General features: G+C 53.2%; 168 protein-coding genes across 168 annotated transcripts; 83 read left to right on the forward strand and 85 right to left on the reverse strand.

The window, feature by feature from the left end:
* Positions 1-2,634: 2,634 nt before the first annotated feature.
* On the forward strand, positions 2,635-3,105 carry J7T55_013351 (non-classical export protein; the record flags this gene model as incomplete). The annotated part of the gene is made up of 1 exon (XM_053141138.1): positions 2,635-3,105. One exon carries the CDS (start codon positions 2,635-2,637, stop codon positions 3,103-3,105), a length of 471 nt encoding a protein of 156 aa, XP_052995694.1.
* A 985-nt stretch (positions 3,106-4,090) lies between these two features.
* J7T55_013352 (uncharacterized protein) lies at positions 4,091-4,562 on the reverse strand (the record flags this gene model as incomplete). The annotated part of the gene is made up of 2 exons (XM_053141139.1): positions 4,091-4,194; positions 4,328-4,562. The coding sequence occupies 2 exons, from the start codon at positions 4,560-4,562 to the stop codon at positions 4,091-4,093; spliced, it is 339 nt and encodes a 112-aa protein (XP_052995695.1).
* An 819-nt stretch (positions 4,563-5,381) lies between these two features.
* Positions 5,382-7,300, forward strand: J7T55_013353 (eukaryotic translation initiation factor 2 beta subunit; the record flags this gene model as incomplete). The annotated part of the gene is made up of 6 exons (XM_053141141.1): positions 5,382-5,393; positions 5,947-6,072; positions 6,159-6,360; positions 6,440-6,578; positions 6,718-6,781; positions 6,845-7,300. The coding sequence occupies 6 exons, from the start codon at positions 5,382-5,384 to the stop codon at positions 7,298-7,300; spliced, it is 999 nt and encodes a 332-aa protein (XP_052995696.1).
* A 461-nt stretch (positions 7,301-7,761) lies between these two features.
* On the forward strand, positions 7,762-8,838 carry J7T55_013354 (uncharacterized protein; the record flags this gene model as incomplete). The annotated part of the gene is made up of 5 exons (XM_053141142.1): positions 7,762-7,851; positions 8,041-8,403; positions 8,478-8,512; positions 8,581-8,682; positions 8,760-8,838. The coding sequence occupies 5 exons, from the start codon at positions 7,762-7,764 to the stop codon at positions 8,836-8,838; spliced, it is 669 nt and encodes a 222-aa protein (XP_052995697.1).
* A 605-nt stretch (positions 8,839-9,443) lies between these two features.
* Positions 9,444-10,937, forward strand: J7T55_013355 (uncharacterized protein; the record flags this gene model as incomplete). The annotated part of the gene is made up of 1 exon (XM_053141143.1): positions 9,444-10,937. The coding sequence occupies one exon, from the start codon at positions 9,444-9,446 to the stop codon at positions 10,935-10,937; it is 1,494 nt and encodes a 497-aa protein (XP_052995698.1).
* A 229-nt stretch (positions 10,938-11,166) lies between these two features.
* J7T55_013356 (phytanoyl-CoA dioxygenase family protein) lies at positions 11,167-12,186 on the reverse strand (the record flags this gene model as incomplete). The annotated part of the gene is made up of 2 exons (XM_053141144.1): positions 11,167-11,499; positions 11,566-12,186. 2 exons carry the CDS (start codon positions 12,184-12,186, stop codon positions 11,167-11,169), a joined length of 954 nt encoding a protein of 317 aa, XP_052995699.1.
* A 1,009-nt stretch (positions 12,187-13,195) lies between these two features.
* On the reverse strand, positions 13,196-15,173 carry J7T55_013357 (nuclear polyadenylated rna-binding protein; the record flags this gene model as incomplete). The annotated part of the gene is made up of 4 exons (XM_053141145.1): positions 13,196-14,428; positions 14,496-14,659; positions 14,718-14,758; positions 15,004-15,173. 4 exons carry the CDS (start codon positions 15,171-15,173, stop codon positions 13,196-13,198), a joined length of 1,608 nt encoding a protein of 535 aa, XP_052995700.1.
* Positions 15,174-16,141: 968 nt separating this feature from the next.
* On the reverse strand, positions 16,142-16,546 carry J7T55_013358 (uncharacterized protein; the record flags this gene model as incomplete). Its single annotated transcript, XM_053141146.1, has 2 exons — positions 16,142-16,445; positions 16,503-16,546. 2 exons carry the CDS (start codon positions 16,544-16,546, stop codon positions 16,142-16,144), a joined length of 348 nt encoding a protein of 115 aa, XP_052995701.1.
* A 719-nt stretch (positions 16,547-17,265) lies between these two features.
* J7T55_013359 (GTPase-activating protein gyp1) lies at positions 17,266-19,394 on the forward strand (the record flags this gene model as incomplete). The annotated part of the gene is made up of 4 exons (XM_053141147.1): positions 17,266-17,313; positions 17,401-17,419; positions 17,793-19,057; positions 19,131-19,394. The coding sequence occupies 4 exons, from the start codon at positions 17,266-17,268 to the stop codon at positions 19,392-19,394; spliced, it is 1,596 nt and encodes a 531-aa protein (XP_052995702.1).
* A 659-nt stretch (positions 19,395-20,053) lies between these two features.
* J7T55_013360 (histone h1-binding protein) lies at positions 20,054-21,821 on the reverse strand (the record flags this gene model as incomplete). Its single annotated transcript, XM_053141148.1, has 4 exons — positions 20,054-20,308; positions 20,407-20,785; positions 20,849-21,117; positions 21,189-21,821. The coding sequence occupies 4 exons, from the start codon at positions 21,819-21,821 to the stop codon at positions 20,054-20,056; spliced, it is 1,536 nt and encodes a 511-aa protein (XP_052995703.1).
* A 1,074-nt stretch (positions 21,822-22,895) lies between these two features.
* J7T55_013361 (uncharacterized protein) lies at positions 22,896-26,615 on the reverse strand (the record flags this gene model as incomplete). Its single annotated transcript, XM_053141149.1, has 3 exons — positions 22,896-24,255; positions 24,375-26,442; positions 26,558-26,615. The coding sequence occupies 3 exons, from the start codon at positions 26,613-26,615 to the stop codon at positions 22,896-22,898; spliced, it is 3,486 nt and encodes a 1,161-aa protein (XP_052995704.1).
* Positions 26,616-29,833: 3,218 nt separating this feature from the next.
* J7T55_013362 (60s ribosomal protein l5) lies at positions 29,834-31,034 on the reverse strand (the record flags this gene model as incomplete). The annotated part of the gene is made up of 4 exons (XM_053141150.1): positions 29,834-30,554; positions 30,623-30,766; positions 30,859-30,896; positions 31,032-31,034. The coding sequence occupies 4 exons, from the start codon at positions 31,032-31,034 to the stop codon at positions 29,834-29,836; spliced, it is 906 nt and encodes a 301-aa protein (XP_052995705.1).
* Positions 31,035-31,499: 465 nt separating this feature from the next.
* On the forward strand, positions 31,500-32,514 carry J7T55_013363 (haloacid dehalogenase-like hydrolase; the record flags this gene model as incomplete). Its single annotated transcript, XM_053141152.1, has 2 exons — positions 31,500-31,547; positions 31,708-32,514. The coding sequence occupies 2 exons, from the start codon at positions 31,500-31,502 to the stop codon at positions 32,512-32,514; spliced, it is 855 nt and encodes a 284-aa protein (XP_052995706.1).
* Positions 32,515-32,551: 37 nt separating this feature from the next.
* Positions 32,552-33,403, reverse strand: J7T55_013364 (l-isoaspartate(d-aspartate) o-methyltransferase; the record flags this gene model as incomplete). The annotated part of the gene is made up of 1 exon (XM_053141153.1): positions 32,552-33,403. The coding sequence occupies one exon, from the start codon at positions 33,401-33,403 to the stop codon at positions 32,552-32,554; it is 852 nt and encodes a 283-aa protein (XP_052995707.1).
* Positions 33,404-34,820: 1,417 nt separating this feature from the next.
* On the reverse strand, positions 34,821-36,664 carry J7T55_013365 (uncharacterized protein; the record flags this gene model as incomplete). Its single annotated transcript, XM_053141154.1, has 3 exons — positions 34,821-35,907; positions 35,976-36,222; positions 36,292-36,664. The coding sequence occupies 3 exons, from the start codon at positions 36,662-36,664 to the stop codon at positions 34,821-34,823; spliced, it is 1,707 nt and encodes a 568-aa protein (XP_052995708.1).
* Positions 36,665-37,539: 875 nt separating this feature from the next.
* On the reverse strand, positions 37,540-39,492 carry J7T55_013366 (uncharacterized protein; the record flags this gene model as incomplete). Its single annotated transcript, XM_053141155.1, has 1 exon — positions 37,540-39,492. One exon carries the CDS (start codon positions 39,490-39,492, stop codon positions 37,540-37,542), a length of 1,953 nt encoding a protein of 650 aa, XP_052995709.1.
* Positions 39,493-41,895: 2,403 nt separating this feature from the next.
* J7T55_013367 (C2H2 type zinc finger domain-containing protein) lies at positions 41,896-46,379 on the reverse strand (the record flags this gene model as incomplete). Its single annotated transcript, XM_053141156.1, has 10 exons — positions 41,896-42,015; positions 42,136-42,508; positions 42,812-43,798; positions 43,858-44,127; positions 44,192-44,862; positions 44,920-44,971; positions 45,233-45,421; positions 45,489-45,628; positions 45,817-46,009; positions 46,228-46,379. 10 exons carry the CDS (start codon positions 46,377-46,379, stop codon positions 41,896-41,898), a joined length of 3,147 nt encoding a protein of 1,048 aa, XP_052995710.1.
* A 2,244-nt stretch (positions 46,380-48,623) lies between these two features.
* Positions 48,624-48,845, forward strand: J7T55_013368 (uncharacterized protein; the record flags this gene model as incomplete). The annotated part of the gene is made up of 1 exon (XM_053141157.1): positions 48,624-48,845. One exon carries the CDS (start codon positions 48,624-48,626, stop codon positions 48,843-48,845), a length of 222 nt encoding a protein of 73 aa, XP_052995711.1.
* A 1,303-nt stretch (positions 48,846-50,148) lies between these two features.
* J7T55_013369 (cytochrome b5-like heme-binding domain containing protein) lies at positions 50,149-50,847 on the reverse strand (the record flags this gene model as incomplete). The annotated part of the gene is made up of 4 exons (XM_053141158.1): positions 50,149-50,357; positions 50,449-50,506; positions 50,563-50,597; positions 50,760-50,847. 4 exons carry the CDS (start codon positions 50,845-50,847, stop codon positions 50,149-50,151), a joined length of 390 nt encoding a protein of 129 aa, XP_052995712.1.
* Positions 50,848-51,310: 463 nt separating this feature from the next.
* J7T55_013370 (TPR domain-containing protein) lies at positions 51,311-52,888 on the forward strand (the record flags this gene model as incomplete). The annotated part of the gene is made up of 3 exons (XM_053141159.1): positions 51,311-51,416; positions 51,652-51,676; positions 51,733-52,888. 3 exons carry the CDS (start codon positions 51,311-51,313, stop codon positions 52,886-52,888), a joined length of 1,287 nt encoding a protein of 428 aa, XP_052995713.1.
* Positions 52,889-57,154: 4,266 nt separating this feature from the next.
* On the forward strand, positions 57,155-57,388 carry J7T55_013371 (uncharacterized protein; the record flags this gene model as incomplete). Its single annotated transcript, XM_053141160.1, has 1 exon — positions 57,155-57,388. The coding sequence occupies one exon, from the start codon at positions 57,155-57,157 to the stop codon at positions 57,386-57,388; it is 234 nt and encodes a 77-aa protein (XP_052995714.1).
* A 1,555-nt stretch (positions 57,389-58,943) lies between these two features.
* On the forward strand, positions 58,944-59,704 carry J7T55_013372 (uncharacterized protein; the record flags this gene model as incomplete). Its single annotated transcript, XM_053141161.1, has 3 exons — positions 58,944-59,069; positions 59,122-59,298; positions 59,387-59,704. 3 exons carry the CDS (start codon positions 58,944-58,946, stop codon positions 59,702-59,704), a joined length of 621 nt encoding a protein of 206 aa, XP_052995715.1.
* A 2,419-nt stretch (positions 59,705-62,123) lies between these two features.
* On the reverse strand, positions 62,124-62,967 carry J7T55_013373 (2og-fe oxygenase family protein; the record flags this gene model as incomplete). The annotated part of the gene is made up of 4 exons (XM_053141164.1): positions 62,124-62,272; positions 62,363-62,384; positions 62,511-62,689; positions 62,877-62,967. 4 exons carry the CDS (start codon positions 62,965-62,967, stop codon positions 62,124-62,126), a joined length of 441 nt encoding a protein of 146 aa, XP_052995716.1.
* An 8,544-nt stretch (positions 62,968-71,511) lies between these two features.
* Positions 71,512-72,372, forward strand: J7T55_013375 (mas3 protein; the record flags this gene model as incomplete). The annotated part of the gene is made up of 1 exon (XM_053141165.1): positions 71,512-72,372. The coding sequence occupies one exon, from the start codon at positions 71,512-71,514 to the stop codon at positions 72,370-72,372; it is 861 nt and encodes a 286-aa protein (XP_052995717.1).
* Positions 72,373-73,864: 1,492 nt separating this feature from the next.
* J7T55_013376 (kelch domain-containing protein) lies at positions 73,865-75,763 on the forward strand (the record flags this gene model as incomplete). Its single annotated transcript, XM_053141166.1, has 1 exon — positions 73,865-75,763. One exon carries the CDS (start codon positions 73,865-73,867, stop codon positions 75,761-75,763), a length of 1,899 nt encoding a protein of 632 aa, XP_052995718.1.
* Positions 75,764-76,118: 355 nt separating this feature from the next.
* On the reverse strand, positions 76,119-77,146 carry J7T55_013377 (uncharacterized protein; the record flags this gene model as incomplete). Its single annotated transcript, XM_053141167.1, has 3 exons — positions 76,119-76,475; positions 76,614-76,904; positions 77,024-77,146. 3 exons carry the CDS (start codon positions 77,144-77,146, stop codon positions 76,119-76,121), a joined length of 771 nt encoding a protein of 256 aa, XP_052995719.1.
* A 4,415-nt stretch (positions 77,147-81,561) lies between these two features.
* Positions 81,562-82,441, forward strand: J7T55_013378 (cellulose-growth-specific protein; the record flags this gene model as incomplete). Its single annotated transcript, XM_053141168.1, has 3 exons — positions 81,562-81,627; positions 81,697-82,054; positions 82,128-82,441. The coding sequence occupies 3 exons, from the start codon at positions 81,562-81,564 to the stop codon at positions 82,439-82,441; spliced, it is 738 nt and encodes a 245-aa protein (XP_052995720.1).
* A 1,383-nt stretch (positions 82,442-83,824) lies between these two features.
* J7T55_013379 (uncharacterized protein) lies at positions 83,825-84,235 on the reverse strand (the record flags this gene model as incomplete). Its single annotated transcript, XM_053141169.1, has 1 exon — positions 83,825-84,235. One exon carries the CDS (start codon positions 84,233-84,235, stop codon positions 83,825-83,827), a length of 411 nt encoding a protein of 136 aa, XP_052995721.1.
* An 890-nt stretch (positions 84,236-85,125) lies between these two features.
* J7T55_013380 (uncharacterized protein) lies at positions 85,126-85,607 on the forward strand (the record flags this gene model as incomplete). The annotated part of the gene is made up of 2 exons (XM_053141170.1): positions 85,126-85,153; positions 85,384-85,607. The coding sequence occupies 2 exons, from the start codon at positions 85,126-85,128 to the stop codon at positions 85,605-85,607; spliced, it is 252 nt and encodes an 83-aa protein (XP_052995722.1).
* Positions 85,608-86,098: 491 nt separating this feature from the next.
* J7T55_013381 (deoxycytidylate deaminase) lies at positions 86,099-87,243 on the reverse strand (the record flags this gene model as incomplete). The annotated part of the gene is made up of 3 exons (XM_053141171.1): positions 86,099-86,146; positions 86,261-87,151; positions 87,226-87,243. 3 exons carry the CDS (start codon positions 87,241-87,243, stop codon positions 86,099-86,101), a joined length of 957 nt encoding a protein of 318 aa, XP_052995723.1.
* Positions 87,244-88,118: 875 nt separating this feature from the next.
* J7T55_013382 (autophagy ubiquitin-activating enzyme ApgG) lies at positions 88,119-90,348 on the forward strand (the record flags this gene model as incomplete). The annotated part of the gene is made up of 3 exons (XM_053141172.1): positions 88,119-88,318; positions 88,384-89,797; positions 89,875-90,348. The coding sequence occupies 3 exons, from the start codon at positions 88,119-88,121 to the stop codon at positions 90,346-90,348; spliced, it is 2,088 nt and encodes a 695-aa protein (XP_052995724.1).
* Positions 90,349-93,665: 3,317 nt separating this feature from the next.
* On the reverse strand, positions 93,666-94,547 carry J7T55_013383 (glycoside hydrolase family 128 protein; the record flags this gene model as incomplete). Its single annotated transcript, XM_053141174.1, has 1 exon — positions 93,666-94,547. The coding sequence occupies one exon, from the start codon at positions 94,545-94,547 to the stop codon at positions 93,666-93,668; it is 882 nt and encodes a 293-aa protein (XP_052995725.1).
* Positions 94,548-96,810: 2,263 nt separating this feature from the next.
* J7T55_013384 (membrane transporter) lies at positions 96,811-98,654 on the forward strand (the record flags this gene model as incomplete). The annotated part of the gene is made up of 4 exons (XM_053141175.1): positions 96,811-97,096; positions 97,200-97,299; positions 97,356-97,368; positions 97,449-98,654. 4 exons carry the CDS (start codon positions 96,811-96,813, stop codon positions 98,652-98,654), a joined length of 1,605 nt encoding a protein of 534 aa, XP_052995726.1.
* A 469-nt stretch (positions 98,655-99,123) lies between these two features.
* J7T55_013385 (chaperone protein) lies at positions 99,124-100,359 on the reverse strand (the record flags this gene model as incomplete). Its single annotated transcript, XM_053141176.1, has 2 exons — positions 99,124-100,239; positions 100,315-100,359. The coding sequence occupies 2 exons, from the start codon at positions 100,357-100,359 to the stop codon at positions 99,124-99,126; spliced, it is 1,161 nt and encodes a 386-aa protein (XP_052995727.1).
* Positions 100,360-101,545: 1,186 nt separating this feature from the next.
* Positions 101,546-103,108, reverse strand: J7T55_013386 (uncharacterized protein; the record flags this gene model as incomplete). Its single annotated transcript, XM_053141177.1, has 4 exons — positions 101,546-101,632; positions 101,704-102,071; positions 102,131-102,509; positions 102,593-103,108. 4 exons carry the CDS (start codon positions 103,106-103,108, stop codon positions 101,546-101,548), a joined length of 1,350 nt encoding a protein of 449 aa, XP_052995728.1.
* A 1,529-nt stretch (positions 103,109-104,637) lies between these two features.
* Positions 104,638-108,502, reverse strand: J7T55_013387 (uncharacterized protein; the record flags this gene model as incomplete). The annotated part of the gene is made up of 5 exons (XM_053141178.1): positions 104,638-104,653; positions 104,822-104,918; positions 104,998-106,904; positions 106,971-108,115; positions 108,173-108,502. The coding sequence occupies 5 exons, from the start codon at positions 108,500-108,502 to the stop codon at positions 104,638-104,640; spliced, it is 3,495 nt and encodes a 1,164-aa protein (XP_052995729.1).
* Positions 108,503-109,020: 518 nt separating this feature from the next.
* J7T55_013388 (uncharacterized protein) lies at positions 109,021-109,918 on the forward strand (the record flags this gene model as incomplete). Its single annotated transcript, XM_053141179.1, has 2 exons — positions 109,021-109,283; positions 109,354-109,918. 2 exons carry the CDS (start codon positions 109,021-109,023, stop codon positions 109,916-109,918), a joined length of 828 nt encoding a protein of 275 aa, XP_052995730.1.
* Positions 109,919-112,356: 2,438 nt separating this feature from the next.
* On the reverse strand, positions 112,357-116,765 carry J7T55_013389 (uncharacterized protein; the record flags this gene model as incomplete). The annotated part of the gene is made up of 2 exons (XM_053141180.1): positions 112,357-113,401; positions 113,458-116,765. 2 exons carry the CDS (start codon positions 116,763-116,765, stop codon positions 112,357-112,359), a joined length of 4,353 nt encoding a protein of 1,450 aa, XP_052995731.1.
* Positions 116,766-117,930: 1,165 nt separating this feature from the next.
* Positions 117,931-119,510, reverse strand: J7T55_013390 (transcriptional coactivator hfi1; the record flags this gene model as incomplete). The annotated part of the gene is made up of 4 exons (XM_053141181.1): positions 117,931-118,664; positions 118,717-118,822; positions 118,899-119,188; positions 119,273-119,510. The coding sequence occupies 4 exons, from the start codon at positions 119,508-119,510 to the stop codon at positions 117,931-117,933; spliced, it is 1,368 nt and encodes a 455-aa protein (XP_052995732.1).
* An 863-nt stretch (positions 119,511-120,373) lies between these two features.
* J7T55_013391 (Spc97/Spc98 family protein) lies at positions 120,374-123,232 on the forward strand (the record flags this gene model as incomplete). The annotated part of the gene is made up of 2 exons (XM_053141182.1): positions 120,374-120,522; positions 120,595-123,232. 2 exons carry the CDS (start codon positions 120,374-120,376, stop codon positions 123,230-123,232), a joined length of 2,787 nt encoding a protein of 928 aa, XP_052995733.1.
* A 1,740-nt stretch (positions 123,233-124,972) lies between these two features.
* J7T55_013392 (para-nitrobenzyl esterase) lies at positions 124,973-126,667 on the forward strand (the record flags this gene model as incomplete). Its single annotated transcript, XM_053141183.1, has 1 exon — positions 124,973-126,667. The coding sequence occupies one exon, from the start codon at positions 124,973-124,975 to the stop codon at positions 126,665-126,667; it is 1,695 nt and encodes a 564-aa protein (XP_052995734.1).
* Positions 126,668-127,569: 902 nt separating this feature from the next.
* Positions 127,570-137,492, reverse strand: J7T55_013393 (uncharacterized protein; the record flags this gene model as incomplete). Its single annotated transcript, XM_053141185.1, has 4 exons — positions 127,570-132,176; positions 132,223-133,807; positions 134,005-137,249; positions 137,303-137,492. 4 exons carry the CDS (start codon positions 137,490-137,492, stop codon positions 127,570-127,572), a joined length of 9,627 nt encoding a protein of 3,208 aa, XP_052995735.1.
* Positions 137,493-140,811: 3,319 nt separating this feature from the next.
* J7T55_013394 (vacuolar-sorting protein snf7) lies at positions 140,812-141,699 on the reverse strand (the record flags this gene model as incomplete). The annotated part of the gene is made up of 4 exons (XM_053141186.1): positions 140,812-140,894; positions 140,951-141,156; positions 141,231-141,435; positions 141,510-141,699. The coding sequence occupies 4 exons, from the start codon at positions 141,697-141,699 to the stop codon at positions 140,812-140,814; spliced, it is 684 nt and encodes a 227-aa protein (XP_052995736.1).
* Positions 141,700-142,395: 696 nt separating this feature from the next.
* Positions 142,396-142,954, forward strand: J7T55_013395 (uncharacterized protein; the record flags this gene model as incomplete). The annotated part of the gene is made up of 2 exons (XM_053141187.1): positions 142,396-142,484; positions 142,627-142,954. 2 exons carry the CDS (start codon positions 142,396-142,398, stop codon positions 142,952-142,954), a joined length of 417 nt encoding a protein of 138 aa, XP_052995737.1.
* Positions 142,955-144,166: 1,212 nt separating this feature from the next.
* Positions 144,167-144,794, reverse strand: J7T55_013396 (uncharacterized protein; the record flags this gene model as incomplete). Its single annotated transcript, XM_053141188.1, has 4 exons — positions 144,167-144,370; positions 144,428-144,475; positions 144,540-144,580; positions 144,728-144,794. The coding sequence occupies 4 exons, from the start codon at positions 144,792-144,794 to the stop codon at positions 144,167-144,169; spliced, it is 360 nt and encodes a 119-aa protein (XP_052995738.1).
* A 5,774-nt stretch (positions 144,795-150,568) lies between these two features.
* Positions 150,569-154,901, reverse strand: J7T55_013397 (uncharacterized protein; the record flags this gene model as incomplete). Its single annotated transcript, XM_053141189.1, has 9 exons — positions 150,569-150,682; positions 150,740-152,252; positions 152,415-152,721; positions 152,921-153,043; positions 153,123-153,174; positions 153,951-154,025; positions 154,561-154,641; positions 154,701-154,708; positions 154,778-154,901. 9 exons carry the CDS (start codon positions 154,899-154,901, stop codon positions 150,569-150,571), a joined length of 2,397 nt encoding a protein of 798 aa, XP_052995739.1.
* Positions 154,902-155,664: 763 nt separating this feature from the next.
* On the forward strand, positions 155,665-158,282 carry J7T55_013398 (uncharacterized protein; the record flags this gene model as incomplete). The annotated part of the gene is made up of 2 exons (XM_053141190.1): positions 155,665-156,453; positions 156,510-158,282. The coding sequence occupies 2 exons, from the start codon at positions 155,665-155,667 to the stop codon at positions 158,280-158,282; spliced, it is 2,562 nt and encodes an 853-aa protein (XP_052995740.1).
* Positions 158,283-159,165: 883 nt separating this feature from the next.
* J7T55_013399 (uncharacterized protein) lies at positions 159,166-159,426 on the forward strand (the record flags this gene model as incomplete). The annotated part of the gene is made up of 1 exon (XM_053141191.1): positions 159,166-159,426. One exon carries the CDS (start codon positions 159,166-159,168, stop codon positions 159,424-159,426), a length of 261 nt encoding a protein of 86 aa, XP_052995741.1.
* Positions 159,427-160,794: 1,368 nt separating this feature from the next.
* Positions 160,795-164,039, forward strand: J7T55_013400 (sterol reductase; the record flags this gene model as incomplete). Its single annotated transcript, XM_053141192.1, has 6 exons — positions 160,795-160,829; positions 160,996-161,163; positions 161,277-162,975; positions 163,347-163,394; positions 163,517-163,664; positions 163,939-164,039. The coding sequence occupies 6 exons, from the start codon at positions 160,795-160,797 to the stop codon at positions 164,037-164,039; spliced, it is 2,199 nt and encodes a 732-aa protein (XP_052995742.1).
* A 933-nt stretch (positions 164,040-164,972) lies between these two features.
* On the reverse strand, positions 164,973-165,872 carry J7T55_013401 (vacuolar atp synthase 16 kda proteolipid subunit; the record flags this gene model as incomplete). The annotated part of the gene is made up of 5 exons (XM_053141193.1): positions 164,973-165,037; positions 165,119-165,382; positions 165,442-165,571; positions 165,686-165,698; positions 165,856-165,872. 5 exons carry the CDS (start codon positions 165,870-165,872, stop codon positions 164,973-164,975), a joined length of 489 nt encoding a protein of 162 aa, XP_052995743.1.
* A 148-nt stretch (positions 165,873-166,020) lies between these two features.
* Positions 166,021-167,096, forward strand: J7T55_013402 (13 kDa ribonucleoprotein-associated protein; the record flags this gene model as incomplete). Its single annotated transcript, XM_053141194.1, has 5 exons — positions 166,021-166,533; positions 166,592-166,671; positions 166,722-166,755; positions 166,823-166,876; positions 166,938-167,096. The coding sequence occupies 5 exons, from the start codon at positions 166,021-166,023 to the stop codon at positions 167,094-167,096; spliced, it is 840 nt and encodes a 279-aa protein (XP_052995744.1).
* A 946-nt stretch (positions 167,097-168,042) lies between these two features.
* On the forward strand, positions 168,043-171,188 carry J7T55_013403 (SacI domain-containing protein; the record flags this gene model as incomplete). Its single annotated transcript, XM_053141196.1, has 3 exons — positions 168,043-168,244; positions 168,346-170,206; positions 170,279-171,188. 3 exons carry the CDS (start codon positions 168,043-168,045, stop codon positions 171,186-171,188), a joined length of 2,973 nt encoding a protein of 990 aa, XP_052995745.1.
* Positions 171,189-172,209: 1,021 nt separating this feature from the next.
* On the reverse strand, positions 172,210-173,304 carry J7T55_013404 (25S rRNA (uridine(2843)-N(3))-methyltransferase; the record flags this gene model as incomplete). Its single annotated transcript, XM_053141197.1, has 1 exon — positions 172,210-173,304. One exon carries the CDS (start codon positions 173,302-173,304, stop codon positions 172,210-172,212), a length of 1,095 nt encoding a protein of 364 aa, XP_052995746.1.
* Positions 173,305-174,815: 1,511 nt separating this feature from the next.
* Positions 174,816-175,960, forward strand: J7T55_013405 (solute carrier family 25 member 42; the record flags this gene model as incomplete). The annotated part of the gene is made up of 3 exons (XM_053141198.1): positions 174,816-174,824; positions 174,886-175,670; positions 175,726-175,960. The coding sequence occupies 3 exons, from the start codon at positions 174,816-174,818 to the stop codon at positions 175,958-175,960; spliced, it is 1,029 nt and encodes a 342-aa protein (XP_052995747.1).
* A 1,078-nt stretch (positions 175,961-177,038) lies between these two features.
* J7T55_013406 (60s ribosomal protein l18) lies at positions 177,039-177,946 on the forward strand (the record flags this gene model as incomplete). The annotated part of the gene is made up of 4 exons (XM_053141199.1): positions 177,039-177,042; positions 177,257-177,361; positions 177,436-177,803; positions 177,869-177,946. The coding sequence occupies 4 exons, from the start codon at positions 177,039-177,041 to the stop codon at positions 177,944-177,946; spliced, it is 555 nt and encodes a 184-aa protein (XP_052995748.1).
* A 1,201-nt stretch (positions 177,947-179,147) lies between these two features.
* On the reverse strand, positions 179,148-180,326 carry J7T55_013407 (dolichyl-diphosphooligosaccharide-protein glycotransferase; the record flags this gene model as incomplete). Its single annotated transcript, XM_053141200.1, has 4 exons — positions 179,148-179,332; positions 179,391-179,746; positions 179,800-179,900; positions 179,976-180,326. The coding sequence occupies 4 exons, from the start codon at positions 180,324-180,326 to the stop codon at positions 179,148-179,150; spliced, it is 993 nt and encodes a 330-aa protein (XP_052995749.1).
* A 632-nt stretch (positions 180,327-180,958) lies between these two features.
* On the forward strand, positions 180,959-185,651 carry J7T55_013408 (viral a-type inclusion protein; the record flags this gene model as incomplete). Its single annotated transcript, XM_053141201.1, has 7 exons — positions 180,959-180,973; positions 181,044-181,328; positions 181,391-183,158; positions 184,235-184,506; positions 184,598-185,032; positions 185,154-185,279; positions 185,391-185,651. The coding sequence occupies 7 exons, from the start codon at positions 180,959-180,961 to the stop codon at positions 185,649-185,651; spliced, it is 3,162 nt and encodes a 1,053-aa protein (XP_052995750.1).
* Positions 185,652-189,935: 4,284 nt separating this feature from the next.
* Positions 189,936-191,059, forward strand: J7T55_013409 (Pectate lyase H; the record flags this gene model as incomplete). Its single annotated transcript, XM_053141202.1, has 3 exons — positions 189,936-190,383; positions 190,459-190,667; positions 190,730-191,059. The coding sequence occupies 3 exons, from the start codon at positions 189,936-189,938 to the stop codon at positions 191,057-191,059; spliced, it is 987 nt and encodes a 328-aa protein (XP_052995751.1).
* Positions 191,060-191,378: 319 nt separating this feature from the next.
* Positions 191,379-193,630, reverse strand: J7T55_013410 (uncharacterized protein; the record flags this gene model as incomplete). Its single annotated transcript, XM_053141203.1, has 7 exons — positions 191,379-191,923; positions 191,982-192,240; positions 192,295-192,690; positions 192,754-192,805; positions 192,864-193,260; positions 193,318-193,423; positions 193,490-193,630. 7 exons carry the CDS (start codon positions 193,628-193,630, stop codon positions 191,379-191,381), a joined length of 1,896 nt encoding a protein of 631 aa, XP_052995752.1.
* Positions 193,631-196,064: 2,434 nt separating this feature from the next.
* On the forward strand, positions 196,065-196,500 carry J7T55_013411 (uncharacterized protein; the record flags this gene model as incomplete). The annotated part of the gene is made up of 2 exons (XM_053141204.1): positions 196,065-196,404; positions 196,478-196,500. The coding sequence occupies 2 exons, from the start codon at positions 196,065-196,067 to the stop codon at positions 196,498-196,500; spliced, it is 363 nt and encodes a 120-aa protein (XP_052995753.1).
* Positions 196,501-198,143: 1,643 nt separating this feature from the next.
* J7T55_013412 (mfs multidrug) lies at positions 198,144-200,417 on the reverse strand (the record flags this gene model as incomplete). The annotated part of the gene is made up of 6 exons (XM_053141205.1): positions 198,144-198,733; positions 198,825-199,358; positions 199,442-199,531; positions 199,590-199,695; positions 199,838-200,076; positions 200,135-200,417. The coding sequence occupies 6 exons, from the start codon at positions 200,415-200,417 to the stop codon at positions 198,144-198,146; spliced, it is 1,842 nt and encodes a 613-aa protein (XP_052995754.1).
* Positions 200,418-204,803: 4,386 nt separating this feature from the next.
* On the forward strand, positions 204,804-207,194 carry J7T55_013413 (uncharacterized protein; the record flags this gene model as incomplete). The annotated part of the gene is made up of 7 exons (XM_053141207.1): positions 204,804-205,047; positions 205,146-205,326; positions 205,621-205,704; positions 205,776-206,292; positions 206,353-206,850; positions 206,921-206,957; positions 207,175-207,194. 7 exons carry the CDS (start codon positions 204,804-204,806, stop codon positions 207,192-207,194), a joined length of 1,581 nt encoding a protein of 526 aa, XP_052995755.1.
* A 1,944-nt stretch (positions 207,195-209,138) lies between these two features.
* On the forward strand, positions 209,139-211,965 carry J7T55_013414 (fad dependent; the record flags this gene model as incomplete). The annotated part of the gene is made up of 3 exons (XM_053141208.1): positions 209,139-210,511; positions 211,020-211,506; positions 211,561-211,965. The coding sequence occupies 3 exons, from the start codon at positions 209,139-209,141 to the stop codon at positions 211,963-211,965; spliced, it is 2,265 nt and encodes a 754-aa protein (XP_052995756.1).
* Positions 211,966-212,847: 882 nt separating this feature from the next.
* On the forward strand, positions 212,848-213,778 carry J7T55_013415 (short chain dehydrogenase; the record flags this gene model as incomplete). Its single annotated transcript, XM_053141209.1, has 2 exons — positions 212,848-213,294; positions 213,482-213,778. 2 exons carry the CDS (start codon positions 212,848-212,850, stop codon positions 213,776-213,778), a joined length of 744 nt encoding a protein of 247 aa, XP_052995757.1.
* An 81-nt stretch (positions 213,779-213,859) lies between these two features.
* Positions 213,860-215,644, reverse strand: J7T55_013416 (uncharacterized protein; the record flags this gene model as incomplete). Its single annotated transcript, XM_053141210.1, has 3 exons — positions 213,860-214,107; positions 214,307-214,978; positions 215,077-215,644. The coding sequence occupies 3 exons, from the start codon at positions 215,642-215,644 to the stop codon at positions 213,860-213,862; spliced, it is 1,488 nt and encodes a 495-aa protein (XP_052995758.1).
* A 936-nt stretch (positions 215,645-216,580) lies between these two features.
* J7T55_013417 (glycerophosphoinositol glycerophosphocholine) lies at positions 216,581-218,305 on the forward strand (the record flags this gene model as incomplete). The annotated part of the gene is made up of 4 exons (XM_053141211.1): positions 216,581-216,772; positions 216,843-217,193; positions 217,275-218,122; positions 218,185-218,305. The coding sequence occupies 4 exons, from the start codon at positions 216,581-216,583 to the stop codon at positions 218,303-218,305; spliced, it is 1,512 nt and encodes a 503-aa protein (XP_052995759.1).
* Positions 218,306-219,293: 988 nt separating this feature from the next.
* Positions 219,294-219,757, forward strand: J7T55_013418 (uncharacterized protein; the record flags this gene model as incomplete). The annotated part of the gene is made up of 3 exons (XM_053141212.1): positions 219,294-219,327; positions 219,394-219,518; positions 219,653-219,757. 3 exons carry the CDS (start codon positions 219,294-219,296, stop codon positions 219,755-219,757), a joined length of 264 nt encoding a protein of 87 aa, XP_052995760.1.
* Positions 219,758-219,999: 242 nt separating this feature from the next.
* On the reverse strand, positions 220,000-222,497 carry J7T55_013419 (chloride channel; the record flags this gene model as incomplete). Its single annotated transcript, XM_053141213.1, has 3 exons — positions 220,000-220,333; positions 220,452-221,458; positions 221,535-222,497. The coding sequence occupies 3 exons, from the start codon at positions 222,495-222,497 to the stop codon at positions 220,000-220,002; spliced, it is 2,304 nt and encodes a 767-aa protein (XP_052995761.1).
* Positions 222,498-222,920: 423 nt separating this feature from the next.
* J7T55_013420 (uncharacterized protein) lies at positions 222,921-223,496 on the reverse strand (the record flags this gene model as incomplete). The annotated part of the gene is made up of 1 exon (XM_053141214.1): positions 222,921-223,496. The coding sequence occupies one exon, from the start codon at positions 223,494-223,496 to the stop codon at positions 222,921-222,923; it is 576 nt and encodes a 191-aa protein (XP_052995762.1).
* A 397-nt stretch (positions 223,497-223,893) lies between these two features.
* J7T55_013421 (uncharacterized protein) lies at positions 223,894-224,509 on the forward strand (the record flags this gene model as incomplete). Its single annotated transcript, XM_053141215.1, has 3 exons — positions 223,894-224,065; positions 224,122-224,335; positions 224,401-224,509. The coding sequence occupies 3 exons, from the start codon at positions 223,894-223,896 to the stop codon at positions 224,507-224,509; spliced, it is 495 nt and encodes a 164-aa protein (XP_052995763.1).
* Positions 224,510-225,085: 576 nt separating this feature from the next.
* Positions 225,086-225,313, forward strand: J7T55_013422 (uncharacterized protein; the record flags this gene model as incomplete). The annotated part of the gene is made up of 1 exon (XM_053141216.1): positions 225,086-225,313. The coding sequence occupies one exon, from the start codon at positions 225,086-225,088 to the stop codon at positions 225,311-225,313; it is 228 nt and encodes a 75-aa protein (XP_052995764.1).
* A 304-nt stretch (positions 225,314-225,617) lies between these two features.
* On the reverse strand, positions 225,618-227,132 carry J7T55_013423 (uncharacterized protein; the record flags this gene model as incomplete). The annotated part of the gene is made up of 1 exon (XM_053141217.1): positions 225,618-227,132. The coding sequence occupies one exon, from the start codon at positions 227,130-227,132 to the stop codon at positions 225,618-225,620; it is 1,515 nt and encodes a 504-aa protein (XP_052995765.1).
* A 469-nt stretch (positions 227,133-227,601) lies between these two features.
* On the reverse strand, positions 227,602-227,926 carry J7T55_013424 (uncharacterized protein; the record flags this gene model as incomplete). The annotated part of the gene is made up of 2 exons (XM_053141218.1): positions 227,602-227,754; positions 227,831-227,926. 2 exons carry the CDS (start codon positions 227,924-227,926, stop codon positions 227,602-227,604), a joined length of 249 nt encoding a protein of 82 aa, XP_052995766.1.
* Positions 227,927-229,417: 1,491 nt separating this feature from the next.
* On the forward strand, positions 229,418-229,771 carry J7T55_013425 (uncharacterized protein; the record flags this gene model as incomplete). The annotated part of the gene is made up of 1 exon (XM_053141219.1): positions 229,418-229,771. The coding sequence occupies one exon, from the start codon at positions 229,418-229,420 to the stop codon at positions 229,769-229,771; it is 354 nt and encodes a 117-aa protein (XP_052995767.1).
* Positions 229,772-229,826: 55 nt separating this feature from the next.
* On the forward strand, positions 229,827-230,939 carry J7T55_013426 (capsule polysaccharide biosynthesis protein; the record flags this gene model as incomplete). Its single annotated transcript, XM_053141220.1, has 2 exons — positions 229,827-230,021; positions 230,085-230,939. The coding sequence occupies 2 exons, from the start codon at positions 229,827-229,829 to the stop codon at positions 230,937-230,939; spliced, it is 1,050 nt and encodes a 349-aa protein (XP_052995768.1).
* Positions 230,940-231,312: 373 nt separating this feature from the next.
* On the reverse strand, positions 231,313-231,837 carry J7T55_013427 (cfem domain-containing protein; the record flags this gene model as incomplete). The annotated part of the gene is made up of 2 exons (XM_053141221.1): positions 231,313-231,539; positions 231,600-231,837. 2 exons carry the CDS (start codon positions 231,835-231,837, stop codon positions 231,313-231,315), a joined length of 465 nt encoding a protein of 154 aa, XP_052995769.1.
* Positions 231,838-233,981: 2,144 nt separating this feature from the next.
* On the forward strand, positions 233,982-234,550 carry J7T55_013428 (low molecular weight phosphotyrosine protein phosphatase; the record flags this gene model as incomplete). Its single annotated transcript, XM_053141222.1, has 2 exons — positions 233,982-234,218; positions 234,281-234,550. 2 exons carry the CDS (start codon positions 233,982-233,984, stop codon positions 234,548-234,550), a joined length of 507 nt encoding a protein of 168 aa, XP_052995770.1.
* Positions 234,551-236,447: 1,897 nt separating this feature from the next.
* Positions 236,448-238,349, forward strand: J7T55_013429 (cmgc mapk protein kinase; the record flags this gene model as incomplete). Its single annotated transcript, XM_053141223.1, has 5 exons — positions 236,448-236,560; positions 236,640-236,772; positions 236,981-237,323; positions 237,385-237,952; positions 238,064-238,349. The coding sequence occupies 5 exons, from the start codon at positions 236,448-236,450 to the stop codon at positions 238,347-238,349; spliced, it is 1,443 nt and encodes a 480-aa protein (XP_052995771.1).
* An 821-nt stretch (positions 238,350-239,170) lies between these two features.
* Positions 239,171-240,059, reverse strand: J7T55_013430 (malate dehydrogenase; the record flags this gene model as incomplete). The annotated part of the gene is made up of 2 exons (XM_053141224.1): positions 239,171-239,883; positions 239,939-240,059. 2 exons carry the CDS (start codon positions 240,057-240,059, stop codon positions 239,171-239,173), a joined length of 834 nt encoding a protein of 277 aa, XP_052995772.1.
* An 11,184-nt stretch (positions 240,060-251,243) lies between these two features.
* J7T55_013432 (uncharacterized protein) lies at positions 251,244-253,011 on the reverse strand (the record flags this gene model as incomplete). Its single annotated transcript, XM_053141225.1, has 2 exons — positions 251,244-252,552; positions 252,638-253,011. The coding sequence occupies 2 exons, from the start codon at positions 253,009-253,011 to the stop codon at positions 251,244-251,246; spliced, it is 1,683 nt and encodes a 560-aa protein (XP_052995773.1).
* A 786-nt stretch (positions 253,012-253,797) lies between these two features.
* On the reverse strand, positions 253,798-254,511 carry J7T55_013433 (cell wall protein; the record flags this gene model as incomplete). The annotated part of the gene is made up of 1 exon (XM_053141227.1): positions 253,798-254,511. One exon carries the CDS (start codon positions 254,509-254,511, stop codon positions 253,798-253,800), a length of 714 nt encoding a protein of 237 aa, XP_052995774.1.
* A 1,319-nt stretch (positions 254,512-255,830) lies between these two features.
* On the forward strand, positions 255,831-256,598 carry J7T55_013434 (short-chain dehydrogenase reductase sdr; the record flags this gene model as incomplete). The annotated part of the gene is made up of 1 exon (XM_053141228.1): positions 255,831-256,598. One exon carries the CDS (start codon positions 255,831-255,833, stop codon positions 256,596-256,598), a length of 768 nt encoding a protein of 255 aa, XP_052995775.1.
* An 879-nt stretch (positions 256,599-257,477) lies between these two features.
* Positions 257,478-258,914, reverse strand: J7T55_013435 (cytosolic nonspecific dipeptidase; the record flags this gene model as incomplete). Its single annotated transcript, XM_053141229.1, has 1 exon — positions 257,478-258,914. One exon carries the CDS (start codon positions 258,912-258,914, stop codon positions 257,478-257,480), a length of 1,437 nt encoding a protein of 478 aa, XP_052995776.1.
* A 632-nt stretch (positions 258,915-259,546) lies between these two features.
* On the forward strand, positions 259,547-260,977 carry J7T55_013436 (uncharacterized protein; the record flags this gene model as incomplete). Its single annotated transcript, XM_053141230.1, has 1 exon — positions 259,547-260,977. The coding sequence occupies one exon, from the start codon at positions 259,547-259,549 to the stop codon at positions 260,975-260,977; it is 1,431 nt and encodes a 476-aa protein (XP_052995777.1).
* Positions 260,978-261,449: 472 nt separating this feature from the next.
* Positions 261,450-263,195, reverse strand: J7T55_013437 (vacuolar sorting-associated protein; the record flags this gene model as incomplete). The annotated part of the gene is made up of 1 exon (XM_053141231.1): positions 261,450-263,195. One exon carries the CDS (start codon positions 263,193-263,195, stop codon positions 261,450-261,452), a length of 1,746 nt encoding a protein of 581 aa, XP_052995778.1.
* A 975-nt stretch (positions 263,196-264,170) lies between these two features.
* Positions 264,171-265,566, reverse strand: J7T55_013438 (uncharacterized protein; the record flags this gene model as incomplete). Its single annotated transcript, XM_053141232.1, has 2 exons — positions 264,171-265,355; positions 265,411-265,566. 2 exons carry the CDS (start codon positions 265,564-265,566, stop codon positions 264,171-264,173), a joined length of 1,341 nt encoding a protein of 446 aa, XP_052995779.1.
* Positions 265,567-265,953: 387 nt separating this feature from the next.
* Positions 265,954-267,695, forward strand: J7T55_013439 (histidine-6; the record flags this gene model as incomplete). The annotated part of the gene is made up of 2 exons (XM_053141233.1): positions 265,954-266,076; positions 266,142-267,695. The coding sequence occupies 2 exons, from the start codon at positions 265,954-265,956 to the stop codon at positions 267,693-267,695; spliced, it is 1,677 nt and encodes a 558-aa protein (XP_052995780.1).
* Positions 267,696-268,183: 488 nt separating this feature from the next.
* On the reverse strand, positions 268,184-269,159 carry J7T55_013440 (ornithine decarboxylase antizyme; the record flags this gene model as incomplete). Its single annotated transcript, XM_053141234.1, has 2 exons — positions 268,184-268,952; positions 268,999-269,159. 2 exons carry the CDS (start codon positions 269,157-269,159, stop codon positions 268,184-268,186), a joined length of 930 nt encoding a protein of 309 aa, XP_052995781.1.
* Positions 269,160-270,021: 862 nt separating this feature from the next.
* On the reverse strand, positions 270,022-271,743 carry J7T55_013441 (cell wall protein o-glucosyl hydrolase; the record flags this gene model as incomplete). Its single annotated transcript, XM_053141235.1, has 3 exons — positions 270,022-270,847; positions 270,928-271,478; positions 271,546-271,743. 3 exons carry the CDS (start codon positions 271,741-271,743, stop codon positions 270,022-270,024), a joined length of 1,575 nt encoding a protein of 524 aa, XP_052995782.1.
* Positions 271,744-272,802: 1,059 nt separating this feature from the next.
* On the forward strand, positions 272,803-273,408 carry J7T55_013442 (uncharacterized protein; the record flags this gene model as incomplete). Its single annotated transcript, XM_053141236.1, has 1 exon — positions 272,803-273,408. The coding sequence occupies one exon, from the start codon at positions 272,803-272,805 to the stop codon at positions 273,406-273,408; it is 606 nt and encodes a 201-aa protein (XP_052995783.1).
* Positions 273,409-273,830: 422 nt separating this feature from the next.
* J7T55_013443 (uncharacterized protein) lies at positions 273,831-275,095 on the reverse strand (the record flags this gene model as incomplete). Its single annotated transcript, XM_053141238.1, has 4 exons — positions 273,831-274,125; positions 274,238-274,432; positions 274,575-274,706; positions 274,767-275,095. 4 exons carry the CDS (start codon positions 275,093-275,095, stop codon positions 273,831-273,833), a joined length of 951 nt encoding a protein of 316 aa, XP_052995784.1.
* Positions 275,096-276,576: 1,481 nt separating this feature from the next.
* Positions 276,577-279,138, forward strand: J7T55_013444 (HET-domain-containing protein; the record flags this gene model as incomplete). The annotated part of the gene is made up of 5 exons (XM_053141239.1): positions 276,577-277,791; positions 277,845-278,320; positions 278,379-278,660; positions 278,721-278,875; positions 279,050-279,138. 5 exons carry the CDS (start codon positions 276,577-276,579, stop codon positions 279,136-279,138), a joined length of 2,217 nt encoding a protein of 738 aa, XP_052995785.1.
* Positions 279,139-279,880: 742 nt separating this feature from the next.
* J7T55_013445 (yippee family protein) lies at positions 279,881-281,002 on the forward strand (the record flags this gene model as incomplete). The annotated part of the gene is made up of 1 exon (XM_053141240.1): positions 279,881-281,002. The coding sequence occupies one exon, from the start codon at positions 279,881-279,883 to the stop codon at positions 281,000-281,002; it is 1,122 nt and encodes a 373-aa protein (XP_052995786.1).
* Positions 281,003-282,095: 1,093 nt separating this feature from the next.
* Positions 282,096-284,218, reverse strand: J7T55_013446 (uncharacterized protein; the record flags this gene model as incomplete). The annotated part of the gene is made up of 8 exons (XM_053141241.1): positions 282,096-282,207; positions 282,264-282,428; positions 282,488-282,589; positions 282,659-282,881; positions 282,966-283,220; positions 283,274-283,633; positions 283,793-284,055; positions 284,118-284,218. The coding sequence occupies 8 exons, from the start codon at positions 284,216-284,218 to the stop codon at positions 282,096-282,098; spliced, it is 1,581 nt and encodes a 526-aa protein (XP_052995787.1).
* Positions 284,219-285,370: 1,152 nt separating this feature from the next.
* On the forward strand, positions 285,371-289,527 carry J7T55_013447 (Neopentalenolactone D synthase; the record flags this gene model as incomplete). The annotated part of the gene is made up of 7 exons (XM_053141242.1): positions 285,371-285,515; positions 285,571-286,376; positions 286,900-286,934; positions 287,218-287,370; positions 287,449-287,817; positions 287,877-288,991; positions 289,052-289,527. 7 exons carry the CDS (start codon positions 285,371-285,373, stop codon positions 289,525-289,527), a joined length of 3,099 nt encoding a protein of 1,032 aa, XP_052995788.1.
* A 598-nt stretch (positions 289,528-290,125) lies between these two features.
* On the reverse strand, positions 290,126-290,798 carry J7T55_013448 (uncharacterized protein; the record flags this gene model as incomplete). Its single annotated transcript, XM_053141243.1, has 3 exons — positions 290,126-290,360; positions 290,462-290,585; positions 290,654-290,798. The coding sequence occupies 3 exons, from the start codon at positions 290,796-290,798 to the stop codon at positions 290,126-290,128; spliced, it is 504 nt and encodes a 167-aa protein (XP_052995789.1).
* A 1,158-nt stretch (positions 290,799-291,956) lies between these two features.
* Positions 291,957-293,744, reverse strand: J7T55_013449 (arrestin domain-containing protein; the record flags this gene model as incomplete). The annotated part of the gene is made up of 1 exon (XM_053141244.1): positions 291,957-293,744. One exon carries the CDS (start codon positions 293,742-293,744, stop codon positions 291,957-291,959), a length of 1,788 nt encoding a protein of 595 aa, XP_052995790.1.
* A 1,074-nt stretch (positions 293,745-294,818) lies between these two features.
* J7T55_013450 (dimethyladenosine transferase) lies at positions 294,819-296,125 on the forward strand (the record flags this gene model as incomplete). Its single annotated transcript, XM_053141245.1, has 2 exons — positions 294,819-295,316; positions 295,406-296,125. 2 exons carry the CDS (start codon positions 294,819-294,821, stop codon positions 296,123-296,125), a joined length of 1,218 nt encoding a protein of 405 aa, XP_052995791.1.
* Positions 296,126-296,804: 679 nt separating this feature from the next.
* On the reverse strand, positions 296,805-298,691 carry J7T55_013451 (uncharacterized protein; the record flags this gene model as incomplete). Its single annotated transcript, XM_053141246.1, has 1 exon — positions 296,805-298,691. One exon carries the CDS (start codon positions 298,689-298,691, stop codon positions 296,805-296,807), a length of 1,887 nt encoding a protein of 628 aa, XP_052995792.1.
* A 2,857-nt stretch (positions 298,692-301,548) lies between these two features.
* J7T55_013452 (60s ribosomal protein l10) lies at positions 301,549-302,597 on the reverse strand (the record flags this gene model as incomplete). The annotated part of the gene is made up of 3 exons (XM_053141247.1): positions 301,549-301,781; positions 301,853-302,237; positions 302,553-302,597. The coding sequence occupies 3 exons, from the start codon at positions 302,595-302,597 to the stop codon at positions 301,549-301,551; spliced, it is 663 nt and encodes a 220-aa protein (XP_052995793.1).
* A 448-nt stretch (positions 302,598-303,045) lies between these two features.
* J7T55_013453 (60s ribosomal protein l30) lies at positions 303,046-303,612 on the forward strand (the record flags this gene model as incomplete). Its single annotated transcript, XM_053141249.1, has 3 exons — positions 303,046-303,151; positions 303,224-303,348; positions 303,514-303,612. The coding sequence occupies 3 exons, from the start codon at positions 303,046-303,048 to the stop codon at positions 303,610-303,612; spliced, it is 330 nt and encodes a 109-aa protein (XP_052995794.1).
* Positions 303,613-307,676: 4,064 nt separating this feature from the next.
* On the forward strand, positions 307,677-309,682 carry J7T55_013454 (uncharacterized protein; the record flags this gene model as incomplete). Its single annotated transcript, XM_053141250.1, has 2 exons — positions 307,677-308,349; positions 308,427-309,682. 2 exons carry the CDS (start codon positions 307,677-307,679, stop codon positions 309,680-309,682), a joined length of 1,929 nt encoding a protein of 642 aa, XP_052995795.1.
* A 5,992-nt stretch (positions 309,683-315,674) lies between these two features.
* Positions 315,675-318,521, forward strand: J7T55_013455 (phospholipid metabolism enzyme regulator; the record flags this gene model as incomplete). Its single annotated transcript, XM_053141251.1, has 2 exons — positions 315,675-316,842; positions 317,083-318,521. The coding sequence occupies 2 exons, from the start codon at positions 315,675-315,677 to the stop codon at positions 318,519-318,521; spliced, it is 2,607 nt and encodes an 868-aa protein (XP_052995796.1).
* Positions 318,522-320,712: 2,191 nt separating this feature from the next.
* On the forward strand, positions 320,713-321,433 carry J7T55_013456 (acyl-CoA N-acyltransferase; the record flags this gene model as incomplete). Its single annotated transcript, XM_053141252.1, has 2 exons — positions 320,713-321,091; positions 321,147-321,433. 2 exons carry the CDS (start codon positions 320,713-320,715, stop codon positions 321,431-321,433), a joined length of 666 nt encoding a protein of 221 aa, XP_052995797.1.
* A 764-nt stretch (positions 321,434-322,197) lies between these two features.
* Positions 322,198-322,536, forward strand: J7T55_013457 (uncharacterized protein; the record flags this gene model as incomplete). Its single annotated transcript, XM_053141253.1, has 2 exons — positions 322,198-322,385; positions 322,503-322,536. The coding sequence occupies 2 exons, from the start codon at positions 322,198-322,200 to the stop codon at positions 322,534-322,536; spliced, it is 222 nt and encodes a 73-aa protein (XP_052995798.1).
* Positions 322,537-323,325: 789 nt separating this feature from the next.
* J7T55_013458 (uncharacterized protein) lies at positions 323,326-325,454 on the reverse strand (the record flags this gene model as incomplete). The annotated part of the gene is made up of 2 exons (XM_053141254.1): positions 323,326-323,473; positions 323,530-325,454. The coding sequence occupies 2 exons, from the start codon at positions 325,452-325,454 to the stop codon at positions 323,326-323,328; spliced, it is 2,073 nt and encodes a 690-aa protein (XP_052995799.1).
* A 2,672-nt stretch (positions 325,455-328,126) lies between these two features.
* Positions 328,127-329,561, reverse strand: J7T55_013459 (uncharacterized protein; the record flags this gene model as incomplete). The annotated part of the gene is made up of 3 exons (XM_053141255.1): positions 328,127-329,285; positions 329,341-329,392; positions 329,447-329,561. The coding sequence occupies 3 exons, from the start codon at positions 329,559-329,561 to the stop codon at positions 328,127-328,129; spliced, it is 1,326 nt and encodes a 441-aa protein (XP_052995800.1).
* A 1,501-nt stretch (positions 329,562-331,062) lies between these two features.
* On the forward strand, positions 331,063-331,535 carry J7T55_013460 (dimeric alpha-beta barrel; the record flags this gene model as incomplete). Its single annotated transcript, XM_053141256.1, has 3 exons — positions 331,063-331,081; positions 331,238-331,373; positions 331,442-331,535. 3 exons carry the CDS (start codon positions 331,063-331,065, stop codon positions 331,533-331,535), a joined length of 249 nt encoding a protein of 82 aa, XP_052995801.1.
* A 614-nt stretch (positions 331,536-332,149) lies between these two features.
* J7T55_013461 (malate l-lactate) lies at positions 332,150-333,211 on the forward strand (the record flags this gene model as incomplete). Its single annotated transcript, XM_053141257.1, has 1 exon — positions 332,150-333,211. The coding sequence occupies one exon, from the start codon at positions 332,150-332,152 to the stop codon at positions 333,209-333,211; it is 1,062 nt and encodes a 353-aa protein (XP_052995802.1).
* Positions 333,212-333,642: 431 nt separating this feature from the next.
* On the forward strand, positions 333,643-335,654 carry J7T55_013462 (dihydroxy-acid dehydratase; the record flags this gene model as incomplete). The annotated part of the gene is made up of 2 exons (XM_053141258.1): positions 333,643-334,120; positions 334,213-335,654. The coding sequence occupies 2 exons, from the start codon at positions 333,643-333,645 to the stop codon at positions 335,652-335,654; spliced, it is 1,920 nt and encodes a 639-aa protein (XP_052995803.1).
* A 131-nt stretch (positions 335,655-335,785) lies between these two features.
* On the reverse strand, positions 335,786-336,808 carry J7T55_013463 (Transmembrane protein 53-B; the record flags this gene model as incomplete). Its single annotated transcript, XM_053141260.1, has 1 exon — positions 335,786-336,808. One exon carries the CDS (start codon positions 336,806-336,808, stop codon positions 335,786-335,788), a length of 1,023 nt encoding a protein of 340 aa, XP_052995804.1.
* A 903-nt stretch (positions 336,809-337,711) lies between these two features.
* Positions 337,712-338,164, reverse strand: J7T55_013464 (uncharacterized protein; the record flags this gene model as incomplete). The annotated part of the gene is made up of 1 exon (XM_053141261.1): positions 337,712-338,164. One exon carries the CDS (start codon positions 338,162-338,164, stop codon positions 337,712-337,714), a length of 453 nt encoding a protein of 150 aa, XP_052995805.1.
* Positions 338,165-338,354: 190 nt separating this feature from the next.
* J7T55_013465 (polyamine transporter 1) lies at positions 338,355-340,310 on the forward strand (the record flags this gene model as incomplete). Its single annotated transcript, XM_053141262.1, has 1 exon — positions 338,355-340,310. The coding sequence occupies one exon, from the start codon at positions 338,355-338,357 to the stop codon at positions 340,308-340,310; it is 1,956 nt and encodes a 651-aa protein (XP_052995806.1).
* A 745-nt stretch (positions 340,311-341,055) lies between these two features.
* Positions 341,056-342,540, reverse strand: J7T55_013466 (uncharacterized protein; the record flags this gene model as incomplete). Its single annotated transcript, XM_053141263.1, has 1 exon — positions 341,056-342,540. The coding sequence occupies one exon, from the start codon at positions 342,538-342,540 to the stop codon at positions 341,056-341,058; it is 1,485 nt and encodes a 494-aa protein (XP_052995807.1).
* A 1,281-nt stretch (positions 342,541-343,821) lies between these two features.
* J7T55_013467 (uncharacterized protein) lies at positions 343,822-345,426 on the reverse strand (the record flags this gene model as incomplete). Its single annotated transcript, XM_053141264.1, has 3 exons — positions 343,822-344,723; positions 344,850-345,181; positions 345,242-345,426. The coding sequence occupies 3 exons, from the start codon at positions 345,424-345,426 to the stop codon at positions 343,822-343,824; spliced, it is 1,419 nt and encodes a 472-aa protein (XP_052995808.1).
* Positions 345,427-347,527: 2,101 nt separating this feature from the next.
* J7T55_013468 (F-box domain-containing protein) lies at positions 347,528-349,428 on the reverse strand (the record flags this gene model as incomplete). Its single annotated transcript, XM_053141265.1, has 4 exons — positions 347,528-347,567; positions 347,657-347,923; positions 348,089-348,122; positions 348,309-349,428. The coding sequence occupies 4 exons, from the start codon at positions 349,426-349,428 to the stop codon at positions 347,528-347,530; spliced, it is 1,461 nt and encodes a 486-aa protein (XP_052995809.1).
* A 1,102-nt stretch (positions 349,429-350,530) lies between these two features.
* Positions 350,531-351,864, forward strand: J7T55_013469 (methionine vitamin-b12; the record flags this gene model as incomplete). The annotated part of the gene is made up of 3 exons (XM_053141266.1): positions 350,531-350,867; positions 350,924-351,238; positions 351,302-351,864. The coding sequence occupies 3 exons, from the start codon at positions 350,531-350,533 to the stop codon at positions 351,862-351,864; spliced, it is 1,215 nt and encodes a 404-aa protein (XP_052995810.1).
* A 599-nt stretch (positions 351,865-352,463) lies between these two features.
* J7T55_013470 (uncharacterized protein) lies at positions 352,464-354,366 on the reverse strand (the record flags this gene model as incomplete). The annotated part of the gene is made up of 2 exons (XM_053141267.1): positions 352,464-352,628; positions 352,822-354,366. The coding sequence occupies 2 exons, from the start codon at positions 354,364-354,366 to the stop codon at positions 352,464-352,466; spliced, it is 1,710 nt and encodes a 569-aa protein (XP_052995811.1).
* A 1,026-nt stretch (positions 354,367-355,392) lies between these two features.
* Positions 355,393-357,093, reverse strand: J7T55_013471 (uncharacterized protein; the record flags this gene model as incomplete). Its single annotated transcript, XM_053141268.1, has 2 exons — positions 355,393-356,325; positions 356,536-357,093. The coding sequence occupies 2 exons, from the start codon at positions 357,091-357,093 to the stop codon at positions 355,393-355,395; spliced, it is 1,491 nt and encodes a 496-aa protein (XP_052995812.1).
* A 2,030-nt stretch (positions 357,094-359,123) lies between these two features.
* J7T55_013472 (uncharacterized protein) lies at positions 359,124-359,981 on the forward strand (the record flags this gene model as incomplete). The annotated part of the gene is made up of 1 exon (XM_053141269.1): positions 359,124-359,981. The coding sequence occupies one exon, from the start codon at positions 359,124-359,126 to the stop codon at positions 359,979-359,981; it is 858 nt and encodes a 285-aa protein (XP_052995813.1).
* Positions 359,982-361,376: 1,395 nt separating this feature from the next.
* Positions 361,377-362,222, forward strand: J7T55_013473 (uncharacterized protein; the record flags this gene model as incomplete). Its single annotated transcript, XM_053141273.1, has 1 exon — positions 361,377-362,222. The coding sequence occupies one exon, from the start codon at positions 361,377-361,379 to the stop codon at positions 362,220-362,222; it is 846 nt and encodes a 281-aa protein (XP_052995814.1).
* Positions 362,223-362,827: 605 nt separating this feature from the next.
* J7T55_013474 (dimethylaniline monooxygenase) lies at positions 362,828-365,625 on the reverse strand (the record flags this gene model as incomplete). The annotated part of the gene is made up of 6 exons (XM_053141274.1): positions 362,828-363,146; positions 363,223-363,455; positions 363,525-363,707; positions 364,093-364,802; positions 364,858-365,538; positions 365,598-365,625. 6 exons carry the CDS (start codon positions 365,623-365,625, stop codon positions 362,828-362,830), a joined length of 2,154 nt encoding a protein of 717 aa, XP_052995815.1.
* Positions 365,626-366,609: 984 nt separating this feature from the next.
* J7T55_013475 (short-chain dehydrogenase oxidoreductase) lies at positions 366,610-367,603 on the forward strand (the record flags this gene model as incomplete). The annotated part of the gene is made up of 2 exons (XM_053141275.1): positions 366,610-366,827; positions 366,901-367,603. 2 exons carry the CDS (start codon positions 366,610-366,612, stop codon positions 367,601-367,603), a joined length of 921 nt encoding a protein of 306 aa, XP_052995816.1.
* Positions 367,604-368,390: 787 nt separating this feature from the next.
* J7T55_013476 (uncharacterized protein) lies at positions 368,391-370,073 on the reverse strand (the record flags this gene model as incomplete). The annotated part of the gene is made up of 1 exon (XM_053141276.1): positions 368,391-370,073. The coding sequence occupies one exon, from the start codon at positions 370,071-370,073 to the stop codon at positions 368,391-368,393; it is 1,683 nt and encodes a 560-aa protein (XP_052995817.1).
* Positions 370,074-375,860: 5,787 nt separating this feature from the next.
* J7T55_013477 (lpha beta hydrolase fold family) lies at positions 375,861-377,562 on the reverse strand (the record flags this gene model as incomplete). The annotated part of the gene is made up of 3 exons (XM_053141277.1): positions 375,861-376,621; positions 376,713-376,935; positions 376,999-377,562. The coding sequence occupies 3 exons, from the start codon at positions 377,560-377,562 to the stop codon at positions 375,861-375,863; spliced, it is 1,548 nt and encodes a 515-aa protein (XP_052995818.1).
* A 1,727-nt stretch (positions 377,563-379,289) lies between these two features.
* J7T55_013478 (uncharacterized protein) lies at positions 379,290-380,508 on the reverse strand (the record flags this gene model as incomplete). The annotated part of the gene is made up of 4 exons (XM_053141278.1): positions 379,290-379,299; positions 379,388-379,617; positions 379,690-379,779; positions 379,843-380,508. The coding sequence occupies 4 exons, from the start codon at positions 380,506-380,508 to the stop codon at positions 379,290-379,292; spliced, it is 996 nt and encodes a 331-aa protein (XP_052995819.1).
* Positions 380,509-382,345: 1,837 nt separating this feature from the next.
* On the forward strand, positions 382,346-383,463 carry J7T55_013479 (short-chain dehydrogenase; the record flags this gene model as incomplete). Its single annotated transcript, XM_053141279.1, has 3 exons — positions 382,346-382,432; positions 382,502-383,267; positions 383,330-383,463. The coding sequence occupies 3 exons, from the start codon at positions 382,346-382,348 to the stop codon at positions 383,461-383,463; spliced, it is 987 nt and encodes a 328-aa protein (XP_052995820.1).
* Positions 383,464-385,553: 2,090 nt separating this feature from the next.
* Positions 385,554-386,035, forward strand: J7T55_013480 (dimeric alpha-beta barrel; the record flags this gene model as incomplete). The annotated part of the gene is made up of 3 exons (XM_053141280.1): positions 385,554-385,642; positions 385,720-385,775; positions 385,839-386,035. The coding sequence occupies 3 exons, from the start codon at positions 385,554-385,556 to the stop codon at positions 386,033-386,035; spliced, it is 342 nt and encodes a 113-aa protein (XP_052995821.1).
* A 783-nt stretch (positions 386,036-386,818) lies between these two features.
* On the reverse strand, positions 386,819-388,334 carry J7T55_013481 (uncharacterized protein; the record flags this gene model as incomplete). Its single annotated transcript, XM_053141281.1, has 4 exons — positions 386,819-386,989; positions 387,053-387,238; positions 387,295-387,675; positions 387,729-388,334. 4 exons carry the CDS (start codon positions 388,332-388,334, stop codon positions 386,819-386,821), a joined length of 1,344 nt encoding a protein of 447 aa, XP_052995822.1.
* A 910-nt stretch (positions 388,335-389,244) lies between these two features.
* J7T55_013482 (60s acidic ribosomal protein p1) lies at positions 389,245-389,859 on the forward strand (the record flags this gene model as incomplete). The annotated part of the gene is made up of 4 exons (XM_053141282.1): positions 389,245-389,313; positions 389,413-389,487; positions 389,607-389,745; positions 389,813-389,859. 4 exons carry the CDS (start codon positions 389,245-389,247, stop codon positions 389,857-389,859), a joined length of 330 nt encoding a protein of 109 aa, XP_052995823.1.
* Positions 389,860-391,197: 1,338 nt separating this feature from the next.
* On the reverse strand, positions 391,198-392,136 carry J7T55_013483 (DNA-binding protein; the record flags this gene model as incomplete). Its single annotated transcript, XM_053141284.1, has 1 exon — positions 391,198-392,136. The coding sequence occupies one exon, from the start codon at positions 392,134-392,136 to the stop codon at positions 391,198-391,200; it is 939 nt and encodes a 312-aa protein (XP_052995824.1).
* A 1,293-nt stretch (positions 392,137-393,429) lies between these two features.
* On the forward strand, positions 393,430-394,637 carry J7T55_013484 (msp domain-containing protein; the record flags this gene model as incomplete). Its single annotated transcript, XM_053141285.1, has 7 exons — positions 393,430-393,469; positions 393,550-393,620; positions 393,674-393,705; positions 393,759-393,817; positions 393,889-394,004; positions 394,073-394,201; positions 394,260-394,637. 7 exons carry the CDS (start codon positions 393,430-393,432, stop codon positions 394,635-394,637), a joined length of 825 nt encoding a protein of 274 aa, XP_052995825.1.
* A 787-nt stretch (positions 394,638-395,424) lies between these two features.
* On the reverse strand, positions 395,425-398,109 carry J7T55_013485 (dihydroceramide deltadesaturase; the record flags this gene model as incomplete). Its single annotated transcript, XM_053141286.1, has 4 exons — positions 395,425-396,302; positions 396,360-396,504; positions 396,939-397,844; positions 397,906-398,109. 4 exons carry the CDS (start codon positions 398,107-398,109, stop codon positions 395,425-395,427), a joined length of 2,133 nt encoding a protein of 710 aa, XP_052995826.1.
* A 3,242-nt stretch (positions 398,110-401,351) lies between these two features.
* On the forward strand, positions 401,352-403,217 carry J7T55_013486 (cellular nucleic acid-binding protein; the record flags this gene model as incomplete). The annotated part of the gene is made up of 7 exons (XM_053141287.1): positions 401,352-401,530; positions 401,600-401,895; positions 401,964-402,512; positions 402,566-402,634; positions 402,687-402,737; positions 402,790-402,966; positions 403,021-403,217. 7 exons carry the CDS (start codon positions 401,352-401,354, stop codon positions 403,215-403,217), a joined length of 1,518 nt encoding a protein of 505 aa, XP_052995827.1.
* A 1,004-nt stretch (positions 403,218-404,221) lies between these two features.
* Positions 404,222-405,228, reverse strand: J7T55_013487 (uncharacterized protein; the record flags this gene model as incomplete). Its single annotated transcript, XM_053141288.1, has 2 exons — positions 404,222-404,391; positions 404,598-405,228. The coding sequence occupies 2 exons, from the start codon at positions 405,226-405,228 to the stop codon at positions 404,222-404,224; spliced, it is 801 nt and encodes a 266-aa protein (XP_052995828.1).
* A 969-nt stretch (positions 405,229-406,197) lies between these two features.
* On the forward strand, positions 406,198-408,288 carry J7T55_013488 (uncharacterized protein; the record flags this gene model as incomplete). The annotated part of the gene is made up of 3 exons (XM_053141289.1): positions 406,198-406,449; positions 406,509-407,796; positions 407,888-408,288. 3 exons carry the CDS (start codon positions 406,198-406,200, stop codon positions 408,286-408,288), a joined length of 1,941 nt encoding a protein of 646 aa, XP_052995829.1.
* A 608-nt stretch (positions 408,289-408,896) lies between these two features.
* On the forward strand, positions 408,897-410,877 carry J7T55_013489 (mitochondrial DnaJ chaperone; the record flags this gene model as incomplete). The annotated part of the gene is made up of 3 exons (XM_053141290.1): positions 408,897-409,268; positions 409,348-410,544; positions 410,863-410,877. 3 exons carry the CDS (start codon positions 408,897-408,899, stop codon positions 410,875-410,877), a joined length of 1,584 nt encoding a protein of 527 aa, XP_052995830.1.
* Positions 410,878-411,479: 602 nt separating this feature from the next.
* J7T55_013490 (tp-dependent rna helicase dhx8) lies at positions 411,480-414,359 on the reverse strand (the record flags this gene model as incomplete). The annotated part of the gene is made up of 1 exon (XM_053141291.1): positions 411,480-414,359. The coding sequence occupies one exon, from the start codon at positions 414,357-414,359 to the stop codon at positions 411,480-411,482; it is 2,880 nt and encodes a 959-aa protein (XP_052995831.1).
* Positions 414,360-414,872: 513 nt separating this feature from the next.
* J7T55_013491 (chaperone protein dnaJ 2) lies at positions 414,873-416,570 on the forward strand (the record flags this gene model as incomplete). Its single annotated transcript, XM_053141292.1, has 3 exons — positions 414,873-415,084; positions 415,337-415,408; positions 415,478-416,570. 3 exons carry the CDS (start codon positions 414,873-414,875, stop codon positions 416,568-416,570), a joined length of 1,377 nt encoding a protein of 458 aa, XP_052995832.1.
* Positions 416,571-417,340: 770 nt separating this feature from the next.
* Positions 417,341-418,645, reverse strand: J7T55_013492 (uncharacterized protein; the record flags this gene model as incomplete). The annotated part of the gene is made up of 1 exon (XM_053141293.1): positions 417,341-418,645. One exon carries the CDS (start codon positions 418,643-418,645, stop codon positions 417,341-417,343), a length of 1,305 nt encoding a protein of 434 aa, XP_052995833.1.
* A 1,851-nt stretch (positions 418,646-420,496) lies between these two features.
* On the reverse strand, positions 420,497-421,053 carry J7T55_013493 (nuclear distribution protein nudF; the record flags this gene model as incomplete). Its single annotated transcript, XM_053141294.1, has 3 exons — positions 420,497-420,709; positions 420,799-420,949; positions 421,019-421,053. The coding sequence occupies 3 exons, from the start codon at positions 421,051-421,053 to the stop codon at positions 420,497-420,499; spliced, it is 399 nt and encodes a 132-aa protein (XP_052995834.1).
* A 1,224-nt stretch (positions 421,054-422,277) lies between these two features.
* On the reverse strand, positions 422,278-422,753 carry J7T55_013494 (uncharacterized protein; the record flags this gene model as incomplete). Its single annotated transcript, XM_053141295.1, has 2 exons — positions 422,278-422,545; positions 422,704-422,753. The coding sequence occupies 2 exons, from the start codon at positions 422,751-422,753 to the stop codon at positions 422,278-422,280; spliced, it is 318 nt and encodes a 105-aa protein (XP_052995835.1).
* A 2,226-nt stretch (positions 422,754-424,979) lies between these two features.
* J7T55_013495 (uncharacterized protein) lies at positions 424,980-425,569 on the forward strand (the record flags this gene model as incomplete). The annotated part of the gene is made up of 3 exons (XM_053141296.1): positions 424,980-425,085; positions 425,165-425,398; positions 425,463-425,569. The coding sequence occupies 3 exons, from the start codon at positions 424,980-424,982 to the stop codon at positions 425,567-425,569; spliced, it is 447 nt and encodes a 148-aa protein (XP_052995836.1).
* Positions 425,570-426,944: 1,375 nt separating this feature from the next.
* On the reverse strand, positions 426,945-429,821 carry J7T55_013496 (uncharacterized protein; the record flags this gene model as incomplete). Its single annotated transcript, XM_053141297.1, has 1 exon — positions 426,945-429,821. The coding sequence occupies one exon, from the start codon at positions 429,819-429,821 to the stop codon at positions 426,945-426,947; it is 2,877 nt and encodes a 958-aa protein (XP_052995837.1).
* A 3,038-nt stretch (positions 429,822-432,859) lies between these two features.
* On the forward strand, positions 432,860-437,183 carry J7T55_013497 (uncharacterized protein; the record flags this gene model as incomplete). The annotated part of the gene is made up of 4 exons (XM_053141298.1): positions 432,860-433,971; positions 434,053-435,470; positions 435,557-435,991; positions 436,237-437,183. 4 exons carry the CDS (start codon positions 432,860-432,862, stop codon positions 437,181-437,183), a joined length of 3,912 nt encoding a protein of 1,303 aa, XP_052995838.1.
* A 4,737-nt stretch (positions 437,184-441,920) lies between these two features.
* J7T55_013498 (sis domain-containing protein) lies at positions 441,921-443,249 on the forward strand (the record flags this gene model as incomplete). The annotated part of the gene is made up of 1 exon (XM_053141299.1): positions 441,921-443,249. One exon carries the CDS (start codon positions 441,921-441,923, stop codon positions 443,247-443,249), a length of 1,329 nt encoding a protein of 442 aa, XP_052995839.1.
* Positions 443,250-447,452: 4,203 nt separating this feature from the next.
* On the reverse strand, positions 447,453-448,784 carry J7T55_013499 (uncharacterized protein; the record flags this gene model as incomplete). The annotated part of the gene is made up of 1 exon (XM_053141300.1): positions 447,453-448,784. One exon carries the CDS (start codon positions 448,782-448,784, stop codon positions 447,453-447,455), a length of 1,332 nt encoding a protein of 443 aa, XP_052995840.1.
* Positions 448,785-449,582: 798 nt separating this feature from the next.
* Positions 449,583-450,703, forward strand: J7T55_013500 (proteasome subunit alpha type-6; the record flags this gene model as incomplete). Its single annotated transcript, XM_053141301.1, has 5 exons — positions 449,583-449,589; positions 449,670-449,729; positions 449,867-449,961; positions 450,031-450,243; positions 450,317-450,703. The coding sequence occupies 5 exons, from the start codon at positions 449,583-449,585 to the stop codon at positions 450,701-450,703; spliced, it is 762 nt and encodes a 253-aa protein (XP_052995841.1).
* Positions 450,704-453,121: 2,418 nt separating this feature from the next.
* J7T55_013501 (uncharacterized protein) lies at positions 453,122-454,120 on the forward strand (the record flags this gene model as incomplete). The annotated part of the gene is made up of 5 exons (XM_053141302.1): positions 453,122-453,131; positions 453,254-453,491; positions 453,571-453,727; positions 453,790-453,850; positions 454,053-454,120. The coding sequence occupies 5 exons, from the start codon at positions 453,122-453,124 to the stop codon at positions 454,118-454,120; spliced, it is 534 nt and encodes a 177-aa protein (XP_052995842.1).
* Positions 454,121-456,198: 2,078 nt separating this feature from the next.
* J7T55_013502 (Poly(A) binding protein) lies at positions 456,199-457,151 on the forward strand (the record flags this gene model as incomplete). Its single annotated transcript, XM_053141303.1, has 3 exons — positions 456,199-456,479; positions 456,547-457,000; positions 457,083-457,151. 3 exons carry the CDS (start codon positions 456,199-456,201, stop codon positions 457,149-457,151), a joined length of 804 nt encoding a protein of 267 aa, XP_052995843.1.
* Positions 457,152-457,753: 602 nt separating this feature from the next.
* J7T55_013503 (uncharacterized protein) lies at positions 457,754-458,954 on the reverse strand (the record flags this gene model as incomplete). The annotated part of the gene is made up of 4 exons (XM_053141305.1): positions 457,754-457,790; positions 457,976-458,039; positions 458,141-458,534; positions 458,772-458,954. The coding sequence occupies 4 exons, from the start codon at positions 458,952-458,954 to the stop codon at positions 457,754-457,756; spliced, it is 678 nt and encodes a 225-aa protein (XP_052995844.1).
* A 2,692-nt stretch (positions 458,955-461,646) lies between these two features.
* Positions 461,647-464,549, forward strand: J7T55_013504 (uncharacterized protein; the record flags this gene model as incomplete). The annotated part of the gene is made up of 2 exons (XM_053141306.1): positions 461,647-461,873; positions 461,945-464,549. 2 exons carry the CDS (start codon positions 461,647-461,649, stop codon positions 464,547-464,549), a joined length of 2,832 nt encoding a protein of 943 aa, XP_052995845.1.
* An 844-nt stretch (positions 464,550-465,393) lies between these two features.
* On the reverse strand, positions 465,394-467,043 carry J7T55_013505 (u3 small nucleolar rna-associated protein 15; the record flags this gene model as incomplete). Its single annotated transcript, XM_053141307.1, has 1 exon — positions 465,394-467,043. One exon carries the CDS (start codon positions 467,041-467,043, stop codon positions 465,394-465,396), a length of 1,650 nt encoding a protein of 549 aa, XP_052995846.1.
* A 1,909-nt stretch (positions 467,044-468,952) lies between these two features.
* Positions 468,953-472,524, forward strand: J7T55_013506 (uncharacterized protein; the record flags this gene model as incomplete). The annotated part of the gene is made up of 8 exons (XM_053141308.1): positions 468,953-469,173; positions 469,329-469,778; positions 469,833-469,982; positions 470,046-470,162; positions 470,220-470,286; positions 470,366-470,614; positions 470,739-471,005; positions 471,058-472,524. The coding sequence occupies 8 exons, from the start codon at positions 468,953-468,955 to the stop codon at positions 472,522-472,524; spliced, it is 2,988 nt and encodes a 995-aa protein (XP_052995847.1).
* Positions 472,525-474,782: 2,258 nt separating this feature from the next.
* J7T55_013507 (uncharacterized protein) lies at positions 474,783-475,085 on the reverse strand (the record flags this gene model as incomplete). The annotated part of the gene is made up of 1 exon (XM_053141309.1): positions 474,783-475,085. One exon carries the CDS (start codon positions 475,083-475,085, stop codon positions 474,783-474,785), a length of 303 nt encoding a protein of 100 aa, XP_052995848.1.
* A 2,324-nt stretch (positions 475,086-477,409) lies between these two features.
* Positions 477,410-480,897, reverse strand: J7T55_013508 (uncharacterized protein; the record flags this gene model as incomplete). The annotated part of the gene is made up of 8 exons (XM_053141310.1): positions 477,410-477,991; positions 478,179-478,308; positions 478,410-478,575; positions 478,637-478,760; positions 478,897-478,969; positions 479,653-479,696; positions 479,775-480,551; positions 480,622-480,897. 8 exons carry the CDS (start codon positions 480,895-480,897, stop codon positions 477,410-477,412), a joined length of 2,172 nt encoding a protein of 723 aa, XP_052995849.1.
* Positions 480,898-481,566: 669 nt separating this feature from the next.
* Positions 481,567-482,250, reverse strand: J7T55_013509 (uncharacterized protein; the record flags this gene model as incomplete). The annotated part of the gene is made up of 1 exon (XM_053141311.1): positions 481,567-482,250. The coding sequence occupies one exon, from the start codon at positions 482,248-482,250 to the stop codon at positions 481,567-481,569; it is 684 nt and encodes a 227-aa protein (XP_052995850.1).
* Positions 482,251-483,664: 1,414 nt separating this feature from the next.
* On the reverse strand, positions 483,665-488,790 carry J7T55_013510 (uncharacterized protein; the record flags this gene model as incomplete). Its single annotated transcript, XM_053141312.1, has 2 exons — positions 483,665-488,459; positions 488,531-488,790. 2 exons carry the CDS (start codon positions 488,788-488,790, stop codon positions 483,665-483,667), a joined length of 5,055 nt encoding a protein of 1,684 aa, XP_052995851.1.
* A 2,085-nt stretch (positions 488,791-490,875) lies between these two features.
* On the forward strand, positions 490,876-492,578 carry J7T55_013511 (uncharacterized protein; the record flags this gene model as incomplete). Its single annotated transcript, XM_053141313.1, has 4 exons — positions 490,876-490,882; positions 491,157-491,381; positions 491,471-491,912; positions 492,014-492,578. 4 exons carry the CDS (start codon positions 490,876-490,878, stop codon positions 492,576-492,578), a joined length of 1,239 nt encoding a protein of 412 aa, XP_052995852.1.
* Positions 492,579-493,537: 959 nt separating this feature from the next.
* On the reverse strand, positions 493,538-494,149 carry J7T55_013512 (uncharacterized protein; the record flags this gene model as incomplete). Its single annotated transcript, XM_053141314.1, has 2 exons — positions 493,538-494,001; positions 494,092-494,149. The coding sequence occupies 2 exons, from the start codon at positions 494,147-494,149 to the stop codon at positions 493,538-493,540; spliced, it is 522 nt and encodes a 173-aa protein (XP_052995853.1).
* A 984-nt stretch (positions 494,150-495,133) lies between these two features.
* On the reverse strand, positions 495,134-496,437 carry J7T55_013513 (gtp cyclohydrolase-2; the record flags this gene model as incomplete). Its single annotated transcript, XM_053141316.1, has 2 exons — positions 495,134-495,181; positions 495,235-496,437. 2 exons carry the CDS (start codon positions 496,435-496,437, stop codon positions 495,134-495,136), a joined length of 1,251 nt encoding a protein of 416 aa, XP_052995854.1.
* A 1,831-nt stretch (positions 496,438-498,268) lies between these two features.
* J7T55_013514 (uncharacterized protein) lies at positions 498,269-500,327 on the forward strand (the record flags this gene model as incomplete). The annotated part of the gene is made up of 2 exons (XM_053141317.1): positions 498,269-499,018; positions 499,218-500,327. 2 exons carry the CDS (start codon positions 498,269-498,271, stop codon positions 500,325-500,327), a joined length of 1,860 nt encoding a protein of 619 aa, XP_052995855.1.
* Positions 500,328-501,417: 1,090 nt separating this feature from the next.
* J7T55_013515 (glycosyl hydrolase family 76) lies at positions 501,418-503,071 on the forward strand (the record flags this gene model as incomplete). The annotated part of the gene is made up of 5 exons (XM_053141318.1): positions 501,418-501,502; positions 501,603-501,856; positions 501,947-502,142; positions 502,197-502,438; positions 502,508-503,071. 5 exons carry the CDS (start codon positions 501,418-501,420, stop codon positions 503,069-503,071), a joined length of 1,341 nt encoding a protein of 446 aa, XP_052995856.1.
* A 1,625-nt stretch (positions 503,072-504,696) lies between these two features.
* J7T55_013516 (uncharacterized protein) lies at positions 504,697-505,340 on the forward strand (the record flags this gene model as incomplete). The annotated part of the gene is made up of 2 exons (XM_053141319.1): positions 504,697-505,203; positions 505,257-505,340. The coding sequence occupies 2 exons, from the start codon at positions 504,697-504,699 to the stop codon at positions 505,338-505,340; spliced, it is 591 nt and encodes a 196-aa protein (XP_052995857.1).
* Positions 505,341-505,343: 3 nt separating this feature from the next.
* J7T55_013517 (oxidoreductase domain-containing protein) lies at positions 505,344-506,440 on the reverse strand (the record flags this gene model as incomplete). The annotated part of the gene is made up of 2 exons (XM_053141320.1): positions 505,344-505,687; positions 505,795-506,440. The coding sequence occupies 2 exons, from the start codon at positions 506,438-506,440 to the stop codon at positions 505,344-505,346; spliced, it is 990 nt and encodes a 329-aa protein (XP_052995858.1).
* A 4,178-nt stretch (positions 506,441-510,618) lies between these two features.
* On the forward strand, positions 510,619-511,494 carry J7T55_013518 (uncharacterized protein; the record flags this gene model as incomplete). Its single annotated transcript, XM_053141321.1, has 2 exons — positions 510,619-510,789; positions 510,973-511,494. The coding sequence occupies 2 exons, from the start codon at positions 510,619-510,621 to the stop codon at positions 511,492-511,494; spliced, it is 693 nt and encodes a 230-aa protein (XP_052995859.1).
* Positions 511,495-512,354: 860 nt separating this feature from the next.
* J7T55_013519 (poly + rna export protein) lies at positions 512,355-513,585 on the reverse strand (the record flags this gene model as incomplete). Its single annotated transcript, XM_053141322.1, has 3 exons — positions 512,355-512,712; positions 512,783-513,234; positions 513,316-513,585. 3 exons carry the CDS (start codon positions 513,583-513,585, stop codon positions 512,355-512,357), a joined length of 1,080 nt encoding a protein of 359 aa, XP_052995860.1.
* A 1,574-nt stretch (positions 513,586-515,159) lies between these two features.
* On the reverse strand, positions 515,160-516,836 carry J7T55_013520 (uncharacterized protein; the record flags this gene model as incomplete). The annotated part of the gene is made up of 2 exons (XM_053141323.1): positions 515,160-515,946; positions 516,025-516,836. 2 exons carry the CDS (start codon positions 516,834-516,836, stop codon positions 515,160-515,162), a joined length of 1,599 nt encoding a protein of 532 aa, XP_052995861.1.
* Positions 516,837-517,381: the final 545 nt, after the last annotated feature.

Consider the following 517,381-nt stretch of genomic DNA (forward strand, 5'->3'; position numbering starts at 1 on the left):
TCCCTCCCCAAGCTGCAGGTCCATCTCCGGAGATGCGATCCCACGCCTTGCGACCAGTGCTGTGGGGAGCGGGTACTACTGTGCCCATTGTGCTGTAGTAGACCGCGGAAAATAACCACTGCTGAAACTCAAAGTCATCCCAGAGGGGCGAATGCCAAGATTGTTCAGACTTGGCGTTTAGATATTCGCAATTCAGTTGTCAAGACAAGCACCCAGATACGGCGGTGTCTCGTCGCCGTTCCCATGGCCCACGGGACCAGGGGAGTAGAATGTCTGTCCAAAAATGGCTGTTTGTTTCGAGCTGCAGAAATGGCACCAAAGGTAAAGGCCCATCCCTTGTCGGCCTGTCATCTCGTCTATCGCAGCTGTCCTGGTTCTTGGCTGAGTTTTGTTTATCCGACAGGTAAGTGCCGCGAAGTTTGCTGGCCATCAGTGGCTGTCAAGTCGCCGGCGACAGCTTCATCTGAATCCCACTGCGAGCTTGACAGCAGATTTCCCCGCGTGAAAGCGAGGTCACGAGCACGCGGCATACGTCAGTCAGTGGGGCGGCATTTTCTATCGGATTGCCAAAAAGGCAATTTAATAAGTGACAGAGTGTCGAACTCATCGTGTTCCGAACGAAGGCAGACACCGTCCGTGTGGGGGAAGTTCCAGAAGCCTTCGAACGGGTGTCAGGCGCGTTGCGGAGTATCCATACCACGTACTACCGTAACACAGTTCTTTGAGAAAGGCTCGGATGGTGCCCCAGAGCGGTAAGTCGCATGCGAAGGCTTCAACGGCTCGCTCGACAGCCAGAACCTTGTTTCTAACGGAGGGGAAACGGTGAAGGCTTTCCTGTCCGGGATGGGATGTTGGAGGCACGACACGATGGTTTCGACAGCAGGCCACTATAAGCTTTCCGAGGGCTCATGACGCATTCAGGACAAGGCGGGCCGGCGATTGGCGTCAGAGGGCGCGGACTGCCGTGGTGGCAGCTGCCTGGGTACTATGTTTGGGCGAGGGCATTGATGGGGGGAGTCAAGGTATGCGTCATCGTGGAGAGCGATGAGTGGGTACGTTGAGCCGCCAAAGTAGAGCCTATATCAGCTCGGGTCCCCCGACGGCGGATGTATGATGAAGCGGCAAGCTTTCACGAGTCGTTGCCGAGTGGCCGCCGAGCGTCGTCGGCCATCTCTTGCGACAGAGTATGGACAAGTCAGTTTGACGAGAGCGGTGTTTGCAACGGCAGCTCCGAGCGTCGTGAACCAGCGAGCAAGATAAAGTTTGAGTAGGTGTGGCAGCACAGGTCACAGGTGGCACGAGACGAACGCAGCGTGGCAGCTGTCACCCATTACCAGTTCGTGGCAGGGTGGGTAGGAGGGCGAGTTGAAACAGCGTGCGGGTGCTAAGCCATAGACAGCACTGCTCTCCGGGTGGCTGCGGCTGCGTGCGACGTACGCGCAGACGTGTTGATAGGGACCGGAGAGGCTGAGCGGTCCGGTCGCATTAACCTCGAGGGAGGCTGTGAGCCGTCACTCGCTCCCGCGTCGCAAGGATGAGGACGGGCGGTAGTATACTCCGTCGTACGGGATCTGGCTGTCCGCGCTGTGGTGTGAAGTGGTGGTGGTGCGGTATGTGGTTGGTTGTTTCTCGCAGCCGCGCGTCTCAGCGAGCCGGCCGGTCGCAGGTGGCAGGCTCATCATGAGACAGACGTTGGTTGGTGGTGGAGGGAGCAGCACAAATAATCTCGTCCAGTCGTCCAGGCAGTCGTCCAGGCAGTCATCCAGGCAGTCATCCAGTCCAGTCACCTTGTTAAGCGTTTGACTCGAGTGTCATCTTGACTTGTTGGGACTGGGACTTGTTCAAGTTGACAGTGGTATACTGCGACTGCCTCGACTGCGTAACAAGTCGAAGACTCGATGGTTATGTGTAGCAGAGATCTGCAAGACTGCTGCAGGGGTATGCAGGCTTGTAGGGCTGTCGATTGGCTTGGGATCGCCCCGCCAACAGTCAAGTGCCGGGGCGATGGGAATTGAATGGCTGGCCGGCCCTCGTGGGCCCTGCGGAGAGGCTGACAGCAGAAACAAGAAACAGAAACAGAAACAAAAATCAACACTGCATAAGATACAGTGGTCCAGTAAACACCATACACAAGACAAAGACATTGAGTGCCCAAGACATCTCGAGGACATCATCGCATCCTTTGAGGAAAAAACTCAACCACTTAGCCCAACTTCTAATCGCTCTTGCAGCGTGCACCGAGACAACAGCTTATTCCACATCTGAGCAAGTGCGAGGCGTCGACGTCATCAGCCTCCCGGAAACGCTCATACCGCAGTCACAGCCTTCAGACATCGCCTTCACTGCCTCCCTGAGCCGCCCATTGCTCTGTCTGTTCTCGACATCTCTTGTGCTTTTTCATCCTCATACTCATCCTCATCCTCGCCAGTCATCTTCCAACGTTATTGTTGTATCAACAATCCAACCACTGCACCCACATCACCCTGTACTGTATTGTGGTTGATCACTCCACCAGAGATCGTACTCCACATCCCGCAGCTCAACCGCCACTCCAGCACAGACGCGGCAACGTGAACCCACTCGCCACCCACTGCATACCTCCACCTGGATATCCCATACTGTGCTTATCGCGCCATGGAGATCATCCAAATAGCCATTCGAGCCCTGCAGCTCCTCTGGATCATCATCTTGACCGCCCTCCTCGGAAATGTCATCGCAACCAGCAACAATGGCTCCTTCGTCTCCGCCGCAGCCGTGAACTTCTCCATGTTTGTCACCGTCCTGGGCTGGCTCGTGACCCTCTACGGGCTCGCCGTGGCCTTTGTCGAGTCGCTCGCCATCCCCATTGTCGTCATGGCCACCGACGCCTTGGTCGTGCTCTTCACCTTCATTGACGCCGTCGTCCTGGCCGCGCTGCTGGGCGTGCCAAAGTGCGGGAATGAGGACAATGAGAAGAAGTGCCGCGAGCTGCAGGCCAGCACCGTCTTCATGTGGTTCTTATTCATCACCTTCGCGGCCTCCATGGCCCTTGCGCTGATGGGCTACCGGAGGGGCGGCGGCTCGATCCGGTCAGGCGGCCCTCACATGGCGCAGGTTAAGGTCTAAGCAGGTGCGACGGTCTGGCAGAGCCGCCGCGATGGCCATGAAGGGTATGATAGTCACGAATATGTCATGACGGGACGGACGGTCGGAAAACAAGGGATGAAAGGTTGGGACATCGGATAGGGCGGACGGCAGTGCTAGGCGCCGAAAATGATCACGACAGGCAGGTCTGAGTGCTTAGGCGGCGTTAAAGGCAAAACCCCGGGAGAGGTCATACGGGCCGCATGCCTGCGTGAGACCAAGGATCAGGACATGTATAATGAGTACTGGATATGGGCTTTTGTTTGACTGAATTAGACGTACCGAGAAATATAGTAATTGACTTGTAATAGGCGACGTTGACCAATAGTCCGGAACAAATTATCGCACCCTGCTAGCTCTTTATGCTCATGGTCGGAATTCGTAACGAAATCTATGAGACATGCCTGACTATCCATGAACACGCTGAGACTTCGGCCTCGAGGCATATATGGGAACAGCCTACTCAGCGGACGGGATGACCGGAAACAAAGACAAGTTGGAAACTCGTATATATCCCGCCTATACATCCTCATGAATCATTGCACAGTATCTATATGCCCACGTTTGCTCCAATGGGCGGAACTGCTTTGACTAAATGGCCCTGCTTTGGCATTCGATATGCATTTTGTGTCCTTTCTACCTCTAGTCGACGGCAGGACAATATACCCATTTCCTCTTCTTGGGAACTGGTAACAACCATGTTCACCAAATGCAGTCTTCCACGAACATATACGCAACTCCTCTCATTCACATCCATGTGGTTGACCCAGCCGTGGTTCAACCATGGTTCAGCCATGTAGTCAAGGCTTGGACTAATCAAGTTCCAATGATTTCCTGTCTGCCTCTGGCACGAGTTATTTCCTCGTGTCGCACACGCCGAAAAAAGGGCACTCCTGTTGTCGGCTCCGTCCTCCGTAACCACGAGGAAAGCCTGTCTGTGACTGTGTCGAAAGCATCGCATGCCTGATCATAACGTAGCAGCCGCCTCAGCGACACCCGCGGCCTGCCAGGTCTTCTTGTTGGTCCACCGTATGTCAACGTTGTGCGCCCACTCCATGTATCGTGCCCAGCCTATGCGGTACCTTGTGTGTCAGCAAGCAAGCAAGCAAGCAGAGCATCTCGGTTTAACACGCCGCCCCTGTGGGGTTTGTCTCTTCTCATGCGCTTGAAAACAAAAGGGGGCGGGGGTGGGGGGCCAACGTACTCCAATACGCAAACTTCCTCCCGAGGTACTTGCCCGCGAAGGGCACGACGACCATGGTCAGCAGCAGCTGGATCTGCTCCAGGCTCTCCTCCCACTCCTTCTGCGCGTCGCTGGGGCTCTCGCTGGCCTCGGAGCTCAGCAGGTCGCTGGATATCGAGGGCAACGAGTCGAGGTCGTCGTCATGGGCTTCTGAGGTGGCCATGTCGGACATCACGTACGAGTCGGATGCGGACATGTTGCCTGGATATGCGTGCGGGCGGCTGGCTATGCGGTGAGGAATTCGGGGACCGAAGGGGAGAGGTGGATGGGGGAGGAGAGCTGGTGACGTAGACAAGGGGCTACGGAGCTTGGTCGGTCGGTCGGTCGGTCTGTACCTAGACTAGGTAGGTCGGTGTATGTGCTACCTGGCGCAGTGTGACATTTGCAGCAGTCCAGTGCGGTGCCTTGGTGGTAGGTGGTTAAAGTTGGTCGGGATCGCAAGTGATGGATCGATCTAAACACAATATGATCCGCCCTACAGCAGAACTATGTGCTGTAGTCAACAGCCTGCAGAACAACTGGGTGCCGAGGTCGGGTTCCTCTGCTAGGAGGCGTTCTTAGGTCAAACTAGCTGGGGGCAAGGGTGCTGTTTCAACATCCCGCCCGCCTAGCAGGGGAATCTTTGGAGGCTCTCAGCGGGTCAGCTGACTCGGCCCGGGTCCCCTCCCAGAGCTGGGAGTTCGTCCTGAGGATGACTGATAGACGTGCATTTCGTCATTGTGCGAGGAATTGCAGAGCGCGATAAGTTCGCCTTACCGTCCCTCCAAACGCCGTTCTTACTCATAGATGCGCCCCTCGTCATCGGCATCCGACTCATATCGCAGACTCACTTCTGCAAAACGCCCACAAAAGATCACAAAAGGGAGACTTGGAGGCCCCGAATACGCACTACAGCAGCGTACCTACCACCCAAAAATCAAGACCAGCCCAGTCTTCACTCTGATTGATCAGCCAGCCAGCGGGCCACACATTAGAAGGAGGTAAATCTGAGTGCTGTCTAACGAAGAACGACAAGATGGCGAACGAGGTACGTCCAGCAGCTTAGTCCGGGTTGTCGATGAGAGATACGGTCTGCCTCTTCCCCTCCCCGTCTGCATCTTGCCTTGCCTCGCACTGCATAGCGCTCTCGAGTCGAGGCCCATTTTCCCGAACACCCTTTCACCCTAGGCACAGGCGTGCCCAGGTAGGTACTGGTACAGGCTCAGGCACAGGCTCAGGCTCAGGCTCTGAACAAAGAGGAGCCAGTGCCACACACACCTTGTCTGTTGCAGGTTCAGCGCCGCGCAGCGCAGCACACCACCCCCGAGCTCCCCTGCTCCAGGCCAGGCCAGACTCCAGTTCCGGCAGCCCTGGCCACCCCTGCTCGCCCGCTTGCCTAGCCCCGCCAAAAAAAGCAGGCCATTAGAGTTGACTCACTCCACACATCATCAACACCTGTCGTCTTTCAACGGACTACCATACCCTTCACTGCATCCTCGCAGCACAATCCGGTCTCCCTTGTGCTCTTTCCTATCTCTCGTCAACGAGCAAGCCTCGATTCGGAATCGCAATCGTCCCCACACTAAACCTCTCCACCCCAGGAGCAACCCGACACGTCGAGACCCGCGCGTAAATCCGTCGCATTCACCGAAGAGAAACTCGTCGTCGGTGCCGACGGCAGCGTCGAAATCATGTCTACTCCTAACGAGGAGAAGGATACCGCCTTGGTCAGTGACAATCATCCCCGTTGCCCCCGGTCTGGCCATGCGGCCAGGAGCCAAAGAATCAAGCTGTTTGCTGACATCCCGCACAGTCTCACAGTCCGTCCACCGAGCCACTATCAGAGACCCTCGCGTCGACTAATCCCTCCGCAGCTCCCGCCGAGACCGAGACCCCTCCCCCCGAGGCCGGCGATGATGGCCTCGACTTGGGCCTCATGAAGAAGAAGAAGAAGAAGGTCAAGATCGCCGACGACGCCGAGCCAGCTGGAGACGACGCTGCTGCTGAAGGCGACGGTGGACTCGGTACATAACCCCGCCCCTCACGTGAACAACCGCTCGGTAGGGTCGACTTGGCTGACACTTTTGGCAACAGACCTGGGTATCAAGAAGAAGAAGAAGAAGCCCAAGGCGAAGGAGGGCGATGACGACTTCGCGGCCAAGCTTGCTGCGCTGGACCTCGACAAGGAAGGTGGCGATGCCGCTGCTGAGGAGCAAGCCCAAGACGGTGACATGTTAGTGTCTCTCCCTGGCCACTCCACACCTCCATGGCCTCGTGCTGGACGTTTTACTTCTGCTGGCTGGCGCGACAAAGCACACAGAGTGGGCATCACACTTGAAGGTTACGCATACTGACCAGATCTCCTTCAACAGGAAAGTAGGAACTGGTATCTGGAAGCACGATGACACAACACCCATCAAATACGATCTTCTCTTGGTATGTCGCTCTTCTGGCCGGGTTTCTGTCTGACGACGACCTAATCGCTAACACACTTCGCAGAGCCGATTTTTCAGCCTTCTCTCCGAGAAGAACCCCGACCACGCCACCGGAGCCGCCAAGAGCTACAAGATCCCACCACCCCAATGTATGCGTGAAGGAAACAAGAAGACCATCTTCGCCAACCTTCCCGAGATTTGCAAGCGTATGAAGCGATCCGAGGAGCACGTCACCACGTTCTTGTTTGCCGAATTGGGTACGAGCGGCTCCACCGCCGGTACTGGAGGTCTGGTCATCAAGGGTCGTTTCCAGGCGAAACAGCTGGAGAATGTCCTGCGCAAGTACATCATCGAATACGTGTCATGCAAGACATGCCGGTCGCCCGACACGGAGCTGAGCAAGGGAGAGAACCGTCTGTCTTTCGTTACCTGCAACTCTTGCGGATCGCGACGGTCCGTTGCGGCTATCAAGACCGGTTTCTCTGCCCAGATCGGAAAGAGAAGAAAGATGCGGGCGTAAATTGGTCACTTTTTTTGCTGGCTGGGCTGTTTTATCTTGATGGTACATAGAGGCCAGGAAATGGTACAAGCAATTTCACGTGTCCTTTTGAGCACACAAACAAGTCATGATAATTACTCCTGCAGTGGTGATAGATGCTCTATGTGTCTGCAGATCTGTATTCTTCATGTCTCTTTTCTTGCTCAAGCACCGCACACGCCGCCCCCTGCTTCCGATATGGGCTGGTCCCGGTCAGAGCCCCCGCTGTTGGTCGTCGTTGCGGCTCAAGCTCACCCGTCTTGGACTCGGCAGTGGACATGGAATAGGCAGGGATTTTGCCTGCCGCAGCTGCCCACCGGCCATACAAAGACTTGTAAATGACGGCATGAACATACACTTTTTGGCAGCTTCATGTGAGAGAGAACTTGAAAATAGTAACAGTGCTCGCTGCTCACTGAGTACTCTTCGAATTTCAAAACAAAATGTTGGCCGCACGCTTCCGGTTCGCAGGCCAATTGCGCAGGTCGGTGGTGACTAGGGCTGTTTCTACATTATCCAACAATCCCGATATTGTACGTACCCCAGTCTCCTGCAACTTCATAATCTCATCGCCGTGACATGGTGATGAGCACTACTTATGAGCTTCAGAGGCGACATCTCGTTGTTTCTGTCTCGCTCATCTTATCCCGCCTCCCAAACCGAGCATGTCACCCATCTGCCCACCCAAATAATGTAAATAAAACTAACCTCTCCAACCACAGAAAGTCTTCCCCAACCCGGTGTCCCCCTCGGCATCCTACCTGCTCACCTACCTGTCGGCGGAGCCGCCCAACCCGGGCCTGGCCATCGGCACGACGACGGAGCTCCCGCCCACGCCGCGGTCCTTCAGCGAGAACCCGCGCTTCCTGCGCATCCTGAACGAGGTCCTCGCCCAGCACGCCCACCTCGACGACGACCTCCGCGCCGCCGCCAAGGCGTTCGCTAGCCCCGGGGGCATGAACCTCGGGGGCGGCATGATGAGGGGCCAGGGCAAGCGGAAGGGCGGCTCGGATGGCGCCGGTGGCGCGAGCGATCAGGGTGGTGCTGGGGGTGGAGGGGCTGGGGGGTGGGTGCATCTTAGCGATGTGAGTTTTCCTTCCCTCTAGTAGCTTTGAAACTTCATGGCTATCTGCATACCCGCTGACTCTCTGTTTTCCAGAGGAGAAACCCGCCAGACTTTGGAAGGATAGCATGGTGAGCTCCATTCCTAACCCGTGTACTTGCATCAAGGTGGGCAGTAACTAATACTTCTCTTCGGCAAGGCCCGAGGATATCTTCGGCAGTGTCCAGGTCGACAACCAGGGCAACGTCGAGGGGAATTTCCAGACCAGCGGAACGTACCGGATAGTGACGAACGAGGGAATGTAAGTTGAAACCAGTTCATTCTTCCTGTTCCGCTGCGATGTCGCCAGCATGACTGACGTTGGTAACCCTCTTGTAGACTGGGACTGAGCCCATACTTGACCGAGAAGGTCATTGCACGGTTGAAGGATGAAGACAAGCAGGAGCGAATATCATGAGGGCAAGCTTATTATGGACTCAGGGCTTTGCAAGTGGAAAAGGACCCTGTCAGAAGTCCAAGGCGAATCACTCTATGAAGAGCTGTAAGATAGCTTGTACATCAGAATTAATAGTTGAAAATGTGATGTGAAGTCCTCGGGCAGTTCAATATCTTGGAGACAGATGTGACCTGCGAATACCTTTTCTCGGAAGAACACAGTGAACAACGCAGATTCTTACGCAGCAGTTTCCTAATTCGTGCCCGAAGCAAGCTAATTAGAGGCTGCGATCTGGGAATCTCGAGTTCAGAAATCCAGTCTCACCAATATGTCATATAAAGTAATCACTGCAGCACACCGGGGGGATTCGCTGCTCCGGCGCAGATAAGGCGATGTCAGTCGGCCGAATCCCCGCTCGAAGCAGCCCGGTCCGAAGCCGGTTGGCTATCACGCAACGGGCAGCTCGATTCAACGTCCTTATTCGACATCCTAGCAATCGACGAGTGGTCTTATAACAATCACTGACCAGACCATTCGAATATTCCTGCCATATTTGCATCTCCTCGTCTCATATTCACAGTCCTCCCAGCCACCGCACGACATCCCAGTCCTGCATTTCTGCAGCCATGGTCCTCCGCGAGATGGTCGAGGGCCAGTCCGGCCTCCCCGTGCCCAACAGCACGCTCTCATACTGGCACAAGGACCCCTCCAAGAAGCTTCTGGGCTACCGCTCTACCCCGGATTTGCCCAAGGAGGTAGACACTATCATCATCGGCACGGGCATGACAGGGTCCTTCGCAGCACGCTTCCTCAAGGAGCCCTCCTCACCAGCAAAGGACGACTCGCTGCTGGTGCTCGAGGCGCGCGAGGCCTGCTGGGGCGCGACGGGCCGCAACGGCGGCCACTGCCAGCCCTTCCTGTACGGCGCGAGCGAGGAGGTGGCGCGCTTCGAGCTCGAGACGTACTCGTTCCTGGCCGGGCTCGTCGCCGCCGAGGGCGTCCCGTGCGACTGGCGGCCCGTCAACGGCGTGCACGCCATGCTGAGCCGGGACGTCTTCGACGCCGCCGCCAGGGCCATCCCCGCGCTGCGCAGGAGGGTCCCCGACTTCGCCGACAAGGTCGCCGTCGTGTCGGCCGACGGGGGGCTCGTGGACGGGCCCGAGGACGAGGAGTGGGCGCGCGGCCTGACGCTCGGGAAGCTCAGGCTCGACCGCCCCGGCGTCGTCGGCGCCATCGTGCAGAAGCACGCCGCGTCCATGTGGCCGTACAAGCTCGTGTGCCACGTGCTGGAGAGGCTGGTCGCCGAGCACGGGCCGGACACGTTCAACCTGCAGACCAACACTGCCGTGACGGGCGTGTCCAGGGACGCGCAGTCGCGCAGGTGGGTTGTCACTACGCCCCGGGGCAGGGTCTCTGCAGCAAAGGTCCTGCTCGCCACAAACGGGTACACCTCCCGGCTGCTCCCGGCCTTCTCGGACCTCATTGTCCCTGTCAGGGGCCAGATCGGCGCGCTGCTGCCTCCCGAGCCGCGGGTGGCGCTGGACTACTCATACGTCTTCTTCGGGAAACTGGAGGGCGAGGATGGCCAAGACACCACAAGGGACGAGTACCTGGTCCAGCGGCCGCTGCCGAACGGGGAGCTGATCCTCGGGGGAGGCCGGCATCTCGCCAAGGGGATGGCTGTTGGGGAATGGAGAGACGACACCGTCGAGCCCAAAGTGGCCACATGGCTGCGTACCGAACTCGAGCCTGTCCTCAACCTTGACCGGAAGGGCGATGAAGCCCCCGAGAAGGGCTTGGAAGCGTCGATGGAATGGACAGGGATTATGGCGTATAGCCGTGATCAGGCGCCGTGGATCGGTGCCGTCCCAGAGGCTCTGGGTGGTGGCGAGGGTTTGTACATCGCGTCTGGATTCACAGGACATGGCATGCCGCGGTGTGCATTGGCCGGCAGAGGTGTGGCAAGAATAATGCTAGGGGATGAGAAGGGTCATGGTCTTCCTCAGACATTTGTTGCGAGCGAAGAAAGGGCAGCAAATGCAAGGGAGACATGGGGTCCTGTTGGGACTGTTGACGAGATGGATACTTTGATTGCGGATCTGAAGCCTCTCATCGAGTAAATGAGGCACGGGCGAGCTGTGACTGGTAGAATGCATATCAAGAAGGAAGCGCTCCGGCAGTTTGGGTCCATGGAAGGATGAAATTCTTGCATGTTGAAACATAATTAGCATTTAGACACATTCCGATTGTACTCAAAGAGAACGTGGTACTCCCGTAGACCAAATAGTGCATAGAAATTGCTTAGAACAGCCAGGAGGATGCCAACAAATCGATTTATTGCAAGTAATATCAAGAGTACAGCTTCGTAAAGCCCTCCACCGGAGGCTGCAGCCAGTTCTTCTCGTCATACACCCTCTCACCTCCTCCCTCGATGATGTGGAAGGTGTAGATGATCCTCCCCTTCTGGCTGAGGTTCTTCTCACTCTTGTGGAGGATATTGCCGTGGATGAGCACCAGCGACCCAGCCTTGACCTCGCCGGGGATATAATCCTCATCCCTTGCCGGCGTGTCTGCCCTCTCACCATATTCGTCTCCAGGCGGGAACCTCGGCCCGTCGTTGGAAGCCATCTCCGTCCCTGCGTTTTCTGCCTTACGGACGAGCCGTTTTGAGATAGGTGCCCACTTCGTTAAACGTCAGTTTTTGTGATACACAAGGGGCAGAGCGATATGAAGAAGGTGCTTGCTTACCTTGTGCGATCCGGGCAAAAAGCTCAGACAGCCATTCTCGAGCGTCGCGTCCTCGAGCGCGTACCAGAACCCAACGGCGCTCGGCGGGTTTGTGTACAGGAAGGTGCTGTCCTGATGTGGCGGGACCGCGCCCCCGATCTCAGGCTGCTTGCAAATCACCATGCTCTGCAGACACCTCGGGTCGCTGTAGCCCAGCGACCTCGCGATCTCCGCCGGCACGGCCTGCGTGGCCGCGCCGCTGTCTCCGTTCAGTAAGCTGGCGAATGGCGGGCTGAGGGCGTGCAGGTAGTGGCCGATCTTGTTGATGGCCCTCTCCTTGGGCTTGGTCAGGTTGCCCTTTGGGTCGAAGGCGTCCTCCTCGAAGAAGAAGCGGATCTTGTCGCCCGAGGTCAGGAAGTAGTCGTCACCCACGTGATCTTGTCCGTCCTCGCCTCCCGTGCTGAACTTGGTCATGGGGTGGTCATCCAGGCTAAAGTTGCTCAGCAGCGAGTTTGTCTCGTCTAGCAAGGACTTCACCGTAGACGGTGAGAGGGCATCCTCGATGATGAGATAGCCGTTGTTCTGGAAGGAGGTGACTTGGCTGGCGGTCAGACCGCCCGAGACGTGAGAGGACACAGTCATTGTAAAGAGGTGTATGAATTTCTTCGAAGCTGAAGTAAGATCTTCTTGGGCCTGCTTCAAGGACGCCTATGTGATCTGGTTGTTGTCGTATTGTCGGCAAGTGATAAGAGTGAGTTACCTCGGAAATGGTTCCAAGTAACGGCTGACAGCACCCCACTCTGGGCAAGAGGCTAGCCATAGATTGTCCAGGTCCATATCTACAATGGCTTCAATTTGTTTGCACAATTTATTCTCAAGCTTGGCATTTTTAGGATTTCTGGGTATTGTTATGAGATGTCAGTAAACGTCACGTATTGTAGCTGTTATATTACATAGAACGTAGGAGAGTGGGTGCGGCCAGTGTTGGGGAGCTTGTCGATGCTGGTCAGCCCGCTTAGATGAACCAATGCCTCATCCCAGATGGCTGTCTCTGCACTTCATATGCGTTTGCTCCCACATTGCCAGCCAATCTTCACAATGCTGTATGCAATCCACTAGATACAGGGAGAGCAGACCCATAATTGACATCGCATTCCAGGAAGATTAATGATTTCTCAAGCCTCATTCGTATTTAATGGTCCAGCTAACGAAACAACTAAGCAGCCCCCGATTTAAGCTTGCCTGCTAAGATTACTACCGCCTCCCTTCCCCATTGTGTAGCCAGAGATAATGAAACACACTGTCCTGGGATACCAACTATGTGACCTCCTTGAGAAAGACCCATGGGCCAAGGCGCAAGAGGGCCGCCGAAGATGAAAGAGACTTGTTTGTTAATGTACAGATGTGATTGCGGTGCTGCCGGCTGAGCAGGCACGCCGTCCGTGTCGAAACGGCCCATTCACGGCGATGCCTCAATCTGAGAGATTGATTGCATGCTGGCGCCGAGTCCTTGCTGGAGAGGGTTGCGGTCGGTCTATCGGTCATGGCCCAACAACGATCAGGCTGAAGATTACTCGCCTCAAGTAGAACCCCCTTTAAGCTCTTCAAGGATGGGAGGCTCCGTTGAGATGAACCACGACTACCAACGTGCCTAACGTCCATAGGGGTGGAATCCCCTCGCACCACCACCTCGTCCACCTCCACGGTAGTTCGCACCAGGTCTGCCAGCATTCTTTGGGCCCGTAGGCGCGTTGGCCGGGGGAGCCTTGGTTGGATCTGCCGGCTGCTGCTGGTGGTTCTGGTGGTGGAAGCCACCGCCGCCGCGGCCTCGGAATCCGCCACCGCCACGTCCGCCGCCGCCGCCGCTGTGGCCGCTTCCCATGGACGCGGGGCTCATGCCGCCCCCTCCCATCTGGTTGGGCACGTTGGGCTGGGGCACGTCGTCGTACATGCCCTCCCACGACGTTGGAGCTCCGCCGCCGCCAATGCCGTAGGCCTGCTGCTGGCCCATGTTGTTGTTGCCCTGCCGGCCGCCGCGCTGGTCATACTTTTGCTGCTCAAACATCTGCTGCTCGTATGCATTGTATCCGGGCCGATTCTGGTTCCCGCTGGGGCCGGTGGGGGGAGCTTGTTGCTGCATGCCACCCTGAGGCCCAGCAGGAACACCTCCCTGGGCGCCCATCTGGTTCATCATCTGCTGCATCATGGCTGGGTTCATCTGACCGCCGCCCATATTGCCCATATTGCCCATTGGGCTACCGCGCCCCGCGCCGGCGCCACCTTGCTGCTGGGCCTGCATCATCATCTGCTGCTGCATCTGTTGCATCTGCATCATCTGCATCATGGCCGCCTGAGGATTCATGCCGCCCATGCCGCGGTTCATGGCCATCTGCTGCTGCCACATCTGGAACATCTGCTGCATGCGGTTCCATTGCTGTGCCATGGCCGAGCCACTGGGGCCGCCCGCACCGTTGCCGTTGTTGCTACCGGTCATCGCCCCTCCTTGTGAGGAGTTGTCGTCAAAGTTGTTTCCAGAGCCTCTACCCCGGTTGCCGAAACGGTTGTTGCCTCGGCCCTTCGCCTCCTCTTCTTCGCGCATGTTACCACGAGGTTGCGCCTTCTTGACCTCGATTGGTTTGCCGTGAATCTCCAACTCCGTAGCGAGACACGCATCCACACCGGCTTCGGACTCGAAGGTGACGAAGCCGAAGCCGCGGGGTCGACCAGTGTCCTTGTCCATCATGAGCGTAGCATCAACGACGCGGCCAAACTGGGCGAAATAGTCTTTGAACTCGGCATCGGTGGTCTCTTGGCTTACGCCACCGACAAAGATCTTGCTCGTCTTTTCCTGCTCATCTCGAGGTATAGCTCGCTTAGGGTCAATCTTTTGTTGTTGCCGTCTCGTCAGTACTCAATCCATTTAGACAATTGGAAAATGGGCTGATGCTCACTATCTTGCCGTCCAAGTAGTGCTCTTTGACCATGACGACGTTGACCGTCTTGGGGTCCTTGAAGGTGAGGAAGCCGAAACCTCGAGACCGGCCAGTCGCGCCATCTCTCATCACGGTGCATTCAGTGACCTCGCCAAATTGTGAAAAATATTCCCTAAGAGATTCTTGAAGGCAAGAGTCAGCATAAAATTGCTCACTACCTGAGTTCGAAAGAGCGCTCACCATCTGTGGTCTCCCAGTTCAGTCCTCCAATGAACATCTTCCTATAAAACACACATGTCAGCACGTTTGTTCCTTGAAGCATGAGCTTGCAAAATTGTGTGAAAGTGCTGGTTCGCGCATAGAAATTCCAGTGTAAACCGCCATGCAGCCAGCCATCACGGGTGCTAAGTGCTGCCTTGTCTCTCCACCCACAGCAAACAAGTCAACCTTATTTGTCCGGGTGCCTCAATGATGTAAGTACGGCTTGCTGCATTGGCTCCCGTGACCCTTTCTGGACTGTCCACACCTTTGATACACCTCATCTTTTACTAGACCGGGGTGGTTCGATATGGTGGCCAGGTCTGTAAGGGAGTTGGTCGAGTAGTCATCATCAAAGCAATCGTCATCGTCGTCCTCAACTTTAAGTGACAAGTAGTCCTCTCCTTTCACAGTTGGATCTAGGATTGCCATGGCCATGTTTGCTCCCTGATTCGTTGAGTAGGCTGAGCGGTGATCAGGTGTTGAGATTGTTGCTCAGTGGCGGGCTGCTTCTTGCTTGCTTGCTGGTTGGTATGGTACAGCCCGGAGTTCTCACGTCCAGGTGAGAAAAGAGGGAGCAGCGCAGAATGATTGAAAGCCAGGAGCAGCAAAGATTGTCGAAATCTTCTTGCGATCTTTGTTCGGACTGTCTCTCTGTCTCTCTCTTGCTATCGTCAAGCTAGGTACTGGCTCGAGCGCTATCCGCTTCCAAATCTCTTTACAAGTCCTGGGAGAAGAGGGAGGAACTTCCATGTCTTCCCTGCCCACAGGATTCTCTGTGGGCTATTTGAAGCTCCCAGAGATCATGGCAACTGGTGCCTGTGATCTGATCTATCGCATCGGTTGCGCTTTTCGGCTGTCTCTCAGGTAGTGTGGGGCCCTGCCTTGACTCCTGTCCTTTGATGCTTTGGCTGCCTGCATGCCTTTACTGTGCCATTGACCTTGTCTTCTGTTGGTTGAATGGCGCAGCACTTGTGATGCCTGTGTGTTGCTGAACACCCATGCGCCCACCTCGGCCACCGAGGAATCCAGAGTCAAAACGCCGCAATCGAAACCACAGCTCCAGGTCATCCCTTACTGTATGCCCAGCCACTCCAAGCTGAATCACGACATGACGAGTCCTTCGCCTCCCGACTGACGAATTTGTAGCAACCTCCGCAAACTAGACCACGGTGACGCAGCTCTGATCCGGAATGCTTCTCTTCACTCTGCAGATTTTACCTGGTGGCATCTCTCTCCTCCCGGGCACTCTGCTTCACGGCAGCCACAGCCTGGTGGATCCTCGAAAGCAGTGTCCCTCCAATGAATTGTTCATGTCGACACAGTGCCGAGATGACAGGCATGGAGGTGTAACCATTACACAAGCGCAAAACGAATCGGTGATAGGGAAGGAAAAGAAACCTGACTTACCCGTCCTCTTTGGCATTGGGATTCTTGTGCGTGGCTGCTGCTGCTGCTGGCGCATGGCTGTAGGATGGAGTATCAGGAGCATGTGTGTCGCCATTGCCGAGATTGAAGTCGACATCATCGTCGTCCTCCTCGTACTCCTCAGCGCCGTTCATGTGCGAGTCCTCGCCAGACATTGTATCGGCGCCATGCTGGCCGGCACTCTGGTCGTCCTCGTGCTTGGCAGGGGCGGGAGCTGGTTCAGCTTTCGGAGCGACAGGCTCTGGAGCAGCAGCGCTTGGCGCGGGCGCCTCGTCGTTGTAGCTGCATGGATAGTTAGCGATGACAGCTTCCAAAGAGTTCCATCGAGGCGATGCGTACAGATCGTCAAAGAGATCGTCCTCAAAGTTCTCAGGTTCCGTCATTTTGAATGAATCTGGGGTGTACTACCAAAGGGGAAAGACAAGGGAGGGGAGGATTAAGATCAGCCGTGAGGCTGTAAGAGGCAAGAAAATGAATGGATGAATGAGTAAACTGCAGCTATCGTCAAGAAAAGGAGGCGACGCGATACAGTCGATTGTGTCGTGATCGGCGCGGTCGCGGAAGGTGAGCAGGAAATTCGGTTTGATTGCGGTTGAGGTTTGAATCGACTACAACGGGGGCGACCTGGAGAAAGCTGGGTTGAGAGTCGGCTATCGATAAACGTCCACATGGCCCGTGCGCTCATTGGCATTCCTAGTGTGGTTCTACCTGAGTTGTGTGTGGTGTGTGTGTGTGTGCGTGTGTGCGTGGGCCTGGGTGGCCCGATAGCAGCTTAGCTGTAGCCGGAGAATTGATTGTCTAGGTGCCTGCCTAGGAACCTAGCGGCATCTTAGGCTGCCAGTGGATGGCGGGGGTCCTAGCACCCCAGGCACCTTGTTAGGGGCCCTCTACAAGTGGGCTTTCCACAGCCAACGGCGAAACCGAGCTCAGGCAAGCGGGCGTTCGATCAGTCGCAGCAGTGCGGGTGCAAGTGGATATCTCGAGGCAGTCTGCTACATTGGAAGGATGCACGATCTAGACTACGAACCAACAGCGACCATGAGTTGAAACTGGGTGGCACAGCTTCACTTGCTCCTCTTGTCCACTGTCGTCTACACCCACAATGTTCTCCTCGTCCTCCTCAGGGAGTGGCAAGAAGCCGCCGCCACAGGTAGGTCTCCCTCTTCCCCTCCCTCGCCTCCAGTGCGACAGGCTTGCGACTCGGCTCCGAAACTGACTTGTGGTGCGCTGTGTGTAGCAGGAAATGGTCCAAGTCGGTATGTGTTCACGCACCATTCCACCCTGACACTATTGAGATTGACAGCCTGGCCTTGCTCCAACGTAGATAGATCTGAGTAAGAGTTGTCTCGAGAAGCATTGGCGACTCGGCGCTGATCCGGAAGCAGGTCTGCCTCTCCATTCTGGCGCAATCCGACGCCGGCAAATGGACCCAGAAAGACGACTCGTGAATCCAGCCTGGTTGTTGGAGCAGCGTACTCCCATGCTGATATGCTCAAACTCGACTCACTGTTAGATCAGCCTCGTCTGCCTAGGTCGTCCCCAGTGCTGACACTGCCTTCCCCAGAAACTTGTCTAGCTCAGCAACGCGGCCTCGAACTCCTCCAACATCCTCACACTCTAACAAGCCAGCCTCGCCTCCGCAACAACGACACGCTCCGCGGCCGACGTCTCCTCCCTTCAAAACCTACATGAACTTCCTCTCCACTACCAATGACGACTGGAACGCAGACGATGCAGGCGAGATATATGACTACGATGACGACGATGGGGACGACTTCGGCTTGCCAAGCCTTTCAAACATGAAGAGAAGGACAAAGCGAATGCAAGACGCTCAGACGAGAGCCAATGCCGGCAATCAATCCTCAGATATAGACAGCTACAGCGGTGGCTTCCATTCCAGGCGGTTCTCCAACAGCGCCGACATCGCGATCGAGAGACCGACCCCATCTTACCCGGTGGCCAAGAAGAGCGAGGGCAAGATCCTCAGGCCACAGTACAAGGAGATCCTCAAGGACCCAGCTAATGCGCTCCACCTCATCAATCACCCTTCAACACCACCAAACGCCTCACCTAAAGAAGTCGACGCCATCAACTCTAGGATATCCAGGATAAATAAGTTCAAGAAGATCCTCCAGGCCTCCAGCGTGGTTCTCCCAGACCTGCGGGCAGCAGCATGGTCAGGCGTGCCGGAGGAGGTCAGAGCCATGACATGGCAGCTCCTCCTCTCATATCTACCGACGAGCAGCGAGCGGCGGGTGGCGACTCTGGAACGGAAACGCAAGGAGTATCTAGACGGGGTGAAGCAGTCGTTCGAAAAGGGCACTGGCAGCACTGGCGCGACGGCAGGGAAGGTGGGAGGAGGGTCACGAGGTCTGGACGAGGCCGTGTGGCACCAGATCAGCATCGACGTGCCCCGGACGAACCCGCACATCGAGCTCTACGGCTACGAGGCGACGCAGCGCTCGCTAGAGCGGATCCTCTACGTCTGGGCAGTGCGCCACCCGGCGAGCGGCTACGTCCAGGGCATCAACGACCTCGTCACGCCCTTCTGGCAGACGTTCCTCGGCGTGTACATCACCGACCCGGACATAGAGCGGGGCATGGACCCGGGCCAGTTGCCGAAGGCGGTGCTGGACGCGGTCGAGGCGGACTCCTTTTGGTGCCTGACTAAGCTGCTCGACGGCATACAGGACCACTACATTGTCGCACAGCCAGGAATTCAGCGGCAGGTCCGGGCGCTGCAGGACCTCACGGCGAGGATCGACGCCGGGCTGGCGCGGCACCTGGAGAGGGAGCACGTCGAGTTCATCCAGTTCAGCTTCCGGTGGATGAACTGCCTCCTGATGAGGGAGGTCAGCGTCAAGAACACCATCAGGATGTGGGACACATATCTGGTCAGTCTTTTCTCCCCCTTCTCTTCCTTTTCCCCACTTTCATCAACTACAAGTGCTGACAGCGTCCGTGCAGGCCGAGGAAAATGGCTTTTCTGAGTTCCACCTCTACGTCTGCGCTGCGTTCCTAGTCAAGTGGTCCGACAAGCTCGTCAAGATGGACTTTCAGGAGATCATGATGTTCCTGCAGTCGCTCCCCACGCGCGAGTGGACCGAGAAGGACATCGAGCTGCTTCTCAGTGAGGCGTACATCTGGCAGAGCCTGTTCAAGGGCTCGGCGGCGCACCTGAGGGGCGGGCCGTCGACCAGCCGGAGCCAGAGTCAGAGCCTGCAGCTGTGAGGAGTCGTAAAGGTAATGGAAGTGGGGGAAGCAGAACGGGGACGGGGAGCGAAAGAAGGACAAAGAAAGGGTAGCAAAGATGAAAAAAGTTGTGGAAAAAGCGGGTTGCATTATATGGAGGAGTACTTGGTTCCGGCGGCGGTCACAATAGACCAGGTGAAATACCAATCGTAATTTCAGGAAACAAATTGGCTACCACCCTAGCATGGGCACAATATGCATGTCTCACAGGTCCTCTCAGCAGATGAATAAGGAACCACCACGAGCATAGAATCTGTATTCTTCCATGGAAATTCACTGAATGCTTTAGAGTAAATGTAGCAAACAATTCCAAAGCAATTTGGGAGGACCGACAGCTGTCAATGAGCCACTTTCTTTTCAGCTTTACCTTTGACGGAGACTTTGTAGCCTGCAATGCTTTTCTCACCAACCCCGGACTTGGGCTTCTTCGCAGAGGTGTGCGCTATAATACAGAGATGACAAAAACAATAGTGGAATCTGGGTTTCCAAGCAAATGCGCCGAGGGCTCAAAAGTTGCGGATGAACACCACGCCCAAGATAGGATCCTTTTCCTCCCGCCGCCGGAAATCGCCTCTCCTCTGGGTCCTCCTCCCCTATCCTCATAGTAACATCAAACCAGCCTGAGAAATCCTCACGTCTCACGAGGTGCTTTCCTCCTCCGTGCGGGCCTTCTTGCTCGACTCCTCCTCCGCGCCGGCGGCGTCCCCCTCGGCCTTCCGCTTGTCCTTCTTGCGCACCAGGCCAGTGAGGTCCGTGGCCGTCTTCTTGGCCTCCTCGATGCGCGCCTCGGTCTCGGTCGACGACTCGCCCAACGCGGCGCCGAGGATGCCGCCCATGGGGTCGACGCCGAGGGCGGCCTTCATGTCGATGGGTGGACCGCGTAGGTCGACCAGCTGTGATAGGTAGACAAGATTAGCACCCCTTGAAAGAATAGTCACAGCGCCTCCACAAAGGGGAATCGGCAGGAAAATGAGATGGGGTTCAGGCTCACCCTCTGCTCCATGTCAGCGATAATCTCCTTTGTCTCGGTGATCTGCTTCCGCGAGATGTCGTTGTCCTCGGGTGAGTGCAGCGTCGCGAGCTCGACCTCCTTGTTCTGCAGCTTGAGCTTGGTACTCTCGATGGCCGCCTCGAGCTCCTTTGCCGCCTCGTCGCGGAGCTCCTGGTTGACCTCACGCGGCGGCGCGGCGGCTGCGTCGCTGCTGCTGCCGCCGGCTGCCGCGTCCTCATCCGCCTGGGCAGTGACAGACGCGAACTCGAGCGCCAGCGAAAGCTTGAAGTGCGCCTCGGCGATGATCTCCGAGTCCTCGCCGTACAGCTGCTGCTTGTACCTGAGCGACTCTCGCGCGTCGGCAATGGCGTTCGGGTATCTGAGACGCGGTTAGCAACCGCATCCGATGCGACGAGCGGCCGTGGGTGGGCAGTTCGCGTACCGTTCGTTCTCGAGTGAGATCTCGGCCAGGATGTCATGCGTGTCCGCTAAGCGCTCATTGATATGTCTGAGGCCAACATCTCCGTGCTCGTTATCTTCATCGCCGCCGTTCTCGGCCTTCTCTTTGCCCTTGCCTTCGGCAGTGTTTGCAGCGAGTTTCTCCTCCAGCCGCTTCTTCAGCAGCACGCGAGCCAGGTCGAGGATCTCAAATGCTGTGGCGAGGTCGTCATCTTCCTCTTCGTCCTCTTCACCCTCTCCTTCAGCACCGGCCTGTTTGAGTCACAAGTCAGCGCGTGCGCACAGGGTGAGGTCGGCGGCAAGATGTGGAAATTGTCACTGACATCCTCGTCCTCGTCTGAGTCAGCGAAGTTCTCGTCGCCCGTGAACTGGAACAGAGGCTTCTTGGCCTCGACCTCCTTCTTGTCCGCTTTTCCGGCACTCGTGTCGTCTGCAATGATCTTGACCGCCTCCTCGGCGACCCTGTCCGCCTCAGGGGTCTCCGTCTTCTCCTGTGCGGCAGACACCGGCTCAGCCTCGGGCTCGGGCTTGGGCGCGCCGTTCGCCTTCTTGGGGGCCTTCTTCTGCTTCGGCTTGGCGCCCTCGGTCGCGGGCGCCTTGCCGCCGAGCACGTCGCTCTTGCTCTGGCCGACCTTGAACAGGCTGCGGCCGTACAAGAACAGGATCTCGGCGTTCTCTGGCGACATCTCGCCGTTCATCTCGGCCTGCATCTCGGCGGCCTGGGCGTAGACCTCGGCGGCCTCGTCGAACTTCTTCTGGGCGTACAGGCCCGAGGCGCGCGCGGTGAGGTCGGCGAGCGAGACCTTGAGGCTCAGCGTGCGCTGCTCGGCCGTGAGGGGGATGGAGATGGCGGACTGCGGGGTGGCAGTGCCTGTCGCGGTTCCAGGCGCGAGGGTCGGTGTCGCTGTGCCCGGGTCGGCGACCGACCTCGGGGTGGTGGCAGCTTCGTCGGCCATGGTGGGATAGATGGCGGGCTGTTTGTGGCTGCGCGTGTGTGCGAGGTGTGAGGCTTGGAAGTGATGCGCTTGTGATGTCAGTGGGCCTAGAGGGTGGGAAAGGGCAGGACCGTCGCGAGAAATTATTCACTTTGCGATTGGCAAGTAACACGGCTTCAGTCTCGCAAAGCCAATTGAGATGGATAAATAACGGAAAAGTAGGGTTGGAAAAGGAAGAGCTGGAGATCTGAGTTTGCGCAACAGCAGGCACTGGCAGGTAATGGCGGGCTGGGGTGGTCTTATGGTCTGGGGGACCCTGAAGCTTGTGACGCGAAGAGCTGCTTGCCAGTCCTGGGCAGACGCGTCCTAATTGGCGGGTGGGCCCGGGGGCAGCTCAGCAAGGGAGCAGCAGGGGGCAGGGAGCAGCTTTGGGGAAGCTCAGGTGGAGCCACCAGTGGACCCAGGCACGTCAGACCCCGAGATGGGCGCTCAGCATTCACGATGCACTCGCCCATCACGGGACAAGAAGCACGCAACCAGGTATCATGTTGTTTTTCCTGTTTTCTCAAATCTCATTCCCATTCCCCTCCCTATATTCCAGTATACACAAGACAATACAGCTCAGCACGGTACAGCCCGTAGGACACAGACCACGCTCTCTCGGTACCCAAACCGCTCGCTCCTATCTCGACCTGCCCAGCCTGTTGTCCATCCTCCTGAGCACGAAACGAATGCATCCCATATCCTTCCCACCCAAGCAGATTATCCTGGCAAAAGCCCTCCTGTGCCTCCCACGCCGGGTATCTGTACACCGAAACAATCCTGTCTCTTTGTGGTTCCAGTATATTGAACAAAAGAAAAATGTGCGCAAAACATCAGATATTGAGGGCCTGCTGAGGCTGGCTCATGAGGTTCCGCTTCAAACGCCAGTGTTGATGCAATTCAGGTCGCAAGCACGAGCAACAGCTTTTATCTTCCTTGGCGGGAACCAGTCCATCCTGGCTTTTAATTCAAGGCTCAATGAAAGCAGAAACAGCACCTCCTCCTCCTCTTCGTCGGCTGCGCCCGCAATGGCACAGGCTGCAGTCCGCTCCTCTAGTCTGCGACAGCAACTTCATCATCCGCGACCGCGACTTCCGGCCCAGTCCCGTTGTTACAGGGCTTGGGCTGCGAGACCTTGACGTTTGCCTTGGCCTTCTCCTGACTCTCCACAAATCTGGCCCAGTACTCAGGGTCAGCCTCTCGGCAGGCGTCCACAATCCTTTGCCTGTGCTCCTGGAACACCTTCACGGCGCCCTTCTCTTCCCGTAGCTTGTTGATCTCAACATCATCGAGCTCGTCAATTAGCTCGTTGAATATGCGCACCTGGTGCGGGTCCTTCTCCAGTTCTTCGAAGCCTGCCGATGACAGCAGTTGGTATTGCTCCGCCGTCATCCATCCGGAGCGGAACTGGTGGCCTGACCGCAGCGCGCGGCCTTCTTCGCGATCGAGGGCCAGGGACGACAGCGACAGGTTGGAGCTGCTTCGAGCTAGGCTGCGCTGCACCTCCAGGTCATCCTCGGCATCGGATCCTCCTGCAACGTGCTCTGGCTCTGCTTCGGCAGACGACAGAGAATTGCGAGTAGTGATCTTCTCGAGCTGGTTGTCCGGCGGCGGAATCGATATACCACTGTCTGCCGCCTCTTTCGTCTCTGGAAACTCGTCCTCAAACCGCTTGATGATGCCATCCAGAGTTCTTTGCAGAAACAGCAGGCGCTGGTAAGTGCCCCGCTCTTCGGTGGACTGGTCTGCCATGTTCTTTGCCTTGGTGAGAGCAGGCTCCAGACGGTGCCGAATTTTCCTTGCGCTGAGGAGCAAGTGCTTTGACACATCCTTCGCCTTTCCGCCTGGCAGTTGCGGCCTCGGCTGCGGGACGCCGGTCTCGAAATCTCGCACGAATTCACCGGAGTTTCTCCTCGACGCAACTCCGCGATTGTCCAGACAGCAAGCCAGCGCCTTAGCAACACCTGTACCACCGACGATGTAGTCATCGTCAGGTGCGACCTCCTCGTCATCTGTGTCGGGCGCCATGACATCATGCCCAACGAGATGTTGGATCACATCTGGATATTCTGGATCCTTGGCGCCATGTGCCAAAGCTTCCTCAAGGGCTGATCCACCGTCCCTCAGTGGCAGTCGCTCCATGTTTCGCAGACAGTAGGCCACAATCTGCTTCGCCAGAGCCTTCACGATCTCGCCAGACCTTTCGGTGGGCACATCAATGTCCACAGAGACGAGGCTGGGGGATATTCTCGTAGCAGCCAACAGAGAAGCGTACAGCGCAGACGCTTCTTCCTGTGTTTCCTCTGTGCTCGCATCTGCCAGTTTCGTAAGTTCTGGATTCTCCAGGAAACTGATATGAGCTATCGATTTCATTTCCGGAATGACTTCGGCGAGGGCAATGACCTGCTCGGAGCTGAGTGAACAATCGCTTAGATGTACTCTTTTCACAGTCTCCATCTTTGGCAAGTATCTATTATTATTCGCGGTCAGTGAAATGTTTTTGCGAATGTAGACAGGTCTAGATGGACATACCTTCTCAGAACCCCGACCGCGCTAGGGTCCGAGTCAAAGAGTGACTGGTTGTGCGAAAGATCAAGGAATCGAAAATTCGAGAGCTTGTATAGGTGTGGCAGTAGTTTGCACAGCGAGGCTGGCTTGAGATTGCACTCAGCCAAGCTAAGCGCCCATAGTGCGTTGGACTCATCGATGGCGCCGCCAATGATCTCGCACTGCTCGCGCAAGTCGTTACCACCCAAATCCAGAGCCTCGCATTTGCCACTGGTGAGATATCTCTTGATGTGCTCGAGACCATCAGTGTCGAGGTCAAGGTGCGCAAGACCAAGTCTGCGGACACCGCACTGCATTATGCCGTCAAGAATCTGGCCGAGTTGGGCGTGGTTCAGTCCGATGTTGCTCAGGTTAATCATTTCAAGAGTCGATCCTGCCAGTCTTTCACCAACCGACTTGGCGAACAGAGCGCTGATGTCTAACGGGGCCCTCTTCTCTTCATGAAGGTGGAAATGGTGAATGTGCCCGTTCGCCGTTGGCTGCTGCGGTGGCTTGGGAAACGGAATCTCTGCCAGATCCAGGCTGACGATGGATTTGCACATGTAGAGGAACAAGCAGAGATGCTTCCAGCCTTCGGGTCCGATTTTGTTGTTCTTCAGCACCAGTCTCTCGACCACGCCTCCTTGCTCAACAAGCCCATCAGCGGAAATTATTGGTCGTTTCCTGGGGGCACCACTGCTGGTCTTTCTGGCAGCAAGGAGACCGGCCAGTACGACTCTCAACCCCTCGTCATTGAGACCACAGTTTTCTAGTATTACCTCCTTCACCGGCACGACAGCCAGGTAGTCTCCCAAAGTAACGAGATCTGCAAGTTGCATCCAGTACCCACTGAGGTCCAGCTTCTCAACGACACCGGCCGGCGTGGAGTTTGTGGGTGCCATGAGCTGCTCGGTGATCTTCTTGAGGATAGGTGTCTCCCTGAGCTGACAACATCTCCTATAGATGCGCACTGGGTTCGTTGTGGGGACAGCCTGGACCTTGGGAGTGGTCGGGGCTGACGGTTCGGAAGTATCGGTGTCAAGGTGCAGCTCCAGAGGGACTTGCCCGTTGGCTTCGGCGAGTTTCCGCTTCTTATCCTTCCTCGCTTTCCTCTCTTCCTCGCTCCTCTTCTTTTTCTCCTTCTTTTTCGTGGATGTGCTGGTGTCGGTGGGAGGCGGGTTGTCGGTATTAGCAGAGACGTCCTTGTTTTCTGTACCTTCTTTCTCAGGCTCCTTTGGTAGTTTCTCCCCCGAGACCTCGACGGTACCATCCTGCTCCTTCTGTTCCTCGACAGCCTTGGGATTCTTCAGCGCCTCGCCCTCACCCTTCTCAGCGAGCTTTCGCTTCTCGGGCTTCCCGGTGGCACACACCTTGGGCGAAGGAGACGCCTCAGCATCGGAATATTTGGGCATCGGCGCTATTTCCACGTCGACACAAAATGCCACCCTCCGCAGCTTGGATTGGTGCAGTTCCTCCAAAGGACATCGCTCCCGGTGCTGATCGACGTTCAATACCTTCCTCTCAACCAGTCCATGGTTGTTGGCTCCCTTTAGAGGAGGGCCCAACTGCCCAGAGTTCGACGATAATCTGCGCAATACATGCAGTATGCCAGTCTGTCCGGACCTGGGCGGGGCAGGTGTGTATGGGCCCTCTCCTTGGTGTTTAGCTGCATGCTGGAGGACTGCGTTCTTGGCTGGCGTGATCTTGGGGACGGAGATCTCAGCATCTTTGGTCGGGGTGTTGTTGGCTTGTGGCGGGCTTTGAAGCCCGCTGCCCGAGAACTTCTGCGATATGTTGGAAAACCACGAGGGTCTTCTCGTCGGCGATGCGCTGGCTGCCACACCATTCTTCTCGTTGATCGAGTTTCCCCTTTCCCTGGTGAACCCGGGACGAGGGGGTATTTGCTTTGGTAGTGTACCATTTGTTTTCGGTGCTGGGTCTGTGTGGCCATTCGCATCGCGTGCCTCCCTGACCGGACTCGAGGCGGGCGAATCCCGGGGAGACTGGTCCGGGGGAGCAGGGAAGGTGGATCGACGAGTAGGCTGCGTTCGGTCTGCGAATTTTTGGATTCAGTGTCAGCTCCGCCAACCCAACATGAGTGTTTTGTGAACAGGCGACACAGCAATTTGGCAGTTCATGGGGATCGCGGGCAAGTGCAGAAAACCTACCTTTCGGGGTTCCGTGGTGGGCCATCCACGAGACGTCGACGCCGGTTATCTGCTCCATGATGTTTCCGCGCAGATACGACAGCCACACGAGAGTCGGACGGTTGGAGCGGATATTGTGGATATGATGAGGGCAATTGAGTTTCAAGCCCAGGGGGATTCGGTGACTTCTAGCAACGGACTCCTCGTGCAGGCGCGCGGCGGCAGAAGGCCGGAGGTCAGACTCGGACTGGAGCGCAATAGCTTAAACCACGCTGGGAGGGTCTGATCACAGGCGGGGTTTGGCGGCCATGGTGTTAGTGAGGGTGGGAGATGATGTCCTCTGCCAGGGCGTTTCAAAGGGATGTATGTGGACGGAGCAGTGGGTGTGTGTGGAATTGGAACAGTAAGGCCTGGGCGAGGAGGAGGAGGGCGCGATATGTTTTGGCCGTTGGCGAATTCCCGGTTGCGGGCTTATTACTGATTTGATACTTTGTACTGTACTGCGTAATATGGTACAGTAAGGTGAGGTGAGCAGCGGGAGAGGCGAGGCGAGGCGAGGCAAGGCAAGGGTACCAGGTGCAGGTGCCAGGTGCCAGGTGGGTCGGGGGTTTCTGGAGGGTGGTGAGTGGATGGCTCGCAGGGCGAAAAGGAGTCGGGTGCTGCCCGTATGCCACAGGCCAGAGGCCACAGGCCCCTACGTACAGCAGGCTAGGCTAGGCTAGGTACAGTACTGTACTCGGACATGCCAGGTATGGGTTGTGTGAGTGCAGCACAGTGTGATTCTGATTATGTTGATTCGTAATATTGCTTTGCTGAGCTCGGTGAGCGAGAGCGCGGCGAGCCATGCCCGGGCACAGGCTGAGACGGGATGAGTAATTTACATAGTACGCCATACTGTGCCCATGTAATATTGACTGATTGACTTCCCGCCGACGATATCTGCTGAGTTTATTGCAAAGGATACGGGGAGTTCGGCCGTCAAAAGTAGACGAGTATAGGATTGACTGGGCATCCCCAATACTGTCCATGCCCATGCCAGGTTCGTCTCCATCTACCAGTATCATGGGATGGGGAAGAAAGGCGCTACCTGGATGGCTTGGGTGACCTGGGATGGGCTCACTAACCGGACACTGACTGCTCGCCAGACCATCCCTTGCTGGGTCTGGCCAGCCAGACACCCGGACATCCAGACAGCGACAGGAGTGAGTGAGCGATATGATGTGCCTTTCTGGAGTAGGCATAGCCCGCCACAACCAGGGCCAGCCAGAGCCAGCCAGGTCGTTCGCACGACGTCACACAGTTGGATGGCTTGTGGATTGGGAGGGGACCAGCTCCTCCATCCATCCAGCCCGTCCAGCACGCAAGACATGCCCCGGCTGCCCTCTTCAACAATGTCCCCAGTTTTTGGACCCCTCCCTCAGAAAGACATCGGTCGTTTAGCGCCCTCCCTAGCGCTACCAACCTGCCCCAAAGTCCCCAGCAGTCCTGGCAGTCAGAGTGCACCCCAAGAGAGTCAAGACGCTAGCTGCCACCACAAGGAGCACAGTCGAAGCATCTAGGTCCATCTTCGTCAGACCTCTTTTCTCTGTCTGTCTCTGTGATGGCCGGTCTGTGTTGGTAATCCATCCATCCAGTCTCTCACGCCACCTGCCAGAAGCACTATGATGTAGTCGTCTAGTAGCAGGAAGTGGCCCATGCCATCGCATCGCATGCACATCGCATCGCATCGCGGAAAACCGGGACCACAATAAAAAAAAAGATGAACAATCCAACTGAGCCGCGGCTGCAAATCGAGATCCACGCTGCACTGTCCTGTTTGAGGTGCTAATTGCCTCGTACGACACTCCCATCTCATCTGATCTTGACGCAGACGAAAGGGTAACCACAGCACAGCATTTTTTTCCCCCAGCCCTGCCACGCCTGCCACGCCTGCCTCCTCACCGCCGACCTCCGCCCGTCGTGCATCGTGACTGCGTGACAAGGAGACCCAAGGGCCAAGAGGGTCACGAGCTCAGCCCACCCGTTCAGGGCATTGCTCCGCTCCGTACACCAAGTATTTACTTTCTTCACCAAAAGGTCCTGTTCCGCCCCGGCGGCCGTTTCCCTTGCCGGCCAGCAGAAACAAGCAACCAATTGATTCCAAATTGAAACGCTGCCCCAAACAGCACCGAATGAATCAACACTTGACAAACAGCTTAGAAATCCAATAATGGCACACTTGAATGCAGCTGACGGGGGGTTTTTGAGGGGGATGGCCGACCCGGGAGTGAGATCTCTCTTCTCGAAAGCTAGTGCGGAATATATAGCGCCCTAGCCGCGCGCGCTCACCTCTCACACGCATCTTCATCAACACCACAGTGCTGCTGCTGCTGCTGGCCTGGGGTCCTGGGCCTTCGCCTCCCTCCTCCTGAATTAATCACACTCGCACGGGCGGGCGGGCACACGAACCCGCCCCAAACCACCGGTAGATCCGAGGACGAACACCAAGAGCACCACCACCGGGAAGTATCCTCGGCTGTTCGGAGTCCAAGCCATACCAAAACAGCCCCAACTCAAATTTCATCCCCCGTCCCCGGAGATCCCTCTCCCATTTTGCTTGAACCCCATCGGACCCATCGGGGCTCCGTCCTCTTATTCTATTATTTGCCTAGCCCATTGGATTTGCTTGCCCTCTCACTGTGTATATTAAGCCTCGTGATGGAAACCTACGCCGAGTCAGGCCTGCTTAGGATTCGCCATGCGTGTCAATGCAGCAGAGTCACGGTGCTCGAGGCAGGGCTCAGGGGGAGGTTAGAGCATAGCGGAACAACCCAGCCAGAGAGGCCGCGCGGGCTGTGAGAGGGCAGAAAAGCCAAGCCATGAGACCACGTTATTCTTGGTTCTTGTCAGATCAGTGCAGGCGCGAAGCATGACTTCTACATGAGTGTGTATCACTGGGCTGCAGAGTCAATGTGCGCTACTGCAGGTCGCATCCATTTGACACATCCTTCCCATATGGCAGACCAGTCGACGGTTCAAGCCAACTGCCGTCGCCTGCTGCGGACGAATACCGTCAAGAAGAATTGCATGTCACTTGATGATGGGAAACCGATGGTGTCGGATGTTAATGAGCTGGAGGAGGCCCAAAGCAAGGGTGGCTAGAACTTTTGATTGTTTTTCCCTAGACCCGAACCCTTGAAGACAACCCTTCCATTGAGCAACGCCGTTTCCATCCTGACCTTTTCCTGGTCTTTCCCGCTTTCAGAGACAAGTCATATGCGAGTAGTCATTTTTGGATATCAAGAGGCAAGAGACTGCTTAGTCCGAGCGGAGCTCAGCAATCTTGGCCTGGACACGCGCCTTCTTCTCATCGTAGCTGAGCTTCTTGTTGCGGAACTTCTTGGACTCGGCCTTCCACTCGTCCTTGCTCTTCTTGGGAGCGTCGCTCTCGTACTTCTTGAATGGGTCCTCACGGATGGCCTTGTGGGCCTCGGTGTACAGGTCCTCAACACCATCAGCCTCAATGTCGTCGTCAATGTACTTCTGGAACTGGCTCTTGTAGCGCTCCTCGTCGTCGTCGGCAAGGGTCTCCATGTACTCGGCGACGTGGCCTCCGTAGATGTACTTGCGGAGGGTGTCGGCGTCGAGCTCCTTGGACTCGATGTCGTAACCAGGGAAACGGTTCTCGGAGTGGGGGACGAAGATGCCACCGTCGGAAGCACCCTTGAGGGCACCGAAGACACGGGCACCAGTGGAGGTACGGGCAAGACCGACGTCGAGGTTGGCCTTGAAGGGGCGGCGCTCGCCGTCGTCTGTCTCAGCAGCCTCGGTCAGGGTGAACTCTCCATCGGCCTCCTCGACACCAGTGAAGGTCTCGTCAATGCCGAGCTTCTTGAGGGCACGGCGGGCGATCAGGAGACCGGTGGCGTAGGCAGCGGCCCAGTTGGTCAGACCGTGCTCGATACCGTAGGCACGGAGCTCGTGGGCGTAGGCAGAGACGAAGACCTTGTCACCGGTGATCTCAGAGGAGACGATCTGCCTGTAATCACAACCTTTGTTAGCCGTCTGTCCCAGACGTCTTCTCGTCGGGGAGCTGGGTGTACGCACAGGATGATGTCCCGGTTGGTGAAGCGGACGACCAGGCGGTACTTGGGAGCATTGTACTTGTTCTTGGCCTGGGTGATCAGACGCTTGCGGGCATAGTAGTCGGTCTTGCCAGCTCTTCTGCGCTTGTACTTGGTCTGGAAGCGACTGCAGAGGAGGTCAGTATTTTCCGCTGGCGTGCTTGACGACGCATTCCATGTTGTTTGCAAGACTCATCATGTGGAGAATCAGTAACTCACCTGTAGTACGCGCTGCTCTTCACAAGCTTGTGGAAAGGCTGCGATTATCCCATCGAGTCAGCAATTTGCGCTTCAGATTGTTCTCCTCCATCCGAAGCATCTTGCATTGACTCTCATTCCCGAAGAACAGAACTCGAGAGGGCCTCGAGAACGGATTTGTGTTGTCGACTCACCATTTTGACGACTGCTTGGGCTGGGTGTCCGAAGTTGTCGTTGGTTGATTGTCGTGGTCTGAGACGGGGATCACAGAGGCGGGCAGAGAAATCGCAAACCTTTTTGCCGTCTGGTTTGTGGAGGAGAAACCCTACCCCACGCTATTGGCTGGCTTCCCCAGCAGTGGGTCATAGGAGTGTTACTTGGGTCGGGGACGTTATCGCCCGCTTATCGCCCATCGGCCGTCCTCCCACCACTACCATGTAACCGAGCCGAGGTTGAATCATGCCCCCAAGCCCGCTCTCTGGGAGTATGTTCAGTCTCGTATCTCATCATCAAATCAATACCACCAGAATTGTATTCACTGTGACTACCGGTGGGTTCTACTGCTTGAATGCAATACAGCCATACTAAGAACTGCTTGAATACCAAGTATGCTGCCTGAGGAGCAACCAGTGGAGTATATACTTGAAGGAATTGATGCAGAGATGGGGGTCCAGCCCAAAGTCATACTCTTCGACATTGGCGGCGTCGTCGTAAGTCATGATGGTTACGATCCTAACATCAATCCCAAGTTCTTTCACTGCTTCATTGGCTGTCATCACTTTCACTTGCTCGAAAGTTTACGGCCTTAATTCACATGGAAACTGTCTGTTTGCAAAGCCGTGGTTCCCTGACTGGGCTAACATGTATTAGGTTGTCTCTCCATTCCAGTCTATTCTTGACTATGAGCTCGGCCTCGGTATTCCTCCAGGTTGGATAAACTACTCTATTTCCAAAACATCCCCCGATGGCTTCTGGCACCGCTTAGAAAGGGGCGAAATTCCCTTGGACGCCGCCTTCATAGAGGGATTTTCCAAGGACCTGCACTCTCCGGAGCTGTGGAAAGCGTTCTACGAGGACCAACGGGCCAAAGACCCACGCCTACCGGAGCTGACACCCCCTGTGCCTGCTCTCGACGCAGACTTCCTGTTCAATGACATGATGTCCTCCGCTGTCCATCCCGACCCGTGGGTGTCTCCAGCCTTGAAGAACCTCAAGGCTAGCGGGAAGTACGTCCTTGCCGCACTGAGTAACACTGTTATTTTCCCTCCAGGACACAAGCTCTATCGGCCAGACATCGCTTCAGACCCGGTTAAAAGCATATTCGACGTCTTCGTGTCATCTGCCCATGTCGGTCTGAGGAAGCCTGACCCTAGGATATATGAGCTTGCAGTGCGCGAAGTGGACAAATTCGCCAGAGAAAATGCGGACTCGCCCAGGGGGAGAGAACTGGGCTGGGCAGATGGGATCACCCCAGGCGACATTGTTTTCCTCGATGATATTGGCCAGAATTTGAAAGCAGCCAGTAAGGCAGGGTTTCGAACGATCAAGGTCAATCTGGGCAGGGCCTATGAAGCCGTGGAAGAGCTGGAGGGCATCACCGGTTTGGCACTTGCTGGTGATCACCCAAAAATTCCAATAAAGCCGAAGATAAAGACTGCTAGCCGAGCGAAGATATAGAACAATCGAGAATAGATTCCGAAGCAGCCAATCTTGCTTACTGAGGCGCTCGTGCAATGTACACGTACGACGCGTCGACGCTCTCGACCTTCCCATTCACCGCTATCCTTTCCCACTCCTCCCGGAACAACGGCTTCGCATTGGCCTTGAATGATTCCGAGGCAACATTCTGCGCCAGGCTGCCATTCATAAAATACTCGAACTGGTCGTCGGCCTCGTCGACCCCGTAGAATACCGACCCCTTTCCCGACTGCCTCTCCAGCTCAACTGCCTTCTCAACCGCCATCCCTTGACCTCCCAGGACCTCCTTGAATGACTCGATCGACCGTATCCACAGGCGGTTAGACGGGAACTTTACGCCCAACCTGTTCGCAGCGTGCTCAAGAACCAGGCCTGGTCGCAGGTTCCACTCGTGCGTGACATCTATCGCCATGATGCCGCCGGGCTTCAAATACTCCTTCCAATGCGCCACAACCTGCGCCGAATGCTCAAGCAGGACGAAAGCGCAGGAGCACAAGATGGCATCGAAACTGCCCTTTTCCAGCCCCGGGACCCCATCGAGGTTTGTCACGTCATGGTTGAATGTTCTGATCCGTCCGCCCAGCTCCGGCTCCTGGTTTTGTCTCTCACGGAGCTGCTCGAGCATGCCGCTCGAGACGTCCACAGCAACGATTTCTCCTTGGTCGCCTACGACCTCAGCCGCGAGAAACGCGTCCAAGCCCGTGCCGCAGCAGAGATCCAGGACTCGGTGGCCTGGCTTCAAAGGTACGAGGGCAACGAAACGCCGGGAGTAGTCTGGATGCCAGGAGTCCTCGTAATTGGAGGCACGGGTGTTGTACATTCGCTGCGCGGACTGAGATTGGGTCTCGGAGCCGAATTCTTGTGCCATCCTGTATGATGTCAATTTGCGGCCCGGGACGTGGTTTGGTTGGTAGCCGTAGACAGTTAGTCCTCCAGAAAAGATTCTGATGACAGGACAACCACTGATGTTGGTTGGTTGGTATGTTGTTGTTACTTTAGGGCCAACACTGCCTTATCATCTCGACACGCAAGGTGAGTAAGCCCGGCGGAACAGTCAAACCATGTTCTGTGAGGTTCCAGTCACGATGTACAAGCAAATCCCGCACTCGAAGTTTCTGACCGTCCCTATTGGTGGTCTGCTGAGTGAGGCAACAACTTGCGGGTCATCAGATTGCTGCTTGAAAGCTCACTCGTTGCCGCGGGCCCGGGCAAATCGTACAATTTTGCAGGCTATCACTTGCGAGACTACGAAATGAAACTCCCTAATGCATTTGATAAGTTGCAGCTTCGGTATGACGCATCTCACTGCGGGGCTTGGCGAGGCCGTGTGACACAATTGTCAACTAACGCTTTTACAAGAGCAGCAGAAACCTACACCTTAATACAGCGTTCCTGCCAGGCAGGATGGCCTGAATTTCAATATTAGGAAAAGGGCGGAAAGATTGCAACTGTAAAAGAGTTTCTCTGCTGACCAACAGGTATTCAACGAATTGTCTTGCAGTGAAAAGATCAACTTCCACCACAGCATTCCAAGCCCCCCCGAACACATGCATGCAGCCTCAGCCAGCCTCTTGAGTTTTTGTCCCACAGCATAGGAAGGGAGGAACACAACAATTTTGTATGGAATTGGCAGTATGATGTGTTGTTTTGAAAGACCAAATATGAAAGTGCCAGCGAGACTATGTGGTAGGTAGACGGGGGTATCAGGGTAATAGGGTGTCCAATCATCTTACACCATTGTTGACTCAAGCGGGCCTTCTCCGCTAAACCACACACACATCAACGTCATGGGCATAGAACAAGTTCGCACTTTACTGAAGGCGAGGAGTGAAGTCGGGCCAGATTATTACTCATTGGTGTCTAAGGGCCATGGTCTGAGACACAGACCAGCAGAGCTCCAATTCGGCATGTCCCAGCCACCACTGAACGCTTGGGCGATGAAAGGTCCATCCCGGCCTAGAGTCTCGGGCGGATTTGAATGCCCTGATATCTTCTTTTGCGGGATCCGTAGGGGCGTATTGCCATTCAGCTCAAGAATGGCCTATTGCTCCAGAGATAAGGCGAAGTGGGCTTTACTAAATCGTACACAAGGATAGTGTAAATCGTGAACTGGCTGCTGCTCTACGTAGGCTAACACAAGAGCAACGGCTTGACCTGTGTTCTCCTGTGAAAGACAATGCCAGGGACTTTATGGCATGGAAATAGTAAAGCAGGTCCAGTGCCCAGATCACCAAGCAGCCTCGCGTTACCAAATATCGGCTTGCTCAAACTCGCTCTCGGGACTTTCAGATCGCCACAGCAACACTGTCCAAGCTGGGGTGCTTTCTCATGACCCTCCCATCCGCCAGGACCCTCACCTCATGAAGCGACGAGGCCGCTGACGCCGCAGAGTGCAAACTCTCCGCATCACAATCATCCCGCCGGAAGCCCTTCCTCACAAGCCATAGCAGACTGGCGCAGACGACATAAACCACAGTCGCGACGTAGAACACCAGCGCAAGCCACCCCGCGCCCCGGGGCTTCCAATCATCGCCCAGCCCGCGCCCCAGCCCAGCCTGGAAGACGGCGCCGAAACCCACCCCGCAGCAGAGGTAGCCCGCCATCTCGCACACGGCAAGCACGCCGAACAGCCGGCCGACCGAGTCGCGGTCCACGAGCCTGGTGAGCACGGCGCGGCACAGCGACGGCAGGCCGGTGCCGAGCGTGAGGACGACGAGGCCCGCGCACGCGGTGGCGACGTTGGGCGCGCAGGCGAAGACCGCCTGGCCCGCGACCAGCAGGAGCGCCGAGATGCGCGCCAGTACTAGATCGCGGTCCTTGTCGTCCTGCCGCGATAGCAGCGCATTGCTCAGCAGGGGTAGGAAGATGAGCAGCACCAGGATGTTGAAGCCCGTCCGGACGCCCAGCACCATGCCCGTCTGTTCCAGTGTCCAGCCGAAGCGGATTGGGATGTACCGCAGCATGATGCCTATGGTCACTGTCGCGGCTGGGATCGTGAGCGAGGCGCTGGGGATGAGGACGAGGATGTCGCGAGCCTTGAGCATGCGGATCGTCGAGCTGATGGATGCGCGGCACTGAGACCTCATGGATGTGGTTTCCACAGCCTCGGGAACGGTTGTATAGAATCGGTCTGGGAGCACGGACGTGGTAGTAATGCAAGGCGTGACTTTTCTGCGGGCATTATCGAATACAATCTGCTTCGTAACGAGTGTCTCGGGTATTAGACAGATGCAAAGCCCGCCCAAGGACATAATCGCCGGCGAGGCGAGGATCGGGGCCCAGATCGAGTAAGTCATCATGGCCGAGGCAACGAATGGCGCGATGGCTTCGGCGAGGAGGACGGCGCAGATCTCAAGCTGAAAATAAGTTGCCCTGGCACCAGATTGTCAGCATTAGTCCCAAAGCTTAGAACACGTTGTGAACACGCCAGGAGCTCGCACCTCTTTTCTTCTGGTGCGACATCTGCAACAATGGCAAAGACCATAGCCTCCGCAACGGTCTCCCCTCCACCGATGAGCAAAGGCAGACACGAGAGCCAGACGGTGCGCAAGTCCCAACGCGCGTGATTCCAAGCAGCCGCTATCCACAATAGTTGAGACAAGACCATACCGAGGATGCAGAGCCCCAGGATTGGCTTGCGGCCTCGTCGATCGGCGAGCGTACCGTAGGGAAGCGCGACTAGAATGCCTAGGATCGAAAGAGGTGGGCTGTGAGCAAAGAGTCCAGAAGACAGATACGAGGAAGCCTAGTACAAACCAGGTAGGTACCCAAAAATCAAGCCGCCAGTGGAAAGAACGTTCAATTGACTCTGGACCGAGTCGACGCGGCACTTCTCCTCCGCGACCAAGCTGTCGGGGGCAAGACCGTAGCTCTTGCGGCAGATTATCTCCTGCAGCAGGCGGACCGAAGGGACGTCAGACAGGCTAGCGCCGAATTGTGTGATGAAAACGAGGAGCGCAAGGACAGCGACGACGAGTCGTGTTGACCTCTGCCTCTTGTTTGGCTTCTGCCGCTCCTGGCGGTACATTTTATAAGTTGTCACAGACGTAGCACTGTCGCCGTCGTCGAAAACAGACCTGTTCGCAGAGCTGTGGGAGCGAGCTGGCGAGAGCTGCTGAATGGCAGGCATCTTGGACAACTTGGTAATGTTCACGATCAGAGGTGAAGCGTGGACTGGCCAAACGAGCAGTGGTGCTCGGGGGCGAGGGGATCGTTGTGGAAAGGAGAAGACGGGTGCGACCTGCTGCTCAAAGTTATGTTTGTCCTTTGTGAGACGTCGGCGCAACCTCATTCAACATAAAACGTTAATGTATCAATAAAGCCTGCGGTGTAGCAAATTATTGGCGGGGTGCACTTGTGAGAGTTTCCAAAGGAGATGCATCTGATCGAGACCGGCACCGTATGTACCAGTGAATGGAGACATGCTAGACTCTGACCTATTCAAAAGCGACAGGGAACAATTGAGCCATTGATGACCCTTCCTCGGAGGACAAGGATCAGAATTGCCTTAGACCTTTGATTGTTCAGACCATATTGTTTGTGAAGAAGTCTCAACAGAAATGATGGTGTAATGGTGATACCAACTCAGGGGACCCAACCGTCCCAATGACGCATGATCCGAATGATCTTCATCACGAGAACCTGCATTGCTGGTGGAAAGACAGTCTTGATTTAGCTGTGATGGGTAAGAAAAGTATTGTGTCTATGAAGAAGAGGAAACGTCTTGAATCTAGACAGCCCAAGAATGATCGGTGGTGTTGAAGTTATTGTATTCATGTGGTTTCGTGAATCATGAGGTACCTTTATAAACTAAACGTGACAATACATATGTACCGATAGAAATACACCATGAGATCCATCATGATGAACGTCACCATGTGGTGAAAAGGAGACAAAGGGGGTGGTGCTGCCCTGTTTAAGTATGGGGAAAGGGGTATCCAAAACATCTAATCCAACCCGATATAGGCCAATTAAGAAAGCCAAACTGTGTCTGCCTGAACTACTTCACTCTTCCTCCCCCTCGGCATCCTCATCTTCATCCTCAACATGTATCTCACTTGCCACGGACGTGACGGTAGGGGAAGCCACATTAACCACAGGCGAAGAAGTAGTAGACGGCACCGACCTCTTCCTGCCTGTAGCACGGCTCTCGCCCGCCGCCCTGAGCGGGTTGTTCAGCACCCACGCCCCAGTCGATTCCAACTGGCGGGCCACGGCAACATCGGGCCTCGAGACCCATGCCATGAGCGATGGGTCTGTCGGCCCGCCAAATACAACCTTGTCTTCTGCCCCGGTAGCGGCTTTCTCGAGGTGTTTTGCGACGTGCTCCATGCGCTGGTCCCACGCGTCGGCGCCAGTGAAGGTCTGGCTGCAGCGGGAAGCGGGACACTGCATATAATCTGGCAGCTGGCACCGCTCGCGCAAGGCCTGGCACTGGAGGATCTTGATGTGGTCGTCCCAGTCGGCAGCGGTTGTGCACGATGATGCCTGCGCCGTGGCCGATGCCTTCTTGGACGACTTTGCGGACCCCGTCTTCTTGATGTGAGAAGGCGTATGCATCCGTCGCAGGTGCTGAGTGTACAGGTCTTTGCGGTTGAAGATTGCACCGTCAGGGAGAGGCGGTCCGATTGGTTCGCTACCAGCGGCGTTGTCGGTACGGCGGCTTTTGCTTCGCTTGCTGCTGTGAGAGTGAGGCGCGGTCGGGTCGTTCTTGTTGTGCGCGCAAACATCGATGTCGCAGAGCCAGTAATATAGGAGGAGGTGCTGGGACATGACGTGGCGTTTCCACTCGTTCTTGCTGGCAAAGGTCGAATCGCACCCGGCGAATCTAAAAACACAAATAAATGGCCGGGTGTGCTGCTTCTTGACATGGCTCTGGAGAGTGCACTCGTCTTTGAACGAGTGAGTGCATTCTGGACAGGGAAAACAGCCTTGGTTCCTGGTACTCGGAGGTGGCAGGATCTTGAGGGACGGGCCTGACGATGTTGTCCTCGCTCTTTTCGGGGCGGCTTTCTCAAGCGCCTTCTTGGCTGCGCCTCTCTTGAGCTTGTTGGTTCGAGGGGTGGCGGAAGCGAGACGTTTCTTGTCTGGGTGATAGTCGTCATCATCGTCGTCATCCTCGCTCTGAGGAGGGACGACGTCTATCTCCTCCAGCTCGTCTTCGCTCGCTCCAACGCTAGGACTTGGATATGCACTCGTTGTTTTCTCAACGAGAACAACTTGCTCAGGGATCAGGATCTCATCTTTAACAACTGTAGGTGCATCTTCTGGGCTGTTCAAACGGTGGTAACCAACGGCGACAGATGTCTGTGTCGGTACACTGCCTATATCGGCGGATTCTGTTGCCCGGCTATCGCAGGTGAAGCTTTGTTGAGGCGATTCGAAGTCAATGGCATGGCCGGAGTCTTCCCATTCAGTCTTTGAGTCTTCAGTTTTGTTGCAGTCTCCCATTGTCATAAATTGGCGGGTCTCACTAGATGCTTCACCTATGCCAAATAGTGGAAACTGGCACTCGGTCTCGCGCGCGGAAGCGTATGGTGTAAAGAACATTCCCTCCGACGGTGTTGATGGAGTGTTGTCTGTGTAATGCTCGGTGTCTGCGTGTGGGCTCTGAGCACTGCTGCAACTCGACGGCTCGTTCGAGGAAAACGGAGATCCCTGGCGGCCATGGGGTGCTGTGGGTGGAATGGGATTGACAGGCTGTGCAACACCGGGAAGACGTGACTGCGGCATAGGGTTGAACAGTGAAGCCCGTTGAGTGTCTTTCAAGAATCTCTGCATTGAGGAGTGGCCATAGGGGTACAAGGATTCCACTGAAGCATCATGAACTGGGAAGTTCAATACAATATCTTGGCCAGTAGTGTCAAATTCGTCGGTGAATGTTTGGCCGGTGTATTCTTGGTGGTCATGAGGGAAACACTGATAGGGAGCATCGTAGGTGAAGTAAGGGAACTCCATTGTGTCTGATGGATGTTTCAACTTGGCCAGTGAGTCCGTTGGCGCGCCGCTTGTAGGTTGCAAGGTGGACCGAAGGACATGGACCTGCAGGAGAGGCACCTGCAAGAGGAGGCCAGCAATTGCTTGGACGACACCAGTCGAAGGAGAGAAGAAGCAAGGCTGTGAAGGAACGCCAGCCTCGTGTGAAGATGTCAGCTGGTGAACGACGAAATTACGAGGTCCCACACAGGGGAGGTGCCGGGTCAGATACTAAGTGCTGAGAGGGGGCCAACACTAGGCAGACGGCAATGGAATATTATATAATGGGTGGATATTTCGATAGCAAGCACTTGAGAAACACTTCACTGAAGTGGATTGAGGTGATGGAAGCCATGGCGATATGGGTGGCGGAGTAAAATGCCTTGAGGGTATGTATAAGAGATCGCCAGACTCGACTCAAGCAGAACGAACGAGACAAACCACTGACTGCCGTGGACTGGCTGTGTGCTTCGCTGTAGAGCCCCGAAAGTCTCTCCCAGCAGAGCCGCATTTTATGGAGACTTATTGTGCTCAGCCAATGAAGCATTACGGTGACAGCTCGCCCGATTGAGCCAGCCCACTCGAGGACCTCCCAGGCCAATCTTACTCGATCCTTTCCCGCTGGTCTCTTCCTTCCGTGCTGACGCCATGCTTCGCCTGGGTGTCCTTGCATATGCAGCCAACGGCGCCTTGACCAACAGAATGACGGCACACAGAGCTGAAGGGGTTCGGATGTGCTCTTGAGGGTCAGAAAAGTGGACAAAGGAGCTGCGCCCCTGCTCACGGAAGGAGATTGTAACCGTAACGCCTGGTTGTGTGCTACCGGACCACACCCCATCAGGCGTGAGCTGACTTATCATGGCCCCCTCCTTTGCCGTTCGCGAACCGCCCAAATGTGGTGTCCTCCACCGCCCAAGACCAAATGGCTTGGTGAAAAAGCAACTGTATGATACCACCTTGGGTTCAGCTTGAGGCTCTGCTCTGGGGTTCCCTGTTTCTTTCCGTCTCAAAATGCGTGTGCTGATTTCTGGGATCGCGATCCTGACGCAGATGAACTAGTTAAATTCCAACCCGTAAAAGAGTTCGTAGTCAGGACGAGGCACACAGTGTCGACTCCACCCTCTCAAAAGCGATCTTGAGTTTGTGCCTTGGCCGCCAGGCTCATACTGAACTCATGAGGCACACGTGCAAGGCAAACTGAAGGCAGACTCGACGAGACCGAACGGCGTTGTTGGCCGATGTCGTGCCCCGTCCGGGAGCGCCAAGAAGCATCTTAGTTGTTGAGACTGGTCAGCTCAATGTTCTGGAGCTTCTTCGCGCAGTTCTTTGGCAGCCAAGTCACCAATGTCAGATTTTTCCCACGAGCTGGTTGGTGGTGGTGTGTGGTCGCACAGGAGGCCACCACACTAGCCTGACGCAGCACCTCTCACTCACGTCGGGCGTCGAACCCTTGTCGAGTACAATCTCTCAGTGAGGGGTCAGACGACTCAGAGTAACCCCTTCCACGTACTCGATGCAGCTGAAGAGGCGGATCATCCATAAGATCGCTGTCAGTGGAGGGTGAGAACAGCGAGCGCGTGGCACAGCACAACCAACCGTTCGGCTCCTTTCTGAAATTTCAGTTGAGGGCATTCGATTTGGCAATGAGTTGGACAATTTTGAGCCGCACAGTCACATCGGCGGTAACCACGGAGGTCGCTGTTTAATCTGGACCCCAAATGAGGACTTGAATCCATGGGATGGTGACTGGCTGCTCGGAGATGACCTCGAATGACCTAATAATACTCGTGCAGCCGAGCAGATGGATTCTGGTGGTGATGGCTACTTCAAGCTTGAGTGAAAGCCGATCTTCCCAACCATGACCCAACTAAACAAGCCCGAGAAGTAGCGACGGCACCGAGAACTACAGCCACAAGTCACTCAAGTCGCTCAGTATAGGTACGCTGAGGTGAGGTTGTGGCTGGTGACGGGGTGGGGGAGCAGCAAGCTGCCAAGCGCCCCAAAGGGCACGTTGCATTGCAGAAGAAGGCAAGCAAGACTAGCCGCATGCTTGTCCGTGAAGTTTTCAGTCGCTTTCTTCTAGTCCGCCTCTGAACAGCACCCTTGCAGTCGCCTTGTAAGGCGACCAGGTCGTCTTGCCTGGGACGGGCGACCCAATTTGGTCGCATAGCTGGAACTGCCTCCTGGCCCCCGCCCTTTCATCACATCCGTTGTACCCCGGTTTGTCAGATCTGAAAGCTCTGCGGTTCCCCTTTTTGAAATGGCACTGATAGGCCAAAATATTCGGTCCAAATTAACTCCAATAACACCAGTGCCTCCTCGACACTCTTAAGCCCCAGTAAACTCCAAGCCGTCGTGCCTACACAGAGAAATTCGTGATATTGATTACGTAGCCCAATCAAGAGCCTGGGTCTCTTCCATGCCAGTGAGACAGTCATCATTCATGCCCCGAATCGTTGCTCTGGGGGAACGGAGTGGACCCTGCAATTGCTGCATCTGAGATGGCTATCACAGTGATCCATGAAACAAGTTGCAGTTGTGCTGGTCAGTGATGGATTACCACAGTGACACTAAGCAGATGTAGGTTAGCTTCACGAATCGACAGGTGAAACAATGAATACATACGCAAAACCACATTGTCTCTTGGGCAGCCCGTTGCCGTTTGCGAGACCTCGGTTGCTGTACTTCGGAAATGGCCTCTCTCTTGCGACCGTTTGCAGAGCTGGTGGAAGGAGCGGACACTGCCTGGGATGATCCGCTGAGGTTGTCGCGGCCCGAGCCTGGCGAGGACATATCTTTTGTCGGGAATTCAGGGTCCATGCTCTTCCATTCGGAGATGTCCATTCTGGGAGCATTACGGCCCGAATAATGATCATCAATGTGATTGAAGCGCTCGATTCCGGCTTTGAGGTCCCTCCCCTTCGTCTCGACAATGGCCTTGCAAAAGCCGCACCAAAATCTGCTCTCACCGTCGCGCCCGACTCGGCAATAATCCAGTCTGCGGTCAATTTCGGCCGGATCGGTTATTCCATGGTCTTTGGATATATGGGACTTGAACTGCTCGCGACGATGACAGGCTTTGCCACAATTTTCGGTTGGATCAACTCGGCTCGGCTCTTTACACATCCACAAATCAAGCTGGCAATGTTGGCTGTTCTCATGACGCTTCCAGTCATTCTTGCTGCCGAATCGCTTTGTGCATTGTGGAAAAGTGCAGCCGTATGGCTTCTCGTGTCGCTTTTTATGTTTCCTTTGCTTCGATTAGCCAGAGAAGGGAAAGGCAATGGGACGCTGAACTTACTTGAGCTCACAAGGCCTCGGAAAGATTTTGCCACAATTCGGCTCGTCGCAGACCACCTGACCAAGGTCACCTATGACATTGGGAAGTGAGGGGGCTGTCAGGGTCCTGTTTTCCGATTCTCTCGGCTTGTGATACCCGAGTTCTTCCAGAAGTTCTGCCAAAGTTCCTTGGTTCTCAAGGGCCTTTATCAACTCTGATGCTCTATTCCTGTCGTTGATAATACTTGATCCATCTGTTGATAGCTCAAGCCCGGTGCCGTAGTGTGCTTGCATGGCATTGACTGTCTCGTCAGACATGCGTTGGTCAGAGACACTTGCTGTCGTCGCCATGCCTAGAGACACAGTGTCTTGCGATGCGTGATCCTCCAGCCTAATTAGACTTTCTTGGGTATCTCCGCTCTCTGATTCGCTCGATATCGAATCGTTGTTGCCCTGAGAGGGCCGCACAATGTCCTCCGGGTTACGCCTAGGCTCTTCAGTAGCCGGTATTTGTAGATCGACCTGTGTGATGGAGGGCATTTCTTCATCGCACAGCTCGCTCTCGTGCGTGGAACCATCGTTCAAGTAGTCCGATTCGATGAACTGCTCGTTCGGGCTTGCCCGATGGACATGCTCCAAGGCGTCCTGTTCTTGCGGTTCTGACTGTGTGTCTTCAAGTTGTGAGGACACGCTTTCATTTGCTGAATCAGCTGGAGAAATTTGCATTGCAGCTCGTGAAAGTTGGTCGTCGGTGCCATTAGACGTCATGAAGTGCAGTTGCTGTTGTGTGACATTTCCATCCTGATATGGATCCATCTGCTGGCCCGGGTAGCCTAGATTGCTGGAGTCTCTCGGCGCTTGCTCTTGAATTGCTTGCAGTGTTGTCCTCAAATCGAGGAACGGCCAATTGCTAGAATGGATGGCACTACCGGGATGGCTGGCGTCCATCCGCAAGCCGTCCCCTACGGATCCCAGGCCAGCGAATTCGGTGTCTGCACGAGGACTGTCTCTGAATGATAAAATGAGTCATCCTGCAACAGAAGAAGAGGAGCTCACATCGCGACTCACTTGTATATATAAGCTTCGAGATCATCATCCCGAGCATCCATCATATGGACTCTCTTCAAGTGCTGCCTGAAATTATCCGCCCTGGGCCATTTCTTGTCCTTTTTGCGGCAACCGTCGACGATGCACCTATAGTATTTGCCATTAGCATCCTGGTCGGGATGGCAGCTTCTCTTGTGCCGATCGACATCGTTCGGTGTGCTAAAGCCCTCGGTGCGTGTGCAGCCGGGGACGTCGCAGCGGTGGGGCTTCTCGTGTTTTTGCTTGTGCTTTCTTGACGCATTGTTTAGCTTGAGCTTTCGAACAGACTCAACGAGCGAGGTGAGAGAGGACGTACTTCAACTCAGACTTTGTCTTGACGTTCTGACGACAGGTCGGGCACACCAGGTTCCCGCTCTCTACACTCAAAGGCAAAGGAGTCGCCTGCAAGGACGCCTGTCTCCAGGTTTCTGACGAGAAAGCCGGGCGATCGACTTGGAGGCCAGCCAGGTGGCTTGAGATGCTCCCATTCTCACCACTGCGGTCGATATCCCCGCAAGTAGAGCCGTTAAAGACACTTTGCGTGGCCCTACTATGGTAACCAGAGTCTGACGGCAGTGCGCCGGGGCCCGTTGTCTCGCACTCAGATGGCACATGGGTTTCTCGATAGACGGAATAGGCGGGTCCACTTGGGCGGTAATTCAACTTGCCGCCTCGTAGGTCTCCGGCTCGAGGTAAGGGTGCAGTTCGGCCCTGGATAGGGTCCCATGGCTTCTCCTGGGAGGTATACCAATCTAGGATCGGGTTGCGTGTCGCAGGCCGCACAAAGTTTTCAGGCGATTGGGGATTCCGATTGATGGCGGAAGATTGCAAATCACCAAGGGGATCAATGAAACCAGAAATGGGGGCGGGCAACACAATTCCACCACTGTTCAGATCGGGCTCAAGGGGGCGCGGACGACCGTCCATGCTGCCTGTGAATGAGGAGGCAGGGAGCTGCAGACCTCGGTCGCCCATAGCAATGAATGTCTATCCGGATGAGAAATTAGAACGAACGGGTTTACAATGCAAGAGTAGACAGCATACCGAAGCTGAGCGGGGCTCCGGGATGGCGAACGAGGCTTGGTCAGCCATGATGCTACGACAGCATCAACCTGTGCTCTCAGCGGAAGGTGACGTCGCAGAGCACGTACATATATTTAGTAGTAATCGTACAGACTGCGGAGCTGGCTCGAAGCTCCGCCTGGGACAGGTCCACGCCGCAGACGAACAGGGCCGCTGCTTAGCCGTCACGGAGATGGGTTGCGTGCAAGCTTCAGGTTGATCAAGGCAATGATGGACGGACACCAGCAAACCCAAATAAGTGATTTGGGATGAAAGGAAGACCGTGGGAGCGTACACGGTGGCGTACTCGGACTTGGACTGGATGAAGGCTGTCACTGGCTGGTTGGAAGACCGTTGAGGCACATGGGCGGCCGCGAGGGCATGCAGAGCGGACGGCACGGCAGGACCTGGAAGCTGGGGGTCCTCAGTTTTGCCTGAAGGCGGACCAGGCGAACCAGGCGAACCGGGCGAACCAGGCAAAAGCCTGCGCGGACAGTGGCTGGCACTATCAAAAGGGCAGCTGAATCCTGTGCTGCCGTCGGCTCAATCACCAAGGTCGCGGGCTCGCATCGATACGTTGAGCCAGATGCTGCTTGATCCTCACATCCATCCGCAGGGACGTGGATGTCGACGCGATGGGCCCGGCGTCCGTCGTGCCGATGGAATAGATCACGAGATGGTGGGCTGTGTTCTAGGAGCCATTTTTTTGGACGAAGCAAAATGCGATGGAGAGGAGCATGGAGGGGGGGAGAGTGTGGGCTGGATGGTTGCCAGGACGAAGGGCGTGGACCAGTGTGGGTGGGTGGGTAGGTGACCAGACACGAGCAGAGCAGGACAGAGCAGAACATCTGTAGCAAGCAAGGCAACCAAAAGACCTACCAAGCCACCTACCAGCCTGCCGGCTCGCTTGCTCGTTCGCCTCACTTTCGGATTCCTTAGGGGGGCAACGAGGGGCTCCTTTGGGGGCTGCTTCTCGGTGAAAGGGCCACCTGCAGGCCAATGGGAAGGCGCTGGGGAATGGAGAATGGGTGGCTGCAGGCCACCTGATGGGCACTGCCAGGCCCTGGCGTGCCTGGGTATCTCTGCCAAGGAAACACCAGCTCCGGTCAAGAAGGGAGCTTCGTATCGAGGAAGGAACAAGGAACCAGGCAACCAGGAGATCACGTGCCTTCCCGTCGAGACCTCGCTCTACTCTCATTTCTCAGTCCACGTTTGACGCCCAACGGCCGACTCGACGGGACGGGAATTACCAGATCGAGACTCAACTCCGTTTCTTCATGATGTGCTTACTGTTGGTGATAACCACAGCCGCTCTCCATCTCAGTCGACATTGCTCCCCCGCCCTGCCACTGGCCCCTCTTCTCCACGGTCTGGTGGATCCTGGTAAGAGTTGTCTTGTCTCCTTCTCGAATGGAATTGACTCGACTCGACTCGACCTGCATCGGGAACAGGTCGAAGACCGGCCCTCCTGTGGCTCACACTGCCTCTTTCGGGCTGCCATGCAGCATCATTCATCACGCACGCCGAGAGCTCTCGACCAAAAACACTTGTCGTCTCTTGTGACCAAGATAAGCGAGCACCTCATTCCGGGTTCGCGGTTCGGTCCTTCCCGCAGACATGACATGACATGGGCTAATGTTCGTCCGTGCAATGGCTCCTACGCAGAACCAGAGAGTCTCGACGAGTGTCCATTCCATCAGTGTCCTTCCCATTGTTCAACTCGCTCACTGACGTCTGCTCTGCGTGCCACGGCACTGCGACTGAGCCCAAAACTTTCTCTGGTCCCTCTCTTGGCCTCATCATCTACCCGACCTCACTTGAAACAGTCGCACGCCGGCTGCAAGCTCGGGATCGTCAGTGAGCCAGCGCAGGCAAGCGATGCGCAGCCATGAGTGACAGCATCACTTCCACCCGGTTGCAGTATTCGCTCATTGCGCAGAGTATCCACTCTACCTGGGGAGCATGCAGCCAATATACAGAGTCACAAGAGTCACTTCTGCGTTGCGCTGCAGGAAAGGATGTATGGTCTCTTCCCCGGCCATTACAAAGCTCTCTGTCAAGCAGCCGAGGGTCTTGCATCCACCTTGCTTGCGTTTTTCTGGTCAGTCTGGCCCCTCCTGGGGGACGATTGTGGCAACACTGTAAAGTGTGACCCAGACGTGATCATCTGAGAAGTCTCAGTTTGCGTCCGGGGGGCCTCCTCTGAATACTGGTTCAGTGTGTATCCGAGGCTTCCAAACTCTCATCATGCAACACGACCAAAGTAGCTGGTACAAGTGCCCTCACCAGTGCCTGCAAGCTACCCCTAATAGAAGCTCTGCGCGGACAAACCGACAGGACAGATTCTAGAGATTCTCAGGTAGACTGTTTTCCCAAGAGCCCGGTTTGAAAATTCGGCTAGATTGAGTTACTCGCCAACGGGCTCAGATGACTTGCATCTGCAGGATGCCTATGCGAGAATATTCTGGAATGCCCGGAACGGAAAGCTGCACTTCCCTTTGTGGCAGAGGTCCTGGACCATATGGCCTGTGTATGACCCATTACACGCTGGATACGATAACCTTCTCTTCGCGATGCGATGATAGCCGTCCATGAGAGAAGCGGGCTATCTATCAGACAAACATGTACCGAGATACCCTGGATTTCTCAACCGCAGTAGATTACGAAGTTTCGTCAATCAACCTTGGATCGCACAATGTCAGATCACTGCCACCTTGCTTTCCTTTTTTGACTTTTCTGTTTGCTTGCCCACTTGGCTTGCATATGCTACCACGACCGCACAACGCTGTGGTGTATGCATACCCAGTGACGTCGATAGCTTTGTTGTCAAGCAGAAGACTGTCCTCTTGCCGGGAAGTTGACCCTGCAGGGTGGTGACTTATTCGGTGGCATTATGTGTACTTACTTTGCATCAGTGGACCTTCAATTCGTGCGAGGTTATACAACACAGTCTTCAAAACCGTTCTTCGTGTCAACATTGCCATTGCTCAACATTTTCCAACAAGATTGCGAGGACCATGTGTATGCCACGCTTGCCACGACGATCTTCTTGCCATGTGGTTGTGCCATTGCCTTACCGCCGCTGTCCCTCCGCAGGCCACACTCCCCGGAAGAGCCGACCACGCAGACCCTTGCCGATGGTCCACAAGATAACCATTAAACAAGGTCATAAATGATAAATCGACTGCATATATGATGAATTCAAGCTTTCACGTGCAGAATCCCGATACAATCGAAACAACTCCACGTACAGCATCAGACGATGCTGCTGCCGTGATGACAGAAGCGAGTACGTTTGCTCAACAAACCGCCATCGTAGATTCGCAGGCCACGCAGTTGGCAGTAAGCGTATCATGAAGTGGTATAAAAGGGACGCGGTTACTCGGCGAGGCCAACAAGGCATCTGTGCTTCATGGTCCACGTGAGATACTCAAAAGCCGCAAGCGCACCAACATCCATTTCGAGAGCACTCTGATCATCTTGAATTACTCAAGCATTCCAAATTCGGCATTTATTTGCACCTCAAGGCACACAGAGGCAGTGCTTGTCACAAGTGAGTCCCCAACCAATTCTTCCTCTTGGTGGTGTCCACCAGTGATACCCCTTCCTAGGATTCCGGTCGGCTGACCAGTGCTGGCAGGCTGGAATACCCAATAGGCAGCCATTTGAGGAAAAATAGCGCCACAATGTGCGACTGGGAAGAGTTCATCTTTGGATGCTCCTGCTCCTACACGAAGCGGAAGAACTACTGCCACTTCGCCCGCAACGACCCCAACCACCAGTGCTTCGGCGTCCAGGTCCTCAAGAAGGTCTGGGACGTGCCTGAGATTTGCGACAAGTGCAGCCAGAGAAATAACAGGACGTCTACGCGATCGTACCAGCCCTATGGACAGGACCCCAGTGAGTGAACCGCCGTCAGACTCTTGTATTGGATCGTGGGTGGGGAAGGGAAGACCTCGTGCCAAAGGTCTTGGAAGGCGTCTGCGATGCGAAGCTGATGAGTTTGCCCCAAAATACAGGCCAGCGACGTCGATAAGGAGCCGCACGGGTATGGGCAGATGCTCCGGGGCTTCCGATGTTGTATTGTTTGTCATTGGTGCTGGGTGGATGCGCAGGAGGACCAACGGAAGCCCGCTAGGGCCCATCAGGTCATACTTGAGATCATGTTGGGCGAGTACGGCAGTCATTTCTCTTCTGCTGAGGCCGACTTATCCTCCGGGGCAAGCGGCTTCCCTCCTAGAGAGGTTACCTTGGGTTACCTTTGCAACGCTGCAGCTTTGTGTAGATAGGCCTAGTTGTTTCCTGCCTAGATTCTTGCTCCCCCGGTCAATCAAAAGTCTGTTTTACGATGTTGTGTACGCTTTGGGGGCCCAGCAGTGAATCACACAAGAATTCGCCGAGCCACTTCACGCAGGACTCATGTGACGGACGAGAAGTCTCCTTGACTGGTCGGGGAAAAAAGTGGTGTTTCCTGTGACAGCACCTTTGACATCCCCGGAGTCTACGCTGATGGCGCTTGAATTCACAGCATGATGTTGTCACAGCATCCTCGAGGCGGAGTATTTGTTTTGAACCGTGGTGATCTCGTTATGAAGTTGCAGGCAAACAATCACGATTAGGTACATATAGGCAGAGATGCTTCACATGCCTTACGGCGATCCAGATCACTGTGCCAACGGGAGCGAGCATTGTGCAACGAACTAAGCTCAGGATAAGAAATCCCCGGCGTAAATGGGATGACAGCATGGCATGGCATAGAATAGCATAGCACAGCACATGCGAGGATGTCGCAAGGAAAAACGTGGCTAAGCTCGGCAAAAGCCGCGTCTGCGTTGCCTCGCCCCATTCTGACTGAGACGAGATGCCAGCGAGCGGGAGCCTGCCCGAGACGCACGCGGCCACCGGCCCGGCTCGAACACACCCTTCGCGGAACGGCTGAGAGACGAGATGGCACGTAGCTAACCGTTTGGTCAATTCCTCCCCCTTTGCTTAGACCCCTGCCACAAAGTTTCGTGAATCCCAGACTGCATCCCGTGCGCCCGAGAGATCTGTTGGGGCCGTAAAAGCGCATCGCTTCCACGGCGAACTTGATTGACGAGACCAAGGACCCAGATAAGAATGCGTCCCAAGGCCTGAGCACATATCTAGTATCGGAACTGTCACACTGTTTGCTCGCTGACAACCAGCCTCTGCATTCTATGATGCCCTTTTCTAGCTGGAGGAGGCCGCGGCAGGCTCATCTTCAAAATTCGTGGCACCCTCGACAACTCCGACGACGTTGTACCTGTTCGAGAAGAACTTGATCCAGTCGTTGAGCGTGCCCTTCTCCTTATCACTCAGGTCCTTCCACTCTGGCGAGACATCATCTGGGTTGGTGGATGTCTTCCCTAGCGCCCTGGAAGCATCCTTGCCAGCAAAGACTTGAAGAGCGATTGCTTGTTAGCACTCGTAACCTTGCTTGATGAGAAGAAATGATAAGATCAGGCTCATATGAAGGCCTGCTGAGCTTACCGTTGTATGAGTTCCCGGGGGCGTACATTTTGTTGCCAGTCACGTCGTATACTTTTCCCTGTGTTGTATGAGAACCAGAGCGCAGTAAACATTTCTACGGCCAAGAGCTCATACCTTAATGGCGACATAGCATTTCGCTCCGTCTTGTCCTGTGACAATTAGTTAGCACCCATCTGAAGAGGAGGTCTGGTTTATTATCCGGCCGTGTGTCCGAACTTGATGACAATGTGGAAGCACTCATACAGAGTGACAATTCGAATTCAGAGACGGAAGTATTCACTGAAGCTCAACCTGCAACAGGGATGTCATACCATTGGCTTTGGCAAGGTCTTCCAGAGAGATAGGGTCGTCCTTAGGAGGGGCCAACTCAACAGCGGTCTTAGGCTTGAAGTCCGGCATTGTGTGGGTTTAGCTGAGAGATGTTTGGTCTCGATTTGGTTGAGAGGCTGATTGCGGGGACTTTTCAGAGATGCGAGAAACGTCGAATGGTGAAGGAGGCAAGCAGTGTCAATACAGGGCACGTTATCTTATGGCGATTTGTGCTTCTCGGATACTTGAGTTGACGGTGTGTTCGGAGATCGTTGTTGTGGGGGCCTCAAAGGGTCCCCGTGGAGCGCGGGAGCTTGGGTGGAGGTGCCGGATGGAGCACGCAACTCACACACTTAGTCAGCGGGCAGGGATCGAAATACACGTCATGAAGCTGGCGGGATGGAGAGCTCTCAAAAAAGTTATGTTCGCAGCTTTCGAAGCTCGCGACTGTTCTTTGAGCGCCCGACGAATTCGGCCACCGTCCATTCCGATGCCGTCTACATCCAACCGCAATTGTTGAAGGCCGCGAATCGAAGAGCTCCGGCAGTTGGCAATGTCTGCCATTCACAGCGCCAAGCTTCCACGGCGCGAACTGCTTCGCGCCGTGCTTGAGCCACCGCACTCGTTGCGCCGGGCGACCACAATCAGGACTCCTGGAAGTTTGTTGTCCACCAGATCCGGTAGCAGACAGACTTTACCTTGCACTACGAGGTCCAGTATTCAAGCTCGATATGCGTCGAGGTCATCGTTTACTCCACCTGGCCGCCCGCCCCCGAATGAAAAGCAGACAGGAACACCACCCCAACCGCCACCACTCGGGCAGGTATTGCGAAGCGCGTTGCGCATACCGAACCTTTTTCGTGGGCAGAACCTCAAGACGCTGTTCCGCCAAAGTCCAGAGGAACTTGTCCTGGCACTGGTACTGCAAGTCACTCACTGACCCTCTCCTCTCCTACCTCGCTGACTTTAATGTAGGCTTGCCGGAGCGGCCGGTGTCATCGGATATGTCGTATACATGTACTTCTCCTACTTCTATGCCAGACAGTTTACCAAATACCCACCCGAAATTGCGAAGTCCCTGAGACGTGCTCTCCACTACAGCAATTACTACGAGGACCCGAAGCTCGCCCTGAAGTACTACAAGCTGGCCATTGAACAATGCAATGAGCATGGTCTGGACCCCTTTTCGGATGAGGTGGTTGGTATCAAGATCCAGCTTGCTGCTTGGCTCGAGAGGATCAGCAATGTGGAGAATGCAATCCATGTCTTGGAGCTCGTCTTGACCGAGAACAAGAAGTGGCTGAACACGGCCGCGTCTGCACCTGAGAAGCTCCCACGGGCACCTCGCCCCGGTACGAAAGTGGGAGAAGGCGAGACAGAGAAGACTATTACCCAAGAGGACTTTGACAAATGGCTGCGCTCTTCGCGCACCAGGATCTTGGGCAAGTCAGTCGGAATTAGCACCAAGCTGGGAGAACTATATGCGCACGAGCAGATTCTTGAGAATGACAAGGCCCATGAGCGTCTGATGTGGGCTGTCGAGACTGCTCTGGGAGAGTTTCGTCGGCGGACTACCGAGGGCGTCAAAGCGGGCGAAGGAGCGTGGATGACTCCCGAAGAAATCGGTGGCGCACTGGAGTCCCTCGCCCACAGCTATGAACGGAAGTCTGAATTCGACCTGGCGCTGCCATTATTCTTCCAAGCCCTTAGGCTTTGCCAAGATCAATGCCACATGGCTGTTATCATGAATAACCTCGCCGTGACTTTCGCTCAGCATCCACCCCGGGCTCCTTACGAAACACTCGCAGGAATTGTCCCTGGCGAAGGTGATGCAGCTCCAAAATCCAACTCAGGCGAACAGTGGACGCGCAAGGACCTCCTTGAGTCAGGACAAAGATGGGCCAAGAACGCATATCGTCACGCGAAGGAACCAACTGGGGAGAAGCGAACACCCGAATGTGATGAGGCTTGCGCTGTGGCACTTGTTAACCTCGGTGAAATCGCAGCCATGGCAGGTGATGTCGAAGAGGCGCGTCGACTGTACGAACAGAGCATCAAGCTCAGTGAGAAGAATGGCTTCGCGGCAGGTGTTGCGCAGGCTCAAGCTGGGCTGAAGCGCCTTGCACAATAAAACTCTTGGCACGGCGGATGAGTTTTCACTTTCGGAGCCAGTCATTATGAGTCACCTGAGACCTCGAAGTTCCGCAGTTGAAGGCAAGGGATGAACGCGGGATGCGACGTTGTCAATGAATCTTTACCTGCCAGCCATGGTAATCAGTGAAGAAGAAAATTCGTCTGTGTGAAACGTTTCAATCGTTTTACCGTATAGTGTCGAACGAGCACGGCATTTGGAATACACTATGGACTAGGGTGTCTTGCGCTCGACTTCTTCAGATGTTCGGCGTTTGCTCGCGGAGCTCGCAATCATCAGACCACTCTGGTCACCGATGCAGGACAGTGAGATCCGAGAAGTATCAAGACCATTCCTTGATGTTCGTAATCCAATCACGAGCACAAGCATGTGCGCGGCTATTTACATGAACCCATGTTCAACATGCATTTGAAGATTGTGGCGGTCGTCAGAAGCACAATCCAGAAAAGTCTCGAGATGTCCTAACTAGGCTCAGGGAGCTATCACGGGCCTCATACCGAAGTAGACCCGCCAGAGCACGAACAAGCACCGAACAGAGCATCGAGTGTTAACTACACCGCTGACCTCAGAACCATTGCCTGCATGCCCGGGGTAGGGCACACGTGTTTTCAAGGTTGTGTCCGTCGGCACGGCCGCGGCGACGAATGGACGCGACTGTGGCTGCAGTCTTGCAGGCCATTGTCACAGGCCTAGCGGTGGAAGCTTGTGAGAGGTGACGGACGGATGGGGCTCTGTGAGGGTGGCACGATATTACCTACTCCATTGCGCCAAAGCCCTGGGCTCGGTACGGGTAGCCGTCATGGCGGGTATTGTGGAGGCATCCTGGGGCCGCAGATAGGGCTCCTTCGTGGACAAGGAGGTATTTCGCAAAGTCCTTCATAAGGCCAGGGTGGTGGGCCGATGCGGCCGTTCTTTGGAATCATTTGCATCATGGTGTGGCGCATCTGACGCGCATTGGCCGCCCGCACAACACCCACTTCTGGCTGTCCAATCAAATCTTTTCAGCCCAAATTAATTGCAGTCCCACGATCTTTGAGCGGATCTCGTAGTTAATCGTGCAGGTGCTGCCTGAGGCGCAGGGGAGCAATTCCTCCCAGAGCACATGTGCGCGTCTAGCCTACAGTGTCAGGAAAAGAACCACCGCGGTGGGAGATGACGAGAGGGAGAATAAAAAGACATAAATTCGTGAAACGACGAATTGAGTCGTCTCGTCGGCGGCAAATAGTCCGTGTTTCCCGTCGGCGGCTGGAAACAACAACATGATATCACCTACATAGGATACTCAACCCTTGCTAGCGCTGAATCCTTGGCACATCTGGGGCAAGCCTCATCACGAACCTCTCTCTGTTCACGAAATCCTAAGAATAGACAAAAGTCCTCACCGTAAGTATCACCTCAGAGTGGGGGTTTGGTGAAGCAACCTGCCCATGCACATGGTACAGATTGTGCGTCTTTCTAGGCCTCGATCCTAAAGTAAATTGTTTCTATGCAAGCCACCCGAGGGTCCCCCCGCCCGCCACCTTTCAGCGGTGGCTAAGGCTGAGGCTCATATGTGGAATCCTGGGGACGAAGACGGAACTGCCACATCTAGAGGCAGCCCCGCCGCTTCAGCGTCGCGCAGGATAAGGGTCGGCTGCCCATATGGCTTTGGTGGCTGCTTGGGCAGAGATCCAAAGATTGGGCTATGCATGTGTAAGTTGGGCAAATAGGCCGTCCGACAAGATGCATTGTAATGAGTGGTGTGGTGCGGAATTTCTCTCACACCACAAGTATCCACCGCATTCCAAACAGGCGCGCAAGTAATGAGTGTTCTCGTTTGGCCCAGGACTGGATACAGCTCCAAGTGTGTTTTGCTGTGAGGGCTTATCTCGCTGGGTTAGACATGTAGCACGACGTCCCAGACGTTGGTCCCTTCTTTCTTAAATATGGAGATTTATGTATATTAGCAGTGCGCATATTCTCGGGAATCAACGCTATATAACAATTGTCCCAGGGTTCTTCTCAAACGCCCATTGATGGATAGGTGCCCTGAGGTTGTACACAGTTCGGGTATCGGCGGGTCAGTCCTCGGTCGACTGTCGACAAATCCTCAGTCGCAATTCCCAGCTGAAAGAGGGGTTGTTTAGTCGGGGAGATAAGGCAATAATCTACATATCCCGCGTCGCGTCGACCAGACTGCTCCCAAGGGTCCATCTACTGAAGACACCGGAGTGCATCCAGATCATCGCCTACTCGCACCGCATGGCCCTAAGAAAGCTTGTCCCTCAGCAGAGTATGGCTAGAGGAACCGCTTCCCCGCTCTCTCTCTCGTTCGTATCGGATGCAAGGTAGGCCTTGGGAGGGTTCCAGCGCGGAATGGTGGGAACACAGTGCCCGCTGGAGTCCTTGTTGATTGGTGGTGGGCCAACAGCATGCGTCTTGACATCGGAGATCTGTGGGGTTCGACACCCGTGAACGCGCCATACAGCAGCACCTTGAGAGGCGAGCCGATTGTTTGCTCCGCCATGGGGTCTTGATCTTCAGTTGTGAATCCTGAGGATGAACTCAAAGACTTCTGATGTACGGCACAACAGTGAGTAGTTGGCTAGAGTGTGTTGCCCCTGAATCCTCCCGGATCTAGGGCCTTATTGATTCCACACCATAGAGTAAGCTCTAAGGCCGGGGCCCGGGACCGCGTCTCAGATGCGGACCCGATCAATCTTGCACGTTTGAGTCTGTAAAATATACACTCTCCTCCGGGCGGCGGAGGTAGCCGCTCGACTTGGGCCCAGATGAGGGTTGCTGTCTTCGAGGAGGGTGCCGATGACAATAGATAGCCTAAGTTGATGCCTCGAGACTTGCAGGGGCTTTTTGTGCAGCTGCCCAGATATGGAAGACCATAAGCTGTCAGGTGTGATATAGTGCCCAAAGAGACCCAAAACCCCTGCCGCATTGGACCTTTTGAGCGATGGAGAGGGTGCGTAAGATTAAGGAAGATGACTGGTATCGGCTAGCATGCCTACGTAGCAACTATCGGTGAGATTTCTGGTCCTTGGACCCTTGATTGCGACGTACATCCCATCTCCTCTTGGGTCCAGGCTTCCTCTCGAGGTCAGGATCATCAAGACCAGCCGCCAAGGCCTACCTGATTCGGCAGAGGCCATCGCAGGAGGTTGACACGTTCACAAGGCCAGCACCACCCACCCTTCCCTGGAAGCGGCAGCCTCGCTTACTGCGCGGCGTTGCTGACAGCAGATTTCCGCGGCGGGATTTGAGCACCATGCAGCTCGTCTGGTGACGATCATGGCGGAATTTGCCTCGAAGCAACAGGACAAAATCTGATAGACGACACAAGAAAACTGCCGTCTGTAAAAGATTTTCAGATGATGGAGTACTTGAAGGTCGCGAGCACGAAAGATATGCCAGAAGAGGAAGAGAAGCAACACTTTGCGATCGTGGCCAAGGAGTCGGGAACGGCTGTTGCCGTTGTGAGACTGCCTGAGGTGGGGAGGAACCAATCAGTCGGGTCCCGTCTGTGCACAGATTAAAGTGTCGATCAAAAACTTTGTTTCCCTTTGTCAACTCTGCAGCCTGGCATCTCGGGGACGGCTGGCCCGTGACAATCGACTTCGACGTCGACGTTCGACTTCACTTGGACCCTGCTCTTCGATGCACACACCACACACCACGCATCATCGTTGGCTCAGTCGTGCCCAGCAAGACATTGTGCCACCAGGTCTCATCATCTCGATGACAACCTCCTCGTGGCATCGCCGGTGACGGGACCCCACTGCACCTGCATTGGTTCCCATAGGAGCTTAATCTTTCTAATTATGGGGTTTCTCACTTCATCTGGTGGCTTGCGTCCCCCTTGTAGAGCAGAAATAATACCCGACTTTTGAAGAAAGAGGACCTTCTTTTTGTTCTCGAATTCAACCGGTTGCTTCCGGCCATTGTTGCAGGATTCTGCTAGCTACAAGGCTTCGGCCCGATGCGGAAATCTGGCTCGAAGTGCAGTGCTGGCTCTTCTGGTTCTCACGTCGCCGTCGCTGGTGGTTCTCGCCTCCAAGCACCAGAGGACCACGATGTCGCTGAAATTTTGACTACAGTTTGCATGCTACTATCCCTCGAAGAGATCATGCTATTGGTAGTTCACCTTCCGAGTCCACCCAATAAACGCATGCAAGTCTTCAACGGAAGAGATTTCGGTAGATTGTACCATCGACAACTAGATAACCTCGAGGCTCAGTGCTACGCGCATCCCGAATGATCGACATCAACGCGTTGAGACTGCCTAAAGTTCACCGAGCCCCTTTCACGAGCAAACAATGCATAGGCCGAAGACTCAGGATGAAGAATGGCGAAGACCGGGTTCAAATGCCGACCTGCCAATCAGGTCAGTATGCACCGTTGACAGCGCAGATCAGCCTGCTCACGGCGAACCTGACATTCCTGGGTTGCGACATCGAGGGTATCCTCATCCACAACTTCGGGTCATGACAAGTCAGAATGACCCACTTCGCGAATGATCACTTCATGGTTGCTTAGGTTGTCTGGCGGCTAACAAAACCACCGCGTCTACCTGCCATGCCTCATTAGACCTGCAATGTTGCATCTTTGACCAGGTAGAAGCGAAGAACATCCTATCAGATGTAGACCAGAATCACGCCTTAGATCCTTCGCAGAGCCCGGCACTGTCACGAAATACACGTGGAGTCAATTGTCAGAGTATTCGTCGCGGAGCATCGCTCTGGCCGCCGAAATGTATGAGCGAGTATCCAATGCATGCCAAGAAACCCATGGAGGGGACGTCTCCTCCGCTCGCTCACCACTGGACTGAACAGCAATAAGAAGAAAGTAGCGGAGAAACATCTGTTGCATGTCTCGGCGACGCAGGAGACAGAACGGAGTGACCGTCGAATGGCGGCCCAGAAAGTCAGATTTCTCACTGTGCGCAGACGAAGCCCTATAGACTGTGTCATTCGACCCCTGGCGGGACCCCCTTGTCGCCAATGTCAGACGTCTTCCCAGCCCTGGGCAAGGAGCAAGGCTCCCCACTCCCGTCACCTCGTACATAGTACTGCGCTACAGAATACGGTCGTCTTCGGTATCCTGGGCGTCGTGGACACCCCACGAGCATCACGGCCCACGATCTAGGACCATCCCGAGAAACCGACCTTCCAGCTAATGACGTCCTGCAGCTTTATGCGCAGCCAAGTCGGAGAGGAGGATCGCGCAAGTAACGTCTCCGACGCTTTCAGTCCAGGATGGATGAATGAATCATGTCGGCCTTCGTCGAGACGTTCCACTTGCTGCCAGTCGACAAAAATACCCGTATCTACACCCTTGTACCGCCTACTGTATGCTAGTCCCCCAGCTGACAAGCCCACCACGAGCAGCACTCGGCTTTGCTGTCATGAGCAGTAGTGAGATTCTACGCCCTGGCAGTCCTGGTCAATCATAAGTCGAATCCACACCAAGTGGAGGCAGTGTGTCGCCAACTGTACATACTTGATGTACCTGTGTTGCTCCCGGCTCATCCTCCCCAGCCCTATCTCGAGCATGGGCATGGATTCAGGGATGGCCACTGTGTCACACCAACATGGGGCCGGTGCACAGCTTGGGCAGACCGATGGCCAGCAGGCCAGGCCACAATATCAAGGTATTAGTGACACCGCAAGTTCAATCATTTCTTCCTCCGTAATGGACGGCCTGGCCACCGATGTAACCAGAGCGGCAGGGTGAAGTCACTGGTGCCATTGCTCAGATGCCCTTCACACCAGCACAGCAATGATTTCCTCTTGCCTGTGTTCGCATATGCAACTGCACCTCCACGTAAATCTGGCAGCCTTCCGTACCATGAGTAGTCCACTCTCTGACATCCTTTGGCCATCCCTGGGTCCGACCAGCATCTTCTTATAATACAAGCTCGTCGCCCCTTCCCTTAGCCAGCCAGCCCCTCCCTCCATCATATCTCTCACCACACCTTGTTATCCACAGTGATATTTATAACAACACACCGCCATAGCCTTCTTAACTCACCACATCGTATAATATGGAGGACGTCAGCCTTTTCCTCGACGCCCCATCGCCATCGCATTCCTACCTCTACACTTTCAGTGACCAAGACCAATTCCTCGACGCCAGCCGCTCAGAAACACAAAGTTCTGCGACCTCTCCCGTATGTCCGATTACCTCTCACCCATTCTAGCACCGTCGCTAATATCGTACAGTACGACATGACCTTCTCTAGAGATTTTACGGGCTCAGATAGGATGCCAAGCCCGGAAATGGAAGGAGAAGAGGGAAGCATGTCACCACAGGACCAAACATCAGCCGCGCAAATCAAACCAGCCGCGAAGAGGAAGCGAGAGAACAGATACAAGAACGCTCCACCCTCAGTCCTATCGGTATGTTCCAGCCACCCAGACAAAAGCTCCACAATCATATGGTTCACGAGCCCGCGGACGGAATTTCATGCTGACGAAGCTTCAACAGCGCCGCCGAGCACAAAACCGTGCCTCGCAAAGAGCCTACCGTGAGCGAAAAGACCAGAGGATCAAGGACCTGGAACAGATGCTCAACGACGCCAAGGCGCGGAACGACGTGCTCAGCCAAGCGTACGCAGACCTGCAGGCGGAATACCTCAAACTCAAGACCTCGTCAATCAACGAGCAGCAGATCCCTACGTCGTACCCGGCGTCAGGGCCGCCGGCGGGCCTCGGAGGTTACGTGGACCCGACAATGTCGGCCCTGCATGTCAGCGGCGACCTGGACGCATACCTCTACCCCGAGGTCGGGGGCTTCTCCATGTGAGAAAGTCCCCCCTCCCACGGGCAAAAGCGAAACTCATCTCCCTGCTGTTTTGTGATTTATGATAAGGAGTTTGGGGGTCGCTGCGGTTCAGCGCGATTAGCGAGGTAGAACAGACCTTGCTTTTTCATCTCTTCCCGTTTCGCGGGGTGGGCTACCGTTGCATTTGCGGCTTGCTGTGGCTGGCGGATTCCCGCGGCCACACGTCTATCATTCGTCCGCTTCCGCGTGGACCACACACATGGCTGGAGTAATCAGGCGTGGCGGAGAAAAGACAGGGAGGACTCGTTTTGAACAGACAGGCGAAATGGCGATATTTGGCGTTTCAGGCGACAAGGTCCCGGCGGGTTGCTTTTTCGCTGGTTTCTCTGGGGTTTTGCTGGGCTTTCTGGAGTGAAAATGCCGAGGCAAGAGTTTGCGATGCGGATTGGGCAGCGGAGAATTGATGAGTAGGGTCGTGTCCCAAGGGTTCAACATGCCGAAGGGCGAGGCACTCCTTCAACCCTAAGGTGCCGATGCCATGCAGTAGAGGAGCTCAGACGTATCCATCAACTCGGCGCTTCATATATTACTGAATACCCTCAGTGACACATTCATAGTACCACATCATCTTCAGATGATTAGAGAAGACCATGACAGCCCATAAGTATGGAGAGAATATGTGTCGTACAGATCCAATCACCCCTCTGTCCTCTACCTCTACACCCTCGTGTGCCACGAATCTCCCTCCTCTTTCTTTTTGCCAGAGCCTTGTTCTTACCCCTGAGTTCCGGTAATCTATTATGTATTTGTCATATATTCCACAGCATATATCAGCCCTGAGAAAAAGAAAGGAGATCACATGGCGGATGAAGCTCACCGTACCGTATCACCTGAATTTTTGAAGAGCCACCAAAACGTCGTAAGACAATAGTGTATACTATTGATTATACATGTAGCTATACGGAAATTTCTGTCCCAAATGACTAACGTTCTCATATCTTCTGGCCGCTGCCTTCCCACGAGGTGATGGGCGTTGGAACTCAGCACTCCCGAGCACCCACTGCCCGCAGCTTCTCTCCGTCCACAATTGACAGATATTGATATACGCATTCTATAACCCTTTTTCCACATTGCTTTATCTGATGTTCAAATACATTTTTCCCACTCATGGCTCAGTGATCATGCGTTACAGCATTTGTGGTCGACGTCCAAGGGAGCTTCAATTACTAGTGGACTCATTGGCAAGGACGCCCTCCTTGATAATGGATGCTGTGCTGTAAATTCGGGAGTAGTTGGAATACTGTTTATGTCACATCTCTTGGTAGGATCAACAGGCATGATTTTCCGGAAACCGTCTTCTCACGGACACTGATCCGAGGGCAAGCTCGGGGCAAACCCCGATCTGGGAAGTCTGGCGGGTAGGTGTTGAGGAAGCAAGCGACGTGAATTTTCAGCCGCTGAGTCTCTTTTTCAGTTCGTGCCAATCCTTTTTTTTTTTTTGGTCGCAGTGTGCCTCATGCACATCTCTGACCATTTTAGCGTTGCTCTATACGAAGCTTGACGAGGCTCTCGTGCGAATTGTGGCCGTATAATCAAATAACAATTCTTTTTTCCCCCGCTCTGTTGGCATTGGATTCAGGCTTTGGAGCCTAATTACCATTTCTTCTTCCCTCCAGAGTAGACGTACTGTTGAGCATCAGCTTTTCGGTTTTTGCTCGTCAACAAGGGGGTCTCGTCGGCAAGACCGCCGAAGAATCATGCTGAAAGGGAATGGAAAGCTTTTTTGGACAATCTGAGCAGATGTAGAATCACAAATGCTGATTCGAACAATAACTTTGTTATCTCTAGTGAGATCAAGCACGGTAAATTTGCAGCTCCTCAGTTTTTGCAACGCGGACCGAGTCTCTGGAGGGGGGGACAAGCCAAGAATGAGTCTCCAACAAAATCAAGTGAATGATTACAGTCAGGCATGAAAAGAGGGTGAGATCAGTATATATGATGCACAGTTGAAAGCCGCTAGGCCCATTTGACTGCGAATTGCGACCTAGGGTCTTACTCAGCCCAAGACGTCTCTGAACCGACGGTCTATAAATCTCGGTAGTATACATCCCGAAGGTATGAGGAAGTCTTGGCCTTATTTCCTGCAGTAATATGGCCATGAATTCTGTGGCTCGAGGTGGAGGCAATGGGAATTTTCCTTTTAGAGTCCTGCTGCCCCATATCGATTTGGACGTGGAAGGAGGTCATTCAGTATGGACATGGACCACTCTAACAAAATGCAACTACGTACGGATGAATTTGATTCCAATACAAATTTGGTGAAATAAAGAAATACCGAGGTCTTTCAGCTTCCAATATATGACGCTTTCACAAAATTTTGCGAGCAGTGTGCTAATGGTAGAGACGACGTTCAGTAAAACCACCAGCTTAAGATGAGACGCTATTCCTTGATGCCCCTGTGTATGCGTCGATTCTTGACAAGGCCTTCTAGTAGTGGTTTTAGAGACTCTTCGTTTTCCTCCCTGACGCGCTTCTTCCTTGTGGCACTTTCCTCGGGTGTGATTCTCTCCACCTCCTCAGAATCGACGCCTAGATCGTCATCAGAACCCAGTTTCTCTGTTACACGACGATTCCATGTAGGAACCTTAATAAGAATTGCGCAATGTGAATAGTATGAACCAGGGCTGCTCTCATTGCCGTACTGTCGACAAAAAGAAGTAATGTTAGCGGCTGATAGAAAGTTGGAATTTCAAACACTCGTTAGACCCGATAAACTTTTTAACTTGAACAGAAATAAATGATCAGGTATTGAGATTGGGACGCTTACCGCCATATAAGTCACCTGTTCCTCTTGATTGCCCGGTTCCGTCAGCCAATGCACATATGTCTTTTTAAAGGCTTCGTCTGGGAATTTCTCGAGCGGGTCGACGTCGAACTCCTCCGAACCACCGTAGTATGGCTTGAGAATCTGAGAGCCGATAAGTCGCCTCTTGACTGGCTCCGATGCTAATCCATACACAGAAAATAACCGTCACGGTAGACTATCGAAGAGTCAGTAAAACGTGTCTGTTGGTGAGTAAAGAAACATATTAAATAGGCCTCGGAGAGGGTCTAGTCTTTGGCACCTCTTCTGCAACAGAAAACTTGCTCGAAATTGCGTAATAATGAAACGAATTCTTGGTATCGCACTTACTAACATGTCGAACCATGATCCCTAGACCGAGAGCAGAAAATGTCTCCCAGACCGCCATATCGATTCCCTTGAGAGATTTCAATCGTAACATCAGGCAATGTTTTGTGCAAGACCTGTATTCCACAATATTATCGCGCACGTTACTCCTTAGCATGAAGAACCTCCCGAGTACCTGCCCGGTCTCTTGTCTTCCCACGATGTGGAAGACTCGAGGCTCGGCGGCACGGAATACCTGTGAATGCTGGCTGGCTGCCTGTGTAAGAACGTTGTAAAAATATTATAAATTTACGCAACTGGTCGCCTTACTTTTGCGGGAGTGGTTTTACATGATGACTTTGGCGCGAGCCAACAGATCTTTGTCGAAATTGATTATCCCAGCTTGGTGGTCGCCTGCATGCGTGGCTGCCTGAGGTCGTAAAGAAAGTCCCAACGACAGATCTACAAGGCCTTGGCGTTCAACAGCAGCCAATACATCAACATCCGAGACTGAGGACTGTATTTGAGTTCGAATCCTGCTGGAAACATTAAGGAGTTCGAAACTTGTCAATAAGTCTCTATGTACCCAAGTAGCAGACTCGACATAAGTGTTTTAGGCTCACCGCCTCCGCATATCTATGCTTCTGCCGCCCTATCGCAAGCCAAGTGAAGCGAAGAGGACCAGGGAGGGCGACTTGGTCTCCGGAGCTGGATCCTACTCATGGAACGATAATATTGGACAAGAATATGACAACTGACAACTCGCCCCATCAAAAGTGGGATGGATGATATGCATAGACCCCATGACTCAAGAATAAATCAACGCTACCCGTGAGGTGATTACTGACACCTGGATGAGGTCTCCTGGATATTCTTATGCAGAAAAATTCGCCATCGACGAACCGACTCACCTAGAAACACTGTCACCAGAACCAGACCTGTCAGCAATGGTTATGGCGACAGGAGCAGGTGCTGAAGAAGAGAGAACCTTGGAACACCTCAAGTTAAGTAGGAGTCTCCGTCTGTGTAAACTTTTAGACTGACAAGCGAATGCAGCCGACAATTAGATAGGATGGATTCTGTCCTGCTTGAAACCGATGGTTTGCACATTCAGGAAATGACTCATACGGAATTTCAACGACAAAGAAGGAAGTCCCGCATCGCTAGGGACGAACAAAGTGAAGCCAGAGAGTGCTTATCAAAAACAGGTCCGCTGGCTGTCATGATGACGATCGCGCTGGATCATTGTCGAGCCGCATGGGAGCACGCAGGTTTCTGCGCGGGACGACCATCACGGGTACGCGAAACGATGCTGCTTCCCGCCTGGCCTTCTCTAGCAGGCCCAGGTCTCAGGATACTTCCCATGCAATCGTGAGAATCCGAATCCTCCTCTCCCTCAAACAGGGCAAATGTCATCTTATCGTCTGCCCACTTGGTCAGACTCTACTGCTGATTTTCCGCAGCATCGTCGACTATGACGAGTGGTGGTCACTTCTCATGTGAGCAACGAAGCACACAAATGCGAGGCGCACAGGTGTGGCGCGCCAGTGGCGGCTTCAGAATCGAAAATCTGAGTTTTCCTTGCTGGACACCCCCACTGGCGTCCATCACATGAGCCGATGGTATGGCTCCTTTCGTTGTTGGGCTTCCCATGGCCGCACCATTGTTCAAAGCACCTGATGAGATTCTAGGACTTTGAAGCTGATGGATGTATAAAGAGTACTCGAGAAAGTCCTTTAAACCTGACGAGAGCTCTGGTTTTCTGGACAAGGCTATGCTGTCTTCTCACATTTCTCCAAATCAGACTGTGGCAGAAGCAGATACGCACCTGATCCGGTATCCAGTCCTCGCCAATCCGCTTGCTTTTGGCAACCTGATAGATACCAGACATCAAATGGCCGCGGCAAAAATCTTCTGTCAGTCGCAAGTGGAGGATCCATTGATGTTGCGACAACTCGGGCGTCTGTGAGTGTCTATTTCCTCGTTTCTGCAGATCTTACTGACGCACTGAGACAGTGGCTATGAGGAGCTGGGACAGTCTGTTCCGTATGAGTGCGCAAGTTTCCCGGGCGATTGCAAGTCGCAGCCCCCAAATCCAGTCTTCTGCATGAATTCGAGCCACTGCATGTGGGTTTCTGAACACCACCAATAACGCCGTTGACCCCCCGCTTTATGTATGCACTGGATCGGCAAAGACACGCTCGTCAGGACTGATTCATAATCGCCCGGTGAGTGCTTTTCTCGTCAAGGTGCAGCTACTATGCCCAAAATGGGCGTGCCTCTGAGGGGCTTCGCTCTTATCGAGCGATGGCTTACCTGGGCGCTGCGGAATCCTGTGTGGTGTGCTGGGCGCCGGCATTCACGATGGTCGGGGCGGTGACATCGCCCGTGGAGGCCGTTTGGGGGCGTTGCTGACTGCTCATATTCAGCTTTCTTGATATAGCACAGGAATCCCATCGTGCGTCTTCTAATTCCATCTCTTGGGGCAATCGAGGATGTGGGCTGCTGCTGGGGGCCGATTCCGGGCATATTATAACAACGACGTGTCCATCCTCGCGGATACTCGAACTTCCCGGGGAAGCTGCTTTCTCTCGCAAAATGGACATTCAAACTATTGATTCCTGCGCCTTGCGAGCCTGCCTCAAAGCCTGCTTCCCGCTTGGTAACAGCCACCAAAACTTGTCTGAAGCCAGCCAGAAAGATGCACTGCCAGCATGGTATCCCCACCGATGAGGCTCTGGTTTCTCGGGTGCTTGACCGAGATATCGAGGCAACAAATTGAACCATTGGAAATACGACAAAGCGCTCGGTGATCGCGGCCCTGAGGTTATCAGCCGAGCACATTGGCGTGCCCTCCTTGGTCCCTCGAAGGCCCTTACCGACTTGAAGGAACAAACGCACCCTTTTGAAGGGCTTTGGTCTCCTTGGTGTCATATGATGCTAACGATCTATCCAATCCTAGGGTGACAGCCTTTACGTCCCCATTGATCCGAACTCGCACCCCTTCGCGACCCATGGCGAACCACGTCCACGATACCCTCCTATTGTCGATTCCCTTATGCCTTTTTTCTACATTATTGTCTCGACCCTGCGTCTTCCTTGATTCTTCTGATTCCCTTTATCGTTCCGGGCCATTCGGATTCTCGTGAACGAATTACTGGGTGTCATTTACTCAACGAGTCGACCCTTTCATGCAGGGCGAGGTCATTCGCAAGGCTTCCTAAGGCAACAAGCACTGCCCAGGCCTATGGCGACTGCACAGATTACATGGATGAGCGGAGGAATACGACACCGCAAGCCAGAAGGACCTTCGAGGTATCCTGAAGGGCAAGGAATTCACATCTCAGTGCATCCGACAAGGTCGAAGGTCTTTGGCAATGAAAGGAGCACGGCCAGGTTTATTTATAAACGACGGCTTTTGCCACTTGAATATAATAATACACACATTTATCGATATCTTGCACACCTGAGAAACCTTGGGGAGAGCCTCGCAGTCCATCTAATCCCACAGCCTCGTTGCCGGAGAATTCATCGATCGACTCGCCCCGAAACATGGCTTATCAATGTCAGGGACTTGAGAACCCAAATGACGCTTTGGCGCAGCAGTCAGCATGGCAGCAAGTAGCTGAGAGACATGGAAAACATGGTGTGCAATGCGGGTAAGTTCGTTGATCCTGGTTCTGAGTGACGACTAACGTATAGACAGGTTCAATGAGCGTACATTCGAGCCTTCGTCGAGAACATGTGTTCAGTTCAATCTGCTGCAATGGTACATCCGCCTTGATAAGCAAAAACACCAGGCAAAAACTTGGGCCTGCCCTATCCCGAATTGCCCGCAAGAGCAAAGCACCTTCCTCGACGTGATTGAGCACCTCGAGATGTGCCAGCATGTCAAGCCCGACACGCGACAATACAGATGCCCCGACTGTCGTCAGACAGACATCCAATTGCCTTACATTGGTTACGCAAAAAAGGAAAAGACCTTGGTGAAGATCAGGAAAAGTTTGGATAATATCTTGGGCAACTCTAATTCCCCAGATCGCCCTTCTACCAGTAGATCCTCGCTGGCTTCGGAAAGAGAACAACCATCACCCATCCCACCAGAAACTGGCCCATTTGAGATGGACAACCAGCCTTTCACTGTCTTCAACTCCAAGGAGAACAACAGGCACATTCCCATTTATCCGATAGACACCCAAGTCTCTCCGGTGTCGACGTTCAGGCCCTGTTCGAACGACCCGTGTCTAAGTGCAATAAGTCCAGTCTCGTTTTGGAGCGGTTTCCGCAACACTTTACCCTCGTATGGATCCTCATTGGGCTCTTCATTGTCAACCCAATATACCGGGTCCTCCTCGGCCGTCTCTTGCACCCCAACATCAAGCTTCGATGGCTCGAACATGTCTCCATGTGGCAACACCATGCAATCACATTACAACTTTGATCCACTTGCAGCTCTAACATGCGGTCCATCATATCCAGAGCTACCTAGAGACGATTTGATGCAAACAACAAGTATGGAGGGCATGGAGCCTTCCTTCATAGGGCAAGGTATTATCGGCGATGGTTACGGCATCGTCGGTGAGGGAGTTCAGGGCGAGATTGCGAAGGACTTCCAAGCTTCGTATAGTCAACGAGGAGAGTTCTCCCAGTTCATGCCCGAACCAAGCCTCACAACCTCAGTCGACAACCTTTACAACAGCAACATCGTCTTGGAAGTGACCGGCAGCGCCGGTCCCGCGAGCGCCCCGTCCTCACCAATACCCAGCGACACGACCATGGAAGATTCGTCCCAAACGAGCGAGTCGCCCGTATCACCCACAGGCGACGGCTTAAGACAACTCAAGTGCAACATGTGCAATTGGAAGCCAGACAACATGAGTGCCAAGCGGTCGGTGCAGCGGATGAAGCAGGCGGTGCAGAAGCACATCAAGCGCAACCACGAGAGTCAGGACTACCACTGTCCGATCTGTAGCCAGCCCTTCCGGAACCGACCCGATAACGTCAAGCCCCACGTCGCCAGGAAGCATCCCGAGAAGCTCGCTTCCCTCTACCCCAAGACGGTGCAGGATGGATACCAGTTCGAGAAGAAGCTGGCGGCGGGCCGGTCCAAGGCGGTGACGAGCAGGAGGGCCAGCGTGCCGGTCTATATCTCGGACGCCTCAGACGCCTCGCCCACCCGTAGGCGATTGCAACGGAAGTGATGTGGTTACAACGCACATGCACGCAGCCGGGAATCCTGTAGTGAAGCACCTTGTTCGAGTGCCCAGGTGGCGCCGTAGAGGATCTCGCAGGACTGGGGGCTCTTGACGATTTGATGATTTCATGCTATCTATTTCTTTGGTCGACTGTCTCATGTTTTGCTGGTTCATTTCAACTTACGCACGTCTTCCTAGTCTTTCATAGCTCCTAATCTACGATTGTTAAACATTCTCGGGGAGGCTGTCGCTCCTTACGTACTTTGACAGGCTTATTGCTGCCTTATGAAGGCCGTCGACGACTCACCCCCAAATATCCGCATCGAATAGGCGGCCTCTATATGAGTCTTGAATTGTATGTGACTGTTGAGGCAATGGATAATAAGGTTCCCCTAAATAGTGCCGTACTGTATTAGCGCAATTTCATCAAACTCCGGACCTCAATTGACGCAAAAGGCTGAGAGGACTCGATGTTGACTGTTCGATATTTAGAGACAGAATGCCGTGCTTGAATTTCGTGCGGCGCCACTATGAGTGGAAGTGATAACTAAGTTCTGTTCAAGTATCGTGGGAACTAGTCACAACTTCAACAACACGCGAATTAGTGAATGATCTACCTGAAATGAGACTCGATCGCGTGATGGAAGAGAAAAGGGTCAGAATGATGTATAGCTTCTCACATGTCGTGAATATTCAGTGTTCAATGTCATTTTACGCTGGATAGGCGATGAGCCTGAGAAGTCCAACAACTTAGAGCCCACAAAGGCGTCCACTTGCGTGATTGCGAATCGAAGGTATGGCGAAGCTCTGCCGACGACTATGTTTAGACATGGACAATCGAGAGACCGAAAAGATGCGAAAAAGACAATAGGATTGAGAATTTTTGCCGGGCAATTCTGGTCCCACGTCGAATCCAACGTCTTCGTCACTATCAGACGTCAAACTGGGACGAGCGATAGGTCGCGGGAGAGTGGCCTGCTCTAAGTTGCCGCTTCCTAAATCAGACAAAGCTGCGATTATGTTTGAAGCCCCTGAAGTGAACGTAGGCGCTCCGACTGATAGCCGCGGGCCGCTTGGTGATGCCTGCCTCTAGACTACCCAGGCGGAAACCAATCACGCACAACGCATGACGCCGTCCCGAACACGGGGAAGATGAGTATGACTCCAGCGCCAGCGCCAGGGGGCACAGGCAGTATTCTGCCTCGAGGCCGCAAGTCGCTCCTCAAACATGTTCGGTGAGGTCTGTTTGGTTTTAGACAGATCGAAACACCGAGGGACCCGAGAGTCGAAGATAGGGGCAGCTGTGGTCCACGAATCAGCGTCTCCATCCTGAATCAATTCCTCAGACTAGTCCAGACGACTCAGCCATTCAGCAGGGGGGAAATTACCAGATTAAGTGAACCTTGCACTGGGTCTCTTGGATCTTGAGCCTCAGGTTGAGACGATGACAAAGAAGAGACTCGAAACCCAGGCGTTGAGATGCTGTGCAGACTGGACGACGTGGAAACAACGCACGGGACGGCGTCGAGCCCACCCGCGTTACATTTTCCCCGGTGGCACGGAGGAATGCCATCCATAGTGTTTGCTGAGACGAGAGAGAAGTCGGGATGAAGAGATTAGTGGTTGGTGCAGTGTGCGGGCGCGATCAGCAGTGGCCAAGCACTCGACAGGCCTTGGAAGAAGCTTGATCGGTCTTGGGTGCCTTTGACGTTCTTGGACTCGCGTGCATTCTTGCAAGTTGGGACGCAACGCAGCACACAGCGTGCACTGGTATGCCAAGCCGGACGAACAAGGAAACAGGAGCTCCCTGGTTTCCAATTGCGAGTACGATGAGACTGGCCGATGGGTATTCAAACGTTTCCCTTGGCGGCAAACACAAATTTTGCAGGCCACTCAGGTAACAGTGTTCTGAGACTCAGTGAGGCACCCTGGCACGTGGCCTGGGTATGCAGCACAATACTCCCCCGGCTGTGGGCTGTGCAAAATCACATCTGCAGACGCGTCTCTTGGGTTTGCTTGTGACGAAATACGATGGGATTAGTTTCCGGACATCGACGGCAGCAACGCTTATCGTCTGCGCTGCAGCTTGCCGTATGCTTAATTTGTCATTCTGCATGCTATCATGCAGTGCGTCCCCCGCGTCTCTAGATTTGCTTTACATGTACCATCACAGGATCTGTCATGAGGTGTCGAGGGATGAATCATGGTTTGTGGCCCATGGCCAGGAAGTGAGTTAGTCGCGAACTGTTCGGTAGGTGGGCACTGCGCTTGCATGAGAGGAGGCGGTAGCTAGTCGTCGTAGTGTCCAGGCGTGGACGCCATGTTGCAGGAGACGTGACCGGCCGTGTTTGACATGATCTGCCCAACCCCTGGCAGATCTAGGGCGAGCACGAGTTAGGTTAGGCTTGCCTGTTCGTGGACTCAGGCACTGGCTGGGGGCAGGGAGGGCACAACAGGAGCAGCAGCGGTACTCTGTAGGGGGACCAGGAGCACGACGAGGAGGAAAAGAACCGGCTCAGCCCCACTGGTCCCGGGCCTTCCCTTGCCCTTCTAGAGGCGTGCCCCTGTGTCTCTGTGGAGCAAATCCCAGTGCGGCTCAAATGCTTAAACAGACCTCGTTTCACCTGGTCGGCAAATCGCAAGCGCTCCTTGACCCCCTTTGCCCCGTTTTAGGGATGGCTTCCAAACATGATTGCCCTCGACCCTGGGCACAGTCACCGAGGAGCAGTGTCTCCTCGTGCCTCCTCGTGCCCTTCCCCCTGTACTGACCTCGATCGCAACCAAATCTGCCTTGCATGACGACCAGCCGCCCCTGCAGCCGGGTGCCGATCTTGCCCTCCTCCTCCACGCCCGCACCCCCTTCAGGACCCCCAGCAACGCAAGATCCTGGCAGATCCTGGCAGATTTCTGGTCCTGCCGTTGTGTTCCCGGGAGATTCACGCATTACACATCCTGTTCCTCGACACACAGCCAATCGCAACTGAGTCTGTTCCCTCCCGTCGAGGATCTACAGCCACTCCCGTCACCAGCAAGCATGAGCGGGCTGGCAGCTCCCGGCTCTGCGTCCAGCCTAGCAGCCACACTGCCTCAACTCCATCGTCGGATCATTGCTTCACCTGATCTCTGAGAATCCAGAGCACGCCGAGTCCGAACTCTTTGCCTGGCAACTTGGCGCCCAGAGGACCAAGACTGTCAAGCATCGCCAAGATGCAGGCCAAGCTGTACCAAGCCGCCTGGCATCCGAATTCTCTATAAGATTCACGGGCCACTTCCTCCTCCATCTCCATTTCTTTTCTCTCATCATCATCAGCAGCTTCATCAGTCGTCTAATCAGTCTCATCAGCCTTTCTTTGCCCCAAGAGCCCGGAGCTCCTAGTCTTACAGTCTTCACTTCAACGATCTCTTCGCCCTATTTACAGCTCATTTATTCACCAGCTTCTCCTCCAGGCTTCAAATCAGTCAAAATGCAGTACTCAAGCGCCATCCTCATTGCGGCCTACGCTGCCACCAACGTCTTCGCCCACGGTGTCGTCTCCGCTGTCCAGGGTGCCAACGGTGTGACCCTGCCCGGTCTCTCGGTCGCTGATGGCACTCCTCGTGACTGCGCCTCGCCCAAGTGTGGCTCTGAGGCCGACACCTCCATCATCCGCAAGAACGAGCTCGGCACCTCCAAGGCTACCGCTCTGGGCCGCACCAACGGAGGTGGCCCCGTCGATGCCTCCCAGATGGTGAGCCTCTTCATGGACGGCGCCTCCGCCAACACCTCCGCCGTCGTCGCCGCCCGTGAGATCCACGAGGCCGCCCTCGCCCGCCGCGCCAACCTGCCCCGTGCTGCCAACGGCGGTACCAAGACCCCCAAGGGTACCCAGGAGACCGCCGTCAAGGCCGCCACCGGTATGGCTGCCTCCGCCGGTCTGCCCACCACCCAGGACGACGGCACCCTGCAGATGACCTTCCACCAGGTCAACCAGGACGGTGCTGGTCCCCTGACCGCCGCCATTGACGCCACCTCCGGCGGCACTGACCCCACTGCCTTCAAGGACGCCCAGATGACCCAGGACGTTCCCGGCATTGGCATCGGTGGTCTGTCCGGTGCTGCCACCATGGACTTCCCCATCGCCGTGCAGATGCCCGCTGGCATGACCTGCTCCGGCTCCGTTGGCGGTGCCAACAACGTCTGCATTGCCCGCATGCAGAACTCGGCTCTTGCCGGCCCCTTCGGTGGATCCGTCGCATTCACCCAGAGCGCCGCTGCCAAGAAGAGGGCTATCGAGTACAACCTCGCCAAGCGCAGGTTCGCCCGTGCCCTCAAGACCGAGGAGTAAATCAGTGCACGCAGTGCGCCACAATACGATACCCTGGTCATTCTGGATTGGAGGGGTTGGTCAAAAACAGGGGCTCAGTAGCTGATCTGGATCGGCTCCCCTCGATTGGTTTTTTCGTTTCGTTTTGCATTATTATACCACATTCTTTAGGCGTCGGCTGGAAGCTGAGAAACGATAATATGGGGGGCTGTACATAGATAGAAGCTGTAAATTGATGACATTCCTTAAAAAACTTTATGGCGCACTCTCTGTGATCGTGAACTCGCTGGCGTTGAACTAAGCTGCACTTAAAATTGTCAGTAAGAGTGAACAGAATGCGCTTCGGCTTAACAACTGCCCTGCGCAAAAATTACCATCCCCTGAAGCTACAGCTGGGCCGTGGCGCTTCGGCGGAACAAGCCTTAACCTTTGGCATCAATTCAGCAAAGGCTATTTTGACATGTACATAATTGTGTGTGTGTGTATCTATGTTGGAATGGTGTTGCTTAATGGAAGTACAAAATGAGTCCGAGAGGGTTCGAATTGCGCATATTTTACTGTATGTGTCTGCGGGCTAATATAGTCGTACTGCCACGTCGAGTCTGACCAATGTTGTTGAAGCTCAAGGCTTACGGCCAAGACAAAGCATTTTGAATGTCAGAGTATCCAATATGTGATGTACCACGTATTGTGTTGCCAGTTGTATGTTGCAGGAGGCATCGGATGTATGCGGTATTTCCAACATTTAAGTTTACACGATCATGGCACTCCGTTCGTGTCTACAGTAGAATGGGGTTGAATGCAGTTCCCGTAGCAGAAAATAGAAACTGAGCCACACATGTGGGGATCTGTAATACGAAGAAACTGTATCCTAGGCATTGTGCCCTTGGGTCGTGCAGTTGGGGGGAGGGTGGCCTGTCGAAATTATGGAAAACCCGAACCCTTCCGGAGTGGAGGTTAGAAGGGAAGACACAAGTTGCCCCTGGAGCAACCTGCAGTTTAACAGACGAGCAGCATTCGAGTCAGGGTCCACCAATTCACCGTACCCGGTTGCTGGGGCTGAACCCCTCAGCTCGGGAACCATCTTAGTAGACTACTACTAGGTATAACACATGTTCCTCGTGTGTCTACGACAAGTTTGCAGGTCAATTGCAGTACTCTGCACAAGAGATTATTACTGTCTCTCCCATCAAGAATTTGTTTGTGAAGCGCCGAAGTGCCTGCCTTGATTACAAGCTGTCTATCTGCAGATCAGCCGAGTGTCCTCGCGGCCGAAGCGAGCGCAGATCCGCCATTACACGGATCGTACCTACGTCACAGCGAAGCTCCCTGCTCATTACTCCAGCTCCTCCACTGCGACAGACACGCAAACGGGCTCAGCCACCAGGATATAATAGAGAGAGCTCCATCCATCATCACCTATCTTACATCTCTACGAGAACTCCCCCCTCTCCTCTCACAACACCTCCTCTTTCTTCCTTAAACCACCAACGCAACAACACAATCACCAATCATGGAGACATTCGGATCTCTCAAACGTCGGACCACCGACCTCATGTCCCAGGCTCAGGGCCAAGTGGGCAATATTCCCAGGCCAAACCTGCCAAATCTGCCGAGCATGCCCAACATGCCCAGCATGCCAGCCAACTTTCCCAACTTGTCCGACCTCTCTTCCAGACTCCCCAAGATGCCAGCCTTCGCCACGGGGGCTGCCCACACGGGATTGCCTACCCAGAAGGCCACTTGGGAGCGAATCGATGTCCCTCCCATGCCGCGATCCTCCCACTCGATCAATGTCATCGCCGGCAGCGCCTACATCTTCGGCGGCGAGATACGACCCCGCGAGCCTGTCGACAACGACATGCACGTTATTACCCTACCCTTTAGCAGCGCAGGCGCCGACTACTACGCCGTCAAGGCCAAGGCCGTGCCCAAGTCCGAAATCCCGCAAGTTCCAACTGTCATTGCCCCAAGCGAGGACGGCAACGACGACACGAGCAAAGAAAAGGACCTGTCCGAAGTGCCACTCAGCACCCCAGCCGAGGAGAAAGCGGATGTCGTGACAGGCTCCGAGAACATCAACGACGGCCCAGACCCTAGTAGCTCTAAGGGCAAGGAACCGGCCCACGCGGACTTCGACCGCTCGACCCTGGGCGACGTGCCCTCCCCGCGCGTGGGACATGCCACAGCCGTCATCGGGAACCGCATTTTCCTGTTCGGCGGGCGTGGCGGGCCTGAGATGGCGCCATTGGAGGAGCACGGCCGCGTCTGGGTGTTTGACACCAAGACGCACCTGTGGAGCTACCTCGACCCCCTCCTCCCCGCCGCGGGGCCCATATCCCCTGCCTTCGCCGACAAGAGGCACCACTACCCCGCGGCAAGAAGCTATCACTCGGCCGTGGGCATCGACCAGCCGCGGGACTTCAACACGCGGGACACGAAGACCGCCACGTGGGCCGAGTGGGCACAAGGCGACTCCAACGTCGTGGGCACCCCACAGAGGCCAATTGTCGGCAACGTCGCGAACAACAGCCGTGACGAGGACGACGACGGGTACGGGACGCTGATCGTGCACGGCGGGTGCTTTGTCGAGGGCAGGGCCAACGACACCTGGGCCTTCGACGTGCGCTCGCGGGTGTGGCAGGAGCTGCCCTCTGCGCCGGGGAAGCCGCGCGGCGGGACGAGCCTCGGCGTCGCGGGCAGCCGGCTGTGGAGGTTCGGCGGCTTCAACGGCGAGGGCGAGGAGGGCGGCCAGCTCGACTACCTCGAGCTCGGCGTGGACTCGTTCGAGAACGTCAGCAGCGAGGCCGACGTCGTGCTCAGCGCCAGGGGCCAGTGGAAGAGCGTCTTCCCGGAGCTCGCGGACAGCCCCGCCGCGCCCCTGGTGGCGGCCGCCGAGGCCGAGGCCGCCGGCGAGGACGAGGCGGCTGTGCCTCTCAAGGCTGAGGCCGACCCGCGCTGGCCCGGCAACCGCAGCGTCGCCGGCATGCAGACCGTGACGATCGGCGGGGCCGGCGGCAGGGAGTACCTGATTCTGATGCTCGGCGAGCGAGACCCGAGCGATGCCGGCCACGAGGCGGCGGGCAAGTTCTGGGATGATATCTGGGCGTACGAGCTCCCCAAGGCCACCGCCGCGTCGTCCGTCATGGGCATATTCAACAGGGGCAGGAGCGGCAGCAAGGGCCAGGAGAGGCCTGTCGAGGGCAAGTGGTTCCGCGTCGAAACCGAGGCATACGACGACGAGGACGATGCCGCAGCTCAGGGCCCCGGACCAAGGGGCTGGTTCGCCACAGCTCACATGGGCGAGCTTGAGGAGAGAGGCATTGTTATCTGGGGTGGTTTGGACGGTGCGAATAAGAGGTTGGGAGACGGCTGGATTCTGAGGCTTGGTGCAGAGAAGAGGGAACCTTGAGCGGCTCGGGTTTTGACGAGTTCGAGCTTTTTACGATTTATTTATCTCATAACTGGGGTTGGCGTTCTTGCATTAACGGCCGAGGGTGGCTGGGATCACATGTCTCGAGAAAGGTAGCATAAGCTTCGACCAAGATTGTCTCACAAGGTCTTGATATGACGCGCAATACAAATTCATATGTACATCCGGCTTGACTCTGTTCTCTCTGTCCCTTTTCCCTCGCCTCGTCCACAAACCGTCTACCCACCGTCTGTCTAATCCTCTTCTGCTCTCGGTTCGGCGACGCTGAGTCGACGGCTTGACCATCTCTCGGGAAGTCAGAAACCAAGAGACCAACGCACCTGCACCGATCCGCTCACAGATCCGGCCTCGTGACCTCTGCTCCGTATGGCTCGCTCAGCAGCGATGTCTGGCCTTTGCTGTTCTCGCATGTCTGGCGGCCGCTCATGGGGCCCGGCTTTGGAATCTTGCTCACGTCGCCAGCGCTCTCCCTCAATGCGGTCAGCAGGCTCTTTGTGGTCTCGGGCGTCAGGTCCTCGTAGTAGTCGTCGTTGATCTGCACCATGGGCGCATTGACACACGCGCCGAGGCATTCGACCTCGATGAAGGTGAAGAGCCCGTCCTCGGTTGTCTGGCCCGCCTTGATGCCCAGGCTCTCCTCGATCGTCTTGACGATCGAGTCGGAGCCGCAGCCGCCAAGCTGGCAGGGTGTCTATGCGTGTTCAATTTCCGTCAGCTCTGGTGTTCTCGTACTTCCTGCGGTGTTCTTATGCACGTCTGACGAATTGGTGCCCCTTTCTTCTATTTCCTAGCTTGTCTTCAATGATATACATGATGCCAGCGAACTCACCGTAGTGCAGGCCTGGACGAAGAACTTGCCAACCGGTGTCCGGTTGTACATTGTGTAGAAGGAGGCGACCTCGTAGACTCGCATGGGCGGCATGTCGAGGATCCGGGCGACTTCGTTCATGACGCTGATGCTGGTGAAGCCGTGCTGGCGCTGGCCCAGGTCCAGAAGCGGCATGACAGCGGCCTTCTTGTATTGTGGTGGGTACCGCTTGAGGATCTCGGCGATGACGGCTTCATTTTTGGCGGAGAATTTGAAAGGGATGTTGGGGTTGTTGTCGGGCGTGTTTCGGTGCTGTTTGGAGGTGAGATTTTGTCAGCTCTTCTTCACGATCTGTCTCTGGCAACCCTCAAGGCTCATGTGTCGAGGAGGGTGGTGATGATCGGGGACGAACGGGGTCGAGGGGCACGTACGACCATGAGCGTGTCGCTCGGTCTTGAGGTTGTGACGGAGAATGCGCGGATCTGTGGCCTTGCCGCCCTCCGTGCAGAGCGGGCGGCGGTTCTGAATACTATGGGGGCGATCTTGCTTGCCATGGTGAGCTATGTAGAGGTCAATGGCTGAGGGTTGATGGAGATGTCGCCGCCCTGAAAGTGATGCCGTCAAACATTTGGAGCTTCCCGACGGCTCAAACTGGATTACCTAATCATGTTTGCTCAGCCTGGTTGTTGCTGCTGTGATTGGTCATAAGTCAAACCCACTTTTATGGCTAGGTACCCAGGCACCCAAACGTCGTGCAACCCAATCAGCAGTAACACATCACAAACCGTCGAACTGAACAGTGCCCACGGATTCTATCATGCGGCCTCTTGACGGCTCACTAGATTCCATCCGACGGAACAGCCATTGGTTGTCTTGTTGTAGATCCTAGGAGGAAGAAGAACATTTTTGCGCAGAATCCCACCAAAAAGCATCCTGTACTCGCACATCTTATGATATTGATGTCGTGCGACCACGAATTCCTGGATCTATTGCCAGATAGGGTGCAGTTGCTTCGCCTGCTCCGCGATCCTGTCTCGTTCTCGAGAATTTTAGGACTGAAACATTGGACATTGCCGAGAGAAGCAGAGGTAGGCCTGTAGACTTCCGTGAGTCAGCAGAACAGAAAAAGGACTTAGGGGACAGTACATACATGTATTGGATGAAATATCTGGGTCAAGGACCATTGGTCAAACCGCAGTTCCATCCTCAAAAAGCCCAGTCTCGGTTGCAAAAGTTACTCTTCTACTCAAGTGCAATTCTCCATCGCAACGCTTTCAGGCGCTTGAAATCGGCCATGGCTCCCTTTTCCCCAGCCAATCATTCCGAATCTGAAATTTATCATTATTACCCCATCAAGACTATTCACTGGCCGGAGTATGTGCATCAAGTGAGCACTAGAGTGAGTGCAACCTGGCACGCCAGCAATGATGACACAAAAACATATCAAGGTAAAAGGGCACGCTCCCTTACTTGCATCCTTCGAAAACAACAGCTATTTGCCGCTGCATGGATCTATGTTGACTGAAGCAAGCACATCAGAAAGCTTCATAGAGTAGACTGCTTGTGATAGGCGCTGAAGGTTCACATACAGAGCCGCCTGCAAAGCTGTCTACCGTCGGGGCCGGCCTTGGCGCGGCCCGCCACCACCGAGGGGGGCCAAAAACTCCTCGACTACAAAGCCAGTGAACATGGGCTCCACTGGAGTGGGTACCACAAAAAGGGGCAAAAACATACAGCACCGGGTATTCGCTGGTCGTCACCGACCCAACTACTAATCCAGCGATTACAGGCTTGACTATGGGAGAGCGGACGGGATCCCGTATTTTCCTGTATCTGTGGCCGTATGTGCTTGAGATGAGTGTTTCGCAACTTATATCCTAGAGCTCCACGACAATTCTCGGCCTTTTCATAAACTTACACATCTCATCTCACCAGAAAGCTCTTATTGCGCTCAAGAATAATATCACTGGACACCTCAATGATATTGTCAGCTCCAGAATATATGACAAAGTGACCCAAAGACACAAATACGGAGTCTGCGCCGCATAACCCACAAGAAACAGCAAAAGAAACAGCAAAAGAAATACCACAAGCCGAGCTCTCTCACTTTGGAAATTCCAACTTATGGTATCCTCCCGAAGACCGGGACAAGCCAACAGTCCCCTACCTTCCCGGTCTCTCCGTTGAGATTGTCAAACACGAACCACCTCCCGAGTCCGCCACCGTCGAGGAACTTGAAGGCTACCCATATCACGAGCGACCCAATCTCTGAGGAATACCTTCGCACGGTGACCCATAGTGAGGCGGTTGTTCTCAATCCATCTGTAGATGGGATTCAAGCCCGTTCCTCGCCGGCTGAGACGGCCCAGTTGCTCATAACCACGTCTACCGCTATTGGGCCGCTCGAGGTGCGCAAGCCGTCGCCGCCTGCAAAGTCGCTCTACACGGGGGAGATCCATTTGTGGTAGTTGCAAAGATTTACGACCCCTGTACTACAATTTCGAGTCCAGTAACGGCATTTACCCACGAGACTGTATTCGTGAAGCCGATGAATATTACGAGGTTGAGACCTGGGCTTATGGACGACCGAAGCAAACTTGCCAGATTGGCTATTTTGCACCCGAATATTATGAATCATGGATGTTCACTCTTCCAATCGTGAGTGATCCACAGAGAGACCCATCCGTCTAATTCTGGTCGAACGCCTGGATGGGCAAGTATCCACGGATCTCGCATTCAAAACATTCCGTTCTCCCGCCCAGAAGAATGCCGTCTTGAGGTACTCGCGAGGGCTATGGATGGTTACGGCAGATAGCTGAGGACTGGAGTCGCACAAAACGATCTTGCGGGACGTAATATCATGCTCGTCCAAAACGAAGATCCTACAACACAACCAGAAAGACGATGCAGTCTCATCCTACCGCGCTTTGTACTAATCGACTCAAACAACGCGGGCATACCGCATGTGCCGCCACGTGAGCTCGATTCACGACCGTGCAATGCAGCAGAGTACTTCTGGTACCATTATCTATGGGAAGATATTGCCGGCCGGGTACCAAACATATGGAGAGACGATGAGTTTTAAAAGGGGTGGTTGCTACGGAGATTTCGCGGGGATGGTCAAAGGGAAATGTACCGTCCCCTTCCATAGTGGATAGACCGCTACATCCAGCGGAAAGGCTCTGGCCGCCAGAGAGAGGACCAGCCATCTTTATCTACTGGCAGTGGGAGGATTAGATCTGAAATCAGTGCTTCTTGGTTCCACAGCTCATATGTTGGGGAACACAAGGCTCTAAGTTCCCCAAAGGTAGACGTGGGACCAGGCTGTGACTTCTGGGATCCCTGGTATCCAGAACAAAAGCCGTGGTTTAGAAAAGCGATTCCTCATTCAAAGCGGTCTCTGTTTGACTGATCAAGGGTCGAAACTCACCATTTGTGCATGTCTTGTTGTCAATTTGAGAAGAACCATTCGGTACAATACTTCATAGGACCGATGGAATCTGATAGATTTTAATGTAGTACTTCATCACATTGAATATTTACCTGAGAATTCTCAATTCTTCGACAGGAAGAGCGCCATCCTCGCCAGCGGAAGTCGACATCGCCCGTGGAGGGGGTGTCTTAATGGGCAGAGAAACCCGTGTGACCAATAGAGGACGCCCATTTGTATCTTCCCAAGAGTCCGTGGAATTTGCGAGAGTGACCTGCGCGGCGACCGTCCACGACTCATCAAAATCTACCTTTGCGGTTCGTTTCCGGATGCTGCCCATATTGACGAGGTCCATTATCTCGTCCCGCTATATGCTTCGATTGCAGGGTCATATTTAGTCAATAAATACTCTAGAGACTCAATGTTGGAGCGACGATGGTTGTAAGCCGGGCATTCGGAATTATTAAACGATGGGCGGCGTAATCCACTGCCTGCGCTTCCATCCGAAAGGTTACACAGACCCAGCATTTTTGGCCCACTGAGTACCGACACTTTGGACTTTCAAGGAAAACTCGCAGTAGAGTATTAAAGATAAGCCGCCACAATATCGATGGCAGGCTCATGAACTGTCTGCTAGCGTCCGTCCGTGAACTGGTCTCAGACGCCCACGTTTCAAGCACGGAGAGGAGCAAATTCCCAGTCGCGCCGGACGAGACCCATGTTCTAGAATGTTCAAATCGAAACGGCAACAGCGGCAAAGAACCATGGATTCCAATGAACGGCTCCATTTCGTGTTATTTGGGCCATGTCCTCACAACCAAGATCCTGGTGCAATATGCGTTTCTTGTCCCGGGCGGCTGGTGAGGTGACCGTACGGGAACTACGGAAGGCGTCCCGTCCTACTCATGCACCCTGTGTGACCCCGGCACTTTGCCATGACAGTCGAAGCGTAGATAAATATCATATAAGCATATAAGGTTCTGTCACCTGAGGTGTATCTCAATCTGCACTCCGCTAGGCGCACCGCGCACGCGTGACCGTTGGACCAGTACCGCGGCTAAATTACCGTGGTTTCCTCCTTTCCCTTTTCGGCCAGCGGAGGACGACGGCCCCAATATCGCTACGAATTAAGGGAGTGAAACACCAACATGAGCGACGGTTCGCGCTTGGCATCCTCGACATCTGATATGTGAGAACTGTGCGTGTAACATGATTGGTGACAGGCCAGGGCAGTAGTTGATCATCACCAAACAAGTTCATCTACCTCTGCCGTGCCGAGATCTGCCAGAACCAACCATGTAGGCGGTAGGTATTCCTAAGCCACACACGATTGCTGGGACAGATGCATAGCGTGGTAGTCGAGATTAAAAGTTGAGGCTGATGTCGGTTCGTAGGCCAGGTCTCCCGAGATGTCGATGAGACTTGAGGCGATGGTTTATAAAAGACGTCCCTCAACCTGTCAGTGTGATTTAAACCAAGGGCAGATCAAGCGTTGCTGCCTTCTCATCGACCAGATTCTACTTCCGAACGACAGCCACCATGAAGTTGTCACTTTTTATCACCTCTGCCATTGCGGCTGCAGTCGAGGCACACGGCATTTTCCAAGTAAGCCCACGATCTTCTTCACACTTGTGACACTTAGATTCGCGGATCACTCTTAACATTACCGAATAGAAAATCTCGGTCAACGGCAACGCTAAAGGCTCGCTCGAGGGCCTGCGAGCGCCCTCAACCAACAACCCCGTGACCGATGTCACCAGCACCTCCTTGATCTGCGGCGCAGCCGGCACCACATCGTCGGCAGTCATTGCTGCCAACCCGGGCGACAAGATCGGTGCATGGTTCCAACACGTCATCGGCGGCGCCCAGTTCCCCAACGACCCAGACAACCCGATCGCGAGCAGCCATCACGGCCCAGTGCTGGCCTACATGGCCAAGGTTGATAACGCGGCGTCATCAAGCCACACGGGGCTCCAGTGGTTCAAGATCGGACAGGACACATTCGATACATCTTCGAAGAAATGGGGCGTTGGTGAGTGCCTGTGGCCTCTCGTGGGCTGGCAGCCCAGGAGTCGCCAGACCGTTGCTGACCAAGTGTTTTGCAGACAATCTCATCGCCAATAATGGATGGGCATACTTCAACCTGCCATCCTGCCTTGCACCGGGCCAGTACCTCATGCGATTCGAGATTATTGCGCTCCACTCCGCGTACAGCAGGAACGGTGCTCAATTTTATTCCTCATGTGCTCAGCTCAATGTTGGTGGTTCTGGTTCGAAGACACTGTCCCCAGCCGTTTCATTCCCATTCTACGGGCAAGGCGATGCCGGTATTCAGACCAACATCTACGGTGCATCTGGACAGCCAGACAACAACGGCCAGCCCTATGCCGCTCCAGGTCCGGCTGTAGCAACTTGCTAAGTGGCAGACAAAGATTAAGCCGTGTTGGGCTCAATAGACGAGGCTGGAATAGGCTATCCGGGTGTCATTCGGAGGTCGTCCGTGGGTCTTGACAGGGTGTGACTTGATACTGTTTGGTCGGGGCTCAATGGGCATATTTCTTCCTCTGGTGTACATGCTTCCTAGACAGCCATTGTACATAGGTTGAATACCACTCGGCTTTGTCAACCGCATCACAGAGGAAGATAAGAGACGTAGTGGATGAGTAGGTCATCATTTGACATGATAAACTCGGGTGCGTTTTCCCCAAAGTCGGTGTGCGATCGCCTTGACGGCGGCAGGGCGGGTACATTGTAAGCTGGAGGAAGTGGAGTGCAGCTAGAAGGATAATGTCCGGAGTAAGAGCGAGGAGGGAAGCCGTTGGATTCCGAGCCAATCCAGCATGAGGCATTTCTGGGTCTCGCCAGACTGACATCATTGGGTCGCTGGAGATGGAAATTCGGTTGTCTGGGGATGGAGAGTGACTAAATGAGCGAGTGAGGGTTTTTCTGTGCTCTGTTCGGCTCGGCCCAAAGCTGCATGCAGGAGGACGCAAGCCGCGTGCAAATCGGACTGTCCGTCTGGCGACTAGATCTGCAAGCCCGCCCGGTCCTTGTGAGTGAGTGAATATGTAATGCCCAGGGCCGGAGGTATCGGCACGCCACCGCGTTCGCAGATACCGTGTCTTGGGGGCCTTGAAGGGAAGAGGGAGGGGAGAAGAAAAAGACGCATTATGTCACTTCGGGCGTGCCAATGATGGTGGAATCTGTGTGAGTGAATTGACACGCTGACTGTTCTGTTGGTCTGTTGCTCTGCTGTTTTGCTGCTATGCCGTTATGCCGTTCAAGATTGTGATTACGGATCGGGTCGGTTATAGAAGCGGCGATGATGCCCGTAGTGACTCGAGGCAATTAAACGTGCAGTTGCAAGCGCAGTGTCCCTGTCTGCAGAAACAGCAGAAACAGCAAAAACAGTGGGATGGACCTCGAGGAACCTGGCAGGCACCTGGCATGTTATTGCCGCCCAGCCAATTGCGTGCCTCGGCCGGTCATCAGAGGTCCATTCTCAATGTCTCCCTCACCCCACATGGAGCTGCTCCAACTGCTCCATCAGTGCGAGATCCCTGCCGGCGGCCACCACCCATGGACCCATGACCATGACCATCAGTGTGACGGTGACCCTTGACCTGGAACCTTGACCTTGACCTTGGGGGGGAACTCGGGCCTCATCTCACCACCTAATCACCAACCTTGCACTTGCAGCTGTGCTGGGTAGCTAGCTCTTCGGACATCAACCTAGGCGGGAGTCTCAATCTCCTGCGAATTGGCCGTGTTTTGGGAAGCCAGTCCTCACTCCCAGCCCAACTTACTCGCGACGAGCAACCTTATCACATTCCTCGCACGGATGAAGACCAATGGGTCTGATTGGGCTGCCAGAGGACATGTCCTGCTGTGTCGTGTGTCGTGTGTCGTGTGTCGTGCGGTCTTGCGTCGTGCGTTGTACGTCGTGTCTCCAGCCTCTCTGCGATCCGAGTTCGAGGTCATCCAGCACTTCCAGCAGCTCCAGTTCGCCCTCGAACCCACCGGCGATGCCACCCGCGGAGCTACGTCGTGCCCATCTAGGCCATCCTTGGGGCTTGCCCTGGGTCGACCGGATGAGATCCTTGCAGCTTCGCGCCTTTCGCCCAGGCGAACTCAAGTCCAAAATTCGCGCAATTGCTCTGTTCGCCTGGCCGCTCTGCCGCTGCTGCTGACTGCTGGATACTCGTGCGCGCATACTTTATGTGCTGTTTTACCGAGTACCGCCCGAGGTCACAACGGCGGTGTCGCTGGGCACCACCTGGTAACAAGTAGTGTCTCCTGCGCAGGCCCCCGGCCTCAATTGGACCGGACGGGGACTGGGCTGGACTGATCTGATGTTGCCTCGCACTCCTCCCACACGGACACTGCCAGACAAGCTTTTCTGTTTGCCGTCTGGCTCGTTAGCCCGTCCGCGCTGATTGGGAGACGGGCTCTTGGGTGTTTCTTTGCTGCTAGGGGGCTACACACCCTGTTGGCGCCGACACACGCAAATCTTTGTGTACCTGGCAAGCTTGCATCCCAGACCCCAGCATTAGTCGGTCCCTACCTAGACTGGACTGTGTACTCCACTCCCCTCGGTAGGTCCTGCTAGAGCCAGCTGCTATTTGTTGGTGCTCCTGCCCGTCGTCTCTCGACCTCTGAAGCCTCTTCTCTCTTTTTCTCCTTCCTCCAACTCACTCGACCGTGACAACAATAAGACAACCTGCTCCCGACGGACGTCCTGACCCCCATATCAGTCAATTCCACATCCTCCTCACCAGCTCTTGTCACCAGTCGTGTGTTGTTCGCCCAACATCCCTACCCCGACTCCAATCGCATTGCAGCCAAGCTTTACAGCTCGTGCCGAAGCCGATTTGCCGATAAACAAATCCAATCACCCAAACCCACCCCGTCGCAACCCTCTTCCTCAGTCTCAACATAAAAGGTACTGTACGATGTCTCTCGATTATCCTGCCGTTTTTTGCAAATCCTTAGGAATCTCGACCGTCAGGTGCAATTGAAATTGAATCCGCCTCGCGTTACGCCCACTTTGCCGAGCAGCGACCAAGCTCGCGGCGCCCAACCCGGGAGCCCCGGTAGCCCACAATGACGGGTGCCAAGGTCCAGCTCTTGGGTGCGTTGACCACCGTCAGCCACGGTCGCTATCGCCAATCGACTCCTCATTGCTTGGGCTTCGCTTGGAGCCTCGCCTGGAGCTTCGCCTGGGCGTCAGCGGGGCCAATTGCTCTCGCCATGACTCAGATTTTCTCCGGATCGTTGATTCTGCCCAGAGTCGACTATTTGCGCAAAAACCATGCAAAGTAAATAGCTACTGTCGACCCAAAGCTAACAATTGACTCGTAGGGTCCACTCCCCACACAAATTACAAAATGCCTGCCATCAACAACGCTCTGGTCGCCCGTGAGGCCTTCTCCCACATCGCCAAGCGTGAGAACTGGGCCCAGAAAGAGGCCGGTGTCGTTGTCGTCTTCTGCATCGTCTTCGTCGTCGCCCTTGGTGTTCTCAGTCTGTTCATCAGCAAGAAGATCTCTGCCGCTCGCGCCAGGAAGCAAGCGCTGCAAGGTTAGGGTGGTGCACCGATTCAGCTGAGAAGGTTCGACGGTCGATCACGGTCGGCGGCGCATGCATGATTTAATGGGAGGACGATAAACTTACTACGTACTACGTAAAGCCGTAATGGGATGTTAGGAGAGGGACGCGACGGAACGAAGAATGTAACAGGGGACGAGGAGAAGATGATACTCCGATGTCAGGGGTTGTTGGCATCATCACAAATAGTTCAGATAAGCATGGGACGCTTCATCTACTACACGCCGGACACTCAATACGATACTATGGTTTAATCAGCATTTCCCGCAATTTCCATTGACCCTGCCACCAGCACCCACTACCACGTGGTTTATGCTGACCTACAATGCATGTTTACAAGTCCAACGGCTTCCCTTCCAAGTCCGGGGGAGGCGGACGCAACAGCTAATATCAAGGCTTCTATCGGCTCGCTCGCTAAAGATGACGACAGGATTACAGTCTCAGAGACCTGCCCCGCGGCGATCTCAACTCATGTACGAAACTCCATCTTCTCGAGGTGGATCAGACCATTCGCAGGCTGCGTTCTGTCAGCATTGTTTCCGCTCCAGCAGGTGGAAGGGGAGTGAGGGCCGGTAGGTTCATGCTCGACCAGGGACACCAGAGAAGAGACAACAGGGGAAGGTGAACTCACCGGCACAAATTGCCTCAACTTAACCCCGGCCTCCCTGAACACCGCTGCCGTATCCGTGTCCATGCTGTACCCATACGCGTAGACAACCTCGGAGATCCCGACCTGGGCGATCTTGATGCTGCAGGTGAGGCAGGGGCACGTGTCGCAGTACAGCACGGCGCCCTCGCGCAGGCGGTCGCGGCCGGCCTCGAGCAGCGCGTTCTCCTCGGCGTGGATGCACAGGCACGTCGCCAGGCCGTGGCCGCTGCCCAGCCCCTGGTTGCAGCGGGGGCAGCCGCCCTCGCCGCAGTTGCGGATCCCGCGCGGGGTCCCGTTGTAGCCGGTCGAGATGACGCGGCGGTTGTGCGACACGACCACGCACCCCACGCGCCGCTTCATGCAGTTGGACCGCCGCGCCGCCAGCGACGCCAGCGTCATGAAGTAGTTGTCCCACCCCGGCCGCAGCCGCTCCGTGCTCAGCAGGTCCAGCTTGCCCAGGTTCACGTACAGGTGCGCCAGCGAGCTCGACGTGTTGAGCAGCCGCACCGGCGCGCTCGAGATGTGCGTCGCCTGCCCCGTCTCCGGGTGGTAGAGTTGTGCGTCCGAGAGGGTCACGAAGTCCTCGAGGCTCTCGGCCGAGTGGGCTTGCTGGCTGTCCGGTGGCCTTGCCGTGGGCTCGGCGGGCGCTTCCGTGGTTGATGGCTCTTGTCTCCTCTTCTGATAGCGCTGCCACCGGACCAGAAGCGGTGCATCAACGCTGATCAGGAGGAAGAAGGGCCGTCGGCTGTATGCGTCGAGAGTCTCCTTGCTCATCACGTCCGTCGTCACCCATCGTTCTCGCCAGCGTTGAGTTATGTACTCCAGCAGCTCATCTGAGGTTGCGAAGACCAGGGCTGTCCGGGATGGCCGTTTCTGGTGTGTGTTTGAGACATTGGTTTCTGCCTCTAAGCTTGCTGTCCCTTGTTCATGAAGGCTCTTAGCCGCACTTGCTTCGACAGAAACATGTTTGAAGCCGTGGTGGTCTACCAAATACCGAGCCACAGTGCTCTTGCCGGAGCATATACCTGGTAGGCATGTAAGTCTCTGGTAGAGAAAAGAGTAAGGAAGACTCACTGCCACAAATTCCAATCAACATTTTTTGTAGTACAGGAAACTGGTCCTCTAAAAACCTCTCGAGGTCACTGGAGAATGATTCTGTGGTTCTGATTTTTGTCAAAAGAGTGACTGCTTGTGAAAAGCCTTTCACCAAATATCATCTGGAGCAGACGCGTCTCACAGCCCCTAACTTTCTTCAACGCGTCTGCAGTTCACAGTGAAGCCCAGCGCGGGCAGGGGGGCTTTGCCGGCGGCAACCCTGTCGAAGTGCCTGCAGCCACCCTTTGGGCACCTGCAGCTGCGGCAAAGGCACAAGGGAGCTCCCGAGGTCCCGTCATTCATGAAATCATTACACATGACGGCTCCGACGCCCACAACTGCCTGGACTCTGACTTTCCTTCCCACCTGATCAGCCCGTTGTGCGATGACTACTCGTCGTGTGACTGCGAGGCTTCACTCCCACCTGTAAGCTCGGCATTTACATACTCCTAGCTTCTTGCCTTTTCTTTCAAATCACTTTCGACCTGTCGCCCTGTTGCATCATCACGACCCCTCCATTGTGGATCTCGCGAACCCCTCAGCTTCGAAAGCCTATGCCAAGCTTAGGGGAATAGCAAGCCTTTAGATCTTGTGTTATTGTTCCACGCGCACGACTAGCCTATAAACTTTCCGTATAATAGCTACAGTCTATTCGAAGATCCAAAACATTTAAGAAAGCTCTGTTCGATCAAGAGAGCCCATCAGCGGCGAACGAACCCCGTCGGCGCGACCCCCTTCGCCCAAGATGTCGGAACTCAAGTTCTCTGCCTTCACGTCGCAGATAGAACTTCCTTTCTATTCTGCACTATTCTCCTCGAAACTCGACCTCGACAAGTTAGATGACTCGGCGCGGTTTGTTCTGGGGACGTACGAGTCGAATCCCCTCGCCACTCCCGAGGAGAGCACCCGTATGCAGATCCTCGGGAATGCGCTGACAAGCAATGCGTACGTCACAAACCACTTGTCGCGTCTTGTGAAACCCCCTCCCGAAGGCTAACGTGGAGTCCTAGAATCGGCCTGGGTCAGTGCCGAGCCGAGGGCATGATCAAAAATGTCAACACGATGGAGGATTTCAAGCAGACGGACAAAGGAGCTATGCTTCAAACCGCTGGTCGGCAAATATGGGATGCCATCAAGGACGGGACCATCTACTCCATTCCGTCGCTCCTTTCCGCCTTCACGATACTCTCCTTCGCCGATCTCAAGAAATATCGATTTACGTACTGGTTTGCGTTCCCAGCGCTACATTCTGATCCTCAGTGGAAGAGGACAGCCCCGATTAGCAAGCTCACCTCTAAAGAGAGTGAGTCACTGGTCGAGAAGGTTGGGACATGGCGGTATGGAGTGGACAATAGGCAGTATGGATTCTTCCTGGTCAAAAGAACCCGTGGCGGCGAGGACAACCGATCTAAGAACTCATTTGATTCTTCGGCCGAGGACCTAGGGTTCAGGTGGGACGTCGGTGCCCTTCGAGATTTTGAAAGCGGGTTCTTCGAAGGTGTCGCGGAAGAAGATCGATTTGTTTCGCTCGTCGACCCTTCGAGTTACACCGAGCACCCATCGTGGCCATTACGAAATCTCTTGATTTTGGTACGGCAGCGCTTCCACTTTACAAAGGTCAACATCCTGTGTTACAGAGATACCCAGGCCAGACGGCATGAAGCTAGAAGCATTATCCTGCCACTTGCTATGGACAGTGTGCCGGAGATGGAGACGACACAGATGCCAAAGGTCACAGGATGGGAGCGGAATGCGACAGGGAAGCTGCAGGCCAGACAAGCAAATCTCGCCGAGTATATGGATCCGACGAAGCTTGCTGATCAAGCAGTTGATCTAAATTTGAAGTTGATGAAGTGGCGCATATCTCCCAACTTGAACCTGGACACGATCAGGAACACTTCTTGCCTCTTGCTTGGCGCAGGCACTTTAGGGAGCTATGTATCAAGAAATCTCATGGGTTGGGGGGTGCGGAAGATCACATTCGTTGACTACGGGTCAGTATCGTTTTCGAATCCCGTTCGACAACCGCTTTTTGAGTTCAAAGACTGCCTCGAAGGGGGAGCCCCTAAAGCTGCCAGGGCAGCTGAGGCGCTCAAAGCTATCAATCCAGGGGTGGAGAGCGAGGGACATGGCCTTTCGGTACCTATGCTTGGCCATTCGATCACGGATGAGGCCAAGACGAAGGCGGATTTCACGAAGTTGAAGGATTTGGTCGACTCGCACGATGTTGTCTTCCTGTTAATGGATAGCCGAGAGTCACGATGGCTGCCCACCGTCATGGGCAAGGCAGCGGGGAAGATTGTCATGAACGCCGCGTTAGGCTTCGACACCTACGTCGTGATGCGGCATGGTCCTACACCGAAGGATGGTTCCGAGAAGACTTTGGGATGCTACTTCTGCAATGACGTAGTCGTAGCGACAGACGTATGCGCCGGCCCTTCTACGAGTCCCACAGGGACCGAACCCGCTCTCTACACAGACTTACTGATCTTTTGATGCAGTCCCAAAAGGACCTCACCCTCGACCAGCAGTGTACTGTCACGCGGCCCGGCGTGGCCGCCATTGCGTCCGCGCTCCTTGTCGAGCTGCTTGCTAGCGTCTTGCAGCACCCTGAAGGGCATCACGCCGCGGCACCCAAGCCTGCTGCCGACTCTTCTTCGTACGAAAGGGACCCTCCGGACCACGCGCTTGGCCTCGTGCCTCATCAGATCCGTGGCTTCCTGTCGACGTTCCAGAACATGATGATCCGGGGCGAGTCATACCCATGTTGCAGTGCGTGCAGCAAGCCAGTCCTCGAGGCGTACCAGCAAGACGGCTGGGCCTTTGTGAAGAAGGCCCTGGAGGAGAAGGACTACGTGGCCGAGCTTTCCGGTTTGGCGGAGGTTCAGAGGCGGGCGGAGGCCATGGCGGCCGACGTCGATTTCAGCGATGATGACGGTGTCGAGGGGGATGATGGTGAGGCTGTGATGATATGATGAGATATTGAACAAGAGAGGCACGGTCGTTGAGAAGCATTTTCTAGCATTGTTAGACATTTTCTTTATGAGGGCTTCGAATCTTACGGACTAACTCATGACGTTGTACTTATGATATGTGGGAGTACTGTTTGGAGTACGGGAGGTCTTGTAGGGACGGGGTGATTGCGCGAGACACTCTCCAGTGGACGGCTCCGCCTCGAAACCATTAGTTCAACCCTGAATATAATGTCAGTAAATATGCTGTGTGAATGAAAGACCCCCGCCAGGCCTTCTCGGCTCTGCCTTTTTCTTTTGGGTGAAGAGGTGGAGGTGCCTCCAACCACCATCACGATGGTCTCTGTCAGCACAAGTCTAAGCAAGCTGGCCGCCTACCTTGCGTCTTAACTTACTAGACCATCCTCGACATGAGATATGGTAAATACTACGCCCTTTCGTATTTTCTCAGTCGTAGAACCATTCTTCAAAACCATCAGCGGCACATGTTCCGTCATCTCTAGAGAGCTCCGAGGCAGCTATGAATGCTTAAGGCCATACGCACCGTGTGCTTGCCTGCAACACAAATACATTCACATGAGCAGTTTCTTGATTCGACACACCGGATATGCGACACCAGCAACGTCGGGGCGATGCAGCTTGAGAGATTTCGCAGAAAGGACATACATTTCCAAGGCCAAGTCATAACATGTAAGGGCCCCCTATTCCCACGGCACATTGTCATAATTGAAACACCCTAGCACGCTTAGAGACTTGTGGCCTTTGATTGAAAGCAAATCCGACCCGGGTGACATAATGTCCTAGTCACAGCTTGTGCAAAAGAGAAGATATTTTATTGAATGGGATCAAAAGCAAAGAATGGCTGGAAACATTGGGAGGGGTCTCAAACGTGTATGCATTTACAACTTGCAAGGGGAAATGAGAGTGAGAGATGGTGAGAAGCAAATCCAGGGTAATACACACATCCTTTGGCCGGTTCCTGAGACCAGCTGCTCCAAGGCGTCATCGAAGCATCCATTGTTCTAAGGCCTGAGGTGAGAGTAGGAGGTACTGCAGCCACCACTAGCAATTCCAGCCCAGCATCTCCTTCTAAGGACCTGCCTGCGTGATCAATATCTTCGTGACATAACGGAATTGCTTCCCTGGATGTCGGATGTCAACTATTTCACACCGACCTTGAAGTCCAGCTCCTGAGAACTGCATCCCGATTTACGCTCTATGAATCAACAATAGAACCCGGCCTGGGCCTGCCTGTGCCTGCAATTATCTTGTTCCCACGCAGACATCAATATTTGAAATCCTGGGTCCTTGAGCTGCGGCTTTGAGTTGACATGCAGAGACTAGATTTTGCGTGGGCCACATGCTTTCCATGTTGCAGTCCGTAGAACCCGCTACAAGTGCAAAAAGTATTTGAAATACCAAATAGTCTTTCATACCTTTCACTTGTGTTGGTTCTGAAACCAATCCTCCCTGTCTCAATCAGCTTTTCTTTGTCCGTTCAAGACTTGTACGCGCGGCAAGTGCTCTTTCGTGGCCCAGAATCAAATTCTTTGTTTTAGCTACGTGCAGATCAATTGTTCTGGTGAAGAAATGAAGATCTCCTAGGTCGAAGAGTAGGTGTTAGGTTCTAGCCGGGAAAAACGTCGACCGTCTCCCTCGCCCGACCGGAAAGGGAATAAGATCGGCCAAGTCCGAGTCCGCGCCGCCGACGAGTCAGTCGCGTGGTTGCCCGTCTTGTTGGACGGATACCGCCCTGCCGCCTCGGCCGAAAAGAGAGAGCGAGGGAGAAGGCCCCCACCACATCCCGGAACCCTTTCCTCAGCAGCTACCGGCCCACGGATACGGTGGCTTCTTGCAGCTGGCTGGGAGCGCAAGAGACAAGCTCCGCCGGCGGCAGAACGGTAAGGGAAACGATCTACGATATCATTTCCAACACCCCCGTAATCCAGATACCACATTCCTCAAATCGACGAGAAGCTCTATTTTTGAACGTTTTCCTAGGTATGCTGGCAGGGCGGAGACCCAAGGGTGCGGACGGTGAGTGCCGCGAGCCCGCGCAGTACACAAAACCCGCTGTAAGTCATTTCCGAACACGACAATGCGCGAACCCACAACGCTGCGCACAATGATCGCTTCGCTTAACACAAAAAACCCCCCGACGCGAACCACCCAACGGTGGGGATATAACGGCCCAGCCAGCTCTGGGGCTTTGTCGCTTACAGCACTTACACACGTTTTGGGACGTGTTTTTGTGGGGGGCACCTAGTTTCCAGAGCTGAGGTTCAGCCTCGTTATCCTGGGACTTGCGGTCACGATCAGAGATAGGGCTAGTACCTACCCGTCGTAGCAGGTGGCTCTCAGGTAGCGAGTAAGAGAGCGCCCCCTCCCCGGGCCCGCTGGCGGCTCGTCAGTCATGTCGTTCCCTTTGTGGCGTCCCGGGGGGAAAAGTGCCGATGGCTTGCCCCATACTGATTGTGGATGTCGGCGAAGTTTTTGCCCTCCCTGCGCATCGGTCACTACCCGACGAATAGGGATTTTGGCGTCAGTACCGGGGGCGTTTTGTGGTTGTGGCGGAAGATGAGGAGACACAGGGGGCCGATGGTGCCTTGCTCAAAACATCTCGGAGGACACGACCTGGCCAAGCTCTGGGTCCGGAGTTGTCTCTGGGGGTTTCAGGTCACGCACAAGGAACAATGGCGCAGAGAGTGAATGCCCTGTTTTCCTGGTTGGAAATCCGAGTTTGTGAAATTGCAACTTGGCGACACCAATAGCAGTCGATGCCAACTTGGAAGAGAGGACGTCCAGAACTAGCCGAAATAGAAAGGGATCGCCGTCTCATTATAGAAACAGAACCCAACCACACAATGTGGGTAGCATCAAGCGACCCTCATAGAGTTTTGGAGAAGCTTCCAAGTGAACACAGTTGCCAGCTCTGGAGCAGAAGATTGCAGTGCATCGACATGGTAATCAGGAGAAGATGCACTCAAAGTAGTGACTGCGAACATTAGCCGGCCTATAGCGATGTTGCAGAGGAGACATACCAATATCTGCAGCAAGCCGTAAGCGTAGTCACAGCTTTTGCTGGCTAAAGCATAGCCAATGAACAAGACACAGGAATCACGCATGTTGCACAATCGGACAGGATGTTTCTTTCAATAGTATGTATTTACGACACTAATTCATTATACAATAGAGTTCGTAACACATACTTAAAAAATTCGTTCTAGAAGACCCTTCATTGGGGCGGAGAGAAGCGAAGTGACGAAGCGGCAGTTCATGAAGTTTTGTGTCAACCGTCTCGTCCTATCTCAATGCCTCCCCTACTCGTCGACAAACCAGCGGCCCAGCGCCGTCCAGGCTCCGCTGGTGTCGAGCAGCTGAGCAGCGGGGCTGACGAAGCCGTCGACGGGCTGGGTGGTGGCGCCGAAGAAGCCGTATGAGTCGACAAAGTCCTGGGAGTCGAGCCATGATGAGATGCCCTTGGTGAAGGTGTCAACGCTGGTCGAGTCGCGGCTGGTGCTGCCGATCTCGGAGACGATGACGGGCAGACCATATTCGCCGTGCTTGTCGGAGATGTACTTCTTAGCATTCTCGACCTCGGTGTCGGCGGCCGTGTCGGCGCCGGTGTAGAAGTGGACGCCAAGGAAGTCGGGCTTCTCGTCGGCGGAGAGGGCGGAGTAGAACTGCGAGAGCCAGGCAGAGCCAGCGTCGTTGCTGGCGACGGCGGGGCCGACCAGCTTGACACCGTACTGAGCACGCAGGGGGAGGACGTTGGCCTTGAACGCGGCGGCAGCGTCGGCGGCATTGACACCGTTCAGGTCAGGCTCGTTGTAGAAGTGCACAACGGTGTTGGAACCGCCGGCCTGGACGACCGAGAGCAGGTTCTTCCAGTCGTCGCCTGAGAGCTGTGCGGGTGTGCGGATCATGGGCTGGAAGGGGACATCTGAAGGGAGCTCCTCGGGCTTCCATGTGTTCCAGTTGACTGCGGCGACGACACCAGGAGAGGAGCTGAGGGAGGCAGCGGAGGCCTGGATGTTGCCGTTGGATGCGTAGGCCTGGGTCAGGGTGTAGTCCCAGAGGATAAGTCGCTTGCCGGAGTGGATTGCTGCACCACGGTTCTCGATGGGGAGGGCTGATGTGAGTAGGGCGGCCTGGAAGAGAACGGCCAGGACCTGGAGGCGCTTCATGGCGGAGAACTGCATGTTTGCGATGTAGTAAGGATTGTGTTGTCTCTGTAAAGAAGGACTGGACTGTTCTGGAGTTTTTTTTAACTCAACGACGAAGCCTGAAATGAGTGATGGCTACGAAGGTAGTGAGTGAGGGAGAGTTGCCTGCTCTGGTGAAGGAATGACAAGAGAGTGCAGTCAGTGTGTATACAGTCAGGTAGAAGACATGGGACGAACGGCGAAGGAGGTGGGCAAACGGCTTGTTCAAATACCGGACGAACAACAAGTGACAGCAGCAGCAGCAGAAACAACAAACAGCCCTGACAGGCGTGGGCAGCCACGGACACCCTGCCGCCCTCCCCCTGGGCTAGAACAGAAGGTTGGCCCGGTGTGCGGCCTAGGCTCGTAAGATGGAGTGAAGGACATGCTTATTCACTGGGTCCCAACGGCCCACAGGGTAACGCCCACAACAAAGGAGGATAAGGTTTCTTTCTCGGTGGGGAGGGTGGGATTGTCATGGCGGCATCGTAGAAAATGTTCCTGGGCCTGCCGGCCTCGCCAGGGGCAATGGGGCATCTTGGCAGGTCCGGATGCTGTGATAGGGCGTGTGCCTGGCTGCGGCCAAGGCCTAGTTTGATAAGAGGCTTGTTTAGGCGGCCTGGGCCTGCAGCAGCACAGCTGAGGGGTGGGCGGCGTTGCTTTCTGGGATGACTTGTCGTGTCATAGCGTGGTCACTTTTGAGCCGGTGTGCCTGGCGGGAGTCCAGGAGCCGGGGGGCCGGGGATTTACCACAGCGCAGTAGTGTAGTTTGCGCTACGTATAGAGTTTTCCTCAATCTTATTTCCTGCCCTGGTCGGTTAGTGTGCTGGATGCCGGATGCTGGAGCACGCTGGAGGTAGCTTAGATGAGGTGACGTACAGGTACATATGCGGGGAGCTGAGTGCATGGTCACGCCCTGACAAATCTTGATTTACGACTCTTGACTCTTGACGAGCCTTGATGTACTATAGTTGGCCTCATGATGACAATGACATCTCCCGTCCCCGTCCACTTGACCCCGTTTTAGCTGGTGGAGCAATACAACAAAGGCGCAGTGGGTGGGTGAGCGGATGGATCGATGGATGAATGGACGGAGCGAGTGAGGTGGAAGTGAAAGGGTGAAGGAAGTGAAGTGGCTGATCTGAGAATAGATCTTTTGCGATTTACCCAGGGAGCCCGTGTGCCAAGCAGCCCAAAAGAGAGGGTACGAGTCCAAATGTACTCCACTATGATTGGGAGGCGTATCCGCCTCGGGAATCAAGGAAATTGGACTCTGGGCCAGGCGCTGAGGTAAGCTCACTCGCTCGGGACTGGGCAGCTCACTGGGCAGCTCTGCAGCTCTGCAAGCGGCTCGCAATGGCCTGCCAGCCTGCTCGGGACTCGTGAAGGAGGGATGATGTGTTCCTGGTTCCTGATTCCTGATTGCAACCAGCCATGCCCTACCCAGGGGGCAGGGGGGTTACGATGTTGGTCTATCCTACCCTTCCCTTGCCTTCATCTCCCATCAAGAGCTGTCTTTCCTGTTTCGCATCAACTAGTCTAGACACCTTCCTATCCAGGAGCACAACTGGCCCAACTGGCCCAAAAGAAATGTTCTGTTTCGAGTCCCTGAAACGGAGAATATTGCCCCCATCCCAAACGTATACTACATAGGCCAGGCCCTATCCTACCGTAGGAGCACCGCGGCCACGGGCCGAGACCTGCAGCTGTTGGCGCCCCATGTTCCATGTGCTATATGCCAGGTCGTGCCAGGTGCCAGGCCTGCCAGGTGCTGCCACCCCCAGACTGCCCCGACTGCCCATCGCCCCCCAGGCCTGGCAAAAGTTGGGGTTGGTTTGTTTCGGGTCAATGCTTGGCGCCGCTGCAGATTGCATCTCAACGTTTCCTGATCAGCAGACCAGGCCATTCCATTCCACGTGGGCTGAGTGTGCTGTGTAATCACTGTCCATATCCAAGCGTGCATGGACGAGCGGCACATGGAGTCGTGCTTGTGGTGTTGAATGTTGAGGTCGTTGATCCGGCTTCGTTGTCCACCTGCTTGCAGCGCCCGCCGCTTACGGATTAGTCGGCAGCCAGCTGACTGTCACTGTCTCACTGCCTGGTCGCACGTGGGACATCCTATTGAAGAGACATCAAGCCATACATACCCTATCAATACAATATATTTCAGCTCCTTTGGGAGCGATATCCCGTTCCCCTCCCGTATTTCCACCACACGTCGCCGAGCACCTCACACACTGGCTGGGCCCCACTACGAGCAATGGCAGGAAGGTTACGATGGCGCGGGCTGCGCACCGAGTCCGTCGACAACTACTCCGGCGTCCTCGTGCCTCTGGATCAGGCACATCTCCACAGCTACTCTGCACGATGCGGGAGGACAGAGTACGAGGAGCTCCCAGCCCACGGTGATGATGACGATGACCCCAAGGACAGGGTCGGGGACGAGGGGACCGGAATGCTGGAGATGAGTGCAGCTGAGTACAGCATCGAGGGGCTCAGGAAGGAGGTGCGGAAAGGCAGCGGTGGGATGAGGTCGGATTACGAGAGTCAGTCTGCAATTCCCAAGTCCTACCTCAGTGTGCAAAGGGCCGGCGCAGTGGTGTTGAAGCGAGGTTGCCAGGACGTGTTTGGCTGACCTGCTGCTGGCAGTGAAATCGATGCTGGTGAACAAGGCGGTCCAGGATATAGGAATGGGCAGATATAACTGGCACCTGTTCATCCTGTGTGGTTTTGGATGGTTTGCAGATAAGTATGTCTCCCTTGGTCCACCGGCCAAGCTTTTGCTAACCAAGCACTCGTCCCCAGTTTGTGGATGCAGGTGAGACAGTCTCAAGCCCGCCCGCGTGGCAACTTTACAATTGTGATTTTGGACCAAGAACCACTGCTGATGATACCAAGGGAGTCTCATTAATTCTGCCATCCCTTTCGGCCGAGTTTGGCGTCGCAGAGAAGACAGTTCGGTACACGACGAGTGCCGTATATCTGGGCCTCTGCTTCGGCAGCTTCACCTGGGGTGTCGGCTCCGATATCCTCGGCCGACGCATCGCCTTCAATATGACCTTGCTGATCACCAGCATATTTGGGATTATGACCGCCTTCGCAACCAGCTGGGCATGGGTCTGCATATTTTTCTCCCTCTTAGGCTTCGGTGTTGGTGGCAACCTACCTGTCGACGGCGCCCTCTTCCTCGAGTTCCTACCCGATTCTAAATCATCACTACTCACCCTGCTGTCCGTCTGGTGGCCAGTAGGCCAGCTGTGCTCGAGTTTCATCGCGTGGTTCTTCATCGGCAACTGGCCTGCGGACAAGGGTTGGCGACTTTTTGTGCTGGCCATTGGGCTCATCACACTCGGCATGTTCTGCTTGCGCTTCTTCGTCTTCCATCTCTTCGAGAGCCCTAAGTATCTCTTGTCCCGCGGCCGGCAGCCCGAGGCTGTAGCAGTTGTGCACGGTCTTGCATTCCGCAATGGAGCAAAGACATGGCTGACAGAAGCCGTCCTCGATGCGGTGGTCAATGGCGATGACGCTTACGACAGCGGCGACGAGCGCGCGCGTCATCGCGGTCACGCTGCTGTGTCTGCGCTGTCCACCAAGAGCGTCATCAAGGCCAAGCTGGATGAGTTCTCCGGGGCGCGCATCCGCCCGCTCTTCAGCAATCGCAAACTGGGCCTTGCGACCGCCCTGGTCTGGTTCTGCTGGGCAACTATCGGAATGGGCTACCCGCTCTTCAATGCCTTCCTCCCCCAGTACCTATCTCACGCAACTGGCGGCGGAGACGGCGCTTCGTCATCGTCAGCACCCCGAGAGCCCGATGCGACGGATCCAACAAACATCTCGGCCGAGACGTACCGCAACTACGCCATCCTGAGCGTCGTTGGTGTGCCGGGCAGCATCCTGGCCTACTTTACCGTCGACAGCCGGTCTGCCTTCCTGGGCAGGAGGGGCACCCTGGCCATCGCGACACTCATCTCTGCGAGCTTCCTCTTCCTGTTTGTCCGGTATGGCAAGACCTCGGCCTCGCAGTTAGCGTTCAGCTGTGTCGAGGCCTTCAGCCAAAACATCATGTACGGCGTGCTCTATGCGTTCACGCCCGAGATCTTGTGAGTCTGGCCTCCTTTCTTCCCTTCGTATGGGTGTGCTAAATGGACTGGCTGACTTGTGTGTGTTTCCCACTGCAGCCCTGCCCCCGTACGAGGTGCTGGGACTGGCGTTGCGAGTTTCTTGAACAGGTTCACTGGGCTACTCGCACCGATATTGGCGGCTAACATACCGGGAGACGGGGCGTCGACGCCGATATATCTATCGGGGGTGTTGATTTTCGCCGCATTCGTAGGTATCGTGTTGATACCTATAGAGACTAGAGGCCGACAGAGGCTTTGATTCACTCGTACATCGCATCATAAACTTGTACAAAAAGTCGATCGGCGCGTGGCTCATTTTACGGCGTAACATGGGCATTGAAGGGCATTTAATTAGGACATGGCGCAAATGGGTCATGACACAAATAGGGAATCATCTAGGGTTCATGAATGGCTTCAATTAGGGTCGATTAAAGTAATCGAGGCTGGCGTGATCATGCATCATCTTCTACGGTCGCCTGTAGAGGCTTCCTTATCCTCATGCCATTGCCCTGCGCACCGGCCGGCGCGTCCTGCCGCCTCCGCGCGATGGTCCTCTGGAGGGCGTCCCTGGTCATAGGCTCGTTGCGCACCGTATTGTCCACGAGCCATCGGCGCATCTTGTCCCTCAGGCTGTCGAGCATCTGCGGGTCGCCCGCGAAGGGCGCGAGCTCCATCTTGACGGCGCGCGTGGCGTTCTCGTCGACGCTGTGCACCATCCTCTCCAGCTCGTCCAGGCTCTGGCGCGCGCGGGCGTCCTCGGTGCCCCGCCGCTGCAGCTGCACCCTGCCGCCGCGCGTGTCCGCCGTCAGGTACGGCACCACCTGGTTCAGGGCGATGGTGAGGGTGATGCTGAGCTTGCGCGCGAGCGCGACGGCCTGGAAGGGGAGGTAGGGCGGGTGGACCAGGCCGGGGGCCCAGAAGGAGAAGACCGGATTCAGCACGCCGGTGAAGAGCGGGTTGACCAGGCCGGTCAGGAACCAGGGCTGGGCCGGCCGGGTGATGGTGTGCAGCTCGAAGACGAGCAGCGCCGCGAGCGCGACCCACCGCCAGTACATGCCCTGCTGGAAGTAGCCCAGCTTGGGCAGGGCGTAGATGACCAGCGCGCCGACGCCGTAGTAGCCCAGGACGTCCTTGGCGCCCCGCATGACAAAGTCGCGCGCGACGGTGCACTCGCGCCACCGCAGCATTTCCGGGCCGAAGCGGTCGTAGGCGAACCTCCTCACGTCGTCGCTGAGTGTCTCGTGCGCCGTCTGCACCCTGATGTAGACCTCGGCGTCGAACGGCCCGCCCTTGTCCGGGTGCATGATGGCCGACAGCTGGCGGTAGCGCTTCTTGATGTCGCGGACGTTGGCGTCGGGCGCGACGCCCAGGATCGAGTAGAAGTCGCCGCCGGACCGCTGGAGCTCCCAGTCGGCCTCGTAGATGGTGAAGAGGAGGTAGGCGCACACGACGAGGATGTAGATGCGTCGGTAGTGCTCTGCGAAGCGTGGCTGGCCGGGCTGGGGGCGGGGGGACCCGGCGCGGATGGTGATGCCATAATATGTGCTCTGAAGGAAGCGTGTGGCTAGCTGGGAGGAATGTGCTGTCAGTACGTTGGCATCTAGGGAGGCCAAGATTATGGTAGACACCGCGGGCGAACTTACATCGGGGAGGAAGGTCCACCCCATTAGGGAGAGGAAGCCCGACATTTTGAGATCTTGAAAGGCTTTCTAACACATCGAGAGAGAGAGAAATGACATGTTAGGGGCTGTGTTCCAAGCAGGGGAAAGAGGCCATTCATCAGGTTGCGCTCACATATCAGGAGCAGACCAAAGATTCATTTTGTTACTGTGAGTGGGACAGACGTGTCCCTAGCTCACGAGTGGTGGCCATCAGGGTACTTCGGTACCTCGGGTAGCGTACAAGCTAACCGTGTTTGTCATAGCGCATTATCAACACACTTCTCGATCAAATACGATAAGAGGTTGAAAGAAATAATTCGTAATAGATCGTAACAAAGTATAATGCAAATTCCTACAAGATTCAACTAGGTTGAAACATGACCTGTTCAAAATAGATCATTTACAATTCATTTCATGAGATCAAGTAGATCGTAAGAAGCTGGCAAAAACGAAACATCCCCATGCGTTGGATTCCTTGGAAGTATCGTTGCCCAGGTGTATATCCCAATGTGTCGATACGATGGAGATCACATCTAATCTACCGATGTTCCTGTTAAAGCCGTTATTTATAGTGATCTCGGGAGTACATGGAGGCCGGCATAACCTCAGAATTGAGTTTGTTGCATGCTGTGTAAAATTGTACTCTGGTTACTTTACTCCAGTAAGGCTGATGATGATCCATCATGCTCCAAAGAAGCTGTCCTGTCTTCATGCTGTAGTTAATCCCTTACATTTCGAGTGATTTCGTGGCTGAACATCTCAGTTGAGTGACAAGTGGCTGCGTTGCCATCTTTCGTTGGGAGTAATAAGACCTTACGGTCTAAGAGATTCCTTTTCCCTTCCCCCGAACTAGAATTGAACCACGAGAACGGGCCTTCACACGCCTATCAAGCGATTTTGGTTACCTGAGAAGGTATATATCTACGAGGGAGATTTAAAGAGCATCTTGTAGAAGAAAATTCAACGGCGTCCCATGCAGACATGAGAACTCGATATGGTTGTAGATGCATTTTAAATGCCAGCATGGGGGAAGAAGTAAATTTGCTAGACATTCTTAAAAGGCCAATCCAGAACTGACCTATTATTGGAACCAGTCGCTTAAACACGATCCCATTTGGCTGTGCCTCCGAAGTTCGATAGCATGAAGTCGTGATTCGGTTGACACCAACTGTTGTAACATCAAACGTCGCTAACCCCTTCTCGGTTCGGCTGCTCAATTCGAGCGAGCACCACTAGGCTGAACCCTAGCAATGATCGCACAGTAGGAATAGAAAGACTCTAGGCTCTCCTCGTTGCCGTACTTTGAGCGAAAGTCAAGTCAGTTCTGAGTTCATATTTCGAAGCGGCGGAGACATTGAACTTGGGACTCACAGCAATATAAGCCAGTTGTAGTTCCTTGTGATTGGGCTTTGTGAGCCAGTGTATCTCCTTGAAGTTGACAGTCTCACCCCCGCGCCACTGCTCGATTTGTTCGTCCATCTGGTCATAGTCTTCTATGCGCATCATATTGCTCATTTGAAGTGCTCGATCGTTACCGACGATCATAGGGTCCCTGGGCTCGTCCTCATACTGGTAAAAGTCCTCGACATTGAGCACGGGCTTGACACTCGCCTCGAGTCCGAGGCGGCCGAATGTCTCCCATATGACCATGTCGAGGCCCTTCAGCATGTCAGGAAGAATAATCGCGTCAGTGTTGGTGTGTGCGTATGCGTGGCTGCAATAGAAGCCGAGGTAGCCGCCTATCGAGGAAGTGTGAGCAAATTTGACCAGGACGCCTATTATCCAGGAGATTGCTCACCTTCCGGCATGAACGCTTTGTTATCCACAATGTTCTTCAAAGACAGGTAGATTGGTAGCTGTGTTGCATCAAGCACAGGCGGCTCAATTCCGGTAAGCATGCCGCCTCCACGAACAGCGTACAGGTTGTAAGTCAATGTCAGACGGTAGCCCGATTTGACCTCGAGCACCTCGTGTTCGCAGTCACTGTAGAAAGCGGCCCACGATATCTGATTCTTGTGGCTGCCCCAATCATAGGTCACCTCCTTGCCCTTGTGTCGGACCTGGAGCTGGCCGCCCTCGTGTTCAAGTGGCAGGCAGACGACTAGGGAGCCAAACTGGGTGCTGCCCCGAGGAGTGTCTATATGTGGTTTGAACTTGCCGGATGGGCTGGAATATACCTAGTTTTTGGTCAATGAGTAAGGCAGTCAAAAAAGAGGGTGGGCTCGGTCAGAGCCGAAGGGGGCACTACGGGAAGACTCACGTTCAACTTGTACAACTCCGCCCTCACACCCCTTCGGAGGTCGGATTCTGGAGTGCTTGGCAGAAGCACTTGTGCAATGCTATCGATGATGCCGCATTCGTACGGATTGAATGTACTAGCGAACTTATCGGTGTCCATCTTGAAAGCTTTTCTATACGTCTCATCGAAAACATCCTTGCCATGGTAGCCGAAGCTGGCGGGCTCCAAGTCACTGATCAGCTTCACGAGATTCCCCTGACTGTCACCCGCCAGGGGCAGGATGAGTTTCGCCTGCGATGCTGGTGTTTCCGGCGAAGCTGGGTCCCAGCGGATAGTGACAGGCTCGGAAACTGAGGAGATCTTTGTGTTGTCCGTTGCAAAGTCTTGACCAGGCTCGAAAATAGGGATTGTGCCGCCACAGGTGAAGATGATCTTTTCGCTTTGTCTGCCGAGATCTTCACGCAACTGGTTCAGTAGCCCGGCTGTGACTGGATCAGGTGAGACCTGGGATTGAGAGTCTGACTGAGATGTCGCCATGATAATTTTAGTAGAAATGCTCCTGATAAATGGCACCTGATAGCGTTTTCGAGTATGGCTGAGGGATCTGTGACCGTAGCAAACAAAGATACTTGTGGTATGCTTTATCAAAGTCATTGACCAGGACAAGAGGGGAGTGCCCATTATATAAAATGTAGTTGCTGACCAGCTGCCGTGGTGTGAGTTTTAAACGTGTGAATACAAAAATTAAATAGGGATAAAGTTTGCTAGGCAACAACCGCGTTTCGCTTCAAGAGCCACAGGCAGCACACTGGGGTTGCTCCACCATAAAGTGGATATAGATATATTCACACCTACTATTCACCATTCTCATGCTACTCAAAAGAGAAAAAATAATGATATGGTACAAGCCAAGCGATTATAGGGGCTCGAGAGGGGTGATCATCTTACGAATGCCTACAGAATTTAGGCAGCAAGTGGGTCATTATTCGTCTAAAGCAGTTGCGCTGTCGCACATCTGTTTTATCCGTTGGACTTGCAGACATTAAAACGCGATTCTGTCAGTCTGAGGTCAAAAAAGCCGTCTGGATTGCATAGAAGGTTTTAAAGAAAGTCTACAGAGGATGCTTGAGCAGTGCCTCTCAGGCCACACTCGTGCTCTCGTGAAATAATAATCTGCAGACAGATCTTCCTCCCTTTGTATCTGTGGATTAGTGTATTCCTGACAAAGAATGATGAAAATGTCATATAGTGGTGGAAATGAGACTTCCTGGAAGAGCCAGATGTAATGTTACATATGTCGAGCATGTAAGGTCAACGAAGCTATCCAACAGGCACTATTTACCTTGCAAATAAACATGCTATGATTGTTATGGCTCATATTTTAGGCGGCTGAAGCAGCTACTGGGGCCTTCAGAAGGTAATAATGAATTGCATTCTGAGGAACGAGCTACTAACGTTGATATCAGGTTCTGCAATGCACGTGATGACTCCCGGCTGAGATAACGGTCCTAAATTTAAATCTCTACACCCGGCCTATTAGAGAGCTATAGGAAAGGATAGATGTGTAAGCCTACGGAAAGAGACGGTAATTTCACGTTTCTAAAGTTCAATTTCAATGCCTCCCAAGACACAAAATACCAAGACCAAGCAAGCTTGTACCAATACACCAATCAAAGCTCCTCAAGCCACTAAGGGTGCGCCAAAGGTCACCGAGAAAGTCGGATCTGGATCGTATGGACATTTTTATTCTTAGAGCTGCTTTTTATCTGGTGAAGCGGGGTTCTTCCGCACTGGAATAGGTCCGTATAGCCCCCCTACCTCCCAAGAGGTGAAAAATCAGCTAAGTCCTAGGCTTCGCACAAGAGCATTTGGTCCTGGGCAATGACCCAGAAATTCTTCCATCACCTTCAGCTCATCTCGGCTGCCACTAGCCTCAAGGATAACTTGTCTATATCGGTCCCAAATCTGTCGACTCTGTGGGTTGGTGGCGAATGCTGTCTCGTAAAAGTCTGCCGCAAAGATTTGTGCACTGACTTGATTTAGCACTGGTAATTTAATACCATTGATCAGGTGAACACGAACCTAAGATATGAGAAGTAGCCAGCGTCATAGCCGGACATCAAGTGTCCAAATTGACAGTGGGCGGGTCCCCTTGTACTTGGCTCAGGGTTCCTGAGCAGAGTGAGATCTTCTTTGACCTTATTGTAAAACCAAATACGCGTCTTGATCCCTACGCGTTAATGTGCTTACTCCCAAACCCTAGCCTTAGTCCCAAACGCCGGAACTAGGATCAATATGACAATTATGTCCTTGTAGTCCTTGGCCTGCTTGGGCCACTTCGTAGAACCTATGTGTGTTCCAAAGCGCAAAGCTTCAAGCGCTTCGATTGCGACCTAGATGTGTGGTTCCAGGCAAATGCCACGCACCTCTTACAAATAAAGGTTTCCCATCTTTTGTAGGGGTGGGCCATGCCGTATGGTATCTGACAGCAGCAACACTTCGCAACCTGGGTGGAAATGCTCGTGGAGGCTGTCTGCTTTTTCCGAAACCGGGGAGAGCTGGACACAGAGCAACCGAGCCAAACAGCACCAAACCGACAAATGTCAAGACTTGCATCGCTCTAGACTCGGTCTGCGAATCCAGGAACGCTATTACAGCCGCGTACATGGCCAGGACCTTCAGCGTGAAGAGCCCACTCAGCCACCGCACGGCCTTTTCCGCCGCCTCGAGGACATAGTGTACCAGCCATCCCCACGACGGCACTTTGATGAATTGTTCAGCGTCGAAATCCCTTTTGTTGGTCATCTCTCTGAAGGTGATTAGTGCTCTGGCCAGGTGGTGGCGAAAACACGAGTCCGTGCTCGCCCACGATTTAAGAAGCCAGGCGGCGATGAGTGTGCTGCTAGGATCGCATCCTGGCCGGAGCCGTGACATCGCCATCGCCAGAGCCGTCTCTTGCACCTGTGAGTGAGGCAGAGGTCTGACGCCATAAAATAATAGGAGGTGTGTCATATGCACATCCATGCATGACACGCTAAGCTCAAGCAGCGGGTACGGTAAGCCCTTCAAAATGGTGTGATCTCCAATAGTACACAGGATGGCTCGGGTTGCATGATAGTCCCTGGTAAATACCGCTGCATAGAGACATGCATAGTTGTTGTACCTGAAATCCGCATTCATGTTGAGGAATATTTGGGTCTTTGACATCGAACTTCGTTGCAGGAAAAGTTGCAGGGTGAGAAATCTCGCCGCCATCAATGGGCTCAGACGTGGCATGGGCGACATACCCAGGATAACCCCCAAACAGTCAATCAGCAACTTCAGGCGCCGTTTTTGCTTCCGCAACACCTTCTCGAGTAGGACGTTGTGGGAATTCACAACCGCCCACAGCATGCTTTCAGGGACCTCAACTTGGCGTTTGGCCATATAGAGTGGGTCCCATGCCCGCCAATCTGTAGGATCCGAAGTCATGAGCACCTGGCTCCACAACGAATAGAGCTCTCCGTTTTCTTCGGACATCGGCGCCGAGTGTAGCATCCAATGACCTCGTGCGTATGTAAGAAATTCCATGGCTTCGACGTGTGATGTGTTGTCTTCCCCCTCTGCTGTGGTGGTCTTTTTTAACGTTTCTGGCCACAGGCTCTCAGCAACTCTTGTGACGTCCACCTGAGCTGCAGCACCATTCAGCCTAGCTTTTGACACTATGCTGAGTATCTTAGACAGCTTTCCCGGCTTGATTTCAGTCTGTGCTGCAAGATGAATGGCGACTGGATTCGGCAAGATAATAGGTGACGGCCGTGGTATTGTGGATGGTTGCACTCGACGTGGTGTTTGAGCGATTTCCATTCTGTCGGTCCATCTGCTAAGATACCTCATGGTCACGGCGGCCATATGCAAATGAGCAGTATCGGCAGAGAACTGCCACTCTCGGTAGTCGTAGGTATCAGCCATTTTACCCAAGAGAAACTGTCGCACGCTTTGGTGAACCAGATGCACAGTCAAGTCCTGTTCATCGATCATTACCAGGCTGCCGCAAGAGGATAGGATCCCACGTAAATCGTCAACCTGGCGGCTTTGCAATCGCAGTGGCATCGTTGCGTTTTCTGAAGCCAAGTTCAGAGCCTCCCCAAACTCTGACGTGGTCAGCGGCCGGAAAGAAGCCACCAGAGTCTTGAGGATGTGCATTTGATAGCGCTTCTCAGGCTCTCCACTACGCTGCAGGATGTTATGGAATACCTCGGGCAGGGACTTGGGTAGGTTTTCCAGTGCCTCGTGAATGGTGTTCTCGTCTTCATGGCAGATGGCCTGCAGCTGTAGGGCTACCCAGAGAAACCTATAAGTTACAAGTAGTTATTGGTGAGATTAGATGTCATTTCCAGGTTCCGAGAAGTCAACTCACATTCCATTTGCACCTTCGAGAAGACGCTGCCGTATCTCATGCACTATGGTATCGCCTTTGATCAAGAGCTCTCCGGTCTCGAGGAGGGCATCGACTTCTGTATTCACGAACTTCTCAATATCCGGGTTTATAATGGGGATCTTCAGCGTCGCAGACTGCCCGAAGGTCTCGAAGTCTTCGCGGGCCCGGCTCTTGGCTTCAAGCCTCCAAGAGATACAGATGCGCAGCTGGAGCCAAGACTGGAGCTCTTTCAGCTGCTCCACCAAGATCTGGCGCTCGACCTCAGGGAATTCGTCAAAGCCATCTAGGATCAGATAGATCTTTCTTGTGGAAGGCACTGCTCTACCCAGTATTTGCGTCAATCTGTTCGTTGTCAAGGATCTACTTTCCTCTTCGAGCTTATCCGTCCATTGGGAACCTGGCAAGGACTCAAGAATCTGCCGGGCAAGGCTTCCGAGGACCGTTCTAGCATTGTATCCGGCGGTGTCATCAGAAACGAAGAAGAACGCCGTCGTATGGGTATCGTTGATGTTGTGCAAAAGAAGGTCATCGACCATGTTTGCCATCAACACGGATTTTCCTGAGCCCAGCTTTCCCTCACAGATCAAGGTCGTCGGCCCACTCCAGTCTCTCCATTTCAAATAAGGCGGGTCATGAAGAAAGTACTCGGTATTGCCGCTCCTTCGCGTGAGATTGCGTTGCCTTTCGTAATCGTAGTCTCCACACGCGTCTAACCAATTAACACGGTCTCGGGTCCTTCTCCGCCTCCGATCTGAATCTGATATGCTTGAAATCAGAGACCTTATCCCAGGCCCTCTATCGGTCTCTTCGAGCCTTCGGCTCTGGAGCACGATGACTTCCTCGCTAATTTCCTTAGACCATGTTGCAAGGCTGCTTTTGATCTTTTGCAGCTGAGGATCTGTGATTGCTGTCTTCAAAGATGTCGTGAAACGTTGCAGAAGAGTCGGGTGGAAAAGAGACTTGCATAGTTCGACGACCACAATGGAGTACTCCATCATGGCCGAGTGTAGACGTCCTTTACCCGGATAGATGCACGCTAACTCGGCGTGCCTAGGCGCAGTACGGCCCACCTCGAGGAAGATTTCTGAGACTTTTTCTCTGTAGCTCGCATACCCCATCATTATCTGCCTCACTGTCAGTATATCAACATGCCTTTCCAACCGGGAGGATTGATAGCATACAATAGCAGTCAACCTAGCAACCGACCACACGCCGGCCGCGAGCATGTTCTGAGTGCTCCCAATAACAACATCGCCAACAGCTACAAATTGCTGCAAAGCCTCCAAGACACGCTTGAAACGATCTCCGCGTGGTTTGCGTCCCTTTCTGTCGATTTCAGCCGCAATCTGCCGGATATCATCCAGACTTGGTGGCGAGGCGCGAGCCGCGTCCCTGTAAGAGTCGAATATGACCTTGTTATTTGTGTCTAGGGACTCGTAAAACGCGCTTATGGCTCGGTTAAGTCGGATTGAAACCTTGAGTTTGGACACCTGGCTCGGGATGAGTTCCATGGCGCCGGACGTTCTTGCAGCGGGAAAAGGTCCAGCAGCATACCGCTGGTAGTAGCTCTCGGTCTGGCTTGACTTTCACCGAATTGGCCGATGTCCACTCGTATGGTTCCCTCGCGGATGATCGACTCAGGAAAGCGAGGCTGATCAATTCAATACCCAGCGCTCGAGGAATGCAGTTGAGGGGTCAGCTGGAGAGGGTACAAGCCAGGTGAGACATTTTCATAAGGGACGCAGAAGCCTTCGATCCAGCTGAAGCTCACCCACCACTCGCTAGTCTTCTTTGGGATATGATGCAGTGAAACATGATCCTGGCCGGGGGGCGCGATCCTGCCATCTTGTTCATATACACATGTTGAAAAATTAAGTTGGAGGCCATCTTTGAAAGTTGTGATAAGTTGCAGCGAAGGTATTAATGTAAGCAAATAGTTTGAGAGCCATCCAATTTATTGAGCAATGCGCGACAGCCTTGAGAAGTCACCAGAGCCTCTGAATAGGAGACTGTAGGCAGACAATGCAGCATGGGAGCAGCGTCGAAGTCGTTCATCTACCTAGTCCTACCGGTCCTAGCGCTCTGCTTGAGCTCGCTCCTCTCCGCAAATTCCGTACAGGAACTATGGGAAATTACTCAGCTTGCGAAACATGGGATGTTCGATGCGCATCCGACAGCCCAAGGCCATAAATGTACCCATGAGTACACCGTTGAGATCTTGTCATTCGACCCTGCCGTCATATACCTCAACAACTTCAAAGAGCACGAAATAGAGCATCTACTCAACATCACGTATGTATAGTCAGGCTCTCCACTCTGGTGCTGTACGGCTTCGAGTGCTCCGGCTAACTTGTCACTGTAGAAAGAATGAGTTCGAACAATCTTGGGTTTATGACAACGATCTCAAATCAGTCATCGACAAAAACTACCGAACCTCCTCCTCCGCTACGTTACCCTGGGACGATCCAGTTGCCCTCTGTCTTTCCGACAGAATGAAGTCCTTCCTCGGAAATATTCAACATATTGATGTCGAGCCGCTCCAGATCGTCAAATTTGAAGGGGGTGAGCGGTTTCGCTTGCACATGGACTGGTTCCGCGAGACCAGAAACCAGACCTACGTCGAGGAAAGAAGATTCAGACCGTATAACAGACTTGATTCGATATTTGTGTATCTGGAAGGCAACTGTTCTGGTGGGCAGACCTACTTTCCAGACATAAAAGGAGTGTCCGCCAGTGCAGATGGTGAGAAGTTCGCAAGGACTGACAAAGGGACGGGCCTATTGGTCAAGCCAAAGCGGGGCAATGCTGTCTTCTGGAACAATATGCTGCCAAATGGAACAGGGGATCCAAGAGTGCTTCATGCTGGGTTTTCGGTTAAGTCGGGAATCAAGATTGGGATGAACACGTTCAGTTACTATTATTCTTGACGCTCCTCTAGTAGGCGGTGATTAATCTTGCAGAGCTTACCAAGAACTCGATCACGATCCATGGGGGCCAGAGTGGAAGAATAGGAATGAGAACAGGGTCGTGAAGGAAAGAAGAAGAGGACTCGCGTGGAAATATATTTTGACTGCAGCCCTTATCTCTTATGGGGCGATTTTCGAATTAATTGACGAACAAGCATAATAATTTAACCGTCATCGAATATATCTTACTTTCGTTCCCGGCTCGATCCGCTCTTCACGGAGACCTCGAATGAGTCGTTACTGAGCCTTTCGGCTCACAGAGATGTTGTTTACAATTTCTGGTTGCGTGAATGTTTAGTTGGTAGAAATTATTTGCTGTAATCAAGGTTATAGACTTTTTACAAGATGGTAGAAATCACGAAATTGGTTCTGTGAAAGGTTAGACACTTTATAATTAGTATCGCTAAGAAGTGAAGTTAGTATTGTCAGGGATAGTGCTGTAAAAGGTTAATATTGCTAGAAATTTACATTAGTACTGCTGAGAAACGAAATCCAAACAAGAAATGAGGCCTTTTGTTTTTGTTTCTGTCTTGCTCGACTCGAATGTCTCGGTATCTCGCCCATAGATAGACAGGTTATCGCTTAGTGTGAGTAGAAAGAGAGCTTGCGAAGTTGCTTAGCTGATCAGCCTGGTTCTGCATGTGAGAGCCATACCTCTTGAGACGCGTCTTGCAGAGATTACAGATCTCGTGTACGCGTGTTATGCCTTCGGGCTCTCGGAGGTGGAATGTTGTCTGGGGTTGGCATATCCCAACCGCACACCGCGAGCCTTCACGAATCTCGGTTTTTGTGTGGCCGCAGGAAGTGTAAAACACGGTCGTTGTCCAGCACATGTTTAACCGCCGCGTTCGCTATTTCTATATATTTAGATCAGGGATATGTTGCAAAGTTTGGTGAAAAACAACGAAAGACATGAAAAGTAGTGTGGTATCGGACTGGATTAAATATACATTGGAACACTACCCTCTGACAATAAGACGGGCCGCTGACAATGGCATTGTTGTGAATACAATGCTCTTTGTGCTGCGCGTAGTCTATATTGCCTCTCAGTCATTCGCCAGAGGAGTGTCTCGGATTAGAGTCAACTACGCCGTCGTTAATTCTCATTTTCCGCAAACGCCAACAGCAAATTGTAGGCACTGGTCTTCAAAAGAACAACAGCTGTACGATAAATCATGCTGGCTGATTAGCTGGCCAGACTTTATCATAACTCAGTAGACAAAGCATGTGTGTGAACAGCATACCATCCAGCTATCGATACATAATTAGAATAGCAAACAAAGTGATGGCTTGATTGAATGATTGTCATGAAAATGCTTTATGGGCAGTTTATTCCTTTCTCTAACGCTTTGAATCTTCTCGGCACAGGATTGCTTAATCCAACACCATTGTCCACCGGCTCAACACAACAATGTCTTTAAATGCATGAACAGCGCGGTCTTTACTTTTCTCGGCACGCGCCTTCAATTTCCGAGATTGTCATTGTATTATTTCCGGTGTAGGTAATTTGCGTTTCACCTTTGAAGTAAACATTCGAAGGTGGTCAGATTCTACAAAATCAATAGAATGACAGCAACCGGTTTTTTGCGTACAGTGGATCCCAATATAATCAAAAGAATTGCCCGAATGGATCCGGTGAATCTGTTCTAATTCAGTGATATGAGCAAGGAACACTTCTTGTTCAAGGGAGGAGTTGAGATTTAAGGAGCGAACCAAATGGGAGCCGTCTAGCCTAATCACCGACAGCGACAGCTAATTGAGATGCGTGCTTGTGCTCATAAGATAACTCCAACGATTCCAAAGCTAATAAGAAAAAAGCAAGGAGCTATACTATTATAAACTTGTATAAATCGCATTTCGGGCAGGAACCAGTGAGGCTCCAGCCAAACAGCAACTGCACCTAGACGAACGACAGAGCTTAAGACGATTCAACCACCAGGTGCGTGCCTATCTATACTACTTGCACTGAGTCCTTAATCGAGTATTGCCAATTTACTGTAGTTCAAGTCCCCGTGACATGCAGGACCGGATAACTTTGTGCCATAGTACTTTCTGAAGTGAATAATAGTCAAGTCAATGATGAGATGCGACCACAACAGGATGAACTCGGCGAGAAACTACCAGTGTCAGTGACCTGGAAATACCAACCTCTTGAATAGCATATCAATGCTTAAAGGCTATGCCATACTATTTCGTTCCGGAGAGCAATGCTCATCACAAAAGTACAACTGTCAAACAATGCCATTATGACTTGCTCATAAACCACCAGCAAACGCCTTGCCTAGCCAGGAAACCATACGCCATCCAACAGACTGTCCAAAAGCGACAGACTAAGCTATCATAGCCATCTTCATAGACACCCATTCAAACTGGGACCACAACATCAGGCCTCAACGGCCTTACTCAAACTTGCCAGCTCCAAAAAGCCCACCGACAACCTTGCTACGCCCCTCCACAGCGCGGAACTTCTTCTGCTCTCGGCGCTTCTCGGCCTCGTCGATCGCCTTGCGGCGGTCGTTCTCCCGCGCGAGGTAGCTGATGCCGCTCTTCTTGCCCGCCTTGCTCTTGATCTTGGCGTCGTCGCCGAACCCGCCCGCACTGCCGCCATTGGAGGCAGCCGCGCCCTTGCCGGACGCGCTAGAACCCGTGGATATCAGGGAGTTGGTCGTCGCGCGGCGCAGCAGCGCAGGCACCTTGAAGCCTGCACTGCTAGAGTTGGGCGCAGCGAAAGCCATGCGCCCGCCATTGGATGTGGTGGAGACATTGGAGGAGCCCTGCCGCTTGAGGCTGATACGGTCCACTACCTGGCCGGCGTGCTGGGTGCGGCCGCGGCGCGGGTTGGTATTTTCCTTGTTCGAGGATTCACCGTCTTCCTCGTCACCGCCATCGTCCTCGCTGTCAGACCCGAACTCAGTGGCTGAGATGATTGAGTTACCACTAGGCTCGTCCAGGAGATTGGACAGAGTCTCGCGGATCTCGCCAATATCAGAAGGCTTCTTGCCAGTCTTCGGTCGCCTATCAGCCGCCGGCGCCCTCCTTGCAGGGGCATTCATATTACCAGCAGCTACTGGCTGGCTGTCCGGTACAACAGAGGCAGATTTTGGTGCTTGGTTGTCCTGTGAACCCTCTTGGCTGTCTTTGTTGTCATCGGGAGCTGGCTCGTACAGGAAGTCCATTTCCTCATCACTGCCAATATCTTCAATGGTGCGCATGAACGCCTGATTACGTGGGTTCTCAGCAACTTTGGAAATACGTTCGTCCGCGAAGAGGGCCTTCTGCATCTTGGCGAACTGCCGCCTCTTCATGCGTCGACGGGCCTCGCCGCCATCGTCTTCATCGTCAAGGTCAAACTCTCCCGCGCCACGTTTCCGGCGGAGCATGCCAGTTGTGATGTCTTTGAAAAGTTTGTCGACTTGTTTTTCATCCTCGGCTCGGGCACGGTCACTGAATATTTGTCAGTTCTGTCTCGGATATTCAGCCGTGCTGAGTATTAGACTTACGCATAGAACTTAGCCAGGTTGATATCGTCTGCCTGATTGCCCTGAGTGTGGTCGTCGATCATTTCATGGACAGAGGCAGCATCATCATCGTCGCTGTCCTCGCCATCCACGCCACCTAACCCGGCGTACTCGTCCTCGGACTCCTGTGCTTGCTCTTCTACCATCTCCTTAGCCTTGCTGTTCTTCTTGATGAACTCCTCCCTGGCCTTCCGCTTCTTTTCTTTGGCAGCAGCGTCTTGCAGGACATTGAAGGCGCTGGGTTTGGTGGCGGAATTAGTTTCGTTGGCCTCGTCCTCAGAGTCTGAGGCAACGACAGCCTTCCTACGGAGTCGGCCCCGTTTCTGCAGAAGAGGGGATTGATGTGATATATCCTCAACCTGGCTCGGATCATGAGCGACAGTGTCCGCAGTCGCCGATGGTGGCTCTACAAATCTCTCTTTGAGAGGCGTCCAGTCTTGGAAACCATCATCTTGGGTAGGGTTCATAAAATCGGACGTCTGCGTCATGATATCATCCCTAAGAAGACTGTCCAGGCCGTGCGTTTGGGATTGCGTGAAGTTGAACTGGATCTGTGACTCCTTATCCCCAACCTGTGTCTCATCCTGCTGCGTGGCTGAGACCGGTTGGCTATCGAGGACCATGCCATCCGCAGAATCAGTGGCCCTTTGTGAGAATTGCGAGTCAGGGAAGTTGTCGAATGTGGGCATGGGTTGCGATGGAGAGCCTTCGAATGGCATTGCCTGGCTGTCCATAGTGCCGGCAAATATCTGCGTCAGTCCGAGACCTGCGGGACCCCCGGCGTTCACAGGTAGCCCAGGAATGAAGGTTTTGTTGGCAGACCTCAATACCGACGTTGGTACTTCAGGAGAATCGCTGTTCGGAGCCGGAGTAAATGCGGCAGCTTTCGGTTTGGGCGCAGGTGTGAAAGTAACAGAGTGAGCCTTTGGCTTTGGCGTGGCCTCAATATCCAATTCATCTTCGTCATCGGAAATGATGGCGGTAGGCCTCTTCGGTCGGCGAGCTTGAACAAAGGCTGGTGCCTTATCCGCTTCTTCGTCAGACGCTCCCCACCGGTGCCTCTCTTCCTCCTCGTCCGGATCGACGAAGGACCGATCGCTTGCAGAAATCTCGCTTGCACTACCATCTTCTGCATCGTCGTCGACGAAACCTAGAGCAGCAGATTCCTGCTTGAGGCGTCCTCGTTCTTCATTATCGTCCTCTTGCTCATCATCGTCGTCACCGAGGACCATTTGCTCGTCTTCTTCTTCCTCTTCTGACCCGGACAATTCCACCTCGGCAGAGATTTGCTCTTCTTCTCCCTCGACGTAGTCATCATCGCTGCCACTGTCATCCCAAGCCAGCGGGTCAGCTTTCCCGGAGGCGCGCTTCTCCTTCTTTGCGTCCTCCCTCTCGCGGGCCATGATCTCCTCGGCCTCACGTCTTGCGCGGGCCACCATATCTTCAATCTGCTCTCGATCACGCTCACGCTCTTCTTCTGTCTGGACATGGATGCCCTTTGCCTTGAGCATTTCCATGCGCCGTTCCTTCTCAAGCCTGGCCTGATCGCGGGCGCGCTGGTTGAGGAAAGCAAGCAGCTCGCCAGAAGTCATGGCAGCTTTGCCAGATTTCTTGTGCGCCTTGCGCTCTGGAGAGTCGAGATGAGCGAGTTGTCGGAGAGCATAGAGCGAACGCGATTCTTTGCTCTTATCTGTTGGAGCGCGCTCGAACAAGGCGTCGAGCTTGCTCCTCTTTGCATCGAGGATGACGAGGTCATCGTCGTCCCCATCGTTATTATTTCCAGGGCCAAGTTCAACTCTGTTCGATTGCATTGGTGGAAGCTTTATTCGAACCTGCCGCTTCGATAGCGGTTTAATGTCAAGCTCTGGTGTTTCGGCCTTGCCTTTGCTCTTGTCGACAGGTTTGCGAGCAAAAGCTTGCATGTCGTCCAAGAGGTCGGGGAAGTCGTCCTTGTCTTTCTCGGTTTGCCCCTCGACCTCAGCACTGGTCAGCTGTGGAGCAGAGACACCGCCCTGCGTCTGCAGGCCCGCCAGATCCTTTCCGAGCACATCTTCGACCCGTGCAGGAGGTGAGCTGGGAGGTGTTTCGGGATCTCGCATCTCTGCGTCCGTGCTCTTCGCAGAGCCAGGTGTCTGAGGTCGTCTGGAGCTCTGCAGCTTCTCCTTCATTGCATTTCCACCAGGGTTGAAGTTGAACCGCTCGAATAGTGTCGCTTTCGTAATTTTCTTTTTGGTTTTCGCCTCATGAGCAAGCTGCATGGCACGCTGCATACGTTGCGTCTCGCGATTCATCTCCTCCAGAGCCTTCTTGCTGGCCTTCCGCGATGGGCGAGCTTTCGCTTTTTGCGTCTGCGTCAGTTTGCGGCCGCCTTCGTCGTCCGAGATGTCCGAGACATCATCATCGTTATCGTCGCCGAGCTCCGCGGCTGCCGCAGCGCGGGCTTCCCTCTTCCGGGCTTCTTCGGCCTCGCGGGCTAGGCGTTCTTTCCGCTTCTTCTCGACCAGGGCCTGGAAGCGGTTGCTCTTGAGAGCTGGGACATCATCTTCACTCCCCGAGCCCTCAGCCTGACTTGATGGCTGAGCTGAGGTCGGTGATTTGGATGGAGTGACGAAAAGTCCAGGTGACGCCTCCTTTTGAGGTGTTGCGATATCAGACTCTGGGGTCTTGCTTCTTCTTTGTCTCTGCTTGAGTTTTCTTGGCTTCGCCGGGGTGTCGTCCTCCTGCTCATCATCTGCACCACCATCCGCCATCTGGATATCCTCGGGGTCATTTGAGGGGTGATTCGTGGCCATGGCCTCCTTAGCCGATTTCTTTGGGCTCGAGTCTGTGTTCTCCTCAGTCTTCTTGTCACCGCCTTGCATACGAGACGCGAGTCGACCTCGTGGCCGAAATATGTCATCCTCGCTTCCCTGTCCCAGACCGGAGGCCGTGTCTGCCATCACCACATCAGCAGAGCCTCCCCGGCTCTGTTTCGCGTCCGCATTCTGTAGCAATTCCCTCACGCGTGCTCTCGCGTCGTTTTGACCGTTTTGCATCCGAGAGGCGATCCGACCTCGGGGGTGGACATCGTCGTCACTCGAGTCGCGCTCCGGCGCGTCATTGCTTCGATTGCTGGCTGTAGGGGATGCACGTTGAGCAAATTGAGGTGTTGTCGTGGCAGCTCGATTATGGCCATCATCTGAATCGCTGTCCACAGCCGCCAATAGCTTCTTGAGCTTGGAGTTCGGTGAAAGCTCGAACCTGTCTGGGGAGGGGCTTCGGACAGGTGAGGTCGGCTGAGAGGAAGCCATCGTGGCTTAGGAAGAACTGGCTGAGATCAATGAGTGGTATTTGAATGTACAAAAATCATAGAGAGAACATGCTTTCATCAATTGGGTCTTCCAGTTCCGGAATTATCAGATAAGTCAAGTTGTGATGGGCTGGTGTTGTGTGGACAGCGCAAGGCAAGGGTGGGCAGGCCATATGGAAAGACTTACACGCGACGCGTTTGCGGAAGTGCTGCGCGCGTTGGAGCGGGTATTACAGGGGTGGGCAGGGTGAGCAGGGGTGCAGGAGCGGCAGCTCCATTGGAGTGGAGAGCTTGATCCCTGCAGTGACGCCTCATGCGCTGATCACCCATACGGTTCAACTGTAGTGTATACTCATAAGGAGGTGAGACGAATTGAATACTGTAAAGCGCCAAGGCACTGCACCATGAATGTTACAGTATTGCATAGCCCTTCACCCCACGTGCATTGGAAAGTGCACCCATATTCTTCAGATCTCAATCAGGTTATACTGGGCTCTCATTTCGTGGTTTGGTAGGACGCTCTTCATGATGCTTGCCCATCAAGACTGGCTGTCAAGTTCAGCCTCCACACCGTGGGCTTAAGCTGTCAGTTATCCACATTGCTTCCCGCCATATACATATGTAATCTGTACCACGGCGATGCGTACTGAAGAGTACAGTACATGAAGATATATTGCGGCAGTGGGGCCGCGGAAGAATGGGGACCACCTGACCGAGGTCAACGTCTCTTTATCTCCAAGCCCACCATAGATCTGAAGACCTTGCATCTGCAGCCATCTCCTGCCCATGGTGTCCTTTCAGCGAGCCTTTCCACATCTCAAGGGGCTCTATGGGTATCGTCCATTAAAGCAACTTTTAGTCACCGCCCAATTGACCCGCGGGCATGTGTCCTGCCCGAAACGCCGCCATTATGATCCAAGAAACCCAGTCATACACAAACAGCATCATACAGATAGCCACACTTCACAACCTCGCACTGGGAGTCCACTCCCGACTCCCCGCCCTTGTAATGCGTCCATAAACGCCAAACAAAAAAAAATGAAGATGGAGAGCCAGTCTTCAACGCCGACGCCTTGCATGGGAAGCTCGCACAGAGCGATGAAATCTTCACCTCGCCTTTGGAAGAAACAGTTTGGTCACATGATGCGCCGAGCGAGGAAAGACCTTCAACCACTGGCTCCTATAGAGTCCAGAACGGCATCCAGTCCTTCCAAGTCTTCATCATTCGCACCGGCCCAGAAGTACTCATCGTCGATTTCCATCGGGTCATCATGTGGCACACCGTTAGGAAGTTGTTGCTTCTTGTCTTCTTGGGCCCGGATCATGGCTATGTCGCCATCGACACCATTCGAGGTCATCTGAGTCCGCCCGTCTAGATAGTAGTGGTCGTTCATATTCTCCAGCTCACCATCCCGGTAGCCGTTGAGCAGCGACCTGGCCATGATAGGGAACTGGGACAGGCCGCAATCGGCAATGTCAAGTGCAAGATGCAGGTCTGCGATGCCGAGGGGGCCTCTCTCACCCGCGGCTTTGGATTCGACGGGCAGCAACCCGCACTTGTCCCGCGCGACCTCACCGCGCATGACCGCATCTTCTTCGCGGGACAGTTGTCTTTTGTACCTGTGAGTCTGTATCCAGCTTGAGGTTGAGCCAAATCCAGCACTGCCGGAATCACCTGGCCCATTGCTGCGTGTACGACTGAAGACGGAGGTCAAGACTTCCTTTATGAACGACTCGGTGGCAGCGGAAACCAATTGCGCCGCGTCCGGTGCAGCGGACTCGAGACCAGCTTCGTAGCAATAGGGCAGCATGCGTGAGTCGGTATAGTTCCCATCGGGGAATTCGCCAGATTCCAGGCCCAAGGGATTGAGGTATCGCTTCTTGATGTCTTGTTCCCGGTCTGGTCAACTTGTCAGCGATTGTACTTGTCCGATTAACCGTTGCCAGCGTACTCATGTTCAGGCCGCTACTGGCCACACTTTCTTCAGCCGGCCTGGGACGCTTTGCCCTGATCGAGTGCTCTGCGAAAACACCCGCAAGAGACTCGAAGGGATCAAACTGTTTGTATTGGCGTCAGCATTGCACAAGAATCAATCAGAGCTTGGATATCCCGAGCTGGCGCGTGTATACACACATCGTTTTGCTGTAGATCCTTGATGCGCCGGCGGTCACGGCTTGGCAACTGCATGACCTGTCCCTTTAACCGCCTCTCAGTCGCATCGCCAGACACTGGTTTGGTTCCCGTGCCAATGGCAGGTTTGTCGTTTGCGCTAACCCATGGTGCCAGCCCCTGATCTGGCATCTCACGGGTGACATTGGCATAGAGGGCAGCCAGTAGCTGGTTGTGCAGGTGTTCCTTGTCGCCATGTTGGGATGATATTATGGGGTCGATGCGATCTGAGTACTCAGTCTGGTTGAGTCGGCCTGCATGATGCAATGGATTAGCATTAGAAAATTAAGAAGCGAGACGTTAGACTCTGCGGTGGTTGGGGACATATGCGCGCTGACCGATGAAGAATTGGGTTGTAGCTTCTTTGTAAGTGGCCCATTGCTCGTTGCCGATTGCGGATTTTAGGGCGGCATATATGGGCTCGAGGTCGATTCTGGCGGGTATTATTTGACTAGTCTTGATGGGCTTTGCAGCGGTCGAGGGGGTCGATACGGTTATTGTCTTGTTGGATAGGGTGGGCGTGGTGAGGCTGACGGCTGGGCGCGACGACAGGTCGGCGGGGTTGATGTCGGGCATTTTGGCGATGGTATGGGTGGGCTTGGGAGTCTGCGATGCGGATTGCGCGCCGTGCTTGGTCGTCTACGGGCTCGCCAGCAACGTCGCGTGCAGGAAATCTCCGTACCGCGACGCGGCAGACTCGATCATGAGGGCATTAGGCGACTTCTGGGTACTATGCGATCCTCATTTCTGATTCAAACTGATGATTTTGATAGGATGCGGCCGTCGAATCGATGCTGGTTTTGGGCGCTGTGGATGGGGTGAGGTCGGATCTGAGTTGCGGTGCTGACAGTGAAGCCGCAGAGACGTGCCCACAACAGAAACCCTGCAGTGCAGTGCGGTCGGTACAGTTGCGCTAGGCTAGCACCCGCACCAAACAGCCCCTGGAGCTTGGAGAGTCTGAGGTACCTGGGTACTGTACGTACCCAATGATTCGCTTCTCCCCTTTCCAACTCAAGGTCAGATGATCAACAGAGTAGCTAATAGCAAAGAGGAATTGGATGCCAGCGCTTTGCTGTTGACGCGTTCAGGACTGAGGATAAAACGGAAGCAGAGCAGAGGGTCTGGTTGGTGGTCATCCCACAGGTAGACAAGAGCCCAACGATGAGAGTTTTGGGTACCCAGTACACCTGAGAACCGAGGCTGGGCGCATCAAATCTGCTCTCACGGCTCTGTGCAGGCTGCACACCTGGCCAGTCGCGTCAGGCGCGTTGACCCTGATAACTGACATCAACATCCATCCCACCTTGGTTTTACTCTTGGCCAGCCCCTCCACCAAGCATATCCTGCTACCCACCCACGTCGGGAATCGCAGTCAGATTTGTTGATCAATTGGACGGCCTCTCGCGCCCTCGCTCGACTGTTGCAGTCAAAATGCGACCATGTCTCGCAATCCCCAGAAACACATCGACGCTGGTATCAAGCAGCTGGTAGGGCACATCATCCCAAAGGCAAATAGGCAGGAGGACAGGGAATTTGTGCAAGAGACGGTCGACGAACACATACAGCTAGCCCATCAGATCTTGGACAAGTAAGCATGAACTCTATAGCACTCCGACGCCTGCCGCCCCACGCCTTGTTGACCGTGTATTGCCTTGAACAGCAACCGATCTACTGCCATTTCCGCCGATGCGAACCAAGCCCACGACCTGATCAAGAAGAAACTTGTCCAGACCGATCCAAGCGCCGCGCTTCGCTTCACACACCTGTACACCCGCCTCTTGACCCTCCCAGTATTGCAACAAAAATGGGCAATACTATATCTTCTCTATCAACTCGCCGACTCGCCGGACCCTGACGAGGCCCTGCCCCTCGACACCCTTAGGCAGGTCGCCGAGAACAGGAGAATTGAGGCATTACGTCGTAGCGAGATTCAGATATCCCCAAAGCCATCGCGACCTGCTTCAAGAACGGAAGAGAATCAGTTCAAAGAAGCCTTCCAACCCGAAGGTCTGAGGAAATTCCCTTCAGAGGAGGCGAGGAAAGGGCCCGAGGAGTCGGCCGGGCTTGACCAGGACAAGCACAAGGAACCGAGTCGCAGTAGAGATGTGACTCTGAAGTCTAGGTTACTGGCAGATAACCACGTCGAACTCGATCCGCCCGAGACAGTATTGCTGAGGGACCTGCCCTTCACGCTGCAAGGTTTATCTTCGACAACCCTACCCTTCCCCAAGGAGACCATATTGAAGCTGCCTGCCACGCTACCGCCGCCTCTAATATCATTGCTGCATAGCTTGGCTGAGCCATCATTGCTCTACAAAGGACTTGTGACATGGGTCAAGTCTCCTGCCGGCGGGCTTCTGGGGCAGAGTTTGCGCGCTGCCATAAATGGTGAACTCAGGTCATACTTAAATCTGGTGGCAACATTAGAAGCTCAAATACGTCGAGCCTTGTCTTCTCTGGATGAGAGTGCGCCGAGGAGTGGAATAGGCAGTGCAGGCGTGACTCTCAAACGGTGTGTGGTATGGACGAGAGAGGCAACGATGGGGCTGCGTCTCTTGAGTCTGATTGCCGAGGAATCGAAAAGCAAAAAGGGCGGGCAGCTTATCTCACTCATTCACGGCTTCTCGACCTCACATGGAGATCCGATTGTTGCTGCGTTTGCCGAGCGGCTACTCGGGTCTGTGACACGACCATTCTACGACATCCTTCGACACTGGATTTATGACGGAGAGCTACAAGATCCGTATCAGGAGTTCTTCGTCAAAGAGCAAGATCCGAACGATGAGGATCGCCTTGACCTCAAATCTCGTGGCCAAAGTAGTGTTTGGAACGACAAGTACGAGGTTGAGAAGGGCATGATACCAAGCATCATAACCGACGATTTCGCCCAGAAAGTCTTTCTGATTGGGAAGTCGCTGAATTTCATCCGCCATAGCTGTGGTGATGCACAATGGGTGGACGACTACTCGAAATCGTCCTCCAAGGAGCTTCGTTACGGTGACACAGCAACCCTTGAGGCTTGGATCGATGAGGCGTACAAGACAACCATGAAGCGCCTGATGGACCTGATGACTACCAAATTCCACCTATTCGACCACTTGAATGCTCTTAAAAGCTACCTGCTTCTCGGTCAAGGCGATTTCATTGCCTTGTTGATGGAGTCCCTGGCAGCGAACCTCGACCGCCCCGCAGGGGCGCAATATCGACACACCCTGACTGCGCAACTCGAACATGCAATTCGCGGCTCTAATGCTCAGTACGACTCTTCTGAGGTGCTACGCCGCCTCGATGCACGCATGCTACAGCTATCGCACGGCGATATAGGCTGGGACTGCTTCACGCTGGAGTACAAAGTCGACGCACCCATCGACGTGGTTATTACAGACTTCGGCAACCGACAGTACCTCAAAGTGTTCAATTTCCTCTGGAAGATCAAGCGTGTCGAGTTCGCACTCTCGTCTACCTGGCGGAAATGCATGACTGGAGCACGTGGCGTTCTTCAGTCCTCCGATGCCTCTGTCCTTGAGACGTGGAAGTCAACCCGCGGTGTGCTGGCAGAGATGATCCATTTCGTCGGCCAGCTACAATACTATATACTGTTTGAAGTTATTGAGTCCAGCTGGGATGAATTGCAGAAGGGCATCACGAAAGATGATTGCACTCTCGATGATCTGATCAAGGCGCACAACAAGTTCCTCAGTAACATCACGCACAAGGGTTTGCTGGGCGCCAAGAGGAAGCAGTATGTGGCGCCAGGGATGACGGAACTCGAGGACAGGAGCGACTACATGACGCAGCTCAAGTCCATACTCGACAACATGCTGACCTACCGGGATTCTGTGGATGGTCTGTATTCATGGTCCGTCTCGGAGTTTACTCGACGACAGGAGGCGGACGTGCGCACAGCCGCCACGTCGCGGAAACCACCCTTCCCACCATCGAAACACATGAAGTCTGCATCCGTCGCGACGAGCACCAGAGGCTCCTATCCCAATACACCGGTGGTCGACACACTGTCCGAAGACCCATTCGCGTCCGCTCTCGGCGGCGTCATCTCCGAGTTCCCCGCCCTGCAGGAACGCTTGAGGCACCTGGCGACGAGCTTTCAGCGCAAGCTGTGCCTACTACTGGGGGACCTGGCGTACCAGCCGGACGTAGACATGCGCTTCCTGGGCGTCGCGATGAACTTCAACGATGCCTACCAGCCTATGCGGTCCAAGAGGTCCAAGACCGCGTCCTCGGCGACGGGGTCACAGACGGTGAAAAGCGATGCTGGGAACACCACGAAGACTTTGTAAATTATATCTAGAAGATACCCGGTATGGTCTTGTGGAGGTGACAAGTCAGCCCTCAGCATGGAGAGTCAGTGTAGCGGATAGGCTTTGCTCCTTCGACGTGGTATTGCCAAGGCGTTGTGACTTTGAGATTTAGCACAAAGAGGATGATACCATTACGTTTAAGGAGCCCACGTGACTGCTCTCGAAAGGTGAGCATGCCTTTGCCCACGAGGGCTGCGAAAACGTGAACATGCTCTCCTAGCCGATGAATGGTCCCTATCCCACGCTCGCGCGGGGTCCTGTCGCGGCTTTACATTTACTGGTGAAGTGTCAGGAAATCACATCACAGCCAGCCGTCGAAGTGGAATCTTGAGTAACGAGCACTTAAGATGAATGGCAACTATAGTGAGGTCAACTCAACTCCGCGTATAATCGAGTCGTTCGATCTATTGTTTGTTTTCATTGTAGACACCTCTGGCTCAGTTCGCTCTGGCCGGCCTCGGTCTGAGGACCAACAGCCACTTGTCGTGTTAAGCGTCTTTTCGGCACGTGGAAACATATCCTGAAGAAATTACTACAGGATGATTGTGCGCGCTTGATTATTGCTCAAGGGAAGGGCGGGATTCCTCGGAAGTTCAATTTCGACATGTTGTCTGTCACAGAGTCACGTTTCTGACGAGCGTCAGAGCAGTACGAACTACCTAGGTAGCATTAACAGTCTCTCATGGCCATCCCCTAGGCCGCAAGCGTGTCAAAATCGATTACTCCCACAGTCTTTCTTTGCATCTTCAATGCCTCTAATTTGAATGTGTGATACGGAGTCTTGAGGCATTGCTTGCCAACTATTTCAGTACATAGCTATTTTGCAGAACCATCTGAGCATCGTTCATTCACTTCACGTGGGAAAGTCTGAACCACGGCAATCACGGTTCGCAAATAACGATTTCACAGAAGGTTGAAATGGGAACAATTTTGTCATTCTACGTGCTACGCCCTTGAGTTGTTTTGCCAGTTACCATATCTTACAGTCCCTTTGCGTTGATCATTGGCATTTATTTTCAAGCTGTCAGACAGCCTGGGGTGCCTTCAACGGCGATGACAACAATTATAGAACAATTACACAGCTTGAACGGATCATGATAACGCAGCGGACTTGTTGCTCTTCCTCACTTCCGCTGCCTTCCGATAAATCGAAAGCCCAGATTGGATAGCTCCGCCTATCAAAATTCGCCAGTATGGCGAGCTGTTCTGGCAAGGGCCGGGACAGGGATGAACGGCACTGCTGGCTGCCTTCCGATCAATGGTATCCCGTTCTCGGCATCTACTGCCCAAATAGAGAGGCAATATCGCCTATTCCCGACCGTCGCAGTAATAATACAAACGGACTGGCTGGAACGGAGCACATATAGCGTGCTTACGCAACTCTATGTGCGAAATATTAACACACCGCGCCGGATGCCAAGTCTGGGGAGATTAGACTCACGCGGAGGCGTTGACACAAGTGGAGTATGGTAGTAGAAAATCTCCACCCCTCGTGGGCGATTATTGTGCGTGCTATCTCCAATCCGTCGGATGCTGTGATAGGAACGAGTAATGACGAACATCCCTGCTGCGCACCGTGACCGGAACTGAAGATTTACAGATACACCTAGACAATATAAAAGAATGTGACCGGCACGGCTACACATGGAGAGAATGGAGCGCCTCGTCGGATCAGCCCTCCGCTCGATTGGGACTGCCTCGGGAATTGTTCTGCCCACTATGCCCTCTCTCAGTACTGGCGCCCTCATCGGGCTTGCGGCATACCTGGCGGGCACAACCGCGGCCGTGACGCTGCAGCAACCGCTGTTGACGAACAGAACAGTGAGGCTCGATGGATACGGAAGCTTCATTGGAACTACCGTCAACCAGACGCTTAGTGGGAAAGCACTGCCTGCGCCGGTTGACGCGTGGCTCGGTATTGACTACTCGACGCAACCGGTCGGCGAGGGCCGCTTTGCCCCGGTGGACTGGCCAGAAGCATTCGAAGGAGTGAAGCCCGCGACAGAGTACGGCAAAGCCTGCGTCCAAGATCCCACCAGCGTCAACATCGCAATTCAGGATGAGGCTTGCCTCAACTTCAATGTGTTCCGGCCGCAGGGCATTCCCTTGACCGAGAAGCTCCCGATTCTGGTTTGGATCCATGGAGGAGCTTTCTACTCTGGAAGCTACAAATCCTTTGACGGTGCTGCTTTTGCGGCCTCGTCGGAATCACCAATAGTGGTCGTCAACTTTCACTACCGCGTCAACTCTCTGGGATTCTTGCCGTCGGCACTGTTCGACGAGGAGGGTCTCCTCAACCTTGGACTCCGTGATCAGAAACTGTTTCTTCAATTCGTCCAGAAGCACATCGCGGCTTTTGGTGGCGACCCGGAAAAGGTCACCATCGCTGGCCGTTCTGCAGGAGGACACTCGGTGGGGATCCACCTGTTCCACAACTATGGGGAGGACGAAGGCAAACCGCTCTTCTCTCAGGTGTACCACCAATCTGGGTCCGTTACGGCCCGGGCATTCCCCAACGCTACCTACCCGCTCTACCAAGAGCAGTTGGACAAGTTCACGAACTATCTCGGATGTCCAATTGAAGGAGACAACGCGGCCTCCTTGGCTTGCCTGCGGTCAGCGGACATCAACGCGATTCGCAACATCAGCGTCGATTTGTACAACGAATACAACCCGAACATCACCTGGCCTTTCCAGCCCGTCCAAGGCGGGCCACTTCTAGAGAAGTTTGGGTCGCAGTCTGGCTACGATGAAACCTTTTTCAAGGTGCCCGTCATGTCCACCACTGTTTCGGACGAGGGAAAGTACTACACCATTGGCACGCTCGAAACCAACGAAGAGTTCCTGGACTTCATGCACAACATCTCTCCGGCTTTGAACGAAACCGACATTGCCTTATTGGACTCACTGTACCCCGATCCGTCCACGGACCCTTCATCGCCCTTCGCCAACTCTCCAAACAGTACGCAATACAACCGACTCTCTGCCGCCTTCAGTGATTTCGCGTATATTTGTCCAGGTCAGGAAACAGCTTACCGCGTGTCGACTGCGGGTGTTCCTACCTGGAAGGGGAGATTCAACACGAACAACTCGTACCCGGCGTGGCAGGGCATCCCGCATACATCGGACACGAAGTACACCTGGAACGAGCCAAGCGTACAATATCCTGAAATCAGCCACCTATACCATGCATACATAGCTAGTTTCGTAGCAACGGGTGACCCCAACACGCTGAGGTACCCGGGAAGCCCCGAGTGGCCCCAGTATACTCCGTCCGGATATGGTCTGGATTCGGAGCCTGCTGTACAGCTGCTTGTCCAGCCAAATGGGACAACGGTTGAGAAGGATGTGATTCGAAGGGAGGCGTGCCTCTATTGGAGGGACCCAGAGAGAGCGTCGCGGCTGAACAAGTAAATGCTGGCAAGCTTTCTAGACATAGTGAAAGACATAGAGGTAATAAAATTGGATCACAATCGAGCTCTCAATACAACACAAGAAAAATGCAATCAGTCAGTCAAAGAGCCTATTGGGTGTGAGAAATGACTAGGTCCTCTGTCCGGGGGCAGCAGCCGATAGATGTCGAACAAAGATTGATGACAAACACTCCAGTGTGGGAGAGGCGGTTTGAAGATTAGGATGCTCCTTGGAGAATTCTTTTTGTTTTCCCAATTGTTCAGGGTGCAATCACGCAGAAATCACAGATCAGTCACCCATACGAGTTCAATATCATCATCCCGATATATAGACCTATCTCTAGAAAGTGGGGAAGCCGACCACTCACACCAAAGTATGTCCTACACCTGGGAGGAAGATGAGCCTACTCTTATTATTTGATTTAAAACAATTCGGGTCGCTAATTATAGAGGCGCTCAATCTCTCGACCATGAAAGCAAGACACATTGGCTCTAGAGACATGACTTGTTTGGGAATCTTCCAGGTAACAGTCTTCCCGGGTTCGAGATCTTTTACTATAAATTAGAGGCTCAATTACAATTCATTCACAAGCTTGTTCGACGAGTGCTTAGTGTGAAAGTGAGATGTGAGATTCATTCATACAATCCCGGATAGATCGGCGGTATTACCTTTCCTTCTACCCTCCTATAAATCAGCTTTTGCAGCCCTCCTTTTTCTTTCAATCTTCCTAACAATTCTGTTGTCAAAGTCGTACACGATCCATCAAAATCGTTTGCCATCCAGCCGAGGTAGGCCACCATCAAGGATAACCAAGAATCAGAAGACAACCATAGAAGTGAACGAACACACTAGATAAACCCCGGAGACCACAATCCGCCCTCATTCTCGCCAGCTCATCGCTCTTAGTTCGAGAAGAGCCTCTTGAACATGCCCTTGAGACCACCACTCTTCTTCTTCTCATCCTTCTCCTCCTTCTCACGCTTCTCGAGCCTCGACCTGCGGTGCTTGTCATCCTCCTTTGACTTCTTCGTCTCAGCTGAAGCACCCGGGCCAGGGGAGCTGCTGTCCCCACGTGGGTGGCTCTCCTTGGCCGCCTTCGTGGACTCCTGCTCACGAGCTTTCTGGAGCTTCGCATGAGACTGGTCCAGTGAGCGCCGGATGCCCTTGCTGGAGCGTGTGGTGCTGGATCGCTTGAGCTCAACTGGAGGTGGCCGGGTGACGTCCTTGGAACGGCGAGAGGATGAGACAGTGTCCTTATCCTTGGTGGAAGTGGAGGCGGTATCGGCCGTCAGAGGACCGCCGAAGTTGGAACCCATCACGCTTTCGCCGTTCTTCATGTCGAAGAACTTCTTGCTTGGCGCGGGAGCTGACGACTCGGTCTTGGAAGTGTTGGAGGGCGAAGTAACACTGTGGCGCGTAGAGCTGTGGCGCCGAGAGCTTCGGTGAGAGCGATCGGCCGATGGTGGTGCCTCGACTTCTTTTCCCTTGGCTTCCGCAACCGGTGACTCGGCCTTCGCCTTCTCCCTCTCTCGACGACGCTCCTCCTTGCGTCGTTCGTGCTCGGCTTGCTCTTGAGGTGTGCGCTCGCGACGAGAACGAGAGCTGTGGCTGCCCTGTGCGCTCTCAGCGGTATCTTGACGTCTTGGCGGTGTGCGTGGGCTTTGCTCAGCATCTCGCTCGCCATCTGGCCGGTGCCTGTGAGACGAGTGTCGATGGTGTGAGGATCTGATGGTGCCATCCTCACGTGTGCTTGGGCGACTAGACCGTGAGGAGTGACTAGCCCTGTGCTCTTTTGAACGTGGTGATCTCGGAAGCTTGTCATCTGCCTTAGAAGACTCCTTGCCTGTAGTTGGGTTAGCGATGAAATCATAAGGAGTGCTAGTATCCGCAACCCTCGTACCCCTCCCATCAACCTGCAATGTCGCAGGAGCGGTTGTTTCTCCATGTTGCTTCAAATCCTTGACGTGACCTGCCATCCGATCGCTGGTTTCGCCAAGAGTGTCGGCCGCAGCGCGGATGATGACTGCAGCGGCGACGACTTCTTCGGCTTGCTTCACACTCTGTTTGCTCATTCTCCTGACGCTTCTGCCCCGATTCATTCCCTTGGTCTCTTCATCATTGGGATCCGGTAACACTATCCCAGGAGTGCTGCTTCTGGCAAGAGGGGTCTTTGGCCGCCACAGCTCATCAGTCTGGGTCGATGAATCAACGCGGCTCAGGAGCACTGGCTTTTCAGTCGAGTCTGCGACGGATCGGTCCTGGTCACTGCTCAATCGCGGATCGACCATGGTGAAAGATTCGGACAGCGGCTGTTGCGAAGAGACTTCCTCAGGGCTGTCAGGGGCAGCTGATGAGATCGACCGCACTTCGAGGTCATTCTGATCTGGAGTCGTTGCCTCCGGCGTACCAGTAGCTTTGTCAGCTGTTTTGGGCCGCTCAACCTCGTCTGCAGACTGAGGAACGGCAACTTGGTCGTCGCCTTCTGTTTCCTTGCTAGACACGAGTTCGTGAACAGCAACTCCAGCTGCGGCAGCAGTGACAGCGGCAATTCCAGCTTCTTTGAGATGACTATCGTCTTCAGATACCTCCGCCGCCGGCCCAGACTGTTCTGTGCTATCTGGCCCATGATCTTCAACGGTAGGCAATGCATCCTCAGTTGGAGTCTCGGATTCCTCTGGCGATGAGGCGTCTGTGACTACATCCGCACCTGAAGTTGGTTCTGCCGAAGTTTCCTCAGCGATGACCGGCTCTTCGTCGGGTTCTGCTGGCATTTGATCTTGCTCGCTGATGTCTTTAGAAGCAGGGTCTTCCGTAGCGCCCTCGAGAGCGGGATCTTCCCCTTTGGAGCTGGCTGCGTCTGTGATAGGTTCGGCTAGAGTTTCCTGCCCCTCAGGAGGCTCATTCTCTTGAACTTCTACTGCAGATTCAGCATTTTGTTGTTCAGGAATTGCAATGCCATCCTGCTGGACTAGCTCTTCACCAACACCATCGCCTGGCTCTTTCGAAAGCTCAGCATCGTCGTGCGGCTGAACCTCTGGCGGGCTCAGCGTCTCATCATTCTCGAGTTCACGAGATACTGCCTCATCTTGGCCTGAAGATGGTGGCTCAGGGGAAGCTTGTGCAGAGGCGTTCTCACTGCTAGAGACAGGTAGAGTTGGCCCGGTGACAGTGTCAAGTTCATTCGCAGAGTGATCAACCACGACTTCGGACGATACGTCAGGTTGAGCGTCCACTCCAGTCGCCTCAGAGATATTGTTGTCCTGTTCTTCGCTGGCAACGACTGTTGTGTCTTCAGGTGCCGTTGTAGATGTTTCGAGGTCATCTTTAGACAGTGACATGTCGGCAGGTTCATCAGCGGGCGCCACAGTTTCTGGAAGGACTTCTAGCTCCTTCGTCACAGGCTCATCTTCATTGACTGAAGCTTCAACGGGTGGAGGAATAGCCTCATTTGCGATACCCTCCTCGTCTTCTGTGCCGTCGTCTTGGCCTTTGACTTGCTCTGAGTCAATATTGGGAGCCTGGCCTTCGGCTGAAGGTTCATCTTGAGATGTCGAGATTGGCAGCTGTGGCTCCTCCACGGTGTCTTCAACATGTTCGCTTGTCACGGGTTGCTCTGAGGCGATTTCTTCGCTGACGACGTCTTCGCTGACGACACCCTCGTTGGCGACACCCTCGTTGGCAACACCTTCGTTGGCGACATCCTCGTTGGCAGCGGTATCAGGTTGAGGCTCTGACATGTCGCCGATAGCTGGTTCTTGCTCCAGAGGGCTTGGTGACAACTCTTCGACACTGGTATTGGATGGCACAACCAGGTTGTCGATAGTCTCGTTATCAGGTTCTTGATGCGTTTCCTCCTGTGTTGGAGCGTCACCGCTGTGCAATGTCTCTTCCACGGTAGATGTGTCAGCTACGGGCAAAACGTCCGAAGATTCCAGAGAGGCTTCAGGTGCGTCTTGTTCGACCTTGAATGATTCTTCCTCAGCAGGCAATCCGAGAGAGTCACGGTCCAAGCCATCCACAGTGCCTATCGTGTTGTCTGCAGGTACCTCATCAGAAGCTTCAGCAGCCTCGGCCTGGTGAGAATCCTCTTGCGTGCCAATGGCGTCGCCAGGGGAATCATCAAGTGAGGTAATGGCAGGTACTGTGTCGTCACTCTGGTCAGGATTGGGGGACGACACGGCAGCCTCCTCAGAAGATTTCTCAACATCGCCTGGTGACAGTTGGTCTTCTAATTTCTCCTCCACTTGATCCAAGGGAGCATCGGGCGCAACATCGGCGGACCCGCTACTTGACTGAACATGTTCTTCGACGGGGCTCAAGTCTGACGGCTCCTCGGGTGAGACAGTGTCTTCTTGGTCCCCTTGCTCGAGCTCAATTTCTGGTTGTGCGTCATCCGAGCCACCTGGTTGCTCTGAATCGACTGTATCTGTGACTTGCGGATCTTCGAGATTTTCCAAGTCAGGTCGGCTCTCCCCGGGATCTTTGGGTTCTTCTGGGCTATGAGATTCGCCCAGAGTTGTTTCGTCAATGACGGGCTCCCCTTCCGATCCTGCCTGGTCTTGTGCGCTTGGCTCCACATCGGGTGGATTTTCATGTGACAATTCGGGTGACAGATCTTTGTCGACTTGCTCTTGTTGTACAATTACAATTTCTTCCGGAAGCTGAGCGTCTGGCTGGTGTCCCGTATCATCAGCCTGCTCGACTGTAGAATGATCATGTACCGGGGCTTCAACGCTGGGTTGTTCGACAGTGGTGGCGTCGATGGTAGACTGTTCGACCACGGCAGGTTCCTCAGTGTTTTGACCAGGAGAAGACGGCGCAACGATAATGGGCTCAGGCAATTTTCTCTCAGTAGATGCAGGAGAAAATTCGGTATTTGACTCGATCTGTGAGTCCTCGATGATATTAGGAGTCAATGGACGCTGTTGCTCAGAGACGGCTGCTGGCTGCTCATCTGGGTTGGAGACGATCTCGTCTTGATGCAAAGACGGCTCTGGTTGGACTTCATCTGGTTCCGTGTTCTCAGGGATCGGTTCTCCAGGCAACGCCTCGTCCTTGAGGATGTCTTCGGACTGATTCGCGGATTGTTCTTCTAATGTGCCAGATTCGACTTGCGGTACTGATGGCGATTCGATGTCTTGCTCCAAGGTATGCTCAGACTCATGTTGGTCACCTTCTCGTATTACTTGCGCGATTTCGGTGCTCAAGTCTGCTTGCTGTTCGCTTGAATCAATGGTTGGGACTTCCTCGACTGGTTCTAGGACAATTGGTGAACTCGGCGGCTCGGAGAAGTCATTCGAGTCTTCGACGACTGGCTGAGCAACATCTTCGACCGCAGATTGAGTGGCGATATCCTTTTCGTCAGCATCTCTCACAACGGCTTCATCATCACGATCTCCCTGATCCTCATCCCCGTCCCCAGACCCAGTATTTACGCCCTCCTGCACAACGACCGGGTCATTGTCGTTGGCACTCACGGGCCCTGGCTCATCAGGCGACTCAAGGATATCTTGAGCCCCACGCACCATTAGCAAGCTTGAAAACTGCGTACGCACCGAGGGCCATGGACGCAAGGATGGTAAGCTTGCCTGGTGTTGTAGATGCAGCGCTTGGCTTAGCCACAACCTCATCCTTCACCACGACGTCCTGCTGAGAAGACTTGGCTGAAGATTTGGCACCGCTGGCAACAGAACGCTCGCGCAATTCAAAGTCACTTTGAACGGCTTGCGGTTCTTGTTGATCTGATGTGAAGGTGCCGTACTGTGACCCGGCAGATTGATTCTTGGAGGATGCAACAGTCGTAGCAGCATCGGGGGAGGGGGAAGAAAGGGGGAGATCATGAGCCGAAGGCTCGTTGGGGATACCCTCAGAAGTGTCCCGAACTATGTCGTCCTGGGAGCTCTGGTCGTCATTCTTGACAGCATCACGGGCTGCTTCCACCACCGCAGGGGCAACCAACAAAGACCCAGCTGCCAACGCGCCAGCTCCGGCAACCAACTTGTCGGTTGAGTCCTCAAGAGTAGCGTCAGACTCATTGGTCACGCTCGTTGGCTCGTGAGCATCTGCTTGACCTTGGTGCTCTACGCTCTCGGTGTTGTCGGGCTGGGTCTGTTCGCCAGCCTCCTGTGGGATAGCCTCCTGTGAGGTGGCCTCCTCGATTGTCTCTGTCGGAGTATCGGCCTCCGCAACGACCTCATCAGGTCGGTCAATTTTGTTGTCACCGCTCGAAATCTCGGCCCCGGGCTCATGTCCGACGACTTCGGACGTTGCCGGTTGATCTTCGCTGGTGCTTAAAGTTTCGACGACAGGTGTTTCGACGTCTGTCTGAACGGGTATCGTTTCGTCGGCATCGTTCGACGTCATTAATTCATTATCATTAGACGTGTCCTCGACAGTCGTGCTTTCAGTCGTAGCTTGGGCAACTTCCGTGCCTGAAGCAGTGCTGGTGGCCTCCTCGATCTGGCCTGGTATTTCCGTGCTCTCGACAGAGATATCACGGCTTTGGCTTTCCCCCACGGCAAGCAAATTCTCGTCGACAGGATTTGAAGCAACATGGCTCTGAACATCATGGGTATCATCAATTGCAGTCGGGGGGACCTCACCTTTGTCCGCCAAAATTTCTGCGTTAATTCCATCCTCCACGACCGAGGCTTGCTCCTTCTGCTCATCAGCGGGTATTTCCTTCTCGGGAAGCTTTTGAGTGTCCGTCGGCTGATCCGTAGGCTCGAGGGTCTTTTCGACCGCCTCGGGAGCATCCTCAACCGCCTCGGGAGCCTTCTCGGCCGCCTCGGGAGCGGCAGCATCCGCTGGGCTCTGCTGCTGTGGCTCGGCTTCTTCCGCCTGTGAAGCTTCGGGCTGCGCGGCTTCTTCCACAGCGACCTTGTCCTCTTCTTTCTCGGGCTGTGAGTCGGTCACCGCTGTCTGAGCTACTTCTGGCTCAGCTGGCGCCTCTACTGGCTTTTCGAGCTCCGTCTCCGGTTCCGCAGCAGTCTCCGGTTCCGCAGCGGTCTCCGGTTCTGCAGCAGTCTCCGGTTCTGCAGCGGTCTCCGGTTCTGCAACGGTCTCCGGTGCTTGGGTCTCTGGCTCTGATATGCCCTCTGCCTGGACAGGCTGTGACTCAGCAGACACCTCAGGGGTAACCTATTTAATGTCCTGATTAGCGCTGTCTCCACGGGTTGCAATGCGTGTTCCTAAAGTCAATAAATTGAAGCCACATTGCAGAAAGCAGAGGATGTCGAAATGGCAACACAAGCAGAAAAAGACGTATGTGGAAATTCCTCGAACAGGTAAATCCGTGCCAGGAGATACAGGGTGAGTGCAAATGACCAAAGACTCACCTCGGTCTCTTCCTTCTCTGTCTCAACGCTTCCGCCCGACTCCACGGGGACTGTTTCCTCGGGCTTGCTCTCCTCAGGCGTGCTCTCCTCAAGCTGGACATCGTCCTTGACCTCAGGTTGGACATCGTCCTTGATCTCAGGCTGGACTTCAGGCTCCTCCAGCTTCTGGGTAGTCTCTTCGGGGACTGTCGTACCATCGACCACGGGAACGTTCACAGGCGTGTCCGACGTTTGCTCAGCTGACGTCTCTTGCACTTCATTTTGAGTCTCGGGCACTTCTGAGCTTTCTTTTTGGACGTCCTCGGTGCTTTCCGCGCTTGGTTCCACGGCCTTCTCGACGATGTCCTCATCCTTCTGAACTGGCAGATCGGCGGCCTTTTCATCCTCGGCTTGAGGCTCAGGCTCAGGGGCGCTCGCTTCTTGTGGCACGGGTGCAGACTCTTGTGCAATTGCTTGTTGCGGCGTTTCTGCTTCCTTGGATTCGCTGGCAGGGGCCTCCTCGACGCTGGCTGGGATCTCCTCGACGCTGGCAGGTACCACTTCGGCGGTGTCCTTGGCATCTTCGGTTTGGGGTGCGTCGGGGCTGCTCTCGCTGGAAGCTTGTTCTTTGCTATCCTCGACCTTCTCCAGAGTCTCTTCTTGCGATGGCTGAGCATCCGCCGAAGTCTCTTCAGTGGCGGGCGATTCCTGGGCAACAGGTGCCGTTTCAACTGCAGGCGTCTCTTCAACTGCGGGTGTTTCAACTGCAGGTGTCTCTTCAACTGCAGGCGTCTCCTCAGCTGCAGGCGTCTCCTCAACTGCAGGCGTCTCTTCAACTGCGGGCGTCTCAACTGCAGGCGTCTCTTCGACGGCGGGCGTCTCCTCAACTGCAGGCGTCTCCTCAACTGCAGGCGTGTCCTCTGTGTTAGGGGCATCCTCGGTCTTCAACTCGCGCTCCTCGTTTGGGGATTCGGTACCAGCAGGCACGCTCTCCGGGGAAGTGACCTCTTCAGCAGCAGTAGGGACGCTGGCGGCGATAACCTCAACAGGTGCGCTCTCAGAAGAGCTCTCAGGTGAAGCGACTTCCTCGGCAGCGGGAACGGCCGTAGCAGCATCGCTCTCAGTTGATGCTTGTTCCGGCAAAGCCTCCTTGGCGACCTCGGAACTCGCAGGAGCGTCGTCACCGACTGAAGGGCTCTCCGTAACTTGGCTCTCCTCGGGCTTGTGCTCCGCTGGCGCACTTTCCTCTTGAACGCTCTCTTGAGCGTCCTCGGAGACGACTGCTGGGCTCTCTTCCGCTTTGTCGGCGCTCGGTTCTTGGATTGCCTCGGCCTCTTGCGAGATGATGTCCTCCTTGGCTTCCTCAACAGTAGCTTGAGGTTCTGCCGGTGCCGGCGATGTTTCTTGCTCGATCTGGACCGGTGTGCTGTCATCTTTCTTGTCATCGTTGCTAACTTCAGGGGCTTCTGAGGCATCATCTTGCTTGTCCTCGCTGACAGCTTCAGGAACCGGCTCACTGGGCTCGTCCTTGGCAGCCGCCTCCTCAGCCTGATCGACGTCCTGGCTTTCTACGATGATTGCAACTTCTGGGACCTCCTCTGAGTTGACAGTTGCTGGCTGCTCGCTAGCTGAAGTGACCTCATTCTGAGCAGATACGATTTCGGGATCAGCAGCGTTGCTCGCCGGCTCCGGCTCAGCGGCATCGTCCTGAGAAAACTCCTTTGCCTCCAAGCCCGCCAGCTCAGGCACGGCAGTCTGTTCGGCTGGTTTGGACTCTTCCGTAGGTTCTGAAGCCGCAGGCTGCTCATCCGTGGCTAGCGGAGCCGCGTCAGCGACTTCCGCCTGGTCGTCTTGCACGAGGTCGGCTTGCGGCTTCAACTCCTCGGTGCTGAGAGGCGCTGGCGTTGACGTTTCCTCGACTGAAGCTGATTCTGTCTCCTCAGAAGTAGGTGCCGCTGTTTCTTGGCTCTCAGTGCTCACGGGCTCCTGCTGAGACTCGGCCAAGATCTCAGACTTCTCCTCTGGGCCTTCAGATGACGCGGGCGCCGCGACCTCCTCGACGTTGCTGCCGGCGGTGTCTGGCTCGGGTACAGATGGTTCCTGGATGTCCTCCTTGACGACTCCGGCGTCAATGTCTGCTTCCTTGGCCTCAGCAGGCGAAGTCTCTTCAGGTACGACAGCTACCTCTTCTTTTGTTGGGACGTCAGCCTCAGGCTGCTGAGGCTCTGGTGCATTGTCGCTGGTAGCTGCACTTGGCTCTTGGCTCTGAACAGTGTCGGCTTCCTTGGCTGGTTCGCTGGTCTCTTCCGCTGAGGCAGCGATTTCTTCCTGAGCTGCTGGAATTTGGCTTTCCTCGGCCGGCTGAACAGGTTCGACATCAGCGGGGCTGACGTCGTCTTTGCTCTCGGGGATCTCAGCCTCTTTGGGAGCCTCGCTGGTCTCCACAACCGCAGGAGCAGCCTCGTCCTTGCTGTCGAGGCTTGGTAACTCCTGGGCAGGCTGCTGGGATACGTCGTTGCCGACGGGCTCCTCTACGGAGGTTGGGGCCGAATCGTCAATGACGGGAGTATCGGCTGTGACGTCCTCCTTCGCTTCGCCGGGCTCGGCGGCGTCTACAATCGGTTCCGGTGCAGCCTCTTGCTTCTCTTCGGTAGCAGCGACGCCGTTATCGACTTCTGCAGAAGCAGGGCTATCTCCGTTGGTCTGGGCCTGCTCAGCGACCTCCTCAGACACGCCGGGGGCAGTGCCCTCTGGGACGGGGTCGTTAGGGGGTTCCACAGCTGCCGTACTGCTCTCACTAGGCTGTTCCGGCTCGACGGCCTTGGTGGCTTCGGCTGGAGCAGGGGCGTCCTCAGTGACGTCTTTCACCGGCTCAGGAGCTGCAGCAGACTCGGGCTCTTTGGTGCTTACTTCTCCGGGAGAAGCAAGTTCTGGGGGTGGAGTAGTAGGGGCAGAATCCAAGCTGTTCTTTGACTTGGACTTCTTCTTCTTCTTCTTGGACTTGCTCTTGGGAGTAGCTGTCTCTTCACCCTCGCCAAGCTGGCCGGTGGGTGATGTGGGCGACAATGGTGTCATTGGGGTCTCCAACGGGGTGGATTCCCCGGACAGAGCAGCGGCTTTCTTCGCCTTTTCCTTTGCCTTTTGCTTTGCTTTTTTGGCCTTGTTTTTGGCCGTCTTGCTGCTGATGGGTGTTGTGCCATCCATAGGTGATGTGGGAGAGAGAGGTTCTCCGCCATTTACATCACCGGCCTCAGCAGCGTGTCCATCTACGCCTTTGTGAGCATGCGCGTTGAATTGATACGCAACGGTAACCACTTACTTGTGCCGTTGCCATTCTGGACGGCGTCGTCGCTCTGCTCCTCGTCGGAGTCAGAGGGTTGGAAGTATTCAACCTTGGAGTAGTCCGCTACCTGCACTTCTTGATTAGGATAATCCGAGAACTGGACTTGAGACCAGTCGATGTTTGTCCGGACGGGACAGTATTCGATACTGTTAGTTGGGAAGCTCATACTGGTGGGACCGCGGGCTGCGACGCCTGATGGTCGAAGGAGGTGTCAAGAGAAGACAGGTCCTGGGTTTTAATGTCGTTCGCCATAAAGGTGACGCAACGTGCTAGTTCTCGGGTCTTGCAGATATGCAGGTAAGGTCAAGACAATCAATGCCCAAAGGGATCTTGCGTCCTGTGGGGCGGCAGGTTTGGAGGCGGTTGAGTCGATTGGGTGGTGTGCAGTCACGAGGGTGTGCTGTCGTGGCACGCAGACGAGGATCAGATAGCGACCTGACGGTTGGGTATATGGTAAAAGAAGCAATGATGCAGACGCTTTACGACTGGTAAATACTGTATGCACAAAAGAGAAAAAAGTTTTGCAGCCCGCACAGCTTGATATGCGGGTGCCGGAGGTATATGCAGGCTTTCGACCTGAAGTGATATGTATCGGATCAAACAACCTGAAGACGGTGAGCCAGGAGGGAGATGCTTGCAAGGTCACCGAGGGACATGAAGAGGGAGTTTGAAAAATTGAGAGAGACGGTCTGATGGTGGGATGGGGTGTCCCCGGCAACAGTTTGTTGAAAGGCGAAGAGGGTCCATTTGTTGCAATCGCGATGCCCCGCGGTGTGAAATTCCACAGTTTCCACTTTTAAGAAAAACTTCCAAGGGCCTGTCAATGCCAACGAAATGATTCAATGGAGAAAGTTTGGGACGCCCACGACAAGCATTTTGCCGGGGATCGATTGGCCGATGCGCGGTCGTGACTGGCACTGGCGCCACGTCAAAACACATCGAGGAAAGCCGAGGCAGACAAGCAATGCGAATCATTCATTGCAAATGAAAGGTTTGTATGGGATTACCACGACGGGAGACCACTCCGTGCGACAGAGATCCGGAGATGGGGGGGCTCCTGGCGGCCCAACAGGCCCAAAACTCAGAATCATGCATGAGACAGGTCGTGGGTATGTACTCTAGATCTGCGAGGCCGATTTTGAGGCGGGATGTACAGTGTTGTCAACCTGTCCGCGGCTATAAAGAAGCTGCCGGTCGACGCGGGATAGCATCGTTTTCCATCCATGTTGCGGATGCATGTCGCCTACCCGCACTCAGGCACTGGGTAGCGCCGAAGAAATAGACGAGCTAAGCCCTTTCGAGCAGAACGTGGCCTGCTACTGTGGTCTATAGCCACGATTCTCCAGGGTTGCCAGGTCCTTTGACGGCTTGGGACCTGAGAAGGTTCCTGACCGTGCCGGGCTCTCTGCTGTTCGTTGAGCGATGGTTGGCACGGCAGGACGCTGGACGACAAGCCCAACCATGGGACTGCCCGTTGTGACAGACAATAAGAGACAGGACAGGGTCACCAGGAGGTGTTGTGGTGTTCTGGTCGTCCAATGACAGGACACAGCCGTGCTGCAGGTGGTACGTTGGTTTGCAGATATCGACTTTTTCTGCGTGCTACGTGGCTCGCTAGCTGGGTGGTCGCTTGCTGATCCGTACTGATCAGTGCATGTACAGTGTGTACCCGGGAGGACCTGAAGGGTGGGCGCCAACGCGTGAATAACCCGAACGTGATGACCGCAGCGGCTGGTGCGGTAACTATGCACGATCGTCGAGGCGCCGTGAGTCTATTGACTGTGTGGGGCGGAGGCATGAAATCACTGTGTACCCCGTGATATATGGAGTGCTAAGGACGGGCTGTTGACGCCTTGGAAAGCTGCTCCTAAAATGTCCTTCATGCGTTCCAACTTATGGCGTCCTCTATGTCGATGGATCATCCCTCAGGTTTGGTTCCCGAGGTCGCGGGACTCCGGGATGTTGTTAGGCACCCATGGGTTCCAATACATCGGACGAGACGGTGCTGACTGTCTGACAAGGCCCCAGAGGTCTTGGGAGGTTGCAGTCCCGGAACACGCGCCGACATTCGAGCTGACCTGGCGAGCGAGCATTCGACGATCTTTCTGGAACATTAGATGGCGATGGAGATTCGATTTGAGATGAACTGTGTCAAGGTTGCATCAGCGAGGCTGGCCTTCTGATCAGTAGTATTGTCAGACTTCTGTTCTATGAGCTAGGCGATGGCCGCACACTAGATGACGCGGGAGTGTTGCCGTTGGTTCCTCTTGATCGTGTGGCCTTGCATCTGACAGCATGCCCAAGTAGCCAGTACAATTATTCTGAGGGGTGTTTGGCAGCAATCCAAAGTACATGGATACATACCTGGACTAAAGCCACTCTGGACCAAGAAGACGCGTCTTCCCTGCCTTATTGACCACCTCCCACGGATGTGCATTGATCACGACTCGCCTTATTCATTTCATTCCACACAACACCAAGCACGCAAAGCCCACTGTCCTATGAACGATGCTATCTCACGGTTGCTTCATGCAGTGGATCTTTTGTGTGCTGTGCTGTACGAAGCGTTTAGGCTCGGGCACGTCTCTATTGCTATATTGGCTTTCCGAGCCCAAACAGGTGAACTTACTCGTGTGACTCCGACTTCCTTAACACTTGAATCCCAGAATTTCAGCAGGACGGCCTCCACCACGTGCAGCATTGTATATGCTCACAATCACAGCTCGGTCATTCTTCCCATGAATATTAGAGCCTGGCCAAGTCACCATGGTTTGTAATGCCCGCGGTGAAATTGACTGTTGACCAAGCACGTTCAAGCCAGGCCCACACAGTCTTGCTGCAGATGTCCACTCATGAACAGACGGGCCCGCTAAGGAATCAGGCTGAGCGATGTTCTTCGCTTGCTGACAGCCTTGCCTCGCTGCTCTGGGCGCTGTCCACCAAGGTTCCGAAACTTGGTGAGCGCGTTGCCCAATGTCATCCTTGACCGTGGCGGAAGCAAGGTTGTCAACCCAGATTCAGCAGATCCAGCAGATTCAGCGGGGACTGCGGAAGTCTTTGCTACCATTCCGAGTGATTCACGCCCTGGTGTACATCGGCATCAAGTGGGTTCCCACAGCCATGCAGCTGAGCAGCCCATCTAAGGTTGACCTTCGTGCCATATAGAGCTACCCACGCAGTCTCCCACATGTGAGCCTCCATCGGTCTATCAAGCATGGGTAGGAAGCCCGGCAGGCCTTTCAATATGATTTGGAAATTGTATAGCTGGCTGCCTCGATCCTGTCTCCTTAATTTCCGCGCAATCACGAATGCAGCCTCCTGTACGCCAACGCCAGCCGCGGAAAGACTCCCTGCAACAGTAATTCTTGCCCATCTGCCCTGAGCAGCCTCTCGGTCCACTTCTGCCACCAGGCCATCAGTCTGCGGACATGTCCTTGATGTTGCCTGCCGACGCTCTATCTGTTCCCCATGCAGCTCGAGACTTCTCACATGGCCATTTCGGCTTGCAGCTTTCGCAGCTCTTCCTCTTCGTCGTCCTCCTGTGCCGCAACCGGCGTCTTGCCCTTGACTGTTTGAGCCTGTCAGCATGTGCGGGAGATTTGGCGCCCGGGGGGTGTAACTCACTATCTTGGGGTGCGGCAGGCACTCGCTGGATCTGATCCGAGACCGGCACTGTTCCAGTCTTGAGCATCTGCTCGTCCAGCTGCTCCTGCTGTAACTCGTCCAGCTCGGCCTCCAGGTCTTCCTCGTCGATAGGCTCTCCGATTTGGTTGCTTGTGATGGCGTTGACGATTTCTTCGCTGAGGGCGTTTTGCTCCCGTAGCTTGTCCCTGGTTCGCAATAATGGTCAGCAAGGCATGCCAAACAGACGCACAGGCGGAAGGAAGTGGGGAGTAGTACGCACATTGTCTCATCCACTTTCTCGGGCGTCAGCTTGCCGTGTATTTGTTTCATCGCTTCGCTGGCCTTCTCCATCGCCAGCAGCGTCTCCTTGTTGATATTGGCCGACTCGATTGCATTTATTTGCGCCTCTAACGTTCCAATCTGCCCCTGTGTCTGCTCGAGGCTGTGCTCATGCTGCTTCTTGCGTTTCAGTGCGGTCTTTGCGGCTGTTGTCAAGGGGGACAAGGTTAGCACGTGCGACCAAGCAACCAACTTCGTCTGTGCAATAGTCTGTCCTCACCAGTCTTGTTGTTTGTGGCGACGTATTTCCGGGCTAGGCCATCCTGCTCATCCATCTGGTTCTGCAAATGCTTCTCGCGCTTCTGCAGCATGTCGAGCTGTGACCGAAGCCCGAGAATGGCGTTCTTGGGGGCATTCTTCTGCTTCTGAGCAGAGGCCCCGCCAAACCAGCCCAGGCCCCAGCCAGACATTTTGCTTCAAAGACGTATTGGTATGCAGAAGGAGGAGAGATCCGATGAAATGCGTCTCTGGGGAGATCGAGCGTCGTGGTCGCTTATCGAGGGCGGCGGGGCGAAACGAAATGCGGCAGATGATTTGGGTCTGGACCCGAGGACTCGTCCGTTGATAGCGGGGTTTTGACCGCAGCCAGGCCGGTGTCGCAGCTCGGTCCTTATAGATTCGGAAGGGGGCCCAGTAGATGCGTGTGGGAGGTCGTCGCGAGAGAGGTCGTCGTCAGTGTGGATCGATTCGCAAAGGCAGTCAAGATGCCAGGGTGATAGGTAGAAGCCTAAAGAAAGGACGAGGTATGATGCAAGCACGATTCGTCAGTGCTTGGCCTTGTGATGACCCGCGCTAGTCAACAAGCAGCCGCAGGCGTCCGGCATTTAGCCGCGGCCTGCTTAGTCACTGCAGCCCGATCCGTTGCTGCCTCTGCTGCCTGCGAGCCGTGAGCCTGTTCAGGCATTGGAAACGAGGGCACCGGATTCTAGCACAACAGTACTCGTCACCACCATCTCGCTTGATCTTGCTCCATGCGCCTTGACCATTTTCCCGTAATTATAGGAGCCTTCATCCTCCATTCCTGCCATCAATGACCCCTGAGATGGACCTGCGACCCAGTCTTCAGCCTTCCGGAACCCTGGCGCCTGTTGTTGCTGGGTGTTGAAATGTCCAGCACCCCTTTGCCATCGAAGCTTACGCTGCTGTCATCTCTCCCCTCTTGCGACGCCGGTACTAAAGTGCGCTTTTTAGGATGGTATGTTCGCTGGTGGACCCTTTCAAAACCAAGGCCTTGAAGCGCTTGCCTCAAAGATTGTGTGATTTCGAATACCATCCGGCTCTCTACCTGAGAGCTTTTATTTTTGGTCAAGGGCAGTCTTGACTGACCTGGATCACAGTGTCACGTCCTACACTACCGCTTCAGGGCAGCTTACGCTGCAGCACAAATTCCCTAAACCAACCGAAGTCCAGGCATTGGTTGATGTGCGCTTACTGCTCGAGAAGCTCACAGCAGAGCAAACTTCGGTCGGCGAGTGGGTCAATGTCATAGGCTACATCAACTCACCGCCGTCAGCATCGGTGAAGAAGCCTACCAAACGAAAGAGAGGTCTACCCGCTGTTCATGTCCAAGCACTGATGCTCTGGTCCCCTGGCTCCTTGGATATTGGCCGCTACGAGATGTGTCTGGCAAGCATGCCCACGAAGAGTGAGCCTGGCACGGAATAATTAAAGTCGAGCAAGACGCACATGTTCGCAGAGCGGTTCATGGCTTGATTTTAATAATTCGAAACCGGGCCTCACAGCCCGGGCGAGGCATATTCGTCAGCTCGGCTGGGCATGAAGCATGTCTATCCGATAGGTAACACACATCTCACGGCGGCTACGCAAACAGTAGGTCGAGCGGACGATGTCGACAGCCAGTCCTTTTGATTTTCGCCTTGAATTCTGGCACGGAGCTGCGGCCTTAGAGTAGGGCTGGGGGAACACCGAGTTTGTGAGTGTTGGCGCTGGCTGACGGCGATTGCTTGAAGGTTGCTAATACGACAGGCAAAGCCATCGGGTCTCAGCGCTACACAGAGACTGTGACTTTATCTTGCAAGCATTTCACTCACTAGGATGGCACTCATAGCAACAAGGTTACTGGGCCTCACAAGACGCACAATGTGGTGAACCTCGCCTGGATTCAATTGCACTGTTGCGACTCGGCATAATCTTTGGGGGGTGTGCATGCTCCTGTGTCGTGCCAACGTCGAGCGATCAGCTCCAGTAGGACGCTAGGGGTTCTGGTTACTTCTTGAGGCGTTACACAACACCCACCATTCGTCCACTCAACAACTGGGACAAAAACAGAGCGAGAGGAACTCGATGCTAAACATTCAAAATATGGGAACGTGGGCATCGGATTACACACGCCGAGACGCAAACCAGTGTTGCACGAGACCCGGCCGGCATCCCACCAGCACAACCCCCTGCATCACATTTGTGGATTTGCACAAATGAGCTCAAGGGACGTTCATGGTCAGCCAGGTTCGACCAGAGTTCTGTGACTATTGATTAATTACTGGGCACTCCTGCATATCACACCTTCATCTGTATGGTTCATGCGGGCTCGAGTGGAAACGCAAGGTCTATTGTGCCAGCTGGCGGGCTGTCGCTGGCTCGGAAAATTCCTCCACACCAAAACCACAGCAATGCAATTCACGCCGCTACGCCCGCTATTCGCCCAACGATCACTTCCGAAATCAGCAGCGCTGCCCTGGGTGGATTCTGCGAAACGCTGCCGTGTCGATTTTCATTCAGCAGTGGCCCCGTTCGTGCACTTGGGCACGGTTGGGCTGCGGCCCCAAGTGGCTTCCACCTCAAGGCTCTGCATCAAAGGTGCGCCCAAGCACATGGTCCTCCTCTTCGTCACAGCCTTGAATGCTATTGGACTCGATATTATCGGCGGTCATCATAACCTCGACCAAAGTCCCTCCGCGGGTCCTCGTGCCTTCGACGGCTTGAGCTGGCTTTTGAAATCACCACTGGCTGGTGCAATGGCCGCTTGAGGGGCTTTGCGGCCTCGGTGGCGGTCGTAGCCCTGCTCGCGGCTTGCCTCTCCCACATCTCCTTCGACTTGACGCAGATGTCGTCGATTTGCTCCTGCGTGCAGGGTCAACATGGGGAACAACGTCTGTATCACAGACCGACGACGCTCACATCTGACAAGCAGGGGCCTGGCGTTGTGATGAGGAATCCATCTTCACCCTGTTCGTGGCTATGTTGTCAGCAAGACTCTGAACTAGAAGTGTCGCTGGTGAGGAACGCGTACGTCTCTTGTGAATGGTCGAACCGTTGCTTCGGGGCCTAGGTCTGATCGACAATGGCAGTTAGTTTCACCAAGGCGGGCTGGTTTATGAGGCCGTGACACGTATATGGCGAAAGAAATTCTTTTTGATCATGGCTTCACGACCCAAAGTTACAGGAAGGAGCAATCAAACAAGTTTGAACTTCACCTACAATATTGGAGCTCTTGGGTGATGACCTTTTTGTGGATGTCGAGGTGGGGGATCCAGTATTTGTTCATGGTGGATGAGGACGACATCATCACCTCAAGCTGAGCATCTGGCACGGAAATCTCGGAGAAGATCGGCAAAGGCCTTTGCGCATGTCGATCGTAGCAGAGATCAAGGGGCATTGGAGGTATTTATGTTGTCCATGTTTTCCGGTCTGCCGCCTGTAGCTGAACGTGCAAGATTATGGCCCGCAGCCTTGGTGCCATGGGCAGCTCGGGGCTAGTAGAGACTTGCTCCATCCCGCATTCACCGCTGGGCCATGTCGAAACAATCGTTGACTGCGACGGTTTGCCGCATAGGACACATGCTAAGCGCAGCAGCTTGCATGATTTCCCAGGTCCGAAAGGGATTCGACCCCTGCTGTCTCGCTCCATTTTAGTGGGCGCACAGCGCAGAGGTCGTTCGCCTCACTTTTCCGCCCTGTATCTTCACTTACACACCTACTGACCACAGCGCACCCCTCACTTGGCCTATAGATCTTCAATCTGAAGTACATAATCTGCCACATATCGACAACGTGAAGAATCGAGGCCATCCTTCTGCTTAAGCGAGAGACGCAAAAGCGATCCTGAATGCTCAGGTCTCACAGATCACATTTCCTTGCATGTTCTCCAGGTACAGATTCAGGTCGCGGTCGGAGCCCTGCGCCTAGGGCTGGCCAGGGCAAGTGAAAGTTGACAGGACGTTTGACAGCGCACATCTTTCATTTGTGCCTTGAGCTGTTGTCTGGAGCCGTAGCATCCGAAGCCTATAGAGGCAATGTGAACTAATATTTTTGGTCAATTTGACATGCCCAGTCTGTACTTATGATGAGCGCAAGAGGTTCTGAAAACTTTCCCCGCCGCAACGTTTCTTTTCCAAGCATTCATAAAACACCCCACAAAAACGCGCGCCATCAAAAGTCAAAAGAGTGATCGTCGCGGTTGGAGAAGGATTCCGATCCTCAATTCTTGCCTGTCAACCCATCGAAGTTGGTTTAGACACCCTCCATCTACCAACTAGTTGCCGTGCCGGTCCAGGATGATGCCTCTTCCCGAAACCTAGAAACAAGGACCCCAGGACCCCTATTCTAACAGATCTGCGGAGCCGATTCGGATCGGGACTAGACAGGTCTTAGGGGTCTTCGGCAGCTCATATCGACATCCGCGCGGTCGGGTATACTTCCTTCCAACGTATTCTAAAGTTATACAAGACCTGGGGCTTTCATGTCGATCGCTGCCTTTCACTGGCGACGGTGATACCGCAGTGCCGCTCCGCAGCCCATAGGGCTTGGGACGGGAGGGGTGGGACGCTTCTCTCCAGGTGACCTCCGCACACGAAATTCGCCTCCATCAAGCGATGCGTGCAGCAAGGCGACAAAGCAAGCTCGGCCGGGGTTCCTATCTCACGCCGGGGCTGGGCGCGCGTCGATGGTTTGCCCCGGTTTCATCAGGGGATGGGATCCACGTCGCGTCGGAGCGACCGCGGCTGCGCGCACGCCGCAGTGATAGGTGCCAGGGACGCAGATCGCCGGTATCAATTGGCCTCGGAACTTGCCTGGCCAGCCTCAATCGACCCCGAACGTCTGGTACAGACACGCGCCCTGGACCGCCGATCGTTAGGGGGACGGTTGTATCCTTACGATCTGGTGTTCCTTTTTCCCTCTTGGCTCTTCTCGTACGTGCGATGTGCTCGCAAGGCGTGCGTGCTTCAATGCAGTGGCACGTGACACTCGGCACCTGGGATCGACATGAAGTTGAGGCGCGGGCCATGTGAGGCTGGCATGCGAGGTTGCTCTATGCTGAGATCCATGAAAGGAAGACTGCAGCAGCCCGTGGTTTGGTGCGCTCGTATGCAGCGACAAACAGGCTGTGGAGCTCGTCGCAGCCCTGCGGCTATAGGGTGGGCTTGATATCAGGGCTGCTGCTGCTTCGATAGTGTTGATGATCGTTTCATCGAGGCCCTGCGTTCAGTCGCCGAATCTGATTTCTGAGGCTGAGGATCAGGCTTGTTTGTCTCAAGGCTAGTCGAGGCAAGGAAAATGTATCGAATCGGATTTCATTGTGTTGAAGAGCCCGAGACACAGATTTAATTTACTGTGACAAGCTTCCATGGCGCTCTAGACGTTAGGTACCTAGGTGATTTTGCGTGCTGCGGCCTCCTGCCTTCCAAATCAACTGGAGTGCGGTCTCCTTCCTGCCTTCCCGATCGTTTGCTACATTGGCCGATAAGACTTGTTGAAGATTGCAGGGAATAGCGTTTCGCTCGGCCTGCCGTTAAGGGCTGAGCCTCACTGGCAATGGTGAGATTTATTGAAGCACCCAGGAAAGGGGAGATTGTTTTGCAATTAAGTATTGGCTCTCAAGATACCTCAATGCGTACCTAGAGTGTTGTGCTATCATGCTCCCAGACAGCGTTTTGATTTTCTTCTGCATGAGCACTTTGATTCCTTCAATTTCTTCCCGGTTTCTTGGTTTCTGTTTCGTCTTCACTGCCATAATCTCGCATTTTGAGGTCGTCAGCCAGTCCATGGGTGGCAAGTAGATAGTTGCTCTGAAATGGTCAACAACGGTCCAGTAGAACAAGAGTCTGTCCACTCACACCATCCGTTCACGCCTACGGCTGAAGCTGCTGGCTGGCAATCACGCAAAGTCAGAGGTGCTCTATTGTCCCCTACAAACTCGGATATTTCCAACCCAATCTCGACATGTGGTCTCAGGCGCGATTGATACTGTCTCCTTGAACGGTACATGGTATAGTCGAATGTGGGACTTAGAGTCAGCTCATCAACGAGGTCGCTTGATCGAAGCAGCTGGGAGGAAGGGCAATGAGGGAGCACACAGTGTTGGTTCACAGAAGCAACAGATGCAGAACAGTCGACCATTCCTTTTAGGTGTCGGCATGGGTCTCCTCAGCGTCTCCGGCTAGACTCTGGATGAAGCCCACCGTCCGTGTCTGAGGGTGAGAGCTCTGAGATGCGCTGTTGAAGCTGTCCTCATTACTATCTCGTTGAATGTTGCCACCGTCAAGGTCGCTTCAAGCAAATCTTTTCTTTCGTTGCATAAGAGTCAATTCAGGGTGCACACCCTCAGTCTGTCATCATTTCCTGGGCCAAATTCGGGCTTGCCGAACATCGCCCTTCACGTCGCTGTTTCCTTGTACATCACTGTCTTCACAGCCTTACCCAACGCGCTGCTTCGCGGTGGCATGTGCAAGACATCGACAAATTGACACCACGAACTTCTTCATAAATTTTCCAGTGTCAGTCCGGACACAGACAAGTTCCATTGCCTTCTAGATTCATCAGAGTGACTCATTCTGCACTAGTTCACTACCTAGGTAGATGGTTAGGTAGGTAGCGAGCACGAGAGCGACTCGGTTTGCCTACCCAAACCGCGCCGTCTCGCCCTTGAAATTTGCGCCATTTGCAGCGCCCACAATGTGTATTTAAGTTCTCGAGTCCCTCATCGAAATAATTCAGTGATCTTTCTCTCCCTGACCTATGTCGTCTTTCTTTTGTTTCTTCCACGCAACCATGAAACGACCTGCCAGAAGACCACCATCTCACGTCATCGGCATCACGGGCATTTGTGGCCTGGGAGCTCAACTGCGTACCTATCTTTCGACTATGAACACACGAAGAAATACATTCCAGTCCAAATATGATTATCAACAGACACCCTGATGTCCCTGCTTGTATCACCACCTCATGGAAGATGTGTGCTAATCTTTGACAGCGTAAGCAATAGGCATCGGCGGAGACAACTCAGCACGGATGCATGCGTCCGTGTGTGTTGAGAACAACTGACATTGCCACAGGACCAACCTCCTTCACCTAGCCGGACCAGCCAGCAATGGCAAAGAAAGCCGGCAGGGAGAGAGGAAGGGAAGGAAACGAAGCTTGAAGACATCCTTCTTCACCTCGCCGGACCAGCCAACGATGGTGATGAAAGAGTGGGAGCAGAAGATGATTGAAAATGAAGTTGAAGATGACTTCGGGCGGCCTTTGAGCCACCCATTCGTTGCAAGAACGATGATGAGAAAAAAATTGTCCGAAGCTGCCCTTACCTTTTTCGCTCTCAGCAGCCCACGCCACCCAAGAGGGCTCGTGTCCCAACAGGTCTTCTTGATCACCCGTTGGATTCGGTGTGCCAAGCCCGGAACGAGCCAGCAAAGAGGCGGAAAAGAAAATGAAGAAAGGAGAGAAAAGTTTTGAAAAGCTGGGACGCGGGAGGCGGGCTTTTAAGGACACTGACTACTGACTGAGCTCACGTGCAGGAACAGCAGAGCAGGGCCGTTTTGCTCCGTCAAGCCAATGGCGTGCTCTGTGCTGGACACACGAAGGAGGCAAGAGTGAAGGGGAGGGAAGGCGCGCATTGGGAGGCAGCACGCAGCCCTCAGCACTGCGTATAGGGATACACAGAGCAGCAGCCTGCGAGAGGGCAGGCATGGCAGGGCTAGCGTCGAGGGCAGGCAATCGGGCATCTAGAAGAGGCAGGCTCTCCCACGCGAAGCCGCCGAATCTGCGCAGTGAGGGGAGCATTTGTTCCGAGGGAGAGGACAAGTGCTGGGAGCAGGACCAGCATCCTGACGGCAGCTAGGGCAGCTACGGTCTGCACTGACCGGGCAAAAGCATGGGATGTCCGCGTTGTGGTGGAAATGACTTGGAAGGGTGAGGTGCCTCAGCATCGATGGCATGCACAACATTCCAGCAACTCAGTCGAGTATTTTGTGAGGAAGGCACAACACATCATGCATCTGGGAGCCACCTGGATGAGGAGTTGAGGGACAAGAGACACCAATACGCTGTGTGGAGCGCAGTTCCAAGTCAGGAGGAAGCATAGAATTGGGGCAGAGAGAGTTGGAGAGCACTTTGAGGCGGTCATGACTTCAAATGTTCAATCGTGTTGGCGAGGCAAGAGCGAGGGGCCCAGAGAGGTGTGTCTGTGACTGGGGCTGCGATGGGCGAAAGAAGTACCTAGGTACCTGCCTGGGTTGGGATGAGCTAGGCATGATCATGGCTGTCATCTGTACGAAGGCACTTCAGCAGAAAGATTGGAGGTGGAGAGGGCAGTTGCACGATTTGGTCAAAGCAGATGGGACACGAGAAGACATTCGATGGGCTGGGCAGATCTCAAAATATGAGGTGTTCGTCGACTTTGGGCCCTCTAGTTCCCAGTGGGAGGAGGGACTACGGAAAAGGAATCACATTGGAAACCCAGACAGTAAATCGATGCCCGTCTAAGATCATCTCCGTCGTTGCTGGCTGTGTTCAGTTCGCATCTTCCAGGTTGAGCAAGCACTTAGACCAGAATATTGGATCGGCGTTACGCCCTCAGCCTCTCCCTCCTCCTCTAGACATTTCCTTCCAAATGGTGAGAGCACTATGAACCAAGCGGAGGGACTTTCAGGACTTGAGCAAAGCCGGACACGAGGTACATCACCACTTGCGCACGGGAAGACAGAACTTCTACAAATACCTGGTCTAGCAGGCCACCAATCAACGTGAGATATCATCGCCCTCCGTCACCGATAACATTTGAGAGCTACAGCCCCATTCTGTGCACGTACTTGGACTCATCTGCTCTGCGTTTCGCTCATGATACACTAGCCTTGATGCTATCTTCGTCAACGGCATCTTCTGCCCTTGGTCGAGACCCATGGTGTATGGAAACCAACGCAAAATATCACACTTAAACATGGAATTGGAATGCTCAAGGACGGATTCTTGCTCGTTCTATTCTATGAATGACTTGATATGGTCCGCAAATATCGTACACCCTGTGCAATCAATCATTATCCCGAATCAATCCCCTATACTGCATTTCACCTTATCCACGAGCAGTACCAAAGAGTACACTGTGGGCCTGCTGAACCTACGCCTCAGCCCACTGATCACCACGAAGCGTGCTCCACCACTCTGTGTACTGGTTAGCTATGCTGTATCACTGGGCATTGCAGGTTGCAGTTTGCTCACCTGTTCAAGCCACAAGCTGAAGCTCATGGAACCCATGCGAGACCGAATGACCTGGAAGCGGCTCGCAATATGGATGATCTCGTCATAAGGGATCGTAACGCGCTCCACTGAGTGGATGTCAAGTGCCGGGGGAGGCCTTGGCTGGTCAACGTCGTCCCCGTAAGCACGAGTGGGAGGCTGATCTCGCTGCAGGCTTTGACCCCCCGCGGATGCGCGCCTCTGCTCCCGCTGCTCATGTATCCCGCGGAGGAGAGAGTTGTCATGGACCGCTGGCTCGGGCGCACGCTGAGAGACACCAGACGTGGGTCGTGCCGGAGAGGAGGCAGGCCTGTCTATGACAGGAACAACAGGATCCGAGGCAGGAGGCCGTGGTGCACTGGGGGTCGGGTTGTCGGGGCTGGCCGTGGCGGACTGACTCACAACCGCCAACCGAGCTGAAACTTCCCTTTCTGCGCCCGCCAGACGAGAGCGAACTTCCTCATCTGTCCGAGATATCAATTCCTCCCGCGAAGCCAGGAGGTCACCGATGTCGTCGTACGCGTGCTGAATTACCACCGCGACGTTCTCCCTCTCGACAAGGGACGCTCTCAAGCTGTCGAGATGGCGTGAGGAGACGGCGGTAAACTGACGGGCCCTCGCGCGGATTTGATCGCGGCTGAAAAGCATGCCCGGGAGTCGCCTCGAACTGGCCTGATCCGGAGGCTGCTGAGATGAATGTCCAATCAGGTGCCGCCTGTAAGTGGACTCCACAGAGAGAGCAGAGCTGGACTCAACAGGCAGCTGAGAGGCAGCATCACTGGGGTGCACGGACAGCTGCTGCGGTGACTGCTGAGCTGCAGGCTGGGCAGGCTCCTCTGAGACGTGTTCGACAGGAGGCTGGGCGATGGGCTCTGCTGGCTCGTCGACAGGTTGCTCACTTGGGGACTGGAGCTCAGGTCCGGTTGCAGGGACGCCGGGTTCCTCAACACGGTGCTGAGGAGAGCGGTGGACTCGGGATATGGCGTCGACGTCCGCGCGCGCTGCAAGTGCCTGGATGGCCGCTCGGACAGGGCCGTATCCTGGAGGAGTTGGAGCGTGCTTGCGGTCGACTCGCGGCAGCTGGGGCCTGGTCCGCAGCAGATGTTTCTTCTGGCGCTGGGGCGCACTCCGCGATAGGCATTTCCACAGGAGCTGGAGCTGGGTCCGCGGCAGGCGTTTCCACGGAGGCTGGAGCGACGGTATCGTCATGAGCTGTGACTGGAGCCGGAGTAGAGACAGCCGCTCTTGATCGATCACCAGCCCGCGCGGCACGACGGCGATTGCCACTATCCCTCGCACGATCATTCCTGCGGATGATGCGCTGGACTTGGTCACATCGCTCACGCAAAGGGGGCGACGCTGATTGCCAAGGTCGATGAAGGCCTCGTGATTGGTAAGAGCCTCTTCAACGCTCGTCGCGACAGCCCCAGTGTCAGGGTTCCTGAATTGTTCCCTAACACGACGGTTCCACCGATGCTTCTGGCGCTCTGTCATCCTGAGCCAGTGGTCAGTGATGAGCGAAATCTCTCCGGACCCAGGCTGTCGAAAGAATGCAGGTAGACCGTCGGGTCTGCGAGTACCTGCGCGCTCGAGTATGCTGATGGGATGCTGCGGGCTTTCTTCAAATTGTCGGGGAAGGCCTGCGCCCCTTACCCACGGCTGTGTGCCATTCTGGACACGTCGCTGTTGCAGCGGCGTAAGGGGCAGAGGCTCCAGGCGCACATGCACGACTTGGCCATCAGGGTACCAGATGACAGCCATATCTCCCGGCGACGCAATACTGCCGGCAACCTGAGGCGCGCCGTCGGACTGGTAGAAGGGTTCTTGAGCAGGAGGAAAGGAATCGACAGTGTATATGGCTGTTGGAGTCTGTTTCTGGACAGATGGCGGATTCACCGGGGCCTCCGGGGATAAAGGGCTGTTTTCTGCGGGACCATCATTTCGTCGTACCCAGACATGGCTCCCTGAGAATAGATTGAGTGGTCAGCAACTCGTTTTTCTCAAGCCAGGACAATGTAGGAATGTAGTCTCACGATCTGAGTCGCAGTCGCAGGAATCGTCTCGGCATGTTGTGCGTTAAGGGCCTGCTGATCGCGAGGTGGCAAGGAGCATCGGCCGACAGAGGTGGGAAGAACTTCAAACCTTGTAGAAGGTCGCGCATACGCGTGTGGTCGGACTTGGTGAAAGCGACAGGATCCGCCTCGTGTCCACCAGGACTGGATGGCAAATTGATGACCACGTCACCAGCGCCCGAGTTGGCTGAGTGCAAAACGATGGCGTTTGTGTCTGAAGATATAATTAGTGATTTCGTAGCGGGCAGCTTGACGCAGTCAAGCTGTGGTTGGTGATCAACTGATGAACAGACCCAGAGCTATGCTAGTCTTGCGCAGCTTGATTGACTTCACATACCTTGAAAACTTGTTCGTGGTGAGAAAAGACGGGTCACAAGTGGCAATTTCAGCCAAAGCTTGTGGCGCGACAAGGTTTTGAATTGGTGACGAGGTATTGACTTAAGGGGGCGGCGTTGTACGTGAGGACTGACGCGATGTGTCAAGAGGCCTTGATCTGAGAGGTGAGGGTGGAATTCGGTCGTGTTACGAGGACAGCCATCCAGTGAGAAGACGAAGTGCGGAACGAGTTTTCGACCAAGATCACAGGGGCTCAAGAAGAATAGAAGGGAGTTGAAGGGTGGTGGTCGAAGGGTGGTGGTCGAAGGTAGGCGTTTGAAGGTTGAGGGAGCCCAGTGAAGGGTGAAAAGGCTCAGTGGAAGGCTTGTCCATCCTAAAATCTTGAGCAGGTTTGGAGGAAAGCTTTCGACTTTTTGGCAGGAAGCTAGATACTTGGTGTTGATGAGATTTCTGTGGTAATTCTGCGTGCACTCTTTTCTGTTTACAAAGCTGAACTTGTCGCTGGCGGGTTGGTAAGCCAGATACCTAACTCCTATACAGCCGTGGCAGCAATGTCAATGTACCCCTCTTTCGAGCTCAAGTTGAACAAACGGTTCATCTAAAGTTTTGTTATACCAAGGCTGCCGAAGCTTCCAAAGTTGGGGTGAAAATCGTTTTGAGCTTGCTAGGTGGAATTTTGCCCACCAAGGACGGGATGGAGAAGGGGGTTGCACGTCTTGGTCACCCAGGATTACTTCTCAGGATACCTCTTGCTGCAAGCGAGACCAAGTTGCAGGGTTACGTACATTGCGTCTGCCATTTTCTCTCTGTCCGAGTTGCGTCGCAGAGACGGCAGCAATGAGGTTGGCCAGCTCAACTTGCTATCGTCAGGTCAGAGTCCCCCTGCATGAGCGGGTTGGCTGCTGGAGAAGCTGGGAAAGGGAGAATGGGCAGATTGCGCTGTGTCCAATATGTAGTTGGACAAAAAAACGAAGGCATAAGTGATGTTAGATTTGATCTGAGCAAAGAAAAGTGTAGAATGCGAGGAATAGACAAGCGGCATCATTAGATGCGTAAAGTGACAATGTTACGTCTATCACATGCGTTATGGCGAGCTGAGCACACAGAACTTACCGAAGAAGGAAAGAATCAAGACAACACAATGGCGACACAAATGTCTTTAGCCATAGTGTCTACGAGGTGTTTGGCCCGAGGCATCACATCAATCATGATTAGACACTTAGTCTGGCCTCTTTGTCGTCGAAGAAACCGAGACTCTGCAACGCATAGCCATGTACCAAGTGCAACGCATCACAATTGACACTTCGTGGTATGGTCAAGCAAGCAAGCAATTGGTAAAAAGAACTTGAGTCTCCGGCTTGAGATTAGTGAGTCGCGAGTAAGTGTCGTATTCACAGTCTCGTTGGCGTAGTCTTCCACGGTCGATTTGATGCCCAAGAATTCCTTACGATGGACAATGAAGCCGCTTTGAATCTTCTGTTTGAGGACAGCTGGTCAGCTGTGCTACAATTACGCTGGGTCAGAAATGCGCTTACCTTGTCCGCTTGCGTCTATTCGTCCTCCTGCCCTTCTGATTGTATGTATAATTTGTGGATCAATCAGTACCGGCAACCCCTTGTCACCCGAGAGACAACCATTGTGGTCTCATCGGAATGAACCACGTGGACCTGCCAGTTGAAGAAGCAATCCAGTCGGCTGTCGGAATCTGGCCGTCGCACAGGGAACCATGAAATCATTGGCTGTGATTCATATTGTAACGGATGGAACAGACAATTTGGATCTAGCTCAGCCCCGTCCGGAAGTGATGGAATGCTTTTGTACGTACTCAGGCATACGTGTCCCGCGCAAATTTGTGACTCGAGGGCCCACATAGGGGTCAGTATTATAGACGACTGTTCACTACGCAGATACAGCAATAAATCCATTGTAATTTTCGTAACGGCCATCCCGTATTCAATACCCATGGATTGACGCCAAGTATCTAGGCAGACCCATAGGGTTGTCCACTTTCGCTTACTCGGCGACCTGTGGAACGGCACAAAATTATTGGCCCGTACCTCTCTTGCCCAGGTGTCTCTGTCTCACACTTCGCCAAGTCGCCATCACCACCGCTACGGCCGCTTATGGCTGTGGCAGTGCCAGTCTCAGGTAATATAAGTTGAAAAGGGGGAAAGATTTTCAAAACCAAGACAACGGCATCCCTTGGAGGTCTTGGTCAGAGCCTGATGACTGCATAATTTCTTATTATTATATGTGGCGAGACTCATATTTGCGGGAGCGCACGTGTACTTCTCTAATATTTCCTGCATGTCAGACATGATGAACAACTGGAATTGAGCGGATAGACGCCACAAGAGCGAGATTGAACGACTCGCAGCTTTTCGGACACTTCTCAAATGGACGCTCATTTATGCGGAACGATATGACGGTACTACAGATACATCCTCCAAGTTTCAACCTCCGCGAGAAGTCTCAGTCTGGCGGGTGCAGGAGTCGACCATGTGGGAATTCATCAACATTGACATCAAAGGTGACCACGTCACCAGGTCGGCGGGCACGGCTCTGCTATGCACCATCTTGACTCAACGTCTTTCCGACCGCCGACCCGAGCTGCAATCCTTGTCTGAGACGCTGTGTTGGATTATATTACCGATAGTGTTCAAGACTGCGACTGCGAGCACAAGTGCCAAATACAGAAAGACACATTCGGATGTTTTCAGCTGGAGCGACTTGAGAAAACTACCTACTTCCACCCTGTCATTATGGATAGTTGCTTTCAGCCTCACCATATACTGGTATTTCGCGGAGGAAAACGGTCTAATTATATTCCTGCCAGTACTGACTCCTCTGCTGCTGGTCCCTCAGAGCTACCCTTCTTGGGCCGATTCGGACATCTCTGCTGCTCCATCATCGCTTGTTTCCCGAGTCTTCTACTGTTTCTGTGACACGGCCTGGGGCAGCGTTTCAGCGGCTTTATTCACTGCTGTCACCTTCAAATGGGACTGGCATATCCAAGCATCGGACGCGGTGTCATTTGTCCCAGTTGCTGCTCTGCTAGTGGCCTACCTAATTCTCGAACCTAGGCCTAGGATCTCCAACAGCAGCTATCGACTTTTCCAGTCTTTCGATCTTGAAAATGCTATTCTTCCCCTCTCTCTTCGCGTCACGCTTGTGCTGGCAACATTACTGAGCATGGAAACGTTGGCGTTTGGCTCCCCTGGAATGTCTGCGTATACCCCAGCGTTGGCTTTAACCAAGGCCCTGTCTTGGTACTTCACGACTCAAACAGTAAGTATTTCAACGCGCAGATTTTGCATGATCCTGATGTTGATTAGAATATTTAGGCTCGACACTCTTCCTGGCGTATTGCCACGGCCATGACGACATACAGCATCGCGTCCACCTCAGATCCCTTTACGCTTTCATCAAATTTGCGGGCTTTCTGTAACGTCGTGGCATCTTTCTTGTCACTGAGCCAGATTATTCACATGCTTCCAAAGCAGGCAAAAGCCAAGTCAGCACTCTGGGCTTTCTTCCTCGTCTCTTTCGTGCCATACCTTACCAATATCTTCATATTACAATTTGCGCAGCCAGTCTCATCATTGGCACACCCTCAAGACCACCCTGTCCAAAATCTAATACAAAATGCCAAGCTTGACTTCGACAACTTGATTCAGAAGCAGTCCAAGACATACGCGGCCGCTCAAGATGAATATCGACGTCGATATAGCTTAAAACCGCCGGCAGGATTCGAGACCTGGTTCAAGTTCGCGAAGTCTCATCAATCGCCAATAATTGACGAGTTCGACATGATATACGAAAGCATCGCACCGTTTTGGGAACTGAGCGGTCAAGAGGTTCTCGACGCGATGAGTCGCGCGCAGAATACTCCAGGCAGTGACTTGTGGCTCTGCTCATTGTCTGGTCGAGAGGCAAGGACTGTCTGCACCCATCCATATCGCATTTTCGACAGGCACATCCAATCTTCATTCGAAAAGCTGTTGGGGGACTTGAGAGGTTATCTTCCCGACATCAAGTTTCTAGTGAACCATATCGATGAACCAAGAGTCTTGATACCTCGACCGGGGAGCACCCATGAGAGCGGAGTGTTGACGCTGGACAACATGTCAAGACGGCCCGTATGGGACACACTGACCAGTTTTTGCTCCTATAAAGGGGGAAATAGAACTAGTGATCAGACTAGACACATGGTGGATGACTTTGGCCTCCCATTCGTCACAGATCCAATTTCAAGTTTGGACTTATGCCAACACCCAGAGTACAGCACCGCTCACGGTCTCCTGATGAGCCCTTCGTCTTTCCCCCTGCTCGAAGGCATGGTGCCAGTTCTCTCAACTGGTTCGCTTTCGACAATGGGTGACATAGTGTATCCCAGCCCAGCTTATTTGGAAGATGAGTTCCGATATAACGATGCACATGACATTGGGTGGGACAGCAAGCGAAACCATCTTTACTGGGCTGGCTCTAACACCGGTGGCCATGCACCAGATGGCCAATGGCGATATTTTCACCGCCAACGATTTGTCGAGTTGGCGCAGAACCTGAATAGGCGTGAGCATTATTATCTACGGGAAACGGATGGCGTGTTGAGCCGTGTGAAGTCATACTTTCTCAACTCCAGGTTATTCGACGTGGCCTTCACGAGGATATTCCAGTGCGAGAGACCATTTTGTAGAAACCAGCGGGCGTACTTCAACTTAAGGCCTTGGGAGGACAAGGATCGAGCCCTAGAGTCCCGCCTCGTCTTCGACATGGATGGAAACGGCATCAGCGGGCGATATTACAAATTTCTTGCCTCGCAATCGGCCCCGCTCAAGCAGACGCTCTTGCGTGAGTGGCATGATGAGCGCCTCATTCCATGGATTCATTATATACCTGTCAGCCAGGGTATGGAGGAATTGCCAGAGCTGGTCTTGCATCTCACGTCGACCGAGGCGGGGCAGGAGGCGGCAAAGCATGTTGCTGAACAGGGTCGGGAGTGGTTCGGTAAGGCCTTCAGGGAAGTTGATCGCACGATATACGTGTATCGTCTGCTGTTAGAGTTGGCGAGGTTGCAGGATCCAGCAAGGCCGCGGATGGCACCAGATAATAACTAGACGTGCTGTGACTATAGATGAAACTGCATGTGTTATACTCAGTGGTGTATTTGTGGTCAAGGGACACCATATTTGAAACTCTTGATGAAAGTTAGGTTGAAATCAAAATCTTCATCTATATTGGCATATCTTTTCCCAAAATCCACGCAGAGTCCAAAGAAGAACCTCCCTTAACGGAAAAACTAGCGACCTGCATAAAATCCTCTTTCTTTTCAGAAGGACGGATATAATTGAATGTTATTTACCGATACAAACTATTTTAGACTCGGCATAAGTATTTCTAGTGAGAAAGTGAATGATAAGGAAGAAGCATTTTTTCCAACATGCAATATTACCACCACCAGTAAATTAGCACCCGAGTAAGCATATATTCCTAACACTCTAGTCGCTGAAAATAGTTCAGTCGTTGGGGAGCCCTCGCTTCTGATGCTTGGTTCACAACTGTTACACATGAGGGGGCTGTTCGAGCTCCCATGGAATGGTGCAGCCAATGAAGGTGGCCCTGATGGTCAGAAGGCCCCAATCCGAATTGTAGCAATCGCCTAGTTTCGAGGAATTCGGTGGCTGGAGAAATTTGAGAGAGGCTTTCCGGGGCCTTATGAGAAAGTCTACTACAAATACATTGGTGTTGACATAATGATGGAATGGGAAACGAGCCTGTCAGACTCGGAGGCCTGGTACTTGTAGACGAGGACCAAGCCTTATCATGTCGGGCATTCGCGAGACACCCTTCAATTGAAATAGTTCGACAGAGTCGAGGAGGCAGCCGAAATGAATGAAAGCGGTAGGTAACCAAAGACAATTGGTTGCTTGCGGGTCGTGGGAACTCTACTCTCTCTCTCAACCTTCAACACAACATTTCACGCGTTTCTCACCAGCTAATATGGACGATAACGAATCCAACAGCGGCACGAAGGCCAAGCGCGAACTTTACAGCGGGAACTCATTTAATTCTATTGCTCCTGCCCATGAGCATAACGACGGCTTCTACATGGCCAACCTCTGGTTCCGCCGCAGCAAGATTCACTTTTCTAGAGCGGTTCAGATCTCACCTAATCTGTTCTTCGGAGAACATATCGCGAATGATACTTCTCGCAATAGCGCTGCCGTTAGTAAACGACGTTACGTTCACATTGAACCGTAGTCCGGCCACTTGATATTATGTGAAAACCCCTACGGCGTAAATATTTTGGGGTAACCTACTGTAGCGTAACCTACTTTGGAATACAATACTATGGGATAACCTACCGTGAATCCCTCTTGATGGGATAGACTCCTGTGGAATACCGTTATGCGTGATAAACTTGTATAGACTTAGGTACCGGAATATCAACAAACTGACAGAAAGTTGGTAGTCATGATGTGGAAATCTTCTAGGGTTACCTATACAAGCAATAGGACGCCTCTAATCGGTTGGCAGAGAGAGACAGAGACTCAAAGACGACGAAACCCAGTGGGTGTGGGCTTCTTAAAGAATTTTAGGAAGTGGCCTTGTAGAGGAACCTGGCAGAGCAGCAAGATAACGAAGGCATACGAGTATGAGACCACAAACTATGCAGAAACAAATGTGACGTGCTTTACCATCTGCGCTCGTGCAATCATAGGGTGATTTCTTCTATATCCATGCGATAATCCCACGACGATTTTGTCCAGCAACACACGCGGAAGTTGGACCCCAGTCGACAGTCTTCGAAGTACAATGTAAAGAGGACAGTTTCAATGAGACTGTCTCCATCCGGACTATCGTTTCCTACCGTTTGTCGTGGTTATGGGGTCCCCTACGTTGCCACATGTAAGCCCTCGAGGATGAACTTTAAGTCGAGACCATGTCAGCGTGCAGCATCTGGGGCAAGGCAATGTGCCTCCGCCATGCACGACAATGTCAAGCTTGCAGCCCAGAGGACCGCGGCAAGTATACAGAGGCCAATGAGATGAAGTGGACGGCTCTAGGACGTGCTGCAGCTACGACAAGCTCAACACTGCAGCCAACTCGTTCTGCGTCGTGCCGGCATTGAGGCATTCCCAAGCGCATGCGAGGGCTGTAGCTGCTCGCGACAGCCCAGACAGTCTATCTGCAAGTCATCGGATGGGTCCCTCGGCAGCGGACCTAGCGCATAGGAGGAGGGATGTTCTGGTCCGGGGGACCCTCATTTCCCATCGAGAGGCGCTAAGGGCTGGTGGCACCCCTTCCCCCCTGCAGGTTGCAACCTGGCCAACGGCTGCGGCCGAGGCAGAAAATTTGTCAACAAGGTTTGGTCGCTGTGCCTGTGCTCTGTCTCACTGGGTCCCTGGGGCTCTACCGAATTTCCGACGACCAGGGCCAGGTGCCAGAAGGGGGCGAGTCGCGAGAAAACAGTCTCGATCTGGCCTGGCTGGTGTGTCAATCACTGTCTACTGCAATCTGGTCGCATGTCGGGAAGCAAATAATCTTCTTTGGACGTTGGATCGGGTCCTTTTCTTCCTCTCCTTTACTGCACGCATCATCCATATTGCCTGCACAAACTTCATAAGAATGTCGCAGAGATACTCGCTCCGTCAAACGCCTCGGTAAGCCCCGACTCCCGCGTCCTTGTTCATGTCTTGTGCCCGTCTTGTCCTGTTTGTTGTTGTGCTTGTCGGTTATGTTGCCAATCAGACACCGCTGCATTCCCAACCCTTGCCTCTGGGGGGGCCCAAGTTGAGGCGCAGTCAGCACGACGGAATGCCAGAATAGGCAACGGACGGCTGTAAGCTGCAAGCCCTCCATTGAGCTCTACAGTCAGTCTGCTCTGCTCTGCTCTGCACAGCTCAACTCAGCATCGACAATTTCAGCCATCTTGCTACTGAACCAGGCGAGATGCTGTCGCAAACAATGCAACGCGGACGGGGTCCATGTCGATTCGTCTCGGCGTCCACATGTTCACACCATCCACTTTGCCTGCTGCCGGCACGCCCATGCGCGCATTGCGCCGCAATCATGGTGACTTGATGCTGACCCCAGTGCCTTATTTCTAGGAAGAAGGAGCCTTTCGATGGCATGGTCGAGACCCCTGGCCGTCGAGTGTCTTCCAAACGCAAGACGCCCCTCACTCTCGACGGATCCGATGCCGATGGCGACTCGAGCTCTGCCGCGGAGACGACCTCCTTGCGCACCAGGTCGCTGAGGAAGCGCGGCGTCCCCAAGTTCACCGAGCATATAGACGACGATGACACGCTGCCAAAATCGAGTCCTCTGCTAGACGCGACCAACCTGCCTCCGCCTGTTGCGAATGGCAAGCATGATTTCGAGGAAGATCTGAAGCCCCAGCCAGCGACCAATGGTCACGCGAACGGCGCCAATGGTAAGGTGGCCGAGGAGAAGGTCGTCGACGGCTGGAAGCCTGGCATGGATCCCAAAATCGACTACTCCGGCAACTTCGAGTTTGGCGGCTCTCTGGGCGTCTCGGCCATGATGATCGGCTTTCCATTGCTCATGTGGTACATGTGGATCGGCGCAACCTACTACGACGGCAAGTTTCCAACGAGAGCTGAAGGCCAGAGCTGGGCCGACTTCTTTTCACATCTCGGCCACCTTGTCTACACTGGCGCATTTCCTCACCTCAGGGCATGGGCCGCATACTGGATCTTTGGCGTCTTCGAGCTCTTCCTCTACATCTTTGCCCCTGGAGTCTACGCATACGGGAAGCCATTGCCACACGAGGGTGGCAAGCAGCTCAAGTACTACTGCTCCGGCTTCTTCTCGCTGTACACCACCCTGGCCGTCGCCGCTGCCTTGCACCTCACCGGTGTCTACAGGATCTCCGCTATCATCGACGACTTTGGCCCGCTACTGTCCGTGTCGATCCTTTCGGGGTACCTTGTCGCTATCATCGCCTATTTCTCCGCCATCTACCGTGGCGCGCAGCACCGCATGACAGGTTATCCCATCTACGACTTCTTCATGGGCGCAGAACTTAACCCGCGTATGTTTGGCATACTTGACTTCAAGATGTTCTTTGAGGTCCGCCTGCCCTGGTACATCTTGCTCTTGCTTAGCGTTAGCAACGCTGTGCGGCAGTACGAGCAGTACGGCTATGTGTCTGGCGAGGTCATGTTCCTTGTGATGGCGCACTGGCTCTATGCCAACGCGTGCGGCAAGGGCGAGGAGCTCATTGTCACGACTTGGGACATGTACTACGAGAAGTGGGGATTCATGCTCATCTTCTGGAACATGTCGGGCGTGCCGCTTTCTTACTGCCACTGCATCATCTACCTCGCCAATCACTCCCCCGATGAGTACCGCTGGAACCGCGCCTTTCTCGTTGGCCTCTATGTCTCTTACTTGTTTGTCTACTGGGTCTGGGACAGCTGCAACGGCCAGAAGAACAGCTTCCGGTCCATGGAGAGGGGCACCTACACCAAGCGGAACACCTTCCCCCAGGTTCCTTGGCAGTCCATTAAGAATCCGCGCAAGATTCCTACTGCCACCGGTGACTGCCTTTTCGTGGATGGTTGGTACGGCAAGGCGCGCAAGCTGCACTACACCTGCGATGCGTTCTTCGCTATCTGCTGGGGCTTGATCACGGGCTTCAGCAGCCCCTTCCCCTGGTTTTACCCGGTATTCTTCTGCTGCATGATCGCGCACCGCGCTGCTCGGGACATCGAGAGGTGCAGGGAGAAGTATGGCGATGCGTGGAAGGAATATGAGAGACAGGTCCCCTACCTGTTCATCCCCGTAAGTTTTGCCATCACCGTCGACCGTCAAGTTTGTGTATTCTGGTTGCTGACCTCCATTTGCTACAGTACGTCATTTAAACGCCCTCAATGGGTGGAAGTATGGGCCTCAAGGAAGCCTGAGGCGGTCGGTTGCAGGTTTTCACTTCTACCTGTACATAATTTGTATATCAGTACTCGTCTTTAATCATTGCATTATCAAGAAGCCTGGAGTCGCGAGACAATAAACGGGGCGACGGGACAAAAGCAGGCGAATTGCGGTTCCACTTCAGTGGTCTGCATAGGTTGGTGTGAGGACAGGACACAGCAACATATCACCAGGTAGTATTTGTTTTTTTTTTGAAGCATGGTCACGGGGTCATGATATTGCAGACGCAGCCAATGGACACGATCCAGCTCACGCTTGTAGTATTTTGGCCGGTATGTACATAGCATACGTTGCAAGTATTTAAATTCTATGCGCAATGTCCACTCGAAGAGTCCAAGACCCAAGCGGCCGATCTTAACCTGTGAATGCCATGAGAGCACCTTGCTCATTCCAGAGGCCTCAACAATATGTCTCTAGAGGCGCCAAGTTGAACAGCGTACCTGGGAAAGCCCTCGTCGCATACAAGCTCATCCTGCAGGTGTCATGCGCACAGGCTCACTGCGCGATGGAGAGCAACGGCACGTATATCACCGAAATGATCTGTGAGTTGCCTGCTTCTGGCTACAGGGTAGAGAACGCGAGACGATCTCGCTACGTGTGATCTCGCTACGTGTGATCTCGCCGACTAGAGACGGTAGCACGCGCAGACTATTTCTCTATAGGAGGTGGCACGATTTCGAGGATGGGGCTGGATATGGGTTGTAAAAATGCGTACGAGGCTGTTGATGGTCTCGTGCAGGCAATGAGGACTGGGCAACACACCTCGGGCACCAAATCCTGGGATATCGCGATATGTACAAGCAAACTCGGCAACAGCCCACGACGTGCGCTGGTCAAGGACGCGTGGACAGAAGTTCCAGCAGGACAAGGCCGCCGTCTGCCTCAACGGTCCTCAGAAAACACTGAGTTTTCTCTAAAAATGTTGACTGAACGGCCAGCATTTCCCATCCATATTCACACAGGGAATCCTAGAGGTTCGCGTTAGACGCTGGGCAGGCGCCTTGAGTGGATTACCAAGAGAAAATATTCATGGCTTCAGCCCATTTGTTACATGGCTTCAACATCATGGTACGCAGTCTAGTTGGTATTACTTGGCTGAACGATGTTTGTTCAGGAGAACCATTTCTCCAATGGTTGTACGAGGAGTTGTGTATGTGAGAGCATGATTGATAGTTGAAATGTTTCACAATTATATATACCGCCATCATCAGTATTCAGCATAGAGAATGAAATGCCGCAGTAATCTACAATGACGTGACACACCACCCACTCGGGTCCCGTCAGGTGGATCAGGGTGGCAGCGAATATACGTCGGAGGATGGTTGGAATCAACATTTGGTTGTTTGGAGGCGGATGGAGGGTCAATAAAAGGGCGACCAAGAGACGGCCGGGCGCGTTCAAACAACCTGTCACCAGAAACGGAGAGATCGTGCTGTAAAGATACAATACAAACAAGTAACAGAGTCATGCAGCCATATGAAACCATGTCGCAGGAAACCAAAGCCAACACTACTCCCTTCCTAAACTACATTCTTCTGCCCCTACTACATCTATGACGAGAACCCAATGCTCCGAAGTCATAGCCTAATGTGACAATGAGTACATGTGTATGTCGTTTTGGATGATGTTCCCAACATCCATCATTTTCGTTCCGCTCGTTTCGTTCCTCCCAGTCGTATCCCGACCCGATGCAAATGTTCAAGATTGAACTTTTTCATGATTGCAAGCTGAGCCCATCTTATTGACAGCGACCGCGATGTCGTTCGTTGAGGCTTTGAGAGAAAGCATTCCGGAATGTCCTGCCAACGTGTCCCAAAGTTGGCTCGCGGCCGAGGTTGTCAGCTATGCGCTTAGCAGGAAACGTTCAGCGCAGCCTTGGAGTTCATGAGAAGGGCAACAATCAGGCCGTAGAGACCTGTGAGCCATTGTCAGCATGATATGCAGAGAGGGAGAAGTTGTCGACAGGAAGGGAGGATTGTTGCTAAAAATAACTCACCCAAGACTTCAGCGAAAATGAGAATCAGGATCATGCCGACGAATAGCCTGGGCTGCTGAGCAGTACCGCGCACGCCAGCGTCACCGACAATACCGATAGCGAAACCGGCAGCCATACCAGCCAGACCGACGGCAAGACCGGCGCCGAGCTGAATGAAGCCGGTGAACAGGGGGTAGTCAGCCTGCTTGAGGCCGTCGGAGATCAGGACAGAGACGACCAGACCGTAGATACCAATGATACCAGCCATAATGACGGGCACAATGTCTAGATACGGGTGAGCATGCTGAACGGTATCCTCGAGTCCAGTCGAGATGGTGACGTACTCTTCACGATGAGGTCAGGTCGCAGGACACCCATTGCCGAGATACCAACGCCAGACTTGGCGGTTCCGTATGATGCGCCGAGGCATGTGAAGACGATGGCAGATGTGCAGCCCATGGCGCCGAAGAAGGGCTAGAGATGTGTTAGCATCGTGTTTCGATGGTGTTGTTCTCGATGACGGGCTCGGGTTCGGAGGAGCTCGGCAGGATGACGACGATAAACAGGCGCGGACGAGGCAGGACTAACCGCGTAGACGGGGCTATAAACACCACGATTAGCTTCTGAGACAATGGAGAGTTGGGATTAAGATAGATGGGAGTCGCCATGGATGCAGGCATCGAGGCTCGGAGCTTCAGTTTGAGAGATGGTGGATGGGGGAGCTCAAGGGGGCCTCCAGGAGCATCAAGCCGGCTTACCAAAGATCTGTAGACATTTTGGCTGTGGTGTGGAGAACGGAAACTAATCAAAGTGAAAAGAATGATATGCAGGCGGTTTGGTATTTGGACTGGAGTTGTTGCGATGGCAGCTCGAGAGTCGTCAGACTGGTGGCGGTAGCGTGGAATGTGGAAGCTTTGAGCAAGATGGACGGGCAGACGATGGTGACGGTTCGAGTTGCGTTGAGAGGTTGGCAAGGTGGTTCCAAGGCTCCCTATGATTGGGCGAAGGTTTTGCTGTGTCTGCGGCAGGCGGATCCAACCAGCACAGCACCAGAGGCTCAGAGCCAGTTGACCACTGCGGATAAGCAGCAGCTCGCACCGCAGACAGAGCACGGGGCAGGCGAGCACGGACCGACCTACTTACATAAGCTCTCGAACCGGTGCCGCATCAACAAGGTGTCCTATCAGTCTGCTTATCGGCAGACCCACCTTGCTCTGGGACCCGGCTCGGAGCTCAAATCATTTTTTTTTGATCTGGCGAGCGCCTCGTACCAAAGCATCACTACACCACCACCACCACCACCACCACCACCGCCACCTCTCCTCACCACACCAGGGCGATCTACGGAAAGGAACCCTGTTACTCAAAATCCGCCCATCATGTCCAACCAGAACGAGTCTGCTGCTTGGCCCATCGCCGATGCGGCCTTGACCCAGGTACGACCAGCGCCGAAGGAAACTGACCCACCTCGCACGAGCTGACGGGAACACACAGGAAATCCTGGATCTGCTGCAGTCCAGCGCTCATTACAGGCAGCTGAAGAAGGGAGCCAACGAAGCGACCAAGGCGCTCAAGTAAGTAATTCCGGAAAGAACACTGGAACACATGCTGATCAGAGTCACAGCCGTGGAACTGCTGAGATTGTCGTCCTTGCTGCTGTAAGTTGCAACTTGAAAATGGGCCTTGTCCCTCATGACACGGAGGAAACTAATTTTGCTCGCATAGGACACCACCCCTCTCGCCATTCTCCTGCACATCCCTCTCCTGGCTGAGGACAAGGTGAGCTGCTCTCCACAGTCGATGTTTTGCTGTTTTCAGATACTAAGTCTCATTCACACAGAACACCCCCTACGTTTACGTCCCCAGCAAGGTCGCTTTGGGCCGCGCATGCGGTGTCTCGAGGGCTGTTATCTCAGCTGCGATCACATCCAACGAATCGTCTGACCTGATGGGCCAGATCCGTGCTCTGAAGGACAAGGTCGAGAGATTGGCCATCTAAGGAATATCTGGGTGCATGATGCGAGCTGCGGTAGTTGGCTTGGACAACATCTTCTGAGTCGTATAAAGGAAACTGCACACCAGCGGAAGGAAAATACAATACAGAGTTGAGCCTGGATAATCTCTTGCCTTGACAGCGATTGCCGTGGTGGCAGATGTGTGTCCACGCACTTGCTTTTGGTAGACGCAGTATCGGGAATTCCAGAAAGGTTGTGCTTGGGCGACCATACCATGGACTGGAATCTTTGCCCCGTGATATATAACTTCAGCGAAAGGGATTACGGGCATGCTTGCCTATGAGTCGAGTTAACATGATCTAAGTCATTCGTAACGATGATAGTCCGTTGTCCCGAGTTGTGGCATCGACCTATACGCGTGTACTTTGTGTCTGAGGTTAAATGGCTCGACCAAACGGGGCTTCAAAAGCTGCTAAGCTCAATAGAGCAAAATCAATTAGTTCATCAGACTCGACCGCCAAATGGTAGTCTCTTGCTCGAATTATTCGTTTGACTGGTATGCTTAGGTTGTTAGGGATTCTGTGAGATATCATGTGTATAGCAACTGGTACAAATAGCTGGACAATGCTATAGTCCGATGATGGTACCTAATCTAATCATCCAAAGAGTTTTAGCTCTGAATTTGGGGATAGTGTTCTCAGACATACGTCATGCTAGAGCTGCAGGTGAGAAGCGAATTGTGGTTGAGTGATGCTCCAGCTGCCAGTCCGCATGCGCTCACACCAAGTGCCCCGCCAACGCGACCTCGACATCATACATCGGCCGAGCCTGAGACCGGTCTTTAACTTGTGACCATGGTCCTCCCGCACCCTAATTATAACCATGACAATGTTCCTCTGCTTGTAGCTATGATCTCGCCCAGGAATACCAGTGGACTCCATTTCTCTTGTCTTTTGCGTGACTGATCCTCCTTTGCGACGAACAAGAAAGATGCCGTCCCTTGCGCGCAAAGTCATCATAGCTGCTGCAGTGGATGGCCTTTTGATACAGCCCCTTGCGACCAAGAAGGAACACAAACCCTCGCCGCCTGTCAGGCTACGTTATGGAGATGCTGCCATCTCATTTGTCTCCCGAGATGGGCTGCAGGACCTGTCCAAGCCCAATTCCTCGTTCGAGGCATTCGGAGTCGTCGGTATGTCTGTGCAGCATACATCCGAATCGCAACGCGCAATCCCTTAATCTTCCCGCCCACTCTCGAAGTCCAAGACCTAACACCTAGATCTCTATGAACAGGTCTGATCACGGTCTCTCGCTTCAGCTATCTCGTATCTATCGTTCGCCGTAAACAAGTCGCTGTGATCCGCGGCTCCCCAGTCTACGTCATCACCGAAGTCGCCCTCACACCGTGCTCCTCCTACAACGATGCCAGCGAGTCGATTGCGAAGACTGCTGTACAGGTAGGAAACAAGGGTGCCGATGAGACGACCGGGGATGACACTGACACTGACGCTGGTGACGACACCGACACCGACACTGCTTCAATTAAGAGCGACGAGGTGCCTACTGATGACGAGCGGCCTGATGCCCCAGACGGGTCTAAGCTTTCCGCCACAAGCGTTGCTAAGGATGTGATGACCAGGCGGGGCAGCTACGGCCGTTTCGCGCAACGGTGGTTTAGCAGCAGCGGCTGGACACTGGAGCAGAAACGGAGCATGGGTCTCAGTCAGTCCGAAGAGAATGTGAACAAGGCCGTGGATAAGGCTGGCGATAGCAACTTGCCAGGAGACTCGAAGTCCCCTGCTGCCACCAAGGAAGATGTCACATCGTCAGAAGCGGCCGGTGTACCTGTAGAGGATGCCAAGGAGGAGAAGATGGCGCCTCCAGCCTTGCTCCCAAAGCTTCTGCGGACCACTCAAATCCTCTTTGGCTCTTCCCAGAGCTATTTCTTTTCATACGACTACGATATCACACGCAGCCTGTCGAAGCAACGCGAGGCGACTCCCCAGGGCGATACGCCGCTTTACCGGAAGACCGATCCTATGTTCTTCTGGAATCAAAACGTGATACAGCCTTTTATCGATGCAGGGGTTGACTCCCTTGCGTTGCCGCTGATGAAGGGGTTCGTGGGCCAGAGAACATTTACTGTGGATGCTCAACCGGAGCAGCTGGACGAATACAAGGGCTCGGTTGAGATGAATGACTTCGCTACCAACTGGTCAACATCGGCCCCAGAATCCGAAGCAGCGAATTCGTCGACTCCAAGTGGGAAGATCTCAATAACCCCAAGGTCCTCAGAGAGGCAGTTCGACATCACTGTGATTTCGAGGCGATCAGTGAAAAGAGCCGGGTTGCGTTACTTAAGGCGGGGGATCGACGAAGAAGGGTGGTGCGCCAACTCGGTCGAAACCGAGCAGATACTCTCACCTGCCATCATTGACCCAAAGTCGAAAGTGTACTCCTTTCTACAGATCAGAGGCAGTATACCGGTCTTCTTCACGCAGAGCCCTTACTCGCTGAAACCCAGTCCAGTGTTCCAGCACTCAGATGATTCTAACTTTCAAGCTCTGAAGAAACATTTCGATCGACTTCATCAGCAGTACGGATCTCTTCAAATCGCCAATTTGGTGGAAAAACATGGCGTTGAGGCGCCGATTGGCCAGAAATACGAGCACGGAATGGAGCGATACAATGAGAGCAGTTCCAAGGAAGATGTCGTACCTTTCGAGTGGTTTGACTTTCATGACGCCTGCAGAGGCATGAAGTTTGAAAACGTACAAAAGCTCATTGACACGCTTCAAGATCAGCTTGACACTCTCGGAAGCACCATGGAAGAAGCCGGTGAGATCAAAACACAACAGAAAGGCGTGATACGGACGAACTGTATGGACTGTTTGGACCGGACGAATGTTTGTCAGAGTTCATTTGCCAAGTACATGCTTGACGCTCAGCTCAGAGAGCAAGGCTATGACATGACGACGCAGCTTGACCAGCTGAATTCCTGGTTCAACACTTTGTGGGCCGACAACGGAGATGCTATTTCGAAACAGTACGCATCCACTGCCGCCATGAAGGGTGACTATACGCGCACGAAAAAGAGGAACTACCGTGGTGCTTTGGCTGACGCTGGGCTGGGACTGACACGGTTCTTCAATGGGTGAGTCCACATCGTTCAGAAGAGACGACCGTCAGATAAAGCCCCTTCTAAACAGCATGCTAACGGATATAGGATGGTCAACGACTTCTTCCTTCAAGCCACCATCGATTTCCTCCTCGGAAATGTCACATCACTTGTTTTTGACGAATTTGAAGCCAACATGATGACCAAAGACCCTGCAGTCTCTATTCAGAAAGTGCGAGACCAGGCAATAGAGCTTTGCCAGAAGCGTGTCGTCGAAGACGCCAAGGAGGAGTTCATCGGGGGCTGGACTTTTCTCAGTCCCGCAGTTACAAATAACCTCATGGCTAGCCCCCTGCAGGAGGTCGTCTTCCTGCTAACCGACACCGCAATTTACCTGTGCCGATTTGACTGGAATCTCGACAAAGTATCATCTTTTGACCGAGTGGATCTGTCGCACGTCCAGTCGATCAAGTCTGGGACGTATATTACTTCCACCGTGTCCGCAACCCAGACGGACGAATCAAAGAACGTCGGCCTAGTCATTGTGTATGAGCCAGGCTCGAATGATTACCGACGTGTCAACACACGCTCCCTTTCCAGCACCAAGGACAATGGGCAAGACGCTGCCTCCGATAATGCTTCAGCCCCTAAGACCACCAATGTCTCGAGCTCATCCCCAGTGCAGTCCAGGCTGACCGGCCTCCTGGGCCGGAAGGGCGGCGCCGCCCCCGCAGAGACCAAGAAGATCACCCTCAAGGCGCCGTACACCAACTCATCCCTCGCCGACCGTGGCGGCAAGGCCAACGCCTCCCGCATGACGGAGAGTCAGCTCGTGGCGGCCGTTGCTCACGAGATCGAGAGGCTGGCGTTCCTAAACCAGCCTGTCTCCGGGACAGCGGAAGCGAAGAGGCAGAGCATCATTGAGGAGGGCGACATTGTGAGCTTGGTGGAGGCCAAGAGGAACGTGGGTATATTTGAGACCCTCGGATATAACCTTAAGAGGTTGGTTTGGGCGTAGTGAACTATACATTGGGGAATTGGTTTCTTATACACGAGAGGATGTAATTAGTGTCTGCATTAGCGGAGGGTGCATCGTAGGGCATGGTATACAGAACATTGAGGCTACATAGCCGTGACTGGGATAAACGCGACTGCATTTATTAGAAGCAAGAGCGATGAGCTGGCTGGTTGTTGTTCATAACATCATAAGCTATAATAATTGATGATTGATTTTGTCTCTATTTCAGGAAAGTCTATATGAATGGAAAGCGTCCGCTTGCCTAGATAGATGAATAGGTAGAACTGTGGAAGTGAGGTGAAATGGACACTGAATTGAGCAGAAGGTCAGCTGGTGCTTTTTTACATTTGAACGCTAGCTGGACTCCTTCATGATGCTATCACCTGGACTCTTCTTTGAAGTCGACTTGGTGCACAATGGTTTTCACTCAAATACCTACCTAACGTAGACAGAAGTTTCATTACATCTATACGGATTCGCAATCAGAAGCACACGCCAGGACCCAGAGAAACCTATGTAGGGATTAGTAAATACTCTAACTATTTGTTCTGATTACTCTGTAATACGCATAGGGTGATATAATAGTGTGTTTGCCTGCATAAAAATATGCCCGAATCACGTCGAGGAGCTTGTTTAATGCCAATGTTCAAAGGGTGGTGATTGGGTACGCACATTCATCGAAAGAGTTGATGTTCATTCACGGCCCACGCCCTTGATGTCCTTGCTATTGAACAGAAGTGACCACCTTTGGCTTGTGTCTCACTCTTGATCTGTAGTTCCGCCCACTCTGTGAACACTTTGTGCCATTTTGGTGACACACCTCGCTGCTTCCTCTCACCCTTGTGACTGACCCGGCTGGCTGCGCTGCCCGGCTTCAACGGCTCTGATTTATTTTTTCAGGCACGTTGTCGTAGCCTTCATCATCATCCGCAATCGTGATAGCCTAGCACATGCCACAGAGTGTGATATGAAGGTACATCACAATAATCCTGAGCATAATGCTATGTATGCCGTGAAACCCTTAGTCCTCCGCTGCACGTCTGGTAGCACGGTACAGATGTATCTGATATCGCATATCCTCTAGCGGGATGGGGTACTTCAAGTCCGGCGACAAGCGGAACCAGGCAGAATCTTGCGACTCAATCTTCTCCCAGGCATCTCCGGCTGTGTCGAGTAGGATCTTCTCAAGGAGCCACTGGGTAGGGTACCGCTTTGCCTCCTTGCCTACGGTTGTCTCGGAGTAGCTGCCCGGGCTGTCAATGACTAGCAACAAAGATCCAGGCGGTACCATCTCGGTGAGTTTGAGCAGGAAGGCCGTAGTCTTTCCTATCCCGCCTGCTGTAAACAGCTCGTTGAGCGTGAAGAACAGCGTGACAAGCACGGGCTGGTGCTCCGCTCCGTTTGTCCGGACCAAGGCTGCGAGGTCATCTCCACTAAGAGATAGCACGTCCTGCTGCTTGAATATGACGTCCCCAAGCCTGGTGGACTCTACCAACGGTGTGTTTGCAGCCTGGGCCGCTGTGCTGGCATATTTCGACAGCGGAGCTGCAATGCTGAGTCCTGTGCGCAACTTCGTCACCACACCTGCCCATGGGCCAACATCGACGAGTGTGATGGAGCCGGTGAGAGCGGTTGGTTGTTGGCTGAGGAAAGAACCCAGTGCGACAAGCTCGGCTGCCGCACCACCTATTGCCAGCACTCTCAAGGGATCTTGTCCACCCCCGTTGTCCAGGGCATACTCGGCCGCGCTGCGCTCAGAAAGTCCATCCAAATGAGACCTTATACCAGTCAGCACCGAGGCGTAGCACAATGCCCTAGTGGGACTCCATCTCGAGGCATAGGCCTCGAGAAAGTCCTCATTGCCGAAGGCTTTATCAAACTCGCGATTGAAAAGTGCTGTTTTGACTTCTTGGAGAGTACTGTTGAAGTTCTGTGACGACAGGACAGAAGTGAATGAATTCTCGAATACTCTTAGGACCTTTTGCTGGTGAGCTATGTCTTGAATCGGGATCTGATCTGCCGGCTTGCTTTCGCTACTTCCTTTGGGCTTGACCGGATTCGTTTGCTTGATGGGCGTCTTTCTTGAGGAGGACTTTGGGGGTGGTTTCTTGACCATCTTTGGGCGTGTTCAATTGAAGTTCGGGAACTCTGTCAAGTTCACTGAGCCTTAATTTTGATTGCCTCTACTTGGCCCCAATGAGGGTCATTTAAAATATTCTCGAAGTTATGGTCATGGTCCGGCTCAGGCCTGGATGTCTTTACTTGTCGTCTCTGCCATCCAATCGTGATCTAATGAGAAGGCTTACTAAGCTCGTGTGCTTGTGCTCAATGAGGCTCGAGGACTTCCTTTCCTTCGGACCAGATCTAGCCCAAAGCCGGTGGCTTGGGTAAGACCAACAAGTGATGTCTCAGATTGCTGGGAGCTGAATATGCAGATCTTTGCACGCACGAACCAAAGCTGCCTTGTTTGTTTAAGCTGACGAGGGCTGGGATGAGCATGCCAAGTGCCAACAACGGGAGACGGCCAAGATTGACGATCCTATGATCACAGATTCAGGTGATCGGTCTCGGGTATGTCTGTATCAGTCCTTCAGTCTAGCTTTGCATCTGTTGCAGGTGAACGGATACGTGAACACTGGTCTACTGACTGCACAAGTTGATTGCACGAATGCTCAGTCACTGGGTAAGCTGACGCTATTCTGTGACAATGTCATCTCATCCCACAGGGGTCGTCGGCTACCGACACGCTAGTCGATAGGCCCAAGAGCTCAGAGCCGAGGCCAGGATTGCAACATCGATGCCGGAGCCGCCTCGATCCATGCATGGATAGATAGCTACCCTCCTACCCTCCCTCCTAGGCGTAGATACTGTACCCAGGTAGAGCAGAGCTTAGGTTAGGTGCTGATACTACCAGCTCAACCCACTCCTCCTCCTTGTTCGCGTCGGTTGCGGCAATAACAGCATTCCGTGGAACTATCTCTGTGCTCTGTGACACTGCAGATCGATTGAAATCTGATCTGACATGTCCTGCACCTGCAGATAGACTGTGGCTCCCTCCCAGGAAAAAGGGGCCATCTGTCTGTATTGCCCCAGTTTGCCAGCCGGCTGTGGGGACCCCAAGTTGCTCATCCCTTTGACGTCAGGCTTTTTTCCCACACCTCCAGGCCTGATCTATCCATCCATCCATCTTCTAGCCACACGACCTAGAGCCCCAAGCTCAGTATCGACGAACCTACAGGCGACCCGGACCACGATCCAACGATCGCAACACCTCACCGAGCGGCAGAAAAATATCAATGTGTCTGCAGAGACCATTCGCCTAATGATAACCCGCGAAACACCTATTCACGAACCCGACCATGTCGAGTACCCTCCAGCATTCTCTCTAGGAGATCGCCCCTAATACATCCTCACTTTCGCTGTGATCTTCTCGCACCCCTTTTCAATCTCTTGATACCCCTCAATTGTTTCCAAACAGGTGATTGGGATGCTTTCAGAGCCGACCCAGCCAGTATCCCCGACAATATCTCTAGTTGACGCTGCCTCCGACTCTAACTACCGCCACTACTCGCGCGTCACCTGCTTCTACAACCCCATCAAACCTCGTCTCTATTGTCCCCCGTCACGATGGCCGCTGTATGTACTGCCCCAGAGTCGCGTTTTGTCTTATGTTTGCGAAACCAACCTCAATCTCTAGCAAGCTAATTCCGCCATCAAGTCCCCGAGCGACGCCCCGACCGCTCCCTCAAATGTCGACCCACCATTGCCCCCGCCGCCGACGGACCATCTGCGCTCCTTCATCAGCCAGCCCGTAGTCGCTGCATTCTGCGCAGGTGGTGTCGCCGGTGCCGTCTCCCGGACTGTTGTCTCGCCGCTGGAACGCCTCAAGATCCTCTTCCAAATACAGTCCGCCGGCCGAGAGGAATACAAGCTGTCCGTAGGCAAGGCCCTCAAGAAGATGTGGCAAGAAGAAGGATGGCGTGGATTCATGCGCGGGAACGGCACCAACTGCATCCGGATCGTGCCCTATTCGGCAGTCCAGTTCGGCAGCTACAATTTCTACAAGCGCAATGTCTTTGAGGCGTACCCTGGGGCCGACTTGTCACCCTTCATGCGCCTCACGTGTGGTGGGCTTGCGGGAGTGACCTCCGTCACCTTTACTTATCCCCTCGACATTGTGAGGACAAGGCTCTCCATCCAGTCTGCGAGCTTTGCCGCCCTAGGCTCAAAACCCAAAGAGCTGCCAGGAATGTGGGCCACCTTGGTGGGCATGTACAAGAACGAGGGTGGACTTCTGGCACTCTACAGGGGCATTGTCCCAACCGTGGCGGGCGTCGCTCCATATGTCGGCTTGAACTTCATGGTGTACGAGCATGTGCGCAAGTATCTGACTCCCGAAGGTGACAAGAACCCAAGCGCATGGCGCAAGCTGCTTGCGGGTGCGATATCAGGTGCTGTGGCGCAGACCTGCACATATCCATTGTGAGTGCAATAGCAATGCATCTTACAGACCATCCCGGACTGACTCTGCAATTAGTGACGTCCTGCGACGACGGTTTCAGATTAATACGATGGATGGAATGGGCTACAAGTACACGTCCGTGGGCGATGCTTTGACCAAGATAATTGCCAACGAGGGAGTCAAGGGTCTTTACAAGGGCATAGTACCGAACTTGTTGAAAGTCGCACCCAGCATGGCGTCGAGCTGGCTCAGTTTCGAGATGACACGCGACTTCCTCGTGGCATTGGGCCCAGAAGAGCGGATTCTATGAACGAAGAATAGAGGAGCATGGCCTCGCCAACAAGTCCCCGACCAAGCCTCATGACACAAGCAAGCCGAGCTGCAAACCATGGACAGGTAGTTGCTCAATAATAGAGGGAAAGCACAAGGACGATATTTGGATGGCGGAACCAACAGCAGCCCCTGTTTGAAGGTACCCATGGCCGAGGAAAGACAAAACAAGCCCATCAGACTTGAGGTGACTGATGACAATTTTTTATGACTGATAGAACGTGCTGCAGTAAGTACAAGATGATGGTGCCGGAAAGCTTGTGGACTCAGCAGACTCGGCACTTTTGAGCTGGCCGGGAAGGTGACAGAAGGGCACATGGGATTTTAGACTCTAGAGAGCAGGCACATCATGCATTTCCAACTGTAAGTGTACCAACAACAGGTATCATTGTGCTCTCCTTGAGGGCTCTGGTTGGCAGGGTGGAAGCAGGACCGGAGCAATACGGCATCACAAAAGTTCTTTTTCTTGCAATGATTGGGTTTGTAAATCATTGTATATAAACTCCTGCTTCAGATAGTTTCTGAAGACTCAACTTGTCTGTAGAAAATGCAACCTTGCAGCATACAGACAAAATAATGCTTAGGTACATTTCCAATTCATCTCGGTCTTCACCAATTCAGTGGTCCTGGTATACCTCGGTGCTGGTCTGCTGTAGTTCTTGGGCTCGCTCAGCAGCAGGAACAATGATCACATGGTGAGCCAAGTAGTCTGGGGAATGATGGCAATGCAGATCAATGCTGAACAACTTGAAGAAGTAGATCCGAACTGCTTTGAGACCTCGTTGAGATATTACTATGCAGTCTTATGTCCGGACAAAGCAGGCTAGCCACTGCCAGCTGGCGGATCCATCCCAGCCAGCCGCTGCCAGCTGCACCCACTAAGCAGTGCCCGCGCTGCAATCCACCAATCAGCGGTGACCCACATCCACCAGCAGCAGCATCTGCCAATTTCTCAAGGCGAACTTTTTCCGCCCACCTTTCCTCTCGCTCGTCCAACCCAGCAGGAAATATCCCCCATCGACTCCTCAGATCATCAACATCTCGAGTCAACAGTCAAGATGGGTACGTGAGGTTAAACTTCTTAACCAGCCTTTGTATGCAAGTGGATGACCGGAAACGGTCTCTGCGAATATGAGGGCGCTGCCAAATCTCCTCCACGAGGGGAATTGGACTGAGCGAGCGGAGGTCGTAAAAGACCTCTTCTCTGCGAGTGCTGCCACAATTCTCTGAGCATACTTGAGCCAAAGGCTGACGAGGAATTTTTGTCTCTTTGTAGGTATCGATCTCGACCGCCACCACGTGCGCAACACCCACCGCAAGGCGCCCAAGAGCGACAATGCGTACCTCAAGCTCCTGGTGAAGCTGTACCGCTTCCTGGCTCGTAAGTCCCAAAACCATCGACCACACATCGCAGACCTTGCGCAATTTGATTTCTAACTCTTGCCAAATCATCAGGTCGTACCGACTCTGCCTTCAACAAGGTTGTCCTGCGCCGCCTCTTTACCTCCCGCATCAACCGCCCTCCCGTCTCCCTGTCCCGTGTCAAGGCCAACCTGAAGAACGGCAACGACAAGAAGACGGTTGTTGTCGTCGGCACCGTCACCGATGACAACCGCCTGCTCGAGGTCCCCAAGGTGCAGATCGCTGCCCTGCGATTCACCGCCACCGCCCGCGCGCGCATCCTTGCCGCTGGCGGCAGCGCCCTGACCCTCGATCAGCTTGCTCTCGAGAAGCCCACCGGCGCCAACACCCTGCTGCTGCGTGGCCCCAAGAACAACCGTGAGGCCGTCAAGCACTTCGGCTTCGGTCCCCACAAGAACAAGGTACGACTAGCTATGAGACCCAAAGGTTGCAACGACCGTTGGACAGAACTGACATCTCCCTACAGAAGCCCCACGTCCTGTCCAAGGGCCGCAAGTTCGAGCGTGCCCGTGGTCGCAGACGCTCGCGCGGTTTCAAGGTGTAAAGGATTTTTGCACTTTTCTCTGGGATATGGTCATGGGTGCAGTCCTTGCTTGGATGGCATACCTGGGATGGTTACAGCTACGGTTACGCGGTATTTCGCCGCTTTCATGGTTTCACGAGGGCGTTCTGTCTGGCTCGGAGTGGAATGGTATTACCAAAAAGCTATGATGACTGAATTGAGGGCCAACTTTGGGTCAATTTTTACGACTCTGCGCCAGGGGGCGGTGTCAAGTGTGAAATGTGAGCCAGAGATCTCGCAAACGCAAGTGCCCGTTCAAGAGTGGTGCATCCTCAAGTCCAAGCAGTGCCGAAGGCCTAGTATGTCTTCCAAAATCCAGGAAACAGTATGCCAGTCCAGCTTTGTATATGTAAAATGTCTCATGCCCGGTCCAGTCATCCTGGTCTGCAGTCTGTCGTGATTATCCTTTGTGCATGGTCCTCAGTGATTTGTCCTGAGGTGATGGCTATTGACTGTTTTGCTTGTCATCGCTTGATCCCAATCCAAGTTGAGATGGATTCACCAGGCCTGACAAGGCTGCCATGACATGATACGGCCAGCCTCCCTCGTGCTCTCAGGGTCACAACATATGTCTTCGTAAGAATTGGACTTGTGATAGAAGCCGCCCACTCTGCCGGGCCTTGTCAATTGGCTCGCCATAAGAGTCAGTCCAGTGGTATCAGTCGGCCCTTCCATTTAGCGTATTCATATATGGTGGGCCTGCACATATGCGTGATGCCTAGCTAGTTCACAGCTAATAAGCTGTACAGCTATCGGACTGTTACTGAGGAAGAGGTGTGTAGCTCGCATGCCCAAAGGCTACATAGGTATTCAAAGCCGGGTCTGCTTCTCTCTTGAGCTATATGCACATACTAGACAAGCAACATCATATCTCTCTGTAAAGACACAGCATCACATACGACTTTGTCCTTGATTCACCTGTGCAGTGTGCTCTTGAAACCGTCTGTTCCCTTCTATTGTACAATGAGCCAACTTCTCTGCAGGCGTCAGGGGGAAAAGAGCGATCGGTCAATGATCGATATGGCAAAGTCCAACCCGTCTACAGAGTTCCGACCCTCGCAGCCTCGCCAAGCGTAATTCGCAAAAGACTTTTCCGATCCAATCCGGTCATGGCCCACAAGCATTCGTTCTCTTGTGCCGTGCGAGTCGCCTCTTTTCACCACGTAGTTCTCTCTCAGTGCTCTTATAAGAAGGGAGGAAGGGAAAAGGGGTAGCCGCCGTTCTTCACGCGGAAAATGCTGAGAAGGAAGCTGTAGAGAACGAGCATGACGCCGGCGTACACGATGACCATGGTCTGCTGGGTCTTGATGCCGCCAATACGGGGAGCCTTGTCGGCGAGACCAATTGCGCAGAAGGCGAGAGCTCCGTCTGGGACAAAATATTAGCCATTAAAGTCCACGAGGATGCTTTGAGAGCGCAAACGTACAAAGAGCACCGATGATCTGCGACTCCAGCTGGAACTGGCTCTGGAAACCACCGGCAAAGAACGAGACATGGCCTTTGCCATCGTGGCCAGCGTAGGGAACATTTCGGATGACATTGAACATGGTGCCGCATGTGCATCCCAGGATGACCATGAGGGAAATAAATTGCCAAAGTCTCCGGTGCTGGATGATGGGGCCGATGTATGGCCAGAGCGTCACGATGGTTGTGCCTACGCCAGCCACGGTCACGAGCGCGAGCATTATAGCGAACCAGTTCGTGGGCCTGTTAACTTCGGGGACGGGGCGGCCTGGCAGATGGCGAGCGATCCAGTTTCTGACCGACTCCGCGGAGGGCGCACTATTGTGTCCGTCAGTACGCGGACATCTATTCCTCGAGGAAAGAGTACTCACCCAGAGGTGAAATCAAATCGCACAGGGTCGGTGTTGGCAACGGCGAACTCGCCAGTCGAGGGTTGGAAGAGCAAGAGGACAGGGGCAGTTTGCAGACCGAGCTGGTAGTAGGCAGAAGGTTAGAAAAATCACACGGCCAAGGAGGATCGGGAAGGGCAAGCGATTTGTGCACATACAGACATGAAGGTATCACGACCATCATTAAAGTCCAGGACAGTGAAGAGAGTCTTGGACTGTCCGGCCTTATCACCCTTGATCCAAGACTTGCTCAACAGTTTCCACTCCGGGTCGAAGTCCCGGCACATCTGGCAAGCATAACGGCTGTCCAGGGCTGTCAACAGGACAGCAACCGTATAGTCGCGAGGCAGGCCAGTGACCTTCTTGTAGGAGGCATCGTCTAGCTTAATGGGGGTGCTAGAGAGGGCCTTCTGGTGAAATTCTGGGAATGTGTTGGTTGGGTCGGACTTCGCGGCCAGCACGCCTGCACCCAGGAGGGAGAAGGGCAGAAGAAGTGAGGACCAGCGCATTGTGAAAGACCCGAGTCAATTGAAGAGAAAAAGGTAGAAAATGAAAGCAGTGCTGGTCTTCGCCAATTGATCCTGCTTGCCACCAGCGTCTCCAAAAGAATTGTGGTGGATGGCGACAGGGCGGATCAGGGTAAGTCACAGTTGGTGATGGCCTCCGGTGGTTGATTACGCACTTCCAAGCGACCTGTCCTGAAGTTGAAGGACATCTGGAGCTTTGGAGCTCCCACTGCCAAGCCAGCCTGGCCAGGAGTACGTACCGTCGTCACTAGCGCCATTCGTCTTCCTCCCCCCTGCCTGGGCCCACTGTGGCTTTGAGGCTCAGACGCTAGGCTGAATCAAGGTGCGTTTCTGGGACAACAAACCAGGAAAACACAGCAGGTGTCAGGGCCCCAATGGCACCCCCCATTTCATCACCCCTCCCAGGCTGGCCACACTTCCTATCATTATCCGTACTTGCTTGCCTTCACATGGGCTTTTCAGTGATTGAGTGACTGATTAATTCTCAACTACAACCCCAGACACCGACCCATCATTGCTCCCAGTCTTCTCTATCTTCATCCACTCATTGTATCTAACTTGACCTGTGACCCGCGACTTGTCAACAAAACAGTACCGCAGTGGACCATGTAAACATGGACCAACATCAGGTCAGCCAGCCAGCCCGGGCCAGCACATCCGCAATGCAGCATCCTCGATGTGCTGACTTTTCTGTTGCAGAGAACCGAAGCGATTCATCTCCTCGACCTCAAATATCACGGCGCAATGCATCAGACGGATCTCATAGTCAAGGACGAAGAGGCGCGACGGCTCAAGCTACGCGTCATCGTCCTCCGAGACGAGGTCGCCGTCCTACGCGACCAATTGGCAGAAAAAGACGACCGGATGAGCAACTTGTCACAGCAGTACGATGATATACGCGCCCAACTCGATCACATGAACCAGACCTGCCAAGACCAAGCAGACCAGCTGCGCACACAAGCACGACAGCACTCGGACCTCAAGGTATTGCCATTCAGTTCAATGAGGTAAACCGTTCGTAATTCTTCTCTGCTAACAAGTGATAGTCTGAGCTGCAATCATTAAACAATATGTCGGACGATTCCACCAAGACCCTCGCAGAGAAGCTGGCCCTCTCTCGCGAATTGGCTGTGCTGAAGCCCGAGATCGATCACCTGCGCTCGCAGGTCTCTCATCAGAAAGATGTCCTTGCCGAGAAGCTCGCTCTCGAACGGCAACTGAATTCTCTCGAGACCGAGCTGGCCAACGAGAGGCGCGCAGCAGAGAAGGCAATCCAGCGTCGAGAGAGCGAGGAAAATCAGGCCAGCCAAGAGCTCCAACAACGTGTCACGGACCTCGAAAAGCAGCTGACGGCCGAGAAGAAGGCCTCGCAGAAGTCCAAGAAAGCCCAGGAGAAGGGACAGACCGACTCAGAAGACGGATTGCGACAGCAGATCGTTGACCTGGAGGAGAAGCTTGCCGCCGAGCGGAAAGCCTCGGAGACCGCAAGAAAGACCCACCAGAAGGTGCAGAGTGATACGGAAGCGGAGTTGCGGCAGCAAGTCGCGGACCTGGAGAAGAAGCTGGCTGATGAAAAGCGTGCTGCTCAGAAGGCAAAACGCTCGCAAGACAGTGATGAGAAAGGACCCCAAACTGAACTGCAGCAAAAGGTCCAGGAACTGGAGGAGAAGCTTGTCTCCGAAGCGCGCGAGGCCGAGCGGGCTCGCAAGTCCAGCGAGAAGGAAGTTGCTACGGCCAATGAGCAGGTGGAAATGCTCACACAACGTGTTGAGGAGTTCAAGAATAAGTTGAAGGAGACTCGTGCCGAGCTCAAGGGAGCCCGTGCTGAGCTTGCGCAGGCCCAGACTGCCGCGGTCAGGACCACCACGACCACTGTGCCACTCAAAGATGAGGAGGCCAAGAAGCCGCTCAGCAAGACCAAGCCTGGAAAGAAGCGTGGCGCCAATGAGATCAGTGTTGATGACATGATGATGGATACGCCCGGACACGTCGAGGGAAGGGGCAAGCGCCCTCTTAAGAAGAGAGGCGTCGACTTTACATCGGTTGGCGAGAAGTCCACTTTCTCCATCACGCCTTTCTTGGAGAAGTCGAATACCATCAACTTGGCGGAGACTATTGAGGAGGAGGATGAAGAACCATCCATTCTCATGGGCAAGGGTGATCCAGGAGCACCGATTATTGAACCAGAGGCGGAGACGACTGAGGATCTTCCTGCTATGAATGTCGAAAACCCGACAAAATCAGTGGCCAAGGCTCTCAAGGCAACGAAGTCCAAGGTCGCAGACCCAGCTCAGAAGAAGGCCCGCGGAAGACCAAAAGCGCAAGCTTTAACAGAGTCATCTCCCAACACGAATGTGCCCTCTGCCAACAACTCTCGAAGGTCGCCCCGGAGCAAATCGTCTCCACTGGAGAAGGTGGCCGAGGAGCCCGAGGAGCAACCCAGCAATGAGAACACGTCTTCTGGGACCACCATGGCCACCACAAAGTCTGGAGAGTCGAAGGTCAAACCAGCATCCAACCCCACCGCCAGCAGCGCTGCAGACACTAGTAATGCCAGCTCAGAAAACCCGGAGCCCAGGAAAAAGAAGCGCAAGCTGCTGGGTACTACCAACAAGGGCACGCTGTTCGACAAGGACGAGGACGCTGGCGAGACCGAGGCGGCAGCAGCAGCTCCGAAGGCAGCCCCAACGGCAGCTGGTGGCAAACGGAAACCCATTGGTCTGAAGGCTTCGACACAGAAGGGCCCGGTTTCTGCTCTTGCTAAGAATGCTTTTGGTGGGAAGGCCTTCTCACCGTTGAAGCGGGACCGAAGAGGTGTGAACGCTAGCTTCTTGGCTTGATCGCAGCGTCTTAGGATTGGTTCGAGACTATTCTTACGGTGGGAACAAGAGGATCGGCGGTGCTGTGACAGTCAACACTGTACGAGCTTTCTTTTGTTGCATTGTGCTGGAGTTATATGGGTGTTCCTCCCCATCAAGGGCCTGGCGTTCTGGAACGGAGGTATACAGGTAACGGCCGGGAAGGTCTGGGGTCCAAGGCATAGTCGGTTTGATTGATTTTTGCTTTACTAAGTCTTATTGACTCAATACAACAATGTCAACCTGATCACTAAGCCAGAGGAAAATGGATGCACCCACGCCTCTGAGCATGGGTTTGGACCTTATATTGACCTAGCTAGGGTTTCTAACTCTCCCCCTCAGATCGCAGAGCTGGACACAAAGGAACACTGGCTAGGTCTTCTACCTGCTCGGGCTCTTCCCCTTTGCTTGTGATAGTCCTTCTTTTGCTCTGGTCTGGGTTCGAACTAAAGAGTGTCTCAGGACAGAGCTCTCTTTGTTGAATAGCTACAGGAGAACCAGTCTCCGAGCTCATAACCACTAAGCCAGAGGAAAATGGATGCACCCACGCCTCTGAGCATGGGTTTGGACCTTATATTGACCTAGCTAGGGTTTCTAACTTGATCTGACGCGGAGTGTCGTGAAGCGTGGTTGGGTTTCAATCCCACGACAACGGTCGAGTTTATCCTTACGCCTACAGCTGATTTTTGTCATATGTGAACCGAACTCGGTGCTTCAGCCAAATAAAAGAAGTAGGGCCTTTGCCAGCGCGGTAGACTCGCCGCAGTAATGCAATTGTTGTGGCTTGTCATGAGAAGACAGTGCAGAGTGTCTGGAGCATTGGTTGTGGTGGTATTATTGTGTTGGCAGGGATGTTCAATTGGCGCGAGCTTCTACCCGAGATTTTCGTCTGCTGCCATGTAATACCAACTTCCACCCAACCGTAACGACACCTCCGCGGGGATGACTTGTTAAAGGGGTTGCTGGATCCCAATCGAGGACATTTATTCTTGCATCGCACGAGTATATCCATCCTTTTACCCATGACGACAGCGCTGGGTGCGGTGTCATGCCGTCGGGTGGCCCTCAGTGAGCGGCTCATCTCACGGGTCTTGAGCCAGCTCACACTGGCGGCAACGACACCCGCGAGCAAGCCTCCCCTTGCAAGCCCTCAGGTGTGCCAGAGCTGTCAGCTCAAACCACTGGAGTCACGGCGTAATGCGTCATCAAGTTCTCAATGGAAGTCCCGGCAGAGCAAAGACCGCTATGCCCGCCAGGCTAAGGTGCAGGGCTTGAAGAGCAGGGCCGCGTGGAAGCTGATCGAGGTCTGTTTGCCCGTCCACCATCACCCTTATCTTCCTGAAATATACAGACTATTTGATCTCGTGTATGCATGAGCGTCTAACCTACCCGCAGATGAATGACAGATATGGCCTCTTCCGCCGGAACCAAACCGTCGTGGACCTAGGCTACGCGCCTGGATCGTGGTCGCAGGTCGCCAAGGACGCCACCGGCCCGAACGGCGTTGTCGTTGGGATCGACCTCATCCCAGCGCAACCACCCAAAGGCGTGACGAGTATACAGGGTGACTTTCTCAGCCCGCGTGTGCGGGCTCTGGTCAAAGATGTCCTCGTAGAGCAGACCAGGAGGAAGGCAAGGGAGAGGAAGGAGCGGCAAGAGGCAGACACCGCCATGACATCTTCATCTTCGGACCGAGAAGTTGTTGAGGGTGAGAGCAAAGAGGGAAGCGTCGTGACGGATCAGCCCAGCTACATCGACCAGGAGAAGCAGGCCACCCAGGATATCGAAGCGGCGACTGGGGCGGAGGAAGAAGCCGAGCGGATGGTGGATGTGAGTTGTGCTCGCGGCATGAAGACCACCCGTCGGGTTACTTGCTGTTGTGTCCCATCTCTTCGCTAGACAGCGGTCTTTCTCTTCGCCTCACGACGCCTTGCTAATTCATCGGGTGCAGGTGGTAATCAGCGACATGTCAGAACCCTGGCCCCAGACGAGCGGCTTCTCGAGCAGGACGCTAAGCAACCCTCACAGGTTGATGAACACGAGCGGTATCAACTTTAAGGACCACGCCGGTAGCATGGTGAGAAAGACCTTCTGCACTCGGGACATTGCAATCCTTCGTTCCTGCCCCACTCCCCCCCCCCCCCCGGGCCCCGCAGGCGGCTCGCAGCTGATGTGAATCCATCAACAGGACCTTTGCTATGCAGCACTGACTTTCGCCTCGGACACGCTCAAAGCAGGTGGCCATTTCGTCTGCAAATTCTACCAAGGGGCGGAGGACAAGCGACTTCAGAAGCTTCTAGAGAAGATGTTCTCCAAGGTACACCGGGAGAAACCCGAATCATCGAGGAGTGTATGTGCTTTTGATTCGACCCTAAGCGCTCTTTCCATCCTTATATCCTCCTCACCTCCCCACCAGGGCTATGGTCTTCACTCGGGAGTCTGCCCCTGAATAACTAGATGAGGCACATTTCACCGATCTTGGGCGCTAACTATTTCTACCTCTGCACGTGACAGGACTCAAAAGAAGCTTACTTTGTCGCGTTGAAAAGGAAGGGAAGCGAGACATTCAGAAGCGACGAAGTTAATTGAGCAGCTCAGAGGCCGTGGCGTAGGAACGCAAAGTTCAGCCCTCAATGTTTCTCGCTACCCGAACTCCTAAAAGCATACAAGTGAGTTTGAAGGAGCACATCCAGGTGACTGCCATGGCAGTGTGCCTGCTACCGAGAAATAGCCGGCTCCTAAAGCATTGGAGAGCTCATGGAAACTCACAACCCTCACCTGCCCCGTTGATGCAAATTTCGATAGACGATCTTCGTCAGGCGTTCGCACGAAGTCGGTGCACCGGAAGGCTGCAGGCTCTGCACAGAACGTTGGCAATGATTTGACGGTACCCTGGCAGCAAGATGGAGGAGGGACGGGGATTTCCGACTCGTACATCGATGATCCCTCGCCGGTCAGCAGCTCGAATAGAGGAATTGAGTATTGAAATGGTTCACATCACTCCAGAGGGTTTAACGTCGTTCACGACTCGAGACAGGCGAGGAGGATGATCAAGAAGCCGAAGTCATGAGAAATGTGGGCTTCAGTTTCTTTAACACCGCTCAGGGCCGAAACTTGCTGTCACAAGCTGAGTAAATCATTGACATTATCAGCACCCTGGCAGTCATTGTGGTTCTCACGAAACTGACAGCTGTCACGATTTCGAAGAATATCTGCATTCCAGCATGATACATGATTGTGGACATCCATCCAGATTCTCCTGCTCGCAATCCCTCGCCACGATATCGCAGGCCCTGGCCATATTATTCGTCATGCGGTTGATCTGTAAACAACCCTTTACCACACGGTTCCTGGGACTTTCTTTTCCTTGCTTTTCGCGCCGCTCCTCTTGTGCTTTATGTCCGTCATACTTTTCGAAACCCACATCACACTAACTCCCCTATGGTTTGGATTCTACGAATGACTCTTCTGTATTTTGTCTCTCGTCAATCCACCGGTATACGAGACCGTTTCAGGGTTTCCCCTTTTCTTCAAGCTGTCTCAGTCGAAGCCCAAATACTCAATGTGAATAAACGCGGAGGTATATATATGAAGTCCGCTCCCAGCCAAAGGAGCTTATATGCATAGTCATTTTGTTCTACTCAGTCAAATCTTTGGTTGTCTTCGGGGCTGGTCTGCTTCCGAATATGTCCATAGTTCAGTCGTGTTTGACACACTGCCTTCTTGGAAGTGGATAGTAATGACTCTTATTACTTTTCCAATTCTGATGTGGGTTTGGATCTTCCTCTCTGCCATACCCTTTACGTGTAAAGAAAAACGGCTGGGATGACTCATGGCTGTTATTTCCTTGTTCTACAATCTGGCAACTCCATTATCTTCTTCACGTGGCCGATGATCATGTACGATGATACTCATACATACAAACCTGAGTGGAAGGAGTGGCTTGGCAGGTTGGAAAAGTGGAGGAGTCTATTTCAAGGAAATTCTAGGGCATCGGAAATGGTCGGAATCAAATACATACAGACATGCGCGCACACCAAGAAGTGGTATGGAGACATTTATTCGCTGACCGACACTTAGAATGGTGTCATACAACTGCCTGTAAACAGCGCTAGGCAAGAATAGCGTCACATTACTTGAGACCGAGGCGTGTACTTGTTCAAATACTAGGGATCAGGAGTTGTCAAAAATGGCTTTCTACCATACTCACAAGGCAAAATTGAAGTCTCACCCACTGTACGGCCAGCCCAACATTTGGAAGGGAAGTACGAAAGCACCGAAGTTTAAGTTTTGAAGCCTCGGAAAACCCTCGACAAGACCTTACTCCGCCGAATGTTTACATTATTGCCAGTAGGTGACCTGCTACTGGCCGCAGAGAGACCAAAATGGGCAGAGGGTATTAATGGATCAATTCCGTCACCAATGATGCTGAGGAAAAGGTTGCTCGAATCAGATTCCTAGTTCGTGGTCCCATTGAACGCCCATATCGCTGATCACATACTCCTTCCGTTGCTGTCGACGGCTGCCAATACACCACAAGATGCTGGGCAGGGGTGTGGAGGAGGCATTTATGGGGTACCACACCGTAGGACCCAGAAGGCGGCTGGAAGGTACAGGGTTAATCCAATACCGAGAATGGGGCCGTCGGCTCCATACCAATACACACAGCAATCTCGAGAGTCAGTCTTGAGATGCGGATTTCTTCTGTCAACAATCTTGGTTTGGCATGACCTCCCAATACGGAGTTGGCTAGCTGTGTTTCTAGTGAAGCTTTAGTGAAGACTTGCTTCCGAGGGCAGCTTCTGATTGAGGACGGCATAATTCATGTCCAAGGGCATGAAGTTGTCTTCACTCCATCAGATTTCGTACCGTTCAGGGGGCCGCGTTGAATATATTATATCTGTCGCCTCCGTTCCGGTAGGGATGTCCGGAATACGCTCTCGGCTGTGGCGACCAGCGTCTGTGCCCCGGCTCCCGGAGACTATCAGACGATCCACTTACCTAGGGTCCCACGTAAATTAGCACAGCAGATCAGGAGATCCACCAACCCCATGAAATCTCTCCAGCTAGGCTCGAGCTAGGTTCTCGATCCGAGCATCGAGGCCCATCCGCCTCTCAAAAATATTGACTCGTCAGAACTTTGGCACGCAGTGTAAGATGGCTGGATGGTTCAACAAATCCGAGTCAACCAAGCTTAGGCCTGAAAGAAGGTTACATCCGTGAGCCGTCCCTGTCACTTCGCCTCAGCAGCCGCGCGCTTAGCGTCCATGCGGCTCTTTTGTACCTCTATATTAGTGTCAATGTGCGCCTAAGCCGGAGACGAGCTCACAGGCAGAGTCCAACTCGGCTCAGTTGCTGGTTCAAGATGTAGCCCCATCGGAACTGTTCTCGATTCATCGTCAGCCGACCATGACGGCAAAACTGAGCAAGAAACAAGAGCGAAGCTCCTCCAATATATTGTTTGAATCATTCAGCTCTTGCGTCTCTCCGCTTCCCCCTGGCACTCCCTTCCCTCTTCGTCAGCGCCAAGAAGGCCAAGAGCTACACGGAGTGGACAAGCTCAATCTGGGTCGCTCCCCTTGCCGAGACTAGCCAACCTTGGAGCTCGATTCCTCACCCGCGCCTTGGCGATGTCGCAAGATGAATTCCTTTCTAGAAATTCCACCAACAGCCGATATCGTGTTAGGACGAGAACTTCGTATCAATGCCGTTGAGTGGGGTCGGTGATCGCCATCACGGTGCAAGTTCTGAGCCTTGCAGTCGTTTTTGGATCGGAGAAAACATGTATGGGCCTTCAACTGCCGCCCCTATCTTGGGGCACGCCCACATAGATTATATGCGATTCAAGGTCGGTAAATGGTAAAACCCCGATGCGGACGGTGGCAACTTCATGACTGATGGAAAGCAGATGGTCTGCTCCGCAGAGGCCAACATTATTCCGTCGTGATAACTTATATCTGGCACCTGGCAGAGCGGACACTGTTGATCCACGTGATAATGCCTTTGCCATCAGGTGGTACATGCTGAAAATAGGTTCTGGTCATCAGTGAGGCTCAACCCACGTGCTGCACTCGATCAGAATGTTTCAAGCATGAATCGTCACCTTCTCCAGTGAGATGCGGCTCAATCGCCATATCCTGCTGGGATACCCACTTTAGTCCAGAAGCCTGGCGCAAATCGGTCCGTATTGATGATCGATCTGCGGCGTTCACTGAATAATACAAGGGACGGGCTGGGAAGTCAACCCCATGTTTGCTCGCTAGTCCCTGTGCATCCCTGTTGGTGTTCTTGAAACAGTCCGTCTCCATTGCGCATCTCTATTGCGCATGTGTTTTCTCTTTATTGAACCGTAGGCTTGGCAGGCCAATGGAGGCCTGGTCATCTGTTGGTATGGAGCCATCCGAAGAGACTTACCCATGTGGCTGGGTTCACTCGGTAGTGGTCAACATCAGACAGAGAGGCAACAGTCTCAAGGGACATACTTAGGTACGGAGAAGGTGAGAAAAGTTGGATATAAAGGTGATCGCCTTCCTTCAGACGTCGAATATTGCTTTTTCTTGTCATCACATTCACCTTCACATTTTTATCCAACCACTCCTTTCCCGTGCTTGATACTTTCGTTCAGCAGTTGAACTGCCCAGTCCTGTCAAAAACTCTGCTGGTCAAAGCCCTTCACTCATCCTACTCATCAATATCACCTGTTCAAATATTCCTCACCACCCCATATCTCAAAATGAAGTTCAACATCTGCACCGTTGCCCTTTCGGCCATGGCTCTTGGAGTCACTGCCATGCCAGCCGACAACCTCAAGGCTGACGGTATTGCCATTCGCCGTGCGGGCAAGGGTCTTGTTGGGGACCTGTACCGTCGCGATGACGACGATGACGACGACGACGACAAGGACTCTGCTAAGGAAGGCAGCGGCTCTGGCTCTTCCAGTGCCACCAAGACATCCGGTGGCTCTTCCCCAAGCGCCACTGGCAGCGCTGGCGGCTCCCAGACTACCGGCTCCGGCTCCAGCTCCGGCGGTACCGCGGCTGGCGGCTCCCTCCCCGCGTCTTCCGGAACCTCTGCCCTGTCTGCTGCTCAGACTATTGCGGCGGGCGAGTCTTTCGATGGTGGCATGGTCATGTTCGACCGTGGTGTCTCCTGCACCGGCCAGTCGGAGGGTGGTGACTCCGGTGTGTACTCCCGACTATCCCAGAGATGAGTCTATTGAAGTCGATCTGAATATTTGCTAATAATTCGTTTCATAGACGCTGTTTTCCAAATCGAGGACGGTGGCAGCATCTCCAACGTCATCATTGGACCTAACCAGATTGAGGGTATCCACTGCCAGGGTGCTTGCACTCTCACCAACGTTTGGTGGTCTGCAGTCTGCGAGGACGCTTTCACCGTCAAGAACCAGGAGGCCGGCGAGACCACCAAGATTAACGGTGGTGGTGCTTTCGGTGCTGACGACAAGGTAAGCTCTGCTTTATTCCCCCGAGTCATACATACAAAATACTAATGGGCGACAAACAATAGGTTATTCAGCACAACGGAGCTGGTACCATTGCCATCTCTGACTTCACTGTTGAGGACTTCGGAAAGCTCTACCGTTCTTGCGGCAACTGCGACTCCATGTACGAGCGCCACGTGACCATCGACGGAGTCTCTGCCACCACTGGCGACCTGCTTGCTGGCATCAACTCCAACTACGGCGACACTGCGACCATCACCAACACTGTTGCTACCGACGTCAAGGTCATCTGCGAGAGATTCGAGGGTAACGAGTCCGGCGAGGAGCCCACCAGCATTGGCGAGGGTGCCGACGGCACATCCTGCATCTACGGCTCGGATGTAACCACCTCCTAAATGGGGTTGACCAAGTTGAGGACTGAAGAGTCTCGGACTAGAGCCATGACAGGCCGACAATCACCAAAACATCAAGCATTAAACTGGAGCGTGTTGGATTCTCTTGTAACTACTTATTTCTATCCCCTGCATGTATATAGCCCAGGACGGCAAAACATGTTTTCAAAAACCAAACAACCAAAATGCAGTGACAAAAAGGCCTTCCAACTGGAAGACATGATGAAAATGAACGCATCTATATCATTAGTTCATTATTCCAAGTCGGACTGAGCGCATACCGCCTCCGTAGTCGTAGTGTTACCCCATATTAACCCACATTCTAGAACATGATCTTGTATCGCCTGGTGGCCGCCGACTTCGACACCGTCGCCTGAGGCACCGATGTGGTGCTGGTGGGATTCCCATACGTGCTAGAGAATGATCCAGCCGGGCTCACCACGATGTAGTCTTCGATGACGGCAACGTTCTTCTCTAGAGCCCCCAGCTGTTCTTCGTCGCAAGTCTCCATAGCGTCGAACCAGAAACACAGAGGCCCAATGATCGGCTCACGTATCTCGTTCGTCACATTCAAGACGCTGGACGCACCCTGAGAGGCGTAGCTCGAAGATTGTCCCGCATCGGCCTCGCCCGTCGCTACGTCCTTGCCAAATAATGCCCTTTCGAAGATTCGGAACACAGTCTCAGGTTGGTAGGAGGCAGCTGAGTGACCGGCTCCGAACACGCGTGAGAAAGAGAAGTTCTTGAACTGTCTGACCAAGCCGCCTTGGTAGCTTGAGTTGGTCGTGATAGGCGCGTAGCCTGCGCTCTGGAAAGATGAAGCGTCCGAGTATGAAGCTGACAGCGATACGTTTTCTGCGCCCATCCCTGATTGATCGTCAGTTCCGAGTGTGGATCCGCCATTTGTCACATTGAATGTACTTACAGTTACAACGGTAGTCGAGATCTCCGTAGACCATTGCGACCCCAACGCCTGCGTCCAGAAGAGACTCTAGTGCCCGCTTAGTGACGATCAATGGGTCACCGGTGGCGGCAAAGAAATTGTTGACCACCGAGTTAGCACTGAGGGTGAAGTTGACGGGGACTCCCAGCGCTTCTTGAACCCATCGCTGGTTGTAGTATGCGGTACTATATGCGGCTGGGAACGCGGCTGGAGAGGGGAGAGTGATATCGAATGCGCTCCTCTGCGATGATCTGGTTAGCATAATCTGATCAAGCGATTGAGACGATTGCCATACATTTGAAAGTTCTGTGTAGACTCCCTGCACCAAGCCAAATCCGAGCTGAGTCGCTGCAAAACATGCTTCATTGACCTCATCTACTGCACCGGTGCCTTCAGGGTCGAGCTCGGCGACTGCAGCGCGGCACTGGTGTAGGAGGTCATAGGCTGTCGACAAGTTGCCTACAGCAATGTCATACGCCTCTTCCGGGATGGCTTTGATGCCATAAGTATTGTTCATGGCGAATGTGGGCCAGAACGAAGCTTGGCTCTCTGAGTCAATGCAGCCATTGATGATGCCCAACGACCCGACTTGAATGGCTACATCGTTTTCATTGGCGCTGCTTCCGTTGGCGATGAGCTCGCTCTGCTGCTGGAAGTTGGCCAAGGTTGCCGGCCCGAAAAAGCCTGAATACTATTACGGTGTCAGGTTCTGTTATATCGAGCATTTGATATCCCCGAGGCAACCATTACGTACGGAGTATGTCCACAAATTTACCTCCTCGTTCGTTGTTGATCTTTCGGGAAATCTTTGCACCACGCCATTAGCGACCTTGAACGAGGAATATGACTTGGGGTGCTTCTTACTCTTGAAACCAGATTTGTGCAATGTCCCACATTTCCTTTGCCACTTGAATCGTTGTATTCGCAGTCAGACTTGGATCTTGGCTTGACATAGTAGCCACAAAAGTCGTCTGGTTCGTCTCAATGGTCTCATTGGCGACAGCCAAAGGGGTAAACTCCTTTGTGACCGTGTTGAACGTGCCATTCTTGATATCTGTGTATGAGTATCCAGTTTGCACCGGGATATCAATGTACAACATGTTGGAGTCAACATTTAACGACCACTCGTTGAGAGTGCTACTGTTCGAGTCCGGGTTGATGATGCATGGAAAGCCGTTGGAGCCGCCGTCTAGAAAAGACGTTCCAGGCCCTCCTGGCATCCAGATTGTCGTCGGCGCATTTTGCGCATTGTTTCTGGCCTCTGAGTTATTGTCAGCATGATGTTTAATCAGAACAGTCTAGTCGTTGATCTACTTACCAAAATACCAGAAGAAGATGCTTGCATTGTAAGAATTGTTTGCGACAGGCAAAGTCACATAACCAGAGTAGCTGTTCACGCCTGGGGTCGTTTCACATAATTCCGTCTAGGCATGTCAGTAAATATTTACAATTGAGAGCTTCGATTAATGTCCAAACATTGAATGCAGTACCTTTTTGTATGATATGGATGAACCTGGGTAATTCACCGAGTTGACAGTGGCGACATCCTGTGGAACCGGAACGAATGATTGGGCGGACGCAAAAGCCGAGCCAAGTGCAGAACCGAGAATCGAGGCTCGAGTAGGTAACATTGCGAGAGTTTTCAAATATCCAAAGTGCAAGAGAAGAGCAGTGTATGACCAGTGAAAGTAATTGATGTTGAATGAAAAAGCGTAGTGAGAACAGAACTCACATTCTCATTGCTGGATGCTTCCAATTATTATATGAATTCTACTCTACATGTGGCTATTGACATTTTGGCGAATGGACCAGTTGGATAACTCAGAAATCAGTAGCCTATATTCAGCTTACGCATCCATGTAGTAAACAGGATGCTCACTAGGCGGGAGAGCCAGGAGGCTGTGCAAGGAACCCGCCCGTGCGGTAGGTGTCAGACTGGATTTGATTGGCTAGGTCGCCAAAATCAATCCTCCCGCCCACAGGGGAGGCTGAAAACTGGAGCGCTGCGGCCGGCCAGCAGAACGCGCTTGATTGAAAGACATAAGCTTCTTTGTGGAAGGGATTCTGTACCTGGAATCCAGATTCTAAAAGGGGTGATTTCAAAGTTTTGTTGACTGAACGATTCAGCATCCCTTGAGGTGGAAAATTGGGGCTCATCCCAGCCACATCTCCTTCAACCGATTACCACGGACCAATTTTAGTCCAGCAGAGCTAGCTACAGTGGATGCAACTGGTGGGACTGATAGCTCCCGCACTTCAATATTTGGATTATCTGCGGCATGGATAATTGTACACTGATATAAATAGGTGAATACAGCTGGTAACTATGATGGCGCGACGGGCGGGCTTGTGACTGGAGGTCTTTGCGCACAGACCACCTACAGCCCCAAGGCCCTCTGCTCTTGAAGCTTGATGGCAATCGGAGGCAACCTTTCCTTCTACTCTTTATTCTTAGCAAGACAAGGTTTTATTTAGACTTTTACAACAATAAGAAAGACTCGAGAGCATCACCTCTTCTATGTCCCTCTCGTGACAGTGACTGAACAATTTTCGCTAAGCAGAAGTCATCAGGAATGGGCCCTACAGGGTATGTCATGCTTGATTCACTTTCATTTTATCCCGTGATTTTTCCTTCAACCTGCACATTCTCGTAGCCATCCCAATCTGACTACGTATCACTTTGTCTCAAATTTGAAAGACCGGACTGGTTGAATATTCTCACAAACTCAGCGTCTTCAAGCCCCGCGGCCAGTCTGCCGACACTATCCAGGGCAATAATAGGAAAGGTTGAGTTTACAGACAGATCGAATATTCATCATGAGCTAACTCAAGTCCTGGTTGGATTCAAATAGAATGTTATCTGTGAATTTGCCGGGTAGTTCTTCGGCATCCTCCTTGTTGGTCATGTTCGCAAAGCAAAGCAACATCCGCCGCAATCTCAGTCAGCCTACTTACCGCAAGCCACAAAAGTTAAGGGAGTAGTCAGGTATGTGAAGAAAATGATTTCATGTCAAGTAATTGGACACAAACTGAGGTATATGTGATCTACCAGTCTTGAGGTCATGCACGAAATTTAAAATGACTGTAGACTCCTATTCCTCACGAGGGGATGAGCTGGAAAATAAGAGTGCCGACAAGTCATATCGTGAGGCTACCCAAGGTGCCTCCCAAGGCTTGCTTGGGGGAGTTCAGGTCTTAAGTTATCTGAACAAACCCTCTCAAGAAGTTGACTATCATAGAAAAGGAAAGGTGTCTGCTGATGGACCGATAATACTCAGTTGCGGAAATGCTTACGGCGAACAACAAGGCAAGCAAACGAGACGAGCAGTCAATTTACGTAACCAAAATCTATTGTTGGCACGAGTCTGAGTCGCTCAAGACTGGCCCATGTGCTTAGGTGACCGACATTTTCGCAACAACTCTAGGTGCACCTGCTGCCTCATCACCAGTCCCCCTCACAGATTGATATAGTATGTGTAATGGAGGTAATAGAGATGTCTCAGTTCCCCACAGGCCAGGTTATGTTCAGCCATTTGACGTCCGAACTGCTGCAGACTTGGTCAGCCACTAGCGCCTCCTCTTTTGTTCAGCCCCAGGAACTAATTTACTTCGGGGCCTTGAAATAGACTCAGGGTCACTTCGCTCCATGACAACTCTGAACAATTATCTCGCCAAGGCCAAGAAGTAATGGTCAGAACTCCTCGAGAGCCCCTGAACTCAGCATCGTGTGCAGTAGACTGGTACTTGGCAAAGCGACGACAGCCTTTTGCTAAACCCAACTAACACTGAAGTGCGTGGATATGTGGAACATGCTAAATTTTGTGAGTAATAGTCTCGTAGCTCCCAAACAGTTGTATGTTGATACGAAAATCGAATACCGTCGAGGAATGGGCTGGGCGCTGGTCTGTGAAAAACTATTTAATCCGGCATGAACATCTGTCTCGAAATATCTCCAGAGATCTCCAGAGATTTCCAGGAACACCTCGAACCCCAAAATACCTCGCTCTAAGCTCCACTACCTGACCCATCAATTACGATTCTCTCAAAACCTGTGTCTCCTCAACAATGAAGGCTACGTTCCTCATGACCCTTATTCCTCTCGTTGCTCTTGCAGCAGCCAACCCGGTCCCAGATGCCCAGCCTGAGCCCGTGCCCGTGGCCAGCCCAGATTCGAGCGCTGACAGCGAGCCCGGTAATCTATCTAAGCGTGACAACTGGTGCACGCTTTACCCTACCGTCTCTTCTGCGCCTTGTTACTATGGCCCCGGAACCAACGGTGTTCGCACCACAATCACGCCCACCAGCGGTCGATTTGGTGTGAGATGCTTGATCAACAATAAATGGGACTACATTCCTGGCTGGGGTTGCTATGTTGACCGCAAGTATACCAACACTGGATGCGAGAGTGCGTTTACTCCCTTTCTATTTTAGACATGCTCTTTATTATTTTGGCTATTATTGCTAAAGACGCTCTCAAGACGGCCTCAAGGCCTGCCCGTGAGTCGGCGTGGACTCGACTCTCCAGATGTACTAGTTCGTCTTGGAAGCAAGTGGTCGACTTGGCAGCAGAAGGGACACCCACCAACCATGTCAAGTCAAGAAAAGAACCCGTAGCGAAAATTGACACTGACTTTGGGCACACGCTCTCTAATTTTGATTCGACTTGCGATGGTCCCAATATTATGCTTCCCGGAGGTGACTGAACGGCCACTTTCAGCAACATGATGGCAACGAGCTGCTTCTCTACTACTTGGTTTCAAACACAAATATTTCACTTACTAGGTACTCGGAAATGGTAGCGTTGTCATCAATTTACTGACCATAACCAAGCTGGTATTATTGAAATATCCAATATATGTTAGGTAATCATAATGAGCCACTATTTATATATCGAAGCTAGGAATTTCCGATTATCCCGTGACACTCCATTTTTCAACTATCGTAAAGGCATGGACCGTGCGAAGCAGCATCAATTATTTAAATGTGTTCACCACATCGTTGCGTTAGCAAGCCATAAATTCTGTCAAGGTATCCCATCCCGTCTTTCAGACGAACAACCTCATATGCATGATCATGCAGCAGCACCAACCTCGGCAGTGTTCGTATTTTTTCCCTGGAAACCCCATGTGATGACTACCCCTGGAGACAACTCCGCAATTTCATTCGGACCTTCTGTAGTCCCCGCCCGGCACTAAAGACTGCGTGACAAGATCTAAGATGTGCCTTACACCTGCAGGTAGGTGCAGGCATGCCCTGACAACTGAGCACGTGCCTTGCAATACGTGTGATGGTATTCCTGGTCTCGTGGCCGGTAAAACAAAGAAAGATATTGGCTGAGGGTTTACTTAGCTTTTCTCCGAATTTCAGTCCAATGGAAACCCTGAACCACCAACGGGCGTTTGAATGAACCCGCGTTATAATCATTGAAATGAGTATGTATTCTGAGCTGATGTTCCGCAACAAGATGAAATCCATACAGTTTTGTGAGTGATTCCCACGGTATTATCAGTTGAAATCACCCAGCGGCAAGGTGTACATCGGGACTACCGGCTCAAGCACATGAGTTAATTTTCAAGCGGCATAGTAGTCTCGCAAAGGAGCTCAAACAGACTCGTCACGTCTGAGAGCTCCAAAAATATTGATCCAAAGCGACCATGTCAAGTCTCGCATCTACGGTTGAAATCCGTAAAGAAAGAGAACCTCGGGAAAAAGAAGGGGTCACGACTTGGTCACAACACTTTTAAACAGTGCAAAATGCTAGACAGTATTCCTAGGGATCGAAGTACCAGTGTAATCAACTGGATTCTGATTACATCACTGCCTGATTCTAGAGGATTTTCTTTTGGAACGACTTATTGCCAACAAAGTAGTGGAGCAATCACGAAGATGCTTGGAAGTAGACTCAGAAAAAGGAATCACCAAGTTTCTGTTTACATCTCCACAACGTGCAGCATACAAAAACATATGTACTGTGGAAGTTGTACATGATGGGCATCTTCCCAAACCTTGCGCAAACTTTTTGGGCTGTCGAAAGTATTCACCGTACGGGCCATGGGTGGCAACTCGTACCAGATCCTGACTGTTTATTTAGAAAGCACTGGATGTTGATATGTGCTCTGAGATGATTCAATATGTACATCGAAATCAGACACGTGACTGCTTCTCTTTCTTCTCTATCAAAGCCTGGTCGGTCTTCCAAGCTTGGTCTAGAGTGTACCTCTTAATGAAGAAGCTGAGAAAGAGTATGACAACGCTGAAGCCAGATAGGAAGTACCAAAGACTTCGTAAGCTGTCTGAGTAAGCCCGTACTAGCTCACTCCTCATAAGTGATGTTGTGGGCAACGACTTTAAGAAGGCGATAAGGCCTTCTATTTCGTGGCTGAACTCTTCCGCTAGTGGCCCAATGGTTTGAAGGCCGCTAGCTACGCCTTTGAAACGGTTTTGCAAAATTGTGCCACCGACGGAAACACCAATTGCCTGGCCAAGCGAACGGCAGAAAGAGAAAAAGGATGCAGCAGGCCCGGCGTCTTCTGGCCGACCAGCAGCCTGGATCGCAACTGGAACGGTTGTGAAAAGTATGCCAGTAGATATACCAATAGGCAAATTGAGGAGGATCCAGCCAAATATCGTCGTGTTCTGGTCGAGTAGGCTTAATAGCACAAACCCGAAGATTGCCACGGCCCACCCTAGTCGGATCAATGCGCGGTATTCACCAGTCTTGGTTGCTATCAGGCCTGCTATGATTCCCGAGGCTGCATGTCGACTCGATAGATTAGTAATAGTTCTTCCTCTGCTCAAGGGTAGTAATGAGTCGCTTTCACTTACGAACGATCGTGAGACTCTCTGGCATCGCCGCCAGAGCGGTAGTGATAGTTCCATAAAACTGAACAGACTCATAGTAGATAACCAAGAAATACAGCAAACACCATACCACAGCACCGTGTGCACAGCTCAGGAGATAGCAAATGATCATGCTCCTGTTGTTGAAGATGGTCGGTGTAATGAGTGGTTCTTTCGCGAGCATAAACTCGTACACCATTGTGAACACTATTCCCTCGGCCCCTTGGACCATGGGAAACCACGTTCGCCAGTCGTTCCATGCATACTGGACGCCTCCCCAAGAGAGGCCGATGAGGAAGCAGACCAGTGATCCTGTCAGACAGGTGGCGCCAATCCAATCGAATCGTCGCATTTTAGACATAAAAGAACCGGGTACGGGAGTTTGGTTCAAATAAAAAGAAATGGCAATGAAGCCAAGCACGACAAAGGGGATCATTATCCAGAAGATCCAACGCCACGATGCCTTTTCGACGAGAACGGCGCCAAGTAATGGCCCTGAGACCATTCCAGCGGCCCAACCTGGGCCAATGAGACATATTAGTCTGGCGATCCATCTTATTATGGTGTTGAGATGGAGGCTATCAATCGCAAGTCTGACGAACCTGAACCGAGATACCCAAGGTACGTTGCACGGTACCTCAAAGGTACCAGATCCGTAACAGTTGTCTCAGCCAGCGTTATTATACCGCCTCCTGTTTTGGGGTGTCAATAACGCATTCTCTACTAAGGAGAGGATCCAAGAGGACTGACCGCCAATCCCCATGATCGTACGCCCGGCTAGCAGGACGGTAAAGTTTCGAGCCAGGCCGGAGATGACGCAACCAGCACCGAAGAAGACGCAAGATACTTGTATCATCTGGTGGAATAGGTCAGCAATGTGTTGGCATTTATTAGTAGCAATACTGAAACAAAATGTCCCGAAGTTCGTGGCACCACATTTTTCGGGTAAATGACAAGTTGCAAAAGCGGCATTGAACACAATAGACGGATGTACATACCAACTTCCTGCCAAAGAGGTTGCTGAAGGAAGCAAATATTGGCTGTGAGACTGCAGATGCTAGCAGAAAACTGCTCCCGGTCCAGAAAGCTTCGATAGATGAGCCATTTAGCTCAGAGGCGATGGTTGGAAGGGCCAAGGCGAGACACGCCGCTTCTAGAGAGACACACACGCTGACGACGATCAGCGATCCAAATGCAAACGTGAACGCCCTGGAGGGCCGCCAGTCGATTTCAATGCCTAGAGAAAGGCTTCAGTCTTATTCACTCCAGAGTGGGTCAACGAGAGAGGCATGTACCTTGGCTTTCTTCTTGAATCGGAGTACTGACGGGTTGTTGGAACATGCCTTGCTGTAAATGTAGAGATCGCAGCCCTGACTGTCTGGTACTAATCCTGGCACTGTAGGGTGGCGGAATGTATGACTGCCTGCTATGACGCCCGCTCGGCCAGATACTGAGAGGTGGACGAGGCGTGCCTGGGCGATCTGGGCCATATTCCCCGGTGAGTATCTCGGTGTACTGAGACTCATGCTGCGGCTTGTATTGCGGATATGTATCGTCTATGATGGAAGGCAATGCCATACTGCTAATCGATTTACTGAAGAACGACAGATGTAAACGACGCACAATGTGAACAGGAGTCAGTCTGGATATGAAAGACCGTCTCGCTCTTCAATATTTAGGACCATTTAACAAGGCTATGGTCCACCCAGAAAATTCCCACGTTCATGCTTGTGAATGACCAGGTTGTCCTACTGAATCGTTTATAGAGAGGCAAGCATATCCTGGAGCCTTCTCGTCCCTACTTTGGATGTTCAACGGCATGCTTTGGACCGGGTATACTGCAGCGACATCTGTCATCTGATCATCTGAACTTCCGCGGCAATTAGCTTCGTGAGCGGGCCACCAAGACTACAGCTGCAAGTAGGCATCACGCACCCCCTCTCGCCCAATCTAGACAAAACGAGCCACGGAATGCCACGACTCCAAGCCAACACTGCTCTGTTCATAATCGCAACCTGTTGCGGTATCAATGTTTCCTCCTGCTGTAAAACACTGCCTGGCGTAACTTGCAGACACCGGGCACCACGTATTCGTCTGGGATGCCCCATGCCTTCTCATTCGGAAGCTAGACCGTAGCCTCAAATGCCAGCCAGAACATGTGAATGGTTGAAGCTCTGAAATCCAATTCACATTTCAGGGATGGAGGCATGTAGTATCTAGGTATTGATGCACAATGATCTTCGGGTTTAGAGTTGAGGCTCTGGACATCCAAATACGGAAAGGCGGGGCTGACTCTCTGTGATCTGATGGGGGGTTAACTCGTGGAGATCGACTGTGCCACCCGTTGTCGATGTTGCATCCGTGTGACGCCGAGACTTTGGAGTAAAAAATCAATATGCCGACGCATTATGGTTACTAGATCAGGATCCAGTGCTACGTATAGGCGTAAGACAACACACACCACAATCCATCAAGTCTCCATAGAGAGGCTGGCACCGAGGCCCACATGGCTAGGAGTGCGCTCTCGCAACGACATATGATGTTTAGGGCCAACTTTGCGATAAAAGGCACGTGAACAGACTGGCCACGGAATTTCCGCGGAACAATTGAGCAGAACAAAACGCACACTCCAGTAACACGTCATTCTGTCAAGGTGAAGGCGCAGGTAACATCCAGCTCGATGGAACTGCAATGCTGCACATGTGCTTTAGCTACAGTGTCCCAAGTTTCGACAGCCTGGAGCTGTGATACTACCCACCCTCGAGTAGATCTATTTCATTCATCCCAATGGGAAGGGATTGGATCAAAAAGACAAGACCGCAAAAGAAAGGATGAATTGAACGAAGTGAGCTTTTAGGAAACGGAGCTTGGCATTGGCCGCAAAAACTCCTTGGTGTATCAGACACTCCTTTCGGCTGAACTGTCCGAGCATGGAGTTAGTATTTGCCCTGCAGCGGTGAACAAGGGGCCCTGGGCCTCAACGGCCAACGAACACGGACCTAGTCGTTGGATCTGGCAAAGGACTCAGCTTCCACAGGTCACATACTCAAGAATGGATTGATATTATCTATTTGCTGCAATTTTATGCCCCATAAGACATCAGCAGTGCTCAAAGACAAAATGAAATTGAGCATGTTGGCGCAGAGAAGAGGTTCATCCCACACAGAATCAATTACAATTTGTTATCCTGTATTCAACACAAGCTGTCTAAAGCTTGGGCCATTTGGGCTAGGTGCTTCTTTGTGATTCGGCTCAAACATGTTTTGTACGTAATCAGTGTCATGATACTCCGATGTTTCCAGGCATTTCAACAGATCGAAGGCGAGACACAGCATTTTCATGCTGGAGAAGTGTCTTGCACCGGGTAAAAAGCGATGACCTCGTCTTCATTTCCCCCAAGTCGTCCAAATGTTGTTCAGTGGCAATGGGAAAGATTATAAAATCCGGATTTAGATTGGTCTTTAAGCTGCATTTTCACAATCGGGTACGACTGGTCTACACTTCTGGTCTTTGAGGATCATGACAGGCATTCAGTGTAAGCGTTATTCTTCCTTTGTAACAAAACACAACTGAAAGAGTCAGCGTTGAGTGGCTAGGGGAATGTCTTCCATTCAGCAGCAATTTAGCGAGGTACACTTTGAAATTGGATGTCTATTATCATACATGTCAGACGGACCACCTGTCACGTCATCTAAGTCAGACTGAATGCGAAAACGAAGACAGTAGCCTGTGTTTCGACTGAAAATAGCCTTTGATTTCACGTAAACATCTCACAAGGTGGGAAGGACAATCACACAAAGCTGGTCTTCTGCCCCAAAAGGGCGACACATAAGACTTATAGTGAAAGTTTCAAAAAGAACGATTGGAAATGCTTTCTGTGAGACGTTTCGCTCAAGGGTAGACCGATACCCAGAGAACCTTGGAATCGGTGTGTCAAGCAGCAGCATCACATCTCAGTGCTGGCCTATACAACTATGGACAACCTGACCCGAGAGTCCAGCGAACAATAGGATACGTCGAAAATCTTACAAATGGTATCCATCGTGTAATTCTCGCTTGTCTTGTCAAGCGCCCTCGGTGTCACCATTCCAATTGCACGGGCAGAATGGCTTAGTTGGTACCTCTACAGCTCTTCCAGATGAAAGAATCGAATGGTCGTGGAATCATCGTGAGAATTGAGCCTGTAGAATGTAGTAGCAATAGATCGCACTGACGGCGTGTTGAAGAAAACTAAAATAACATGTTGGAAAGCTGAAACAGCAAAGACAGAGTCTAAATAAGTATGCTGTGAAATATGGTCCCACCACGTCCCGCGCGTTGCCCTAGCAGAGCTACATTGATCACCACACATAGGCGCTATGCCAGGCTCATGAACCTTGGAAGCCAGCAGATTACAGTTGCGGGAAAGGAGCCTGGGAACTATGCAAGTTACCGTCACTCGAGACTTCGGTGTTGTTATAGAATGATCGGGCCGAGACTTGGGACGGCAAGAGTCACCTAGGTGCAAGCCTAATAATTGTTATTGCTAGCAGCGAAAGTAAGGTGATTCTGATAGTGTGATCTGAGGGGTTGCAAAATGTAATCTTACAGTTGAAACACAATGCATCTCCTACCTTGCAATGTGCTAATTATCATAACTAGCAAAGCAGCTCAGTATAGTCGTGCGATGGCTTTGGCTTTCCGCTTGAACTTCTATTTATAGCTTGGACAGCGTGGCTGGGATCAAAGTGGAAAGGTCTTGCCTTGGAAGATACGAAATTATCAATATTACTCGGCCTGGACTTTTTCTTCTTCTGGTATATGAGGATGTAAAGTCTGTGGCTTGGTAGGCGATCTATGACTGCGAACAGCTTCTAGCCTAATTTGTGGCGCTCATAAGCCAGTTTCAGAGTGCTTCCTATTGCCGTCAAAGCGACGGGCCTACGAGGTGACATTAAGGCGTTCATAACCATTGTCTATCTTACAGCCAATAGCCCGTGCGGTTGGTTGGTGGCATGAATCAGTGCTTGGGCTCGTGTGCGCCTGCCATGAGCCTACACTTGAGTCTCGGAGAAAAAACCCTCACGAATCCCGATTTCCTGGCATATCCAAATCCCTCCCATATGCGAGCTTATTTATTCTCCGTTCATAAATGGTGACAAGTACCCGTTGGATGAGATACGCAAGTAGCACAAATTAACTCTTGGTAGTGTGTTTCCATTCGTATTGTTGTTGCACTATCTATTGTCCGAAGTTGAGAAAGATCAGATCGGATCAGGCCGGGGGATAAGTTCACAGCCGACCGTCTGAGCAGCTTTGATGACTGTGATTGTTTATAAGTCATTCGGTCTCACGGTCCGGACTTTTACCGCTGTCACGCAACAAGGATCTCCAAATGAGAGTGAGATAAACGCACTGGGGTTCCTGGGCAAGCGATCTCGATCTGGGCTACCATTGCAACGGCCGCGAATCATCATACGGGACGAAACGCAACGGCCACTGGATCCGGCAGGTGTTTGCGCTCGCGACAGCGGGACCAGTAGACAAAGTCCCAAAAAGCCTCACGATACGCGGGACCAAAGCGACGGCAGACCAACGCTTTTCGACCCCCGATAGCTTCTCATTAAGCCCGCTTGCAATGCCGACACTGCATCGCCAGGCTCCCAGGCTTGCCATCTGGATTGTCGGACATCGAAACAGGACGTTTGAGGATCAAAACTCCCTTCCAGGTCTCAGGCCTATTTCCTTTCTCAGTATTCAAAATGAACAGATTATTTCAGTTACAATATGATCGCCACGCCCTTCCTTAGCCGCTCGAACGACTGCTCATTATTCCGAGTCAACCCAAAAGCAAGGCGCTGCTCCCATCCACAATACAAGAGAATCTCGACATTTTAATTTATCCCAGTCGTTGATCGACTCACTGTGCTCGCTTCTATGGGGTTGACTCCTCCGCCACATTTACTTCACCAAGCGTCTCAAGTTATGAATCAGGCCATGAGTCAGACTGTGCCCTCGGGCCTTGCCACCCGAGATAACTCACCGCCACGGCCGCGACAAAAGTACGGTGCGGCTTGTGAAGAGTGTCGACGGAGGAAATTGCGATGCGATCGCCGCCGGCCGCAATGCGGTGTCTGCCAGGCTTCTGGTATGCAGTGCCAAGTCGCATTATCTCGTGCTCTTCGGGGTCCGAAACCTGGATATATCAAGGATCTCCAAGCGCGGATTGGTGAGCATTCTTCTTTCACTTGTGATAGGATCACTGGCGAACAAAATGGTGTTCCCGACGTCACGACTCCACGTTACTAATTGCACGATAACGAACAGCGGCTCTGGAAGGAACCATCACTCAGGCTAACCAGCAACAAAAGTACGGCGGCTCTAATGATTGTGTCGACGATATGGCCCTTAACATGTCCCAGAACCCTCTTACCACATTCCAGTTTGGTGAACCCCAGCCTCTGAAACTTGAGATACCACCATATTCCGAAGACTCGATCCAAGTCCAGTCAGCAACTACACCTTCTTTAGCGACATCGGGCCTTTCTTGGGAAAGCACTCTCGCTGGAACCCAGTTGTCCCCCCGAGGCATGCTAGACAGTTCACCAGTGCCTTCACTCAATTATACCTTGTCCACCGGTGGACCATACATGCCAGATACGATGAATAACGCTGGTCTGGGATATATAACACCGGTCAGCCCAAGTATGAGTAGAAAAATGTCGACGGTTTCCACGGTGCATTCATCGTCTTGGTCCGACGCGTTTTCAGGCACGCCACTGGGTAGCCCGTGCGTGTCCAGGAAAATGTCAACTGTCTCCCCGGCTCGTTCACCTTCTTGCTCGGATGGCGAGGGACAGTCGTCGGTTCCGATTCAGGTTGATTTGTATGTTTCGTCCCGTCTTATTCATCTCAGCTACCAATGGAACAAGTCACAACTGACAATGCTGGCACTAGAGATCAAATGTATTGGGAAAGAGTCCACCACTTTGCTCCGATCATTCACCAACGTCGATATTTATCTTGGAGTAGAAGGCAAGACAAGACTGCAGCCCAAACGGCCCTACAATATTCCATGTGGACCTTGGCAGCTTCTGCAGGAACAGACTGTAATCAGCTCAGTGTGGACCGATTCTACCGCTGCGCCGTTCAAGCTCTGCAGGTGATAGACAACACCGATGATCCCGCAGGTCTGAAGCAATCCAGTGATCATGAGCAGGTACAGGCTCAGCTATTACTGTCTTTGTACGAGTTCAAACATATAGACTTCCGTCAGGGCTGGATCCGTGCCGGATGCGCTTTCCGCTTGATCCAACTTGGATGGTTCCAGGATATTGTATTAGGGATAAATCACTCGCCTGCTTCCATGGACTGGACCGAGTTGGAGGAAAAGAGAAGAACGTTTTGGCTTGCATTTTATCTCGACCGCATCATCAGTTTGAGGAATGATTCGCCTTGCACTTTTGGCGAGGAGGTGAGCTCAAGCTAATCGTACTTTCGACCGATGACCAAGTCCGAGACTAACTAGCATTAGACCTTAATCCCGTTGCCAGTCCCCGAGGCCAATTTTCAAAACAGTATGCCCACAATCACGGGGTATCTTTCCGACAGTCTCGACAGCCCCGACTATGCAAACGACACTCAGTCCTCGGACTTCACCGAGAGTATAATTTTGGCCACCATCTGTGGTCATGCATTGTCCCACCGCCGGCAGCTGCTAATGGAGCAAGCTCAATGTAGCGGAACGGATGATTTCTGGAGTCGCTATCGGCAGATTAACGCTAGACTTACCAAAAGAGCAGACCTTTCGGCCGCACGGTATTCCGCGCAAGCCGAAGAAATAGAGCCGGCACTGCTATTCCAAAGCATTATGTGGCGTACGATCATTTTATACATGTATGAAACTATGAAATTTGCGGCGGCACTGGCGGATGAGAATCATCCTGCATTAGAGTATTATCAGGAGGCCACAATTGCGGCACAGAATTTGGTGATTTTGAGTGATCAATTACTGCAGGTCAACTGCTCAAAGGTTAGTAATTGGCGAAGCCAACCTAAAATACGCCTCGCCATCTTCTATTCGAGCTGACAAATCATGATAGCTACATCCTCTTGCTCTTATCCCCCTTAATATGTGTGGTAAGCTTTTAGAAACATGGCCAGACCTAGCCATGTCCTTCAGCAATCAGTTCCGTAGCATGTCAGAAGCAATGCGCGGTTGACCGAATCCTTAGACGATGTTTCAATTTTCATCGTAAGAGAAAGCGGTGATGGAGACTGTGTACATTATAGAAGATCATTGAATACACTGTACATACAGACATTTTCCGGAAGGCGAGCCGAACACTGATTACAGGCTCCCTTCTCCTCAACTAGTCGGTATGATTCGTACCGTTGCAATCTCTTCTGATCTAAAGTTCTATCTCCTATCGCTACAAGTCGTGCAGGTTCGCAAATAGGAGTTCACTTGGACCCAATTACGTACATTCTCGTCCCATCAGTAGAGTCCTCGGCTGGGACTGCTCCGTTTCCATGAAACGAGTAAGGAAGTTCCGGAATCTCGCCTCCTGAAAGATAATACGAAGCTTGGATAGAGCCTAATTTCAATAAATTTCGAGTCGCCCGGAGGATACTTCTTTACGCACGGAATTCGGGCTCATAGTCTTGCCGCTCGAGAACGGATATCTGAGCACGTGCAAGAGAAAGTGATATGTGAGCACCGCATTCACTGAATATGCTTTTCCGAGCGGCATTCGGCGCTCAGGTAATTTCGGAATTCGAATCTCGTATCCTATACAACTAACAACGAGGCAGTTGTGTGCTATAAACCCGGCAAGTTTACCCGCAGCTCGCGAGCAGCCATGTGGAGTTAGAATGGATCAATTTAGGGTGCTATAGATATACTGAGCAATAACATTGGGTACATCGCCCGTCTCCATATAGATTCCAGACTTGAATATATGGCCCTGATAACAGCATTGATCTTTTCGCAAGTTATTCTGAAAGTGTGTCACGGTGCTGTGCAGGGGCCCTTGGTGAGAACATTTCTTTGCGCCAGGAGACTACAAGCCACAGGTGAAGATGTTGCATTGATAGAGTAGGCTACGATAGAGGATGCTGCAACAAGGGAGGAAGTGATTGTATGCGTAGCGGGAACTTCCAATATCTCGGGCTCATTGAAAAGTCACATAAGACGCCGTACTAGGACGTCAGAAATTTTGAAGTATTCAATCGAATCAGGAAGATGGTTGGTTGCGTTAGATGTTCAAGGATATGATCACACTATTCTTCCATCACGTCCGGGTTGGTAAGGGCCCACAGTATCTTCATATCATTATACATGAATCTTGTTGCTGATTCTATTTTCGTCATATTCAAGTCAACTCTTCGCATTCCGGACGGCTCCGATCCAAGCACGTAGCACTTTCACGACTGCGAAATATCCATAAGGACCATCGACAGTGCCAATTTGCGGGAGTTATGCACGAAGCTGGGAATGTCATGGACTGCTAGCTGGCCATTCCAGAGATTGTGTTGTTACGTGGCCACATGGTTTAAGCGACTACCTGTGCTGTCACGTAGTGACTAACATTTGATGTTCTTCTGAAAATAAGTCAACGATTTGCATCCTTGGTTTTCCTAGCATTTGTAGGCAATGTGAGTGGCAAGATGCAAGCACAGTATTCAGTCTCACTCGTCTCAATATATATTCAGTACTCATAGTCGGACTCGTCACGGTCTCCGTGTTGCCAGACTCGACCGGATACGGTGGAACTCAGATTACCTCTGAACGACGCGACAGACCAGGGCAGCTCAGTCTAATTTCCGCGCTTGACCCCACCCTAAAGCTTGTTGGCGCCTGTGCCTTGGCGGCGTCTTCTGATGTATAGCATGGTATTGAGAAGAAAGGACAACATTAATCTGCAAGGGAGGCGCCGTTGCGAGACTTTTCAAAGTCTATCCGAGTGTGAAAATGAAAAATGAGACGGGCTTGACCAAAATTTGATTCATCGAGCAGCAAGAGTTGCTGGTGTAATAACGTAAATTTTGTCTTGATGCTTTGGCTGTGGCTGATCCGTGAGGAAATTTGGCGTTTAAGGTTCTGAGAAGCCTTGCAATATTTAAACTTTAACCTCGAAAAGAGATGAACGCAGCCGTGTTCGCACTCTCCAAGAGAACATGTTCCCCGGAACTTGCGCTCACTACAAGTTTAAAAAGGAGGTATGCTGAGCCTCGCGATAGGACTTTTCAGACGCACTGTTGCATTGAGTCTCATTTCTTGATTTCGCTTCGCGAGTTTCTTCCTCCAACATTGACAATATGCGTCGACTCCAGCGCTTGACAGCGTTATGGCTCACCCCCTTGGTGGCGGCGACTGAATATGCTGGCAAGTCTCAAATCGAGACTTTGACCACAGATGTCCTTCTGGTCGGCGGCGGCTCTTCAGGTACTTACGCAGCCATCCAGCTGCACGATTCGAACAAAAGCACAATCGTTGTCGAACGCACCGGTAAACTTGGTGGACATGCGGATTCGTATTACGGGCCGAACGGCGATGTCTACAATGTCGGCGTGCAAATCTTCTACGACATTCCTGTCGTTACCGACTATTTCGCCCGCCACGGCGTCCCTCTTTTCACAGCGCCGACAAATGCTACATCGAGCACTATCAATGCGGACTTCTCGCTTGGCGTGGCAGCTCCCCCAGGAAACGTGAGCCTCACAGAAATTGGTATTGCCATCCAGCGATATACGGAGTATCTTGCAGCAAACTTCTCTACCGTTTACCCAGGGTATTACTTGCCAAATCCGGTACCCGAGGATCTCTATATGCCCTGGGGCGACTTCATGTCAAAGTATGGCCTCGGTGCTATCGCAAACCTAATCAACAGCTATATCCAACCGGCGGAAGCATGGAAAGAGCCCGCTCTGTTTCCTCTTAAGCTGCTCAGCCTAGACCCAGTAAGAGGCATCACGTCGGGATTCAAGGTCACGCGGGATGTTAACGACCTTTATCGATCTGCTGCCTCTATTCTTGGCAACAGTGTTCTCTACAACTCGAGTGTTACCAGCCTTTGTCGATCTGATTCCGGAGTAGAGGCCATTGTACAGACACAATCAGGCATCAAACGCATCGTAGCCAAGAAACTTTTGGTGACAACGCCACCCGTGTCCGAAAATTTCGAAGGCTGGGACATGGCCGACGAGGAAACAGAACTGTTCAGCAAGTTCATAAGCCAGCAATACTATGCCGGCGTTATTCGTCACTCCGGCCTGCCTCAAGCCACATTGCAAAACGTCGCCTTCACGACACCGTTCAACATCCCTGTTCTTCCAACTCTCTTCAACATCGTCCCAACGGGATTTCAAGACAACACTTCAGTGGTATATTACACTGCGCACGAGCGCATTGAACCTGAGGCAGTCAAGGCTGATACGGTAGCCACTTTGGAGAGGCTGGCTTCTGGAGGTGTCATTGGCGAGTCGGAAACCGAGTTCCTGGCGCTGTACGACCATCCACATGTTCGAATGTACGTTGAATCAGATGATGTTCGTGATGGGTTTTATTCAAGATTGTACGCATTGCAAGGCCAGCGGAAGACGTACTGGACTGGTGCAGCGTGGGTAACCCAAGCTTCTTCACCCATTTGGGACTTCACAAAGAGTATTGTTTCAGACCTACTGGCTGACTTGTAAGCACTAATATGCTGGAGTTTAATAATTATCATTTCACGTTGGTTGAAAGTATCTAGTCTTGGAATCATCTGAAGAAGGAGGAGCAGAGGATGCATAGTAGACCACAAGATTACATCATCCCTTATGCCGGAGAATGAATAGAACGCTACAGAATCATATTATCCGAATAGTACGAAGTAGCTGATCGTATTCTAGTCGTGAGCATGAGCCAGCCTTCAAGTCTCCTGCGAATGACTGATTGTATCTGTCACCACTTGAAAAAGCAAGATGGGTATCTTCTCATTCGCAAAGTTCGAACCAGCGAATTGGTGATCTGGAAATGAAATTCCTCTCGGGGGCCTCATTATGCCCATGGCTCTTTCTTCGATGTATTCCTTTTTTTCTCAAGTCTTGAGACGCCCTTTCCTCATTGTTCGCAGTCAAAACGTTCTGATTTGATCGTCCTTTCCCTTGAGTATCGAACAAAAGCAGCTCGGTCTCTCAATGACTTACTCTCCCACTCAGTCTGTTTCAATATCTCGACACCATCCGACAAGTCAGCATGTGCAGTGTCGCTTTAATCACAATTGTCACTCTCACGGCTACCGTGGCTGCTTTACCGAGTGCATCACGGCCGGTCATGTCCACCGATAATCTTCCCGACATTGCATCAGTCATGTCCGTCCCAACAGCCGCATTCGTGAGTTATCCAACAGGAAATCTCGTCCGAGCCGACATGATAAATGCTACTACAGTAGGCCCGCTACCGACGGCCGCCGTCAGGGAACGATGGGCGTGCGCTTCATCCCCAATTTTCACATGGGGAGACGAGGACAGCGGTGGGGTCGGCGTGACAATCACAAATGCAGATGGGGATTGGCGGGCATTCTACATCTACCAGAACCTTTGCGACTACGTTCCCTTGAAATATCTTTGGATCGCAGCAAAACACACCGTTTTCGTTTCCCTGCCAGCCGACTTTCAAGGACGCATCACCCGTGGTACGGACGAGGTATGCTAGCGTCCAGCTCATGCTCGTGTCCATTTTGCTGACAAGTCTGGGCAGTGGAATCTCGGCGGCGTTCCCAGACCACTTGGGACTTGGTTCGAGCTTGCTGTCGACAATCGAAGTTGGATCTGGGGAGACGTCTCCCTCATCCGGGGATGTGATGGCGCGGTGCTCATGTGGGCACTCGACGGCTCCGGTGCGTGGAAGGGATTTACCCAAGACGTTGTGGATGGTGCGCCCTCGGGAGTAGCTCCATCTGGTGCGTACGACATTAAGCCCTCCGGGCGATGGGTCATTGCGGCTACAGAGAACTGGGACGGGTCAACGAATATCGTCCCCATGATTTGGGATCTGGAGAAAGTCGGCCCAGAGTATGTCTACGTTGATGACGCTCACGGAAACCCGGTGATCGCGTCTAAGAATGGTCGTTTTGCAACTTATTGGCCACCAGGAATACTTTAGTCAATGTTCCAGGCCGGTTTCACATATCATTACAAGACGAACTTGGATTCCTCGAAATTGAATAGAATACTTCCAGTGTGCAGTTTGGATTGTACATACTTTCTTGGGCTGGGCTTTGTTAGTCTTCGTTGGTGCCCTGGGTATAGCTTATTGTCGCCATAAGGCAATATTTCAATGCTGTTCAAGGTTTTGTGGGGTTACATGTGTGATACATGTTCAAAGGAACATATCTACTGGGAACTCCCTGACCAAGTCGTTATCCGGCATGAATGCTTGTAACAGCGTACAACTGGAAATGCTTCAAATGTTCTGGGTGGAGCCTGAAGTTGACCGGAAGGGATTCTTTAAGTCAGAGGTTTGTTACAAAAGTGATGAAAGCCCAGATATGGGTGGGTTTTGGTATCGTTTGACCGGGACGTAGTGACCCGCGAGGTTGATCAGAAGTCCAGGTACCAACCCTAGAATACCTCACGTGTTTGGCATATATCTCGGTGCATCATACTCGGCCACGATCCAAGGCAAACCCTTCTCCGCAATGCTTCATGTGATGAAGTCATCGAAACGAGGGCGGCCATCACTACGGAGCCAAGTCAGTATCTGTTCTCGTCTCGTGTGCCCATGACTCGATGGATAATTTCAACAAAGCAGCCTGCCGACGACTCCAGTCGACCAACCTAGTAGTGTCAATGATGCAATGAATATATCGGCATTAACCGCCAGCAAACTCCGTTCGATTTATAAGCCGCTTCTAGACAGACATTATATATCGCACCACAAGACAATAAAGGTAGCAAGTATATTCAATAAATCCTTGGCATTTTAAGCACTTCGCAGACTACCTAGAATAAATTTTGCATCCACCGCACCATACACGTCAAGACCATGGCTTCCAAATATCAGAAGCTGCTTAACAAGCGCGTCCTCGTCATAGGCGGGACGTCGGGAATCGGTTTCGGTGTAGCAGAGGCGTCACTCGCGTCGGGGGCCTCAGTTATCGTGTCATCCTCAAATCAGTCCCGGGTCGATGCAGCCGTTGAGAAGCTCAAGGTCGACTTCCCAGACAGCAAGGTAGCCGGCTACGCGTGCGACCTGTCCCAACCTACGGTGGAGCAGGATATTGAGAACCTTTTCTCCAAGGTTGGCGAGGTTGACCATATAGTCTACTCAGCTGGCGACAAGCTTGCCTCTGCGCCTGTCGAGGAGATCACGTACGAGAAAATCATTGCTGCAGGTCAAGTCCGATTCATTGCAGCTCTGCTTGCAGCCAAGGTTGGGAGCAAGCATCTGAGTCCTGGCCCTCACTCCTCTATCACACTTACGACTGGCTCTGTAAGCCAGAAGCCAAGGCCTGCTGTATGTAGTCTGACTTCTCGCCACCATCACCTTCCTCAAGTCTGTCTCAAGAGCGTCGATATGTTGCGTTTCGAGGAGGTGATATACTCATGAAAGGCCTCCCGCCAACTCGAGACAGTTCTCGACAATTTTCAACCAAGTGTTTGCTGACATGAGACCTTAGTGGAGCATGATCGCGGGATTCGCTACAGGACTGCATGGGCTGACAAGGAACCTGGCACTGGACTTGAAGCCGATCAGGGTGAACTTGGTGAGCCCTGGTGTGGTGGAGACCGAGCTTTGGGACTCCTCGTTTGACCAGGAGACCAAGAAAAAGCATCTGGAAGGAATTGCTGGAACACTTCCAACAGGAAGAGTAGCACAGCCTGCAGACGTGGCTGAAGCATATTTGTTCCTGATGAAGGACCCAAGCGTGACCGGCACGGTTGTGGATAGCAACTCAGGTGCTTTCTTGATATAATGTGTGCTCGCTACGACAGAACATCGAAATGCAAAAATTTCAGACCTAGTCATCAAATCCACCTTCTTATATATACAGTGTTCATACTTTCTCGCTTCCATCACCCGTCAATTGTGGATGAGACGTAGGCTTTTGAGTCTCAAGCTTCTGAGCCTGCCACAGCCTCAGAAATTCGTCCCTCTCATGCACCAGGTACGTCACAAGGAACACAAGTATAGTCAAGGGAATGGCAGCTGCCCAATACCACCAGAACTTCGGGCCATGAGTGCCGAAAATATCGGACGGTATACTGAATATAGAAGCCACGCATGCGGGCGGTGCAAATACCACTGCAGCATTTAGGGTTAGCCATCAAAGCACTGAGGAAGAAGTTCGTAAAGATAGGTCGAAGTAGGCCACCATATTCCCGATGCCTGTCTCGAAAATTGCAGCCTAGTAAAAGGCTTTGGTTCAAGCAATGAATCAGACCACACTTATGGCAGATGCTTCTTCCCAGAGGAGCTAACATTGTGTCCGAAAGCTGCTTACTTGCTACTAGGGTCAGAGACTTTGCTGTGCGAGCTTCGAGAATAGCTATGCGGCCACCGATCATCCCATTCAGCGCCGCTAGCGACGAGGTCATGCGTGCATAATCGGCCAGGTGGGCGCGGAATTCGCGGTGGAGGTAAAGGAAGTCCGGAGTAGATGAGAGCCAATCTCCATCGCCCGATACAATGTCTGGCGTTCCGTCAGTCGGCGCCGCTTCAGCCGTGGATACGGCATCAAAGGCATCGTAGGGCTCATGGCCCTGAGGGATGCCAAGAGAGTCCAACACAGCTCCGAGCGCCTCGAGATACTCCGGACATTTGAATTGGCTCCATGCAGTCTCGACCTGGTTACTCTCGTCGATTTCACGCTGTGTCCTGCGCTGTGCGGCCCACCCAGATGAACGCATCGAGGCCGTTTGGTGGCTGACGAATCCGAGGAGTTGGCAGTAGTGACTGGCTACCAGCTTCCGCGGAAAGATTGCTGCAGAAACGGGGTCTCCTAATGGTCCGAGGACATCGATATGGTTCCTGCTATAGTAGCTCAAGTCATCGAAAAATGACTCGTGCAATGGCTTTTCTGACCTGAGGCCCAAGATCTCGTCGGGGATGAAACCATGGAACCCGCCTTCAAAAGGCTTTATACTTAGATCGACCCGACGTTTGTTCAGCCATACTGTTCTGGGAGCGGGATCGCACAAAATCACCGCTTTACGATGCTGTCAATTCAACCTTGTCCATTATTTGCGTCTTTAGAGGAGAGAAAACACTCACCTGTCCACCCGTCACCGTTCTTTCTCGACCAGAAGGAACACTTGCGCGGTGCGACTAGCAGCCATCCACGCTCGGGTGACTTCATCCACTTATAGCACTGGATTTGTCGTCCTGTGGAAACACATTCCACAGTGCTGGGGTTGTGGCGATCGAAGATCTTGTGATCAGTGACTCCCACCTGCCACAACTCAAAATACTCCAAAGAGAAAAAGCTCCTTGGACGAGTGGTAGTGGGTAGTCTTGGGCAATTGATCACTTCGTTGAATCGAAACGTCGTCTGACTCCATTGGTGCCTCTCGAATATGTCGCCCGACACGCCAAGTTTTGAGTTGAGAAGCGAACGAAGCTTTGGAAATGCTGTTGAACTGATGGCGGTCTCAAAGGAGAATATGCGGCGTGAATTCGAGCTTGCGCTATCCTTGTTGGGCTCATTGAGAAATTTCTCAACCTGTGCGAGGCTATCCTTCCCAACGCATCGCTTGATCTCACGGGCAGTGTCAACCCCAGCGACTGGGTGGATTTCAAGGATGGAAGCTCTTAAATCCATTATGCTCACTTTCTTTCGCATTTCTTCGCAGGGAGAAAAGAAGCTTGGAAAGTAAGTGAAACTCCTCAGATGGGAGCCTGGCTGCTTATATCCCGCCTTATGCTGATCAGCTGAAGGCATATATACGTACCGCAGCTATAATCTTAGCGTAGGATCTGTTTTCAGCCACACCTGGGGAGGAGGGCAGGGCAGGGCAGGGCGTATGGAATAGCAAGATGCTATTCGCTCCAGGACGGCCCTGCATGCAATGTGACCCCCGAACGTTTTTACACTGAATATCCTCAAGCTTACATATTCGGCAATTCTCTAAATCAGGCACCAAAATATCTGAGTTGTTTCTCATCGACCAGGGTCAATTATTTACATTTTAGACGATGAGGTCATTCAAAGACCCATATCAGAGGCCCATACCCGATAATACGATGTTTTAGCTTGCGTCGACAATGTTAGACTAGCCCTCAGATGTCAAGACACTTGTCCCAAAACCGCGCATACGTAATATTGAGACTGCAGGATCATTGCAGCCGGCGTGTTGGCTATTTTACCATAAGACGACTATGCGTGTAGAATCCTGTGGTGTGAAAATTACTAAGCCATTGAATTTTGTAATACGGACCTGTCCGCGATACAGCTAACGAATGAATAAATGAGTGTCAACTATGCAGGCCTAGACCGGCGGAGGGAGGCTGGAATGCACGATCCAGGGTCGGTTCCCCTTCATCGCACGTAATCAATCCCACTCATGTGAGTATTTCTCATTAGACAACACATCTTATCAGCAGCGAGGTCTTCCGCGGGCCAGTGCTAGACGGATGAGGACCCACACTACCGGCCCACCTATCTGCACTACAACGGTTCAAGATTTTTGGTGGATCATAGAGCTTGTGAGAGATATATAACGATGGAACCCATTGAAAGGATGGCTGCCAAGAGCATGTGAGATGCAAACAGTCCAAAATGTCGTGCCCACCACAGATAGCCGTATTTGAGCAACTGGGGCATACTCCTGTGGTGGACATGAACGAGAAGAAGCAGACCTCAGGTACTGTCTCTGGAGCGCTGAATCAAAGGCAGCTACGGTCCCAGGAGAGCTTTCCTGCTGATCAGAGCAATTGCCGTACGGCATCGATTTTTGCCGTGGCAGGCTGCGTGAGTCCCCATGAGGATTCTGTGCCGCAGGCTAAGCATCTGGCAAATCACTGATGATTTCATCACCCAGACCGCAGCCAATTTCTCCGATGGCTATCAGCAGCAAGTTGCCTCTACTGTGAATCTCATATTCGCACACATGCTCGGCAAGGAGTACACGTCCGATGACAAAACGAGAATTTCCAGCGCCCTGATCGTTGGGCAGATCTTCGGAATTCTTCTGCTAGGATTCGTCACCGACTGGTGGTCGCGCAAGGCCGGAATGGTCTTTACCTCGGCTCTCGTCGTCATTGGCAGCCTGATGGCGACATTGGCGCTTCGGGTTCAGCATCTAGGAGTCGAAAATATGTTATGGTATTTGACAGTGGTCCGTGGCATGGCTGGGGTCGGTGTTGGAGGCGAGTTTCCTGCCGGTGCTGCTGTAAGTTCATCCGCGATAAGAAAGAAAAATAAGGGAGGGGGGGGGGAGGTCAAACACTTTGATACTGACTTATTCGAAAAGGCCGCTTGCGAAGGGATGGAAGACTACAAACCAAAGTCTCGCGGACCCATCTTCGTGTGCGCGACGACGTTCATCACCTGCTGGGGAGGGCCCGTCTGCGTCTTTGTGTACTTGATGACACTTCTCGCGTCCAACAACAACCTCGCTACTACGTATATTGCGGTTAACTCAGTCTCGGTCACTCTCCCACTCTTTGTTTTCATGTTTCGTCTCCGCATGCAAGACTCCAAGCTTTTCCAACGGTCCAACTTCAAGTCGACGAAGACGGTCAGGATCCCACTTCGGCTCATCCTCAAGAGATACTGGGTTCGCCTTTTGGGCACAGGAGGCGCCTTCTTCATCTACGATTTTGTCAACTTCCCAAACAGCATCATGTCTAGTACGATCATCAACTCACTAGTGCCAGGCAAGGCTCTTCAGACAGTTGCTATATGGCAGCTCATACTGTCCCTGATGACACTACCAGGAGTTTTCGCCGGCATCTTCCTCGTCAACAAGCTTGGCCGCCGATGGACTGGTATCTTGGGCTTTGGAGGGTATCTGCTCGTCGGACTCATTGTCGGGTGTTCTTTCGCCCAGATCTCCAAGGTCATTCCCGCCTTTGTTGTTATGTATGGGTTGATGCAGAGCCTTGGGCACATGGGACCAGGTGCAACCCTTGGGCTTGTGTCCACAGAGTCATACCCCACTGCCATCCGAGGTGTTTGCTACGCGATGTCAGCAGCCCTAGGCAAGGCTGGAGCAGCTGTGGGGACAGAGGTATTTACTCCCATCAAGGAGAATCTTGGTCAGAGGTGGACATTCTTCTTCGCTGCCATCTTCGGTGCTATTGGAATGGTCGTGTACTGGTCAGTTTTGTGAATCTCTTGTCCGGTTGAACAAATCCGTATCTGACTGTATTGATATCCAGGTTCTTGATCGAAGACATGACGCAATCGGATCTTTTGGCCGAGGACAAGGCTTTTGAGATATACTTAAGGGAGAACGGATGGGAGGATGAGATGTTGGAAAAGGCAGAACGCAGGGAGTGAAGGAATCCACAAGCAGTTCGGCCGTATATAAACGACACGGGAGTCAAAACGAATCGCAGTTTAACACCAGTTGCCTAACAAAGCAAGTGGAGTACGTTTGTGCCGTTCAAGGAATCACTGCAGAAATGTGCCATCCACATGACATGACTTCACGTTACTAAAACACATCTCTAACACCACGTAGCAGAGGCCTTGTTGCGGACAACGGAGATCCGAGGCGTCCCCAAGGAATAGCAATCTATCCGTGGAAGCCAAATCCAGGTCTGAAGTGTAAACACACTTCTGCTGTCCGGAAGTGCAAAACAAACACCATGCGAGAGCCAAAGAACACAATTGTCATACCCAAGTGCAATAATGAACCATGCAGGGATCGAACCTGCAATCTCCTGATTTCAAATTGCTCGTGAGAACATCGCGAGTCGTAGTCAGACGCCTTGCCATTGGGCCAATGGTCCTTAGATGAAAATTCGCTCGTCAAGGCGGGATAGATTGGCAAAGCAAGACGAGCTTGTGCGGTGGGGCAAGGGTGGAAGCTTGCGTGCCAAACGCGAGCCGACCGTATGCGGGATCAACCGGGTCTGGCTATCGAATCCGTGTACTGCAGCAGGAGGAAACGATTGTGAAGTCGGTAGTGGCAACGGATGAAGATAATGATATTTCACGATATCAACATCGGATGCTGTGGTGGTCAGGGCTCAACTTTATACTTGCAGCAGCATCCCAATGACGGCGCTGAGCCGGGGAGGTACAAGTTTATTGTACCTGGGTCCTTACATAATGGGGCTTGTCGCACTCACCCGAACCCTGAGCTCTAAAGTGCTTTCCCAAGATCAGGGGGGGGGGTCCCATCAGACTGGTGCACGGACCTCCCAATCGACGCCAATTGGAAGCTGCATCAAGGTCATCGTGAGCCGCCTGGTCGACTTCAAGGACAGACCAAATTGGGGCAATTGAAGGCTCAAGTCCACCCACGATTGCACCACTCAAAATGGCACACGATGAAGCAATTGAAGTGCCGCGCCGTAAGACCATCTCGTCCCATCCAAGCTTGACCCAGAGAACCTGTACTGACGTCCAACCGCGACCAGAGGCAACCCGCGAGGAGATGCGCGATGCGAAGCTCCCGCTGGCATACCGAGACAGCTGCGCGAACCTCCTGATCCCACTCAACCGATGCCGTTTCGAGACATACTATCTGCCCTGGAAGTGCGAGGTAGGTCAACCCCAGACTGCCCCGGCAATGGCCGCTCGCGGTGGACATGGACCTCTGGCAACCAAACCGGACTTTGATGGAACTGTCCCCGCGCGCTCGAGGCTTGATGGGCAAGCGCTGACTCGCAAGTACAGCAAGAGAGGCACAGCTACGAGAAATGCCAATATGTCGAGTTCAAGAAGCGAGTGGCTAAGATGGACGAACTCAGAGCAGCCAAGGGTGGTGCGAGGAGCAACTAGAAGGGAGCCAGGTACAGGCGAGCTGTTTGTGTTTGCATGTTCGAGGCCGACAACGGCACCAGAAGACACAATAGACGATTTGGTCGTACCAAACAATATTCAAGAATTGCAACATCACAAGACGTGTACAAAGCCAGTCCATCATGGTTTATGGTCGGCCACTGGAAAGAAATCGTGAAAAGGTCTTCGGCAAGGAGGACAAGAAGGTGCACAGGCTCTTATAACGAAATTGCTTCTGATATCTAGGCACTCCTCAGTCCGTCCAAATACTTCACCAGCCGTTTCTTGATCACAAGGCCCAGCATTCTTGCGGTATCCTCCTCGACAATGACTAGATAACGCAGTCCCAGCTTGCCGAACATCTCTACAGCGTACTCGACCGGTGCTGTAGATGGGATAGTCAAGGGGGTGCGATTGATAAAGTCAGAAATTGGCCCTCTGATGAGGTCGGCCACATCGTCATACCCGAGCCTGCCTTCATCGGCTTCCTCCACGTGCTCCTTCAGCTTTAGAGCAAATTCGAGTTCCGCCTCTGGCAAATAGCCATGGCAAATACCTTGTTCATTAACCAGCACTCTAGTATGCGTTCGTTAGTTAATTGCTACGGATCTCGAATTTATGCATTCTGGAAAATTCTAATCAAAGGCGGGGATGGGGGGGGGGGCAACCGTAGTGGGAGAAGGCTTATACTTACAATCCAGCGTCCATCAACCCCCTTGACTTCAACTGCGCGAGCTTCTCACGCAGAAGTTGTCTGCGCACTACGCCGTCCGGTCCTATATGCACCGTAATCTCCTCCATTGTGTTTTCAGGCGGTATCAGGTCCGCCACCATCCCGCCTCCTGCTTCTCGCACCTTTGCCAACGCATGCTCAGCGTCTAGGAACGGGTGTCCCAGCAAGTGCTGGCTCAGATCATACACACTCTCTCCGCTTATAGCATCGGCAACCCATTTGCTAGTAAGAATAGCTACCATGAAGGGTGGGATAAAGTTCACCTCGCCTGTCAGCTCGAACATGATGACTGCAAGACTGACTGTCATCCGAGATACACCAGCTAGAAATGCTGCTGCGCCAACCATTGCGAAGATACCTGGAGAGATTGAATCAAAGAGGAAGGGGATTTGCCCGACCATCCGTCCAAACAAAGCACCAGCGTCCAGGGCAGGAATGATGATTCCCGAGGGGACTTTGCAACCAAAGGTAATGATCGTGAGTAGTAACTTGACCAGCGTACCGGTTGCCAACCACAAGTAGTACACAGACTTGTCTTGCAGCGCCTCCATTTCGCAAACGTGTGACGTCTCCACGTCTTCCGGCTCGTTGCAGTCAACTAGCAATTCAGCCATGACTACATCACCTGTCGACCTGGTCAAACTATTTGGGTACTGTAAAACAGATGTCAACAGCACGACAAGGAATATCTCGAACAGTGGGTGGTCTTTGATGAGCGCATGTTTCCGGAAAACTTTGGACCATCGAAAATTCGCTTGGCAAAACACCCCTCCGAAGATGCCGCCACATATGCCTAGCAGGATGAAGACAAGATAGTGGACGGCGTCGTAGTTAACGCCGTAATTTGTTTCAAAGAGGACGAGCTTGCCTGTGGCCGTCGGGTTGAGCTCCTTGAGGGTGGCGGCTGCGACGAGCGAGCAGAGGAAGGCTTTCCACAGCACGGGACGGGGAAAGTACGTGCTTATTTCCTGCAATGGAAAAGTGAGCGGCCTTGGTCAAGAAGAAGATGATGCATGTACATGCCCGTGGTTGCTGAAAACATACCTCATAGCTGAAAAGCACACCACCAATCGGTGCTCCGAAAGCTACAGACAGTCCAGCTGAACAGGCAACACTAAGCATCTCCCTCATCTTCCTGCCGTTCGTACGATACTTAGGAAACCATCTTGCCACCAGATATCCTACACAAGTAGATATGTGGACAAATGGTCCTTCTTTGCCCAGATTCATGCCTGTACCCACTGCGAAAATGGCACCCACAGCCTTGACGACTAACACTTTGAAGTCGAGGAAGTGAGGAATAACAAATCCTGACAAGATCGTCTTTATCTCTGGGATACCGCTTCCAGCAGCCATGTACATCGATTTGCCGGTTGTGGTTTCGGTGAAGTGGTCCTTTGGGGATGAGCCTCTCCATGCCTCGCCGGCATCCTCACCAGTTCCTGCGACTGGCAAGGCGGTCTTGGTGAGCATTGTGACGCCACCGGCCATGAGGCCATATACAAGAGCAAAGCAGACATAAATTCCATATGCAGTCCCCCAAGAAGTCGACCACGGCCTCCACGCGTCACCACACCGCTCGCGATCCAGCCACCAGCCGCCACTGCCGACACATCTCCCTTCCTTCCAGTCTGCGACACTCGCTACACTGACGTCCACTAGGAACGCCACGGCAGCGGTCAGCACGCCAATGATGAACGCAGCAACCCAGCCCTGGGCAGCATCCCACCACGACACCAGCCGGTTCCTTGCGGGGCTTGATCGATGCAGCAGTTGATGCCGCGCGCTGTCCTTGACGAGATCATGAAGCCAGTCTATGGTGGTATAGTCATTATATGGGAGGCGCTCCCCGATAGTCTTCGAAGAAGCATGCAAGGCCTGTTCGTCCTTGGATATGGAGCTGGCCAGTAGGGATTCTTCATCGATTTCAGAGCGTGCTGAAGAGGGGATGCCGAGCAATGCTGAAGTCTCAGTTGGTACGTGCCGGTTTTGGTGGTGGTCGTTCATTTTGATACTGGTAAGGGACTGGTCTTGAACTTGAATGGACAAGATATGTACATGGGCACATCACTCGATGGGCTGTAAGGGCATTATCACCTACCGAATAGCAAACCCTCTTATCACTACACCGTTGACTTCGTGCCAGATACTGTCTCACAGCTTATCAGCACCATCTAGGCAGTACTGCATACTTGAGGAGTGACATCACCGGCAGTTTTAAAAGCTCAAGCAGCAAGCCACAGAGATAAGGTAGGAGATAAGCTCGTTCATGTGCGGCTATTACGAGGTGTAGTTGGAGAGTCAACAGCCTCTGGCAGCTATCTGCGATTTGGAGTCAAGCAGTCGACTAGGTTAAGGCCAGTCGTTGGAGGACAACCCCCTGGCCCCTGGTCTTCAGCCGTTCAGCCCTCCTGGATTTGGCTCTTGATTCTACAGTATCCCTCTCTCCCTCCCTCTGTCTCTCTCTTTCTTTTGATCAGGACTTGTGATCTGCATTGTTGCACTGCCACGGGTGTATCTCGGGCATTTCAGGGGTTCAATGCGTCCATTCATGGAAATCCCATCGTGCAGAACAGGGAACTCAACATTCACATCCAATTCGAGCATTTCCATGTCCTCGACCCTGTGTCTCGAGTCCGCCTGAGCAACGAAGCGCTGTTCTCGGACTGTGAGCCCCAGACTCGCACTCATACTCAAGTCTATGCGCATGGAAAGCTCGTATTCAGAGGCTGCACCTCTCTCCCGCCGTGCATATTCGCGCCCGCCTCCGTCCCGAGCAAGCGGCAGCTTGGTGGTACTGCAACCTGGAGAGAGAAGCTTGTACGCACCTGGCCAGTGGGTCCAGTAGAGCCACCCCTGAAATACCCCATACGAGGCATTTGAAACTTCTCTGGTAGGGTTGCACCGTTGGGACTCTTCCCTTCTTGTCAACAATGCTCCCTCCTTGTAAGTGCAGGTCAGTCCCCTTCCCAAGCAGGCTATGGTCTCCCAGGAATGCGGCTCCATATTGAAGGGGCAGTGGCCCGACACTTTGATGAGCGCCGATCTGCTGTAGGATCATTTTGGGACGTCCATGCCGGCCAAAGATTGGTAGAGGCCTCTTTTAGTGGTGCTTGGCAACCCTGAAGCCCGCTTTTCGCTACCGGCATGCTTGAACCCCTGACGGAATTCTACCCGTTCCTGTTTGTAAACGCCAGGGGAAACAAATGGGACATTGAATCGAAACAGAAAACAAAAAGACGATCACCCTCGGGCCTAGATATTTGTCTTTGGCATGACTTCATATTGTCTTAGGTCCGTTTTCGCAGCTGTCCATCTACTTCCATTCTTATAAAGCTCCAGCCAAACGCTTGTCAATCCTTTTCTCATCAAGGTCCGCACGATCATCCAAGCCATATCCAAAATGCAGTTCTCGCTCGTTGCCATCGCCTCCCTTTTCGCATCCGCCGAGGCTGCTCACTTGTGGAGCAAGCCCGCTGTGAAGCTGATCAAGACCAAGCAAGCTGTTGCTACTAACTACACTTGGACCGTGACTGGTTGGAGTGCTGGTTGTGCTCGGGCTGGCTGTTATTATGGTATGTTTCTGAACTACCTCTCACGCACAATAAATATAGCTAACTCCATTTTCCAGACTTCAATATAAGCGCCCCGGCCTTTTCGGACTCAGTGCCCGCGTTCAGCGCTTATTGCTCGGGGTTTGGCGAGGGCGCCCCTTACGAGGAGTGTGATATCCTCGACGATGGAGCAAACCTCCACCAAGTTGCCGCCCGCCTGCAGGCTGTTAACACGACCGGCACGGGGGCTCACTTGGCTGTGAGCTACGAGTTTTCTGACCCTACTGCCGAGTGAGTGCTGCCTTGTTTCCACTACCACGAGATGAGGAACGGTAAACTGACGAGCCTAACTTTAGGGGGACGTACTGGAACTACACGGCCTACACTGTCTCGTCGTACAACCAGTTCGTGGCGCCACCGTTGAACTTTACCGTGACTCCTACAGAGATCTGGGGTGTCGCTTGAGGAAACATCTTGGCGCTCTGCGACCTATATCCTGTGGTACTCAAGTGCTGAACACCACGATACCTATGGCGGGATACACAAACCATTTATATCACAAGATAATACGACATGTCAGCTATGCTTAATGGTATTTAGATAATTTACACGTTATTTCTTCAAGCCTTTTCGCTCAATGTTACTTCATGCTGGTCCGGTGTATCTGCATTGCACTCTGATTAAATACAGTAGTATCACGATTCTGTGGGTGTCCCGCCTCGATAGTCCGAAATAAAGGATATCACCTATAAAATCGGCATAACAAACGATCTTTCTCCACTCATGGACCTCGAGCCACATACCCACTAAAGTCGTCACGAAATTACCGGTCGACACAAGCTGCGGATGACACGGTGACCATGGAAGTGGTCATAATACTTTCGAAGCAACGTGTACAATGGCTTTCAAAATTAGATCTTCTTCCTCGACGAAACATGAAATGCACGTCTTGCCATCCATCATGGCCTCGACGGAGGGCTGTGTGTAAAGTTTCATGACTATCTGAGGTCGTCGGAAGTCATCCTGCGCCCGGGCTTCTTCATGGCCAACTTCATCGGCGCCAAAGCCGCAGATTACACGGCCACAGGGACTTGGCGAACAGCCCTTCTTCCAGAGACTCGGCTTCCGATCATCGACCATGAGGATATCGCAAGGATTGCGGTTGAAGCCTTCAAGGAGCCAGAAACATTCAAAGACGCCGACATCACGCTTTTCTCGAAGATGAGAACCCCGGCGAAGTGGCTGGGATGCTGGGCAGGGTCACGGTGAAGACATTCAGTTTGAAGTTCATGAGCGAAGAGGACACCCAGGGGCCAGTGGCACCAAAAGCCCGTTCGTTATGGTAGAGTTGGCAGTGCGGAACATGGCTCGTTTTGTACATGAACGCACGCTAGGCGAGAAATACGCTATTGCGATGGCTGGATTTGATGGATTCCCTGGGAGAGGGAGACAAACCCATCAAAGAAGACGTGTGCTAAACTAGGATGATGAAAAAGTGAGAAAAGCTGGTATGGGCAAAGCTTTTCGGAATTGAATAGCTTGCACGTGTTCTATCGGAAAAGGCAAGGACAATCTATCGAACCTTTTTGGGGCCTTTGGTTGCCAAAGCCCGATTGTAGGGTAGAGTAAATATCATAGGTCCGTCTTCGTAGTCCCTTTCAAGGCTGTTTTCGATTATCCGCACTAGTCTCTTCGCAAGCGACCTGTTGCTTGTTACAACCGTCATGCCAGAGCACCATCCGAGGAGATGCGTTGTTCGGTTTCCGGGGACACTCAAGAGATGTTTTTCGGCCTTGATTGCTATCTCCGGAAGCTTGCCTGCTTGCACAAGATCTTTAGCGCGTAGATCAGTCTCCTCCGAGAGGACTTGCACCGGCAACATGAAATCGTCTGGCACAGGATGAATAGACAATTCCTGAAAGTCTCTTGGTCCTCCTGAACAGAGTACACGCGCTCTTTCCAATTCCGTGGGGCTTGCGATAGTGGACGTTATTTCACGGAAATGCTCCATTGCTTCCCTTGTGCATACCAGCCGCTTTCCTCGAAGAGGTGGATAAGCTTGTGCAGTTAGAAAATTGATGCCATTTGCTTCATCCTGAATCTGAGCCTTGCAGTCTTGGTTATGCCACGGCTGTACATCCACAGTATTGTGGGAAATGTCCGATATCAGAGCAATCAGGACGCTTGTGTCTAGTATCACCGTCGACCCAAAACGGTCCATGTCCTCAATGGGCACAAGCTTGGAGAGCGCCGTATCCAGATCTGGTGAGGTTTGAGGCGAGATCCACGGTGCGTCTGCGCAGTCGACGGTAACGGTAATATCATCACCGCTAACACTGCGCATTTTCTGAATGACTCGGTCCATTTCCTTACTCTGGCCTTCTTCGATCCGGTTCAGCAAGATTCGAATCCTCGGGCGATGGTAGTCGTGCCAATATTTGCGTGCAGTATCTGCAAGTTCTTTTGCAGTACGAAGAATGGGGATATCCTCAAATAGTTCGGAGTCGTCCTCGTGGTCTGCATCCTCTTCTTCGGAGTCCCAGTCCCAACCGCCAGCAGCAAGCTCAAGGAGTACTCTTTTCTCATCCTTATTAACAATGCGAAGCCATTCAGCTCCCCCGTCAATCACAGCGTGGACAAAGACCATGCCCGTACCGTGACTAGCCTGACCGTTTCGGATGCGGTGGACTATGAGCCCGCCATTCTCCTTGACCTCCACTTTTGGAGTTTTTGGTATTGATTGCTCGATGGAGACCAAATCCTGACAGCGCTTTAAAATGTCCCAATTGCGCTCGATAGCAGGCACGTTGGTAAAGCGGAGACGGGACTCTGCAGGTCGAGCTTCCACTAAGCCGTCGGTCGAGGCTTCGTGGCCATTCATCTGCTGGTCCAAGTACGATTGTGCAGCCTTTCTTTCTTGTCGGACGCCATCCATCAAAATGGTCAGGCCAGGGATGTTAAGGTGCGGGCCTCTGACGGCGTGATATTTCTTCCGCAGCTGTCCCATCTGTTGCAGAAGCTCATCACTTCGCGTCGCAATGTCATGTGCCAGATCTTGCGCGCTGAAGCCATCATTATCTCTGTCCATCTTCTGAAAATGATGAATAGAGAAAATTCGTGACTGCAGGCTGGGGGGGTAAGGTGAGGTGAGGAGTGCAATTTGGATTGCGATGATTCAAAATTTCAAGGCTCACTGCGCGAATGAGCGTACTTAAGTGTGTGACTGGGAAAGGGTTAGGGTCTGGGTGGTGTTCACTTTGAATTGTGATAAAAGCAAAGGGTACCAGGACAGGAAAGAAAAATCAAACTTTCAGACAAGAGGAAAAAAAATTCAGAACGTGACAAAAGAAGATTTTGTTCACAGTTTATCACGTCAAGCTTAAGGATGTAAACTTGTGCAAGATCCAAAACTTACCTCTAAAAACTTTTGAACGTTCCAGCACCGTTCAACACCTCAAGGAAATAGAGAAAGGACGAAACCGATTCAATTAAGCATGCGTATTTGCTTAGTACATTCCTGCAAATCCTCCGCTTTCTGAGCTTCAACCAGTCTCTGCTCAGTAATGATATTTGCCGCACGCATCCGAAAGCCCCAAGCCCCAGATGAATTTTGAGGTCTTGGCATCCCCCAAAGTTGATTCAACAAGTCCCGTTTGCACAGCATGCTGGACCATCGCAGTGATTTTCGTCGCAGACCTGATTTGGGACGCCTGCGTTAGTAAAACCATCGAGTCATCACCATTCGAGTCGCAAAATCTTGTGTATAATTCAGTCAGATACACGTACACATTCTCGACGCATGAGGCGGTCCTCCATCATGTTCTCAGGCACGGCCGCAGCAATAGCAACAAGGCAGGCAATGAGAAGAGCGAAAGCACGCATGTTGAAAATTTCAGTGGAATGAGTTGATACAGGGAGATAACTGGCAACTCGATCAACGAGGTGGTATCAAATCAAATAATGATTTTTTGTTCAGGGAGGAGCACAGCTCGAGAACAGAACAAGCGAAGAAATGAAGTAAATGGTTAACAGCTGGAAATTGATTCATACAAGTTGAAGCACGAACAGTCCTACTTATACTTCATCACCTTTCACAATGGCATTATCCAGCTTCTATGTGGGATGGTGATCTTCGACCAACATGCGCGCCATCGTCTATATTCAAGACTCATTACCATGCTCGTTTCGGTCAGACCATCAACGATCCCGTTGCAAGTGTTCCCGTTTACCATGGCCTCGCATCGATCCCAAGAGGCCAGCGGACCTGAGTCCGTCAAATAGAGCTTGCTGTCAATGCGTATCACGGCCCTGCTCAGGCCTTGCCAGAGACCGGAGACCTGGGTCTGGGAGTGGCCGCTAGTTCCATGTTGCTGCAAGGGGGCGGCACAGCAAGGCTGGAGACGACACATATGCAGTGCAACCAGACTGAGGCACGGTCAATTTGATGAACAAAGGATTCGAGGATACAGTTTGTCTGAGCGTCACTGTTTTGGATGATCCTGATATGCATGTTGCTTGAGGTCTCAGTTTCATCCAGCATCCAGAGACAGCCCGTGTTGGTACCGAGGTTCAATCTTGTTGGGCTCGTAAAGTCTCTCTTCCTAGCTACGCCGAGATCAGGTTCCATAAAGTCGCAATATGATTCCTATCATCTAAAACTGGGTATGCAGTTAGTTGCGGCCGGGAGCTTGCAGCGTTAGGATGCAACACTTGGACAAGACGTCACAGTGCAATAAATTTACACTAATTTAAATATCAGTCGCCGCATAAACTTGCGGTACATGGCTCTAGAAAGAAAGCTTTAATCAAATCATTGTGAATAAGCGTTGGAATGAAGAGGGGTGTACGACTACAATGTATTTTGCTACCTAAAGTGATCGAGTTCCAAACCTCTACACATCGGCTGACCCGCCCAAAACCTACATCGCGATCGCCATTAAAGATGCACAAGATTGTCATTTAGTATGAGGAAACGAGGCCGGTATTTTTGTTCGGTCACTGTAAATTTCTACGCCGTTCGGGAGAGGGGCCACGGGCGGGCGCAAGATCGGCTTGGCGATAGCAGTGGATCTGGGAACACATCCATTATGGTTACCTCATTGTGTTCACCGTATTACAAAGTGACGGCATAATTCAGTATTCTTGATAAATGGTAAATCCCCTGATTACATCTCAACGGCCTTCGAAAAGTGTAGGAGCTCGTGGCACAGTCCACAGTTTAGGTAGAAGTGACCAAGGATGCGAAAAGCTGAATGGGAGATAAATGCTGTACGGATTATCTACAACTAATTTACCAGCGCAATGCTGTTATGTAAATTGTACTATAGTAGACATTTTGCATGGCGGTGGCCCGGAGGTGAATTGTAATCAAGAATGTCGAGCCTCGGCTCGGCCCACGGGCGAAAATCGGCGGCGGGACCTAAGCTTGTGGATTTGCATGGCAATCCGCTAGTCAGTCTCACCAATTTGCAGAAGCATCAAGCTCAACGATTCCGTCACCGGCGGGACCGGGGCCGCCTCGACTTTGCACTCTTTAAAAGTCGCTCCATGCCCTACCCTCCGTCCTCCTCCTCCCTGATCGCAAAGTGCGGCACGACCATTACCTGTGTGCTCCGCTCCGTGCCGCTCTGGGTAGTCGTGATTGTCGTGCTGCTCTTCGGCTTTGCGCGACGGCGCATCAGCCAGCTTCTCAACAGATCTGAACCCTTGCCGCCTCCTAAGGAATAACGATTAAAGACATAAATACGCGTATCTCTACGTCAGGGCGAAAGACACTGTCAAGATGGCATCAGCGAATTCCTTGGGCTTTCTCCTGCCCATTGGCGTAGGCGCCGCGGGCGCCGCGGGCTTGTCTCTGCTGCACATCGACCTGAAAGCGGCACTGACGAACTTCGTCACCGGCCCCGGGCGCACAAGTCGCATCCTGCTCACGATATTCGTCATCACGAACTGGAAGAGCATGCCCTTCGCATGGACCGTAAGCCCCCCAACTCTCTCTCATCGTCCAGAAGACGCCCGCTGATCATGCCCGTGCGCGTAGTACCGAGTCTGGGCGGCGATCATCAGGAACTACATACCCTTCCTGCGTCCCGCCGTAGTGAAGCCGCAGATGCTCTTCCACTACGCCATCACGTCCACGTACAATTCCATTCTCGAGACCGACTACAACCTCCACAAGTCCAACAGCACGTATTTCATGGACCTCGATATCTCGCGGTCCCAATTGGTCACGTACCTCCTCGCCGACGGCCTCAAGGCCATCTCCGCCAACGCCAAGACAAAGGCCGCCGTGACGCCGGACGGGGCGGTCGCGAAGGGCGGCATGGGCATCGGGCTGGGCGGGGTGTTCTGCTCCTTCAAGAAGGAGGTCGCGCTGTTCCAGGGCTACGAGACGTGGACGAGGGTCCTGTCCTGGGACCGCAAGTGGCTGTACCTCGTGACGCACTTCGTGGTCAAGGGCAAGGTGAAGCCGACGGCGTGGGACAACGGGCCCAAGTCGTGGTTCGGGCCGCTGCGCCCGAGGCAGACCGCCACCGCTGCGGCGGCGGAGGGCGAGACGCAGGACTTTGAGAAGTATGTCATTGCGACTGCGGTCAGCAAGTATGTGTTCAAGGTCGGCCGCTTCACCGTCAACCCGAGCATTATGATGGAGCAAAGCGGCCTGTTGCCTGAAAGGCCTGGCGGATGGAGGAGCGGAGCGAACGAGGTCGGCGACGAGACTCAGGAATTAGGTGATATCGATTTCAGCGCGGATGCTGACTGGGATTGGAAGAGGGTGGAGGGCCAGAGACGTGAGGGCATGAAGTTTGCCGAGAAGTTTGCGGCGCTGGATGGCACACATGGGTTGTTTGATGGTGGAGAGGATGGTGCATTGGGACGGTTCTATCCTGGATAAAGAAGAGCTCTTGGGGCCTTACAAAGGTGTGGCTTAGACGACTTCAGGATGATACCTCATAGATGCGCACTAAACGTCGGAAGGGTAGTAATCGGACATTAGACAAGATACTACGCTGGTAGGAATAGAAGGCTGTGTTAATATATTCAAAAAGAAGGTTCATATAACTTTAGCTCTAAAAGTGGACAACCTTCTCTCGGACTCCTGTCCCGTAGGGTCCATGTTCTTTGGTATATTGTCTTTGAAAACCACCTGAATTCCGTTGTGCCTTAAGGCCAACCTCATTCTACAAAGTGCGCCTGCCTCCAAATAAGGACTTATCAAAGTTTTGAATAGAAGGTGATTTTATCACAAACTGCGCTCTAAAGTTTATTTACATGACCATCATGAGACCAGCAACTCCGGCGATGGCAGCCAGCCCGAGACCGTAAAGCTCAGGGCGAGAGCCAGCACTGGAGCCAGCGGCGCCGGTAGAGGACGCAGAGGCGGACGAAGAGGTGCTGGAACCAGTAGTTGTGGCGTTGCTACCGGTGCTAGAGGAGGAAGTGCTGTTTCCCCCTGTGACGGCCTCGCAGATTTGCTGAGAAACGGTTTGGGTTGCTAAGTGGCATGTTAGCTGCTGTGAGAGCCCACGTATATGGCTTAAGGGCGAAAACGTACTGGCAATGTCATTGGTGTTGCATGAGCTGGTCAAGCAAGAGGTAGCATTGGCGACAATAACATCTTGCTTGTTGCACTGGCAGGAGTAGTCCATGGACTCGCAGTCAGCAGCACTGGCTCCCGCGAGGAGACAGGTCAGACTGCAGGATGGCAGCTCGGCGACCAGGGAGGCGACATCAGAAGACTGGGCGGCAACCAGGCCGAGAACACCGGAGAGGACAATCGCCTTGAACTGCATTTTGAATAGTGAACGGTGCGTGGGGGTAATATGAACGGAGCTGATGCCAGAGCTCGACGACTGTTTATGGATAGGTGGAATGTTGACTTGGATGTCGAGCGAGTGTTGTTGAAAATGACAGTGAATAGCGAGATGGGAGACAAAAGCTTGATCAGAAGCGAGGGAGCCTAGGAGTATTTATCCTTGTGGTCTGGACCTCGCTCACCTACCTAGTCGAAAGCTAATATAAAGTGGGTGATGTGAATGGATACTCCTGTCCAAACCCATGTCTCCTCTCGGGAGTCTGAACAGGATTGCCTGTTCGCCTGGTTCTCGACAGGCACGTCCGTGACAACGGGAGCGCAGATTGGACGACGGGTCTTGGCTGCGGTACCAGCACGGACTGGATCGCACTGGATGTCAAAGCAATCGAGCCGTTGCTCCAACGATGATGATGGTTTTTCACTCCCTAGTAATAGCTACCCAGCTTTACCAGTCCCGTGAACCGGAAGACGTTCGCGCATCTCCATTAGCTCACCGGGAAAGCTCATAGCGTCGGACTTGGAACAATGCTGCCATCGGGCCGTTCCAAGATTGACTGGCAAGCGCGTCTTGTCCTCGGCCATAAGACTTCCTTGGCTCAAGCTGGCTCGCAAGAGAAGAACCCTGACCTGTGCCTCGCTTCGAGCTGGAAACTTGACTAGAAGGGTCGTTGAAAAGAAGGTTGTTGAAGAAAATTAACGTTGAAACAGCCAATCTGCCATTCCATGCGACGTGCCAATGGCGTCCAACCAATGTAACCTCCGGTCAGGGGTAAAGGGCCCCATTGGCGATCGCGTCCGGCGAATGGGGTCGCAGAAAACGTCGACGGATGGCGGGTTCGTCCCGCCGACCCACCTTAGAATTGACCGGCACTTCTGAGACAGGCTTGTCTTGCAGGGCTGAGCTCGGAGAAGCCTGGGGTGCTGAAACTGCAACGGAGGGCTCCGTACCAAGAAGCCATCTTGCAGGTGGCTGTTTCCGAGCAAAGCAGTCGCTTCCTTCTGCTGAAGCGTCGAGCGGTCCTGCTGACTGACAAAGCTTATTCTGTCAGTCTGGTCAAATATCGATCCGACAAAAGATCTTCGCACTATCAGACTAATAGCGATCAGTGGGTAGGTTCTAGTCATGCTGGGCGGGGGGAAAAGGAGTTAGGGGTCCCGGTTGTGGTACTACACAAACATGTCCAGATGTAGGCAACAGAGGAAGTGAATCACACGCGATAAATAAACCCCAATCTTACAACACTTCAGCTGGGGTAAAAGTACAGACTGGCCACCACAGTCTTTCACGGCCCCGGCTCAGGAAACCGCCTTGTGTCTCCTCGGACAGCAAGAGCAGGCACGTCTTCGATTGTGTCTGCAGAGGTGCGAGGTTGTTGCTGCATTGCTGGAGTTTGATTTCGCAACCTGAGGCCGTACCAAGCTGCTGGGTTGGTCAGGTGCTGGCTCGTGAGGATAGCAGCGACTCACGCTGAGAGTGATCCCAGCTGTCTTGTGAGCATCCTCATAGATATTACGCTGTCCCAGCGAAATTCAAACGGCTCATTTTCGTGAACTAATCCTGGAATCGTGCTCAAAACAAGCTGCCGCCCACCAGCTTCAGAGCTTGTTAAGGATAAAGGAAGTGTGCCCCATCACTAGAAATCTTAGATGGCCTAGGGTAGGTCTGGAACGCCTTCATTGGCTCGTGCTCGCATTTCGGCGGTGGAGGCAAAGGACGTGGGGTCACCGTGGTTGTTTATGTAATGAAAGGATGGTGTCGAGAACGCGCATGTTGGAAGTTGATGGCAACAAACATCGATGTGGGTTGATGGAAGCAGCTGGGCTGCAATAGCACTGGCAGGTAGGCAAATTGCCTGCCCCGCTTCACTCACGGTTCCAGGGTTGGTCGTTGCTGCCGAGGTCGTCATCGCGGGGCACTTTGCTGTCAGTACAGCTCAACCGCTCAGCTTCGCTTTACCTTGAATTTTAGAAATCCCCGAAGCACCCGCCCGCGCATTTTCCGAACGACAATAAATCACCGCAGCCGTCGTTGGTCCTCAGCGTTCTCTCTCGATGTAACGACTCTTCACTCGCCCTTTCTTCATCCAAAGCTACACGACGCCTCAGATCACCACCGCGACCATGCCCGAACCTCAACCTATCTCAGTCCTCTTCGTCTGCCTCGGCAACATCTGCAGGTCGACCATGGCGGAGGGAATCTTCCAGTCTATTGCGAACAAACCTACATACCAAGGACGCATTAAGACGATCGATAGCTGTGGTACGGGTGCATATCACGTTGGGGAGGAGCCCGATGACCGAACTATGGGGACTTTAGAAGAGCACGGCATCACAGATTACTTCCACAGAGCGCGCAAGGTAAGAAGGGGTGCACGGGGCCCTGCAATTTCAATGTGTCGCACTGGCTAAAATAAAACCAGTTCAACGTGAAAGACCTGGACAACTTCGACTACATCTTCGCGATGGACCGCAACAACCTTTCCGATCTCCAGCGCATGCATAAGAACAAGCCGGAAGCCAAGGCGAAGGTGATGTTGTTTGGTGAATATTCGGGCACTGGCAAAGCAGAAGTCGTCCAGGATCCGTGGTACGGACCTCTGGATGGCTTCGAGACGACTTACAGCCAGTGCCTAAGGTTCACAAAGAACTTCCTCAAGGAAGTCTTCCCCGACATCACACCAGAGGAATGATGGCCGGCGGCAGAGACGACTGATACATATATATTTGATTTCACTGACTGCAATCGCATACTGGGAGCCATGGCGTTGCTGGTTCTGGTTGTGGTTCAATTCAACGATAGACCATCCCATGTTTGATACCACGGAAGAGATACTAGATCAATTCTAGAGCCAACTCCAAGCAGCTCGATTCGCACTGTCACGTAATGATCATAGACGCCCAGGTCATTTCTCACCACCAGCTACGCAGTACTGGTGTCTGGGGGTTTCTCACCAATCGGGTGATGCGAGTGGTGACAAGGTAACAGTGGATGGGGTACTCCGACCACATCAGCCCTACCACTCAAATACCTTGCGTACAGCCCCCAATTGGCGTCATCTCGGCCTTGGGGAAACAAGCTGGCACTCAGGAGGCCAAGGCGGTCATGCCCGACAAAAGATGCAGATACGGCGGCTCGAGAGATCATAGATCAGACGAAGGAGCCCGTCTGATGATTATTAGGCTAGCATACATGTTTGGTCCAGTCTAGCCTCATTCCTATATCGCACCGTATGTATGCATGCAGCATAAGCCTTAAGAAAGTCTGCCTTGCTCATTCCTGCCGGCTTCTTCGCTGAGCCCCGTTTCCCCTGAACAGGATGAGTGAGAACGAGGCTGTGCAGTGCGTAGAGGGTTCCTGTCTGCATGGAATAAATGAAATTTTTTCGAGTGGGAATGGGGAAGATGCCCTCAACATCGGCACCTGTGACTGCTGCGGTCAGAGTTGTGGATATCGTGGATGAGGCTGAAGAAGACCCTCTGTGTGACGTCTGTAGTGGGCTATAGCACCCGTCAGTCTTCCAAGGTTGGCGGATACAACTCCAGGCGCTGATCTGATGGAGATTTGCCTTTTAGATTACATACATTTCAAGGCTAGGCTGGTGTGCACATGGAATGGAAGCGAAAGAGACGGGTAGTAAAAATGGCATTCTGGGGGTTGTCGCGCGGTTACACGCTGCAGAAAGTCGAGACAATCCGCAAATCACGTCGAGGCTGGCCAGAGACTTGGGTCAGCCTAGGCTGGTCCTGGCATTCCTAGTGCGCGCTCGTGGTAACGAAGGATGAGGGCTGCAAGGTCCAAAGGAGTTCCAAGGTCTAGTGTCCAAGGTCCAAGGTCCAGGTCCCATGTGCCAGGTCCAAGAGTGCCATCGGTCAACGACGTTCTCTCGAGGGTGGGGCGCGGCTTACAGTGGAGGAGAGTGGGTGGGTGTGGTCACTGTGCTGCGGGCTCAGCCAAACAGGCTGGGGTCTCTTGCAGTCCTGGCAGTCTTGGTCCTGGTTCCCCTCCTTCGTCGCAAGTCCCGCACCACAATAATTGTGGACTGGGCACCGCAACTGCGCGAATCTGATCGACCGACAGACACTCCTGCACCGCACCGCACCCCAGACACAGGGCCCTGAGACCAGTCTGAAAGGAAGACATAGTCTGCGCTCATGTTATATTAGAAGAGGACCTTTCTCAGCAGCTCCATCAATTCCCTGACCCAGCATTGGAAGCTGTCATCACACAAGCCCTTCCCCTCAGTGCCCAAGCTGCCGGTGTAAGCTCCCCCTTCCTCTCTGCTGTGCCGCACAGCCAGTATCTTGGGAGGCGACGTCTCGTCTTCTCCCTGTGCATGAACGGCTTTCTGACGAGGCTCTTCATATCCAGAGTCCTAAAATAGCACGCAGCCTTGCCGTCGCTCGATCAAATAGAAGCTGCCCCCCGCCGGCGCCCTTTGTTTAGGACATCCTTTCACCACTTCCGGATATTGTCTTCGACGCGCGTCTCTGTATCAGAGGGCTCATTCACGCCTCTTGCGTCCGGCGAACCTAATCGTCGAATACGAATATCACCTACACCAAGTCGCTTCACAACCAGCATTCAAGATGGCGGATCTACAAGGTCGAAAGGTCTTCAAGGTCTTCAACCAAGACTTTATCGTGGACGAGCGCTACACCGTTACCAAGGAGCTGGGCCAGGGAGCCTATGGTATCGTTTGGTAAGTAGCTAGTGTCCCATATTGTTGGTCACATGTGTATCCACGAAACGTCGACTAATTACTCCTTGTCTTCTAACAGCGCCGCCGTCAACAACCAAAGCAATGAGGGTGTCGCCATCAAAAAGGTCACCAATGTCTTTAGCAAGAAGATCCTGGCCAAGCGCGCCCTGCGTGAGATCAAGCTCCTTCAACACTTCCGAGGCCATCGCAATGTAAGCTGCCGACTTCGTGTCACCACCTTGTATAGCCCACGAGCATGCAAAAGATTGCGCCGAAGAGAAACTGGACTGACGACGCAATGGGACAGATCACTTGCTTGTACGATATGGACATCCCTCGACCAGACAACTTCAACGAGACTTATCTATACGAAGGCATGTCGGCACCAATTGTTTCCTTTGAGTACATGCTCGACAAAAGGCTGAGGACGAGGCTAACCCATGCGCAGAGTTGATGGAGTGCGATCTTGCTGCAATCATCCGCTCAGGCCAGCCCTTGACCGACGCTCACTTCCAGTCCTTCATCTACCAGATCCTTTGTGGCCTGAAGTATATCCACTCAGCGAATGTCCTCCATCGTGATCTGAAGCCCGGAAACCTGTTGGTCAACGCAGACTGCGAGCTCAAGATTTGCGATTTCGGTCTGGCACGTGGATTCTCGGTCGACCCGGAGGAGAATGCTGGTTACATGACGGAATACGTCGCCACGAGGTGGTACCGCGCCCCTGAGATCATGCTGAGCTTCCAGAGCTATACCAAAGCTAGTACGTCAGATCCACGTTCTTGTTGCCGTGATGCCTTGTCGCTGATTGCCTTGCACTTTAGTCGATGTCTGGTCCGTGGGCTGCATCCTCGCCGAACTCCTCGGCGGCCGACCATTCTTCAAGGGCAGGGACTACGTCGACCAGCTCAACCAGATTCTTCACATCCTCGGAACGCCCAACGAGGAGACCCTGTCCCGCATTGGCTCGCCCCGCGCTCAAGAATACGTTCGCAACCTGCCCTTCATGCCCAAGAAGCCTTTTGCCTCGCTGTTCCCCAACGCCAACCCAGATGCCCTTGACCTGCTGGACCGTATGCTCGCCTTCGACCCGTCTTCGCGTATCAGTGTCGAGCAGGCGCTCGAGCACCCGTATCTGCAGATCTGGCACGACGCATCCGACGAGCCGGACTGCCCCACGACTTTTGACTTCGACTTCGAGGTAGTTGAGGACGTGGGCGAGATGCGCAAGATGATCCTGGAGGAGGTCTACCGCTTCAGGCAGACCGTCCGGACGGTCCCAGGCTCTGGCGGAGCCCAGCACGCCGGGCAGCAGGGCGGTGCGAGCCAGGTACCCATGCCGAGCGGTGGGGCCACGGGTCAGTGGAGGACCGAGGACCCTCGGCCTGAGGAGTATATGGGACAACATCCCGGCGGACTCGAGGCTGACCTTGCCATGGGTGCTGATGGGAGGAGGTAGAGTCGCTGCTCCATGGACTCGGAGCAAGCCGACTTGTGGACCAGGTCACGCCGATACTTGTTATCGGAGGATGCTGAGGTCGACAAGTGTCCTGGGTACAGAGAGCACAGCGACGCGATGGGGCAAGACGACTGCGCATTCGAGGACCTGAGCTCAGCGCAACAGGACGAATACTGGCTGCGGGTACAGAAGAGGCTGGGAACGGTGATGCAGATGCTGGGAGACCAGCCAGACGTCAGGTCGCCCAATTCCGTCGTCTCTATCTCGGGCGCTGGTCGAGGAGGCATGAGGTGCCTCCGTGAAAAGTGCGGAGGGATATACACTGAGTAAAACACGGTCGGTGGTTGTAGCTTGGCAGGTAAGCAGGCTGAGCAAGGAAGCGGGCAGGTCGACGTCTTTCCATCTCTCCTGGATCACATTTTCTCATAGCATAGTATCATCGAAATCATTTCTTGGATTACATACCATATCTGGCGCTGTTTGCATGAGTGAGTCACTTTTGATCCAGTGCATGTCAGTCACCCACGCTGAAATGTGAAGCAAGAGAAGACTAGAGGAAACTCGAGCGAGACATCTCGAGCTCATTTATAGTGAAATCAATGGTCTGACCCTGGGAGGTGGGGAAGCTCAAGTCCGCAGCAATAAGGTCCTTTTCCTTGCCATTACTAGCCTGTGTGATCGTCGAAACGGCCCGGGGGGCGATGCGGGAAGGGGAAATAAAGAGCCCCGCCCGCCCGTCCCGGGGACGCGGCACCGAAGATCGTGAAACGATCAGTCAATTTTCCCCCGGACACTGCGGATTTCAAGACTCACTCATAACGACGAATGACGGCCAGGTTCGAAACTGGAGTGATTGTTGATCATTGCGCACATCTCATTATATATATGTAGTAGGTAGCGTCATATAAAGGCTTCTAACCCTCCTCTCTGCCAGATGGAAAACCTTGCGGTTCTGATCGAGACTAATATCTCAGTCATCCACACACCTTGTTCACTTGCCCTTGTGGGCTTTTCAATGATACCTTTGCTCGTCGATCCATCCTCTATCGACGCGAAGGGGGTATATGCGATCAAAAACAACGCAGAATATATACAGAAAAGAAAACGGTCAAATCCACCCAGCGCCCAAATCAATCATTAGATGCGATGTCTCAAGCACCATAAAACCAATACTGTGCGGTATATGGTACGCTGAACGTCTCGCCCGCGTTGCTTGCACCACTCACCGAGCACGCCTCCGCAACACCACCTGCTGTGACCACGCGGTACACATCGGCCAGGCTCTTGCTCAGGCCGCGCCCGTTATCCCCAAGTTGCAGCCAGTCTACCGCACCGGTGTTCAGCACGCCCTTATCCGCGTCCGTGGGCGCTTTGACGCCTCCGAGCTTAGCGCCGCTGAAGAACAGGCCTGCTGGGGTCGCACCTCCGGCGAGGTCAAAGGTAGGACTGGACTTGGCGTCAAAGTAGTGTACACCCAAGTACTTGGCATTGATTCCCTGACTGTCAAGTGCCAGGTCGGGGATAGGGCTGGGGAACGGGTTGCTTGCATCAGCCTGGTAGGCCGTCTCGGCCAAGGGAGTGGTGGTGCTGGCGCTGTTTGTGGGCACACCGGCGGCTGGGTTGACAAGATTGAGAGGAATGGCTGACTCCCAGAGCACGGTTGAGGTAATCTTGTTGAAGACATCGGCGGTTAAGCCGGTGTCGGGCGTGCCAGGATACAGTGGCGTTACGTCGTAGAGAACGGCCAGAGCGCCCGTGGCCACGGCTGTTGCGTTTGCGGTAGCACATGTATAGTTTTGGATGCCATGGCCGACGGCGACATATCTGAGCGTGAGGTTTGCATCAGGAGCAGGTAGGTCGGTTGCTATTCTTTTGTTAGGGCATGAGAATGGTTGGTCAGGGGCATGCTTGTGACTTACACCCTGTGCTCGGAAGAGAGATAGCCACTGCTGGGTCCCTTTTGCAGCGCTTCTGGTATGGGGCAGCGACAGCTGCCGTCGCGATCGACGCAACAATAACCACGGTTTTTGAAAACAGCATGATGACCGACTGGCAATCGAAGGGCGATAAACAGTTGGACAAAGTGAAGGTGGGTCCGGTTTATATCCCAGAGGACGGCGCTTAGAGACGGGAGGCAGTGAGGCTGGGCAGGCTTCCTGAGCGCTTGGAGAAATGATACCGAGAGGTACGAAATTGAGTGACCAGTGTGGTACCGAAAGATGGGACAAGTTCTCGGGCTGCTGAGACTGATTGTACACGATGGGATGATATGATTTCCAAATGAGGAGCGAGAAGGGGATGGGAAGAGGTTTATATCAACAAGCTTCGCCCGTCTGTGGAGGAAGTGATAGCCTAACCAAAGGCAATCGATGTGTTGCAAAGACAAGGTACCTAGTAAGATAGGAGCGAAGATGCTCACGGACCCTGATCAAGGAGGTACGCCCGTTGTGACAATGCGAGCAAGGTTGAATTCTGACACACGAGGCAGGGCTCCGTATGCATTTTGTAGTCTGGGGGTGACTAGGTGGGCGAGGAGGAGGAAGATTTCTCTAGTAGGTGTGCTCCGGCACCAAGATCGGGACCCGGCACCCAACCTCTCCCAAAATGGGCTGTGGCGCTCGCAGGGAACAAAACCACAGTCACTAGACCCATGTCAACTGGGAAGAAAGTACCTGTACTGTACTGGAGACGAACAGGAAAAATTGGCCCCTGGCCTCCAGGTTCGAGATGAACATGGGCAACAAGGTTGATACCCTTCGGCATGCAGGAAGGTTACATCCACCACGCAGAGGGAGCAGACGTGCAGAAGTGGAACAGGGGTACATTGTATGGATGCTCGCCGCTCGGAGGCCCGAGTCAATTTAAAAAGGGACTTTAGCTCTTGGAAGGATGAGGAGCGAAAAAGACGGCATGAGGACGCGGACGAGCGTTCCAACCAAACTTGAGCGTGGCTGCACTTACACCTAGGTCGGCAGTGTAGCAAAACAACCGCGCCGTGCACCACCAAGCGGCGGTTGTCAGACGGAAAGGCCCAGCTTTTCCATGTCGATACCGGCCATACCCCAGGCCCGACGACGAAAAGAAGGCTGCGCCCGGTTCATGACTAGGGTATGAAGGTCATGCAGGCGGCATCAAGGATGACTCCTGTTGTTGTATCGGCTATTCTGCGCGGGTTGGGGAGGGGGGCCAGGTGGCCGCTTATTCGCTGCAGTAGGCGATGCCTCCGCCCGACAGTCGCAATATTGGCGACCAGTACTTCTCGAAGAGGCCTGGCGGGTGGACCAAGGCCTGATATCAGGCCTGGTTGTGGTACCAACAGCTTGCGGTACGCGGCATGCGGTACGCCTCGTGGTCGTTGCCGCTGCCGATGCCAACTTTAGAAATATTGACTGCACGCAGCGTCGCCTTGCCTTCGGAAGACTGGCCTGCCGAAAGCGAAGTGCTCACTCAGCCGGGCTCCGTCAAATTTAGACCTTTCAGTGAGCCGTTGGACAGCCAAATAGGGTAGAGCCATCCACCGACGACTATGTCAACGCTGACCCAGCCGTCTTTCCTTCGACCGCCGTTGTGGGGTCCTCGGAGCCGTCGCGGAACAAGCGCGGTCCAGGCTGGCGGGCGACGCTAGCTGGCCAAAGGAGGACCCTTGCCGGAGTGATCTCTTCATGGTTTGTCTGATGCACCAGAAACAACCGAGAAACCTTGATCTTGTGCAGCTTGTCAGTGCAGTGCACTCATTCATGCCCACAGTTGGGATGATAACGCTTGGGGGAAATAGGGGAACGCTGTTGGATGCGTGTCTCATTTTCCGGCTGTGCAACCCATTTGCACGCCGTGAACCGATTAGATTCGACTCAGTGCTTCAGTTTCAGACACAATTGGGGCCCGATGAATGATCTCGAATCCATGTCTCCGTGTCTCCATGTCTCTTGGAAGGGAGGATTCATGGCATACTGCCGACGGATAGCATAACTTTGTGCACGTTGCACGTGTCCACCGGAAGCGCGATCGACAAGACACAGGAAAGCATCCGGTTCGCATCTGGGCAGAAGCTCCCAGAGACGAACTGCAGGATACAGAAGGGTGGGAGGCCAGCAAGAGGGACGAGAGGCAAGGAAAGACTGGCTGTCGGCTATCGCTGACTTGCAGAAGGTTCCCTGCAGGGACCACAAAGGGGATGATCAGATGGTCAAGTGGCTGAGTGCAAGACTGGCATCGTTGCAGTTGCACCGGCGGACTATGATTGCCAATGGACATTCAAGATTGCAAGATTCGTCGAGATTGGGAGATGGAGCACTGCAGGCGGGATGCAGTCAAGCTTCCAAGCTCTGCAAGACCAGCCGACCGACGGCAAAGTGCAGGAGCAGGTGCAGGTGCAGTCGCACTGGCGGCCACTGCCAACCTGGAATCTTGGAAGGACCTTGGAAAGAAGCAGCTGCGCGGCTAATCTGGTCTCTCTCATTCGCTGAAGCGGCTGAAGAAGTGGGGTGCCTCGGGGCCGCACCTTCCAATGTTGCTTGTTGGCTTTGCTGGATGGGGAAAGTCGACAAGTGTTGGGCCAACCCGCCTGCCTGCTTGCCTGCCTGGCTGGGGGACAATTTTAGAACGGGTGCACAACAGGACGCACTGCTACCTTTACTATTCCCTTTTGCCGAATGTGGCTGGCAAGCCGCCTCTCTGCTCTTTTCTGCTCATCACGCTCTCGCCTCCTCGCCTCCTCGCCTCCTCACGTCCATCTGATCTCTAATTTTGGGAAGTACTACGGTGCACGGTGTTCACCGTCGTGCTTCCGCGGTGCAGGCCCACCTGTTCCCCTCCTTTGCGTGCTTGCTCCCTCGGAGTTGTCATCCAAAAGTCACTCAGACTGGGGCACCTTCACATCCTTGATGAGCTGGGGTTCCCAAGCGAGAGCAAGTGCACAGCAGTAGATTGGGAGCCTTTCCAATCTGGCATGGTACTGTTCCCGGCTCGGAGTACGGAGTAGAGTAGAGTAGACGTGCGCACCCAGCCAGGGCAACCTGGCCCTTGTCCTGCCAGTCCAGCACTGACTTCGTCTGAACTCCTGTCTGTCTGTTTCGCATCTCCATCGGAAAGAAAGTTTACATCTACAATACACATCTTAACATGCTGCATAATGCCTGGCCCTGCGCCATGGTACTCCACGGCGTGGGAGTCCGTGGCTGGGAGGGCAGACTCAGGGGCCGCGCGCGCGGGGGGCACACTATTCTGTACCGAGGACGGTGGACAGCTTGTCCAAGGTTACATTGTGGATCATTTTCGGGAATGGCCTCAGATCAAAGTTAAGCTTCAACACCGACTTGCCCACCCATTTTGCTTTTCCCCCCTGTTTGAGATCAGAAACGTGCCTGAGCTTTCATTCTCACTCTCGAGATCATCCCCCACGCCTGCCATTGCCATCATCTTGACAATGAGCATCACCATCCTGTAACCCTCTGATTTCTCTTGCGGTCAAGCACAGGGTTCCCCGCCGTGGTGGCTGGTCGAAGCGAAGCGAAGCGAAGCGAAGCAATCCTCCACCGGAGAAACGGTCTCCACACCCACTCACTCGGCCGGGGCAGCTCCGTGTCTGCGTATGTGCAGGGCTAGTACTATGGTACCGCAGTGAACTGGCATTTCGTTCCACTTTATTGCCGACATATGTCCAAGTCGATATATTGATTACTTACATGTCAACATGCCCGAGCCCGGGATCTTACCGAAGATAATCGCCAGCCAATTGAGCCAGACTTGGCTGGATTTGACTTGACCAGGGCAACTCGCACCCGCCCAGACTGCCAACAGAGCAACGAAGTGTGGACCTGTTCTCGCCCGTCATGTGTGTCCTCCTCAGTCATTGCCTATCTCCTACATGCCTTCGTGATCTTGGCTTGTGTGACTGCACCACAGAAGCCCTCTAGTGACTACATCCCACTGCCTTTGCGTGATGAAATGGTCGCAATGCAGATCTTGAAGCACTCGCTGTTAGCACCGGCCCACAATGAAGGCCCCTGATCTGACTATCTATCACGCCTGCAGTTCTTGAACCAAGATTTTGAGTCGTGAGGCTCAGCTGGACAGCAGGGGCACTTCCACCACCACCAGCATCTCCAACGCTATGGAAACTCGGGGCAGACTTCTGCAGTGTGGGTTGCAGCTGTGCCTCCCTCCTGCTGACTTGGCTCGACGCGGACTGATTCAAACGATGCACGCCGTCCTGAGTCAAGGGGGGCGACAAACCCCTCTACCACTGCCCTGGGACCTTCAATCCATCTACCTGAAATCTCTCGTATTGATATGAATGTGTCAGGCCCTTCAAGGATTGCGCGAATCCAGCGTTGCTCCAGTTTGTCGTGTTTCGTTTCAAAGTCCGTGCAGAGGTGACGATCCAAAACACCGGTGGCGCACGGGCACGGCAACCCCTGGGTCCAAAGTGTAACCAAGGACTGACACCGGCAGAAAGGCGTAACGGTGGCTTCCTCTGTCAGTCACGACAGAATCGGTTTTCTGAAGCCACCTCATATCTCCGAGCACTCCAGCCTGTTGGCAAAAGACAGGTTGCGGGGTCTGGGTCGTCGATCGACACCCCTGTCACCACCCTACGTTCTCGACTCGTCGAAGGACGACGCCATGCTAGTCCTCCCGCTTCAGGCAAGACGTTTCATCGAGGAGGATTGTGCCGTTGGCTGACCCCCGGTCTGTTCGGTGAGCAAAGGTGGTTTTTTTTGCCATTTGACGTATTCTCTCGTCTGCCACCGACCATTATCATCCATCAGATGACCCCCTAGCCGTGTCTGAGAATGTTGTGCTAGCCCCTCGAAAACGCCGAGGTAACAATACCAGGCTCGCATCCCCTCGCTGGTCTAATCCTCCTTGACGGGAAGAACGGTCCGCGAGTGGGAGCCTGTTGGCAGATCAAGTTGGAATCCTTCGGTGCTGGAGAATGGTTCAAGGCGTTGGGTGGGCATCAGGCGGTCAGATATCGCTCAATCTCTTGAATGAGTATTGCTCGCGAGTTGGTGTGTAAGATATCCACCATCTCAAATGACTGTCAAAAAGGCGTTGGCGACAGCTCAGATGCGATGGTCGCGCGCTTGACAGCAACAACACCAACACATGTGCTTCGCTTACGGCGTCAAGCGCGGCAGCGGACTTGCACGAGGGAGAAACCTCCAACAAAAAGTCCATGATGCGTCCAGGTTGACAATCCTCGATCCATCAGATTCTTATTTTCCCAGGTGGCCGCGCAGAGTTGGCCAAGGTGATATAGCGTGAGCACTGGCCTGATCCTTCGCGCATTTGGTTATGCATGTTGGTTCTTGGGGACGCGCGGTTTGCTATATGTGCTATATAGGTATCGCAATGCAACGCCACGCCGTATGGACGACTGTTTTCGGTGAAGTGGGTTGCAAATTTTTCTCGAAAAGGAACACGACCTGAAATCCTATCCTGAAGACTGGATCACTTTGTAGGGTACATTCTTTAGGATCAAGGCACAAAATGAGGCGGAGTGGTTGCAGGTGTGAGTCGCATTCACATCTTCATATCCTCACCGCTCTGAGCCGTTTATGAGAGAAAGACGTATTATTATTACTGTGTACAGATTTGATTAAATGAGCCATGCTTTGCACATATGTACTTCCACGAGGTACCTACGACCCCTATGCCGGATATCTTCCTCCATGATGACCATCAAACTTTGTCGTCGTACGAGATTTGACTGCCTTGAAGGGTCTTCGAGTCAATAGTGCCGCCCGTACTTGGTGGGTTCCTGTAGAGCTTTTTTAGTATCACGTAGGGTAGCAAATGGCAGGTCGTGCCCGCCGTGGTGGTTGCTTGCTTGCTTACCTCCACTTCTCGTCAGCGGCACCGGTCACGGAATCGACAGCCGTGGTCGCCGTGATGGGTCCCAGCGAGTCGAAGCTGGCTATGGTGTTCAAGCGGTAAGGGATGGCCCCGTTGTCGTTCTTGTTTTGGAACCTGCGCTGTATCGGCGCCATCATCCGCGAGGCCAGCACCGTCTTCTCTGTCTTCTTCTTCCAGGCCAAGACCTTGCTGAAGCCCGCGTGCAGGAACTTGCTCACCGCAGGCAGGGTGATGACAATATTACTGGCGGTAAGCTCGGCGCAGGACCAGACGAAAGTCGGGGCGAGGGTATAGGTGATGTCGCGGTGGTCGCTGAGCTTTAAGAGGGTTGGAGCCCGGACAGAAGCCACGCCGATGACGCTGGGCGAAAATTGCTATTTAGTCTCTGCAGTGGAGACAGACGAGAGGAAAACAGAAAGATGAATGACTTACATCAGTCCTATGCTGAACAGTAAACAAATTCCGACTTTCTTTGATCCACTCATCTGCAGGGAGCTAACTATGGGGATCGGGATGAGGAAAATTATGATCTCGGCGGCGATATTGAAAGCTGTCCCAGAAATAGCGATGTTGGTGATGCTCAAACACTTTCTCTCCTTAATCTCGAAATCGTAGACCGCCGCGACTGGTTGGCATTGGAAAATTGTTAAGAAGGTCACAACCACTTGTGATATCACCAGGAAGGCAATGCCACCGTACGCCATTCTCTTGGTGAGCATATCCGGGAAAATGCGTATGTAGAGGAACAGCATGCAAAGCTTGATGAGGGTGCTGTGAACATGATAGATGACCTCCGTGAGATAATCTATTGACAGCAGTGTCAGATTATCACATTCGATGAGCAGTTCCTGACAGACTGACAGACTTACAGTATTTGAATACATCTGTGTACGAGTGTTTGAAATCGATATCGTAGATGTGCTTCCCCAGTCCTTCAATGCTCACTTGAATAGTGTCAGTATGGGCACCGAAAATGGGAACATGTTGATATCCTTACCCAGTATGGCGATTGCTAGCAGAGGAATCATCACAATCTGTCAAAGAGACATTTTCGTGAGTAATGGTTGAAACAGAGCAGGTTGATTCCGTTCGAAGCAACTCACAGCTCCTAGGATCTGGAACCAATCATCGACCCACAGCTTGTTGCCAGAGAACCGACGGGCGACAAGCCTCAGGATCAGCATCGAAAAACAGACGGATCCGGTCATGATTGAAACGCCCCACACAGTTGGGTTCAGAGAATTATGAGGGAGCTCGCATAGTTGCGCCTGCAATCGAGCCAAGGCTGCACGCCCTACTATCAGCGCTGTTTGGCGACGGATGGAAATAGGGGTGTAATTTACTGATAGAATCTTCCATGGTACAATTCCCCAAAACACAATTTGCTGCTTCCTTTGTGACGGCTTCACTTTGGCATTGGCAATCAATGTCCGTAAGTGCACATGGTCCAGCCGGTGCGCTTTGTATCACACAACTCAGCTGATATCTGTTAGCCATTTGGGAAAGTCTCTTCAGGGTGGGCATCAGGAAGCCAACTAACTGCACACTCAGGAAGACCATAGACCATTTTCAAAGCATCGGGCAAAGGAATATCCAACGCTTGTACCGCCGCGAAGCTAGCCAGCACACAACCGAAGACGTTTAGGAGCTTCATCTTGTTTCAGACCAAAGCAATTGTTGTCGTTACCAATCGTTGAAAGCCCTCAGAATTCAGGATTCAAAAGATCTCTGAAGACTGGCTCATCTGGACAGAGACAGAGACAGCCCGGTAATAAATATTCAATTGCCTCAAAGCCTCCGAGCCGGGCGAGAGCCCAAGCCTTCCACAGAGGCTCGCGTAATAGTGCCCGTCTGTGCAGACCTCAGAGCGTTCTCGAAGCCACCTAGACATGGCGATTACGGTGTAGTCTCTTGACACTTGCGAACTTGGCGGCTGGACGTGGTCTTGGAATTTCGTACCGTGACTGGCTGCCGACGGCCAATCCTTTGATCTCAAAGGCCCGCATTGACCTGGTGGCCATGAAGACTATCCCGCACTGGAGTAGTCCTATTATGAAGTGCTAGCGATGTTTACAGTGGATGGAAGCCTCGTGGAGCAAGCGTGCCTGCTAAAGCCGGCCCGGGAAACTTTCGACCAAGGGCGATCGTTAACTAGCCGGTCTCCCACTAACGTTGAACTACACACAACTTGTCAGGGCGCAACTGACGCGCACGGTCTCGGAGCGGAACACCACAAGAAAAAGATAGCTGACCAGGCCGCCGGACATGTAGAAGCCCATCTCATGGCCTTCCCAGGTCGGATTAATCTGCGGGGTCTGCGGCTGACGACCTCGGGACCGAGCAGAGACAAACTGATGGAGAGAAGTTGAGCTATGCACAATACAGTATGGATCAACCACCAAAATGGAAGACCTTCTAGCACCTGGCATATCTTATTATCCCGAAGACCATTCCAGAGATATGGGGTATTGAAGGAATCGATCATCTCAACGTCCCGCAAATATTGGAGGGAGTGAATCTTATTGATGGCTATCATATGTTCCTAAGCGTTTCTTCAGCTGATTGCTTCAGACGGTCTCTTCAGCGCTCCGGAATGCTGAGTATGTGCGTGTGCACGAAGGCCTGTGTATCATTTTCTCTGGAGAAGCTTGCTTCCGGTCCTAGTCACAGCCAGTCATCATCGTCGTGCAGACCGTAGCCCTTGAAGGGTATAAGCGCACCACTCTTCTTCCACCACCAGTGACTACCGCAAGATCGGCAATTCATATGTGGGCACCCGCCGTTCTTCTCAATTGCTTCGCTGCATTTCGGACACCGTCGAATGTCTGCCGTCTCAAATAGCTTGACCATGTCAGGGTCGGATACACAATCCCCGGTGTGCTTAGGCGTCCGGCACTTTGCACAGCTCCACAGGCCGCAGGAACGGCAGAGGATACCGCCCCCGCCTCGCTTTGACGCGGCCAGCCGAAGCGCCTTCTCGTCGAAGCCCCCTATTAGTTTCCCGCAGTTCTTAAAGTAGGCGCAGAAGAAGGGGTGGGCTGTGTCTCGTGCAACGAGCATTCGGGAGTAACGCTTCATGTCGTTTGGGTCGGGCTTGATGCGTGATACGATCAGGTCCACAGGGACTCGCTCGAGGCAGCAGGTGTAAGGTTCGAGTGAGTTGAACGCAACTTTCCAGCCGGCTATGTTGAAGCAATCAGTCAATCTTGAGGACTTTGAGGGATAAATTAGGGTGAGCCTACCGTTGAAACAGGTGATGCAGTAATAACAACCGCAGGGCAAGGGAGCCATTCGAAAGGCAAGGCCCTCGTCCATGCAGACAGTACAGGTCGCCTCCGCAGCGATGTTGCTGACATCCAAGTCATACCAATTTGTCCACTGCAGCTCGTCTATGAGGCTGGGCTTGACGTCCTGTGATTTTGTTGGATCAGCCACGAGCAGCATGCCACAATCGTCTAGAAGAGCGCTTCGTTCTGTAACATATTCCATGACTTCGTACATGCAGACACCTCCCGGCTCGAAAAGCTCGTGGATCGCCAAAAAGACCAGAGTGCAGATGTTGCGCTTGCGTGGAGGCAATTTGTTCCACTTGCTGACTCCCTTGAACTCTGGCGGCTCGTCGGGATAAGCCAAGGGCAACACGATATTTAGGGAGACCTCCTCCTCGAAGTCGGGGTGGAGAGGTAGCCGCAGCCTCGTTCGGATCTTGGAATTGCCATTCTCGCTGTACGTCGTTTCAATCTCCCATGTGCCGTCACCGTAGATGGAGTTGATGACTGTGAGCTCCTCCTTGATCTCATCGGATATATCAACAACCTCGAAATCCGTTGTAAAACTTGGCACGCCGATGAATTTCAACTGTCCATCCCCAGACATTGTGTTTTGTGCCGCCGCGATGGAATGAAAAATGGCAACTTTGACCTTTTGTTGGCTGGGGGCAGAATGGCAATCAGGTAATGATATGATGAATGAGCTGAGGTCAATTGGTATGTTGGAAAGCAGTGGGACAGGAACCCGATGTTCTGCCTCAATGTCCAGGTACTCCGTAGAAGTAGTTCGGATGCCGCAGTAAACCCCGAGCAGCAACTTGGTAAGTGAATTGGGTCGTGCAAACAATGTCCAATGAACTTCCAAATGATTATCATTTGCCAAGAAAATCGGTATCAGTTTGAAGTATCCTTTGAAAGTCGTGTTTAGATCGACCAAATATTTGATAAAGCTATGCAGACAATTGTTGGTGCCTGAAACGGCCATGCAGGCCTCCACGAAAGAAACAGACCTACCTAGGTACGTAGAGACGTACCAGTGCAGTATTTATCTTCTTTACTTCCGCGGCTGTGCTTGCACTGCTCCAATACAAAAGGTTTATTTGCACATTTCAGGCTGCTGTATCATTTGTAAGTACAGAACCTGGCCTCAAATCTTGCCGAGTGACTCACTGGGTCTGGAACAGATTGGGGCTTAATTCACCTCAACCAACGCAGGATTCAGCCATCTTTTAGTAGGTGCGTTGACATGTCTGCAGGCTCTACTTTGGCGTCAATTATGAAAGGTAGCACTGGCGTTGTATGTGCTTCGGCTTCGAAACTGAAATTATGGCTATAGAAAATCACATTGCCAGTCGTTGAGCAAGCGGTTCAATCCCAATGTTCTGCCCAGAGGTATTGCTTGAATTCTCCAGAATCTAGACCGTCAATAGACCAATTATTGATAAACCTTTACATTGGCCACGAAAAGGGGTATCATAGTGTCGCAAGTCCGACTCGGTTCACTTTATCTGCACACATGGATGACATGCACTCGAATCTGGAGGCGGATTAGGAGCACCTGTCCAGAATATGACTATGGTGCCTGATTTGAGTGCTATTAATACCTCTGTGTGTTGGCAGCTGAATACTCCCCAGTCTGGGGTATTCACTTGAAATAGAACATCATGCGACCGCCTAGCCACCAACAGAAGGATACTTATATCTGCATCTCTGCGGTGTCATTGGATTCTGGACATTTTCGAGTATAGATTTTTGCTTTTGAAATCAGATGTGTCAAAAGTTGAGATTACGCCAGCTTTGAATTTCTCTAATTCATGATTGAGCATATCATACTGTTACTTACAGGAGCGTATAATGAGGCGAGTGGTCTGCCGTAGCTGGTGCTGGCCGCCCAGCTATGACCGCAATACCTGGTCGCCGTGAATTAATAGCTTCAAAAGCCATCGCAAGGACTCCTAGCACCATTTATGTCTGCTACCGTACCAGTAGCTCCCTCAAACTCATACCAAGGACCGCCCGATGGGATAGAAACAGCCTCTTGGTTTTGGTCGGCATCCCGCCAACAATGCGCCTGAAACACTGTCCTCGTTCCGGCTCAGATTGGCAGAATTTTCAACCGGGAAGTCTCCACATCGAAGCTCATGCTGTCTAGGATGCTCCCTAAAGGGAGTTTAGGATGCGTGCGGCGTAGAAACGCAACCACGGAGGCGCGATTGCTTCGGCTTACTTGTTTCAAAACACTCCGAATGTTATCTTCCGTCATCTCGACATGACTGTTCTTTCTGATGGCGTGGTATAGTCCGTATTTCTTGTATCTGCAGCAAAGCTCCAAGGCTCTAGAAGCGCCGCCCGGTGTGGTCAGATTCTCAGGACCCATGTTGTCAATCAAAACCCGCACCAAGGTATCTGGGCTTGGGATGATTTCCAATACGACTGATAGCAAGCTGGGGGTGTCGTCAAGCAGTTCGACACCGTGTTCCAATAGTGCTTGAATCTTGTCTTCTCTCAAATTCCCAGAGTTGCCTGAATTTGGACTTTGACAAAGTGCGTATTGGAACGCGGACTCTCCATGACTGTCTCGCAAATTGACCTTGGCCCCCCTTTCAAGTAGAAGTCGTACCGTAATTGGATCCGAATACTTTATGGCCATCATCAGAGTAGTCATGCCCTCAGTCTCACGTAGGTGTCTTGCATGAGTCCCAGAAAGCCTCTCGTTGATGTCGATACCGTGGTCCAGAAGCATCCGTACGATCTTGCGTCGACACACGTCGTATCTTTCCCCGGCGCCAGAGGAAAAGTTCTCTTTCGTACGCAAAGCAACGTGTAGCAGAGGCAATGGCAGCAGAGGAGGTACATTTCTCCAATTCTGACGATCTCGCTTAACTCGAGCCACTTTCTCTCTATGAACCCACGGTTTTGCCCCAGAATTCAAGAGGGTGATGGCGGCCTCAAAATTGCCAACGACTATGGCACCATACAAAGGCGTCCAAAGAGGCTCATCGCCATCTGCACCATCGGGGTCCGCCCCGACATCGAGAAGTGTCTTGATAGCAGCAAAACCGCTCGGCTCCTTAGTGGCATAGTGAAGCGGAGTCTCTTTTTTGGAGTCTCTAACGTTTGGATTGAAGTCCAAGAGTGTCGATAGATAGAGAATTGTCGAGGTCAGCCCTCTCCTAGCGGCAATGTGAAGAGCTTGAATTTCCAGGCGTTTGTTTGTTTGAACAGAGGCACCGTGAGACAAAAGAATCTTGGCTATTTTTTCCTGAGAATAGCATATTGCGATGTGGAGCGGTGTCCAACCAGGTACTTGCATGAAGGTCCGATCGCATTCACAAAACCGCTTTGAACCAGGTTCGATATTGGCACCTTGTTGTAGGAGCCATACTACCACGTCATCGTGGCCGCTACCGAGGTGCAAGATTTAGTCAACACTTTCATCTGCTGTTTGTTGAAAGTGCATGTGGAAGATGAGATACGATATGGACTTACCTTCGCACAGCCAGATGGAGGAGTGTAAACTGCATCGCCGTTCCTGCGCCACAAGCACCCTTCTCAACGGAAAGCATGTCGCGAAAGTCTGAATCCCAATGATAACGACTGTTCCAGAGCTCGTCGATGAGATTTGGTCGTGAACCAGTCTGTGTTTCGTAGAGCCGAAGGAGAGTATTTAGACGACCAGTTTTGGCAGCCCAAATTGCGGCATTGGCATTTTGATGATTGATGTTGTGTTTGTAGAGATGTGGATTGAACCAGACATTGAAAATACGAGCTGTCAGAGCGAGAGCAGCGAGTTCGCGACAACCAGACTCGACAGCGATGTTTCTGACGATCTCGGGCGGAATGCGGTAGATTCCAGGCGCCATGGTGGGCAGCGTACGTTTGATTGTCATACGAAGGGATGAGACGTGTTGGAGATGTCGGCTGCTCTTGGTAACGGCACAGGGTGCTAGAGATTGGTTTTTGCGTGTAGTGAGCGATGGGAAGGTACCTGGGCCCTTGACTTTTCAAATTTAGCACGAATCGGTGCTTTCAAGTTGAGGATCTGAAAAGATCAAAAACGGAAGTGGTCCTCGAAATAGGAAGCAGGGTTACTCCCCAAGATGCTCACACACATTTGTTGCGAACCCTTTCCCATGAGAAAGCCCACCCTGTTTCGTAAAAGCTCAAAGTAGTTGAGAAAGTCGCGAGAGGCCACAAATGGAAAACACATGGAGGAATTGCACAAAGGATGTATGTTGCAAGACCGTGGACGAGAGGGGCCACGTTGACACCCAGCTTCAAAGCCAAGGAGTTGCTTGAATTTCCCACTGTGAGGGTTGACCACAACCCACTGGCGAAGGTTGTTGGTGGGAAATAGAAACACGGGCTGCAACAGCAATGGCCTTCCAGTCAAATATGGCTAGTGCACATTTGTGCAGCTAGACGAGTGCAAGATGGACACGGGCACGGTCATCAGGGAAGGTAATGTTTTCGATATGTTCATTCTCAGGCTGCAAGCAAGCCCATATGCTGATATATTACGTACATGTCTAAGCTGAAGTGTGACCTAGAAACCAACCTTGAACACCTCGGGCGCTCACACCAGGATATCGTGCCGGACGCATCGCTCCTCATCACCTCCAATCAAGCTATGCTCTCCCCTATCCAATTTATAGCATCAACAGACCAGCAACAGCCGCGACAACAAAGCCGAAAGCACCAGCAGTGTTGACGTTGGCGGCTGACTTGCCGAGGGTGCTGCTAGAGCTGGACGAGCCCGAGTTGGTAGTCGAAGTGCCGTTGGTTGGGCTGATACCAGCACCAGAGCCACCAGAAGCGTTGGTGCAGTTGCCCGTGGCGAAGTTGCCAGAGACTGCGTCCAGCTGTGCTGTGAACTGGCCAGTGAGCTGGCCGGCGATCTGCTGGATCTCGGCGGGGGTCTTCTGAACGGTGGCGTCGATGAGGCCCTTGGCGGCCGTGCCGATGTCCTTGGTCTGCTGGAAGACGACGTCGCAAAGGCTGGCCTGCTCGACTGCCGACTTCTTGGCCGAGAGATCGGTGCTGAGGCTCTGCGCGGCGGTCTGAACGGGGCCCAGAGATCCCTGCAAGCTCACTGCGTCGTTGGCTGAGATGGCGCTTGTTCCTTGAATTTGTGTAGTGCCTTGGGTCAGGACGTTCTTGAGGTTGCTGGCGTCTGTGGCGAGCTGGGTGAAGCTTTGGCCATTGAAGGCCTTGACGGTTGTGTCTAGTTGTGTGAGCGCATTTTGAGCGTTTGTGATGACAGTCTGGATCGTGGCCACGTCTCGTTTCTGTGGGAGAGTCCAGTCGTCGGCGAAAACAGAGGCCGCCAGGGCGAGGGTGGTAAATGTTGCGGTGGCCTTCATTGTTGCAGGTTGTCGTCGAGGATCAGAGAACAGAGTTGCTTAGTCGTTCCAGAAAATTGAGCGCTGCTCGTGATAATGAAGAATATGCGTATATTTGTAGTGATGATCAACATGGGGATCAAAGGAAAAGCTTTATTGAAGAGAGTTGGGGGTCAAGGCATATAAGTGCCATGGCCAAACATCCACATGCCTGCAAACCTAGGAACCGCTCAGGGACTTGCCTGAATAGGAAACCAGAGGAGAATTCACTGCTACGGTTTGGATCTGACACAAGTTTCGGGGGGCCGTGGTCTTGGCAAGGAGCAAAGCTCTATTGTTTCCGCGCTCAGTGGTATGGCCTCAAGATCTCCAAACCCCATCTGATCAGCAACTCGCATTGCCCAATTCGCTCGGTGTTTCAACAGCACCAGACTTCGGACGAGTGCAGCTTCATGACCAGAATTGGCCAGCGCACCCGTCGCCACAGCCCCTCACAGATTCGACTCATCTTTTACCGGCCAGGTATGTAAAACACAGTGGCTGTGTGAAGCAACCAGATGATGGCCATGACATGCCGGATTGGGATAGAAAAGGAGTTCGAGCAAGCTTCAGGGAGGCAAACTTGACAGGCTTGGCTCTTCGCCCGTATGTTCTCGTAGCATAGATGTAACGCGGCTACGGGCGAGGGCGACGAGAGAGCCGAGTTGCGCTTGTGGGAATTGAGGCAACTTTGGAATGATTTGTCTTTCACGCACGTGTGACATGTGTGCTACATTGAAGGTTTACTTTGGGCGAATATAGGCGCCCGACTATAACTGTGACCATGGGAAAAACTATCTGTCCGCGATTTGAATTTTACGATTGGATTGCCGACATATTTAGGTTGATTGCAAGGCGTTTACCCACCTTAAAAAGAAGTTATTTTCAACGTGACTTACATCGACATGCCTGCACGCTATCCACTGGGACGGCGACGAGGTTAGGTCCAGAATGCGTGGGGTTCCAAGGTTTGTTCCGGGAGCTAAGCAGTGACCACACAAGATGTTATTTATCAACACGGCTGCACGGTTCGGGAAGTGCCATTCCCTAGTACGCCGTATGATCGCCAAGCAGGATCTAGGTAGATCATACCGTACCTAGCTCACTCGCAGATCAAAGTGCCGCGGTAATATTTGAGTAACTAGTCTTGTTCGATGACGTCGGCTCTGGCCATCATCGCATGTTGGACTATGCCATGAACTGTCCGCAACAAGTCTTCCCCAGTCCTGTCAACCGTCGTGGGTGAAACTTTATTCTCTATAATCAGGCCAACACCCAGTGGTTTGCAATTTACCTGTAATATGGCACCGTCTGGCCTTGCGATAATCATCGGCGCCGGGCCGACCTCCGGAGCCGGCGTCGCCCGCGTGCTGGCCCACCCGGCACGGGGAAACCTCGCCGTGGCCCTCTTGGCCCGGAACGCAGACAACCTCAACAAGGTCCGCGACTCGGTCCGCCAGTCGTCAGACGGCGGGCTGCTGCACTCGTTCCCCACAGACACGCAGCCGGACAACCTCCGCCAAGCGTTCAAGGACATAGCATCCCATCCGGACTTCTCGGGGCTGAAGCTCAAGCTGGCAATCTATCACGTCAAGCACAGCAGCAAGGGGCCCTTCCTCGACAGTACTGCCGAGGACTTCGGCGCCAGCCTGCAGACCTACACGACCGGAGCATTCACATTCGCGCAGGAGGCACTAAAACTCATGTACGCCCAGCAGGGCGGACAGACCCTCCTCGCTGATACGGGCGGCGCCAAGAAGGGGACCATTATTTTCACCGGGACGCTGGGAGCGATGAGAACGAACGAGGGTTTCGCCGCTTACGGCGCAGGCCGCGCCGGCGCCAGGATGGTCGCCCAGGCCGTGGCAAAAGAGCACTCCAAATACGGCGTGCAGTGCGTGCACGCCATCGCCAACGGCGGCATTGTGGACGAAGATAGCGAGGACACCAGGAATGGGAAGAAGATGAGCGCCGAGGCCGTGGGCAAGACGTACCTGTGGCTGAGCGAGCAGGAGCCGGCGCTGTGGGTGCATGAGCTGGACTTGAGGCCTGCGCAGGAGAAATTTTAGAAATATTTCTGCCTCGGCGAGTGCCTTATGGAGTGCCTTGGGGAGTCAGAGCTGTGGTTGGCGAGACCTGAGCCTCGAGGACGATGTTAGATGCCTGTGACGCTCAATTCGAAACACTCGACGAGCCGAGCGTACCGTAATGGTCTGTGTGCTTCGCTGTCTCCAACTGCATCGCGACAGTATCAGCAATGAATGTAGCAAGCATTCGCGTGTTTGCCACTCACAGCGTGGGCTCATCGTCATGTGTCAATTTCAAATATGTGTGCCTCGGGACTCAAAATCTCTTCGAGCCCTCGAACTCGCCCCTGAGGCAGTCAGAAGCCGGATGTGAAAAGATCGGACGGCATCCTGCTCGCAAGACATCGAATGCCCAGAGTACCAATCATCGTATGATGCTAGCCTAGCTCGAAACCAGCTAATTGACGTGAGACGAGGGCGGCGCTTACAACCCCATCGGCCAGAGCGATCCGCTTCAGTGGTGCCGCTGTGTCAATTTGAATAGGATGAACTTGGTACAGTCCAGGCTTTCAAATCTTCCAGTGATTTTCTCCTTTAGGCAGATCCCAAGACAATAATACCTACTGCACTTGTGAATCGGACACTCCACTTGGAGGAAGAGGGTTTCATTTATAGCACTATCGAAAGATACTGAGATCGGGACCAGGAAAGGGATGAAATGTAAAGTTTGCCTCCCGCTACTCAACACAATTTCTCATGCGGAAAGGCCGTCATCGCATCATTGAACCCTGACTACCAGCTTGTCTGTCACTTGTGCTCGGACGAGGCGCAGAATTGGAGAAGGTAATTGACATGCTTTCATTTCAATTTGATTTGCTTTCGGAACACTCGAGACTCAGTTACAATGCCAGACTATGTGCCTCAGGTCGTGGGCTCAACGGCAACGTAATGCAAGTAAGCGCCCAGCAGCTTGATGCCCTCCACATAGTTCCTCTTGTCCAATTTCTCGTTGATCGAGTGCGCGCCATCAGTTGAGCTTCCCATGGGCAGTAACAGAACATTCTTTCCAGTGGCCTGCTCGAACGTCAAGGTGACGGGGATACTGCCACCCTCACGAGTATAGTCGGGCTTGACGCCCCACACCCTCTCCACAGCCTTTGCGGCGGCGCTGAAGTTCCAATGCTTGGGGCTCGCTACCCACCACTTGCCGGTGTGTTGAGGGTATACCTTCAGTGTGTTCTTGGACTTCAGCTTGGCAAACTGCTCGTTGACGTACTTCTCGACGCACGCGTTGGTCTTGTCGATGTCCATGTCCGGCACGGTACGGATGCTGAACTTGCCAATGACCTTGGCGGGGATAACGGTCTTCGCGCCGGGGGAGAAGAAGGCGCCTTCGATACCGTGCAGAGACAAGGATGGATAGCGCCACCGTGCCATCAGAGTAGACTTCTTGTCCTCGAAGATGGTCGTCTTGCTGCCAAGCGAGGCGTGCAGTGTCTCCATGGTGAAGCTGATGTTGTCATAGAGCGTGGCCTCCTCAGCAGTGACCGCGGCTACTTGCTCCATGATACCGGGGATCTGGATCTTGCCGTCGGTGTCGACCAGCGATGCCATGATGCGCGTCAGATCAGTCATTGGCTCCTGCGCTGTGCCGCCAAACACACCAGAGTGTAGGTCAGCACCAGGTCCTGACACCTCGATGTTGTAGTAGTTGCAACCACGCAGGCCGTATGTCAGGCAGGGCTTCTCGGTGCCGAGCCAGTAGTTGTCGCTGATGCAAACAGCATCGGCATCCTTAAAGTACTTGTCCTTCTCGGCCATAATGAAGTCATCCAGACCGTCTGAGCCATACTCCTCCATACCCTCGAAGCACATCAGCAAGTTGACAGGGAAATCAACGCCGGCCTTCTGGTGCGCCTCGATGGCGTTGATCCAGCCCAGGACAGGTCCCTTGTCATCTGTGGATCCACGACCGAGCATTCTCCCGTCCTCTGCGACCTTCAGCTCGAACGGCTCAGTGGCCCAGCCGTCTGACTTCTCGGCGGGCTGAACATCGTAGTGGCCGTACACGAGGATGGTACGCTTGTTCTTGTCGTTGCCGTAGCGGGCCACGACAACAGGTGGGAGGTCGAGGTTGTCCTTGCCGTGCTGCTTGCCAAGGGGACGCAGCTCGACCTCAGCACCGAGAGCCTTCAGCTCCTTCTCGAGGAAGTGGGCCATGCGAATAACGTCTGGTCGACGAGCATCTTCGGCAGAAATGGACGGGATGGCAACCGCAGCAGCGAGACGGTCAATGAATTTGGGGGTGAGGGCGTCGACCTGGCTGAAGAAGCCGTCGAGTTGAGGAGCACCAGCCATCTTGCGAGCTTGGTGTGCGCGGATAGCTTCGGTGAGGTAGCTTCGAGACTGTGGGAGGAGGCGGGGTCTTGATGGACGAGAACAAGCTCCAAGAATCAGGCCTGGGTCTGCTGTTCGTCTGGTCAAGGTGGACGACAGTCGAGAGAGTGCTCTTGCTGAGCCACACGATCGAGGGAGGGAGGTGCGGGGCATTTGAAATGGAAAGCTCACCAGAGGAGGATACTATCGGCGTAGCTGTTTGCTGAGGGGCGAGGTGAGCCGAGGGGTGCTTGATCGACGGCTGTAGGTCGACAGGGGTGGGGGTCCCTTGCTGCCCTGCTGACAGTCCCCGCCCAAGCAGGCCCCTTGGTAAACGTCCATCAATCTTATCTTGCTCACTTAGACCATCTACAATTACATACCCTCCTATTTGTTTTCAATTTCAGCTTCTAGCCTCTTCACGGCAACACAGCTGTGAGTGCATACTACTCCGTGCCCGTCTCGACCACCTTGACGGCGCTGCTGCCTGGAGATAGTTCAGCTTCCCTTAATGGCGCCAATATATACAAGTGTATATAAATGTGTAGAGGTCTACACGCCGAAGTCAGCGTGCTCTCTCCTCTGTTGCCTCCTTCCTTCAATCTGCTCTTACCATGGCCCCACGAAAAAATTGTCTACATAAACAGCTCACCGTGGAGGTGTCCGCTCATGCGGATGAGGCTGGCTTCCAACAAGTAGACTGGAGACAACGATACGCTGCAACAACCCCCTCTGGTCGTGCTCCGCCCAAGAGCCGAGCAACATCCAAGCCAAATGGTGATGAGGCTCCTGAGGGTCAAAATGCCAGCACACTTACTTCTATATTCCCTGCGCCGCTTGTCCTCCCAGGGGATGATCTAGCTCTAGACCCAGCCTCTCCACCTCAGAGTCTGGCCTCCTGGCTGAGAGGCAACTATCGTAACAAGTTCACGCCCGACCGGAAGACGCTATATGTCGCCGACGTGCCAGCCGTGTCTCAAGATGTCGACATGGTGAACCAATGGACGCAGAACAGCTTGGTGGGCAAGCATGCAGCAGTGAAGGGGAAAGCAGACGCTCTGGACAACCTCAAGCCGCCAAATCCAGACGACATCCGAGACTACCTCGGGGCATTTTACCACGGGATGCCGGTCAAGAGTTTCAGCCAAACGCTGGAGTTCACGGCATGGGAGACAGGGGAGAAACGCCGAACAAAGAAGGACGCCTCGTCGTCCTTCATCGGCCTGCGTTGCGGCTCTTCCTGTACTCGCATCCGGGCGAGGCCTTGCCCGGACGGCACATTTCCCTACCAACTCAACCTAAACGACATCTTGGATGCCACCATCGCAGCCCTGCCCGACGATGCTTACGCGCTGCTGTTCCTCGTCGACCACGACCTCTACGAGGATGACGACGACGACTTCTGCTGCGGCCGCGCATACGGCGGGAGCCGCGTCGCAGTAGTCTCGTCGGCGCGGTACAACCCGGCACTGCTGCTGCGCAGCGAGCTCGACAGCATCGATCTGGCCCACACATGGCCAGCATCCCACTGCCAGTCCTACGTCTCCAAGCTGTGCGGCTTGGCGCCAGGGCCGACGCGGGGCAAGAAGCGCCGCCTGGACCAAGACGAAGACAAGGCCGCGGCCTCCCCGCTCCACGACGCCGTCCGCGCATGCACCAGCGTCGCCGCGCGCAGCCTCGAGCCTGGTTCCCTCGGCGGATTGTGGCTCTGTTTGCTCGCACGCACTGCCTCCCACGAGCTGGGCCACTGCCTCGGTTTTGGCCATTGCGCCTATTATGCGTGTGTGATGCAGGGCACAGCCGGCATGGCCGAGGACTGTCGGCAGCCGCCGTACCTGTGCCTCGTGTGCCTGAAGAAACTCACGCACGCCGCGAGGGAAGCGGCAGCGTCGCCCGACTTTGACGAGACAGGGTATGTGATAGGACATTACCAGGCTCTGGCTGGGCTCTGTGAGAAGTGGAAGCAAATCGGCATGTTTGCAGGGTATAAGGCCTGGTTGGATAACATGACAGGCCGGCTGCGGGATGCTTCTCTCAAGTTGTGAACGTTCATTGTGCGCTCATCCCATTGATGCGGTTCCAGTGCATTTCCGATCGAACAACAATTCTTTTCGTGTATTCGTGTGTCTTATTGATAATTACGGTGTATGCTCTGAACTGCTCTTGTCTTCTGATAGTAGCTGGTGTGGTCTAAGCTGCATTCCTTTCAATGAAATCAGCTGTGAAGAGTGTCCAGCAGATTGAAAGAATGAAACTGCAGACTCCATATAGGCATGTCGTATGACTTTGGGAAACTTCTACAGCTCGTCGTTTGTCTTGACTTACGCAATTTGGAAGGTCACTTTGCCAACAGGACAACGGCCGGCTACCAGCGGTTGATCACTGACGCAAGTACAGAAGCAGAGCACAGGAAGTTTAATGGTCATAAATCTATTTCATAAAAATGCTTAACTGCTAACATGGGTATCACGGCACATCTCCTTGCGCCGATGTCTGTTCTAGCGTGCTCTATCGCCTCTAATCGTGCCAGCTACTCTTCCGCCCCTCATCGATACTGTAAAGAATGCGGCACTTGTATCTTAAGCACACCTTTTCTCGCCCCAGGTTCTTGAATTTGGGCCCCATGGGTCCCGTGACGTAATGGTATTGCCCAAACAACCGCCACTGTCTGTCATCACCCAGGCCGTACAGCTCGTCACCCCAAGGTCCGTCGAAGTGGAACCATGAGGTCGGCGCGTCGGGATTTGACGCCGCCGGGGTCAAGGACGTGGGCGCGATAGCTTGGCCATCGCGTTTGCGGAGGGTCGTGTTGGCGTGGGCTTCCATGACAGCAGGATCTACTGGGTAAGGAGTTGATTCGTCCAGTATCAGTTCTTTGTTTTCCGCGCCTTCGTCGTCCTCCGGAGGTGGTGGGGCCTCTGTGTGGTTGTAAAAGTAGGCGTAGTTGTTTAGCGACGGGTCCCAGAGCGGTCCGCGATCCGTCTGGTCCTTGAGCATCTTGAACGGCAGGACATACGCATGGTCGCCAGGGAAGGCATACATGGCGTGGCTGCCCACTGCCGAGTAAATTACTGGCCTCTCAATGATCTCGCTGACACCGTTGATGGTGGCATTCAGCCTCCTCTTCTCCAGTGCGGCCCACGCATAGGCCTGACCGCCCGCGTGCTCGCTCAGGAACATGGCGCGGGGCACGCCATTCTCAAAGCGTACCATGCAGTGCTCCCAGTCACCAACGTGGTTACCAAAACGCATTTCGAGCACGGTCTGGCCCAAGTTATAACTGTAGAAGAAGAACCAAAATGCATCGACGATGCCTGAGCCCTTGTCTACTACGACTAGGACAGCTGGCGCGGCCGAGTACCCGCTTGAATCGGGTTTGTGGCCAGGCGTGCTGGGAGGTGGAGGGAATGGCTTTTGTGGGTTGTCCCCCGAGAGTAACAGGCGACGACGAAGTTTGGAGAGCATATCCCTCCTCTCGTGGTCTTGAGGAGCAGATATGCGGCGGAGCGGAGTATCCTGACTGACATCCCACCATGTCGTATCCTCGTAATTCGAAAATTGGCTTTCTTTGTCGGCATCGCGACCATCGGCAGGGTCGACTCTTACTTCGTTGTCGCCGTTTTCTTGGTATGGCTTCGGCTTGCCAACATCGTTAGACAGCCACTCTGGTCGTTGCTCGACGTCATCCTGGCTTGTAAGGAACACGAATCCCGGTACACCGTTTAAGTCGTACATGTTTGCCAACGAGACGGGTTCCGTCATGTTGACAGGCTCCTCGCCGATATAGGGAGTCATATGGCGGACATGTTCAGCAATGTCCGATGGCCAAAAGTGCTCCTTGGAGTATAAATGCACAAGAGGCGCATACTTATGGACATAGTCGGGGACGTGCTTCAGCTGTCTCGCCCCTGTATGCAGTCGCTCGTCCTCGCTTGATTTGTCGCCTATATCTTCCCATCGAGTGAAGGCTGGCTTCTCATTTAGAGTCCTTCTTTTTAACTCTAATTCGACTTGATAGTCAACCCGGGGATCCCGCGGTCTGACGGGGTCGTCCCAGCGCATATGGTGTAGACCGCAGACACTTAGCCATCTGCAAGCCTGCCGGTCTATCCAATACGGCGAAGAGCTCACCCATGCCTTGTCACGCTTCTCATCTTCGGGGCTGGGTGGCGTGGGGTTGAGAGCCCTGGGTACGAAGTAGGTGACGAGGACGAGAGTAGCGAGGAAGGCGACCACGAGGACAGCGCGGCGGAGGTGATACATCACGGCGACCCCGGATTCTAGGGGATAAGCCTTTGAGGAAGTAACAGTGAATCGAACAGAAGGAAGACCGGTGTCGAGGCGGTCGCTCTTCGGAGCGGTGGTGGTTCTACTGGCGGTTCAAGGGAGGTTGGTGCGGAGGGGGACCATGGCAGTGTCTCGGACAGGCCTGGGGCTGCGGATGGCAAGTGGAGGATGCTGTCTGTTCTAGAATGGAAACAATGAAAGAAAGGATGGTGGCTAGCACATGGTGCCTATAAAAGCGTTGTACGTGGAAAAGTCGACTTGGAACAGAAGTGAAGAGTGCGCGGATTTGATGTTCTAGAAGGAAGTTGGCACAAGAAGACTACCAGGTCTACAACTGAACGAGCAATGGTCCCTGATGATCGGCTTTGGGCAGGTGGGCTGGCTGGGTGCCTAGGTAGTGACATGGGCCCTGAGTCGGAACGGGGGGTGCATCTGCAGGCTGATGCTGATGCAAGATGGGAAATGTCAGAGTGACTGACTCTCCCATGTGGCGAGTGCGGGGCAAGCGGGTACAGGAGACCTCGTCACAGGCCGGAAATAGATAAAGAAAGGCCAAGCCCCTGACAGAGAGGGAGAGAGGCCCGTCCCCCATCCCACACCCGCCCCTCCACCACCAGTCCACCGATCTATCTGGCCACACATCTGTCCACGCGGTCGGACAAGGCGACGGGAGTCGTTGCAACCATTGCATTAGGCATGTACCACATAGCCGTTTACTGACATGGTCACTTGCAACCACGTACTCAGATAGTGAACCATTGCCTTGTCAACGTGGCTCAGGACGGCTGTCCATTCGAGACATAATGATCAAGTTGTACTTCACAGGTAATCCAGGAAAACAAGTTTGGCCAACTGCCGGTATTCTAGCCTATACAAAAAACAAAAAGGGGTATCATTGACTGGTTACTTTCACCGATTTATCGCGCGATGATGCCGGGCGACAGTCCAGCCCTAATCCTCCGCCTCGGAATCCTCATCTACCTCCTCTACACCGTCTCCACCAACACCCTCCAAGTCGTCCCATGCTCCTGGCGTCCTCGTGGATGCTTCTCCAACCTCGTCTTCGCCCTCAGTCTCGGGGTCTTTCTCGCCAAACCTGACCACCTGTTCCCTGGTCGCCCATCGATTCCCACGCTTCTTCCTCGTTTTCGGCCGAGCCGCTCTTTCTTCCATCAACCTCAGCTGCCTTCTCCTGTCCCTCGCCCTCTTCTTTTGCAGCTGAGCCTCCTCAGGGTCGTCCTCCGCATCCACAAAGTACCTTGTAGTGTCCCTCGTCATGGTCGTGACCTCGTCCATTTCTCCCCTCTTCCGCTTGATGGCCATTATGTTCTCCAGAAACCTGGCCTGGGGCTTTCTGAACCCGTGCTTGTCGAATGCAACCGGTATTTCGATGCCTGATTCTTTTCGTAACTTTCTGTAGCGGTCGGGGGCCTGTCGGCGCTGGGGGGCAGCTGTGGTGGTGGGATTCTTGGGTTTGAGGTCCGCAGGCGTGGTGAGGATGCGTGCCGACGACGCGGCCATGAGGTCGACGTCACCGGAGAGACTGCGCAGGTAGGGCAATCCGCGGTCCGCGACCTCGTCATGCGCGCCAAAGATGAGCTCAGTGCCGATATTGCTGGCCCAGCTGCCCGAGAAGATGCGCCCCTTGTAGGACACGACCGGGCTGTCGGAGTGCAGGTCAAGCACTTGGATCTCCCCAACGCTCTTCAACTTCTTGCTTGCCTGGGGCTGCACCATCTCTGTTGCCTCCTCTGTTGGTTTCGGTGACATTCGCACGGCGGCCGGTTGCGATGCGCCTCTCAGTCGGGGATCGATCATATCTTTGTCGCCGTCTCCGCCATTCTCGTCCACGGTCTCATTGCCGTTCGCTTCAATTGTATTGTCCCCTCTCGTGTTGTCGTTCTCGACGTCTGCCTCCTCATCTTCTCTTGGGACGAGGTCCTCATCATCCTTGTCCTCCTCGTCCGCAAGCAAGATCGCGTTGGTCTTAGTAGGACGGAATCGCGTATTCTTGTTCGGGTCTGCGTAGACCGGATTGAACCATTGCCTATAGCCGCCTCGATTTTGTGAGTGGAATGTGTCCTTGACCTTCTCAAACATGCCCGGATGCGACAGGTCCATGGTCAGGTAGTATGTCTGTCTGCTTGTCAGTCGCTGGCCATATTCACCGTCATAAAACGTCATGGTATACCTCTGTCTCCGTGGTGGAGTACTCGAACTCCCAGTCGTCCTCATCATCAATCGGCCTCGACGACTTGGCGAGAGGAAATGAGGCAGCGCTTTCGGGGTATGTCCCCGGCCAGCCGATCGGCTGCTTAGCAGTCGGCTCAATGACTGTCCGAACCATTTGCGCGTGTTGAAAGCTCATGCGACTCCCGAGCGAACAGAAGGCGCGCTCATATGTGCAGTGTAGGAGCTCGAGGGTGCTCGGGAAGCACCAATGCGAGTCCAAGGTAAATGGACCTCGGAGCTGGCGTCCCTACAAACTTTGGCGGTCGTAGGTGGCAGAACATCCCTGGCCGCGGGGCACAGGGGTAGCCCACCCCTGTAGCTCTGGCCCCTGCAGCACTGTAGATCACCCCTCCAAAGTGACGATACCGGCTCAGATTAAGAAATTCGATATGAAAATGGGTGACTCTCACAAGTTTGAGTCACACTCTTGCATGGTCACTCTTGTTCCCTTTTGTGACGCTTTTTTTCTCATGAGGTACATGCAATCATACCAATTGCAAAAATGCCTACCGTCCACTTGTTAGACTACGTCGCCGGCAACGTGCGAAGTCTCGTAAACGCCATCGAGAAGGTTGGCTACGAGGTCGCATGGATCAAGACTCCCGAAGAGGTCAAGAATGCAGATGTACAAACCACCCCAGTCACCCCGGTAGTTATCATTAGCAAGTCCATACTGATGGATGTTCTCAGACACTCATCCTCCCTGGCGTGGGCCACTTTGGCCACTGCCTCAAACAGCTTTCCTCTGCGGGCTTCCTGCCCCCCATAAAAGCTCACATCGAAGCCGGCAAGCCATTCATGGGTATTTGCGTCGGCATGCAGGCTCTGTTCTCCGGATCTTCCGAAGACCCTGAATGCCCTGGACTAGGCGTCATCACTACTTCGCTCTCCCGCTTCGACGACAGTGACAAAGCCGTCCCGCACATTGGCTGGAATGACGCTGTAGTGGAGGGTGGCGCTTCCCTTTGTGACCTGAGGCCTGGATCCAAGTACTATTATGTCCACAGCTATCGCTGTCCGTACGAGAAAGGAGATCTGGAGGGCCAAGGATGGACAGTGGCGACGGCGACCTATGGGGGTGAGACATTTGTTGGCGCCGTGGCCAAAGGCAACATCCTCGCGACTCAGTTCCACCCTGAGAAGAGCGGCGTCGCGGGGCTGAGAGTCCTCAAGTCCTTCCTCTCCGGCGAGGGTGCAAAATCCCTCGGCCAGGCGCCCCCACAGGCTACGGCGGTGCAATTCAGCGGAGGCGCGGTGCCACAGCCGGGCCTTACAAGGCGAGTGATAGCCTGCCTCGACGTGCGCACGAACGATGCGGGCGATCTGGTTGTCACGAAGGGCGACCAGTACGACGTGCGCGAGAAGGGCGCCGACCGTGAGGTCCGCAACCTTGGAAAGCCCGTCGACATGGCCAAGAAGTACTACGAGCAAGGCGCGGACGAGGTCACATTCCTGAACATCACATCTTTCCGGGACTTGCCGCTGAAAGACCTGCCCATGCTAGAGATCCTTCGGCTCACATCCAAGACCGTGTTCGTCCCGCTGACCATCGGCGGCGGCATCAGAGACACAATCGACCCGCTCGACGGCAAGAAGGTGACCGCGCTGGACATCGCGAAGATGTACTTCAACAGCGGCGCCGATAAGGTGAGCATCGGGTCGGACGCCGTCACCGCCGCGGAGGAGTACTACGCCGCGGGCAAGAAGCTGTCAGGCACCACTGCGATCGAGCAGATCTCGGGCGCCTACGGCAACCAGGCCGTTGTCGTCTCGGTCGACCCGAAGAGGGTGTACGTGGCGTCCCCCGAGGCGGCAGGCGCCCACGCGCCCAACACCATCAAGACGAAATACCCGGGCCCAACCGGTGGCGAGGAGTACTGCTGGTACGCCTGCACCATCAAGGGCGGGCGGGAGACGCGCGACCTGGACGTCGTCCAGCTGGCGCAGGCCGTCGAGGCCATGGGCTGCGGCGAGATCCTGCTCAACTGCATCGACCGCGACGGCACCAACAGCGGCTTCGACCTCGAGCTGATCCGCCAGGTCAAGGCCGCCATCAAGATCCCCGTTATCTCCTCCTCGGGCGCAGGTAACCCGGGCCACTTTGAGGAGGTGTTTGCCGAGACGACGACGGACGCGGCGCTCGGGGCGGGCATGTTCCACCGCGGGGAGTATACGGTGAGAGATGTCAAGGACTACCTGGGCAAGAAGGGCTTGACTGCAAGAGGATTCGAAGGGGACTTGTGATGGGCTCGTTTAGATCCGTGCCTTAATTGGCCTCTCAACTGTTAACCATAAAAAGAAAAAAGGAAGCGAATTCTGAGAAAAATAGAATCAATAGAATTGCTACAGCATCTACCTAAGTTTCGTGGTTTTGCAACCCCATCACCTGTCTTTTTTGACTGAAATCTTTGACGCTTTTGCTTTTCGAATGTGATGGCTGAATAGGTTGGATGCTGTTGTACTCCCATGCTCCTGATGCTGTGCCAATAGTCCATGCTGTTGCCTGATCATGATAGATTTTCCTTCCCTTTTTCAAAACCCTCCCTTTCAGAAAGCTTTGAGAAATGCCCAGAACAATGACAAACGAATGAAACCACAAAGCCAGCCCGCACGGACAAGGAAATCATCGAGACCCGACACTCCGGAAATCATTCCAAGGAATCAAACGCAGGTTGCCGATTAACGAGAGAATATCCCCCAAGCTGCAGAGAAACATTCTGCTGGTCCATATCCTACACTTCCGTACCCATGAATACCCACTCCTTACTCGTCACATCGATAGCTCCAGCCCAGTGGTCGAGGGTCATTAACTCGAGGCCTGCCCACTGCAGGCCCTTTGTCAACGTCTTGGCCTCGTTAGTCTCGATGGACCGGTCGATGCAGATCACCAGGTGGGAGCAGCCCAGAGGCGACTCGGCCATCTCCATCAGGGCCACAAGAGCGTCCTTCAGATCGCGGCCGACAACACCGGCGTCGAAGAAGGTGAACAAGGTCCTCTCGCCGCGGGCATAGTCCTCAGCTGTGAAGGCGCGGAAACTAGCCCCGCCCTGGTAGTCCCAGATCTCCATCCACGCGGTGACCTCGATGTTGCTGTTGGCGCGGCCACCGACGCAGACCGTTTCGGATCCGTCGTACGGGGGCGTGAGCTGCTGGCGCTGGTCGGGATGGCCGTTGCTGCTGTAGGAGCCAAAATAGCCGGAGTCGACGGAGGCAGCGCTGCTCCCGGCGAGGGAAGCGGCGGATGAGCGCCGGTGGATGGCTGTTTGGTCGTGTTGTTGATAAACACCCGTCAGGCCGGAGACCGCTGAGCGACCGTTCCTCTCACCGAAGAAAGTGGTCGCCATGGTCTCACAAAAGAATCTCTCACATTCTTCCCTGATACGAAGTGTTGCCCCCCCTCGTCGACGACGAGACTCGCTGTTGGATGCCGTGGACTGACGCTTGGCCGGCTTGGGCGTCAGGGCGAGCTCGTTAGACGAGGTGATTGCGGCGAGGGGGGGACTTGACGGCGGGGAGGGTAATCCTGAGATAGGGACCTCAGGAATACCACTCGGCCCCTGCAGCCAGGGTAGTGCAGTAGTGGAGGCCCTTGAGCGAGCCGGCGGCGTCGACGACGTAGCAGCTGGCGAGAACGTTGGCCTGGCGGGCCGTGTCCTCGCCGTAATTACTACTCGACTGATTGGAATTTAACGTTTTCATGGGCGCCATTGCGATTTGCCACCGTGGGAGATTTCGCTGGGGGATAGGGTGATTGTTGGTTGATGAAGTTGGGAGATGGGACGACGGCAGGGTCGACGTTTGTGGTTGGTCGTTTTGATTGATGGATTGATCGAGCCAAGTGGAGCTGCAGAAGGTGATGTTGGTCTGGGAATGTCGTTGACTGCTTTTGCGCGAACAGGTGGAGACAATTGAGGGAAGGGCTGATGGTCCTTTAGGGTGACGGATTGGTTGGTGGGTTGATGAGGCTGAATCGGTCGAGGGCGAGAGAGACGGAGAGGTCGGGGTTGATAAAGAGAGAACGGGAGTGGTTGTGGATTGGGGAGAAAGGGCAAGAAACGGCAAAAGTGGAGTGGGGTCTTGGCTAGCGTCAGGCTGGCGTGTGGAAATTTCGAGTCATTCTGATCAACCTGTTGTGTATGGCGTATGCGTGGCTTTGTTCCTACTGTAGCAGTGCCTCTACGGTGCTCCAAGAGCCCCCAAGAAGCCCCCAAGAACCCCAAGTGCCCAAGTAGTCTACTGTGCACACAGCAAGGCCGCGCACGTCGGGCCCGCTAAATTTACGGATGGACAGGAGAAGGTGGCCTGGCTGAGCCTGGCAGTGTCTGATTGACTTTCACGTGGCCTTGCTCGTGTCGAATTGATTGGCCTGCTACTGGGAGGATCCCCTACATCGTCGACGTTGCAGTTTCGAGTTGACTCTGCAAGCATGCATTGACAATACAATTGCCAATAATCAATCAATCTACTGTGTATACGTGTCTGTCTGTCTGTGTACTGTGCTGTACTGTACCTGGTCTAAGTCCAAGCTACCAAAGCCATCTCTACCACACTGCAGTGAATACTAACCAGTTTAGTAGAATTCAACGGCCAACCTCTTGTTCTTCGAGTTCACCACAATCGTGCCCGATCCGCCAGTAATGTACGCCTTCTTCTGCCCGACTACCTTGTTCTCGTAGTCAATCGCAGCCTGGTTCGGGCCTCCCATCCAGTTACCCATCGTACTCGCAAGGCACTCCTTGCCGTCGGACCTCTTCTGCCTCGCCGCCTTGGGCGCCCCAGGGAGGATGTCGTTGGTGAAGCCGATCGAGTTGTTGGTCCCATCCGTCGACCTGATCATAGCGGGACCGTCGTAGCCCTGTTGGAGGCTAATGTCTCCCCATGCCTTGTGGTCATTGCTCGCAGACAGCTGGAACTCGACCCACGTCGCCGGGATCAGCTTGCCGCGCTGGACCCGGCCTTTGAAAGACTCCGGGAGCTCCACGAAGGTCGACTGGCCCGGCTTCAGTTTCGTCGGTTTCTCCGGGTGGTCAAAGTTGGCTCCCGCCGTTCCGTTGCCGTTCCAGTAGTTGTTGAAGAACTGGAACGTCTCTTCCTTGTTGCTCTTGTTAGTCAGCTGGATGCCAGGCTTGGCCGGAGCCGCCACTGCCCTTGACACTATGTTCAGATTCATCAGCGGGAGTGCTTCTGCGGCCACAGGCTCGGCCGCTGCAGGTTTAGTTGCAGCAGGCTCAGTTGCAGCAGGCTCAGTTGCAGCAGGCTCGCTTGCAGCAGGCTCAGTTGCGACAGGCTCGGCTGTGACAGACTCAGCTGCGACGGATTCAGTAGCAACCTCCTCGGACTCTGGCACAGCATTTGTTGCTACACTTGCCGTCGCTACGGCGGCCTGGCTCTGGGGTCTGGCTTGTCTCAGTAAACATAGGACTATTATTGATGCTTCCACGAAACACAAAAAATACAACTCGCAGGGACTACCTACTTAGCACAGTAAATCTTGCCCACAGATGTCAGGTTCCCGTTGTTGGCCAGCTTGTCCACAACCGCAACACCACCCATGCTTCCGTTGTTCGTCGCGGCCCCAAACCAAGCATACTTCTCGACGAAATCCTTGCCATCGAGGTACTTCAGCGCCTCTCGCTCAAAGTTCTCGACCTCCTGCAAGCTCGGCACCTTGCCACCAAACGTCGTGCAGGCGAACTCATTCAGCCAGATGGGCTTGTTGAAAGTCTTGTGCATATCCTCGATGAATTGCTTCAGGTTGTTGACGTCCAGCCCGTACCAGTGGACCACGATGAAGTCGATCTGCGCGTCTCCACCGAGCTGCTTCAGGAAGTCCTGCAGCCACTTCTTGCCTGCGGGCGAGTTGGTCATTGCTGGGGAACCCAGCTTGAAGCCATACTTCTTCTTCGCGGGCAGGACGTGCTGCCTCCACAGCTGCACGGCCTGAGACACGGACATGTTTGCTTGCCCGGGGTGGTCCGGCTCGTTGAACCCGATGAAGTGGCTGATCTTTCCAAGGCTACCCAAGAACTGAAAGAGCAAGACTTAGTACTCATGCGGGTAAGCGAGGGGTTTTAGGGGCATCTCGGAGACATACCTGGTCAATCTTGCCAGCTTCGGCTGCCGTACGAACTTGGGGGACGTAAGTCAGCCCGGCTGGAAAACCTTTGGGCTTCCACATCTCCCAGTTGAAGAGCCATGTGATCGTATGGTCCTTGATAGCCCCATCATAGGGCTTGAACGCGCCGGCTTCGTTATCGTAAGGCCAGCCGAGACCACGCTTGGAGGGTGCCATTTTGTCTGAAGATAATAAAGTGAGTTGGAAAGACTATTTAAGTTGATGTGAAAAGTTCAAGAAGGTTGAGGATTGTTGATTCTTGGTGTAGATGTCTGGGTATTCATCTCGGGTCATTCGACAGCATGTATCGGTCTTTTATATCAAGACCTTTTGCCCCCAGACGTCTGTGTTTCACAGGTCTGCGCACTCCTCCAAAGACATCAGCATGGCAGAGCAACTCATGTGATATTCTTTGGGGTCGAGGTGGCTGGCTTACAACCCAAGTGGCGTGAACCACTCGGACCGCCTCTTCTAAGATCAACAAGGCGCATATTCAGAATCCCTCGCTTGCAGCGAGACTCGGACGAGCCGCGTTGATCATGAGATACCATCGTGGTTGATTTTTTCGTGGCCACTCCATTTGGTTTTCGAGCTGCGACTGGTCAGCTGGCGCAGCGTGGCAAGGCTGGTGTATAGGGCTCAGGCTGATGTAAGCTATGAAGCTGGAGATATGGCTGACGTTGAGCCGATCGCTGAGAACCGAATAAGCAGGCTGGCGTCGGAAACAGCATTTTCCTGTTCCCGTGGTTCTGCGGCCATCTAAGCCGCCTTTGACCTACTATTGCATTCTCCCAATCAGGACAGGGGCTTATAGTACCGCGCAGCAAACTAGTCACCGATCGATTCACTCCCGTTTAGTGAGATGAAATGTCCGAATATGCAAAACGTGATATTCCTGCCGCCCCCGCCTACGCCCCCAAGGATTGATACCGTGACTGCACTCCTTGCTCGTGATACCTCAGCAGGCTCTCGCAACTTCTAACGCCATCAGCTTACACTAGAGCTGCGAGAAAGGCGACGTGGCAAGGCAGATATACCGCTATGTATGTAGTTGGCTTGCAAAGAATGCAATATAAAAGAGACAATCTCCCAGAAGTCTCGAGAAAGTACAGATATGCTACGAATCAATTCATTAGTTTCAAGAACTCTTCATCATTTGCCTATAAATTTCATATCAACATTTCCATATCATCTCACACACATTACTTAAATCTCATTTAGTATCGACAGCCTATCATGCCTACTATCACTGTGAAGAACAACTCTTCCCACTCGCAGACCTTCCTTGTCCATGGATTCCCTGGAAACCCTGGCAGTATAACCGTGAAGGGAAACGGGGGCACTGCGACTGTCAAGAGCGCAGACCGTCAACAAGTCTCGGGGGCCATCATTGCCACGCATGACGGTCACGAGGGCGAGCAGGCCGAGATTACCTTTAACGGCTGGCCAGAGGGCAAGAATCAGTACTACGACATCAGCTACATCGTCGGCGGCGGCGGCAACCTGACGATCGAGCAGGCCGGGGCGCCGAACACGCGCAAGGGCGATGCAACATTCATGCAGGACTGCAACGCGGCGTGGCAGAAGCTGTCCGCTGACAAAAAGAAGACGCTGCAGCGGTTCGTGCACCTCGACGGCAAGGGCAAAGTTTCGCGCATCGACGCGCCCAAGAACGACAAGAACCTCGAAGACTGGGTGAGGACCTTTGCGCACGGAGTCTACGTCGGGGTCGGCGCTTGGAAGGACGACAAGGGCAACGAAGAGGACAATAAGCAAAGCAGCGCCACTGCGGGTGGAAACAAGGATTTGCTGGTTGTGTTTACCGATAACAATGACAATTAAAGTCGGTGCTGGGGAAAGATGCTGGGGAATTGTCACTTCCTATATATATACACTCGGTTCAAGCAATAGATGATTATCTAGAATGTTTTCTCTCTGGCGAATGACTTCGGTCAATGTGATTACGGGCCGGTCCCACCCGTACCTACTGTCTTTGTGAGGCTCGGATGGATGCACATGAGCTTGAACCCTGCGTCGAACTAAAGGTGTACTCATTAACATGCTGCGATGTCTTTGCAAATTATTCAAAATGCAAAATTTGTATTTCCTTGCGCAGCAAGGTCAACTACTTAAAGCGTCCGCAATGGGGAGGACTGCTCAAAAACTCAGATCCCATGCCAAACCGTCCAAAATCCCCAGTCCAAAATTATCCGTCATGATCTCCGCATCTCAAAGATAGCAAGCTCCGAGTGATCGCCCTGCCATTAGGCAAAGCTAGCGCCAAGGCCTGCCAGATTGACCATAAAGTTGTTGGTTGTAGGCAGTCGGGAAACCTCCAGAGGCCGCGCTTCATGAGCCTCCCCAACCGCCTCCGTACTGTCCCTGGCCACTTCCGTAGCCTTGCCCGTAGCCTTGCCCGTAGCCCGGCTGGTACCCTGGCTGGTACCCTGGCTGGTAGCCCGCAGGAAAACTGCTTGATGATCCTCCCTGGCTACCTCCGCCACCTCCGCTGCCTCCACCACCTCCACCACCTCCAGGATGGCTGTGCGATGAGCCTGTCTGGCCAGAGGAAGTTGGAGCATGGTACGGGAAACTATCCCCAGTTTGCCTGCGGTGCCTGGGGATTGGGAAGTATCCTATTTGAACAGGTGACTCTCGCGCGATAACATACCTCTTCCCATTCTGGCTTGCCTCAGAGAAATAGTATGATAGGACCATGAAGACATTGTTACGGAAGAAACTATCCGCGTCCATGGGAGTGCACGGTCCGTTACCATTTCTGATCGCTAGGTGTCCAGACCCGCTTGAGGGCCTCAAACGTCCTGTTATGCGGTATTCAGCTTTGAGGCTGAGCAGAACTTGGGTGCTTCATTTACAAGAGGCATTGTTAGCCAGATGCTTGGAATGGAAGAGATGGCTGCTTCCTCCGAATGCCGCGGTGGCGGGCCATGGAATGGTCAATGAAGGGGCCTGAGTAAACCCACACGTAGTCTCGGCAACCGACAAACAACTCGTCATCACATGTCGCCCTCGTTGTTAAAAATCCAAAGCTGAGCAATAGTTCTTGGGAGAGGATCTGGATGAGCCCTCCCAGTGTCGTTCCACCATAAACGCTTGCGAAATTCACTTCCAGCTCAATACTGTATTTCAAGTATCGAGTTGGTCCCGCATAAGGTGTCAATTTTAGTTGTACTGCTGACGATGTGTACTTCTGGCCGGTAATTCGATCCTTGATTTGGTCCATTTCATTCTTTCGAACCTCGAGCTTGACACCGAGCCAGCGGTGATGGCTGGAAGGTCTCAAATCAAATTTCAAGAACGCATGGTTCGTCGCCGAAAAATCGTCAGCCACGTTGTCTTGACCAAAACAGAGCCACACCCGTGCAAGCTTGAAGTCTTTATGATCGAGTCCCCGAATTAGGTTGGAGATCTCATATTGGGAGAGCTGGTTGAGAAAGTAAACTCCGTTTCCAATCTGGTCCCAACCCCCTGAGGGTGCGACACCAGAGCCTCGTCCACGAGAAGGCATATTGTATTTGCCGGTTCTCGATGTCGTCCTTTTTGGATGGCTACCAGGATGTTTTGCCGGTTTGTGTTTAAGTGATTCTCGGACTCAAGCAAGGCAATGGTCGGAAGAAAATGTAAATTGTGTGTGAATGAGATAAGGTGTTGCTTCTGTCTTTGTTTTTGTTTGTTGATGACAATAGAGCACCCAAATTTGCCTTTGTGGTTCTCCAGTTTTGTTCTTGTTATTCAGTCGTGACCTTGAGTGCAACTTCCTGATCTCTTTCAAATCCTAGAGGCAACAGGTTTATATATTGGACAAATAGAAACCGAGTCACTCTGTTGGTATGGTCTGGACCGTATCTGATAATTGTAGTATGACTTGGATCTTTGAATCAGGGCCTGACAAAACAACTCAGGTGATCAATAATTGCTCTGACTTACAGTGGGCTCTCGCTCTCAACACAAACAATAAGTTAAACACAGGACCTGTGACCGAGCGCCAGAAGAAGCAAGGTAGATTTGTTTGTACATGCGGTAGTTAGTTCATTCAAGGTAGTAAAATACATGACCCATTGATTCATACTTTGTTGAATTTGGAAAGCCATACAATATCTTACCCATCACGTCCCCCATCAGGAACTGTTACACCTCAGTTGCTCCTAAAGTGATACAAAAGCAACTACCAACTCTTGACTCCCGAAAACTTTGAAAGATTCTGTTCATTTCGTTATGGACCGTGAACTAATCAGTCTGTTGATTGGGTAATCCTCGTTTCAACATGAACAGAATGGGTCACAGGTATCTGTAAATGTTAAGCTGTAGAATTACCACTTAGAATGATAGATCACCAAATATATTCTTCCTTTCACAGGCCAAACTATCAAAGAACATTTGGATCCAATCATGGAAGTCACCATACCTGGGTACACCACACGAATATACTACCTGACACAGACAAGTTCTATACTAAGATTTATCTGGCATTCCTCAATTCAAACCTACCTAAAAAAAAAAAACTAAAAAAAAACGCCATGTCTAGGCAGCATCAGTAAGTGAAATCTCCAGTCGTTCCGCTCAACCGGAGCATTCTGCGAGTTGAAAGCTTCCGAATGTTCAAAGTCACTGGGCCTCGCCTGCGCCTGTCCGATTGATCATGCAAGACTGTCCTTTTCTATGTCCGTTTGAAGGCTGTTTGCTTTCTTGCAGTCGAGTTGTCATTCATACGAGGCTACAATTCGCAGAAATTTACGTCTTGTTATCAATTAGAGGTCATGATAGTGCCGCCATCAACACTGAAGCCTGCTACAGCAGTGAAACCACACCCACGAATGACAACCCCGCGTATCCCGCCGTGGCTGCTGACTCTTACCGTGCTAATTAAGTGAGTCTAGACACAGCGGCTTCTCCATGGTATCTATAGAAGTCCAAGTATGGTGCTCTTGTCGCAGATTCCATCGTCAGCATAGCACTTTAGCCCCTCATTGTCATACCGAAGTAGCGAAGATGAGTTCTTTCTCAAGTCGCGTCATAGGCATCTGCAATTACTGTCAGAAGATCCCATTCGATACCCTCCGATGTCCCACTTACTCGGAGTTCGAGGCGCTTCGAAGCCATGATACTGAAGCCGGGAAAAAATGGTTTGGACAAGCAGGAAAATACAGAGACCACCGCCAATTAGCCACTGACCTTGGGCTTTTGAGTGATATCAAACTCAGGAGAGAGCAATGTAACATGTGCAAATTAATTTGGAAGGTCCTCCAACGGCGCGGTCCTTACAAAGATGGTGGCCCAAAAGAAGACGAGATCAAGTGCAACGCAACAAACACATACTATGGGGTGTTCTATCCACCTGGCGGAAACAGGAATGACGGCAATATCATTCTCAGACTCAGTATCTTCACAGCCAAGCTCCACACAGCCCTGGACTGGGACGGCCATCATGAACAGTACTGTTTCCAGGCCTGCACTCCGGGTACTACGTTTGGAGATCCGCCATCCGATCCTTTGAGCGCACCGCCTGGATTAGAACCGACGATCTTTGGTGGGCGCAAACGCCCGTTGACCGTTAACTGCGACTGGCTCCGCACTTGGATGCGGATTTGTGCCGAGCAACACGGTGATACTTGCAGCTACAGTTTGAGAAGTGGTCAAGAGGATACCAGTCAAGGTGACCTGCTGGACTCTAGGACGACTTTGATCCGCTTCATAGACACCCAAAAAGGAACGATCATCACCCTCAAAAATATAGTGATTGAGTCGCTGGAGTACGCCGCCTTAAGTTATGTCTGGGGGAAAACAAAAACTTATATTCTCACGGCGGAGACTGCCACTGAGCTTGAAGAGTCTGAGGGTATCGTCGAAGATAAAGCCTCAAAGACAATTGTCGATGCAATAGAGCTATGCCGGACGCTCGGCGTACGATACCTATGGGTGGATGCACTCTGCATCCTACAGGATGACCCAGTTGACAAGGCTATTCAGCTTCAAGCCATGAGTCACATCTATCGGTGTGCATCATTCACTATTGTGGCAGCTTCTGGCGATAATGCTGATGCGGGACTGCCTGGGCTGCGCCCGGGGACCCGTTCTTTCGAGCAGGAGGAAGTACTTGTTGCCCCAGCTACAGACTCTGAACCAGCATTGTCTCTCATGACGACGGCTAACCCGAAGCTCAAAGCCAGTGTTATTATCTGGAGGAAACAACGTGGAATACACGCGGTTGGACTTTTCAGGAACGATACCTTTCTAATCGGTGTCTGATCTTTACCCAGGAGCAGGTATATTTCTCTTGCAACCAGGTCGTCTTCTGCGAAGAATCATATAATGAATATGGGCCGCCGTATCTGTATCCGTTCGAGCCAAGTGGCTCCGAGCTCTCACTCAGGGTAGCGCGGCAGCATGCAGAGCCAGATGACGCCAGTGAGAGATTCTGGATACGATACCGTGCCGCCGTGGAGAGATTCACACGTCGAGAGCTTGGATATAAAGGAGACGTATATGATGCCTTTGCAGGCCTACAGAGAGCACTATCCGATATGTCTGGAGAAAAATTCGTATGGGGCCTCCCTTGCAGCAGACTTAGTGCTGCGCTGGCTTGGGACACTTTCAGTGGACAGAGAAGACGAGGTGATCTGAGCACATTGCCGATGACTGAACTCAATGAACGGGTCGGTTTCCCTTCCTGGTCCTGGATGGGCTGGATCGGGGAGGCGCACGTCTCGGTGACGGACGAGCGGTTGGAGCTAGGGTATGTTGTCGACGCACGGTAGCTTGGAAGTGTGAACAAGTTGCTTACAATCAATTAGGGAGACACCATTAATCGGTGTCTTTTGTCACGCAAAAAATGCCGGCCGTGTGGTCATCGAGCGAATAGCCCATCAGCAAACAGTGTCTAACGAAGTCGTCGTCCGTCTTGATGACATTCACAAGGCGATGCCGGGTTTGACAGAGACTAGACTGCTCGACGTGCCAAGCAACCATGTCCTCTTCTTCTGGGCCGACAGTGCAACGTTCAAGGTCGAAACAGAGCCGCAGCAAAAGCTACACATTCCTGGCAAGTCTTGCAAGGTAGTAGATGTTAACAACAAGTGCGTCGGCAATACTAGGCCCATGCAAGCCGAACATTACCACCAAACCGGATGTGATAGTGGTGAGTGGGAATTCATCGCCATCAGTAGGCGACAGCTGTTGGACTTTGAGGCCTTCATAACTGTCATCCAGATTGACAGACAGCATGACATAGCATGCCGTTTGAATATTGGCGAGGTCTCCGAGTCGGCGTGGAATGAAGCGGGCCCAGAACGTGTGCTTCTAGCGCTGGGTTAAAGCTTGTTAGAAGTCAGTCTCTCTTCTGGCGGAGCTGCGTGGGCTGGCCCTTTTCAGCTGTGAGACCTGAGATGGCATATGCAGTTTTCTGGGCTGGGCGCCCAGCTGTGGTGTGTCTTGTGCTGTGGCGTCTCATATCACATTACTTCAGTCGCCTGGTCTGGTCAGCATGGCGCCATCCTGCCCGTCATAGTCAGTGATCACATGGGCACGGCGGCCGTTATCAGCTTGCCGCGATAAGCGAGGGGTGGCGAGTGGGACTGGGTGACTCCAAGGTCTTGTTCATGGCTGTTGGGTGAAGAATGGGGGAGAAGCTGGGCATTCCAAATCAACCAGTGGTTCTCTGTTGCATTCAATAGCCTCTGTGTTTGTGTCGTGCTGTGATAGGCTTTTTCTGAAGGGCGTCCCGGCACGCATGCAGGCATGTCACGCCAAAGTGCAGGGCGAGATTAAGTGTAGTGGGCTGGTGCAGGGAGTCACGGTGTTAGTGGGGCTCTGCTAAGCTTTTCGGTAGTGGTTGCATCCAGCCCCTCATTGTGCGCCCGGTCTGTGACTTCATCACCACCCGCGCTCCGTCGCTCCGTCGAGGACGAACTTGTCCGATGATCAACCAGCCTTGCCTTTTGCACTGACTTCCGACCTCGCCGATGTGGTGTGCCATCTGCAAACCTGGGCTGTTCGGGTCCCTCCCATACTCTTCCTGAAACTGTCTCTGTCCTCCGTCTGCCTTCTGCCCTCTGCCCTCTGCTCTCTGCCATGATCAACGCAGTCGTCGACTCTTCTCTTCGACTCCAGCCCGACCCAGTGTCCTACATTCTGTGTCGAATCTCCTCCTTTCGGCTCTAGAATAGGCACATTCTCGGAAGAAACGGCCGTCACCGCCCAGATTACCCTCGGTGCACCTGCTTAGACCATTCACTATACAAACCATATCGTATCACAGTAATCAGTCCACTTCGAGCAAGGGACGAAGACCCCCACAATGAACGTGTTTCGCAGCAGCCAGAGTACCAAGGCCGATACCGCCCCTCTATTTGCAACCTACCTCCTCCCAAGCCTCAAAATACCCTTCTTCCGGCGGCGTCAGAGCTCAGCTACCACCACGTCTACCGCGGCCAGTAATGATATCCCCTCACTGAGCAGCTCGCCCTTTTCCGCCGCCTCCCTCGACGATGACCTCCCGTACTCCCCTACCACAAGCATCCCAGGCGTCGAGACCCACACCTTCCATTTAGACGACGACAAACCATCGTCCCAAGCTCCCCAGCAACAGTCCCGAACCCGTCGCAACTCGGACCGTCCCCGCCTGTCCCGGCCCCTACCCGACGTCCTCCGCTGCAGCACCTGCGGCACAGACGTCGCCTACGGGCTACAGGTCGTCTCCAAGGGCTTCACGGGCCGGCACGGGCGCGCCCTGCTCGTCTCGCCTCCGCTGGCCTCCGCAACCCCGTCCTGCCCCGGCCCACCTTTCGGCGCGGGCTCCCCGGCGAGTGGCACGGCGCCGGCGCCGCCCAACTCCAACTCGTACAGCTCGCTCGCGCGCGACGGCACGAACCTCGTCAACGTCACCGTCGGCACCCCCGAGAAGCGCAGCCTCGTCACCGGCATGCACGTCGTGGCCGACATCACCTGCTCGACCTGCGGCGTCAAGATCGGCTGGAAGTACGTCGACGCCCGGGAGCAGGCGCAGAAGTACAAGGTCGGCAAGTTCATACTCGAGACCGAGCGGGTCGCCCTGCACCGGAGCTGGGAGGACGCCGCGCCTGGCTCAGGGGGCGAGGATGGGCCGCCGAGGGGCCATTTCTACTCCTCTTCCGCGCCCGCAGAAGGGTTGGGTGGCGGGAGGAGGGCGTTCGGGCTCGGTGCGCGGCGCAAGGTGAGTTGTAGCTCGGAGGAGACTGGTGTTGCGGATGGCGGCCTTGACGAGGAGGAAGACGAGGACGGCAGTGTGGCGCAGAGCGACGGCGAGGTCATGTTTGACTCGGAGGATGAGGACGAGTGCGAGGACATCTTCGCTGGCATCTGGGATGCCGCCACGGTTGCACGGCGCCGGGGGTCCAGGGTTTATGCGAACGCTGGGAAGAGGGGTGGAGGCCGTCGCTAGTTGGCGACGACGGCTCGACACGTCGACATGTGCACATTTTGTCGTCTTTTTGCTCTACTACGTGCTTTCGGAAGAGCATGGTGCGGTACTTTCCCGACGCCGAAAGCTCGTGCACTACTAATTTTAGAGGTGGCTTTGGTGGGATACCAGGAGGCGTTTGGGCTTTGACTTGCATACCATGATACCAGCATAATACCACAGGGAGACATATTGCATGAGCCCCAATAATCAGACTGTTTTTGTTTCTTGAGTTCCTGGCCTTGATCTTGTCTGAAAGTGTGCATATCATCCAGCATTTGAGACTGCTGAGGAGTTGAATATAATAGACACGTTTACTTTGAATCTCTAAGAACACTTTGTAAAACCATCGTTAATTTCCCTCGAGCTATATCGGGGGCCCCTCCAAATCCGGACGATGCGGCTCAGACATTCTACCCCAGATACACTGCAAAAGGACCTTTTTCTGGGAAGGCTCTTGCTCGCGATTTGTATTCGCCCTCGTATGTTACCTGAAAATTCAGTGACAAGCTGATATGAAGGCTTCCCTTATTGTTTCCGAAAGAGTGACACTATTTGTATGGTAAAATATTGTAAACATCAGGCATGAGAATCACGATTATTCAATCTGAATTGATCAGTATATAAAGTAATGTATGAATCACCGATTTTGCACATTATTATTAGCATTAATCAGGTCTGTTCCCTCTGAATTTATTCGACGTCTCTTTGTTTGCATCCTATTTCAGTTTCACAGAATATTTTCGTCGACTTCAAAAAACCATTGAATGTGTTGCTTGACATCTGACTGACGATTCTTTCAGTTCGAAGCAATCAGAATTCAATACATTGCAAATCATGATTCATGATGCATACTGGCATAGAGGCCAACTATTAAGTTCCAGCGCAGTTTGTGTAAATATTGACAGACTGGGTCAATTGTCCTCAAGTCAAATAGTACCATATACAGACACTAAGTGTTCCGTGATGAAGTATTAAGTATCCGACACATTAGTGGTGGTATATTTACATGGGCATTTCGCTGTTGGCGCTGGCGCTGTTTGCCTAGAACACAAGCTCAATATGTTCTTGGATCCTAGTCCAAGTCCTCGGCGTGTTCACTCTCGAATGCCTTGTCCTTCCTATCAGTAGAAGGCCGCTTGGTGTTTTCTTCGGTAGACAAACTATGCCTGTCACCTTCATAACCACTGTCCAACAGCAACATTAGCTTCAGATCAGCAACGGGAAAAATTGTCAGACGTACAAGAGATAATCCATTTGGTCGATAGAGACACCCTTGGTCTCTGGCAGGCAGAAAAAGGCCCAGACCACTGCGATCAACAACCAAGTGCCAAAGAAGAACCAAGTACCGTAGCCCATGGATGTAAAGATATAGGGCAACGACTTCGTGATGATGAATTGCGTAAGCCTGATTGAAACATTGTCAGATCCTTTCTTGACCGTAAGGCGTCATATCAGATTGCTCACCAGTTGCAACAAGCAGTCCAAGTCCCAGTGATAGTACGCAGAGCGCCAGGGAATATCTCGGCAGACACAATCCAGGGAATTCCGTTAAGGCCAAAAGACCAACTGTACATCTAGCTGTTAGCTCCCGATGCTCGTGATACTCTCCTGGAATATGGGATCTGTGCTGCTTACAATACAGAGTATATCATGATAAGCGCCGTTGCGGCTTTGCCACCAGCCGCTGTCGATGTGGACAAATCTTTACCAGCCTTGATGACATCTGCTGGATGGCCAATTTTTACGTATGCGCCGATATAGAAAAGGCACAGGGCACAGCCGAGCGACGACAGAATTGTAGGGTAGCGACGTCCCCACATATCAATCAAGAAGATGTAGAAGATAAGAGATGCAATGGCTAGGAGCACCTATCAGTATGCTGGGCTGAATGTCAAGTTGGAGGGAGGTGTGAGATTCAAACCTTTTACCAAGCCATATATACCGGTATACAGCGTGACGTCTGTGATCCCCAGCGAGCCAAACAAAGTTGGAGAATAGTAGTTGATGGCTCCAGCACCGCCCATGTTCTGGAGAGCGAAGGCGCAAAAGATGAGCCACACGCGGTTTCTCATCCCCTTTTGGGACAGTTCACTCATCGCTCCACGGAAGAATGCCCATGCACCGGTACCGTATTGTTTAGAGACGGCGGCCTCTTCAGCAAGCCTATCTCGCATCATTTGCACCTCCTCTTGCATATCTATATTTGGTCAGTGAACATCGCTCTCCGCCGCAGGTAATGATTACACATACACTGGTGCTCTGGAGGGATCTGGCGGAGATACTGCAGGTTCTTGAAGACCTGCTCCTCCTTGTCCTTGCGCATGAGCCACAAGGGGCTCTCATGGATGAAGAAGCCGCCGAAGAGTAAGAGCCCGGCTGGGATCAGCTGGACAGCCATGGGGATCCGCCAGCTTGCCGCGCTGGACGAGTCCATGTTCTTTGTAATCCCGTAGTTGATCCAGAACCCTAGGACAGACCCGATTTGGTAGACAATCTCGAATAGACCGGTAAGAATACCTCGGATGGATGGAACGGATAATTCGGCTATGTAACTAGGCACCGTTGCTGTGATGATACCGCATCCAAGCCCGGTAAGAACACGACCAGCATCTACGCCTCATTAGTATCCGGCGAAATATTGAAACATGAAGCACGAGACAAGAGTAACGGTCAGGAGAGGAGGGACTCTCGAATAGGCATAGCCTCAGTGGGAAAGGATTTGACGGTGAAGTCGCTCATGCGACAATATAAAAAGAGTGCACGACTCACAAATATATGAAAGTTGGTTCGTGGCTGCAGTCATTAAGACCGCACCGACGACAAAGATTACGGAGCTGACTTCCAGAGCCCATTTTCTGCCGACGCGTTCCGTTATCAAGAAGCAGAAAATGGCACCAAAGAAGGCTCCGGCCTGGAATGCCGAGGTGATGTTGCTTGAAATGCTGTTCGCCACGCCATCTGTGATCTGAAAGTCTCTCTTGAAGCTGTCTCTCGCAATCGTCGTTCCGATGAAGGCCGAATCGTAGCCAAACCTGCCGTGTTTGAGTGTGAGAAAGTGATAGTAGAAGGGGAGACTGCGTTGTGGACGACATACAGCAACGAACCGAACGATATCACCGCCGCTTCGAGATACAGCCTCCAGTTGTACACCTCTTTGGGCGTGGGCCGATCCTCGACTGCGCGGAAGCCTCCCATGATTATCGTGGAGATGGGACTCTGTGCTTGGGGACTTTCTCTGGAGCTTCGTTCCCGTACGACGACCAGGGTATAGAAAGTGTGAGCGACAGAAGACGGAGGACGCAAACCCTTTAGTATTATCAGCTGCGAGGGCCCCACGCTCGGGTCCAGTCCCGAGAGACTGGAAGACGGGGGTCAAGTTCAGGAACGGAACCCGTTACGAAGCCTTTGCGAATTCTCAGTCGAGGCGCAACCCTTGAATGCAGGGTACAGTTGGGTATGCCAAGTCAATCTCCGTACCCATTCATGGTCCGACATCCATGCAAGAGACTCCAATTCATGCCCGCCGCATACTAGCAGCTGGCTGTCAACCCGACTCCCTGGCTAACGGCGCCCTGGCAGCCTGGAGGATGAAGCTTATGCCAAAGGTGGATCATTAGAACGGTCCAACTCCTCGATTCTGGGGTCCGGGGGAGGATTGCCCTCATTCCCATGGGGAACGTCGGGCGCATTGAAGCTAGGGACGCCCGGCCCACACGAAGCCGCCGCTCACGAAGCCGAGCCGACAGACGAGCCGACGCGAGCCAAAAAGGTGATTGGCCAAGCAGCGCAGACACTGGGACTCTCACTCACAAATTGTACCTCATCAACCAAGGGGCTGCCTGCCTACCACAAATGACGTGCATTTCTATAGAGCATCGGCCTGCTTCTGCTTTTTCCCGCTGTTCCTGGTGGCAGATCCGGAAGTGATGCGAGATCTAGAACGCGGCTGGCTGTCCTGGCCGTCTGGCCTCGTCGGACTCGCCGCCTTATTATGCGTCGTCCCGACGAGATGTGGGGCTGTGGAAACGTAGGGAGAGGGGTCCCTCGACATCAAACGGATCGACTGACGATTCCTCGTGAGATTCCAGCAACTGACCCGTAAAAGTGTGGTTTCGTAGCACGATGGCAATCCGATGCCGAAGCCGTGAGTCGGCTGTGGGCCTCACATGCGGCTCCGGATGCTTCCCAGCTTCTCAGAGGAACAAAGTTAGTTCATAACACTCGTAGTGCGCCTACCTTCCGACGACTTGAGATCAAGAATATTCATTCACTCTCGAGTCTGTGTCCCTGTATCCCTGTGTCCCTGTGTCTACACTACCTCAAGTCTATCACCTTCTCTCCTTGAAAATGGGCTCAACAAGCACAAGATCATTCCCGCCGGGAATTCACGCGCCCAGCCTAACATGGTTCAAGAATGATGCCAACCAGGAGCTCGACTGGGATTTGCAGAAGAAGCATCTCGAGTTTCTGATTAGCTCTGGGCTTGATGGCGGTAAGTGCATATTCATGAAAAAGTTTTGTGCAGCTACTAACTTGGAATTATGCAGTCGTGATAGCAGGGACGAACGGCGAGGCCGTCGTTCTCTCGCAAGAGGAGAAGACAAGACTCGTGAAGCTGACCCGTGAGGTCGCTACGTCTCTGGGCCGCGCAGACCTGCCCATCACTATGGGCACGTCCGGCCAGTCAACACGCGAAGTTATCGCAGAGACGCACCGCGCCAAGGAAGCGGGGGCTGATTTCGTCCTCGTCCTTGTGCCCAGCTACTTCCACTTCGCCATGAACGAGGAGGCGATCGTGGGCTTCTTCGAGGAGCTGGCCGACGCCAGCCCTGTCCCCGTGCTTATCTACAACTTCCCCGGCGTCGTTGCTGGCTTGGATGTGAATTCCGACATGCTGGAACGCCTCGGCCGCCATCCCAATATCGTGGGCGTCAAGCTTACCTGTGGTGGAATTGCCAAGGTGGCGAGGGTCAGGGCAACCTACGAGCCAACTCAGTTCTGTGCTCTCGCCGGGCAGAGTGACTGGCTTGTCCCAGCGCTGTCTGTGGGCAGCACTGGCGTAATCACAGGAGTGGCGAACCTGTACCCCAAGGTGTGCACAAATATCTATGACCTCTTCAAGGCCGGAAAGGTGCAGGAGGCGGAGGCAGCCCAGATTGAGCTGGCCAAGATGGAGTGGGGCTTTGGCAAGGGAGGCATCAACGGGACAAAGTGGGTGGTGGCCAAGATTCTGGGCTACCCTGCGGAGAGCTGGCACTGCAGGAAGCCGTATCCCAAGTTCGAGGATGAGAAGAAGCAGAAGTGGATATCAGGAGTGGTAGAGCCTCTATCTCAGACCGAGAATGGGATCAAAGTACGAAGTTTTTAATTAGAATCATAGAGCCGCTGTCAAAGACAAATATTATGAAATGATTTGCCATCTTAGACAATCAATTAGGCTTCCATAGTCCCAAATTTGTGTCGAAAATCTAGTCGGTCTGCCCTGTCTATAATGATTCCTGCAGTAAACTCATACATGGATGCCTTCTCTTCATATTTTCGTGGTAGTGACTTAGGCCAGGAAAATGGCTTCGGTCACATTCCTAGATGATGAACATTGATTTCAAGTAAAGTAACTCAGCAGGAGCTGTTTATCTCCACATATAAGACAGTTCGGCAAAGGAGTCAACTTAAATTGGCCGTTGATAAGCTCTACGGGAATTGATACATATGGGTGATTTAGCGACCAACTTCGTCTATGTGAGCCACTGAGAACATCAATATGAGAGGACAATTTTCTCTCGTTTCAATCGATTGTCTAAAACGGCATTTGCTATCATAATCCTCGGCTAAGTAGTATCCAATTCACATTACTTCTGATGATACGAACTGGATAGGATGGCAGAAGCCCTGGATATGCGACAGACGTCGGGTTCGCGAGTCCCGCAAAAGTTACAGACAGGGAGAGTGCACGCATATGAGATAATATTTAGTCACGTTGTAGCAATTACGAGCAGCTTGGGTGAAAATCGATTTGGTATTTCCCCTCTTCGCTGTGACAAAGGGATCATACCGTGCGAACTAGATACACTCCATTTCGAGACAGCCAAATCAAGACGTAGGTCTCTTATCTTCCAACAGTTACTCCAGCTGCAAGCCGCCAATACCTCATGCAAATATTGTGGGTCATTACTTATTCAGAGCTGATAAGTCAGTTTTGACTGGATGAAGATGGTTCTTATGCACCGTGTTCACATTGATGCGGAGGTGCTCCTCTTGGAATCACCTGATTGCACACGATCATCCTCGGCAATGAGGAGTAGATCCCAAGGGGAAGCCGTTCTCGAGTCTGAGGACTTTTACAGGAAGTGAGGAATTCCCCGCTCAGAAACGCTTTCCCCAGGGTCGATGTTCTAGTGATCTTTTCTCGCTACTCCATCATACAGTATGGTTGTAAACTCGGACATACAAGGAGCAAATGGTCTCGATCAATCTGATAAGATAGATGTTCAGGCACTCTCCAACAAATATTCAGAGGAAAAGGAGAGACGGCAGCGGGCGGATGGTCTTGCCCAGAATGAGGAGCTCGAGGAGTCCGAGAATTTCGCATCACTTGCTGATGACCCCTTTGTTGATCATGATGCTTTAAACGCTCATCATCCTGCCCTAGAAGATGGCCAAGAAGTGCGAGTCATTATTCTCGGTGCCGGGTTTGGTGGCATTCTTTTCGCTTCGCGTCTCATTGAGGCAGGCATAAAGCCTAAGGATATCCGGCTGGTCGATGTTGCGGGAGGGTTTGGGGGCACTTGGTATTGGTAAGTTTGCGGTCCTGTGCTCTTTCTGGACCAGGTAGCATTAACCTACAAATTGATAGGAACCGCTACCCTGGAGTCATGTGCGATACTGAGGCTTCGGTCTACTTGCCTCTACTTGAAGAGATAGGCTACATGCCGAAGCACAAATATTCCTACGGGGAAGAGATAAGAGGCCACTGCGAGCGAATAGCGAATTATTTTGGCTTCGCAGATAAAGGTATGTTCCGAACGGCGATCAACAGGGCCGTGTGGAACGATGAGACGAGGCGCTGGTCTGTCGAAATGGAGCAGAACCGCGGACCAAAGCATGGGAAATTCAGCTTGACGGCGTATTCCCAATTTTTCTGCCTTTGCAACGGCGTTCTTAACCACCCGAAGGCTCCAAAGATCCCCGGTCTCGAGGATTTCCAAGGTCAAATGTTCCATGCGGCTCGTTGGAACTATAATATCACTGGAGGTTCGCAAGCAGATCAACGAATGACAGGACTTCGGGGAAAGAACGTCGGCATCCTTGGAACCGGCCCTACAGCGATCCAGGCTATACCGAAACTCGCCGAAACCTCGAAGAAGCTCTACGTTTTCCAGCGAACACCCGCTTCTATCGGTTATCGGAATCAGCAAGCGACTGACCAAGCTGAATGGGAGATGCATATTACAGCTAAGCCGGGCTGGCAGCTGGAAAGAACCAGGAACTTCGAGCTGCTATGCCAGGGGGAGCCAGCCGACGACCGATATCTGACAGATGGCTGGACGAAGCTCAAAACGTTTGCAGCCTTTGTCGGCAGGTCAAATGCGCCTGTGATTACGAAAGACCTTGTTCAAGAGCACATCAATGACTTTGTCAAGCTTGATGCACCTTTTCAGGAGCGCATTCGCCACCGCGTGGATGAGGTGGTGCGCGATCGTCACACGGCGGAAATTCTAAAGCCGTGGTATCACACATGGTGCAAGCGTCCAGGTTTCCACGACGAATATCTCGAAACATTCAACCTTCCGAACGTTCATCTTATTGATATAGCCGACACGAAAGGCATCACTGCCGCTTCCACCAAAGGCCTGATAGTGGGTGAACGAGAGATCGAGCTCGACGTGTTGATTCTTAGCACTGGCTTCCGACCCATCGTCAATCTTCAAGATCCGGACCCGGGGGCGAAATCTAATACGATAATTATCGGTGCGTCAAGTCTCCCTTAAGTTTACTCTACACGTTGGCTTACTCGAGCAATGCCAACAGGACGTGATTCGATTCCAATGGCAGATAAATGGGCACTCAAGGGAGCTGCCACATTGCTTGGCTCAATGACACACTCGTTTCCGAACTTGCTTCTGAGCGGCGGCACAACCCAGTCAGGGACAAGCCCCAACAACACGGGTGCTCTTGACGCTCTCGCCCGTCATGCAGCTTACGTTATCACCGAGTCCTTGAGAAGAGCAGATGATGCCGGACGACTTGCCATTGAGCCCAGCGCCGAGGCGGAAGAGTCATGGTCAGCCGAGATCTTGAAATATGACCTATTTGCCGCCCCTATTGCTGTCTGTACACCAGGGTACTTCAATTGTGAAGGAGAGGCCCTGGAACCTGTGTCAGAGGAAGAAGAACTCAAAAGGCGGAGGGGATCCTCTTACATGAGAGGACTTCCTGCGTTCCGGAAAATATTGGATGACTGGAAAACTGATGGACAGATGGCAGGACTAGTTGCGAGAGCCTGAAGGACGTTACGGCAAATACTTTGGTACGGACGTTCTGGGGAAGAGTCGATTTTCTCTTTTGTGCAGTACTTCAGCTGGCATTACTTGAGTTCTTTAATACCAATTAGCTTCATAGGTATCTGAACGTATATAATGAATCATTTGTCACACCAGAGAGTGTTATGAAACCACAGAACTGAGCCTAAGAGGATCTTATGAGCCTACAATCAATCGTATAATTTCCCTACAGCATTTGAAAGAAATATGAGTTGAATATTCGAAGTTCATGGATGTCAGGAGTGATATAACAAATTAAGTGGGCGTTCATCGTTATTCCGCTATATGTGAATATGCTGGATTTGGGATCGAGGAAGTCAAGAAATGATTTAAAAGCATTTTAGCCTTTCTTGTCTCACCCAGAAAGGCCAGTAAGATCACTTGGCTGCACATCGTCACCATAAACGCTGCGCTGGATCCGCTTCACCAAGCTTCATTCTTTGCTCTGAGTGCACTGTAGTCTTGGCCCTTGGTAAGAGACTGGGTCTTATTGATTCCCCTGAGTAGCTATTGTAGTATAGATATTTCTCTGTCTCCGCCGTTTGATATAATCGAGAAGATCTTACTCTCGTGCAATAATCACATGCTTGTCGCCTCTTGAGGCGCCGCTCCAGGACTGGTTGTAGACCTCATCCACCCAAACAACCCACTCGAGGTCGATCTCAGGCTCGCTCGGTGAAATGAAAGTCATGATCCCGGAGAAATTGGGAAATATTTTGAATTCATTTGCGTTTCCACGAAATCTCTCTTGCTTGTTGATGGTCGACAGGATGTTGTGGATATCTGTGGTTCCACTGCTGTTCGAGGAAGACGAGTCAACACATACTCTCTTTTCCTGAGCAGGGCTTCATGAGAAGCGAAAACCTCGACTTGTAACCACGAAGATTTATTGACATACATTACCCGGCCATCACCATTTCCGAGACGTCTGACAGAGACAAGCAGTCGGCCATGGCTCCAGACATTGACAAAGTCATCATCATAGGTGAAGTCGGCTCCCCATTTGTAAATATAGAAAACGCCTTTTCTCTGGGTAGAGGGCTCAATTGCGGCCTCAGCCCACTGGAAGTCTCGTCCTTTAAGGCAAGACTTCCTTCCTTTGGGTTCGCGCGGCGAATGCCATGTTCGAGGTCGCACATGTCCGTTTGATCTGTTTCGTCACACTCCAGGAGGCGAAATTCGGCGACTTTTGACCGCCGGAGTGCCGGGAGTGGGGAGGATGCAACTTTCGACATCACTAAAGGATGTGTTTGCTGTTTGGTTGAAGGTAAATTGAAATTATCATGTGAGGAATTAGTATTGAATTAGTATTTGCAGAGTGGTTGTCATTAATTCGCTGGAAGGAATGTAACATGCTTCTCATGAAATGGTCCACCTCATAGAGACCGGTTGACTTGAGTGCCTCTAGTCACTGTAACATGTGCATAATGCAGTCACAAATCACTGAATTGTCGATGAAAACAACAGCATAGCTTCAGTTCTAGAAATCAGGGGGATTGAGGCCTTCGAAGCAAAATGTTCTTACTGCGCAAAGGGTGACAGTTGCTTCGTGTTGCGTTCCAGCCAAGGCCATATATTCCAAATCATCTAGCTAGACAGCAGAGTTAGAGTCAAGATCGTTGAAGATAGTATGTGCCAGTCAACTTGGTCCCCTCATGAGTCCCTGCTTTGTTATAGGTATCTGAGTACAGTGAATTAGGCCTCTACTAAACATTGGACTTGTGCTTCAAATATTGCCAGCTTAGCTCTGAGTCTCTGGTGTTACGCGTTCAAAGCTCAAGCTGATTGATCAAGTTCCAGTATTACCTGAGGTGCCAAAGAAGTTATTCTATTGAAGAAGAAAAAACTCGATGTTCGTACAAGTCTGTACTGCCAAATTCAAGTGACCGATTCGTAGAGTTACTGTCCAAATTTTGACTCAAATTGCCCCAAATACTCCCCAATTTGAAGGAATACCACATGGGCTGTATACTCACAATCTTTGCCTCCGTGACATTCTAGATTCTACTGCGTCACAACCTTCCACGTCCAGTCACTATGATCTTTCAAGCTTCAATTCCCTCATTCACAGTACGGGACATCATTTTCAGAAACTGGTCTACACGTATCTCTGAATTCCAAGTATATGAAAGTTTCTGGTTGCTTCCGCTGCTTTACGCAGCTAAGTGATGGTCATGACCGATGATTATCAATCAGGTTGAATCTTTCATGTGTTTGGATCAGCTTTATTTGCACCTTTTGTGCGAATTTCTAAAGATGTGGGCAAACTTTTGAGACCCTTGCAAGTTATACTCAAAAAGCACCTCAAGGCAGCATGAATAGAGCATGGGATCTACTTTGTGAAGATGAATATCTCGTGATTAATATGAAGGCTACATATCATTAAAAATTTATCAACTCTTTCCTGGCAAGCTATCAGGGGAGTTCTCGTTCGTAACGCCACTCCACGCAGGGCGCGCCCGACCATCCGGCACTACAGGCTCTACCATCGCATCAGCCATCGCATCATCGTAGCTCGGTGGCGCATCGTCGTACGCCGGCGGCGCTTCTGCAACAGCACCACCAGCAGCGGCAGAGGCCGCAGCAGAGGCCGCGGCAGTCGGCGCCTGGTTGTGTGACTGCGCCTGGGAGGCAGTCTGCCCGGGCCTGAGCTGTGGCGGGTACAGCGGGTCGTGCGGCCGTTCTTGTCGCGGCGGGAGCGCGGGCGCGGACTGGCTAGGGCGGGCAGTCGGCCTTTGTTGTGTTTGTTGTCTGCGGGCTTTCATGGCGGCCTGGGCTAGGCTCGCTGGTGGCTCGAGGCCCGAGTATACCTGTACCGAGCTGAAGTGCAGCGGTAGGAACATCGTCTGCGCCATGTTGTACATGGGATCCTTCCCCTTGCCTTTGGACTTGCCCATCTTCATCTTCGAGGGTAGAGAAGACTGTGAGGCCCCTTCATCTGGGATAGCTGTTGCGGTCCCTGGCGGTTTGCCCCAGCTAACGCCGAGTTTGAGTTCTAATGCGTACGATCTCTTGAGGTTACACGTTACGAAGCTCGGCATGACGGTGTTGGGTAAGGGCCTGTTGCTCCACAACACATTGTTTATTTCTGTTTCAGTGCCAACGGCGTCGTTGGGTCCTCTTTGCAGTGGAATGGCGAGGTCGTGACGCGTGACGACAACCCAGCGTGTTGTCTCTGTGTTGACGAGGTCCTGACATCGGACAAGAGTGGAGCCAACAAGGTCAACCTGGAGTGAGACCAAGTAGCATTCTGCGCTGGTTGCGACGAGTTTCTTGGCGAGCAGACGGAGCGGAATGGGTTTGTTGCAGGTGAGAATCGCCGGATGTGGGAGCCGGGCAGAGACTTCTATTGACGGAGGCTGATCGTGGTCTGAGGATGATGAGCCATTGGCTGCGAGGCTGGTTGAGCTTTGCTTGCGGCTGAACACGGATTGCCGTTTTGACTGCGCTTGTAGGTTGCCATTGCTCCCTGGGCTCTTGGGCGTAAATGTAAAAGGCCGCCTTGCATATCCCTCCTGATTTGTTGACGGTGGTCGCGGTGGTTCGATGGGCATGAATTTGAACCCAAGTTGATGCCTGATATTCTCCTTGAAAAGCCCTGGCCGCTGGATCGTCACCTTGACATAATACCTAATTTCTGCCTCTCTGGGGAAGCCTGTGAAGCTTGGAGGAAGTGTCTTGGTGACATGAGGGTACAGCAATTGTTTGCTCCCATCCATCAACCTGATACCGCCCATTCCAAAGAGACTCGGGCCCGCAAAGCCTCCAGCGCCAGCCAGACCACCTATCTTGACCATTGCATTGGGATCGCCGCAAGCGTTGTTGAAGGGTACTTTGAAGCTAAATGGCCACTCATGTTGCCCGGGATTGAGGACCACTGGTGTGGCGTAGGCGGGGACGTTCTCGCCGGGAAAGACTTGCTGGACTCTGTAGAGAATCTTGTGGTTCTCGTGAAGGGTCTGGGAATTTTCTGCGACAGTAGCTCGTCGTCGACTTGCGCCTCCAAATTGGATGTCGGTTGCATCCGGGGCACCCAAGGCTGTTTTGGACTCGCCTTCGAGTTTGACGATGACAGCGCCGATTTGCTCTGGCCGACTGATGCCGAGAATAATCTTGCCGGAGATGACATCGAGGTTGGTATAGAACTCTGGCGGGTTGGCCAGAGCAATGCGAACCGACATTGTAACAGTGGATTGGGACTCGGAGTTGTTGTAAAGACTGAGATGCCCGGGTTGGGCCTTGCATGAAAGCCTTCTTGGGGCTGTCCTTGACGGTGTCACTCACACCTGCATATTCTCAGGGAAACCCGACGTCAGCGTCCAAGTCCGTAAGGTGAGCCCTTCAACTCAGTGTCGGCTTGGCCGCCAGATACGGTGATAGCCAGTTTGTGTGAGTGACAGGAACGAGCTCGGCGTGAGAAAACTGAGATGCAAACGCGAGGGTTCCGCGAAGCAGAACCCAGAGACTTTGGGGTCGATGTAGACTAGACAACGAGAGAAGCTTAAGCTTGGTGGCAATTGGTTGGGCTGGCTAGGGCCGGGACGACGCAAGCAGATGTGCTTCGCCTCACTGCTCCGTCTGACTGGGGATGGGTTGATTCGAAGGCCTCCAACCCAAGTCCTGCAGGAGCTGAAGCTGGCGAGTGGTCCAATAGCTCTTCGCGTCTTGCAAAGACGCAGATTGGGACGCAGCTCTTAGCGAGACATACACCGTAGATGTCGATGTACAGCAGCACCTATGCTTCAGACGTTGGAAAGTGGGGTCTGAGTTGGGTGCTGCTACGTTCCAGGGTCTCTTTTCGGGCCTGCTCTTGAGGCCGTGAGGCAGTCGATTCATGCATGGGACAAGGCGAGGCTGGGGCCAAAGGAAAGAAAAGTACACGGAAAATTGCCAACACAGGCTGTCAAGACAAGCACAAAGCAGTGAGTGAGAGAGAGAGTGTGTGTGTTTTTGCGCCGCCCTTGCTGCTGTGACCATCGAGTCGAGCCAGTGACGTCCCACTTTCGGTCCCAGCCGGCCGGGCGCGGAGCTGCACCGGTAGCGCCGTGGGTCCCTTAACGGGCGAGGGGCCGCCGTCTCTTTTGTGTCGTTTATCGATAAGAATAATTTTTGGTTCGACCGACAAGACGAGCGGACGATGATCATCTTTGCTCGACATTATCCACACACCAGCCTGGTCACCGCCTCCAATAACCGTTTCTTCCAGTAATGATAACGACATAGTCCACTTTGCCCGCCCAAGTGCCCTCCACAACATGGGCAAAGCATCTACTAAGCGCAAAGGCGCATCGTCGTCCTCCTCTACTCCCTACGAACGCCCCTCCAAGAAGTCCGCCGGCGCCGCAGCCTCCAGCAAGAACAATGTCTTCAAGTTCAATACAAATGTCGGCCAGCACATCCTCAAGAACCCGGGTATAGCAGACGCCATCGTGGAGAAGGCCAACCTCAAGCCCACCGACACCGTCCTCGAGATCGGCCCTGGAACGGGAAACATCAGCGTGCGCATACTGGAGCGGGCCAAGAAGCTGTACGCAGTCGAGTTGGATCCGAGGATGGCCGCAGAGATCACCAAGCGTGTCATGGGTACCCCCTCGCAGAAGAAACTCGAGGTCCTGCTGGGCGACGCTATCAAGCTGGACTTCCCGCCTCACGACGTCTGCATCTCCAACACCCCTTACCAAATCTCCAGTCCCCTCGTCTTCAAGCTTCTCAGCATGCCGAACCCGCCAAGATGTTGTGTTCTCATGTTCCAGGTACGTGACCCCGGTCCCCGACTCATTAATGAAGTATTTGTTCTTGCTATACGTACGCACCGTGCTGATCACTCCCACTCCCACTGCAGAGAGAATTCGCCCTCCGCCTAACAGCCCAACCGGGCGACGCCCTGTACAACCGACTCTCGGTGAACTCGCAGTTCTTCGCCAAGATCACGCACATCATGAAGGTCGGCAAGCAGAACTTCAAGCCCCCGCCGCAGGTGGAGTCGTCGGTGGTGCGCATCGAGCCGAAGCTCGGCAAGGACAGGCCGGCGGTCAGCTGGTCCGAGTTTGACGGCCTGCTGCGCATCGTCTTCAGCCGCAAGAACAAGACGGTGCGCGCCAGCTTCAGCACCAAGGAGGTCCTGGCCATGATCGAGAAGAACTACCGCACCTGGTGCGCCATCAACGACGTCCCCGTGGACGACAGCGAGGTCGAGGGCGGCGGCGGCGCCGCGGACGACGATGAGGAGGACATGGGCATGGATGTCGACGACAACGCCGGCCCCTCGGCCGGCGGCGACGACGACGAGTGGGGCGGCATCATGGACGTTGATGGCGAGGATGCCGGCGATGACGACGTGCCCGCCTTCTTCAAGGAGCAGGCGGCCGCGGCGACGGCGGGCCAGATCGCCAAGACCCCCAGCAGGAAGAAGAAGACCAAGGTCGCGGAGCTGGTGCGGGCCAAGGTGCAGCGGGTGCTCGAGAGCACGGAACTCGCTGACATGCGCGCGGGGAAGCTGGGCGAGAATGCGTTCCTGAGGCTGCTGTACGCTTTCAACAAGGAACACATCCATTTCGCATAGGTGGCAGCGGGGTTCTTAGATGTGGGGGAGGGGGGCCACTGGCCTTGTTTATTTGGCATGTCGATGGCTACAGGTTGGGAGAGGGACATCATTAAATTCATTGTATCGGCGTTGAGGTCTACAGAATGTGGACATGGGAAAAGCTTTCGGCTTGTACTTATTTCATTGCGATTTCATGATACCTAATGGGACGAAAGAAGCTCCTCAAAACGAGACGAATGAGACAAGATGACTATTCATGGCAAAGGTTATTTGAAGTGACTTGGGTTGAAGCCTTTCATGGTCCAATATCAAATGACGCTGCGACCTGGCCTCATACCTGCTGCGGCTTGTTTGTGTCCTTGCTTACGTTGAACATCAGTGCCCTGGGAACACAGGAGTCTTGATACGAATAAAGCCGTGGAATATGATGTTGAGATTGAGATTGAGATTGATATTGAGATTTCTCGTGGTATTCGAGCTACATCTATGCTATTGTATGCCCCAGGATATAGAATAAGTTTATGCTGCTCTCGTTTAACCAAATCGTATACATCCCTGTCCGGCCAACCAAACCCGGCCGGCGACCATGTGTAGTCAGTCCATGACAAAAAGAGAAACACAGAGAAGCGCCTTTCACCTAGCCATGCCGTCATTAACATTCCAGTAGTAGTAATACAGTTCAACACCAGCGCTACTCTTACACCTCACCCCAGCTTCCCATCGGCCCTGTACTGGCGATCATGCTTCCAGTGCCAATGCTGCCAGCGCCGTCGCGCGCGCCAATGTCCCAGTAATGCCTACTCGAGTGTCTTGATGAGACACTCATACTGCCTCGGCGGCCACTCCTTTTAGTGCTCTGGCTGGCGCAGCTACTGGCGTGCCTGACAAGTTGACCCGGCGCACCGGTTGGCACGCTGACCTTGAACGACGTCCGCCTTTGATGCGAGTGGACACCGCGGACAAGGGGGTGGTGTTGTCTCACTCGGGCCGCTGCCCTTGCTGCAGCATCTTGAGCCGAGGACGTGGTGTGGGATTGCGAATGCCCAGATGGGTTCGAGGCAGCGGCGCGAGATGAGGTGAAGCGATTGCGCAGATACCGGAAGACAAGTTTGATGTCTAGGTCCTGCTCCCACTCTTGTTGAGTAAAGGCGCCAGGGATTTTCTCAGGGCCAGACACCTCGCTTGAGACGTCTACAGTTTTCGTCCTGGGGATGTCCATCGGTTGAGCATGGGGGATCGCCTGTAGCGTAGGCTGGAACTTGGGCATCGACGGCATTGTGCTCTCATCGGCGATGGAAGACCTCTGCGAAGCAGCATGCCTCTTGGCCTCATTTGTTTCAGTGGATGTCGGTGCAGCCTGGATGGATGCAGGTTGTAGGGGTACAGTGCCTGTCTCGGGAATGACAGGCAATCCAGCGTAAGGGAGTGGCATCTGCTGCATGCGCGTGTACGTTGAGAACGCACCCGGATGTGGGTGCGCGGACAGCTGGTTGACCAAATCGCCGAGCTCTTGGGCCATCCTGTCGAGGAGTTGAAGCTGCCAAGATGGCTCGGGCTCCACCACATTGGCCCCAGGCGCGATGGCCCGTGGCGTGGATGAGAGATCGTCGCTCTCGAGATCCAGATCTTCGGGAAGTGCCTCGCCAAAAAGCACGCACAGTAGTTTGTCGTCGATGCCCATTAAATCACGAATGACACTGCGTGTGATGCGCGTCCAGTAGCCGGCTTCCTCCGCCTCTCCTGCGCCGAGATCCATCTCGGATGCGTCCTGGTCGTGCCACTCCGTTCCTGCCATGGAGGCGTCAGGAGTCGGGTCGCCAGCCGTGCTCAGCGCCGCATCCTCTGCCTCTGTCTCCACGAGTGCTTGACTGCCTCTTCTAATCCTGTCCGTCAGCGTGGACACAGTCGACTCTCTTCTCCGCCTGGTTTCCTTCTGTATCTCTTGGAGTAGTACTCGGCTCTGTTCGAGGCGCCAGTCTTCGATACGCCGCCTTCTATCGGCTTCCTGTGCCTCCTCGCTCTCCAAGGCAAGTTGCCCGAGTTCCAGACTCTCTCGTCGTCTCTTTACTCTGCGGGGATTGTAACGCTCGAACTGGTACATAGTCTCCTGCATCTCCGTAGCCAGCCCCTGGGTGTCTACTCTAAAACTACCCAGCCCATCATGACCTGGGAAGATGGTGGTTGACTGTGCGGTGCCTCCTTGCTGCCCCTTGTGCAAGAAATCTGGCAGGTGGCTGTCAAGACTGTCGAGCTCGGCATCGTCCTCGGCGGCGTCGTCTTCTTCGAGGATGTCGGAGTTTGCAGGCTCGGAATAGAGGTTATCGGAATGTGCTATTGTTTGCAAGCTCCCGATATCGCTTATCCTTGACCGGCCAGGTGTTGGCTGATCGTCTTGTATTGACGAAAGGTAGGATACTGAGGTCCCCGAGTCGGTGGCAGGGGAGAATAGGACCCAGGTTTGCGACTCGTCGCGGGACTGTGTAAGTGGTGGGGCGGGCGCATGCGTTTCTAAATCCGCCGAATTCGGGGCGACTGCCCGCGAAGTGCGCTGTGCGACTTGTCTTGTAGGTTGATGGAAGGCCATGATGTGCACAAGAGAACGTTGACAGGAGTATAGAGGTCAAGGAGCGGCCTTGAAGCCGCGGGGTCGAGACGTCGGTTGGGGGGAGGGGAGTGTTAGATAAGGTGGGATGGAGACGGCGAGATCGCTCTTGGTGGAGCGCGCAATGCCGTGTCGCAGGGTTGCTGTCCACAGCAGATGCGACTGCTGAAATTGCAACGAGTTTGTATCGGGATCTTGGGTAGACAGACAGCAACCTGTCGTGTCAAGTGAGAGGGGCGATTTTTAGGACCGAGATGGCATGATGAGTGGATCGTGGTCTAGCCGTCGTGTTCCGTCCCACGGGATCGGGTATAAGTGAAGCGCACCACGACGACGGGGAGAGGCGGCAGTGGTGTCACAGAACCACTTTCCTCGTCGAAGAAGAGAATTGATAAGTGGAGGCAAGACGGAACGGATCCGACCAAAGCACGTAGCTATGTCGGGTTTGTACGGGCGTAATTCGGGACAAGGGGTGCGGTAGGGATGTCGTCAAGAGCACCAAAAATGACTAAAGGCCTTCCTTTCAAAGAGTAGTCTTGGGAGGACTAAGGGTCGGAGTAGATGACGTGACGGGGACAGTAGAGAGGGATGAGGGACCGTTCAAACCGGAACAATAAGGCACGAGGTCGGGAAGAGGTTGGAAATAGATGTAAACTCGCTCGTGTGTATGTATTTTCCACAGACGCGAGCACCAAGCGTGTTCTGTAATCAGGAACTTCCCAGGAGGGAATCGGATAGAGGGAGGAGGAGTGATGAGAAATGATGGGACGGTGATGGCCCCCAACAATGCAGTGAAGTGGTGTTATTGGCGCTGGGCAGGTCAAGGGAGCCCAGCCTACAAGCAGCACACCATGTACCAGACTAGGTAGGTATTTCTGTACAGCACACCCCGACGCGGCACAGGCGGATTTGTTCTGTCGGTCAGAGAGGAAGGCAGGTAGGGAGGTTATGGAATTATGGAAAGGAGGGAGGGTGGTGAGACAGCTGGGCAGTCTGACAGTTGGCGTGTGCTTTGCTGATGTCGTTGACAGGTCGTTTGCTTCTTCTTCGGGGGGCGTAGGACCCCCACCAGTGAGATAGGCAGCGTGACTGAGATGAGAGACAGCAGATCTACCTGCCGCCGCAGTAGGTACCCGACCCAGATAGTCCAGGTACCTCCTGTTGGCTGCCCCTCACACGCACACCACTGGTAGCGTTTACTGATGACGATCGTTTTATGTAGATGACGAGCCATCTCCTCTCCCTCTTCTCTGCGCCCAACCATGCCCAGCTTGTTGCTCTCCTGGAACAGCTGGGAACAGGAAAAGGCAAGATTGCATTTGCCATCCAAGGGTCTCTGGCCGAGTCGCGCAGCTGGACAACAGCCCACGTATAATCTTATCCAACATAAGCTCCCGCGCCTCGGATTAGGGACCGAGGGTCTCACTCATCTTGGCCCCTTTCGACCTTGAACGGTGTTCCATCCTGCAGCTATGGCCCCCTCAAGCTCAGACTCGACGGGTGCGACTGCAGCTTGGTTGGTGTGTCATCATCGGTAGGCCCGACTCATGGCATGTTTGCAGCATGTTCCTTTGTTCCAAGCTGGAAATCACCTCACCTCTTCACGCCGTCCCGCCACTTCTTGCTCACTCTACTGAGCGAGTGGGTGGGTGGGTTGCCCGGACTCAAACACGGCGAACCACCAGCCTGCGTCTCCTGGCAGGGCTGACGATGGCCTTCCAGATGCTGCATGGTATTGGGGCGGGTCTTCGCTACCCCCGATCTCCTTATCTCAAGAGCGGGCCTTCCCTGGTGATAAGATGGCATCAGACCCACACTTCCTGTCATCGGCACCCTTTGCACCGTCGATGTGACCTCGAGCCCGTCTGTCTACAGCCCAAGTCTGGAAACGCCCACCTGTTGGGCTCTGTCCGACAACCCGCTGCATCTCCGTGAGGGACAGAGATATCTGGGGAGAGATGCAGTGACTCATTGGCTTTTCAAACTACATTGCATTTACGGAGGGCTGGGAAACTTCGGGATCTGGGAAGGCGAATAGACCCCCTACTGATTCACAAACGCCGAAGATTAAAGCTTGGATGCATCCTTCAGATCCTGCTGTACCGCCATCCGACTTACTCGTGAACTCGCCGAAGTTGTTGCAAATTTTTGCCTCTTTTGAAACTGGTGGGTAACAGCAGTCTTGTCTGTCGTTCCAGGCTCGCCGGCTCGCAGGAGGGCAGTTGCCATGTCCTGCAATGATATCACGCGAATACATCTACCAGACTCCTTTACAGACCAACGATAGAACATCCTATTTCTATGCAGTAGATATACAAGAGAGATGACATGGACCAACGGAACGGGTCTGAGCACCATGCCCACCCGGCTACCTGGTCAAATGCCCTCTCAGCTCGGCTGCTACCGCCGGCCAGCGACTCCCGCAGGTCTCGAGGCCGGTACCGGTGCCTCGGCGACCGCACAGGTGACCGGCTCTCGAGTCTTGCTAAGTGTTCACCCGCGAGTTCTACTGGAGTGTCATGAGCCTTTCTAGTGCACGCTCTACCAATTTATGACGACTGGTCAAACATCTTTCAGGGATATGTCCACTTCATCATCGCATTGCACATTTCATTGCCACCGTCACTAGCATTGTCAAGTGATCCTGTGTAGTAAACCCCTTGGATTAGAATCCGATTTGAGTGAGTCGAAGCTACTTCTTTTCCGCAGAGGAAAAAACATCTAGCCTGAATCAACACAGCCCCTCGGCCTTTCGCAGTAAACCCTATTTACGCCAGCCCGGATCCCAAATGCAGTACGGTTTTTGATTTGTCATGCAGCAAAAAAGAAGAGAAGCCCCTTAAGCCTCGGAGAAGGCCTCGGGGAAGCGCTTCATGTTTCGCTCCAGGGAACCGTGGTTGGTCAGGAACTGCACGTAGGCACCGTCCACCTTGACGCGGCCAGCAGCCTTCTTCTCCAGGTACTCCTCGCGGCGGAGAGGGGTGAAGCCCCAGTTCTTGGAGATGATGATCTTTTGGCGACCGGGGAACTTGTACTGGGATCGGCGGAGGGCCTCGAGAGCAGTGGCGCGGTCTGGTTGTGGTTTGTTAGTGCTGCTGCGGTGCGATTATGATTCAAGGGACCATCAGGGAATCTAAACGTACTGGAGTCACGAGTACGGACAGACATGATGATCTGACCGATGTTGACACGAGCGACAGTGCCGTTGGGCTTGCCCCAGGCACCACGCATACCAGTCTGCAGTCTATCGGCACCGGCACAAGACAACATCTTGTTGATACGGACGACGTGGAAGGGGTGAGCGCGGACGCGCAGGTGGAAACCTTCCTTGCCGGCAACCTTGACGAGGTACTTGTTGGCGCAGATACGGGCGGCCTCGAGGGCCTCGGAACTCAGCTGCTCATACTCGTTGGAGACGAGGTGGATGCAGAGAGGGAAGTCGTCGACGGTAGCGCGCTTGCGGCCAAGATCGTAGATGCGGATCTTGGGGTCGGGGACACCACGGTTGAACCGGGACTTGGGGTAGGGCTGAAAGTAATCAAGTTAGCGACACTGTTTGCAGTTCCATCATGTCGAGGTGTGCTGCTGAAATAAATGTGTGTGCTTGGTCGATGAAAGCTACGGCGGATCTCTGCAGGTTTGCGAAGGCTGGGTCCCTCAAAGGATTCCACCCTCTGGCAGCAAACCGACAGAGGTTCGACGTCGACAAAGGCCGGCAGCATTCTTGAAAACATCCCCAATTCGGAGCGTTTGCAGACGTCTCGAGGCAGTAATTTTTATCCCTTTGATTCCCACCCACGATCATCCTCCTCGCAGTGCAGCACTCGCAGGATCGTTGCTCACCTTGTTCTTGCAGTAGCGGTAGCAACGAGCGGGACGACGGGCCATCTTGACTGATTGATGTCTTCTGGTCGGTTAAGTGTCGTGATGTAGGTTTGCTTCGTTGCGTTGCTGGGTGTGGTGTGGAGGGTGGAAATGACGGGGGCGTCCCTCTTTTCTGTTTTGCTCTCCTGGCCTGATTTCAAAGCAGCACGGCGGCGAGACCAGAATGGTAAGCGTTACAGTGCGGTGCGCCTTACTCAATGTGCCGTGTCCGAGCGCCCAAGACGCCCCATAAATTCACGTGCCTTCCCAGTAGGGCTTGCCAGGTGAAACTGCATTGTGATTGGCCAAGTCCCCACCAGCGGAGCGAAAAGTTCCCCTACCAGCTCGACAAACCATCTAGTTGACTTTTCTGACGGCCGACTGCGAGTGTGCTTGTCCATCTTCCTCCGACAATCCATCCCATCACTCGACCAGACCCAGATCACGACCAGATCACCACAAATCAGTCAAGATGGCCCCCAAGAAGAAGACCAAGACCGGTGACACCCTCAACTCTCGCCTTGCCCTGGTGATGAAGTCGGGTAAGGTCGTGCTGGGTTACAAGTCCACACTGAAGGGTAAGTTTTTAAATGCGTCTCTTTCCGAGTATCAATTGAGAATTTTCGCTGACTTGCTCCTGCTCTATTTAGCCCTCCGCTCTGGCAAGGCCAAGCTGGTCCTCATCGCTGGCAACACCCCTCCTCTCCGCAAGTCTGAGCTGGAGTACTACTCTATGTTGTCCAAGGCTCCCGTCCACCACTACGGCGGCACCAACGTAAGTTTCCCCTACGAAGTACCATAAAGTAGAGAAAGAAGCAAAATCAGTACCCCCTTTCTTCGGAGGACACGGCTGCACCTGCTTGCTCGTGTCCTCAACCCAGCGAAGGAGAGACCTGTTTTCTCCGGAGGGTAAATGCACTTGGCTGACCTCTTTGCTCAGATCGAGCTGGGTACTGCCTGCGGAAAGCTCTTCCGATGCTCCACCATGGCTGTCCTCGACGCTGGTGACTCCGACATCCTCAGCGAGCAGGCTTCCTAGAGAGATGCTTGACTTCTCCTGGGATGGCAGGCGTCACGGTCACGGCGTCCGGTTGGGCAATGGCGATGCGAAATCTTCTCGCACGGTCAATTTGCGACATGGCATAGGAAGGGAAAAGTTTTCTACACAGGGCATGATACCAGGTTGTCGTTAATGGCAGACCACGAAAAGATGAGGCATATCAACCTCTGAATGACTTTAGGGTAGCATTATGAGATCTGCTTCACCCAGCATCAATCCACACCTGGCTGCGCCGCCGTATTGACAGTATACTTGGCATTCTCAAGCATCCCCTTTCAAATCATCGTGACCAGCTTCCAGCGTGTGATATCAAACAAACCCAGCGTATCCTGAGCCTCTCCCGTTATTACTCGTGGACTATTGCCCTCATCTATGCCGGACCGCTTCTGCTTGTCAAAATTTGCCGCAAGAGGCGTGAAATCACGTCCAAACTCGATGCCGAGGGATCCATAGGTAGCTCATCGTCCGGCAACATCAAACTTTTGCTGCCAAGTCACTGATGATCGTAACACCACGGTCCCTAACATTCTATAGACCCCTGAGTTCAAGATTAGGTGGAAGCATGAGCACCCTCACAAATACCAAGACAAGCGACCGCAATTATATACGGTGAGAGGTAACTTGGACGACGGGCATCCAGGAGGACGACCACTGTCGCTGCCAACGTTGTGCACGACCAACCCATCCTGAGGGTAGGTTTGCTGTCGACAGCTACTTATTACCCTCCCACAGCAGCGAAGTGAGGTTATGGCCAGAGAGCTGATAAGGCAGATGGAGGTAACGATTGCAGAATAATACACGCTTCTTCAACACCAAAGGCTATAGCCGGAGGCAAGAGGCGTAAGCCACTGACCTATCCACGATACTCACTCCTGCCGTACCAAGCCCGCCATGCCGAAGATACGGAAGGTTTACCCGCCCAGGCAATGCCGTGGAGGGACATGAATGCTCCTCATCGAGAAGGATTGCCCACGAGCAGACCTCGAGAGACGCTTGCAAACAAGTATTGTACCAAAATCACATTTCTGAATTGGAGCCAGCCATTCAGCACAACAGGCCCAGTAGTGTTCTTTTGACTGTGTAGGGCGTCTTCTTGAGGCACCGTACATCCACTTTAAACCCTGGGAATCAGGGAGCTTCTCTAGCTATAGTATACTTCATCACTAAGCAAGACGGCAGGGACGTCAATTCGTGCTTGGGAACTTCTACGATGAACTCGTCACCGTGTCCGGTAGAAAACACGGATGGATTGATACAAAGGCATCTCCTCCAAAGGAATCCGGCATTGGCTTCAGGATTTCAGCTGTGCTCAACGAGATTTGTACTGACAGTTGGCGTCTCTGGCTATATAACTACCAAACCGTGCTCAGAGGGTGTGGGTGCATCCTGTTTCTCTGTAGCCAACTCTGACCCAGTGATGGGTGCCTTGCGAGACCCTTTCAGCCGAGGCTGGAGTACGGACAGCTATGAGCACGGGATGTAGTTGGTCCATTGCCATCAAAGATAACCATTGCGTGGAGACGGTGCATGTGAAGTGCTCACAAGCGGAGCAAAATTTGTATAGATATTTCCAGGGAAAGACGCTCCCAGGAGAAGGACAAAGAACCATCAACAAGTCCGCTTTTAGAGAAGGGTGTGACCGCAAGAAAATTTCTGTTAGGCTATGACCCAGAGAGATTCTCCACGGGACTGCTCTGCAAGAGGCTTTTCCGCAACAATTTATCGCGTGAAGGAGCTGATGCTATGAAAAATGTGGTATCTTCGCCCGGTCTCGCCAGTGCCATGAAGTATGCAACTCTGAAGATAGATGTAGTATCACTAGTATGAAGTCTCTTATCCGATGTAGCCATGAGGTTCAGGGTGTACGTGCTTAGGTCAAGCCACAGGCATCGCATTACGCGCTTACCGTGGGCAGCGACAGCGTCCTGTGTCAATGCCGGACTTCACCACCCACGCCAGCAAAGCGCGGAGAACACGGACAAGCCCGAGGTGGATCTATATCCGCTGAACCCGCCAATGCACTGAGCGCCTCTTGAGCAGGGCAATGCCGAAATCTGGACCAGAATGTGGGGAAAGAAAAAGACGCTCGGGGACAGTTGGATGTTGATAGTGCTTGTTGCGGCATCATTCTGTTCGTATCACGATCAACTACACGACGGCGTTGGTTATTGTGAGGCATGAGAACACCTATTGGCAATTGCATTCAACCAACGCGAGACGTGTTGGTATGAAGTGCTTTCTCTACCTGTCTAGGTTCTGTCATAGCTACAAGGAATGGCGAGGCGGGTTGTATATCCAGGACAATGAAAAGTGTACCTCGGAGAAGGTCCTGGTCGATATTGGCGAACCGCTACATCAACCGAGATTTGATTCAACTCTCACCGAGGACGACATTCCTGCACGATTAGTCACGTGGAGCCTTACAAGGAGATAATTGCTAGGACATACGGTATAGCCGGGGTTTTCCTGTGCGGCATAAACTTTGGAGATGAGCTCGCAAATGAAGGGCAGTCCGGGAGCATGAACTTTCACTCATTCGACCCTCCGCGGGTAGACGACAAGCACGCCGCGCACTGACAGCCCAGCGGGAGCGGATGCCCTCCACAGAAGCCACAGAAGTGAGCCGTGCTGTCTGGTAGCCGGCCAGCCCAGCCTGCGAGATCCGAATCACTGGGTAGGCCAAGCAACGCTGCCGTCAGTCTAGTCTGTGCATTATGCCTGTGCCTGGCGGGCTGAACATTCAGACTGGGATGTTGCTCGCAGGGGCTCGAAGTGGTTGAGTCACTCTATGGCCGCGTTGTTTCAATGGTCGTTCGACTTGCATATTCTAGTCGCAGACGGACGCTCTCGAATGAGTAGACTACTGTATGTATGGATGCGGTGCTTGGAGCATCTGTTGTCCGGTATATTGGCCAAATCATCAGTCAATAGATGGCATGGAGCGAGATATTGAAGGCTGTTATTGTCTACTGGCAAGGGCTATTTTATTGGCTTTGAAGGCACCGTTCGAGTCAGAGAGCAGCCACGCGCAACGAGTACGCAAGCTCGCCGCAGCATAATGCTTCATTGTTTAAGAATATCGTCACACAAGTATCGCATGTACAGTAGAGCAAGCCCTAACAGTTCTGTGTAAACAGTGCCATCAACATCCATCGCCTGGGATGCTAGACTGTCTGATGTTTGTTCGTCCAGTCATTCGCGCTGCTGATTGGAAAGGAAAAGGGGTGACGCGCATTGCTGAACTCTCCCTCCAGGTGAGATGTCGGCGTGGAGCAGCACAGGCCAATTGCCCCCCTGCGGTTGGGGGAGTGCCGAGACGGAGGAACCCACTCACCTCTCCCTTCTGTTTCTGCAGCCCATACCAGCTCGCCTGTAGACCCTAACACGACGCTAACAGGTTCCTGTCCTGGTTGCTCTGCCGATCGCCGCCCAGCCCTGGACGTCCAGACGTGCTGCTTCTGGCGCTAGTGCTGCTCCCGGAATCCCCAAGGCCCCAAAGGTCGCTCTCTGCTTTGCCCCAACTCTGCTTCGCTCTGCTCTGTCGTGCTCTGCTGATCCGACGTGCCTGTCTTGGATTGCATCGAGTCAATCGCGTTCTTCGAGACCTGCCAGCGCCACCTGCGTCTTCAGAATCTAGTCCTCATTTCTGGACGCGCACGCTCAACACAACCCAGTCCAACTTGGTTCTTGTCTTTCAGCAGCATTCGCACACTGACGGACATCCCATTTCGCATCCACAATTGCATCGCTATCTTCAAATCGCTGCCCACTGCATCTCCCCATGGCATCGCGCTAGTCGCCATCCCATCCTCCCAACCGGATATCCACTTTGGCAGCATCCAGAAGAGGAGTTTAGAGGTACGGACCACCTCTCTCACCGCATCTTGCTTGAGCGTTGCCCATGCTCTGCAAGTCCTGTTATAACCGCTGCTCGCGATACCTAGCGTGTTTCTCTAACCCTTTGTTTGTTTCTTTCTCTCCAGCCCAGCCGAGACATTCTCGAAACACCACATCAACAACGAGATAACATTCAACCACCGACCATGTCAACTGTTGCGGCCAAAAAACCGCCCGTCACGGGTCGGGATCCCAACTCGACTCTGACCTCGTCGTCGCCCTCAGCCTCGCGCGCCACCCCTCGCTCTTCCACGCCCACCTCTTCCGCCGCTGCTGCGGGCGGCAGTGCACAAAGCCATGCGAGATCGCGCTCCTTCCGCTCAGGCACACCTGTCTCCGCCCGTGCTGCTGCAGGACAAAGGAGGGAGTCCCCTCTCTCGAGCACCAACGGCCCCAGCAGCAACACTGCCAACGTCGAGGCTGAGGAGGCTGCTCGCGCCGAGACAGTCGCGCTGCTCGATGACCTCAAGGATAGGCTAGCGAAAGCCGAGACTACATCTGAGGACTACAGGAAGCAGGCAGAGGTGCTCCAGTCTAAACTCGACGAGACAATCAGTGAGCAAGTCAAATATGAAGAGAAGTGCCACGAGCACGAGGAGCAGATCGAGGCTCTGCAGAACGAGCAGCGCGAGTCCACCAGAAAGATCAGGGAGATGGAGGCCATCTATGAGGCTGAGCGCTCCGCCATGGTCAAGGAAAAGGAGGAAATGTCAAACCGCGAGGAGCAGCTGCAGATGATCATCGCACGACTCAAGGACTCCCTCAACCAGAAGATGAGCAAAGAAGACAACGACGACGAGATTCGGTCAACGCGATCCCGTAAGTACCTGCAGCAAAACATTCCCTGTTGACTCCTCTTGACTACCTAAGCGAGGTCCTAACGACACCCCATCCAGTGAACCCCACCTCCCCTGGCCTCGAAGGAGGCAGCTTTGCACCACCTGCATCTCTTTCGCGCAGCGACTCTAGGAACCAGTCGAAACTTGTCATGCAGAAGGACAAGCTCATTGAGTCTCTGCGTCTGGAACTGGCGGAGGCTCAAATCAAGCTCGTCGAATCCGAGAACCGTGGCGGCGGCAGGCTGCATGAGGTCGAGAAGCTTCTTATGGAAACCCGCATGGCCAACGCACGTCTCATGGAGGACAATGAGAGCTATCAGTTGCTGCTGCAGGAGAAGACTCTGAACGGCGATTTCAAGAACAGCGACTTCAGCTACATGGGTGGGCCACAGAGCAACGACGATGCACTGGCCGCCCTCGAGGGCAAGGCCGGGGGAGCCAGTCTCGCCGATGAGCTCGGCGATGCTGCCGATGGCGAGGAACAGAATGACACCGTCCGCCGCCTCGAGGCTGATGTGCGGTCTATGAAGGACCAGAACAAGGCGTTGACGCTTTATATTAACAGAATCATCGAGCGCCTGTTGCAGCATCAGGACTTCGAGCACATTCTCGACCAGACCGAGCCAGGGTCGAAGCCGGATACAAACAAAGACCTACCAGCACCACCTAGGGAAGCCTCTGGCTCCTCCGTTCTGCAGCGGGCCAAGTCCATGGCCATATCCAACCCAACAGCAGGCACCAAGCCCAGGCCGAGGCCCATGTCGGTGATGCCAACCGCCGCTAATCTCGCGCAGTTCTCCAACCCCGACACGGCACCTAGTATCCCGATCGGGATGGGGCGCTCGCACTCTACGCGGCGCGTGCGGCCCATGAGCGAACAGATCACCGGTGCCGCCTCAATTGTCAACAACATGTACAAGGGGCCTGATGGACCCCTATCTCCGATCTCTCGCAACTCTCAGACCTTCTTCAGCACCCCGCAGCGTGAGCGCAACACCTCTGGTGCTACAGCCAGCTCTGTCCCTGGCAACTTCCCTGGGATGCGTTCAGAGACATCGAGCGTCAGCGGCGACTCGTCGTCCCAGATGACTGGGGACAAGGACACCATCAGCAGCACGCCAAACCAGAGCCCACCCCGTGAGAAGAAGGTCACACAGAAGTTCGACGCGGGCAACAAGCCTCGCCCACTTAGGCTGGTGCAGGAGAACAACGAGGCGCAAGCTGCGGCGAACAAGCGGCAAAGCTGGATTGGTGGATGGTTCGCAAAGAAAGAGGAGGTGACGAGCCCGAGAGAATCGTCCATCAGGGAGTAGGGCATCCCACGCCGAAACTTACGAGGCAAATTATGATATTGGAAATGGGTTAATACGCTGCGACATGACATGGACGAACAGAATAGAAGAAGAAGCATCAAGTCCGATTCGCATCGAGCATTAGTGATGGAGACACGAAAATGGGGATTTCGACCGGGCTGGAGCTGGTTCGAAGTGTTTGGTCTTCTCTTGACGGCGGGCTTAATACATTTGTGTTGGACAACAACATTGCATCGGGGCTGCCCCTTTTGGAGTTTCCATGCTTACAAACATCCTGTTCGGCTCACAGTATATACATCTAGTATCACTGACTGGATGGTGGCGTGGATGACCGACGGTCTTTGTCGTCTTAATCGCAGGATAGGATACCCCCCCTCAAGGCACCTCAAGTCAGGAAAGCCTCCCCCATCTCATTTGGATAGTTGCATTTCAGCACCACAGACTAGGTAGAATAGGAGAATCTTCTGGGCATTATACAGGCGCTATTGGCAGCCTTGAATCGAAAGGGAGAGAAAGAGCGCGCGAAAGTAGTGTAATTTGAACGGCATGCGAACAGTCATTGTATCCCCCAGGTCGACCTGGCCCTTTGCCAATCGCGACGGTTAATGGTTGACGGTGACGTCTGTCCCACGGCCCGAGGCCACATGACAGCTACCTTGAGCCACGGTGGTTTTGCTCCGTGCTTACCTTGTGCCGCGGTTGCAGGTCCGACGAGAGCAGGTTACATAGGAGGTTAGTGTTAAGCAGCTTCTGAAAGAGGACATGATTTCCCGTCGCACAAGCATGCTTCCGTGGAGCGTACTACAGTCCGCAGAGTCGCCAGCCTGCTTGCCAGCCTGCTGGCGGGTTAAAGGGCACACGGGCTGACTGGGCTGACAGGATAGATGGACGGACGGGACGTGTCTGGGTCCCATCCGTCCACCCATCTATCCGTCATCTATCTATCTATCTATCTGCTCCATGGCTGCAGCCTGCCTATTGACACGCACCGAGTAATCTATCTTGTTGGTCTTGTCTCACGTCTCGCGCCTAGGCTGACTACCTTTCCGTCGCTTGCTGGCGGATGAGACAAACTTACCCTTCCCATGCCTTGCTGCTGAATGCTGTCCCACCCCTTTTCTCGAGGGGGGGCGTGGGGGTGTCTTTCCTTCCCACCGCCAAAAGCAAGGGCCAAGCAGAAGCAAACACGGGGGCCCGGGTCGGCTGGTGGTGTGTGTGGCGTTGTGTGGTGTGGTGTTGTCGACTGGGCACAACGAGATACAAACCAAAGCCCAGGCAGCCAAGGCAGGGCTGACCAACCGGCCAACCGAACAGACCAGACTTGAGAGACGCTACCTCACTGCACCCGCAGGCACCATTCCCACGGGGCCAGCCTGTCAGAATCTCGGGTTCCTGCGCAGCTGATCACGATTGTCGTACCCGGGCGGTCGGTCGCCCAATGCAATGATGCAAGCATCAGTCCGCGCCGGGCCAGTCTGTGTGTTCGAAAACCCTCTTTGGGGTCGACTCATGACAATCCGGGCCACCGCCCTCCATCCCCGAAAGGGCATGGGGGGGAGAGGAAGGGAGCTAAGGGGGCCCGACAAGGTGGGAGGGCCTGGTTCTTAGGATTGGCAGTCACTCGCACACCGTCGCCACTCATTGGTGGAGGTTATAGACTATGACATCCTGCGAAAGGGCGCACACGGTAGATCGATCGGCCTGGGTAGCGTGCTGCGTACCCGATCAGCTGGACCGATGGTGGTGCTATCGTGGCCCCTTCTGGGTTGAGCGAGAGGGAGTAGTTGGACGAGGAAACAAGATTTCTGGGGGCGTGCGCTACGGCTGGGTCCCCAACCCAAAGGGCCGCGGCCGTGGACGGTGAGCTGTCACGTCGAGCGACCCGGCTGGTGCGAAGGGAGGAGAAGCTTGTGTCGGTGATGCGGAAAAGTCAGATGAGGTGAGATGATGTGAGACGGCATCAGCCTTCTCGTCGGTCCGCTGGCCGGACGATCGCGGGTGTGTATCTTCACATGGACATGTGTTCGGCTTCGCCCTGGTTTTCTGCCTGGCGTTTTGTTCTCATGGGCCCAGCGGCAGTGGCTTTCCCCTCGAGTTCTACCCGTCTACTGCGAACATCGCATTTACATTACATGCACATCTCAGCCTGATTCATGAGTATCTTTGCCCAGTTACTCGTTATCATGTTTCACATAAGGATCCAACGTCCACCGTTGATAGCTATCAGAACATCTATTGAAGTTGTTGGGTGCCCCTACGGTACTCAATGCCTACCGCACAAAAGCCCTGCACACCCTGAACAGCCCGGCCCCGTCGCCCACGTGTCACTCCCCCGGTGGCTTCGGTTTCCCCTGACTTGTGAGCACTCCACTCGCCCATGAAAGCCGCCGCTTACCGCTACATTGGAGCCTCTTTTCTCCTTGTCTTTGTTCTGTTTCCATGCCGGAAGCCTTCCCCTAGTAGGGCCGAGAAGAAATCGTCTCCGGTTCCACTGGACCCTTGGGAGCCTAGATGGTAGGGCATTGAGGCACTGTCTTGCGGTCACTGGTTTCCCTTGTTCCGGCCGGGCGTGGAGACCTCGTTACTTGCACAGAAGGGGAAAAAAGGAAGACTTCTCATGTCCAGCGTGCCGTTTGGCTGTTTGGCAAAACGGTGCAGAGATTTCAACAAATTCACATCCACCCCGGATGTCTCGGGATTGATCAAGCCACCACTTCTTGGGTCGGACCAGTAGGGGAATAGATATTCGTGGAAAATAGCTGAAGACAGGCCTGAGGAGATAGTCTAGGAACGCGAACGGTTCGTCACAGTGAGGACAAATCCGTGTCACCTTGTAGAAAGTGGCCTGCTCCCCCGCGCATCTGCATGCGTCTCGCAGGGCTTAAGCGATCGATCTCTGAGGCATGACAGGCAGTCAGACCTGCGCAGTTTGCAGAAGGGGTTGCATTACAGGCAGAATGTCATCTCATCAGAGGGAACAGCTGGGCGCTGCCAGGCTGCCACGTTTCGAGGCTGGGCTGTTGTGTTTCTCCAAACCCCAGGCGGGTGAGACGGTTCGCTAGGTTCCTTGGGACACACTCGGCACCGTTCCAGCCTGCCAGCTGCTTGTTGGCGCTGCTGGAGTCTAGAAATAGTCCCCTGGCGGGCTGTGCTTATGGGGTTGTCGTTGCCCCGGCAGTGCTGACGGTGGGGAGGAGGGTGTTATTTTGGGGCCCCAGCGCGCGCACACTGCATTGTTCCTGGCCACTGCGAGGTGTCAGGCAGGCTGGCAGGTACAGCACCTGTTGATCCTCCGGCAGACGGAATGGCAGCCATTACTTTGCAACTTTGCTGTTCACACACAGCGGAGGGATTCTGAGTGTGGATATCGTCATGGTCACCATGGGCGTCGTGCCGCCCTGCAAGAGGTTGACGGGGATGAGCCTTAGGCGAGTTGTAATTTCCGCTTGGGTATCAAACAGAACCGACAGACACCTTCTGGTGCGCTACGATTTCAAATCAGGAGGATTTGGGCACGAAATGGTGTGGAGCGCTGGAGGGCTGGCGCGCAGAAGCACAATGGAAGGGAGATGGAAGCGGTAGACGGCCAGGGGTTCACAAGCCGCTGGTGTGGGAGGAAAACGTCCGGCAGCTGTGTCCGGGAAAAGAGAGCCAGCAAGCCGGCCAACCAAAGGAACATGGTGCAGTTGGCTGGGTACCAGGTGAGTACCGAACAGGCACATGAGACGGCGCCCAAGCCGCGGGTCAGCGCAATGTTTATGCCGGTGGCGGTTTTGTATCAGTGTCAGTGCTCTCCGTTTCGATTTGTTGTTGGTCCCAGCGGCAAGCCAACTCTGTCTTCGAGAGAAAGCAAGAGAAGGAGACGGAGTCGGACGCAGAATAGCTACAGTGGACACCCTCCTCGGGTCATCCATCTCAGCCACTTTGGCTCGTAGGATCGAAAACCAAACCGACCATGCTGCCATTGCCGTGTGCTGTAGGATCTGGACCAGCGTTGCATTGCAGACTGACTGCGTGCCTCACTGCCTGCCTATCTGCCTGCCTGCCATGCACGGTAAGTATAGCAAATACAGTGCAGCACAGCACAGTACGTAGACTGCTGCGAAGCGAGGTCAGGACCCAGATCGATTTGTCGGGCTGAAGCAGCTGATGGATGATGACCATTCTTTCGCTGTGCATCCACTCTGTTCGATGCCATGCCAGACCATGCCAGACCACCCGGGCAGGCCACGGAATCACTCAGTGGCTCGCCCTCCAAGCGGTCGTCGTTGATACGAAGGGACCCTGTGTCCGACTGCCCAACAGCCCTGCTTTTCTGACACAGTGCCTCGATTGTCAAGGCGAGAGAGACAAGGAAGAGCTTTCGGAGTCCGTGGACCGTGGCCGTGGGTCACGGCAACAGGGAAATGTCGGCGCCTGGTCTCCATGGGTTGTGGGCTCTGAATAGAGTTCGTCGTGTTTGGTGGGAAGTTTTTTGGCTTGCAGCCGACAGCACGCGACAGCAACCTCACCAAGTCATGCCAACTCAAAAGAAAAGGGACTGTGTGCAGGCCGTCTGGCCGTCTGGCTTCAGAAAACCTGGGCAGCCTGGCCGTCTGGCACTCTGACAGTTTAGGCAGTCTCTGTGACCGTTTTCGTCATTCACTGTTTCCAAAGTCACCGGGGGACACAAGGAAGAAAGTCCAGAAGCAGAGAAAGGCGGCCCCTGTCATACCCTACATTTCCGTAGGTGCAGCACAGGAGGTACCTTGGTATATCCTCGGCAACAGAGAGGGAAAAAAGCAACCTGGACCATTTAGTCTACTTACTGTAGGTACGGTCAGTCGGGCGCTAGGGCACTGCCAAGGTACATGCCCACCAGGACAGCGGAAGGCCCAACCGGTCGCCTTCTAGCGTTGACACCCAGGTACAGGCCCGTACCCCTGCCGTACCCAAGCTTGTACTCCACCGTACCGTAGCCCGTAGCCCGTAACCCCCGGCAGGGCAGAAGAAACGGCCGCCTTCCCCCTGCAAGGCGAGTACTTGCGGATAGACTACGTGTAGACTACTGCACCATGTAACAGCCAGCGAGACCCAGGTGCCAGTGTGCCATCGACATCATCTCTGGACGGGCCCCAGTCTGCCAGCCCGTCCATCCCCCATCCCCCATTCTCCCCCCATCCCACCCTACCGTACAGTAGTCCGCCCTCTCACGGTACTTACTACTGCACAGTCCCTCGCAACGACCACAACAGCACTTCACCAGATCCCATCCCCTTTTTTGACTTTGTTTTACGCATACACAAGAAACAACGACACACAAAGAGCACCGGCTGGGTCCTCCATACCCTTTTGTCACCTGCTACTGCACCACGCTGCGCATCACATCGCAGTGCATCGCATCGCATCGCACCGCATCGTGCTCCCATCCCTACTCTCCAACATTCCCCAATTTCCTTGACCACAGCAGCGGTAGCTTTGGATCTAGGCCAAAGGGTGACCTCACCACCCGCCACCTCGCGGGCTCGACCACGGCCGCTACCACCACCACCAGCACCACCTCCACTTGCCAAACCTGTGGCCTGCTTGGCTGCCTGCAAAGCGGGCAATCCTCTTGCAGACTCTTTTCCCACCTTCAAACGTGGAATTCTGGATATCTGGATATCTGGGTATCCAATCTGGGTCCTCTGGCACCTGTCCAGCACTACTTCATTGGCCCAGAGCAGCAGGCATTGTCGCAAGCAAACTGGGTACGGCACGGCACGATCGACGCGAGACACGCTGGTCTACGACGAGGAATCAGGATCGGCCACGATACATGCGCCCCGGCCACTCACAGCTGCAGTCAATCATGATTGATCCGCCTCGACACATCATAACCTATCCAGCAAGTTGAGACACAGCGACAGCTCTATACCAGCCTGCATTCCTCACCTCTACTTCCACCAGCCCATCCCTCCAGGGCCCTCCCTCGGATGCTATATCGCACCCACCAACCAGCACTGTCGTCAAGATGGACACGACAGCCAACAGTGCGGCTGAACCTGCGGCTGCCAATGCCCATGTGCCAATTCGCTTCAACCGCGAGTCGTCGAGCGCCTCCACAGTAAAAGGCGACACCAGCAGCCCTACATCTCAGCCAGCAACACAGACGTCGACTTCCAAGTCCTCGCCGCTAGCCTCCCGCGAAACCTCTCCCGGCCGCCCGCCTATGCGCTCTGGAGCTCCCAGGGCTGCCTCTGCAGCTGGCAGCACGAGGTCACGCAAGAGCAGCTCGCAAGAAACCAGCCCCCAGCGAACATCATCAAAAACGACAGCTCCAAGTGCCTCGACTAGTGGCAAGATATCTTCTGCTACAACACCGAGCCTGGGTCCGGTTAACACTGATGCGACTGCCCGTGTTGCAGCTCCTCAGAGATCGCCAGTCACGGCCGAACACCTAAAAGAGTCACCACGTTGGCCAGTCTCTCCCCGGCTTCGCTCTCCACCCCCTACATCCATGTTGAATCGTCCTAATCTCCCGCCACCACGCAAGGGTGAACTGGAACCACCGGCAATTCAAGTCCAGCGCTCATCACCTCCCCCTCCACCGCAGCAACAACAACAGGACTCGAGCCAAAGCGACAACGACGGTGACGAGTCTCATCTGCAGCCTGGAATGAGGACGCCCGCACGCGGTGTGAGTGGCAGTAATAGTACGACTGCCTTGGAAACCGTGGAGGAGGTTAGCCCTCTGGCCTCGCCCCAGGAAGGCGGGGGCGTTATGGAAAAGGCGGATGATCTTACAGCGTCCGAGGCAGGGTCACAAGCCGACCATCTTGAGTTCTCAATTCATGGCGCAGAAAAATCACAGGCTCCGTCCACCACCAATGACAGCAGCAGCGAGAGCGGGAGCGTGAAGGGCAACAGGAGGCGCACATCCGCCAACGTGCCTCCAGTCTTGACGTCACGGCAATCCAGTGCCTCTACCAAGAAATCGAAACCGTCGGAAGGTTCTGTACAGCACATGACGGTGGAAACCGAGACGGTGACTTCGATACCGCAACATTCTCTCGCCCCTGTGGCTGTGAAAGAGGGCACGAGTGGCACTCTGAGGACAAAGCCAAGCTCCGAGACGATACGGCCCAAGAAGGAAAAGAAGAGGCCGAGCAGGAAACAGCCCAACATTGGGTCTGGCACGGGTGAGACACCATGTTCATCATCTACAGTCTCCGCTCCTCGACTTCGGCATCATCAGTCAATGCGATCAGTGTCTTCGGCCACGGATGCACTGATTTCACCGACAAAACCATGTGCTCAGAGCACATATGATGATGCAGTTGTCAAGTCCGAAGTCTCGAGTCCGCGGCGATCTTCCATGCCCGTTACTCGCAGCTACAGCATCAACAATATGAGCTCTCTGCTAACAAAATCTCGTATAGCGTCATCCAAAGCAGATATCTTCGAGGCGAAAATCGCCAGCGCTGTTGACGAGGCGGACTCTTCAGACTCTGAGGAGACCTTTGTCTATGACTCTAACCCCCCAGACAACAATGATCGGCCCCGGCGGTTCCACTCGAGAACTCCAAGTGCGACTTCGATGGTTAGCCAGGTCGACAGGAACGGCCTTCGCTCCATCACCAACATTATGGACAACGCCGCTGCTAACGCTGGGACGAAGAGGAACATGAAGTTTGTCAACACTTTCAATAGCAGTGGAAATGAAAGTGCGATGGCAGAAGACGACGGCAAGGGCACGGCTCGTAGCGCTGCGGGCTCGGCTCGAGGCACAGGTCGCGTTCATCACCATCATCTTGGCCGGTGGGGCCGCAACGGCACCAATGGTCACACATCCTTGTTCGACAACGAGGCCCCTTTTCACATTAGCAACACGACAACCCAGCGCTCTAAATTCTCAACGAACAGTAACAGCTCACGGCAGCCGTCTGGGCCGACAAGCCCAAGATTTCTGAACTCTGGACGTATAGCATCCGCTGGGAAGCGAGGCATGCACGCAGCCAGCTACGACCTAGACGACACCACTGGCACCGGAGCAGATGATGAGCGCACACCTCTACTTCACGGATCTGTGCGATCGTCCAGGTCAGGCAGAACACGTCGCGGCCAACCTGTAATGCTACGCTCACTCGAAGGTCAAACGTATCGGAGGAATCCTTCCGTGCTGAACAGGTTCGCCAGCTGCCTCGTGCTCACCGTCATGCTCTTGCTCGTAGTGTCTGGGGCTATCGGCTTTATGTTTGCAACCTCTCAGCCTCTGACAGACGTTGAGCTCATTGCCATCAAGAGTGTCGTCGCTGCCGAGCAGGAATTGATATTCGACATTGAAGTTAAAGCGCACAACCCCAATGTAGTGATCGTCTCAATCGACCAGGCAGATATCGAGGTGTTTGCCAAGTCACCGCATGCGGGCACCGATTCAGGATGGTGGCACAGGCCAGATGACCACCAGGGTTCCGATTCAAGGTGGTACTCGAACCATGGCGACATGCACGCCGGGGAAGAATTTGATGGCCCAGTAGACGAAAAGGCTCCCAACATGAGACTGGGTACGATTGGTCGACTCGACAGTGCTCTTTCATTTGAGGGGTCCTTCTTCAACCACGGATATTCCGATTCTACGGGCGAGGTTAGGCTACGCGCACCAGGCAATGGTACCATTGGTGGCACAGCGCGTTGGGAAAGAATCTTGCAGGATGAGTTCGATCTGATCGTCAAGGGCGTTTTGAAATACTCGTTGCCCCTCAGCCAGCACGTTAGGAGCGCAGCAATCTCCGGACGCACGACGATCAAGCCTAATGCTGCCAATGACCCCACTGGGAACGGGACGGAACCCATCACAAAGCCCAAGAAGCCGGAGTGACGAAGTAATCTTCGCTCAACGAGCGCAGGAGGGAGGAAGTAATGGATCACTGTACATGCCTGATGGTCTGAGGACATGGGCGGAGGAGAATCTCGGCATCATTGGACACCACTTACGTGGACTTGTTTCCTATGTCTCAAATACCCATCACCGACCGAGGCACTTTCGGCACTGTTTTATCTTGTTCTTTATTGTATTTTCAGCGTTGCATGGGCCGGCATTGCATTTCAAATTTGGGATTGATGGCGAGGCGTTCTGACATGACCAGACAAAGAAAATGGTTACTGAAAAGTTTTGCAAAGCAATTTAATGGCCGAGCATAAAAGCTTTGGAGGGCAAACTCAAAGCGATAGGGAGCCAACAGAACTTGAATCACTGCAAGGTTACATCATTCAGAAGTCAAGGGGTGGACTCAAAGCTGCAAAGTATGGACACTTTCCCCCTTTCTTCTCGTGATCAGGGTCACCGGAAGGCAATGGAACAATGTGAGATAGGTTGGGATAGAATTGGGAAGGCAATGGACGGGAAGGGACTGGCTGTATCACATCTTTGAGGAGCTATCACATCCACATCACACATCACATATGTGCATTCAATCCTTGAGTATCTCATCAGAGCCATCAATGATCATGGGGGATCAGGCACATTAGAATACAAGTGATACAATTCAAACTACCTGTAATCATCCGATACAACTAAATGCGCCGATGATGTGTAACAGTTAGGAGGAAAGGTGACGGGCCACAGAATGTAGATGCCCCGGAATTTCCTGGGAAATTGTAGGAAACACTCCTCCCCGGCAGCCAAACTCTACGGGATGCTGGAGTGATTTTGATTTATTTACGGTGAGTACCTCACCCGCTATCCCTTCTTACTGTGTAAATCCCGAGGTTTGCTCGCTTTTCCCCGGGTCGTGTTGCCCTGGCCACATCTCAGGATGGCGAGGATTCTAGAAAGGGTTGCTATGGGACCATGACAGCCTACCACGGTCTTCCCAGATGGCGTCATCTCCATTTTGAAAACAGCCTAGCTACATATATATACTGACGAACAAGACCCTCTTACGAGTAAGTTACTGAGTTCGATGGTGTCTCGGGCTGCCTCGGCTCAAGCCATAGTGTTTTCCGACTTTTTGAGTATACTTTCTTGAAAAATAATTCCTTGAATGGTCTTTAAATCTGGTAAAATGCATATAGAATATGGAAAACACCGTCCACTTGCCCTCTGAATACACCTAAGTGGTGCAAACTGGTGTCCAGCTGGCAGTTCTCTCTCTAAGAGCTGCGTCGGTTGAACCAAGAGGCTGTCTTTGGACCGTAAGATGATGTATTTAAGAGACTCTATCCCCCGACGACTACCAAAGTAATTGAAATGTTTGTTTGAAAAACTACCGCGTCAACGATTTCATAAGTAGGCGAAATTGTGTTGCGAAACGCAAAACCCGTCCCAAATCGGCCTCGACTTCGACTTCGTGGGCTCACAGACCCCTAGACTCCGCCACTTCTCTGATCTTCTGGATTCTAAGGGCAACGGAAACTTGATTGTCGCGTTTTGAGATTGGTGACAGCAGGCTCTCTCTCGTGCTGTCGCTCACCAAACGGTGCATCTGGCTCGCATCACGGCTTTGATCGACGTCTGAACAATCACAGCTAACACGAATTAGTCCAAATATAAAAATACCAAGCAAGACAATGCTAGTCGAGTGTGGTTCTCCACGAGAGGTTGTCCAATCTTGCTACAGCAGCTCACTCCGAACGAACAATTCATAGGGAAGCACACATTGGTCAAGATGCACTATTCCGACCTCGGAAATACCTGCAGAATGTAGTTGCAAGGGGTTGGATTGTGTCTGTCTGTTGGCTTCGATGCACATGTGTGTGGCTGTGACGCAAGCCATAACAACGATCAAACCAACAAAACCGTAGTGAAAAGCATTAGACGAAAATTTTTAGCTTCATAGAATCTCACTCTTGCACCCTCTTCCGTGCGAGTCACAGATTTCAAGTCTTAATCGACAATAGACCGCCTATGATAGTTCGTCTTCCCAGTGACTCGGTCTGCTAAAGTGCTCAAAAGTGCTTGTCCCTCCACCTCTCAAATCCTCCCTCGAACCAATTTTCTCTCCATAAATTTCCATGTAGCATAATTTTCACTCATTACTCGAAACCACTGATCGTAATCAGTTCTCAAAATGCTGGCGGTTCGTCCAGTGGAGCACACGGACGTGACCGAGTGCGTCAAAATTCGAATTGACAGTCTGGGGTCCCTCGTCATCGGACGGCTGCCTGAATACCCCGGATTTGCAGAAAATCAGGAAGCCACAATCCACAGAGACATCGACGACAGCCCTCACATACACCATCTCAAGGTGGTAGATCCCGAGAATGAGCTTGAGATCATAGCCTACGCCAAATGGGAGGTCTACAAGAATGGGCGACCGGATTTGTGGAAGCTCAGTCAACCCATGGAGGAGTCCGCGAAGGCGGTTGACGGGTTCGGGCCCCTGAGGGAGGTTGCACATAACTATTTCTGTACTCGGAACGGAGAGAAGGGGAAGCATCCGCACCTGCGTGAGTCAATGCATACTCTGACACGAGAATCTGAAGCTCACAATCTGGAACCAAGTCTTGGCCCTCCTTGTCACAGCACGCCAGCACAGGCAACGTGGTGCTGGCAGCATTTTGGTCCGATGGGGGATCGAGCTGTCGGACAAGACAGGTCTGCCGTGCTATGTGCAGGCTTCGGAACAAGGACGGCGCTTATACCAACAGCACGGCTTTGAGGAAATTGACACAGTTGAATTCAATTTGTCCGAATATGGACTGGAAGGGATCGAAAAGATGACAGAGATGACCAGGACACCATCGGCCAAAATTGCTCCTGAGCACGGGGATGGTGAACTACCTGGGTAGTACTCCGACAAGCTGAATAAGCACTTTTCCTGGCCATAAATCGAAGCTGGGAGTTAAGGTTTACAGTGAAGCCTCTTCATCCGAACATGGCCATATGGCCCGATTCAGACGTTCGCAAGCTCATATTCAAGCAAATCAGTTAGATTCAGGACCTCTTCTATGAGTCGACTGAAGCATGTTGATGCGCCGTCCTGTCCCGACTCAGCTGATCATATTAGACTCACCCTTGCCTCACTGTGATATCTAGTCGTAAAGTCGATCACACCAGGGTACACAAATTCCTAGTATGGTGGACTGATCCGTGGAGCAATGTGGCAGAAGAGCCTCACATTCAACCTTAAAATTCGTCAACAGGGATTGATACGCGTAAATGGCAAATCAAGCTCGCTTTTGCAAGTTTCATGCCGAGACGCAGGACATCACCCACTGCCAAGACAGTGCTTTCAAGAGAATGCTTGTGGAGAATCATTTACCAGACTACCACTGGGCTATTGCGGCAGGTTTCAATATCTGTCTTGCCTCGTCTGAAATCTCCTGCTGCAATCCAGCATCAGTCCTGACGAGGCTGGCATCGACCCAACCAATACTTGAAAATGACAGGTGCCATCCCATCATGTCCGGATTGGCGCCAATTTTCAGACTGGCTCTGGCACTCTATACAAAAGACAATTTCGACGCACCTAATCCATTTCCTTGTAACTAGCTTGCCCGAGCCCACAAGCAAAGAGCACGCTTTCCTGTTACACTATTACTTCGAAGACAACATGAAATTCACCTCACTGGCCTTCACCGTCGCCGCCATGCTGGCACTTGGCTCTGCCGCACCTGCAAGGAATGGGCCGAGCAAGGCCCAGATTCAAGATGACCTGCAGGCTATCGCAGACGTCGAAGGCACAGACGTTGACCCCAATTTGCCCAACGGGACCATACTTGTGGACAATGGCCAGGGACGGTGTGTGGCATCCAGTGGCAAAGCTGTTTGCTCGGGCATATCTGGTTGATGAACTTTGTAAGTCTGCCTCTACCAGTGGAGCCTAGTTGCTAAGATATCAAACTGACAACTGGGAAGATCTGATACCGCAGGTTTCGGCGAGATGAATTGATATGAGGCTGATTGGAGCTGAAAGGGGTTTCCAGAGGGCCATGAAACTTGGACCTGTAAAGCATATAACACAACAAATCTAGAAGAGTGCAGAAAAATATGGCAGCCAAGCCAAACTGAACTTGATCCTTATGAATCTACCTGAGCATTCGATTTCATTGAAGCTACAGTATATGCGAGTTTTTATGTAAAGTTTGGAAGGCTGCATACGTTCCCTACTTGAAGCTTATTACTAACTACACGTGCATTTCTATTCAGTTGGTCATTGGCCAAAAGCAGAAGTGCAGATTAGTGTGTTGGAAAATACATGACTTATTCAATGTGAGATATTGTCAAGAATTCACTGACCCTAAGACAAAGAATGCCGGGACATGCTTGAGCTTTCCGTTAGGTACTGTCTACTGGACGAATCCATCGTCTCGATTAACTTTAGTCAGCTTAGAAGCCTCGGCTGCCCAAAGTAACAGTGCTGGTGCAGAGCACTGTGACAAGCATAGAAGCACCAAGAGATGAGATCAACTTCTCAAGTCCAGTCGCAATTGATCTAATTTCGGCGCGGCCGAATCTTAGGCCAAGGAGAAATTCATGAAGGTGTTCATCTGTTTTGATAACTCAAGTCTATACGATCATGAGCTACGCTTAGCTAGGATGCTCGACCTTGGCATTGACTTGACGAAAAGTTAAGGGTGAGTTATTTCGGTTCACTGATACCCTGCCAGATTTGAGGCAGTACAATCCAGCTTTAACTTTTTCAGAACCAGCTTCTCTGAGTCTCTCCCTAACATCTGAATCAGTTGCATATGTGGACTTTTCGAGGAGATGACGCGTGTCTGGCGAGATGATCTGAGCGATCGTATGCCAGGTCTGTCCGTAGAATGAATACCTGGCTCGTCGAAGGAAAAGCCACGTTATTGTGGCCACACATGCCATATTGGACACTGTGATAGCCAATACTGCTATCAGTCCGGTGAAAGCTCGAGGGGCATTAACGGACTTTGAGAAAGTCAATGTAGTGTTGCCGCCGAAGTCGAATCCAGGCAAAGCATTGTAATACTGCGTCTGTGCCAGCCAGAACATTACATTTTGGAACGATGGTGCAACTGAATCCGTTTTCCTGAGGATAGCATGAAACAGTATCGACATCGTGAAATGCGGGTCGACCATGTTGCCTGCGAGTTGGCACTGCGAGCAGAAGTACACGGAGAAGTTCCAGGGCAATTGTGCAGTCAACACACCACCCTTGATATCCTTCATGAGGAAAAATCTGAATTGCTTAACAATTGAATGGCCGTTCGCTGCCTTGGTCTCGTTCAAGGGCTCAAATGATGTTGTGTTCTCCAGCATAATCTGAAGGTCAGCCTTAGTAAATGCCGAACTCCTTGACATTTCGAGAATTCCTCGATCATTATCTTCAACATTGTCGCCGACACCAGCAAGTTTCAGTATGTCGTCTGTGATCCATGTCTTTGCCGTTGCGTCGTAGTTCAGAATGGGCTCCCTAGAATTCCCGTGACTCGAGGCGGTGATATTTTCGAAATCGACGTTGATGTATGATTGGCAAGCCGTTGCCCTGAAGCTTAAGCTCTTGGAAAAGTCATAAACAGCCCATTCTCCAGAGTCGGTATCCCGATAGTTGGTCATTGCAGGTATTGCCGGTCCAGGGCTGCCCGTAAACCCTTCAGAAGTGATATTATGAGCGGTTGCAGTCTGGTTCAACAGTACCCAGTCATCGTAAGTAGAGTTTGTGTCTAAGACCAGAAAGAGATTGGAAAAGTCGTCGCGAAAGCCGCGTGAGGCCATATTTGCTGCCTGGTTCGTTTCATTGAAGAGACATAGTACAGTGGCCTGCTTTTCGAGTATTGATGGTATGTTGTCGGTGAAGTTGAATGGAAGGGCGCAGTTGAAAGGGATGTCGCCGCAGCCTTGGACACCGCCAGGGCACGAATGGTTTGCCAAGCCTCCTGTGGGCAAGCTGAGACTTCCGGAGATTCTAGGCCAAAGCTTGGTTGCTTCGCCAAAGAAGTATTGAATGGATCCAGTGAGTTGCGGACGGCTACAAACAACCCTCGACTCATAGAAAAAGGCCGGGCCATCATAGTAGCGAATTTGTTGTCTGGACTGACCATCGAACGGCAAGAATGCTCGTCTGATCAACCCAGTGTCTCGTACAAGCGGCGATATGATCGGTTGTTGGACAACACGTTCAGCGAACGGGGGATACGATTGGGGTGCCTGGCTCCAGGCCACGCTCAAGGAACCGTTCAGGGAAGGGAGGAGCATATCTGGTGTTGACTGAAAGACCGGCGTGTGGCCAGCGATAGAATAGTCCAGCAGACTCGTTTGCCGAAAGTCCGCCAAGAGTAGAGTTGAAGTGAGTTCGCTCGAGAAAGTTGCGACAAAGAGAAAGAAAACAAGAAACATGGGAGCAGATCGGATAATTTTTGAAGGGGAGAGAAGAAGAGGCCAGACAACATCCCCAGGGCCTCCACTGACGGCACGCAGGACAGAAAACAACGCAATGTCGGACATTTGTACGCTTCGAGCCTCGAGCATTAGTGCGGCCACCAATGCGGTGCAAATACTTGCTTGCAAGCCGACAGCTGTTCGCATGACCACCGCTGATACTGTCACTGCTTGAGACGCATAGCCTTTCAGCATGATCCATCGCCATAGCGATGATGCGTGCCCTCCACCAGGCTCTGACCCCTCTCCAGTCCACAGGTATAAAAGGAATGAAAGAATGAGGATTTCGAACGTCCACCCCAGTGTGATCACCGCAGACGCCCATTTCCCAAGACGAACAGTCCACTTCAACGTCTTTTCTTGGAAGCTTGGGACTGCGCCTCTATCGTCATTCAATATGCGCTGGTCAGGGCTTGAAGTAGAGCATCTGGAGTCAAACGGTGACTCGATTGCCATCGTAGGTTTGGTTTCGCTCTGAATATTTATCAAATCAGAAAGGTTTCTATTTTGTGCAGGCTGTTGGCGGTGTCGTCAGGTTGTGTTCGAAATTATGGCTTGTTCTTATATGAATGAGTTTTTTAGGCAGTTTTTGGGCTTAGAGAAGTTGATCAAAAGGAGACAAAATGCAGGTCAAGATCATGAAATTGGCAGTGCATTGCCTGGAGTTATCTGTTGAGCTCGAAAGCATGACAACCAGAGTCAAAACCATGCTGGCGGTTACGATACGCACCTAGACAGGTGGGCAGTCTGCCAACAATATTAGTTCAAGGCGATGGCCAATGAGAACTCAATGAGTGAATGTCAAAGGTGCTGATTATGGCCCTGTAGAAGGCAGGGCGAGAGCGGCAAGAACATAATCCTGAGTGGCTGTTGGTGAACGGACTCGACACCACATCATTGCAGGGGCTAGGGCGAAAGGCTGCACCTCGGGCTAGGGTGCTTGAAAGATGCATCATCCTTTCCAAAACATTCGCGAAATTCATTTGAAGTCTCCCAAATGTCCTTACATCTACCTGCGTAGGCAGAAATATAGCGAATACATGGAGCATCAACTGAAACTTCAAGCGTAAACCGTTTCACCCAACCACATCTCGTAAATTATCTTCTAGGTGTGTTACGGAATAGGATATCAGTGGAAGTAACTTGATTGGGTGTGCGTGATTTATTTCTTGGATAGGTCAAAGTCATGTACGTGAGAGTGTTTGCACCACAATGCGAGTGTGCCTTGTCTCGAAAGCCATCATTTGAACTTCATAATTCTCGATAACACTGTCATTCGTCCACCAATAGCTCACTGTATTCTCCAGGACAGGCGCCTTCGCAAGTGATAATTTCTGGAAATTTTGTCGCAGCAGGTTCTGATTGGCATAAGAAGACTTCAATGCCACTCGCGTTCTTCGTTGAGAAACAAATTCCTGACAAGCAGTCGGATCCAGACGTGCACAAACCACCAACAATCTGTGGATTGTTAAGAGCAACATTGCCTGCGCTCGTTCCAAACCCGGCCACAGAACTTTGTCCCAATTTCACAGGAGCAGGTCTTCCCGTGGACAAAGCGACAACTACAAGTGAATTGTTAATTAGAACAATGCAGTTGTCAGATGGCCGAATTTAAAAGATTGCTGAGGACTTACATAGGACAAGAACCAAAGTTCTTTGGGGAAACATGTTGTATGCTCGAGGTGACAGAATAGAAGCGTTCCAATTTTCAATTACTGGAAAAGAATAGAGGTGAAGAGTGGGCAATGGGTTGCAAGCTGTAGATCTGCATAACAGAGTCAATCTAAAACACCAGAGCCAGACATCGACTTAAATATGTGACTATGAGAGCTTGAGCTTCCAATACTCTCATAATTGTGTAGGATATGTATTGGAAAACCTGGCCAGATCTGAGACTGCATCAAGGGTGCAAGACATGGTCTATTGGGAATGGAGGACCTTGACAAGAAACATGGTGTGAAGTTGAGAACGAATAAAAGCACAAGCGGCAATATTAATTCGGAAAGTCCACCCTGGCTGGCTTCAACGTGATGACCACCATCTTCGATAATCCATGGCCTGGACGACGAGGATGGCCAAATTGCAGGATCATCGACCTCGAGGGACACAACTAGCCGCTATCAGTACAGACTGGCGCTTGAGAAGCATCTGCAATCAGCAAAGAGAGGCTCTCAGAGTAAGGAACCTCGGAATGAGCGAGTGCTCGGGCCGCGATCGTGTGTGAGCTCGGCTGCACAGCTGCTCCGCAGAGTCTCTTATGCGGCCCGGACGGCGGTCGCGTCCAACATCAAAGTCTGTAACGCTTTTAAAGTCTGTTATCCAATGATTTTGCAAGCCGCATAATCGTTCTGCAAGCCGCCCTAAGGAATTGATCTGTCACTAATAAGCGTGCATGGAGAACAAGGTGCTGGTGTCGTATTTGTCGACTCGTAGCCCTAGCCGCCAGCGACCTGGGCCCAGAAGCTGCGCCGCATGCAGGAGGACCAACACGTCGCCTCTATTCGTCATGCCATTCTAATCCAAATATTCGGGACTCACATGTACTCAACGCAAGTTCTCACTTGGAACGGGCGCTGCAGAAATACCAAGCGCTCAAAGTCTCCGCAGCTTTCGCCAGTCTTGTGACATCTTGGCGGTGCACAATCCAGCCTCCCGGTAACGAACAGCCAAATCAGTAACATGAATTCAAATGTTGGTCCCAGACATGAGAAGTTGCGTTGCTCATGCCGCTGCTGCTGAAAATCAGAACAACCATCCTGCTGTGAAACACACCTGCAGTCAGCACCCGACTATTCGACGAATAATTATCATTAAATTCGATCCGTTCTCGCGCGCCTAATTCCTATTTTCAGCTGACTACACTTCTGTCAAGCCTTGAAATAGTAGGAAGGCATACACAAAGGACAGATTTCGTCAGCCTAGCTTGACCCGGGGGAGGCGATGAGCTCTGAACAACCACGTCGTCAGAGGTTATCAAATCATTGTACAGCATTCCAAATGCACTGCATGTCGTCAACCGTCCTGAGCGGATCCATCAGTATCTTGGGTATTCAAAAGGGACAGAAGATAATTGAGGCTGAAATAATTAGATGTAAATATTTGAGATAACAAAATCAAGAGCACTCTGTCTATAGCTTGCTTTTCTCAGCAATAAGCCCATACGCCTTAGGCAAAGTCTCCAGCAAGCCTTTATCTATCTCGTCCACACTCCGGAGCCCCGCACAGTTCATCAAAATATCCAAGTCGCCCAAAAGTCCCTTCATGACATGCCTTACACCTGTCTCTCCCATAATAGATAACCCCCAGATCCAGAGTCGACCAACAAAGACAAATTTGGCGCCAAGAGCCAGCGCCTTGACCACGTCAGCGGCCCCTCGAACTCCACTATCAAAAGTGATCACGAAGTTCTCCCTGTTCCCGACCCTGTCCACAATCTTCTCCAGGGCGTCTAAACTACCAATAGCACCATCAACCTGTCTCCCTGCATGATTGCTCACCACAATACCCTCAAATCCCAAATCAGCCGCCTTCTCTGCATCATCTACCCGCTGAATCCCCTTGATGAGGAAAGGCTTCCCGCCACTAATCTCTTGCCACTTCTGTCTAGCCCAGACAGCCTTCTCCCACGACCACGCACGTCCATGCCAGACGTTGTCGATCCACATAGCACCGGCCTCCTCGGGCTGCTTTTGCGGGTCGATCCCGCGCTCCTTCAGCCGCTTCTGGAAGACTGGGTCCGTCAGGCCCAGGTCAGCGCCGATGCCACGGTAGAAGGCGTAATTGGACGTGGCAACATCATCGTGTCGCCACCCCAGCTGCCATGTATCCGTAGTGAGGATACATGCTGTGAATCCTGATTTGTGAGCCCGCGTCAACAGCGAGATGGTCAATTCGTCATCGTGTGGCATGTATAGTTGGAAGAATCGCGGCCCGGGCGGGATCTTCTTCGCCTGTGGGTCATTACTGTCTTGGATCTTTTTTCGGCCTTCATCATTCGACCTGGCAACGTCTTCGATGGGGTACGAGCCCGCAGTAGACAACGAGTACGGGATACCGAGCTCGCCTGCCACTTTCGCGACGGGAAGTTCGCCCTGGGGATGGTAGATCTTGTTGATGCCGATGGGGGCAATTCCAATTGGTGCAGAAACCTCATGCCCGAAAATCTTCGTCCGCATGGAACGCTCGTTGGTATCGCGCAGCTGGAAAGGCACGATCTTCCTTGAAAAGAATGCCTGCCTGTTGGCTAAGTGTGTATGGGAAAGGCCTGCATTTGACGACGCGTAATACCTGCGAGGCCATTAGATTCCTGAGTTCTTCGAGCATGATGTGACACAAGACCAACCATCCATTCTGTGTTAGTTTCTCTCGAGCGAGTTCTTCAAGCTTATCTGGGTCTGTACAAGACATCAGCATTGGCCCTTTACATCCCCAGTGGCATGTATACTGACGAGTGTTGAAAAGAGGGACCTCTCCGTCATTGAGCTTCCAAAAATTATCTCGTTGATATAGACCCCACGATGGGTCATTTCTGGTCTTGATATGGGGCGAGTTTGGGTCCGACATGATTAGAAGTTGTACGTCTGATTTAATGCAGAAATTCGGAAGTCAAACAACCTGTGCAATTGGTTTAAGGTCTTGGCAAGCTGGTTATAGAGTTCCTGATCTACTTAACAGACCGTTAAACCGGGTCAACGTTTTGGAAGAGGCGGATGACGGCAAGTTAACGGTACACCAATTTAGGCCCATTCCAGTCGTGACGTAACAGACGGCTCCTCTTTTCAACGTCATTCTTGTTCGGGAATTACTGGATGATGTTCCCAATAAATCACAATCCGTAGGCGTATCAACTGCCGTGATGCAGCTATCGTATTTCCGGTAGAGCGTATCAATGAATGCGTCAATGTTGTGAGCACCGATGCCGCCTTGCACCATTAATGCAGCTAAGCTGATAGCAACCTCCAACTCCACAGGAAGCTCGTACCCACGCGCAAATAGCTACGAAACCAGGAGATGATCTTGTGATTTGGCTCACGAGAAGCAGGCCTCAGGCACCTAGAGAATTGTTTCAACGGGTTCGTGGAATTATTTCGCAAGGAAGTGCACGTCGGTCTGCGATCCACCTTATCTCAGGATTCAGGTGTTGCGCGGCCGACCACAATTGAGGCAATGCTGCGCCATTGACCACTTGGACGTGGGACAACCGTGCATGAGAAATGCAGTGAGTATAATAGATTTATCGGATTAAGGAGTCAAAGACTGTTAAGAATTAAAAATAATCTGAGTGGGCCGTCATCGGCATTGCTCCTTTGATTTGGCGGAGAGATCTCGCAGTCAGTATGTATTTGAAATTAGATTAATTCTCCTCAATCACAATTGTTGAAAGTTGATTCCTGGGAATTGCATGGCGAAAGCAAATAGGAGTCGGAAAAGAAAAGATGAGAATGTGTCTGGGCTGTACAAGCTTTCTCGTAGTAGTTGAGTACGAAAAGCCCGCCAGCAAGGGTGAAGTCCCTCTGTTGAATGAAAGCCATCGTAAAATGTCTCATTACATATGGAAGGTAGACCGCAATTTGATGATGTGTCCCAATATGCTGTCGAGATTGAAATCGAGCCCACAGCGGTTACCACTGTGCCCGGCATTTCGGCAATCTTACGAGCGAGCACACTTGGGGCTTGGAACGAAGTATCTAACAGATTATACTAGTGAAAATTCTGTTCAATTTGTGGTGATGAGACCGCGTCCATATTTGCAGCCCGGGGCGGAGTCGGAGCAAGCCCGAGTCTCGTCGCGCCATGAATCTAACGTTCACGTAGATTGCTCCTCGGGTAGCAATCTATCGCCGAGAAACCTGCGGGGGAAAGCCGGTTAGCGGATCACATCGCCATTTTAACAGCTCCCTATATCAACAAATTTGCTTGGACTGGCTTTTGGCCCATGACCACTATATTTGTTATAAGAACTCAACTCTAGGATCCGAGAGCTGAACCAATTTGGAGAATGCTCAACATAAGGAATATTGCTACAAGAGTCTTTCCTCGATCGCGTGTGTCTACCCCGCCTACCATGGCCGTCATCCACATAGGTACTTTCCCCGGCGTTTAGTCTCCCGAGAATTTGTTTTGCAAATAGCTAAAGGGAGACTTAGTTCTATTCAAATTCCGACACGATGTTTCTCAACAACATAAGGATCAATTCGTGGCTGAATTGAGGAAACTGAAATCTCTTCCTTGCGTTCAAGACGCCCAACTCACTGTCGGCGGCCCTTCTATCACAGATCCCATCGAACGGAGCAAAGGTTTCGAGTTCGCCCTCGTCAGCCGACACAAGGACAAAGCTGCTTTAGCAGAGTACCAGGCGTCCAAAGAACACCACGAGTAAGAAATTATTACCTTCAAGCTCTGTCTCAAGATGAAGAAAGGTGACTGACAAGACGGTGTCAAAGTGTCACCAGCAAGTTGCTATGGCCGTTTCAAGAAGACGTGTGCCGCTTCGACTTTGAGACATCGGAGGAGGATTCAAGCAAGTCTTTAATCTAGCCAACCTGTTGATAAGTCTTTGGGTGTTTGATCTCAAAGTGTTGTTAACTAAGGGGAGCAAACATGCACATTATGTTCTGTGCTTTGCCAAGGAAACTGCGCTGGAATGTTTGGAAAGTAGCAAGTCTAATAAAGTGTGTCTTCCATGTGAAGATTGTAGCTCAAGCTCCCTGGGAGATGCCGTATAACGGACAAGCTTTATTTTGTATGACAAGGTGAAAGCACCAATGCCGTCTGTTCTAGACACCGTTCAGGGCCGCATGAATGAAATGTGCAAGAGCTCTACACTACGCCAGCAAATACTCATCCAAAACTCTTAGGGAAGTAATTCAAGCAGCCACCTCTTTGAAATCTATCTCTAGAGTTCTAGCCCTAACCCTATCACCGACGCTATTTGCCCACGACAGCCGAAGTCGCTGGGCCCTAAATCTTGCACTGTCGGCTTTGGTCCGAACCCGACGGTCTCAACCCGTTATTGAGCGTTCTATATTCCAACTCTAGATTATATATCCATCGTGCCTATCAGCGCGAAAAGGGCCTCGAATTCGCCAAGCCAGAATCAGGCATTTCAATTCAAAATTTTCGTATCTATTTGTGAGACGACTTCTTCCGTCATGTCATCTGCACAGTCCGATCTCATCAATGTCCCTTCAGATACAGCCCGGGCCTTCGCTCAGCGCTTGCTGGAAGCCCATGGCGTATCATCCCAGGACGCCGCCATAGTTGCAGACAACCTTGTCTCGGCCGATCTGCGAGGCGTCGATACTCATGGGATCAACCGACTACCATCCTACATCAAACGTGTGCAGCAAGGGGTTCTGGATCCCAAGGCACAGCCCACACTGGAGCAGACTACCCCCGTAGTCGCACAAGTCGACGGCAAAAATGCATTCGGAGCCATCGTGGCGAAGAAGGCAATGACTGCAGCAGTGGAGATGGCCAAAATCTACGGCATCGGCATGGTCTCATGCAAACACAGCAACCATTTCGGGATGTCGGCCTGGACAGTGCAGCAGGCCCTCGACGCGGGACTGATGTCGCTCGTCTTCACGAACAGCTCACCCGCGCTGCCAGCATGGGGCGCTAAGGAACAGCTGTTGGGCGTGAGCCCCATTGCATGTGGTGCGCCAGGCGAGCCGATACCGTTCATCCTGGACATGGCACCCTCTGTAGCTGCCAGGGGGAAGATCTACAAGGCTCTCAGAAGGGGCGAAACGATCCCGGATGACTGGGCACTGGACAAGGACGGCAACCGCACCACGGATCCGGCCAAGGCGCTTGATGGAGGCGTGATGCTGCCCATGGGGGGACCCAAGGGGTCGGCGCTGGCGATCATGATGGATGTTTTCTCGGGCGTGCTTTCGGGCTCGGCGTATGGTGGGAATGTCGCTGGGCCGTACGATCCGTCACGACCAGGAGATGTGGGACATTTCATCGTGGCTCTCAAGCCGGATCTGTTCATGAGTGCGGAGGATTTTAGGAGTCGCATGAAATATGTGTATGAGCGGGTGGTGGGATCTGAGAAGATGGCCGGTGTCGATCGTGTCTATTTCCCGGGAGAGGTTGAGATCGTCCGAAGTGAAGAAAGGTTGAGGTCAGGCATCCCGTATGCAAAGGCTGAGGTAGAAACTTTGAACAAGCAAGCAGAGGCAGCTGGAGTGCAGCCTCTGGTATAAAATATCATCCTGCGTGTACCTGATTTACCTCCGGTGTTCAACCTTGGTGACTAGTCAAAGACTTGGTGGTAATACACTGTCTTGTAAAACGTCTGAGAAGACAGTAATTCGACTTCAAACTAATGACAAACTCCTCAAGGAGACGTTGGTCACAAGTTTAGAACATTTTGGAATATTCCTAACTGTCGAGTGACTTTGCGGTGCCCAGTGACTATCACTCGGAGCCCGCCCGGTGCACCAACATTTGAGCGGACGGGAGATCCCCGGCAGCCCTCAAGCACGCAACCTTTGCGGCTTGACCAATCGTCGCTAGGGGAATTCAGCATGACCAAAACTTATACTCAGGACGGCCACAAGAACATGACCACGAACTTCTTCCCTGCACACATCTTTTAAATTCAATTCAATTCTAACACATTGTCCCTTACATCATGACAGACAACAGCCAAACAGGCACGTCTCGGACCAGTGTCAAAGATGTGAGGCTAAATGAGGGGAACGACACCATACCCGACCACCTTGCCGACTATAATCTCAACCGGCCCATCCAACCTGTCACGGGGATGAGACAAGGGCTGCCAAACTACGGAGATCCTCACTTCGCTCTCTTTCTCAGGAAGGTTTTCATAAAGGCACTCGGATATAGTGAAGATGCACTGTCACGGCCCATCGTGGGCATCATCAACACTTACTCCGCCTTCAACCCCTGCCATGCCAACGTGCCCCAGCTCATTGAGGCGGCAAAGAGAGGTGTTCAGTTGAGCGGAGGGCTTGCTCTGGAGTTCCCTACCATCTCCATTCATGAGAGCTTCTCGACACCGACGAGTATGTTTTTGAGGAATCTGATGAGCATGGACACCGAAGAGATGATCAAGGCGCAGCCTGTAGATGCGTGCATTGTCATAGGAGGTAAGATTACTCTGGAAGGCAATGAGCTCTTGAGTGCTGTGTCTAGGATGCGCGTCAAAAACTATTGCTCAATCCAAGCTAATCATGACTAGGATGCGACAAGACAGTTCCAGCCCAGATCATGGGAGGTATATCATCCGGGAAACCAGTCCTGCCCCTAATAACAGGCCCAATGTTAGCTGGCAGCTTCAGAGGCCAGCGTATCGGTGCTTGTACAGACTGTAGGAACAACTGGGCAGCCTACCGCGGGAGCGAGATCAACATCGAAGAGATCTCGGAGCTTAACGAGGAACTCGCACCGAGTGCAGGAACTTGCGGCGTGATGGGGACCGCGTCTACGATGGCATGCGTCACGGCCGCCCTAGGGCTGATCGACCCGAAAGGAGGCGCAACCGCGCCGGCAGTCTCGAGCGCCCGTCTGCGCATAGCAGAGCAGACAGGGAAGAACGCAGTGGCGGCGGCAGCGTCCAACAGCGAGGGCGCCGCGAAGCCGCTGACCCTGACCAACATCCTGAGCGAGGCGTCCTTCCACAACGCCATCACGGTCTTGCAAGCCATTGGCGGATCGACCAATGGGATAGTCCACCTCCTGGCCATCGCCAAACGACACCCCCACGTGGCGGGCAAGATCAACCTCCAGACAATCGACGACATAGGCCGCAAGACGCCGTTGCTAGTCGACCTGAAGCCGAGCGGCGACAACTACATGACCGACCTCCACAATGCAGGAGGCGTGTTGGCCTTATTACACACCTTGCGCCCACTTCTCAGGCTCGAGGCGTTGACAATCACAGGGCAAACACTAGGCGAGCTACTGGACTCGACTCCATTCAAGTCATTCCCCTTCTCACAGCAAATCGTGCGTCCGTTGGACAACCCCCTATATCCAGCATCATCACTCTGTGTTCTACATGGGAACCTCGCCCCAAACGGCGCAGTGATAAAAGCAAGCGCCAGCAAGTACCGGCATTTGCTGTCCCACCGCGGACGGGCCGTGGTCTTCGCCGGCCCCGCGGACCTGGCCGCGAGGATCGACGACCCGGACCTGGACGTCGACGAGGACAGCGTGCTGGTGCTGCAGGGGATCGGGCCCATCGGGTTCCTGAACCCGGGGATGCCGGAGGCCGGCCTGGTCCCCATCCCGCGCAAGCTTGGCGAGAAGGGTGTCAAGGACATGTTGCGTCTCAGCGATGGCCGCATGTCCGGGACTGCGGGCGGGAGTATTGTGCTGCACATCTCGCCGGAGGCTGCGTTGCCGGAGAGCGTACTAGGCATTGTGAGGAGCGGAGATGTTATCGTTTGTGATGTTGAGAACAGGAGGTTAGAGGTGGAGCTGAGTGACGAAGAGATACAAGCTAGAGTAGCGGAAAGGAAGGAGAGACTGGATGGGAGCAAAGAGAGTCGAGGGCCGGCTGATGTAAGGAGGAAGCCGACCAGAGGCTATAGAGGGCTGTATGAGCGTCACGTGAACCAGGCTGAGGAAGGCGTGGACTTCGATTTTCTCACGGTCGATGGAGCGGAGTGTAGTTTCTAAACGTTGGTAACCATACAAGGAAGATAGGAAGCACCGGCTGGCCGAAGGCATATTGGCACAGCTCAAGCTCGCATGACCTATCCAGCACTCTGCTCCTGGCTTTTCTGGGTTGGCACTCAACTTTTCTCTATTCACAGCCGACTGCGAGACTGGTTGGACGTTGCTGGCGATATACAGGAAGGGTAGAGTGATCCCGAGTCCTCAAAATGTCCGACACTCTGCGTGTCCTCGGGAGTCGCACCTTTCTCCCACCCAGACTCAATTGCATTCCAATAGGCGGCTTCGTTCTCCAAGACAAGTGAACAATGCCCCGCTCGGTGAAACCGCAAGATATCAGTCGTCATGCCCTTGGCAACTGCCTGGTTCCGATGCTCCTCGACATCCCGAGAGTCCACAATTTTGTCAGCCTCTGAGGTCAGATACAGCCTTGCAGCTTTGGCTGAGAAGATGTCTGGGTCGTTCAACTGCGAGCGCATCATTTTGGCACTCGGCTCCCTGAGCCCAATTGCTTCCATTCCTACCAAGCCGACGGCTAAGATATACATGACAACGCAGCCCAAAGGCCGCAGGAGACTGACGTCTGGCAAGGAATGAGCAGCAGCTTCATAGGTGCTATGGATGTCAGGGTTCCCAGGGCAACTGTCGAGAACAATTTGTCTCAGGGGCAGCGGTCCTTCATACCCCAGTGTCGCAAGGATGGCGTTTGTAGACTCAACCAACTGCATTGCTATGTTGCCTCCACCTTGTGAGAATATGTGAAGAAGGATTTTCCCGTCCTGCGGTACGCTCGAGGCTTTGTGTTCATGTTGAATTACTAGTCCTAGCCTCCTGATCTCGCGGTGCGCTGGGCGAAGCTTCCGACGGAGAGAAGTGGTGCTCCGGACGAGATATTCGCCGATGTTAGTACGGATCAGAAGAATGCTGGATTGGGGCCAAAGACCATGGTAACCCTTGGTATACCTTTCGATCCGTTTTGTTGTCGCCCCTCCCAGCCACGTGCACAGAATGATGAGAGCTGGGGGGTGTCCTCTACCGCTTTGGCGAGTTCGTTTAGCTCCTTGTGCCGAGCTGCTCTTGCCATTGTCTTCTTCGTTATCTCGAGGCTCATACAGCCAAACATCGTCCCCAAGATCTTTGAACTGGGAAAGTGACATAAGAAAGAGTTGCAATACGCGAAGTAGAATCTACGTCCTGTTTTTCGCGTCTTGGTGCGAAGAGTTTGGGCCGTGGAACATAGAGCATCTGAAATACGCAGCAAAGCCAACTCACCGCCCATCATCTCACCTTCTCTTATAATTACATACGGCAAGGGAGACGCCATACATCCCAGGCCTGGATCATGCCCCTGTCCCAGCATTTGGAGAAGCGGAGGGTATACCATATAGGAGAGAGATGGGTTGGCCATGCCAAGAGAAGGCGCGCAAGGGAGATCGAGCAAGCAATCGCTTGGCGAGCGTGGTGAAAGCTTGGGATCAGATCGCCAGCGACAAGCGTGCGGACATGTGGTAAAGGGAAGCAAAAGGGTCTGCAGTTGACGAATGATGAAGGGACTTGGCGACAGCCACATTCTCTTTGGAGGGCGGCCGCATACGTGGTGAGTGACACGACGCGGGCCGGTGAGGCGTGTCTCAGCTGTCATGGACTGTGAGTCTAGAGCAACAGCTCCATTTGGTTGCAACACAGACAGTCTTTCAAAGACCAAAGGGGTCCAAGAGTTGAGTAAGTAGGGAATATGTTGGGCACGAAGGCACATCCGTAGGGGCTCGATGAAGCCGTGTCACGACGAGGAGAGCAAAGCGAGAGTCAAAAACTATCCTTCAGCTAGCAGCTGTCCTCATTCTGCTGGGTTTATTGAGGTAATCCCAGCCATGGGAACTGAGCACGATACATATCTATTGCGTTGGGGATAGAAATGTGCGCGCAGGCATGTTGGGGCCGGATGAAGATCCGCGGTGGTGGGCTGGGAAAGATACAGAGACATCAATAGGGCAGAAGTCACCAATCAATGAATGCCCAGTGAACTGTGAACTGCCATTCGTCCAGAAAAGGACCCTTCATCATGTTGTGAGACCAAAGCAAAAGACAAAAAGAAACAAAATGTGACCGTGAACTGCGAGGTCCCTGCCGTTGTGGCGTCCGAGGTAGGATTGGATGTCGGCCATGTCAGCGAAGTCGGCAATCGGGAGACGAAGGAGTGAGACAAGATCTCGGGCCGAGTCTGGCGGTTGCTTCGGTACCGGATCGGCGAGCGCCACGCCTGGACCCTGATCGACGTCGCATCGCCCCTTCGCGGTGAAGAAACCGAACGAAGATGTCACGAGTCTGTCATAGCCGGGTGACGTCACTCCAATTGCCGACTTCCGCAAAATGGGACACTGAGAGGCCAGAGCGAGGCAGAACTGCCCAGTCGAGCCAGTCTTCTGCCGAAGAGGGAGAAAAAGAAACGGATTCGATGCAAAGCTCTGCACCGTCTCGGCCGGGGCAATCAGGAGAGGCGTCGAATAATTCATTCTGTTCTGTTTCGATAAAAAGAAAGATCGTCCCCACTGTGCCACTGGTTTACTTAGCTGATGGCTGTGAATTGAATCTATGGCCGCACGTCCTGTGTAAATCTAACGCCAACACCAAGCAAATCGTGTAACTTAATTATATCTGGTCCCTTGCATAGGTTGCTTTTGTTGCCAAGCAACTCTGAACTCAATGGAGAAACTCAATGTGCCTCGGTCCAACACCGGCACCAACACAAACACAAACATTGGCGCTCCCTCACCATCGACTTCTTTCTCAAGCTCAGGGGAGAAGCCAACACAATCGCCAGAGAGATCTAGTACAGATCCTCTGGCCAGTCCAAAACTGCAACAACACGAACAGGAACAACATCATGAGAAACATGACCGTCATGATCTACACTACTACCACCCACGTCCCGACGAGGACATCGAGTCGCGGCATCGCCTGTCAGGCTCGGAATCCAACAGTAGCCATGACTACTCAGATGACGAAGACTGCGATGACCCCGACGAGAAAGATCACCACCACGATGGCCACAGGCCCTGCAGGCTTGAGATGCGGCCAACCTGGTCACAACGGACCAGGAGCAGGCAAGGGAGTGTAGGCGCCAATGCCAGTGCCAGCGGTCTGTCTATCGAGCGGACTGTCTCCCGGAGAGACACTGTTCTCTCCAGGATTAGGTCCCGGCCAGCCATACCTGAGTTCACACACCCCCTGGTCCACCAGAAGACATCAGAGGCCGACCTCGTCGACTTTGATAGCCCAGAAGACCCGTACCGGCCCATGAATTGGCCCACTAAGAAGAAATGCACCACAACCCTCCTCTACGGTCTTGTAACAATGTCAGCGACGTGGGCATCTTCAGCGTACTCAGCGGGCACGTCTCAGATTGCGGAGGAATTCCGAGTCAGCTCCCAAGTCGCAACTCTAGGGACGACCATCTTCCTGCTCGGTTTCGGCATTGGGCCCTTGCTCTGGGCGCCTCTTTCCGAGGTCTTCGGACGACGAGCAGCGGTGCTTACGCCTATGTTCATCGCCACCTGCTTCTCCTTCGCGACGGCCACAGCCAAGGACCTACAGACTATCATGATCACACGCTTCTTTGGCGCCTTCTTCGCATCTGCCCCTGTGACGAACACTGGCGGTGTGCTGGGCGACCTCTTCTCACCAGCGCATAGGGGTATAGCCATGGCAGGTTACGCTCTCGCCGTGGTCGGCGGCCCTACGGTCGGACCAATAGTCTCTGCTGCTGTGGTTCAGGTCCCCTACCTGGGCTGGCGTTGGACAGAATACCTCACTGGGATACTACAAGCCTTTATACTTCTGAACGCTATCATCTTCATCGATGAGACCTACCCGCCCGTCCTCCTGGTTAAAAAGGCGCGACGTCTCCGACATGAGTCTGGAAACTGGGCTTTGCATGCCAAATTTGAAGAATGGGATGTCAACATTACCCAACTTGCAAAGAAGTTTCTCATCAGGCCCATCCAACTGCTCTGCACACCAATATGCTTCCTCATGGCCCTCTACGCGTCCTTCTGCTACGGTATCCTCTACATGCAACTGGGCGCCGTCCCCTATATCTTCGGCGAGATCAGGGGCTGGAATCTCCTCTCAAGCGAGCTGCCCTTCCTCGCCATAACCCTGGGCTCCATCACCGGCGCGGCGCTCAACACATTCAATCAGCTCGCTTACAACAAGGCCTACGAGGCAGCCGGTCAGAAGGCTGTCCCCGAGAAACGGCTACCGCCAATGATGCTGGGTAGCGTCCTGTTTGCGGGCGGCCAGTTCATTACCGCGTGGACCGCGGAGCCTCAGAACGCCCCCTGGATCGTGCCTGTCATTGGGCTGTACCTGATGGGCTGTGGCTTTAACACGATATTCCAAGCGGCACTGAACTATCTCGTCGATACGTTCCGACAGTATTCTGCGTCCGCCGTCGCTGCAAATACGTTCCTCCGAAGCGTGTTCGCCGCTGGCTTCCCGCTGGCAATCAGCCCTCTATACCACCAGCTCGGCGTGGGGCCGGGCCAGAGCATCTTTGCTGGGTTTGCGACTCTGTTGATCCCCGTGCCGTTCATCTTCTATGTGTTCGGTAAGAGGATTCGGGCAAAGAGCAAGTGGAGCAGGGCGAGCGTGTACTGAGATGTCGAGGCCGCTCATTGTACATACTCGACAAGGTGTAAATAGAAATGTGGGAGTATAATGTGTTCGCCGGTCCCTTTTGTTGCAATGCTGCGCAACAATGGATTCAATAGAAGCAAGAGAGACAGCATATACCAGAGCTCATCATGCACAACGAAAACAAATTGGAGAATTCGGAGTTTTAGGATACCCAAAAGATTTAGAATAGCACGATAGCAATTGATAAAAACCGAAACTAGAATACTTCGCGTATACATGTTTGCGTGTTTGCGTGTTTGTGTGTGGTATGTGAGTGTGTGTGACAATTGCCAATGGCGAGACACAGGCCATGAAACAGTTTTCAAGAAGATATACGTGAATATTGACTAAACTATAATATCCCGGCCAAAATATACAGACCGATTCCAGTCCAAGTCCTTGATGCCCAACGCCGAGCCTTGCGGCTATGATGAAAACAACCCGTAGATGCCATCCAAGGGTATCGCCCACTTATGCACACAGACACAAATAAGCACATATAAAGACCATCCCAGAAAGTTCCTCATAAATCCAGACCAACAGTGCAATACCAAGATGCAAAATTGTCCTGAACATTCCTCGTGGCGCGCACAAGGCCTTTCTATTACATTGTTGATCCCATAAACGCCGTCCATTCGACCCAAATTGTTCAAACGACGACCCGTCCAGGCTCGGAGACTTTAGGTGAAAGTTCAATTTCCCACGCTGGTGAGCAATCTACCCGTCCCTAGCCGTGGTTGCTCACCAAGCTAGCCTTGTCACTCTCATCGTCATCCTCATCGGGCTCGAGGTCGGCCTCGTCGAACTCAACGCTCTTCCTCTTCTCCTCCTCCTGGATCTCACGCCACGTGCTAACGCTCAGCATGAGGAAGGCGGCGATGATCAAGATGCCGCCCACGATGGCCGCAAAGCTGAGCGGCTCGCCGGTCAGGAACCAGTCGCTCAGCGCCACGATGAAGATGGTCAGCAGAGACGCGACCGAGCTCAACACCGGGGACGTCAGGCTAATGAGCACAAGGAACGACCCGGCAAAGGTCGCGTTCATGATTACTGACACGAAGAGCCAGAAGGCAGTCGCGCCGGTGGGCAGCGCAAATTTCTCAATGCCGAGAATGTGCAGGATGGGCAGTGGGATCCAGAGCACGAAGAGCGTAAAGCTGCCAATCAGACTCCCAGCGAGATTTGCGAAAACCATTCCCCTGCCAGGGCTGCAACCTTCGGGCGGACAGGCGAAGCGCTTGTACAGGACTTCGTAAAGTCCATAGAGGACCGAGCCGACGCCGATGATGATGTTACCGAGGAAGCGATTGTTGGCGTCGGACCCCTCGTCCGTGGGCTTGGAATCACCGTAGGCCACAATCAGCACGCCTATGATGGCGATTATAACAGCAAAGCTCTTGTCCCAGCGCAGTGGCTCCTTCAGCAGCGGGACGGAGAAGACATATGCGAAGAAGGCGGAGCAATTGTAGATGGCGGTGAGGTCCGATGGTGTGGTCATGTCCACGGCTATATACCAGCCAAGTCCGGCGATGGTGAGTGCGCTCGTGATGAGAGCCGTCGTGGTGAACATGTACCGCACGGGGCTTCGTGCTGTGTGGTGATGGGCAACTTCCAGCGTCTTACCCTCGACCATCTGCGCAGTGGTGCGGCAGAGCCAGACATGCTTGCTCCAGAACACGTTCCAGGGCATGTCGCGCTTCTGTAACCGCAATATAAGCAGCTGGGTAGGCCACAATATGATCCAACTCCCATGTGTCAGATACAGCATGCAGTATGCTTTGTTCCATCCCAATTCGTTCTGGACGTATGCGCCCAACTCGGTCTGCACGCAGAAGGATACGAGGGCGAGGATGAGGAAAATAGCGGCGTATGTATATTTCTTTCGAGCAGCGAGCCGGGCATTCGTGTTGGGGGATCGACTCCGTAGCGTGCTTCGTCTGGAAAGGGATGGATGGTGGGGAGTGGCAGAGCCGCCCGCGGATGACTGACTGTGTCTAGAGATCGGACGGGAGGACGCTGTCGAGAGACGAGGAGAGGATTGTCGATCGGGCAGCCCAGCATAGCCGTTGTGTTGGGGGCGCCCGCGGTCGAAGTTGTCGTGTTCGTAGTCATCGATTGAGGGCAGGTTGGAATCTCTGTGTTTGTGCTTGTGAAGAAGTGGCTTCCCAGAGGTAGTGCCCTCGCGCAAGGACGATTTCCGGGTATCAACCATGGCTAATGAATGAGTGTATGGTCGGAGAAGTGGTAAAAGAGAGAGACGGGACCAGCAGAATAGATGTGGTCAGCTCAGCATGGGAATGCGACCTCGGAACGGGCTGTCTGTTTGATGCTCGCAGGCAGCGGCTGACTGGGCTGCGCATAGATTCCTGTGCCGACGAGGCGCGGAAAGAATCCACGGTGCTGAGGACAGAAGCGTTGGTGGTCGAAGGCGGCCTTGAAGGTTATTGGCGACGAGGCTGTAGATGGGACTGTGGTATTGATTCTGGGTAGAACTGGAGACTCTGGTGAGCCATGTGGCCTCTTCTGCCACTGTTCTAAGGTCTTTCTCAGCGCAGGACGATGAAAGGGGAAAAGACGAGAATCTGCGACGACGCAGAGGCACCAATGATCAGTGGGACATAGGGAGGATAAAGATAGAATGGAACTAGGTAAGCACAGATAAGGAACTGTAGGAATGGTCGGCGCTGTGCTGATGATGGATGCCAGATGATGAACGGCGATAAGACGGGAGAAGGGGTTCGTTCTTTGAACCGTCCATCACATGGCAAACCTCAGAGCTACTGGGAGATCACGCACGATTGCCCTTCTGTCCTCAGGGCATTTGCAGAGTCCCGATGGAAAGGTCCAGCCAATCGTGGCCCCTGTGCCTGCGTGCGGTCCCCCACTACCAGGCGCTGGGCTGCAGAACGCTAAAGACGGGGAGGGGCCTGTCCCCTTCGTGACGGGGCAGTATGATCTAGAAATAGGGGTTCAGAATGTTCCACCCCACGCACTCCGTCCTGAATCTCTACCACCCCACCACCACTCACTACCACCATCCGAGTCTTCCGTCCAGAGTCATGAGGCAAAGATTGCCAAGATATTTCAGATCATTCAAGCTGTTGGCCACTCTACTTTCATAAGATACTTTGAGTTGCTGTCGACCCACCACTCTTCTGCTTGCCGCCCCGAGTCTATCATGTAGTGTGGGTATATAGACTACACATATACACACACCCTCTAGAGATAACGGGCTGACCACCACTATCAAGATCTCTCTGCCGCTCCTCATACGTGATGTGACATCCGTCACATGCAGCTGCTACAAGTAACGTGAACATGCCTCGTCGATGAACATTGTGGTCGCCGGCGTGTATGTACCCGGAGACGATTCGGGCCTATCCGGTTTGTATCACTACAGTTATTCACGCGTTTGTGCAGTTGTGTAGTATCAATGCTCATTATTATTACCAATAAACTCAAACAACACTCTTAGGACAAAGTCCCGACTCGCTTACGCGTTGCTAGCACAACTCCACGGCTCGTGTGTGCTGTTGCTCGCAAGGCTATCTATCACACTCCACAACCCCAACGCGCAGAGCATGAAGCCCACGACTACAAGTGTGACGTTGGAAACCAGTCCAACTGTCATCTTCCAGTTCTTTAAGTACTGGCCCCGGTTCAAGAACAGCCACATGATACCCGGAACTCCGTATGAGAACCAGCTCACGAACAGGGCACAGATCAGACTCAGAAGGCTGTTGAAGACGGGAATCGACTCCGAGATGACAAACGCAATCACCCAGATCGTCAACCCGAGGCACACCCACCCGGCGTCCCCGATCAGTGTCCGCCTGTGCATGTGTCGCGTCTTGCCAAGGATCCGGCCGAAGATGTACCTGGCCGCAACGTGGCCGTAGATGACACCGGCGATGACAATGGTGGGCAGCGCAATTCCCCAGATCACCTTCCTCACAACCACGGAGCCGGCCGCCGAGAGCGCAGGCGAGGGTACATCAGGGCCCACGTACACATAGATGACCACCGCGGCGACCAGGTACAGCGCCGTGTCAAGGAACTGCAGCATGCACAACGCCTTGGGCCAGTTCGTCTTGATGTCCAGCTCCGAGATGACGTTGAAGAAGCACGAGTGTGCGCAGAAGGCGATGGCAATGTTGGTTACCGACAGAAAGGCCCCCGTGAATCCGAGCTGGCGCGTGATTTCTATCGAGGTGGAGCCGATGGGCTTCTCGACCCCCACGTCGACGATGGTGATGATCACCGCGGAGAAGATGGACAACGAGGATGCGATCGACAGGTACGACGCAATGTTAAGGTTGCGTGGAATGTTGAAGAGCCAGAAGATGACGAGCCCGACTCCCGCCCACATGACGGTGCATTGTGAGCTGTTGGTCACTATCGAATCATTTTCAGTTAGCGACTTAATTCTCTATGGTTCCGAGAGGCTTCTTTAGGTATCTCTAGGGTGTAGAGACAGAAACGGGGAAAGTCTTGGACGCGAAGAAAAAGGAAAACACTGACATGTGTTCATGGCAATTGTGAAGGTAAGCAAATGGCTGCCCATTACGAAGATCTGAAAGATCGTCTGGCCCCATCCCAGGAACTCCTTGCAAAAGGCGCCCAAGGCAGGTCCGCCCACGCTCCGCCCGACGATCTCGCCCACGCCGCCGAAGGAGTCGACTTCCGGGTACAGCCTGCAGAACTCGCCGAAGACCAACCCTGAGTATCCCGAGAGAATGGCCATTACGACGATCAGGACGATACCGGGCACGATCCCCACGCTTGCAATGACCGATGGGAGCGAGAGGATACCGAGAGACACCGTTTCTGCGAAGAGGACGGTTCCAGCTTTCCTGTTGAAATTGTTAGAATCCCTGTTCGTCCTAGGAACATGTTGTTCTGGAAGCACTCACCACCAGGACAAGGGCGTCAGGTTGATCTCTGCGCCATCTTCTTGTGCCACACTGGATGTTGTCCTCGCGTCATCTGTCCGGTATGCTGGCGGGCTCGAATCCTTCTTTGAGACATCGCCTGATGTGTTCGAACCTGTCTCCGGATCGATAGGCATGGCGTTCTTTTCTTGCTCTTTGGGCGCCATTCTCTCAACCTGTTGAGTCTCCTTTCGGATCACCGTTTTCGAGGTTGGCTGCAACGGTCGGGAAGGGTTTTCAGTTCCAAGATCCGTTGGTGCTCAGCTCAGGCTAGCACTTTGGTTGAGAACCCGACAGGTGTAAGTGCGGCCCTTAGTAGTTCCACGAAGGCCGTCGAAGAAATGCGAGAAAAAGTTGGAAGGCTCATTGAGCTCAGCGCATCATCAGGCGACATATGCTGGATTTAAAGAAAAAGCCATCTAGCATTGGGTCATAGGCATGATTAATCCTGATTCGGGGCCGCAATCGGATACAGCAGCTGATGGCAAATCCAACCGAATGACTCTTTTAATCCGCCGCGTCGGCTCCATAGTATAGGCTGGGTCTGGCCCGGGCACGGCTGGGCACGGTGAATCCCGGCCGGGACAGCTGGCCCCGATCAGCCTGCTTCAGACAAGGTTTGTGAGGCTATCGACAGCTCCATTTTAGGCATGTCGGCACTTGAAACAGAGTTCGAACCAAAACAAGTCCATATCTCGTGGTGAAGCCGCCGATGAGATCGAGCAAGAACCCTTAAGCCGCGACTTTCCATCCCAAAGTCGAGTCCTCGAGATGTCGTGACCCTCTCTGCCATGGGAAAGAGCCGCTGCGTGGTCGGCTCATTGTGGAAAATTCTCGCACATTTGGTAAAATTTACGTGATGTGGTGGAAATTTTCTGGGGGGGAATGGAACCAGGACCCGCTTTTCGACTCTGGATTAGAACAATTCGCCCCCTCAGATTTCCGAGAGTCAAAGCAGCGCCGCCGCATGAGCTTTGTTCACCAGCATCAGCCGCCCAGACATCTGTGTGTGCGAGTTCGGTGACGGGAAAAAAACTGCCTCGAGACTGCCTCCTGTCGTGCTGGTGTATCCTTCTTCAGGGGCGATCAGTGGACACGGCTGCACGGCCGCCTCACGCGTAACGTGGTACTGCTGCAACCCAAGCGGTATGACCCTTGTCGCGTGACCCCACGGGGTTGGATTCTGTGCCTGTCATCTTTATGATAGCCTCTGTCATTGGTCAATTGAGACGACGAAAGAATGAAGCCTGGATTTCTGATATGCACATGTCGATCATTGACTGCTGAACCAACTCCGAAGCTCTTTGCCGCCACCTCGTGCTGCATGATACTTATGTCAGGGGGCTTGGCAGAAGACTACATGACTCCACCGTCGAAATTATTGAAGAATCACTGGAAGTCCGCATTGACTAAGGGAAAGGATCGCAAGACAGCTTCAAAAGTATCGAGTTCTCGTGTAAATCCTAAGAGAATTCCTGGCACAATCTCATCATAGGCACATCCTGATGTCCAATAGGTCGACTTCAATGTTCTGAAGCTGTTGGATTCAGGGCGACAAGTTTGAAGTGATATACGAGGTCCGGAATTGTGACCGAACCATAAGCTTCGATGTAATCCCTAGGCAAGGGGAAGATATCTACTGAGAAGGTTTGGACCAATTATGATACACGATGCGTGAATGCAAACTCTCCGATCATACACACGTTGGGAATAGCTTGTCTCAACGTAGCATCAGGTGACCTTGTCATACTTTATCAGCTCTCCTACTCTTAGCAGGACGCAGAGATGTCAGTCCATTGCAAACGTACCAAAGTCCCTGAAGCCAAGTAGACCGCCTTCCAGCACGTCCGTCCTCAAACGACCGCAACAAGTCAGGTTCCGACCACCCAAGTCCGTACTTAATTATCGATTTTCGTTCGGACACTAATCATCATTGCCATGAAAAACCCGGCGGTCACTTAGGAAGCGATCCATCCAAGCCACCTCATCAGCCGCCAGAGCCTGCAGCAGCAGGTCCGACACGGTAAACTCCACCTAAGGATCCGTGTGTTGAAGGTAAAGCCACACGCTACTTAGGGGTAGAGTAGTGACGCCCGCGAAGGCAAATCGACGGAGGGATCCTTGGCTGTGGAGGCGGAGTTTGAAAGATTAGCAACTATTCATTGTTGTTGCAGGGTGTAGTCACTGCTCGGAAAGAGGAGTGTAAGTAAAGATGTCTGGCTATGACCTCGCAAGGTTGAGAAGGGGCCAACTCGATTGCTGGCTGTCTTAGAGGTAGTAGAGGTAGTCGAGGATAATTCCAGCACCGCTAAGAAGAAGGGTTGGCTGGGAGATTCACGAACAAGAAGTAATTTACAGAGTGGCAACACGGAAATGGGAACGAGGGGGAAAACTTACAAAAATGCAGGACCGTCTGCGTCATCATCGCTGCTAAATCCCGCCTCCATCTCTTCATTGTCTCCATCATTTTCAGTCTCTCCTGGCTGCCGCTTCACAAAAACGCCCTCTCTTTCCACCCTCCATTCTGCACCGAAGTGTCTCACATACTCAACCGCCATGTCCCAGCTCTCACGATCTGCAGCATCGCCTGATTCGAAAACCTGAAGATGGCGCCAATTTCCCGCGGAGCTGGAACTATCGAACAACTTGGGCATGATCTTGCTACTGTATGAATGGTTAGCATTTTCATGCCGATCGCAGCGTACGTGACGTGTACTGTAGGTTCTTCGGACAAATTGTCCTAGGCCCATGCCTGTGAACATGTCTCGGAGTTACAGCGCATGTAAACGCCAAGTTACGTGTAAGGGATTCATTTTTGAGGAAACATACTAGCTCGTATTACGCTCAGCCCACAAATCGTCCACTGTGAAACCCAGAGTCAGCTTCCAACCCGGAAAGGAACAGCACTGCTCGAGAAAAATACGAAGTGAAATCAAAAATTTCTATAGCGTCCCTAGCAAGCTTCTGAAAAAAGCAGGAATCAAGACACGTAGTGAGGTAATTTCAGATTACGAGAGATGCAGGTGAAGATGCCTCCTGGGCTACTTACTGTCCAGGTGTTCCATCTCCTTTTTATCTTTTAGGATGTCATTTCGTGGCACGAGCTGCACAAAGAGGCGGTCGATACGCGGAAGATTTTGCACCAAGGTATTAAAGTGTGTTGACAAGGGGAAGATACCGACATAACTAAGATCGCGGATGGTAGGAGTAATCAGAGGCTCATCGTTGGGAAACTCCTCTGCCCCAAGAAGAGCGCCAAGCATGGATGGTGGACGTCTGTGGTAGTACTCGTATGTCTTGTAGACGCGGGTGGAGGAACCCTCATTGAGGAGGAGGGATGTCCAGGGGCGGATGGCGAAGAGAGCGCAGGGGACGCGTTTGGCCGGGGGAGTGGCAGAAGACGCTGCCGTAGAAGGCTGCGCCGTGATTTCGGAAGAGGCTGGAGAGGACGACCCTGCCTCCTTATACGGAGCACCAGGCTCGTCGTTCTCCTTGTCGGAGCTTGCAGCAGTGTTTTGACTCCGAGACAATGACAGCACATGATGTGACTGGTGAAAGCTCCACGCGTCGCCGAGGAAGAGCATTCTGGCCAGCAGTGATGCCAACGTCCGAGGTGAGGCGATGATGGTAAAACGGAGGGGGTCAAGCAGGTCGAAAATCAGGTTCCAAAGCCAATTCGAGTCCTCGTTGAAAACCATATCCCTCTCCCGGCCAACGCGGTTCCATGGGCCGAACGGGTCTGGGCTGTACCCATTGTCTCCTGAGCGGCTTAATTCGGCATCACCGCCGTTAGATCTCACTCGTGTGCTCTTGACAACTACGAGAGTTAATGTCTTTACATATGATGTCAGGTTGTTGTCTCGCACGAAGGACAGCAGGGGTATCATCGAGTGAGGACCAGTGGACAGCTCTAGATCGACCAGGCTCAGGTCCGAGTGATCTAAATACCAGACGGCGTTCCGGAAGAGAAGAGGAAGCACGGTGGCACGCCATTGCTTGTTAACGAGCGAGAGGTTCTTGAGGTTCTGGGACGAGAGGTCGGGGTCTTTAAGCATATGCGCATGGGGCTGGTCGTGCAGGCGTCGGTCGGACGGGGCCTCAGCGTCAAGGAAGCTGAAGATGTGAGACAGCATCTCCGTAGGGAGTGCGCTGATGTCGATGGTAGTCATTATCACGGAAGTTGCCGGGATGTCAGGCTAAACAAATGCAGGTACTTGAGAGGTTCGTAGGTATCATGGGGGATCATCATACGGCATTGTGGGATGCGGTGAGTGGTGGTTGTGAGTGAGACAAAGACGGATGGGTTGACGTCAAGCCATGGCCATCGATAAGAGACCCTGAGACGTTATCGCGGCCCCTGATCCTTGTCCATGTGGCCCTGGTTTGGCGGGGTTCAGCGGCCCCCACCTCTCACACACAGCCGCCTTGAAGCGCGTCCGACTTCCTGCCAATGTGCAATGGCAACGTCCCACCGAGGATTGTATCGCAAAGGAAAGCATCTTTCACGAAGTCTGCATCAGGATACCTAGGTACCGAGGTACTGTGCAGGCGTCCATTATAAGGGCTCGGCAGCTGCAACAAGCCGCTGCATGTCATCCACACGCCACTCTTTGCATGCTGCGCAGCCAATTCCACCTCTCTGTCTTCTTCCTGCTACCAGCACAGCTCGGTTTGTGGCTGGCGCATCTATCCCTCGCTCATCTGCAAAGCCATCTAGCTCATCGTACCACCTGCTTATGTAGGTCTCATAGGCAAGAGCGCGGCATGCGATGACACACACATGCAGCACTCGTAGGGACCTCTATTTTCCGAACTTCCTTCGTGTGATATAGTCATGCCTTACCAATTGCATTGCAGTTCAGTCATGGTGCAGCCAAGAGGCGCAATATTTGGAGCCTCCCGCTTCTCCTCCCCAAACCCCGCTGACATGTCACCAATTAACACTGTCTCCAAATTCATTTGGCCAAACAATGGCGGGGGACCTTGGTCCGCAAGCATAGGCTACCGACAAACCGGGGAGATCTGCCTTCCGGCAATACCAAGGATGCGACTATGGTGATGGGGTTCGCAGGGATCTATCGGCAAAACTCCTGACGTTTGGTATAGTTTGAACTCCAGGGCGGGGGAGGCGACGTAAGAACCAGGAGATGGCGACGACATTTCTAGCAATATAAACCTCAGCTCGTCGTCTAACAAACGAATTTTATAAGCCAGACTTTCACCTCCCCGTAAATACCCGCTTGCTTGTACACAACCTCACTGAACTACACAATGGTCGCTAAGAAGAACCATCAGCGTCCCCCCTTCCGGGCTGAGCACCTTGGCTCGCTCCTCCGACCACAAAGTCTGGTGGACAAGCGTATCGCTCTGGACGGCGAGAAGGCTGTAGTCATCGCCAATGACAAAGAGCTTCACAGCATTGAAGACGAGGCTATCAACGACATCGTGAAGGTCCAGCTAGACTTGGGGTTCCACGCTGTGAATGACGGCGAGTACCGTCGTCACCAGTTCTGGGGCACATTCTTCCCTGCTCTTGAGGGAATGGAGGAAATTGAGAACCCACCCCTGGAAATATTCCGGCTTTATGTTCCTGACTTAGCTGCCTTCAGTATGTCGTTTACTCCTTATGCTCGACTACTGGGCAAGAAACTGACAACGTCCCAGCCGAGGCTGGTCACAAACCTGGCGAGTCTGTGATTTGTACGGGCAAGATTAAGCATGTCGGCAGCACTTATGTCGACCAGTGGAATTACTTGAAGAAGCGCCTCCCAGCCGAGTACGTCAAAGAGGCGAAGCTGACCCTGCCGGCACCTGAGTGGTATCACCTTCGCTACCAGCCCGGCAAGGCATATCCGAAAGAGGTATACGCCAATGACGAAGAATATTTCGCCGATATTGCAAAGGCGTACAGAGCCGAGCTGCAGGTCCTGTACGATGCTGGCTGCCGCAATGTCACCATCGACGACCCCAATTTGGCCTGTAAGTCCAACTTCTTGAACACAGTCGCATACAAGTTCGGTCAGCCGCTGACAGTGCACTAAGACTTTTGCTCGGAGAAAATGCTTCAAGGCTTCAAGGACGCTGGAGAGGACTCAGAGGCCCTGCTAGATAGCTACATCAAGCTTTACAACGATTGCATCTCGCAGCGTCCCGACGACCTTCACTTGGGTATCCACCTCTGCCGCGGCAACTTCGCCTACAGTCGACACTTCAGTGAGGGCGGCTATGACCGGATCGCTTCTAAGCTCTTCAACGAGATCGAGGCCGATACTTATTTCCTCGAGTATGATACCGATCGCGCCGGCGGCTTCGAACCTCTAAAGGAGCTACCGCCGTACAAGAACGTGATCCTGGGCGTGATCACTAGCAAGTTCCCCGAGCTGGAAGACTTGGAAAAGCTCAAGGACAGGGTATACCAGGCAGCAGATTTTGTGGCAAAGGGCGCGGGCCAGAGCCGCGAGGATGCGCTGAAGCGGATCGGGGTGAGCCCTCAGTGTGGATTTGCGAGTCATCACCTAGGGAACAGCGTCACTCGGGAAGACATGATTAATAAGCTCAAGCTGGTGAGGAAGTTGGCGGATACCATCTGGCCGAATGAACCATAAGGCTTCAAGTCAGATTGAAGCTCCCTGCTTCTCGGGAAAACCCTGTTGAGAGCGGGGGATGCTTGTTATCCATCAAGGATATGTGCTTTGTACCAAACGCTTTGTTCAGAGGCCTTTCTTTGCCAATGTTAGTACAATTTCAACAATTCATAGTAAAAGCGCCAATATAGTCCTTTACTACCTAGGCATCGATGTATCCCATCGGGATTGAATGCCCAATGCGATCTTACACATTCAAACACAGCAGAAACGAAGGCAATTTCCTGCCATCTCAAATGGAGATGAGATGCGTGTCTGCTGTATGCGTACAAGATCCACCAAGACATCAGCATCGTTCACCACAGTCTGCTTTCTCGCTCGTAAGAGATGTTTACAGATTCAATTTACATGATCAGAGCCTAATACAGTCTGAAGGCGTTGGTAGCCTCTTAAGCTTTCTCCCGAGCCACTCATATGCTCAAAATGCAGTCTTCTAATAGCAACATTCTCGCACTGAACCCATTCTTCGATTCTCAAATATGCCGTACATGCGCAGATCGTTCCCGCGCTTGCTGATCCCGTACTCTCAACTCCGCCGTTGTCCAAGTGGGCATGTCACCTTAACCTCGTAATGGATTGCTGTCGGAACCATCGTCGTGTCCCTTGATGTAACAGTTGACTAGACTGTCCTTGCAGGGACGTCTGTCACACCTGTAGTGGAAAAGTCTCTCCCTCTCGGAGAATGACATAGTCAGACATTCTGCTCCGTAAGGGTATCTCACGTACTATCATGTCCATAGTCAGTCCAGGTACCAGGGAATAGAAGACGCACTACAAGATAGGCACACAGAATTCTGCGTACACATCGCCTGTCTCACAAGCAAAGGCCAAGTAAATGCCTTTTGAGGCAAGCCAGCCAGCGAATGTGGCAGGGTTCGACTGTCAAAAGGGTGCAAATAATGTATGGGTGCTGCTTACCGATTTTTGGCTGAGTGTTCCACGTCGCACTTCGTCGCGGAGCAGTTCCACCACATCAGCCCAGGTTCCACTTAGCAAGTAGACATACCAGAGGCCGAGGACTACCTGATCACTGTTTAGATGATCGAACAAGCCTTGGAGGTCTCTCAGGTGAAGGGAGCAGTTCTTCAGGTGAATGTTCTGGAGCTCAGGCGAGGGGAGTGAGATGACGAGGGGCCCGATGCTGGTGCGGTCTGGATCATGCATTCGGTTGTCTTCAAGGCAGTATCTCTCCTGGAAAGCAAAGTCCAATGCCATCGAATCCAGCTTTGGTGATCTCATGAAAGCGGTCAAGAATTTCGAAAGATCCGTGTTTTCTTCATGGCCCCTAGAGGGCCTCCAGACGTGTTTCGGTTCGGCTCTGACGCTAAATTTGAACGACTGCAAGCTCTGGGCGAAAGACTCGAGTTGTGACTTACGGTCGCTATCGAGGTTCAGCTCGAAGATGTGAGCGGGTGTCAGGTCGAATTTGAGATGAGCCAGTGAAGAACCCGCTTGGTGGATTGCCAAGGGGATTTCATAGAGAAGTTGGGTGGGTGGGTTTTCCACTCCCATGACCCTCGCTTTTTGCCAGCAGACTGTGTGTAACATCATGTCTTCGACTAAGGGAATGGGATCCGTGGCCAGATTCTCCAGTCTGTGGCGAAATCTTGCACTGCTGAGCTCACTGTCGTCACAGCTACGTGATCTGTCCTTGATCACCAGGTCGTTGAGGCGGTTCATCCTGCCAATCGCTGAAGCAATGGCCTGTGGAAAACTGTCTCCGCGGAAGACAGCCTGCTGCTCTTGAAATAGATTATGATATCGTAGGTAGCCGTTGTATAAGGCGTTTACGTGGTGGACATTGATATGGGTCCCATCGTCGTAGTCTTCCGTGAGTGACTCCGTGAATGCGACCCAAGAGCGTCGAATCTCCGCGAATTCCCTGAGACGAGGATTGTCTCGAGGCATCATCTCACTCAAACGGTCCAGCTCCTGCATGCAAGCTATGGTGAAAGAGCCCACGCTGCGAGCAATGTCGGCATTGTAGGAGTCGACTGAGACGATGAGACGGCGAATGCCTTTTGAGATGGCCGGATGGCGGGACATTTCATCGAGGCGTTCGAGCGATTTTGGGTTCGGGCTGACATAGATGGTATGCAACAGAAGATGAGAGCTGGATTTGTTGAGGCGTCGCGAGGACAAACGCAGATGTTTAATGTCAGAGGGGTTGCGGAGCTGAAGGAAAGTCGCCATGAGAAGCTCGTCGGGCAGATCATAGATCGTGAGAGGGCGCAACAGTGGCCGGGCAAGTGAGTCAAAGACTTCTCGCAGTGCGCTCTGAGCCTCTGTCAGCTTCAGCGACACAAATCGGAGCTTGCCGATGGATACTTCGAGGCTACCACCCTCCAAAGTCTCAATCTGGGCCTTCACAATTTGTTGCGTTGAGTCGAGGTTGTCCAATTGTTTGCGAATGTCGTACAAGTGAGTTCGCCGACTCTCCGGTGTAAGGTCGACCGAGTCCATGATTGCGACGTAAAGCAATCTTTTCTTCTTGAGGGAGGTTTTCAAAGCTGCTTGAGTATGTGAATAAGCTCCAGTGGTGCACAGGCATTGGAGCAGCTTACCTGCAAACAGGAGTTTTGAAGTCTTGTTCAGCCAGTGCTGTTTGTAAAACAGCTGGATGACCTTCCACGGATAGTTTTTTCTTAACTAAAAGGTCCTGAGCTTGAACTAGCTCCAGAAAACTGTAGGTATGGGGAGGTCAGAAGGGCCCAAATGTCAAGGGACGCTCGAGCTGGTGACTGGAGAAGCTTTGCGCAAGTGATCGTTTGGCCAAACGATGCGTCGTTGAGTAGATGAGTGAAGGTGTTGATCTTTGCATCTGGGATGATTCAAGTAGCACGGTCAAAGTGAAAACCCATTTGAGGCTTTCAAATGGCTTGAACTGGGTTGTTTCTAGGTATTGGGAGTTGGGGCCAAAACTCGTGCGTAGTCTGGCTCGTGGTAGGAGCTTCAGCCCTGGAGGTTACTTCGCCGAAGTGAAGAAGCCTAACGTTATCTAGCCAGAGCAATGACAGCTTCTCTACTGCGACCATGTAAAAGACGGACTGCTGTCAAATACCTGTAGTGGTCAGATGAAAAGTTCGTTTGAATGGATCTAGAGCACAACATCGGATGAGAACTCCTTTTGCATCAATTCCAGTGTAGGGGCCTTTTTCATGATTGGACTCAATTCTCTTATCTCTGTATCATCCTCAGGAAGACCTGACCGGATATTCTCACTGTTAGAGCCTTGAGTGAGCCGCGTTCACCCTACTAAAGCTGCATTCAACTTCCGTAGACGTTTGGGTGTTGAAGAGACCATTGCTTCACCCTTCAGCTGTGCTTTGATCATCCTGCCTGCTATGGTAAGGCTTACCCCCAAGATGGCCCCTTGGAACTGTGTTCGCCAGTCCCTTTCATCGTCATTCGACCATGAATACCGCCGAAAAGGCCAGGCTAGAGGTTTTCTTCCTTGCAAACTCCATCCATGCTAGCCGCTTCATTGTCTCAGGTTGAGTCGGTATTCATTCCATTGCCTGCTGCTTCATCCTGTGTCACCAAGAACGGGTTGCGGATTGATGCACCTTGAACGTATCGACTGACCAAACTCTCACGTCCACCGTAAAACATGCGGAAAGTTTGTTCATCAGAGGTAGAAATGGACCCTTGGTCTGTGAGATAGGTCAACTCGGAGGTGGAATGTGCTATGGCACAGAGCACATCCAGCCCTTCAGCCCAAGTTCCGCTGAGGAGGTGGACATGGTCGAATTTGAAGACAACTCCAGGTCGAAGACCACTGATGAAAATCTTCAGATCGCTGAGGTGCATTGAGGCACTGACCAGGTTGACTTTTCGGAGACGAGGCCAACGAAGCGAGGTCAGTAGTGGTCCAACATGTGCAGATTCGTGCCGACCAGTTTGTAGCACCTGTGGAATTACGAATTCAAGCGTAAGTACCTCTATGCTTCCCGATCCCAAGACAGCGCTCAGGTACCTTGGGACACTCGAAATCCTTTGTGAAAGGTCTAAGGGCCCCATAAGATGTCGGAAAGTGAAGACTTTGAGGCTCCTAGCTGCGGCCTCGAGACTGAGCAGCTGATCCTGATCATGAATCCACCTAGTCATCTGCGTAGAAAGGAATTCAATTCCTACCTCGACTGTGGAAGAACATGCTGTGTGGACTGCCGATTGGATCTGAGCTACAAGCTTTGATGGTGCGACCTTTGACCTTTTGTAGTGCCAATTGATTGACTGGGTGATCCACTCATCGAACAGATCAGAGGCACCGGGTTGATCTGTCCACAGCGTCGTGTAAAATCCTTGAACACTCGCTCGGTATCTAAAATCATCTTTAAAGCGAAGACTGGTGACGGTGGGCATCTGTCCTGCTGCGGCCGCTATGGCCTGCACGAAGGTCCCGTCCTGTAGAGTGCGCTGTTGCTACTCGCACGTTAGTCTGTACTTCTCATAGCCTCGGTGCAGGAATTCGACGTCAAGTATTTGCTGGTTTGTCAAAAATTGTTGTCTCGTCCTGGACTTCAACCAAGACCACCAGAGACGCAGTCTCTCCTCAAAAATTGGCAGAAACTCAGCCCAGGAAGAGAATCCTCCCTTCTCCAAGATTTCGCGGCGTCTTTCGTCGGAGCTCACTGCTCGAATGTTGTTTTTGAAAACCACTACCGTTAAATTTCGGAATGCCGAGAAATCAAGATCGTCGTAGGACCGTAGACAGATGTGAATGGCACGGATGCCTTTGGATATGGCAGGATGGCTAGAAATCTCCTGAGCACGGGCGATTGATGCTGGTGTCGCGCAAATTTGGAGGCAGTCAAGCAAGAAATGCGAACTTGTGCTGCAAAATCGACGGCAGGTGAGACGAATGTTTCTGATATTAGCATGGCCCCTCGTATGGCCGAAAATACTCATCAGAAGCTCATCTGGAAGGTCCAACATGGCGAGGTGGCCAACTGATGATCGAGCATCGAAGTCTTTTTGCAATGAAGCCTGAAGTCGGTCCAGTCTGGGCAGCTCGCTCTGTAGCTTGTTGATCCACTCCAGAGGGCCCGATTGCTGTCTCATCTCTGACAACAGTGACGTCAAGTTCTGTTGCATTTCGCCTATCTCATCGATCCTGGACGATTTCGAGTCGCTTGGAGCCTCAACCATATGTTTGTTGGCATCTGAGATGCTACTGGAAGGTAGGAGCATGTTGTGGTTTATCGGCCTCACTGCCCCCTCCTTTCTGTATTCAACCATTTTGCTGGGTAGTGATCCCACAGGATGTCCTTACGCGGAAGGTTATCCCACTGTGAGGATATGTGTTGAATTCGACGCTTGTTATATCGAAGCGAAAGATAAGTGACGAAAAGAGGCTGTGCTTCTGAAGACTGGTTTTTCGATTGAATTGGGAGAAAAACAACTATCGCAATCGTTTGTCGAGTTGGCAGTGTTGATGGGGACGGAACTTTTTCCTCGTCAAAGAGACGCAGGTGTCACTGGCCTTGTGCAGAGGGCTACGACGAGGTAGCTGGTTTTCTGCTTGGAGGTGAGTTTAAGTTAGGATTCAGGGTTGTAAACTCGGCAAGCACCTCGGGGTACTGTTGAGAGAGCAGAAAGGTAGCCAACGTAGACCTGCGCTGAGACCGCCCTGCTAGCTACATATCATCTGCTGGATGCTTGTTGATCAGCTTCAGATAGTGATCAAAAACCAGTCACTGCGTGCATGTGGAGGATGGATCGCAACATCTAAAGCAAGTCAGACTCCTCTGTCTGAAGATAAATGATGTTTGACAATTTTCTTGCCTTGAGCATTCTCGTCCTATATCGACTGGGTTTGAAGAAACTGAGCAAAACCTCCCTGTTTGGTCATTTCTATTAGCCCCAAAAAGAATGCACCGTTTTCCCAATGGCAGCCGGCGGAAAAATCATGGGGCCCTTGTCAATGGCCTTGGTACGCAGTGCTAGATGCATCAAAATGCTGATATTATCCACAAGCAATTCTCAAGTGCTGTGTGTGAACCCAGACTTGATTCGAGGGGGCCGCAATGGATGGCATACTCTAGAACAGAGGAAAATGGATGCACCCATGCCCTCTGAGCATGGTTTGAGCCCCATAAGGCTTCCTGGATTTAACACATACCGGCATTTTTGGGCAGAAATTACGGTTCCATCCTTGTGATATGATGGAACAGCACGCCATCCTACTTTTTGGTTCATTTTGTAAGCTTTGTCAGCTCTTTCTGAACAACGGCATTCAATGGGAGAACTTCATTACGGTCTTCCCAGTGATAGACCTCGAGTGCTCTTACATCAGAATAATGGAAGCCAGGTAACAGTTGCTACAGTACCGACCAAGATTGCCGGGCATAAAACCCTTCCCTGCTCACGCTCCTAGTAAATGGGTGCGCCCAAATTCCTGACGTCTGTTTTGTGGTTTCACACCCGGGCGGCTTGGCTTGACACGTTTGTTTAGCAGGCAGTGCTTGGTTTCTTATCACATGCTTCAGTAAGCTCAAGCAAGCCTCAAAAGTTATTTCGAATCGAAGCTCATATACTCTGATACCGAAGCCGTAGATTACAATTTTTGTATACTGCTTTTCGTCAGCCTATCTAAGAAGATGGCATATACATCATAGGGGATTTTGTCGTCCGGGTCCATGTGTCCTAGAGCCTCATGGAATGGCATGATTGTATTCTCTGAGGCTTGAAATGGCTGTGGAATTTGTGCTAGTGTTACATGAGACTCCGCTGCTGAGGGCTGTTGTGTTGTCATTGTCGTGTTAAGTGCTGGTTCATGCTGTCGTGGGTCTCCATCAGAGATGGGCCGGCGTCTGTTCTTGGGCGCTTGGCCGTATGAGAAACTATGTCCGGTGCCATCGATCCCAAGAAATGGCTTGTAATGAGCTGTGAATTTCTCTTATATGATGCACAAGGTGCAGTCGCAGTCAAATGGGGCTGTCTGCAAACTCACTTTCTCAAATCTGCGCGGTACTTACAGTACTTGACTGCACGGGCCACAATGTATCTTTCATCCTCTGTGTGGCCCGTGCGCAGATGGAAGCTGCCCTGCTTAATAAGAATCGAGGACGAAGACCAACTTCCTACATCATTGACTTTGTGTAAATTTCGTCGGTGATGTTTCTAATTTAGCATGTGCTATACCAGATGACATCGGAAATATACATTCACATCCCTTCTGAGCTTTTTCTTTAATACAGCGCAACAAGAACCGTCCAGTTATGGCGGCTAGTCCCAGCAAGCCTCTACATTTCCTCATCACAGGCGCGGGCCGCGGCATTGGTCGAGGCCTATCCCGCCAGCTCATCCAAAGGGGCCACCGCGTCTTTCTAGTAGACAATAATCAAGAGGAGCTTCGCCACACGTGCGACACGCTCACAAGTTCAGTGTCAGCATCATCTCATACCCCAAAAGCGCCCAAAGTCTTCGACGCCCTGCATTGCAACCTACGCCAACCGAGCGACATCGAGAGGGTCGCAAAGGCAGCCTCAGACTTCTTCGCAGATCACCTCGATGTTCTCGTGAACAATGCTGCATTTACAGCTGGCGTTGGCGGTCCGAGTATCCTCGACTCTGAGGACGGCCAGTTCATGGCTTCATGGACCGCCAGCTTGGAGACGAACCTGACAGCCCCGGTTCTTCTGAGCAAGGCATGTCTGCCTATGCTGAAGAAACAGCCAGATAGTGGACGCGAGAACGGCGGCAGTATTATTCACATGTCCTCTACGCGTGCCTACCAGAGCGAGCCAGATTCGGAAGGCTATGCCGCCACTAAGGCCGGCCTCATCGGCTTGACGCACAGTATGGCCGTCAGCCTTGCACCCGCGGGCGTCCGAGTGAATGCCATCCTCCCTGGTTGGATCCACGTGGGCAACGAGTGCAAGGAAGCCGATGAGAAAGGCACGAAGTGGGAAGAGGGGCTGTCGAAGGACGATCAGAAGTGGCACTTGAATGGGAGGGTTGGCAAGGTCGACGACATCCTCGTGGCCGTCGAATATCTCACCAACGCAGAGTTTGTCACAGGCACGGAGATGGTTGTTGACGGTGGTGTGACAAGAAAGATGGTCTATCCCGAATAACTACAAAAAAAAACTAAAAAAACTTGCACCGCCGTGGAATAGATGCATGCGATAGGCGTTGTCCCCGTCGAGGTTCGTGAGGCTTGCTGCGCCAATCTGTTCAGTGCATGCCGATCGGCATGGCAGGGGGCAGAGCCTACAGAAAATTCATGCAGGTATAGCTTACTTTTCCCCTGGTGAGACTGCGGCATGATAAGCAGCGAACCCCGCCATGCTTTATATTAGCCTGCGGCCGGGTTGACGAGTGACAGATGGTGTAGTCCTGGCTCAAACTGCGTGTGGGTGGTGGTTGCAGGTCGCATTCTGCATGCGGACAATGGCATAAGGCAGGGGCAGGATTGGTCTGCACATGCAGCCTGGCCAACGAAACGTCTTTTTGGTGCCGGGGCGGTCGATGTAATTCGTAGTGTCGCCGGATCATCATCTGATAGTGAGAAGGCAGACTGGCAGGCTGTGTCCACAGGGCAACACTGCAGATGCGCCGTTACCAAACTGGTCGGTGGTCTTGCCCCTCTACTTGAACGATGTTTGCAAGGTAATTAATTGTGAGGGGGGTGAAAGCACCGCCCTCCAAGCTGCCTTGGTTTACGTGATGGAAACACATGGAATTGCTGCTGGGCGTTGGGCGAGATTTACCGTGCCAGAGCCTTGTGATATAAAAATCGGAAATGTCGATGATGCCCGCGGGTGTTCCACCGTCACCAACTACCGCGTCTTTATGCTTCCAGCGTTCGCAATTCGCTAGACAAGGCTCTATGGCAGAGGCCGTGGGACTTGTGGCCAGCATTGCTGCCATTGCTGGCCTCACGGACGCAGTATTCAAACTTGTCAGAGAAACGAACCACATCGTGAGAGGTATGAGAAGTCTTGCTGAGGAGACAAAACGATCCACTGGTCAGATTCAGCTCACTGCCGGAACTATCCATACGGCTCAGGCCACGCTTTCAACATATAGCACAGCAATTGAAACAGCAACACAATCGCATGTCATTCAATTTATAGAGAACAACACTACTGCCTCCGTCTTAAAGTTGGAGTCGCAGTACCTCAGCCTTCACGTTGACCGACTCAGACAAGGGATCTGTGTTCTGCAAAATAAACAGATTTTTGTGGCCACCATTCTTTGGCGCTATTCGATCAAACAACATGTCAAAGATTTGAGAGAGGACATGCAATTCATCGAAAGCAATTTGACACTGCTGTTGGGTTGCGTGCAACTGGAAATAGCTGTGAAAAGAAAGACAAGAGATGAGGCTGAGATGCAAGTCAAGCTTTTTGCACGACCATTATGACACAGACTGATCAGACCCGTCCAGTAATCACTACAAAAGCGCACTCAAACGAAAGGAAAAAGAAATCAGGAGGCTAAGAAAGAATCATCTCTGCTTGTGCGCTATGGCCGGAATATTGGGCCAAGAATACTCGACAGAATCTCTACAGCAGTATGATATCGAAGTCAATCTGCACCTCCTCCTGAAGCTTTCCGGAACACTCAGGAGGAGAGAAGAGGTTCCAAGATCCAGTCGAACAAGTCCAAGTCTGCGTACGTCGTTATCAAGCAGCAGAGGAACATCGAAAACCGAGACCAACAGAAGCGAGCAATCCATTTCTCGGCCGGGAGAGCATCTACAGCGTCCCAGACTGCCCTCCCTGTCGTCTCAACATGGGCCCGGTCCGTCTGAGGTGTCGTCGAGAACAAATTCGCGCGTAAATGATGACCCAGGTCCTGCGGAAAGCACAAACCCGGACGAGGCGGTGGCGGAGGCAGGACCATCACAAGCTACCGCTGTCACACAGAGGAAATTCTCAAGCGACCGCAGCGAGGATGACTCCATCGGTGTCCGCCCCTCGGAAGGGACCCTTAGGATAATGACATCCCCGGACAATCAGATAACGCAAGGTGAAATCAGATACGAGGAAATCTCCAAGCCCGTCATTGCCATCGTTGAGCCAGAACAGGGCTTCAATTTCCTGACGACTTTCCGGGCTAGTGAGCTAGGTTTACGGAAATTTGTCCACCCACATGAAGATGATAGTGAAGAATCGTGGATCGTCGCCCCAGATGGAACGAGAATAAGACCAGATGGTTACATCGAGCTCGAATGGTGCCTGCCCCAGTCAAAACCCATCAGGCTCCAATTCTTCGTGTTGCCGTGTTGGTGCGAACGGGGAATAGTACTTGGGGCGCCTTATGTTGAAAGGAAGAGGCACTACAGAGAACGCGGAAGAGATCGCAAATAATAGTCACAATGGCAGGGGAAGGAAGTAGAGAAGTCTTGAGCAGATTGAGAAACGCAAGGCCAATGGAAGGGTTTTGTACCTGCTTTTCATGAACACATAGCCACTAATTTTAAGTCTGTAACATATTCTGTCTTTTTCTGAGGTTTAGCAGCGTGCAATTCTGTCTCAGCTGCAAGGAAATATGCTGTATATTCCGATAGCTTGGATAGGATGGCTCCGGCCTCGCCTTGAAAGGTACCTGTGAATCGCTCAGATGCTCCCTCGTAGCTTTCTCCGGCCTTGGCGTGCGGATGTTCCACAAGGCAGAGCTTTGCTCGACGCTGTTTGAGCGGATCAAAGAACCACCTGAGTCCAGGCCTAGGACTTATTACACGGCTCCAAGGCATCCCTCGCAGTATGATTGTAGTGGCCCATTGTCTAGATCTCGCTGCGGCAGGATGCCTGGGGGAAGTGGTTGTTTCGAGTCGGCGCAAGCGCAACAGCCTTTTCGGCGTTCCATGGTCCGACCCAATATGAATAGCCTTGTCATAGGGCCAGCCCCGCCAGAGACCTGTTATAGCTTACCGATCATTTGGCGTAAATCGATTCGTCTGCCCCTGTGCTCCTCATGTTGGTAGCGGTTGTGGGTTGTTCCCAACGGTCTTGTAGAGCTCCCTGAGCTCGAACTGCTCCTGGCCGCCCTCGGGGATCTCGCCGATGACCCTAGCAGGCTGGCCCGCGACGATGCTGAAGCTCGGTATGACCATGTTGGGCGGGACCACGGAGCCGTCGAGGATGCGCACGTAGTCCTTGATGATCGCAAATTCGCCAACAACCGCGTTGTTTCCTATGTATACGTGGGAGCCGACGCTGGCGGCCTGGACGACGGTGCTCTGCCCGACGAAGACGTGGTCGCCCATGCGGAGGGGCATGTAGGTGAAGATACTGCGGTGCGAGGCACGGTCAGTCTCAGTCGGTAGAAATGTAATGATAAGCAGGAGGGAACAGGGTCGTGGCCTACCCCTTGTACATTCGTCCGGGTGGTCGCAGGCAGCTGCCCCTGCTGAGGAAGCAGTACCTGCCGATGGCGACGGCAGTGTTGTTTGCTGGGGCGCCCCCGCTGGAGCTGGAGACAGCAGTTCGAGCAAGATCGCCTCTGATCATGACCTCTTGCTGGATCACGGTCTTGCCGCCGAGCATGATGTTCTGGGTGCCGACCAGGGTAGCTTTGCGAGCTACCTTGTTGCCGGTGTCCTAGATGGGAGCTCAGAGTTAGGAGAGACGGCTTTGGAGATGGGAAAATGAGAGTCAAGGTAAACGAACGGTCTCGATGTATTCTCCTCTGGGCGCGCGCCTCGACATTTTGGGCGATTTGGCAGTTTTGACTTTGGCAGTGACTGCCTGCGATGTGCAGTGCTGCTGGCTTGCCGGTAACCCTCCTGGAGGGATACCTAGGCCGACGCGGTCCCGGTGCGGCGACAGACCTGGACGCGGCGCATCTCGCGTCTGGAGTTGATGGCCAACATTTAGTCCTAACCCTGGTTTTTGTCTCGAAAATCAGTCTCCCCCACGGCCAACTAATACTTCACAATCACCTCTCGAGCATCTTGTCTTTAAATAGCTACAGCTCTACCCAATCCCAATTACATATTATACTAAATTATTGGTAAGAATTGAAACACGACACAATATAATACACCCAAAATGCCTCAAGAGCCTTCTTTTGCGATGGTCATTTAACACCCAGATGTTTGAGTTCTCCTTTGCTCAATGTCCCCCCTCCCGCAGCAATCCTCAGTAATGTCTCCACGGCCAAGTCCTCCTTCGCCCCATAACCAAACAATCTCCACTGCGCCGCGCTAGGAATCCCAAACCACACAGCATTCAATACCTTAAATGACCGCCATGGATGCCCGCTCGTAACGACCCTTCCCAAGCACTTCCCGAACGACGGCACTGCCCCCAGTGGCTCCAGCAACTCATCATTGTACGGGACAGCGTGCGTAACCAAGGCATGGCGTTCTGAGCCCACGAAGTTCTTCTCCTGCCATGCTTGGAATTTTGTCACCTCTTCCCTCATCTTGGGTTTGGTGGGGAGGGCGATCCGTCCGGAGAGCACCGAGCACGCCCAACGCGCTTGTGCCTCAAACGTTGGCGCAGCAGGCCCTACCAGCTCAACGAGGCCCATCACGAAAAGGTTGTCGTAGCGGGGGGAGACGATGAACTTGTACAAGTCGACACGGTTGGTAGGCGTCTCCGGTGAGCGAAGCACATCGCTGGGTAGAAATGGGTAGTCGAACTGGTTGTAACCCGTGCAAGCGATGATGGCGTCCACCTTGAGCTCCTCGGTGAATGCTTCCTCGCCCTTCACGGTGGAGATGACAAGACCTTCTTTGTTCAGACTCTCCACGCTTCCTCTGTGGATGTCGATCCTTTGCGTCCGGACCTTCTCGACGAAGTCACCGCGGACGGTTGGGCTCTGCTCGAGGAGCTTGTGTGATGGTCTCATGATCTCTGGCTGTTTCCCTTCAACAATTTGCAGAAGCTTCGTCTGCAGCCATTGTGCTGGCCCTGTTGGCATCCAGACCTGGGTCGCACGATCTGCAAGGTGGTAAGCGTCGGTCTCTGGGCTCGAGGCCCCCTGATGTCCACTCACTGTCAAATGCTTCACACGGCTTGCCCAACACATAGCGCGGAAGAACCCACCCGCCCCGTCGTGTGATGACATGCACTTCCTCTGCGCCAGGTGCCACCTCGCAGGCAATGTCGACGGCGGAGCTGCCGAACCCTATTATCGCAACCTTCTTGCGATCGAAAGGGCCGGGCCGACGGTAGAAGTGACTGTGCATGAATTGCCCCTGGAAGTCGTCGCGCCCCTTGAATTCCGGGATGGAAGGCGTGGACAAATGTCCAACGCAGACAAAGACCGCATCGAAAATGAGCTCTTCCACCCCGTCCTTGCCCTTCTCCTGAATACGTACAGTCCACGAGCCATCCTCTCTAGGCTCAGAAGCCAGCACACGTGTACTCAGCCGTATATGCTTCTTCAGCCCGAAATGCTCAGCGTACTCGCACATGTACTTCAGCTGCTGCCTGTGCCCGAAGTAATCGCCGTACCTCGCTGGGTCCAGTGGGAAGTCAGTCACGGCCGAGGTATCCCGGCACGAGTTGAGCACGACGCCATCGTAGATGGATGACTGCACGCTCTCGGGAGAGTCGGAGGGCGAAACGTCTGGCTGGTGAGCCCACTGCCCGCCAATCTCGGGGCGGGCCTCGAAGCATTGCACCTCAAATCCCTCCGCGAGACATTCTTTGAGTGTGGTGATGCCAGAAAGTCCTATGCATCCGCAGGGTCAGAGGTCGAGCAAGACACCAGCGCGCGCGAGCAAAACATACCGGAGCCAATTACGCAAACCTTGGGCATGTCGGCGGCTGTTAGGGCAGGGACCAAATGCGACTTCGCTGGGCTGAGACAAGACGGCGTTACTCAAGATGCTTGGGGTGAGCAAGTGCAGATCAGATCGAGGTACTGAGACCTTGGCACAACTTCAACGTGAGGCCGCAGCTGCTGATTGGCGTTGTGGGTTGGAAGAGCTGCAGGTTAGACAAGCTCAGGCAGTGCCCACACTGCGGACGAAATGACCATGAGCTGAAGGAGACTTTCATTTCGACTGCGCCGCACGCGATGAGGCATCTCACGTCAGCAAAAGAAAGCATGGGTTTGGATTAAACTTCCAGCCTTTATTGACCGTACTCAATTTCGATGTGTGTATCCAGATATCAGCAAAACGATCACTAAGTATTTCTCTAGGTTTACACCCCTCCTTCTTTGACACTGGAACGTTGTCTCTAATGCATGTCATCGCGCTCACCGTATGCATGTGACACAGCTCACAGGGGTACATCGCGCAGATGCACAAGAGTACGGAATTGACCATGCAGGAACTGAGTATACATACATGCGCGCCTACGCACATATATCTTGCAGCAGGCTATCACAAAGTTAGGTGACAAAAAAGGTCATAAGATGAGAGATTGCCCCGGAAGAAGGACGATTTCTAGAACAGTACGGCGACAAGTACCTAGCTCCGAAAATGCAGCTCGGTGAAACCTTCCTGTTTTACACAATTCAGAATGCCGAGCGAGCGTGAAGAAGACAGGGGCGGTGTTCTGAAGATATCATGGCAATGGGATATGAACAAGAAGGCTGCATGAGGAAGAGCATCAGGGTTCCAGTCGAGCTGTCGTGGACGTCACCGATCTCCCCGCCGCAAGTCAAGTTTCTCCAGATGCCCCAAGTCCCTATCCGAACTAAGAATATCAACATAAATATATAGCCTCAGAACTGTCTCAAGAAAACAACTTTCCCTGTTCATTACACTCTGTCTGCCATACCCAGTCAATCAAGATGCCCTTCCCCCACAAGACAGTCCTCATCACCGGCGCAACAGCCGGCATAGGCCGGGCGCTAGCGGAGCGCATGATAGAGAACGGCGTCTTCGTCATCGCCGTGGGCCGGCGCAAGGACCGGCTGCAGGAGCTCGAGGCCAAGCACGGCAAGGACAAGGTCGTGGCGGAGGAGTTCGACATGACCAAGACCGCCGAGATCCCGGCCTGGGCTCAACGGTAAGGCCGGAGGGTTATCATGAGAAGACGACCAGGAAGCCCTCCCAAAGCAGGCCAGCTAACTCGCCTCAAGCATCACCAGGCAGTACCCGGCCCTCTCCTGCATAATCCTCAACGCCGGCATCCAGCGCACGCTGGACTTCACCAACCCGTCGTATGAGGAGCTGTCGTCTAAGATCACCAGCGAGATCGACACCAACTACACCTCCCCGCTGCTGACCATAACCGCCTTCCTGCCGCACCTCATCTCGCTGGGCACATCTTCCCCCTCCTCCTCCTCCTCACCCCCGGCCGCCGCCTCCGTGATCCTGGTCACCAGCGGCCTGGCCCTCGTCCCGATCGCCCGCTGCGCAAACTACTGCTCCACAAAGTCCGCCCTGCACCACTTCGGCCTGTCGCTCCGGTCGCAGATGCAGTCCAGCCCGGCCACCCGGCACGTCCGCGTCATCGTGGGTTTTCTTTTCTTTCCCCTCCTCCCCCCCTCTCACCTGGCGGATCAGCTGACGCTGAGGATCTTGTTCAAGGATATTCTCCCTCCCGCCGTGCAGACTGAGCTACACGAGCTCCAGCCTGAGCTGGTGGCGGCAGGCCAGGCCCAGATAGGAATGCCCCTAAAGGCCTTCATCGACGAGACCTGGGCTGCCCTCGACCGGTGGGACGAGAACGAGAATGAGATCATGGTGAACGAGGTGAAGCAGAGGTTTGGGCATATCGATGATGAGAAGAAAGCGGCCTTCAAGCGCCTGGAGGCCTTGATGAAGGGCATGAAAGGTTGAGGTGACGACCACCACTGTTGACGTTGCATTTCACAACATTACTTCGCGTTTGACTTGGGATTGGCTCAAGATTTGGCTTGAATTCTGTGTTTCTACCTAAATACAACATCGCACATGATGTGGTGCGGGCAAAGTGAGGAACAAGTCGGGCCCGACGAGTCACCACTCTGCGACTTAGGAGCACCCTCAATCATCCATCCCTATTCCAGTCTGGATATGAATACTGAGCCCCAGCCTGAATACTCTCAGAGAAATCAGCATACTCGCCGTTTCTCGCACTCAGTCTTGATAGTCTTGACCGTCCCCTCCTCCATTGCGTGCATCACTCAACGTGTATGATTCCTCCTCCACAGTAGCCATGTGCGAAAATGATTGAATAGAATGGGATCAAAAGTTGGCCACTTCCACTGCTCTGGAATTGGCCAACTGCCTTGCCAAGGTAAACACCAGCAAAACGTGAACATGCAACCCCCACCAACAACCTCACAAGGAGGTGGAGGCCACAGGGCCAATCTTGGTATGCTCAGTCGTGCAAAAGTCCTGAGCCAGAAAAAAAAGATCAAGGAAAAAAGAAGGAAAAATCGTAGCTGCCATCCATGTCCACCCTTTCATTTTCATGATAAGTCCGCATCCGGGCATCTCAACAGCGAGGATCGACCTCGGGACTCTCTGCCGGAGCGAATGTTGTTTTGAGTGGAAGAGGAAGTGGTGCCATAATCGTCATTACGTAAATGTGAGAGAGTGTGTCGAAGATAAAGTTATCGTGGCCTCAAAGTCGGTTTGGGAATCAGGAGACAATGACACCGTTCTTGCGCTTCTCTGCGCACGTCAAAACCATCATGGCAGACTTCCTCTGACTAGGACTGTCGGATCTCCCATTCCTTCCTGTCCGCTTGAATACGCTGGCAAAGCTGCCGTTGCTAGCGGTCTCGTCACCAGAACCGCTGCTGACGCTGTCAGCGCTCTTTCGAGCCTTCTGGCGTGAGCTCGGCCGGTCCGATCCTATCGCGCCCCAGCTGCCAGTGCTCGTCCGGGAGCTGGGCACACTAGGCTCCACCTCCTCGCCATTTAGGCTGCCAGATCCAGACCGACCAGACTCCGACTCGTTGTCCGTGAGAAGGCCCTGAGCCTCCTCGGCCGTCTCCGAGATGGGGCTGATGGATCCGCTGCTGCCAGTGCTGCTAACCTTGCGGCGCTCGAGACCAGCCCGCATCAGGTTGTTGAGGGCCGATCGGCGGGTGTGAGCCGCGAAGTTCTTGGAAGCCTCATGCTTGGCCGATGGCTTGGCCTTGAGCTCCTCAATCGAAGGTGGGCCCCGTGGCTGGCGGATCGGGTGTTCACCGGCTCGTGCCTGACCAGGCCCGTAGCCTCCGGTCAAGGGAGTGAGGGGGAAGTTGGCAGTCTTTGGGCCAGCGGACTTGGGGGGTTCCTGGGAAGCAGCAGCAGCAAGGTTGGCATTTTGGATACCGGACAGCATCAGAGACGACGACTTCTTATGACCTCGTCGGAAAGCGTTGGCTGACGGTGGAGGAAGAGGGGCCGGATTCTCGATGAGGGGCGACTCGTTGCGGCGGGGAGGCGTGTTCCTGCGGAAGACTGGCTGCGCGGCCTCTCTAGGGGGAGAGACCTGCACTCGTGGAGTCGCGCTGTTTTGCTGACGCTGCTGTTGCTGGTACATGTTCAACTGAGACTGTTCCGCGAATTGAGCGTTCAGCTGCGCACCCTGGTCAATGTAATAAGCCTGCTGACCAGTGGCTGGGTCGATGTAGGTGTAGATGGTCGGTTGCTGGCCAGCCATGGTGTTGTTGAGCATGCTCTGCATCTGAAGGGCTTGCTGCTGCAGTTGATGTTGCTGGTACAGATTCTGGTAGCTCTGCTGCCCGTTGATGTTCATGGCGCTGAGCTGCTGCTGGGCTTGAGTCAGATCGTACAGCTGCTGCTGCAACATCTGGCGCTGTTGAGCCAGCTGCAAGTTCTGCTGAACCAGCTTGGCGTACAGATCCGGATCCAGTTGCTCGTCCACAGCCTGTTCGTCGATGTGAATCTCCGGAGGGGCCAGGATTTGCTCAGGAGTGAACTGTTGTCGCCCATATCCCATGTTGCTGTTGTTCTGGTAACCCGCCTGGGCAGTAGCGCCAAAGTTGGGCAGGGACGTCTTCGGTCCGTTGTTCAGCATGCTCTCCTGGACGCCATACAGGGAAGTGTTGTTCCTAGCCTTGTTCGTCGGGGAAGTGTTGGCACCGGAGGCAGCGAAGGTAGACGCAGCGGCAGACTTGGGTGCGGTCCGGAGACCGGCGAGGAGGTGCCCGCGAGCTGTTCGGGGCGTGGGAATAGCATTTTCCTTGGAATCAACAGGAGACTTGAGAGCCTCAACTGAGAGGGGCTTGATGGACTGCCCGCCTCGCCTAGAAGCGAGACCCGAGGACTGCATGGCGAAGCCGTTGGGAGTGGAAAATGTTTGTTGAGCCATTTGAGCAAAGACCTCCAGTGTCTTGTACTCGAATGATGGTTGTGTGACTTTTGTCTCGGTTCGAGGGAATGGTCAAGAACGCGATCGAGGCGTGTTCAAGCAGAAGAGCCGACGAAACGCGAAGAATTAATCGACGATCGAGTGAATGTTGTCTTCCGATCCGAGGCGGTGAGTTGCAAATAAATACAATCAAACAGCTGACTGATGAATGGTATTGTGCCAAAGTCGGACGGGCGGTCGGAGGGTGTCGATTAATCCAATCTGTGCTGGGAGGAAAGGAAGCACTACTAAAGTCTTGGAAACCCGTCTATCGGTTGTTGACTGTCGCGAGATGATGCAAATTTTCGAAGTTGCCGAACCCAAAAAAGACCAGATCCAAGACGGACTGCTAAAATTGAGAAGAGAAGAAATGCTGAGGTGTTTGTTGCCGTTTGTTTGTTTCCGAGTGGCGATGATGTGAGTATTAAAGGCCGTGTTTTTTTGTCCCCTGTGGATGGTCTATCGGGGGGTGTCGAGAGCAAGAACGACGTAAAGGACAGGCCGATGATATTAAAGTGAGGTAGTTGGTCTTGCTGAAAAAGAATGGCAAATGACGCAGTCGCGATGCTAAAATCCTCCCAGGTGGAAGAGAGTCAAGGAAAAAGGGTGGTGGTTGCGATGCGAAGTGCGAAAAAAAACCAGGCAGGAGGGCTTTGCTGGCAGACACGAGAAGGGCGGGCCTTTTTGTGGTTTCTGCGTGCAAGGTGGTGCACAAGCGGCAGGCGCGCAAGGTTTGCAGCGCAGGTGGGCGGGTGGGCGAGCAGAAAAAAAGACCGGGAGGACCTTGCAACTCAGGCGAGCAAGGCAGGCAGGCAGGCAGGACAGGCCTGGAGGCTAGTTCAATGCTGAGAACGGAAAGGCCGAGAGGTCTTTGTCGAAAGGACCCGAACCGCGATCTCACACTCTCTTTCTTGGGTCACCACAGGCAAGCTGGAAAGGTGAGACGAGGGGAGAGGGAGCACGAGACGAGACGAAATGAAGAACGACGAGCAAAAAAAAAAAAGAGGCGCTGGGGGAGGAATTTTTGGCGTGGTGAAATCGAGGTGGTTTGTGCCTGCGGAATGGCTAATGGCTCCAGCCCAAGCGGGTCCGTCGGCTGTTGGCGATTGCTCGATTTGGACAGGGGACAATACGATTCGATGCCCGAGTACCCCGTACGATGGTACCACTGTAAAGTCAAATCCACTCTGTTGGACCGATGCGAGTGGTAAAGCCGGCCTCTTGAGTAGTCTTTCGCTCTCGTTTCGCAGTGACGGTCTGAGAGTGTCGTCCGGAAACACTTGCTGGGGGCCTGGAGGGACTGGAGACTCCGAAGATTGATGTTGATCGAGATGGATCAGATGATTTGATGTGACGGGCAGGAACAATATAGCAAGACGGCAGCCAGGTAGGGGCCGGAGAAATGAAGACGGTGCCGAGCGTAGAATATACAGTGATTAAAACAGTTGATATAGAGTCTGGGTGTTGAGAGACGGGACTTCTTCAAGATAGCCCGGGCGCGCGCAATCGAACAGTGTGGTTTGGATGCCGGAGAGCCGAGTTGTGCTGAGGTGATTTTGAGATGAGACGACTTGATGATGATGTTTTTTGGGGGTTGAACTTTGGGGGCAGGGGGTATCTTTGGTTGTTTTCTGGGGCGATTGTTCTCAAAGCAAAAAGGTGGAATTCAATTGTACAGGGGGGGAGGAAATGAATGAAGATGTGTCGAGATTGTCTTGACGAACAACGGGAACCACGAGGACGAGGACGAGAGAGCAGCAGGAAGCAGCAACGGCGACGCGACAAGACGACGTCGAAAGAAGAAGGGGTGAGAGAAGGGGTGGTGGTAGGCAAAAGGCAAGGTTGTAAGGGTAAGTAGGGACGATGGAGGAACGAGAGGAAAAGGTTAAAAGGCCGACACACAGACACACACACACACACACACGCTCCCGTACCAGGCAGAGACAGACAGACAGACAGACAGACGGAAAGACAGGCACACAGGCGCGGGAAGGCGTGAGATGCGCAGATGGCCAGAGTGCCAGAGTGCTTGCAGGGCTGGATTGAGCAGGGACAGGGGGCCCAGCAGGGTGGGCTCCTGCAGTTGCGCAGAAACAGACAGTCGCGGACAGGCCTGACGGGGTGCTGTGACTGGCCGAGCGAAGGGGGGTCCAGAACATGGTGCCTGTGCAACAGCTTGGGAGCACTGGCTCTGCGCCTGTGTACGAGTCCTCCCCCGTTGCCCCCGTTGCCCCCCTCCACGCCCTCCTGGGGGAATGCGCAGGCTTGATCGACAGTGGATTAGACTGAACCCAGTAAACCCAGCAACCAACCTGGAGCCAACCCACCGCCAACCAACCAACCTTCCAAAGTTGGAATCAGGAGCTGCTGTCCTGATACCTTCCCCACACTTTTTGCCGTGCCGTGCAGTCCCTGCAACTCATGTACCTGACTTGCCTCATGTACAATGCAGCTTGTACCTTGGTATCTGTCGCATCGCAAGCAGGAATTGACACGGGCGCAACAACACAAACAGGATAGAACACGAGCATTGGAAATCAAGCCTTGGAAATCAAAAGCATCAACAGCAGTCAGCAATCGAGGATTCGACTTGGCAGTGGCCAGCCTGCTGTGGGCCACCTTGAAGAGTCTCCTGTCAATCTGTCTCCTTGTTTGTTGGCCAGCACAGCATGTCCACACCCACACCCACACACACACACACACACACGCAATACTCACACTCACCCACAGTACTTACTGTACAGTATCTGCAAATGGCCATCCGAAAAACGTCGCCCTCGATCTCGCCATCGCCCGCCCGCCCGCCCGCCTGCTCGCAAGCCCATGCAGCCTCAAGCAGCCAGCTGCATTGGCCGTGTCCCAAGTGCGCCTCTTGAGCGGGTAGCCGGAGGCATTGATTGATCGGATAGTCGAGTCGAGCCCTCAATCTGCACGAAATAGCGCCAAATTCTGATGATTTGGCCAGCCCTAATGCAGCATGTATGCGAGATGCTCTCGCCCAACTCTGCTCCGTAGCCAATCGCTTCGTCTCAGCGACAACTGCACCCATAGCTACCACACGCCACTACTGTATGTGTAAAGTGCACTCTGCATACCGCAACTCACTCTCCCTCACGCTCACAGGCCATCACTCCATCCCTCTCGTGACCAGCTCTCAATTTTTATTAACTCACCAGGCTCTCGGGTCGACCAGGCTACCCGCCCTTCCCTGGCCCTGTCCTGCCCTACCCTCGAGTCCCTGACACCGCTTTGACAGCATTGCATCGTACCCGACACGTTGACATTTTCTCCCACGCTGTGCTGCCAATTATTATTAACAAAAGCGTAACCTTATATAAACGCATTCTTTTTTAGGCGACCCGTGGCGAGGGACACCCTGGTGCACGCTGTCCCCGTCGGGGATCCAGCACACCCTCCCGCCCTCAAAGCGGCTTGGATCGCCGTGACACCAGATGCTCATTTCAATGCTGCTAGCCCAATCAGGAGACCCAATCAATTACAGACGCAAGGGGGGGGGCCACCGCCAGAGGATGCAGTGGGATGTGACCGCCTGGGCATTGACCAGTGATCACTTCACCGAGCGAGTGAAGTGAGTGGGGGGAGCAAAGGGAGGCATGAGCATCTATACTCGACATCACTGCGACCACTATACACGCGGCCAGGAGCGCGACACGATCAACCAACTCCATCCTCATCCTCAATCTCAATCCTCAATCCACCAACTGCCAACCCTGTCGCTCATTCCCAATCCCCAATCCCCCATCCCGTAGGCCTCCCTCTACCACAGTATATCCCTCCATTCCTCCCTCAGTCCCTGCCTATAGTCTACTCCTGCTCGCAGGCCTCGTCAGACCCCATCGTGTTCCGATGCCTCCGCCGCGCTAGAACATCGCCCGCCATGGAAATTGAAAGGACGCGGTTCAGCTCCACGCCTACCCCACTCCGGCACGTGGCGTGCGAGACAGTGGCCCAGGTCCCAGTTCTGACTCTTTGAGGCCGGCTCACTAAGTTGCTCATCTCACAATGCCCGTGAAATTGCCCCGGTGGCGCGCCCAAATCCTTCCGTCAGCACAAGCAGGCAAAAAACATCCGAAATGAGGTGCGATCTATCCGTTCGATATCGCCTACAGATTGCATCGACCAAAAAGTAAGGTTGGCGACATGATTTCCCGATTTCCTGGGTTGGTCAAAGTCCGTGTCATGTCAATGCAGCGCGCGCATGGTGGGCATAATATTCCGATCATTTGTCCTCAGCCACCACCACTACCACACTCATGTCAAGTTATATTGGAGACTATGCCCTGTCACACCAGGCTGGCTGCTGGATGATGAGCAAGCTTTGATTGTGGCACGACAAGCGACAGACAGACAGATCGAGGCTCTCCAGGTGGGACACGGCACCAGCCACCATGCCTCGGGCCTGTCCCGGGTTACGCTTGCGCGTTCACAACGGCAGAGCGACCAGGACGCAAGCAAACAGGGCCTCGTGTGTGCGTGTGTGTCGTGTGCCTTGCCGTGTGCCTTGTCGTGTCGTATTGCGTTGCGCCGCGTTGCGTTGCGTCCGCGATTTTGTCCTTCCCCACGAGCAGCTGCCAAAGCTGCAACGCAGCCGCACCCGCACTCGCTACCCTCTGCTGCTGCGCCAGTACAACCAACCACTTGACATCTGTGCTCGCCCTGACCCCCTGCGTCTGCCCCGGGTTTCAAGGGTTCACAAGCGGGGGCGCGCTGCTGCGGAACCGTGGTAGGACGGTACCTCGTCGTTGTGCATCTGAAACATGCCACGAATAGGTTGCTGTTCATCTGTGCGAACCGCGCTTGCAGGGCTGCATGAGAATCGCTTGTTTCGAGTGCTTGCCCTTGCCTCGCTCGCTCGCCCGCTCGGCCCCCCCTCAGCCCAGCCCAGCCCAGCTCAACCCAACTCAGCTCAGGGGAGCGGAGGGAGGGGAGGGCGGTGGGCCGCCGGACCGTTGTCGCTGTTCTCAAGCAGCGGTTGACGAGCCGCGACTCACCATAGAGTTTCCGGTGGGCCACAAGGTTTAACTGCGGTAGTCGTGAGCAATTAACTCTCCTCACCTGTGGCCTGGCCGGGCTTGCTGGCTGAATCTTGAGGCATAGCATGCGCAATCTGCGCGGGTAGGTTGTCTTGGCCTCGGCCTGCAGAACAGGACGAACAACATATCAGACGGCGCATGTGTTTCTGTTGCCTGTGGTCTCCTACTCTGGGGTCCCGAACCCGAGCTCCGGGCGGGCGACCTAACGACGTCGGCCGCCAGCCTGGGAAGTTCGGTTTGATAGGCAAGTTCCGGTTCGCTCATCACTCAAGATGAAGATTGACATCGGGAGAAATTCGATGCGAGGGGTCCGACGTCATTAAACTTCGGGCGGCCTCGTACTCTTCTTCGTCCGTCATCACGGCTGCATCCGTCTAATGTCCACCATCAGATATTGAAGTCATAACTTGCGGGCTCTCATTTCCCATGCCCGGCAGCCCGGCAGCAGTGAGTGCCATTGGTGTCGCGAACTCCATGCACAATTGACCCTGGGGATCGGCGCTGGGAAGCACACCCGCAGTTCGGCCTGCTCGGCTCACTTTTGACAAGTCTGTTCCGATTCGCCTGCCAGATCATGTCTCAGTGTGGGAAGATATTGTCATATTATTTGATTAATCGCTTCCTGTTTCAGAAAACGCCAAAGACACCATGTACAAGTCCGTAACGCTGATGTGCACCCTCGCAACTGCCGAACTCAACTGCTCTCGTAGTCACCGGTGCTCTTCCTAAATTCGCCGCCCGACTCGTCCCTCCAGCAGTACGTATCAATGACCTTCTGCACTCTGGGTACGCAGCTCGGCTTCAAAAAACTTTGGCCATGGTCTAGGCCATCCATGTATATCAGCTCAATCTCCCACTGACCCGTCCAGAGGTTCGGCGTGTTCTTCCATTCGTCGATCCGCTGCTCCGTGAAGTCATGGATATCCACATCTCCATAGTAGACATAGCTCGCCACCGCCATGGGGTTCGTGACGCAGTCCCGACTTCCTAGGATGACGGTGGCGCGCCGGCCCTTGAGTTCATCACGCCATAGGATCGCGTCCTTGAAATCGAACCTCCGCGCCAGCGTGTGCGCCACCATGGGGTCCGTCGAAGCGCCGTAGAATATCTCCCACTCTGGCCCCGTGCGCGGCCGCCGCCGCGTGAAGTTCCAGGCCACGTCGGGGAGGTGCAGCAGCAGCGAGACCGGGTCGACCAGGACGACGGATGAGATCTTGGCCGCGAGGCCCGGCCGCTTCAGCATCGGCGAGAGGAGCAGCGTTCCGTACGAGTTGCCCACGAAGACGAAGCTGTCGTACTCGAGGCCGTGCTGCGCCAGGATCCTGCTGATGGAGTCTACGAGGTCCGCTGAGGACGGCATCGGCGGGCAGATCTTGTTCGACACCGGGAGGAGCTCGATGGCGATTATGCCGACGTCTCTGGGGACCGAGTTCACCCACAGCAGGTAGGGTGCCACTTGCGCTTGGTCAGTACAATGGTCTACCACCATAAGACGGGTTTGCTGTTCATATCACTAGGGGGAGGAACAGTCTTTTGGACCACTTACTGCCGATACCAATGCCGTGGATAAAGAAAATAGGCCGGTGTGTTTTTGACTTGTGTGGGCGGTAGAAATAGGACATCGCGGGCGCCGCGGATTCGTTCCGGGAGATCAAGGTCATTGGTCGAAAGGGGAACACGCTGAAGAAAGTATTGTGCGGTTGGCGGTAGAAGCTGAAACCTTTCGCGAAGAGGAAGAGCGTCGTGAAGAAGTCGGCGAAGCCAGTGAGCTAGGTGAAGTCAGTCAAGGTTATGTTCTCGAGCTCCTGAAGGGCATGCCGTCTTCAACTTACTGAATAAAACAACAGACTCCGGTGTGTCATCTCGATGGGATCAAAGGTCAACCTCATGGGCTTCGCATCACCCCGTCCTCTCTTGAACGTCATCCCCATCCGCTCTTCCAGCTCCACGATGTATTCCTCCAGCTCGTCTGCGTCCTCCCCGTACCTCCCCTCCCGGCCAAACAGACTCCAGAGCAGCCAGTCTTTGATATTATCTCTTCGGATGTCCTCCATGTGCGCCTTGTTGAACCATCCACGCACATAGATTTCCAGGTCTGGCACAAGGTTTATGCCCTGTGTGAACAGCGCCTTCCTCTCCTCCCTCGTCATCTGTGACGGCGCCATGCCGGGCTTCTGGAGCCGGTGCTTGTACGGTAGGTACCAGGCAAAATACCACAGGATCTCAATGAGCCCATAAACCTCAATAAAAATGGAGAACGGGTGGGCAATGGCCGGGACGCCGCCTGCCAGGGCGGCCAGCACGAAGTAGGCGAAGCATAATAGGCCTGTGTATATCAATAGCACTGCGGTGACTCTCACGAAGATGAGTTCGGGCTTGGACAGCCCGACGAGCATTTTTGCGGTCCAATATTCGTATTCCTTGCATTACAAAGGAATGGGAAATGTGAGGGGGCGCACACCTCGCCCGCAGGAAAGGGACACATCCGGTGTTATAGCCACCTCGGTGCATTGGTCGTGATCGGATTCCGTAGTCGATTTCGTCTCAAGGAAATCCTCAATATGTCAAATCTTTCGGGGTACAGGCTGTCACACCAGAGCGACTCGGTCCAGGGATGTTTGATCCCATCTTTCCGATCCGCCCTTCGTTCGATATATCCCCACGCTACATCCGAAGATCCACCTGTGGCCATATGCTTGCGTCAAGAGCAGTGGTGTGCCAGGGAAAAGCCTCTCATCAAGTTTCCTAATCAGGCGTAGATTGGCTTAAGACAGGCGGGAGTAGCCACGCCACACCATTGGGCTGTGCATGGGGGGCCGATCTGGCAAACACTGGATGTGATGAAACGAGTGCACTTTTCAGACGGAACCGAGGCAGGCCGACGAGGCATACTTCTGACTGTGGTTTCCTGAGCCGCCCAGGACAAAGATGATTCGAATAATAATTGGTTGAAATAAGCTCACTGGGACACATTCGTGGCCAATGCCTCATGGCTTACAAATACCCAGCGCATAGACAGGCCGTAGGTATTCGAATGAAAACTCCCATGTTTGTTCAGTATACTTACACCATTTATTCACGCCATCTTCGTAAGTCTCCTCAATGGTGATACTAGGCTTGATCTGCCCTATTCGTCAACCATCTATCTTTTTCTTTCGAATGCAATGAAGACAAGAACCAGAAATCAAGGCACAGCCGTAGAAGCTATGGCAAACGGCAAGACATTCCGCATTGTGATACCGAGGAGTTTTCCCAACTTTACGATGCCGACCACGCTGTGATTCTTTCTCAGAAGCAAGAGGGCTGGATAGATTCAACATAATTGGATACTAGACTGCTCCGGCATTCTACGGACCGGCCAGCTAGCAATGCCTCCGACGGGAACCACCAGTCTGATAGGCCTCCTAAAACGTACGATCAGACGATTCAAGAGCAGGTATCTAATTAATAGGACTCCTACGCACGAATGGTGTTGATGCTCGGTCAACGTCCTTGGCCAGAGTTCAAATTTTATACTTCGCGGATATCCGGAAGAACGTGTCAGAGTTGCCAAGGAAAGATATCATCAAATGCCGAATATCAAATACGGCATCCCCAAATCACACACTGCGGTCGTACTCTTCAGTCCGACTTCAGCAGATACAGCATGGTGATATTCACATATGGCGTAATGAACTTCGAGCTCGCGGCGCCGACTTGTCGGTTCATACGAACCACCACCGCTTTTAAGCATCCTGGTAGAGAAACAGCCTATGAATAGTCGAAATATCAAGAGATAGGGGAGATTTGAAAATTTCGGCTACTCGGATGCCTACGCGACTAATTGCGGATGAGAAGTCATCCGACCCTTTCCGCAATTTCATTGGGTACCACGAGGATCGTCAGACTTTGGATTGCCATCAAAAGATGATCTCAGAGGATAGAGCTATGAGAAGAGACGGGTTTTCCAAAGCCGAGAACGTTCCCTGAGAAGATGCGTGTGATTCGACAATTTCTCGTAAAGCAGAAGGGATGAGATAAATGTGTGATTTCACCATGAGGCACAACAGAGCAGGGAGATATTAGGTTCAAATTGCTACGCTATAACCAATGCTGACGGTATGGATCCTGATTCCCAACCACTTCATCCAGTCCTGTACAGCCATGGAAGTTAGCTGTCAGTGTTGTGATCTTTCTTGCCTCTTTAAATCCTTCTTGGTTTTTCTTGCTGCCTTTTCATACCTCGGAGGCAAAGAAGGGGGCACTGGCTCGAATTCTTGGTTAAGCATCTCCCTCCTGCCCCTTTCCGCCGTTTCCTCCTCGATCTTCTGGGTCGACTCATCTCCAGCAAGAGTTGCGATGCTAGCGTTGAATTTGCCGCGGATGACCTCACCAGCACCGTGTGCCCAAGCAAAGAAGCCCACGACCTTTTGCGCCAAGCTTCGATCAAGATCAGGACCGGGTTCCCTCTTCTAGTGCTCAACCTGTGACGCCTGAGCCTTGTCGAAGGTGCCATCTGTGAATTCCCTCTGGCCTTTCCTTACGATATCCTCGTTCTTAGCCTGCTTGGCCGTATCTCCCGTGAAGCTGTCGGCTGCGGCGGCGAGGTTGCCCCGAAGTACCTCTCCAGCACCCTTTCCGGTGTTTTAGTCGAGTATTGCCTGAGCATGTAGGCAGGGGAATAACCCATCACTTACATGAATCTTAGCAAAAGGAGCCTTGGCCTTTTGTCCAAGGCTTGGGCCAGGAATCATCCCAGGCCCACTAGTGGAAGGTGTGTTATGACCGTCGTTGCCCAGGTCGGGAGGCACCTCTGTCGCGGGAGTGACAGGCTCGTGAGCCAGCAGAGACGGACGATGCTCGTCGGCGTTGTAGGATTTGTGCCTGACTGCGTCGGCAGCACCCTCGTAGCCAGGGGCGTAGTTGCTGTTTCGATGGCCACGCTGTGATGTCGAAACGCTAGCGGCTGTGTCTTCCAAGTGGGCACCAGGTGCACTTTGGCCAATGCCAGAACGCCTACCTGGCAGCTCGTCCTGCTTAGTAGTGGCCAGATCGCTTTGGGCAGCGTTCAGCTCGTCGTGGGTGTCCTGGGCTGTTGGGATGCGGCCATTTGGGTCGCCCATCTCGGTTGCCCCAGCAGTATTGGCCTTTGCCTCATGAGCCGGGCTGCGGCATGATGACGAGGCAGCAGTGCCTGGGTTGTGGACAAAGTCACGGGTGCCTATGTCTGCGTGTGACGCTGAGCCTGATCCTAGCGTGTTGTGAGTTATATCTTGGGGTTGTAGAGATGTTTGGTTGGATGTAGGGGTGTTATCTCCGACCCCAAGTATTTCATGGCGGTTTGTGAAATTGGGGTTCGCCATTATGTTGATTCCGCTGGCTTAACGGGAAGAGCTTTGGCAGGGAGGCAGGTAGATCCAAGTGAAATATGAGAGCCTGAAGGTTTCCAAAGTTTTATTGTTTTAGGCGAATGTTGTATATGTTTGTTTGCATTTATGTAGGGGTTTTGAAGTCGAGGTCAGCTCTCACGTCGATGGTGGGACCCATGTGTGTCGTAGCCCAGGACCCTCACATATATACTTGACCCCATTGCCATTACACTGGGGGCTTCAAAGCCGGAGGATTCCTTCCGCCCATGGCAGAATATGGACGCGGTCCTCAATTCCTTCTTTCTCGCTCAACGTCAGAGGCTGGCTGGGCCCCAGGTACGCGCAGCATCCCCAGCTTTAATCGCCAACATGACCTTGGGTTGACGTCACCCACAGGAAGGTGCACATGTGCCACTGCATGATATATGATGATTTCCGGCCGACGACCGCTTGCCAGGTAGTTAAGTGCTTATGTACCCACTGGGAATGACAGATCGTATCAGATACTTTGGGGCCGACAGTCAACGGACAGAGACAATCTACCCGCATTAGCGGGGGGCTCTCCATGCTATGGCCTCGTGTCTGGCAGGTCTGGCATGCCTGCAGGGGTCGAAACGTCTGCGGCAGCCCACGCATGTATGTGTCTCTTGTATTATCTGCAAACTGATGACGCTGGCACGATGATCGGCTTGGGGCCACCCAACAAAAAGAGAGGTACCAGGGGGCGATCTCGTTCGACGTCGACGAGTAGCGAAGCGCGGCAACGACGAACCCATGTCTGGTCTATCGTGGCACAAAGCTGCAGGAAAATGCAGGTATCCCAGATGGATGGACTGTGACGAAGTGTCTTGGGCCCGAATATTATAGGTCACGTAGCGCAAGGCCCATCGAGCCAATTCGTGAGCTGGTCGACTGCACCTGTATAAGGCAGATATACTGTGCCTTGCTAACGTGAATCAGACATGTTGTGGTTGATCTCTTGTTTAACATGGTCGAGTGATGAAGGGTAAGGGTTTCTGTGGCTTGGCCCCATCTCTTCCAAGCCCACAGTTCTCCTCGTTTCGTCCATCCGCGAATGACCTCCTTCCCAGCTAGAGGTGGAGCCCTAAGTGCCTAGCACGCCTAGATGCTGTGCACTATGATCTGCATGCCCTGAACCTGAGCCGTGATGACTCCCCACCGGCGCATGTTCAGAGCGGAAGGCTAACTTCCTTGTGTGGCAACAATCTCGGCGCGGTCGACACTCGAGCACGCTGAACAAGTCCGTCGGAAGGATCCAGCGGCTGACAGATCCGGGGCACCACTCATAGTCAGCTCGCACTCGCTTTACTAGTCCGGCCCGTCGCTGTTTGATCTTTGGAGTCTAGCCCAGCCTGGACCGTCATGGCCTTATCTAAGCAACTGCAAACACCGTCGGCGTAACATCTTCACCCTCCCTCCTTTGCTTTCACCCGCTGAGCCTCCCATCCGCCGTCCGGGCTTCCAAGCTCCAACGTGTGGCCGACGCCGTGCGGCAGATTGGGTCTCCCCGTTCGATCTAGTGTAATGATCATACTCTTAACAGTGCTGCCGCGATACACTCAAGCTAAATGTAAATGATATATAGCGCGTTCTACCTGGCTGACTGTTGATGGCTGACCTCCCTGTCACCATCATCGTCACCCAATTCCTAGAGCCTCTGTATTCCGAAGCGCCCCTGTAAGCCGCAACACAAGTGATAAGCGTTCGCCACATCAGAAGCACGATCCTGTGCAGACCCCGTGACGTATCCTGATTAAATCCCTGATTTTCCCCACTGAGCCCCATCTTCATCGTTTGACAAGACAGCATCATGGGCATCATCTTCAGCGCTATATCGCAGGCCTTTCCGCCCAAGCCCGCCTTCACCGAGAAGGATATCGGAAATCTAAGCGGCAAGGTAATTCTTCTTCAATAGGCCAGCTGAAATGGCTTCGCGAGCGCAAGGCAAATACTAACTCGATGTCAGGTCTACGTCGTTACCGGAGCCAACACAGGCCTGGGGAAGGAGATCGCCCAGATCCTCTACTCCAAAGATGCCAAAGTCTACTGCGCAGCCCGCTCCAGGGAGAAAGCCGAAGGCGCAATAGAATCCATCAAAGCAGCCTGGCCCAACTCTCGCGGCCAGCTCATCTTCCTGCCGCTGGACCTGGCCGACCTGAGCACTATCAAAGCTTCAGCAGACGAGTTTCTCTCCAAGGAAGACAAGCTGCACGTGCTCTTCAACAACGCCGGCGTCATGGTGCCCCCCAACGGCTCCAAGACAGCCCAAGGTTACGAGCTGCAGCTGGGCGTAAACAACCTGGGCACATTTTTCTTCACGAAGCTTCTGACGCCCACGCTCATCCGCACAGCCAGGGCCGAGGACCCGTCCTCGGTGCGTGTCATCTGGGTGGCTTCGTCGGCCGCCGAGTCGATCCAGGTGCCGAATGGGGGCGTCGACATCTCGAACCTCGATTACCACGTCGACAAGAGCCCCTTTGACAAGTACTGCGTGTCAAAGGCTGGGAACTACCTCCAGGGCACCGAATTTGCCCGGCGGCACAAGGAGGATGGCATCGTCAGTGTGCCACTGAACCCAGGGAACCTCAGCTCGGATCTGTGGCGGTCGTTCGGTAGCGGGGCGCAGGGTTTCTTGAGGAGTTTCGTGCTTCATCCACCTATTCTTGGAGCGTACACGCAGCTCTTCGCTGCGTTCTCGCCCGAGGTCTCGATTGACAGGTCTGGTGAATGGGGTAAGTCGTCGCATGGGCTTCTTGATTGATGCAACTTCCAGCTGACCATTACATCTGTTCAGTGGTCCCTTGGGGCCGATTCATGAAAATCAGACAGCACCTTCTGGATGGAAGCAAGCCGGTCTCTGAAGGTGGCAAAGGTACTGCAGAAAAGTTCTGGGAATGGAACGAGGAGCAGGTAAAGCCTTTCCTGTAGGCAAAAAGCGACGGCTCCTAGAGTCCAGTATTTTCAGATTTTCCTTTGCTTGGATTTTTAGATCGAAACGAGCGGGTTGTTTTTCTGGGAAATGGCGGGAATAAGATGAGGAGACATAATAGATTTCAGACTTATCACATTTCAATACTTATCAGGCCAGCGCGTTCTCTCTCTTACAGCGCGCAAATTGACCAGCAGAACCTGCATTTAGGATACTGCCTGAGGCGTAGACTTCATGAAACAGTCATTCAAGATAGAAGCCTGCGAGACATTATCAGATAGAACACGTGCCTGTGCAATATCCCGGTCTTTCCTCCGTATCATAAAGCACCTGCGCAAAGCTCTGGGACCATCGCAGGTTCTGGGTAGAAGTACGGCAGATTTATGATACTGAGCCGTTCAGAAAGCTGCTTGACGGAGGGTTTACAAGACGAGAAACATGGGAGTAGCACAGGGATTTTCAAAGGGAACACGTATGTAATGACGAGATGGTTCCGTAGCGCGCACGACTTAGAATAACAGCACCGCCAGTGAAGCATTAAATGGGTATCTAAAGGATAAGAGTGGCTTCGGGATGATCACTTTACCTCCAACCGTGATAAATCTTCCCCCTGGTGTTGACCTATGGTGAAGAGTAACGGACGTTGGGTGAAGCATACGCTCTCGCCCTTGTCGCTAATGCGATAACGCATAGTCGGCCAAAAAGTCCTCATCAGGTCGGCTTGCTCGAATAAATACCTGGTCTCTCGTAATTTCCGCCCTTCTCTGCCGCTGGGCCCCGAAGAATCCGACGTGGTACCGAGCAATCCAGAGACAACGGTACGGTGGCATTCAAGTCCTTGACCTCCTCAACTGGGATCATCGTTTCGACCTGTCCAAAAAGGTCTGCTGAATAAGGAGCTGCGCGGAAAGTGATGGCTGGGGTCTTCCGCGGTCAGCGATGGCCTAAATCCTGACAGCACGACAAATGCAGAGACTGACGCCCCTACAAAATCGCGGAATGATTTTAAAGAAAGAATAAAGGGCTCCCTAAACACCCTCAGGGATCTTTTAGGTGAAAGACGTGGCGCTCGAGAGCCGGTGAAGGATGCGAATGGGAACACGGCAGCCTAGATAGGTGGTCGACTGGCTTGGTCCTCGATGACCTTGTGAGGCTCTTCACGTACTCGTCGGCAGGAAGAAGGCTTATTTCTCGGGTTTGGATTGTCCTTCACCACGATATTCTCGAGCCATATTCGCCTGTTTGATGGGTTAGTAACAAAGTGTTTGTGTCTGCCGTCGGCAGTGAGCCGACTGCCACGGGATGCCTACCCGGTTGACCTTCGCGGCCTGGATTGACGACCTCGTCCAGACAAAAAGGACGGATGCCATCGTAAAAGCAGCCAGCGGTGCCATGATGGTCTGCTCGTTGAGATGTCAGCGCGACCTCGGGGCAGAACGGACGGTGCAGAGCATGTACCCTTGGATTGAGGTTGCCCCTCTGTGGTGCCATGTTGACTGGAGGCAGAAGACCAATTAAAGCTGGTGTAAAGTTGTCACCAGAACGGTCCTTCGTTGTTGCAGACGATGAGCTACAGCCAAAAGAAGGAAGAAGGAAGCATGAATCGACGTCGGAGACGTTGTTTATGGTCAGGCCACAAACCGGGGTTTAACCCCCCTGGCGAGCATTCTGCAGTCAGCCGTGGAGGTGGGCGCCGAGGGGGGGGGGCGATCCGTCAATGTACCTGCATTCGGTAACTAGTAAAGGCTGACGTTCAAATTGTAAAGTCAACCATGGTCTGCATTGATTTTGTGAGCAGTACAGGACTACATGCAGCTAAATGGAGGAAGGTTGAGGCCCTCAGAAGTGCACGCCGGTACAGGCGGGCCCCACGCACTTGCGCAGCGCGCAATGTGCCGGCCTCCTCTCACAGGGTGCGCATGAGGAGAAGCCTCCAACGACACCGGAGCTCCAAGACCGAATAAAGTTCCCATTTCATTCCGCACCAGATATGGCAGCCCGCTTGAACGCCATATCAAGAACACTCCTAGCACGACCGTCAACTTCTCTTGTAGCATCTCAAGCTCGTCTCGGAACAACACAATTCAGAATGTCTTCTTCGACGCCTAGGACGTACGAGTGGTTGGTTGTGGTCCCTGACAAGCCGGGCGCTCTGGCGAAGCGACTTGAAGTTCGACCGTGAGTTCTTGACAACCCTCCCACACTTATTTATACGTATATGTTTACATGCGGATGCCAATCCTAACGTGCTCCAGCCAACACTTCGAGGGCCTGACCAAGCTGAAGGAGTCTGGAGCCTTCAAGATGGGAGGTAAACTGCCCCGCTCTCCTCCCCGCTACTGAGAAGACAACCCAGATGCTGATGCCATTTCAGGTGCCGTGCTGGAGGAGATGCCACCGGATGATGAGGTCTCCAGCATGAAGTTCAGCGGGTCCACCCTCATGGTTGTGGCAGAAAGCAAGCAGGCCGTCATCGACCTGATCAAGGACGATATCTACGTCAAGTCTGGAGTTTGGGACCTGGAGAAGGTCATGATTTGGCCTGCGAAGATCGCTTTCAGGTTCCCTTAAAGCTGCACATTACTTCCGGCGTCTTGGGATTTCCGGACGAGGATAGACTCAATGTTTAGTAGGTTCGATTACGTGAAATAAAAAGATAGCACCCATGAGGTCCCTACTTCATAAGGGTCCAAGTGAATCAGCACACGGTGTGTCCCCCAGTCAAATTGCAGAGCTCCCACAACAGGTTGTCCTACAGTGTGGATCCCACCATCCTGAGTGCATACGGAACAGTTCTTCACTTGTGACAACTCCTGTGATTGCAACCAGCCTCTTGGTTTGGTGCCCCGGTCTAATCTCGCGACACTTCTGCCATATGAACACCTGGACGAACTGGCAAACCCACAATCATACTGTGGGACCTATAGCCTCCTGTTTTCAGCGCCAGCAAACCTTGTGACAGCTGTTTCACAATCCGCCGTTGCGGTCAACCCAAGGCCCAGGGGCCGTCCCACCATACTCCGTACTTGAACTGCCTGTCAGGAAAACAAAGACAACGCCGCAGATAGTTTCAAAGTCGCTTGGGTCGTTCTCGCCACCGCCAAAAGCGTGAGAAACTGCAGAAGAAGTTGTGACTGCGATATGAGAGCTCCTGGTTTGCGTCGCTGTGTTGTGAAAGGGCGCTGTGGTTTCGTCTGTCGTCTCCTGTGTCTTTATTTTGTCACGACGTCTGCGATACGAGTTTGTTTCCCATCCCACAGCCCAGCTACCGAACCTTCATTGTCCAACACCCACAGTCCTGCATTCTGTGCATCATGCACATAAGCCCCACCCCCTGCTTGCAGGCCCCGCGATTTATGGCTCAGTGTTCTCAGTTGCTTCGGCGCGCGATTCTGCATCCACTCGCAATTCATAGTTGAGCTCGAAGCACTCCGCAAGAAGGTCGGCCACTGCTGCTTGTCCTTCTGGGATGTCGCCATTGATCTCGAACTTCCCGTCGGTGCGCATGTTGTCAATGGAATTAAGCTAGAAGTATTCATTAATTTTAGCCGGGAATCGCAATTTCTTGAGGACGCATTTCCATCTCACCTTCATGCTGTAGGGGTACAACTCTCGCACTGAGCTTCCGCCTCCCGAGTTCTTGACTTCAAGCAGACACCGCTTCAGGGTCGACAATTGGTTGTAAACTGGTAGCAATGCTTCTGACACTGGCTCCGAAAGTACCATGAGGTGGTAGATGTAGCCGTAGCTTCGCCGAATCAAATACAACAACGTCTGCATTTGTCGTCAGCTGCCAATGGATTCAAGTTGGTGGAAAGAATGGCACGCACCCTCTGCACATAGAGCTCCGCCGGCTTGCCTTCGTCGTCCAGCCAGTTGCCGTCTACTCTGGCCTCGTCAATTTTGTCGAGTTGCCGCTGGTAGTCGTAGAGATCTGTTTCTCTCAGCGACCACGCTGGTGTGATGGAAAATTTGTCGAGATCATTGCGAATGCCGATTAAGACATCGTAGACACTCCTCCACTGCTCCGGCATGACGCCTTTCCTCTCCAGCACGATGTCGGACCACAAGAGAACTCGCCTCAGGAGCTCAGAAACCTCATCGCTACCCTTGGCAACTTGGCCGTCTGCGCCGAGGAACTTCCCGTCCTGCCGCTGTGCATCAATATCTTTCAGTTGAGCCTGAAGCTTTGTAACTTCAGAAGTGTTGAACTGTGAGGGTGTCAGCAGGTCGTCTCGATCATCCGAACCACCCGGGGACTCACTTTGGCCTTGGTATTTGCCAATGATAGGGACCTAAGGATCGAGATGATCTTCTCGTGCACAGCAAGCAACGTGTCGTCCAGGTCGTCCAATTTCTTCTGCAATGTCGCAAGCGATGTCTGGCACAGCTCGACCCTCTTTGACAGCAATTTGAGTAGGTACGGGGAGTGCCTCGCGTCCGCATCGTTGACAGTCCTCGAAAGCTGTTCTAGCGTCTTGGCCATGCTGTCCAGATCCTTCGCAGAGAACAGGTTCGCTTCCGTGAGGTGCTTTAGTAGGCGCTTGATGGTCGAGGTCAGGGAGTATGCCGCGGGTGCCTCATTCGTCCTCCCTATCGTCATGAAGAAGAGCGACACGAGCTGGAAGCAGCTCTCGATGATCTTGTCGAGGCGGTTCTCGCCCTCCTGGTCCTTGGCGTCCCCACGGATCTCATTGACCTTGCGGATTTCCTCGATGGTTTTCTCGTATAATCCAATGACATCCTGGGACCTGATGTATTTTGTCCGGTCCTGTTTGAGGAGAAGAAGCTGGTCACGGATGGCCGCGAGGCGCTCCATGACCTCCTGCTCCCGTGCATCCTGAGGTAAGGGGATGATAGGCGTGTCCATGTTGGACTGGGTGACAGACTCCGCCGGTAAGCTGACCTGAAGCAGTGGAACGAGGCAGGCTCTAAAACCCTAGTTTGAATTCGCAGGAGTGAGACTGTAGCGAGTGGGCCGAAGCTCTATGTGCAAGGAAAGAATGTGAAGTCCAACAAAATGAAATGCTGCGTCTACAGTTCGGCGCCGTTGGTAGAGAGGATGAGGGTCTCGCGTGCTCCGTGTCCCTTGGCTCAAAGTTGACAGCAGCTCAAGGTTGCGCGAGAGGAGGTGTCCAGGTACGCGGAACGCACGGGGGTATGACAAAGGAAGTGCAGGATGGCAAGGCAAGTTCCCGGTAGTCTGGGGCCAGTGGCACTGAATCTCACTCAGATCTGCACCGGCACTTAACACGTGAAATGGTCGTCTCGTAGAGTTGCTTTCACGATGATCTTGCAAAAGTAAAATGGGGGTTGCAGCTGCATTGACTGATGATGGACGAACTCAGTTCAACGTTTCCAACATCCCCTCGGAAGCACCTCAGACGTCAGTATAGTGGGGTGCGTCGCCTGGGCTGCACAGTACATGTACGGTACGTGGAGGGGGTCCCCAGGTGGCAGCTGGCAGGTGCTGAGCTCAGGGTGGGGTTGCCAAATGGGCTAATCGATAAGCGCCTGGGCGAGCTCGGCTATCCCTGCCAGCGCGATACTCTACAACCCAGCCGGCCGACCGAGCACTGACTGAGGTACGTACCGGGCCACTCGGCGGAGAAAAGATTTTCAGACCACCGAGAGCCCACGGAGAGCGCAAAAAATTGGAGGAGTACTACCACCTCTTACACCGTCGACCAACCGACATCGACGACAGTCAAAACCACCCTGCGAGATACCCTCGATCGTTTCCTTGCAACCTGCAGCCCACACACAAATCGACACTCACAATGTCTTCCCCTGAGCTGGTTTCTGCCTACGCCGCCCTCATCCTCGCTGATGAGGGTGTTGAGATCACCGTACGAGAAGAACCCCCGACCCGACCCACCACAATTCCTGCGACATTGGCGCAAACCACCATGAAGTCACCAGGATTGCTAACATTGATCCCATAACAGGCCGACAAGCTGCAGACCATCATCAAGGCTAGCGGTAACGAGACCGAGCCCATCTGGACCTCTCTGTTCGCCAAGGTACGACGACCAAATCCACCGACCGACATATGACGGAGACCCACCTGCAAACATTGGAGTCGCATGACTGCTTGGGAATCTGGGAATAGGATCGAATGCTGACGAGGACATGCGCACAGGCTCTTGAGGGCAAGGACGTCAAGGAGCTCCTGACCAACGTCGGCTCTGGTGGTGGTGCCGCACCCGCTGCCGGTGGCGCCCCTGCCGCCGGTGGTGCTGCCGCCGCTGAGGAGACCAAGGAGGAGGCCAAGGCTGAGGGTGCGTATATCCTATACCCGGGCGACAAAGCCGGCGAGTGCGAACTGATGACTGACATCCGGAACAGAGAAGGAGGAGTCCGACGACGACATGGGATTCGGTCTTTTCGACTAAGCGGTTTCTACCACAATTCCAACTGCCGAAACGACGATCACCACTGCTATCTCTGCGACGACTTCCTCGCTGTACTTCCTTTGAACTCTCTCTGCATTGGGTTGCGGGTCTTTAAAATACCATCCTTCACGACTACGGGATGGAGGCCACGATATATGGTCGCAGGGAACTGGAGTAGCGCGAACTGGACGGAACCGGGTTTTGATGATCAGATGCAAATCAAAAGAGAAATTTGCGCCCTCACGTGTTGGTCCCAGTCATGACTAGCCTTGCAGGATCGTGAGGTTCGGCAAGACGTTTCGCAAGGTGTATCTGGCTGTTCGAGGTCGCCAGCGATGTGGAGTTTCGACCTCGAAACTGCGACGCAGATCTACGTCCTGTCCGCCCTCAGTGCATGCCAACTCGAGACTCTTGCTACTATTTCTGGAAATATCCCGACCGTGAAATTTTGAACGAAAGGCAAATAGCCATCCTGAGGTGAATCTTCGTAGAGCTTGAGAGATGATCGCCTGGCTCTCCACCAAGGAAGATGCGCGATGAAGCTGGTTCCAGCGAGAACCTCTTGAAGCCTTTCTAAGTCTCGGCAAGTCTGAGGGGCGCCCAAATAGAGTAAATGACGGAACTGCAGCCTGCCCTGGCGAGTGACAACCTCTGAACTGCGTGTGTTATGATATCTAAGCCCAGCTGCTCTAAACATGTCCGGTCGACTTGGTACTCAAGGTAGTCTGTGCATATGGTAAACGGGCGACAGGACTCAATTTAGTCTCATCATCCTTGGGAGACAGATGTTCACGTGCTTGTACTGGAGACTTGTTCATGTCAATATCTCATGGCTGTGGAATGGATCCGCATGGGACAGTCACATGTCACAGGATAATCGGAAGCACGCCAGAAGACCAGGCATTCTCTTGCATGCGTCTTGCTATTTTCTTGTCATTAACTGTGCCCCTTGGCCACATTCCAGTTATAAAGATGTCTATCATCTCTGCAGTGGCAACCGTCAACTTCCGCTGCACGGAATGCCCGGAGAACGCTTCAGCTGGGCTTCCTAACAAAGGTGTGAAGGGACTCGACACATGATCATCATTCCTACTTCCCTCAATGCAGTAGCTATTCCCAGAAGCTCGGTTATGGCTCTGGCATAGATCGCCCTCTCTTATTTTGCGAAGGTATCATGAGATCGGGCTCTTTTGGCCTTCATTGGGTTCCATGAAATCCCATGTTCTGTAGCATCTCATCTATGCCAACTCTCCGGCTGTCCCCACTCTCATGACTCTTCTGAGGACGTTTGCCCGGGCACAGCAGGAAGTCCTCCCTAGTCAGTTCCGACCGCAGCACCTACTTGACGATGAGTACACCGCTGGGGACGAGACCAACCTCTCGGAGCGTCTGGCCGAAGTCAACACCCGCCTCGAAGGTCTTGCGTGGGAAAGTAATCGTAAAGTTGGCCACAGTCGTCCCCTGCTCAGCCTCGATGGCCTGCGCCACTTCGAATAGGGTCGTCTCGGCGGGAAAGTTCTTCTGCAGCACTCCACCAGGTGTCTGCAACCTCAGCCTGGCCTCGGTATAACTTGCGCTGGACTTGGGCTGTACCGGAGCGGCAGGAGCAGCCGGAGCGGCAGCAGCGGCGGGTGCCTTGCCCTCCCTGGCGGCCTTGGCCTCCTCAGCCTTGCGTCTTCGCTCCTCCTTGTCCGCCTCGATCTTTGCCTTGATGCGCTTCTTGGCCTCCAAGTCATCGAGCTTCTCTTGACGCTTTTTCGCGGCCTCCTTGATCTGCTCCTTGCGCTGGAGCTCCTCCTTGGCGTCCTGGGTCTCCCTGGTGGCCTTCTGCTTGATCTTTTCGTTCCGCTTCTGCTCCTCCTTATCGGTGACGGATTGCCTCGCTCTCTTCGCGGCAAGAGCAGCGCGCATCTCTTCCAGCTTCTGTTTCTTCTCCTCCTCGGTTAGGGGCTTGAGCTCCTCGGTTGACTCGGAGAAGTTCTCGTGGCCGGTCTTGGAGGCATGGAACTCAGCGAGGGCGGTGGTCCTGAACTTCTTGCCACAGTCGTCGCAGGCGAGGGATTTTGCAAGCTGGCCCTCTTCCAAGCCCTTGATAGCTGCCTGGGTGGCCTCTTCATCGTCATCTTGGGGAGCTTGAAGCTCATCAATGGGAGTGTCTTGGTTCTTCTCGAGCCACTCTAGCGCGCCTTGAAGACCACCGGATTTCTTGATGGCTAATTCGGCGCGAGCCTTTTCGAAGCCCATCTCCAGAAGAGCGTCAAGGTCTGATTGTGCCATGTTGTCGAACAGAATGATGACACGGGGCAAGGGTGAAAGGTGGTGTAGGAGTAAGATGTAGGGGCGGGGACAAAATGGCGTGTCCCCAAGAGAAGGCGATGTCGGTGCAGCCTATTTCTAGACGCTTATTAGATGTGCGAGTCTATATGCAGAGAATAAGCATTACCCACTCTTCGCTGGTCTAGATGGTGGTTTTAAATAAACCTGATGGCTAAGTCAAAAATCTTATGGAGGCCTAAGTGTGTAGTTTGGTTTGGACAACACTTTACGTTGTGGACGGTGGTCCTTGGTGTCTGTTTGGCAAGGCACCCAGAGGTAACGTCAGAGGGGTAGCTAGTGTGGGGCAAGCTTTGGTATGTACCTATGTACTTCCCGAGCGAACACGTTGAGCACGGGCTGGCTGTACTTGCTATTATAAGCAGGTTCATGTGAAAGGCGTCTGGACGAGGTGAGACATTCATTGCCTAGATCGTCTTCATCTGACCCGCAGTCTGGTTCTTTTTCTAAGATGAAGTGACTCTATAATTCTAAGAAACACCTTGTCGAACTCTACCGAAATACTACACAGCCTTGTTCAAATATCATGTCCTCGCTACCACACAGAATCGTGCAGATCTGCCGTCAATTATGTAGTTTTCGTACATAGTCGAGGGAGGCATTCCTTGGTGGTGATCCCGAGGGAAATGGGGGTGCTGAAAGGAGATTGCCGAGATACGCTAGAGTCACAGGCATGGGCCACTTCACTCTGCCCAGGTGGGAGGTCCGAGTTCATCAGAAGGAGGTGGGAAGGGTGCAAATTGAAACTTGGCCTCCAACTGCTGGCCAGGCCTGCCTCCAGCTGCCCACCCGTGCACTCGTGGACGGACGGTACACACACCTGCAGATTACAGATTTGTCCCCGTTGGCCTCCCAAACCAGTTCTTGCTACAGATTGCCTCTAGTACCAATCTCGTAAGACCTGTGCCGTCATCCACCCTTTTCTGGCACCTTGCGCACCCCATCCTGCATTTCTTCAGCTTCAACGTCGATCTTGCATTGTGCTGTTCACCATCCAGAGTAACAATCTGATTACCCGTCACACGTCAAAGACGACCTTGGAACCCCTGGAGTCATTATTTGCCCGAGTCGGATCTACTACCCTTTCTTCTCTATCTGGCCGTATCAACTTGGTCCCCGAGCCTCCGCCCGTTGATCAATCTCCCCATCCACAACTCCGACCCGCTTCGATCATTGAACGGCCACGCGACCGCATCCGCAAACCCGCCATCCGCTGCTGTGCCCAACATCACCACCATGTCTGTTGAGATTGATCCCCAGGAACTTGGCTTCCGCCGTACGTTGCCCGAGCTCTTTTCAAAGCTCTCCATTCTTCGCAGCTAGGATGGCGCCCTGCTGACCAATTCCTCCATCCAGGGCCCTTCACCGTCGAGGTCTCCCAGCTCCTGAAACTCAAGAACCCGAACAAGTCCCCGGTGGCTTTCAAGGTGAGCTCACCATGGAATACCTTGTCGCATCGGCATCTTGCTGACGTTTCCAGGTCAAAACAACCGCCCCCAAGCAGTACGGCCCGTCCATATGCTCCTGAAATACATTGCAGAAGAGGAGGCTCACAAGACATCTAGGTACTGCGTGCGACCGAACTCTGGTCGCATCGAGCCCGGTCATGAAGTCGAGGTCACTGGTCTGTCACCCACCCAGAGCTTCTCAAGCATGTCACATGTCAAGGACCAAGCTGACATGCGATATCTACAGTCCTCCTCCAGGCCATGAAGCAGGACCCTCCTGCGGATACCAAGTGCCGAGACAAGTTCCTGGTCCAGTCTGTCCCCATTTCTGGAGATCTGGAATTCAGCAATGTGCAAACGATCGTGGGTCGCCCCTGAACACGAATTCCTCGGCTTGCCCACGTGCAGATACTAATTGTGCGCAACCACAGTGGGAGTCTGTTGAGAAGTCGCAGGTTCAAGAGAAGAAAATAAGGGTCGTCTTCTTGCCTGCTGCTGGTGCAGGTTCCGCTGGAGGCGTTGCTGCTACTCCTGTCAAGCAGCCGCACTTGACAAACGGCGTAAGTTTCCATGTCTTACATATCGCAAAGACCACATTCTCATCAGATTCTCCCACAGGCCGAGCAAACTCCGGATACCGTCCCTCCTCCTGCCTACGCCTCACCGGAAGAGCACCGACCCGCCAGCAGCAATGCTCCCCCATCCGAGGGGGTCTCTGAATACAGGGATGATCCTGATGTCACCGCACCGATTGCTGCCTCTCCCCAAGCGCCGAGCGAGATCTCCAAGGAAGAGTTGAAGCGTGATCTCGCGAGCTCAGAGAGCAAGGAACAGGAAGGTCTGCGGCAGCGCAAGGGGCTTACCGCCGCTGCCGAGGTCCCTAAAGTTGGCCAAATCGCTACCGCTGCAAGACCACAGGGTACGGAAGGCGTCCCGATCCAGATTGTCGCAGGTCTGTGTCTCGTCAGCTTCCTCTTGGCATACTTCTTCTTCTAAGCGTGGGTCTCATACCGCGCGACTGTCGTTTTGATTGCAAAGTCACGTCTCAGTCGGAGGACAAATAGCGAAGACACTCTGGAATGAGATTTTATAACGTCACGGACACACTGGCTTGAGTTGCGTTCAGGCTGGAGATACCATGGAAGCGAGATCCGTCTCATCGGGCCTCTTAAGGCTTCATGAAGGCGGACAAGCAGTATTATCTTGGGTTAAGCGGCGGCCATCGAAACAAAGTGATGGCAAGCGAGACAGATACCGGGGCAGGATCGATTGCTTTGACAGCCAACGATGTTGAGACAGGTAGTCTATTATGTATTTATGTTGCGGCCTTGGCCGAGGCGCCTTGAGCAGTTTAGGGTGTTCACTTTTTAATGATTGTCTTCTTTGGGTTCAATTATTCCGAAAGTAGTTCGACGTGTAAATGACGACTCCTGTGATGACGAGCAAACAAGATCCTGGTTAGAGAGTTTCGGGCCTCGCCGATGTATATTTAATTCACGAGATCACAATGCGCGAGCCTGAGTTCTGGCCTCAACAGACCCAAAGAAACACAAGCCCACTATCATCAATGCACCAGACACCGTTTGGCTAGCGGTGACAGGGAAAGTGTTCATCTACGAGGAAGTGTAAGAAGTCACACTACATAGATGCACCTGATTGATTTCTGGACACGGACGAAATCCGGCATGGCTATAGATTAGCATGTATCGCTCTAAATATACGAGGACGTTGTATCTTCTATGATCATCTTCTGGAAAAGATGCACTTTCCTCCGCATATCGTATCATAATTTTGCCTCTTTGTTCGTTGCGCTTCGCGTTGCAAGATTACGCGCTGCTGGTAGGATCATGCACACATGGTGACTGAGGGCCACGATATCACCAGCCTCGTCCAAGACGACGATTTCGAGATCGTAGCGACCGTTCCGGATCTGCTTGGCCCTCGTCCGCACAAACAGCCAGTCGACGCCCTCCTCCGGCAGGGCCTTCTTCACGTCCAGGTTGAGCAGCAAGGTCGGGTACCAGAACTTGGCTGAGCCCTTCTTCGCCGCCGCCGCTTGTGCGCTGTCGCCTTTGTCTTTGGCGGGACCGACGGCGTACGGATCAGCGCCCGCCCTGTACGCCTCGGCGATCTGTGGGAACATGTCGGCCACCAGGCCTAAGCTGGCGTTGATGAACCGTTCGCCGTTCTTGAAGGCCATCCACTGGTCGGCGACGCTGCGCTCCGGTTGTCCCTTTTTGGGAAAAAAGAAACGAACATTCTTGGACGCTTTCCTAAAGTCGGCGAAGGGCATCGCCTTCTGCTCCTGCCATTCTGCGTCTGACCCGTCGCCGAGGGCGGCAAGGCTGACCGGTCGCCGGGGCGGCTCGAGGCGCCACCGCGTGTCGAAAGACGGCCCCTGTTCCTGCGGGATGTTCGAGTTCGTGAGGTACCCTATGACCTCCTCCCGGCCCTTCTGGAAGAGCGAGATGTGGACCGTCGAGGTCAGCCGGCCGAGCTTGACGTCGCGGACCTTGAACGTCGCGGGGCCGACCTCGGTCCTCCTGACAAACTCCAGGTGCAAGGTGATTGTGTGTGGCTGATTTTGTCTCGATAACGTCTTCGAGAAGTGCGTCTTTGCTACCTGCAGGAAACAACTCGTGATGTATCCTCCGTGCGGGACTACAGAATCGAGGTCAGCAACGCTGCTCATGCTTGTGCCTCGGCACTTCTACTGACCTGAGCCGATGCACCAATTGTCGTGGAAATAGGCTTCATATTCATGAGATGATTTCTGTTTTACGGCGATGCCGTCTTGGAAGGATACCATGGCTGAAACTAAGAAGTCAATCTCAATAGGCTTTGTGTGAATCGTAAACTGGAACTGAGAAATGCGCGGTTAGGAGGTGAGCGTCATGTGAATACTAGGAATTTGGAGATCGTCCACCATGTGGCGGCATGTACTACGGTTTCAAAGCTAGGCCAGGACAGCACACGATCCATGTAAATGAATGTTCATTAGCAGATTGGCGTTTATTGTCCGCAAGTTTTCGGTTCCTGCATCAGCGAAGATGCTTTTCAACAACATCTAGATAATAACTTCCGTCTTTGTCTATCGTGTTCACATAACTCCTCACAGAGCAAATCCGCAGCCGTGGCCATAGAGGCGTATGTACGGGCGATAAAATCCATTTACAGTCCATCATGATCACATCGAATCCAATCCACCGTAAACTTTTGGTGTTCCTTTCCTTAAGCCTCGATTTCCTGCGGTGTCCAATCCGCTACCTTGGCGACCCTCTCTGACTTGCCACCGACCTTGCGTCCGCCGTTCTTCCTCTTCACCCGGCTCGTGATACCGACATTCTCGTCCCAAAGGAACCGCCAGAGCACCATTACCCAGCTATCATGTTGCGGCAGTGGCGCATAGAACTCGTCCGCGATCTCCCTCAGCTTGGGCAGCTTGGTCCACGCAACAGCAGGGAAGTCGTGGTGCTCATTGTGGTATCCCACGTTGTAAGTAAGTATGTTGAGCGGGCCGTAGTAGCTGTACGTCTCCGGCACTGGGATGTTGTTGTCAGGGTTCCTGGCCTCAGGGGTAACCGACTCGTAGACGTAGTGCTCTGAAATAAAGTGACCGGCTGTGGGATGCCACGATCCAGCCAGGAATGAGCTGAGCAGGAGGTACAAGATAGGCTTGTAGCTGTCCAGGGACGTAATCACGATGTAGTCAAATGCAAGTTGCACAACTAGGTTGAGGAGGTGGACCCAGGTGAAGGTGATCTGGAAGACACACATAGGCCGGATGGCGTAGAAGAAGATCTGAAAGGTGCAGAAGAAAGCCTTGCCTAAGATCGAGTCGAGGACCACAGCCTCGAGGGCGGTGGGAAGGTCGGTATCCAGGCCATCCACGCCCAGACTCTTGTGGTGCGTTAGGTGGTAGGGTCTGAAGCTTGCGCTGTAGGGCAGCCCGATGGGCAGGTTGGCGAAGATTGCGAACATCCTGTTTGCCAGTGGTGATCTAAAGGCCAGGTTGTGGCTGATTTCGTGGATCGCGAGGAAGAGGTTCTGGTTGGCGGTTGCGCCGACAACGTACGCAAGCGCCCAGAACTTCCATGACCAGAACGAGGTATCTTTCAGTATGTAGCCGCAGAGGAACTGCAGTCCGACGACGAAGGCGACGACATATTTGGTCAATGGCTCAGGGCCGCAGAGCTTGGTGACCTGTTGAGAAGCTCCGGCATTAGCATTGAATCGAGGACGGCAACAGCGACAGACGACCTACCTCTGGGTGAGCCTTGATAATGGCAAGCCGTCTTGTCCGGTGCGGCTCCTCCGTGTAAGTCCAAAAGAAGTCATGCTCCTTCTGGTCTGTCTCTTCCTGTGCTCTGTCGGCCGCAGCGGCGCCATTGAGCCTGATCTCCCCATTTGGGGCGGCCTTCCTCCGTTCGGCGCCGGCACTTGTCGTTGTGGTCGATGCGTTTGCCATCGTGTCTGGCCTTGTGGTATGTTCAGAATGTGGTCAAGTTGTCCAGCTTCTGAAATTTTCCAGCGGCTCTAGTAGGCGGTTCGCTGCCCTAGGAATGGGCTGAGACTTCGGGAAGACGCGTTCCAGATCATGCGATTTGGAGACTGGTTGGGATGACTCTGGTCCGGCGGGCGGTGAGTTGTTTCGACGTTCTGCGTCACAGCCCAAGACACATCGAAGTCGTCAGTGTCTTTTTGGTTGGGATTTGCCCTCAACCCGAACCAATGAACAAAAATATGGACACTATAGCCAGCTGCAACTGCTGTCAATGGGAAAGCAGAATAATGGTGGTGGATTGTGTGAAGCTCAACAAGAGCGAGGGAACCAAGCTAGCTATCTGATAGCGTAGCGACGGATGTCTGTACTTTCGCCCATTAATTTGCCTTCTTGGCGGGGCAGACCCTTAAAAGTCTAGAACCAATCACTGCTATAGGCCAGCGCCACATGTTGATGCTCGTACAGGGGTTCAGGCGTGCATGAACAGTAATCGAGAGCTTCCGAGGAGCTGGAAAAGGGGGGCTGCACTGCATTGCGAGGTGGTGGGTGGCAAACTACGCGCGACGCAGACACATCAGACAACGGTTGCTCTAATGTAGTCTGAGATGCGCCTCTACGCTCGATTATATTGAGAGAGGCTGCACTCAAACTACGAACCTGTCAAACATCTCATGATCGATCATTCAGGCGCAAGTCTCTCGCTCTACTTGACTAGTACGTAGCCAACGTGATGAGACTCCCATAAGACTTCTGAGGAAGCTACTGCGGTGCATTGGGTGTCAGGCTTCTTGTGGGAATATTTAACATGACTTATCTCCACACGGTGTCGCAACTTGAAGCGTACTTAGAGACCGTAGGATATTTGAACATCTGGAATGCAGAAAAACCCCCCGGCAACATGGTAAATTTGATGGACATACCCGTAGAAAACCTTCAGACTTTGGCCTTTGCTGTGTGAGTGATCGACCCTCCCGCTCTACTCATGCTTCCATTCGAGAATACGTACAACGAACTGGGCAGATGGGAACACTCAGTAGGAAGGATCCCGTCCCTAAAAGGAATGATTCTTGTGCGGCTAGCAAGGCCCAAGAATTGGTGTTCAAGAGGTTGATCATGTACCCAGGGAGGAGATGATCAGACCGTTCGGTTGAGGGCCACTTGGGTCCTGCCCATCACCTCTGCTTCTTATCAAACGGGCTTTCCAAGCAATCACATAAGGGAAACCATCTGAGGCACGCCCACATATGCTTACGAGAGCTTTAGAAGGGCAAATAACATGCCTCGGCTGCTCGAAGACCACCCTTTGTCACTTGGTCACCCCCTTGTCGAGATGCCCTCTGCCAACAACTCCTGGGCTTTCCAGAGCTCTCGGGCAGCTCAATGTCCTGACTGGGCACTGAAAATGTTTGTATATATGGTCTCAAATAAGTTCCTTTAGTTGAGAGGTGACAAATGTCAGTCAGGATCTTGCAATTGATGAGATCGATGGTGATGTGCTTCATGGGCTCGAGCATTCGGTTTGGACGGATCTCAGAAATATGATCAGATGGGGCCTCGTCTTTCGAGGTTGTTTTTGAAGTTATGTTCTCGCCCCTGTTACGGTATTTACAGTCCTGTGGTTCTCTCTGTGTGCGGACTGCATGTGTGTCCTGCGTGTCGAAGGATATGCTCAGATAGCCTTCTTTCAGAATACTGAGCCTCTTGAAGCCCTTCCGGGCAACACCATCTTCAAAGCTTGTCTGGAACTTGTAAGTCTCAGGTGCCAATGACTTCCCAAGGGTTCTGCGTGGGTATTGCCTTCCCTTTTGTGACCTTGTGGTGCCCAGTCCCCCCTTCCAGCGCAGGTCAACTTCGTCCCAGCTGTGCCTTCTTCGTCCTTGAAACTTCTTCAGGCAACCAAAGTCGTTGTGAGATTCTTTGAGACCAGCTTTCACAGTCCGATCTTTCATTTTATCTGAATCTAACAGATTAGCAGGAGCGCCTTCATCCGTATCAGCTCCCAACTCCCAGCTCCCAACTCCCAGCTCCCAGTTCCCAGCTTCGACCTTCCAACTTCCAACGTCGACTTTCGACCTTTCACCTCCCACCTCGAACTTGACAACACCGACAGAAGTCGCGTCTTCCCTTCTTTTTCGCGCTGTCTCCCTCTCAAAGCCAAAACAAGTAAGTCTTCAGTCGTTTAGCAACTCACTTTTGTCCTACACCACCAACTTATCGAGCCTTTCCACCTCAACTATCAGCTTGTCCACTCGTTCTCATCACTTCTTTTTCACTTCCCCTCTAATTGCAGTCCATCGGCTGACCTTTGTCACCCTCAGCAGGTTTCGAAACGCTGCATACCCATTCTTGGTATCGTGCATACAATCTCTCAATCTGGTAAGCAGCCTCCTCTTCTCTGTGTCTGCCTGGCCCCCTTTCCTTGCCTTTCCCACCTCACCTGCTTGCCTGCCCTACCTTTTCTTGCCTTCACGACCAGCCCCTCCAAGGTGTTTTTGAGAAAAAGACCTGCTGCCAATCTCATCTTCGCCTCAAGCACTGCCTCCCAGCACTGCCTGACTTCTTGACATTCATCTTGCCTGCCTCCATTCTTCGATTTTGCACCACTTGACCCAGCCCCAAAACCACACCAACCCCAATCGTCAACTTGACGCGTTGAGCTGCAAAGTCAACGCGTATCTCTTCTCTGCATCATTGACCCAGCATTTTCGAAACTGTCAAGTTGGTAAGCACGTCAACACCGTTATCCCCCGAGGCATCACGGCTTTCCCCATTCCCTTCGGAACTTTCTTGCTCCACAGACCAATGTCCTCTTGCTCCATCCCCCTTTTCCACTGCCTTCCAAGCCTTTGAGGCCTTTGCAAAAGTCTGCAATTCCCACACCCGCAGCCTGCGGGCAGCCAGAAGCCTTGTCGTCCACAGGCTGTTGCCAGCAACACTGAGACTTTTCAAGCTTGAGATTGAGAAAGTCATTGCAGATGCCCATCGTTGGTACAAGTGGCCTCGATTTCGCTCCCAAAATCGCACTGGACTTCCGTTCCATCCAAGACTTTGTCTTCCACATTTGTTTTACATCCATCTCACTCTACCCTCTGCACACAGCCTCGGAAGTTACGAACTTGCGGGCACGTGGCCAAGAGTCCGTCTTTACTTTTCTGACCCATCACTCCGCAGAATCTCTGACAGCATTCCAACCCTGCACCAGCAAGATGTCTTGGAACGACGGTGGTGATTTCGGCGGTGGTGCCGGTGGTGCCGACAACAACTTTGGCGGTGGTGGCACGCCTAGCGCCTTCGACGACGGCTACGGTGACAGCTACGGTGGTGCTGAGGGCGGTGGTGGAGGAGGCGGCGGCGACCGCGCCTGCTTTAACTGCGGCGAGGTTGGGTATGTTCGACCTAACCCACCCGCATGTGCTCATGGACATGAATTTTATCACTAACACCAGGGATATAGACACAACAAAGCTGACTGCCCGACCCCTGCCGCACCGGTTGAGTGCCGTTACTGCCACAAGGAGGGCCACTTCGCCAAGGAGTGCCCCGACAAGCCCCCTGCCCGCTGCGGCAACTGCAAGAAGGAGGGCCACTTCATCACTGAGTGCCACGACCCTCTGGTCTGCCCCCGCTGCAATGGATCTCACATGGTCCGCGAGTGCCCTGAGCCTATGAAGTGCTACCACTGCGAGGGTGAGCACATGGCCAAGGAGTGCCCCGTTTTTGTCGCCACTTGCCAGAACTGCGAGGAAGCTGGTGAGTTTGAAGCTGGACCCTATCTTTCTCAAGCCTCCCATCATCGGACTCACTGACATATGCTATAGGCCACACTGCCGTCGAGTGTCAGAACGCTCGCAAGGTTGACCGCGGCCATCTTCCTGAAATGACCGGCGAGGAGGCCTGGAAGCTGCTCGAGCAGGCAATCAATGACAGGGATATGGACGAGGTCAAGGAGAAAATACAGATCTATGCCAAGGCCCAGCCCACAACTACGTTTGTCGAGCTTGAGAAGGCGCTCCGTTCCCAGGGATACGGTCTTTATCTCATTCCCAAGGAGCGTGCGAACCTGTCTATCACCCTGACCAACATGGATCTTCAGGGCAATTTGAACAAGAAGTACACGGTGAACTACCGCTTCTCAGACAAACCCCTCCGCCAATCCGAGCGAGAGGGCTGGCCCGAGAGCCACGATGTCATCATGGAGCGACTTGCCGATGCTGGCGACGTTGTCCCCTGGGTTGGCAAGCCCAAGTGCGGCAACTGCGAGAAGCTCGGACACCTCCGCAAGGACTGCCCCGAGGAGAAGCTGGAGGCTGACAGGGCCGTCGTGAAATGCTACAACTGTGACGAGGAGGGTCACCGGGTCCGCGACTGTAAGTCAAGATTGCAGCAACATGGCCGTAAATCAATTGACTGACGCTCTCAGGCCCTACTCCTCGCGTTGACAAGTTCGCCTGCAAGAACTGCGGCAAAGGTGGCCACAAAGCCGCTGATTGTGAGCCCCCTCCATAAGCCACCGGCTGCCGTTCATTGACTGACAATACTAGGCACTGAGCCCCGTGACGCGTCCAATGTTGAGTGCCGCAAGTGCAACGAGAGTAAGGCATTCGAGGGTCTTGTACCAGACTGTTATGTGCTAACAACCGTCAGTGGGACATTTCTCCAAGGATTGCCCGACCGCCGGTGGCTCTCGTGGTTGTCGCAACTGTGGTGAGGAGGGCCACATGGCCAAGGAGTGTGATAAGCCTCGCGACATGTCAAAGTTTCAGTGCCGCAACTGCGATGAATACGGACACAGCGGCCGTGACTGCCCCAAGCCACGTGACTGTGAGTACTTGGTTCTCGTCTCTGCTTGAGTCCTATGTGCTGACTCTGCCCAAGATTCCCGTGTGCAGTGTCAGAACTGCCAGGAGTACGGCCACACCAAGGTCCGCTGCACTAAGCCTCACGTTGACGAGGACGGCGGTGCTGGCGCCAACGATGTTGGTTTCGATTCTGTCGATGCCTCTGTTGATGCTGGTGGCGGTGGTGACTGGAACAACCCATCCGGTGGTGAGGCGGTCTCTTCCGGTTGGTAAGATGGACGGCTCTTTCGGTGGATTCGACAGGCTCTAGCATCGACTGCGTGTTCACTGACTAGATGATGAGGGTTGGGTTTGCATCTCCTCAGTCTGGAATCTCGGGCATGAATTGATGACTCTTTGATCATTGTGGATTTCTGGCACCTTTCTCTCGACTCTTGTGTCGGAGGTCTAATGGAAAATTTGGCGAGTGAGGCCGAGAGATAGCAAATGATCAAGTACGATCCACGGAGATCGAGTCTTTCGACGATAAGAAAATCCATTTTTCATAATGCTGATGCTCGTCTCCTGCTGCCTAATTCGTACTCTGGCGAGACCCGACTGTGGCATCCTTGCCATGTCCTGGATTCGGCCCGCACGTGAGACAAACACTCAACAAAGGCCGGCTCATCTTCTTTTCAGTGGCTAAGACGTCTCTGAGTCCCTGGCTCCACGTTATGTACTGATCACATTTGGGCTGCTACCGCCTGGAGAGACGTGTGCTCGAGTTCTTTTCCACACTTAATTATTCGAGATTTTTGAACTTCGGAACTGGCATGGAGTGTGTTCGGTCATGAGACAATGCCTTGTCAGACGGCTTGCGGATTTGGCATCTATCATGGTGCTGCTGAGGACCCCAAAGATTGCACGACGGTGATCATTCTGCAGTGATAGCGGATGGTTGGAGGAGCATATCGTCTCTTCCGCGGTGATATCCTATATCTGGGAATAAGCTCTCCTTGTGCCCAAGCACAGCCCTGGAGGACTTTTGGTCAATTTTCCTCCTTCGCCCCATAGTGTTTGGTAGAAGGCTATGAAACAAGTGCACAGCGCACTCTAAGTCCCAGAGCGGGGGGGGGGGGGGTTGGTCCGAAGCTGGAAAGTCTTTGCAAAGCTGTGCATGAAACGCAGTTCGTCCTGGCCATTGATTGTCGCCCTTCAGTGGGCCAGTCACTGAGACTCGGTTCTGGCATAGCAAAGATTCAAGCAGGCGGTAACTATTTCCCGGCCGCCGAAAATGCTCACTTCGTCAGGACGCCGAGAACATGAGGTACCGGATGGTACCATGGCTCGCCAGCGGCCTGCTCGAGGTCGAACTTTGTCCACGGGCCGGCCTCTCTGAGCATCCTGGGCGTATTCCGGCATAGCTGGCAGCCGCCGATTAGACGTGGCCAGAAGATGTTGACGAATGCTATCAAAATTTAGCATACTGATCACACGAATGGGCGAAGACGACCAGTGTAGCTGGGGATGTGCAAGAGGCGAAATGCAAAGACTACACCACCAAAGAGAAAGGAATTCTGAAGCGAATTCTGGATGATTCACAGCATAAGAAACACGACGTACCCTGGTACACCCGCATGAATAAACCGCTCTCTCTCATTCTCTCACTCTCACAGCGAACGTGCTCATACACGTACCACCGTCCACCCGGCTTCAGGTAACCATAAAGCTCCTTGATGTTGAAGTCCGGGTCAGGAATACCGCACAGGCACAGGATCGACACGATGCAGTCGACGCTCTCCTTAGGCACGGATCCCAACTTGGCCAGATCCTCGACGCCGTGGGGCACGATCTGGTACGTATCCTGGAGGCCAGCCGCGGCGACGTTCTTCCGCAGCGCGGCGTGGACATCCGGATTGGGCTCGACGCCGTAGATCCTGGTGATGCCCTTGCCCGAGGTGTGCAGCTTCGAGAACACCGACACCCACATCCCGGTACCGGGCCCGGTCTCGATAACAGTGCCGCTGATGCTCTCTTGCTGTCGTTCCTTCACGACGTTGCCGCCGGCCACGAAGCCCTCGAGCAGAGGGATGACGCGCGCCTCGCCCGTCTCCCGGACGCCCGGGCCGGCTGTCGCCCAGAAGGTGCCGAACCAGGCTGATTGGAGCTTGGACGGAGACAGCAGCGTGGCGAACTGGCCCTGGAGGAGTAGCCGCAGTATCGTGGGTGGGAGCCGCAGGAGAGCCTGGAACATGAAGAGCCATGGGTCGAGGAGGAACCAGAAGATTTCTGTGAGAGGTGCCATGGTGGGATGGCGGGTGATGGCGGCTGGATGCGAGAATACCGCAAATTTACTCCGGGTATTCACTATGAGCTTTGGAGGTCCTATTGAAATTGTAACACCTAGTGTTTTTAAGGAGTGAGAGGTAATGAGGATCTTGAACGATTTATTGTTCTGGAAGGGTGAATATTAGATACGGTGGGGACGTGGGCGGAGGTATTTTGACCAGAGCTAGGGTCTGTGTGGATTGAAAGGGGTTGGAAACATGTACTCAATGTTGACCGGGTCTCAATTACAAGATACACTGCGCAACTCATTCCAAAGTATTATACAATAATAGTATACACGATAGATCAGAGCAGCACTCATCTACGTAGATTCATTTGATACATGTTCAATAGGTCGTTCAGTGGAGCCAGGGTTTCATCTTCCAATGCATTCTCTCATGCTTCTATAGTGTGATACGGGAATCCAATCAAATTGAAGAAGGTTGCAGTGATGGGTTGCACAACATGCGTCCGGATGTGCCGTTTTCATATATTGAAAGTAAAGAGGTATGTATATAAAGACCCAGGCTTCTAAACCCATGTATGACTAACTTTCCAGTGTCTGGAAAGCTTGCTCGACTAAAAGGTAAGAGATAACATAGAGTCCTACAGGGCCGGAGTGCTTCTGTGAAGTTATCTTTTTTTGAATGTCTCGATCAATTTGTTCCACTTGAATTCGCCAGCGGAAGTGCTTGCTTTTCAAATGAATGTAGACATTCGAGATTCCCGCGAGCTGTAGGGAAGCTTTCTGTTTGTCGTTAAATAATTCACTCCCTCATAATTCACACACTTGAATACTCACACCGTGCAGGCAAACAAAATCCAAGTTTGCCCGTCATCTCCAAACCTGCCAACTTGCCCGTGTCAAAAAAAAACCCTCCTTTAGCCTTTTACACTCACGACACTTGCTTCTGTATCTTTGATACCGGTGCTCTCTCTAATCATCATGCCGCTGTCTCGCGCCCAAAAACCAGCTTCTGTCCCTGACGAGGAGACCATTGAACACTTGCTCGGTCGGCGGAACAACTTCGACAGGCGCACCAAATCCATCAAGACGATTAAAGAGCTGAGTGAGAAAGAGAGGAATCAGGTACACCTTGTCACTTTGGGCAAGCGGCAGACACGTATCGAAGGAGATCCATTCGGCATCTATCCGGCCTGGGCTGGAAATGTTGGCCATCCTCGAGATGATCGAATGGTAAGCAAGACACTGTTTCGAATATCTGTGCTTCGGTTCCTGATGGCCTTCATTAACAGTTTGATGTACTTTCTACTATATTCGACCAACTTGACAACCACCAGGTACGGCAGACCGACGAGGTCCGCAAGTTGTCGGCACTATTTGAAGCAGTGAGGAGAGAGTGTTGCGAGGCTCTAGTCCTACATTTCGCCGACAACGCGAAGGTTACGAGTCTGAGTGAAGACGAGAATGAATTGACATTCACCTTTAAGACTGGAGGCTTGTGCGTACGGGTGATGCAGGCTAAAGACCTCGAACAAGATGAGCAAGGCTCGTACCTGGCATCTCTGGAAAAGTCGAAGCGATGCATACAGGCCAGAGAGCACCTGGATGGGCTATTCAACGACGTCTCTTTGAATGTTCTTACGCAACAATATGTCATGGCCCAGGTTTTACTCGAGGATGGCAGACAGTGGCCGTCTGTCTCCAAAGACCAGACTGAGTTTCTGACACGGCTGAGAGCCGATGCAGACGGGAGGTACTGGATCGAAATGTCAGAAGATGAAAGGAAGCGCACAAATGCCGCCTCAGCCACTCCACACAGCAGTCTGGCTCTTCTCATGACCAGACTCCAACAGAACTGGCCGCGATCGTGGAATCTGGGTTACCACGATCCTGACATGTTTCGCCGGTACGCGCGGGATCAAGTCGCAATCGAACAGGTCTGGAAGCTCGTGGAAGAGGACGTCCTCATTGTTCTGGACCGCAGCAAGAAACTGGTCTTCTCCAACTTCGTGGGATTATCGCAGGTTCTGTTCAATCAGGAAGTCGTCGATCTTCTGGCACGTGGGCTAGACATGTGGTCTTTCTATACACCTCTTCCGGCACCGGAGTCAAAGAGACATTCGGTTGACCACTATATTCGCAAAATCCATCCTGAGTTGGACATGGAGAAAGCCGCTGTCACAGGCCTTCCCAATGCTAAGAAGGCAGTCGTGCACTATGGTACCTACGCGATGGCTGGCCACACGGATGGGCGGCGAATCTGCTTAACCCAGGATTCCAAGTTTTCCCGATCCTCAGACCAGGAGAATAATGAGGCATTGTTCCCGCAGCTCTATTCTTCCCTCTTTGGGAAAGCTGCCAACATCATCCGTTTTATGATGGAAAAGCTAGACCCGGAGCATTACCAAGAATGTCGTGACATCTTCCGAAAGCTCCCCAAATCCGTGAAGGTTTCGACGGGCGACCGGGACTTCCTGAGTCTCTTTGCTGTTGGGTTCAACCCATACACACAGAGACATCGAGACACGAATGACATGAGGGGTGGACTCGCTAGCTTGTTAACATTGGGCGATTACAAAGGTATGTCTCATCTATTTCATTTTGCTCTATCCCAAGACACGGCCGGTATTGCTTGAGAAGGTCACTAATATTAAAACTTGGTTCGCCATAGGCGGGGACCTCTGCCTCCCTCAACTCGGTCTGAAAGTCAGGTACACACCTGGGACATGTGCACTCATGCGTGGGGACAGCCTCGAGCACCTCACCAGCGATTTTACTGGATTCCGTGCCTTCATAGTCGGCGCGAACCACGAGACCACCAGACTTCACGTCCGCCTTCGTGAGCAGGGTGCAGCTGGCCTCCATCCTCCGCTGTCGACGGAGCGGCCTCGCGCAGGTGGCGGTAACGACGCTTCCGAGGATTCTGATTCTGAATCCGAAGGAGGTTCAGAAATTTTCACTACTACATGTGTCAACGATATGAATGACGAGGACGACGAGGATGTGACCTACACCAACAAGGAGCTGCACGGTGCTGGTGCGCTGGACAGCGAGTCATCATCGGGAGGCTGATTTGTCTAGGAGGGAATATGATTACTCTACAACTCTTGAGAAGAGATTGTGAGATTCGAGGCGACTAGTGTACCTATCTCTCACAGCATCCATCTTTGGAAGTGGCAGTCACACCCTTTGCGAGTCCGGGGAGCCTTACTCCGGCTTGCAGAAACCCTTCCTTGTGACCTGTAGCAGCGCAGTCCAGCCACTGAGCCAGTCACTCGGTACAATTCGCCTTACTTCGCACCGGGAGCAAGTCTGAGCTGCATGCAATGCCGTCAGAGGCAGTGAAGGTGTCAGAATCCATTACTGGCAGCTTCCCCGTTGAGTTGTGGTTAGTCGTAGGCAATCCCGCACTTTGACGCATCAACTGAGAGTATCACTTGGTGTGATGTCGAGACAGTGATCAAGATGACCAATAGATCCAGCTTGAAATCAACGTTCCCTTAATTATTTGAAGATCTTTGTGACAGGTTCAGAGATGGTATTCCGTGGAATTCGACCTGATTAATCCACGCTGGTTCCTGGCCCCGGACCCTTGACCCTGCATGGTGCTTGGCGTCGCACTGACTCGCAGTCTGAGTCGCGAGCGGTGCGGGCCGAAAGACCCCAACTCCATTGCAAGGATGGTTGGTTTTACGCCGTCGTCCCTCACAACATGCGCCTGTCGTGGTGGGGTCATGACGCTTCTTCTTCGCACCTCCTCCATTTCGAGGAGGCTTGATTTCGTCCCGGTCTCTTATAGACCATGCGTATCAGCTATCGGACTTTTTGACGGCCCTGCTCGTAGCGAGACAACGATCACTCGCCCATCATGGGCCCATCAGATACGGTCCTCGTCCAGCGACGGCAAAAGCAAAGGCGGGGACCCTGATCCGTACAAGGTCCTTCGCGTGCGTAGAGATGCGTCCCCTGAGGAAATCAAGACCGCTTGGCACGCCATGGTCAAGAAAGTTCACCCTGATACATCGAAGAAGGACGTTGAAGTATATCACAAGGTGGGTCAACTAGAACTGCACCAGCCTCCTCCCGCGGCAGGGAGGACCAGTCCCATTGACGAGCAGCCTTCCGTCACAGTATCGAATCGCTTGGGAGACAATCGGTAATCCTGTATCAAGAGAAAAGCATGATAATGAGGTACGCGAGCGCGAATGGGCTGCACGAAGAGCACAGGATGCAGCTGCTTCAATGACAAGGTCCGCCGAGCCGCAAGATCAGCCAAAAAAGAATAACACGGGTAGATTCATCAATCCGGAGGCCCAGGACTGGATGAAAAAGTACCAGAAATTGAAGGAGGAGACAGACGCCCAAAAGGAGAAAGACCGGGCGGCCCAAAAAGAGAAAGACCGGGTCGCCCAGAGAGAAAAGGAGATGGCCGCCCAGAAAAAGAAGGAGAAGGCCGTCCGGATGGCAAAGGAGCAGAGTGATCGTGAGGCAGCTCTCAGGGACGAGGCAAAGGCCAAATCCGCTCAAAATAAAGCTGCAAACGGCAACGCTGCGGCCCTTGAAAGTGACAGGTCCAAGGATCAGTCCAAGGAGCCCAAGAGAGAAGCTAAAAAGGAGTTCAACAAGGAATCGAAGAAGGAGTCCAGGTCGGGAGAGAAGACCAACCAGGAGCAGTGTGACGGGGACAGTAATGGTGCTGGCGGAGTGACATTTGCTCGGAATCCGCCATCCAAAGTCAACTCAGAGTCTTTAAGGGCTGTCTTCTTCCGCCTCCAACCAGGAACTTCAATCTCGGATGTGGTGAAGTCCCTCGCCTCGTCTGCAGTCGGAGCCGTGTCCGAGATCCACATAACCCCGTCGGGTTCGGCCAAGCTTGAGTTCTTCACTGCCGACGCTGCTCGAAAGTTTCACAGCCTGATCAACAGATCAGAATTCGCGGTCAACGGCAAAGAGATCAAGGAAGCCACCATGCAAGCTTCTGTAATGCGCCTCCCACAAGGCCCAACGGCATCCCGGGTCCTGATGCTCACCGACCCGCGTCGAACGATGCCCGACTCCGACTTAGTTGATTTGATACCCATTCTCCGCAAGAGAGGCCTCGACTGTTCATGGGTTTACCCTAATCGCCTATCATGGAGGCGCATTGAGGTTCACTTCGATTCATGGAGGAAGGCTGAAGCAGCCAGTCGGATTCTCAAGTCTTGTTACCCTGACATCCAAATCAGATACGCCCTTGATCCGGCATCGGGCAGTTCTGAACCTCCTCTATCCCTACCAGATTTCCTCTTCATAGGTGAAGGGCTGCCAGACACAAAAGCCTGGAATTGTGTACGTCTGGTTATTGAATTTCTCGTTGCATATGTATTATATTATGGTGTCATTAGACACCTTTTATTTTACTGGACATAGATATTATCTAGAATCAGCCTGCATGGTTTTCTTCTCCCTCCCTTCTCTTTCTTAATGATAAATGGTACTGATGAAGTGGAATTCAAAACTCCGTAGACAAATGCAAATAAATCAACCCCAATGGTTTTCTGCAGGGTAGAAATTCGTCTTGATCCCGGTGATATATGAGTTGCCAGGCTGCCAAATGAAACGTTTATTCTGGATCCCCATATGGCTTTTTGGCTCACATGCGCTTAGAATGTACTCGTGTGACTGCGGGTCGTGAATGAAGTCGGTCGATTCTTTCGACAACAAAACCCCATCGCCGGCAGCTTCGAGTGATATAGATGCAGGCCGGTATATAATGCTACTGTTATCCAAGCTAGTGGCCTCTTCCTCCATAAGTAAGAGCCAACCACGGACTAGGCTAACAACAAGTGATGACCTAGCTACGTGATCTCACTCGCAGTGCCTGGTAGAATTTGAATAGCTAGATTACATAGTGTGAGCTCTTACATTTTTGCAAGTGCTGAACTGGTCAACTCATCAGTAGTGAGACGGGACTGAGTGACTATATGCGAGAACGAGGCCATGAGGAAGTTTTGTAGACCGTGTCTTGGCTTATTTCATCATTGCGTCAGAAACTAGAAAGTAGAAGCAAAGTAAGGTTGTAATCCAGGGGAAGTATACTTGTGGAGAGGGTTGAATAGTGATAGAGAACTACGGCAATTTTTGGGGCTGGTCACTTTAGCCACCGGCCAAGTGCGTGTGAGCCCCTGATGGACTCCAACCACCAAGCTCCTTGTCTTCCTCTCTGACATTCCCAATGGGAACTATACAATTGATGTACCAGTATGCTTGCTCGAAAGGGCTATCTACTTCCTCGCCTTGGGCATCTTCTTGTCTTCTATGGCATCGATTTCGTGCTTCTTGTAGAAATGCGGCGCCAGTTCCCTCAACCAGCCCACCTCGATCGGGAGGCAACTCCTCATATACTCCTTGCTAGTCTGAACCAAATCGTGGTAAATAACCGTCTTTGGCGGCGGGTGCAGCTCTTTGAGCACACTGCTCGGGTGGACCCAGACAGTCGAGTTGTTTTTCATCGTCCTATATCCATCGCCCCTCCTGTCCATACGCGTTGCGTTACTGAAGAAGCCCGCCGTGAGCGCCCGCTGAATCGCGCGGATATTGTTGGCGCCGCAGCTGGACAGCTGCACCTCGACACGATCACACAGCTTAGCCAGTTGGTCGCGGACATCTCGTGCACGGGTCAAGCTTCGTTGTTGCAAAAAGTTCTCCCGCGACCAGATAGGACTGAAATCACTCTCGACCCACTGGTTCCAGATGTTGAGCAACGTCAGATGGTCCCCACCCTCCTTGACTGTGAATCGTCTGCGTGCAGAGTCTGCATGTATCTTCTTGTCTTTGGGCCGGAAAAAGAGCGCCGACGCCTCGTCGAGCATGGCAACGATGCTTAGGATCTCCTCAACTGCTCCCTCCTTGTCAGCTGCTATGACAGCTTTGGCGACTTCAGGTGCAGTTGGAAACTCGGCCATCTGCCGGCCAAGACGAGTCATTTCGCCCTTGTGGTTGAGGGCTTGTAGGGCGTAGAGATTGTCGAGAGCAGAGATGAGGGCTTCCGTGGGCGGTGGGTCGATGAAGTCGAAGTCGAGGAGCTTTTCGATGCCGAGGGATTTGAGTTGCAAAACGACGCTGTTCAGATTGGTCCGCTGGATTTCAGGCGTGGGAGACTCGTCCATTTCGTTCATATATGAGAATTTGGTGTACAGCCGGAAACATTTACCTGGTCCCACACGTCCAGCACGCCCACTCCTCTGGTTGGCGGCTGCTCTGGAGCAGGGTACGACGTTTAGAGACGACATACGAGTCGCAGGGTTGTAGTAGTTCTGTTTCTCGTATCCAGTATCTATAACATACACGATGTTGTCGATTGTCAGGGACGTTTCCGCAATATTCGTAGCCAGGACGAGCTTGCGCGCATTGTCAGGGGTCGGCTCAAAGATCTTGGCCTGGAGATCGCTGGGAAGGTTGGCATAGATAGGACATATGATCAGCTCCTTGATGCGGCTCCCCAGCTTCTTTGCGATGTCGCCGATCTGCTGCTCAGCAGCATCAATCTCATCTTGACCGGTTAGAAACACCAAGATGTCGCCCTTCCCTTGGGTCGTATGGATTTGAAACACGGTCGAGATCATTGCTGCAACGTAGTTGCTTTCGGGCTGGGGAGTGTAGTAGATGTCGACGGGGTACCTTCGTCCAGGTATGTTGAAAATCGGCGCATCGTCGAAATAGCTGGCAAACTTGGCTGCGTTCATAGTAGCCGACGAGATGAGCAACTTCAAGTCCGGTCGTTCTCGTGCCAAGTCCTTAAGCAAGGCCAGTAGGATGTCCGTGTTGACACTTCGCTCGTGAGCCTCGTCAATCATGATCGCAGAGAAGTCGTTGAGCATGGGATCCGTCATGAAGTGCCGAAGTAACATACCATCCGTCATGTATTCAAGAATTGTCTTGTCAGAGACGTTGTTCTCGAATCGGATGGAGTAGCCTACTTCGTTTCCTAGCTTGACTGCCATCTCCTCGGCCACACGAGCAGCGACGCTCATTGCAGCGACTCTTCGCGGCTGTGTGCAGCCAACCTTGGCACCGTCTTTCACGAACCCTCCCTCGAGAAGATACTGAGGTAGTTGAGTCGTCTTTCCACTACCTGTTTCTCCCACCACGACAAGGATCTGATATTCTTCCAATGCGGCCAGAAATTGGTCACGGTATGAGTATATGGGAAGAGTCTTCCTCGTCTCTTGTATGGAGAGCTGCTTCTTCTCGGCGGCATCGATCTGGGCGGCGAGATATGCCTGTTCTTGGGTCAAGCCTGGGTTGACACCATCCAACTTGGCGGCCTGGATCCATTGCACGTATTGTTCCTCGTCAAAGAGATGCTCATAGGAGCCGTCGTCCTCCAGTTCCGGCCTGAGGATCTGGGCCTTGGCCTTTTGAGCCTGTTCTCTCTCCCATTCCTCATGTTCTGTGACGAACTTTTCTTGCCCGTATTCGTCTCTTTCAACGTACCTCTTGTACAATGCCTCCTCTTTCTTCTTCCTGTCAATCTTGCCTTTCTGTGTGATATAGTCCTCGGGCATGTAATAGCCCTCCCTGTGATCATCGATACGTAACCTTTCCTCGGCAAGACGGAGCAGCTCCCGATTCCTGCGGAACTCCTGCCTTTCTCTTTCCGTCAGACGTGGATTCGACCGCTCCTCCTCAAGCTCGTCGGCCACCTGTTTTCTCAGGAGCGCGATCTTCTCAGTCTCTCGCTTTGCGACGTAGCTCTGCCGTGAGCGAATACGGAGGTCTTCGACATCCCTCAGCTCGTCCATCCTGCTCCTTGAAGCTTCAGCCTTCTTGCGCGAATCTCCCCTGTCCTTCTCACGAAGCCGCCTGTCGAGAGCATCACGCTCCTCCCTGTCGCGCTCCACAGAATCGCGGTTGCGGCGGTCGTCATCCTTCTGGTCGTCATCATCGCCGTGACTAATCTTGACGCGTTTGGATGCAGACTCTTTAAAGTCATTAGGTTCAACCTCTTCCTCTTCTTCGACTGGCGACTCGTCAGCCCATCTGTCCTCATCGCGGTGGCGGCGGTGGTGACGGGACGACCTCTTGCTCTTCTTTTCTTTCTTTTCCCGGGGCGCTTCGGCCGGGTCGTCCATGGGAAGGAAGGCGTATCTTTTGGAAGCCATGGTGCCTAAAGTGAATCGTGGGCGCCTGTCGCTGGGCAAGGTGGGCTGCGACGTTCGGTGCTTCAATGGGAAGGTCTGTGTCCTCCGGCCGACGAGGTACGTCCCAATCAAAACAAAATGGGTGCGATCCAAGGCGCCTTCGTAGACAGGCCGATGTGATGGTCTGGCCGATCCGGTCGTCGGCAGTCGAATGGTGATCGAGAAAGCATCACGACGCAGTGCAGGCTGCCGGGCAAATTATTGTGGGGCGGCCGACAAGGCTCATTCGGCCGGCACGTAGCATAGCTTCGCCTAGCTTTCGGCAAGGTACCAGCCAGTATTGAGAACAACAGCCACTCGGGCAGACACAGAAACAAGGTGAGTTGGAACTTGATTCTGCCAGGCCTGACAGCCGATATCATCATCTTGGGGTCCAGCAGTAAAGTTTGGGACTGAAGTTGTCTGTATCGAAGTACTGCCTGGGTCAACTTTTGGCAGTATAGCAGAGCTCTTTATCTGTTAAGGGGCTACCATATGTGTCGGCACAGAAGGTGCAAGGTCGAGGTCGCTGCTATCAGCGGAACTCTTATCTGTACCCCTGCCTGCCAGACTTACACCCATCTTTTTAACACGCTGGTGTTTTCCGACGTGTGGAAGCGCGGCCGTCTGCCGAATAAGAACACCTTCTATCCATCTATTTCCATTTTCTCCCTCGACTCGACTCGCCTCGACCTGACCCACCCATTGTCACTCCTTCGAACTCCAGCTCTCTATCATTAGTCTTTCCTCATACGCTGTCTCAACTTTATAGAGAAGACTGCTGTTATTTGGCTGGAGAGACAATAGAGCCGAGATGTTCATCAGAGGGGCAGCTTTGCTGCTCCTTTTTGCGCTCCTGCAGCTTGTTCTTTGCGCAGAGGACTTTTACAACGTACAACGCCTTGTCCCTGCTCGTCATCCACTGTCACTAACATTGAAAAGCTTCTTGGTATAAGCAGGCAAGCCTCCGACAAAGAAATCAAGTCGGCATACCGGAGGCTATCTAAGAAATACCACCCTGACAAGAACCCGTATGTTCAGCCAGGACATAGTCTCACCCATCGTCCAGGCCCAAGATGCTGACAACCTAACTCATACAGAGGCGACGATACTGCCAAGGATAAGTTCGTCGAAGTCTCCGAAGCCTACGAAGCCCTCATCGACCCACAGTCCCGGAAAATCTACGACCAGTACGGCCACGAGGGCCTCAAGCAACGACAGCAAGGCGGCGGCGGCGGCCACCACGACCCTTTTGATCTTTTCAGTAGGTTCTTCGGCGGAGGTGGTCACTTTGGCGGTCAGGGTGTGCGACGTGGCCCCAACGTCGAGGTCAAGATCGGTATCTCCCTGCGTGACTTCTACAATGGCCGGACGACCGAATTCCAGTGGGAGAAGCAGCACATTTGCGAGGAGTGCAGCGGCACGGGCTCAGCCGATGGCGTCGTTGATACGTGTGGACATTGCGGTGGCCACGGTGTGCGGATCACGAAGCACCAGCTTGCACCGGGCATGTTCCAGCAGGTCCAATCACAATGCGATCAGTGCGGCGGCAGGGGCAAGGTCATCAAGCACAAGTGTCCCGTGTGTCACGGCGCCCGTGTTGTGCGGAACCCCACGACGGTGCAGCTCAATGTCGCTCGTGGCGCGGCGAGAGACTCGCGACTGGTCTACGAGAACGAGGCGGACGCGAGTCCCGACTATGAGGCTGGCGACTTGATCGTCATGTTGACCGAGAAGGAGCCCGACCTGGAACATGAGAACCCCGACCGAGTTGATGGAGTATTCTTCAGGAGGAAGGACGACGATCTTTTCTGGAAGGAGGTCATCAGCCTACGGGAGGCGTGGATGGGCGACTGGGAGAGGAACATCACGCACCTTGACGGCCACGTCGTCAAGATTGGCCGCAAGAGAGGAGAGATCATCCAGCCCGGCCACGTAGAGAGGGTGCAGGGCGAAGGCATGCCAAAGTGGCACGAGGACGGCGACAGCGTCTACCACCAAACCGAGTTCGGCAACCTGTACGTCGAGTACGTGGTGGTCTTGCCCGACCAAATGGAGAGCGGGATGGAGAAGGAGTTCTGGTCGATCTGGGAGAAGTGGAGGAAGAAGCTCGGCGTGGATTTGCATGCTGACAGTGGAAGGCCAGACAAGGTCGTGGTACAAGAAGACGCGCATCCACATGAGGAGTTATAAACGGTAGATGGGATGTTTTGATGTCTAGATAGCGCTATCATAATTCAGTAGACCATTCGATCACAACGTGGCATGTCTGCCTGTAATGTTCACCAACCAGTGATGGTGTGTGAAGAAATGACATCCAACCAGCCGAATGATTCGGCCATGCGTTTCAACTAAACCAACAGATCACAATGGTAGGAGAGGAATGCTTATCTCCCACCTTTCTAGTCCTCAAGCCACGCCAAGGTGAGTGCTTCCACATAGACCATCTACGGGATACGGTGGCTCTGTGACTAGTACACAGGGCAAGATCCCTACTATATGAAACAACTCGAGAATTAAGTCTGAATTTCTTCATTCCAAGACAATCTGGCCCTTGCAAAGCAGATCTAATTAGTCCTGGTTTTAAGTGGCCGACTCCACCATCCTATCCGGAAGGCAAGGGGCCACCTAGTAGACTAGATTCAATGCAGACCTCAACACTCTCATGCTATCACTGTGATAATTCTCACCAGTCTCACGCTGGATATCGTTACTAGGACTCTGACCACGTTCTATATTGTCCTCGCCATCATGACTTGGCGTGGCAGCATCGGCATCGGAGGGCGAGGGACTACCAGAGATCACTTCCGCTCCGGGAGCTCATCGATCACGACATGCAGAAGATCGCGGAGTTCAGCGTTATCGTCCCGGAGGACCTCGATTTAGCCACAGCTTGATCAAGTCATGATGCTCGACTCTTCAGTATTGTCTATTGTACATGATATCTACTCCTGTTTCACTGCTCAGTAATCGCGTTGCTCGCCACTCTCGACATCCTCGCCACCCTCGGCAATCACATCAGTCAAATCCAAACCCTCAAGCATTCCCTCCAAGGGCATGGTGGAACTCTGGCTGTAATCAGTGCCACGAATACTCAGGGTGGTCTCGAGTTGGATGCTGTTGAGCAGACGCATCGCACTTCCTCTCGCCTTCGCTACCTCTTCTTCGAGTCTGGAATTACTTTCAAGAAGTCTGTCAATTTCGTTGTTCTTGGCTTCCATGGCTTCTTCGTGTTCCTCCTCCTCGGTCATATTTCGCTGCCGCGACTCGTTCAGCATGTTGCCATACAGAGTGACTGTCTCGGACAGATGGGTGACATCTGACGTTTTCTTGGTGACCTTGGTTTTCAGTCTCGCGATTTCGGCCAAAAGCTCCTCTCTTGTACACTCCCCATACAGAGCACCAGAGTTTTCAAGGTCATTTGCCTGGTTCTTCGCGGCTCTGCCGAAGGGACTATCCTTCTCCTGTAGCTGCTCTTTATTAGCAGTGCTAAACTCGGTCTGCTGGTCAGATTGCCTCCCCAGTGTACTCACCTTCCTTCGTTTGGCCGGGTCTGGGTTCTCAGGCGAGAATGATGCTGAATGTTTGGCCGTGCCTCCCCCATTGGGTTTTGTCGAGCCACTCGGCGACTGCGCGAGTTCCTTTGCAGCCTCGGCAACGTCGTAGGATTTCATGGCAAAGTTTGCCGTGGCGTAGGCCTCGCACAACTCGAATTTGAACCCATCACCCATTCCAAGGTGCTCCAGTTCTGCCACTACTTTCTTGCCCCAGGACGATAAAGGTTTCTTTGAACCACGCTTTGAACCTTCGCCTTGTTCTGTCCACATGGATGGCACGTTTCCACCAAGCATGCACCACGTCGCAATGATGAATGGCATTGTGGCATCCGTCACTTCCTGAACCTGGGTGAGATACTTTCGAACGCTTTTGCATTTCTCATTCGTTGAAGGCTGTGCTTTGAATCCGTAGGTTTTCTTAATGGCCTTGGCGATCTCGTCATTGGGGTCTATTAAGATGGCTCTCAGCAATGCCATGCCTTGCATTTTGGCCTCTTCAGTCGAGCTCGGGTTTTCGATGTACTTCTTGCGCGTGACATTGGTGCTTTCGTCAGGTTGGCCATTGATATCTGATGCGCTGAGGTCATCGCTCTCGTCGGCTTCAACCTCGACATCTAGTATGCTGGGATCGGCGCTATCGCCCTCGAGAAACATCGCCTCGTTGTCAAAGTCGGGTGCCATAGGCACGTCGTCACCATAATTGAGGGACATTTTGGGTTCGCAGTCGACAGTGGCTAGGCAGTCAGAGATTGGCATCGGTCACTTCCTGCCATTTCTGGGATTGACTGAAGGACTTCTTTTGTTTCTCTCGTACAGTGCAGACACTCGGTAAAAATTGAATGGCTAAGTTGAAAGGCTGTTTGTGGCGATGTACCAAGTCAACAGGGTTGGCGTGGCTGTTCGGTCGTCGCTGGCTCAAACCCCTCGTCGACTGGGAAACGTTTGTGGGAAAGTTTCGTTTGGACTCAAAAGACTGCGAGATTTTGTAGTCTGCATCAATTTTGGCGGCACCCTTGTGACTTCCGATCTGTCACTTTCAAACTCTTAAATCAGCTTTTAATAAGCCAGTTAAGTGCAAACGAAATTCTTGTAAAAGGTAAAAAGAAAACTAAACAATAAATCTTTTAAAACATCAAGTAATCACTGTTTATCACCAACCTGATAGTTTTCAGGTTATATATATATCTAGAGGGACAATATCTACCTAAACTGTATAATAATAAGAGTTATAAAGTGTAAATAATAATATAGAACACAAAAAAAGTTCAGAGTTTGCTTTACAAAGAGCTGAGAAGTGTCTTACAAAGCTACAGATTCAAGGACATTCAAGGATGTTTAAGAATTCGTTTTAGATCTTGAATGTATTGATGCTTGGCAAGATTAGACCACAACATTCTCTTACCCAGAAGTTTTGGGTATTCTTCAAGGTCTACCATGACCTCAGCAGAGTTGTGAGCTCACTCCACAAATCAACACAGACGCAGTGCCCTAGACAGGCGCCGCCATTTTCTTTTCTCATTGAAATTAAGGATCCGAAGTCAAAGCAAAGAAAGCAAAATTGAATTTTGGGTGGCATTGATTCATTAACTCGTAAAAGTCCTGAGCTTGCATTCCACCCCGCCGGTTCCAACTACGCACCGAATTTGCACATTTTGGGATCATCCTCTTGCTGTCGTATTCGCTGAGGGGCCAGAAGGTTTTATTACATTTTCTTTTCTCCATATGTAATCGATCGGGTTGCGTCGCTGACGACAGGTTCTGGCTGCTCGGTACTGTGCATAATACTCAGTGCCCATCGTAATGAGGTGATGAACCGTTCTTGCGGAGCGCCGATAACCTTGACACAGTGTGCGTCCTGGCTGAGGTCTCAGCGCCTCAATGTCTTGTCATCGGCCACCGATAGCAGGTATTTGCCACCAGGGCGGAAAACGAGCGCGTGTACCAATTATCATGGCCGATCTTCGTCTTGTGGCAGATTCCATGCACACCCCGTAGACGTATTGTTTTGTCTCGCGAATCCAGCCGCGCTGTCAGTCTGAGGAGGCCTCGTCCGGCCAGTCATTGGTGCAAGATACTGCTATGCAGCCGGAGGGGCGAAAGTACACATTCGATGTTGTGTTCATGCCCTGACATGGCTGCTCTGCTTTCTGTACTGTTGCCATCGGATACGTCCCACAAACATGCCCCATAGCGTCACCATCAGAGAGCAGATAGTGGCCGTGGGAAGATGGGAATACATCTCGAACCCAGCTGCTGTGCCCGTGTAGCGTCCTTACACGAATCCCTCTTGTGATGTCCCATATCTTCAAAGTCTTGTCCCTGCTGGCATTGACTAGCGAATTCACCGACACATATATAAACTGTACAGCGCTTACACTGTGATCATGGCCAGTCAATTTCCGAATTTTTTTTATAGTCCTCAGCCCGGTCCCATAATTTGATAGTCAGATCCGAGCTGCAGGATGCTAGGAGAATGCTGCCTTTTGGGCCACCGTAGTCGATATCCAGAACGGCTCTAGTATGACTCTTGATAGTGTTTTCCAGCTCTCCTACGTCCCAGTTCTATATTTTGATCGTATAGTCATCAGAGTCAGTGGCAAGCAAGGAGAAGACTGGGTGAAAAGCGATGCAGTTCATGGTGTTTCGGTGCGACTCAAGAGTGTACTGAAGGGGTAGGTTCGGCAACCAAGACGTCGGGTCTGTGTTGCGCTCGGTCAGTGAGGCAGGGGTCAAGTTGTCCAGCTCGAATTGCAGTGCGGCATTCCAGGATTCGAGCTTTAAAATTCAGGATGGGTAATCAGTCAGGCATTGCGCGTGAACGTGAAGAGACGGGACTTGGTGCATGGCTTCTTCTGCAATCACACAGTACTTGTCCATTTCCTCTCCAGCAGGTTCTCGTATTTCTTTTCTGTAGCAGCGTCGAACCCATTTACTTCCAGGTTCAGCTCTGTCCTGGGAGCAGCGGTCGTGCTTGGCAGATTGTTGGCAGCTAGGTAAGGAATCATGGACTTGTGCCTGATCAATACAAGTCAGCGTCTCTGGATTGAGAGGAAATAGAGGACTGGATTGGTGACGAGGGCATACAGTTCTTCGGCTTGGCGGCTTGTCAGAACGCTCATGGTGGACCACTCGTGACAGAGGGTGATGTCAGCGATTGAGTTGCTAGAAGTCTCCAATTGACACACACTCCCTGCCTACAGCTTCTGCCTGCAAATCGGCGAGCTCAGATAGTGGCCGTTGTCGGCACCTGCAGGTTGCGGGAGCTGAGCAAAGTATTGGGAGAGACAGCGTTTTATCGAGAGGTTGGCAAGGGCTAGTTTACAACTACAAGGCCCAATTGCTACGCCGCGATGGTCCGGGTCTTGGGTCACCTGCAGCTGCCAGACAACTGAGAAGCTGCCTGAATGAATGCGATGTTGCCACTCATTAGACCGTGGCCACCGCCCAAATGTGCTGCAAAAGGTCAGGGCTCTACATATGTCTTCTTCAGTGAGTGAGAGGACCAGCCCGCAGTACCTAGGTGTCTGGAATTTGCGGCGTGGACATGTTTCTGCCTACTCAAGCCGCAAAGAAGCCCCCCCCCACAGATTACAACGGAAGTGACTGTTAAGGCCGCGGCCGGTCATTGCAGGGCACCCTGACCGCAACGCAGCTCTATACTCCAGTCCTCAGATTCATCTGCAAGGACGCATCTTCCCTGCCACAGATCTAGTCGATCCGGTCGAGGTTTTCTTCGTGGATGCCTCTCCACGGGTGGGTTCCAGGAACGAGACGGATCCTTCGTCCGCTCAGACGAGCAAGAAGCGTCCCGAGGCACGGCTGAGATCGGCTACCACGATGCACGGGGAGTCATACTCAAGTATGCGAAATATTGATCATACAATTGGGCATCGTACTTTGACGGCTTTATGTTGCAAAACCTCATCACCCCAGACAAGGAAACTGGCCAGGTCTTGATTCTAACTTGTGGAAACACCCAGTACTATCTAAAGCCTAGATACCCTAGCCAGGGCACAGTCATTATCGACAGCCAGTTTCTTTTCTTACTCTAGGTTGCCAACTTTCAGCACGAAAGACTCCTCAGCACATGGGCTAAACTACAGCCATGTAACTCCTTCCGGAGACCACTTCAAACATGCGAATAGCAGATGATCCCGACATGACAAATAACGCACAAGACGAAGGAAATGGCAAGGGTTCATATCTCAAAAGTCATTCCTCGGGATAAAGCGTACATCGGTGTACAATCCTGTGAATATCAACGGAAACTCGTCAAATATAAGAGAAACCGGGACGCTCTCACGCCAGAGCAAGACCTTGGCCTTGATAGGAAAGCAAAAGTTTCACGATGCTAAGTGGATCGAGCTGGAGATGAGAAACAAGATGGTGCTTATTTTTGTCTTCGCATTTGATATCCATTCCATCTGCCCAATTTTCTTCTTCACCCAAAGCAGGGCAACCGAGAATTGGGTTGACGGCTGTACATTCTCCGTCGCAAGCTCGAACTGCTCTTCGAACCCGTGCGAGTGTAGGAACCTCGCTACAAACATAGTAAGGCGGCACAGGTCAGACGAAACCATTGCAAACTCGATCGCCGAAACCTGCAAGTAGCTGATGAGGTGTCAAAACAGGGTCAATGGCGAACTAAACTGCCTGCGAGATGGAAGTTCTCTTCGCGAGATTATCCGTCGCACATAGCCGCTGGATCTGCAGTGCCATTTGTCTATAATACTCCTATACCGTGCCAGCACCATTTGATTTATGAATACCACTTCAGCACAGCCTTGACATTTATGGCCGTATGTGATCGTAGTGACATGGTCGCAGCTTATACACATATCTAACTTGGTGTTTTCCCGGGCAGCATAACAGCGATTGGAGACTTTGGAACTTCGACCGAGGTGACCCAGCAGGGAAGACTCAGAGAACATGTTTTACCGTAACATAGAGACCAGGGCATTGTCACGGACGAACGGATCGTTCGAAGAAAGAATCACTGCCTTTATTCTCTCACAGAGGTATGAGATGGCGCAATCCCATCCCAACTTGACCTCCTTCCAGTCATGTTCATCTCAACTGCAGCTCCCGAGCTTCACAACCGGTCAAGGAGTGCGAGTTTCCGGATTGATTACCATCGCGGCACCACATTCCGTCAACCTGGAACCTAAGAAAGTTAAGCTTGTTTTTATGCGGGCCCGTGTCATGCCACATTCCGTGGACACCCTAAACTTAGCCGAGAAGCATCTCAGCCCTCTTGGGTCTGGTTCGTCTGCATGTGAAGCCGATCTAGGCCTTGAGCTGAGCCCAAAGCGGGTTGGTAGCCAGCCGTCAGGTCTTGGCCCCGCCGCTGTCCCTGACGATCGGGCTCGTCCGGACTCCGGTGTGGTCCCTGGGTCGCCCAGCTGCCCCCTTGGTCTGTACTGTGGCTCCTGTCAAGTCTGAGTGGTGGAATCCTTGGCGCGTCTGCCATCACCCTCGCTCATCAGGCTAAACCCATCCATAGGGACCCTGCCAAAGCAACCTTAATTTATAACACCCCAGACTTTGCGGCTCCTATACGTCCTCACTTATATTGACGTCGTTTCTACTTGAGCCAGCGTTGTCGATCACGACTCACAACCAGTTGCTAGCAGAAATAACTCCCACACGCCGGGCTCATTTGGTAGTGCCTGCTGAATTTTCACTGCTGACGCGGCTCTGCACCTCTTACCGGGTGTGGCTGCAGGCACCTCGCCTAGATGACAGACGCTTACTTCTGCAGACCCGAACACATGGCTGCCATCGCTCTCGGAGGTCTCTCCACCCCGTAGGACCGGTACGCCCTCTTCATTTTTGTTTCACCACCAAGAAAAGCATGACTCGACGCAGGCCCTCGTTGCTTTTTCGAGAACATGATCCTTAAATAGGTGATGACCAGTCAATTAGGTTCAGAAGCTGAATGGATCACAATATGCGAACAATACAAAGTCCTATGGGCCGAGGCCGCCAGGCTCTGTTGACCCTGGCTCGCTCGAGAACATCCTCGAGGATGATGTGCTCTCGCGTCACCCATCATTGCGAGTGCGGTGACCTATAGGTTACGACATGTGCTGGATTGTCACGGAGGCTCTGGCGTGTGTCCGGACATTTGGGTAGCACTGGTCCTTCAATAATCTGACGAGGTCAAATTGCACATCACCTCAAGCTTTGGACGAACGCGTCGCCTTGTCGATCCCTGGGTCTGAGCCTTGGGAGATCTACGAATCTTTCGCCATTGGACACTAGCCACTCCTTTCCCCTGCTTGGTTTCTTACGCCTAGCCAATGCTAGGCTCTGACGGATACCATGTTCTTTTGGACCCACCCGATCACTGTTTCATTCCGCTGTCCGTCAAGCTTGGTCTCGGTAGTCATGGACAGGGACGACGGCTTATACGTGCTTCATGTATTAATCAATCACGGGCCGCTACGCCTTTCTCCCAAAACCCCTTGCAAGGCTATTCCCTATGCCATCAAGTACATGTCACAGCTTGCAAGGCACCCTGGGCTAATAGGGCGCCGCGCGCCTTAGCCATTGATCACATCTTGGTCCGGATCACATCAGATGTATTAATTATTCACGGTGGAGAAAATTCCGCGGTTTCCCCCTGCTGTAGTCGCGGGGGAATTATTCTTGCGCTGTGGTCCCCTGGTTCAATTGACTGCAAGGTGGCAATCGTCAATCTAAATTAATATCTATGAGAGAGTGACTGCCGGCTAGATCGAGCTGCGTATAATCTGGTTGGGCGTATGTCCGGGTGAATTGTCTCCAGTCAGTACCGTAGCACGAGTGTTGTTGTCGCAAGGCTCACATATATAAGTGGCCGCAGTCGCCCTGCTACGTTTCGCTCGTTAACCATTCCCCAGTAGTCAAGGACTTCTCAGAGTAACTAGCTATTCTCCCTCTTTTACAACCACGTTTCGACAACGTCAACAAATCGTTTGACACGACATTCTCTTCATCGCCCAATCTGACCGCATATATCCAAAGACTACGATAGTCACATATAAACACTCACGCCGCCACCATGAAGTTCTCACTCGTCGCACTCTTCGCTGCCACTGCCCTCGCCGTCCCTCAATTCGGAAAGGGTAAGGGCAAGTCTACTGGCATCCCGACTGGCATCCCGACTGGTATGTTTTCAAAATCATCGCAAGACCACCATATAAAATTTCCTGCTAGATACTTGATAACTAACTCCAAGTTCTACAGGCTTCCCAACTGGCCCATTCCCAACTGGACCGTTCCCCACGGGCTTTCCTTCGGGTTTTCCTACTGGATTCCCCTCAGGCTTCCCGACTTCTGGATTCCCCTTCCCAACCGGGGGTTTCGGCGGTGGTGAGGCCCAGGATGGCTCTGTGCTGAACGCCGAGCTCGAAGACGGCGATGACAAGCGGTCTAAGCCAACCGGCAAGCCAACCGGCAAGGGCAAGGGCAAGAGCACCGGTAGGAAAAGCTCTCATTCAAATCGTTTCCTTGGTACCTTGATTGCTTACTATGAATCCCACAGGCGTGCCGACTGGTATCCCCACTGGCTTCCCCACTGGATTCCCCTCAGGCTTCCCGACTTCTGGATTCCCCTTCCCGACCGGGGCTCCTGGCGAAGACGACAACTAGATGATCAGACGTTGTGTAAGGGAGGCTGAGAACGAAGTACGTGGACGACCGCGAACATGAACGCGCAAGCCCGGTCAGCCCACTAAGCTGAATAAACAAGTGCGTACGTGTGCCAAAAATTCCGGTCGCACAAAATGACCCAGCCTACCCGGGTATTTGGTCGCCCGTCTCTCAGCTCGGGAGTTTCGATTAAGGACGCTCGCCAGAAAACTCTTTTAAAATGCTCGTTACATAAATCCCCTTCATCTATGGCTCGTGGCGTGGATCGGATATCAGACCGAGAACGCAGTGTCCCGGCCCACTGGTGTCTACCTTTTCTTCTGTATATATGAGCGCCTTAGCTAGTTCAATATCACCTATTACAAAACCTTTCAGAAGAACATGCATTTTGAACTAGGATACTATTAACTTGTCCCATGGGTAATCGACCCCTTCCAGGCTGTATTATATGGTATTGTCTATATTATGGATGTCCCACAGAAGGCCTACATAATGAGCGGAAGTAACAACAGTCTACAGCTAGCAAGCATCTCGAACGATCGCCCTAATCTGAGCAATATGCACCTTTCCGTAGCAGAAAGTACTATGCCTCGGTAGAATGATCTGTGGCGTAGATTTCTGTTGAGATTTCCTGTATTGGAACCCTCTGTGTTCAAATATCCAGGAGGACAACCTCCAGCAGGATAGTCTCCAGTGGGATAACCTCCTGTGGGATAACTTCCTGTGGGAAACCATGTGTTATGGCCTCGTATCCTGTACCTGCCACTGTCTATCTGCCCAGTCTATCTGCCCAGTTAAGGATCCGCGCAGAGCTTACAGCGTAATTGAAAGACCCTAGGGGTCCATGCCATTTATGACCAGGACATGGTTTTCCCCAAGGGGTTCAGATCTTTTCGAACGAATCACATCATGGTCAACCTGCGTGGACCGTCGTGATGGAGTGCCATACGAGCCAAGTCCATTCAGTGAAAGGAAAATGCAGCAGACCAAAGATGAGAAATGTTCACTTTGCGCAATTTTCGGTCTTGACTGATTGATCATCATCATCATCAACTGGCAAAGCTGGACTACGGCAAGCCCATCTGAGAATCTTGGGATTTAAGTTTACTCTTCGTCCCCCTGGCCTCAGGCCGACAGAGCCTATTTCACGACACATTCGTATAAAAAGTTTTGGACCACAAGTATGCTTGTCTTTAAGCTTGATATCTGCACTGACACGCCTCATGAGTCTAGGTCTTGGGGTGCTTAATCTTAGAACTAATTGAATTGTTTCTGCATGGAGGACTTCACAATACGAACAGCGCTTCAGCAATTAGTGTCTCTTTAAACCGACATTACCTATGCCAGACTCAAATAACGATGCGTACATTTAGTGTCAGGTCAAGACCCGCGTCTCAACAGCGACCGTGCCATTTCGGATGTCCCTAGCAAGGTCGCCCTGGTAGACCATCTTCTGATGCAGATACGCCTGCCCGACGAATAACCAGTCGTTCGCATCATACTGCAGACAATTATCCCTGCCGTCTGCGCAGCCTATTCTCCTCAAAACGATGGGAACCTGCATGCCAATTGCTACACAAACCTCGTCGCCAATCTGCAAGTCTGGAGGGCCGATTCCAAAGTGGCCGCTTGCCGTGACGAAGCTCGCCCTGTTGGCGCATGAGGCTTCACGGGCTTCGAGGTAAGTCTCATGCTCTATCACCGCTTTGGTCTCCAGGGGCTGAGACAATGCGTGGTCGATCTGCTGGCTGCCAGAGGAAGGCGTGGCCGAGAATTTTCCTCCAGTGATGCTAAGCTGAAATTCTTCCTCGAAAGCTGTCTGCCTTGGGTGAGGATCACGGCTCTTGTATGCCTCCAGTGCCATCCGTCGCCAGGTCGGCAACACAGAGTCCCATGCATTCCGGCCCTGGAACGAATTCACCATTGTTGAGGCCTGCCTGCTGATGACTTTCATAGTCGAGTTGACGAGGGCGTTGATCGACCCGCCCGCGACGGGCCCGGTTTCCACGATGGTGTCACACAAATGTGGCAAAATTTGAATATTTAACTTGTGCGGATATCCACCATAGTCCGCATAGCCATCCAGGTCAAGATGTTCCCAGTCTGGGGGCACTTGAAGAGAATCTGGTTCTGGCGGGAGTGCTTGTACCGGAATGTTCCCAGCCGAAGAGAAATTGTCGTCCCCCTCGCCCGGTAGTCCAGTCCAGAATGGCCGGAACCGAAGTCCCTCGTCCACTGCCTCAACATTCATAAAGGCTGGACACCAGCTAGGGAGATACACTGCCCTGTGATCGTTCATAGTATCGGGCATTGGCGGGTCTGTCTGTCTGGCACATTCCGCTAGAGCCACGACCGATAGGCTCTGTGTCCGCCGGATATGTCTTCGCGCTAGATCAATGCTCATGAGAGAGTGGCGACGTGAGTAGTCAGGCCGAACAAGCAGTGTCCCCAGGTCAATCGGCTGGCCTGCAGTCAAGGAAGGGCCATCAATAGCCTGCGCCAGGCCCTGGAAAGCGAAAACCTTGTCGTGAGGATCAGTGGCTCTCCTAGAGCGGAAGTCGTACATTAGGGACAAGAGATCTGTTGCACGAGTATTTCGCTGTCGCGTCCTATTCCCAGAATCTGTCACCTCATCAGGAGATGAAGCGATCCTGGCTTTCCAGTTGTCCCGTAGCGCCCGGAACTCGTCGATGTAGACATCAGTACTTGGGAATGAAGGCAGCACTGCACTGTTGTTCACCAACCAGCAGAAATGATCCCAACTCAGAGTCTGGGAGCCGCAGCAGACCGTGACATCGTGGGCCAAAACAAGCTCCTGTGTCACCCAGACTCGAGTCCACCATGGTCTTTGAAGAAGATTTGATACTACTTTGACAGCTCCGTAGTGTATGCACTTCTGTCTCTCGAGAGCATCATTTGCTGCCTCAGCTAGGTTCTTCAGACCCCAAGGCTCCACTTCACCTAGCCAAACAACCACTCGGGATGCCTTAGAATAGATGTGTTGCATAAGGAGGACTTGGTCGCTTCTCTCAGCAAGATCTGCTTGATTGATGCAGATGGCATCTATCCAGATCGCCCGTGGCTCTCTGCGGTGGCGAAGATGAAGGAGCGCCTGGAATAATGCGGTAGACACCGCAAAGGTATTGTGATTGACCTCGATTGTCTCAGCCAGATCTGGCGGGCCCCAGACGTATGAAAGGGCCTCATATTGGGCACCAGTCGGAGACGCTAAATCAATAACCTTCAGACGACAACGGATCGGTTGTTCGTTCGGGCCTGGCTCTATGACCAGAACTCTTACCAGAGCGCGGTGTTTCCCGCCATTCGAAGTGTCGTCATCTGACCCCTTCACAATCAGAGTGGCGTATATGCTAGCATTGCCTTGCTGCTTGTCCGAGTACTCTTGGGAGTCCAGGTCGGAAGCAGCACTCCTCAACTGGGTCACGAAGAACATCAGGAAGCCCAAAGGAGCCAGCCAGACCTGAAGCTGCAGTGAGAAGAAGGTAGGCACTGCGCCCGCCTGTTGAGGATCGGACCCAAAGTAGAATCCTGGGGCGATGAAAATGACAGCAATGAAGCTTTGCACCCAACGGAGCACATGGAGAGCCTTGTGTTTGAGGCTTATGCCATGCAAAACTAGGAAGTCAACGATTGCCGAGTTGACAGTGCGCCACAGAATGGTGGAATAGGCCGAGGATGTGCGACCGGTCAATCCTGAGTCGACGCCGAAGCAGGATCTGAATTTTGCGCCGGCTTGGGAGCCCAAATTCAGCAGAAAGCCTCTGAAAGAGCGGGCCTGCCATATCACCACCTTCTCGGTGGAATCCACGCGCTCCGCGTCCTTCTGTGAGCCGAAGCGCTTGGGAAGATCAAGCAAGGCATTGCGGACCAACCCCGGCAAGACAAAATAGCTCGGAAGCACGAACGTGAAGATCATAGACATCGGAAAGATGAGGCACAAATGGACCACCCCAGCCCAGCCTGTGATGCCCATCTGTACCAGCCCTTGAGCTCGGGCGAGCAGGCTAGCCAGTGGCCCTCCGAGCAAGCCATGCCTCGACAGCGGGCCGACGCGAATGAGGCTCTGCGCGATGAGGACCAGTGAGACGCAAAAGTTTGTCACCAGGAGGAAGGGCATGAGGAAGATGGCCCCGCCGCAGAACACAACGATGAAGAAGCTGATGTAGAAGCAGGCAGCAAAGAGGACGGTCCCGAGCCATGACTCTTTTTCTTTGTCTTCATCTTCGGCCATGTTGCGCGCGTTCTATCCGACAATACAGTCGGTGCACTGAGGTCTGCCGGCGTGCTTGAGAAGCTGATCAGCAGCTCTTGGAGGTTTGTGAAGGGAGTTCAGCTGAAGACGGTTGCACTGCTGCCTGCCGATGCGGGTCAGATCTGACCCCTGAAGGACAGCATATTGCATCCATCGCTAGTACGCGCGCTCTACACGTTGATCTGCGTATCATGAACATTGCCATAGAGATGGTTCAGAGCGCGAGAAAGAATACATAATCCAACAAAGCATTGGCAAAAATATCCGGAGCTCAGAAGACCCATAAATATAAGCAGAGATGTGCTCTTCCATACGTTGGAGTATTGGAAATATGTCCAGTTCGGGTCTCATTGACCCTTCACTTGTTTCGGGACTAAGAGAGCCTCATGAAAATAAGAGCATTAGGCGATGTTACCTAGATGCCGTGCTTTGACGGGAGGCTGCAGCAACAGCACCAAGCGCCCTTCCCGCCAGCCACTGTCCACCATACTTGGGCACAAACAAATTGGCGATGCTCCATCACGCGTCAAAGAGCTAGCCGCTGCACTCGCGACTCTTGAGCCTGGAAGAACCTTCGTCTCTAGGACACAAGCTCGACTGGATTTTTGGACATAAGAAGTACAGTCCGCGAGGAATGCGACAAGTCGGAAAAGGGTGACATTCGTGCGATGTTTTGGGACATCGAATGAGGTGATATCGGTTGCTAAGAGCTGGTGCTGGCTGTTGCTAGTAAACCCGGGATACGGCCTGCATTCCGTGAGCTCTCGTGTCTGCCGCTATAGAAGGCTGTGTTAAGAATGAGACAACCTTGGTCTGGAGCTCGCTGCCAGGTTCGTTCCATGACCCAAGCTCGGAGAGTATCGATAAGGTCCCACCTCGGCAACTACCCTTTGACGTCATCAAGTCAGACGAGGGAGTCTGGATCTCTTCCCCTGTTCTTGCTCATCAAAAACTCAAAAGTCATGCAGATTTGGGCGACTATGTGGTCAAGAGAGAGTATATGTTTCCAAGAAACTCGAGAAACTTCAAGAATGTGACAGCTCCTACGGCTTACGGCGGAGCCTGCCGGCAGAGGTCTCGTGGAGGGGTCCAGGAGGGACAACGAGAGGGGGCGGGGCAAGAAGCGGGTTGTGGATACATCTACATGCACATACAACAGCTCCGCTCGCTCTGCTCTGCCTCTCCATCTGAAGAGCGCGATCGATCTTGAATAGATCATGTCATCACGGCAGCACAGCCGACACAAGCACGCCCCGCGTCAGTGACTGGGAAAACCTTGAGTAGTCACAGGGCTATTGGGGGCTTATCTGCTGTCTGAGACGAGCCTTGGTGATTGGGCAGCGATGCTAACCCGTGGACTCACCTCACGAGAGAATAACTTCTCCCTCTTCCGACTCCGACACTGCCGCCGTAGCCCTATGCGCAGAGCAGGTCGGCTTAGCGGCCCAGTCAGAGACACCCAAAGGCGCTGCAGCAGGCTCACCGTGCCCCCTTCCCCGAGATCTTGCTTTCTGCAGCGCATCCGCCATGTCGGAGTCGTGTACAGGCAGAGGCTAGAGCAGAGGGACATGTAGGCTGTGTGGATTTCTGATCTGGTTTCTGCAAAGTGGTTGCATATGCCTGCAGCATGCCACCCCCTTGTCTTCGTTATGAGAGGTCCTCAGCCAAGGAGTAGGTAGATGGTGTGGAACTCTTGCCCGGTACTCTGCCTGGCTTCCATGTTTCCAAAAAAGCATGCTGGCATGCCGGGGCAGATCGTCGGAGGGGCATGTCGACGGGGAGGGCGGAAGAGGGGGATTTTGTGCTCGACACTTCAAACACACCTGGCCGCTTCTCTATTCCTTCTGGTTCTACAGACCAAAGTACAAGGCTTGATCAGTCAGACCAGCCCGCATGGCCAAGGAAGAGGAGGCCACCCCAAAAATAATGGGCCTGTGCCGTTCCAACACCCAAGTGCCAGGATTCGATTTGTCTCCGAGCTGGGGTCTAGACCTGAGGATTCATTGGGTCTTAGACTGCTGCAGGCTCAACACCTCTCAGACCTCTCAGTCTGCCATTCTGTTGTCTGTCAGTATGTCTGCGTGTGATGTCCAGCTGTACATGAAAAGACGCTAGACCACTTCCTGTGTGGAGTGCGTGCCCATGGCCACAGGTTCTACATGTTTCTGTTGATGTCGTCAGCTGTGTGCCTCGTCTTCCCATTGCATCCGCGGGTTCTCCCCCTGTGCGGTGCTGTGTTGTATCGCATTCTGTGCGCTGCGGATCCGTTCGAGCATCATACTACAGCAGTACCACATTGCAGTACAGTAGTAGCCAAGGCAGTGTGCAGTTAGAGCAGTGCCACCACCACCTGCAACTTGACTTGTGTCTGCATCCTTCTTTTTTTTGCTCGCGTTGCCTTGTCTGGCCTCGCTCGCTTTTCGTTCGCATTGTTCGCTTCGCCCCGGCCCAACCGCCCCTCTCCGTCTCGTGGCCCAGCAGGTGTCATCCTTACAGCACCACCGCACTAAGGAGACAATCGTCCTTGTTCAACCACATGGGCAACAAACAGTCACTTGGATCAATCATCTCCTTCCAGCCTTGTCTTGTGCTAGCCAGCGCTTCCCCTGCCACAGAGAAACCACATCCTGGGACGACAGGTGCCGTGTCTGCGACGGGGACTGGGACTCGACCGACGGTTGAGTCCGTCATCTCGCCCAAGGCCACCCAGCCATCCTAATTTTACACCCAACAGCGACTCCAACAACAACAACCGCCTGCCCACTACCATCCGCCCACCTGTTCTCCCGGGCTGACCTCATCCGGCCTTTTCAGCCCATCTTATTTTCTCCTAGCCTGGCTGTTCGTCTTTCGCACCCCGACTCATTCACCCACATCATCTCATACACACCCACAGCCTCATCCACAACATCGCCGCTTTTACTGTTTTGGCTGATCAACCCCCTCCTGGTCTCGACTACTCTCCTCTCCTCACTTCTGTCACCTCCTCACTCCGTGCACGCGCATCTGGCCCAAAGATGCCTGATACGGTCTACCGCGAGTCCCGCAGCTACGTGCGGGAGCGCGATGACCCGGAGTCGGACGACGATCGCTACCGAGGCGCCCCCACCGTGCGCCGCTACAAGGTCACCCAGACTCAACGCGTGCCGCCTCCACCACCTCCACCGGTCGAGCACGTAGAGCGCATCGAGCGCACGGAACGTGTTGTCGAGAACGACTACATCGAGGATGATCGGCGCTCCAGGTTCTCCACTCACTCTCACCATTTGCACCCAGGCCGCTCATCCGGCGACTTGGTCGAGGTCGACACTACGAGACGAGTAGATAGGACCTATCTGCCCGAGAGACCAAGATCTGCCTTCGACCCGCCCGCCCAGAGAAGTACCCATGTCGTGGAGAAAGTCACGGAAAGGGAACGAGGAAGATCGCCAACCCCTGAATTTTACGATATAAGCAAAAGGAGTGTCGTCCACGACGACGGTCGCAGTGCAGTTTACGAGAGGACCAGGGAGGTCGAACGCGAAGAACCGTGGCCAGCAGATCGCCAGCGTACTACTGTCGAGACGAAGCGTGTGGTCGAACGCGACGATGATCGCTGGTATGATGACCGAGACCGACAACGAACCACGGTTGAGAAAAAAGTTGTTGAGCGAGAAGGCGATCACTGGTGGGACGAGCGTGAGCGCCCCAGGGACCGTGAGCTTGTCGTACAGAAGACAAAGGAGGTTGAGCGAGAGCGCGGCCCGACCTCTCCGCGCGACTGGGATCGGCATTCGCATTCTCCATGGGACCGTGACAATGTCGATGTCCGGGTTGAGAGACGTGTCGAGAAGCGCGACGACGGTGTAGACGTCACCATGCAGCGCCGCGTGGAGGAGCGCCGCGACGAGACACCCTACGGTGAAGTGGAGCGGTACCGCAAGGAGACCGAGTACTACGAGCCGGCACCCCCAGACCCCGCCCCCATCATCATCCGCCAGCGTGCTCCGGAGCAGAGGATCATCGTGCAAGAAGCTCCTGAGCCAGCGCCGATCGTCGTTCCGTACAGGCAGCAACAGAACACAGTGGTCACCCGGCGGGAGGAACCTCGCGAGGATGAGTACTACTACAGGCGCAGGGAAACGGACAGGTATGGCGATCGTCGTGATGATTATGCTGTCGCTGAGTATCGCCGTACGCGCTCAAGAGACCGCTATTCTGACGGTTATAGATCTGACGACGACGACGTCTACGTCAGGAGGACAATCATTAGGCGTCAGCGGAGCAAGTCGCCGGAGCATCATCACAAGCTGCACCTGGCAGAGGGTGCAGTGGCCGGTGCTGGCCTGGCTGCTCTTGCGGCCTCTCGTCGCAATGGTGAAGGTGACCTTCAGTCAGGCCGAGGACGCAAGGTCCTGGCTGGAGCCGCCCTAGGTGCCCTGGGCACTGAAGTATTCAAACGCGCGCGCTCTGCTTACAATGACCGGTATGGCGATGAGGATGATCGCTACCGGGAAGATTACAGACGCGGCCGATCACGCTCACGTGGGGGTGACTATCGCGAATATCGTGACTATCGAGGTCGCGAAGACGACTACGACGAAGAACATGATAGGCACCACAAGATCAAGACCGGCCTCGGGCTCGCGGCTGCGGCACTGGCGGTGGCTGGAGCAGCTAAGTACTACCAATCCCAGAAGATAGAGAAGGAGGAATTGCGCCGCGGACGCAGTCTGCATCGCTACGACAGCGACTCGGGTGACAGCTACATCAGTCGCTCCCGCAGTAGACCAGGCGGAGGACGGTCCCCATCTCGCGGCTCAGGCGTCGCAAAAGCCGCAGCTGGAACCGCCGCCGTTGCCGGTCTAGTCCAGCACTTCCGGAGCAAATCCCGCGCCCGTCAAGGTGGATCCAAGTCGCGCTCGCGATCGCGGCTCCGGACTGGCGCTGAGATTGTAGCTGCTGGACTGGCCGGCGCAGCGGGCAAGAAGCTGTATGATCGTTCCAAGGACAAGAAGGAGGAGCGTGAGAGGGAATTGTCAGACGAGGAACACGAATATCGGGAGCGGGAGCGGTCCAGATCTCGGAGGGATAGGTCTAGATCGCGATCCCGCTCCAGATCACGTAGCAGGTCGCGCTCTAGACCCCCAATCCCGACCTCTGCCGCAGCCGCTGATCCTGAACTAGGTTTGGTTGAGTATGGCGGCCATCCCCTATACTCCGACCGAGACGCGGCCTATGGGGCACGAGCGGCCGAACCGGGCTATGAGTCGGCGGAGGATAGGAAGAGGCGACGGAGGGAGCGGCTGGCCAAGCGGAGGACTCAGTCGAGGGGCGTGGACACAGACGACGACAGCGTGTATGATGAGAAAGAGGAGAAGAAGGAAAAGAGGGCGAGGAGTAGAAGTCGCTTTAGGGATATGGCTGCTGGTGCTGCCGCTGCGGGTGCTGCTGCGATTGGGTTGAAGAAGTTTGACGATGCTAAAAAGGAGAAGAAGAGGGCCGAGTCGAGGTCGAGAGAACGGAGCAGAGAAAGATCACGAGAACGGTCGAGAGACCGGGAAGAGAGAGAACGAGACAGGGAGGCCAGAACAAGGGACCGTGCCGAGAGAGAAAGGGATCGTAGGGATAGAGAGAGAGATCGCAGAAGTGAGTGACACCAAGTCCCGCCCGCCCACTAACGGCACTGCAGCATCCAGCCTCGGTGGGCTCTGATTTCTGACCATGGTCAGCAGGTTACGAGGATTCCGTCGCCAACGCTACTCCTAACGCCTATGATCAGCAACGCCCTCCCTCTCCACCGCACGCGTCTGGCGGCTACTTTGACCCTCGCCCACCAGGTCCTCCTGCTCCTGGCACCGACACATTTCAACAGGGTTTCACACAGCATCCTAATATGGCCTCCACGAATCTACACGATACTTACACGCCGTACAACCCTCAAGAATACCAACCATTCCCTCCACCACCGCCAGGACCACCGCCAAATTCCGCATCGACCCCGACTGGGATGCCACCACCGCCAACAGGGGGTTACCGGCGAAACGATCCCGATCATGTGAGTAGCGAAATATCTGATTCTTCTGTCAACGCCGATGTCAACGTAAGGGATGGGGACCACGGCCACGACCGTGAACGGGGGCGACCCAACATTCGCCGCGGAGCTGAGGGTGCGTCTGGTCTTGGTAATATCTTTCCTCAAAGCACAACAACACATCAAACACAGGCACCACAGCCTTCTGAGCCTAGTCAGCGACCACCTTCGTCGGACTCCAGGAAGGATGGACAGGGGCCTGCGCCTACGGCCTAAGCGGGCTATCCATTTCTCAAAATGATACTTGCAATCAGAGCCATTCTGGCCATAATGGGATAACGATCCACGTGGAAACTAACATTGGTCTTTTCTCCTATGCAGATGGTGTAAACCAACAGCCGAATCGCTCTATGTCCCGCGAGCGTGCGCCATCAGCAGCATCCTCGGTTGTGTCTAAAGCTGGACAAGACACTCCCTCAAGAACACCATCTCCTCCCAGGACACCTTCTCACGTCCAATGGGTCCCACTATCACCACAATCCTCCCAGACACTCCTCCGCCACCGAGCCACCAAATCGCGCGAGAACGTGGACGACGACGGCGGTGTAGAAGACGACAACAATAGCGCCGTCGTACCAGTCCGCCGGCGGTTCCGCAAGCGCCGACGCAACTCAGACCCCAGCGCCAATCGCCCGGTGGTCGGGAGGCACCGAAACGAGCTGCCGGAATCCGACCGGTCCGACTCCGCAAGCGGGGACGAGGTCGAGGTCCTCCCCGACCGCTTCGACACCACAGGGCGGCCGATCGACCCCAACGCCCCGTCCAGCTCCAGGAACGCACGAGCCCGGGGTGGTTGGACAGAGCGTCACGGCGACTTCGAGTACCGCTCCCCGCGACCGGGAGGCACCCAAGCCCGTGGCATGTGGAGCGTGGGCGGGACGGACCCGGACCAGGTGGAGAGGATGATGCAGGATGTCACGGGAATCATCGGAGACGGCCCCCCGAAGGGCGTCGGTGGCTGGCTTGGACTGGCTGGACGGTTAATAGGCAGTGGAATCTTGGGGGCTCACGGGCTTCCCGGCTCTCATGACGACGAACACGATAGTGGTGAGGATAACAACGGCGGCGGCCGTCGGGGTGGCGGCGGGAAGAGTAGGGATGTGGGCAAAGTCGGATATGGGGGTAGCGGGAGCGAGATTAGCCGCGATGAGAGGGGCAAGGGTAGGCGGAGGGTGGACGACCATGAGTATAATGACCCGGACGAAGTCGACGAGGACGACGGGATGAGCAGGAGGAGGCGGCGGCGGAAGAGGCGTGAGGTAGAGTGACCGACCACCTACCCCATCTGGTGATGATCTGATGACCTATTTTGACGATATTTGTTTGATCTGCATTCTCTTTTCTGTTCCTTCTCTTCATTTTGGATATCCATCATGGCAATGGGTTGGGCCGTCCAATTCATCACATGATCGCAGGAGACGATATTTCATATTACGCACTAGATGTTACAAGGCTCACCAAAATGGAGGATCGGAGGCCAGGGAGCATGTGCCGGGCAACTTGTTGCCGGCTGTGGTGGTTAATCTGGTAACGATGGTTTACGACTTACGAACAACAAGACCTTGCAAGGGATTCTACATGATCAACGACAGCTATGTTTTGATATGGGATGGTTCATGAGATTATGAGATCTTTCCGCTCCATGTCCGAATACCTTCGCTCGAGTGATGTTTTGTGTTTGTGTTAGCCTAGTGAGGCAGGCTTCCTACCTCGACCTGATCGGTGTGTAACAAGTAGACATGGACCAGACCTCCAAGGCGAGCTTCTTAGCTATCCACGGTCGATTCCCTTTGTCGCGCCCAGCGCCTAACCTCTCGTTGAGAGAGAGAGACTTGTGCTCCTGATGCCATGTTCTATCTAGTGTCTGAATTCGTTGGTGATTTTGGTCATTTACTTGGAATTACTTTTCTCGGGCTGATTCAATTGTAATAGTTCCACGACGCCAGTCTTGCCTTTCATGTTCCATCAAATATAGCTTAAGATGTGTCACCTAAAATGGGTTCTCTTGACACCACTGTTTCACTGTTACGCTCAAGAATTGGCAGCTTGATGCGCCTACTTGTGTCTATTCTTGCCCATGGGTGCTAGACGCGACCGAGGTCTTGATTCTTTCTCGTGATTTTCATCTTTAGGCCAAGGCTCACAGCGGCCAGAATCGATACCGTCTGATCCACACCAGAGATATATTGGGCAAAGATTGGCGCGCCCATGCCTTCATACGATTCTCAAAGGGCGCTTATCCATCGCCGGACTTACATTGTTTAGCGCCGGACTAACATTGCTGTTCATGTTTGGTCAATGGACTTCTTGCCTGAGAACATCGCATATCGGCAACAAGTGCCTGAGTCGGCTGTCTGGGCTTGATTGATTGGCCCAGCCCGTGCTGAGCGAGAACGAGGACGCAGAAGATCTGGGCCTCCAGCAGCCCCAGGCTGTGCTTGGCCATCTGTCGATTGCAGCGCGGCCAGGACGTTGCATGATCCTCAGAAATAGGGGGCATATACCTGCGATTGGCCGTTATTTCTGAATGGACTTTGCCAACCATTACGGCTGCGGCCGGTGGGTCATGACACAAATGAGTCTTCGTCAGCTCGTCGCCAGTTGCCACCCAGCACCATGGCCACAGCCCCTGTGGATGGGCTAGATGGCTGTTTACTGGTATACCTGGCGGGTTTTGGGTGAGCGGAGCCTCACTATGCGGCCGGCGGTGCTGTTACATGACGGCGGGGGCTTCGCCGGGCCCCCATCCCCTGGGATGTAGTCCAGACCGACCAAGAGCTGGCCAGAGCAGCAGTGATATGGGTAGAACAAAATTCGATCCTGTACTTTCGGTTATTGAGTGTGATAAGAAGGCCGTTTCTCTTGGCATACATGGGCAAGTCGTTCAATTCTGGGTCCAGTGTAGGCAATCTGGGAAGACATCGAATGCAGCGCTTGGCCCGAACACAGGCGTGAACACCGACCACAGCTGGTGTCGGATGAGCCAAGTTCGTCCGAGTCAATGGCACGCATAGCATTGCCGACTAGTGGAAAGACTTCGAGAATAGCAACAGCAGCCTTTTGACAGGACGTTTTGACCTGGGCAGCGTTTCGATCTACGCTGCAGAGGAGATCATGTCTTGGAAAAATCTTGGTTCGATCTGAGATGTCGGAATGGTGAGGGAGGCATGAGGATGGCTAGGCACGGTTCGTCAGCTCGCTGGGATGGATCGTCACCAGGGTTGCCCGGGTCAGGGGGAGGGCCCAGGTAATGGACGGACTGTAGGGTCTGAGGGTACGGAAGAGGTTCTGACCGGGTCCGCCAGCTCGAAACACACGTGCAGGGAAGGCCTGGGTCGCTGCACGGACTGAGTGGGTGACGAGCTGGCGGAAACACATGCCTTTGTTGAGAGTGAGTGGGGCTGACGAGGTCGAGTTGACATGACAGCCTGCCTAGTGGTGAGCCACATCCCGTTCCGTCTTGTCCATGCAAACTGCCGGCCAGCTGCTCCCAAAACCTGTGTTGAAGACTGGATAAGTACCTGGGTGGATGCAACAGAAAATCCCACGCAGCACATGCCACACCAAGGAAAGATGAGGTGTGAACGCTTACTGTTGTTGTGGCTGTCAGAAGCTGCACCCCGCGACACCGTCGGGCTAGGAAATGTTCCGCAGGTGGTAGCCAACCAGCCAACACGTCTGCACGTGCGATGAGGACTGGAGGCTCTGTGTTCTGTCATCGGGGGACCCTGTAGCCTAACATAGTGTGGACAATGTACAGTACCACAGCAGGCCCTAATCCGCTTGTGAGGCTCTGGTTGGAGTGGGACTGCAGGTCCTGGCACCCGCTGGGGGGGCTGCTAGGGCCCGATGTTCTGCAAGTGTTTTGCTAACGTCTCTCCATACAGAGAGCAGCTCCAGCCTGATAGCGACCTACCCCTGCTGTCAGATCTTCCATCACGCAAGCCCGATCCCGGGATCGCGAATCCACAGCTGCCCTGTGCCCTGTGCAGTACCTAGGCAGGTGCTAGGTAGGAAGACGGAAAGTGGAAAACGGGTGGTGGATTTCTCAGCGTTCGGACACGGAGGGATTCCTTCTTTCTCGCATGCATTCTCGCATGCATGCACGCATGTGCAACACACCTGCACTTATGCACTTGGGGACAAGACCGAGCGGCCTTGCGAGGGCTAAACACCGACCGTCAGCCTTCTTTCCACTCTGGTTCGTGTCGGCCTCGACACCAGGCACAATCCGTGCTAGTCTCTCGCGAGGAACAAAGCACCAGCTCGGCTTCCGGGGCCCCCAGAGAAGGAGAGGGAAGCATCCGCGAAGATTCGATGATGGAAGACTAGAGCTTATTTTGAGAGCAAGCCTCGCTTCTCCCAGCAGAGTGGGTGGATGGTTTGTCAGCTCCCAATGGGCCCATGAACGGACCCAAGTAACTTCTCTTCTATCTACTTACTATACACGGCAAAGTCGTTTTCTGCACGGTCGTACCCGTCCACGAGCGGAACCTTGGAACATCATGATTCATTCAGATGCTTGCCCGACATGCCAGGTCAACGCTGCCACCGCGACGCGCGCCTCTCTCTCTCCTCCTATCACCGTGTTCCCTTCCCACCCCTCCACCACAGAGCATCGCCGTTGATATTTCGGCCGCCCTGGGGAGCCCAGCACAACAGGAGTCAGGCCGTCGATGACTGGGGCACGTCAACACGTCCAGCCAGATACTCTTAGATGCTACACCATCCAGCCTGCCAGCCCGTTCATCGACCTGTGCCGAGAAATCCGGCGGCCCTAGCAAGGGTCTTGCCTCCTAGCTTGGTCGTTGGTAGCTTTTGGGCCAGCGGTCCATATCACGCAAGAGCGACTACTTCCAAGGTTTTCCTGTGATAACGGAAGTACCTCTGGCACCCCCAGCCCCCTAGTGTTCCATCCGAGCACTGCATGCTATATGTGTGGTAACCTTCAAGTTAGCTGCAGGTAGCAGTCAAGTCAAGTCAGACAAGTCAGACAAGTCAGTCCACACCGTACCTGGGCAGTACATGATCCGCCGAGGAAAGTGTAGGGAAGGCCCAGTACCGCCGGTGGAACCCGGGCTTGTCGCTCAGGGTCCCGGCATCTATGAGCATTTATTCTCTCTGCACACAATTCCAGAGTGCGACGGAAACGACAGCACGACAAAACACAGGCCCACCGACATCCATGGCCTCGGCCTCCACTATCTCTCCATTCCGTCCCTCCTTTTTCGAACTCTATTCCGCATCGCGATCGGGGCTCCGCTGCTGTATGCTTCCTCTCGTCTCCTCTCTTTGCCCTGCCTGCAGCTGGACGGGGTCCTCCTCCTTCTCGTCTTTGTCCTGGGATCCTCAAACTTGACTCAAGACGCGAGCGAGACACGACCAGGCCAAAGACAATACGCCATCGATCTGACCTCCCAATCTGCCCCCCATCTCTCTCCGTAATCTCCACCGCTTTCTCCGGGCGCCAACCCATTCTCCCATCCAAGCCTATCCAAGCCCATCCAGCCCATCCTTCCATCGATCCCCTGGTCCCCTGGTCCCTTGCCCATTTCTGACAATCTCGACCCCCGACCGCCCTATGATTCATCAGCCCGTCCTCCCGCTATCTAAGTGTGACCTGACGCGGCAGAGGTCCAACATTTCCCGATATCAGATCTCCTACATGTAATATCTTTTCCCAAGCTCCACAACTACCTTGAGCATGGGGAGCTGAGAGACCATAACTACTTCTTCTGCTCACCTCGTGGATTCTCGGTCCCTCTTCTTGTGGCAACAAGACATTGTCATTCCTGCCTGATTCTATTCTTATTCTCCATTCAGCTATCGTCTGGGCATCGCGCCTGCGAACGAGCTGCGGATCATAGTGATACATCAAAGAAATTCCGGGCCCACCCACCTCTGGCGAGATATCACAACTTTGAACTGCCCTTGCCTCACGAGACTCACGGACCCAATTGAATCGAACCAGCAGAATTAGAAGCGCCAATTCGAAGCTGCTCAAAATGACGGGCCCTGTACACAACAGCGCCGTGTACATTCTTGGACACGAGCAACACGCACCCGTTGTTCCTCCCCTCTCACCACCGTCCCCGGTCACACCCAGCAACGGCCCCGAGCTATGTGGGCCGATCGAAGAGCTCAGCTTGGACAACGACGTCGTGGTCCCAGGTCCAGCATCTCCATCCCTCCCACAAACTCCATCCACTCCGAGAACCTCCGAATTCGACGATCAATCCACCTCTTCAGAGCTTTTCGATGACAGGCTCGCCAGCGCAATTCACGTGTTGAACACGGAAGCAACCTCTCTCGCCTCCCTCACGCACCTCTACTCCAGTGATCCTGTGGCACGGGTCGCCTTTAACTCCGCAGTCGACATCATCACCTCTAGGCAAAGAGACACGTCACGTGGCAAGCTCGTGATCATTGGTGTCGGCAAATCCGGTCACATTGCGCGCAAGTTGGTCGCAACATTCAACTCCTTGTCCATCCACGCCTCATTCTTGCATCCTACCGAGGCCCTCCATGGCGACCTCGGCCACATTGGTGCCGACGACACCCTCATGCTCATCACCTTCTCCGGCAAGACCCCCGAGCTGAGCCTGCTCATGCCGCACCTGGATGCACGGCTACCCCTGGTCGTCCTAACCGGCAAGACTCTTGATGCTCCTGTGGTGCTCGAGAGAGAGAAGCAGGCCTCCGGGGCAACAATTCTGCTACCCGCGCCCATCCATGAGAGTGAGACCGTGAGCTTCGGCGTGTCTGCCCCCACTACGAGCACCACCATGGCGCTGGCGGTCGGCGATGCGCTCGCTCTCACATGCGCTCGGGAGCTGAACCCCATGGCCGGCGGCGTGGCTGCTGTCTTTGGCACCAACCACCCCGGCGGCGCCATCGGCGCGACATACAAGAAGCCGCAGACCGTCAAGGACATCATGGTCCCCTTGGCAGACATCACCTGCCTGTCAGGGTCACGCGTTCAGGTCGGCGGCGACGTGCTGAAGGCGGCATATGTCTGCAAGACCGGCTGGCTGCGCGTGGGCGAGGACGCTGTCGTTAGCCCCAGCCGCATTCGCCGCATGAGCTCTGCCGAGCTGGCGACGGGCGTCGCACAGATGCCCTGGCTCGCCGTCCCGAGGGCAGCTTTCATCTCGCTTGGTGCGGCTACACAGCTGAAAGACGCTGGAGAGTGGCTTCGCGCCAATATGCAGAAGCCGCGCGACTTGGTTGAAGACGAGGACGTCTGCACTCCCGAGTCAATTGTTGCGGTGCTGGACAAGGGCGAGATCATCGGCGTGATGGAGGCAACTGCCATTCTGGAAGCGGCCTCGTAGACACGGAATTGGGTATCAATTCTTCTCAACGAACTAATGAGATTTTTGTTCTAAGAGCATGATTACTTACATGGGGGGGGGGGGCAAGGAGGCAGGCATTGGCATCATGAGCGCACAACACTCGCTCCATCATTCTATTTTTTCAAACAGGCTTGGGCGGCACATGGAAGTACACACGAAAATCATCAGCTTTGAGCCTGGGGGCTCTAGACTTCACTTCATTAGAATTGCGAGCGAACGTTTGGTTATCTATTTTTCCTTGGTGTGGGAGTTCTCTTTGGGCAGAGGCGGATTTGATTTGGGTTTATGAGCGGAAAATACCATAGCATGTAACGCGTCCTGAAGAAAGGACTGCAAAAAGACTCCATGTATTATTGGCTAGGCAAGATCTCTGAACGACGGATAGATTTCGCAGATTGAATCTCTGCGCGACTCACTTGTTTGGCTCTCGAAGAATCTCTCGCCCGTTCGTGAACATGTCTGCGCAAGAACTGTGCTAGCTGGAAACTGATTCCCACCACCCTGGTTGATTTGTGCAAAGCAGTTCACGCAACGAGAATTCTCAATTTGGCAACTACATGTCCGGTTCACGTCACGCGTATGCCGTCGCAAATACGTAGCGCTACGTGCACGAAGGAGTTTGTCACTCTGCATTACTCAATTCAAGAGTCTAAGCTTGTACAGTATATAGTCCAACATATGGAAGAAATCTGGGGCTTTCTCACAGTGCACGTAAACTTCCCAATCATACCAGAATGTAATTTCCTTGAATGCGGCATTCCTCACTGCAGAATACGTGTTGTGCACTAGCAGCACACCCAGACTGTTCACGAATACCGTCGTCTCGTGCATTTCTCCTGACTGGGTACACCTGCAAACACGCCTCTGTCGGACTCACAGGGAATCAGAACGACGGCCTTTTGCTCATGTTCAGCTCATGGCAATCAAAATCACACATTCAATCCACTTCTTGTAAAGGCGACTACTAGAATCTAGCATCACGTAGCTTCCGTTTGACTCTTACAATCATTTTCCTTGTCTCAGACCTATAGGCTTATACAGACTGTAAGCGTCAAATTGCCTCAGAGTATTGTTGCGACACATATATATGACTGTGTCCACTTGAACGTGACCATTCTTGAAAAGAGATATTGTAGCATAGTGTTCCAGACAGCAGCAACCTAATACGCATTCGACTTCAACATGAAAAGCGAATTCCTCGAAGCCCAATTATCATAATTAACACGGCTGACCACAGAGGAGGAGAGGAACGATATTGTTCAACGAGCTGCCGTCGTATACAACACAATTCGAACGTCGAACGCTCTGTGGTACTCCAAAAGGAAAAGGTAAAATTGATGCTGTCTGGTGGGGAGCCGGATCCGCTGTGGCACGAATATTGAAATCACCTCATCACCACGAATGGAAAACTCGCAATGAAGAAACCGAAATGGCTCAAAGTAGAGGGCTACGATTGGTTTCGATAACACTGTTGTATATGAAGATGAGCATAGCTGGAGATCCCGAGTCTGCCTATGAAGCTTCATATTAAGGAGCGATGAAACCACCAGGACAGAAGGTCTCTAAATGTTATGTATTTGTGCCTTTGACAACGAGAGGACGTCTAAGTGAGTAGAGCAGGTCAGCCTGTGTATCACATTCGCAGCAGACATAATCGTTCACAGTGGCGGGCACTCCTCAGTGTCCAGCATTTCCGACCTTACAATCTACATCGTATGCATGGACTGCCATGCAGATCTTCAAGGTAACGTTTAGAGTCTGAGTGGTCTCGACCAAGTTGTGAAGCGCCGTCATGTACAATGTGGCAGTGGTTTGACCTTTACACTGATTCTAAGTATCATGTGGATTACAGATCCCCTAATATTGGAGATTATACATGGTTTGCGAAAGCGTTAATCTTCTGGTTATTTCGGTAGGGTGGCTGTCATCATGCCTTCCAGGACTTATATCATGCTGTGGGTGTAAGTCACTTGAAAGCCCGAGCAACAACGCAGATGGACCATGACAGCGACGATCGCATAAGTCATGATATGACAGTAAGTGTCGTTGTTCAGTCTTACGATCATATAAATGCAGACCTCAACCTCTTTCGACACCGTCTCAGCAGAGCAGAACGAAATCGAGAGCGAGCAACAGCCAGAACAGTGACAAGAATCGCGATAAAGCCTGTACCATCACCAACACCCTCAATCTATCCAGACGAACCAGCTCTAGTCGACGGCATTCCTTCCAGCGCTTCCTATTCATCTCAGTATGTGGCCATCATTCTTGAGACTGCAGGTACCGCATGTTCAGGGGCTGACAATTCATCCACACACTAGATATGTGCACCTACACACGAATAGATACGATCTGCCCCAGGTGTAGGAGAGTTGTTCAGAGCGAAACAAAAGAAGGGAAGTGCAAAGCGGCCAAGAAGGGACCCATATCTTGTGGGATTCTTAATGAAACATACGAGAAAGTTGAAGCTAGAATTCAGTGTGCCAGATGCAAGAAGGAGGATGAGGAAGCCAGGAATCGTTCTCAACCATACTTTGATTATAGGAAAGGCTAAGACTGGGTCCAATATTAGCCTAGATTGACTGATCGGTTTTGTGAGAGCATATTGGTCGTCAAAGAAAGAGATATGAGAATTCATAGAGAACGAATCTGACTGGATGTACTGAAAATATTTACTTCGAGCCGTGAATGCAACACATTTCGGTTTTCATTTGCACCTTTATGCTTCTCCATGCCCTTCTGACCCAGCGCCCCACGTTGAACTTGAACCGTCAGAGAGCTTTTCTCTAGCAGTTGTTTCACTCCACCAGTCAAAACAAGGTAAGGTTACTTCAAGCACAATTGACAGTCCATTTTCATGTCGTCGAGGCAGCCAGGCTTAGCGGATCACGATAATGACTGCTGAAGCCCACTTCAAGTCAACATCGTATTGAAGCACTGTACTGTGATTCTGACAACATATAAGATCCAGATTAATACGGACATGTATCTTAGAGCTGAGAATGTTCGAATAGACTTCGTGAAATTTCGAGTGACCAGCATGGCTCAACGTTGCAGATGCTACGAAGGCGGCCATTATATGTATGCGTGTCATACATGGAAAAGAGACCAGGTGGGGGGAAGGGATGGGCAAGAGAAAGTCCAGAAAACAATGAGGAGGCAAGACAGCAGCGTCGAATATCTAGCAGAAAAGCAACGGAAGCCGATGTGCTGGGATCTGACCTGGTCTAGGTAGACTAAGTTGAACGTCACTTTTAAGAAGAAAGGATATTGTCATAAGAGCATTCAGCCATGGAGCCTCGGTCATCATGAGTCTGGTTGGCGCGGCTTTACTGGGGTGATAATGGCAGACGTCCAGGATAACGACATTCTGGCTGACATGGGAAGTCGATACGTCCCTAGATCTAATGAAAATGACTGCTATGTAATTAGACTTTCGATTAACACATCCTCAGCATGGCCTGAGAAGTACGCACTGCTTTTCACAAGTCCAAGAAATCGCATCACGGACATCATCTCAGACAGCCACGCTCAGCAATACACTATACCGACACTTCCAGTACTCAATAGGTCAGAATGCGTTGGACTGTGGGATTGGATGTGTCAGGCACACAAGATACAATAATTATTGCGATACGTTCAAATCTGCGCAAGGACCAGGGATTATCCGCAGGCTTTCGTGCTACTCTTGAGCTTGTGCGACTGATATATCAATCCTGATATGACATGAACATCATTGTCTGGCTATCGAGGAACCCATGCCCACTTGTCAGGTTACAAAGGATTGGGCAGGTCTTCCAGCCAGGAGTCATCCTCCTCAACCTAGTCTAGCCGATCGCCATGCCGTTCGCCGGACAGAACTGCAACGACTAGGATTACAACAAACAGGCAGACTTGGCCCCAAGAAACTGGAGACGTCTTGTCCTAGCCTGCTTCCGAAGCGTCATCGGTTCTGTGGTCCCCTACTTCATTGCTGTCAAACGCCCATGCGTTTGTCTGGGAATCTTGATCACCATTAATGGTGGTCGATTCGATCGATTCAGACTCAGAGTCTGATTCTGCATTCTGAGAGCAATCGTTCGCCCCAAGCCAATGATCTATCCTGGCGATTTCTCCCTCAATTGTAACATTCGAGTCTCGGTGCTTCCAAGGCTCACCCTCGGACGACCAAACAGACGCTCTCTAAGCGTCATCATCGCTGTCGCTGCTCTCACTGTCACCATCGCTGCCCGATGTATCGTCGTCCGTTGCAACGGCTGCTCCAGCGCTTGAGGCCGCCGAAGCATCCTCAGACTCCGACTCTGAAGAAGAGGAGCTGCTCGAGGACGAGCTTTCGGCATCGTCGTGACCATTGGCAACTTCCGACTCCTCATCCGAACTAGACTCCGAGGACGATGAACTACTATCACTGGCATCATCGACTTCAGCGTCGGAATCCCCAGAACTAGAGTCACTGTCTGAATCCGAAGATGACTCCGATTCAGAACTGCTGCTGTCGGTGTCGGCCGTTCGCAGCTTCTTTCTTCTCTTCGTCTTCTGTTTCGTGCCATCGGCGCCGTTTGCTTTTGCGTCAGCACCATTGCCGACAGGTATCCTGACCCTGGAAGACGCCGCGTTGGTAGTACTGGCTGAAGGTATTGCGGCATCGTTCTCGCTGTCTGAGGACTTGAGCGTGTCGATGACCATTTCTGCCCGCATGCGCTTCACAAGACGCTGCTGGACATCCTTATCGACCGTGCGCAAGGTGAATTCTACCTCGTCAAAACTTCTTTTTGGTGCTCCGTTAGAGCTGCCACCATCCTCCACCTCGGCCTTCGCCTTCAAGAGGTCGGCCAGCAGCTCCTCATATTGCCCTTGTTTCTCTTCCCCGCCCTTGGTACCCTCTGGAAATGCCTTAGGGCCAGCCTCCATATCCTTCTTTCTCACCTCCTCGGCTTGCTCTAGCAGTCTGGCCCTTGAGCCTCCTTTTATGTCGTTGATGTAGAGGTAAAACGCGTCAATGTCGGCAGCCGGCAGCGCCTCCGCCTTGTACATGTACTTCAACAACAAGGTCTGGTGGTTCTTGTTAAACTTCCAGGCCTCGCGGGCTTTGTGCCATGTCCTGAGGTACTCGAGGGAGGGTGTGAGGTCATGAGTTTGTGGTTCCGGCTGTGGTTTTGAAGCCTTCTTCTTCTTCTTGGCTGGCTTTGGCTTCTTGGGAGCGGCCTTTTTGGTATCCTGCGAGAAGGAGACAGACTTCTTGGAGGGCGTGAAATCGGAATCGTCCCACCTCGGGCGCTTGTTGTCTGATGCAGGATACGAGCCAGACGGGAACTGCTTCCTCTTATTGAAGGCCGGTGTTCCGTACTGGCCGGCTGCATTGAAGTTGGGACGCTGCTGGTGTGTGAAGCGACCTGCAGGAGGTGCAGAAGTGGTCGTGGTCGTGGGTTGCGAGACGGTGGCAGCAGGGCTTCCATCCGAGTTGGCTCCCTTGAGCTTCAGGCCCAATCGCTTCCAGGCTGGCACGGCCGACATGGTGGACAAGGTAGTAGGTAGAAAAGGGAGGGTGAGTTCAGGTCGTGCAACGGACTCGGGAAGGGGGGGTAGGGTGAACTGGCTCCAGTAGTGGGAGGACTGTAGGAGGCACCAAAGTCAAAACGGCCTAGCTATCGCACGCTCGACGAAGATCAAGGACGGCAGACTTCATGCGCAGAGTTGAGATTGCATGGGACAAAACGCGCTGAGTGGACGGAGAGCTCGGTAGGGCGTGCGTTGGGCTCAATGCGCGACAGCAGGCAGGGAGCGACCTCCTGTTTGGAGCAGGTCTAGGTCGTGTATGTGCGTTGTGTGTGTGCGTGCTTGTATGTGTTGAAGCCCAACCAAAGACAGACTTCTGCTGCTGCTTGGCCAGAGGACCGCGGGAAGGGGAAACAATTTGCTGCCTCGAACTTTTTCTCTGGCTCTTAGTGGGGCAGCTTTGATAGACAGGGTCCCAGCAATCGATAGGCATGGGTCAGATTCCCAGCAGACTAGACAGAGATCAGGTAGCTCGTACTGACTTACATAAGCTTGGGAGCTCGGGCCCGCGGCAGGCTAACGCTAGCTGGGGACGCTGACGGGTGCTCCAGGCAAGCTACAGCCAACGCGTTCCCAGCCCAGGCAAGAGCTTCATTGACGACAGCTCCCTCGAACCAGCCTGACCAGCGATCAACACTGCACACTGCTCCCGACGACGTATTTCCTTTCCTCTTTCATCTGGCGACAGTCTTTTGTTAAGCACGACGTCCTAAATCCTGCCTCAAATCAGCCCAATCCCCCAATCAAGCCCTCAAGATGGCGAGTATGTCATATCCCCAGCTGGAGCTGCTCTCCCGGTCTCCTCCTTCGTTCCACTGTGGCTGACACCAAACGCTTGAACAGGCACCGGCATCGACAGGCACATCACCATCTTCTCTGAACAGGGACGACTCTACCAAGTCGGTACGATCATCCTCCGCATACCTCCTTTCCGAGCCTCCAAGCGACCGACCAGGACAAAGGGATCAGCGCACTGTCCTGCCCGCAGAATTGAGGCTTGATGCTGTCACACGGGAGCTGACCTGTTGTCTTTGCTGTAGAATATGCCTTTAAGGCCATTACTGCCGCCAACATCATGGCGATAGGCGTCAGAGGCAAGGATTGTGGAGTCATCCTGTCGCAAAAGAAGGTCCCAGTACGTCACTCTGATTCTCGCTCTCGGCTCCTCCTCGACCGCGCCAGCCACCGCTAATCCGAGATACAGGACAAGTTGATCGACCCTGCTTCGGTGTCGCACATCTTCCAGATATCTCCCTCAGTTGGCTGCGTCATGACGGGCTCCATCGCCGACGCCAGAGCTTTCGCGCAACGCGCACAGGGCGAGGCTGCCGAATTCAGATACAAATACGGCTATGAAATGCCAAGCGATGTTCTTGCGAAGAGACTGGCCAATATCTCCCAAGTCTACACTCAGCGCGTAAGAGGGCGCCCGGCTCTTCAATATGTAAAATCCTTGGGGAGGTCATATTGCTGACTTGCATTCAACACAGGCCTACATGCGACCGTACGGCGTGGCGACGACACTAATATCACTTGACTCCGAGCTTGGCCCACAACTCTTCAAGTGTGACCCCGCAGGCTACTACATTGGCTACAAGGGAACTGCCGCTGGCCCCAAGCAGCAGGAGGCGCTGAACCACCTTGAGAAGAAGCTGAAGAACAAGGATCACGCAGAGGGCAACTGGGAGGAGGTCGTCGAGCTGGCCATCACCACCCTCAGCACAGTGCTCAGCATGGATTTCAAAAAGACGGAGATTGAGATCGGAATCGTTGGCGGCCCACGCGCAGACGGACAACCGGGCACGGATCCTGGCTTCCGGAAACTGACTGAGGAGGAGATCGACGAGCGTCTTCAGGCTATCGCTGAGAAGGATTGAGCTGAAAGATACCATTGACAATGAAACGCAGCCTGATAGGAGGCCATGAGGATGATCTAGTCGATGGCTGCGCGGGGGCCGCTGAAGGAAGACTCTCAGACACGCAAACATCCGCTGAGCTGAGACCCGACGTGGCTAAGAAGGGCCCTCTGTAACTTACTAGATATCGCAGAAATGCTTAGAAGAATCAAGACATGAACTGTACATCAGCCGGCGGGACCTCGCTGTTGCATCGGGGACGGACTCAGCTCGGTGCTGCATGAGCTGAAGATGACAGAATCTGTAGCTTGGCGAGACACGGCAATCGGCGGTCGCAGTTCAGGTAGAATCCACACCGCTTCCGAGGTGGCCTGAAGCGAGTAGGGTTCCGCCGAGCAGAAGTGACGGAGCGGAGGGTAGGGCAAGGCAAGATAAGGCAAGGCAAGGCAAGGCGAGACGAGGCTGGAAAAGTCGTGTGGGTGCACTAGATCGCTGTCTCACTCCATCTGGCGGCATTGTCAGCCGAACCAGGGCATGCGGCAGGATCTAAGACACGAGGTAAATCTTCTCCGTGGGAAACACCAAACACAAACCCTATTAGGAACCCCAGCTTTAGGTTAACTTCCCGAGGCGATGGAGCGGGATTGACGATGCGGCCGCCTCGGAGGCCTGCCCGTAACTCGGAATGGAAGAGCCTCAATTGTGGCTTGGTTCCCACAAACTCCACAACCCGACGCCCACCACATCATTACCGAATACGGAGATTCTGGGAGGTAATGATTGTCATCCGACTTGCTCCTGGGTGCAGCCGGGCTCATCCGTTTGCCCGTCTTTCGCGTGTTCGCCCTCACACCATCAGGTGCAGGTCTCCGCCATTTCCCGCCTGCCCGTCTATACTCGAGCGCTCGCTCCCGTCAACCAAGTTGCTTTTTTTGGCGGGATATGTCACGGCGCCGTCTCACTCCCCTTCGAGCGGCACCATCTGACAAAGCCTCCACCCGAGGGTTTTTCACCTGCATTAGGGTTCAGCTGGCCCCCCAAGGAGGCGTCGAGAAAAACGTGGCCGTGGATCACGGCAACCACCCTTCCGCGGGACTATGTCGACGGCCTAATGCACGAGGGGAAGCTTGCCGAGGTCAGCTTGAGGTTCTTGATGTCATCATTGGCCTCTGGGGCGCAAATGGCTGCCAGTCTTGTTCTTTTGTCCAGAGGTGAAAATTCTCCTATCAAGGCCGCTCCGACTGCAGACACCCCTGTCCTGGTCCAGAAGGGGCTTCTGTCGTGCCTTAGTGCGTGCGTGTGGACAGCTGAACCTCGTTTGCCATTCCGATTCGGGGGTTGATGGGTACACATCCGGCAGCAGCTTTCCCATGATGGGCCTGTATTTTCTCTTTTTTCTCCCTTCTGTCCCTCCTCCCTCTGACCCCTGATGGGTGGATATTGAGGTCATGACCCGCGGCTCAGGTACACTCGGGAGTCGACCTGAAATCTAGCACGCCCGTGCATATGTACATCGATCCCGGCGAAAGGCTCGTCACGCTCTCATATTCTCCGGTCGACCCGTATGTGCGCCCCATTCTTCTAATTTTGGAATGTAGCTCGACAGTCGGGATGTCCCCGGATCGCTTTGTGGGGAAGAGGGCGCCAAAATCGCTGCCTAGGTTACTGCGTCTGTCCAGGGCTCTGGATGCCACCCCCTGCTTGTGCATTCCGTCCCGCTGGGTGTGTGTTTCCGCCCAGCCCTCTCGGCTCTGCTCTCCGATTCGCCGGGAGGTATGAGAATCGACGAGGATATCGACATCTGAGTTCTCCCAGCTCCTTCCTCAATGACAGCTGATCGAAGCCACTAGTACCGTCGCAATGGTCCCCCCCTGATGATCGCTGCATGTTTTGCGGCCTGCCATGTGGCAGCCCACCTGTCACTGCCCTGGAGTGGGGGTGACGAGGAATACGGGCTGGTGTGCTTTCTCTGGTGTTGACTCAGGTTCGACGATTAGTCTTGTCCAACCCGGTACTCTTTACCCAGGTCGTCGATATCATGAACCTTTGATACTTTTTCGAAGCCGAGCTGCCGTTGGAGTCCTCAATTCAGACTTTTCCTTCGCGATGTCGACGGCATTGTTATATCAGGCATGGTTGTTGCCACTCTCAACTGAGGGGGCCCCGTCGCGATGCCGTCTAGACCACCGGCGCCAACGACCTGTCAATAGTGCTCCTGTCACAATTCAGCCTTACTTTCAGGTCTGCTGATCTAGGCCCTGCTCAATATTGTCACCTTTCTCTTCCTAATTTGGGCTCTGCTTGCGAATTTATTCTTGCCTTCATAATCGTGCCTTGCGGTCTCTTACATTGGCACTGCTCCATTTCTTTATGAGCATCATCCCTACCATTCACATATTTTCCCGTTCGTACCGGAGCTGTTAGGCTTATTTGTTAATAATGGACGGACGTAAGTGGCTTTCTCCTCACTCGTAACTACTTTATGGCGCGGGGCAGACGCATGCATGATGCGGCTCGGGACGCGAGAAGGCCATGTGTGTAGAATCGGAACCAATGCTAAACTGCTTGTAGTAAACGAATTTCGAACAATACGGGTTGCCGAGGTCCTCTCGGACTTCCAGAGCATACAGTACTTCATTGCGGCCGCACCCGTGGACCCTCCAAATATGAACGACTACTACACCGAGGGTTGGGCCGCACTCCGGCAATGTAACCTGGACGGCCAGCGGATTTTGAATTGTGGCGCAGACACAAGCGTTCCCGAGGCGAACGGTGGACCCGATGAGCAGGCAAAGGCCGAATTAAAACAGTCAGTGACCGCGCCTGATGGATGCTCTGCTTGGTGAGACGGAATGGCTAACGACGGAGATTTTTTTCACGCGGAGCAGATGTCTCCTCGATGCGTTCGCACGCCGGCACGAGGCGCAGAAGATATACCTCCGCCAAGCTGCTGCGCAGCGGTGGATCGAGTATCGGGAGCAGGTTCTCAAATCGCACTCTGGGAATCAGTCCCAACTGAGGCGGTGCGACCAACAGCTCAGAGCAGTACGCGCCACCGCTTAGATCGTCTTCGTTTTGAAAGTGAGGCTGACAGGAAATTATCGCAGGAGCTCCAGGTCATAACTGATGAGGCCATCTACGCGGAGTTGCAGTCGTCTGACATTACAAGTAAGCAGCTTCCGCAAACATTCTCGCTCTTTCCAGGCACGGACTTCTGCTCCAGCCGCAAGCCATGTCACAAGCTGTCTCTTAGAAATTTTTCTAGGCTGCAGCTGGTGACATAGGCCTTAGCAGAAGCTCTCACGTGCCGCTCTTGTCTCCCTAGCATCCCGTTTTTGTGACGCCTGATAGCTAACTTCAAGTGTCGTAGTGGGCCGCTGGACGGCTGAGGATCCCAGCCTGCGCAGTATACAGCGGTGGGTTCGCACTCGACGATAGAAGTCATAGATCGATTCTGGGGGCAACATTTCTCGACATTAATGATCACGGCCGACGTTTTGTCTCAAACATAGCGGATACCCCGATTCAAATTTGACGTGAGGATAGAAAATGACGTGAAGATTTCGACGGTTGCAGGATGGATGAGTGCATCATACTGGGTCTCATTTCATAGAGGGAGGGCTGGAAGCGACAGGACTCGTTCGCCAGGAGGAAGGCTGTCTGTTTTGTAAGATTTGGAGGATTTCTGGCTTTAATTTACTGCCCGGCGCAGTCCGGATTCGCTTGGGCCGGTAAGATTGGGTGTAAGGACTTGCAGAGCGAGGAACGCCAGTTTGTTTCATTATAGTTGAGCATGAATTGATTCATTCATCGAACTGCTGCAAGGCACACAACGCATAGAACGGGCAGCTTTAATCAAGAAGCCTCCGTTAATACCGAGCTGCCTTCTAGACCAAACCAGATAGATTCCTAAGGGCTTGGTAGGGACCTCAAATCTCCAGCCCTCTCGTTCCAGGCACCTAGAAATCTTGTCCCACTCAGGTCAAGCTAATGAGGCATAGTTCGGTTTCCTGGGCACAGGTGTGGGGCACAGACATGTGCCTGGTCCATGATACTTCCAAGGAGTAGGTGGTCCATCATCACCAATCACCGATAGGAGCAATTCCAGAATCGATCAACGGTCCACTACTTCTTTCCTAAAAATGTACAGGCACCTTGAAATACGAGAACCTGTACAGCAGTGAGATATGGTTGTCAGAAAATGGAAAAGAAAGCGAATCAATTGTGAGGACTAAGGCAGCAACGTCGATGAAGGCGACTGCTGGGAACCCGAGCCCCTGAGCACCCATCACCCCAACCAAGCCACCAACCCACGGACGTTAAAGTCTTACAACACAAGTCAATCTGGTTAGTTCAATTCACGCCATGATTCAAAAACGAAATTTTATATAGATTAATTCAGACGATCTCTTACTTCACATCATATCAGAAAAATGATTTGTCACGGGCCAATCAGGTAAGTCGGTATTCAATTCCTTGCCTCTTCATTTTTGTTCACAATTACTTGTATTTAATTTGGTGCTTTGTAGCTAGTATCACACTAAAACGCACAACACAAGCGCTTTAAGAGACCATATAGCCCGTCACAGTATCTCGAGGTCATTGAGACCGAGCCAATAATATGATAGAAGAGGGAAGATGCAGGCCATTTCTCAGCTTGCTTGTATAATAGGTGAAATTGCAAACTATCACTAGGGAAGTGACTCTAAGTAGCTATGGGAACTTGTTACTTAAGATCTTCGTGGCTGAGACGGAAGAATATATATTTAAACATATATGCCTTAGGTGTATTACCAGTATGCTGCTGTTTTACGAGATATACAGGTTAGATCCTTTCCAGATTGCCCTCAGGTTTTTCTCTCTATAATACCTAAAAAGAATCGGTGGCCTTTTTGGTAAGAGTGCGATAGTGTAGAAGGGCCCAGGCTGAAGTATCTTCTTCGGTAAAGACAAGATACCGCATGTTGTCCACGTGGACAACCAGTGTGCAGCCATCCAGGTCCTTTCTCAACCTGCTCAAAATATCATTAGTGCAGGACATCCTTCTTTGATGTAAGTTGAACACCTGAACCCAGGTATTTAAGAAACTTTCGATGGTTGTCCAACTCAGGAAATTATGATAGCACAAATTGCACAGCCCTTAAATTGCCTTCCTCGGGGATCAAGGCCATGGAGACAGTAGAGGAAGCTGCCTCAGGTCGCTGAAATGGACACCCACCCATAGCGGTACCCTAGATGCTATGTTTTTATCCAAATCGGGGTTTTCTATTTCCTTGAGCTCTGATTTTCACTGCCAATGTACCTTGATGTCGTAACTAGCTCCCTCCACGCCCACATCTGCAATTGATAACCGTGAGTTGTTCCATTGCTAGCAGGACCACTACTTCATAATCTAAAATTGTCCCAACAAACACCATCACATTGCGTGCCCTTCTATCTCGTACGACCTCATTGTCCAGCATGGTGATCCAACAAACTCTTAAGACCAGACCAAAATATCAACCAGTATCCTCATGATGCCTCCTCAACGAAACAGGCGCAATGGCGCAGGACGCAATAATGACCACGTCGTTCGACTTCTTCGGGAGTGCATGCATTATGTCTTTCACCCTTATTCTGTTCCTCTCCCAACTGGACTGCGCCCCAGCGACGTGATCCAACTGCTTCTTGACAACGTGGCCCAGTTCACGTTGGGAGAAGCGATCCACGCCAGAGCCGCAGCTCTGGAACCGGGGTACAGTGGGAAGATCACAGCGATGCTCCTAGATCGATCTTCTCACCATGAGCTTCTTCAGATGTGAGTAGAATAAATGCCCGGATCAGCGGAATTGAAGACTGACCTAGAGAAGACTGGACAATGATAGAGTTTTTCGAGCGCACGTCCAAGAAGCCAAGACCGTATATAAAGCACACATTCGGAGGCTCCGTGAAGAATCGGCCGAGATGGAGGAAGCGCCATTCACGCTGCCCGCCACGCCCGAACCAAGTCGGAACCACCAGTACGACCCCAGTGTCCAGATCCACACCTACAGGCGCCCCAGGCGATTTGCCACAGCCGACATCAACAACGGCAGGAGTTCTGCTAGTGATGAAGCTCGAGATAATGCGCGTGTCAACACCGCCCTCCTCCCACAGCATCACCGGCCCCGACCCCAGTACCAAATACAGCAGACTGCTCAGAACCGCAATCCTCACCGGGCTCTCCAGGCCGCTGGTAGGAACGCCAACGGTGTTCATCTTCAATTTCTGAACGGCTTGTTGATCTTCAGATGGGTTGGGACGGGCAACGAGCTCCAGATAGACATGGAGGGCGCCATGGTCAGTATTGTCAATCGACCCCGATTCCACCCCCCCCCCCCCTTTTCTTTTTGCTTCGAGGCAGATTCTGGGAGACACATAGCGGAGCCCAGATATCCTGACACCATATTCCACTCCCAAAATTGTCATCAATTCGCTGACAGAATCATAGGCCTGGTGTGCAGCCACTGTCCTCTTGTGCAAAAACCCATTTTGGGGTTGCCTTCTGTTGTGCTTCATTCTCGTTGTGAATCCGCAGCGCTTGGCTTGGGGAAGGTGAGCGGATTTGTGAATGGTCACATGTCAGAGGCAAGAATCTGTTGGACAGACAAGAGGTGAAAAGAAATAAGGCAATAAGCAAACAAAGAAGAGGAATAGAATTGGTGTCCTAGTATCAGCATAGGCTGGGTTATTTGGGTATGGCTGGATTTACTTCAGAAGTATCATTCATTCAGGCGAAAAGGATGCATCCAAGTTGAGAGAAGCCCCACGATTGATTGGGCCAGTTTTCATGCAGTTTCCAACCAAATCTATATGCTCAACCTCAAGTGCCAGACATGGCGACTGGTGGACAACATACATGAAAGTAGGAATATGTGCAGCAGCGGTAATGAAAATATGGGATGAGCTGCCAACATGTCTATTTGTTCTTGCTATGCACGCACAATGCAATACCTGTCAGGGAGAGAACCATGCTTTTATGTCGTTAGTAAATGTTGCTTCCTTAGAACGAGTAAGAAAGGAAAGGGGTGATAGGGGCCGAATATTGGGTGCTTAGCCGTCGCCATCTTGGAAGCCTTGAGGCAAGACCCTTGACCATAGACCGGAAAGCAAGACTGCTTAGGACTTTGAAGGCAGGAGCATACGTTGAACCACAAAGAAGAATAAGGAACCCCTGAGAGTGGACCAAGCAACGTGTAGGAGCGGAGTGAGGTGGAGAAGGGGAAGTAGTACCCAACCATTGTACTCCGACTAATAACCTTCCCATCGACCCACCAATCCCCAACGACAGTGAAGAGGAATGCCAATGTATTGACAATGGGCACAGTCAGGCTCAGCTCTGAGAAAGAAAAGCATTGTCAGTGCATCATGAACAACAAGACCCAACCACAGCCCAACGCCCCACAGCCGGAGACATATATGCAGGGCTGGATGACTCACCAGCCTTCCCAATCAGCAGGAAGAACCACACGCTGCCCGTCAGGTTCAGAAGCAGTGGCACTGCGTAGCGTGGGTTTCGCAGGAGGTCGAGGACGGCGAAAAAGGCCCCGTACACCCTGCTCTTGAGCCAGCTGGCCTTGACGGCGTCGGATTCGAGCAACGGGTGCGGCGCGGGATGGTGGTCCTTTGCGGCACGGCGGATGAAGGGCGTTGTGAGGCCCCAGGCGATGCCGACTAGCGTAAAGCCCACGATGTAGTTGAGCGGGCCTGGCTGGGGCTCGTTGGTGTCTGCCATGGTAGTGAACTGGTTCTTGCGCCCCAGGATCCCCAATGATGGTCGGGCACGGTCGGGCGCGATTGTGGCTCCGCTCTGCTGGGCTGGAGTGGAGACGAGCTGTGCGTGGGCGCTGGGCTGTCAGGTGAGGCTGGATGGTAGGCTGAACTAGTGGTATTGCTGAGATTCGATGGTGTGCCTCTGGCTTGATGTTCAGCCTCGCGGTGTTCGTGCCGTGTCGGTGCCGTGGGCAAAACGGCGCAGCTGGCCGGGTGACGTTGGGTGTGGGGCTGGGCGTGTCTTCGGCTCCGGGTCCGCTGCGACGTGGGGAAAGTCGGGCCCGCGCGCAGATCCTACGCGTATGACGGGGGCTTGATGGGCAGGGGTGTCTGCGAACATCTGCTTGCTTGCCCTGCTTGTCTTACCTTGGGTGAACTCGAGACCCTTGCACGCCTTGTAATGCTCGATAGGCATGCATAAGTCTGTCTGACAGTTCCTCGGACCTTGTTGTGGTAGTCCGCATCGACTAAGGCGGGACATCCCGACAGACTTCAGGTTTAGGCAGACTTTATTTAGTCTGCTGTTACGAAAAGCTTGGGGTTGCAGACGGACTTGTCCAGAATGATCATCTGCAAGCAGAATTCAATGCTTATGGTCCTCTGACCACACTATCTCCAGCCGCCTTCCCTCTCCATTTTCTATCAAGAGTCCTGCGACCCTGTCCCTGGGTCATCGTCAAACCATAGCTCTGGCTGTCGCTGCCAAGCGCGATGCCCGGAAAACTCTTCTGGAACTGAGCTGTTCCTAGACTTGAAGTCGGGACTGAGGTGCCGACGAGGCTCGCTTTCGGTGGGCGTTCGGGGTGATTCGGGGCATTTGTCAGATCATTGTGGCTTGGACAGAGGGGAAAGCTGTGTGTGTCTGGCTAATTAGCCCGTCAGCATAGTACATCGCTGGTAAACCTGCAGGTTTGTTCGGTAATAATGACCCGGAGACTCTTTCGACTCGCGCTGAGGCGTCGTCATCTGGGGATCAGTTTGCGGGCGCTAGAGCAGGCGTGTTCGACGAAAGGTTCTTCATAGGCTCACAGCCCAAGAACATCATGCTTGGCAGAGTCGTTTATATTACACTGCATCCCTCTCTCAGTCGTGTTCGTAAATCAAGTAGTTCTGGTCCGTGCAAGTAGAGCTGACGACGACGAGGGGTGGAATACGCGTGCTGAGCCTCACTGCTTCCCCAGTCTTTCGGGACGGCCCAACCTTGGAACGCTTCTAGAAGGTGGGAAACGTGACTCGAAACGGGTGGCAGTGTAGGCTTTGTTCTGTTTCAATTAACAACAAGACGGCACAGACGGCATGATGTCGCGCCGAGTCTCAGCAGGCTGACCTGAATTGAATTGAGCTGGGCCAGGTTGAATTGGTTGAGCTGCGACAAGCTTCGGGCGAGGTTGTTTTGGCTTTCGGGACAAGTATGGATGCCGCATCGTGCATATGCACAATATTGTGCAGCGCCCTATCGCAAAGAGCAAGCATTGCATCAAAGAGCAAGCATTGCAGGACCCGAGTCGGGTCGGCTAGTGGTTAGTTAGGTGGCGCGCGTCCCCAGCAGAGCCAATCTCGTGTGTGTAATCTTGAGTGGGTGGTCTGATTCAGGATCGATGATCGATGCCGTCGATGGATGTCATCGTAAAAATAAACACCAGCTGTGTGGGGCGTTGGGTGTTGGCTGTTGGGCCAGAACATTGATGATTGACACGGCAGTACAGATTTGAGTTTTCAGCCTACTTTGACGGCTGCAGCACTGCAAATCGAAGGGGTCACCCGATTCTGCACGGCAGATCGTGAACTGGCACGGGTCGTCCTGCACGTACGCATCAGAGGGTGCTCCGCAGCGTCATGGTGGATAGTTTGGTGGGGGGAATGGTGGGGACAAATGTCCGTCCATGTTGTGTCAATTCGCTGGCTCATCCATCATTTTCCGTCTGCCTGTCTGCAGTTTTTTACTGACTGATTGACTGACTGTTGTTCCCTATGCACTGGAAGCAGGTCATTCCCTCAGCCTTGCTTGGCAACTTCAGATTCAGCTGCGCAAGCATCCACATTGTCGGATCGGACCTCCAACCACTTCCCCCCAGTCCCTCCATAAGCGGCTGTTTCACATGCTACCGGCCAGGCCAGACACAGAGGTAGATTAGAGACCAAGACAGAGAGGAGGTGAGATAAGAGTAGAGAGAGACAGGTACTTGCTTTTCTGCTGCGCTAACTTAGCGGTTGCCCGTACCTGCCGCGCCTGGGCCAGATCTGACGCTTCCGGTCGATGCCAGCCTTCGCCTTGCCTGCTTGCCCCCCTGTAAGCAGGTTTTAGGTTTCGAGCCAGGCAGGCCAGGCTGTGTGCCAGGCTCGTGCCTCCAAGTTCCTCCAAGTGCCTTGCCTGGCTCGCCTGCTTGCTCACCCCAGCTCCCCCCTGGCTGCCCTGACGCCCTCGAGCTCATCCCTGTCGCCTTCCCGCAGAGTCGATGCAAACAGCGCCCTGTAATTGGGCCCAGCCTCCCCGTTTTCCGCACTAGACCACTGGTCCAGGTGTCCTAGGTAGCAGACGTAGCCAGGTACATACAGCCTCCGCACTGGCACACTCAATCCCGTGGTACCCCAGCCACCACTTAACCCACTTTCGCTGCGCCGGGCACATGTAGCTAGCTGCGTTGCGCTGTGCTGCTGCTGCATTGCGCAGCTTGCCCAAAAAAACATTGGGAACTCCCCATCCATCATCGCACCAGCAAAGCCTCGTCCTCCGTCAGCAAAATAGACCACCACGGCCAATCCAAAACCCAGTCTTCCCGCTCTCCTTCTCTTCTCACCTCTCCGCCTCGTCTTGTCTTGTCCTCACCTCACCTCACTTCACCTGACTTCACTTCTAACCTCCAAAGTCGTACAGTTTCCCCTCCCAAGGTTGGTCCGTTCGTTCTTGTTTGTTGTGTAACACGGACACCCCCCCACCGTCGACTTCATCTTTTTCTTGCTCCAAGTGTTGTTCAGTATTCTCATACTCTTTACGAGAGTTTCACTTGCACTTCATGTGGTAACGGCACGGCTGTATAATCATAAAACTGTCTGGCCTACATCTCGCAGATGAATTGCTAGCCTGGGGTACTTCACGGCCCAGGCAGCACGCAGCGCACCGTCGACAACATCTTCAGCTTCCCCTAGGATATTAGCAGGCACTGAACGCCAAAATGGTCAAGGCTGCTCATCCTCTCAATGCGCCTCATACGGCTGGTCTCTTCTGCGACATGAGTCTAGATGGCCCCGTAATTGGTACCCTGGTCATCATTGTCGACCGTGCAAAGAACCTGCCCAACAGGAAGACAATTGGGAAGCAGGACCCTTATTGTGCTGCAAGATTGGGCAAGGAGGCCAAGAAGACGACAACAGATATCCGAGGAGGCCAGACTCCTAGGTGGTAAGCCTCCAGTTTCACATGCAACTCAAATCAACACACAAGGGCCTCCTCTGACTGTTGCAAACATTAAGGGACCAAGAGATTCGTTTCACCGTTCACGACTCCCCAGACTACTACCAACTCAAGATCTCAGTCTTCAACGACGATAAGAAGACTGACTTGATAGGAGAGACATGGGTCGACCTGCGTGACATTGTCGTCCCTGGAGGCGGCCAGAACGACCTCTGGCATAACCTGACTTGCAAGGGAAAGTATGCTGGAGAGATCCGCATCGAACTCACCTACTACGACACTCGTCCGAAGCCTGAGAAGCCACTCGCCAAGCCCAAGCAACTAACCTCGGAGACGGATTCGCCTGCGGGCTCGATGAGAGCTGCACCACCTAAGAGACGCCCTCTCCCTTCGGATCCTTTTACCGGCCAGGCGCCCGCGCAGCCTCCGCCACCTGTACCAGGTCACCTTCCTGCCCCGCCAAGACAGCACACTGGGCCAAGAGATTATCCTACTCCAGACCATGTTCAGACTCCTCCTCACCGAGCACAGCAAAATCCGCCAGCATCCCATTCCCCGGACCAGACGCACTCAATTTCAGGCCACTACAGTAGCACTTCGTCTCTGCGTCATCGCCAGGCCGACCCCTATTCTTCAGCACCAAACAGCACGTATCACACCCCGTCAAACCACAACGATGCACGTCGTGCATCTCCAGACGCTTATCCACTCTATCCAGAAGATGGAATGGACTCGCCTGACCACCATGGGCACACCCCGGACAGGAGATATGGCCCGTCTGCTCCATACGGTGCGGCGTCGAACGAGCAGCTGTTCAACCTAGACATGGACAATGAGCGGCCGCCCCCGCCACCAGCCCATCGAAGCACGCCCAGTATGACGTCCGAGGCCAGGCACAGCCCTGGCCATGAGTCGATGCTTCAAAACCAGACACCGCCCGCAATGAGGATGGATGTGCTGCGGAACGAGGCTCATCGTCAATCCGCATCGTCAAGCGCATATCCTGGGCGACCGGTATACCGACCGTATGATTCCACCCCGTCTCCGCAGAGCAACGAGTCCAGTGTTGGCGGATCTCATCAAATTTCTCCGCCACGCCATCATTCATATGACACGGCCTATGACAGCCATCACAAATCCATGCAACCAACCGTGGAAGATGTTCCAGAGTCACCAAACTCAGGTCTGGATGACTTCAGGCGGAATGGATCCCGTGCACCTGACTTTAGTGAGCCCGAGTATCGCCAGGACCCTAGCCCTGCTCCCCTCAGCCTTCGCGGACGGGGTAGTGCACCTCCTGCCCATTATGCCGGCTCTCCAGCCTCGGGTGCCCGCCCACAGGTGGACCACGCGCAGTCTGATCCGTCTTTATCTTTGAGGGCTCATTCTTCCTACGGCGCGCCTCACTCGGCTTACGATCCTCAACCTCAGATGGGCTACGCGCCGTATCGTGGTGGCAGCGGACAAGAACTTGAAGACAGTCAAGTGCGAGGTCCTGATGGCTCTATGAGATTCGCCCTGCCCTCTATTCCAGCCTCGCTGGTCCCGGGAGTCGATCCTGGTCTCTCCATGGAAATATCTCAGAGGATCAATGAGGACAGGCGGCACGAAGGCCGATATAGTCAATATCCACCAGGAAGCCAGCCCACGGCTCTTGTTGCGGCCTCGGTCCGGGGTCGTCAGATGCATGAGCCACCACCAAGCTACGGTGCACCTCAGCCCAGGCACGGATCCCATGATGGTTACGAGCGTAGTCCTTCTGCGGAACCTGCGTCACAGCAAGTAATCGATAGGAGGCGTCTTTCACCCAACCCCAGCCCCAGTGGCCAGCATACTATTAGGAGGAAGTCGATCAGTCCGGCCCCCCCGCCAGAAGGTCGCCGCTTGTCTGGCATCCCATTTGGCCCTGACGATTACGATGCATTGAATCCAGTTCTAGCTTCATCGGCTCCTAAAGAACCAATCAGGCTGGAGTATGACGAGGTCGACGGCAAGATAATCACTCATGATGGAAAAGAGATTGACCCGTCTGATCATTTACCCATGGATACATGGGCACCCGAACCCGAGCCCAAAGGCAAAAAGCCATCAGAGTCTAGCACATCAAGGCCTGCCCTGTCAGGTCCACAGCCTGTCCCACCCTCCGGGAGGAAGCCACTGCGAGTCCGCGAAGTGCGGCCGGCATCCAATTCTGCTCTCCCACCAGCAACATACATATCTCCCGAATCGGGTCGACAATCGTTGCCGCCGCCTAACACTGGACGCAATCGGCTGCAAAAGAAAGCAAACCGCTCTTCTGCCATGCCTACCATGATGATGTCTGGTGCGAACGGGGCCGGCTCAGGCCCACTAGCGCCACTTCCGCAGGGCCAGGACAACTACGCTCCTCGGCCTCTTGCTCGTGCAAGCACATATGACTACGAGAATCACGCTCCACCGCCAATGTATGACATATCTTCCGGCTCATACTCACGAGATCACAGCGCTTCGGCCCCTCCGATTCCGGCCAAGATCCCCCTGGCTGCTGGCCCAGGATCCGTTATGCCAATGAATCGAGGTGGCTACGGTGATTTTGGAGGGGAGAACGCACTCATGGAAGAGATGAGTCGGATTGACATCGGCACTGGAAGGGCAAGGCGCCACCACCAAAGGATGGGATACTAGAGATATCCTGACCTACCGGAGCTGCCCGAAGAGAATGGCCGAGTGTCGATGAGGGAGCAAGGAGGAGATGCGGATCTCGAGCAGGGCAAAAGGAGTCGGTCGTAGGATGGACGGCCCTCACCTACGAAATTGCTCGGGCGAATGAGATTTCGCGAACGTGATGGAAATGCGTCGAACTAGGCGACGCAGGGAAAACTTTTTGAAAATGAGATTGGGTCCGAGGAGCAGGATTTGTTGAGAGATGGAAGGGAAGGGACTGGTGTTAATATGGCGGGCATGGCGAGGCTCCCGCCTGCCCTGGGCTCTATTCGTTTTCACGTCATTTTATGATATATGGGCGGACGATTCCTGTGTGCTGTGGACAAGACGATTCGAGGTGGCTCGTCTCCGTTCCAAGAGCTTTTCGCTCCGGCATTTTCAAGTCTTCAATTCGCGATCCAAAGTTGCATAGCATACACGAGTGCGACTTGGGCTCTTTGTATTATCCACACATACATACAACGGCATCTAGGTTTGAGATACCCAGCTGAGAAGGTTAGAAGTTATCATATGGTATTACTCTCACGTTCTCGTCCCGTGCAATCTTCGATTGTGAAGCTGTGAAGTTGTGACTTGTCGACTCTTGGAATTTATCCCAAAGCATCAGGTGAAATGTGAACGAGAATTGCTTGGTATCAAATCAAATCATTACACGAGTCTCTTCTTAAAACCAGTCACCGATCCCTCCATTTTGTACTTTTTATGTCCAATCTCGCGAACGCCAGGGCCATGCCAACCAATGGATCAATCCCACTACACAAAATATGCACAGACGACTTTATAACCAGCTTCGTCCGTCCACCATCTAAGCCTCCCCAGCGATCATCAGCGCCTCCAGCATGCCACCCGTCTGCGCGGCAACCTGCGCCTTCTCGACCTCCTGGCCGACCCTCTTCCTCAGGGTCTTGAACCCGGCGGCCAGCTCCTCGCTGCTGTCGACGTGCTCGGCGTACAGGTCGAGCAGGTGCAGGCCGACGTCGACGCAGGCGGCCCGGTACCGCGGGTCGATGATGTGGTTGCATATCCAGTGCAGCACGGGCTCGACCGTCTCCTCGTCGCGGCCCTCGAGCGCGGCGCGCAGGGCGCTCCGGTGGCGCAGGGCCACGAGCAGGGTCAGCACGTTGAGCTTGGAGTGGTCCGGGGCCGAGGCGTCGAGCACGCCGTCCAGCGCCGCGGCGTACCTGCCGTGGCGCAGGTCGGACTGCCAGGGCTGCTCCTTCTTGCGTTTGCCTGCGGCGTTGTCGTTGTCGATGAGGAAGTCGACGTTGTCCTGCACGGTGGAGAGCGATTTGTTCATTGCCTCCCTGCGCTTGCGCTTGGCGGACTTCGCGTCGTCGAGCTGGCTGAGGTCGGTGGCGGCCGCGAAGCGTGCGCGCTCGCGCTCCTTCTCTAAGTTCGAGCCCGTGAGCCGCGTCTTGAGGGACAGCACGCCTGATTGCATGCCCACTGCCAGGTGTCGGTCTGCGGCGTTGGCGCCCGCGGTAATGACGTTGAGAGAAAGAACAGGGGATGGGTATTTCATGCCTGAGACGACGTTCCACGACCCTGTCTCAAAGACCTTGACGTGTCCATCCAATCCTCCTGAGACTACCCTCTTGCCATTGGAGGCGAGGCAGAGAGATGTGACGGTCTTTTGGTGGTTGGTGATGACCCGTAGCGGCTTGGCGGCGACCAAGTCCAGTACGGAGATGGCATTGTCGGCGGCCGCGAGAACGGTGGTGCCGCCTGGCAGGGGAAGGACTTCCTCGACCGGGGCGGCGTGCTTGAAAGTCAGGACAGAGCCGGTTGGCACACGCGAGTCCCATATCCGCACGGTGGAGTCGTAGGACCCCGTGACGAGCATGTTGCTGCTTGCGCCCAGGCCGCCGGGCATGAATGTGCCGCTGCGCACATAGTCCTGGTGGCCGACGAACTGCCGCGTGGGCTCGGAGCTGGGCAGGTCCCACAGGCGCACCGTCTTGTCGTCGGAGGCGCTCATCAGCATGGTCAGGTCGGTTGGCGACCACTTTGTCACCCAGACGGGCTGCTTGTGGATGTGCCATGTCTTGAGGATGACAGCCCGCGAGCCGCCGGCGACGTCAAAGACCTGCATCTTGCCGCTGTCATCGCCGGCTACGAGGACGCGCGAGTCGGACCTGATCTCGCCGCTGCGGGCGACGCTGTCGAAGCGGCCGATGGTCTTGAGGGGCTCGCGCTTGCGGATGCTGTAGACATCGACACGGGGTCCGGCGGTGACTGCGAAGAGGTCATTGTTCTTGGCGGCAGTGGTCGAGGACGAAGATGTTGTGCTGTTGCTGTACGGGGAGGGGAAGCTGATGTGGGCGACGGGCCAGGAGGCGGTTGAGGTGTGTGATTTTTGGTTCTTGAAGGTCTTCCAGTAGCGCTGCTCAGCGGTGATGGGTGACGGGGCTGCGGGCAGCTTAAGCTGTTGGAGTGGCCTGACTTCTGCTGCCATCTTGTCTTTGCAAAACGGTGGGTTTGGCGGTAGACAAGACAAAGAGATGCTCGTTCCCAACCAGAGGCTGGCAGGTGAAGGTCGTTGGACGACAATGATCGTCCTGGCCCAGGAAACTTTTCGGTGCCCACTTGCTTATCGAAAGCCATATGATTGGCTAGTGTGGCAGATAAGAAAGATGTTGGCACCTGGGATTGAACCCACAAGTGGCACCGTACCACAATCCTCCTCTAACGGTCTACAGTCGAGTACCTAGACTATGTGCCCCCTTCATCCTAGACTCGGTTCCTGCCCATTTCACTGGACAGTTTTGGAGCGTTGAAGTATTGAATTTGCGATAAACTTGAGACTAATCGGCAAGGAATGTCTATACTGATCCAGGGACTCCTCCAACACTTGTCGCTGTGATAGCTCGCCCTGACTGACCAATCGTGGCTGTGGACGAACTGTACTGTGCCTTGTTCGTCCCTCACCGATTCATCAAAGAAGAAGGGCGATGTGATGGTGTCTGACGGGTGGGACGGCTCGTGCTGACACAACACATTTCGTTTGGTAGGAAGCAGCCATGTCTTTTTTCGCCGGACATGACCTGTCATTGTGAGACATGCGCCCTTCTGGAGCAATAGCAGACCAACCAACATAGAACTGCAGTTGGCCGCCTCTCTCTTGCAGCCAACAGCCAACAGCAGATGGAACATGGAAATAGCATTGATATATACCAAAATATCAAATAGTGCCCCACCCAAGGGTCCACGACAGCTGGACAGGTCGTGACAGGGACCTCGGGAAGTGCCTAGTCTATATGTCTATCACTCACAGTCTGAGTGATCGGCCGGCGCTGGCTTTCTCTTCTCTCCCGGTTTCCATGCATCCCTCCATCATCTCCGCCCCAAGCCCCGGCCCTGCGACGTAACCGCATATTGTAGTACGTGCTATGCCAGACTAGCTGGTCAATCGAGCGAATGCAACATCCGACCGACTTCTTCTCTCCTCCTTCCACCTCCTGTCCTGCCCTGTCCTTTGAATGCGCGCCTTGACCCTCTCTGTTTGTTGTCCAATCCTTACCTTTCGATCAGCCCAAACCGAGTGGAGCAGAGCAGAGCAGATGATCAAAGACAAGAGGGGAAGGGCAGGAGAGAGAATGACTGCTCCCAGCCGCCCAAGAACTCTCAAGCTGGGGCTGTGAACCTTTGCATTCGGTCGCACTGCAGCACCACTGCATTGCGAAGCACAGCAAAGCACAGCGCTGCACAAGACTCGCATAGCACTGCACTTCCTGGCTGACTCCCTACTGTGCTGCACCACGTCGCAGTTCACTGTACACATTGGCTGCATTCCAAGGGCTTTCAATCAGACCTCCGGCAGCCGACCCCAGCTCCCAGCTCCCAGCTCCCAGCACCCCGGGTCATACGTGCCTTCTTAATTCAACCTCTTCGAGCCTCTTCGAGCAGTTCCTGCCTCATAAAACCGAATCTAGATTTTGCAACTTCCTTCTTTTCCTTCTGCTGCTCCTGCTCGACTAGGTTGTCTCATACAACGGCCGCGATTTCCTCAAAGCTACCTCCTGCCGAAATACGGGCTCAACACCAAGTTGTCCAGGGTAGGTGCAGGTCGGCGGATCGCCACCTTCGCGCATCACCACCACCACCGCCACCATCAACAACTGCAAGGACATTTGAAATCTCTCGCTTTTAGGCATATTGGAGCATCTCTCGAGGGCAAGCTTTCCTTAGCTTTTGCGACTGGGCTCGTCTCCATGGTATGGTCTGTTTACTTTCCCCCCAATACGTCAAGATTGTCCCGTCGGAAAACCCGCGACTGAACCGCCCGCTTCTGCAACCGCAGCCTCAGTTAAGCACGCCCCGCAACGACGACGCACTCGGCTTCTGCATGAGCCCTCCAATATAACATGCCTGGTCCTCCTGCGCAGACCTCAGGCTCGGGTCAGCACAGCGCCTTCAGCGCCCAGGTCGTCCATGCCAACTCTACCCTCAACGCCTTCGTCGGAGGCAAGCAAAAACCATGGATGGCAAATGCTGCTCCTGTCCAGCCAAGCCCACGCCCTCAGCCTCACCCTCCCCGACCGCAGACACAACAAAACCAGCAGCAGCAGCCTTCAGTGCTCCCAAAGTAAGACACCCACCCGCATGCGACCCCGGTGAATCATGCCCGACGGCTGTGACTGAGTGTGAACCTTCAGTGGCGCGCTTGGAGATGAGACGATAGAAGCCCTCCATGATATCAATCTCTTTGGAACAGACTGCTAAAAGATGGGATGCCTACAGGACTCCTGCGAATGTAAATGTTCTTCCCTCGCCAGCCCCGAGCGATGAGCCGAGTCCCGCGCTGTCCAATCCCCTCGACAGCCCGAATCCTCGCACCCGGCCTGTGACAACCACTACCCAGCGACAAACAACCGGACAGCCTCAGGCTGTTCAATCCTCCTTGTCGCCCGGAGTACCCTGGCACTCCCGCCCTGCGAGCTCGACCGCCGCCACCGCTGGGTCAGGCGCCGTCGAACGGGCTGCTGCGTTGGAGCACGCGACAACCCAGGCACCTTCCGAGAGTGTGCGTTTCTCGCCAGCCATGGCACCTCCTGATCTTCCCCAGCCAAACCAAACAGATCAGGTTGCAAACAGTACAAATGGGTCGCCCATGGCCGAATCACAACGCCTGGCTGCGCAGTCGCCATCAGCTCCTGGCCAGGAGCGGCCCAACAAGAGGAGGCGTGTAGAGTACGTGAGCGAACAGTCCCTCGCCGATGTACCAGTATTGACTTTCTCTCACAGGCCGGCTGCGTCAAGTCTACAAGCAGGTGCGGCCAGTCTGACATTTGCAGACTTGGCCAATTTTATCGACAATCGCATAGATCAACAAGGCGGTGATCAGACTTTACAGCCTACTGTCGAGAAAGCTCGATTTCACATCCTACGAGATGCGTGCGTCAAGAAAGATTACTTTTATCTCATCTTGCATCAACTTTACTGTTTGTGGTCTATCAGCCCGCAGACGGTCTCGGGCTTGCTATTCAGCGACGCGGAAACCACTTCAATGGGTTTCGAGATTCTGGACACGGTTCTTAAGAAGAACTCTGGTTTCTCCAGGCCCAACCTCGAATGGTGTGCGAATTTCCCATGCCAGGCTCTCGAACTATCTCGCAGTCCGACAGTCCACAGTGTTGCAACCTTTCTCGTCTGTCTCGCAAACAACTGGACTGCGCTCCATGAAAGCTCCTTCAACCGAGTTTGTCCCTATCTCATGGATGAAATGATCGGAAAGCTTCAATGCTACTCTGTAGTCCTACAAAGTATTCTGTTCACAGCATCGCGACGGAGACTTGGCGTTCTGGATGGCCATTTTGGTGCAGAAATGGATCGCTGGTTTCACCAAGACCAACAAGAGCATATATTGGACGGTCAATTTCGAGTTCTCCTCTCTTCTCATGACCCCGGTGAGCTCGAACGGCGTAATTCCAGCCTTATTCAGCGATACCAACACATCATATCAGCAGCCAAGAAGCATGAGCAGGACAAACTTCAGCGGCAGCAACAGCTGGTGGCTCAGCAGCAAGGTTTGCACAGTCAGCAAATGCAAGCACAGTCACCGCAACAAGTTCATTTCCAGCAGTCCAGGTTTCAATCAAACCCCCAATACGAGCAGCGTCAAAATCAACTCGTCTTGGCAAATCAAGCCAGAAGAGCATCTCTTCAGACTGCACATCCTTCGAATTCGCCGTCGCAGCCGCCCGCGTTGTCGCCGATGATGGTGCCGACACATCACACTATGAACAGTCCGCCCATGCCGCAGAATATGTTCAATTCGCCGGCGACTGGACGACTCGGGAATGTCCCCTCAGCACTCGTTCTACAGAGTTCTTCAGCCGGAGCAATGCCTGCCTCGCCGATGGCGCAGTCAATGGCGAGCCCGCAAGGCTACTCGCAGGGCGGGCTCAACCAGCAACAGTACAACTATGGTAGTCATCTTGTTCCGACCCAAAATATGCAAAGCCTCCAGTATGCCAATCCTTACATGCACCACATGGCTTCCGTACATCACGCTGCGGCGCAGCAACAGTGGCCGAGGGAGAGGTCCTTGTTGCCCGGCCAGCAGGCATCGACAATACAGTTTACGGCCTCTCCTCAATTCGGTCACGGAGCTGGACCGATTCCACGGCCACCAATGCAACAACAAGTGATGGCGAATGTCCCACAAGTCGCAATGTGGTCTCAATATCCGGCAACGATCGTCCCACGGCGGGGCCAAATGATCGAGCGAAGTGACTGGCCACATTCCCATCAAGAGAAGAAGTCTCTCATAATGTCTTTGCATCAAGCTCACGCACGCAGCCCTGACCGAACGCGGCATGCTGACGACGAGGGAGAGCGGTACTACCAGGCTGTTAGCTCATTTGCTATTGAGCCGTTTCGTTTGGTCTACTTTCATGAGCTCGAACTCACGGTGCCGCCTTTAGCCCATGCGTCACTTTGCAAAGAGAAACAGTTACCGACCCTCAATGGCCGTCCATCAATGTCCACGGTTCGTGAATATACCAATGGCTCACTTCGGTACCGGCTTCGTTCTTGCCGGCTGGATACCGACAAGGCCGTCACGGCCTCGGATTGGGTCACAAGAGAGACTTCCTGGCCAGACTATATTTTCCCACATTTTAATCAAGCGAAACTCGTCGTCAGGCGAGGCACTCACCATGGAAAAGACCTTCCCGTGGAGTTGACCGACTTCGTGGTTCCAGGGACCAACAAGCTCAAAGTCGCAACCATGCGCGCCGGCCCGACCGCTGACAAGATAGTTAGGCGCTTCTACTTGGCGGTCGAGATTCTGGAGACTCTCAGCCACTCAGCAGTCCTAGAACACGTTTGGGCGACAGGTGTTTTGGATTCCGCGCAGACTTTGGAGAAGATCAGGAAGAGAATTGAGGCGGTTCCAGACGAAGATGGCATTGCTGTGATTGACCGAACTGGCATCACAGCGTCGGAATTGTCTATAGACTTGACCGATCCGTTCAGCGCGAGCATATTCTCAATACCAGCACGTGGCTCAGCATGCACTCATATGGAATGCTTCGACCTTGAGACGTGGCTGAATACTCGCCCGATCAAGCAAGCCATTAAATGTGGCCACCAAAACGTCTGTACATGCCCGAAACGCCTCGAGCCGTCAGAGCCCGATAAGTGGAAATGTCCCATCTGTTTCGCGGATGCCCGGCCAAGGAGTTTACGCATTGACAGATTCTTGCTTGGAGTGCGTAAAGAATTGGAGGAACGAAACAAGCTGGACACGAAGTCGATACTTGTTGCCGCTGATGGCACATGGCGACCCGTCATCGAGCCAGTTGACGACGATGATGCAGGGAGTGACGGCGACGGTCCGGTCTCGAGGGGACCAGGTGCTAACACACGCAAGCAACCAACCAAGTCAGCTTCTGTCGAGAGGGCAGCGGTAGAAATTATCGAGATCGATTGAGGCATGGGAATCTCGAGATATCTATGATTGATGAAGGACGACTAGTGATCGCGAATGCGTTGCGTTTGGGCGAGAGCAACCTGGTTAGCACACAATTACGACTTTGCTTCTGAGCATGGAGTTCTGGACCAAAAAGGGAGCATACTTCAACTAGGCGTTAAACATATGCACAGCATCTTTGATTTGCTTTATTGGAATGGGCGGCCGAGGCGTGATTCTTTGGCAATGTACAATGCACTAGAGGGCTTTTCACTAGCTCAATCACATATCAACACAATATCGTGTAATTAATAGTGACACCCTCGTAGGTGTCAGGGTTGCTATGTTCCATGCCTTTGGCTCACAATTTGATAACACAGCATTGCCCACAGCAAATGTGTGCCTGGCCACTCCCTATGACCTTGATCCTTTTTTGAACGTTGACTCCTCGCTGGTATTTGATTCAAGTCTTAACGGATTGGCCAGAGACATTGTGTCCCGTCGCTTGTTCCTCTTTGTGGTGGGATAGACACGTACGTCTCCAAGCATCATTGGTGTTAAGCTTGACTTGAGAGTCTGTAGCAGAGACACCACTGTTGCGTCCTCAGCATATATATGCCTTGAAGAGGATTTTCGGCACTAGTTCATACGGTCCAGATTCTGTTTTATTAGATTGAACCTTTAGCAAGTGAAGTATAAAGGGATGTGACGGTATAGCTATATAAAACTGCACTGCATTCCAGAAGGCTTTCTAAAATTCTGACCTTTTGTTCTTTGCTATAGTGCAGCGGTATAGAACGACGTCCCACGAAGGAGATTTACAGCAGTCAGGAATAACCAGTAGAAAGCATTCGTGTAAGATAGATGTAAAGAGTAACACAGACTCAACTAGCGATATGTAGAAGAAAACTCAGCCAACATATCAACAGCGGGGATAGCTCAGTTGGGAGAGCGCCAGACTGAAGTCAACTCAGTTAGATTATCTGGAGGTCTGCGGTTCAATCCCGCATCACCGCACATTAAAAACTTTTGTACTTCTCAATAGCACTTTTTTTTCTGATCTGGTGCCAACATAAATCTTCTTTATTTTAAAACACAATTTTTTGATTCTTACTCATCGCTTTGACATCTAGTTTATGTGGGCGGAATAGTGTACCAAACGAGACCGCACAAGAAGCTGGTCGCATCAGACCATCACTGTGAGAATTTCCACTATAGATTTTATGTTCTCTCCCTATCTATGAACCATGATCAACAGCTTTTCATCCCCATCCCCCCTTCTTGTACCCCTAACAATACACATCTTCCTCCCAAAATCCTTCGTCCTCCCCACTGCGTTGCGCCCAGCTCCAGCCCAAGCCCACCCCATCATCAACCAGCTCCCACCATTCACACTCCCGATCAACGCTCTCCCTCACTAACTCACTGCCCTCTCCCCCCAGCCTCCCCAGCCTTCCACCACTATCGCAAGCAGAAAAAAAGTTCATTAATAATATGAAATACCAGGTCACCAGACCGGCAGCCAGGAAGAGGTGGGCTCCAGTCCATCACGATGCCTTGGGTTTGTGGGAAGATGTATAGAGTAGATGTGGACAAGACGAACAGGCCGGAGGCTTGTGTCCCATCTCATATAGGTAAAGGTATGAACAGTAGAAGTGGCCATGCTAAGCCAAGTGATATGCTGTGCTGTGCCGTGCCCAGTAGGTAAGTCACAAACACAACACAACCACAGGGTGACCGATGGGTTCCTAGATTTTCAAAGCAACTTTGTGAATAAAAAAAGACAACTAAACAAAGCTTGACCAATTTTCCCTGTGCTGTCCTCTGCCTTGAGAGGCAGGAAGGATCACAAAGCTAGGATCAAATGGTCTGTGGTCTGTAGTCTATTGGGGGGCTACCAACGCCTACTGTCAGGTAATAACAGTGCTTATTATGAATATGAATAAGACGCGAGCGAGACAATACAAAAAAGGGGGGACCTCCCGAAAGGTATTGAAATGTAAGGAAAAAGGAAAAAGAGAGCAAACATTTTGGCTTGCACCGCAGAAGAAAAACAAAAAAGCAGCCAAAAAATTGGATCAGATCAAAAACAGGCAGAGATACAAAGGAAAACGTTGATCGTAGGTGTCCGTGTGGGGTGTGGGTAAGCGCGGTCTCAGAGATAGGCTTTCGGTCCCAGTATGAGTGGAACGCAGCACTCAGTTCCAGCCCAGCGAGTTCTCAGCCGCCATGAGCGCCGTTGGCGTTGGTGCTGCCGTTGGCGACGCCACCGTAGCTGCTCATGGAGCTGTTGCGGTGGTGGGCCTGCTTCTTGCACTTGTAGCGGCGTGCGATGAGATGAACATGGCGGCACCGTGGGCACCCGCGACCGCGACGGCGCCGGCGAAGGTGCCGACGGTGGCGCCGCGCTGGGAGGAGCTCTGGTTGTCCGTGTTGTAGTTGGTGAAGAATGAATGAGGCAACCGGCTTGAAGGATGGGCGTCAGTCAGGGTTTTAACGTCGGCTTTCAGGTGAAAAGCAGCCTCGGTTTGCCAAGTGTCCCTCCGACGGTACACATGTTGGTTGCCTGAAGTCCGCCTCATGTTCATGGTTCTCACGGTCAGTATGAATTCACATGCCGACACCCGCTCAATGATAGGTTCTGGTGTGATTTGGAGGTTTGTGAACGACGAAGCCGAACTGCGACTATGTTTCCAGAGCTGACCTTCTACCAAGTACTGGCATCTAGTGTTCGTCTATTGGCATCCAGTGTCCGTCTCCCGGCATCATCCGCACGGATCGAGGCCATCACATCTGTCCCGAGTGGCTACTTGTGCCTGTACCTGACCATCTTCACTGAATTCGCCACGCCTCTCCCGTATCGGCTGGTTGTTTGATTCAATCTGCAACTCTTTAGCTGGTTGAGGTAAATATCGACTTCTACGGTCGCTTCCAGCATGGCTATGGCTTGGGTCGTAGCTCATCGTTTGGACATGCCGCACATAACATTGAATCGTCCGTAACTTTGAAGGCTTCACGCCAATAAACGTAGACTTCTTCGTAATGCAATACGATATCTGGATTGATCGGTAAGTAGGTGCTCAAGAATGTAATGAGTCAGACTTACGCTGCATGAAATGCTCTTGGAGATCTACCATATAGTTGAATGGGTGAGCGATGTAACGGCATTCTGGCCTAGGACAGGAGAGCGCTGTAGGCTCTAATTGTTGTCAGAATGCCAGGCTGTCACGGTCCTTGCATTGTCCGTCTTCATCGTTATCATGGACAGCACCGCGATCCTCGCAGTGATTTGCGCATTTCTCGAGCTCGGCTCGGAAGAAATTCGCACGTAGCTTGGATATGTTAGGATGATATTTATCAGCGGGGATAGGACTATGGCCTCGGTATTTCTCTAGACGGCTTTGAAGCCCACCTTCGCCGTCAAACATCGCCGAGCAGGTACACCTCCGTGTGTTCATACTCGTTGTATCCTGCAAATGCTGTACCTGCTCTTTCCACTGCTCTTTTCGATGTTCCTTGCTGGTCAGAGACGTCGCCTCGCAGCTGATGAGGCTGGAAGATATCCATGGCCGTGCCCTGATCGAAAGCAAGTATTTCGTCCTCTGGCTTTCGGACATACAACCCACCTGGCAACGACCATTCGCTTTCACTCCCACAGGCACCAGGTTGACAGGGACTCATTTGTCACAATTCCAAGCGTGGCATATCGAATAGAGCAACTTGACTGGTTTCTATGCTATAGTAAAAAGAGCGTGGAACGCTCCCGTTGATATAGAAGTGAGCGGCACAATAGTGGAGCCCCTGATTCGAGCCCCTGATTCGTGACACAATTGTACCTGCCGGAGAAAACTAGGGTAATAACCTCAGTGCCATAAGCAGGGATCACAGTCCGAGTACCTCTTACAGCCATCACAGGCGCACTCCAACAATGTTACATCTATATTCAGCCAAAGAACACACGCACTGTCAACATGCGTGAGAACTTCTGTCAATCCAATGTTCATAATCTCCAGAATTGCTCTAAGTGCCGCAAGCGCTTGAGTGGACGGTCGCATATCTGCACATAATCAGTTCTCTCTGTCCAAGTCTCGTCCCGTTGGGGCGGTCAGATGCCTTGGAATTGGTATGAAGAAAGTGAAGTCCCACTGATCAAAGTCTGCCGGCTCCATGGTATTGTTTAGCCTTGAAAACTCATTTGAGCAAGTGGCTGAAACCTATATGGACTGACGTGTGCTGCCTGAGATATCACCAGCGGGGATAGCTCAGTTGGGAGAGCGCCAGACTGAAGTCAATTCAGTTAGATTATCTGGAGGTCTGCGGTTCAATCCCGCATCACCGCATTTTTCTTTTTCTCGAAAAATAGGAGCAATGTGACACGGAGCTTGACTACTGCTGCAAATCAACTCTATGTGTGCCGGCCAAAAGACCATAATAACCGATCGCCAGATTGGCTATTCAGCAGTATATAAGAGCCGTACCGTCACACATTGTCCCCAGTAGCTATAAGTTTATCTGTTTCACTATGCATAAATGATAGATAAGGCATATAAGAAGCGATGGAAAGGTACTTTAACTTTAAGCTTGCTAATGTGGCCGGTTCTGAGTGCATTTTTCTTCAGGAGCTTACCCATCGGAAAATCTACCTAAAACTTGCTCACGGCTCTTGATATTGGAATCTGCCATCCGAAAGACGGATCCCAACGAAACAAAATTGAGGACGCTCCTCTGTGTATCTTCCATTTACCAAAGGTTAGTACGTCTATGACGGATCCCAGCATGGTTCCGGGTCACGTCCATGTTGATTACAGTCCCAAGCCGTTGAAAAGGCCACAATTTTGGCCATGCTCATCAAATTCGAGAAAGTATGTACAAAGTTTTAGTGAAAAGCCATAGTAGTTTAGCATCATTAGATCTGGAAGCCAGGAGCGCAAGCCGAGATATTGCGAAAGTAATACCTATGGGCCGAAATATCGAACCCACCGGTGCCCCCATTACAATCCTCGTTGTCTATTCCCTCGCACAAGACCATGTTGTCCGAAGTCACTGAGGAAGGCGAAACATATTTTCCGTCATCAATAGTCAGCCAATACTCCGGACTGGTATGTCGATAGCCACCCCCAAAGCTTCCAAACAGCCCGCCAAATGGCTCATCGATCGGCGGGTTCCTGGGGACGGGATCGTCTGAGTGGGTCACACGGTACTCGCGCCCGTCCTGCGAGGCGATGAACTCGACAAAACCCTCGTCGCCAACTCTCGGGCTGCCGAATGTGTACAGGTCGCAGGGGTAGCCGGCTTCTCTCAAGTGTACCGCCGCGATCGTCCCGACAGCTGCCCCAAGAGAATGCCCGGTCACGACGAGGGTGTGGTTGGGATATGTCTGGAACGCGGACCAAATGGAGTCATAGATGTCATCTGAGATATCTTCCCAGGCGTCGTTGAAGCCGCTGTGCACTTCGCAGTCGGACACGGGCAGTCCCGAGTCGGAGCACTAAGACAACCAGAGTAAGTTTTCAAAGAGGTACTACGTAGGTGAATTGAGTGGAACATTTCAACCGGAAGACTTTTCTAAGACCTGAGGCGGGGCAAGGGGCACAGAGACATAACTGGCAAGATAGCCTCTTTTTGCAGAATTTTGGCCAGGAAGTCGGGAGCAGAAAGTGTGGGTCAATACTTACTGAAGTCTTGCTGAGTGTCAAATCTGCAATCCAGTTGCGGATCGATTCGCTGCCACGAATCGAGAGGACGATCTCCGACCGGACAGGGTCACGGCCAATGAAGCCCTCAAGACTGGTGAAAGTCTTGTCACTGATATGGATTGTCAGTTACCTCGGTGAAGACTTCCTTGCTGAACCAGATTCTCTCAGAGCAATGAAGGAGGGTCCATATGGAAGTCAAAATAAGCTTACCTGAAACTCGAGATTATTGTTGCGTTGTGGCTCTCCACGTCAGGGCAGACGTCGAGTGAACAGACGACGCTCTCGCCTGGCTGGGAGTCGTCATTGCAGTACGCCGAGCCAGCCCATTGTGCGTAGAATTTGAAGTTTTCGACTTCTTGGCTGGTAACTTGCCAGTCTAGGGACATCATGAACGCTGTCAGAATCTCACTCTTCCAAACTTAGATATTTCGACTTACCCCGTGGTCGAACGATCCTGCCGTGAGAGTGTTGGGCGGCCGTAACGAGGCCGGCCGTCGCAAGGAAATGAAAGTCAACGAGCCTCATTGCTATCGCATGATGGCTGATATGATATGAGTTGAACTACGATTTGCTCAGGGATCTCCCCCTGGAGTATTTAAGAGGCAGATAGGCCGATATAAGATCGAACAGGCTGCCCCAGGTATTGACTGGGAAGCGGTTCCATTTTGAAGCTGGCTGTAGCTCCGCCTGCACACACAGGACATGACTCGCCCGCTGCGGTAAGCGAACAGTGGAAATTGATCTTCTGCAGCTCGATCTCGGTATCGCACCTTGATGTGGCTTAGATGAGCGGGTCATGCGCAGAAGCCAGGGGAAAAGACGGCTGAGCCAACGATGAAGGACTGATGCCAAGGTAGATTACTTGGATTTACGTGAAAGGTTGCCGTGCACCCGGGAGTTTGGAACGATAAACAAAACGTGCGGATGGAAACATTTCAACCGAGTTAAGTGACTCGTCCTTTACACATGGTGGTTAAGGTTAGAACGCACGTGGCAGAGAGCACCCACCATAGCGAGGCTTCCACTTGACCACACATGGTCACCCCTATCTCGGGACAAATTATATAGGATTAAATCTTGTTCTAAGACCTGCGCTTCATCCGACTATCTGGAGTTTGGGTAGCAGTAGGTATATTGCAATAGTTGATCCAGAAGAAGAAAAATCCGCAAAAAAAAATGCGGTGATGCGGGATTGAACCGCAGACCTCCAGATAATCGAACTGAGTTGACTTCAGTCTGGCGCTCTCCCAACTGAGCTATCCCCGCTAATTGCATAAAATAAGCACGATTTTGATTCCTATATAAGCTTTTCAGCTCTAGTAGGCGAGCAATTAGTAAAACATTAGTATTCTTACTTGGTCATCTTTTAAATTTACGGCATGGCTTATATAGTCAATCACAAAAGCGGCAGCGTGGACTGCGTCACTGGCATTACAGGTTGTTTGCATTCTACCTGACTACAGCCGCGCCGGTTATGGCTCGCCAGAGCCCCATGCACTACCCGGTGTGACAGCCATTAGGCAGTTGCAGTCATGAGTCTTCCATTCTGCGGATGTGAAATATATGTATGGGTACCTGAGTCGAGTAGAATGGTGTCAAGGTTTCAAGTGGCCGGTCGTGGCGTATGAGAGTATCCTGCTGGTCCTTGACTGAGAATTCCGCCTCGTCCACCTGGAGTCTGGATCTGGCGCAGCCGTCTCGGAAGGCCATCAGAGTGTCAGCATTTCTCTGGGTGGCGGAAATAATGATCTCGGTGTCCGCATCAAGTTCCACAAGCTCTCTCAAGGTCGAGACCAGAAACGGAATAACCTTCTGGTCGTAAGTGACATCGGCGCCGATGACCAGATCGATCTTCCGGCCCCCGTTCCACTCCGGCTCCTCTGTTCCGACCAGCGCGTGGCCCCACTTGAGAAGCTTCGGGCTGAGGCGCGCCGAGCTGGCCACGCTGTAGTCCCATTCCAAGCCGTTCAGCGCAAAATTGTCAGCGAGTTTCTCCACGACCTCCTCTGACCCATCAGATGCTGTGACATGTGCTGCCCCCAGATTTTTCGCGGAAAGTATCGATAGGTAACCTGTGCCTGCGCCGAGTTCCAGCACCCGCTTGTTGGCAATGAGATGGTCGTTGATGGACAGATATTGCCCTAGGTGAAGGGCGGCTTCCCATGTCCGAAGGCCAGTGGTACCGCCAGCTGATAATAGGGAACGGTTCTCTAGAATATCGATGTGCGCGTGAGGCTGGACGAGGGACAGACGGTACGTCACAAGACACTTGCGCTGGGCCTCGTCGGCCTCAGACATCAGAGGTTGGAACATGAGCTCGCCCAGGCGGTCCATTATCTTGTCCGAAACCTCCTAACATGACCGTGTTAGACCCGACTCATGAAGAATTGTTTGCTGAAATCTTTTTCTCCAGTTCACGTACAAATTCGTCCGCTTCGTTGTCACTTATGCTGTCCTGAATTCTCTTTACTAACTCCTTCAAGACTCGCAACTGAAATCTGGCACTCATGGAAGAAAGCGAGCGGCCCGCAAATATGCGATTGAAGATCTCATCCTGGGCTTCTGCTGTCTTCAAGACTTTTCCGTCAGGGAAATCAAGCTGTGCCTCCAGCTGAAGGTATTGGCAGCAGAACCGGTTTATAGCCGCCTTGTTGAGCTCTGACAGGCCACTACATGGACTTGTTTGTGATTCCTCCATGATTGTCTCTGGATTCGTTGCTTTCCAAAAGGCGTTCAAGATGAATCGGATTCATCAATTGTGTAAGCGAGCGATGGAAACAGACATGGTGTTGTTGGTTGAATGGCGAATGCAGTTGAGGATCGAAGATTTTCATAGAGGTCGATGGGCTTAGTCATCAGGGTCGCCTATTCATGGACAATTTATAGAGCAATGTCTCATCCTCGTCGATACTCTCTTGGAGCAGTTGCCTCGTACTGCATGAGATCTCTCAGTCAAATCAAACATGAGCACTTGAGATATGGCAGAAATTTACCAAGAGAGAGATGTGAAAATCAAATGGCAAACACCATTTTATGCGAGACTTTGGGGCTGTGGCCTCAGTCTGTCCAATTCAAGAGCAAAAACAAATACAATATCAGGTTGCCTCAAAGCGAGGCGGGTATACTGACAGCTCCAGGCTCCCAAATGACCTGTACGAATCTAATACATGACTTCCCAGAATCTCCACGCATTGTACCTCCGGATCCTGTATTGAGAGGATCGGGTAACGACGTTCGTGCCATGTGGCAGAACACCCGAGCTTCCTCTAGCGACTCAGCGATTTCTCAACCGCACCTCACGCAAAAAGGTAGGTCGCAAAGCGGCTTCTACTGAGTCCCGTAGCTCAAACCACGACATATCTCCCATCTACCACATCACCAGGCTCCCAAGCACGACACTCAGCGTTGCAGCCAACGCCGCTCCCGCTAATCTTCCAACGTCACCATGGCGCCCACTAGCAGCGCTGCTGGCCTTGACAACAGGGACGTGCCACCCGCAGTGCGTGAGTGTCGCGTCCCTTGTCACGCAGGAGTAATAAGTAACCTGGCTGTAGCCCTGCTGCGCGAGGGCAGAGGCCACCTCGGGGTCATTCTTTGGCGGCGGGGGCGTTGTTTGCGCCTTCGCTACTGCCTGTGCTGGTGTTTGTGCGTTTGTAGCGGTCTCATCGGCGGAACTTGCGCTACTGTCTTCCTCGTCTGCTGACGAAGACGTGGATGAGGATGAGGAAGAAGATCCCGAGTCTGACGACGAGTCCGACGAGTCCGACGAGTCTGAGGACGTGGGCGCAAAGACGTTTTCCCTGAGTTCCAGCTCGGCCTCCTCAGGCCGCCCTGTTCTTCTTGGCCCCGAAGGTGCCAGGATGGTTGTTGGCGTCAAGGTCGCTGTGGTTGTTGCTGTCCGCGTTTGTGTGATGGTGAGGACCATGGGCCGACCATCTTGTGCCGTCAGGGTGACATGCCTCAGACTCGGCTGAGATGGGAATGTGAATGGGCCGGCCATGGCCAGGTCTGCCAGGGCCAGAAGGGCCGGGAGGAGAGAGATGGCCAGCATCTCGGCTGTTTATTACACAAGAGGTACAGGGGAGGATATCCGAAGGAGTTGAGTGGTGTGACGAGATCCAGCGGCCAGAAAATTGACTCCAGAAACCCAAATTTGTGGTTTGAGATTATTGCAGGTAGTTCCGGCTTTGGGCCTCTAATGTACCGACTTTGATTCCAAGAGTTTGAAAATATGGGAGAGCCTCAAGCCCGTCGAACAAAGAACAAGAGAATGAAGGAATACAAGAAATTCGTCAGGAACATTGTCCAGCAGTGACTCGGATACAGTCACTGGCGAAAGCTTATTAAAGAGCAAACATGTACGTATAATGAAGGGCAGTGCGACAGACAGCTCGACCCTCCCACCCGGCGCGTCTTGCAGTATCAATCCCAACTCGCACATTCGCCCCCTTCCCTTGCGTCGCCCAACCAAGGCCCAAACCCGTCAAGCACCACCCTCGATCGAAACCTCCAGCTCAACTGCCTAGCGCATGGGAGGGCAGCAGGGAATGCATCGCAGCCAGGCGATTGACGGACGTGCGTTTCAAGCTTCACCCACAACTTCCAAAGCCCACCTTCAGAAGGGGGATCCCCACCGATGTACCTGTCCCCTCCCTGCAGCTGGAAGCACCGTCACAACCATGCTGCCTGGAGGGTGCAAGACTGGACGACAAAGTTTTGTCACTTCAGAATTGTTTCAAGTTTTCTCTTTGGGATGGCACTTTAGCGGCGCGGGCGAACCCCTGCAGACACGCGCCTGTGTAAAACGATTGGCTGTCTGTTTCCCAAGCCCCTACAGACAGCTGCACGCCCTAGTGGGGAAGCAGGGGCTTTGATTGACTGAGCTCCTCCAGAACAAGTCACTCCCACCGAATCGACCGCACCTTACCGGCTGGATTTGGAAACCTGCTAGAGAAAATCCTGAACAAAGAAAATGTCCTCCAAAGCCCTATATACCAGGTGATAATATGCACTCGCCAAGCTTAGGACTCCAACTCACAGCTGGGATAAGCCTCGAACAAAATCGCGAGGCTCGGCACTTGTCATCAGTAAGAGCAGGCCTGGAGCCATGTGACATCCGAAGCAACTCAGAAGCACGTCTTGCCAACGAACCAGAAGCTTCTGATGCGGGCCATCCCCCATGTGAGATCTAATAGATCGCTACGCGCTGATGACAGACATGGAAGCATACCCATCAGACGAATGACGTTATTGATCGTATTGATATGAAGATATCCAGAGCTTGGTTGTGACATGCAGTGGAAGAGAAGGACAGACTTCGGTCGTCCTCATGTTTTCCGTCCTCACTATGAATACTTAGAAATCCAACAAGAGTTATCCAGCCTAATAAAAAGGTATCCAAACCACTCAAGTCATGTCGTCCGCCCACCACGGCCCTGGCTCTACTGGATCGGGCATGCATTCTCCTAGAACCTACTACCAGACCGACGGCCACCGATTCTCCCAGCGGACGCCTTTCCTCCACCCGGCCCTTGATATGTGCTCGGCACCCGGTCCCCATTCACACCGTCCTCGGCCTCATCTGTCTCCGCGACGGGCATGCTGGTACCCCTTGTCGCCCTCGACGATGTTGTCCTTCTTGCTGCCAGCTTATTGATAGTGCTGGGGACACTGCCGGCGGCCGGGTCATGGTGTTCCCCATCTGAGGAGTCGTCGGCGTGCCTCACCGCCGTGCTCTCCACGAACGGGTCTTCAGGATCGGAGTCAACCCGTGGCTTAAACCGTATCTTATCCTCTCCGCTTTCGCTCTCTGGTTCGGAGCTACTAGTCCAGCGCGGCCCGATCTGCGAGCCCGCTGATACTATGAGCGAGTTGGCCTTTCGTTTCCGACTCAAGCCATCGTTGGTCGATGTTTTCGAGCCTAATTTTGGCGACGAGGTGAACGGGCCCTTGTCTCCTTGTGTGCTTGAAGAGGGCCGGCCCGGCTGCTGGCGTAGTTTGGAGAGTGCTGGCGGAGAGACAGATGCATCGAAACTGGCGATGAATGACTTGGGCTTGCCATTAGGAGTAGGGGACCCCTTGCTACTGAGCTTCTTTCCTTTTCTCGTGCTTTCCGGCTTCGTTGCCACAGGAGGGCTAGAATTAGCATTTGTCAGGCGACTGCTCCGACGTGTCCGCTGAGAAACACTCTGCTCTTCGTTGACCTTTTGCGAACGTGTAGAGCGACCATTCCGGTGACTTCGCTGCGACGCTGGAGTACCATTAATACTATCATTCCTGCTGTTTCCCGGGGATATCGACCTTGCGCTTGCTGGAGAGAGTAATTCATGGATGTTAGGCAGCCCACTCGTCCCCTGGGTCCTTTGAGAGGCCTTTTCACCCTTGAAATTGATTTGCGAACTAGCGGTCTCTTCCTTGATCTGCTCCCTGAACTTGGTCGTGGCCGGCTGAGAGCCTAGGAGCTCGAAGTCAACGAAAATACTCGAAGAACCAGTTGAGGCTGAACCGGCCGAGGCCGGGGCATCGTTGCTTTCAGGATCAAGATGTATAGAGTCCAACGGCATGAGAGGCGTCATTGCATTCTCGGCATGCAGTAAACCGTCATTGTAAGCTTCCTGTGTAGGCGTCCGTCGTGTGTCCGCTGCATTCGAGCTTGCCAATGGGGCATCATCGTCATCAAAGCCATCCATCATGGCTGAATCATCAGGCAATCGTTCGCCTAAGTCGTCTGAATGTGAGATTAAGTTTGGATCGATTTGTCGTCCACTGCGAGCGCTTGTTTGACTTGTGAAGGAGATGTCCACTTTAGGATAGTCTACGTTTCCCATGAGAGAAGCAGGACCAAACGCGTTTTCATCCACAAGTGCATCGTCTGGGTTCGCACCCAGCTGACTAGGAGATTGAGGGGCCGAATGGAAGTTATCCAGAACAGGCACAACAGCAGGCATATGCGATTCTAGCTGCGAAGGATCTTTGGAGCCGTACTCAGACGGCGCATCCTCCGACGATGCTCGCTGTGGCGACTGCAACTGACGAGAAGGAAGCATCGAGGATGCTTCCTCCTCCAGTTGCCGGGATGGACTGCCAAACGCAAGGAATGCCAACTGGTCGATGGATGATCTTACACCTTGGCGAAATCCCCCCTCGTTGATGAGCTGGCTGATTTCATCTCGGCGTTCTTCACTTATGGTGACGTCTTGGGTTAAGGTCTCAGACTGTGCTCCAGCGGCGATTTCGTTGTCCGCGATCACCTCGTGGTTCGTTTCAGAAACGAAACTGTCTTCTGCTGTGATAAGGCCGCCGGTGCTGTCCAGATCCATCTCAGTGACCTCTTGGACTTGGCCATCCTGCTCCGTATCCATGCTCTTTGACTGGTCACCGTTGCTAGCTGACTTATTGCCATGCGAGATATCGCCGTTAAGGTTCTTCGTACCGACCCTGTGACTGGGCTGACTGTCCGCTACCTCGACATCTTGCTTCAGTGGCTGCGCAGTCTCGGTCTCGGTGACGGAGGAGGAAGACCGCTGGACGATGCGTGGATCTATCATCTCTGCGAATGATATGTCCCGAAAGCCCAGGTCTGCTTCATCGTTCTCCTCCTCCTCATCATCTGGAACTTCGAACTTCGCATAGATTCGTTCTCCTTCATTGTCGTACTCCTTCTCGTTCCTGTCGACATCTCTGTCTCGCTTTGCGAGCTGGACCTGGAAATATCCACCGTCTTCAGCCTCGGTAACAACAGCCGTCATAAAGTTGCTTAATTGTGGCTGCCAGTTGTTGGCCTTGTTGAGCAAAAGCTGCTTCCATGCAATGATCAACCCAGGCTGAACGTCATCTGAGCTGAGTTGGGGGAGTGCAGACATGTCCATCGGCAAAGATGGAAGATCGTCCTCGTCTGTCTCTGGAGTATGATCAGGATCAGCATTTTCAAGATGCTTTCTGCTTTCGTCTAGGTTGACAGGCTCGTCGTCATAGTTCAACGTTACATCTTGGTTCAAGGAGAATGTAAGCGCGTCTTCCCTATAGTCGTCCACGAGGCGTCTCGTTGATTGGTCACACTTCCGTTTCTTTGAACTGTGCTGGTTGCATCCGTTGTAGAATTGCGAGTCGTCTCGTGACTTTCTCTTGCCACGACGCTGTGATGAGTCCCAGCGCTGTACGAAGGGAAACGGAGGCTCGCTCAGTTCTACACCCTCATTGACGCACTCTACCGCACGGTACGAGATCTTCTGTCTCCAAGCATCTGGATCCTCTTGTTTCTTACTTAAATCCTCTGAGGGGTTGCCAGGAGACGTTCTAGGACTCTGGTCTGCAGCGGTCTCATCACCATTCTTTGAGACACTCAGAGAAACACCCAGTGACTGCAACAATGCGTGCTTCTTCGCCATCAAGTCGGTATCTTGTGATGCGGTTGTTTCCGGAGTCCCGACGCTCGCAGAAACTTTCTTTGCTGCCATTTGGACTCTCCTTCGCGCGTTGCGTCTTTGAGTTTTGGTCAAGCCTTGACCCGGAGGCACAGGTGTTTGCAGAGATGATTGAGCTGTAGCGGACAGGATGCCAAGTTTAGCAACAGATGCTGTTGCTGTAGTTCCCTTCTGTGACGAAGGTGTCGGTTTCCTGGTTTTGGATGGCGTGGCAACTTCAGCATCTGACTCCGACTCCGAGCTTGAGTCGCTGCTTGAGGACGAGTCTGAAGATGATTCCGAACTATCGACCTCGCCATTCTCGCTACTGTCGTCGTCGCTTTCGTTGTCGCTGTCTTCCTCGCTGTCGTCCTCACTGTTGTCCTCGCTATCACTATCCGATGATGAACTATCTGTCGAAGCTAGTGACGCAGTGCCTCTAGTGGGTAGTATGGTACCGCCATGCCCGGCAAGGGATTTTGTATTAGTAGCACGACTGCTTGTAGGCGAGGATTCGATGACACCTCGCGGTCGCCTGTTACTTCGACCGGAGCTGAGACGGGCTCTTGCACCGAATAAGCTTTGATGTTCACCACTGCTAGCCTGCTTTCCACCCTTGACGTTCTTCATGAGACCGGCAGCATGATTTTCAGTTTCACTCTCGTCATCGCTCGAGTCGCTGTCATCGCTGCTTGAATCGGTACTATCGGTGCCATTCGCTGCAGACGGAGGCGCTGGTGCGGTGTCGTCTTCGGCGCTCGTGTCGCTGTCGCTGTCACTGCTCTCGTCGTCGTCCTCACTTTCAGATGATGATACGTGTGCATTCGATTCGTCATCTTCCTCACCCTCATCCTCATCAGAGGAGGAAGGTTCATCTGTTGTGTCGTCCTCCTCGTTCCCAATGCGGCTGACTTCACCAGGCGCCTCAGCTGGCTTGCTGAGCGGCGACGAGATGACCATAATCTCGTCGGGCAGCTCTAATTGGGTATTCAATACCATTGTTTGTGCGAGATCGAGTCGCGGCTTGAGCTGCTGAGCCAATTTTTTCCATACGCTACCCACATCGTAGTTGTGCTTGATAAGGAGTTTCTCGCACACGTCGCCTGACACAGCCGGGAAAGCAGATCGAATTGCGATAACTCTGTCGGACGCGTCATGGACGGATCGTTTGCGAAAGCCAGTGCTTAGCTGCGTTAGGATCTCATGCTCAGAGTCTTCCTCAGCGAAGGGGCCAAAGTCGTTAACCTCACCCGGAACGGATGGCCTCTTATCAGCACCGCCCCTTAGAGTGTGAGAGCGTATGGTGCCTTCATGGTTCTCCTCAGCGGGTCGACTCCCAGATGCTTCCTCTACAAGACCCCTCAGCTCCTCACGTAGATCTTCTGAGTCTGGCTCAGACACATCTTCATCCTGGTCGTCTTCCGCCTCAGTGTCTTCATTCTCACTTGATTCGCCCTGGACATCTGTGTCTTCAAAGTCGGCACTCGCAAATACGCTGCGAGGGAAGTGCACGTGCCGGCTGTCCTTCCTTGTTTCTGGCTCGCCATGTTGTGTAAGTAGAAGCGGTTCGTCCTCTTCCTCTTGATCATGCCTCGAGTCAAAATGTTCGCCGTCCAATCCATCATCCCCATCCTCGTCCGGTTCGCCGTCGTCGGATTCGTCCTGTTCGAAATCTCCGTCGTAGGTCAATCTCCGCCGCTTTCTCGGGGCAATATGGATAGCGGGCCGGCCTCGAGGGGCTCTGAGCCGAGGGCGGCCGAATGGTACGCCATCGATCAGGTGTTGGCCACCGCTGGAGATCTGGTCTCTGCCACTGAGTCGGCGCCTCTTCAGGTCATTGGTCAGCAGCGGTCGAATGCTGCCGCCGCGAAAGTCAGTATTCGATCTCAATGCAAACATAGGGTGTTTGATAGGCAGTGGGGAACGTACAAGATTTCATCGTCCTTGTCTAGGATGCTGGCGACAGATTGGAAGTGTAAACACTCAAAGGCGTGACCGTCCTCGGCGCGAAGCTCAACAGTGTAGTCGTCAAGGCCCCAGTCATCGCTCTCGAGCGGGATGGACTCGTTGACAAGCTCGACGAGCTGCGCGATCGTCGGATCGTTGTCTAGGGGGACGTTGAAAAGGACTCTGGCTTCTGGTAAGCCATGCCGGCGAACAACAAGGCGGAGTCGCATATTCCTGTCCATTTTCTCGGTTCGCAAGCTGGAGCTGCGGAGGTGCAGCCTGCGAGGCGATCAGCAGGCGAAGTGTGACATTCAGCGACGAAGCCAGTTGGGGCTCAAATTGAATGCGGAAATTCCGAGCATTGCGTTGTGCTGGGAACACAGAGACCCGTTATTGTGTCTTCGTAGAGCTCAAATCTGTGCCTTGGCGGCTGTCAAGGCGATGAAATGTGATCTTGTCGACTGTCTATGCCGCTATTGCTGTCGCGTAAAATAAAGTTCGGCAGCAGCGCCGCGTCTGGTAGCCTAGCTCTCGATGGATTCGCGGGGTCACGCGGCAGCCAATTTAGATGGGTCCAGCACCAGTCAAGGACCCTAGCGTGCCTAGCTAGACTACCTGCTTGCTAGCTGCTCTACCTACTGTTGAATTGGAGCATTAAAAGGGTTAGGGCCATGTTCTCCCCACCATCCCCCCAGCCCAACCTGTAGACACAGGGGTTCTAGAAGGCTTCCAAATCTCGGGATACAATGCGTAATAGACTTTGTCTCTACCGACTCGCATCAGAGAGCGGACTCGGGAGGACGATGCACCGTCTGTGCTCCCTTCTGGCGATCAACCTCTCTCAGGCGAGCCTGCCATTCTGCCGGGAGCGAGCATCCCCGGTCAGCGGGCTCACCTCAAACAAGGCCCCTTACCTACCCTGCCAGCCTTGAGCAGAGCCTCACTTTGCCTAGGTCCATGACAATAGAGAAGAGTCACATCTATATCACCTCACTCAACGTCCATCCAATCTTCAACTGCCGTGCCTGGCCATCCGCGAACAGCACCCTCCCTGTCTCTTCTGTCTTAAAAGGACACCCATGGTTCGGTTCAGAGTTGCCGCGCCACGATTCCACGTCCTGTCAATCATGTCACTGCATGATCGCCATGGACTTAAGCGTGCTGGAGCGTGTTTCAGTCCTACCATCCTTACCACGCTCCGGTTCGTCGATGTCGGTACCGGTAAGGCGCGCCGTGATCTGCTCATCAACTCCTTACCGTTGAACCATACTGTTGAACCATAATCCAGGGAATCAAATTCCATATTCCTTCTATTGGGTCCTTCTGTGAAACACTACAAGATGTTGAGGCATCTTATGACCACCATGCCTTCAATGCACCACGCGTGCGTCTGCATCGTGACTCGGAGGCGTCCGATCAAGGTCGAGCCTTGCTCCCCAAAGTGTCACGGCCGAACCGTTCGTTGCAACAGAAAACAAAAAAAAGACAGCGTCGAGGCCGTCTTGTCTTGTCTTCGACTGCCAAATTCCGGTTCTGGGAGTTCATGTTCTGTCTATAGCCCTGAAGGGTAACTCAAGCTTACTTCATCTTCCCAATACTCCTCTCCCCTTAGATCTTGGTACATGTCTCACTAATGCACGACATCCCAAGTTGCATGCCCACTCTATTGGCGGCTGATATCTACCGAGAATTCTGGGTAGACTAGTTCTGAAGTGGCCCAGGTGCAATACGGTGGCAAGCCCAGCATTACCAACCCGGACAAGATCACACACTAGAGCCAGGGCCGCATCCCTCGCCGTGAACACATGAACCATGCAACACCGCGGCGAACAGGAGGGTGTCCTCGCTGAAACATAGCATATTTTATATGATTACCCGGCTGTCATCCTCTTTCAGTACGAGCTCCGAAGCCCACCTGTTCGCCGACCAACCGGACCTCTAGCCCTTGCACTGCTTCCACGGTAACATAGCCTTAAGGATCGCTGGATCTTTCCTAAACCTTTCCGGACATCCGTCTCACAATGGCAACCAAGATTCCCTCGGATGATAACCGTGGAGTGCACCTAGTAGTCGCATCAACGGCGTGGCCGAATTCAGATCCAGACCTTAAGACCCCCAGCCTCCCCTCCGGTCTACCCTGAGAAGTCTCTTTACGGATGTGTTTTCGACATTCCTACGAGTCGATGACAATCAAAACCTTTCTTTGTCTGCACCAATGACGGGGCGATGATATTCAGGATTCATATCACAGCTTTCTCGTGGCTGCTGTGCTTCTCGGCCCTTGTTAGTGGGCAGACAGTTGGCCAGCTTATACAGCAAACTCCGCAATGCGCTGTAAGTAGTACAGGAGACATGCCGTTTCTGCTCACTTTATTGCAGTGGACTGATGCAGATGACACTAGGTATCGTGCTTCCTCAATGTTCTCCCGGATGCTAGCTGCCTAGCCAGTGTCGAGCAGCTTAACTCATGCGTCTGTACCAATGCAACGCTGCTCACGACCCTATCGGGATGCACACGGCTGTCATGCGAAGTTCCCGACCAGATCCGTGAGTCTTTTGTGATTCTGTAGAGCCTTGTGAATCTGGCCGTCGCTGACTCTCATCATAGTTGGCGAGAATGCCTTGGAGCAGATCTGTCATGGTTCTCCTCTGTTTGTCGAGTCACAAGTGACCTTCCTCAAGGTCCTGGCTCTCCTGGCGATAGCTCTTGCAATCCCAAGTATTGGACTGCGGTGGTATGCGAGGTACAAGTCCTCCACGCTGGGCGTTGACGACTACCTCGCCCTCCTGGCCACGCTCGCCTTGATAGCGGTCGGCGCTGTTCAGCTCGCAAGTGAGTTCGGATCTTCCTCCTCCTCCCCACTCGCTGTCTTTCTTGCCCTCTCAGGCACATACATTTACAATTGCTCACTACTAAGACAGGTTCCTTCCTCGGCTTCGGTGTACACGTATGGGTTGTTGACCCCCGGAATGCCATCCCTCTCTTACGGTTATACTGGATCAGTCAGCAGCTCTACATCCTCGATCAGCTTTTGACTAAGATCTCGCTCCTCGCTTTGTACCTGCGAGTGTTCCCCAAACGATGGATCAACCTCACGGCTCGCTACGGCATAGTTGTGATGGTAGTGCAAGAGACCATCTTCTACTTCCTCATTTTGTTACGTTGTTCTCCGGTTTCTGCATCCTGGGATATACGCCAGAAAGGCCAGTGCCTAGACCTCAATGCCATCGGGTTTGCAGGCGCTATACTCGGGATAGCAGAGCACTTCGCCATTTTGGTCATGCCATTACCGGAGTTGTGGAAGCTGAAACTCTCAAAGAGGAAGAGAATCATGCTCGCATTTGTGTTCAGTCTTGGGTCTTTGTAAGCATCCCCTCTTTGAAGTTCCTTGCATCATCCCATCCTACGACCTCGAAACACAGCTTGTATTGCCACATTAGCAACGACTAATCATCTTGTTTCAGTTCACTTTTCACAAGCGTCATCCGAATAAGATACGTCCGGAAGTTTGCACCCACGGCCGACCTCTCATGGGATATAGCCCCTGCCATATCCTGGTCTCTCATCGAAATGCTCAGCGCGGTGATCTGCCTAAATCTACCCCCATGCCGACAGCTCATCAGCAAAATCATCCCACGTCAACTTGCCACGACCATCCACGGCGGGAAGAACGGCACAGGAGCGTATGGGGTTTATGGTGCAATGACTGATCGGGGCGCGCTTACCACAGAACGAAAGGGCAACCCTCCGCCCATGGGTGGCATCCTGCACACGACTACCATAGAGGTAACACATGAAGTCAATGCCGATGATGACTTCACCGCCAAAACGAGGCCATCGGTGTCATCCGCCGCATCAAGGAGGAGCCTGCAGACTCTTGACGAGGAATATGACGAGCCCAAAGAACGAGGCCGAACCAAGGTGAAGCGCCCGCCTGCAGCTACAGTGAGACGGACACCGAGTTTGGACGTGGTGGACATTGACCGGTCCAGGTTGGGCCTGTACGAGTATTTTCGACCCAAGGGTTGAGCGGAGTTTCCATTCTCCCACGAACCTCAGCTGCTGGGCACGGTTTCGCGGATCCCACGCAAGCGTCTGAACGAGGTGTGGATAATCTTCGAGTATGTACTTTTAGCATATTCGCGTACCACATCAATGGGATACGTACCTAGTGCTAGAGACTTGGATCGCTAATAGTAATCTTGATCACTCATTCTGGTGCCATATTGAATTGTCTAGTGACGAAAGTCTATAGCGCTTGAGTAGTTTGGGCTCTAGGAAGGAAGATAGTGCAATTCGTACATAGCAAGAGACTGATGTGTTGACTCTCGCATTTGCTATTTATAGTATGTCTTGACGGGACATATTTCAGCACAAATTGAGGCCTAGTCAATAGTCTGGGCGCGATCTTAATACCGACTGAGGCTCGTAATTGCTCAAGAGACAGGACTATTCAGAATTTTCACACAGACCCAAGAAAATACGAACGCGCTAATTGACTCAGACTATTTCATTGAAGAAGGGTCCCAGATTGATCCTCATGGACACATCTAAATCCAAGCTCAGTCGCCAGCTGAGGACCAAGGTGAGTGGGACGTAACTGCTCGCAATCGCAAAGAGAGCTGCCGGCGTAATTATTTGTCCTTTCAGTTCGATGTTGAAACTCGCACCAAGCCTGAGCGAAAGTGTAAATACAGCTCAGCCATTCCAACTCCTGATCTGAATCTGTAAGCCCACAAATGAAGACTTGCCCATCTCGATCCTCCGATTCGCGAATACACCTAGGTTTGAGTCTCACAATCACCTGATCGTCTCGTCACATTTAAACGAGAAAGCTTCCCGTCTTCGCCATCACCGAACGACCCGAGAGTTGCGTCCCATGTCGCAGTGAGAAATGTTTCATTCGAAGGTGAGGTACCTCAGCACAACACTTCGGGATCTCCGGGCCCGACGCCAAATACAAATTGCAAACTATCAGCAAAGGCAGCCTACCAGAGCCCCTGAAAGCCCAAGACTGGCACAGCAACCAACAACGCAACTCTCAGCATCCCACCCACGTCGGCGTTCCTTCCGGATGCACTACTCGGCGCGGACGACGACGCCCCCGGCGCACTGGCCGTGGCCGTGGCGCTACCGCTCTCGCCACTCGCACCAGTGGAGGATGAACCTGACGCGGTAGTCGAGCCCGACGCCGCAGTCGTCGTTGCCGACGCCGTAGCAGTCTCGCTCTCCGAGATGGTGGGCAGGCTGAAGTCGGCGCTGCTACTGCTGGTGCTCCCGAGGATTGGTGTCGGCGTCGGTGTCGCGTCGGCGGCGTTGACGGCGCAGTAGGCCTGTGGGCACTCGGTGCAATCGGCCGGGTCACTGATGAAGCACTCCTGGTTGGCGGGACAGACTGGGCATTCGGGGACCTGCTCTGTACACATCACGCAGCTGTTTTGCCGGGGCGAAACTGTAAGTGTGGGTGGGGTTGTCAGTCATGACAGAGTGCACCTGGTGGTTGTATATAATGCATTATAGTTGGCGGTGACGGGTGACTTACCATCGGCAAACGCCGATGCGCCGAAGATGGCAACAGATAGGGCAGCTTGGAAATGCATGGTTACACAGTATAATTGCTTGGATGAATATTTAGTTCTGAATGATGGCAAGAGGCCAAGGTTCAAAATATGTTTGTTGGCATAGCATCAAGCAAGAGAGGGGTAGAGTTGTTCCTCGGGATCTCGAGGCCAAGTCCAGTCGATCCCACATATATACACTTAGTAGAGATCACAACTTGTGCATGCAGATGTGCAGGGGGGCGTTCATAAGATTTCCCTCAAGACATCCCCAAGTGGAGTTGAGGTTGCAGCTGAACGTGGCCTGCATGTGCTTTGTGGCCAGGCTGCCGCCCGCGATGCTGACGGACTGTCTGGGCAAAGTCGCCCCTGTACGGCTCCGGCCAGTGGCGCGGCAGGATCCAGCGTCGCATCACTGGCTACCAGGGTCCTATTCCAGAATGTGATTTCTGACCTTCCTTTCCTAGCCACTGCCCAAGTCGCGTCGCATGAGGGACGTCACGCAACGCATACGGGGCTTGTTAAGACTGTGTCAAGTAGATATCACGGCACTTTGCACATGCCGATCGAGTAGAGGAGTAGAATTGGCACGCTCGTATGCCGAAATCCATCATTCGAAGGAAGGACAGAAGCCTCAGTACCGTCAAAACCGGTTTTATACCACCTGCGCGGGCGCACTATATCGACCGAATCTCAGAACAGCCTTCCACAAGTACAGTGAGACTCGTTGTCGGTAGCAAATACAGCTTCACGCCGTTCGAGGTGGAGCTAAGCGTATGGTTATCCTCACTCACTCTGCAAAATCAAGCTCATGTTATCCATCGCTGTCTCACATGAATATATGGGAGGGGTGCCGGCAACAGCCATCCTCTTCCGGGGGACCGGCGAAGTGTCAATTGTCTAATCTTTCCTGGGTATATGCTGAACAATAGTCGAGCTTCCCAAAGACAATGTGGGTTATGTACATTAATACATTTGAACATCTTCAACATCTCCGTTTTATTTGTCTTTATTTTGGCGTGTGTTTTACTGTGACCCCGAGTCCATATCGAGCATGTGTCCCATCTTCTCGATCTTGGATTTACAGTCAGCATGGAATTCCACGGGTTGAGGGAAGCATTACGTACCTTGGTCTTCAGATATCCCTCCACCTCCTTGCTCCTGAAGCCGCCCCGGCCCCTCCAGCTCAATGGTACCATCTCGACTCTCTCTCTGACCACTATCTCCCTGTTTGGCCCCTCCACCGCCCGGATCTTGTCCGGGTTGTTCGTCAACAGTTTGATGTCTTTCTGGCCGAGGTCTGCCAGCATAGCAGTAGCCAGACCGTAGCTTCTCGCATCCGCGGGGTGCCTCAGCAGTAGGTTCGCCTCGACGGTGTCCGACCCGAGATCCTGCAGGTTGTACGCCTTAAGCTTCTCCCCTAGACCGATACCCCGCCCCTCCTGCCTCAGATATATGATGATGCCGCCGGCTTTGTTCGAAGGCAGCGACATCAGCCTGGCCGCCTCGTCGAGCTGCTCGCCGCAGTCGCACCGTGCCGACCATGCCGTCTCGCCCGTGTAGCACTCGCTGTGTATGCGCACAAGGGGAATGTCGCTGCCGCTTTGTGACTTGGGTGCCTCGCTCTCTTCGGACTGGCCTTGTGGCATACCGCTGCTTGTGCGTCCAGGGTACAGCCTCCCAACGTAAGCCCCGCGCACCATCCGGTCGTTCTCCGTCTCTCCCGGCCGGGGAGCGTCCAAGCTCTTGCTCCGTATGTTCTCCCCGAACACAATGGCCAGATGCTCCTTATTGTCGACATCGTTTGAGTACAAGTGCAGGAACATCTCTGTGCCTGCGACAGTGGGTATGCGCGCCCGGACGATGCACTCGACCTGGGGCAAGCGCTCGACGAGGCGCGGGCGCTTGGTACCGCAGCCGGATGTGGAGTCGGGAAGGGTAGAATCGACAGGTACGGCGCGTGCTGGGCGCAGAGTGGTGGGTGGCTTCCCGACCGGTGCGCCAGTGACGGAAGAAACAGACGTAGGAGGCGTGGCAGTGCCTGGTGTTGAGGGAGGGGTGAATGACGGGCTGAGGAGAGATGGCGGTGGCTCAGCTATACGGGCCTCGTCTTGATTTGGGTTGGAGGTTGGGGGCTGTTGTGTCTGGGCTGCTGGCGCTTGGCCATCGAGCGCAGCGTCAGGGACGTCGGTGTCGACGTCACTGTCGCTATCGCGGGGAGTGGTCCTTGGGGAGTAGAAGGAGGGCAGCCTGGTGGTTGCGGTGTCGTCGCCTCGGTTCCGCCATTGACCCGCCAGGCCGGACTTCTCGGGCGGCTCGATGCCAGGCATACTCTGCAATGATGATACCGATTCTGTATGAACTGAGGGCAGCTCCTCTTGTACCTAGGAATCAGGATCGCTCCGTGCCGTCGTGTTCAAGTATGCGCCGTTGGACTTGCGCCGATCGGATTGTGCGGTTCGGTGGGGCGAGCACGCACCGGCTCAGGAGTCGTCGCAAGGCCGGCGAGGTTCACACGAGCCTGGTGGGCACGGCCCGACGTTTGCAGGTTGCAGAGCGCGGAAGCGTTGGAAGGAGTTCTTCATTCACAAAGGTGTTCGTCCATGAGGGTGTAGAGAATAATAGTCCGAGAGTCTAGAGTCTAGAGGCTAGTAATTGGCGAAGCAGTCGGGCGGCGGAAGACTTGTCCCCTCAGGCTGACTCGAAAGTAAGTATTATTACAGTATTAGTCAGGGCCACGGATGATGACGAACGGGCGCAGAATTACCCACCGGCTTCTATCCGCCGTGGTCGGTCAGGGCCCCAACCGCCGAGGCTATGGGTCCTCCGAGTCTCGCTCGACATTCGGGGTCCAGCATGGGCCCGCTTTTCCCGCTGGCTGACAGCCATACAACTCAATACAACACATACCCATCCTCGCAATAAGACCCTTAGTGGAAAATGGCCGACTCCCGATAATACTTAAATATGTCGGCTACGTGGAGGTATTCTGCGGGCATGAACAAAGAAAAACACCTAAGTTTATCTCCTCAGGCACATCGTCCCAAAATCAACTAGAAACTAGACCTCGTGCTCTGTTCAATTTAACCAAGGTCTCAAATCGTCACAACTCAACCTAACCACAATTATAGTTTATATAAGAATTCTCAAGTCAAGGCAACGCTTCTTATGCCACAACATGGTCGTAGTCCGGGGTGTGACATCACACAGACTTTGTGAAATGCCCGTTCTCTCCCACACTGCGATGGAAGTAAACCGTAAATGTCTAGAACGTAGTTCGAGCACCAACGGAGAACGGTCCGAAAACGACATGAAATAGTCCGCTTTGCGATGCACATAGTCAAGGCACTAATGCACACACATGGCTCTCATACAGTCATGGGTATATGAAACTCGGCATCTGAGTTTGCATCGAACCAGGCATGCCTTCGGCCGAGCCGGATGACACAGAGGTTCTTGGCAGGGTGGTCTTAAGATGCAAAATACCACATAAAAACTCAAATCTACGGCTGTACCGCTCATCAATCGTGCAGAAGATCATGTAGATCTAGAGCTCCTGATTCGCGGCAACTTGAACGAATGAGTGCGCAGAGATAGTCTTCTTTGCGCCGTGACATATTCGCGTAGTAGACTCCGGCAGCATCCGGACCAAAGTGCCCGGCTTGTAAGCTGTGCGACAGACTTGATGTGAGTAGCTGACCAAATCAAGAATCTGGACATTGTCGGCAAAGAAAATCGAGGAAAACGCCCAGAAAAACTCTTAGCATCTTGTTTGTGTGCCACTAGACCAGAAAAATTGCACGAAATTACAAACATTGCCCGTGCTTGTGAATTCAATAAGCGGCCAAGAACACCAATTATTCAACCAGCGCCGTCACTATCGAAGATGCCGAAAGCTGCCATACATAATATCCTTCCAGGTGTCCATAAGCTCAAGTGCTTTCAACAGCGCAAATGGACATTGATTGTCAATACTGGTTATGGGGCTAAATGATGTAAATTGAAAAAAATTGTGTGAATCTGTATAAATGAATCCAAAGACTTTGGAAGTAAGTTTGAAAAAAGAGAATTACGCGATGAATATTCAGGACTCCGTGTATATCATTTAGGTAAATGGGCATGGCCGTGACACCAAATCCGGATCATGCCTCGTCTTTCAAGATGGACAACCCGTCCAATACTGTACCTCACGTTGCACCGGAAATTAATCACAATCAACAACTCATCACAGAAGCACAATCGGAACATCATTCGACCTCGGTGCCGACACCCTCCGGAAACAACCTTGACACCCTTGCTATAGGGAAATTGGTGATAAAGGATCAAAGCGAGACCAGAGTCTCGAAGGACCATGTCAGCACCCGCTTCTTGATAATCAGCGACACGCACAGCAGCGATCGCATCAACGAAGCAACCCAAGGCCAGTCGGCCGACGTGTTGATACTCTGCGGCGACATTACCCGGCATTCTCTCATAGAGGAATACAAGTACGTTGGCCAAGTGCTCTGTGAGGTAGACGCGCCGCTGAAGCTGGTGATTCCGGGGAACCACGACGGCAGCCTCGACGAGAGCCGGTTCTGGGACGAAGGGGACACATCTTACAATAACTGGCCGGTCAGAAAAGGAGTCCAAGATGTTGATCAACTCACCGAGTTGTTTGGGAATCGCGGGGATGCAAGGAAGGCCCTCGAGAGATACGGCTTTGAAGTCCTCAACGAGGGGCATCATACCTTCAGTTTGAGAAGTGGGGCTGAGCTAAAGGTGTACGCAAGCCCATACACACCCAGTCGTGGAAAAGGCGAGAAGGGAAAGCGCGGTAGCCCGTACCGCGCTTTCCAGTACGGGCAAGAAAACGGGCATGAGTTCCTCATCGACGAGGACGTCGATCTAGTTATTACTCATGGGCCACCGGTAAGTAGTTTTCCCAGGCTATTTGTTCCTTTCTAAGGAAGTACATCTGCCGTGACGATGAGCTGCCTCAGCACTTGATATTCAAGTCTCTATGGTGGCACAGCTTATAGTCAAGGTTATGTACATGATTCATCTTGAATTTCTCTTGCTTGGGCACTTCCTTCATTAGGGGTTTATAAGCTGACTCCAAGTACTGCAGTTGGGCATCTCGGACCCGGGACCGGAGCGTTTTCGAGGCTGTGAGCTTCTCTTCAACGCGGTTGCGAGAGCCCGACCTCGCCTTCATTGTTTTGGTCACAACCACGGAGGGTGGGGAGCGACGTGGGTTGAATGGAGCCTCAAAAGTGAGGAGGACGAATGCATTCTTCAAGGAGACAATGGGAGTGCTAGTAAGCAGCCGAACGACGCGACCCAGGACACCAGGCTCTCGGCGATAACCAACAGAAAGGAGCTGATGTCGGTGAAAAACATCGCCACAGGGACCCAACAAAAGCAGGAAAACCAAGCTCTTTCAATGACACAAGACCTTGTAGAAACGCGCTGTGTCCCCACGAGCCATTGCGCTGGTGATGAGAACTTCGTGCAGAAAGGAAAGCAGACACTTTTTGTCAACGCGGCCTGGGCCATCTCAGTGAAGTGCTTGACCAAAAAGGATGGCGGTAAATTCCCTTGGATTCAATGGCCCTGGCTGGTGGATATCGAGCTTCTCAAGAAGGATGGTCATGATATGCGTTGGGCCATATCGAGCAACACACCTGAATCTCAAATTGACGACTGTGGCAATATCAACTCAGGGATAGAGGACCTGAGTATTTCAACAATTGGATCTCGAAACAACGCCGAAGAAGTTGAAGAACCAAAACCTGGATCTCCCCAGGAAGGTGTCGGCCGACCACAAAAGATGGGGGAATTTAACTCAATCCACCATTTCCGTGGAAAGGAAAGCCCCACGTCGTTCATGAAATCGCCAGCCTCAAGACAAGACGGAGGACAACATCATGTCGAAGAGACACAACACTTTGCCAAGCCTGAGTCAGGTATAGGTGTGTTGAACAGGCAAGCAGAGGTTGGGAGTGAAAACAGCACCTTTGTCTCGCTAGAACAAATGTCGTCCACCCATACAGGGGTTGACTCTGGCTCGATCACGAAAGTTGCCAGCGAGATTCCGAGAGACTCGCAACAAAGGCTGGGTGGCACGAAAGGTAGCAAAGGTGGCTACAATAGAGGCAGCTATCAATTCGATGGGGTTGAACGAGGCGATATGGACGTCTGGCGGCCGGGGAACCGACGGCCTCGAAGCGAGGAATGACGGATCCACCCCCAGACTTGCAAGTAGGGCAGGGCCCACAGTGGAGGCCCTTGGCTTCCCGACTTGCCCATCGGCTGCGTGTCCAAGCTTTTTTGGCAAATCTTGGTGTACTGGATATAGTTAGCAGATGGTGCATGCTGGAGGGAGGTGTAAAGCTTGGACATTGGGGCGATGGGTATAATGACGGAGCATAGCCAACAGTAGTAGCCATCTGTTTGTAGTAACAAGTTTCATACTCCAGTGGGGAGTGTTCATCTTGCTCAATGTGATGCAGGGACGCAACTGGGGAAAAGGCGAGGTGCCAAGGCGAGGTGCCAGGGCCCCGGGTGCAGGGATGGCGAAACTTGGAAGTGCGAAGCATAAACAGTCCAACGGCGCTTTGATTGGATTTGATTAGATAGCACCAGACGAATGACGCCGTCAGGAATGAGAGCAAGGTGGAGGGCAGGTCCTTGGGCGCTTGGGGAAATTCTCAGCCACCCAGCCTGCCAGCCAGTCACCTGTTCTCGGTCCCTGACCTTCCAGCCTTTCCTGGGAACGCTGGTTTCTTGTGGTCGTGCTGGGTGAGCGTCGGGTAGAGTGGCACCCAAAATAATAAGGTTAGTTACATCCGAGTGACCGTCCCGTAACGTAGTCATCACCCAGTCGTGCCAGTGTCTCTCGTTCCCCTTTCTCGTACTTGGCTGTCCAACTTTCCAAGCGTCAAATCTCCCTTCCCCCTTCCTCTCCCTCCGCCTCCGCCTCCCTCACAATTGACTCCACCGCGTCAACAACCTCACCAGGCCAGGCCATCACGGTTGTCATCGACCCACTATTTCGATCTCGGTCTCTGCTGCAACACTCCATATACTGCACTGCATTGCATTTGTCGACATTCAACATCGGCCGTCTCATGTGCACGATCTAGCACCGCCGTGCTGTTCTGACGAGGCGTTGGTGTTTAGCACTTACGACTAAGCGCACCACACGCAAATCCTCGTATTCGCCCCTGCCCCGGCACGCACAGCTGCCTCAAAACCTCCTCCTTACAACCCGACTCAGCGCTTTTACTATCGTCGCTCGTTTTCTGCCATCATCAACTCTGCTCAATATGTCGTCTTTCGCATTACGCGCCGCTCTGGCGCTCCCCGCCCTTGCTCCTGTCGCCCATGCGGCTTACTCCATTGACAGCAACGGTACGTCGTCCTCCCGCACATCGTCCCGCCTTGGCTACATTGGCGCCCAGCTCTTGGTCCTCCTTGGTATCGTGGCATCGTTCTGACAGCTCACCCGCAGATGCCATCAAGAGTGCTGCTTCATCACTTGCCCACGACACTATGAGCTATTACAAGGGAAACCTCTCAGGTCAAACTCCTGGTATTCTGCCCGGCCCTCCTCCTGCTGGTGACTACTACTGGTGGGAGGCGGGCGCCCTCTGGGGCGCAATGATAGACTACTGGCACTTCACCGGCGACACCACCTACAACGATGTCGTGACGGACGCCATGCTCTTCCAGGTCGGGCCAAACCGAGATTACATGCCTCCAAACGTCACTGCATCGCTTGGTAATGATGACCAGGCAAGTCCTGCCCTGGAATGCCTCGTCCCCGCCGAATCGTAATGCTAACCTTGCGTGTAGGGCTTCTGGGGCATGTCCGCCATGACCGCTGCTGAAAACAACTTCCCCAATCCGCCCTCCGACCAGCCTCAGTGGCTAGCCCTCGCTCAAGCCGTCTTCAACACACAAGCAGATCCTGTGAGGCACGACAACACCTGCAACGGTGGTCTGCGTTGGCAAATCCCTCTGTCCAACAACGGATACGATTACAAAAACAGTGAGTTGCCTTTCCGCGGCGGATATGGCTGTAGAAAGTGCTAAAAGTCTCTAGGCATCGCGAACGGCTGCTTCTTCAACCTCGGCGCACGACTGGCCCGCTATACTGGCAACAAGACCTACGCCGACTGGGCCGAGCAGACTTGGGACTGGGTCCGAGGTGTCGGATTTATGGACGCAGACTACAATATCTACGATGGTGCCCATGTTGGTACTAACTGCACCGACATAAACAAAGCCCAGTTCTCGTACAACAACGGCGTCTTCCTGCTCGGCGCCGCCCACATGTACAATTATGTACGCATATCCCCCCCATCCCCCCAAAAATTTAGGTGGTGCAAGTACAGACTGCTGACCTCCGTGTAGACGAATGGCGACGAGACCTGGAAGTCACGAGTACAAGGACTCCTGGACGCGACCATCAAAGTCTTCTTCCCCAACAATATAGCATACGAAGTGGCGTGTGAAGAGCACATGACTTGCACGACCGACATGCTCAGCTTCAAAGGCTACGTCCACCGATGGTTGGCCACCATGACACAGATTGCACCTTTTACGCACGATCAGATCATGAACGTCCTGGAGACTTCGACAAAGGCAGCCATAAGCCAGTGCACAGGAGGATCGTCGGGCACTCAGTGCGGGTTCCAATGGTCCAGCGGCACCTTTGATGGAAGCGTAGGCGCCGGGCAATCCATGAACGTGTTGGGCGCTGTGTCGTCGTTGATGGTCGGATCAGTTGCCGCACCCGTGACCAACTCCACGGGCGGCACAAGTGTTGGTAACAACAACGCCGGTTCTTCATCCGACACATTCACGGGAGACACGAGGCCACCAACCACGGGTGACAAGGCCGGTGCATCAATTCTCACCATCCTAGTCTTGGCCGCCGCTGCCGGCACCTTTGGATGGATGTCGACGGGCATTTAATTTACTCCCGATCTGCGCGACAAAGCAGTTTCTGGATTCGCTTCTTGGTCTATGCTCTTGGCGGCTGCTTGGGACTGATAATGTGTGATGAGGCAATGTTTGCAAGGATTGGGCCACGATGCTACAAGTGCTTCAAGCACAGCAGCTGTGTGATGAGCGGCTGGACAACGGCGTCACGGAAGGGATGCTGAATTACTACTGGGAAAGATCTCTACGAGAGAGGCGTTGATATCTTGCTTTTTGATGTGTTCATAACACAAGTTTTTGCTAAAGTGGCATATAATTGGCCTGTCTGCCCAAGGAGGAAGACGCAGAGGGTCCTACATAACCGCTGGCACTCGCGGGATGAGCTAGAGCATACAATAAATCGTATTGTTATACCTCCAAGGTAACGCAGCGAGACTCGATGATCCACTTCGCCGCGTGTCCGAAACCATCACGAACCATGAGGTCATTGACGCTCAAACATCAGATGATGGATTTGTGACAGCTGCTGACGACGTCGACGGGGGCTGTCACCTAGGGCCGTTTCAAGGCGGAAGGGCCGTCTGTGACGGGACATGGGTCCCACGATATCGGACTGGCTGCCGCACATGTATGCGACGCAGCCAGTCACCGACAATGCTCGGTACTTTATTATTGCAAATCTTCATTGGTGGCTCGATCACCCCGCTAGGAAGAGTGCGAGAAGTGCGAGAGACGTTGAAATAAACTATGGATTTTAGATCTGGCCCCAGAGCCACGAAAGGTGGATACTCATCGTGGGAGGGACGAGATGATCTACACCCATGGTCGTAAGCGCAGTGGAGTTTTGGGAGAGCGGACCCTCGGTGGTGTAGTTTGTAAGCAAGCCCTTTGTGGCCTTTCGCTCCCCCGGAAATTCATATATGTACTTGCTTATAGAATCTTTCAAGTGAAGACCGTTGTATTTGCGTCGGGAGTTAAAGTATACATTAGTTGGGCACTGGAAGAAAAAATCCGCCCCGGTGTGTGGACGTTGACATCGATCTTTGAGAGGTCGCTGATGGCCACTCAGGACTTCTAGTCGGTGAGAGCACGGGGCTGAACTCGGCGTTGATAATAAATTTTTTTACAAAGATTAGGAGAAATATAGATCAATTTGAGAACTTCCACCGGCGCTGAACCATGCCCTACATCCAATTTAAGAGAACAATGTAGGCGGTTGTGTTGCATGACTGTACATGTTTCTTGGTAGAGACTGATCTTGTGTAACAGCAGAGTGGACTTGGGGACGCCCCCTTGCCCCTGAACCCCACGTGTTCTTACCCGAGCATCTGCGGGTTGATCCGTCTCTAGAGGAACAAAACTCATAAAGATCATTCTGTCAACTCGTACGATTTGATTTGTCCTTTCGAATAAACATTTTGTACAGCCGTGTAGTCAACTCTGAGCAGAACTGGTTGAATTTCTGGGTGACTTACCAAGCGCTCGGATCTATCTTGTGCAAAACGTCGACGTCTCAGCACGAGCCTGTTTCAACCTCGACCTAGACCCCTGATCTGGGAGCATTGCATTTGCGCCAACAAATCTCAGAAATAATATCTTCCCCTTTTCTATTCTTCTTTACTATACCCTTAATTGATAAATCTTCTGCAACACTCAACATGTCGACTCCCTTACCAGACTTCACCGACATTGCCCTCTTCCCTACCTTCCTTACAATTCCAGAGCATGACCCAGCCGCACCGCCGTCGGTGGCAGCGCCCCCGCCGGGTCAAGGACCATGGTACCTCCTGGCCCAGATCAAGGACAACATGACCATCAACAAGCCCACCCTCGTCCTCACTGACCGGGGCGCCAACCCCTTTGCCCTCGTCTGGGAGGACCTCGGGCGGGACGACCTCGACCTCAAGGGGCTTGGGTTCAAGAAAGGCTGCACGGCCGTCATACCCAACGCCAGGCGCACGAAGCCCGCCGACGAGGGGAAGCGCGGCTTTGTGAAGGTAGAGAAAAGCGATGCGCGTGCCGTGAAGTCTGTACCCGGCCCCCTGGAGAGAGTACTGGCGCTGGGTGGAAAGGTGAAGGGGACAAAGTGTGAGACGTGCGGTAGGGAGGGGCAGGATGGCTTGAAAAGCTGTACTGGGTGTGAGAGGGTCGGATATTGCAGCAAGGTGAGTCGGCTGCCCTCATTTGGTGGATTTTGCGTGTACTAACGGTCTTGCAGGAATGCCAGCTGAAAGGGTGGAACGAAGGAGGTCACAAGGGCGACTGCAAGATCCTCAAGGCTCTGAATGTCATTTTCACATAACCACTAGATCTCTTTGGTGGCCTCCTCTTCCTTGTCTTCATCGTCCATCTGCTTGCGCCGAATCAGCTCATACATGATGTCAGTTCTCATCGTGTATTTGGTTCCCTCGACGACATCATCACCAGAGTGGAACAGGCGACGATGCTGGAAGATCAGCACCCTCCCTGCCTTTGGATTCACGTCGACCCTTCTCGACTCGTTACCCGACAGGAAAGACGTCGCCCCTCCGACCAGTTCAGCATCTTCCCCGGCTTCAGCTACGGAGTCATTGAGGTACAGATGGAGAGTAAAAAAGGTCTTGAAGATCTTTCCATCGACCTCCTCGCTAAACGCACCGTCGCAATGTGCTGCAACCTCGTTAGCTTCTTCACATGATAGATGACCTCTTACCAGCTCCTGTGCCTTGGTGTGTAGGGGGGGGGGGGTCTGTATGCCAGATGCTGGGTAGACTTACGCCTGAAGAATTGTCCCTCTCCATACTTCAGAAATCGCATCCTCTGATTCAGCCTCCTAAACTCCCACCTCTGGTTCTCGACGACCCAATTCCGACCCCTCAGCCTACAGGCGCCAACCTTTTCGTCGCCGTCCAGCACATCTAGCTTTTCCCTCAGCTTTTCAGCCGCCTCGCCCTGCAGGCACCGCCGCCAGATCCGGTCGACGACCTCCTGCTCGTCCCAGACCAGACGGTCCGAGTTTCGGTACCCGGTCTCGAGGACCTCGAAGCCGTTCCCGGCGTTGACCATTGCCGGCTTCCAGGGGTTGTGGTCGCCGGTCGAGTTCATCCGGAACACGTCGACGCTCGACTCGGCGAGCTGGAGGAGGGTCTGGCACTCGCTTGGCGAGAGAACGTTGTCCAGCACGACGGCGAAGAGGCCCTCGTACTCGGGGAGCGGGCTTGAGGCCCAATCGACTGGCGATATGGTCACGGGCTGGGCGTCGGGGGGAGGAGCTGTCATGGATAGGAAGTCTGCTGGGATGGCAACATCGCGCGATGCGTAGCTCATCCGGACTGGCTCGCCCTCCGGTATCCCGTGGGATCTGGCATTGTCGGACCGAGGGTCGGATTTTTTGGATACTTTTTCTTTGAGGAAGTCGAGCATCTTTGCGATTTAGTAGATACAGAAGCTGGAATTAGGTACCTAGGTAGACACTATTCAGTTTTACGTGGGCGAGGTTGAAGGTTGCACTGTAGATATATTCGACGACAGAATAGCATCAATGAGCCCCGTCTGGACAGATGATCTCAATTATATTCAGCCTCCCGACCGCTAGTTGGGAGAGCTTATTACGGGCAATGGAGGATTCAATGCGAAGCTGATGCCTGGAGCGCTGACAGTGTCTCAAGCGGGCGGGCGGTGGGGCAGTGCTCGCCACGTTGCCAGGCACTAGATTTAAGAAACGACAGAGTGTCAAGAGTCATAATATCAGACAGGAACCTCAATTGTAGGACCTGTCACAGAGTGCAGGGACGTTTCATGAGGCCAACGTACATATGTGTTAGTTTCCTCGTGCCTGATGTTGGTGGAGCACCAGAACCTGTCAACCTTGCAAGGCAGCAGGATTCTGTACCTTTAGTCAGTCAAGCACGGACACGAGAACCAGCGGGCAATCATCTTTGTGAGAGGGGAAATGGACATTATGAGTAATATGTTTACTTATTCTAGATAAAAGTCTGTAGAATGATCCCAAGCCGCTTAAGTTTGTTGTAATTGGCCATTGTGGGCCATGGCCACGCAGAATCCCGAACCTTCCCGCCTATCGTACGGTCCACGGAAACACTTCAATCCTCCCCCACATGACTTTACATCTAGCTTCGATTTGAAAAACAAAACCATGCTCGTTGTTCATGAATGTCAACATAGTGGGATGGTCACCTGGATATTGCAGCCGCACACAAAAGACTGTAGGTCTATGGGCAAATCGAGTCCAACTTTACCTGGCGGCCCCTGGTCCCCTGTGGGCTCTGCTGATACTGATAGCCAAAGACATTACTATCTTGTCCTCCCGGATCTCACTAGGCCTAGATTTGATCTCAATTATTTCGTTTCTCTGACCTGCTCTCATAGGATGACGTCCTGAGGCATAATCCCTTATCTACTGTAGATATGCAGGTAACACGGGACAGGTTCCTATATTTAAACAGACTCTCAAAGTTTTAATTCTTGAGGAACTTCTAGGACTTGTGCGTGCAGAATTAGCTCAGGACATCTATGAGTGCCAAGGCGGTATGAATACTTAACAAGATGTCGCAGGTTCTATGGAGGCAACGCTCACCTCTGGGAGATCCATTTCGGTTGTCTCGTCGTTTTGACACAGTATTTCCACCTCCAGCGATCCTCAATATTTCTCAAACGGTGATTTTCTGACAAATAATTCGGTTACCATAGGCGTCACGTTGATGATCCGCTCTTTTGAGCCAGCTTATTGGGGACAAGAGTATCCCGTTGGCTGGCGCGGAGTCTTCTCGAGCTCTAGAGACATTCTCGCGGGCGACATTGGCTTCGACTGCAAGTGATGTGCCAGGAGCTGTCACTCGGCACTCGACATGGGAAGCTAAGTCCTGACCATTGCAGATCTGGATGATTTGCAATTGCGATTAGTTTAGCGACTGGGCCTTGGTGCTCGTATTTTACTAATTTGAAGAAGACGGGACTCTTCAAAGAACTTCCGGCCATTAAAATAAGATCTGTGTCGAGAATGGCCTGGGAAAATACTGTCACACACATCCGTTGATCGGGATGTCGTTCGTCGAAAACTATCCTCGCTGTGTTTCTGCGACGCTTCTGGAGATGTGAACGTTCTCTGCAGCCGCCAGACCTGCCCCCCCCCCCGCCTCTATTGAATACTGATTCTCATTGTAAGGTCTGCATTCTCGACACCTTAAGACGCTTCTTGTACTAGTATGTATGTATCTACCTAGGTAGCAGGTAACGCCTACTGAATAGGTCCGTGGCACATTGGATGAAAACGAGCTTGGTGTTTTAGTGATACGTTTGCTCCGGGTTCTACTTGAGACACTTAGCAAAATCTAATTCTAACTTCAGAGATGCGGCCTTGGTTATACCTACGTAGTTGAAAGTTTCTAAGCCAGTGTCACAGGTGTGCTGCTTGTGGCCTCTTTGCATTATTGATAAACCACATTAAAGCCGGGATCTGTCTCGCTCGTTATTGCAATGATTCTAACCTCTATAGGAGCAGATGCCTACGAACTTTTGTTCTAGATGATGTGGGCTCTCCAAAGCAGCAGCCAGCAAGGCAAAAGAAATGTCCGTAGGCAATCATTATGGTGGACTTCCGCTTCCCGTGTCTCCTCTCCTCTCAAGTGATTCCGCCTTCTCTTTGAAGATATTGATGTATGACGTGGATTGATAAGCTTTTACATCAAATCCCAGCGTCCTCATACACATCAAATCAAATCAATTATTTTGCCTTTGTTCAAGCTATGTATGATCTCCTTGACAATTGTTTGATAGACATCAATCGGCATATATAACCTCACACTGGTTCTGCTGACCTGTGCCTCCCAACACGAATGCGCTTGTTGTAAGATCAACACGTCTGGGATGGAAAGCGTAGCCATTTCTATGATCTTGGGCTAGACTTCATCACAATTGTTGGATAGACCTAGCGGTTACACGAATGCATGTATGTGCGTCCCTGATGGTTCACCTCCGTAACGAATGGCAACATAGACATACTGGTCCAATAGAGCAAGTCGTCCAGGACAATTCGTGAGAAATGATGGGATGATGCTTGACTACGTGTTGATGGGTTTGGTCGTATTCACTTCTATATTCTATGAATTTGCCCGCGCGATTTTTTTGAGATCTCTGTAGAGCTTTTCTAGAGGCTCTGTCATGACATAGCTACCAAACTATAGAGGTGCAAGACCAGCGGGATGCCCAATCAGAGGATGATCATGTACGAGAGTTACCGAGTAGCAGGTCGAGAGATTTCGAAGTGCATGCTTGACTCATGGGATCAAGCCCTGGGCCTGTGGAACGCTGGTAGTTGGCCATGATAATGTCACTCATATCCCTGGCGGCACCGGCGAATTCCTTGTCGACAAAGCTACAAGGGGAGGGACAACCAAGGACCGTATAGGGCATGAATGTGCATCGTATATTCCAGTTGTACTTTGTGGCGGTGTACGTGAACTACGGAGAGCTTGTTATTGTGAGCAGCATCGATACGAGAGTCTTGACGCGTCAACTAGCAGGGAAACAGAAACACAGAGGCAGCCGATTCCATGCAATGCAGTGACAAACCGATGATGGGCCATCATCAGCCATTGGACGTGGGCTGAGGTCGGTCGAGGGGGGTGGTAGCTGCATGGTGGGCTGCGGGTCACTGCCGCCCTGCGATGCGTGTCAGCGATTCTGTCGGGAATTCTGTTGGCTGGCCGTCTAAGCTGCATAGGGTAATGAGCTTTTGACCGCCCTGGCGCCCTGGGCAAGCTCATGCCACGGGGCGATGCGAGCTCCCCCCTGTCTCAACGGATCTCCAACGTTGTTGAGAGAGCTTCACCTCACCTCCCTGTTTCCCCGATCCCCTTTTCATGCTGCCATGCTTCTCGTTCTCGGCTCCTGATGCTGTTGCATCCAGGTCAGGTACAGTTCGAGTGTGACTTGGCGCCATGGCCCCTGGCGAGATTGAAATCGAGGCTGACGGCCAGACGGGGCAACTGATCGTCCAGATGGCTGACAGTGTGTTCTGGTCTGGGAGTGAACGTTGTGGTGCTGCCCCAACTTCCTCACCAATTGGACAGTGTGTAGATCGTCCCAGCTGAGACAAAGAGAGGCACGGCAGCTCGTTGATCTAGACTCCCAAGATCTCCCTGACTATCTCCTTCCCTACCGCGCTGTGCACCCTACCTCGAGCCTACCCACTGCCAGCCTGCACCAACCAGCCATCCTCCCTCCCATACCAATGCGGATCTGACCTGATCTTGCCTGACTAGACGGTCCCCATCAAACCACGTCCAAGGCCCTCGGGGATTCCACATCAGCAAGCCAGGCAAGCTCGCTCTCGGACATCCGTCGAAGTCAAGTCCACATTAGCTCTCGTCCCATACCTAGATATATCTGTTTCTCGTCCTGAGACCTCTTAACAGCTCTGATCCTTTTCATCCTGTCCCGTTACTTGAACCTCCTTCATCACACCCAATTGTTGTCATCACTTGTCAGCCAATCCAATACAAGTTGCCCGTACACTTTGGCAACCTGCAAGCTGTATACACTCCACCTGCGTGCTCGCTCACATCACACCTGAGACCACCATGACCCGAGTAACAGCTCCCCGCGAGATCGCCAAGCTTGTGAGATCTCTAAGCACCACAGCTGCTGCCCCTCGGCCCAGCGGCATCATCGCCAACGCCTCAAAAACAGCGTCTGCTCGAGTCCGCAAGGAACTCGATGCTGCTGCACAAGCCGATGTTCCGGCCTCAGAGGTGAGTCGGCATTACCATTTGTCCTCGTCCACGTCTGACCTCCACACACCTTACCCAAACTGCCCCAACTCGGTCCCCGAAACCCCATCCTACACCATCCCTCACCCCATCCCATCCCAATCTGGGCCAATACCGACACCGAAGTATCACCGATCTGATCCCCGACTAACACAACCGTCACAGCGCACCCTGACAACCAACACGCGGCCCACGCCCAACCCGCACAGGGTGATCCCGCTGATGCAGGGCTTCCACACCACGCCCTCGCCGCGGTACGCCCAGGCCGACGTGTCGACCATCGACTTCGCGGTGCTGCCGACGCGGGAGCAGCTGTTCCCCAGCGCGCCCGACGACTCCTTCTCGCGCGTGCGCGTGCCCCTGCTGCCCGACAACTTCGCGCCCAACCGCGCCGCCGTCCCGGGCAGCTTCGCGCCCGAGGCCCTCGACGCCCCGCTGCGCGCCCCGGAGATCATCGTCATGGCCGCGGACCCGTCCAGCGTCAACGCCGTCTCCGCGCTGACCGAGGTCGAGGCCTTCTCCCCCGACGGCGTCGAGCTCAGCTTCGCGCACGACTTCCCGGGTGGAAGCAGTCGTGGCGGTGCCGCCCAGGAGGAGCGGTATGCTGGCGGCATGTTGAAGGACCTGTGGGCCGGGCTGAAGGAGGACATTCTCAGTCCTGGCGGCCAGGCTAAGCCTGCCCTGTAAAGTGTTGAAAGAATCTGTTTATGTGATCACGGGATGCCCAGCCTAGCGATGAGATTCCGGCTGAGGCGATGGCGAGGTGTATGACGGCGTTTTTACTGTCGACACAGGCCGGGACTAGCGTGGTCCGTCTGGCATGATTGTGTCTTGCGGGGGCTCATGTCTTTTCTGAGCTTTGCTTTCAGTCATTTTTATAGACATGGGGTGATGAAGTCCAAGGACGGACAGATTGATGATTTTGATGCAGTGGTCAGTCGTTAAGTTGTTTACGGGATCCTGCTTGCTATACTAAGATTGTAATTGAAAACCAAGAGCTGATGATGGTATCAGAGCTCACTCCTCCATGTGTTCAAGTCCCGCATCGACCGCTGTGAGACCTGATTGCACACGCCGCTCAGCATGTATCTGTGAGAGCAGTTCGGCAATTTGACCTTTTCTTTTTTTGGCGGTATTGTTTGTCCCCTATCTAGAGGCTATCTATCTCGCAGGCCGCAGCCCTTATCACCCCCAAAGTCAACAAAGGAGTCCGTCCTTGACTCCAGACGAGCAATTCGTTAGTTCCCGGCGGCCGCCCTCTCCCGGTCCTTCGGCCAAAAAGGTGCCCTCACTAAAGTATTCATAGGGGGCTCGAGCGAATCCTGTGACAATCTACTCCCGTTCGCCGTAGCGCTGCCAGGCAATAAATCCACATCGCGGAATTTGTCCATTTTGCGGCAGGTTGTCCTCCAGTCATGCGCAGATCAACACTGGACCTTCCAGCACTTCCTTCACCATTGCATTGCGGCCCAGTCTTTGGCGCAGATTCGTGGTCCAAATTTTGGGAGCTGTTTTCTTCCGTATCAATTCCTGTCCTAGGTCATCCTTTATCGCTTCTTCACACTTGGTCTTGGCTTGCACTCATCCGGCTGCACAGGGTGCAGCATGATCTTGATGGGCTGCGCCTGTGTGTTGGCCTGGTAGCCCTTGGACCAGTCGTAGCTAATGGCGTAGGCAAAAATGTTGCCGTTCTTGCTGAAGTCGGTCGCGGTAATGCTGCCGCCGACGTTGGGATAGCCTTTGAGTCTGTGCTTGGCGTCTTTGTCCCAGAAGTGGAACGTGCCGTCTGAGCCGGCCGTCGAGAAGGTGCCGTGTACGGGGTGGAAGGAGATGTCGTTGACAGCGTAGACATTGGTCACGTTTCCTTGGGGCGGGTCACGGTGGCACTTGAACGAGAAGTTGGAGCTGTTGAAAGTTAGCATTTGGCCATGAGACCGATTTGATACACGTTGAAGTGTCATAGCATGTGACGTACCCGGAATCCTTGTCCTCCACATATTGGATTGCACACCTTCCTTCGATACTGCCGATCGCAAAGCCTTGGGCGTCCGCAAAGCAGCTGACAACTCGTGTCTGCCACTTGAGGGGGCTCTGTAGAGTCTTGTAGAATTTGTCGGGGTTGGCGAGGTTGACGACGTTGATGTAGCGATCGGCGGTGCCCACGACAAGCAGGTTGTTTCGCACATCCATCGTATACACGCGTTCTTGACACTGTAAGGTGGCTGCCGGAGAGCTCTGCCTGCAATCCCAGTACTTGACGGTCTTGTCCCACGAGCCTGTCGCGATCATCGGCGTGCCGTTGGCCTCAAAGCAGCGCACCACACGGATTGGCTGTTCGTGCGCCGCCACCTGCATCGTTTGCTGCGTCGCAAGGTCACATAGCTTGACTTGTTTGTCGGCGGATGCGGAGACGATTTTTGAGCCGTCCTGTTTATTCATGGTCAGTCAAATTCGAGCATCACAGAACGCAGGCCACGAGAAGGAGAACTGCTTAGCAGATACACGTACCTTGAACCAGTCTACGCTGAAGACTGGACCTTCGTGATCGTAGGCATGTCGCGGTTGGGCCTGCCCCGTCTGCGTGATCTCGTAAAGGCGGACTTTCTTGTCCCAACTGGCAACTGTAAGGAAGTCCTGTTGGGCGTTTTGGTTCGGGTTGAAGGAGAGGTCTGTGATGCCATCGGTCGGTGGTTGCTGGACCTCGACGTCCCCCTTCAGGTCACCAACAGTATTGGAAGTTGCTGCTGCAGTGGACGGGCCACCAAAGAGACCAGACATTTTGAATGCTCTGCACAGTCCTTTCTGTGGTTGTGGGAAAGAAAAAAGAGGCTTGGGCGAAGCTGCACAAGCGATGAATGCGACAGCAGGCAATTTAACCCGGTGACTGTCGCCGTGCCTTTCAAGAGGTTCCCTCGAGTTGGACGCCTGGAGTGTAGGCAGCGGCTGCTGTGAAATTCGACGCGACCGGATTGCCAGCCCGAGCCAGAGGTCCAAGAACCCTGTCGGTTTTGGAGCTCGGCCCCACACGTAATCAAGCCTTGATTGGCTGATGTGGGGCCCCACTACCGAGCTCTTTACATCAAAAACTTCAGTTGCAGAGCCGCAACCCACACTTCCTCTCTCTTCCCTTTTCTTTCAAGTCCCCTCGCCCGACAAATCGCCATCGAAGCTTCAAACGGAGACGCTTTTCGGAGTGTCTCACATCACTTGCTTCGGGAGAAAGTCCCCGGACAGTCTTCCTTTTCACAAAGGAGAAATGCCGAAAGGCGCCGCCATAAAAGCACCACGCGGCTGATCTCTGCTCTCCTCCGTCCCCTAGTCTGGCTTGCCTGCCCTGCCTCGCCGCTACATCTTTCTGGTCTTGTGCCCATGGGGTCTCAGTTCCCGGTGTGCTTGGTTCGATGTGTCACATGGACGAAGATATGAGTCCGACGCGCAGGATCAGGCCCCGGCTGTTCTGGGCTTCTGGGTGTGGCCGTTCGATGGCGGGGCGGACGCGATGCGCGGCCTAGTGCTGGGGGCGCTCTGCGGGGAGGGCTTGAGAACGTTTTCGTCGAGATATCATAGGTATGCGATTGCCCCATGTCAAGCTCTGCCTGGCTGGGTTTACTCGATGGGGCTCATTCTCGGTGCGAGGGGACTTCACACCACACCAGCCCGTTTTGTGCATTTGTACCTTGCCTGTCTGGGATCAAGTCGACGAGCAAACTTCTGGGCCTCGTGGGAGGCTTTTTTCCTGTCGACGAGATCTTTGATAGACGGGGATCAAGCACAACACAGCTCAACTTCCGAGTTTCACATGATGAACACCATTTATAGAGTCAAGCACTGAGGCGGTACCTACCTAAAATGGAGGTGCTGCCGCTGACGATACAATAATGCGTTATGGTTTCTGACGAACTCGTTTCCTTTTCATTCCTTACCAACTTCCTCCACAGTCACTTTCTTACTACTGCAAATATAGTACATAAGAGTTAGAAGTTCATGATTAAAGATGCGCAGTCTCTTCGTTCACTAGTCACGTTGCGAAAGCACTTGATTTCTAAGATCTTGATTGTTGGGCGAGGCTATCAATGCTTTCACGCTCTAATCAGAGTGAGCCTTGATCGCCTGACCTCAAGATCTCACCGGCACCCATGCCGCTTGATTGGGCCTTGGGAATGTTCCCAAGACCTGGACATGCCCAAATAATGCTCCTTGTCCCCAAAATGACTCCGAACCAATGGATATCTCCCAGTGCCTCAAACCCAGCAACTATAACGGCCTGACGACGGAATAAGAAAATGGTATCATGTCACTGAGATGGCCGCAACAACATCGCTCACGTAATATGCCAGCTGCCCTGTCGAGCATCACATCAGTCCGCCAAGCACGATCTTCCCCACGTTGGCCACCTCTGTCTTGACCCCGTTCCTGCTGGTATCCTCAAACTCTTTGACGATGCCCTGGACGATGATCTTGCGTACCCTCGAGTCCGCCTTGGTAAATTGCTCGGCCACGGCGGCGTTGCACTCCCTCGGCGTCGGCAGCAGGCTCAGCAGCCGCGCGTAGGCATCGATCAGGACATCACATAGTGTCGCAAACGTCTCGAAGAAGTCCGGGTCGAACGGCAAGGACGGTGTAAGCAGGTGCACGTACTCCTCCCCGGGTAACAGGTCCGCCTCGCTCTGTCCGAAGCTCACCACGCTGGCCGAGCCCCCGAGGCCGTTCCCCACGGTCAATGCGCCATTTGATGCCGACTGGCCTGATATGGAGCCCCCGTTTGTGCTACTAATCCCGCCGTCGCCCGCCTCGTATAATATCTCGTTATTCGCACTGCTGCTCCGCCTTACTTTTGAGGATGGTGTGGCTCGCCTGAACATCTGCGGTATTCGCGCGCGGGAGAGGGAAGAGGAGGTTGAGCCTGTGTCGGAGTGTAGTTGTTGGAAGGAGTCGAACTCTGTTAGTAATACATTGAAGGCGCGAAGGAACTCCATGGGCGTGGAGGAGTTGAGGTCAATGACAGTCGGGAGAGAGAGGCCCAGGAGGAGGTAATTTGTGGCCCGGCGGGCGAGCCGCCGGGCATCGAAGTAGGGCATGCGTGCAAGATCGGGTTTATCGAATAGGAGAGTGTTGAACCAGTAGACACGGCCTTCGTGGCTGCATACGAGCAGGGTAGATCAGCAGCTGTAGGCTAGAAGATTGGAAAGAGAGCGTGGAAGGGGAGGAGGGGCTTACGCTTTCCGTAAGTATTCCAGTGTCGATATCCTCTTGTTGGCCATCTCGTGTATGTGTTGATGCACCATGTTGGACTCATTCTGCATCCCTCCGGCTGACTGCGGTGGCGGCATCATCCCCCCTCCCGAGGGAAACCCATTTACGGGGGTGGTGCCGGACCGGCTCAGCATCCTGGAGTTGGATGTCTGGATGTAACCGCCCGAGATATCCATGGAGGTCTTTGCGGCGGAGCTCGGAGAAGTGAAGACGTCGGTCTCGCGGCTCAGTTTGGCGGCCGCCGACAGCGCAAAGTCGGGCAGGGCGGGCGGGTTCCCTCTGTTGGTCAAGACGGGCTTTTGACCGGTTGCTACTACGCCCAGCGCAGCGCCGACGCCATCCCTGTCCCGGAGCGAGGAGCTCGAATTGGCGCGGCGGCGGAGGCCTCTGAAGATGGACTGCGACTGCTGCTGGGACGAGTACGAGACGAGGTTGTCGAAGGACTGTTTGCCGCGGAGCGAGTTCTTGCGCAAGAGGTTGGGGCCGGACGGTGCTGATGCTGCCTGGCCTTGGAACTGGTCGCCGTTGTTGGCGGTGGTGTTGGCGAATCCGCCTATGCCGGCTGAAATGGGAGGGGCGCCTGAGCTTGTGCCGGGTCGCGCTCGCGAAGAAGGGGCGATATTGTTACTGCTGGCGGGGTTGGGTGCGTAGTTGGGACCGGTGAAGAAGGAGAAGTTGAAGCCGGTGGGAGTTGGCGGGACGGTTGCGTTTGCGTTTACAGCGCCGGGTCCAGGTGCAGGCGCAGAGGCACTGGACCTTCTCCTGGCCCTCTGCATGGCGAGCGGTGCTAAAGTGGACGGTGCTGAGCTGAGCAGCACAGCCAGCGGGCGTCGCACGCAGCACCCCCACTACCCACGCACCTACTGTAGGTACGGGTGCCCAGAGTGCCAGATCAGCCCAATCTAAATTTGCAGGGCGTCCTCCACTGTGGCCCCCAGGGCTAGGCTATACGAAGCAGTTCAGCCCTATAAGTCGGGGACTCCAGAGTGGGATTCGGATTCGCGACAATGGCAGTAGGGGGACGGAGGCTGGCACTGGGGGTTTGAGGATTTCGATGCTTTAGCCATGGTGTAGGACATTTGACAGAGGACGACATCGGACAGAAACGGAGGTAGAGACAGAAACAGAAACAGAAACAGAGGCAGAGGCAGAGAAAAATACTGCTCAAGCTTCCGCTCAGACTCATGCAGCGGCAGCAGGATTGATTGATTGATTGTATGGTAGAGGCGGATATAGCCTACCATTCATCCACTCATACACCCATCCATCCATGAACCCATCCATCCATCCATCCACCCAAGTCCGGCTCAGATGTCCGGAT

This window comes from Diaporthe amygdali (assembly GCF_026229845.1).
Source record: "Diaporthe amygdali strain CAA958 chromosome Unknown NODE_8_length_1307975_cov_65_857355, whole genome shotgun sequence".
NCBI classification, from domain to species: Eukaryota; Fungi; Ascomycota; class Sordariomycetes; order Diaporthales; family Diaporthaceae; genus Diaporthe; species Diaporthe amygdali.